The following is a 540,356-nucleotide window of genomic DNA, read 5'->3' on the forward strand; positions in this document are numbered from 1 at the left end:
TCTTTTATTTGTCGTCGGTCAGGTGACACGACCAACCTGTAAAAAAAATATATATATATATATATATATATATATATATATATATATATATATATAGGTAGATACCATATTTTTATAATACCTTTTCCCTTCTTCCATTATATATTAACAAAAAAATGTTAATAAGTGTGCCTAACCAATTGTTCTTATTACGAGAATTTTGCAGTCGGCAACCGAACAAAAGGGCTACAGAGCGTCAGGTAGGTATTTAAAAATACGAGCTCTATATTGCATAAAAGGGGTTTTATGATGGGATAGATAACACTGGTGAGAGTTTTCGGAATGGATTAGTATTTGTTAAAATATTGTTATTTAAATGTAACTTGACATTCTATTATTTTGTACCATGTCAACCGCTAATTCTAGCATTTCATCTGAATAATTTCTGTATTGTCTCGAAGCTAATTTCGTTCTCTTTTTTCTTGTATTTTTTGTCTTAGCACTATACATCCTGAAATAAAAAAGAAAAAAATATTGAGCTCAAGGAACTCAGATTTAATTTAACATTGAGGTGACAGCCCTAACGGTAATATTTTTGTGGGCAATGTCGTAACGACTGCTTTAGAAAAACAAATTTGACATTGCCCACCAACATTACGTAGAATGTAAAAGAGATTTCGCACTGGATATTCGGTCTTTCTTGTGTATTTATTACAAATTCACAATGATACAAAAAATTACTTACCTGCTATAACTGTTTATGCTGCTGTTTTACGGAACCTTTTACATTTTTTTAATGCAATCGACCAGGAAGTTGTTTGTTTTAGTACCTTTTTAACGGCATCTCTCCAGTCATAAACGATACAGTCGTCTCCGAACTTAACAACACTTGAAGTTTCATACTGTACACAATATCTCAACATGATACGCTACATAATATAACACAGCCTCAATATGAACAAAATGTAACACAAAATAACGATGATCCGCAGTAACAACCTATCCTCGGCCAATACACAGAAGACGAGTCATCTAAGTTGGTAAATATGCCATCACAAATTGTAAGCGGCGTTCCCGCACAGTTGATCATTTGATCTATTCCCGATTCATCCGGATAAATTTGATTAAATATTGAAATACCTATGATATTTTCCCCATTCATCCGAAGAGTAAATGGTATGTCCGATTCATCCGAGAGTTTTAAAGATAGTTATTAATAAAAAAAGTGATGGAGGGTTGACAAATAAAACAAATATTTTAATTATGTAAATATATATTATTTCTTTGTAAAACTTTAAATAGTAAGATGTAACATATAATATAACACCAGTAATACAGTACCATAAAAATCAACTTTAGGACTTATCTATTATTCTTCCTGTATAGGTTTGATACATATAAATCTGGATATACAACTATTTGTTAATTCTTTTTTAAGCTGTAAACAGTAACAAATACAATATTTAAATTACTACATTAGTAATAAAGTGTTACAAAATCAACTTTAATGCCTATTGCCCTTTTTGTAAGTATAGGTTTGATACATACAGATTTGGATAATAATATTTTTTAACTAATACACTCAAAAATCAACTTTAGGACTTATCTATTATTCTTCCTGCATAGGTTTGATACATATAAATCTGGATATACAACTATTTGTTAATTCTTTTTTAAGCTGTAAACAGTAACAAATACAATATTTAAATTACTACATTAGTAATAAAGTGTTACAAAATCAACTTTAATGCCTATTACCCTTTTTGTATAGGTTTGATACATACAGATTTGGATAATAATATTTTTTAAGTAATACACACAAAAATCAACTTTAGGACTTATCTATTATTCTTCCTGTATAGGTTTGATACATATAAATCGAAAGCCTATGATGTATAAATTTCAGACTTTAATATTAATAACTACGTTAAGTTGCAAATTTTTTCTAAGCAATGACCCAAGGTAATTTCACAGTTTTGATGCTGCGTAATTATATGAGCGAGACGTTTATCAAAATCTATGACATTTTTGTTTCTATATGAAATTGGAATACCCTGTTCAAATTGTTTTATTTTGAGATCAAATTCTTTTATATTTTTCAATAGGAGATCTAAAAATTTAATAAATGACGGTTTTGCATTCGATATTCCTTTATTTAACTTTGAATGCCACCCTTCTAAATGATTTGTGGTCCTGAATCTTTCACCGTAGAATGACCATTTTCCGAAAAAACTAGATTCAATCCAGGCGTTCACAAAGTAGTCATTAAAAGCTAATATTTGCCCGTTATTGGAACAATCTTCCATTATATATAAATAACCATCACTGATTAAGTGTTGTGGCAGAAGTGATAAAGCGCCACAGATTGCAACGTGAGCTTTATGTACGGGATTTTTATTTAATTTTAATTCTTTTGCTTTTTTTCTTAGAGCACTTTTAAAATGAAAATAACAACCTACAATTTTACAATTAGGCATTATTTTTTGCATTGCGTTCATAGCTGCTGCCTCGTAATCAGATTGAAATTTTTTTGGATTCCAATCCGGCACTTGCGACTTTATTATTTGAAAAAGGATTTCATAAGTAGCCTGTTTCTTATTTAATAATAACGCGTATACCAGCGGGACAACGTTAGATGTTTCTTCGGAACTACCCAAATCTCCATGGATTGTGTAAAGTTGGTAGAAGGGCTTAGGACATATTTTAAACGTACCATCTGCAAAAATATGTTCAACTGTTGCTAGTAAGTGCTTCGCATTATGTGTTCCAAATACTATGATTCTGTTCCTTTGGTCTGTATAGTCAGCCAGCAATATTTTGTCTTTATATGCATCTGGGATTTCAACGGCAGAAGCAGTTTGAAATGTGGTTCTTTTCACTCCCAGTGCTTTATTTCTGGAATGGTATAAACTGTTCTTTATTGATGTAAACTTCGGTATTGTTGCTACTAGGTCGAGGCCAAAATCAGCGAGCGAAGACATCTCATTGTTGAATAACGTTGGTATTGGGTCTGATTTCGTTGCAGCTAATTTTCGGCATTGGTTCAGTTGTTTCTTTATTATGTTGGCAGCAAAATTTGGTTGGCATGTATGAGGATCATCACTCACAACTAGATTGTTTTTTGTGACTACACGTCCACGACATTTCCGAGTTTGCCACTTCACACAACACCAAACAGTTGTACCGTTTTTGTTTTCGCGTTTTTTGTTATGCTGATAGCCACCACGCAATAAAAGAAGTCCTCCTCGTTCTGATTGCTCAAAAACTAATTGAGTCTGACTGGAACTACTAGGTTCACAAGTAGAATCCATGATAAACTAATCCAAATCGTAGGCAAAACAACAAATCCGATCACGAGCAAGGGTCAAATGTTCAGAAAGTGATTACAGTAAGTGATAGTAGAGATGTTTCCTGATCGCGAGCGAAAAGTCAACTAAATTTTCATTTATGCAAAATATGTGACATAATTTTTAAAAAGAAGGGTGGTTTTGCGTTATGATGCCGACAAAAGCAAAGTTAAAAACTTTTTACATTGTCTTTTTAAAATTAACAATTACATTTAAATAACAATATTTTAACAAATACTAATCCATTCCGAAAACTCTCACCAGTGTTATCTATCCCATCATAAAACCCCTTTTATGCAATATAGAGCTCGTATTTTTAAATACCTACCTGACGCTCTGTAGCCCTTTTGTTCGGTTGCCGACTGCAAAATTCTCGTAATAAGAACAATTGGTTAGGCACACTTATTAACATTTTTTTGTTAATATATAATGGAAGAAGGGAAAAGGTATTATAAAAATATGGTATCTACCTATATATATATATATATATATATATATATATATATATATATATATAGGTAGATACCATATTTTTACCATATTTTATTATATAGTATGTGGAGATTTTAATATTGATTTACTTTCACACACACAAACGGCAACACGAATAGTTAATTTATTTCAATCATTTAATTTACACAAACTTTTTGATGAACCCACACGAATTACACCTAGTTCTGCAACTTGTATTGATAATGTTTACTGTGATTGCAACTGTTTAGAAAAAAGTATTCTCAATACACTCACTCCGGATCACTGTGGCCAGAAAGTAGTTTTTGAATGGGATTACATACCTACATTTAAAAGAATTAATGTTAGGCCTATAACTAAAAAAGGCATTCATAAATTTAGAGATAATATTAATAACAAATTGCCTGGCCTGAATGATCAATCCTTCCATAATAATCCTTGTGAAATGTTTACAAATCTTTTTAATTTAATTCATAATGAGTTTGAAAAAATCTTTAAAGTTAAATCATTAAGTATTACCAAGGATTTACCGTTTAGCCAATGGGCAACACCTAGTATACACAGATTCAGGAACGTTTTATATGAGTTATATGGCATGAAGCAATATAACAAAGACTTGTCATTTCTTAGTTATGTTAGAAATTATTCAAAAACTTTTAAAAAAGTTTGTTTCACTGCCAAGTGCTTGTATGTCAGAGATAAAATACGCAACTCTGATAACAAAGTTAAAACGGTTTGGGCAATTATTAATGGTGAAATGGGTAAAAACCAATCAAATAGTACCATAAAACTTGTGAATGCTGGTAGGGTCATTGACAAAAGTGCTGATGTTGCGCTTGCTTTTGAAGATTTTTTTTGTAGTGAGATTTAAGAGAACAAAATGGTCAAAAAACTGGTACCTACAAAGAGAGAGGTACACCCATTTGAATTTAATGGCGGAAATTAAACTACATGGCGAAATGGATGATTACGAGAATTATTTTCGAATGCCCGATTTCTGCTTTGAAGAACTTCTAACAATGGTAACACCATTTTTAAAAAAGCAACATACAGTGATTAGAAAAGCTACTACCGCAAGAGAAAAATTTGCTTTAACTATGCATTATTTATCAACAGGAAGAGACTTTAAAAATGTAAGGTTTGCGGCTATAATGTCGCTCGCCTCAATAAGCCAGGCAGTCATGGATGTTTGCGAAGCATTGATATATGTTCTTCGAGCCTATATAAAATCTTATTGAAAGCAACGACATTTATTTAGAAACTGAAACTTACATAAAACTTACATAAATCTTATCAATGAATTTTAAAAAATAGCGTTAGGTGTTCAAGTTCTATAAGACCTGAAAAGTGAACGTATTGTCGTCTTCTGTGTCTTGGCCGAGGATAGGTTGGAGGGTGTTTGTTGCTGCTGGGTAGGCTGGGTAATCTGGGTATCGATATTTTGTGTTATTTATTTTGTGTTACATTTTGTTCATATTGAGGTTGTGTTACATTATGTAGCGTATCATGTTGAGATCTAGTAATGATCAACTGTGCGGGAACGCCACTTGATGGCATATTTACCAAATTAGATGACTCATCTTCTGTGTATTGGACGAGGACAGGTTGTTGCTGCTGCTTATCAATATCTTGTATTACATTTTGTAGTGTAACAGTATGAAACTTCAAGTGTTGTTAAGTTCGGAGACGACTGTATCGTTTATGACTGGAGAGATGCCGATAAAAAGGTACTAAAACAAACAACTTCCTGGTCGATTGCATTAAAAAATGTAAAAGGTTTATATTAAGACGTTCAAAACAAAAAGATAATGTTCTAATACGTGGAGAGCTAAATTATAAAACAGACCTGGGTAAATTTGAAACTATATGTCAAGGTGGAAAAAATATCTCCATGATAAACCCAAAACCTTTGTCCAATATCGTACCTGTTAATAAAAACAAATTATAAGACGTGAAGAAACTTCTAAGCAAACATTTTGGATCGGACTGGTCAGCTTCACCACACCTGGAATTTTACAATAAAGTTTTCGAAAGTCAGGAGACACTAGTCGCGCCAACGGATGAAGAACATTGTTTCTGCTCAGAACGAAGGTCGGTGTGCTTTCATTTGCGGTAAAGTAACACAAACTTATAAAGCTAGAAGCCTAGAACTTATACTTCTTCTAATTCAAAGAGAATATATTCACGAAAATACATGCTTTGTGATACAGAAATATGTAAGAAAACGTTTTTGAAAACCTTTGGCATTTGTCAAAGTAGAATCGATGTAGCGATGCAGAAAAAAAAAGATCGTTAAATTTTAAAGATAATAGGGGAACTGCTAGTGGTGACAAAAATAAAATCAGTGAAGATAATATTAAAAGAATAGTTGACCATATTGATTTGTTTCCCAAATATGTTAGCCATTATTGTAGAGGCAAGACTGATAGTCGTTATTTGAATACTGAACTCAACCAATTAAAAATGTATGATTTATTTAAAGCTTAGTATCCGACAAATGAAGACTTACCGAGTCTTGCAACATATAAGAAAATATTTTATGAAAATTTTAATCTCAGATTTAAAGCCCCAAAAAGTTGACACGTGTAAAACTTGTGATACTTTTGCAGCTAAAATAAAATCTTAACAAGCGTACATGCTGAAGAAGCTAAGAAGCAACGATATTTGCATATTAATAAAGCTTCAGAGCTTAGAAATAGAATGAAAGCCGATCTGAGTTTGGCTTTAGAAAGAGATACTGTAGAAACACTTTTGACATGCAAAAAACCCATCCACTTCCAAAAATACCAACTAATATAGCTTATTTTAAACGGCAGCTAAATTTGTATAATTTGGGGATTTATGTAGGAAGCAGAAAACGCTCAATTTTTAACTTATGGCTTGAACATGAGGGTGGAAAGGGTACGCAAGAAGTTGGATCCTGCTTGCGAAAGTACATTTTAAATAACATAAAATCCCCAGTAACGGAACTCATTTTATGCGCTGATTCTTGTGGGGGGCAAAATCGTAGCATAAAGTTAGTAGGTACAACCTTTACAACCGTTATCACAAAATGACCTTTTAAAAATCCAAGATATAAAATTAATAGTGAAGTTTCCCAACTCCGATGTGAAATTCAATATACATATTTAAAAAAAACTGATGAATTAAAAATGGATAATATTTACCAACGAAAACAAGTCAAAACTATAAGTACAGAATTAAATATATTAAAATGCTTTCAAAAATTGACTCCTCTGCAAAACAAAGCACCAAAATATCCAAAGAATAGGCGAAATTCATCCCCATGTTGCAATGAACTTTCTCCATTTTCTACTCAATCATTACAAAGTTCGCCCGTTACTTATAAACATGCCCATTTCAAGGATACAATTAAAATGGAATATCTTGAACGAAAAATTACGCAACTGCAATGCAGTTTGGATATGGCATGTAAAGAAATACATACTTTCAATTACTGAACGTTTGCACAATTTCAAAGTGGATGTTTCCCGAATGCCGAACAATTCAACGTTTGTCTGTAGTCCAGCACCACGTGTATCTGGGAGAAAAATATTAATTTATGGAACCCAGCAGTGTTCAGGTTTCGCCGCAGTATTAGATTCATCTAGATACAATTCCTTGTACAAAAAATATCAAGTGTATGCTGAAATAAAACCAAATGCTCGCAGCGATGGGTTTATTAAAAAATGTCTTAGTGTAAACATTTGGTTATCAAAAGTATGAAGGTGATGAAAAAGAAGTCGATAAAAGTTAATTTAATTAAAAATACCCATTACCACTTTTCAATAGGCAAGCAATTATAGGCATATTTGTTTATAAAAAAATATTTATTTAAAAAGACGTTATCTGGTTATCAGATCGGTGCAGGACAATCTCCCACGGGCTCTTAGACCATTAGACCCTTTGAGGTGTTGGAGAGACTTATTCAACCAGTTTCACAATCTCATCGCAACATAACTTTTGATAACTGGTTCACGGGATATGAGCTAATGCTGCATCTACTACATGAGCATCTCCTTACGTCGGTTGGAACGTGGTTGGAACCGTAAAGAAGAACAAGCGACAGATTCCTGAAATTTTTATTCGAACTAGCAGAGAACCAAATAGTTCACTTTTTGGATTTCAAAAGGATATAACACTTGTTTCTTGCGCCAAAGAACAACAATGGTGGTTATTGTTATGTCAACTATGAATCATGATAATGCAATAGATGATTCTACATGCGAGAAACAAAAACCCGAAATGATAACATTTTATAACTCGACGAAAGCTGGCGTTGACGTGGTTGATGAATTGAGTGCCAGTTACAATGTTAGTGGCCTATGCCTTTATTCTAAAGGTGGCCTATGACTTTATTCTATGGTGTATTGAACATGGCGGCTATCAATGCTTGCATTATATATCGAGAAATCAATAATGTTTCCACTTTCCATCAAGAGAACAGAATTCATTCGTAACTTGGGCTTATCAATGATTTCCGAACACCTACATGAAAGAAAATCAAAAAATTCCAAGTTACATCCGCCAGAGAATCGAAAAATAGCTTGGTGAGTCCTCATCTAGACCTGCGAATGCACCCGGACGATATGTCAGATGTCAGGTTTGTCCTTACAAGAAAGACAGAAAAACCAAAACCTCCTGCAAAACTTGTAACCCTTATGTCTGGAGCATGCAATTCATGTGCGAAAATTGGGTTGATTTTTTTAAGAAGAAATTCTCATTATTTTTTAATTTTAAGTTGATTACATTCCAAAGAATAAAGATTTTTTGTTAAATTCATCTAATTTGTAACTTCATAAAAAAATTGTTGTGATCTCATCATTATATGAAAGTAGAATAAATAATAAATAATTAATGTAGAACTCTGAACTTGTTTTATTTCTTTTTACACTACCAAAACATAATTTTACACAATATAATCAACAAAGTAAAGAAAATAATACTAAATAGGTACTAAATTATGCTAGATTTTCTTAAGGGTATGTCATACCCTGCCTCATGCTTGATGTAACTTTATTACACCTCATGCTCGCCGGGTTAATAGAAAAAGAGAAAATTTAGTACAGATGTACAGACTCAGTCTAGATCACCTAGAGTTATTTTTTTGTAATATACGGGCCCACGGCGGATGCGACAATAACCATACAAATCAAAGCAATTTCAAGCTTTTTATAAAAAATTGCTGTGTCACGTAGTAATTAAAAATAACACTGGAAATTGCATAGAATTAGAAAAGATTTCAATACTTAACTGTTCTTCAGCTGTTAAAGTAATCAATAGTACTACATCACGCGGTACCCTTACTGATGAGTCTGAGGACATCGAAGATAACGATCTGTGTGCTAAGTGTGAGTTTTTGCTCGCACTCGATCGCGATAAAGTTAACTTGGTTTTCTATGAAATTGAACCAGCGCCGCCTAGCTTCCCCATACGTCCGCTAGGGGCGCTGTTCGATTTCCCATACTAATTCGGCTGTGACGCAGACGCGATAGTATCGTTTCGTACTCGATCAAACTCACACACTCACAATATGAGTAGTTTAAAAGATTTTAATCATTTTTGTTCCACGATGCCGAAAATGACAGAGTTTATCGAGCAAATTATAACATACATTGCTTGCATGTCCATCCAAAGATCCAAATATGTAAAGTGGCCAAATTAGAAATCAGAGAAACAATAAGCAATTCCAAAAAAAAATTGTGTCAATCATCAGTGACCTAGACCCAAATAACAAATAAGGTGTAGCGTAGTTTCAATATCACTAACATATTCAGTTCTATTGCCATACACCAATTTGACCAATCGCCCACAGAAAATCATTTAGGGCCGATTTTTCAATGCTTGGATAAAACTTATCCGTCTAGTAAAGTATTACACGATAATATTAACCCTTAAATGCATATTGTTGTGTATTGTATTATATTATAAAAACGAAACGGAAAGTTTTATACGATTCAGAGCCCTTTAAATTTTTATTACGCATAATTTTAGACTTATAAGTAATTTAGAAGAATAGTAGTTTCTGAACGAAAAAGTAAAGCATTGTGATTGGTCCGCCATTTCGTAATGCGTTCATATGTCATTGTTCGCTGACAGTTACAAATTTTAACAACAAGTGAATTTGAAAGTTTTCATCGCGCATTATTGAATAAATTTTGAAGCTAATCCAGATAAAAAAAATATTTTATTATAGGTAAGTACTTTGATTGCATGGATTGGTAACATAATATTTTTCATTCGAATTTCGCATTATAAATAAAAAAATTGTTTTTTTTTGCTTGTATCAAAAATGAGACATCATGCATTTGGGACTTTGATTTGGTTACATTTTTGCTTGGTTGCGGGTTTGAGCTTTTTATGCATTTTGTTGTAGAATGGAACGTAAACGAATTACCGATAGAGATATTGAAGATTATTTAAGCCAGTTAGAAGATGGTTACTTATCCGAGGATGGTAATGAAGAAGATGAAAACGATTTTGAACAAATTCTAACTACTGCAGAGCTGCGAGCCGTACTGGAAGACAATGAACAATCTGAACCTGTAGCCGATGTGCAAGACCCCTCTTTGATAGAAGACCCTCCTTTGATAGAAGATCCTGCATTGATTGATGACCCTGTGCCAGGTATAAGCAATAATACTACTAGTAGTAGCCAACCAATTCGTGATAATATTGATGTGCAAAGGCTTATATGGAAAAAGCAGTCACTTATATTCCAAGAAGATAACATACGATTTCAAGGTTGTAATGATTTTCCTGCATCAATAATGACACTCGAAACGCCTTTTCAATTTTTCTCCTATTATTTTACTCCGGATTTCATCGGCAATATCTCTGAAGAATCGAACAGATACTCCGTTCAAAAGCAACCAGATCGTCCTGATTGTGTGTCTGACGTTGAGATACGTAAATATATGGGGATATTGATCTTCATGTCTGTATACCATTACCCAAACGTTCGTTCCTATTGGCATACTAAATTTGGCTTTCGGCCCATATCTGAAGCTATGCCTGTAAACAGGTTTGAAAAAATAAGGCGCATCATTCATTTTAATAACAACGATATGCACAAACCTATAAACGATCCCAATCACGATAAACTTCATAAGTTGCGTCCAGTTATTGATCATCTAAACGAAAAATTTTCTAGCATACCGTTGGATCAACGCCTATCCATCGATGAGCAAATGTGCGCTACAAAAATCCGACATTTTATGAAACAATATTTACCTTTGAAACCACATAAATGGGGTTTCAAATTGTTCATGCTTTGTTCATTGATGGGCTATGCCTATAAATTCATTATATACTCAGGAAAGGACAATGAGCCTATGTTAGAAAATGAAACAGATGTAGGAACTGTTGGCAATGTCGTTATAAAACTTTCGCGAGCCATTCCAAGAAGAATGAATCACATTGTCTACTTTGACAATTTCTACACCTCTTTGCCACTCATGTACTATTTGGCAAAACAAGGCATATGGTGTTTGGGAACCGTGCAAAGAAACCGTCTCGGCAAATCTTGTAAATTGCCTACAAAGCAACAAGTGATGGCAAAGTCTGTGGAGAGGGGATCTTATGAAGAATATGTGACCAGCTACAATGGAATTGAAATGTCTTCAGTAAGTTGGAAAGACAATAGACAAGTGACGTTGCTGTCTACTTATGTGGGAGCTGAGCCTGTATCCACCATTGAACGCTATGATAAGGTTGAGAAGAGGAAGAAATTTATACAGTGTCCAAAAGTTGTGAAAGAATATAACGCCCATATGGGCGGTGTGGATTTAATGGACTCGTACTTGGGCAGGTACAGAATCCGCATGAAAAGTAGGAAGTGGTATATTAGGCTATTCCATCACCTTCTTGACTTGACAGTTATAAATTCGTGGGTCTTATATAAACAGGTATGCTATAAAAAAAACATAGCTGCGAAAAATATATTGAATTTAGCAGAATTTAGAACAGAACTTGCAGATGTTCTATGTAAATATAAAACCCACACCCAACCTGCACGAGGTCGACCAAGTAGTAGCAGTACTATAGAGGAACCATCTCCTAAACGGAGGAATACCCTTCAGGTAATGCCATCGGCAGATATTATACACGATGGTACTGATCACAAACAAATATGCATGGATAATCGCATGCGGTGTATGATGCCAGGGTGTAAGCTTCTAAGTAGCATCAAATGTGAAAAATGCAAAGTTTTTCTGTGTTCGAAAAAAAATTCTGATTGTTTTAATAAGTTCCACATTTAATTATAATAAATAATTCATTACTCCTGAAAATAGAAAATTTTCATTATTCCTGAAAATAGAAAACCCCATAACAAAAACCCGAAATCTAAGGGTCGCGAATACTTGATTAGGTATTAAATGCATGTTGTATCAAAAATGATACCATACGATTTTTGATAAATATATACAGGGTTACTTGTAAAACACCAGCAACCTCGCAGGACAAGATAGCTAACATCATAAGTAACAACATTTGTTCTACGACTTTTGGCATAACGCAATAAATTATTTTTAAATGATTTTTTAAACTTTTATTGTACTCTCCTTACATTTGTAAGTCTATGTTCTATTCATTATCGGATGGACGACGCAACGCCCCGTTCCCCCTCTCGTTCGCTTTTTGTTTACGTAATTTTTGGGAGGCGTAGAGTTTATAATATTCAGACGGAAAATTAAATGAATATTTATTTTTGTATGAAAATAAAATCTAACAAATTATCAAAAGTCGTAGAACAAATGTTGTTACTTATGATGTTAGCTATCTTGTCCTGCGAGGTTGCCGGTGTTTTACAAGTAACCAAATCAGCCCTTAGGGCCGATTTTTCAATGCCCAGATAAACAGTTAGATAGACTTTATTCTTCAGTTAACAAAATATTCAATTTTTCAATAGACGAATAGGACTTATTGGTTAGGGAGCCAGGTGCAAATTGGGTTCATTATTTCCTCTCAAGAGATAATTCGTCAGAAGCATCAGAGTATAGTATTATAAAGCCTCGTGAACGTCAGCTGGCGCTCGGTTGGGGGGGTGAGCGGTTGTAGCCTCCCACGCACGTAGGAAAAAAAATACATTCATTCATTCATTTCCCTACAGCTAAAAATTTGTCAAATTGGAGCTAACCCAATATCTCAACGGAAAAAAATAATCAGCTGGTTACAACATGGTGTATTATACGTCAGCTGGTGTCTCGAACATGAAAGTTAAATTTAAAGAAAAATTTATTTTCCGTGATTTCCTCTCAAACAAAAATTTACCTGATGATAGCTTATATGTAACTGTGGATAAATATATAGGTCAGCTGGCTGTATCTTGGTGGAAAAACCGTCAGCTGATACGGGAGGCTACAACCGCTCTTCCCCCCAACCGAGCTCCAGCTGACGTTCACGAGGCTTCATAATACTATACTTTGATGCATTTTACTAATTACCGCTTGAGAGGAACTTGGTCATAAAATCTGTTCCTGGCTCCCGTACTATATCTATCGAATAACTACGTTATTTGAGGAATAAATCTATTTGCCGCTCCAACGGCCAGATAGCGCGCTATTCGACGGTTAGGCGTTTGAGTTGACAGCTGACCCGTCAAATTTGGGATATTTTCGTATGTCATAACATAGAGCGTAGAATTATTAACAATTAAACCTCTTTCTATATAATTATTATCAATTAAAATCATATTGAAATTGATGTTTTTGATAGTACTGATGACCATGCCATTGAAAATTTGCCGAACGCTGCCTTTAAGTATGTCGTTTCCATCGTAAAATATATAAATTAAAACACAAATTTAACCAAACTCTTTACTCGAATCAAAACAACAATCAACAATCATAGAAGACAAGAGCAATACAAGACAAACTTAAAATGCACTCCTGATGTGAGTCATAATGACGGTTGTTGACAAATTGCAAGTGTTGACTCTATCCCGCTCTAACCTGACTAATTTAATATGTTTGTTTCGCCACTCCGAGAGCAGAGCTGCCAATATGGAAATATTTGGTCAGATAGTTATTCATCAAATAAATCACGATTGAAAAATAGATGAGTTAGATAAATAATTGAATAAATCTATTCGAGGGGTAGTTATTAGACTATTTATCTCGGGATTGAAACATCGGCCCTTAGTCAACTTAATGAATGGATACGCGTTTTTAGTTTTTGTTGCATTTAAGTTATAAAAACAACACTTTAGTACAAAAATAGCGAATCAATAAGGGCAGCAGCGAAAACCTAATAGTTGAACAACGAAAAAAATGCATTCAGACTGAAATATGAACGAGGATGGGGTTGTTAGTGGATGAGATGAATCCTAATGCCGGAACCACGAATGATAGAAATTCGGCCCGACCGTACTTTCAGACAGATTCCGAGGCATATTTACTGATATTTTGGGTCTGGAAGCATGGTTGTTCGAGGGATTGCATAATACTATCCTTGTCACCATATCCTGCGAGCTTCCCATAGAATCTATTGATCTGTTTACCCGCTAAACTGATGTATATCCTAGCAGCAAACACAACCAATATGACAAGTATTTAAAGTGATAGAAAAGATACCATCCATATTACTAAAAATATTTGTATTCAAAAATATTACACCGTACATATTATACATTGAAGTATTTTTAACCTGCTGTTAATATACATACATATAAAAGTAATTAAATGCATCCAAGAAAGAAGTATTATTAGAGTACATACTGATTAACTATTTCATAATGTATGTACAAAGAGTAATTTAATATTTAAAATACATTATGATATTATAAAAAAGCATATGCACCTAAAACAGTTGTATCTGTTGCTATTTCAGTCTACAGAATGTTAAGACGTTTCGTTTAAAATGTATAGACGTCATGTGCTTTTCTAAAACATTCATAAAAAAGTTGAATAATGAACTATTAGGGCCAGCGTAAATATGGCAAAGCGCAACGCAGCGCATTTTTAATTGTCAAACATTTATCGACATTGTTCTCATTAAAATAAAATTCAAAATCAAATAACAACAATTTATTTCGGGGATCATCAAAGCGTCACACGAAAAGTAGCGCTGCGCTTTTTTGCACGTTATTTCGATGAGGACAATGTCGATAATAGTTTGACAATTTAAAATGCACTGCGCTGCGATTCGCCATATCTGCGCTGATCCTAACAATACATATTTAATATAATAAAATATTAGTTCCCACTTGGCTTCATATTTGAAGTTGAACACTTGAATCGAGACGTTTTTGTTTAGATTAAATTAAAAATTAAAATATAATGATTTTTACCTATTCCAATAAACAAATACATACTTACATTGACTGAGATGTTAATATCTCAAACATATTTCTTTCTAATTTTCTTTATTGATAAAGGCGATACAGAAACAATGTCTCAATTGACTAATTACCTTTAGATTTTGTACACTATGAAAATGCAGTACAATATTATTAATCAAACAGATAAGAACTTAAGTATTTGAACTTCACAAGTTTGAAGTTTACCACATACAGTCCAGTATGCGCATTATAAAATAGTACAATATTTTGTTCGACCATATCAACTGTATTATTGTTGTAACTGTACTATACAAATATTGCTGGCACCAGTACTATTACCAGTAAATCAGCACTAACCTTTTAACACACAACAGTCCGCCCATCAATAAACACTGGTCACAAACACATAACTGGCACTTGGCACTTGTCACTGGCACTAGCACTGAACATCTTGCACTAATAACTGGCCCGTATGACACTAGAAGCACACGAGTAAATAATATACAGAGACAATGCTTCATACAACCCCGCGTTAATCGGTTCCGCTACTACACATATAATATGTTTATGTACAGTATATCTATACTAATATTATAAAGAGGAAAGGTTAAGTGTAATTATGTATGTATGTATAGTTTTCACGCATGAACTACTGGACCGATTTTGATAAAATTTAGCACAGACAATCTTTAGACCCTGAGAAAGAACATAGGCTACCTTTTATTGCGAAATATGTACCACGGGCGAAGCCGGAGCGGACCGCTAGTAATTTATTATGTGTTTTAACTTTTATATTTTTTATTTATATTTTATATATATTTATTATTATTTCTCATTTTTTTTTTTTTGGCCAACCTTAATACTTAATTGAGCTGATTACCTTCTGCCCTGATTGCCTGGAAGAGATCATTACTAAGTGATAAGGTCGCCAAATATACTTAATTGCTTCTTGCTTTTATTTTTGTATATTCTAGTATCAAATACTGTTTAGTTGTATTAAAGAGTAAAATAAAATACACGAACGTGAGTCACATATTGACATGACAACGTCTTATAATTCGATAGAGACGGCTGCACGCACGAAAAAACATGACTCATGCGGCGTTACCTCGCTCTGAGGCGTTCCATGTAAGGCTTGAAGTGCGAGCGAGAGCGCGGAACGAGCGACAAAGAAGCACAAGGACGTTGTCACGTTCAACTATCGTCAGTAAACCGACTTTACAGACAACCAATTTTTGAAGTGAAAACTTCTTTAGCGGCGTTGGGTATAAAATCTTAAACTCGCGTCAGGACACGTGACCTGATCGAAAAAGCGTAAGACGGATTTTTTTTTTAGCCCTTATATTCCATGCGTAAGACGGATACCATTCCAAAATATCAAACATGCTGAACGTTAATAATCAAGTTTTCACTTCTGCCGGCACTCCCCCAGTGCAACCCGTCTTTTTTTAGGAAGCTTTGTCTCTATACACTATTTACTCGTGTGCCATACTAGCGCCAACCGCTGGGACCTACTTGGGCCAGTTACTGGGGCCAGTTACTCGGGCCATTTACTGGGGCCAGTTACTTGGGCCGGTGTATTCGGCCCAGCTAGGGTCGCCAATATCATTGCTTCCCGCGTTTTCCCGGAGGCTTCTGTAGTTGAAAGGCATCAGTTTGCCCAAAGGTCGTATTCATTGATGTATTGACGTTCGTCTGCGGTGTGGGTTGCCAGTTCGAACCTGTAATAATTAAGTGATTGATGAAATTGTTGCGAAAATTTAGCATTTAAATACTATATAGATTTTTAACGCAGGTTATTTTCTAATATGTAATATTACTAGCTTTCCGCCCGCGGCTTCAAAGAAAAACCAGCATAGTTCCCGTGGGATTTCCGGGATAAAACCTATCCTATGTGTCAATCCAAGTTACCCTCTTTAAATGTGATAAATTTCATTTCGGTTCAGTAGTTTTTTCGTGTGAGTAACGAACATACACATACAGATACACATCTATCCTCACAAACTTTAACATTTATAATATAAGTAGGATAAATATAAGGAATATTTGTGAGAATGGATGTATGTTTGTTACTCTTTCACGCAAATACTGCTTAACCGATTATAATGAAATCTAAAATGTAACTTGGATCAACACATAAGATAGGTTTTATCCCGGAAATTCCTCGGGAACGGGAATTACGGGTTTTTCTTCGAAAACGCAGGCGAAGCCACGGGCGGAAAGCTAGTGAATACATAATATAGTACATACCGGGTGTCTCCGCAACGGGGAATGTAGACAGTGTGCTGCCGAGGTAAGTGAACGGAGTTGGTCCAGCCAAATGTTGTATATTTCCTGTGGGCAATATTTATAATAATTTGTAAAATTGTGGATGTCATTATAATTAAAAAATAAATAATTACGCCTACTATTTGCAGTGTATAAGTTAATATGTTAAGTATAAGGCCATAAGGTAGGTTAGAAATAGTAACTAGTATATAAATTGTGTTGTGTTCGTGGCTTTTTTATACAATAAATGCTGTTACAGTCAATTGAGTTTCATTACAATATCACCTGCATAAAAACATTACACTATTATACAATTATATGTAATTGCTATTTAAAAGAAATATTGTATCATCTATTTTCACCAATAAAACTTTTGATTGGAAATGAATAATGATGATGAAGAATTGATACATACGCCTTTTCGTGGTAAATTTTTCATATGTATTTTTTATTTATTTATTCTTTACTGTAAATGCAAATAAATAATTTTTATACTATTCTATTACACATACGCGTTTTAAATTCTATACAAACTTATTTATTTTATTTATTTATTTATTGAAACAGAATTATTCTTTGTACTTACAGTAATAATACCAAAGCGTACATAGAATTTAGTAACAATACGTTAACAAAAATAAAAACAAAACGGAGTTAAATATTACGTGCGGCTACATGCATCCAAGCTTTAACTTTACTTAAGTTTTTTTATCAAATAATAATTAAACTTGTAAAATTGGCAATAAAGACTGAAATCACTACATAGTATTAACCTTACATTATATAATTTCTTAAGTTTTAGACAAAGCGGGCGCGGGGGAAGCCGCGGGCGGTAAGCTAGTAAATAGATAAAATTCTATTCTTTTGTAATCTATTATACATACATATGTATTAAATTCTTACCTAAAGCAGCGCGAGGGTCAGAAAGCACGGCACTGCTCAGACCGAGCTCGCTAAAGTTACCAGATTTCGTCTTCTTTCTTGTGCCCTCAGCGTCTCGTAGTATTTGATCTAGACTTGCGTTTGCTAGAAAACATCAAACAATTTACTTGTGCACTATAAACCAATTTTAGAAAACGATACATTTAAGACCATTCTCACATAAACAGGCTACAAAAATAAATTACCAAATTTTAATCTAATTATAAAGCTGAAGAGTTTGTTTGTTTGAACGCGCTAATCTCGGGAACTACTGGTCCGATTTGAAAAATTCTTTCAGTGTTAGAAAGCCCATTTATCGAGGAAGGCTAATAGGCTATAATCATCACGCTACGGGCAACAGGAGTGGAGCAATGCGGGTGAAACCGCAGGAAACAGCTAGTTTTATATACATTTGTACTTTATGTTGTTTCGTCATAAAAAAATTCTAGCTGTGCCCCGCGGTTTAACATGCATTGCAGTGCTATAGCTTTCCTCGAAATGGGCTATCTAACATAGAAATATTTTTTTAAATCGGACCAGTAGTTCCTGAGATTAGCGCGTTCAAATAAACAAACAAATTCTTCAGCTTTATAGGTTGAAAAATTAGGTGATTGCAGCTTTTTCCTATGTATTTCACCTGCTACCTGCACCTACCTCTCTTCTATATTTTGCCATCAAAGTGTAAGACAAACTATTATAACATATACCACGGGCGAAACCAGGGCCGGACCGCTAGTGAAGAATAAATAATTAAAAAAAAATTGGTTGTCTGTAAAGTCGGTTTACTGACGATAGTTGAACGTGACAACGTCCTTGTGCTTCTTTGTCGCTCGTTCCGCGCTCTCGCTTGCACTTCAAGCCTTACATGGAACGCCTCAGAGCGAGGTAACGCCGCATGAGTCATGTTTTTTCGGGCGTGCAGCCGGCTCTATCGAATTATAAGACGTTGTCACGTCAAAAATCTTACCAGACTGTGTCTCGAAGACATTTGTTGGGTCCTTTAGTACGTATTTCCTCAAATTCAAGTACTGTTCCTTTTGGGCTTCCACTTGTGAATGCACCGCTTGCAATCGACCAGCCAAAGCGACTAACGACTCGTGCATTCGACGTATACCGAGTGTTAATTCTGAAAGTGTATTTTATTATGAATTTTAAAAAATAATAAATAAATAAATAAATATTAAAGGACATTATTACACAAATCGACCTAGTCCCACAGTAAGCTCAATTAAGGCTTGTGTTGTGGGTACTAGGAGACGATAAATATAATATTTAATAAATTCATATATAGATAATAACACCCAGACCCAAGAACTAATAATTCAGTTCATCACACAAATATTTGTCCTGACCGGGGATCGAACCCGGGACCGTCGGCTCAGTAGGCAGTTACTTTACCACTGCGCCAACCACGTCGTCAATATAAAGGTAATATAATGTGAAACTATACTAACCCAGCTACATTATGACAAATAATATACAGGGTTTCTTGTAAAACACCCACATCTTCGCAGGACAAGATAGCTAACATTATAAGTAACATTTGTTCTACGACTATTGGCATAACGCAATTAATTATTTTAAAATGGTTTTTTTAAGCTTTTTTTGTACTCTCCTAACATTTGTAAGTCTATGTTCTATTCATTATCGAAAGGACGACTCTCGTTCGCTTCTTGTTTATGTAATTTTTGGGATGCGCGTAGTGTATAATATTCAAACGTAAAATTAAATGTATATTTATTTTTGTAGGAAAATAAAATCTAACAAATTTTATTTTCATACAAAAATTATTATTGGTTATTTATGATGTTAGCTATTTTGTCCTGCGAGGTTGCTGGTGTTTTACAAGTAACCCTGTATATTATATGTCATAATAGTGTAGCTGGGCTCTTAAGAGTTTTGCTAAGACGTCATTCCTTTATATTAATAATATAATATAGGAAGGACATCTTAGCAAAACTTGTTCATTCTGATGAGAATATCACAATCTTTTTAATAAAAACGAAAGAATTGTTCACCTCTTTTGGCACAAAAGTGTTATTATAACATTTAAATATTTTTATCAACTTTAAAAAAACTTAAGTGACCAAAATTCAAAATTCTCCTTAAAAAGTTATTGATAAATGAAACGAGTTTGTTGTAAATATCCTATAACTATAATGAAGAACGAATGTATAATATGAAACGACCGAATAAACCGAGGACTTTGGAGAGTGACAATCTATGACATAGCATATAAACAGAGACAGAATTTTTATTTTTGAAGTGAAAACTTCTTTAGCGGCGTTGAGCACTTTTTCTGTAATGGGTATACAATCTTAAACTCGCGTCAGGACACGTGACCTGATCGAAAAAGCGTAAGACGGATACCATTCCAAAATATCAAACATGCTCAACGTTAATAATCAAGTTTTCACTTCTGCCGGCACTCCCGGAGTGAAACCCGTCTTTTTTTTAACAGTACATAATCAACCAAATAATTTCTTGTACAATACATACCTTGTTCAGTGAGCAGTTTAGGCGAGGATTGCATTTGCTTATCAGCGACGTCCATTTGCCGGCGAAACGTTATAATTTGCTGCTCTAATTCAGAAATAAGTTCCTTCACATATGTCGGCGGCGTTATACCCTCAAGTTCTGAGCCTGTAACAACATAATAATAAACATATATATGTATTAAAAACTAGCTTTTTGTTCTGTGCTTTTTAAAACCGCAGTTTTACCCACAGTGGTCCACTCTTGTTGGTCTTAGCGTGATGATATATAGCCTATAGACTTCCTCGATAAATAAAAATTCTTTATTGACAAAAGATTTTACATTTTGAAATATTGAAGTCTCTGACTCCCAAACTAGGTAAAACCTGTATGTCAGGAGTCAGCGCCCTCTTCCAAAGAGTATACAAGAAATGCCAATAAGGAAAAAAAATGTATAACAAACAAAAATAAAAGTAGAAATCAATGCGCTATGAAAATGCGCTATCCAACACCGAAAGATTTTTTCAAATCGGACCGATCGTTCCTGAGATTAGCGCGTTCAAACCAACAAACTCTTCAACTTTATAATATTAGTATAGATAAGTTTTATATGTAGTTTGTAGTGATGTCCATACCGAGGGGCTCCCTAGCCGCAGTCTCGGCCGCGGCCAGGGCTCCGGCGGCACACGCTCGCAGCCGGCGGGACTGCGCCCTGCAGCGCGCAGTCTCCCCGCATAGGGATAGGGCTGCGCGGAGCGTGCACTCTGCTTCGCGGCTCACCTGCAAACGTAATGATTTATTTATAAAGTTTAGTTTAGTTTAGATTCAACCAGATGACAGTGACATACATATGTATGTTTATCAGCCATCTGGTTATAAATTTATAAAGAATAGAAAAAAATCGATCACGAGGCGGGACTCGAAACCGCATCCTTTCGCGCCATTCCGGGGCGGATGCCTGACCAACTCAGCCACTCGTGACCCGGCAGAGCAATCGAATTTAATCTTTATAAATTTATATTTATAAAGCATTTGAATGCCATAAAACCAAAAATATCAATTTCAGCCATCTGGTTTCCATAACACAAGCGAAAGCTTAGTATGGGATCAGGTCGTGCCGTGTGTGAAAATAGCCCTGAATATTTATTTATTTATAAAATAGTATTATTTGTTTATTTACATGCTATTTGATACATACCTTCTGTAATGGCTTAATGGAAACCCTCATGATGTCGGAGCTTAGAGATTTTTGCTTTTTAACAAACTCCTTGAAGGATTCCACTGTAGTACCTATTTCATTTGGCAGTTTAGTCTGTTTCGGAGGTTCACCTAGAAACACAAACAAATTATAAAACCCGTGGTACATAAAATATAGCCTGAAGCGTTTTTGTATTTTTGCATAAATAATTAATTATTCCTTCATTTGAAAATAGATGTCGTCAATAACGAGCAAAAACTTGCATAAAATCGTGTTTTCACAACAAATATATTCAATATTGAGCAAAAAAAGTTTTCCTTTATTATTATTTTTAGTATTTGTTGTTACAGCGGCAACAGAACAAAAGTAATAGGGTCCCCTTTCTGTGTGTGTGTACTTTTGTGTGTGTGAGTGAGAATGCGTCAGTTTAAGGTGGTAAAATTGAAGACGAGCGAGTGTGTGTTTGTAATTTAACCCATTGAGCCCCGAACGGCCCGATCGGTCCACGACACAATAGATTTTCTATTGTGTCTGTGATTCCGGGGCCCCTTTCTGTGTGTGTGTACTTTTGTGTGTGTGAGTGAGAGGTGGTAAAATTGAAGTAGAGTGAGTGTGTGTGTTTGTAATTTAACAAAAAACTCACTCTTTCCATCAGCAGCACCAGTTGCACCACTCGTGGGCACCGATCCACCCAATCCCAAACTCGGTGTAGCTGTAAAAGTAGGTAATGAACGAATGAATGAACGAATGAATGAACGAATAAAGGAACGAATGAATGAACAAATTAATAACGACGCTTTATTGTCGTTATCGTCATTACAAACAGGAAAAAGACATGTACATATACAACAAAATGGGTCGATTTTGTAGGATATAAAGATATGAGATGTTTTTATATATAAGGAATTATTGACATAATATTTCTTTCTAAATCAAATATAAAACAGGATTAAATAATATATTAGATTAGAATATAATTAAAGATATATAATATAATTCCTCACAATTCCTCACAATAGAATTCCTCACAATATTAAAGAGTTTAGTAGTTCTAAATTTAAAACTTACATAAAAAATGTACTAGTTCAGAGAGCATACTACAGTATTCAGGAATATATGGATGATAAAGACCCATGGAGGGTTGTCGCGTAAAAACCACAGGACAGTTCTTTGGCATATTATGTAGTTAGATATAAGTTACATATTATGTAAATTTATTGACATTATTTTAAAAGAGCAACTATGGAGTTTCTTGCCGATTCTTCTCCATAGATACTGCTTTCCGAATTGGTGGTAAATGTTAAAAATACGCGAATGACGATTCGAAAGTGCTACTAAATAGTAGTCTAATTGAATAAATGAATGTTTGAGTTTGAGTTTGAGTTTGAAACTACCAGGTAACAGGATATTAGGTTTGGTAAAGGATTGAGGTTTTATATACCACCACTAAATGCACTTGTAAATATTAACAGTATACTATATTGAAGTGAAACTTCTTAAGGCGCGCTGAGAGTTAAATTTTAAGGTCGCGTCATGGCAATAACGTCACGTCACGTCACTTTGATTCTAGAGAAAGAAGTTTCACTTCTGACAGGTGTGCTCGGCACATACGCTCTTTTTTATTTATAAGTCTAATTACATTCTATGAATATTTTAAAAATTAATAACCTATCAATATTTGTATTAAATTCGTATTATCTGTACCTGTTATTGATAAATTTTCGCCTTGAAATTCATTAATTGTTTCTATTTTTTTACCTGCAAATATATAGTTTCAAGAATAACAATCATTGAGCTATGTTATTAGTATGTCAGTACATTTTATTTACTAAGTAAAAAGAAAGTACACAAAAACTGCAAAAAAATTATATTTCAATGAGAGATTCATCTTTTTTCTTAAATTCAAATATCTTATTCGCTAACAACTACTTTTAATGTATTAAAAAAATCAGATTTGGTTTTTTCTTAATTTAATTATTTGGAAGTAAGACTCACACGTAGGAGTTATCACAGGATAGCAATCCCTTCTTGCCGATTTCAAAGTATAACTTGCGTCTATATTTTGATTATGTAAGATTGGGCTAAATGCATTTACTTGTGGTAGCATTTGAAACGTCTGTGTTATGGGTATGTAAGGAAACGAGGAATTAGGATTCATTGCACTGAAAATAATTAAATCTTAGTAATTAATGTGTAATATGATAATCAGAAAAATAGATTATAAAGTAAAAATGGCCATTAAACACATCAAAAATGTGCATAACATAACCTTCAATAGGGTCAAATTGTTCACAATAAACTTGAACTAATTAAATAAAATTTATAATTTACTCCTAACACCTTGTAATTGCAAGGCATAAAATTGAAGTTAACAAAACTATCATATTAACAGTATAAATTCATTGAATGTATCGTCTTAATTTAAAACGCCTTTGGAACATGTACCTGGTCAATTTCATACTTCAATGGACTTACAATGAATAAGATAGTCACTAATATGTAATTACAAATTAATGTATTAATAGGTATAACTAGCTTTCTGCCCGCTGCTTCCCCCGCTATGTCTTAAACCTCAATTATATACTAAAACCTTCCTCTCAAATCACTCTATCGATTAAAAAAGACCCCATCTAATTTGTTGTATACTTTTAAGCGTAGCATATAAGTTTTAAGCGTACATAGGGACAGGCGCACAGTGACAGCGACTTTGTTTCATTTTATTATTTTACCTTTTAATATGTTAGTTTATACTAACTCACCAAAACTGCTGCTAGTAGTGGTAGTAGACGCAAATAGTCCCAAACCAGACTGAGCTGTGGTTGCGGCACCAAACCCAAAACCACCGAGCCCTCCCAACCCTGCACTAGTAGTTGTGGTCGTACCAAATGATAATCCTGGAATTAAATGTTTGTGTGTTGTTTAACACATTTACATATTAGTGAACTTTGAAGGGCAAAATTATTTTCTTTCAATGTTAATCTAACAAATAAAACTCCTAAGGTGTTATATTAAAAATAATTTTAACTATGTATATACATAGTAAATTTAGGAATTTGTAGAAGCTTCTAATAATAATAAAATTGTTCTGTGTAAAATCCTGATTAAAATTGCCGTTTCAATGTATAATTTACTGCAAAGTAAATAATGTTTAATACATGTGTGTATTTTTCATTGTAATCTTTTATGTTATTTAAAAACTTAATATCAACTTATTTTTCGGATTTTGATTAAACATAGCAGTGATATATATATAGCAGTGTGACACATAATTTATAGAAATACTTTGAAACCACAGGCAAGTGAATTAAAAACTTCATATTTATCATTGATCCAGTTAATAACAAATTACCTGTAGAAGCTGTAGTGGTAGTAGCTCCAAAGTTCAGGCCTCCTGTGCCTAATCCAGTTCCAAATGATGTATTTCCCGCACCAAATGCTGGGGTTGTTGTACCTATGATAAAATGTACTAGTGTTTTATACCCAATTACAATGATTTATTTATTAATGTACGAGCTTTATGTAAAATATGACAAATTATATATTCTTAAACCTTCCTTGAGAATCACTCTTATCTATAAAAAATGCATGAAAAAGTGTAGCATATTTTTGAAGATTTAAGCATACATAGGAACGGGTAGACTGGGACTGTGACTTTATTATCACTACATAGTATAAAGGTTGCTTTCTCTGTCCCTATGTATGCTTAAATCTTTAAAAGTACGCAACAGATTTTGATGCGGTTTTTTTTAATAGATAGAGTGATTCAAGAGGAAGGTTTAGGTTAGGTTTAGGTTTAGTATATAATCCATACTAATATTATAAATGCGAAAGTAACTCTGTCTGTCTGTCTGTTACTCAATCACGCCTTAACTACTGAACCAATTTGCATGAAATTTGGTATAGAGATACTTTGATACTTGAGAAAGGACATAGGATAGGTTTTATCCCGGAAATCCTACGGGAACGGGTTTTTCTTTGAAAACGTGGGCGAAGCCGCGGGCGGAAAGCTAGTTTATTATGTTTTAGACAAAACGGGCAAAGCTGCGGGCGGAAAGCTAGTAAATTACGTAGTGTACTAGTAGTACTTTCCATCTGTTGTTTAACAGGCTTTGTTTAAAACTTAACAAATAACTAATAGCTTCTTTGAAAGCCACATCAAAATTTGTTGAGTAGCTTTAAAGATCTAAGCATACATATGGACAACACAGACAGACAGCAAGAAGTGACATTGTTTTATACTATGTAGTGATAAATGTAATAGTATGGATATTGCATATTACTGTTAAAATTGTAAGATCTCTGTGTACTGTGTAAAAAAAGCAACAGTATTGTTTATTATTCAAAATTAGTAACTTTAAACATAATAACATAAACAACATACCAAATGCAGGTGCTGCAGAGCTAGCACCGAATGTGGGAGCTGCTGTTCCAAATGCTGGAGCAGTTGATGTTGCCCCAAACGCAGGTGTCGAACTTGCTCCAAAAGTCGGGGCAGTTGATGCCGCGCCAAAAGCAGGGGCGGTAGATGTTGCCCCGAAAGCAGGGGCCGCTGAAGTGGCGCCGAAAGCTGGTGTCGCTGTGGCTCCAAATGCTGGTGTAGCACTTGCCCCAAACGTAGGGGCAGTTGATGTCGCGCCAAACGACGACCCGAAAGCGGGTGTAGTAGTGCCAAACGCAGGCGCCGATGTCGCAGGCGTGCCAAACAAACCAGTTGTAGGCTGCGATGTAGCTCCTAACCCGAAACCGGGAGTTGCTGGTCTGAAATAGTCACAAATTTATTGAAATACATGCATAGAGGTACAGCAACAAACATGACATTGACTTTCTATTGACAAAATCCAAAAGACTATCAATAAGTTTGCAGAAAAGAGGTTATGTAGAGTTATAAAACTTTTTAGGCAAATGCTAAATTCTAAATTTGAAATAGTTACTTTTTTTAGAACTTACTTGTTTGCTCCAAAATTAAAACCACCAGATAAACCAGTGGTTGCGGGAGCACTTGACGGTGTACCGAATGAAAACGACATTTTCACAAGTTATAGTTTTTAGGCACTAATAGTAAAACACTTTCTATTAAACGATTAAATAAGTAATTATTCTAATGAAATAAAAATCATATCAACATTTTTCTAAACTTTTTAGCTTCGACAAGGTGCAATACCCGCTATCATTCTCACTCATCTGTCAAAGTCGTCAAACGGTCACAAATTTTTGCCAGTTGCCAGCTGCAAAAACATTATAAAAATACCTAGCAAAATATGTTTATTACTTGTTTATTACAATTTAAAAAATAATTTACCTACAGGCATATTACTTTTATAATTATTTTTTTAAACACAATCGTCTTCTATGTGATAAAAAAGTCAGTTGTGAAAACTTGCAATAAAAAAATATTTCATCTTACCTTCAAATTTCAATCCAATGTCAGTTAAAAATATTTCAAGTTTGAAGGATTTGAACATAATATAATATTATACTCTTTGGATTTGAACAATATTTTTATCATCATGAATTTCTTAGCAAACGGTGGTTGTTTAATTCGTTCGTGTAAGGCAGTTTACAAAACAACACCAACAATGTTAGAATTAACTTGGCATCCCCTGCATTATCCTTCACCAGACAAAAAAATATACATACGTCCATCACAGAAGACAAAGGAACAGTTGTACAAAAAGCTGCCTACGGGAAATCTTGCAATAAAATCAGGTTACACAAGTAAGGCAGAAATCATTAATTATTCTGGAGTTTCTGTTGATTAGATGACAACATAAGATATGGGAAATGAAGAATGTGTTTTATTTTCTATAAATCGTATTATCATGGATCATCAGGTAGGTACTCACTGTTCTACTACTTAGTCTATTATTTTTTTAAGTCTAACGTGTATGGCATGCTGTTGGGCAAGTGCATGAAATTGTTTTGATAAAAGCGCCATCTTATGAACACGTTCCTAACTAAATACGTAGTTCTGTGTAACAGGATTTTTGCAGTACATATACTCACTACTAGATGGCAGTATTTAGAATATTTGTTATTTTCAATTACACTTATTTATAGCCTTAAGATCCCACTGCTCAATTCCGCAAAGTATTTGTTTTTAATGATTTTTTTAAAGGTTTGTAGTAGGTGAACCGTAAAAGTTGGCAGCAAGTATTTGTATCCAATAAATTTTAGTATCAAAAATATAAATTATGAGGTTAAAATCGCGCTGCACAACTGGTTAATTTTCTAATATCTAAGAACCTTAGAGTATTTATACTACCTACTGTATATTATACCTACACACAATCACCTTTTCATCTAAATCCATTAATATAATGTTAATATAACGTTATTTATAAACAAAATTAAAACTGAAAAATTTGCATGACTTTTTTTAGTACTCCCAAAAGGATACAGGATGTGATCCTTTTTATTATACATACATTATAGAAAGAAAGAAAGATTATATTTAAGAATATTGGAAGTGATGGATAATAAACAAAAATCATTAAAGAGTCAGTTGAAAATCTAACCACTCACTGCTTTTAAACAAAGATTGTGCGCATGAGTGTAGGACGTAGACGTACATCATAATGACATATCGTGGTTTGAATCTATCAATTATCGCAACTTCACTTTGCTGTATATTGTAAATTGTAATATTGTGTTAACACTTAACTACATGTAGTCCTCTAGATGAAAACCTGCAAATGTAATAATATAATATTCTTAGTGTAAGACCTACCACAAAAAAGAGCATAGGTACATTTCATAGCAATTCGTCCAGAACATAGTTGGCTATACGCATAGGGGTTGTTATACCTCTCGACCATTAACTGGACGCGATGAATAAAACAAAAGGAAAATCCATTCCAATGATCCCAAGTGCATCCCTGTTACGCATCGATCGAACACACACATACACACACAGACGCAGTGCGAATAAAACAAAATGCATCCCCCTCCCCTTTAGTCTAGTCTAGACAACAAAGGAGAGACGGGCCACGCTACGCCAACCTCGGCGCGCACGAAACTAGACTCAATTTTGAGGTTATAAAGATGCCGCGAAACGCAATTAAATTTTGTTACCAACAGGAAGCAATGTGTTAGGTGAAGTTTAAACTTAATTGCGTTTACAGATTTTACGGTGCGGATGTTGAGTGCAAAGTGGAAAACTGATAAAGGCTAGGTGGGTGTACGGCGCGAAAACTACTAGCTACGTAGTACGTAGTACGTACCTACGGAGTCGAGTCTGAGTAACGTTAATGTTATTAACGGTATATGCAAATTACTGAAGTTTATTACTGCGTAGTGTCTCGTATGTGAGGAAAAATAATTTGATTATAATTTTTTTTATAGAACAGTGTAATGTTATAAGGGCGCGTAGGTATCTCATACTATGGTAGATTAACTTAACATACGTGCAAGGTACGAACCACAGGTACGAACACACTTATTCGAGTTACCCTATTCTCAATTCTATCGCAAGAATCATTACCTATAATTTATATCATCCCAATAAGATCTACGTTTTTTTATTCTTTTAATGATTAGGACAATTTCCGGTTTAAGTATTGCGGTAGGTAGGTATTTACTACGAAAAGTTTACGGATATTATTCGTTGATCTACAATAGTATTCTAGAAATTTAATCTCAAATACAAACTTAATATTGTAAAGCAGGGGCGTGCACAGAGTTTTTGGACAGGGTAGGCAGAAATATTGCAATGATAATAACTAATAAGTCATAAAAACTAATATTTCATATAGCAGTACTGATATTTGATTGGAGATACATAGTATTTCCGCAAAATAATGGAAAACATATCACGAACATAGGTCATATTATCTATAAAATAATTGTCAAAGTAGGTAGGTACCTAGGTATGATATCGTAACTAGTATTCTTTATTATGTAATTAATGATTAACTTTACCTTTGTGTATTACAAATTCCGGTATAGATCCATTTATAGATCGGCCTTTTTCCTATCACTCTCTGTTTGATAAAAGTTTATTCATAAAACAAAAATAAGAATTTTTCGTTAAATTAGGTACCTATGCCTTATTATCTTACAAAATACACTGATGATATACATAATCTATTTAGTTACTCTCAAAACACTTCACTTGCAAATTGTCGTAGTAAACATTGTTAATTTTCTCAAAAAACAAAATATTTAACCTCAAAGTAAACGTTTGTTATTTCCAAAACAAAACAAACGAATAATGATACTATTTGCAGATGGTCTTTACCGCTACAAAATTGTATACATTATCACACTTCTTAAATTGGTCGCATATTCAACTTCAGTTTCGACTTTCGATGTAGTTCCGAATTCGGTTCGTACCTGAGGTTCGTACCTAATTCGTATATCTTCGTAAAAAGACACTGCCTACCTTGTGTGTTTGTGTGCGTGGTTTTATTACATCAGTGTGCCGTGTTCATAGGCACGCACACATATAAAATATGCGTAGACACGCATAAAAAAACTTAGACACACATATAAAAACTTAGACACGGATAGTTTGTGTCTTTGCCGTCCCGTGACGTACTGGGTCCTGTGGCGGCGCTAGTGCAGCGCATGAATAGTGACTTGAGCCGAGCCGGTGTTATAGAAATTAGATAATAATGCTACCAAAATACCGATAGATGGCTCTAAAATATATTTGAAATATATTTTTATTTCATAACTACATTGCGCAATTAATAAAATTTAATGACGCTGTGAATTTCATTTATGCATATTAAATATTGATCAGAGTTTGGTAAATGGTAGGGTAGGCAGTGTCTTTATGTCTTTATGGAATGCACGCCACTGTTGTAAAGTAGGTAGGTACCTACCGGGGTAAAACCTAACCTATGTGCTAATCCAAGTTACCATCAATATATCTGTGTTAATTTTCGTTTTAATCGGTTCTGTACCTAGTATTTGCGTGAAAGGGTAACAAACATACACATACACATCCATCCTCACAAACTTTCGCATTTATAATATTAGTAGGATAGTAGGATAGGATTTTTCCCGATCCAAGACGAAGTGTCCCCTAACATTGAAATTATTTGCTTAAAACTGAAATTACTGTAGCCAACGTCGGCAATTCCTCTTGAAATATAAAATCAAAGTTCACCCCAAGTCGTCCTTTGCAGTGTATCTTTTCTTCAGTTTTCTAATTAAAAATCGGGAAAGTCAATTAAAGTTGTGCGATCGTGCCCCCGGCTGTGCCTGGTTTGGTTTCAGCTAATGAATTGTTGAAGATCAAGTTTGATACTAAATTATTATCTTGGAAATCGATTCATTGAGATTTAACAGGCGTTATTGTTTAAGGTGTATACTGTATACGTACTTAATAATTGTTTAAACTTAAAGATAAAAAGGTAAAGGTGAGTACCGAGCAACGTATAAACAGAAATAATTTAATATTCACAACCGTTTATAAATATGATTTTATTTTTCAATCAAAATTTTTATGCTTATGCATTGAAAAAAAAAAACTAAATTATTTGCTCTAACCAACCACCTAATGCAAAAGCGATGAAGTCATTTTGGCGCCAATTGACTTGTTTACCACAGACTAACCAATAATGCCGCTATTCACGATACAGCACCCCGTTCATACACACAATAAAAGCAGTGACGCTGTCAGTGGTCGATGGTGGTTCGTGGTGGCGTGTCGCGACGCATCGATCGTCACCTGTAGCCTTTGTAGACTTCCCTGTATGCACTACCTACCGCTATGCTTGTATGGCTATCAGACTGGCCAGTTAATTGCTTCAACGATATCATTTTTTTATGGAATGGGGAAATAAAGCAACGACTTTGTGCTTGTAAAAGTATTTTATTTTTATTTTATGCATTTAAATTAATAAAATTAACATGAAGTATTGTTTGAATATTTACAAAGAAAATGATTTTTCATACGTGCCTGGAAAAAAGAAAAGCTGTTTTTTTTATAGATTTGGCAGTGGGTTTGATGGATATTATTCAGAAATGTTGTTAAAATTTAAAATTGTTTCGTAATTATATTATTTAATATTTTCTTGTCAATTTACTATAAGAAGAATTTATAGAATTGTGAAAAGCTCCATATATTGCATTTCAAAGTAGGTAACACCATGTATTTAATCTATGAAAGGTATTTAATTTCTGAATATTTTTGCATTGTTTGAAATAGAGGAAAAGCTAACTAGGTTAATTAACACTGACAATAAACTAACAGTAGGTAGGTATCTGCATTAGGTAGGTCTGTTGCCTGCATTTTATCGTAAAACCGAACCCTTACAAGGTTTGCGCGGGAAACTTAGACACATAAATAACAGTTCAAGCTTATTTCAACGCTTTTAACCTAGAATAATGAATGTCTTGAACAGAATTAATGCTTTCAGCTAATTACTTTCACGGTGGAGGCTAATGGTTTTTATGTTTGTGGTAAAAATCTTTATTACGTCAAAGGTTTGGGTCGCCTGACTCTGTTAATGAGTGGGTGGTTAAACTCTATTGTAATTAGTAAGTAGGTACCTAAAGATAAAAAAAGCATGCCGTAAAAATATTCTTGTGTATGAAGGGATAGAAATTTATCATTATATATATAAAAAAATGATATTTTTTTAATTCAGAAAGCCCTAGCTTTTTAGTTATGGAGACTGATGTGGGTTCATACTTCATACTACATAATATTATATACTTATTATATACAAATTTGGTTTTATATTAATTTAAAAACATGTACATAACAATATATTATATTGTGTGTAAGTGTTTATGGGTAAAGTTAGTTCTGCATGCTATTAGAAATTGATTTGCGATCTGACATAATAATAAATAATAATGTTATGTACTTAAATTAAAAAAAAAAACTATAATTTATGTCAAATCCAATCTATAGTTAACCGAATTCTAACCTAACTTTTATCCATAGACTCATAGATGCAGTCAATTACCTATAATAGATACTATAAATTAATTTAATTACAAAATACGAAGTAAACCTAAAAGCGTTAAACGCTGTAATCCTACCGAGAATACATCTAAATGTAGATACGCAAATATTGACTCTATCATCTGTTACTGTGAATATTCCACTGATTTTTCGCCCGGAGACGGAAAATCCCATTTCGTTCGCAAACAACGTACCGATTAAGTTGTAAATACGCATAAATATAGCTGTAATTACGTGTTTGTTTGTTTTGTAAAAATCAATCTGGTTTTCCACAATGGAGGCAAATTGGGCGATTGTGTTTTAGACGGTATATCTTGTGGTTATTTTTTTGTTAGAATGAATAGAAAGGCGGTGCAATTGTTCGTTTGGAATGTAAATTTGATACTAATTAGAATGGATTATTTTTTTAATGTTACACTTATGAGAAATATGCTGTCTCCTTGTACTTATCTTGAATCTGCTCGTTCTATGTTACTCGTACATGGCAAACTTAAAGCTTTTTAAATATTTTTAAAATCGATCGAATAGTTTTTGAAGTAACTCCTAACACACAAACAAATAAAAAAAAGCTTTTCCCTTTTTATAAGAGAATTCTTACCTTATGATACATAATATTATATACCAAGTAGGTGTTCATGTATATGAATGTCGATTACGGCTTCAATTTGCTGTTTTTCGCGAAGATCTACCTATTAATGAATATCATGTTCTAAATTCTTAAAATGGCATTAATTTGATAGCTACAACAAGGAGATATTTCAATAATATTAAGTATCGGGATTCTTGGAAACATTCGCGGGGTACTGTTACGATTTATCATGAGTTTCGTTTTCCTCTGAAGTGTCTCTTTTCGTATTAATTGAGTATGTATTCGGGGAATTTCCAAATGTGAAAAGCGTAGTGACTAATCTGTTTGAAATTCAAGGTACCTACGTAATAAATACAATAATGGGTAGATAGAATTATGTGTTAATATGTACAGTTAAAGTAATGATGGCTTCTTCAAATCAAATTTTCATCTCCTAATTTCAATTAAATAAAATATAGTTTTGTAATTTGTTATTACAAGCCTATTGGTATAAAAAAATGGCGCCAAGAATTATCTTTTAACTAGCTGCGCTATGCGGTTTCACCCGCATGGCTCCGCTCCTGTTGGTCTTAGCGTAATTATACGTATAATATATGCCTTCCTCGATAAATGGGCTATCTAACACCGAAAGAATTTTTCAAATCCGACCAGTAGTTTCTGAGATTAGCACGTTCAAACAAACAAACATGAAACTTCAGCTTTATAATATTAGTATAGATTAAATGAAAGGATTATCTTTTAATTAAAATGAAAGAGCGAAAAATAAGAAGGTGCGTAAATGACAATGAATTTTGTTACAAAAATATTATTATTGCGTTTATATAAGTAGTATTTTTATGTCTTACTTAACTATAAAATGTAGAGTTTTTAAATAACAGAGAGTGGGTTGAAATATCTGTTTCAACAAACGCTAAGTACACAAACTTAAGGCATGGTTACACTGCAATTGAGACGAATTTAAATGTATTTTATTGTATTTCTATAAAATTACTACATTTCCAAGATAAGCAGCTCAATTTTTTTGTACAACAACAATCCAATACATTTTCATTTCCATGGAAACATGACAGAAGACAGAAAGAAAGAAAAAAAAACATTTAATTCAATACACAATGAGAAGCTTAAAAATAAAACACAATAATAACAATTTCCATATTTTTATTGAACTATGTATACCTACATATTTTCTTTACAGGCAACTAGATACGCCTAATGCCTATATCCTTCCACAGTCCATACCATAAAATTTTGTTCTTCGTACCTGAGACACATAAAACCGAAAGAAAAGAAGAAATTCAATTGCTCTGGTGGAATCACGGGTGGCTGAACGGTCAGGCGCGCGTCGCGCCGGAGCCTCGCCAAGTGATCGATGTTTTACTTTTCTTGAAAAAAAAAAAACTAATTTATAAAGCATATCCGCATGGCTCCGCTTCTGTTGGTCCTTTTTTTTATAGTGGGGAAATCTTCCAAAGATACCCACGGCCCCCGGGGAAGGAGCCGTGGGTTATGTCAGATTCTTACCGACTAAAACCCCACTGTGTTCCGTCGAGCCGCTTTAATGATGGGGCCGCGGGTATTTGTTAGAATTCTTCCGCGATGGTCCTAGCGCAGCGTGATGATATATAGCCTTCCTCGATAAATGGGCTATCTAACACCGAAAGTATTTTTCAAATCGGACCAGTAGTTCTTGAGATTAGCGCGTTCAAACAAACAAATTCTTCAGCTTTATAATATAAGTATAGATTTGCTATAAAACTAAATATCAAGCTCCTACATTTTGATCTTCCAGTGTGCACCAGGCCTTATTCAAGCCCAGTACAACGTAAGTAAATCTAAAGATGCATGCTGTGTGCACTCAAATTATATACAGCCAGAATACACTGCTTAATGTCCCATATCATAACGTACAGCTTTCCGAGTAAAACCACTGTGTACGGACGACCTTTACAGATATTTTATATATTTCTTACAGTGACTTCAAAAGAAGGCTATCATTTTAACGCAAATATATTATGTAGTGTCAAAATTGTATATGATATGATATTATTTTATAATAAACTAGAGGTCCGCCCCGGCTTCGCCCGTGGTACATATTATTATTTCGCAATAAAAGGTAGCCTATGTCCTTTCTCGGGTATCAAAATATCTCCATACCAAATTTCATGCAAATTGGTTCAGTAGTTTAGGCGTGATTGAGTAACAGACAGACAGACAGAGTTACTTTCGCATTTATAATATTAGTATGGATGTTACATTCGTATGTAGGTTATATTTTTTGTAAATACCTACTGAAATACATAATATATTCTAGAATAAACAGAAGAATTTCTCAAAATCAATTGAGTAGTAGTTTTTTCTGTAAATATATTTGAATATTAGATATGTTTAATCGATTGAGAGCAAAACCGAGAGTACAAAGCTAGCTAACCTTGTGAAATGAAGTTACATAAATTAACCACGGGACTCATCAAAACAAAACCTAATCCAGAAAACAAATGAACACGAACTTTATAAACCTAGTACATACCAACATGCAAGAATTAACAAATGTTACCAACATGAGAAAACGAAAGAAAATCACCACGAAGCATTAATTTTTAACACCCATGTGAAACCAAACTCGCGTTAGAAACACACCAGTAACTTATGCGAATTGAATTTTAACTATTCAGCAGAGTTATCTTCTCTGATCGTGACATGTGTCTAAATGAGTGATTTATGTGTTAAATTTACCTGTAGCTTGCTTACGTAGTACTGTGTAGGATTATGTTATCTGTACTAGTATGAAGTGAAACTGTATAGAATCTGTAGCGTTTGAGAGATATACAATTAGTTAATCTTCATGTTGTGAATGTTTTTATCATGCATTGGAAAGATACATAACATTATTGCTAATTAGGTTCCTTTAGGCTAAAAGAAATTTTTATTTATACATATTTTAAATGTAAGTTCCTACACGTAAATAAAGGTATCCAATTATAGAAAAACAGACATTTAACATTTTATACAGGTAAATGTTGCCATCAAAAGGAAATTATAAGTCGAAAATGAGTGATTTATAAAATCTTGTTATTTTCAAGATATATTTTTGCTTCGTTCACGGAGAAAGATAAAATACCTTAATTTGTTTTTAAAAGGCAGTTAATTCTCAACCAAGCAACAAATACAGCTATTTAGAAATAAAATAATGTTTGTGAAGACCGAAAATATAAAATACAACATTTTATTTACGATGCCGTTCCCTAGGTGGATATTAAATATATTTTCTCAAGGATAATTCGTTTAACAGGGGCTACAGAAGTAATTGCCTAGTATTGGGGAATCGGCTTTTGCTTTGTAAAATGTAGGACTTATTGTACACACTTCGATAAGGGCCGTATGTTGATCAATATATGAGTTGAAAATGTTGCTGACAATTTTATATACATTTCTTTTCATTAAATTGTATTAATATTAGATAAATATTCTAGACATAAATGTACTCGTTGGTTTTGACTTCTTTCACTGTTATAAAAAATAATGCCCTTAAATGATAGAGTTAAGTAGACTTCGATTGAAATGGACACATTCTTATATTATCTATAGTACCTAATATAATATGATATTTATTTTCGGTCTAAACACATATGTACATTTATGTAGGTCAATTTGGAAACTTAAATGTGTTAAATTTTAATATTAACTAAACCCTAACATATAGCCTCTGTTATCTACCAACTTATTCAATACATCTGTATACACCATGTATACACATATATTAAAATTTCATTAGGTACGAATAGATAGAATAAAATATTTTCTATCTAAACAGATACGCGAAAGTTATTTATTGTTGATTAAAATCTGCACTTAGAAACTTCAAATAAAAGTATTTTTCGCAACAATGGCTCTTCATACAATTCATCAATGTTGGTTTAACTGAACGAACGATACAATAAATTATTGGTAATCCTAATAAATCTTGAAGTGCAAATCTGCACCTTGCGGGTAACAGCGCCTATTTGCATATAAATGGCTTTAACCCAGCGTATGCCACATCTAAACATGGATCTAGGTAGGCTGGATATCGCAATCAATGTCTTAGGTATGTACCTATAATACAAAAAACAGAATATAAAATATATTCTTGAAGCTAATAGAAGCAATAAAGTATTGTTCGATTCTACCAGACATCCAGTTGAAATCATTTTTTTCTTCTACTATATTCATGTGTTTAGAATGTTATTTTATTGTGCTTTGAGAAACTATCCATAGCTTTCCCAAGTCCAAGCAATCATCGTTGGTTACTTAAAAGTTGTATGATGTCGAAGATGTGCGAGCGAAGCTTTTTCGAAATTATGTATTTTCATTATTATTCGAGATATGTATCCATTTCTTTGTCATAAAGTTTAATATGCGCATACTGCGCAAGCAACAGGTCATCGACTGAAAACATACATTGGGAGCACAATTGGGAGTATTGGACAATTGACATAGTAAAATAGTAATTATCATCAGCCCATATACGATCGCAATGCTGGGACACGAGCTTCCTATGAGGTTACAGGCCATATAAAGTAAAAGAGCATAAAAACAACAAATGTCAATAAAAATAGTACCTATTAGACAATGTCACATCTAGTTATACTAAATCTGGCTGTAGCCATGTTTGGTTTCAATTTTCAGATAGAAAGGTCGAAGTTAGTATTTAGTAGTGGATTGACTTTGTAGGATCGTATTGAGGCGCAAATGGTGATTGTGGGTTATTTGCAAAACCTCTGAAATGGGAGATTACGATTTATCTTATGTATAAACTAGATTATATTTATTTTCGAAAAACTTGAATTTTGCTTCTAACTTCTAACTTGAATATAAGTCAATATTACTTAAAAGCATGCACTTATTTTTATACATCTATTCATATATGTATATAAATACAGTACCTACCTAATAAACTAATTGTTATTAAGTTTTGTTATGATAAATCGATAAATATATTTGCACGCTCAATTACGAGCCGAGTCTATGTAATCTGTACCTACCCACCTATTTTCATATATATCTACATTCTGCAAATAAAGAAATTTGAATTTAAATAAAATAGTTGTGTACAATATTTTTTATTTAATTTTTGTATAGAAAATTGGACGGTGGTGTAACTTGACATAGAAAAACGATAGTAGATAACTCTCTTAATGATATTTATAATGTAATAAAGAAAACATCTGAAACATACACAATATTATCTATACTAATATTATAAAGAGGAAAGGTTTGTATGTATGTAGGTATGGTTTTCACGCATAAACTGCTGGACCGATTTTGATGAAATTTGGCACAGACAATCTTTAGACCCTGAGAAAGATACCTTTTATTGCGAAATATGTACCACGGGCGAAGCCGGGGCGGACCGCTAGTAACTAATAAACATCCAGAGAAACAGAAAAAGTAGCATAAAAATACATCATTGCTATCTTGCAAACACATTCCTCTCAAAATACAGAACCAAAACAAACAGGATCTAAGCAGAATTCATTTCACCATCCCCTGTAAAAACCGGCCGCCATCTCACCATTTATATTTAATAATAACAACCCCTCAACTAGGGGGTGACATAAAAATCGATATCCATGTCTGGAAGGGAAGCTACCCTCCGAAATCCCTGTGCATCGAATTTCTGCATTCGAAATGCAATCGAAACGATATTTTGGACATTTTTCGGATGATGTTATTGGCTAAGTTAAGTAAAGCAGTAAGTAATAAACATATTTTAGTGTTGAAATATTGTAAACGATGAACCAAAGCTAGAGTACAGATAGATACTGTAAAACATTCTTGTACTAGACTTTACTTTTTAGATCAAGTGTAGAATATTTGTTATTCATGAATGTACATAAAACGTGTAATTGTGTAGTTGTTTACATTATAATAAGGTAATGTTTTTTGTAAATATTTCTTAAACAAGAACAAATATAATTATTTTAACTACATACCTACTGTATAATCAGAAAATAATCAAAATGCAGCAGGTATGAACACTGCTTTGTTAGTTCTCGGTATGCAGAGTTTTTGCGTATTTTTTGTGATCTGAATTTATGTATAAAATATATACCTACTAGTAAGTATTATGTGTGGCCTTGTTTATTAAAAAGATACAGCAATACAAATCTCGTATTTTACAGAATCACGACACCTTCCTTAAAAAAAGCATTTAGGTAAGTACTACGACAAGCTAACCACAAATAGAAATTGAAGAGGTCTCCGTCAAAATTTCGTTAAAAGTCAATTTCGAAATAAAAGCATCGATATTCGAAATGGAAATAAAACCGATTACGATTTACGGGGAACGATTAAGACTCAATTACTTACTGAATTAAATCACCTGGCTGAGTTAAAAGGTGTCTCTGCTGAAATTTCGAAACAGATGGAGCTAAGTTACTCTGTTTGAAGTGAATTTTATCTCTACACTAGATGTGCCCCGCGATTTTACCCGCAGTTCTCCGCTTCTGTTGGTCTTAGCGTGATGATATATAATCTATAGCCTTCCTTGATAAGTGGGCTATCCAGCACCGAAAGAATTTTTCAAATCGGACCAGTAGGTTCTGAGATTAGCGCGTTCAAACAAACAAACAAACAAACAAACTCTTCAGCTTTATAATATTAGTATAGATTAGCTGTGCCCCGCGGTTTTACCCGCAGTGCTCCGCTCCTGTTGGTCTTAGAGTGATGATAATTATATAGCCTTCCTCGATAAATGGACTATCTAACACCGGAATAATTTTTCAAATCGGACCAGTAGTTCCTGAGATTAGCGCGTTCAAACAAACAAACTCTTTAGCTTTATAATATTAAGTATAGATATGAAAGTCTCGTGTCACAATGTGTGACATTAAATCCTCTGAAACGGCGATTTTCATGAAATTTTATACATCTGATAATAATCGGCCAACATCTATTTTTCATATCCCCAAGTGAAAAGAGTAAGGCATTAGGTACTCTGAAGGCAGACCAACGTTTGCAGAAGCTATTTATTTATATGTAGATATATATATATGTACATATAATATGTATTCAAAATAAAACAATATTAGTTTTATCACTTTTAAGTTTTAACTCAAGAACGACTGAACGAATTTTTATCATTTTTGGTTTTAATTTTTGTGTAATGTCTCAATAAAATAAAAAATTAAAATATTACATAACTCTTCTGGGTAATATATCCCACTTAACAATATTTTAAATTAAAAGCCCGTATATATTCCGTAAAGTAAAGGTTACAGAAACATTTTTATAGCTTTTTTCATGGAAATTGCGTTAAAGAAAATTTATAACGTGTTCGCTTACACAATTGCTCTGGTTCATAAATTTCACTATTAAAAACTGAATTCACGTACAATGTATGCATATTACTTGAAAACTAATCACGACGCCCATAATAATTAATAACATGGCTATATCATCGGCAGAAAATGGCGCCTTACACGTAGGTAATACTCGTTGAAATTACACCTTATTCCCTTGCATTAAAGTTTCAAATAGCTTGTCAATTCATTGGAACTGAAAATATAATATGGCCAAGATGTCTCTGGACACTGCACTCAGCAAACTTAGATGTACTTTGAAATTGATATTTGCCATGCAATTATATGCTTTATGGAATGTATTTAAGGGCCATTTAATTGTATTGGATGGACGTCTGATGAGTTAAGGTGTGTACACATCTGCGGTAAAAGCTTTTTATGTAAATTTTTTATTAAAAACTCTGGAAATTTGTTTAATTTTTAAGCCCTTTGAATATATCAGTTATTATTTCTGCGTTTTATAAGCTATTACTCTATTTAATACAAAATTGCTTCACAAAAAATTCTTAAATATGAAATACAGCTATCGATAAAAACTATTGTCAATAGTAATTCGAACATCACAATATATTGATATAAAAATATTTACAGACATTTTCGTCCCATCAATCAAGCTTTACTTAAAACGTTTTGACAATAATATCATTCGTCATATTTTTATATGAGAAATTCCATTCTAGTTTTATACGAAATGATGTACCTACATAATTTGTCTGTTTAATATTTATGTTTCTTATTTTAGGTTATGTCGGTCAAATACTTGTGCGATTTAAAAGAGGTGCGTTTAATCCTTGGTTTAATCCCTAAAATACAAAGCCAAAAAAAGGTTTCATAATCGACTTACGATCGACTAAATATTCATTTCGATGCTGTAATTCGATTCATAATCACAAGCAATAGAATAGAACACAAGCTAATATTTAGTTGCTCAAAAAATGTTTCTACAATGACACTACGCTTATGAAAGTAAGTTTAGGTAGGTAGGTATGGAACTGGGGGGTTGCCATAAATCATGATGTCTTAAAGCAGTAATATTTCCAGTGTGGGAAAGAGATACTTTAAAATATCTTTAAAATATAGATTGGTTATAGTCATTCTAAATTTTTCAAAATTCCAAAATATTGTAATGGTTACATATTATATAGTAATTTAGTTGTTCTAATGTTGTGTTTATTTTTATGCTGAACCTTGTTATATTCTCTCATATACAGATATTTTTAACTTTTGGACAACAAAGAAAACTTAATTGGGTAGGTAGTTCGTTTAATTTCTTATATCTTAATAGACATAATTTTCGAATATCCAAACATTATGTTTTCCTACATACTGAAATATTTATATTATACGAACACCCAATGAGCACATACAATGTAGATCTCTGTCATGCGTTTACAAGAGTCCACTTTAAATCGAATTACAGCATCGATATGAATATTTAGTCGATCGTAAGTCGATTATGAAACAATTTTACGGGATGGAATCAGCAATCGAGTTATTTGTAGGGGATTGTTGAGGATTATTTAGATATTAAATGGTATTTTGTTATAGATTCTTATTGGGGTGTCGGTATTGGAAGCAATTCACTTGTATTCTGTTTTCTGTTGGTTTTACAATAGGTATCTTTTTGGCTTTTAAAAGTTTGGTAGGTATTCAGTTTCTGTATAAGAAGTAGTGTTCTAGAAGAAGAAAGTTTCACGATTTGTTCATTTTGCACTAGCTGGTTCCCGTGACTTCATTCGCGATGATGTACGGACCTTTGTTATTACAAATTGTCTCTTCTAGTTTGTACTTTTCTCTGTGGTGATAAAGAATTTTTGTTTGTTTCTTGTTATGATCGTTGTGCCACGTTTGCTTGGTTCATTGACGTGTTTTTGGTTCCTGATCAATATGAACATTGGCTAATTTGTGAAAACATCTTAAAAGTGAAAACTGCTTAACTATAATGTATTCCTTAAAATATATAATGATAATAATCACATTTGTTCAACCGTTTGTTTCCATTATCTTCGGTAGCAGTAGTTTCTTATGAAAATTTAGCTATTTAAGTTTTTAAAGTTTAATAGAACAATAGATTATAGAAGCAGGTAGTAAAAATAAAACACACTCATTTCATTAAAAAAATATCTTTATTCCTATAATTATCTTCTTCTTTCTTCATCTTGAAATTTTCCCTTATACGATTATTCTGCTTGCTGCAAATCAACGTCAGTCCAACATCAAGAATAACCTGGTGAAAGAGAAAAAAAACATATTAAAATAATATCGTACTTTAGGTACATTGAAATTACAATTAAATTAACATACAATTTGGTATCATATCTAACAGTCCCTTCCCAAATCCCTGACAATGACGAGAAACAGACTACTTATATACTGAGTACATGTAAGGAATATTTTATAATTCCCGCCATAAATATTCATTAACTTCCCGCAATTAGACAGATGGACTCCAGTATTATGCTAATAGAGTACGGTTTCACAATATTTTGCGGGAAATCTTAAGATATTGTGGGCTTAATGAGCTGTTTTTACTTTTAGAGCTAATGATCCTCGGTCTTTTTTATCTATATTCTATTCACAACCTTTGTGTGTGTGGTTAGCGCGAGCGGTTGACTCCGGGAGGTGCTGGGTTTGATATCCGTTAATAAAAAATAAAAAATATAAACCTGATCTATCTATATGTGTCACTTTTAAAACATAATAATTGTGTATTTTTTCAATTGTAGGAAAAGCACATATTTTTAAATATATTTTAAACTAGCGATCCTTCGCGGCTTCGCCCGTGGTACATGTTTACGTTTTCTCTCCATAACAATCATCCCCGTACTTCAAGGAATAATATAAAAAAAATAATTAACGAATTCAGTTCAGCCGTTCTCGAGTTATGCGCTTACCAACACATTTTGCGATTCATTGCGTTAAGAACCATTTCTTATGATAATGGCGAGAAAACTTAAACACGAACCTATCACGGGCGAAGCCGGGGCGTACTGCTAGTAGGTAATATAAAAAAACAAAACTTATAAGAAAAAGATACAGTACGTAGGTACATATAAACTAGTTAGGCATCATACATCTGAAAATGCATTAATAATTCCTGTAAAACGTATTCAGGATGCTCTTTGAGACCTGATTTCATTTAATCACGAGTCTCCTGCTGGATAAGACATACTTTAAGGGATGTCTCATATTGGATTACAGTGCAGGCCAATTGAGTGTTTACTTTATTTATTTATTAAGTTTTAGAGGTAAAGGTGATGTAAAGAGGTGACACATACGACCACTACACGACACTATATTATAATGTTTAATAAGAAAAAAACTATGGTTTCTAATTATGATTATATGATTTTATTATGCTAGCTCTGTTACAAAATTATTATGACAGAGTGTTATAAAGCCAGCATATTAGCTAAAAAAGTGTAAGCGTCTTTGTAGAAGGTGGGCACCCGGGATGTAGATCATCTTGCATGCAGGTGACGAGGTATTCTCTATAATATTCTTGCTTGTATCGAGCACATATCGGTGAAAATTAGAAGATTAAATACAATATTCAAGCTTATATCTTAAATGTAATTATCTACTAGTGAGAGACGTGGCATTAAAAAACTACGAATAAGTATATAATATAAATTATCAAATGTTTATACAATTACTTATAGAATGCAATATCTAACACAGTATGATACCTACCAAATAAAGTCCGCTATACCTACTCATTTATAATACCTGTTTAAACGCCCTGTACCTGTACATCTTTAACTGTTGCTTTCCATATGCTCGCTAGTGTAAAATCTGTAATTACTTAGCTAAGACGCTCAGGTGATTATGAACACTTTTTTCCAAAGGTCCATTCGATGGACGCTAATTAATTCTCTCTATAAAAGCGTAATATGTCCTTTGCTTTTCGTATCTTTGATTACCAATCTTGGATTAGTTTTCGGATTACCTTTGATTTTATTTGTTACTAGCCGCTTATCCCGGCTTGACCCTGGGATAAAAGTAGACATACAATATAGTGTATGTTACTCGGGAATAAAGTAGATGGTAACGGTAAAATAATTATGATGTATCTTTCTTATTGTAAACATATTCGGTCTAGTAGTGTTTTAGTTAAATCGCAATGAAGAAACAAAAAAAATATCCATTTCATTATGGGTGTCCTGCAATATTTTCATCCGCGGGAAGAATGGGCTAAAATTTTTGTTTCCCAGTTTCACGTGTACATAGGTGATGAAGGTGTTGATTTTTGAATAAGTAACTAGGTATGTATCCTACTAATAGTAAATGCGAAATTTTGTATGTTTGTTTGTTACCTACTCTTCTCGCAAAAGCTGCTGAACCGATTTTCATGAAATTTTGTACACACATAGATAGTTTTTACCCAAAAATCCAACGGGTAATAATTATGCTGGTTTTCCTTTGATCACGCGGGTGAAGCTGCTGGCGAAAATCTATTAGTAACTATATTGTGTAAACTTAGACCTAAAACGATAGCATGTTTACATCTAAATAAAGTTTTTAAATTCATTTTAGTAAGTAAGCTCTACGCTAGAATTGTGCTATATAACAAACTACCAAGTTATTAATGTTGTGCGACAAATCCATATCTCAGTTGAACTATAGTAATAACAATAAGCAGATAAATTAGGTCATAATCTGATAATGAACTGTTGATTGAGGTCGTGGAATTACACACATATCACATTAACGGATTAGATCTCTGTTATCAGGACCGCTACTTAGTCGTGGTTTTAATGTATATGTTATTCTAGGTCATGTATATGTCTGTTACATTTTAGGCTGGTTGCAGAGCTTCACCGACCATCAGTGCGTACTGCGTACGTCAGTCGCGCTTGTCATATGTATGGAAATTCATAAAACCATTCATAGCTAAAGTTCATAGTAAACCACACGCACGCGTATTGTCAATTGTCACTTATAATACCACAAGAGCTTCAAAATTATCGGGTATTTTCCGAGGTTCGTTGCAAACAAATGAAGGAGTCAAGTTTTTAGTCAAGGTTAAAAAGTCACGAGCGCGAACCGCGAGTGATTTTTCCTGAAAAACTTGACGACTTTATTTGTTTGCAGGGAACCTTGAGGGAAATGCCAGATAATTTTGAAGCTCGTGTGGTATTCGGGAGATTATTTTTCCGTCCCAAATGTTGGCCAATAATTTCACAATTGAATTGAACCTGTCAGTTTGACGTCAACGACCAGAGAAAATTTTCAAAAAATTATCAGTATAATACCATGTAGGTTGTACCACGTGACGTCGAATGGTGCAATTCTATTGGTCGATATTTGGGTCGGAAAAATAATCATACATATTAGCTAGTCATATTATTGTTAGTCATACACATTGTTGATGCGTATCGTCAGGACCGATGGTACGCACTGACGGTCAGTGAAGCTCTGCAACCGGACTTAGAATGTAAAATTGGTGCGGTAGGTTTGGAAAAAAATATAATAATAGGATCCACATTTACACACACATGATGGCTTATGATACTGGAATACTAATTAACTTTGGGATTCTCTTAAAAGTAATTGTTAAAGAATTTTTAATGCACAAAAAATATTTTAGACGGATTAGGCAAAAAATTAAAAATATAGGTACTAATAAGTTTAAATAACTAATTCATTGTAAGATAATTTCAAATCCAACAACATTATTAATTTACTTCTCCTTCCAAAACTTACATAGCAAAGGACACGCTATGAAGTTTTTATAAAGCAAATACAAGTAAGTAGGTAAATAAATATACATTCTTAAATCTACATTGTTAAATCTCACATCCTTTCGTTATGATAAGCCACAGTATTGAGGTTAATTATAGAGATTCTTAAATTTTATCATAATAAAATAAAATCGCATTATATCAATAAACATAACCTACATCAATATGTGTGCCCTTCACACACACAAACAAATACATGCAACCCTCGCAAACTATTTACTAATATAATATATGATTGTTGTAGGTGGATGAATATACTGCCATTTGATGAAACAACCATAATGATTATTGTTTTGTAGTACTTATTTTTACAGAAACGTCATTTTCTATACACACTGGGCTATGAAGAAATTTACGTATGTGTTTACCACTTTAGAAACTATCTATGTACTAAATTTCTTTTTCCTCAATCTTAACTAGCGTTGTATTAGTATAATTTTCTTTGTGCCGATGATTTTATTAAAAAATGTGTGTTCTATTGCATTTAACTTTTACTTTCAATAAAGGAATATGTTATTAATATATGAATGTGAAGGCAAATTTTGTAGTTCATTAAATTTATACGAAATCCATACTAATATTATAAATGCGAAAGTAACTCTGTCTGTCTGTCTGTTACTCAATCACGCCTTAACTACTGAACCAATTTGCATGAAATTTGGTATAGAGATATTTTGATACCCGAGAAAGGACATAGGATAGGTTTTATCCCGGAAATCCTACAGGAACGGGTTTTTCTTTGAAAACGCGGGCGAAGCCGCGGGCGGAAAGCTATAGTAATATATATGTATTTTCAAAAAAAATATTTTCTAGTCATTTACCATGATGACGTATGTGTCAATATGACTGCAACTCTGATGAAGATGAAAGGACAGGGGTCGACCGGGATCAATACTTTGCCCATGGGAACATTGTCAACTGAATCGATACTCATTCAATGTGAGAATGAACTTTGTGGAAAATCCATTTTTGACATTTACCTACAACTTTGTAAAAATGTGTGATAGAAAAACCTTTTGTGATATGGTAATTGATTTTGATGAGAAAGTTACTTTTGTAATTGTATGTTTTGGATAGAAAATAATAAAATATGCAGAGTTGAATACTATCTATGATAAAAGTAATGCCCCAAATTTAATACTAATCATCCGGCTTTTTAACATGGAGATGTAACAAAAACATACGTGTTTCAAACCTTGTTAGAGATAAACTACGATAACATGGCGCGCCCCTCCAAATTACTGTTTCAATGTGTGTAGTGAAATACAAATATTTAAATATTATATTATTATTATTTATAATAATATAATAATTAAATTATTAATTTTTATTATTATATTATATTATTATATTATTTATTATGAATTTCACAAATACTTTCAAACGTTTTGAATTTTGGAGGGGCGCGCCATGTTATCGTAGTTTATCTTTAGCAATACTTTATACTTACCTCTTTAAATACTAGTACTGCCCCGTGGCTTCATTCGTGTATTATATCCGTACATAATTACATTCAGGTGAGTAACTGTTAAATATTATTTGTCCTAATTCAGACTATAATCAATCTTTTTTACATATTTCATACAGATACGATTAGCTATTTTTACATGAGACAGTAATGAACTTTCCTGTTATCTTAAATCCAACTATATTTACTATAAATTTAAATTTATAAAGAATAAAAAAAATTGATCACGAGGCGGGACTCGAACCCGCATCCTTTCGCTTTTGCATTTACTATTATAAATGCGAAAGTTTGTGAGGATGTTTGTTACTCTTTCACGCAAATACTACTGAACTGATTATAATGAAATTTGGTATTTAGGTAGCTGAAGACCCAGAATAAAACATACGGAACGGAAACTATGCGGGTTTTTCATTGAAAACGTGGGCGAAGCCGTGGGCGGAAATCTTGTTGGATAATATTATTGGGCATTGTTCAACAATTAAATAAATAAAAATTCAAGGCTTTAAAATAAAAATATTTCATAAAAAGTTTTCTACAATTTTATTCATACTCTTAAATTGTTTGTCATTTAAACAGTACACATAATCAAATATTTTTCTTCAAAAATAAACGTAGAATGTGGTAGAATGCAAAGACTATTATTACGCCAACAGTGTTTGTCATGAAATAAGTATATGCAAATCTTTTACATGAAGAATATTTCCACAAATACCTATATTACTAAATTTAGCTTTATTCTTCCGTGTTACTATTTTAAAACTTCGATATATTATATGGACGTGCTATTCAGGAGCCCAAAATATGTTTTAACTTAGGTATGCAAAGATGGTAAAAGAACTAGTTACGAGTGTTTCATAAATTTAAATTAAAAAATAAACACTTTTCCAAAGATTTACTCCGCAGCTTCAGGAACCGTTCAAAAATGTACTGCAACACAATTTAAAAATATTTTTCATATTTTTGAGCGTTTAATAACAAACACACATCAATTGATTGAATTTAGCTAATCACTTTCATTAAATTGTTTGACAACAGACATACCTTGATGATTTCTTAGCAAATAGCTTCTGAATAGAATTCACTAACTCAGTCATGTGTGTTTGTCTTTGAAACTGACGTTTGCTTTATGTTAGGTCGAGATATGCGGCTTCTCAATAAATTAACACGGAGGCTTTGTAGGCTTTAAAGGGTTCAAATACTAAGTAACAAACTTCAGTGTATGGCTCTTTTAGTCTACTAATGTCCTAGGTATAGTATCCACTTGAAATCGGTGAAGTAGTTCCTGAGATTAGCGAGTTCAAGCAAATAAGCTTCAGAATATTAGACCAGCTTTATAATATTAGTATAGATTTATACATTACGATACATTATGTAATAATTAATAATTTCAAGATTAACATTGTATTTGTGATTTCTTAATTACCAGGTACCTACATAACCTGACTAGCGAGCATTTTCTTCCATATACTGTGCATATACCTTGTAATGTTTTTTTCTTTCAGGTGAAGTAGCAGTTTTCTATATCATCATTTTTGACTGGCCGGTTGGCTTGGTTGGTAGTGGACCTGCCTTCAAATCCAGAGGTCGTGGATTCGATCCCCACCCGGGGCAAGTATTTGTGTGACGAACATAGATGTTTGCTCTGTGTCTGGGTGTTAATTATCTATTTATAAGTATTTATTTAAAATTATATATGTATGTTTATCAGCCATTTAACTATACTTTTGTATTTATATTTGCTGGAATTATAAATACAAAAGTAACTCTATCTGTATGTCTGCTTCCTCTTCACTCTCGAATTACATGAAGCTTAATTTTCACAAATAACTCAAATCGCACGGAGAGCTTAATTTTCATTTAAAGCTCTAATCGCACGGAGAGCTTAATTTTCACAAAAAGCTCTAATCGCACGAAGAGCTTAATTTTCACAAAAAGCTCTACTCGCACGGAGAGCTTAATTTTCACAAAAAGCTCTAATCGCACGGAGAGCTTAATTTTCACAAAAAGTTCTAATCGCACGGAGAGCTTAATTTTCACAAAAAGTTCTAATCGCACGGAGAGCTTAATTTTCACAAAAAGCTCTAATCGCACGGAGAGCTTAATTTTACAAAAAGCTCTAATCGCACGGAGAGCTTAATTTTCATTAAAAGCTCTAATCGCACGGAGAGCTTAATTTTACAAAAAGCTATAATCGCACGGAGAGCTTAATTTTTACAAAAAGCTCTAATCGCACGGAGAGCTTAATTTTCACAAAAAGCTCTAATCGCACGAAGAGCTTAATTTTCACTAAAAGCTCTAATCGCACGGAAAGCTTAATTTTCACAAAAAGCTCTAATCGCACGGAGAGCTTAAACTTAACAAAAAGCTCTAATCGCACGGAGAGCTTAATTTTCACAAAAAGCTCTAATTGACTTGGAAAGCTAAATTTAACAAAAAGCTAGAAACATCGATTACTCATTATAAATTTATATCGATTACTCAACTACGATTTTTATCTGAATTTAAAAGCATTATTTTAAGACGAGCCTGTACATATTATAGTTAACACATATTATCATATTATGCTTATTAAATTCGTTGTTTTCTTAATTTCTAATAAGTATTCTAGTATTTTTTTCTTGAAGCTAAAAAAAATCGTATCTCAGGTGTTCTGCATTCTACTAAATGATAAGGTTAGTAATTAGTATGTAGTTCTATAGTTAACATTATAATGATTTTAAATCTTCAAAAAAGTATCTCTAATAAAGTACGCCTTACACTAAATTACCTAGTACCATTTTTGCCTATAGCCATAGATGGCTGACGTGTATAGCTTTACTATCACCTATATCAGATACTATGTAACATAACCTACGCCGATACTAATTGCTACTGAGGTAGTTAAGTATTTTAGAAGCAATCACTTGTAAAAATTTGGTTGACAAAAAGTTTTCTGCCTGAAATTATCAGATTTTGATATTTAGATTTATAGCATTCAAAATTATAAATGAGAAATTATTAAATAGATAAAATTCGATCACAAGACGGGATTCGAACCCGTGAATTTTTAGCATTTCGATTAACTATAGAAAGTTCCTATTATTATGGTAGATATCAATTATATTCAAACTTTATAATACTTTCTGGTGGTAATGTGGGTAAGTATCTTATATTCTAAAACATGGGGTGATTGTTAAATAAAACAAACATTTCAAACCAGTTTCTTTATTTCATGTTCATCATTTTAATACAACATACAAGTAAATTTATCATCAGATATTATTTATCAATTCTTACAGACTATCTTAAATTACCTGAATAACAAGTAGAGTATTATTGATGCGATAATTTCATAACACCACTGTCATTTATAAAATGCTGTTTAACCCACAACGGAGTGAATTTAAAAACAATGAAACCAATAACAAAATTAAACCCTTTTATGGAATGTACGGAATCCTGTTTAAATAAATGCTTATAATTCGTATACGAGAGCAAATCTGATTACTTTATAGAAATATGATATTGTCCTGCTTCTGTTGTGATATCTTTTAGTCAGAAAACATATTTGCTTATTGCGTATTTAAAACTCAACTAAAATTTTTACCAAGTTCTCAAAAATATGAATATGATTCAAAACATGACAGGAATTTTTATATATGTATTAAAAATGTGTCTGTGATATAATCACGTTTTCTCACTAAAATAGAACAGTTGATGACAAAATTAGGACATTCAAGTACAAGTCTGTTCTCGTGAAAATAAAATTAGTGCATATTAAACATGTCGGTGACGTCATTGAAGTTAAGATCAACGTGTATCATATTTCTACAAGTTATCCTTAAAATAACCATGATATTATCAGCGTAAAATTATTAAACGTCATAAATTATTTAAAACAAACGCGCAGTCACACACAAAACATTAAATCAACTTAAGCTGGAAGAAATAAAATTGATAATATTGCTTGCACGAAATTACCAAATATAAATTAGATGTTATTGGATAATACAAAAGAAGAACTAAATAGTTAACCATAAATGAAGGGAAAATAATAAAAATGAACAAGCACGTGGGATGAAAAGAGCCGAATTATCGGCAAAAAAAACATGGCTGACTGAACGTCAATAACCCATGACTAGAGGGAGAAGTACTCACTTCAAGAAACAAATGTTATAATACTATAAAATTATCAATACGTGAAAATTAAAAGAACTTAGTAGCTAATCTAACCGAAACTCACTGACTAGCTTCATAAATACAATAAATTATTATAAAATAAATAGCAATAAATTAGAATTTAACAATGACGGTACGAAAGTTACATTCGTAGAAATAAGTGGTGCGAAATATAAAAGTGGGAAAAGACGGAAGGTGCAATAGAGGCGGAAACAAGTGTTCGTTCAAAGGATAGAACTGTCCAATACAATCTAATGTAACATGAACACTAAACAACTAATTCGTTCCTCACGATTCACTTCACACTGGTCGCCATCGAGCTGCGTCTAGACTGAATCGTGGCAACGACATTACACACGTTTAATTTAAGTTCCTACACAAATATAAATCTTAAGTATCGATTAGCATTCAAGTTCATTATGAAAAAATATATCATTGGAAATATTTTTCAACTCTCCTTAACCTCAAACCACCCAAGAACAACTTAATTATGCATGTGACAACCGATTTTTATAACTACATGTTTATCCCTAAACAACACTTTGGCAACAAATAGTATCTCTTTCCCAATTCAACAGTAACGTCAACATTCCTGTAGTCAACATTACCATGGATTTACCGATCTTTCATCGATTCAATTCATCATCGTCTTAGAAGAGAAGATAGGAAAGTATCGACAGAAGACAATTTTCATTTATAGCGACGAATACCAAACCCTAACGACCTCTAAATTGGCTATCAATTGTGTTACCCTTAACTACGAAACCCATTTTGTCATTTGTCGCTATAAGTAAGCCATGAAATAGTTTCTACCTAAGTAACCAATGAAAACAATTATCCAGGACTTTTGTTGCTTTATAATTTCTTTTCTGTGTTCAGTCTTAAAATTGAGTCATACGATCTAAGTTAAAAATGATGAAACCTTATAGTTATCTTAAATCATCGCTAGGCCAGACTAAACTGTATTTGTGGGGTGAGCTGAACGTATAAAATTGGAAGTTACGACAGTTTGTAGTACTGGAGATATAAAATGATTTAGAGATTGAGTCAGTGTAGTCGACGATCAAGAGATCTCACATAATTGTTGTTCTTTCAAGCTCACAGTCATTCCTAACACATTAGCCATGCTTTTCATGTATTTTTTCACATTAACGCTAAACAGGGATACGAAAGATCAACTTTCTAAGGAAAAGGCTCCACCACTAGTAAGGCTCTCGGGGAAACTAATTACACCATCCTTAACGCGTACATTATTTGTTTTAGAGTAATCAACATTGAATAATTTTCATTTTATAATTACCTTAACACTAAAGAGTACAAAAAATAAAGGAAATATTACGAATATGAAAAACAACAAGTTATCAGCGATCCATCGCATATCATATAAGAACAACGTTTTTCTCTTTCGTTACAGTAACATTATTTCATTCACACCTACGAAGATATGAAAACGACATTCAACAAGTCCAAAACCGGATGGACTTGGCGTGGCTCCGCTTTCAGAGCATTGTAAGAAGTGCACAAATCGATTGTCGATTTTAAATTTTATATACACGATCGTTTCCCTTCGATTATCCTCATTGTATCAAAAATATCTGCTAAAACAGCCCTTTCCCTTAGAGAAAACTCGATAGCGTAATTTGAACAGTCTCCAAGTAACTAGTGTAGGTAACAATCATCAAGAGATGGGGATATGCATGAATTGGAATATCGAAATTAACAACTTCTTAAGACTTAGGACGTAGTTTAAGCGCCTACATAGAATCTACCGCAACGACTAATCTATGACAGGTTTATACGATACAAATTAGAACTTACGAATAATTGATGAGGATGAAATATTGGAAATACTTAAATCTGTACAAAATTTAAATGAAGTTTTTCATTTTTCTTATAAAGGAATAAAACATTCCTTAAAATTTAAGGCCACGGCGCAAAGTGGTGTCTCAGTAGTTCAATATAATAAGGTTACAGAATTACATTTATGCTTAGGTGTCATTATTCTAGAAATTGGCCGTATTTACAGTGATCAAGCTCTTAGTGCATTCGCATTGAAAAATTCAGTTATGTAGGGTGTGCAAATGCCGAAAGCATTCCTAGAGGCGGTATTGCCTATACCGGTGTGACAGTACGCTCGACGTAGCTGGTGAACGTCTACAACTGTACCGGTAAACTTCAGTGACAGAGTGTACAAAGCTCAAGGTGTCTTAACCACTAATCTAACATAGACAATGCAATATCTAAAAATACACACTACGACATACATCTAAGTAGGATATATTAATAATCTTCATAAGCATTGTGTATTCCTTATACTTGGCAGGATGGCATAAATGGTTAAAATCGATTTGTGTGTGGACATTTTATTTAGGCATCGTACAACTAATTACGTGCATACAATTTTACGATAACATTGAATTATCTAAAATCAATTTATTTGCGACTAGCATCAAGAAAGATTCCAAATTACCTCCTCCATGCCTTCCGAAGCTTCCTACGAACCCCGATTGGTCTATTTAATTTAGTGCATTTCGAATGACACCACTTAGTGGATGATATGTTACGTTCCAATACATTGAAACAATTTGCTATTAAATCTTTAATTTTTAACAGGAGAAATCTGCCTAAATATTGTCTGAACCGTACAAATACATTACTTCACTAACCGTTCCTTTCTTCACCTCTGCCAAACAATTTATAAATAATTGGAAACATTGATATGTAATTAAACTACTTCTCCGTTTATTCTAAACATCATTTCATTATTTGGAATCTTTCCACGAATAAAACATTATCTTTTAACTAAAATCACACACTTACACTAAAATTACGTAACACAATTAAAGAAGTTGTTATCGGAAGATAAGCTATATTTTGTAAGTTGTCATTTCCACTGCCTGGGATGCTGTGCTTTATGTAATAATGGCAGATGAAAATTCTTACAAAAATATAGAACACGATCTATATACGACTATAATATAATACATGACGAAAAATGAACATTAAGAATGATAAATATTTATGACGATATCACTATGCCTAAATTCAATATTTAAGTAGAATCCGTAATATATAAAACACCTTAAGAATTCCAAAACTTGCCATAAAAAATTATTATCACTGAGAAAATAAATACTATTATTTGCAAACGTTTCAACTAACATAAGCGATAGTAAAATATTTTCTTTTTTTTACAATAAAATGTATCATAAATTCAAACGTGAGTCAATCAAAACATTCAGCGTAGTAATCTTTGAGGATGGATGGTTTGTGCTCATATGTGCTTTGTTTCACCTAAACTTACAACAATTACAATTTCGACAAGTTGCGTACAAACGGAATCAAGGTCAAACAACATTACTCGATTCAGCAGGCTGTCTCGATCGCCACCTAGCTGCCACAGACCGACGTTCGCTCTTGTTCCGCCTTACACAATGTCCAAGACTTAAATTTTTCCATTTAAAACTCAACATCAGTCATTGAATGCAGTAAAATCATTGCATGCATCACATTTAAGAAAAATATTTCAAAAATCAAGTGAAACACCAACGTTCTGTGCAGACTTCACTAAATTATTTCAAACAGCGAATCAATTAAATTCAACAATGATACAACATCGCCGCTCACTATAATTACTTACAAGCGATGATAGAAAAATATTGTAATAAATTATCAAAATATAATGAGAAAAATCAATACAATTCCTGAGCAATAAATCACATCTGCGGACATCGATGTACGAACAGCTCGTCTACTTATTTACACAAATGCACATTTAGATTCGATTTTTTACCTAAAAATTGATCTAATGTGCATCCTTTACCTGATTAAGTATACGTAATATAATTACTGAAAGTAGATCACGCTAGTTCCGAGTCTGCAAACGAACACAAAGCGACAATGTTATTTACAAATAGCGTAAAACATCATCAACATACCGTTAAGTTTATATAATCCAACGACGCTCTACGACATAATATAAAAAGTGATTAAATCAATAACCACATACAATCTGACATGCTAACATTGATACATCACTACAATGATGAATATATTAACAGGTGAATTCATTAACCGTTACGAAGCTATCGAAATTTCAAACAATGTTTTAAAAATTATAGATATGATTAATTTAAGTCCTTATTTAATTCTAATCCTGACAAATTCGGATATCTGTTCCAATTCATTCAACAAACCAGATTTTTAACTGTCCCAATATCTCATTCGAATAACCCCAACTCTAAATAACACGTGAATTAACCTATCGTTGAACCATAATTTTCATTACAAAAATACACACTCTTTCACACTATTTCATTTTCTAATTCCCAAAACATTTCCATCTTGTACTCATCCCGGCATCCCTTACAGCTAAAGACTACCAACGTATTAAATCTAAACGTATGTACATTTTTACACACTTCCTGGTTGTGGTGGATTGCGAAATAAAAATAATGGGATCGATTAAGCTTGAAATTTCATCAATGAACATCGCAGACTAACAGGCAAATGTGGACTTTGTTGCTATGCGGAATGGGAATCTTCTCGAAGCAATTACAGACGTTGTGATAATAGAAACAAATAATGATACCAGCTACTTTTACAAAATGTCGGTGTACTGAATTCTTATATGATGAAAAATTAAATGTAGATATTTCTGAAGAACAAAGAGCCTGGGCAGTACGCTGTGTAGAAATATAGCCGGATCAGTTGATATTATAAGTTGATACATGACATATTTTTATAATATAACATCATCATCGTGCGAAGGAACCCGACAATATAACGGCGGAAGCTGGCGGAAATGTCAGATTGACATTTCGGTTCAGAAAATTCGGGATGTCATATAAAATGCATTTCTTTATATTTCTACACAACACACACAATACAAACCCAAAGTATAGCCCTAGCTGATGAGCGTGACAAACAATGAAGTGAATTTGAAAATGTGTAGAAGTCTTAATTTAAGTCTTAAGAGAACTGCTGAGTATAAAATTAGAAACAATTTTGTAAGCCTAATTCGTGTTTACTTTACACTAGTAGGTGCTAGTTAGTAAAATGTTCCCTATAGTAATTGACTTGGAAATAGTGGGTAGGTTAGCGATTAATAACTAAGCTGTGCTGTTGAGAAAGGGAGAAGGGTCCGAAATACCTCGGATCGGTTACAGCTAGAACTTCTTAGAAAAGTAAAGCTTAGTTGGGATAACTTATTTTAGAATTATCTTAACATTTTAATTTATAGCCTGCCCTCATAAGAATATGTACTCTAAGATACTGGTAAGTTATTGTAGTAATAGATGTTATTCTATGCACCGCCTAAATCACTGAGGTACTACGTTGAGCTGACTTATTTTAGGTGATTTTACGTCTACTTCAAGCCTTAGTGCGGCTATCTAGGAAAAAACAAACCAAAATAGTGCTCGTCTTACTTGCGTATGGTATTTAAAATCTAAATGAATACTTACTAATTTCATGCCAATGTTTGTTCCCCAACACCAACTGTTTCAAATGAATCCTTATAAAAATGCACACGCACACACACACAAAAATCCCAAAATATAAAACACACACACTTGGGTCCTATTACCAATTTTCTGTTTGTGCTGATGAACCGAGTGGTCTATCCGAGATTAATAAAATATTTGGGTGCTTGAAGCGAATATGGAAAAGACAGTGTTGAAATTGAAGCAGATGGTACAATATATTAAGTAAGGCACAGATTTTGTAAAGGTTATCTTTATAAAATGGGTTCAACAGCACAAACGTCAGCTTTGTTGAATCACTACTAGTTTAGACGAACTAAAGTAGTTGTGAATTCATGTGGAATACTATATAGCACTACTTGGGCAAACCAAAAATAAAACACACAGTCAAACTGCAATGAACTGGTATTATTATAAAAAAAGCAATTATACAACAAAAATAATTCAAAACAAAACGACGTACATTAATTTAAAGAACAATTGTTTATACAAATAATTAAAAAATATAATAATTATAACAACAAACATCGACAAAATATATTTAAAGACAAAACATGTTTCAAATTTAATCAGTCCTCAAACTTTAGAAATGCAATTTTAGAATGAACGGTTCATTTGTAAAATAATTCTATTTAGTATATTATGCAAAAACACAAATTATTTTGTGAACGAAAATAATGATAAAAATTAAAAAAATCCAGATTAAACAAAAACTAAATCATTACTACTATAACTGAAATAATAATGGATTACATAAGATTATGATATAAAAAAAAAAAAAACAAAACGGCAGTTGTCAAAATTTGCATAACCTTATAGAAATTTCGATATACTAAGCTATAGGTACTTAAGATAAATATAATACGTTGAAAGAGTTCAATTAAGTAGAAGCGTATGATTTACAAGAAATTTCATTCGTAGATTTTGAACATAAGGCATGTAATTTAACGAATGAAAATCTTGATTTTATTCTAAGTGATCTATTTAAACCGAACAGTTTCTAAAGTGACTTTTGATTCGGTAAGCGTAACAATCATATTTAGATGACGCGAGATGATAAGCGTTGTTGAGATAATATTCCACTTGGAACCGAAAGGACTGAAGAAACATGACCGGTTTAAACTTTTCAAGCTTACAACAATCGTATTAGCGCAGTAGATTAGAAAAAACAAAATCAAACTAACCAATCTCAGAAGGGAATAATTTACTAGGAACAGGGCAGTCTATACATAAAATCATTGGTGATGCATCACTGAAATTTTGACTCTAAAGATTGGGTAGGAGATTCCATTTCGCCTAATCTAGTGGCAGATTCTGATGGATTTCTATCGAAGCCACGTCGAGTATGAGCAAATTGAAAGCACCGTCAACTGCAAAATGCAGATGATAAAATCAACAAAGGAAATGCCTTTAGAAGTATAACTTTAATGCAAGTATGCGAACAATAATGAATAAAAAATAAGAATAAGTAGAAAAGGGAGAATCCATGAAGTTTTGTAAACATTTCATAGCATTATCGGCCCTAACTTGCACTAATAGTAAAGATGAAATCATTTGACAGAATTGATCGTATAAACTTATGATTAAATTTAATAAAATCGGTAGATTATGGTACATATATTTACAAACAACACTTAATATCACTTATTACATCACAACTTGGTTGTATGGCACATGTAAAGCAGGTATTGCAAATGAGCAAAGGTGCTAGCGGGTACACTCATACGTCGGCGCGGCTTCAATCGCTTTCATTAAATATACAGACGATAATTTTTAAAAAGTAGGAATATCACCAAAACGGTATGCATATCCTTAAATTATCTTATCCAGATCAATTATTATTAAGAAACATCTCCGACCCTGGAGCTATGGATCGCATCAGATCTGTTTATTGTCATAGATTCATCACGAAAACTAAATAAAAAACATTATTAACTACAAAAAATCATAACTAAAGAAAAATCAAACTAAAATAATTCTGCTAACACACTCAAACACACGGTATTGTAGTAAAATAATAATAGCATAATATTAATAAAATACGAAAGAAAATAAACGTTACACATGCACCGTATAATACTACTGCTACAAAAATAAAGTTGTTTCCGTATAAAAAATATCTTACCAGAATAACAGATTTATAAGTCATTTATATATCGAGCAAGCTATAATACTACAATGAGCAGCAAAATGCATTACACTGTTAAAATCTCGAAAAAAAAGTAAAATCAAAAATCTAGCGAAACGAACCTTTGCTAACGTGCTCTACTAGTTACTACCGTGTTCAATTAATAAAAATATTCAAACACCTACTTAAATTTGTATAAAAACGAATAATATTATTATCAACCAAATGTTACTAATTGTAATAAAAACAACGAAATTGAGGAATTTATGGATCCGTGGGCTCTCAGTGACTAGGCGGTATTGACGTCATATCGGTCTGAGTAAAACTGTCGTCTAGCAGTTTCCCAATACACAAAAAAATTAAAACGACAACCATTTCAGAAATGCTTTATAATACTCTAAAGTTATTAATCATTCAATAGACTGGCGTACCTTAAGATTTGTGACAAAAACTCACAGAGACAAATCGCGTATCATCTTGTGATGTTCAATTTAATTTTGAAGATCTACAGTATTGATAACCTCGATCTCATATTTAAGAAACGCCGCAGTCAACTTTGTCATTGATAAAACCCCTAACATCACATTCCCTAATTTTTTTTGTAACTACGTTAAAAAGGGTAGTAACTAAAGATTGTCCATATTAGTTAATTCAATTTAACACTTACCTAATAATAATGTAACAACTCTTAATTAGATTCATAATTATGTTTCCATCGACACAGAATAAGTGCTAATTAAAAACAGGAAGTGCCGTTGTGCCGAAGAATATCTTAACACTAACAACAATACCACTCGATGCTCTCTTATTACAATAAAATCACTCGCTTAACGCCTAACAATTTTTAAGTAATAATAGTTAAAATATTGGTCCAACAAATGGGCTAAATAATACAAACGCCCTTAATATTCATCCCTAATTTAACGACGTGGGATATGGAAAAATATTATTTAATAGATCAAAAATGATAAGGGTCGAGAATCATTCAATTTTCCGGATCAAACCAACGGAATAATCTCTTATACATCAAATAGGTACTCATAACAATGTCAATACTAAAACTAATCTCATTACAGTTTCGTTTAAATATAATAATGCATTTAGAGATCCAACGCCAATACATCGGTGAAAGATTCTCGCTATTAGTAAAATTGATCACATCGAGACAGCCGCAATCATAGTTACACTCGCGCTTAACAATAGTCCAATAGTTTATATCCACTTCATATAGTCACTTTTGTATTAAAAATTGACACAATTGGCCAGAATCGTTGAAATTTTGCGTTTGAAAATGGTTTTGGCTTTTCGTCGGTCATTGTTTGTGATCTTGTTAAAGTTATATTCACATCCCGATAGGCGGAACCTGAACGTAACGGTAGATGTACAGGCGGTAATCTTTACTCGCGAGCACTACAGAGCCATCGTCCATCAGGGCTACGTCGAAGCATTGAGCATGTTTTACTTTGCTCTCTAGAGCCGAAACCAGCTGTCCGTCTTGTGTGAATATCGTTAAGTTGAAGTTGTTATGATTGTCAGCAATGAGAATTTCGCCAGCAGCGTTTATTCCTACTCCGATTGGGTAGTTTGTCACTCCTTCGCCGCCGATCTGGCGTAAGTATATGCCTTCGTAGTTGAACACTTTAACGCAGTGCGCACGGTTGTCACTGATGAATATCTCCTGTTTGTCATTCACCACTACACCGTTCGGGAATTCTAAATGTTTGGAGCACCCGAATTTCTGTAGAACATTGCCAACTTGATCAAAGATAATGACACGCATAACTTTACATTCGACAACTACGATCCGGCCTTTATTGTCCACGGTCACACCGCGTGGGTGTTGAAGGATGTTAGCTCCGAATTTTCGAACGAATTGCCCGTACTGGTTGTAGATCTGTATTTGGTGTGTTGGTGATCTTTCGGTTACAATGATATCTCCTGATGTACGTACTACAGCTACTCTATTGGGGTATAAAAGCTGTCCATCGCGTTTTCCACACTCGCCGAATTGGAATTTAAAACGGCCTTCCTTGTCAAATATCTGGATCCTGTGATTGTTTGTATCAGCGACAATAATATCGTTTTGAGCATTGACAGCTACGCCGCTGGGTTCAGTGAATTGGCCTTCCATTACACCGAATTCACCAAATTTGCAGTGGTATATCATCTTTTGCCTTTTAATTTGAGATTTTGGAGGGAATATGGCAGTGGATATTAGCTTGTTTGTCAGGTCTAAAATAGGATCAGTATGGGCAGCAGCTGTGAGTGAGTAAGGGTCAGTAGCAGTCGGTGGGAAGAGCGAGTCACATCCTCCGTTTGACCATTTTTCGTAGGGATTTATACCGTTTAAGTTAATGTCTCCAATGGTAGTGGAAAACGGCCCCAGAGTGCTACCGCTGTTAAATCTTTTTGAAATGATATTTGAATCAAATGGAGACGTTGATTGGCTAGCGGGACCCAGTAACCCGTTAGAGTAAGGTCGGTCTAATACTCCGTTTAATCCGGTAGGTAGATGAATTCCGCCATTCAGGCTGCCAGAGCTTCCATTAACGCTGCTACTGCTTGACGATGATCCCCCGTTTAATAGAGAGCCATTAGTTGGGCGTGCAATCGGAGGTTGTTTGGTAGGGCCCACGTTCGCTTCAGAACTAGAACGCACATACCCAAAAGTGTTTCTTACACCAACTTGTATCGCTTGGTAGTTAGAAACGAATTCAAGTTCACAAGCTGTTTGCACACTTTGTTCGGGGTTTGTGCTCATTAACGATTGCAGTTTGGTGTCTAGTAGCTTCCTGAACATCAGTATTTCAGCAATATTGGCGCATTTCGTCAACCTTTCAACAAAATCACATGTTTGATAAATTTTGTCGACTGTCTCTTGAGCTTTTTGTCCGACGACGGTCAGAGCAATTTGTTTAGTTGAGAAAACGCTTTCCAGTTCCTTGAGTAACTCCTGTTTGCGCTCTTCTAACATAGAGCGGTAGAATTGGAACGTATCATTGATTTCGTTTTGAGCTTTATGGTATTGCACCTGTAGTTTACCAGCAGCGTGTTCTACTGTTTTTACAACGTGTCTGATTTCTGTAGCACGTGTTTTCGCTTCATTCACAGCTGTCTGCATAAGTTCCAGTTGTTTAGGTCCCGCATCAGATAAATGTTCGCAGTCATGCAATGCCGCAGGGTGTTCAATAATAGTACATTCCTTACAAACTGGTACTGAGCAAGTGCGGCAAAAGTATTTTAAGATGTCGTTTTTGTGTCTCGGGCAGAATGCGGTCTTGTCGCCACTAGCAGTGAGTGTTTGGGCAAGAAGACCTTTGTCATCTTTTAAGTCTGTGAACGCGAGAACGCGGTGTCCTTCGAAGCAATGCATGAATTGATGAGCCATGACGCAATTGGGGCAGAGGAAGTTAGCGCAATCTACACAGCGCGCTACAGCGTCTGATTCCTTTGACTTGCAACCGGTACAACGTGCGGTTGGCGAGCTGGTTTGGCGAGCAGACGGCAGGAGATCCGCGTCCTGTTCAACCGCTGCTGCGATCACAAGATTTGTCAACAGGCCAGGGACACCAGCTGGTGGCAGCTGACTGTCCACTCGGCAAGTGACACAAGTTACTTTGTCGGGGTGTGTTTGTTCTCTTTCTAGGCAGCCTCGACAAAATGTGTGGAAGCAATTGAGTACTTTGGGGTCGACGAATGTCTCTCGGCAAATCGCACAGGTGGTGTCAAGGCCGTCGAACTCGCGAAGATCACATACGGCAGAATCGCTCGCGGGAGGCGAGGAGCCGCTCAAAGTCAGTGGTGATAAGGAGCCACGCTCCAGCGAACCTATAGAGTTGGCACCGGGCAGCGACTCAAGGGACGGGGTGCGTGAGGCCATCTTCAGGAAACCGGCATCCCTGAAATAATAGAAACAATACGTTATTAAGGCTCACAAGATTTATCTCAACTATGTCGGAATTATGTAATAAATATCATTAACGTTAGGACGGTGTGGATTATTAATAGCTAGTTTCATCAACGAAAGTTCACATTCACGTGACGTCCCGTCCACATAAATACGAGTTAGAGAGATATAATATCGTTTCGTAACACGCTCGAGAACTTATTACAGCGTATACCTACAGACAGTGAGGAAATAAGTAATATTTCGGAGTTGGTAGTCGCGTCGCGTTAGGGAAAATGTCGGCGATGTTCGAATTTCTCGTAAAAGATACCGTGTGACGTAACAGATGGGAAACTGGTACATCTTCGTAAATGGGTATTCTTAAGCTACGTTCAATGTTGGATATATTGAGTATGTGTATTTACAGAAAATTGTACGAATGTATGAAACGGGAGTGTATTTGCAGAGCACCTTTTTATGAAACCGAGAACTTTATGAGTTCCAAAGTCTCGTTTCTTTAATGTTCCATCATCATAAACGTCACATGTTGTATAATCCTTAAAGCCTTTGAACGGGGTAAATGCATTTTCAAGCAAGTTCATAGTTCATCCGCCGCGTGGGGCCATATCGCTATAAATAATGGAGATTATCTTTTATATTTCAGTTTAAAGATAAGATAAAGCACCTCACAGGTGGCTGGAAACGTAAGCTCTTTAATGATAATTTATATCTGCAAAACTTGCCAGACTTATTAGGCTATATTAAAAGATAAACTGGCTGATAGTGATACTAATTGAATTTACTCCCGAACTGGATAACTTGGGCAATAAATTTATTTACTGCCTATCAATTCGTGCCTTTAACGCCTAAGTTTTCATTAGCTCGTAATATTTATTACCATAATTAATAATTATCTAATCGACCTTACCATCGCTCAAGTTTATTTGTGTTTTATTGCACGATTGTCTAATAAAATGAATACAATAATAATTAATTAATTAATGAAAGAAACGCACTTAAAATTATTTGCGTAGTTTAAGACCATATTCAAAATAATATTACTCTTTCGTAACAAGAATGATAGCTTAATTAGAATAGTTTCACGAAGTTGGTATTTATGAAGTTGACGTTTTCACTTTATCCCGCCCACAATATTTTCGCCCATAAAAGTTATACGATCTGCGCCACCATGAATTCTTATTTGTTCACTTGTATTTACCAACTATGAGGTGTCTATGCACTTGGAGGGGAGTCCGTTGCCATGACAACCGGGAGGGGATACCTCATCGAATTAGGGTGAGGGTGTATATTTCGCAAGGGGGTGATATTTGCAAGGTGAATGGCCTTGCAACATGACTAATGTGCTCAAGGGTCGAGTTTTGTCGCTTTTTAACGCGGCAAAATGTGCCGCCGAAATTGATTTGAGAAAAATTAACTGTCGTCGAGTTGATGTTGTTTGCTCGTTGTTGTGAAAAAATTACAGCGTTTTAGCGTATTAACTTTTGTTTTTGTTTGATGAGCATCTTAACGACATTCGGTGAATCATTCGCGGAATTGCATTAGTCTTATCGAGATGAGAGACATTCTTGCTAAGCTTCAAGTGGAGGAAAAAAACTTTCATTATCCAAGAGACACGGCGTTATTGACACGATTTACACAATAGACGTGGTGCAATGCGTCTTCTTGTTTTGCTGTGCGTTTATTGATTAAAGAGATTCGTTGTTTCGTTTCATGAATACTACGGTCTTATTATATTTGTTCTAAAGTTTACTTTAAGACACATAGTAACTGAGATATTTTAATATACATAATATACGTACGTAAGTACATATTAAGGTACCAAACCTTACAAATAACAAAACAATACCACCAATAACAAATAATACTTTTTATCTTCATAAGGGAATGCTACAAAATAAGTAGCATATGTAATTAAGTAGTCATTTCCGTCTATTCATTACAGTTTTCTTCAATAATTATAATAGTGGGATTATTATAAAGGCGAACAGAATTTTGCACATACATTAGACATTTTAATATCTACGTTATCCCATCGCAAAACAGACGAAACATTCTAATCTAGCTAATCATGAACATATATGACAGAATTTCCCACCAGAGCCTTTATATCACACGAAAACAATTCATAAGAAGCCTCTCTTAGTTAATATGTAAAGTGGGAGGCCAAAGGGACGTGAATATTGAGCGAACACCTATCATAGTTGACAAGTATCCGAGCGTATATCACAAGCCATCTAGATAGGTCTAAAATCTAGATCTAGACAAGTTTGAAGCTTGATAGCTGTTAGGGTTGAACCGCTAAAGTTTTATCTAATGTCATAATCTTAAAGTATCCTAATGTTAGTAGCTATATCAAATGCTTTAAGTTGTCAAAAATAGGAAGAATTGAGTTTGAATAGTTTTCATATTGTATTATGATATTTAAAATGCCATTTATTATAAATGTTTATTAGCGATGTATTTTTTGTTTAAATGAACCTTTAGATGAATTTATTATAATACTTATTTTGCATTTTGTATAACTTTTGACAATTTAATGAAAACGACTTGTAACAATATTGTACTTTTTCGCAATAATCTACCTATACTTCGAAAATGTATTTTCTGAAAATAAATTAGCTTCCTTAAACTTGAGAGGTGGCAACCCTAGCAATGTTACAGGAACTTCGGTGAGGGCTGCAACCGGCCATAGATTACCGTCCCCCGTGACGGAGCGATCGAGCGTCCGCATACATAATGACTGTCTGTTTGTATGTAGCTTCCTTCGCCGTTTATATATATAATATATGGGTGTATACTGTATAATGCAGTATATGGCTATTAGTATGGACACAGTGAGAACTAATCATCATATTATATCAATTATAAATAGTGGGACTTTTCAAAGGTTGGTAATTTATTTTAAAGTTTAGATTTATTTATTGCATTGAAATAATCTCAAAGAAGATCTTTGTTCTTGCTTCATTGACAATAATTATTTGAAGTAAAATTCTATTAAAGACTACCTATATTAAGAAGAAAATCCTGGAAGTTCAGGATCTGAGTTTCCCCGGTCTTTAATTAAAAGAAACATACTAAAGATTTCTTAATAAAACAACCTACAAAATGTGAAAGGAAACGAGACATCTCTGAGTAGATACAGTTGTAAGAATTACAGCATTCAATATTTCTGCAAATAATAAAAAATAAACACAGAAAGGAAAATATATATAGAGAGAAATATGACGGAGGAAAAATTTTAAGTAGTTTAAAATCAAAGAATGTGACCGATTTAAATCTCAAATTATTTATTATAAAATAATATATTCTATCATAATTTATTCTTGACCATATAGATATATTAATCCTCTTGCATTTCCTCTCCCGCCAGGTTGCCTGGTAGAGTTTGCTGTTTAGCAATAAGGCCGCCTTTTGGGCAAATCATGCTTTTGTATTTCTACTTCTTTTTGCATACTATTAAATAATAATAATACAATTAAATAAAGCGAAGTTAGAGATATTATAGCTTCCTAATATGTTCTGATTAGCTTATCTGTCAGTTACTTTAACTACTTACTCATGTATTATTAGTAACTATTTGTACCATACGGCATACCCTACTTGTTATATTAAAAAAAAACGAAACCATTATTTAATCAAGTATTCATAATCAAATTTTTTAAAAGCAGTTAAAACAAAAGACAATACAAAACGCTCAACCAGTTTTGATACTTGAAATCTCTAACAATGTACCAAATTGAACATCAGCGATACAGATCGGTATCAAAGCGTCAGGCTATGCATTGCACAAACGTTGCGTACAAAGCCACGCTTGACACAGCAGAAGCCAACCATACGGGTGCATTTCCACCAATAATGTGCGAGGAATGTGTTAGTAAATAACCAATCATATCGCTTTATTTAGTTTGAAGCGATACTATTGGTTATTTATAAACACATTCTTCGCTAAACATCCTCGTATATCTATGGTGGAAAAGCACCCTTAACGATAGAATGACAGTACACCTAGATGCATCTTGATAGTGGAAATGTTTCACTAACTTCTATGACAAGGCAATGAGGACATAGATTTCATCTCAGCTTTGTTGAAATGTACATATTTTTAAGTACGTATAAATTACGGAGTTTAATGCCGTCGCGAATTATCTTAAGTGTTATCTGGACTGCGGAAATTTTATTTTTATAAAGGAAAATCTGCTGGCTTCTAAATGAAGTATATTTTTTACATATGTGACGTAACGATTATGCGTAACTTGAAAAAGTCAACCCCAATTCAAGGAAGTAATCGACAAAACTAATTCTCTTTGAGCTTGTCAGATTCAATTTCCTCTCCACATACAAGTTTAGTTTTTCAATAACCCAAGTACCATAAAAGAAATATTCAAGTACGGTCCTGTCCAATCTTGTACCTTATTCTCAGGTAGACACCGAATACTATTTCAGAGAAGCAATTTAAGTCGAACATTCGTATCGACTCGGCAATTGTTGAAAATTGTACCCTTTTGTTGACAGGAAATCTTCGAGAAAGGTCTATTGGTAGGTGGCTTGTATTATATTGTAAAACTTGTTAACATATAACCCACCAAGTTTCTATTACTTCTGAAAGGTTTGAATTATGGCCAGGTCAAGAATCAATACTGGATTATTGTTCTGATAATTCGAGTATTTTTGTTCACACTTTTGTGTTGTTGATAAATTTCACTACATTCGTACAATCTAAAGTTATCAAGACTTATATTATAATAAAGTTATTTCAGACTGCCTGTTTTATTAAAATACAGAAATACACCATAGGATTGGAAGTTTTTAAAATGTTGGCAAAAATCTTATTTATTAAGAAGACCTCATATTACTATATATGTATAACAGAAGATTCTTAATCGAAAAGATGCCGTATTAATAAATCTTCAAAGTTCTATAGAGCTATATATATTATTTATAGGGTTAATTCCAGAAGCTTCAAAGATGCCTCGCCGACATTGGTCAAGCCAACTTTGGTCTCAAGGGAAAATACGACAAAATGTCTTGGCTCGCAAAGTTGCCGCATTTCTAAATTCCACTCTACCCCTAGAGAGCTGTGGAAATAAGAAATAGGATATCTTAAAATTTTATGTGGCTCTTGTAATGTTAGCTTGAAGGGATTGTATCATTTAAAATTTTCCTTGCGCGTTCACAAAATTGGTATTGAATTCCAATCTTTACGACCAAATATCCATGTCTTTAGCTACCTAATCATATTAAATAGGCTATATTTTGATATAGTAAAAAACTGCAATTATCTGAATGAAAGTAAAATAACCTTTTCCAGTATTTTGTAAGAATAATAAATTACATTAAACATCTATATTTACCGTAGCAACACGTCAACACAACTTACTATTTACAAAGTCGAACAATCCTACCCATAAGTTTATACATTGACGTAATATTGAACAACACCAATTCCTGGTAATAATTGTCTATAAGCTCAGTGATATTAGCACAGTTTGCGTATTTATTAGTTACAGGAGGCCGTTTCTGTAAAATTATGTCTTTGGCAATAGTTCTCTGGTACCCCATTAATTGCGATCGCCCCGTAGCAGATTACACACACCCAAAGGTTTTCCGAACTGTTGTAAATCAGCAAATTGGGTATGGGAATCTGATACTTAATACGTGTGAATTGGATTCATATTGGGGTGAATAGTTTTGGCAGGGTGAAGCTATGAGGTTCGAGGGTACGAATTGTGGTCATTGAATGGGATACATTATTATTAAGGTTACGTGTACTAATTCGGGGTCGTTAGTTTTGAAAAATAACATGGTTAAAAGGAACCTGAAACGTCATTTATATTTATTTAAGTAGATGTAATTTTGGAACGAAATATGGTGATATTGATAAGGTCCACATCCCTTAACTATAATTAACTGTAAAGTAAAAATTGTTTCAAAAATTATTTTGCTGGAAGCAGTTGATAAGAAAAAAAGAACAAAATTTACATGTTAAACCTTTCCTTCCAATAAACTAAGATGACTAGTCACTTCCGTATTATACGGGTCATTACTCGTTAAATTAGATTACTTATAGTTTTTGGTTACACGGGTTCACGAGATAAATGTTTTTAGATTTTTCTCAATATCATTCTTTATACAATTCCCATACTTATATTTCAAATTACCTACCTATATTCGAGGGGCGCATAAAAATCATATTCAAATTCGAATGTGTAAAGTATCCTTGCCTGTGACTTTAAAACAGGTATTTCAATTGTTATTTAGTATTTAATTTTCAACCATCACAACACAAAATTAATTTCAAACTGCTTAGCCAACAATTTTCAAACCACCATAGCAAGTACCCTACAAAACACCCAAGAAACCAAATTAATTCCACAACCATTCTGCAGTACGCTGCCTTATCGTCGGTAGGGCGTTTATGACGTCACGTTATCATAATGCAAAGGTTTTGGAGTAACGCAAAAAGTCCCTCACACGATTACTCACACTGAATATGTAATTTGCAGGCTCCGTAACAATATAAGGCAGTCTTTTTATCGGAGCCTATAAAACTGAAAATAGGAACTAAATTTTTGATGTTTGTATATGTATTGTTATTGAGAAGAGACGGTTGAAACGATTTTGATTCATTTTAATGTAGTGATAGATTTTTATATTGGTTAGTAAAAATTCAAAATTTGTCAGGCAAATGCATTGCTATACAGTCAGAATACATAATACAATTTATTATATTTACGAAGGATTTTATTATTTGATAGCCAAATTAAGCCGGAGTCAAATTAGACAACAAATTATATAACCTCAATGTTCATTATGCTTTTATTTCTTAATACACCCCAGTTTGTACCGAAAGGCAAATAAAAGTTCGCGGCATTGCAACTTATGCCTTATTCCAAAACTTGTAATGCAAAAAATGCCATAGCACAACTCATAAAGAACACCAATTTTAAACTTTCTCAAGACAATATAAAAACCGTCGTTATACAAAAAAAGCATCTAATCCCACGCATTAAAATTCAAAAACGCGCAACACGTGCACAACAACGGCGCCCAGGACAAAAATTGCCTTCCAAAATCACGATAATTAAGTCGACTCCCCTTATTTTGTAATTTAATAAAAACTTCCCCCGTATATAAATCAGTACGAAATCCGTTAAAATATTCTTTTGACATCGGCTAATCTTTAATATTGAGCGAAATATAACTTGTTCCATAAGAGCCGTGATGCAAATATCCCAAACTAAATAAATAATGTATGAATCTCGAGTTAGGGCGAAAGTTTTGCATTAATCCTTGGTATGGTATTAAAAGTTAGTTTGGAACATCAATAACTGTGTTAGGCCTTAGTTTCTGAACTTAATTATGGATTTTTATACTCTTTGTACGAAGATTTATCAGCGGAGAATTAATAAAAGTTTAACTCGTTTGCAAGTTATCTGACTAGCGGCGTCATCAGCTTGGAGCCAAGTATTATGAAATAGGTATAGTGCAAGTAGGTTACTAGTATTCACTTCTTCGTCCTAGGTTTTCTGAGTAGTAGCTAAACAATTTTTAAGACAAATTCAGCGTTATTACGTCGCAACTATCAACATATTAAAACACAAAAATGTCCAAACCATAGGTAGGAGGAAATCCGAGCATAATTTTGACAACCTTAAACTTTAAAAAAATGTGGGTATCTTCAAATAAACAAAGGTATAAAAGCCACCAACGCCACTCAAGGCGTTTAGTATTTACGTAACTCGCAGACACAGCGGATTGTAAAATCGTAGTGACAGGTTGAATGCGCCTGTCAACGACTTGCCTGTAATTAATTGCCTTTATGCAGTGCTGCTTTCCGCATATCGTATTCCGACTTGTTAATTATGTAATGTTACAGCTTATTGGAGTTAAAACTTTGAATTGTGTGGCACTAATTGTTCGCTTTTTCGACGACCGCGAAGTTCTAAATAATACATGCTCGGTATAGGGAAGTATTTTAATTGACAAACAAGGATTTGTTTTTTGCAGTTGAAATTTAGATTTTTGGTTCGATTGTTTAGGTTTTATGAATTGGATTTGTTATTTCGAAATTACGATATTTTTCAAATTAATTTCGATTTCTTTTATTTAGATATGCAACCAAGTTTTGAAACTTAAAACTGCAATATCTCTGGAGCGACTTTTGTTACATTTACACCAATTTTTAATTCTACAATCAATTACGTCCTAATCTTGAAAAACGACAAACCGAGTTATCATCGTAAAACTCCGCAAATAACAAAAACAGTCAACCGGCGTCGCGTCCATAACAATATAATTTATTAAAACGACTTGAGAACATTTCTCGGATTCGTAAACAAAATTTATAATTCCTTATCTTCCAATTTATAATTCTGGAACCCTTTTAAGCCTAGCTCTGTAGAAGTAACTGTAAATATTCATGGCCATCTAACTTTAGATCTTATCCGTTGAATGGAGTTGTTTTATTGTTTCTTAAACCTTTGATTAACTTGGTGGTGCTCCTGTCTTCGCTCCTATTTATAGCAATTTTATAGCAAATTAATTCTAAGGTTTCTAATAGTGAAATATTTAGATGAAATTGTGATAGTCATTTTGGGAAACTAAAAATATTTAAATAGATATAGAAATTAACGAGATTTGCGGTTTTCCATAAAAATAAATTATACTATTATCGCTGTCTGTAAGTACCCGCAAAATGTTAACTTCTAAAATAATTAGCAATCTATAGGGAATTAAAATGTTTATATACGAGTCGTGTTTGCGTCATTAGAGAAAGGAGAGATGCGATACAAAAATATGGCAAGCCAATTAATCGACAAACCCAAACCACACAGAACCGTTCATACCTGAGCACTATACAAACAACTCTCAATTATACACCTTGATTAAAACAATTATTTGACAATTGCCATCAAAACGTTCAACCGTTAATTAGTCGAGGCTTTTATTTAGTCAATTCACGATCAAAGTGTTTGCAGAGAGTAAATCAAAGCAAATTGGATAATAAACATTTTGGATTCGACATTGTCTCACTCGTTAGAGCTAAATGCTACGACCGCGACGCAATCAGTTGGAGTCGGTTTACTCACTTTGAGGTGGATATCCACGTAACGCTAATGTTTCATATAAGCACAAGTACTTAAATAAATCTTAAAAGAAAATGAAAAAGCTATATGCAGTTATAGGCAGCACACTTATAGTCGCTAATAATAGTTTCATTTTGGACGTATAGGTACTTCACATACATTTGTTATTATAACTGACAGATAAGCTAAACAGAACATCTGAAATTGGAAATATCACCATTATTATAGAGAGAAATTTGTCTTTCCGTTGTGTTCGAAAATTATAAGATACTTTAACAGTCACTGCAGGTTGTACATTTCATCAATGTGCGTCAAAAGTGAATTCGATAAAAATATAATCTATTGTCGTTTAGAAGTGATAGTATATTGGTTCATATAGCGTAAATTTCTTAGAACGAATGCGATAATTATTTCTCAGTTAGCGTGAGCACTGTCTTAATCCTATTAATTGCTATTTCCTTTCCAGTAATAGCATTATTTCTTCTAACGGTGCTAAATATAAAGACATCTTGAAAATACCCATTTACAATATGAAGATATACCTACCTATTCTTAGATTGCCTAAATTAGATAATTAAAGCTTAATATGTGGGCTTTCAATAAGTTGAATAAATAACTTAAATTGAATTATCTTTAGTATAAACGAATTATGTCAGTACGCTATCCAATCAATTGTATTTCGTATAGAAAATAGACCCAAGTTCGAGGTCCGGGGCTAAACGTATATGCATATCTAATTGGGTCTAATTCATATGCTATTAAGTCCACTGACCGCTAACATTACGCACTACACACAAATTACTAATTCAAGGCACAAGATCCCATTTGTACAGAGCATTAATAAATTAGAGATATCGATCCGCACAGTGGGTAAACAGGCTCAATCATTCGATACACATCGAATTGTTTGAAAATGCATGACAGGGTTCCGTTCAAATGTAAATGTATTGTCAATGTTGGGAGAGGATCCCTAAATATATATGGAATTGACTTGCCTAATTTATGAATAGAATAATTTAATATACGATTGCTTTATTCTAAGTCTAAATCTACATAGTGAATTATTTAAGCATTGGTGGCTATCTATAAGAGCTATCTATAGTTATCTATAAGAGCTAAGAGCATATGAATTAGACCCAATAAGAACAAGGCTAAAAAGTACTTTACGATTATTGTTTCAATATTACTTATAATTAGCTACATCTACACGCAGCCAAAAAGCAAGGAAAAAATCGTTCTTGTAGCGTTTGGACTTGTGTGGACGGACCAGTGTTCTGACTTATTATATTGATACCTGTATTATCAGGAAATAACGCGAGACTTACTCGAAACTCATTCTTCGACATTTGGAGTCTTCAAGTCTGGATACTCACCTGAAAAGATAGAAAAAAATTGTTAGTTAACTTAATAAATAGTCAATGAAAGATATAGAACTCATTGGGGGGAATTCTCTTTAAAGCTGGCGCTTTTAATACATGGCTGTATTAATTTTCGCGTCATGACTTTCATGGTATCAAATACGCTGTGCACAATAGAAGAAAAAACTGTTAGCAATTGATGTAAAATGTCGTAGAAAAATCTTATTACAAAAGTGAACATAAGTCAATCTTATACTAGCATCACATTTAACAAATTCCTTACATATTTCTATCACGTCTCACGAAAAGCTCGGCTACAAAGTAACGTTTTCTCGTCAAAATACCCAAATACGTATAAAACCGAACGGTTCGACGGTTCATTCATAACGTTCCGATCTACGCAGTAACCGTTTCCCATCAGACTATCAGCTAAGAGTGTAATAAAAACGCTGAACACTTCGCGTCGAAAGTGCTCATTAAAGGACTGTGGGGTAAATTAATAGACGCGAGTGGGACGGCGCTATGCGTGCGAGCGAGAGAGAAGCCTAACAGCCAATATCCTTTCGATCAGCTGTACGCGGAAACAGCTGGGAGCGTCGGTTATTTTTTTGAATTTGACGAACTTTTTTTCGAATCGATTCCATTTCGGTTGGGACACATGTTTACGTATTAAGGCGCCCTTACCCAAAATGTATGTTTCTAAATCATGGTTTTTGGATAGAAATCATCATATTTAAAATCCAAAAAAAATATATAGCACAGATAAACGTTTGATCTAGTGACTTTTTTGGATAAAAACACAATATTAAACATTTAACTCGATCAAAAAAAAATCAGAAGTAACATCGATTTTGAAAGCATAATCAGTTTTATGAGAATTAGGGGAACGCTATGTTTATGAAAATTTTACATTTCATTTACTAATCAGGTTTTACAGGGAAATTTTTGGATAGATTTATAATTTAGCCCTTATTTTTTTCTATATAAAATATAATACGTAAAATGCGACTCGCGCGCACCACGTCAGTGCCGCCAGAGTCCAGCCGGACGTCATCGAGGGAGGACCTGTGCTAGTTTTGCTCCCGACCACGTTGTAGTCGCCGGTCGCGTATTAGAACCGAGCGGCAAGTAAAACGGCGAGCACGGCGACGGTATAAATAAATCAGTAGTTTGATTTTATTAGTTATCCTAGGATTATTGTTGTAAATATAAATTAACTTCTTATTCTATACTATTAAACGAGCAATATTTGCATATTAATATATTTGTTTGTAAATACAGTGTGGAAATTTTCGATGGGCCCTGGGTGAAAGTACTAGAAATACTGGAGATAGCAAATTTCCTTTATTTTTAAAAAGAAATAGAACTGCATTCAAAGATTTTCAAAAATTCATTTTCTTCGACCGGGAATCGAAAGAACTAAAAATGTAAAAAAATAAAATTTTCCATTTTATTCTTCAAATCAACTGTAATGTATAAGTTTGATATTACAATTATTTGTAACTAGCGACCCGCCCCGGCTTCGCACGGGTTTAATGCTGATACTAAATACACTACAGAAAAACTGTGAACGTTGTATATAAAAACATAGCGGCCCGCTCCGGCTTCGCACGGGTATAAAATATATAGCCGGCCGGCCGGTACCGCCGCAAACGGTACGTCCCGCAATTTTTTAATTTGTAATATCTTCGAAAATATTCACTTAAATCATACGGTGTAAAGGGCCATATAGATCTATATTAAATGAACAATGTAATCAAGGTATTTAATTGGTTAAGGATTAATGCTGTATTGGTTAAAATCGCTTCGAAAATTAGCTATTATTTGTCGTAAAAAGTAAAGGACAAACAAAAGTTATTGTGGGTTATCCATAAGAGATAGACATATACCATCGCGGATTTTTTTGTAGACCTTTTTAATGTGTATAATACTTAGTACATTATTTTGATAAAACTCGAAGGGTGCCTGCGTTTGCAATGTAAGCGGAAAAAATGTAATTTTTTACGACATCACATTAGAAACCTCAAAAATAACAGTACTTCTCCACTATTTAATGGATGTTGTTATACATATAAACCTTCCTCTTGAATCACTCTATCTATTAAAAAGAACCGCATCAAAATCCGTTGCGTAGTTTCAAAGATTTAAGCGTACAAAGGGACATAGGGACATACGTACAGTGAAAGCGACTTTGTTTTATACTATGTAGTGATTTAAAATTATGTTTTAAAAATTACCTTGCCTGAGATCCTCTTTTTTATGGGTTGTTGAATAGGAATAGCGGCAAAGTTTTGAAGTACTTTAGTAGAAAGACTATTATGATGTTGGTTGATCTGTATTCAATGAGTATGACAAATGTTATTTTTATGAAACAACAATCCAAGATGGTTCCGACGTTAATTTGACCTTTTTCGTGATGGGTGTCATTTTCATGGTTTTTGGGGTAGCTATTAACCAATATGAGGTCAAAACTAAAATCCAAGATGGCGCCGACGAAAATTTTACATCTTTCCGTCATGGGTGTCATTTTCATGGTTTTTGGGGTAGCAATTAACCAATATGAGGTCAAAACTAAAATCCAAGATGGCGCCGACGAAAAATTTGACATCTTTTCGTCATGGGTGTCATTTTCATGGTTTTTGGGGTAGCTATTAGCGAATATGAGGTCAAAACTATAATCCAAGATGGTGCCGACGAAAATTTTACATATTTTCGTCATGGGTGTCATTTTCATGGTTATTGGGGTAGCTATTAACCAATATGAGGTCAAAACTAAAATCCAAGATGGCGCCGACAAAATTTTACATCTTTTCGTCATGGGTGTCATTTTCATGGTTTTTGGGGTATCTATTAGCGAATATGAGGTAAAAACTAAAATCCAAGATGGCACCGACGAAAATTTTACATCTTTTCGTCATGGGTGTCATTTTCATGGTTTTTGGGGTAGCTATTAACCAATATGAGGTCAAAACTAAAATCCAAGATGGCGCCGACAAAATTTTACATCTTTTCGTCATGGGTGTCATTTTCATGGTTTTTGGGGTAGCTATTAGCGAATATGAGGTCAAAACTATAATCCAAGATGGCGCCGACGAAAATTTTACATATTTTCGTCATGGGTGTCATTTTCATGGTTATTGGGGTAGCTATTAACCAATATGAGGTCAAAACTAAAATCCAAGATGGCGCGGACGCGGATGGTAATATGTAGAGAAAACGTAAATATTATGTACCACGGGCGAAGCCGGGGCGTACCGCTAGTATTATGATATATATGATAATAATTAATAGACATCGGATAATATGCACTAACAAAATGCCAAAATATGCATGCAAATATGCACTAAAAAAGGCCAAAATATGCACTAAAAACGACTAATATGCCTAAAATATGCACAATACAAAATCAAAAACCTTTATTATTTTATACATTTAAATCAAAGATTGTACAAAAACAGTGAAATTTTCTTGAAATTAAGTATAGTTTTTGTGCCAATATACAATTAAGCATTTTTACCAAATTTTCGAGCGCAAATTTGTGACGTTTGTCACCCGAGAGCCCAGTGTTGCCACCTTAGACCTTTCCGGGCTAAATCTAGCCCTTTTTTGGAATTCAACCCGTGTTTTAAGTTTTTAGTCCCAAAAGGGTAATCTAGCCCTATTTTGAATGGCTCAAAATTTACTTAAAATGGAGCCTATTGTGTAATTTTTTACCATTTTACCACGCCAAAATGGGGTTTGTTTACTCGCTGAGCGTTCTGATTGGCTAATAAAGGTTAGTCGACCAATCAAAACTCCCGCTACTTAACGAAATATGCACGATTGGGGAAAAAGGCTAAAATATGCACTAACGCCGTAATTAGCGAGTTTTATGCATTTGCATATGCAAATATGCAAATGCATATAATCCGATGTCTAATAATTAATAATTCATAAAAAAGTATTTTATACATTTCTTAAAAAGCTTCGATATTGTTTACAATAATACAAATTATTAATTGATTATTATTCAAATTGTTGTAAAATAGTCACACTTTTTTAAGTTGGTTGAATACACTAACATACTTATTACATACTTATATTCAATTATTATTTTGCCTTTTTATTTGTTATACTTTTAATTATTATTACCAATATTTTCAGAAGAAAATAAATCAATGTACTTATCACTTATAACTTTAAATGTATTTATAAAATAGACCAATAAACCAGAAGCGTTTTTTTCACACGTACTACAGCCTTATCTCCTATATAACAATATGTTATCACGCGAATTAACATAATCCATGTTACTGCATTGTTACATGTATAATGAACGAAAAACTTGTTTACACACTACGCGATACGGCTGCTTTATCGCTTGTGGGGGGATTGCGATTTTTATAATTCAGACATATCGTAAGAAAACGTAAAAATAATAGATTTTCGTGTAGATTATGATTTTTTTAATGTAGGTAATATTAATGTAATGGCCTATTAAACTATACTTAACTTATAGAAACACAATGTTCTATTACCAAAAATAATCATATATTGTGTAAATTATTACATTATTCTATAGAGTATTCAATACTGTCCCAGAACTTTCAATTAAATTACCAGAACTATAAATAACAACTGATAAGTGCTAAAGACATAATAAGTCCATTATCTCTCCAAAGTAGTGGTTGCGTGATAATATACGTTTATTTTAACTTAATTAGTGAATGAATCGACACATCATGTGTCCCTTTTAAACGCAATACAAAAATGTTCAATTAAATTAAACTTTATACCCATGAAATAAATGTTTAAATTGCATACTAACTATACACATGTTAAATTGAGTTAATTTCATTCCTTATTATACTTGTCGATATCACGATACTGTTCATTCTTCTTATTTAAACCTATATAATCTATATATGTACTAATATTATAAATATTTGTTTGTTCGTTTGAACGCTTATTCTCGGGCACTACTGATCCGATTTGAAAAATTCTTTCGGTGTTAGATAGCCCATTTATCGAGGAAGGCTAAAAGCTATTATATATCATCTCGCTAAGACCAACAGGAGCGGAGCAATGCGGGTAAAACCGCGGAGCATAGTTAGTAGATTTTATTATGTTTGTCGCGCGTCTTTTTTTTGCACAGTGAGTAAAACAGGACTAGTTGTCGACTGAGAACAAAAACTTAAAAGCGATATTAACAAGTTGTAAACTTTCGGATATCGTGTAAGCACGAAACGATTTCAATGCGGTTGTTGTTTTTTTTTAATTATTGTTATAATTAATCTTGTATACGACTGCGGTAGATTCTTTGTTAATTTTTCTTTATGTCTTAAGTTTTGAAGTCGCATTTTTGTATGTAATGTAATAATGTGTTTATAATTTTCTATTTTATGTTGTCTTCAATGTGGTAATACTGTTAATTTAATTAATATAATGCATGCGTATATTTTTGATAGTATAATAATAGTTATACATACATAACTAACTATACGTTTAACGTATGGAGAAAATATGATATCGTGATAAGGATCCCCTTTGTTCTATTCTTTACGTTTTTATTTGAATATGTTAAGATAGTATGGATATATTCTATTGTGTGATAAACAGTGACAGATAAGAAAAGATTTTAATCAACCTTTCAATAAGTTAATAAGATTACTTCTTTATCTTCAGGAAACTATTTTTTACCTAAACCTCGTTTTATTCGCCTGCTTGGCATAGTGATTGACACGAAAGCGTAGAACCGAGGGGGTCCTAGGATCGATTCCCAGTGGAGACGAAGAAAAAAAATGTATCGGTCTGGCAGGCCACCGAAAGCTGATCACCTATACTTCTCCCTAAAGAAAATCGATCAGTGAAACAGATGTATGCATAATGCATTTGCCCTTTACCCCACTTGGGGACACGGGGCTACACTTTTTGGTATTTTTCGCCTGTTTTATACAGGAAAGATAATGACAAAGATAGTTTGAGTTTCAGCTAACTATCTTACCATAGTGTGACAACATCCAATAAAGAATAAAAACAACTTTTGAAAAGCATCCATTTATAATTACCAACATTAACATCGTCTGACGCCGTAATGATTTTGTTTTGAAAACTTTTCTAGTATTTCATGATTTAAAGTTTAGTAGGCACGCGACTCAGACACGCTCTTATGTTATGGATTTAAACAAAAATACGGTTTAAGCACGAAATTACAGCGTTGCCAGCAATTTAAATTATCAGTTTATTTTAGTGTTTATTACTCACGTTGAACGAATGCTGGTATTATTTGTGAAATTACTAGAAAATTGCTTCGCGTTACATATTTTTAAAAGCATAAAAATGCTATTGTATGTACTAGGTATAAGAACAATTCTCTATAGTCTATGCTACAATGCTGTCAACATTTAAAAACTGTATGATATATTCGAAAAACGAACTTTAAGTTACAATTCGAAATTTCGAATGGAAGTTTAAATCCCTTTCTGTGACAGATGTAAAATGAATTTAAATTCGGAACAGCTCAAACAATGCCTCGAAATTTAAAACTGACAACTCGCACACCCGAACCCATTTATCATAACGCCAAATTGAAAAGCCACTCCGTTCTTCGGAATACAAGATCATTAGTTGTATTTGAATTCGATCGTATAAACAATGCTTTTCGGGAGCTTTGTACTCTACATCTTTCGAATACGGTGTAGTTTTGTTTGTTTTCGTAGGCTCAAGTTAAGAAGTTTAATATTTAATGTTTTGCGAAACATTTAATGAATTGATTTCCATTCAGATTTATCTAAAGGGAGGCGGAGATTCCGTTCGCTCGAGCGCTTTTCTATCAGCGATGAATTTTCAAACGCTTGCAGGTTGCTGATGTTTATTTTAATAGGATTATTTACCGGTGCTTCACAAACTCTAATTAACGCGAAGTGTTTCTAAATAATTACAGTCTCCATAAAGATAACGGTGAATAATAAATATAATGCATATTATTCTGTCTTAATTTATACGTCGCTTCATGAGAATCAACATTACAGAGTACACAATATCTCCGGTGAGTCCTCAAAATTTTATAACCCCAACTAAAAATGAGTCGACTCCAACCCACAGACCCAATTTAACTTTGCCCCGTGACACTGTAAAATCGACTTTATTATTTAAGTTATAAGCTTCAAATGAACTGCAGCTGAATTATGCAACGTAGTGTAGTGGCTCGGTTACTCAGTATTATGACACGGGCGACACTGTGCCGTTCTGTGTGCACCTCTTAATGTATATTTTGTACGGAGAACGTCATAGTAGCTAATAGTAGTTGGAAACGGTGTTAAAGTACATAAATGGTTGTATTGCAGGATGCTTTTTACGAGTTCATACGTAATTATTAGTGTGGGACTTGCATTTTTTGTTCGTGTATCATGAGAACTATTTCTTTTAGCTTGATTACATCTAATTTCATTGCAGGTGTTGACTAAATGACATGAACTAACATAAATTGCTTTTACGACGTGAATTGCGTGAAGCGTATGATCAATGTTTTATAATTTATTCAAATAAATGTTATGGGAAAAGTTGCAACACATCTTGCAAACCTTTTTTTCGGCTATAGTATACATCTTTTTATAGCTAAATTTAATACTAAAATAGAGCAATCATTTCGACACATGAAAGTTCTCCTAAATACACGCATATATGAAAAAAAAATCATTCGTTATAAACACTCCACTTTTCTTTGACCTTACTCTCTGTATTAAGCAAAGCACCATTAAAGTGTACATTTACCCTAGCCCATACACTACAGGTGATGCTAAAATGGATATAAACGTATCCCTAGGTTTTATAGCGCGAGTCGGGCCATAACTGTCTGTCCTAGTCAAATTAGATTCGGTTTATTGCTCCTGTAATGGCCCAGTGACGAGAATGATGCAATAGTGCCTTGATGTCTGCGAAATTTAACCACTTTTAATATAATCCTACCTATTTATCCGTGTAAATTACTACATGCACTCGAGAATAACATTTTTGAAGTAAAACTTCCTTAGGCGCGTTGAAAATAAAATTTTAAGGTCGCGTCATAGCAATACCGTCACATAATGGAGTAATACGACGATTTTGGTATCTTTGAATCTTGTCAAAGAAGTTTCACTTCTGTCACGTGTGCTCTGCGAACACTCGTCACTGCTTGCAAACACGCCCTTTTTTATCAAACTACCACTCCTAAGAAGAATCGGTAAGGAAATAGGTGGTTATTAGGTAATTACAAATAATACTAGCTGTTTTTGTTCTGCCAGTTGTATGCTTTGATTTAAATGTGTAAAGGCTAAAATAATTTGTAGAATGCATCGCATGCCCAATGTAGGGTACACTGCTGACTGCAATGCAGAAAAAATGTGGGTTTCCAGTTCACATGTAACAAAATGTGTTGATTTGTGCCTGTTAAATCACTACATAGTATAAAACAAAGTAGCTTTATCTGTCCCTATGTTATACTTAAATCGTTAAAACTAGGCAACGGATTTTAATGCGGTTTTCAAATAGAGTTTTTTTAAGCTATTGCATAGCTTCTATCGCGGGCCTTGAGCGCGGGGACCGAATCGAGAAATTCCGTAACGAAAAAACCCTCACGCTCCCCACTCCGACGGGCTCGCCTCGGAGGTGTGGCTTGAAGGCATGCTATGCAATAGCTTTACCGCGGCAGTCCCCGAGTGCCACACGTCTTTTTTTATCAATAGGCAGAAGTTTGCCCACAATCCCGCCTGATGGGAAGCGGCGATGTGGCCTACTTGGTTGCACGTCTGCCTAGAGTGATTCAAGAGGAAGGTTTTAGTATGTAACTTATTAGGTTGACAAATGGTTGGTTTATTAATTTATTTATTTGTAGAAAAAGTGGGCGAAGCCGCGGGCGGAAAGCTCGTGTTTATCGTATAACAACTACATGGGTAATGTAGTGAGAGCACCATTCATCATGCCACGAGTTAAGAGGGAGCAAGGGTCTCAGGAAATATCACATAATTTGCGAAAAACGGGAAATTTTGTGACGCAATGTAATCAAAAAACGCCATAAGCTTCACATAATTGATGGGTATCCCCAAGGAATTGCACAAAATGAAGGAAAAATAGTAAGATTAGGAGATATGATAGTACTAATAAGAAGCAACGTTATTACGCACTAATTATTATTCATCCAAGTTTATATACAGAGATGTGATGTTATCCAAATTGTATCATAAAAATTATTATCATAATTGTATCTATTGAACGATGGAAAATATTTCATTTTTATCTTTGCCTTTATAGGTATTTAAGAGACATATTTGTACCTTTGACCTTAATCGAAACAGGACTTTCCAGTGGTATTCTGTAATCGTTTGTTAAATAAGCCATTACAAAATTTGCAATCGAAGTACCAAGACGTCTTATAGTACAATGTAATCAAACGAGTTATGATCGATTGGCAATCGAATCAATTCGATTGTTAGATTGGAATTATTCGATTATTCGATATTATAATCGATTGCATTAATGTCACAAGTGATGAATAGTTATGTAACATCTGCCATCAGTTATGTATGATAGTTTAAGTGATGATTATGTTATTGAGTCGAGTATTTAGGTTATGTGTTGTGTAATACATATTAGAATTGTGATCTTTCAATCGTTTGGATAATGATGTGTTATACTTTTTAATACACTTATGAATGTAGCAAGTTAATAATTTTAACGAGGATTGAAAAATTAAACGTCATTCATAAAAATAGTGGTGTCTTACTTAAAGCAATGTACTGCGAAACTACTATGAGCACAAATACATCGCTATTTAGAATAAAAGACATTATATATACGATAGACAATAGGTAAGTAACTACTGCAACATATCATTGGTCATGTAACAGGCAATATTAAGTCTTAAAATAAATAAACTTTAAATCCCAAAATTCCCAAACACGTAACCATATCGTAGCCCGTATCAATATCTTTTATTTTCGCGTCGGAAAATGCATTTTAAAGTCGGCACTTTTTAAATTAAACTTTAACAGCAATTCCGACAAGCATCCGTCGTACGTGCGCCACATAAAGCTATTAAGGCACTTCACACGCGCAGCGTTTATATTACCATTATGTTCAAAGCACCCGCATATATCTTAAAGCGCCCGTTACGGTAAATGGAATGTAACAAAGTTGGTACACAAGTGATTTTTTTTTGTGATCGTATTTGTTGTGGGACGTGACCGTGACCGGATTGGGAAGCGCTTTGTGATTTAATCTGGTAAGTTTGTTTCAGGATAATGTCGTTTTTATGTATTAACATCTTTTCTTCCTGTTCTGTCTACTCTGACCGTTTTGGTATTGAAAATTGTACCTACGGAATAGTTACATTAACAACGTTTCTCCGTTCAATTTCTTCAACTATCAATATAAAGCAAATTGATCAGATGAAATCGTATTCTTTTCAGAGACGGCCCTACTCATTACTACGCCTCTTAGACTAGATACTAGTATACCAAAGCAAAATAACGCCCCCATTAGACCAAACGAAACAGATGTATACCCATCTGTCATTCCCAATCGGCACTTCACGTAGCTAAATATAAAAACGCAGCGTCATGCCATCTGTGTGAAAGCTCATATGAATGGCACATTTCGTACACTTAACTGCAGGTGCGTTACAGACGTTTCGGATATTGCCAACACGTTGCGAATACTGCTTTATACAGTAATAACTTTAGAATTTATTGGTTTACATTTTTATTTTATTTTGCATCAACTGATTGTTGCTATTCGCGATGTAAGCGCTTGCGAGTGTCCTTGTTAGCCTATTTGACACTTTTAATGTAATTTTCATAAATTATTTGCCATTTTAACAGTAAGATATCTCTTTATAATATCTTACTAGCTAGCTTATACATATTTATACAGATTTAGGTTCAAAATTGATAATATTACAAAATGTATAGATTTTATAGATAATAAAACTCGTGTGTTTTAAACCTTAAAAATGCGTATCAAAAAATGTATTCCAATAGAAATAAAGTAAATAAATTCATAGATTTTCCTTGTGAGTAAATTGGATGAATAATTCCCGCTTATTACATGTAACTGTTTTGCAATTCATAACATTTAGATTCACAGGAAGCATGAGAAACGAGTTTAGATAATTTAATATTCATAATAATTAGATGCATTTTCATTCGTTCTAATTTGTTTATAGTTTAATTGATTAGCTGATAAGTTTTGCATGCGTAAATTAATAAATTACTACACAGGACAGTCTATTTTTATAAAGCTCCTACTTGAACATGAGAGATGTCGAAAAATCTACTGATAGCGCATTTATTTTCAACATTCTTATAAATATCATTTTTGATTGCTTTTATCACTTATCACATTTCTATATAATAGTTCTGCTAAGTTATTCGTAATTTCTTAAGTTAAGTAGTAGCTAACTTCTATTTAAAAAAACGTATTTTTTTCTCGTGTGTCGTATAGCACCACACAAGCATCAAACTTGATTACTTTGACTAGATACTCTAAAATCATGAAAAAAATGAACTCAAAATCGTTCACAAAACCATTGAAACAGAAAATATCGAACCTAATTTAAAACAAGCGATTTATTCCACGTAGACTTACACGTAGATAGTATAAACAGGTTAATTTTTCAAACTTAGCCAAAAGGTTTTACCACGTACTTTATAGGAACATAAATTAGTGTCGGACATTGCTTTTAAAACTACACCGCTATTGCACGTCGTAAAATCTAGAGAATGATACATTTACTGATTAAATTGGGCTAGGGCTGGTAATGTACTTCAAAATAACTTTTCGAGGAAATACACAAGAAATTAAGGAATGTTTGTGATTTTAAATGATCAAATCTAAACTTAATCTTATAAAGCTGAAGAGTTTGTTTGTTTGAACGCGCTAATCTCAGGAAATACTGGTCCGATTTGAAAAATGGTTCCGGTTTTAGATAGAGCCCATTTATCGAAGGAGGTTATAGAGTATAGTCTATACTATATCATCACGCTAAGACCAACAGGAGCGAAGCAATGCGGGTTAAACCGCGGGGCACAGCTAGTAAGACATGTCTAGTATCGATTGTGCGTTTGTGTATCAAGTTAAAAACACCTACCTAGTGTATTTTTTGTATGTAACAATGTGATTTATTTCCTACAAAATGTACAAAGCCATACAGTTTAGTTCAATATATTATCATTAAAACATGAAAATATATTCATAGAAATAAATCAATCAAATCAAACAATCACAGTAAATATCCAATCTATTCCAACGATAAACGATGATAAATCGAAACATATTTAATAAAAAAAACGTTATAGAAAACATCATACAGATATGGAGAGGCAATTAAAATCTTTGTGCGCGAGAGTAAAGCAAATACGCGGAAGTTTTAAGTGAAAACAAACATGAAACCGACGAAATGAATCCTCGAGAATATTTTTAGATTTATTTTTCAAAACAAAAAGTGCGGAGAGCCCCCGTAAATTGTTATTGGTTCCCACAGGAGGTCGCCCGCGATATCCGCTTTGTCTATTCATTGTTTTTTCATTGTTATGCCTTTGAAACATTTTAAAAACACTAACAGTTTAATAAAAAAGTAAATTTAATATTGCTAAAGGGTTCTCACAGGTTTCTTTGTATATAACTAAATTCACCAAAACCAATAACGCTCCACTTCTCTAAAACGTTCCACAAAATCCAATAAGCGTGTAAAGAGAAATAAATTTTCATAACAGCGTTTACAAATACGATGAATGGCGAACGCATGCCAAATCGAATCACCTCGAGATAAATGATAACATCGAAATTTAACGAGAATTCCCAAACGAATCCATACAAAGAAACACTTACCGAGGTGAAAGATTTCGGCTTTGTGATAATTCATCAACAATTGTATAGACGTGTTCAATCAATCATCGCCGATCATCAATCAAACGTTCAACAAGTAAAAACAAAGCTGGGACAACCCTAGCCTCAAGCGTCTATGTTATCTGCGTGTGCGTAGATGCGCATTAATGCACGCGATCGTTACGCGCGTAACGAAGCGTGTAGTCGGGCGGTGCGAGTGTGTGCGTGCCAGGGCTGGCAGATGCGAGTTCGCACGCAGCTGTCGATCCCCTTAAAGCTCGCAGCATTGTGTCGGGCACGAGCTTGCTTTCACTAAATTATGCATTATTATTATCGAGGTTTTTGTTACTGTTTCAGATGCAGCCATTTTGATCGCGTGTCCCCGAGGCGACATGCTGCTCGTTAATGAATCACTGTTACATTGAACGTTTTATATTTATTTATCCGGACATTTTCTTTGTTCGCGCACATTGACAAATTATAATGTACTATCGCAACTTAATGGTCCAATTTATTTTTATTGCTAAACGTATTATGTACGTAAAGTATGTAAGACATTTACGTCCATGTTAACGTTGTTTTTGCTTACAGATTTCCCTTCGTTACGGGGCCGGGTGATATAAATTTAAAGTCTCGGAAGCTCTTGTTTAAATATAAATTGAAATATACGTCTTACGGTATCCCGGTAATTCGTAAGCCTTTACCGAAACGCTTCCCCTTAGCTTGATACAGTGGAGGGTAGATAGATATAAATTTTATTAATGCACCCACTCGGTCTCGCCTCGTGTCTCTAAACCAAAATTAACTAGAAGCTGTGCTTTTGAGATATTACGTGCTCGGTGCCTTTTTATTAACATCGCCAATATTTTACGGGACCGGGTTATTATGTAGTTCGTACGTGATACAAGAGGTCGGGGGTTTGTTTTGTTTTCGACGAAATATGTTGCTGGGTCTGTGTTACATAGTGAAATATTATTATAGACCGGGAAACAGTATATGTTTTACTATACGATACATATGGACAGAATTGCATTGTGATACACATATTTGCCTATTTACTACATAAGATTACAGTGAAAGTTATAAGCAGATTAAACACATGCATCTAAAGACACACGTATTTGATTCTAGATAAAGACGAGGGTTTATTTCTCTTTATTTAAACATTCACCAAGACTTGGATCTACTTATCCCGAAACGCTCATAAGATTCCAGGCACAAGGTAAACATATTATCTAGTTTTAAGACAAAGCTATCTACTTCTTAGAACTAGTTATTGCACGATTTTAAAGCGGTTGCTTTTGTTACTGTTGTAATAGTTCAGTCATCTGACATACAGATTTTTGTATAAATATATTTTAAAACTATAGTTTACTAAGCAAAATATTTTACTTTGCATACTATTTAACTTTATACATATGTAAGAAGTAAGAACATAATATTATTTAATACAGTTTCCTATTCATTTTACTCGCAAAAGCGACTCATTGTAAGCCCTTTTTAAGCGGAGCTTTTTTCTTTCCTATTACACAGTTATTTCCCATTTCAAAATGAATTTTTAATTGTGAACAACTGAGCATTCTTTTTCATGATGTACCTACTAGTTATGTTAGTTAAAATTACATACTTACATACAATTTCCATTCTTTCACGATTAGCTGTTATACAAACTTTTACCATACCAATCGGTGTCGTATTATAAGACAAGGTTTCACACTATCGAATCAGACCACCCATATGTACACACGTAATGGCCGGCAGTGTGGACGCGCCCTTATATCGTGTGTCAATCGATACCCCAAATGGATAGCCGTTGAGTCAACACGAAACTGCGCCATCAGAATACACCACTAAATTGATTTATGACAACACCAATATTTTTACTGTGAACTTTTCAAAAATGGAATAAAAAATGAACGGCCATCATTAACCAATATTTGCGCGCTCATCAATATTTTTCTACAATGGTAATTACAATTTTCAGATTGATTTGTAAGCCTAGTGTCCAGACGCAATAAAACGATATTTTGTTGAAAATCCTTTTTGTAAAATAGACGTACAACAATAAGTAATCATTAAACGTGACAATAAATACATTCGTAACGACCGTGCCAACAATTCCAAACTCAAATCTGTGACATTTGCATATAATACCGATGGCTTACGGCAACAATAAACAAAAAATCCTGCCAATAAATTTGGCCGCCCGCTCAACAGCTACGAACCTACAAAAGAAATTACAACATGTACCACCTATCAATTAACCTCGGCTTAATTTGAAACGCGGGAAGAGTTAAATGGATCGCAACAAATTGTGTAATTCCCTTTTACGTCCGCCATTTTGAATCACGAGCTGTCATATTTCCCCGCGATTTTTGACGTTTTAATTAGCGTTCCGTTTCGCGCAGTGTCTCTGAATTAGTTTCGTATTTGTTGCTAGTTCTATCTATTCTATTTTAGTAACGTAAGAAGGGTTGTAAGCTTGGAATTATGCTGAGTCAGATAATGTATGGGCGATTACAAACTATCTTGTTGCGTTAGGTCCGTTGCTTTTTCGAGTGAAACGAATGACTCATTGTTATAAATTACGGACCCTTGTTTCGTTGGCTTAGAAATTTGAGAGAATAATATTCTTTTATTATCTTTTATCATTTTTTTAACATATTTCTTAGGGCCGTCCGAACATATAACTTATCCGTCCAATAAAGTATTACACGATAATATTAAAATGTCACGTAAACTGTCAAATACGGGCAATTAGAATACGTTTTTAAAATGGTAGTTTAATACATTATTCGACGAATAAGTTTTACCCAGGCATTGAAATATCGGCCCTAAGTGTGATAATACATAATTCAAAAGAATATTCCAAATGGTTAAAAATAATGGAAAATACAGTATTTACGATCGTATTTTCATGGCAAACATCTGCTACAGATTAAAAATTAGCATAAACAGATTGATCTGACAATGCATTCAAATTTTTACTGAGACATTGTATTCCCTTTATAAGTAGGTACCTAATAAAGCCACCTAGCAACACGGCACCCTTATATAAAATACAATACAGAAAACAAAGGTATTATTAATTGCAGTTTAAGCTACAAGGGTTAAAAAGGGATTAGTCACTCAACAACAAGCACCCTTCGCTGCAGCTGTGCATATATCGATCTCTTTTCCCCATATGTGAATGTTCGTGCGTGTGAGGGGTGCGACATGATAATTCACCCTTTGCACACGAAATACGGCACGCGAACGGGGGGTCAGTAATAATAATAATAAAATCGGACAATGCAAGATTATCTTTGTCACGTGGCTGATAATTTTTAGAGTACAAAGTGAATCGATTACTATGTTTAAAATCAATTGTGAGGGGTGTATAATTGAAACTTTATAAAATAAAATAAAATAAATAAAATTGTTTTATTTCAGGAAATTTCCCTTCCCATATGCAAGTTACAAATTACAATCAAAATCAAAATAAAATACAAAAAATTAAAAACAATTAGAGCATCATTTATAGTTTTTTCCTGGCTTTATAGGTTTATCCCTAGCATAATATGATGAATGAACTTTGCACCAGTACAGAAGTAAAGGATTGTCATAAAAGTTAGAGACAGCCACCAGAATACTATTACTGGAGCGTCTCATTCTCTCCCAAAAATTTGCGATTCGCGATCTCATTATGGCCATGAAATCCGGGACCCTCGTCTCCAAAAACATGCCAGATGCACTACAGAACCTGGGCAGTTTCATAAAGAGTCTGTATGCGTTATTATACTGCACTCTCAATTATAATATGACATGAATGTACATATGTGCGCATGCAATGTATATCACTACATGTATAAAACAAAGTCGCTTTCTCTGTCCCTATGTCCCTTTGTATGCTTAAATCTTTAAAATTACGCAACGGATTTGGATGCGGTTTTTTTAATAGATAGAGTGATTCAAGAGGAATGTTTTAGTATATAATTATATAAATATAATTTATTAGGTTTTAGACAAAGCGGGCGAAGCCGCGGGCGGTAAGCTAGTTTCTAATATGTACATATTGTAAAGAGGTAAGTATGTTTGTTTCGATTTAATAAAAATGTCGTGAATACGTAGTATGTAAAATGATAATTAGGAAGTTAAGAAATAAGAAGATTAAATATTGTTCTGTTTTAACATTTTTGTATGAATTGGTACAATTTATAGGCATTTCTTCTAGTTATTCATGAAAAGTTATTGAAAATACAAATACTCGATACTAACAAAATCAAATAGATTAACCACTATCAATAAATCCTTTAAATCTAAACAGCTTATCAGTGAATCGGATTAAAAACCGCATTAATCCCGTCATAATTATTTACACAACACATCGCGGTAATTTCTAATTACCGATAATTATTCATAATTAATTCATGTACAAAGCAAACTATAATATATGAGGGATTAACGTATTGTGTTCAAATTATACATCTACCCGCATCCATTATTCGCTAAAATTATACATCTACCCGCATTCATGTCAGATGACATAAATGTACCAAACCACAGGAGGTTTGATTTTGGATTTTGCTTTAAATACGGACTTGTGAATTTATAACTAGCAAAACAATGCAAATGTATTGTTCGTACAAAACATTTACTTTGATAAAATATACTTTAATTTTGCTTTGTACGAATATAAATTATGTATAATCGTTTGTTAAAAATATGTCGAACTTATTTATATATTCATAGACTAGAAAGTATTTTTTAGATTTAGTATTCTTTAATTTTTTTAAGGAATCTGCCTTATTTCCTCATGAAAAAAATGCGTACATTTATTTTAAGACAATTTATTTCTTACACCAAAACCGAGAACCGGCACACCATTTCCATGTATTCTTCGCAACAAACAAACGAAATTCGCGTTGCAATATATAATAAGTTCTAGCCTAGATCGTGTGTCGTTTAAAATTGATCCCTATCACATTACAATAGAGTTCTAAATACCGGTTCGATTCCCCCTTGAATATGTATTGGAAACGGTTGAATCGCAAATCGGCGTCTATTATCTGCCAGTGAATAAATATACCTTTATCTCACTCGGTATTTTCGATTATTTTCAACTTTGATAGTTTTTCTTCAGAACGTTTATGTGGACTTTTCTCTTTTAAAATAAGTAAAATGTTAGCACAAATATTATGTATTCAATTCAGTAGACACAAATACACAAGCTTTTTCTTTTAATCATTTTTTCCATTGGATAAAAAAATATCTATAAGTACATACGTGCAACTAAATTATCTAGTTTATAAGGCACTTCTACGATACACCTTAATTATAATTTTATAAAAAAAAAAAACAACGGACGAACAGCCTACAACCTTATAAATAAATGTATCAAAGGTTCAAAATTGCAATTGAATATACAACTATTTTCAAGCATCACAAAAGACTTCAATATTTTTGCAAAAAAATCACGAAAAAATCTAGTTTCAAATAACTTCCAAGTCATAAAACGTAGCGAGAATTTGATACAGGGACAGAAGCCCCTCAGTCATAAATAAACTACCTCGGCCCGTGAATAGAAAGGATAAAAAGATTTCGCGTATTATCGCTGAGGACATTAATTTTCTGCCTACTCAAATTGTGGGGTGTGGTACAAGTTATGAGAAATAGCGATAAATATATTATTTTTTTCATTTTTTTTGTCGTGAAAAGGTATTTAGAAGGTTAACATGGTTTCATTATGTTGAATTAAAAATGTTTAAATAATTGTTTCATTTTCTAGTATTTTCTATGCTAATTTTCGGTATAGTGAATAACCAAAAATAAGGTGGCATTGCAAACCGACTTAATTCAAATCAATACCAAAATATTCCAGATGTAAATTGAATAAATAAATCTAACAAAAAATTGTAGAAAAGTTATGTTTTTCATTTCAAACGTCGTTATCTACAAGTTTAAAAACAATTATACTTATCCAAGAAGTAGTTCATTTAACGTATTCAATTACATTATTGCACTTATAGCCATACCAACAAACACCCACACAACCTAAAACCACAACCCTCTTTGTATAAAAACAGTAAGTTTACAAAACCGCCCTAATCTCACCCTTTAATCCTCACATTTTTCCGTTTTCACGCCAGCGCAAGAACTGAGAACCCTTTTAGCCAACCTGTCTCAAACATAATATATAAAAATATTGAATATTGGACGCATTGCGAAATTTTCTGACTTCTTTGCTTCATATTTCTTTTAAATTGCTATTTATTTTGCAATTTCTCACCCTCACCATTTATCTTTTTTTGGGGTTGGAACCTACTCAAGGAATTGTACGTGTAAGTGTATTTCTTTGAATGTAATATATGTGTTTTTATAGTATTGATAACTTTAGAGTAGTTTTTGAACGCATGCTATATTCAATCTAGAACTGAGTACATAATGCGCATCACCCACCACAAATTACTAAATAATTGCCACGTAATTATTACTATCAAAAGTAGTTGTATAAAACTTGCAAATGACATATTATCAATAAACTAAGTGGTTCATTCTAAACTGATTCTACAAAATTATATTCGCGCTAATATAAAAGATTAGCTGCGCTCCGCGTGACTCCGCTCCTGTAACCTGTTGGTCTTAGCGTGATGATATAATAGCCTTATAGCCTACCTCGATGAATGGGCTATCTAACACCGAAAGAATTTTTCAAATCGAACCAGTAGTTCCTGAGATTAGCGCGATCAAACAAACAAACTCTTCAGCTTTATAATATTAGTATACCTAGTATAGATTAAAAAAGTGTCATCACCTCAATATCTATAATCACCTCTATGTTTACATATCTGTAATCTGTATCAACCATTAAAAATTGCCGCACTATCCTACGCAACAACACACGCATTTTACAACATTATTTTATATCGAAGACACGAAAAAAACGTCCAAAATCCCAAACGATATACCTATTTAGAGTGGATATGCCTTATCCCCGGCTTACTGCGACAACTAAAGCCCTTTTATTGTTTCTTTGTGAGCAATATTACCGCTTTCGAATTTGCTTTGATCTATTCCAATTTTGTTACCTATTTTCTTCTATATGTGTGTACAAAAAGCGGGAAATACCTGTACATACGTTAAGCTTTACCGATTGACGTCTGAAAATATCTGAAAAACGTACAGGAGTTAACTGGTTTGCAAAAAACTTTACAAAGTTGTGTCTCTACAAATCAATTAAAAATATGTCGTGTGTTTAATACCGATGAAAAATCTAGCAAAAAAAACATATTCATTTTTACCTTGACGAAAAATTTTCTAACCAACGAAACCCGTCAAGCAAAACTACCCTCACTTTATAAAACTTTAAAGAAAGATATCAAACTTGGAGATAACGTTGGAATTTTAAAAGCCATTAACTTTATCGAAAAAGGGACAAAAACATTGTTCAATTAGCGCGAACGGAAATCCACTGCTAGAGAGGTTAAGGTGAACAGAAAAAGAGAAAAAAAAAAGACTTGTAATTGGCGGCGCCTCAGGCATTTTTTGTGGAGCAGTATTGATTGAATTTAATCATACTATTCTTTTATATTCTTTGGAATATTCTTTAATAATTCGTCGAGTTGGAAGGAAGAGAAGGCAGCTGAAGTAATGTGCCACAATGATTAATGATATATTATTTTAAACGATGATCACTACATGAGCTATAGTTTTTCTTTGTTGTAGGAACAGGAAAAAGATAGCTAATTAAGGTGACATAAAAACAGTTTTTTTTTATATAGATGGCAAATGAACGTGTTGCAACAGATAAAGACAATCCTGACTAAATATTTAATTGCTAAAATTATATTAAATAAGTTTCAGGGGAAGGATGACCTCTCTCCCTTTCCTTTATACTTTAACTAGCTGTGTCCCGCGGTTTCACCCGCATTGCTCCGCTCCTGTTGGTCTAAGCGAGATGATATATAGCCTATAGCCTTCCTCGATAAATGGGCTATCTTACACCGAAATAATTTTTCAAATCGGACCAGTAGTTGCTGAGATTAGCGCGTTCAAACAAACAAACTTTTCAGCTTTATAATATTAGTATAGATATACCTAAATCCGTAATGACGATACTTTTAAACTTTACCAGTTTGAAATAACGTCAATGTGACTTATAAAAGTATTCACCTTTATAAATTATTCATTCATTAATACTATTATTTACCATCTTTTGAAGTTGAACCTTGAAACTTTACGCCGATACTTACCTGGAAAAGAAAAATGAAATTAAGTTAAAATATTCAAGTAGGAACTTTTAAGCATTAGCTACGAAACAAATTATAGTTAATTATAATAGTAGATATTATCTATATATTATTTTGAGTAATTCTGGTTATTCAAAATAATACATATTTAGAAAAAACGTTATTAAGTTAAAGCCGGAGTAACATATAGACATTTGATAAGACACCTTATTGCGAACAGCATTATAATATACGAGTAATGAGTATATACTATATATATACCAAAAATATAGAAATTACATTATTACACAAATGAAAAATACTTCCAGATATTCCAAACATATTCATATTTTATCATCGAAATAAATTAACAAAACGCTGACATTATTTTAATAGTTAATTATGAATGTCCAAAAAATTGACTCGCCAATTGCTCAATGGCCACTCGAACATAATTCAACAAAAATCAATTTGTTCATAATTAATTGGGCGATCGTAAACAGCGGACACTAATTAAACCGAATTTAATGTTTGCGCAAAAATAAATTGGAATCATTTTGATTAAATGCTCTTTTGTAGTGGTGAAGAAGTTTGGAACGGGGCTGGCTAGTGCTGTTTTTGTGAAAATCGAAGTGTTTTGAAGAATGAATTTCATTTTAAAAAAATATTTAGGTTATTTAACTATCTGATTTTGTAGACATTTAAAATTTCAATACTAAAATTTTTTAATCATCAGAATATACTTCGATATATATTTGGGTCGCTTGCGATTTTTTTTTATGAGAGAGGAGGCAACAGAGCAGACGCGAAGCCTGATGGTAAGCGGTCAGCGTCGCCGTCGTCGATTTCTTTACGATACAACTTCTCATATATCCTCAATATAAATTTTTATATTCATCATAACCTGAGCAATTATAATATTGTCTGTATCTATACTAATATTATAAAGAGGAAAGGTTTGTATATATGTATGGTTTTCACGCATACACACGCAACTACAGGACCGATTTTGATGAAATTTGGCACAGACAATCTTTAGACCCTGAGAAAGAACATATAGGCTACCTTTTATTGCAAAATATGTACCACGGGCGAAGCCGGGGTAGACCGCTAGTAATAAATAATAACATTAGTCATTACCAAGGATACAAAACCATTCAATGAAATACTATATAAACACGATGTTTGGTCAATTCTCGTGAAATTAACAAACTCCCAACATCCAACAATACGTAATTAATTGAAATGTTTCCTAACTATCGAAAACTAAAAGTAATATTTGTTTTTGATTAGTAAATTATACAAAAGGGGAGATGAACAAACAATAACTTCGGGCATATTTATTTAAATTATTTGCCTATAGTAATTAATCTATAATATAAAAATGAATCACAAAATGTGTTGGTAAGCGCATAACTCGAGAACGGCTGAACCGATTTCGCTATTACTTTTTTTATAATATTCCTTGAAGTGAGTTCTTATGCAGAGAAAACGTAAACATGTAGGTACCACGGGCGAAGCCGAAATACTATAAAAATACAATAAATCATCTGTTTTCAAAACATTTGTATTTTTCCACCGTCCCCATTTAGTTTTCCATCGTAAGCAATCAGTAATTTATTATAACAAGATATTTTAATTTAACCATTTACCCCTTTTACAAAATTCCCACAAAAATTATTCCACAACAAAAACACAACGTAACCTTGTTGTAACGTTAAAAACTTAATATAAATCTATAGCATTTTTCATTAAATGTCCGCTGAAAACTTCCAATATCGTCGGGAAAGGTAAAGCCTTTTACCAATAAGTTGGCAATTCGGAATGTATTCAATTTGTCCGATAAAAACGCTCGGACACTATTGTTTGGCGACACTGTGAATTGTGACGTCATTTTCTCGTTTATTTGTGCATTTTTGGATGTTTTCATGGTTATTACTTATTTTTTATGTCTTCGTACGTATTTATTTTTATTTATTAGTGAATTTTAGCGGGAATTCCACGAAAACTTATCCTTTACGATCCTTTCTCTTTTTACGAACTCTTCCCTTTCTGCCTATTATATTATTAAATTAAAACATCATTTGTAAAGCATACATATTAAGTCAATACTTAATTCGATCTCTCATAATTAAGGCTACAGCTACGTTACCATATACTATATCTAATTTTTGTGCTTTTACAAGTAACAGTCATTACAATTTACAACCTGTTAGTTGTTGACCGCCTCCTTGGTACAGTGGTTGACGCGTGAGCGTAGAACCGAGGGGTCCTGGGTTCGATTCCCGGTGGAGACGAAGAAAAAAAAATGTCTCGGTCTGGCAGGACATAGAAGGCTGATCACCTACTTGACCCTAAAGAAAATCGATCAGTGAAACAGATGTATAATGCATCTGCCCCTTACCCCACTAGGGGACATGAGACTTCACTTTTACAACCTGTTCATCCTCAATCCAAGCTTCAACCATCATCATACAATAGCACGTTCCTCCACAAAGACAAATTGTTCCTTCCCCGGCTGAACGCTTCACGATTTTATATTTCACCGTCGCGATGACAGCCCTCGATTTGTTTGCAGTCTTCCGATAACATTGTACACCCGAGTTTATTGTGAGATCTCTTGAATTCACTTTGTAGCGCCTTTAATTTGTCAGTCTGTTTAGTTGAAATGAAATGTTCTAACGTTCGACTGTGACGGCAAAACGCTGTATTGTCAGCAGTTTGTTTTTCAATTTTCTAACGCTTTCGTGATCTGCTTTGTCGTCAAACTGTGGCTCTTTTTACTTTTTTTTAACGTTTAAGATACACTGGCATAGTTAAAGAGCTTTTTATTTACGCTTTATATTCTTTATCATCGTATCATCATAATTATCAGCCTACATTTGTCCACTGCTGGACATAGGCCTCAGTCATGGCACGCCACTGAGCCCGGTCGTTCGCTCGTTGCCGCCAGTTACGAGTATGTCCAGCACCCCTGCGGATGTCGTCACTCCACCTTGTAGCAGGGCGTCCTACGCTACGATTGCCGAGCCGCGGTCTACACTAAAAGACATATATCATGTATAGACTTATGAAAATAATTTGAGGGCTAGAGGGAGTACTGCGTTCAGAAATAAGGCTTACATACAAGTGTTTAGATGATTCAATTGCTTTTACATTAAAAGCTGTTTTAAGATGTAATAATAAAGCAATGGTATAGTCAATCACATTGTATTTATATTAATCAAATAATTAGAATATTAGATGATAGCAATGAACAATACAATAGTCAAACAAAGCTTCATCTAAATTCAATTTACACTAAATTTCGAGTTAAAATGAAAACAAACAACGCAACTTTTGCACACGGGGCGATAAAAAAAAACCACAACCTAACCGCATTCAACCAGAAAGCATTTTAGCTAAAACAATAGTTTCGGAGCTACGTGACAACCACCTGTTGAGACTGACCTAGATTCAGATCTAGATTTTATCTAATCTAGCTCTAATGCTAGGGTACACTAGGTTAGGTTACCTATTTGGATAAGTTATCGAGTGGAGTGCTACGAAATTGAGTTAGGTTAATACGGGGCGGAATTTCATTTAAAGCGTGTGTTGCGCACTTTATTTGAGACTATAATAAGAGTTAAAACGATCTAGTATCTCTATCTATTTAAAATGAAGGTTGTAGATTTTTGGGAAGGATATTTAGAATGTAAAACAGATGGTAACTGATTTGTATTGATTACTAGCTGTGCCCTGCGGTTTTACCCGCAGTGCTCCACTCCTGTTGGTCTTAGCGTGATGATAAATAGCCTTTAGCCTTCCTCGATAAATGGGCTATCTAACACCGAAATAATTTTTCAAATCGGACCAGTAGTTCCTGAGATTAGCGCCTTCAAACAAACTCTTCGGCTTTATAATATTAGTATAGATAGATAACAAGTGTAGTTGTGTGTGAGTTTTTGTTAGTAGATGTCTATCATTAAACCTCCTGCTAAAAATAAGATTAATTAATTCGCTCAATACATATTTATATTGCATATATTTAATTTTTTTATCGAATTCGACGCATTAGTCAATAAAACTGACATATAGCATTGTACGTTCATCAAAACGTTTTTACTTGTTCCAGGTGTAGGGAAATCAAATAAGGGCGGTACATTGAATACCAGTACCTATTACAGACAATTTTACGACCGCTCGTAACGTTTTTACATATGAAGCGAGTATATTATGCCCTCAAGAATGTAGCAATAATATTGTCTTCAACTAAGTTGCCTTTCTGTGGGGCACGTTAGTACATTTTTATTGTATTCGCTCTTTTGAGGAAATAGAATTGGGGTGATGTTGTTGAATTGTATGTTTTTATTGGTTGTAAGATTTTATGGTATTCGGATGTTTATTTGTTCAAACTTAATTGTATGTAGATATGATGCATACCCTATTTTACCCAATATCTTGTCCATTTCCCTCTTCTAGTAGGCAACACCCGTAACATCAGTTGCGGTACCTAGTCTATAGGCGGCGCATTTAGCTTACCACCAGGCAAGGCGTCTGCTCGTTTGCCTTCAGTCTTATGTCATAAAAAAATGCAGTTTTCGCGTTGTTATAAAGATATCGAAAAGACGAAGATAAATGAAAAGGCCTAAAAATTCTGAGAGCGCAGTTTTCATACGATGATTGTACATACATAGATAATGTTAACCAATATTCTAAATTTCTGCCTTCAAATATTTTAGTTTATAAATAAAATCATCTTAACTTGTGACCCTCTTTAAGAATACAAAAAGCTTCTTGTTCTAATAAGATATATTATAATAACTAAAAATAAACAGTACAAAGGAAACTTGTACAAATCTGAAGTATATGGAAACAACATCTAACTTATACTGTATAAATTCAACCGACAAACTACAAACAACACACTTGTTGCTCAGCAAATAACTATTTCTAGAATGTTCGCTGCGATTTTTCAATATTCAGACTTTCATACTTATTCTTGTACAGAAAGTAAATATGTATAACCTGCTTTACAATCCATACTAATATTATAAATGCGAAAGTAACTCTGTCTGTCTGTCTGTTACTCAATCACGCCTTAACTACTGAACCAATTTGCATGAAATTTGGTATGTAGATATTTTGATACCTGAGAAAGGACGTAGGCTACCTTTTATTGCGAAATATGTACCACGGGCGAAGCCGGGGCGGACCACTAGTACATTATAATACTGTTTGTATGTCAAAGCTTTAAGCTGTTGTAAAATCTTTTAAAGTCTTTCTTATTTTTCATTGAATAACGATAACATCTTTCAAGAACCTAAGTATGTATTTAGCACATTCGAAAGTACTAACAGTAAGTACTTTTTATGATTTCCTAGCTTTCCGCCCGCGGCTTCGCTCACAAATTATATACCAATATCTTCCTCTAGAATCTCTCCATCTAATAAAAACATCAACAATCTGTTGCGCAGTTTTAAAAGCTTACATATGGACAGACAAACAGCGAGAAGCGACTTTGTTTTATATGTAGCGATTACTATACCCTTTAGTAAATAAATAAAACATTAACTATCACAATTATCAACACCATTTCCCATGTTATCTTAAAGCAGCATTATTTCTAGTGTGTAAAAATGACAGCGCTATAGGTCGTTTAGCGCCATCACTTTCCCACACTGGAATAACAACTGCTTTAAAACGGTAACTAGAGGTCAAGTTAGTTTGGTCGTATCATTAATTACGCAAAACTCAAGGGAAGGGAGTCGACTTGACGAAGACTCGCATACAATTTGCATTTTATAATAGATTTTTTATCTTCCCGAGATAAATGTTTGTCTTTACGTTGAAACTTATTAGAATAAAAGCGGATGCAATGGAAATGCTGTGAAAACGAAAGTAATAAACAAAGGAATATCTCCATTCCCTTTACGTATAAAAATAAACGAGATTACGTACCTACTCGAATTTGTTTGCATCGAAGATTGAGATTCTGCTGTTTTTTAGCTAAATAATACGGGTTAGTTTGGAGTTGAATTAAATAAAATTATTTGAATAATATAATAATTAAGTAAGTAATTTAATCAATTTGTATTCATTACATTATTTCCCTTAGAAGTTCATTTACAACCCACAATCCATACTAATATTATAAATGCGAAAGTAACTCTGTCTGTCTGTCTGTTACTCAATCACGCCTAAACTACTGAACCAATTTGCATGAAATTTGGTATGGAGATGTTTTGATACCCGAGAAAGGACATAGGCTACTTTTTATTGCGAAATATGTACCACGGGCGCAGCCGGGGCGGACCGCTAGTTTAAGATAAAGCAAATTCATTTACAGAAAACTAAGATATTATATAACAGTATAATAATTTACGGAAAAAAACTAATGTCACAACTCACAACAGGTAAAGGTTTCGGGTTCGAAGCCGTACAATAACAAACTTTATAAGGTCACAAATAACCAGAGGTCAATAGACACCCACAGCCTCTTTAAAACTCGTTATGTAACGTTGAAATCCTTATTAATAAAATAAATCTTTGTTTCACTTCGCAACATACATCATCAATAGGATATTACTTGATCTCTTAAAACGAGTGTCCCTTCGCATTGTATGTCCTAAGACGGTAATTATTTTTAACATAAACTAAACTGCCTTCAAAAATTTCGTCAGAACTATGTGACCACACGGAATGTACCTAGCAGCTTCAAAAACACCAAAATCGGTTCACCCAGTCAAAAGTCCTGAGGTAACAAACACACAAATACCTACAGTTGAATTGAAAACTTCCTTTTTTGTAGTAAATTGATAAACAGTCACATAACGAGCCTTATTACACTATAGACTACATATAGATTACTAGTGGTCCGCCCCGGCTTCGCCCGTGGTACATATTTCGCAATAAAAGGTAGCCTATGTCCTTTCTCGAGTATCAAAATATCTCCATACCAAATTTCATGCAAATTGGTTCAGTAGTTTAGGCGTGATTGAGTAACAGACAGACAGACAGAGTTACTTTCGCATTTATAATACATATTAGTAAGGATAGACAAGCAATCATTCGAACAATTTCAACCTACGCCATTGTATAATCTAAAACCGTACGCTCAATACTGAATCATTTAAGATAAGTTACGCTTCCTACTTCATTCTGGTTCGACTACATTCGCAATGGTTACGTGATTAAGGGCTGGGTTCATTAGGTAATTGGATAATTTCGTATTATCATTTATCAATAAGCATACCTGACGTTTTGCACAACGATCTATTAAGCTATAGGTAGTAGGTACTATAATATTACACTCAATAGTAAATGATTTTGCGCTTTGGAAATTTTCGGGAAATCACTTTAAAACTATTCGGAACGTATTGATAAAAAACGTAAACGTAGGTTTTAAAATACATAATATAAATAAATCACGTGTAAACCAGTCAAAAATATTTTTTTCTTAAGAAGACCATTGGTAAAAATTTCTAAAGTATTTTCATTTTTTTAAACACTGTTATAGAAATAGAAAATAGAAATTAATATCTTTATACTTGAAATAAAGACGCTTTTCCAACAAATTATCATAAACTATCACATATTATATTCAATCTATTGATATGATATAAAACAAATTATCAACAGTTGTAAATTTTGATCACATCGTCAATTAATATGTAAAATTATTCTAATCTGTTAATTAATATTTGAACGTATTGTACCATAAAATGCAAATTTCGTGTAAATTCAATTTAATTCCATAACTTTCTTGTGTATATCGAAATATAGGTAGATTTGTTCGTCACATGTACTGCTACAGACGATAAAATATTTTTTTTAATATGATAAATTACGGTTTTACTAAAAAACATGTAAGTATATAAGTTAAAACAGACCTACCGGTATAATAAGTTCCATAGTTTATACTGCACATTTTTAATTGACATTATTAATTACATTGAAATAATCGTGAAAATCACAACCAAAAACATTTTAAACGCCGTCCTCAAAAACGTGTCACCTACCAAATTTATAGGCAACTGTCAAAAACATAACCTTTTCGAGATTTACCGTAAATGTAAAAAGGTTTTATCTAAAAATGGAATATTCTCGAGGATTATTGTCACTGTCCGAGTGGCAGCCCTCCGTAATCCCCGGGGACCGATGACAATCTCATTTACGATTTTGACGCTTTCATTACATCGATCCTATCAACATTTTGATTTCGTTTAGCCTAATAAGAAAGTTAATAAGGATTCGGTTATATAATCCGCTGTTAGTTTAATGTATCGTAATTCTGATTTCTATAATAAATGCTAAATAAAAAGTAAGCGTAGCTATGTGATGTCTGTAATTTATAACAGCGCCATCTATGAGTCATGTCATGAAAGAATTATAGATTTAAATTAGTTCTCTTACTCGCCAATAGATGGCGACACGATTCAATACGTAGGTGTTTTCAAAATTTCTTGTAATATACGTTAAAACAATATTTTTAAAGGACATACTTACTTAAAGATCAAGAGCCCACAAGGGCCAGACTTTCCTTTTTTTCGGAAAGTTGAAAGTTACTCTGTAGATATATATGTCTCCTATACAGATAAGAACGACCAGCGACTATCAAGTTTGGGTTGTGGTTACTTTGGCAGGAAGCAGGTACTAAAGGTGTATAAAATAGTACCTAACTTTCATTATACATAGTTTAAAAGCTAAATTTTATATGTATATGTTATTTGGGGACCTATAAAAAGATGGTACCTACGGAGCCGGACAGTTTTCATGGTTCTTACATCTTGCCAGACACATTTACAGAGAAACTTTCAACTTTCCGAAAAAAAGGAAAGTCTGGCCGTCGTGGGCTCTTGGATTATTATTTTTTTATGTTTTCTGTAAAAAATAAAAATCGATAAGGCTTCGTGACATTTATAATTTTTCATAAAAAAATAACCCTTTAATTGTGTACAATGTATTTGCGTAAGTTTTCCATTTATAACCATAATCCATTCACATTTGAATAATTCCCCGTATTTTAATTAATTCCCAACACCCAATTGGAAACACAAACGTAAAATAACTCTGTTAACATCTAAACAAGGTGAAAGTCTTTGAAGGAAGTTGTAGCATGTATGTATTAAATTTAGCTAAATCGAAATAAACTTTGCAGAGCGGTTCAACTCAGACGACTTAGGTAAAATTCAATTTGGTTGAATACATTGTAATCGGTTTAATGATAAATGAGTTGAATTGTTTGTAATTTAATGTTATTTTTTGATGGAATTACGGCTTACCCGAAATTACTGTGTACTTTGGTGGAATAATCTAAATTAGAAAAATTTTCTCGGTATTTTCTTTATTCAACGGTTTATTTTTAACACCATCTGATCTAAAAAATGTTATTGAGTTACATTTTCACACGAAATCTTATCAAAACCGGTACTATATGCAGACAGACATAAAACGAATAAGGAAAAAGAGTCCATAACCGAACTAGTCAAGGTTCTAATTTGTCCTTCGCCAATTTAAATTTACAGCTTTTGAACACGAAATATCCTTACCATACCAAAAGCTTACTACAAGGCCGAATAAAACATCAATTATACCAACCCCTAAAACAAACGTATTAATAATTAGGCTTTTTAGCATCTGTACACTATTTTTAATTTTATTATTTACTAGCTGTGCCGCGCGGTTTCACCCCCGCGGCTCCACTCCTGTTGGTCGTAGCGTGATGACGTATATAGCCTGTAATAGCTCTTCCTCGATGAATGGGCTGTCTAACACCGAAAGAATTTTTCAAATCGGACCAGTCGTTCCAGAGATTAGCGCGTTCAAACAAATAAACAAACTCTTCAGCTTTATAATATTAGTACAGATAAGGCTCATTAGCATCTGTATACTATTTTTAATTTAATTATTTATAGTAAGTACAAATAAAGTAATAATGATTGCGTTTAAACTTCTTCAAAATAAATGTAGCCTTATTAGCTTCTGCAAATAATTTTTAATTGAACGATGAATTTTATTAGATATATGTATATGTATATTATGTAATTTAATAACATATCTAAATACTCTTTACTTCGAATTCTTCTTCTTCAAGCTTCTAAATACTCTTACATATTATGTACTTAAAAATATCCCAATATCTATTGATAGATATATTTAATCTTAATATATATATGTAAATCTCGTGTCACAATGTTTGTCCTCAATGGACTCATAAACCACTTAACCGAGTATAATAAAATTCGCACACCATGTGCAGTTCGATCCAACTTGAGAGATAGGATAGTTTAAACATGTAGGTACCACGGGCGAAGCCGGGGCGGACCACTAGTTAATCTATATATTTCAACTAAAGGTATAATAAAGGGTCTGTATTTTCATTAAATTATGATTGTTGGTTCTTGGCTGACTATCTCAATGGGATCATTCGAGAACCTTATAGACCCTAGAATTCTAAGGGAATTTAGTAGACTGTAATTAAATATTGTAGGGTCCATTGTCTGTTAGGACTGCTTAAATTTACACTAATTCCCGTATTATAAAGATGAATAATTTTAGTATTATTGTTTGAACTGGATAAACTTAAAAACTATTTAGCTGAATTTTTAAAATCCAACTCGGTATTATTTATTAAAAAAATTTAAGCAAAAATCTATAATTTCAGATTCTTACATTATTTTTCTTGCAGGCGCCTTTTTCACCATTATTTCTTTAACCATAAATTACATACAAAGTATCAACACAAAAAAAATCAAATAAATTAAAAAACATACGTTACATCGATACGAGTTCACGGACGTACGAAAAATTAACATAATTGTTATAAATATACCGATGATGTAACCACGTCGAGTTTTTTAACTTCCGAATTAGATACGCGAGACAAAATCGTAATTGGACGCTTTAATAATATAAAAATAGAACAATATTAATTACTTGGGTATAGCCACCTACCTAAAGCGTTAATTATTTTTTTCGTTATTACACAAGAGTTTTGTAATTGAAAGATTTTTTTATGTGTTAGTATAATAAAATAGTGAAAATTGCTTCAAAAATATTACAAAAATATCTTTGTATTATGAAAAATATTTATAAAACGCTTTTTAGGGCTATTTTTAGAAAGCTTTATTCGTCCGGCTTATTTCAATTAGGAATACCTACTTTTATGTATAATGCGCAATAAAGAAAATCCAATTATGTTACATGTATTACTAAAGGATCGTTAATTTGAGGTTTAAATACTAAGAAAGACAGATAAGAGCGTTAAGATGAGTCATTCAAACTATTTTTATAAAATGTTTAGAAAGTATTTAGTTTTACAAATAAGTATAACTACTTAAATTCCTGAAGACCTATATGTATTGTGCTTTAACCGTTTTCACTTTTCACGATATAAGGCAATATTAATAGAGCCTATTTCAAAACGTCTGAATTTTCTGCTATTTAATCTATTAGTTAAAATGCCAAATTTACGAAAATATACATCAGTGTTGAATAAGCTATCAGTCGCTTTATAAGACTTATCAGCCAGTCGTTCAGTATGGTATTTTAACACTGATTATTCCGTCCGTTATTTCTTAGTGCTTGTCAGTAATCAGTAACAAGATGAGTCAAGTATTAACATTCGATGCGTGTGCGCATGCTCTTCCTGTACGAGCCATGGTTGCTATGCTGCTATCAACATCCGACATTGGTTATGTACAAATTACTTATATGAGAGTTGTAACTAAATATAATATATAAAATATTAAAATATTGGTAATAAATAGTCTATCAAATGAATAAATAGCTATTGGAATTATTTTTAAAGTAAAATAATGTTTCACCATTCACAGCTTAAGAACAGTTCGGCATACATACCTGTAACAAGAAAAATAATCATTAATTAATAACATATCTATTATCTACACACACAGAATCTCACACTACTATATCATTACTATAATAAAAAATATCTAAATTAGGGCTGATTTTTCAATCCTTGGTTAAAACCACAGGTTAAGTTAAAACTTATTCGACGAATAATGTATAAAACTACCATTTTAAAAACGTATTCTAATTGCCCGTATTTGACAGTTTACGTGACATTTTAATATTATCGTGTAATACTTTATTGGACGGATAAGTTTTATCCAAGCATTGAAAAATCGGCCCTTAGTAAAATACTATTATTATTTTTGTTCCTTTCCCACGTCATCACCAACGAGCTTACGACATAAACCTTTAAAAAGTAACTAATCTACATACAAATTATACTCTAACACTAAAACAACTGAAAACCAAAACGCATCCAAATTCAAACCACGTAGTCTTCCCATAAAGCAACACTCCCCGGATCCCACGGTCAGGTGTCACAAAAGATCGTAGTAAATTTAAATAACTGCATTGTAGTACTTTCCTAGCTATTGTATTTTGTGTAGGGCTAGACGAAATCTATCCCGAGGGAACCCCGTGAATTAATGGTGACATAAATTGTTTTAATGTTAACGGCTTTTTTGGGTTGGGTTTGAAAGAACACGATTGGAGGGGAATGAGTGGTGGTAAATATAGGTGTTGAGAATTTTTGATCGTCGTGATTTAATCGTAAAATTAATCTTGGAATAAATTAAACAGACAAACATGATGAAGATAAGAAAGAAAAAGAACTTAAAATTATTGTATTTTTTTTTTTTATAAAAATATCTTGTATTATATGGATAATATGTAATTCGTGTTACATTACACGTATATTAAACTTAATAAAAGTGAAACATAAAACATAAAACATAAAAGTCAGTTTGGCGAAGAAATAAGATAATATCGAAACACCCAAAAGAAATAGGAATCCCGTTTAGGATGTAAGGTTAGAAATATCTGTCCTACGAGTATCAAGTAGGTATTTTATGGATATTAATATTGGCTTCCTTTCTTTTATATGAAAATAGTTTGGTGTTTCAGTAACGATTTATATAATACGCCGGAATTTAGTGCAAAGGCTTTTTAGCCTTTTTGCACTAAATACCGGCTTTTTAATCTCTATTTTAATACCATTTATTTGAATATGTATGCTATAACAAAAGCCAGTGTTCACACGTATACTAAGTCAGTAAATATGAACCAAAATATTTAATTTAGTGTTTTGCCAGTGTACTTCTGTAATGCCATACAGACAGACTTCTGATTTTCATAAAGATGTACCTATCTGTACTATAAATCTTCTAAATAAAATGTAAGTTTCTAATTGCATTACTCGTTTGTAAACGAGATACTAGATAAACTGATCGAGAACAAAGACTAATTCAGGTAGGTAATATCGTCTAGATTCAAGTATTGTTCTAAAAACTTGTTTCATACCTGCATATTTTTTTTATTCAAGTTAAAACCTGCATCATTAATCTCATCACATTATACTTATATGTAAGTGATGAATCGCAAAATGTGTTGGTAGGCGCATAACTCGAGAACGGCTGAACCGATTTCGATAATTCTTTTTTTATTATATTCCTTGAAGTACGAGGATGGTTCTCATGTAGAGAAAACGTAAACATGTACCACGGGCGAAGCCGGGGCGGACCGCTAGTACTTATATGTTAGTGACTAGTAACATTATCAGTCGGACATGTAACGTCCGCTACAACATATGCAAAGGTCTGTTATTATAATTAATACAAAATCTTAATTCACATCTACAGGTTACTATTATTATAGTAATATAGAAATCCGTTGAAGCGATGAAAAGATAGGGTCATATTATCCCCTGGGAGAACTTTAAGAAAGCTATTGTATTCGGACTTATACCATAAAACAAGTCAACCCTTATAATTGTTGAAAGGACAATAGTATACGTCTTAAGAAACGGTATTCTGAGTAAGAACCGCGTATTTGTTATGCTTCAGAATTAGCGGTAGCGAACGACTTGATAGTATCAAATATTAGGGGTGTAATGGGAATGCTCACGTAAAATGGAATTCGTTGTGCGGATAGTGTATTTGCTACGCTTTAAATAGAATATAATAAAGAGCTTTATATCACAAGTGCGGAGACATTACGGAAATATTTATTATTTGGTTCAGAAAGATGTTGTGTAACAAAGAAAAGTTGAGTGCTTGATATTTTCAAACGACCCGTATAACTTGAAGCACCCCTATGTAAGTTCCATGACCCGTGGAGTAATGTGTGCATCTATGGGGGTAATCAACGAAGATCTTGACAGTTCAAGAATCTTGTTCCCATCAGAAATTACATGTGGGGCCTGCAGGTACATACACCGTTAGTCTATAGAGTTTTTATATAAATAAAAGTTAAATGAGCTTTCTATACGTTTATTTAAATAAAAGGTGACCTTTAAGCTATCATGGTTTCAAGTTCAACCATTTCGACGAACGCCAAATCACTTCCAATAGCTCTTATCAATTAAAGCTTCATTTCACAATTGCCACTTCAATTATCAAGATTCTTACCGAGAAATTACAAAATAAAATATATATTTTTAGCCCAACCATGCCAACTCGAAAAGGTACAAAATATCCTTCAAATAGCAAAACTATAGTTTATATATATAAATAATAGACAGACAAACAAACACCTTAAGATTTCGCATTAATATAAGTGGATCAGAAATTGCATTGGCTGTTACGTCACAAATGAACACCTCTATATGGCTATAGACGTATTTCCGCTAAATGGATGTAGGCAGCCATTTAGGGAGCGGTGTTGTAAGGCATAAGAGACCTTTTTTTTTAAATTTCTTTGATCATGTGAAAAATATGTGGGATAAGAAGTTATGGGGGCACATGGTATTTTTTTGAGATCTATTAATAACAACGGAAGATGTAACTTTTATTGTTTATAGTGTAAATACGAGACAATGATTATATTTCTTGGTTTAGATAGTCCTTTCGGAAATGCAGTAACTCACTTTTATCTACTGAAACATGTGTATACAGTCGAATAATTAGTACATACCATAATTTACAATACATTACAGATAAAGTTAAAATTAGTGTTCCCTTGAACATTAACATTGTAATTTATTTAATTCAAATACTTTCGTTGTTTTCTTGTAGTTATAGTCATTTCTAAGCATTTGAATTCCAACAAGCTATGAGGCGGCTTGCCTGGAATCAAATTAAAACAATAACTTATTAATATATATATTTTAGTTTGTTTTGAATGAGCTCAAAATAATTTCACCAGCAGATAGCTGCATTATTCCTGAGTCACTATCTTTAATTTTTTTTTTACCCCAGGTTAACCCAGACGGAGCAGGGTTGCGGTTAGTAATTAAATGATAAATCGCTACCACTCATGGCTCATACCGCGGGATTGGCTCTCACGCGGAGAAATGAACGTAATTAATTTGATTAATCGCAAGTGCCGTCTTTGAAGCATTCCTGTGATGAGTTACAGGAGATTTTTTAGGCCTCTAGTATCTTGTCCGCCGTATTGTACCATGGGTTATGTAATGAGAGGAATTAATGGTATTTTTAGGCGCTGAAATTGATATGATTGGTGTTAAAATTAATTTAGATATTCCGCATGAACGAATTTTGATACTTGGTTGAGGTTAGTGAGCTTAATTAGTTGTACGAAATTGTGTGACCTAAAAAAGCATACAAAATAAATTAACGAATGACCTTATCCGCTAAAATATAAAATTAATTCGTGATTTCAGTATTTGATAACCTTATTCAATTTTCTTTATAATAAAATAACTCCCTATCCGACTAGACGAACCATCGTTTTCTTTATAACATTAATAAGATTAACTCAATAGAATAAGAAAGAGATATATTAATAGATTCCTAGTAAATACGCTCATACAAATTCGTGGAACATTCCATGATTTTATCTTACCAAGATCACAAAACCACATGTTTTGACAAGAGATAATTATGCTGTACTGGGAATCCTTTACCTGAGTTAAAACAACGTTAGATAACCTTCAGGTAGCCATTCGGTCGTATTTTCGTGTAGTTAATCGTTTTTCCCATGGTCCGCCGACAGGGGTTCAAAAGAAAGAGAAATTAAATAAAGAAGTCCCCAGAAAAGGGCGTTTTACTTTTCATGGATTTTATGCCGAAGTCCGAACGTGACTTTTAATAATAAAGCTTAACCATTAATTTAGCCCAAAATGTATTATTATTACCAATAAACGTTGTACAATCGTTCACTGACGTATGTAATTAAATGTTTATAGATATTTTTTATTTATATTTTAATTATCTATGCTTACTCCATATGAAAAGGTGCAAATGCACGAACTACAAACTAATATATTCCCATTATGCTTTGCATACTTAATATTATTGTATGTTGCTTGATACAGCTTGATCCTTTGTGTATCGAATGCGCGGTCCTTACATCGAGTATCGGTTATTGACGTGCGATTTAAATGTATGAGCCGGTTGACTCATTCAAGATCACCTAAATATAACATATTTTCGAATATAGTTCTATTTCCTCTTAAAACTGCTTTCTTGAAGTAAGATTTTACTAATAGTTTCAACTCCGTTCAAAGCATATTTGAAGAATAAATAATTTATGGATAATAACAAATACAAAGACATACACAAATAAATATTGCAGGCTGATGATAATAATTATCATCCACGATAGTGAAATAATCAGTAAAAATCTATTTTTACTGTCTTTACCAATCATAACAACAAAGAATTCCCAGTAAGATGTTCAGTAACATAATAAACAATAATATATTCTAAGAAAATTGAAATACTCATTACCAAGTAGAGATAGGATTATGTATCATACAAGGTTAAACATACAATATCTCATTACATAAAAAACCTAATTTGTACATTCGTATAAAAAAAACAATTTCGAAAATAAAATATCAATAATTTATTGCTGAAAAATTATCTTTATAAGTTTAAAAATCGTAACTTTATCTGTAAATCACACATAGGTATTAAATCAATAAAATAATATATCGGAATACGTTAAAGTAATTTTAGCTTATCTTCTTCCCAGTATATTTTAAATTTTAATATCTTATATATAAAATTCTCGTGTCACAATGTTAGTCTGCATACTCCTCCGAAACGGGTGGACCGATTCTCATGAAATTTTCTGTGCATATCGGGTAAGTCTGAGAATCGGCCAACATCTATTTTTCATATGTACCACGGGCGAAGCCGGGGCGGACCGCTAGTATAATATAAAATTCTCGTGTCACAATGTTAGTCTGCATACTCCTCCGAAACGGGTGGACCGATTCTCATGAAATTTTCTGTGCATATCGGGTAAGTCTGAGAATCGGCCAACATCTATTTTTCATATGTACCACGGGCGAAGCCGGGGCGGGCCGCTAGTTTTAATATATTAAAAGAAATTACTAAATACATAGTACTAAGAGGAAAAATTCATTCACCATTCCTACATATCTAAAAACTATATCACGTAAACCTTCCAAATTAAATTGTACAAAAAATACACCAAATTGAATAAAAACAATCACAAGAAAGAGCAACTAATCCACTGAACTTCAAAATCCTTCAAAGGCCGCCAACACAAAGGCGACTAATAAAATCTTGACTAAAACGGTACAATACGGCAGAATTGAAAGGCACTTCCATTGAAAGTCTAGGAAGTGTGGGACATACACTTTTTATTCTACCCGTGTTTTATGTTACCCTGGTAACTAACTTGTGGTTTCTTTATAATATTACAAAGTTCAAACTATCGTAGGTTCGATTCTGTGAGAAATTAACGATTATTGGTGTGACGGGACATGTTAATATATTAATATGCGTAAAAATCGATTTGCGAAATTAATATACCTCATGGGAAGTGTCGATATAGTTTAACAAACTCCGAAAAAAGCAAAAAATATTTGAGTTGTCTTAAGCGAATATGTACCGGTTATGCGACTGCTATAAGTATTTTTAATTTGTACGCTAAACTAAACAATCAGACAGGAAATGAAAATTTAAATTATCAAAAAGCTTACGTAAGAAAAAATATACGCCACATTTTTTACAAGTTTGACTAGGGGGTAGTGTACCTACATCGATAAAATAAAAATCATTGAAAAGAATTATAAATAAGACCAATAAAATAAACACAAAACTTTTAAAATATCACGAATTTCCGTTGTAAACCGGCACTGTGTTACAAAGATATGATAAATAATAAAAAGTCGTTAAACTCACCAAAGCAAACCAAATCCGTTCATTAAAAATAAAATATATTATTCTCAATCGTTGAACAAAAACACAACTCTAATACTATCCTCACTAAACTACAGTAAACACTAAACTAATTTGGACACAATGACTAGATATATAAAGATCGCACGGACACAACCGACACCGTCAACGGCTGAATCATAACTGACTCGACGAGGGTCAAGTTTTCGGAGAAAAAAAAACAACTGCAGGCAAAAGCACCCATACGTTACGGCCGAGATGGTTTCGACAAAAAAGAACCCTAAATATTATCGTTCGTCAATAGTGCGTTTCTCAAAATTGTATTTAAACGTTCTTCGAAAATAGCGAAAGAATATTTCAATTTGGAACATTTGTTTCGTTAATCAATTGATTCGATTACAGATGGTCGACACTTTTTAAATGGCACGCCAAATTGAATTTGGAACAAAAACGACGGCTTTGTCTATGCGAATTCGTAGTTTTTCTTTTTGTCTATGTGTGGTTAGTGACTTTGTAAGTACGCCTAAGACATTGACAGTCACATTTCAAGGTAACGCCGTCCGATCATTGTACTCAATTTAATGACCCCGCTCAGAGCAGTTTTGAATATATAAATTATAAAAAGTTGTTCCTTGACAAATCAAATGACGTAATTCTTATTGATTGAAATACGTTATATGTATTAGAAATTTGCTATGGACTATTTATGATTAAAAGCAATCTAGTAGTGAATATTTTGTTAATTAAATTTATTGAAAACGGACATGAAATGAAGGTACCTCAAGGTAATTTGAATTTGACCTCGGTCTATTTTATTCACGTGTATGTTAGAAAAAATATATCATCTTGAATTATCGTTACGTTACGTAAGTACGAAACTATTTTTGGTAGTTTTTACATTTTGGCACTTATTAAAATTAATATATTATAATTTTACGTAGCAACAGAGCACTGAATGTAAAATATATTTAATGTAATTTTACAATTTTATATTAGATAAATACATTTTTTTTATATTAAAGATTGCATTAGGCTCTAGGCATCAGATTTTAATAAAAAAAATTCATGACATTATCTAACGTTTTAAGAGACAAAATGCTTATTTCATAAAATATATTTCGAGCTATTTTTAAACTTATTATAAGATGAATTATTCATCTTAAAATAGACTATAAATCTGAAAATTATCAGCCACACTTTGAGAACCGCTGTCTCACACAGCTGCCGCTCGCACACATGTGCATTTCGTGCGTGTGTGTGTGTGTGTATTGTATAGGGGTGTTTAATGCGTGGGGTGTCCCGTTTAATGATCATTGTTGTATTGATTTGATAATTATTATTACTATATGTTCCATGCAAGATAATGTACATTTTATACATAGTACCGTAATAAAATATTTTATTATCGGAAAATTTTAGTTTTCTACCTGCATCTTATTTTGCTACCTACAAATATTAAATAGCAGAGTTTGTCAAGATGATTGGAAGTTTTTTTTACTTTTCCAACGAAAATGGTATAAATGATATTAATTATTAAGCATAATATAGATTATAGCTAAGGCTAGCATATATAGACGTATATAATTTTCCCTACAAGTGAAGCCGCGGGTGCGAGCTAGTTCTCTATAATCCCATATGAAACTGAATGCTCTTTTAGGATGGTAATGCATCTGCCAATTCTTTCGGTTTTTTCTTGGGTAGCTATAGATAGTTTGTCACATATTGGATGATTTTCACTTCCTGTGTTTTTTTATTTGTTACAGTTTTAGATGACTGTGTCGCATAATTTTAGATGACGAATCTTCTAATTTAGTTCTTGTACACACTGAAAACAGATATTACGTATATAAACAACTAGTAATTCAATAGCTTACGTACCTACAATCTACATAAGATACAGAACTAAATCTTATCAGTTTTGACGCCTTTGACAAACATACATACAAACTTCGCATTTATTATACTTACCTTCAGTAGGTACTTAGACAGATGTGAGATGACGTCCGTCACAGAGCGTTAGGTGACGCTCTTTAAACTTTACATAAAAATTCAAAGGTTTCGCTTGTGACATTTGAGTTATGAATCACGACGAAAAGTTGTTATTCCAATTCATTTCGGTTTGATTAATATGTCTGTCTGTCTATACCTAACGACATTTCGCCCGACATGGGTTAAATACCTACCAAGTTTTGTGTAATTATCTAAAATGTTTTAAAAAACTTTTATAGATTGTATGCGGTATTTTTATTAAAGAATTATTATTAAGAGCATCCTGTATTTATACTTTTCTAGAACTACACTTTTTGTTACTAATACACTAATTATTTGTTTGTTTCACGTACTTTAAATATAATAAAACTTAACATAAAACCTACTGCGTCTAAAAATTGTGTGTATAAATATTTTTTTGTAAATAAATAATTGATCATAGGCATATTTATCAATTTGGAAATATAAAAGCAGTAACTTACACGGGGAAACACTTAGATGACTAATTTATTTAATTTCCACATTATTAAAATGCTTGTGTAACATATAATATATATTAAACACTTGACCGTAATTTGAAGCTTACTTCATTGAGAAGGTACCTAGCTTTTTCCGCCTATTTTGCCCTCTCTTTCCGTTGTATATATGCTATCTCTCTCGCACACCTCTCCACCAGGTGGCGGGGCGCACGATAATGTGCGGGCGCTGGATGTTTTTTCATTGGCGTCTAGCTTCCGCCGCGAGAAGGTTGTCTACAAGACTACAACCTTGGTGCTATTAAGTATTAAGTATTGCTTAAAGCAAGTGCTAAAAGTGTTAAAAAGTGTATCCCGTCGGATCGGTACAGTGAGTTATTTTTACATCTATTCTAATAATATTTTACTTAAAAATGAGTAAAAATCTTTAAAGTCAACGGTATAATCGTTGGACTTTATTTAAAATGCTGAGGTTTTTAATGAATCCTTCAGCAATAGTTTATTTTTCAATATGCTTAAATACTTAATAGCATGAATAAAGATAATTAAAATTAACGATACAACCGTTACATTTTACTTGAAATAGTAACTTTTCTTTTGAAATATTTCATTATGCAATATGTACTAATTAATATTTGAATTTTTAATACTGTGAGTAAAGCTATTTTAACGGTGTTACCGTTCGGCTTTACTCGAATCGTTAATATTACTTTTGTGATTATTTGATATTACTAGATATATCAAATACCCTCTCTTGTATATAGATATTTTTAATTATTTATTTCATTTTTAATAATGTGTTTTTATTACAAGGTTACAAGTGAATTTTTCTTGGAAAAATTACAATTAATACCTACTTAGTATGGATATGAGCCAACTCAAAGCTTTACAGGCATACAATCCATTGCTACGACTTTATTACAATGTCGTTATCGCTAGGAACGGTTCGGAATTCCTATAATAGTTTATTACTAAAAATTATCGAACGAGATGAGTCAGCTCCAAGAAGTCACGACATGTCAGAACATGTTGTGATATTATTTTATAAATCGTACGGGAGTTACCGCTCAACTGAATAATGATGGAATTCGCTCATGTATAGTAGATACGTACCATGAATGTACCACACATTCAAAACTATCCGTAGTCTATACGTGTCCTTTTATGAGTATTATTCTGATCCGTTTTTATGTGAAAATAGACATATTACACACGGCTAATTTGATTGAAAATTACGTTTCCTATGTTTCAAATGATGCAACTTTTTTGTTTAAACGAGTAAGTACCAAAATTTTACAATTAAATTCTTTGGTTTACTGAACTTGTGTTGAAAGGGTTATCGTATAATAATTATCGAGATACCTTAATATAAATTAGATTTAGATACATTTATTTCAAAGGATTTACAATTCACTTCTAACGTTTTAGAATAATATTATAAACTTGTACACCTTGACAAAAAGTAAAAAATTGCGGGTGAGTGGAGATTATTTTGTGCAATTAAATATAACGTCCTACGACGGTATGGTTGCGTTCGTAAGGAATGTTAAAACGGATATAAAGCAACTAAATGTTACATCGATTGCATGAACAAAAATAAATATGAATCGAAGTTCATTTTAAAATTTAGTGAATTGATTTGAATTATGAATTTATTAAATAGTTAGTTCTTTTTTATATAAACATAATAATTAATTACCATTGTCAAATCAATTCTTATTAATTCATCCTGGACAGTTGTCGCTAACATTGGAAAATAAGTTAAAGGACCTTGTTAATTGCTATATTATTTAAATGATTATTTACTGCTAATTTTATATTAGCACTAAGGTGTATTCTTGCTCGAAGCAGAATACATAAATGTGGCCACTACTCCTCGCAGGGGTTAGCCAGGTCAAATCCACCCTCGCAGGGTGTCTCTTAAGCATTTTTTGGCAGGCTTTACTTATTTCTAGTTACAAACATCCCTCGCGCAGCTGTCGCTCGCAGGGAAATGGTGCAAATATATATCGGCCCTCGCGGGGCTTTTGATTACAACCGTCCCTCACGGAAAAGATGGTGCAAATATATATCAGCCCTCGCGGGGCTTTGATTACAACCGTCCCTCACGGAGAAATGGTGCAAATATATATCAGCCCTCGCGGGGCTTTGATTACAACCGTCCCTCACGGAGAAATGGTGCAAATATATATCAGCCCTCGCGGGGCTTTGACTACAACAGTACCTCACGGAGACATGGTGCAAATATATATCAGCCCTCGCGGGGCTTTGACTACAACAGTACCTCACGGAGACATGGTGCAAATGATTCAGCCCTCGCGGGGCTTTGATGGCGATTGGTGCAAATATACAAAGGATTGATCATTAAAATGATCATAGATATTTGCTTTCGTCAACGAGGACCCACGAAAGAAGTTTTGGATATGACCGTATCGGATCTTCACTCTTCTAAGGTAGGTAGAAAAAGGTTTTGAAATCTTCTTCACAGTGGGCAGTATAGTAATATGACCTAATAAATACAATAAAGGTTAGAGACGTCAAATAATGGGCGCATGAATTTGATACTTCGTATCCTAAAAGTTTACGCTTCAGGAATCAGGAAACCACCATTGGTTTACCAATTATGGAAATTGGAATTGAACAAATCGTATTTACCAATGTAAAGCCTATTCACAACAAAGGAAGGCGAGTCGGATCAAATATCATCTCGCAGATGATTTGTGGCGGTGGTTTCGAGGATTGTCACCAAGCCTTGTGTCAACGGTATGTTTGGTATCGTCATTCAATGGCACTAGCCGACCAATTTTCATATAAAAACATCGGAAGAGATTTTTTAATCGCAAAGCGTTTGAATGTAACAAATGACGATTGATTCAAAATCAAATTTCAAATTTCAAACGATTGATTACGTATATTTGACCTCTCATAGGCCTATTTTAGTTGCCCGGTCTTGTAGGCAATTTATTTGACTCGTTTTTCAACCCATTTGACCTCATTATTGCACCCATGAGATTTTTCTTCAGGGCTCACACATTGAATCGCTGAGGGATTAGGATAATCGTTTGTTAGACAAGTTTCTTGTCATCCCACCAGGATTATTATATTGTATAATAAAGTTATATACAACTATTTACGTAAAACGTTTAAGTACTCAACGAATACTGAGAATACTGACTGTTGAGTTACATAGGATAGAGGATAAATAACGGAAAGTCAATCTATCCAAACAAAAGCCTCTTATTATTAGATATTACTTGGAACCCCTACCCTAACGAGAAAGCTCTGCCAAATGACTGTTCATTTCTTTGCTTTGAGGGGGGGGGGGGGGGGGCAATAAATGAAATGCAGTAGGTACAGACTATACGGCTTTTAAAATATAAGTCTGGTATGCGAACTAAACTTTGCTAGTTTAGTTCTTGCTATATCGCTGTCCGTGGCTGCCTCGCGTGTTTACGGATGAATAAAGTAATGTCCTGTCTTCGCATCCACAGCTAACTGTCCTATACTGTCATAATCTTAACACAGATTCATTGGACATAGCTCCCCACGAGCTCTGTTCTTCATTTTTGCACTCGCACAACTGTGGACAACACGAGAGCAATGCCTGCATTGGTAGCAGTTACAATCAAGGGCTAGCAAGGTAGGCTAGCCATATTACGGATGTTGGAACAACCGACTATATTTAGGGCAATTTTCTTTGTCCAGTGTAACGTTTAGACTGTCGTAGCATTCCTACGGAACAAAGATGGGATCAGATCTGCATCCTTAATGAAGTTAATCGAAAGGAGATACTTTCAGACGACGATAGTATTCAAAATCCACCATGTTCCTGAGCATAATAATGCATAGTTAAGCTTATAATCTCTCTTGCCATTATCCTGCAGCAGAATTCCTTGGCGATAATTTGTTCTCGTAATGCTGGGGCCACACTAACGTCTAACGTCTAATGCCCTTTATCGCGATAATTATTCCGATAATTTTTAAGGCGTTAAGTGGGTGGCTACACTTGAACGGTCAACGTGAATGCCGATTGTTGGCGATAAAAAACGGCGTTAATTTTACTAAAATTCTAGCAAGATGGACGTAGTGTGACCGCTTCATTGCGTTAATTCTCGCGATAAAGCTATCGCCTCGCCAAACGGCAATGTTAATGCCGTTGTTAAATAATACTGGCTACACCTAAAGTTAACGTCCATTATCGCGTTAATTAATGGCATTTCCCGTTAGTGTGGCCCCAGCATTAGAACGAGCGAGGTTGTTACGATAATATGAGAAATCCTGTCAGTTAGAGACCTGAACGACGCGATAGAGTACCGCTATTTCAGTAGTAGTAGCACCTAGAAGGGTGAAGGTATTCTGGAAAGCGGAACTGAAGGCCCGGTCAGCAGCACCAGCCACCTAATAGACAGTGTTCAGTGCTGCACCACTATAATCTGCAAAATGACTCTGACGGTATGAAAATGTGGAGTACATTTTCAAAATATCAAATGATATAGTTGGAATAAAAATCCTATTTGCCTCCGTCTACCCAAAAGACGTACGGAGTAGCTAGTAGTAGTTGGTTGAATTATAATAAGTATAGTTAAAATCCTTTATTACTGACTGGATAAATTTGGCTCTTTTCCTATCTGACGTTCATATAGCTGTTGACTGCCTAGTGTTATGCACAAACACTATTATAAATAAGTCACGTTGTGTAGTCCCGAGACTTTCGGTATATAAGTTCTGATGTAAATCATAATTATATCTTAAAACTGAATTGATTAAAAGTAACGTACTTAGCTGTAGTAATTGCAGTTTTGGGACACAGATAAGCTCTTTATCATTTTAGTCTCTTGAGTTCAGTATATTTGTTTCCAGTACAGAGTTTATGACCTATCAGTTTTAAATAAATAATTCATGCATTGTACTGAAAGTACCAGCCATGTTTAGATTATGATTGCGACGTTGGCTCTACACATTAAAAGATACCGCACGGTTTAGTTGGATGTTAAAAATCTGTATTATAATTTAAACCATTTACCTGTTTTGTTATTTTATTGCCTTATTCAAGGGGTGATCTTTTAAATTTACTTCTGACCCCAAAAGTAAGGACCAAGGTCTCTTCTTGTCCGCTTGTAGCAGGTTGGGTTAAAACTGTGTGAGTTGAGACATTTGGTAATTCTATGTTAAGATGATTCAATGATGCTTCTGCAGAGTTCTAATTGAATAAATAAAGGTTTGAGTTTGAGGTATTTTTGCCTCGTCGGGATCAGCTGTTGCTTCATTTTGTAAGTAACATCTAAATGCGTAATTGAAAGTCGTTACTGGCGCTTTCGCAGATTTACGCTAAAGATAGTGGAAATTGTAGTAACTTTAACTTTTCAAGCCCAAAAAGGTTAACTAAGGTACGCTTGAACCAATCTCATAAGTTCTAATACTTTTAATCATTATGATTAACTTTTTGGTTCTTATTTGATTAACTTTTCATCTGGGATTGTTAATATATTATATAATATAAAAATTTGTGTGATTTATTAGTAGGTATACTATCTGCACACCTTACTCTTTCAAATAAAGAAATAAGTAATTACTTATGTATTCAAATTCACATTGGCGTCACATTGTACACCAGGTGGGTAACAAACAGGTCTCAATGAAGTAAGCTTCAAATTACGGTCAAGTGTTTAATAGCTGTGTTTTACCTGAAAATAAAACACATATTAAATACTTACCTATATTTGAAGCTTACACTTAACGTCCACCTGTTGTGGATTTCGACTCAATGAAAAAACATCCAGCGCCCGCACATTATCGTGCGCCCCGCCACCTGGTGGAGAGGTGTGCGAGAGAGATAGCATATATACAACGGAAAGAGAGGGCAAAATAGGCGGAAAAAGCTAGGTACCTTCTCAATGAAGTAAGCTTCAAATATAGGTAAGTATTTAATATGTGTTTTATTTTCAGGTAAAACACAGCTATTAAACAAGTATTTAGCGACGCATCATGAATAAAGATAAATGCAAAAAACACAAAAGGTGAACGAATCTTTAAAATAATGCAAATTATCGTACATTGACGTTATGGAGGTGCGATTTTTACATTAAATATAGATATTTACATAATCTATACTTTTGTTTAATTTAACAATATTTGCCCAATCATATAATAATTTGTCATATAAAATAACGAACGTTTTAATTTTTTGTTCAAAACAAGTTTAAGTAAGAGTCATTTGTATCAGATTTCATACGAAATAGTTTTAATTTTAAACAAACAGAATAAATATTTCGTTTTTATTCGAAGTCGTAGATAATATATGTGTAGTACATAAACACTTAAAACTGTTATAAAACTCAGTCAGCAGATATTTTCCTGTAAGACTTGAGATTAACAAACTTTAAGTTACCGATCCAAAAAATATATAAAACAGCTAATTAACTTCACAGTCCCCAATTAACACCGTCACCTACCTACCTAACTAGGTACGTTTTTTATCAAAAATTCGCAACTATGTAGTCAAAGATGTTTTCACAAGGAACTAACGAGAGATTTTAATGAGCGTCTTATGAGACTGTTTTAATGACACTGCCCAGTGCTGTGTGTAATTTATTTATACCACCTTGGCATATTTCGGAGGTTCGTATGAAAAGACGAGACGGGAAAATAAAAAAAAAAGTATGAGTTTTCAAAGACGAGTACGTAGTTAGTACCTACCTATGTTTTCTATTTCTTATTACGTTTCCTTAACCTACTTATTCTTCTGTATACCTAGCTGTAGATATAATTTGAAATATGTTAAAACATAAGCTTCTTGGTTAAAACCTTGGCACTTTTAGAAGCGAAAAATATTTTTGATAGAATTGTTCAAAAACAGGCTGTATTGAATTTTAATTAGGTCCTTCTTATGGAGTTGTATCTATTTATTATCTACTAGCGGTCCGCCCCGGCTTCGCCCGTGGTACATATTTACGTTTTCTCTACATAAAAACCATCCTCGTACTTCAAGGAATATAATAAAAAAAGAATTATCGAAATCGGTTCAGCCGTTCTCGAGTTATGTGCTTACCAACACATTTTGCGATTCATTTTTATATATATAAGATTATATTTGAATTTTTATTTTACGATTCCGAATGCAAGTAATCTTATTACAATTTCAATTGCAACCTTTAGACCCTATTCATGGAAAAAATACTTCAATATAACATTTTTTCTTCCCAAAACCACACGAATACTTAACATATAACCAAAAGCGTTAAACCAATAAACAACCGCGAATGTTTACAAGGCAAGCTCACATTATAAATAGCCCATATTTCAAAAAGAGTTTCAGCTTGAACAGTAAGATGAATCATCTACGCTTGCGAGTCGTAAAAATCGTCATATGGTGGGGGCGATGACCCGTCCGTTGACCCTGGTACAATATTATATTATTACCTTCCATAGGTAATTGTGCCTACCTCAACACGCATGCGCGACACGTGTGCATGTGTGCACTGTCTATGCGTTGGTGGGTTGCATGCAGCATGTGTGCGTCGTAACTATGACTTGAAGACGTGCATTCTTATAAATAGTAGTCAATTACTAAAATTGCACTAAGCCTCAATAAACTTCCTGATATGTTCCGTTCAGCTTATCTGACAGTTAAAAATTAAAATGACAATACCTGAAAACTTATGTGCTATTAGATAGGACTTATTATAGGATTTTTGTCGCAATACCATTAGTAAAAATATTCATTTATTGGATACAATAAGGGCCGATTTTTCAATGCTTGGATAAAACTTATCCGTCCAATAAAGTATTACACGATAATATTAAAATTTCACGTAAACTGTCAAATACGGGCAATAAGAATACGTTTTTAAAATGGTAGTTTTATATACATTATTCGACGAATAAGTTGTATCCAAGCATTGAAAAATCGGCCCTTATTTACAGCAGCATAAACACGTGGGATGATCAAATAAATATCAAGAAGCTTGTTTAAGAAATTTTTATGTGTTTTCTTAATAAAGCATATTTTCAGTTTACTTTTCACCTTCGTTATTATGTTACCCATATTATTAGACTAGCAAATTTATTTTAATAATCTAATAAAAACATGTCTACGTATAAAATTTTAATTGGACGCAAAATTATTAATGAGTACTTACGACTACTTAAACGTATTTTTATAATTTTAGAATTATTTACACTTCGTTGTTTAAAGCTAACATAATTAACCCTCAAAATTAACAAAAAGTGAAGTAAAAGTAATTAAATTTGTAAAAAAAATCTTATCTGTTTTACGATAAAATAAAATCGATTTTATGCTTTGAGCACATTTGGGTCTGTAATAACTTATGCACTTAAAACTTATGCGGTTGCAAAGAGCTTCCGTTAAGTGTTAAATGATAAACATAAAATAGTGTTGTTCCATAATATATCGATAAATTAAAAAATACCGGTTTTCAAAAATATTTATCGACAAATAAAACACAACTTTTGCTTTATTTTTCCAGACAAAATTAACATACCCATGTTAAATAATTAATAAGTTCAATAATATCTGGAAATTTATTAAAGTATGAAAATATTTAAATATGTATAACAAAAAAATACTGATTACATTAAGCATCTACTACGTTAATAATATTAAGTAAAAATGTATAAGTATTTGAATAGAAATTCTTCGTATCATTTTCTTTGAAAATACAGCCTTAAGATACAAATGAAAGGCATCGAGAATCAGGTCACGTTATTTAAATAATATTTTAAATAACTTATAATAAACGATGTTTTATCCAGCTATTTATGAAGACCACGTGTAGAGACAATAATCATGACACTTATTTCACAAAAAAAAAGCATTGGGCGGAAAGAGAATTTATTTTTGATCAATTTCGATGGCTTCTGATGTATCTATTAAAAACTTTTGTTGTGGACTGTATAAGTTTGTTGGGGTTCGTAGTCGAAATAAAACCCTTCCTTCGACATACATAAGTACATATATTTTCTCTTTACAATTACAATTCCTAATCACTATTACTTATTAACTACTTGTCTGTAATAAGCACTTGCTCGAACTGAACTCCATTAGAAAATTCGTGCTATTTATATGCGTCGCCGGCGGGGAGATTCAAAGCGGCCGCCCGGCGGCGAGGCACAAAGCGGCGGCGGCATCCAAAAGGCGGCGAGACTCAAAGCGGCGGCGGCATCCAAAAGCGGCGGCGGCTGTCTTGTATGTGCCGCCTAGGCCACGCCTCCTCCACGTGTAAACGCAATGCACGTGGCGTACTCAGTACAGCGCGATAGGCGAAACCGCGGTGCGCCTCGTCGAAACCGCGGTGCGCCTCTCTGCCACGTGCAGCGTTAATATTCCGCCTCATACACGTGGAGCCGCTGCGCGGGGAGCCCCGTTACCGCCTGCGTGTACTCGTCCTTTACAGTCCTCCCCCCGGCGTAGCTTGCGTAGCCTCCTTCATCACGACGAGCTTGCTGACGGGGCGTCTGAAGATCCCGCTCTTTGTCTTCACTTCGGCTACCCGCACAGCGTCGTCCGGCCCGGCGTGAACGCGCACCACGACCCCCATGGGCCATGTGTTGCGCGGCAAGACGTGGTCCACGATGATGACCACGTCACCTTCCTCGAGGCGGCGCGTGTCCTTTCGCGCCTCCCCCCGTGGCACGAGCGTCGGTAGGTACTCCTTGATCCATCGGCGCCAGAAGTGGTCGGCGAGCGCCTGGCTGGCGCGCCAGGTCCGTCGGTCTGCTTCGTCGCACGGCCCCGTCGTCGGCAGTCCCGTTGAGGTGCCCAACAGGAAGTGGTTGGGCGTGAGGGCTTCGGGGTCGTCTGGGCTCACGCTCACGTGAGTCAGCGGCCTCGCGTTCACCGCGAACTCCGCCTCGGTGAGTAGAGTCCGCAGTACCTCTTCTGGCGGCGCCTTCTCCCGTAGTGTCGCGCCGAGCGCGGTTTTCACCGACCGCACCAGCCGCTCCCATGCACCGCCTTGATGCGGCGCACCCGGCGGTATGTAGCGCCACTCCATCCGGTGGCGCAGCGCTTCTTCTTGTAGCGCCGGCGCCCACTCGTTGTACGCCTTCTTCAGTTCTTGATCGGCGCCCCTGAAGTTTGTACCGTTGTCTGAGTACATCAGACGAGGCCACCCTCTGCGAGCTGCCATCCTTCTCAGCGCCATGATGGCTGAGTCCGTTGACAGAGATGCGACGAGCTCCAGGTGCACGGCGCGCGATGTCAGGCATGTGAACAGCGCGCCCCATCTCTTCTCTCTTCTTCGTCCGATCTTGACCATCATTGGCCCGAAGTAGTCGACCCCGCAGTTGGTGAAGGGTCGGTGGAACGGGTCGAGGCGAGCGCGCGGCAAGTCCCCTTTGGCTGGGACCTGCGGCATTGCTCGGCGTACTCGGCACAGCGCGCAGTTCTTCTCCACGGCGCGCACTGTAGGCCGCAGGTGGATGACCCAGTAGCGCTGCCTCAGGTCGTTGGTGACGCGCTCGCGGTTGGCGTGTCCGGCGGCACAATGTTCCTGTAACACTATTAGTCTGGTTATTCTGTGCCGGCCGTCGAGGATTACCGGCTTCTTCATTGTGTCGGGTGCCGTGGCTGCGTTTATGCGGCCCCTTACTCTCAGCACGCCGTCTTCCATTACCGGGTCCAATTTGTACAGTCTACTGGATCTGCTGATGGGGCGCGCGTCCTTGATTCGCTTTATGTCTTCTCCAAAGCTGTCGTTCTGTGCGCGCTGCACCAGCAGTCGTTCGGCTTGCTCCAGGTGGCGACATTCTAGTCTCGTCGCCGTGTGTCTGATGCGTATGTCGATGAATGCGAGCACCCTTGCTGTTGCTCCCACCAGTGTGCGGAATTTGGAGAAGCGCTCTGGATCCGGCAGCCATTCCATCTTCCGTGGCAGCTCGCTTACATACAGTATATCAGCCTCGTCCGTAGTTTCTCGTAGTTCCTTCTCCGTGGGCCACTGGTCCTCCGTCTTTGTCAGGAATTCTGGACCCTGGAACCATCGATCATGTCCCGTGGTGAAACTTAGGCGGGTGGCGTCGTCGGCAACGTTTTCATGAGTCGGCAGCCACCGCCACTCTTCCCTTTGTGTTAGTTCTCCAATCTCACCGAGGCGATGCGCGACGAACGGCGTGTATCTCTTTGCATCGTTGCGCACCCAGTGCACCACCGTCGATGAGTCTGTCCAAAACCAAGTACGAGATATGTCATACCTGTGCTCTCTTCTTATCTGATCGGCGAGTCTGGCGCCGATCACCGCCGCCTGCAGCTCTAGGCGCGGGATTGTCTGCGCGCGCCGTGGTGCCACCTTCGCTTTCGCTGAGACGAGTTTCACTTGTACGCTGCCGTCCGTTCGCCGCATACGCCAGTACGCCACGGCTGCATACGCTTGTTCACTGGCGTCGCATAGCACGTGCAGCTCGATGTCTTCGACGTTGTCCGTTGCGTAGCATCGCGGCAAACGTAGCGCGCCGACCGCTTCCAGCTGCGCCAGCCAGCCCGCAAACTGTTCGCCCTCTTCTTCAGGTATTGGTTCGTCCCATGAAATTTGGAGGCGCCACAGGCTCTGCAATATGATTTTAGCACGGATGGTGAAATAACTTAAGAGGCCTAGTGGGTCATAAATTGACATTACCGCACTTAATGCTTCGCGCTTGGTTGGCGGGCGCTTGCGATCTCGCACCTCCACCGGTACCCTGTTCATTGCTGTGTTGAATCCTAGCGCGTCCTGTTCGGCGTCCCAAATTAGCCCGAGGATCTTTGGGGCTGGCTGCGCTCCTCCCAGCTGCGTTGGTGTGCTGGCGTGCAGTTCTCGTGGCACGTCCCTCAGCACGCTCCTGTCGCTGGCGTTCCATCCTCGTAGCTTGAAGCCTGCCGCCGCGTGCACCGTCCGTATTTCTTCGATTGCTTGTCTGGCTTCCTCCGCGTCGGCGTAGCTCACCACCAGATCGTCCATGTAGTGGCTCTTCGTTATCGCTTCCAACGCCATTGGATACTGTTCTGCGTGCTGCTGCGCATTATGATTACGGATGTAATGCGCCATGAACGGAGAGCTCGCTGCACCAAATATCATGGACGTCATCTTGTAGTGCTGTGGCGGCGTGTCGCGTCGGCTCCCCCTCCATAAAAACTGCTGCGCTGGCTGGTCTTCGGGTCTTATTTTTACTTGTAGGAACATCTCCTCTATATCTGCCGTGACTGCCACTGCCTTTTCCCTGAATCGAAATAATATACCCGGCAGTGATAGTAGCAAGTCTGGGCCCTCAAGCAGTTCGTCATTTAAACAAGTCCCGTGGCTTTTGGCTGCCGCATCGAAAACCAATCGCTGCTTCCCTGGCTTGTTGGGATTGGTCACAGCGAAATGCGGCAGGTACCAGCACACGCTGCTCTCGCCTTCACTGCCGTCGCATGGAACCGCATACCTTTTCTCAAATAAGTTGTTCATCTGCTTGGTGTACTCGGCTGCGAATTCCGGCGCGGCGTCCATCTTGGCTTCAATCTTCAGAAGTCTCCGCAGCGCGGCATTGTAGCTCGGCGGCATGCGGACATTATCTCTCTTCCATGGCAGGCCGATTTCATACCCGCCCGGCGTCTTCTTCGTAGTCATCTCGACGATTGACGTTGCTCGTCGGTCGGCTTCACCTATGCGCGGTCTACTGGCTATGTTCAATGATTCTATCTTGAAGTGTTCTTCCACCAGGTTGTGCAGCCGTAGGTCCGCTTGCTGCTGTTCTCGGACGTGAAGCACGCAGTCCCTTTCGACGATCATTCGACGCGGCGTTGTTCCATGTATCACCCAGCCGAGATTTGTCTTGGAGGCTGCAGGTTCGTCGGCGCCGCCCGTCCGAAGTTCTCTTGTCACGATATGCTCCCAGTGGTCGGTACCCACCAGGACTCCCGCGCGTGCTTGTTCGTAACATACCTCATGTTCCGGTATGTCGCGCAGGTGTCTGTACCGAAGCAGGGAACCCGGGATGGACTGCTGATGCAACTGTAGCTTCTTCATCGTGCGGGCGCGCAGGTCGTGTAGTGTCCCGTCGCTCTGCCCCCGCAGCTGCACAGTCACCAGTCGACTTCCTTCTTCAATCTGCTCCATGTTCGCCCCGTGGATGCGGAGCGGCGTGGCGGGACCTTCGGCGCCGATCTGTTGCGCCAGGTCCTCATCAATGAGGGTGATGGTGGAGCCCTCATCGAGCAGTGCGTGCGTCGATACCTCCCCCCGTGGGCCGACGACGGTGACTGGACACATCTTCAGCAGGACGGCGCGGGGCGGTGCGGTTGCGCGGTCAGCAACCGCCATGACGGTTTCTTTGGTCGACGCAGCAGGCTCTTCTCTTCTTACGTCGTGCAGTGATGAATGATGCGGGCGGCGGCACTGGTTCACGCCGCATGGTTTCGCTCGACAGTAGATGCGCCGATGTCTCTTCGTGGCGCACTTGAAGCAGGCGCCCTTTTCCCTCACCAGCGCCCACCGCTCATCCACCGACAGCTTGGCGTAGCGCGGGCAGGCAACCATGGTGTGGTCGCGCCCGCAGCACAGGCAGAAGTCTTCTTTCTTCTCTTCTTTCTTCTCTTCTTTCTTCTCCTCTTCATCACCACTGCTGGAAACTATGGCGTATACTGCCGACTTCCTTCTTGGTGGAGCAGGTCGCGCTGCCGCTGCTGCCGCTGCTGCCGTGGTGTCTCTGCGCGCTGGCGCAGTGCTGCTCGTCGGCGCGTATGTGTAGCGGAGCGCCTGGTCCGCCTCTCTCATCAGGAAGCGGGACAGCACCACAATTTCCGGATCTGCCGTTCCTTCCTGTGAATATGCATAGTCGCACCATCTGGACCGCAGGTGCGGACTTAGTTTGTCCAATATCTCCCTTGCTAGCATAGGATTGTATAAATACCCTTTCCTATCTATGGTTTGAAGTATGCATACCACGTTCTGTACCTTCACAGCGAAGCTGTTGATGTCCTTGGCCGCTGCTCCAGGTCGCGGCAGCTTCCTCAGGTCCTCCATGGCCCTGTCGATAATTATCTCGGGCCTCCCGAAGCACTGCTCCAAGGTTTTCATGACTGCTTCAGGCGATGAAGCAGTGTGAAGCAGCGCTGCCACGGCGTCCCTTGCTTCCCCCTTCAGGCATGTACGCAGCCGCTGGATGTTTTCTGCGTCGGACACTTGGTACATGCTGCTTGTGTCCCGGTAGGCTGCTCGGAACGGCAGCCACTCTTCGATCGCACCTGAAAATATAGGAAGGTCCGCGTGGCGTAGGCGCGGTCGCGCCATCTTTTCTAGGGACGCCGCCAGCTGCTCTATTCCTGTTCGTCTGGTCGGCGTCGGCGATCTTCCTCTTCTTAGTTCGGATCGCTGGTGTCTGTCATCCTTCGGCACAGGATGTGACTGGAGCCACTCGTCCACCTTGTTTCGTTCTTCTGTCGCGGTGACGATATCTTCCGGCAGGTCCTCGTCTTCCTGTATGGCGGACACCTCGAACTGTAAGCGTTTATTTATTAGTTCTTTCTCAATTTGTAGTTCTTTTCTCTGGATAGCGGCGAGTCGCTCTGCCGCTTCTAATTCCGCCGCCTTAATCCGCCGCGCCGTACTCGCCGACGACCGCACCGATCTAGCGGATCTCGCTGGCGAATGCCGTCGCGGTTGCGGCGGGATCTCCATTGTGTCTGTGGCTGACGTCAAGCGTGCGTCAGACGGCGATGCTAACGGGTCCAGCACCAGCCGCCGCATTCGTTCTTGCCGCACACGCTCTGTCTCCTGGCTCCGGTCTTCAACTTCCACAGCGTCACCCTGGCTGCGGGTTACCACCATGCCTAAAGAGGTGACGCACCGCAGGCTTATACTGGCAGACTCGTTCCGCTGACCAGCACCCCTGATTCCCGGCGCGTACCACTAGGTCACCACTGGCGGCCCGTGTCTGCCCGTAAAAAACCTTACGACTCACCTTATTGGACTAGTACCAACAGCGCGGCCCCGTCGGTAGGTACCTGACTCGCCTGGTGACGATCAAAAACACCAGCAGGCTAGTACCAACGTTACCGGTTTGCCGATATTCGTCCCTCGAAGGTGAGCTCGTTGCCGATGTGTACCTCTCTTCGGCAGGATCTGGTCTTCCACGTGCAGCGTTTCTTCCTTGAAGTATCCGGTGCTCGTTGGATCACACGTTGTTATTCGGCGATCGAAGGGTCACACGTTGTTATCCGGCGATCGAAGGACCACACGTTGTTGTGGACTGTATAAGTTTGTTGGGGTTCGTAGTCGAAATAAAACCCTTCCTTCGACATACATAAGTACATATATTTTCTCTTTACAATTACAATTCCTAATCACTATTACTTATTAACTACTTGTCTGTAATAAGCACTTGCTCGAACTGAACTCCATTAGAAAATTCGTGCTATTTATATGCGTCGCCGGCGGGGAGATTCAAAGCGGCCGCCCGGCGGCGAGGCACAAAGCGGCGGCGGCATCCAAAAGGCGGCGAGACTCAAAGCGGCGGCGGCATCCAAAAGCGGCGGCGGCTGTCTTGTATGTGCCGCCTAGGCCACGCCTCCTCCACGTGTAAACGCAATGCACGTGGCGTACTCAGTACAGCGCGATAGGCGAAACCGCGGTGCGCCTCGTCGAAACCGCGGTGCGCCTCTCTGCCACGTGCAGCGTTAATATTCCGCCTCATACACGTGGAGCCGCTGCGCGGGGAGCCCCGTTACCGCCTGCGTGTACTCGTCCTTTACAACTTTGTATCTCGATTTTATTGTTTGTTATATAAGACTTGCTTTTTCATTATTTGAATTGCTGTGTGTAAGGCCTAGGTTTATTTTATAATCAACAATAAGGTAACATGGAATGTTAATACCTATATATCAATTTCAATTACCTTATTAAAAATATTTAAACGTCGAAGTATCAATCGTCTTTAAACATCGTAAATGGGAGCAATTTAAATACCATTAATCATAATAAGATTACAATCAAAGAGACTATCTTCATAAAATAACGCTAATAACCTTTTTAATTTTTCACACATGGTATCGATAGACCGCACATCACTACTTTACATAAGCAACAGTCTTTCCGTTTAGTGTTGTGTTTCGTGGCGATATCGATGTCGGTCATTCGATATTCTTGCATCATTCGGGCCGAGGATACGGTTTTGCTCCAGATCCTAAGGAAGTCTAGTCAACTGAATAGTGTTATATTTAGCACCTTATCATGGTGTAATATTGGCGTAAACTAGAAGTTCCGGAAAAAGCACCCTTTGTGTAAATCCAGGATAGGTATAAGCCACAGTATGTGACCGCGATCGAAAAGTGTTCAAAATGTCGGGTTAATAATACAATGAACAAAACGCCTATAATCCGTTAAATTATTTAATTTCAAAAAAAATATTACCTACAAATTTAATTCAAACCTTTCTATGACCTATAAAAATAAACTTAGATGTCTAGAACATTCGTGTTACCTAAATAATTATATTTCTAACTCGAATCGAGTCTGGGAACATTGTTACCGTATTTCAACTTTGAAATAGCATATTGAGTTAAAAACAAAATCGTAATAAAATTTGGATGGCCCATGAAGCTGATTGCTAAAGAACTTTTCTTTAAGGAAAAAAGATTTTCGTTCTTTTATTAGAAAGACAACCTCTTATGTTATTTATATTGTGTAATTTATCCTCTTACGGAGTTTTTTTAATGTATTTTTAATTTTTTCCGGCTTTTTTGTGAATTTTTCCATTGCTTTGTTTACTTCAGTTCTTTGTTGGATAACTTATCTATTGATACGTTTATTTTACCGTACAAATAAAGCCATATTTGTTTTCAAAAATGTACGTCTAAAGTAAAATTGAAGATTGAGATACTTAGGTACTTTAGCCGGCTTAAAGTTTAAAAACATATTGTTATTATTTTATCTTCCAAAGAGATCCTTTGCATGCTTAAATCTTTAAAACTACGCAACGGATTTGGATGCGGTTTTATATAATAGATAGAGTTATTCAAGAGGAAGGTATTTAATTTATTAGGTTTTAGACAAAGCGGGCGATGCCGCGCCGCAGGCAGAAAGCTAGTAATAAATAAGGAGAGGATTTCAACCCTCAGTCCAATTAACAAAGTGCATTTTCCATTGACATAAGATGAAAGGTAAACTAATATATTAATAAGAGAAACAGAACAGAACACGGAAGGCTTGTAAATAAACCTATCGAAGTTTCTCGAACTTTGCAATTTCCTCCTTTGATTGGGCTTTAACTTAACAAGCCTGGAGATGTTTCATCAAATTTTATGTTGGACTTCGGAAAGATCGTGGTCTTAAAGAGTCTGGCATTTATCGAAGCAAATATTTTAAATAATATGAAAATAAGCTATCGAAAACAGTTTTGATTGATTGGCTGAAATTACATGATTCTGCGTTATTATCGTTTAAATTTTCAAAACTATACATTTAATTTAAAACCTAACGTTTAGCTACAATTTATTCATTTTTTTTGACAAAAGCGATGATGTTGATAGGACATTTCGGTGTATCCATTAGTCGAAAAAAAAAATTGTTATTTTTTTAATGTGCTATTAGGTACCTACATTATCCTACTAATACGAAATCAACGTTTTCATTCAATTAATATAATCCAATAACTCTTTACAATTCGTCCATATACATTTTGTTTCAACTAACTCAATAAATTTTCAATACAAACGATTTTCTCGAATTAGCGAATCATTCAATCCTATGAAACAAATAATATTTTGTTAGAATTCAAAAGCTTTTGAATCATTTTTAACGTTCATTCATACAAATCCATTTATCAATTACACAGCAAAATGTCACGCGATTATGAACTTAACGTGTTATATAAATAGATAGAATTTAATGTCTATTTTCGTTTGTCAATATCGATGGATTCGCTGAAATTGGAAGGTACTGTAAAATGTTTGGAAATTTCTTGTCGTTAAGCGTAATTAATAATGATTGTGTTATTTTAGGAAAAATATTAATTATCTTTTTTACTTAAGTTATCAGATTTTTGTTTTAACTTTTAGTTCCAAAAATACACTGTTCTATGTTCTATTATAACTTGTACGAAATGTACTTTATTTTAGATATACCTAAGTCCTTATAAGTTATAATATTTTGTTAAAATTATGAATGTATAAAGTAAGTTACAGACTACAGACTGAAATCGTCGTTTTACAAAAGTCCTTACTTATTACAAATAATTACAATATGTTGTAACACAACAAACTACCAATTAGTCAATTACCATTTATTCCCGATCAAAACCCCAAATACTAAGTACCTACTACCTACCTACCAACAAATTTTCAACAAGTCTAGCGTTTCCAAGATACCTAGCTTCACCCGTGGTACATATTTACGTTTTCTCTACACAAGAACCATCCTCGTTCTTCAAGGAATATAATAAAAAAATAATTATCGAAATCGGTCCACCCGTTCACGCGTGATGCCGTGACCATGGAAAACGGGAACTAGCCTAAACTTTACACAAAGATCTGAATTCCCGCCTTGTAAACAGGAAGTCAGGAACCGATCGATGCAGCGAGGTAAACACACGGCGGTTGTCATGGCGACCGCTACGGACCCGCCCCCCCGTGCACCGCACCGGCGCGTCTGTTTATTATGACGCCGTGTTCTGACCGGCTTTAATGCGGTTAAAAAGTGTTATCGAACGAATTTGGTTGATTTTTTAGGTTGCGAATAGCTTGATTGACCATCAAGCTAAGTATCTGTGTAATAAATTTGGTTTTAGAGCTGTTAAAACGTGTTGGAAGGCGATTACTAAACATAACATAGGTAGTCAAATATTACTTACATGTTTCTGTATTTTAGTGTATTTTTGTAAGGTATGTACATTGTACGTGTAACTGTTATATTGATTAGGTGTTAAAATTTACAAAAATATATATTGCAGTTCTAGAGGACTTTGATGTATCATATTAATGTTTTGTTATTTAAACTTCACCAGTTATTTAGTAATAAATACTTATGTAGTTATGTAGTTTATTTATTGGTTTCTTTGAAGGCAATTATTATTTCTTACAAGAAAATTTGGCTCACCAGATGTTTGCGATCATTTTATCACTCTTCATATTTTAATCAAACTACTCGTACTTACCTGGAAAAGAAAATTATTAAAATCAGCATATTATGTAAAACTCTTCATAAGTAAACTTACATTTAACATCATATCAAATAAATTTCTATATTTTAACTAGCGGTCCGCCCCGGCTTCGCCCGTGGTACCTACATGTTTAAACTATCCTATCTCTCAAGTTGGATCGAACTGCACATGGCGTGCGAATTTTATTGCAATCGGTTAAGTGGTTTAGGAGTCCATTGAGGACAAACATTGTGACACGAGATTTATATATATTAAGATTAACTATAAGTCAATTACATGTTAGAACAACAACATGTTTACTTTCAATAACAATCTACTAATTTATTAATAATTATCATAAAGTCTCTCCCAAAAGTTCTAGAATGTTCCAGAATTTGTAAATACAACGCCATCTAGCGTCGATCGATGAAACAAATTGGCAGGGACCAAAATGACGGAAAAATATTATGTTACAAGTTACAAAACGGTAAAATTATTCATTTGTAAGAAAGCATAAATAATTTGGCTTTTTTTAATACTCGCGATTATACGTCCAAAGTCCCAAATAAAATAGCAATCGAAAATCCCATCGCATTTCAACGTAACAAAAATTACATCCGAAACAAACGTCTCGAACAATACCCGCAAAATAAATACGATCCCAATAAAAAGGTTTCGTCCAAACAATTTGTATGTAACGTTACATTCATCTTCCACAATATAGCATTGTTTCCTATAACAAAAGCACCCTGCTTTGTTCGCTATAGAATGGTCAACTTCGAACTTTGGTTAAAATTTATAATTTTATTACGAAATTAGCTTCCATAATTTATCTGGAAGTTTCTACGACCTGTGGGCATTAAAGGGTTTAATGGCGTCATTTAATATTATAAACGAACGATGTAAAATTACTAAATTTGTTAATGGAGTGCGTGATGAACTAGATATTATATTTTATGACCGCTATTCTAAATTTTACATTGTGGATTTGGATAAATTGTATGAGTTTAACTTCTATGATAGACTCTTCAAATGTCCAATGTACCAAGATCATTTTCGACAGATTAGCATAAGACAAATTTTCCACGGCACACCTAGCTCTAAACACGTCTATTAGTTCCAGTAGCAGTCTTCGAAGTACACCTGCAGGTCACTCCATCAAGTCAGAAACCGCATGCATTTTGCCGCAAAATGCACCGAAAACTGCTTTTTTTTTTGTCAGATTCGTAAAATTGAATTGAATTTGAATTTGAATTGTAAAAATTAGATTTTAAATGAGTATCTTATCTTATCTTATCTTATCTTAAATAAATCTTTATGTAATAAGTCTAATTAGCGACTAATTTTCAAAATATGATTTCATCGCGCGTAAAACCGATTTCCACAGATGGCTTATTATTTATTGCTTTTGAGTTATTGACGCAGGAAAAAAATAAAAATATTAGGCAAGTTTCGCGGTAAAAATGGACCAAGAAGTTTTTTAGTTAAATCGTGATAAACAAACTAATCTTCCCCTTTAATAATCTAAATTCAAAGTTATCAATTTAACACACAAGTGTCAAAGCTTTGCCTATAACTGCCACTATTCGGTTAAAATTATTCACACCGTTAATAATTATGTATAATAAATTGTGTCGAATTGTCGGAATTGTTACGAAATTATATTTGTTAGCGGACCATTTAGTGTTCATGGTTCAATTAATTTCGATTGAATGTGTAAATTGTGTTCCAATGAATTGTTATTTACATAAATGTAATCTACTGTGTTGAACATTTCGTTTGGCGTACAAAAGACGGTATTAGCGTCGATTTTTTTTTTTCAAATTTACTTTAATTTAATATTTTATCTTTTAATCCTCCTTAATTAGAATCTAATCCATATTGTCGTATAGAATTCACGAAAATCAGAGAAACATGATAGACATGATTTACCACCTTAGACCGCGTCACCGCTCTCTATCAGAGTGGTCAAATGTCTGCCTATTTTATAAAATAAAATAAAAACATGGATTTGTTACCATACATGATACAACGTATTCCTCTTGAAAATACATGCATTTCTAATACATTAAAAGTCGCATAATTATCAAGCCCATACCGTTGACCTATATCTGCTAAGGGTGCACTCACACACATCAGTCACCGTCACGGCACGTCACCGGACAGGATTAAAAAAAAATATGTATCAATAGTTCTAGTATGACTCTGTTCCCACACAACAGTCGCCGGCACGAAATCTATCAGTGACGTCACCGGTCAGGCACGTCAAATAATCTTTCCATACATGTATCATACTTTTATCCCCACTCACCCGGTGCCATCACGTCTCAGTTCAGTCAGCGTCGTGCTACCGTCAATAATTGCTACATGTTCTCTAGCGTGACACACGTCTAATCACTGACTAACCTGATGTATGTGTTCAATGATTCAGTCAAACCGGCGACGTGACTGACGGACAACATGACGGTGACTGGTGTTTGTGGATACGTACACAAACCGTCACCGATCAGTCATCGGTGCCGTGACGGTGACTGATGTGTGTGAGTGCACCCTAAATGTTTCATACGCCCACGCCGGCGACATAATGAAATTGTCAGTAGTAAATGTTATTACAGCAAGATACGGATTGAAATGCGTTAGGCTGATTACTTACGAGGCTGTAAAACGCTACGGTGGTGACGGGAAATGTAGTTCATAAAGATTAATACACAAGAAAATAAGAACATATTCTAATACTAGAGAACAAAACGTTATTATATTATATAATTAATATGTCAGCATTAATATTTAATATATTATAAAGTACATTTACATCTCTGTTTCAGCGTTGATTTATCATATAAGTAAGAATTCCTCTTCTTTAGTCTAACATTTTTACAACACAACATGATACATATAGACTATGTATGCTTACATCATTAAAACTACGTCACAGATTTTGAAGAGTTTTTTAAATAGATAGAGTGATTCTTGAGGAAGGTTTTAGTTAATTTATAACTCCGCGTGAAAAGTAAGTTTTTTTTATAAACCATAAACAGCTCGGTTTGTAATCAGCTTATCACAAAATAACGTTAAAGCCCGAACACGTCCAGAGGGAAGTAATCTCGAATAAATCAACTAACTAATACTTAAATGGACTATTAAGTATTTGTTAACTTCAGTTTAAACCTCATTAAATACTTTACAACGGATTAAAATCGCAATTTGGTTAATGTATTGTTTTGAGCGTTATGAATAACCGCGTCTGCCTTTAATAATTTGTTTTAATAAAACCCGAGAAATATTTCGATATTAAACAGTAAAATATATTTATGTATAGAAGTGTGTGACCTTAAATTGCATAAAATATATCGCACACCTTCAGATTTTTTGTAAAAATCAAAATTATTGTTTCAATACTAATCGTTTAGTAAATTAACTATTTTACAAAATTACATCAAGATCGTAAATACCTTGATATAAGACTCCGACTAGGTAATTTTCCCAACTGCGTCGAAGAAAAAGGGAGTGGCATAGCGTGCGTAACAACTAAAAGAATTACATAATAAAAAAAGCCATAGCAACAAAAATATTGTTACAATTAACTCGTGAGTCATTGTTAGAATTTGAATTCAACAATTTTTATCTTTACCGTAAAATCTTTAACGGACGCTACGCAAGAACAATGTGGGTACCCATGTACAAATTAAATAGCGCAATTTGAACCTAATTGCGTTGTAATAAGAGCCATGGAATGCGTTAAGTTTACTGGGGGTCATAAAAATAAAGGGATATACCTAAAGATAGCAGACGTAGACCGAGCTCTAGTTGGCGTTTTGTTTGTTTTATCTGCTCTCAACTTTAACACTTTTTCGGTAAATATATTAGAATGTATGTTTGGAACTTTGAATTGAATATCTCGATTTGTTAGGTGTAACAAGATTTTAATATTCATACTTTATTTTTTCAACTGCGCAATTATAAAACTTGGGTTTAATTGATATTTCACTAAATATTTGAATTAAAATTAGTGAATGAAAATGACTCAATACGATAATAATATCTCATCCCAAGAATAAGGAAAACATCGATGGGTTTATGAAATATCCCGCCAGCTCCCCGACTATAAAATCTACGGGAGGTCTTCATTACATGAATGCTGTGACTCAACACAACACTTTAACGACATTTCAACTAGTGCGTTATAAAATAAAAACTAAAAATAACTTTCATAATAACGTTCAATGCACTGCAAAGTTATATTTTTGATACTTATGTAAAATAAATATATCTTCTTATATATAAAAAACCGGCCAAGTGCGAGTCGGGCTCGCGCACAAAGGGTTCCGTAGCAGCAAATATAATAAATTACAGTTAAATCAACCTATCTCAAAAACTATAAGAGATACTTTGATCAAACCAAAAATCGTTGAAAGAGTTAATTAGCATGCATCACCTCTATTTTTTTTAGAATTTTATACCCCGTAGTTATAAAAATAGAGGGGGGGGGACATACTTTTTACGACTTTGAGAGCTGATATCTCAAAAACCGTTCACTTTAAGAAAAATGTTTTTTAGAAAACTTTATATCATTTTAAAAGACCTTTCCATTGATACCCCACACGGGTATGTACATCGAAAAAAAAAATTTCATCCCTCAGTTACATGTATGGGGGGCCCCACCCCCAATTCTTTTTTTTACTATTTAGTGTCATATTTTTGTAGCGGTTCATACAACACATATTCCCATCAAATTTCATCACTGTAGTACTTATAGTTTCCGAGTAAATCGGCTGTGACAGACGGACAGACGGACAGACGGACAGACGGACATGACGAAACTATAAGGGTTCCGTTTTTGCCATTTTGGCTACGGAACCCTAAAAATGAATCGCAAAATGTGTTGGTAAGCGCATAACTCGAGAACGGCTGAACCGATTTCGATAATTCTTATTTTATTATATTCCTTGAAGTACGAGGATGGTTTTTATGTAGAGAAAACGTAAATATGTACCACGGGCGAAGCCGGGGCGGACCGCTAGTGTAAAATAAAATAGATTTGGTTATAAAATCCGATATTTATCACACTTATTTTGGGGGTATGTTGATGAAAAAAAGACGTACTGAAAATCTTTATAAATATTACTTTCCTTTGGAAAAATGGTCCGCAAGTCACTAGCCACAGTAATTCTGATAACATGCCATTTAACGAAACGTCTAGATTATAATAAACAAATACATTTCTATCCGCTGAAATCGCATACCCATAATTACCGTCAAACCAAGTAATTCGTTAAGGACTGAAATATCCGCCTAGCAACAGTTTAATAAGCGGTTAACTCGCTTGCAAACGAGATTGTCAACGTCAAACTTTACGTTATACAAATGTGGCTTTTGACGGAGTTATTACAAGGGGTGCGTAGCCTTATCAAGATCATAACGAGTATAGATTACGTCGATGTTGTTGGAGTTGAGCTAAACGGGATAAATGAGAAACGGCCGGTTCGTATATGACTATGAGTTTCGTACTTTCGTAGCAGCGAAGTTTCCAAGTAGATGTGATGGTAATGAGTAAAGTTGTAAGTATGTGGTAATATTGTCAATTTAAATGTGTGAGCTCATTGTTTACATAATAATTATATTAGATATAAACTTTATGTTTATGTAAAAAGATACCGGAAGATAATAATAATATAAGCGTGTTAAAAAAATATGGTGTACTTTGATTTTAAATATAAAAAATACATCAGTTATCACATAGATCCATAACTATATGCTATTATTATTATAGCTCAACATTATTGAAGCTTAATCCGCATATATCGCATTACTACTGAAAAATGCTTTTAACAAAGCCAAATCACCATTACCGAAATGATGACGTTTATCACAACGCGACCACGCTTGTACAGTGTTCAAAACGGCCACGTCCGATGAATTAATGATGAATAAATCTTTGTTGAATATGGGAAAGCAATCCAATTTTGGTCTTGGTTTGTTGTTTTGTTTGACCAAGCCCATTCCATATTAGCTTACTGTGACGTTAGAGGTGGCTGTTGTTTTACGTGCAAAGCGCAAAACTGTTCATTTATTCATGTTGGATTAATATTTTCGAGGTTTTAGTTCAGTCTATGTAAACGAAGAAAATCAAATACTAGTCGAATGAAATTCTATTGTAAATAACATCATAGAATGCCTTATATCTTATCAGCTTTATCACACTAATAATTTTATGGCAAATTATTATAATTTATACTTAAATCATCTTATCTTTAAATTATATCTATAAAATTATTCTCACCAGTAATTTTAAAACAAATCCCAAGACATCGTACATAATGCCTAATTCAACTATGAACGACGACGTACATTTTTAATTCTACCGCCATTAACTCGAAACCACGAGAGAATACCGGTTCCACGTGACCTTGAGATCATAAACCATTTTTTGTGGAACAGTTTCATATTTTATTAGTCTTTATAGCAGAACGTGACGAAAGTATGTGGAATTTTGTTAAATAACTTGGATACGAAGGATTGTTCTATATTGGACCTAAAAGACGAAGTCTGAATTTGATATATTCCCAAAAATTGGCGAAAAATACCTCTATATACCAAAGTGAAATACAACTATAGATGTAGTGCACTACTTCATTTATATGGTGATTAGGTAATTTATAGTAACTGAAGCTTCTAATGACTCTTTACATTATCACTGCTATTTAATGCCATGATAATGCTGATCACCTTTTATTCTAGAGCTATTCTCGTACATTATTCTAGAGGAATTATTAGAGAATTGTAAACCATCTTCCGAGGATTTTGTTTCTTGAACAGCACGAAATATAAAACGAAATGACTACTAAAATACCACAGCTTACCTAGGCATTATTGCCCATAATTAGCCACCGGAGTAACCCAGGGCAAAAGCTAAACAATATTATTAGGTAACATTATTCGTCGCGTACCAACTACCAGTAATTAAACATATTAAGTCAACCCTAATACAGGCAACGTCAAAACTTCACCGCCACTCTAATTATGAATAAGTTAACATATTAATTATCTTATATTGACATGTTTTAATGGGAGATTCGTCGTTGTGTTAATTAAGGTAAGTTGAGACAAATGTTACTTGGCTTGTTATTTAGTAAGGTAATAATTTACTAATGTACACAAAAGCTAACAAAGCCTGTGTCCTTCTCTGAAATGAAAGGGAAAATATCGGCCCACTCTTTCTGTACTTGATCGTACATTTTTCCCATCGTTCCCTTATAATAAGTACATTCCTGTAGCTTATGTATTGCCATTCATATCACACCCATATTGTTTTGCAGAAGTCAGAATTACATTCATTGACTATGAATTATCAACATTTTTCCAGATAAATCCTACAGGAAATGTGATGATATCCTAACCTCAGTTCTGCTAATAAAGAATTTCATGGAAAAACGAAATAATAGTATTATATCTGATCCTTCGGTAATCCTGGATACCAGAGGCGGCTCGTGACAAAATTTTATGGGTGTTCACTTGAAATAAAACACTGAAAATACATGGTGTAAAGCAGTACATTTATCAAAAAAATTACTTATAAAGGAAATACATACGTCTTTCTTTTTGGTGTGCAAAAATATCTATAACTTAAAGCGACAAGACATTCGTAAATATCTGTTGTTGCTTTCATCACAACCACACAACCACGGTGTTTTCACATATTGTTCAGATTTAAACACACGCGTATATGTTTTCGTTTTTGTCGTACATTTTTGCGTAAGATCAAGTTCAGGCCGTGGCGGTCCCTTAGCTTTACATTCAAGCCGAATTTGTAACGTTTTATCACACTTTTTAATGAACGCCACATTATAATTATTGTTCATTTTAACACTCACAAGTAATACTGATAAGTACAGGCTATTTCAACACGTATTTTATAATTTTAATTAGAAAATTGCATGAATCGCGCGCGAGCATTGAAGTTGACTCGAGTGTTTGTTTATATTAATAGAAGTGGTAACTGGCAACGTCGCGCAGCGCCGCGCGCGCTATCGCTGTCCTGCCGGGCAGTAAAAACGAACCGGCAACGTTTGCGGGTGCGCCGCTCCGAATTTTGCTACTTTTCCATAGAAAATCTTTTGTTTCACGCGCAGGGCTTTGGCAAAACCCTCTCTTTCACTCCTATTGGATTTCGTATTAGGAAATGTACTAAATCTTTTTTCATTGGATCGCAATCGTGAGCGCACCGCTTCGCGCGTTACATTAATACAGTAGGTATTATACAGGTGTATGGGATGATGGAATGATGGATATATTCATTGGTATTAACAGTAGTTTTAAAGATTACGATTGATTTTAAATAGTAATAATTAATGTTAATAATTAAATTAAGGAGTATGATTTTATTATAATTATTTATGGGAGTTCACTGCACCAGCGCTCCTTAGGGCGAGCCGCCTCTGCTGGATACCATTCCGTTACAACGGCAAAATGAGGTATGTTGATTAATAATTTTATGAGCGGTTTCGTGATTTTCATCCATTACGTTATGAATTGGGTCACCACTGCACTGGGGAGCTACCACACCCAGTTTAAAGCTCTAAAAATGGCAGCATAACTGTATGATATTGTGTTCAATATTTCATTATAAGAGGTATAATCCAGCCTCAAGAAGTTCAGTATTACCTATTCATCGGTGTTCGGTTTGTTACAAAATTTGATTAGCCTCAGTAAATTGCCTTTAAATATTCTGCCCTTTAGCCCAAAAGGACACAATGTAAATAGATGCATGTGGGCGTATTTACGACATGAACTATGAAAACAACCCTCACCATACATACAAAATTTAATGTATTTTTTACTACAAACTTGTAAGTCAAAGCCACTTCATTTTTCGAACACTGCTTTGTATCAAACGCAAGTGTTGTCTGTTTACTTTCAAAGTTGTAAGAAATACCGACTTAAGTGGAGAGCTTAACTTTCTATGCTTTTATTGATGTAGTCTAGGAGTTGTTACATCTCCTATTTCTTTGCCATTCTTTTGAAAGCGTTCTTTTACTTATATTTTCAATGGCTCTTATGTAAAAGTTGTATCTCAATACAGAACTTTGATTTTAGTCTTTGTCCTTTGTTATATTATAAATACACGTCTTATTATGCCAAAGACATGCTCGATAGATGAACTTTGACATATATTGCCTCCAACTTAAGTGACAGATGTTTAGGTACAATTTTTGCGTGGTTTAGGTATAAGCGAATAAACAATCAGTCAGACGACTTTCAACTATCCTTAGATATTTGATTATAATTACAATCTAAGGTTACGAATAACAATTTTGGCAGTTTGCAACCTCGCAGGATAGATTACTTTTTAACGGTTTTAACAATTTTAATGTAACATATTATTGAGTATGTATGTACATATAAACTATAAGTATAACCTACTCATATTTTGTATTGATTATGTTCATCAAATAAAGAATTACCTTTAGTTTAGGCTTAAGTGGTAAACATTTGTTTACCCAGCCTTGACAGTTAAAACTTGTAAGGTTTCATGTCATGTTTTCGTGCGATTTACCGACATACGTAATGGGATAGTGATTTTTATTATTATAGTTCATTACAATGTTAGATTTATATTTATCTCGTGTTTGTGTGTCTTATATCACTGTGGAATCACTAATACTTTCTTGTGTGTATCAATTTATTCGTAACTAGCTGTGCCCCGCGGTTTTACCCGCGTTGCTCCGCTCCTGTTGTCTTAGCGTGATGATATATATCCTATAATCTTCCTCGATAAATGGTCTATCTAACACCGAAATAATTTTTCAAATCGGACCAGTAGTTCCTGAGATTAGCGCGTTCAAACAAACAAACTCTTCAGCTTTATAATATTAGTATAGATTTATAATTTCAGTTTTTACATAGGTAGTGTTATACAATAACAGAACATTAATACCGATCATATTTCCACATCAAAACTCGTAATCACCTTAACAGTGTCAACGTAAAAGCGCGCCAAATTTACACGGATCCAATATGGCCGCCAGCGGTATGAACACACGATATTGGTTAATTAGTTAATGTGTCTAGGTGTTTTTACATTTGGGTATTAATTTTGAAATGGTGGATTAGGACGGTTGATAGGAGGAATGTATGTAGATTTGAGAATTTTATGACATAATACCAAATTTGAGGATAAATGAAATAGATAACAAAATCATTTCATTTAGTTATAAAAATTATGTCGGTACATAATAAAGTAGGTACCTAAAATAAATTATAAAACTGAACGTTGCCAGTTGTAACGCCATGTTATCATGTTACCATACAAAGATGAGTTGCATATTATGGTAACATGAATTAGAAATGAGGAAAAATATATACAGACATCTCTGAAGCGCGTTATACAACTTGTCAAAATTTTGAGCTCGACCTAAACATTATCTCTTTTTGCGTGTATAAATAAATTATTTTAAACCCTATATTATTCAACATTAGCAACGATATTACATCCTCGTTTCTTTACTTCTGATTAAATTTTAACATTTCATTAAATAATTAAAGATCTTATACATGTGTCTTATTCGTGTAGTAGCTCCTAATTCGAATGTTCGTCATGTTGATAATGTTATGATTACATTAGTTAGTTCGTTCACGTATATCTCGCAGACGTTTAAGAGGACGCGTCGATGTATATACGATAGTATAATTAATTCCTAATTATCTCGTTACGTTGATTACATGTGCGTAATCAGGGATTAGGGTTGTCAAATTGAAATTTTTTTATTTTTTTTTTATTTAAAGTGTTTAACGTATTAATAACTACGTAGTTCAATGATAAACTGTCTACCTAACAAATATATTAGATTTCTTATACTTTTGCAAACAAATACATTGATAAAAAGAATCTAATAGGTTTTTTAAATTATTTACGTAGACGTAAAACTTATATTAACGTCAAACTGAGTCGTATTTGAAAAAAAAAATTATCATTCTAACAAGAATCCAACTAGTCGACAACCTCAAGACATCTTTAAACAAATTCATATTAAATAGCAATCCACATTAAATTCCACATCTTAACGCAAAGCGAAATCCCCGATGAATTTTCGTCTAAATAATAACAAGGTGACAGCCCTAACTGTGAATTCATTTGTCAAGAGGCAACGCGTCAATCCGCGGCGCTTTGTGATTTACTCGTCGTAATTCCATAAAACGATTGTTTCTGTATTGAATATAAATGATGTCTGACTGATACCTTTTAGGGTCACATTTTGTTTTGAATTCAAACGTCCCGCGGGAGGTTGCGGACTTTAGGGCTCCCACACATAAACACGATACGACGTCGCGTCGTACAACGATGCGGCGTCGTTTCACGCGCGAGTGGTCTTCGCACACGCGGCCGAAGGAGGCTGCGTGGGGGATGCTGTTCAGGACGATTCGACCTCTGCAGCAGGTTGCTGGCACCACCCGCTAATACGGGCGGCTTACTGGGAGGACGAATCGCCCTGTATCGTTTCACGATAAGGGCTCCCACACATAAACACGATACGACGCCGCATCGTTGTACGACGCGACCGCGTCGTATCGTGTTTATGTGTGGGAGCCCTTAGTCAACGTTAACTGGCTTCAAAGAAGGTTTTTAATGTTACCTTACCACCTTTCATAAAATATTTTTTTAAAGCTTCGCATATACCTATGACCTATCCCCATTTAAATTTGATCTCACGACTTTCAATGTATCTTTATTCTTAATATAATATTAGTAGGACTATGGCGTGAACAATTAATGTTGTTGGCATCACGATTTTACTTTTATAACACAACTGATTAAAATGAGAAAGTATATTAGGATATACGAGTATATAAATTACATTACTCCATTTTATTGTAATGAATTTTAGAGAATTTAATCTGTAAAAGAGTAACATGCATATATCCATGCACTCAATGTAATAAATTCTCATGGAATCAAGACGAAATTTACCTCATATACACCCTGTATACCCGATTTCTTGGAATCTACGAATGCTACCTGAGATTATCATACCTTTTTACATAGCTAAGAACATGCACATGTTTTTAAAAACATCTGCAGACACATTTTCATAGAGATTTTTTTCAATATCTTTGTTAAAACGAGTTAACTTAATTACTTTAATGTTATTATTTTTAGTTTAAAAGCCATTTCTTTGAATTGTTTGCAGCGATATGGATTTTTATTGCTGAGAATTATTGTTTAACTCAACTTTTACATAAAAACTCAAAAAAACCCAGACCAAATAAGTAAAATAAAAAATTAAAGGCTAAATGCGAAGATAAAGTGGCATTTTCAAGAAAAAAAATTAAAATTGCAATAACTCTTCAATGGCTAACTTTTGGATATGGTATTATATGATCAAATCAGTTTGTTTTTACCAATACTACACGCTCTTAACAGGAATAGGTCGACTTAACCTGTAGGCTGTAACCCTGTATACATACCACAGTAGTGTTTCAATAGCAGATAGGTACGTCACTTTTAATTCGTAGTAAAAGCTTAACTAACAGAATAGAAATAATATTTGACGAATACCTCTCGCGACACATCGTCTCATGAGAGCTAGAGGACATACAATCGATACATTTTTACTGTATCAAGCTGATAATGTGTTCTTAGCGTAGATGTATTTATTCTACGATTGACTTTGAGTTTTCTTATACGAAATGCGACTTAATATAATCTGATCAGGAGATGGATTTCACTTTTCTCTATTGTGTTAATTTTATATCTGATTTAGACGTGTATTTTATTAAAAATCCCGATTTTGTAGTTTACCTACGCAGCGATGTATCCATCCATAACTTACGTTAATATTTAATTATTTAAGTAGTACATAATATTCAAAATGTCATCAAAACATGTTCATCAAATTAATTATTTTACTTACAAACATACAAACACTAATTCTAATAAGATACATCTTACATTGGAATCCATACAAAATAAGACTGAAACTGATTAAAGAACATCCATACTTAATATTATAAATGCGAAAGTAACTCTGTCTGTCTGTCTGTTACTTAATCACGACTGAGTGGGTAGAGGGAGTGGGTAGATGGAGTGGGTGGGTAGAGGAGTGGGTGGGTAGAGAAGTGAGTGGGTAGAGGAGTGAGTGGGTAGAGGGGTGAGTGGGTAGAGGGGTGAGTGGGTAGAGGGAGTGAGTGTGTATAGGGAGTGAGTGGGTAGTGTGAGCGGGTGGCTAGCCTGAACGGGTGGGTAATTCACTCACACTACCCACTCACTCTTCTACCCACTCACTCACAATACCCACCCACTCTGGGTATTGTGAGGGAGTGAGTGGGTAGATATAGTGGGTATGTAGTGTTTCAGTGGGTAGTGAGTGGGTGGGTAGAGGAGTGGGTGGGTAGAGGAGTGGGTGGGTAGTGTGAGTGAGTGGGTAGAGGGAGTTAGTAGGTAGTGTGAGTGAGTGGGTAGAGGGAGTGGGTGGGTAGAGGACTGAGTGGGTAGTGTGAGTGATTGTGTAGAGGGAGTGAGTGGGTAGAGATAGTGGGTATGTAGTGTGAGTCAGTGGGTAGTGTGAGTGGGTGGGTAGCGTGAGGGGGTGTGTAGAGTGGGTGGGTTGAGGTGTGAGTGGGTAGAGGAGTGAGTGGGTAGAGGAGTGAGTGGGTAGAGGGAGTGAGTGGGTAGTGTGAGCGGGTGCGTAGTGTGAGCGGGTGGGTAATTCACTCACACTACCAACTGACAAAGTGAGTGGGTAGTGTGAGTTAGTGTGTAGAGGGAGGGAGTGAGTGGGTAGAGGAGTCAGTGGGTAGAGGGAGTGAGTGGGTAGAGGGAGTGAGTGGGTAGTGTGAGCGGGTGGGTAGTGTGAGCGGGTGGCTAGCGTGAACGGGTGGGTAGAGTGGGTGGGTATTGTGAGTGAGTGGGTAGAGGAGTGAGTGGGTAGAGGGAGTGGGTAGGTAGTGTGAGTGAGTGGGTAGAGGGAGTGGGTGGGTAGTGTGAGTGAGTGGGTAGAGGGAGTGAGTGGGTAGTGTGAGCGGTGGGTAGTGTGAGTGAGTGGATAGAGGAGTGAGTGGGTAGAGGACTGAGTGGGTAGAGGACTGAGTGGGTAGAGGACTGAGTGGGTAGAGGACTGAGTGGGTAGAGGACTGAGTGGGTAGAGGACTGAGTGGGTAGAGGAGTGAGTGGGTAGAGGAGTGAGTGGGTAGAGGAGTGAGTGGGTAGTGTGAGTGAGTGGGTAAATATAGTGGGTATGTAGTGTGAGTCAGTGGGTAGTGTGAGTGGGTGGGTAGAGTGAGTGGATGGGTAGCGTGAGTGGGTGGGTTGAGTGAGTCGGTAGGTTAAGTGAGTGGGTGGTTGAGTGAATGAGGGGGTGAAAGAAAGCATTTTCGAAACATGTGAATGTGTTTCTTAAATGGATCCTAAAGTATGTTGTATGATACTTATACAGGGTGTCATTCACGCCTAAACTACTGAACCAATTTTCATGAAATTTGGTATGGAGATATTTTGACACCCGAGAAAGGACATAGCCAACTTTTTATCCCGGGAAAAGGACTCAATCCCGGAAATCCCACGGGAAAGGTAAATATGCGGTTTTTCTTTGACTGCGCGGGCGAAGCCGCGGGCGGAAACCTAGTAACCTATAATTGCCTGCAAATTGCAATATACAATTTTAAAATTAAAATAAGCACATGCTAATAAAATCACTTGAAAATATCGTTCAGTAGAATTCTATTTAACTTCCCTCAATAAAGAAGTTTATTGAAAATTGATCCCTTGGAATCTATCCATTAGTTTGAACGTAATATTACTTTTATTCCGTATTTATATTTCCAAAGTGGCATTTAATTTGTTTTTCATTTGAATACGAATAATAAGTATTGCGTAGGAGACTGAAGACCTCTTGTTATATTGTGATTGATTTCTTGGAAGATGTGTTTATAGTGTATTGAGTTTGTTGATATGAACTATATTTGTGAAAAGCTAATAATTGTTACAATTTATATTACTCTATGAATAAGATATATACAAAGAAATATACCAGACATGTTTTTGAGGTAAAAAAAACAGGTTATTTATTATATGAAAGTATATACATATTTATACGGTGGCCACGATTATTTAAGTATCGATTATACATCTGTTTTTTCTAGGGTTTATAAAGGTTACAAAGATTACCTGATAGTTATTATTTTAGGCAGATAACGTCGCAGAACTCGCAGACAATATTGTAAAAAATATGCTTAATTTAACGTACTTATCTTTTTTGAAAATACAAGTTGTAATCATAAACATCGGGTCAAAAGTAGGTATAGGCTGAGAGTATTTCCGAAAAAAAGTCAGTATATTTTTCTACGAGTAAAAGAAAAAGCCCGTAGATTGATAGATGGATCCGATCCTTGACACTAATTTGCCAAGATGTCTTAAATACTAACTACCCACTAAACTAATGTAGCCTATCGTCTGAATTTAGGAAAATAGAAGTCAATTAGTCTAGTTAATACAATTACCAGATCAAATAGTATACAATGAAATACAAATAAGCGTATCTTCAACAGAGGACGACTTGAATCCCAGCCTAAGGTTTCCAAATCTTTCTAATCAACACAGTTGATTGCGTACCCGGTACCAGAATAATACAGCCACCGCAACTTCAACCATAGTCCTATAACAATAAGAGCGTAATCCGTATAACATATATTTGAGAAGCTCCTAAACAAACATCTTCGTGTTTGAATAATTATTTAGTTCCTCAACAATGGAGGGTAGGAAACTGGAAAGACTTGTATGAAAACTGATTTTATAATGTGCGTAATGAATGTTTGTGAAAACAAATCTCGTTAGGGAATGAGATTTTGTGGGATTACATAATATTATTATACGGTATTTTATTTGGTTTTGTCATAGTATAAAGAGATTTGAGTGCGTGGGTTGGTTAAGTAATAAGGCTGTTTTATGGGGATGGTTTCTGGTCGAAGTGAAAATTGTTTAAGCGCGTTGACAGTAAAATTTCAAGGTCGCGTCATGACAATACCGTCACGTCATGGAATAAGGCGACGATTTTGGTATCTTTGAATCTTGCCAAAAAAGTTTCACATCTGACACGTGTGCTCGGCAGCTCGGCATACACGCCCTTTTTTGTAGTAATTCGTTTGGTAACAACTTGAAGAAAAACTACAAGTATTATTAGTATAAACTAAAATAGATATATGTTAGTCTCATTCTTTGTTCAATCAGTGTTACAAAAATATTAATTGATCATTAAAATTACAAGAATAATTCATTAATTAGTAATTATTGTAACTGATCAGACAGAAATCCTTACAATATCATATATTATAGCTTTTATTTATTAAATAAATGTTTAAGTACATTTATTATAATTTATTTTTGTTTGGTAAATTTTCCTTTCATGTATTAATTAACGAACGTCTATCATATGTTTTAAGAAAGCTCCGCTAGATGGCGCTTGTACTAAAATCACAAATTAAGGTTAAGGCCTATTCAAACCACGGGCGGTAGCGGATACCGCTCTTGTTCGAACCTTTATGTTATTTTACCTATATCTATATTCTATACTAATATTATAAAGAGGAAAGGTTTGTAATTATGTATGTATGTATGTATGGTTTTCACGCATAAACTACTGGACCGATTACAATGAAATTTAGCACACATATAGAGGGTAACTTGGATTAACACATAGGATAGGTTTTATCCCGGAAATCCCACGGGAACTATGCGGGTTTTCTTTGAAAATGCGGGCGAAGCCGCGGTCGAAAAGCTAGTGTAGTATAAAATTGATAATACTTACGTTTCGATATCGTTTTTAGCGATATCTAATTCATGGTACGTGGCCAAAACGCCTCATCCGTTTGGTGTATTTAATCTGAAACAAATTATAGGGATAATTAATTATTTTCTCAGTAGTTTCCGTTAAGATTACAATCTATCTTCATTAAAATCTAAACATAATTACAGTGAAACTTGGTTAAGTGGGACCTGGATAAGTGAGAAACCTCCATAACTGGAACTCATGCTGAGGTCCCAACACTTTGGCACTGAATTACCTCTGTTAGTGGGACGAGGTAAACCTCTATATCTGGGATTTGTTCTTTCGATTTATCGTCATAGTTACCTCTATAACTGAGATAACATTGTTTTTTTACTCATTCTTATTCTACCCACAAATTTTGGAATTATTGTATTATGGATCCCTATTAATGGAACCCTCTGTAAATGAGGTAGATATTTATTTATACCTGTATATCTGAGACACTGGGTAAGTGGAATACCTCTATAAGTGAAACGACATTGCAGGACCCTTGATGTCTCACAGACTCTCACTTAACCAGGTTTCACTGTAGTACATTTTGGCATAAAAGGAAGTATGCATTAATAGTAACAAAAGTTTCTTAATTTTAAATTTTCAATGTAGGAAAGATTGAAACTTTAAAATTGTCCGTGATTTGGGCAAAAAAAATCACATAAAAATGTGTAGATACATAAAGAGATATTTACTTCCACGCACATTAAATTCTCATCAAAATCAATCCAGCAGTTTAAAACAAAACATAACATTTAGCTACATACATTTCCTCTAAAGCATCTATTAAATAAAGCGGAAATACCGAACCCAGGTGTCAGAGTGTATGTAACATGTGATGACCATCCAAATGTAAATAGATAATGAACTATTTCAGTCATCCGCTCGGATAGTTCTACACTGAAAGCGATAATAAATAATAATTACGCTATTATTGCCTACTGGATGATTTTATAAACTAAACTACTTATTTATTTTATTTATTTAACACTTTATTGGTTGTACAAATAGGAAACCTTAGAATTACTTAAAGCTAAAAACTGCAGAGTACAAGTACAACTAACTTGGCAGCCTTATCACTTAGTAGTGATCTCTTACAGGCAACGAGCATGTACCCCAACACGTTGGGGTACATGCTCGTTGCTTACAGGTAACATCGGTAAAAGGTAACGAGCAAAAATATCATTACATTTACTTATATCCTACCTAGAAAAGTATCCTGTGGAAATAGTTTTTACGGAAATAGTTTTTACACATATTTTGAAATTAAGGAACTAAAGGTTAAGTAATATTACTGCCTAGACATTTTTTAAGTTACCCGGTCTACATGATAATATAGATAAACACGTAAAACATCTTCGGATATTTTCTGATAATAACCTAGGTCCTAGGCTAATTACTATAATTATGGTATAAAATACAAATATATAAAATGTATCACTTTAACGATAGTAGCGAAAAAATAATAAATTGTCTTAAATTACGACAACAACACGGAAACAGAAAATACTATTTACCTATCTATTTCATATCATATAATTCCTACAATATTAGTTATTACATATTTTTCAAAACCTAATCGGTCAATGTGTCACAACAGAGACTAAACAACAAATGTAAACTTCTAGTAATATACATTTCATACAAAAATCATATTGTATATCTATAGTTTAGCACTATCCCTGGAATGTAGACCTAACCCAGATACGAATCTACCTGCGTCGATTGAGCCTCTACCCAAGGTTACCTAATGTCATACGTGCGAGACAAAACAACGTTACGTACTCGCGAATAAATTAGTTTGTGACTGATTAAACCGAGATTTAATGTTACAGGGAATAATTAAGAGACACGTTTCTGTTATATTTACGGTTAAAATATTGATCGAAGTAAGTAAAATTTACATAGCTTTAGTTAATTTAAGACTTATTTTTAGAGAATTATTTTTATATCAATAAATATTCCATCTACCCATAAACCATAATTCATCAAAAGTATATCAGCTATTCAGACTTGAAATGTACAAACAGGCAGTTTATTTTTATAGCTGTTAGTAAGTATAGGTATTTTAATAATTCTTATAAATTATAATATTATTGGCTACTAAAAACCTAGTCGTCGAAATTCGATAATCATTGTGTACTAATGAATCCTATAGAGTTACAATAACAAGGTATTTAAAGACTCGTAGCGAAAATATCCAATTGGTTTTGAGAAGGTCGACACAGATGTCAGAACCATTACCACCCACACAATCGAATGGGTTCATAATTAAATAATTTAGATTAATCTATATGTCTGTCTGTTCAAACGTTTTACAATACGTCCAAGGTTCGAAAGAATAGCCTCGTTATATTATTCGATTGAATAGATATAAGTACATGTATTATGTATTTAGTACTGAAGTTCAAACACTTTATATGTTAAGGTTGTACTTGTAGATATTGTTCAAATCACAATTGTTTTAAATAATTTATAACAAAATATTATATTAGATGCATTTTTAAGGTCATAAATACTTATAAGGAAGGAATAATAAATCTACATAATTATAACAAAACGAACTTTATTCCATATCTATATTTCCCTGTTTTTATAATAAACACAAACTTCTAAAATATCTCCAAAACACTAACCTACAACCAACCAAATCATCCTACCTTTCAAATGCTCTTTTAAAGTCCAATTACTTTCAAAGCAAACCTTATACCAACCCGCGGTCCAGACAAGTAGGTACATACCTACATAGTTACCTAGGTAATACCTATGTACAGTGCTTTAGCCAAATTTAGGATTCCCTTTGAGCTAGTGCCACTTCCTCTGCGTTTGTAACTGGATGCTGGAGTGGATCGTCGACAGCTTTATAAATTATCCTGCAGTTTGTTTCGTGGTTAAGCGTCGTACGTCGGAGTCAGGAAGTGGATGGGTCATTAGACAAATAATTTTTAAAATAAATAAAAATAAACAAGGTGACATTGGAATACTATTAAGTTATTAACAACATAGTTTTGGTCTTTCTTAAGATTGTTTATATTAAATTAGTTATAACTTGAATGAAATCTAGCGTAAATAAATCGCAATAAAACAAAAGAGATACAATTAAGAAAACTAATTACAATTAACAAACAACTTAATCGTTACATCTGAATGAAATTAATGTCTTTATATCTTCCATTACGACTTTTTCTTAATAATTGAAACCGGCCCAAAATCATCCCTGAATACATATGCAAATATAGGGACCTATTTACAAGGGACACCTGATCATTATGCGCTGGAATCGCTTACGTTTTAATTAAAGCGGACTCGTAACAGCGCTACATCGCTTTATGTCTTCATCGTTGTTAAGCCTGATGTTTTGATTTGCGGTTATGCACGTGATTATCATATACAGTGAAACTTGGTTAAGTGGGACCTGGATAAGTGAGAAACCTCCATAACTGGAACTCATGCTGAGGTCCCAACACTTTGGCACTGAATTACCTCTGTTAGTGGGACGAGGTAAACCTCTATATCTGGGATTTGTTCTTTCGATTTATCATCATAGTTACCTCTATAACTGAGACAGCGAGTAAATTTTATATGCATAAACCTCTGTAACTGAGATAACATTGTTTGTTTACTCATTCTTATTCTACCCACAAATTCCACACGTAATTCCAAGTACGTAAGTACAAATTTTGAGCTTCAATTACCTTCAGTTTTAGTTTCACTTTACTATCATAAAGATTTTTATTTGAAAAATGTCAAATTATTATTGGAACCCTCTGTAAATGAGACAGATATTTATTTATACCTGTATATCTGAGACACTGGGTAAGTGGAATACCTCTATAAGTGAAACGAAATTGCAGGTCCCTTGATGTCTCACTTAACCAGGTTTCACTGTAACTAATTATGTTTGTTTGAGTTCAGATTTTATACGAAAATGTTTATTTATACTGTTACGGAATAACAAAATGTTATGTTACTTACTGTACGTAAAAGATATAAAAAACAGCTTAGTTTGATGAATAGCTGCAGTGTTGCGACACTGAACTAAACAAAATCCATCTGACTTTTAGACCTCGTTTTTCATAAAATAGACTTTGATAAAACTCGATTTTTGTGCTAAATTGTTGTGTAGTTTTGTTGGTACATATTTTATTCCATGCGAGTGACAAATGTTACGATTTCAAAGACTGAACTAAACTGCGATCTATACAGCGTTTTATGAAAATCTATTTGATTCATTATTTAGGTCGTCAATGTTTTTTTTTTCATTTCATTTTTTATCTAGCAATCACACGATGAACTTGTACTAGGCGATCATAACATGAGAGGAGTTTAAAAGTTCCCTTACCATTTACAAATTTATGACTTAATTTTATTTTAAAACCGTGCCCATTCTCTTCTACAAACAGTAACAGCGCAACACAAGTACCAGGCGATCATAACAAACTAAGAGGTTAAGTTCGCTCACCATTTGAACTCATTAGCCAGCTAACTCAGTTACACTTCATGTTCGTATTAGTTGTTTTACTTGGAACGCTTCTAGAACTTTCTAACGAAGCACTCGCTTCGATTCGTGCTATTAATTGACACTGGCTTCTTCAAACAGAAGTTTGTAAGAGCTTGTTTATTGTGTTGTGGTATTTATTAATTGTATTCAGTCTTTGTACTTTTGTTTTTTATTGAATGTTTTGCTACTGACTTAAGAATTAACATTACGTCTCTTTTAAGAAGAAATCTTTCTGTTTCCATTCGAATATGTTGCCCTTACGCTTACGTATACGTACTTACACCTTATAACTTGGACTATCTTGCTATCTACCACTCAAAGCTTTGACAGTCATCAGTATACCAAAACAGAAATACGCAAACTCAATTACATAATCTACTGTGAAATTAATTCCTGTCACACGTAATTAATGTACAATGATACGATCCCATTAATTTATCTCACTTTTGATCGAAATAATATTAATCACAATATAATATTTTACAAACGAAGTTTAAATTTCTATATAATAATACCGGGAAACGTCGCTTCCTATAAACAAAACGCGACAGTAAAATGTAATGTCTTTTAATTAATTAATTAATATTTTAAAAGCGTCACCCCTATAGCGCCCTTGGTATTGTATAAGTTACAACGTAATTTAAACCTTAATTTGTTTGGATATAGTTGAAATTCACAAAGCAATTATAACGTGAGCCTTCGACCCGTTACCGTAAGAGGATATTTAGTGAGGGATAATATTTAATTGAATACGATATTGCATGTTGCCATGTCATTAGTTTGAGTACAATTGTAAATTAAACTAGCCATTAATTGCGGCTTTGTCTGCTTTATTAGTTTAGGGCATTTTTTAGGGTCTTTTTATTATTTTCTGCCTCCACAGACATTAACCAGGCTACTTATAAAAGCATAATTATTGAGAAAATTCATTAATTACTAATCAATAGTTGCAATAAATATTTCGTTGATCGACACTATCATTAAAATATACATTTAAACAAATATTACTGAAAATTTAATAAACAACATACTTTACAACAATACCCCAAAAAAGCAAACAAAAACAAACATTTTAAAAGCAACAAATTTAATTATGACACTCGATATATCGTTTTCATTAACTCGGTTTTCCGATATTGATATTGCATTAACATACGTTCATTAATTGTTTGAGAACAATTCACTGTTTAAATTTGCAGTTTTGTCATTTTAAAATAAATTTTATTTTTGGTGTTGCGAAAACAATGAATGCTTGGGGTAAAAATTTTAAACAAACTTATTCAATATTATATGCATTGTGAAGACAAAGCTTGTTTTTTGATTTTACAAAACAATGAATAACAATTTAAATTCTGATACATTCAAATTGCCTTTAACTACCAAATTGCAAAAAATCTATCAATCGAAATAAAAACACATCTTTCAGACGCGCTTACGCTAAAATCTAACACTAGAAAATACTAACAAATATAACTTAATTCAAAATTAAAAAAAATCATCTTGTTATTATTTATTATCCATACTAATATTATAAATGCGAAAGTAACTCTGTCTGTCTGTCTGTTACTCAATCACGCCTAAACTACTGAACCAATTTGCATGAAATTTGGTATGGAGATATTTTGATACCCGAGAAAGGACATAGGCTACCTTTTATTGCGAAATATGTACCACGGGCGAAGCCGGGGCGGACCTCTAGTAGTACATATTTGTATTTATCTTTCCACACTACAATATATCATATCATATCACTGCATATTCCATAGTTCCATGTTCTCGAAGCTTCGAGAATGTTCACCCCGGGCCAATATTATAGTCCTTTCCACCTAAGATGATTTCTGTGACACATCGATTTTTGACACGTGTAGAGATGTCGGTTACTGAAATCGTATCAATTGTTTCCGATAATCGATAATATTCTATATGGAAATGAAATCGATTTGAATAAAGTACCAAAATTAGTTTTTTCGGCATTTCGCCAACAATTAACCCATTGACCACCGTAAGGCCCGATCGGGGCGCGACACAATAGATTTTCTATTGTGTCTGTGATTCCGAGGACTGATGGATTAACTAAGGAATTTTAGCAAACAACAGCAACAAAAAGTCAACAATAACAATTAGTAAAAATAACAGAATACCACGTAAAGTATCAATATAAAAATGCATCTTGTATACAAGGCTGACGTACTCGTACAGACGATTGACTCGATTGACAAACGATTACAAGATGGGCGCCGATTATATGATTTTCCAACTCTATGATTTTTCAACGATCCATTTCATGTACACGAATTGCGTAGGTATTATATTTTTGTGTTATTTTATTTTATTTTTCATTATATTAAACTAAACAATACTGTTTTTGATTTATAAGCTTAAGATGTTTCATTTTTATATTTTTGGTAATAATGCCGCCATAAAATAAAAATATTATGCACTGAAATTATTTTGACTTTTTAAACATAAAATACGTAATTCGGAACACGATGAAGTGTCACAGGAATCATCCTAAATGAAAAGGACTATAGTAAATCTTGTCGAATTTATATTGTTTAATTAACAAACACGTGCGCGTCATAGCCCAATCTAATTCTGTCCCGGGTTTGAGGGGAGGTTTCCACTATTATAACTATACTGGTTTTAGTATATTTTTGTCTATGAGTAAATCTATACTAATACTAGCGGTCCGCCCCGGCTTCACCCGTGGTACATATGAAAAATAGATGTTGGCCGATTCTCAGACTTACCCGATATGCACAGAAAATTTCATGAGAATCGGTCCACCCGTTTCGGAGGAGTATGCAGACTAACATTGTGACACGAGAATTTTATATATAAGATTATAAAGGTGAAAAGTTTGTTTGAACGCGCTAATATCAGGAACTACTGGTCCGATTTGAAAAATTCTTTCTGTGCTAGATAGCCCATTCATCGAGGAAGGCATATCATATCATCACGCTAAGAACAGGATCGGAGCCACGCGGGTAAAACCGCGGAGCGCAGATAGTTTATTAATTATTTATAAACGAATACTAGCTGTCCCGGTAAACGTTCTGCCTTATCACTTAGGCCTGAGAGGTATGAAAAGTAGATGTTGTTGACTTTCAGAGCTACCCGATATGCATACAAAATTTAATGAGAATCGGTCAAGCCGTTTCGGAGGAGTGAAGTGTGTGTGAAGTGAAGTGGGAGAGGAACAAATATTGATAGACGAGAATTTAATATATTCGATTTTGTTTGTCTGTTTTTCACGAAATGCACACAACAGAGCGTTGGATTCGACATAGAAATCAAAGGTATCTTAATTCTTAAGTCATAATATGTATAATACAATCATGTACTATAAATATAATTATAACTATCGCGAGTATTTCGCACGTGTATTTTTTCATACCCATTTGATAAAAACCTCGTATGTTAACATCACAAACAGACAACCATATTATTTATTTGTATGGATACTTGAACATATTCCAACCGCCACAACCGTCAACTAAATATAGAACATAATATACTATTTAGCATAAACAACAATAGGTCTTATTTAACAAAAAACACGACCATACGGGTGAGCGCTATAGCAAAATACGGGTGGAGTCAATGATCTTGGAAATCGCACTTTATACAAGGTCATAAGGATGATAATACATCACCGCAAGTTCTTAGTGGTGTTTAGTGAGCGCTCAACAGATGGCGCTGTAATTAAAAAGGATTAAGTCGGATTTTGTGAGGGGTTGTGAAATAATATGCATTTATATTTGAGTTTCGCTTCTACACTGTTTCGAAATGCTGATTTAATTCACAGCTCGTTCTTAATTCATGCAAATATTTAAAATTAAAAATATCGGTTTATCCATAATTATAAAGCTTTTTCTATTATTAGATACGGTTGTGATATTTTAAGACCTAACAATCTGTAAGCCTATTTGCGTTTTTCTCAATACGTAAAATAAAGTCTCATGCTGTTTCGATTTATTAAAATACTATAACACAGACTAATTACAATAGAGATTAGCCCACTATACACGATACTCAAAAGTATGTGGTCTGAAGTCTTATTTTTGTATAGGTACATACTTGTAAAAATAACGAGATTCACCACACTTAAAAAGACAAGTACGACTGATCATTTTTGTCTACTTCTGAAAATATCAAATGCGAAAGTTTGTGAGGACGTGTGTGTGTGTGTGTTTGTTACTCTTTCACGCAAATACTACTGAACCAATTACAATTTAATTTAGCACAGATATAGAGGGTAACTTGGATTAACACATAGGATAGGTTTTATCCCGGAAATCCCACGGGAACGGGAACTATGCGGGGTTTCCTTAGAAAACGCGGGCGAAGCGGGCGGAAATCTAGTTTAATATAATTTACACTTTCAAAGACTCAGTACGACGTATTTTTAATAACCTTTTACCTTTCCCCTATAAATATCTACACGTATCATGGCTATTAATTACCTACACCATAAACCAACACTTCCCTTCGACCAGTACGTTCCATGAAACGCATAATTATTGGTGATTAAAAATCAATTTGAGCCCAAGCATCGGTGTTAGTTCACTTTTATATATTCCCGTTAATATTTTATAGTTATATCTGAGGGCTTATTATTAGTTTTGTGTTACATTTATAGCTGATATAAAATGAAATGTTTTGATAGGCTTAAAATATTTTTGAAGCGAAGCTATGAATTTTTAAATCTCGTGACTTTTAGGACGTTTATTTGTTCTGTGACGTGATTTATTTCGAGTATTACAGTTTTCATACGTGAAATATAGTCAAAAATGTATCAGATAAAAATTAAACACTTAATTAAACACCAGAAACACATTGAACCTTTGAAACCTTCACAGGTGAGGATGTGAAAAGGTTGTCACAAACACAGTAAAAAAACTATAGAATCGATAGTTTAATTTTTTAGATACGACAGTCTACGATATAATCGAATTAAAATAATTATATTTTGTGAGTTAAGAAATGTTAGACATGACAAAATAGAACTACTAGAAACGTTGATTAGTAAAGAGTAAAATGATTCAATATTTACATTAAAGTTTTCCCTTACAATAGCCAAGCAACAAAACATACAATCCAACATTTTCAAGGTCCCCAAATAATTAGGAAAGTACCACAATGAATTATTTATCCTTCCACATACAGAAAGGGCAACTATAAAACGTAGAATTTAAGGCTGGGGTGCGAAAAATTCCGCTGGTTTATGTGAACGTACGTATTAATAATTCATTTGTAATCCCCAAGTCTGCGGTGAGCCTAAAGTGTATTTCGGGGGTGACCATGTTTTATTGAAAACAAAGGACAACTTTGTTGCCATTGTTTTGGTGAACGGAGCGCGTTTCGGGAATACGGACGATAATACCGGCTATTCTGAATCTTGGAGTAGGTTACGCGAATTTTACATTTTGTGTACCTATTGTAAATGTACAAGCAAGGTTAAACAAGTTTGAATAAAGTGAAAATTCTGTATTATGTTTACATTGAGCGCATTGAAATATATTTCGATTGCTAGCTTGACTTTATACAGCAAGACGATACTATAAGTTTGTAAAAATATATATGAATTACTTTGTCATTTATAGTATATCTTTCGTATTATTAATTTTCTATCTCTTCCTTGCAATGAGCAAACTTAAATTAATTTCGTCCCAAATAAATCGAAACTCATACCCACCCCGCGCTATCTTATTCGCCCTCAGACGAGAAATAAAATTCCCACCCGCTTTCTTTTTCTAAAGGAAAATCTTTCGAATGAAGTTTTCTCGGAGTAAGAAATTAATTATTCGCTAAATCGTTAAATACTTCGTTTAATGATGGAAAGAGCTTTCGAAAGGGAAAAGAAAAAAATACGAAATACTCGCGGGAATATTAGAAAAAATATATGAATAGAAAATTTTCGATAAGAGTAGCTTTTAAAATACTTTTGAAACGGGAATCGATGTAGTGTTTTTATTTTGCTTGAGGCTATCTTGCAATTTGTGTCTACCGGTGATAGTTTCATTTAGTATTTTTATGAATAATTCTTATTGGTATTAATTACCTATAATGGTCGGAGATAGATCACAAATGAGTGTGGAGTAAGTATACCCAAATTGCAAAGTTAAGTATATGAACTATACAATTTTCGCTGTACAAGCATCTGTTCTTAGCTAGTTATTGTTTTAATGTGTTTCATACAAAAAAAAAAGGTTTTCTATCTTTAGTATCGAATAGCGTTGTAAGGCTACATTTATTGATAATTTATTGATTTTAAACATTGTCTCGTGGTACAATTGAGTACAAACTAAAATGTTGAGTTTATTATTTATATAACAAGAACAAATTATTTAAACATTTATGTTATCCCCATACAATCAATGACATTCATGTTAACACAACACAAAAATAAACATACATTTATATATTTTGCGATTTTCCGTAGAAAGTAACATCCGCAAAGCAAAAAGCTAGTGAACTCGAAACTAATCGCCATATTTTTTCTGTATATATATGAGAAAAAGTGCCGTTCCTCGGGTCAATGTCTATGGAGATAATATTTTGTTTTTGCTTTGGCAATATCCCTTTCACTACATAGTATAAAACAAAGTCGCTATGTCCCTTTGTATGCTTAAATCTTTAAAACTACGCAACGGATTTTGATGCGGTTTTTTTTAATAGATAGAGAGGAAGGTTTTAGTACATATATAATTTATTAGGTTTTAAACCAAGCGGGCGAAGCCGCGGACGGTAAGCTAGTAGTACTTTATTTAAAAATTTATTCCTATTTCCCTTGGTCACGGTATCACGCGTGAACTGCTGGACCGATTTCGCTAATTCTTTTTTTGTTAGATAGTTGTTATTGACAGAAAATTGAAGCAATTTACGCCATAAATTTAAATTAAGAAAACAACGGTTACAAGAAGAAAATACAACAATTCTGTCGGACCAGCTACTTCTTTTATGTTTAACAGCTTATTGAGTTTCCTCTACGTATCACAAAGTATCAAAAATGTTTAAAATTACAAACCTACATTTAATATTATAGTCTTACTAGCGGCCCGCCCCGGCTTCGCCCGTGGTACATATGAAAAATAGATGTTGGCCGATTCTCAGACTTACCCGATATGCACAGAAAATTTCATGAGAATCGGTCCACCCGTTTCGGAGGAATATGCAGACTAACATTGTGACATGAGAATTTTATATATAAGAGACTAGCGGTCCGCCCCGGCTTCGCCCGTGGTACATATGAAAAATAGATGTTGGCCGATTCTCAGACTTACCCGATATGCACAGAAAATTTCATGAGAATCGGTCCACCCGTTTTGGAGGAATATGCAGACTAACATTGTGACATGAGAATTTTATATATAAGAGACTAGCGGTCCGCCCCGGCTTCGCCCGTGGTACATATGAAAAATAGATGTTGGCCGATTCTCAGACTTACCCGATATGCACAGAAAATTTCATGAGAATCGGTCCACCCGTTTCGGAGGAGTATGCAGACTAACATTGTGACACGAGAATTTTATATAATATAAGATGTTCACTAAAACATCCACTTTCCTTTCAAGTTCACAAACAAGCAACAAATTACGTCCATCGTCATTACGTATTAAGGCGTCAAAGAATAAAAAATAATCAGAACTTCCAAAAGATTTCTCGTAAAATAAAATAAAACGCGCATTCATTACCAAGGGATGGGGGGCAAACAAAAAAGCGTCTCATCGCAAATCTGCCTCCGAACATCTGAGACCGGCCTACGGTAAATATTTAACATGTCTCCTAGCCAACAGTTTAATAAGTTATATTTAACTAGCTGAATCTTGCGACTTCGTTCGTGAGAAATGATTCTTTCACGTTGAATTAGCCTTGCTGTAATTTGATAAAAAACTTTGCGTTGCTCGATAAAAATAGGGAGCCAAAAATGGATTATGTGTATGTAATAGTGCAGATTCTTTTAGTGTAAACGAAATCTTGTATTCAGTGTTGTTCAGTAGTAGAACATCGCATAGACTATTTTCGAACGCACTAAGAACAACGAAAGAACTCTACAGTACTACTACAGTCTACGCTGTTTACACTAAAAGAATTTGACAAAGTGGGGTTAGAATGAGCATACGCTCGTTTGGTGTAAATGCACCGTCAAATAACAACATATCTGATTACAAATGAATTAATCCGTTAAGTTTCCACAATACAACCTTTTTCATTGAGAAAGTGATGCGTAAACTTCGTAAATATCCGAAACATTCAAACATATTTATCTACTTTCTTTGAGCATTATCATTACGTTTTCAATAAATAAACAAAATGGCTGATAAACTTGGCAAAATGAGCATTCAAGTTTCAACCCTCCAATAACCGCGGTATACACAAAGTGAATTATAATAATAAATTAACCCGTTCCCAATACTAAGTTTACAGATTCATACATAAAGTAAATAATTTAAATCTCAAAGCTTACGTGGATTACGCGAGTTAGCCCAGAATCCAGTGTTTACCTGCAAACAGAAGATAACAGAGATAAATATACACTTATAACTTACTATTTGATTATATGTATCAATTACGCAAGACTACTGTATGGATTTGAATGTAATTTCACTCCGATATACATAATATATGAATACTAGCGGTCCGCCCCGGCTTCGCCCGTGGTACATATGAAAAATAGATGTTGGCCGATTCTCAGACTTACCCGATATGCACAGAAAATTTCATGAGAATCGGTCCACCCGTTTCGGAGGAGTATGCAGACTAACATTGTGACACGAGAATTTTATATATAAGATAAGATATTATTCTATAGATAGTCATTCGATGAATTAGACTATCAGCTATTATAACGACTCATATGTAGATAAATTAATTTCTCAACACTTATAAAACAAAATCATTCATCACAGCATAGGAAATAACAACGAAAAATAAATCGATGCCCCACAAAACACAAGTTTCAATAAAAAGAGAAACAAAAACGTTCCTTTCCAATGAAAGGGTGGTGACTCTGCACTATTTCCGTACCTGCATCACATTACTCAAGCGAAATAACAAAATATTATAGTCCCAAATGAACATTACTAATAAACAAATACATATATGTAAATAAACGCACTATCCATCCGTCTCTTTGGAACCGCAAAAAATACTTTAGGATAAAATAAAACTAAAACATTAAAAACAATCAAAGAGCATGTCATCAAAGCAAAAGAGGGCTTGCGCTTTGCAAAATTGCCCTTTATAGTTATGAAATAGAGTGTAATATGGCGTGTGGAATATATTGTTTATCTTGTACAGTGGTGGTAACCCCACGTGGCACACAACGCTCCAGAAATACACAACATAAACACTGCAATGTGTTCACGAATATGTGAACACTTGGCCGACTTATATATAGATGCACAGGCATGTATTTAGGTGAGCTTTGAGGCCCTGAGTTAAGGCACCGCACTACATAAACACGGATTTTATGTTTTGCATTCCAATTAATAAGATTGTCATCATAATTAACGATAGAAATGATAAAAACAGGATTAATTCTCAGTATACAGTAGCTAGAACTAACATTTATACAAATGTAAATTTCCTACACATACTAATAAATAATTAACATTTATGTTTTAAATACAGACTATGCTTCTTGATTTTATATTGTTAATGTGTAAAATCATGAAACAGATATGTTTTAAAATACTTGATATGTGTATTCATGTACTGATTCCCTGAAATATTTCATTTATTTCGGTAATAGACAAAATATTACAACGTATTATTGGTAAAATTGGGCCTCAATCGCAAGTCCGGCCCTGGCAAGCTGCGTCTGAGCAAGATGTTTTCAAATATCTTTTTGTCGTGAACTTCAATGGATCTTTGGCTTCTGTCTGCGCGTTTATGTTCGATAGATCATAAATTTTATATTATTTCGGGCTTTGAAAAACCAATATCTGTTTGATGTTTTTGTTTAATATACATACATATTATTTTACGTGTTAGGATGCACGTACCTACTGTTCACTATTAAGTACATAGATTACAGAATGATTCATATATTTACGAGTGCTGTAGTTGGAATTTTGTGGTCGGTTAAGAAATGAACGTACATATTTTTAGCGGGAAATCTATCTTTCATAGTACCTATTATTTATTTGTACTGTAAGTTCTATGGTGTTACCTATATTATTTAAATATTAGGGATTTTAGTGTTTCTGGATGAATATGTTTGAAAGGATTGATCAAAAGTATATAAATAACAAGCTATACATGGTTTTACGGTCACGGTCATATTATAGTGTTGCTTCCACGAATCGCGATGATACGAACATCGTTATTTCTGTAATATAATGCCGATTTATTAAAATACATGTGAACAGAGAAAAGTTATTGAGATTAAAGTTTGAATTTCGACCACCGCGACCGGCCGAGTTGTGTTCCTAGTTTTAGAAACCACAAATCTTCAGACAATTATTATTGATACTAGATTAATTAACTCAAATCAACATTTACAATTGGTGCAACTCTAAAATTAAAGTCAAACTATAGTCAACTACTGTCAAATTCCGACCCTCATACAAGTGGCATAAATCTACGAATCTATAGACGAGCCTAAAGGGTTGTTTCCACCCGATTAGGTTTTCTACCAACTAAAACAAACAAATAAAATATTCAGATTTGTAATATAGACTATCCAAACCTGTAGTCATAAATTCCGACCCCCATACAAGTGCCATAGATCTACGAATCTATAGACGTGCCTATAGGGATGTAGGCTCCAGGTGATTAGGGTTCGACCGACGTCAACGTCAGGCACCTCAGAAGGTACTTCACTTAATAAGGTTCTATATATCGTTAGCGCTAAATTAAACGGTCAGGTTGAGCTTTGTGCAAATTGAGATTGCTTTTAATATCAGACGTTATGTAAATCGAACTGTAAAAGTTTCTAAACATGTGTTTGTTATAAAAAAATTCAGTTAAAAAAATGTTTATTTAACATGCAAGGGAAACAGGCACATTTGCTGTCTCTTTTCTTTTTACGGTGTTAGAGCGAGATGCATATCGTATTTCCGGTAAAGAACTATAATAATATTTAGGTTGCAGATAAAAACTCATTTACATGTAACGTATATGATGCAAGAAATAATAATATCTTAAAACGATATAATATATCCTCCCTTATATGCACTCCACACTTTATAAGCGTTAGTAACATCATTAATATTGAATTATTCATTAATCCCTGTAAACCAAAAAAAAAAATAAAAAAAAACAACTCAAACTCTCGAAAGTAAACTGAATTAAATACGTTTCGAAAACGGTCGTTCCACCATCATTCATACATATTAAAAAATACCCTATGATTAATCCTTAATTTAACATACCTACCTGTATAACCTACCCATTATTAAAAAAAAACAAACGTGGGCAGAATGTCTCAAGGCATTGCTCTAAAAAACACTATAGGACCTTTGTTGCGATGGTCAGTGCTCAAAACAAAACAAGACGACCGTAACAGGTCTGAAACCAGTCTTACAAGATATCTTCCCAGTCTGGCAAAGTGTAGTTTACATTACTAATCGAATATCAACCTTATCACAAGGTAATAAAGCTCAATTTCTATTGCTGGGTAATGTCGATCGTTTTAAAATGGCTGCTATGATTTAAAATCGTTTCGATTTCTTTAGGAATTTCGTGGTCACGTGTTCGGGAGACAAAATTCGGAGAATCGTTTTTGTTCGTCTAGTATTCGGGGCTGCGTTTCCGTTGATAATCACAATCGTATAATGATTCATGTTATTTGACATATATTTTAATCACATAGGTACATGGATAAGTTCCGTTGGATATTCGTTTTTATTACGCAAAAGATGTTTCAGTTTTAGCGTAATGCCATCTGGATTTGGATGCCATAGAGATACTTTTCTCTATAAGAAAAACGAGAATGAATTAATGCAGTCTTAAATAATAATAACACTTGATAAAAAGAAAGTCAAAAAACATCTATAGCAAATAGTAGGTAGGAAAATTATTGCATTTTATACTTTCTTCCGAATGCTTTCTAAACAAAGACATTGAAATTTAGGCACAAATTCAAAATGCAACAGAACAAGATTTATTAAACAAGTCAAGATTATTTTTATTTTCCCAACTGCATCAGTATTTTGATATGACTTTGAACAGCAGTTTTGGCGTTTATCCATAAATAAATGGAAATTCAAAGAGAATTTAATATTTTCCACATTTCACTTGAGAAGTTAATTTCATGTTGATATGAGTATTTGTATAAGACAGACATGTCCAAGATATTTTGACACACATAATATATTTATTAAAGAATTTTTAGGTATAATAACCTACCTACTACAATATATGTACTTGAAAATTAATTGTTAAGAGTTAGATAAGACTTAGCAACCACCCAAAGGGTTTTTTCTGGTGACAGGCTTATAGACCGGGAGATACTGACACAAAATTTCGAGTCATTTGTAACAGGATGGCGGTTCTACAGGGGTCTTAGTACGCAATGACAAAAAGAAAAACGATGGCGTGAACGCTGGTACCGGCGGCTTAGTCGCGTGGGCGTTAGTCGAACTCGTCGGAAAATAGCGAAAGTCAAACGATTTGTAACAGTATGGCACTTATTTTTCCTGTAAGTTTGAGGATCAACAAATATAAATACAAAATTTCAAAGATCTATGTGTTGGAAATCTTCACTTATATAAATTAATAATAAATTAAGTTTTCAAGTATGACAGCACTTTTTCCCCCTACTAGAAGTATGGCAAATATAATAATGGTCACATTTTATCAAATACTCTCCAAAAATCCAAATGCAATACTGGTACAAAAAGTTTGGCGAAATAAAAATTTTTTGCAGATTTTCGGCGGTATGGCGACCATTTGGAATCGTCCGAAAAGTATGGCATGGCGATTTTCGTAAATGGCTGCACGACGATAGTTACCTGTGCAAAAGTTAGCCTGGTACAAATGGTTGAATGATTGTTTTATTTAAATCAACACATTCGCGTCGGTATGGCGGGCTGTAAGTCACACCGGAAAAGTATGGCATGACACTACCGCCTACTACTTTTTTATGGGCTATCGGTAAATTCTAAAATTTTTGTGTTACAAATCGTTTGACTTTCGCTATTTTTCCGACGAGTTCGACAAACGCCCACGCGACTAAGCCACCGGTACCAGCGTTCACACCATCATTTTTCTTTTTGTCATTGCGTACTAAGACCCCTGTAGAACCACCATCCTTGTTACAAATGACTCGAAATTTTGTGTCAGTATCTCCCGGTCTATTACGAATAGTATTAGCTGAACTAGATGCTTTTCGGAACTGTACATAGACAACATTTCATACTTTTTAATTCTTTGCCATCTTTTACATCCTTCTTTTTGATATCTGTTATGTCTCACCGCAACCAAAGTACATATACCCACGAAATATTTATTTATTTTCTTCCTTTACAACTGCTCTTTCTTCAGTCAATCGTCTTTGCGACCTTGAAGCGAGAAAATTGTACGAATCATACATACGATAAAACATTCATCTATAATAAAAGAAACAATGACTAAAACAAAACAAACAAGTACACAAGTTGAAAGCCTTCCTTGATATTACCGTATTCGGAAAAGTTTTTAATATTTAATAAAGCAAAGTTTCTCTCTGCTAAGAAATACGAAGCCTTCCGCAACAAATGTTGAATATGTTGTTCAATTATTTAAGTTCGAGATATTTTTGTTATTCTAAAAGATGTATTTAATATTAGCTCTCCTTTATGTGTTATATTCAGTCTAACAATAAGCATTTTAGGAATAAAAGGACACTCAAAAGTTTATTATAAATTTGGATCTAAGATACCTCACGATATTGTAATATATTTTTAACGAGATTCAATCGTATTCTACCGTACATTTTCATAAAGGTCATAGGTACCTAATTTAAATCCAATCTTTACAATGTACAATATTTATAGTCTACAACATTAATAATTTAATACAGATTGGAATTAAAGGAAACTGCAACGGGTTTCAGACGTGATCTTTTATCGATGACAGCAATTCAGATTCTACCAGTTCAAACTAGAATATTTCAGAAATAAATTGAAAATGTCAAACAATGACACCCTATCAGAATGTCAAGACAGAATTTAACCTTCATATTCATCCAAAATCATCTTAAATTTATTAACAGAAAACAGTCCGTCAGTACCTACGTCAGCTATTTTCACCCGCGTCTGCGCCATAACATTGAAAACGCATCCAATTTTGTAACGCACGCTTCAAGAGCAACTATAAATATGACGAGACCACAGCGAACATTCAAGGACATAAAAATAACCAGAAAACATATGGGATATAAAAAAGGAACGAGTCACCGTCGGCCGGTGTAGGAAGACCCGTGTCGGGAAGGACGTCCTTTATCTCGTGTAGGGGAGTGCTCAATCGAGATGGGTCAACTTATACTGGCCGGTACAACCAGTTTTAAATGAGCTCGCCTGTCCTCTGTCGAGTCGTGTTGCGATGATATGCAGGGGTCAAGATACAATGGTGGTACAGTCACCCCAAGGAAAAGGTCTCGTGGTCAGTGACCATGTCTCAGAATAGCGCATGCCTACCTGCGCGGGCGCAGGCTGCGTTTGACGTCATAGATCATCGCACTTGCATGGGTTTTACTTGATTTTTGTTAAACAGGTACTTGCTGGATCGGTTAATATTGCGAAATATTTGAAAATCTGTTTACGCTCCTTTAAGTTAAATTTGTAACGTGTAGTAAATTTATTAGAAATGCTCTGAGTTATTGGTATAAACAGCTAGAGGAACATAATTAATTACACAGTAATCGTTCAAAAACAAATAAAACATACATTAAAAGAGAAGGATAATTTTACTACGATTTGTCTACATACTACACATTATTTGAATTGCTTTTCTCAAATATACATAATATTATCCTTAAATTAAACATGAAATAGTTATATAAACAAAGGTTTTATCTCCATGACAAATATACCACAGTTCGTCACAATAACACAAACCAATCGTTACTGCTTACGTCATATTATTTACATGAAAACAGCTGATATCGTAATAATATTGTTATAAGAAATTAATAACAAACGAAATGAAGTTCGGTACAAAATTACCTACTTTTAATACGCAAATACTTTATGTAACATATTTTTGTTTTATTATACACTGTATATGTTAGTATTGTATAATGTTCGGCTATTACGAATAAACTTGCGAATTAAGATTGATCAAGGAAATATTAATTAAATATTATTTTGAAAGATTACGAATCTGTTAAAATATACAGTAGGAATATACCTGATACGTATAAGTATAACATTATAAGCTACTAGCTGTGCTCCGCGGTTTTACCCGCAGTGCTCCGCTCCTGTTGGTCTTAGCGAGATGATATAGCCTATAGCCTTCTCGATAAATGGGCTATCTAACACCGTAAAAGTTTTTCTAATCGGACCAGTAGTTCCCGAGATTAGCGCGTTCAAACAAACAAAATCTTCAACTTTATAATATTAGTATAGATTACAGCACAACATCATAAACAAAACACTACAAAATGTGACATACAGCGAACGATTACAACAATTGTAAATACCTAATTACAAAAATCTTCCGCATACATCCAACATGGAATGTTGCCAACGAAAACCTCTTCTAATATTAAAATGAAAACACAAAGAATATCTTGGATAGAAACATCAGCTCGCATTGTCCCCTAGCTATTAGGGTTGGCACTTGTCACTTTTTCGACTCAAGGGTTTAAAAAGTAGGTGTTACAAACCAAAGGTTTACATTGAACCCTCGAGAGCCGTTTAACCCTGAAAGATTCATCCGTCACAAGGGCTCTAACTATCCTTTTAAATGAATTCGTGATAAAGGGTCTCGCCGTGTATGAATTATTTCCTCATATTAAATAGTTGATTTTGCTCCTCGTCTCTTGAGGCAGAACAGGTTTTCTATTTCGTATTGTTTAAAAAATCGTATAAATAAGACAAACACTAATTTTCTCTTTCTTATTTAGCAACTACCTGGTTGGAATCTTAAAATTTTTCTATTTATTACCTGTGTGAAAATGTATTCATTTCTAAATTTAATCAAATATCATGCAGTACTACAGTTGTTATTACTGTTATTGTTGTTATTACTTTGTCCCAAATAAATTCTAGCTAACTTACAATTTTTTAAAGATATTTTTAATATAAAATAATAAACATTAAAACTATGAGTAGACAACCCTAACATGTATGCATTCCTAGTCGAACACGTGAGGTAATCTTATTATAAAATGTGCTTACAGAAGTATGTATTTCAAAGCTTAAACTTGAACTTTGATTTTAATGCCTTTGAATATTAAGTCTTCTATAAAGTAAACAGATATTTTCATATGTATAATATTTTCGATGTATTCTAGCCATTTAAGTAGATTAGAATAATAAGATATTACATAATATGTGAAAAATGAATTTCACACAACTTAGGTCGTAGGTAACTCACGACAGACGACCTGGTACGAGTGGCAGGGAGCCCCTGGATGCTGGCCGCCGGCCGGTGACCGGTCGTACTGGAAATTCTTGAGGGAGGCCTTTGTTCAGCAGTGGACATCCCACGGTTGAAACGACGACGACGACGACCAGGTAGGTACGTAACAAATACACACAGAAAAGAGCTACTCAAAAGCATTTAGACATTTCATATTATTAAACATATTTCATCATAATATAAAGACGTAGCTTACATAGATACTAGGTTCAAATGTTATAAATACACTAAAGTAAAATTACTTACCGTCCTAAAACACTTAGTATCGTTTCAAGAAAGATAAATAATAATTAATTTACTCCGGTTAATACTACAAGTGCCTATAAAATCTTAATACTATTATAAAGGCGAAAGTTTGTATGGATGTATGGATGTATGGATGTATGGATGAATGGATGTATGGATGTTTGTTACTCTTTCACGTAAAAACTACTGAACCGATTACAATGAAATTTAGCACACATATAGAGGCAGGATAGGTTTTATCCCGAAAATCCCACGGGAACGGGAACTATGCGGGTTTTCCTTTGAAAACGCGGGCGAAGCCGCGGGCGGAAATCTAGTTATTAATAAACGAAGCCACAGTAATCTATGGACATTTACAATATTTCATGTAGTAAGTATTATAACTTCAAAGTTAACTTAACCAAGTTACACATTACATTGTAAGTGAAAGCATTTAGTTTACGAGTGCATTTTATTATCATACTACAAAACGTACTTGGATTTTACGTTAATTATACTTTAAACGATTTAACTTGTCAAATAAAATGTGAAAGTGGGATGGAGATTTCTCTTAAATTATTGTATCACATTGCATATTATTCATATAATATTCTACTCCTTCTTCCTCCTTCCTCCAAAACTCATGTTTTGTTGGAACATAGTAGAATGAAATTTGAGTTACAACCATCATGTAAAATAAATAAAACAGAAATAATATAGACATACAAGGCTGACAATATACTTTTTGAATGTATAATTGAGCCAAGTCCTGCCAAACGAAGTCACCACTCTATAACATCTACCTATATACATCTTATCCCCGGCAAGCCAGAGCCAATATAAGTTTATCAGTATTCCTTCTCAAACACTTACTATACGTATATACATACATTATACATACTTATACATCGGACTTTACTTACACACATGCATCAAGATCACAATTTACGATCCAACAAAATTAACCTTAACATGTCGTACAAGATTTATTCCGAGGCAGTATCTGGGTGAGGGTTCAATTCAGAGTTACCATACAAGCAGTTTTATTTCCAGTGTGGGAGGGTGATGGCGCTAGATAACCTGTATAGCTCTGTCACTTTTCCACGCTGGAATGAATACTGCTTTTATCGTAACTTCTGGAGTCTGTAAATGAGAGAAGTTAAACTTTGTCGTTACTAACAGGCGGGTCAAGGCTTAAATGCGAGGCTGTAGTGTTTAATTGTGTTTTGGTGTTTAGTTTTTCTTATAATAGATCATTGTAAGTTTAAATGTTTTAATAGTTGATGATGAAAAAGGTTTAATTTTGTCTTAGAAATTATTAAGGGATAAAAAGTTTAATTGACAGTAATTTGATGACTTAGTTCGATACTTAGAAATATGAACTTGAAATAATTATGAATGAAGAAAATTCTGTGGTTCTAATTTCGCCTGTCTCAGCTATTTATAAAAGACAGACATTTAATAAATGAGTAAAATCCAAGTTGTTTCTTTAGATTTTTTTCCTTTACAAGTAAATAATCAATGAGCCTTTACCCTATTAAAAAGACGATTATAAAACATCCAAAACGACACAGCAGTTCTCAAGTACCAACAAGCATTCTATTTATATACAGCATAATAATACTAGCAATATTTTCTATGAATTAAGAGTTCAACTCAGCAGGTTGTATTGTGAAGGTTGAGCGGAAACTCAGCCAGCCAATAATAATCCACTTCCGATTAATAAGATCCTGCACAATAAATCTTGATATGTATTGAATAATACAATATTTTCAATGCTTCGCTTGAACCGTAAAAGCGAGGTAAGGGCTTACATTTTTATTGAGAAATTTAATTTTAAACTAGGTAGGTATTTTGTTCGTAGTTTTTTATAGTATTGTATTTGTGATGAGGTAATTTTTGTAGTACGTTTTATTGGCGTAAATATTCATTGTTTTTTGTGAAAAATAAGCTTTACAAATAACTCCACTAATACTTTTAATAGGTTTATTTTAAGCAATTAGGCGGATTATATAGACTCTTGTTCAATGACAAAACTTGCTAAGGGGATTCGAACCTAAAATTAGATAAACATCTTACTCAAGTAAAAGAAAAAGATATTAATTAATTACACTAATAATAATACCTTAATACAAAATCATGCAAGCTTTTGCAGACACCTATTGAATGATTGAGAAAGTATTTCTTTTATGATATAGCTATATAAGGTAGTAAAGTTAAGAATGAAAGAGCTTCAAAGCCCTTAGCAACGACAGAAATATATGATAAGAATACGTTCTACAAAGAGTATTGAAATGTCATGAAAAATTACCATTCGCATGAAAATTTACACTTACGATGGTTCAAGGTTGTTCACGATGTGCCACGTTAATAAATTTGAATTACTATGTACATAATATAATAAAATAACCATGTCACATTTTCAGTAAAGATAGTTATTAATAGGAAAAGATTTTAGACCTTTTACGAAAGTTTTAATTAAGGAATTATTAAGTCGATTTCCTTTTATACGAGGAATAAGTTTATTTTAGTTTTTAATCACAAGACATCTTCCCTCCTAGACCTGATTCCATACCGATAGCCAACAATTCAAAACATAACATACTTACCTACTTTATGTAGTAACTCAGTTCCCGAAACCACAGACACAATAGAAAATCTATTGTGTCTGGGACCGATCGGGCCGCTTGGGGCTCAATGGGATAATTAACAAATTTAAAAAGTAAATTTTCATACTCCATCATTTTAGCTCTCAGAACAAGATCAACAAACTAAATTACAAATTCACTTAATCATCTATTACATGATACTGCTATAAATTAGAGCCCAGAATAAGAAAAATCTAATTTGAATTCAGAACTATGTACACCCAAAACCGAATAAAGTCAAAAACATGTCTGTCATTAATAACCTCAAGAACGAACGTGTCCAAATATATAATTTGCATACGGGCGGATGGAGAGGATCCTGAACGTTCCACGAAACACTGCGATTTCCGACGCCCTTGTATTGTTTGGAAACTGTTTATATAAATACTCTCTTAAATAGAGGTTAAATAAACAATGGTCTGAATCGGCTTTGTTTTATGTTGTCATTGATTTCGAACTAGATGTCAATGGAGACGCGTAAGACATAATTATTTGGACTGAATTTCCGTTGCAACCAATTTTAATCGAAACTAGGCAACTCCGTAGGGGAAAACTGTATGTACATTGTACCTATTGAAATGATAGGAAACTAATTAAGTATAAGAAGGAGTAATAATTCAGTATGCGCCTAAATGCAACTAAAACATTTAACAATGCAACAAATTACAACATCTCATCGCATAGAAAAATATTTTGAATATATCATGAGGACTTCAGAACCTAGAAGAAAGCCAGATAATCTCTGTAGTCTGTTGAAATCATGTTAGGACTTAGGTATACGACGGAGACAGAAACTTTTCATTTATCCCCTTGCAACTAAAACATTTAACAATGCAACAAATTACAACATCTCATCGCATAGAAAAATATTTTGAATATATCATGAGGACTTCAGAACCTAGAAGAAAGCCAGATAATCTCTGTAGTCTGTTGAAATCATGTTAGGTATACGACGGAGACAGAAACTTTTCATTTATCCCCTTCCAACATTAGTATACTTTATGCAGGTAGGTTGATAGTAGTTGCAGTAGCAATTAGTCAACGTCAGGCTGTCGACGTGGAAACACCTATTTATTGGTCAACAGATTAATCTAGTAACAAGGCAATATACTTTTACATGTAATCACCCTACTTCGTATCGGTGTAAGGGACGCCTCATTTACACTGACCTTAAATTAGGTTGAATGTATGTATAGGCAACTAATCTTATGTGAGTGAATGCTTGTCTTTTTGGTTTACACATAAATAGAGTAGGTATTATTGTGAAGAGTTCAACAATTAGGTACTTGTGAAACGAAATAAAACAATTTAATTTAAATGTACGGTATACAATTTTGTCTAACACGCATCTCCATAATAGAATAACACAAGCTCACATTATACAACTAAAAAGATCCAAGATAAAGATGTCTGTAAAGATAAAGTTCATAATCTACTTAACCGAACAAACTGGAAACTCATCATAAACTTTTAAATATTCCGTACAAAATGACGCAGCCGTTTCGAAACAAAAAAGGCGTAAACAAAGAGTGTATTTTCGGTACATTTGATTAATAACTGCCGTTTTGTACCTCTGTCAGGTTCGAAAATATGAAAAAAGGACACGTCGCGTCATCTAACCCAAAAATCAGGGATCATTCAAGATGACAATGGGCCCGAAATTATGTCAAATAGCCCGTATTACGTGTTCAGTAAGGGCTATATTGACCGCTGAATTCTTGAATGGCTTTTATTCGATTCTCGCCTTTACTCCAAATTTGATAAAGGGTGTATTCGTGTGAGTCTGATTGGAATCGTGGACAAAGGGTCTGTAAAAACAGCGTCCGTGGGAGGTCCTACGAGAGACTGGTACTAAACCTGAGGGATAGGTTGACTTATAAAATAGAAGATTCGATAGTAAAATATAAAGGAAGCTAGGACTAAAATACTATTTTATGACAGTATTGGGATTGTCAGTGGAGTGAATTGAGGGTAGGGTGTAGATTGAATTACGTGTATGTATATAAGACCGTAGGCAATTTATGTTGGTAGGAGTACCTTTAACAAATTTATTTTTATAAAGAAATGTATTCATAGTATCTATGTTGTTTCGTAGTCACGCTTTATTTCAAAATAAACGAAAATCGGTTTGCTTTGTGTAATAAATAAATAATTAAAATTAACATTTTCAATGACATAAATAAGATACTGACTAATTGACCTATATCCAGAAGGTGACTACGTGCTCAATCGAATGCATTACATCCAAAACGTCACAGCTATTTCGCACGTGTAAACGGATAAGCAAAATAATCTCATGTTTCAATTAATTCTGCGCAGGCTTTCGCGCCTCAGATTGCATTGCTGTTGCCATGTTCGATAAATCTTAAGCAATAACTCGTTAAAATTTGTTTTATAAATCTTTATATTATTATATATTTATTTTGTTTAATGGAAATTTTTTGGGTTTACAAATGAACCAAATAGCTTTCATTTCTTAAATTGTTAAAACACAGAAGAAAACAAAACTTTACTTACTTCAAAAATACAAGTAATTTATGTACAGAGTATTTACTGATGTGAAAACATTTCCTTCCTTTTTTTATTAATATGTTTCCTTTGTCCCGATACATAATAAATAGATTCTGATGTGTGAATATTGAAGGTAAATTTCCACATCCGTGCAGAATTAATCCCTTTTAGATTAAAATAAGTATAGTTGTCGGCACGTAACTTGGCCACTTTTTAACGTAGTGGGGGAAGCTTGCGCATATAAAAATGTACACACTAAAACTTGATGCGCAACCTTCCCTCACCATGCTACTTTTTTGCCAAGAAGTTTGCCGGGCGCTATAAATAGTTACTAGCTTTCCGCCCGCGGCTTCGCCCGCGTTTTCAGCGAAAACCCCGCATAGTCCCTTTCCCGTGGGATTTCCGGGATAAAACCTATCCTATCTCTCAAGTTGGATCGAACTGCACATGGTGTGCGAATTTTATTATAATCGGTTAAGTGGTTTAGGAGTCCATTGAGGACAAACATAGTGACACGAGATTTATATATATTAAGAGATAAAATAGATAAATAGTTATTTTATACATGTAGTTACACGGAAGCGTCCTCCACCTTGACACATACGGACATGTGACTAACACTAATTACGTTATAATATTTGTTAAACTATTCCTGTTATTATAAACTCTGTTCTTTGTTCTTATAAATAGAGTTGTGAGTCAATCGTACTTACACTGGTTATTGCACGCGACTTTGTCTGTTTTGTTGCGATTTTATTTAAACATCCGTTTGAAAATGTATTAATTCTTATGAATACTATTGAGTGGATTTCAAAGAAGTTTCTGTAACTACTGCACTGGCTTTGAAAAAACTTATTGTAGTAAGTAGTTAGATAAAATATTCTTACACACCGTTCTATCAATAAAAGTAAGTATAGCTTCTGAACATATCGACTAGTTATTTAAATAATTCAATGTATTAGTTTATTAATTTCTTTGTATAATTATTAATTTCCTTTAAAATAAATATATGTAGTATTCAATAAAGTATTTATATTGAGCATCTTTTCTTTTTACTATTCAAGCTCCACTTCTTCAAATATTTATATATTTCATTTTCAGACAGAAAATATCTTGTAATAAGCTAAATAGAGGACTCCTTCAAAGAAACTTTCGCCTTTATAATATTAGAATTATTTATAAGAAAAATATCTTTGAAGACAAAGCCTAAAGAAAACCTGTATTTTTCCAAAACATCATTAGTTTCAGATTGAATTCATTACGAAAAATTATTTAATTATAAGAAAAAAAAACCTTACGTTTCACTTTAAACAGCGGTTTCGGAATTTACCTGTAACAAAATAATAAAACATTAGTAAACAATAAACATAATAAATTGCATTTTTTTAAATAAAATACAAACGACAAATCAACGTATATAGTTATAAAAAAGATCGTGTGTGCCCAGCACACGTGTTAGAAGTGAAACTTCTTTGGCAATATACATGGATACCAAAATTGACGGTATTGCCATGACGCGCCCTTGAAATTTTACTCTCAACGCGCCTAAAGAAGTTTCACTTCAAAAACACATTCATCGATCAAATTACAAATTCTCTCACATTCAAATACTAATTTTATAAAAAAAAACATCAATTTACTACTATAAATCCAGTATGAGTTCGCCACACGTGAAATACAAGTACAATTAACAACACACACTAATTAAAAATGAAATTTCGCCATTACGTCTTATTAAGCAATATTAGCCTCCAGAGGTCGCGGGTTCATTTATATCACGAAATAGAAAGGCCCGGTTCCACCACATTCAAACTTATCTATCTTTACTAATATTATAAAGAGGAAAGGTTTGTATGTATGTATGTATGGTTTTCACGCATAAACTACTGGACCGATTTTGATGAAATTTGGCACAGATAATCTTTAGACCCTGAGAAAGAACATAGCCTTCCTTTTATTGCGAGATATGTACCACGGGCGAAGCCGGGGCGGACCGCTAGTACTTAATATTAGAATTTGTTTGAACGCGCCAATCTCAGGAAGTACTGGTCCGATTTGAAAAATTCTTTCGGTATTAGATAGCCCATTTATCGAGGCATTAGGCATCATGCTAAGACCAACGATGGAGCCGAGCAATGCGGGTAAAACCACGGGGCACAGCTGGTCTTCAATAATATAAAAATGAATCGCCAAGCGTGTTGCTAAGCGAGAATGGCGGAACCGATTTCGTTAATTATTTTTTTATAATATTCCTTGAAGTACGAGGATGGTTCTTGTGGAAAGAAAACGTAAATATATACCACGGGCAAAGCCTGGGCAGACCGGTAGTTGGCGATAGCAATAAATCGCCAATTAAACTTCAGACATATCACTGTAGCAGGTTAAGCGTAAGCACTGTATCTCGACGTCAGAGTTCAAGTTACATTTTAAACGTGTAATTAGTCATTTGATACAATAAAGCTATCGTTTATTGCGTTGTATTGTAAAATACGTGCTATTTTATTTGTTACAAAATAAAACATGTCATGTGATAGTGTAGAAAACTACTATTAAGTATTAACAACTTAAAATAACGTTATTATATTTGAACAGAATAATAAAACTTGAATGGAGGAAGGTCAAAATATTGACGTATAGGTCCATATAATGTAGGTTGGTATTTGCAAGTATTCATCTTTTAAACAATTCATCGCTCGCTAATTATTATGCAACAAAACACACTCAATCAATTACCGGCAACAAATAAATCGCGTGATTAACCTTCTAAACTTTCACAAAATAACGTTTCACCCTTTAATTCTAGCACATAGTTATGTAAACCGTGGGGCGTGTAACCGGTGTCCTAAACACACATCCTTTAGTTAAACTGCGGTTAATCCGGCGGTGACACTTGACGTTTGAGCTCATAATGTGGGACCACCTATGTGTGTGACGTCATTTAACCGACTTTGCAAGTGATTATGGATATTAATAAGGTTATATTATAAGGTAAGATGGAGAATAATGTTACAGAGTATTTACTTCGAAAAAGTACTTTCTTTTTCAAATAACTACGTATTTACGTAAGCTTCTGAGCTTTTTTTGTGTATTTTTTGTCGCCATGAGTTTACATTATTTTCTTATCAAACGCAGTGTTACAAAAACCTTTACTTTCTACCCAAAATGCTTTCCACCCGTGATTAAATCTTACAACACTACCCCCATCACAACATTTACCTACAATTTATCAACCCCCAGTCGCTTCTAAAACTTCCCTTATCCGTTCGCAAAGCTAGTGTAAATATCCCAAAGTAGCTACTATATAAATCATTTAGAAACACTGGGATTATCAAGCCCGTGTCGCTTATCCCTGTTGACATGCTAAAGGTGCGGACACACAGCGAGTGAATTACAAGTGTAAAGGTGCGGACACATAGCAAGTGAATTACAAATGTAAAGGTGTGAACACACGGTGCAAACAAATCACAAGTGTAAAGGTACGGGGCACACGGTATGGTGCAACTGAATTATACTGGACTAAAGGTTCGCACACAAGGTGCAACTGAATTACAGAATAAAGATGTGGACGTACGTGTGCCAACAAATCAGAGGATAAAGGAATGGGCACAATATGGTATACCTTAATTACCTACAAATCTAAAGGCTCGGTACACACTGTTCAACTAGTTACAAATTATGAAGCCGTTGCCATACATTAAAAATAATAAATATTATCAGAGTAAATTCACCAAAGAAACTTCGTATAAAATCACCTAAGTCGTTAGGTGCCTTATTAATTACCTTCTTATTTTCGCGTTAATGTGGATTTTGGCAGGTAAGACATTGTTTCGTTTTATTATTTCTAAATATAATCTGGTCGGAACCTGCTTATTAAAGCTGATATTATATAATACTAGCTTTCCACCCGCAGCTTCGCCCACGCAGTCAAAAAAAACCCGCATAGTTCCCGTTCCCGTGGGATTTCCGGGATAAAACCTATCCTATTTCCCGGGGTAAAAAGTAGCCTATGTCCTTTCTCGGGTATAAAAATATCTCTATACCAAATTTCATGCAAATTGGTTCCGTAGTTAAGGCGTGATTGAGTAACAGACAGACAGACAGAGTTACTTTCGCATTTATAATATTAGTATGGATTTAGTTGGGTTTGTAGAACTGTGATTAATCTTAATTTTCTGCACTAACACGTATATGATAAAGACTTTCACAATAAAAGATAACAACGTGCTTCTAAATTCATACTTTTACAAGTACGATTATTTATGTAATACCGTCAGGTTATCTGCACGGTCAGACATACGAACATGTCATAAAATGGCACTACTAATTGTATTGTGAAATATAATTACGTGACGCTGAGTTAATTTCGTAAATTGTAATTATAAAATATATGCAACGATTGACACAGACCTTGCTAACTATTAAAACATTTTACTAGAAACATGTTTTCTAAAAATTGAGATAAATGTAACAATAGAATTTCTTTGAAACATAACTTGCTACACAGTGTGGAAGTTACTCTGAAATATGTATTTCAGAGTAAATATAATAAAAGAGTGTGAAATATGTATTTCACACTCTTTTTTAGAATTTACTACAAAGATGCACTAAAGCTTATAAAGATATTTCATAACGTCAAATCTTTTCAGATATCAAATTAGCATTGTGGCGAACAGTAACACAATCTATGCTAGTCATCATATCCATCTATTATCAACAATTTAAAGTCACCTTAGACTTTTACTACGTCTTTACAAGCATAGTCAAGACTTATATTTTATCTTACCAGCCCCCCTAGACAAGTTGGCTTTCTATTAGCGTAAAGTTCAATAGAATAGATTATGAATGTATGAGATTGACGTAATCAATCGTCGTCGTCGTCGTAATCAAACGTCAATCTCATACATTCATAATCTATTCTATTGAACTTTACGCTAATAGAAAGCCATTTGTCTAGGGGGGCAGAACCCTTTAACCATATAACGCCTAATAATATAATTTCGTCCTATGACAAAACATCTTGTTGTACTGTATGCTCTCTACACTATGGTATGTATCACTATAACAATACAGAGCAAGAAGCAAGCTGGAAGGCACAAAGCCGAGAGGATTACCGCACCCGTTTTTCGTATTTATTGAGATTTATCGTAACGTTTGCCGAATTCACTCTGACCCGGGATTCTTGTAGTGAGCGACCGTTTTGTACATTTTTGCGACTTAAATAAGCCGATTTTTTTAAGGTAGCTTAAAGGAAATTTTGAAAAATTAACTAAACCTATCGATCGTGCATCATATTAATTATAAGATAGATATCTAAGAATGTTATTGTTTGTTCCTCATCCAGGTTGTATAAAAATGTTTTATTATAGTAGAATAAAGATTTTAAAATATAATTAAATCTGTATTTTATCCATAGCATGACTGTTTCAAATTTCAATACACCTACCAACCAATTTACTAAAATATTTTAATGCCATGCGAAATGACAATTATCATTATTTACGAACAAACATTTAATCACAAAATGCATAGCGTGTAAATACAAGAAAAATAATGAATATAAAATTGTTATTTGTTTTCATAGTTTCGCCATGGTATTACGATCCGTTCCACGTAACTTCCGCATCAGTCATTATGCACGAGAATTAATTATTAGACGTATGATTGATAGAGCCATTTGAATATATCTCAAATTGGATGCCTTTTGTTGTGCAAAACGGAACGATTTTGTATATTATATATAGTGACGTCATCGCTTAATTAGTATGATGGTTACCTATAGATTATGTTGTTGATTAACATTATGACTAGATTCTATTTTATCCTTGTCGTAGTGAAAATATGTATAAAACTAGCTTTCCGCCCGCGTTTTCAGAGAAAACCCCGCATAGTTCCCTTTTCCGTGGGATTTCCGGGATAAAACCTATCTCTCAAGTTGGATCGAACTGCACATGGTGTGCGAATTTTATTATAATCGGTTAAGTGGTTTAGGTCCATTGAGGACAAACACGAGATTTATATATATATATATATACATATATATATTAAGATAAATCTATATTACAAAGGTAGCAGGAACAACAGACGCTGTCCACGCGAATTTTCGGAAATAGTAGCCTCGCGAAGCAGGGCTCGCGACCGTCTTTATGTAGAAATTTGGAAAAAAGAAATCCTCAACATATTACAAAATGCTGAGCGTTTGTAAACGGCGAAATAATACAATTTGCCTGCGACATATCGACCATAATTATCTGTCCAAACATTTACTTCATATCTAATGAAGAATGTTACTAGGTATGCCAAATCCCTTGAAATTGTGTCTCAGTAAAGCCTGTATGTATACAAATACACTAGTTTTTGTCGTAGTCAAAAATACCAAGTAGTTTTGATTTTATACGCATTCAAAGTTTCGAAAAATATCGAGTCCCGCTAATAGTCACGTGACCGCTTGTGACGTCACGTCACAACGCACCGCGCGGCCGCGTCCCCGCGCGGTGTGTATAAAGCAAAATTACCAATCTTCTATTGGATGATACGTGTAATATTCAAGACCAAATCTAAAAAATAAAATATATATCAAACTAGATGATATGTTCAACGATTCTGTTTAATCAAAAACATAAAATATTAAAATTTACTCGATAAAAAAAAATTACCAAGTTAGCTCTAATTTCCACACTTTTACGTTTTCTAAGTTTGACATGGTAATACTTATTATGATTTTTTTTTTCATAAACAATTATATTAAAACATTTGCAAGATATTTGTCAGATCATTTTGTGTAATTACTTTTAGTTTTGGTTTTATTTTTGGCGCTCTTTTTTTCTCGAGATAAACGTTTGGTTTTGTCACGATAAAAGTGGTTTATCGCAGATAAAACCAAAACTAAAAGTAATTACTCAAAATGCTCTGACAAATATCTTGCAAATGTTTTAACTTTTAATATAATTGTTTATGAAAAAAAAAATCATAATAAGTATTACCATGTCAAGTAGAAAACGTAAAAGTGTGAAAATTAGAGCTAGCTTGGTGATTTTTTTTTATCGAGTCAATTTTAATATTTTATGTTTTTGATTGAACAGAATCGTTGAACATATCATCTAGTTTGTTATATACATATTTTATTTTTTAGATTTGGTCTTGAATATTACACGTATCATCTAATAGAAGATTGGTAATTTTGCTTTATACGCACCCTAGTATCAAGTCGGCAGCGCTGTAGTAGGTGTTATAGCTTGCGCAGTATTTTGATGGGTTTTCGTCCGCGAATTTCGTTAATAGTCCAATAATAGTAATTATTATTCGTTTAATAAAATAACAGTCATGCCAAAGTTTCATCTTTATTTAATAGTTTCTCAAAATATTCTATACGATTGCGTTTTTGCACTGCTGATCTCTGAGGTTTATCTTCATTTTCCTGTTGACATTTGAATTTGTGTGGAACTATAAGTACCCTGTTTTTGTTTAATTCTTCCCCCGACCAACTTATATTTTAGTATAGTTCTCCATATCATTCTCAACTTAAAACAAGAAAAAATCTTACTAGCCATCTACCTATACTTAGCCCATACGAGCAGAGCAGAAGCACAGTCTAGTATAGATTAAAACTTGTATAGAAAACAAAGGATAACGCAAAACAGCTGCAATGTTCTCAAAATATTATAATATGTAGCTTACTTCCTTTGCAACTATAAAAAACAACTTATCCGGCGAATTGGTAGTTGTATTTTTACATTTAGGAACAACACATGATTTTCTGGTATTTGGATTGGACATTTTTAAAAGTATTTAATTATAATTTCGACGGCGCGGGCGCGCGATCGCTAGCGGACTGAGTGAGCCAGATTGAGCGTGTTGTGGTGTGACGTCACACCATCACCGGGCGTTTACAACTTGTTTTACTTCTAAATCGGAAAATAATTGACGTATCGAAGTAATTTTTTCACTAGTATTATTTATTTTTGACAGAGAATATGGAGTGCTAATAATCAAAATTAGTGAACATTCTCCATTAGGCAACAACCATTAGGTCACTAGTCTATCACCTAGAAGTTAGAACCTAGTTACCTAACCCAGTAAACGCTATTAAAACAAATATTTTCATAACCATAATAACCACAATCAACTATGAACTAACCCACATATGTATTTATTAAATAATTAAACAATTATACCATAAGCCACGGAACCATAATGAAATTATTAAAATAGTGATGTGCAAACAATAGCGCGTTTCATTTATCGATAATATTGACGAACGATAAATATTTTAGCATAACAAAGCGGTGTCGATAACCATTTTGATTGTACTTGGATAATCTGTTTAAATAATAATACTGCGCCTAAAATCTGTCAATTGAAATAATTAAATTTGTAGCATTAAAACTTTCTGCCGCATTAATGGATAAAAGGGGAATAAAATCCATCCATAAATTTCTTAGAAATGATAACATAAATATACTAAGTACTAGGTATCTTTAATATTATAATCACGTATTATTACCTAAAGGTCAGAATAATTTCATAAACCTATTTTTATTAATTACCACCAAAGCTCAAGTCTAAAACCTTTTTAGGTCACTGTCTCTGTAAGAGAACGTAATAAATCCTTATTAGAGCATTGTAGCATTTTCCTTGTTCCACCGTAAGTGTATAAATAATATAAATGCGAGGTTCTTTGAGGTATCAGAGTTCCGCATTCACAGATAAATGATTGCTGTAGTTACTTCACTTATAACATAACACAGGTGCATATACATTTTATTTACATTTGGGTTATAGTAAGTGTGAGCGAAATTATTATCCTATTATTAAATTCATTCCTCCATAGATAATTGACATCATTATAAGATATTGTAGGAAAAATAGTGTACTATAATATTGTCCCATAACATCTGATAATGGATATTAAAAGCTCCTAGATGTGGATATCTGGTTTCTATGAAATTTACGATAAACTTATCAACATCTCCACTAATTACAAGTCGTTAAACCTTCACCGACCATATGCTATACCTCATTACAATAGGGATGTACAAACAATAGTCCATACTTATCGATACAGGTTCTGACGAATCGAGCCTTAAATTTAGCATAACAAAGCCGGAGGGTCGGATACCATTGTTTGAGCCAGACGTTATTTAAATATTCCGACGGTTCCGTCGGCCAGACTGGCTCCGGATGTTTTCTCTTTTATACGAAATCTGACGCTTGACGCGCTTGGAAACTATAATGGACCGTTTAAACAGGACCTAGGTAAACTAATGTACCGTATATTTTCTTGGGTAACTGTAGTTTATGCTTTTTATGATTTAAGGTTTGAGATTGACATAACGGTTTGCTGCGGAGCATATGCATCTGTTATGTATATAGTAGTGTAGTTTTTTATTGTTTTATAATATCAGTTTACTGCTTTAGGTGTAAATGCACCTTTGTACAAAACTCTTAACTATTTCAAACGCATAAATTTCAAGCATATTAAAGCTTGTTTGTATTATACGTTTGTTATATTTAGTAGCATGGTTATGTTAACACATTTCTTGTTTGCATTAGGTCGTTTTATGGAATGCAGACTTTCTACAGTTTGAATTCATACGTTGTTTTAATTCTTCAATTATTAACTTACGCGTTGTGACAAAAATAATTGCATCTTTTTATTATGCCTCGGAATGTGAAAGTTCCAATTTGGGAGTGAATGTAATTAATGGGCAAAATTTTAAAAATATCGATATTTAATTATCGAGCAGGTGCCATCACTGATGGACAAAGGTCAGCCATTGTTCGATTATATTTTGACGAAGATTACACCTTGGTCACGTGCGATCACTTTCATTTGCTTTAACATCAGCTGTCTTACAGTAATGAGTGGCAAAATCAGTGATTAAATGTATAAGCTAAGTGTATAAGTATTCAATTAAATGCAACTGGAAAATATATGTTCGGGTTAGTGTCTAGATTTAAAGTAGGTATGTTAGTCTGAAAGAACAAATAATGAAATAATTTATAATGTCCCGCTCGAAGGAACGAAAAAGACTATAATAATACTCGTGAATATTCCATAGAGCAGTAAACGTTGTAGTACCTATACCTTCTCAAAATGTCACAAAATAAGGTAGGTACGTTATGATTTATGTATCACAAATAAACGAGAAAACTATAATCATTTATAGCATCTTAGCTTGTAAATATTCCCTTAGGCATAAATATAGAACTACAACTACTACAATAATATACGTGTCAATATAAATTGTACATAATTCAGAAGAAACCATACAGATGTATGTGAATCAGCAATCATCACTTCATCCGCTCTGACTGAACTCCAACTAATTCCAATAAAAGTGACATCACACATTATATAAACATCGTTTCAACCGGATTGTAACGGATTTTAAACCGTCATCTCTTCTATTGAGAATACATTATTGGTATATTTTACAAATACATTAATATAGTTAAAATCGTGAAATTATTATATATTGTTATCCAGCCTTAAGTGTACAAAGTTTGGATTAAATCTGACCATTAAAAGTGGGTCAAAATCGAGTATAAAGGCGTCACACACAAACATAATTAAAAGACACAATACACAACAAAAACAGAGTTAAAAAAAGCAATTGTACTTTTTCAAAAAGATAAATAGATCGTAAGTACATATGAAATCACAGACTAAAATTCATTTCTGCCTTAGAATAAATACATTAAATTGTATACAAATTAAATTATTTAAAGACAAAACAGTGTTCGTTCCCCGCCATATTTAAAGTTATCCCCGAAACGGAAACAGTAATAAAATGTCTGCTTGTGAACTTGGTTTGTTCAATTTGTTTTAACAACAGAAATAGCCCGGCTCCTTCCTCCGAGGGTTGTGAATAGCTTTCTTTATTTGTTACCTACTGAATCGCTTATTCGACAATGTACTAACAACAACGCTAATCAATTAATAAAATATACCTATATAGATATATGTACCTCTATTTACTGATCATAAGTACTGAAATGCCAGATATTTTCAAATTTCAATATCCTAAAAACTAAAAAGGCATAGCATCGGACTATGTTTCTCCGACAAGGAATTAGATTTATTATCTTCCAAGGTCTGAGATTCACACAGCATACAAAACAAATGAACACTGCATTTCACCATCCAACCCAAAAAATCTACCTCACACATTCTCTTATACCTCAAAGTACATACGAGTAAAAGGGACACACGATTGTATGAAACAAAAATCTAAGTTTGTTTACAATTTAACATAAACGACAAAACATAATGCAGGCGACGCCACATGCAGCTAGCAGTGATTCTGGGAACGTTTTATTTTTGCCGGGTTCTTAGAACGCGTCGGAACAACGTTTTACCTATAATACCAGTAAGTGTTAGTGATATATTTTTCAAAACTTAATGTCAAAGAAATCCCGAAGTTTTATAGTGAAAAATATTTTATGATCCCTACTAATGTAATAAATGCGAAAGTAACTTTGTTAGTCTGCCTGTCTCTTATTCACGCATTAACCACTCAGGCACTCAACCGATTTGATTTGAAGGGTTTAAAACCTGTGAAAGGACACATTAAAAGAACGGGAACTATGCTGGTTTGTTTTCCTTTGATTATGCGGCCGAATCCGCGGGCGAAAAGCTTACCGTAGGTACCACATAGAATATAGTTCCCGACAACTTTTTCATGTTAATTTTAAAACATAAGACGGATTATAACTTTATTCCAAGATGCGTCATTTTCCTCAACCAGCCATATCATCAAACTAGCTGCTCCGCGCGGTTTCACCCCCATAGCTCCACTCCTGTTGGCCGTAGCGTGATGTTATATAGCCCATAACCTTCCTCGACAAATGGGCTATCTAACACCGAAAGAATTTTTCAAATCGGACCAGTATTTCCCGAGATTCAACAGAAGAAACAAACTCTTCAGCTTTATAATATTAGTATAGATTACTCAGAAAAAATGTCAATTGTTCATATCCGGGCTTTAATTAGTTCTATTCCAGTTGTAAGCGCCTAACGCCTAATACAGGCTTACAGAGAATCAAAAGCCCTGACTCTAAATCTCTGAATACAATGGAGCTACTTTTTGCTGACCGCACCATTGGTATACTTTTTGATTCTTTTTCTTTTTGACGAGATTCTGTTCGATTAGTTTTTAGTTATTCGTTATGTTTGCACTGACATATAAAACCTTTTTGGACATTTTCGAAGACAATCCGTTAAGGTTTTATTTGTTGAAGTGTACAAAAAATGTAGAACCCAAGTCTCAAAAGAGTGCATTTGATAAATAATGTCCAATACAGAATTATTAATTGAAGTTTAGTAATGAAGGGATGTGAAATGAAAATTTCATACAAATCAGTCCAACATTTTACGATATTATGAACAATATCCAACACACACATCCATAATATTTCTACAATACATTATTTAATAAACAACCTCGCAAGAAATCTCACATTCAGTTTATTTTATAATATTTAATATACGGTGGCAGGTGCGCCGTCAGCTGTTTAGACTACCTATAGGTCCGGCTTGAAATCTTATAAGGTCATGTCCGTCAGTCATCTGTCGTTGAAAAGTACCTCATATTTATGAAGAATAAATAATAAGAAATCTTTATTAAGCTCACAAATAAAATATTAATAGCTATAGCATCAAGAACAAAACAAAGAAAATATAAAAAAATGTGTGATTACAAGTAGGTGTGATTTGTATGTGTGTGTGTGTGTGTGTGTGTGTGAAAGCGTGCATGTTTATTGATAATTGATATCTATCTAATATTTGTTAATTAATTGCTCTAATTAGCTTATAAAATGATCATTGATAAGTATCACGGCACTTTTTTAGCCTATTATGTTGGTTTATGTATTCGACTTTTTAACACAAAATAATTAGTTTTTCAAAAGGCTTGGTTTTTTTTCTATTCTTTATAAATTTATATAGGCTTGGTTTGATTAATTTTAGCAAGCTATTTATAAAATATTCAGATATGAATGACGAAGCAGTTCCTAAAAATAATGAATGAATGAATGAAAAATTCTTTATTGCACACAAAAATACAAGATTACAAAAAAGAATGATACAAGTTATAATATGTACAGAGGGCGGTCTTATCGCTGTAAGCGATTTCTGCCAGACAACCCGAAAAACCATAAGGATTACATATTTTATGGTGGTGGTGCATTACATTTTGGATACATAGTATGCTTTAAAATTGAATAAATATTATCATAAATAAATATAAATAATTAATAATTATGTCATAAATAATAAATAGTGAATAATGTATGAAAACGATTTAATAATTTTAATACAGTTGAGTTTTATTTTGCGTTATATATAACGCGAATTATGTTTCCAAATAAAAATCATTTAACTAAGGGGATTTATTATTTATGCCCACGCTCAAAGTAATTGAACGCGATTTCGGATTAAATAATATATTTAAAACATCACGTTAAATTCCGAATATTATTAACCTCTTATAATAAAATAGCCAATATTTAAGCAAACGCATATAACCAGAATTCTCAATAAACTGCATGTCCCAAAAATTATCGAACATTGTTTATTCACTGATTAGAATACAATCAAAATGGGTCAACTCGTTTCCAGTGTCAGGGTAAACAAACATAATTACATACGTACAGATAAAATATTGCGCATATAATTAGCACCTATTTGTTATGTAAACTGCGAGGGTCGTCGGCAAAAAATCATTTTCCGGGTCAATGACCGGATTGAATTTGCATTATTTTGATACCTACATTCGGTTTTAAGTAATTCGTGAATTGAAGACTATTTCGAAGATTTTATTAACTTCACAAACAAAGCCATGATTTCTTAATAAATTTAAACTATTAATTATATTTATATTTATATATATTTTAAACAGCAAAATTGCATTTCTGCAAATGTGTGTGTGTAAAACTTGATATGAATATAGATGATATAACTAAAACACACGCTTATAATCCCGAAAAATTAAGTATTCTCGTGTGACATTTTCATATATATAAGAGAGAACTGCATATAATATCTCGACAAAATACCAAGAGCTATGAACATTATACCTACGCACATATTTCTTAAACACTAAACTGCATTTAACGAAAATCCCACCTAAAATGCATCGCAACTTAGATACCACACACATTGCCTTAGGTCACTTACACTAACCTAGACCAACTTAAGGTCAAGTCCTTCCGAGAATCTGGTTGCAAATTAGCGCCGGCGGCTCCTTAAAACTTTGTTTTAAGAAATAACATTCACAGGTCACAAAATAAAAAAAAAGAATTTAAAACATATGCTACACGCCCGGAATAGCGAAAGACGCGGGTTCGAATCCCGCCTCCGAATCGATTCTTTAAAAGATATGCTTCCGCCCGCGACTTCGTCCGCGTAGTAAAGGAAAACCCAGATAGTACCCGTTCCCGAGGACGAGGGATTTCTGGGATAAAACTATCCTCTATGTCCTTAGGTCTCAAACTGTTTTACAAAATTTCATACAAATCAGTTAAGGCTTGAAGAAGAGACAGACAAACAGACATAGTTATTTTCGCTATTACTAGTTAGGCTTCGGTTTAGGATTATGGTACTATAGATAAATATAGATGTTATACGATATTTCATACAAATATAGAATAACTTCTGTTTTGAAAGTCACTGAAAATAATATTACCTAAACAAACTTTAGAACTTTGTATTTTACTCCAATTTAGGTCAATTTGTATGTTTGTGGATCACAAAGTTGAGTATTTTGCACGCCTCATAAGCGAAGCGTTGAGGTGGGTACTACTGTCACTTCGCGCAAAACATCTGATTTTTTTCAAACTTAAAATGTCTTTATGTATCATACATTGCACTTGTAAGATAATACATACACACACATATTAAGAAAAAACACTATTTTTAACGTTCATGATATTTTTGATGTCATTTTTGTTATTTAAACTAGTTAAAAAACAGTTCATTATTTGATTATACATACTTAGGTATTCTAATAATATATTAGAAACGCGCTAACTAACTAACCCTTCTTTGCTCGTGAAGAACATTTAATAATCCTTATAAAATAATATCCAAATTCATTAAATCATTTTATGAACACACAAACTGTCACTCTTATAATATTATCTATTGATATAAGTTTATTCCAGATTTTGATCACGTAAAAATCGTTTGTATATCTTAAACAATATTTTATACGCCATCTCTTAGACTATGAATTTAAAACAATTAAATTTTTAATTAAAATTCACTTATCTGCATATCCTTTATTCCATTTGCATATAATAAATTTACAAAATGAATCTCTGTAAGGCGGCGACATAATTTAAATAAAATATTAATGAATACATTAAAATAAATGCATCGCAATGAATTATAATGTCACATATGAATGAGGGTTAATTTATTGAGGTCATTCTTCTTCTCTATACAATGCTTGATGTCTTAGGTTCGATTACCGGAGAAAGAAAAAAGATATAATCTTCTTTACATACATCACATCACACGTATGCAGGATTGTAGGGGCTGTTTCTATATAAAAATTTATCTTTGCAATTAACTATATTAATTACATTATAATTTTAACTCGTGTTCGATAATACATCTTATAAGATAATTGAATAACTATTGAGATGTTATTAATTTATTAGTAAAATTCTCAAAGTAAAGCAGTGGACACAATGAGAATTTCGAATTTTTATGTACGTATATAAATATCATTATAATTACTACATGAAACATATAGATCAGTACATAATATACGTGCAAGTCTCTGCAGTACCTAAGTAGATACTAAACAGACAATAAAATTTATAATCAAGGGAAAGACTTCATTAGCAACATTAGTGCATTATAAGCTATTTATTCTTGCTTAGTACTTATAAGATCTAAGTTACACGTATTAACTTAACTCAAGCTATGAGTACAAGCGACATGAGAACTTAGTAAAGCACTAAGTCGGTGTTAACTACTGATAGTTCGCTTAAGCTACGTACCTAAGTTTAAGTCACTGCTACGTTTTGTGTTCAATAATACTCTGCATAATAATATACCTTAAGTAAAATTAAAATTCCCGAGAGATTTTGAACCGTTTTGATATTTATCAATGGACCTTCCAACCTTCGGAAAATAAATACTTAGCTATATATTTATATTTATAACTACAATTATTCTTTCTAAGAAACCATAATTCTAATTTCTGTATCGTTTATAATAAAATAAAACATTAAAAAATATGATGAGTATAGTTTTAAATCTACTCTGGATATAATATGACGCATATAATATCGCATTAAATTGCTTGGAGAGAGCATTGTCTAGTATAGGAACATAAACAATTCAGTGCAATAATAATTTAATAATGACTAATATAATTTTATTATTATAGCTCAGTATGTCTCAAGCCTTATCTCTGAAATACCGCAAAACTATAATGTGGTATCGAACGTAACTATATAAATTTAACATCTTGATGTTTAACATTAAGCGCTAATTGTTATTAGTTACGAGTATATTTATGGCATTATTAATATGCGAAGTTGTATGTTAAGTTTTTACGATTTATTATATATAAATTTATTATTTTCTCACGCTTACCGTGGGATGTATTAGCCTGTGTTGCTATTTGCTATTTTAATCCAATATATGCAAAATCATGAAGATGAAAAATTTACAACAGTAAAATACAACACATATTTCTATTTTATTAAAAAGTTAAAAACTTATTCAAAATCATGATGACTGATCTGACGAAAATTTTAAATTTATCTCAAAAAAATACTAAGTACAAATATTCATGATAAATTGGTTGTTTTCAATTAAATGATCGGTTCGAATTTATGTTTCAAAGGATGCTTGGTAACCCGATCTCGGCGTATTATGACTCACCCTTAAGGGATTTTTCACACATGCAGGTATCAAGGGTATAAAAAAGCAGGTAATGTTCATCGGAACCTGTTTAGAACTATTTCAAACTGTTTGCTACCTCCTGGTTTAAAATTTCACATTCTAGAGACAAAACCACACGCTTTTATTAGTTTCACTTGTATGTTTGTATGGAACTGAATCCTTTCTCCTCGATTTTAACACACTTTAAACGTGCAGATTTAATTAAAACTTTGACCACTTATCCACGCTCTAAACTTTTTTATGACTATTTTAATAATGATTTTTAAATATACTAATGTTCGATTTTGGAAAATAAAATTCAAAAAAACGTTCCAGAACATTCAAAAGATTCGAACAAAGCGTGACTGGTTTCACGTCACACATTATTAAAGCTCTTAACGTTATTGTAATAAGTATGCAAATGGGTTGTAAATAATGACAGCACATTGTAATTTCAAACATGGCCGACTTATCATAAACACTTTGTTTCCTCGAGGGGTCAACGTCTTACCTGCTCGACTGCGCATCAAAAAGTGGTTAATGTTGTCAAGTTTATTGACCTGTTAATGTATTGCCTCTCAGTTGATAAAATCTGATCCTTCGCGGGACGTTTTAATTAAAGGATGTTCGGAATTTAGAGGTCAAAGGAATGATGACGTTATTATTATCGATGCATTCACATTTGAATATTATATTCCAATGTAACAAGACCTTATTAAAAATTTATCAGGATATAACATGAACATGATAAATCAGTCTCAGGACAGAAGTACATACATATTATAATATAATGAACTGTTTAATTATTAGATATATCAACAGCCAAATTTATCAACACATTTGAAAAATATAATGAAAATTCAAATAATTCAACTCGGTGTCAACTAACTACACTGCGTTAGTTCATTATTTTTATCGTTGACAATGAAATACAAGATCACGAACCATTATTATTGAAGCTCATAACGAAGAATATTATAATAATAAATAGTTTTCTTTTCGGCTCTTTGTCACAGGCATTAAAGTCACAAAAGATCTTGGGTCCTTCAATTCAAACAAAAAACGATATTTTACACGCACAATGGGTAACTAAGGTTGATGATTATTATTTATATCACGTAAAAAAGCCAGCTCGACGCAACGAGCCGACCGCGCCGTGCCTACCACTTAGATAAAAATGAATTATTATCATTACCGCGTCACGTTTCCACGAAAACAAAGGTTCGAATCAAAATCTAGCCATCGCCGGACCCCTTCGGACAATACACGCATATAAAAATATTTAATAACGCTTTACACCCCGCGATAAAACATCGCCATACTAAATTGAGCCATTTTATTATTAGATATACGATTTTGACAGTCGTAAACGAACGCCGATCCAGTTATTATATAGGTTTTACGAGGAGAAATGCGCAGCGGAATATAGACGGGAAAAATTATTTTCATGTTACGGTTATAAATTTTATAATGGCTGTTCGCTGTGAGCTAGTGTGGTCTTCCGTTTTCCGCAAGTGAAGCCAATGTCATTGTCAACCGCTCTCCTGTGAAGGTTGGCGCATGTATGATCATTTTTTTTCCAATGCGGGCGCCGGTTGCGCGTCTCATGCTACACTGGTCGGCTGTCGGCGTCTGAGTCACGTTTTTTCATCTGTGACGCAGTTTTTCCTGTCGCCCGCTGCGTATGGCCGTGACATTTGGTGTCTGACCGATTGTACGGCCTTCGCTGGCGGTCATCAACTCCGCGCGTGAGTCGGTACATTACTTTACGCCGAGTTTTCACCGCTCGGCCCTATCTGGCATCTCGCTCGCTCCCCTACCGACGAACAGAGATAACGCGCGCGCTCCTCTTACGAGTTTTTCGTACTCAACTAGACAGGTAGATACAATACCTATTGTGATGTTAATATTTAAACAATCCGTGGGTTCATCGGTTCGAATGAGCGCGATCACAAACGCAGGAAGTTGCGCAAATTTTAGCATCGCACAGCGCACCGGTCGCGAGTTCACATTTCTAGAATCGACACGTACCTACGAAACGATCAGGAAATCACGTAATCTCAAGTGTACACAAATTACTATATTGCTCAACACTGACATCCTGTTTTTGATAGTTTAAGATCTAACAAAATACAGTGGTTTCCGTTCGGACATAAATCACGAGGCTCTCGCTTGGAATCAATCAAAGGCTTACGTTTCGAAGTTCCTAATGACTCGTCTACACACGACCACACCATCGAGATAGTATGTACTACGTACTAGAGAGGCGATCGCTACTACACTCTCTTTAACACGAGCTAGAGGTAAGAATCACAAGTCTCTTTAGTCTGTGTCGGACTGTGCCCCCCGCTTGCCGCGTCAACACGTGTTATTGCTCTGTTAAAAATGCCTTCGTGTTTGCTTAGATATTGTTTTACAAGTTCCCATAATACAAACAAAGCCCGAGGAGTGACTTTTCACCAGTAAGTTTCCTTATTATGAGTAAGTCATGCATTTTACTAATATTGTTATCATTTTGCGAAAAATCACCACGCGTTCTGCGTTTCGCGCCATTTTTCATAGACTAACAGCACAGACGTGACACTATCGATGAGTCTGTTAAAAAAATGTAACTGGATTTTTTTAACTATGTATATATATACTAGGAAAGATTACCGTGGTGTAGTACCTGAATATTTATACTTTTACCTGACTACGCAAAGTAAAACGGTAGGTTATATTAAGTAATATTTATTTATTTACCTATTTTTATTTATTAAAAAAAGGTTAATCAACAGTTGTTCCAATAGGATTTATAAATTATTATGCACAACAATTACAAATAAACACAACATTCACAGAAACTAATACAGTAAAAGTTCCTTAATCGCGCTTCCTTTATTCGTGTTTTCACTATTCGCGGATTAAAAAAATGCGACCCAATTTCTATATTCACGACTAAAAATTTTTTTTATTCGCGGATTTAATAAGTACATACATAATAATAAAATTATTCCAATAGGTATCTTACCCAATATCCTTGTCAAATGGAATAATAAGAAAGTAAAATAGATCTTATTACAAGTTTGCCTAAAGTACATAATATTATGTTCTTAAATGATATCGCCGAGGCCTTTGACACAAGCCGCCTTTGTCGCAAGCCACCTCTGCGGCGATTGATGTTTTTGAGAATGTAAATAAACAGAATGGAAGCAACCTTATAACTCAATAAATAAAGTATATTTTTAAATGTAGTTCCGTTTATAGTAAAAGCCGCTTTGCGTATTTATTGTTTCGTCTTTCACATTCATTACAAAAATTGTGATCGAGTAAGGGGGCGTCCATAAATTACGTGAGGTGTTTTTTAAAATTTTCTGCACCTCCCTCCCCCCCTGGTGAGATGTCGTGAGAATTTATTCAACCCCTCCCCCATCCTCGAATCTCACTGAGATTTTTCAAAATGTGAGTTTCTTATACGTAAACGCCATCAACATTGAATCATCGTATCCATTTAATTAGGGCTATTATAAACCAATACTCCAAAATTCGATTACATCATGAAGCAAAAACTGATAAAACTATTGATTACTACACAAAACGACAAAAGCTTACTAAATTGATATTATTTAAAGGAAATTAAAATACATAGTTTAATATAAAATCCTCGTTTTATTAATTCCCTAGTATCAGTACCACCAGATAGTACCGAGTAAACAGATTGCACAATGTGTCGCATCTGCACGCATTGCTTAATCTTTGAACTTGAAGCCACGCCTCGCTCGTTCCACACGTACCCCACCACATCGGCCGCGCGCAATGTTTTTGTTTGGAATAACCCCTCTAGTAGTACATACTATCTCGATGGACCACACATCTCGGCTAGTCTCCATTAGAAGTGTGAAGTTCTCCGTAGAATAGAAAAGGTTGTTGCAACCGATAATAACTTGAGTGGTTGTACGTTTGCAGAATTATTAACTAGGAAGTGGCTTTGCTCATATCACCAAGGTTAACAGTGAAGGTAGTTCGCATAGTTGAGAAATATTTCTCATTGCTATGCGCGGTGCGCCGTTTGATCGAGCGCACTCACATTGTTGCGTTGTTATCTCAATGTTGTAATGTTGGATACTTTTATGCTTATTAATATTGAGGTCGCGGATTAGTATGAAGGTTGACCTTGCGTTTTTTTAATAAATAATAAAAACCGGCGGTTGCGAATTTATATGAAGCGTTTCATTTGCGATTTTATAGCACCGCCCATTGCATTCAATCGTAGTTTTATGAGTTTCTTTTATTAAATAATGAGACTAAATAGACATAAAACGTGTCCAATTTTTATAGCAAGCTTTATCCATTGTGTATAATTTGCGTCCATCCATAAATAATATGTTTATCTGAGCAATGTTTTCATATTATCTTGCCAAGCGAAAAAATTATTCTTGGCAGCACTTGCAAATACGCACACCCGTGGAAAATAAAAACAGATGCCCATCTATGTTATTTTATGTGGATACAAATATTGGACCTTATCTCTATTATATAAAGCCTCTTTTCTATGATATTGGTGTAGGTTGGTATTATATTCACTGGTCTCAAATGAACGTGATTTTAAGGAAAATATTGTGTGCGAATTAAGCGTGTATTATAATAATTGTTAGATAATAATAACAGTATCTTTTAGGCAAAGAGTATTCAAAAGATTCGGATAAATAATACAAGGAAATACGAACTACCTAGACCCATACATAGTCGATTGCTAGTATGTACTCGCTGACTTTGAAGTACCTCATGAGTCATGGTAGCAATTTTTGAGCAAAATAATATAGCCTATATGCAAATAATGTGGCTACGATCTCACTAAACGTTACCTAGGTACCAATACTTCACAAATCGAAATAGTCTTGATTCCTTAGAACTACATACATATTTATATAAACTTCAAGGACCAAGTAAAACTGGTCGCGACTAGTCATCAGCCGCGTCTTTGTTCGCCTTTGCCGTTGACTCACAGCTGCAGTGGACTGATTTCTTTGTTTTTCGTTATGTTGATTCATTGCGATTTGCGAATGTACTTGCAGATTTGTTTCTCCTTGGTTGTAAGTGAAAATAGTGTAGTGTGTAATATAATTTAATAGAGGGTGTCTGGTCTGTAGTGCATTTTGTGCCAAAATACGTTGCATGTAAATCGCATAATATAGCGCTTTTTATAACAATGGATTTACCAGGAATACCGTACATTTTGTATTTATCTAAAGCATGATTATGTAGCTGGACTGATATTTTCATGATTATCGAAAGCCGAGTGATGAAACATGAAAGCTAAATAAAGCAATAATTAAAATTGCTTAAGTTAATCAACGACTATAGTTATTTCAGTGGAAATCATATAAATGAGTACTAAGATATTAATGTAAAAAGTATAAATGCCTTTTCATATAACCCTTAGAAACTAATGGTAAAAAGAGAACTACGGAACCCACTACACATTCTTGACAATTTCTTCAAGTCACCCTAGTCCCTACGCATAATTGAATGATTGCACCTTATTACGCATGTCTGGTGCGTGGATGTGGTAAAACGAACATACCTACATACATTGGATGGGAACCACGGTTGGTCGGTAATTATTATATGGGTCGTAAGGGAACGGATGTTAATTTTATTTTGCTGTTTCCCTTGGCACATAATTAAGTTAGAATGTATATGATTAAATAATGTTTGTCACTATGGAAGCTAATTGCAAACGGCTGTATTTTGATGAAAAAGAAAATTCTATGCATGTTGAAATGGTACAATTGAACGGATTTTTTTAACGCAAATAAAAATCTACCATCTTAATAAAATTAAAAATCCATATAAACCTAACCTACCTACAACCAAAAAAAAAACACTTGCACACATAAAAAAAAGTCACCATTAATATATTCGTACCGAAAATGTCACAGTGAATTATTGTCGAAGGTCAGTAACATTTGGCAGACGGCCGAATGCAGGCGCAAGTGGTATCTGCACTTTATACCTTAACCCCATAAACTTTGGGTTCAATTTCGTGTGGCTATAGTGTACCGTCTCGCGGTGGTATGTTGATCTTGTGTTCGATCAATTTATGGGACGATTTGATATGATAAGGGCCTGTATTATTAAGATTTATAATTTATATAAATAAATGTTTAGTATAATGCGGTTTAGCTCCGGTTTAGAACTAGTTGAAGTCTGTGGTTTTGCTTGTGGCTATAAATTAAAAATTTAATGTCCCCTTTTCAGGGAATATATTGCAAACCGATACTGGTGCAAAATTTATTGTTTAGGATTTATAAACCCAATCAAAACTCAGCTATTTGAGCGTGATGGGAACAACGGCGGTAATGATTTTTTTAATTTTTCTATGTCAAACGACGTTAATTATTCTCAAATCTCAAGAGCCTAGTTAATTCCGATTTCCGACTCAAGTTCAAAAATAATCAGCACCAAATTCAATGATTAATTAAAAATTAATTAGTAAAATAAAAATAGACCTCAATTAATTATTAAAGCCATCAATAACCCACATTAGCGTATTTAAAATAAAACATTTCTCATTTCTATACGCAGTTCCGATTGAAAAATTTTATTAAAATATTTGAACATTTCAATGGATTGAAAACAAAGGCGCGACCAACTAGATTTCGAGTACTATCGAAGCGAAAAAAATACCCAACAAATCTTCAGAAAAAACATAAAAAAAAACTTGATAGATTTTTTAAAAAACCGCAGGCATTGCTTTTGTTTACCGTCATTGGAATTTCTTTTCAGGTTGAATTCAATAGCTGGGTCCACACCGGCCGATCCACCGCGATCCGATCGCGCGCGGCAGGCGCGCGATCCAAAGATGCGGGCGGTGTGGACGTGCCGCGCGCGATCCATGCACGCGTTTTGCCGCGCGCGATCCCTACCTCGTGCGATCCGTTAGCGGGCGGTTTTTGTACCCGCTTCAAAGGTGCCTCAGGTGCGTGATGCGCGCGGTGTGGACGGTTGTGTTGGATCGCGCGATCCACCTCACCATGGACATCTCAGAAAGTCGAATATCTCAAATTGAATAGCATTCATTCTTGCAAAATTGTGTTCCACTTCATCTGAAACTAACTCTGCGTACAGCTGAGTCCCAGATTCCAATCGATTTTTGTAAAGTTGTTTCACCCAAAACCGTCGATTTCTTTTTTTTTTGATTTTTTGCGCAAACATTTCAGTATAATAAAAGTTACTGCTGCAACGGCAAGACGCCGCCGTTGTACGTGTGACTCCATATCGTACAAGAGTTAGACTGGCTGAATCACGGATCGCCTTAGGATCACTTGGAGCGCATATTTTGGATCGCAAGTTTTTAAAGTGGATCGGCCTAACATGATCCACGATCCATGCTCCGCGATCCTGGATCGCGGATCGCGGGATCACTGGATCGGCCGGTGTGGACCCAGCTAATGGGATTGCTCCGGATCGAACTTTTTTTTATTTCCAACGTAATCGAATTTAGGCGAGCCTTTTTCACTGTATGGATCTAGGAACGGAATAGATTCAAAGGTGGTTTGTTAGCTCGACGCCCCCCGCGAATAATCCGGTAATCGTAAAAGTGAAAATGTTCAGGAAAAATAAAAAACCATTTTTCCTTAATAACTCCATTAAACAACAAGTATCAGAGACTTTTAATATCGCATATGGAAGCTAATTTTTTCAGCTATCTGGTTATTTCAACAAAATTTAAGTAGTCCCAAGGGCTTCGTTATAATTTAGCTGGATGCATTTTACTATACTAGTGTAGGTCAAGCTCTGGGGGGTAACCGGCATCTCTTATAGCAAGCTTATTATAACATTACTATGTCTTTTCGTACCGTGACACCCTTAACGCAAGCTTGTTGCAGCGTTAAACTGATTTTGTTTTTGTAGCAATTTTGATGACGTCACTCGTAATAGTTCACTCAATTATTGGGACCGGTGCGAACTGCGATCTATTTGACAATTTAACAGTTATCAGATAATAATAGAACTTTACATCGGCTTGTTCGAAGAAAAGGCTTCAAACCTTTTGATTTAAGAAGAATCGTGTACCTAAATAGTAAGTAAGTGCGTAATCATCACGAGTCCCTATGAGATATGGGGGCATCATATGAACAATTTGAAAATACAATATAACCTACAGATTTATCTGTGTAAGTACCATATAATGTAAGTACCATACCCAATGCAAATCTATTTAAAAATACGTCTGTATAAGTACAAATTCTCCACTTGTTATTTCTCTGTAGGTATAATAAAATGCAACTCTACTTATTCCCTAAACATAAATTTTATCTAATACTTAATGTAAATCTATAAAAGATTGTTTATTATTTCTTCATGATTCAATATATTTTATCATGTTATTATTTACCTATATAGAACATAAGACTATAAAAGTAAATCTACACTCAAATACACTACCCATATTATACTTATGTAATCTGTTGTTAAGGATCTCATTTAATTTTGAGAAATAAAACCATTATTTATTTCCAGATTCTACAATCAATTCCGAGCACTAGGAATAAGATTACCCAGAGTAACCACATGGAAGCATTGATAGTATTCAAGAAGCCATAGTGCCAGCGCAACATGAATATATTTTTTTCAATAGGAAGCAATATCATACTTTAAATGTTTAAGTGCAATAAAAAACATTTATAAATCCAAAATCTTTATTTAGTCCTTTTTATTTATTTATTGACAAATCATTTGCTCCTTTACTTCTCTTGATATCATTTATATAAAAAAAAGTGATAAAACATGGAAGTATTCGAAATTAGATTCAATTCTATTTAGCTTAAATATTTATTAAAAACAATTAGTTAGATATATTATATAACTCAAATCCAAATTTGTATGTAAATAGCATATTAAAAACACCCTTGATTAAAAAAAATTAAGTTTTATTTATAGTACCAGCCTTTAAAACTTAAAATGCAATAAACAAAAACTTTATATTTACATCACAATGAATAATTCCTACACTAATAGATTAATGGTATTTATATTTTTATTTTAAATTTAAATCAATTATTGTATTTGCATAATAAAGAGAAGATAAATAATTTAAAAACTTGCAGTACTTATGTGTACTTTTAATTTCATTTTTATTAAACTTAAAATGAAAACAATGTAGGTACTATATTAAGGTACAATTAAATTTTTACATTTTCAGATGTATGATACAAATATGAATATTTTAAGTGTAGACATGGTGGCGCCTCCCCCAACTTGAAGTTCTCACTACCACATGATCATCTCCCAAGCCGGTACTTCCTTGTTCAATGTTTGGGCAAGCCGGCAATCAACACAACTGTGAAAGATAAATTGGACTTAAACTGATTCTTTGTTGCTTTAAAATTTAATAAGTACATTTAATATGTTTACTTTTATTATTAAAGGGCTTGTCATGGTGTATGTAAACGTCTAAAAAGAAGTTTTTTAAACAATGTCGGTATGGTTTGTTAAATACCTTATTTGTTAATAATTTTTCAAGTATTTCAACGTTTTAGTTGTTTATCTTGCAATTCTTAATATTGTATTAAAAAAACTTAAATGTGTAGGTACAATGCCTTAGAAAACTTTTAATATAAGTAGCTTCTAACCAAACATAGATAGGTTTGCTTATAAATTAATATAAATATTTACTTTTGACCAGCTGCTCTAGTTTTTGTGAACTCCCAAATCATTTGCACTTATACTTTCAGAGAATTCTATCAACTTCGTCTCAGCATAACTTTTAACTCGTTGGGAGTTATTTATGTACCTTTGTCGTTGTAACTTCAGGGTCAAGGAGCTTCGCGCACTCTGCACAATGTTCTGCTGCAAGTTAAATAAAAATTACTTCAATTAACAATAATCAAAACAGACGAAATCATGCAAAAACCAATACTTTATTCGTAAAAATATATCTGTGTTATCATAAATCGTCCAATGTTTTAGATATATTTATTACTCGTATATTATCTTACCTTGCTATTTCAATTGCTCTTTCATGCCTCTTTCATGCATTCTTTAATGCATATTACTTATCTTTCGCAATTTTTCAATTTGATTTATCCAAATTTTAGATAAAAATACGAGGACAGTGATTATGACATTTGGATTTTTGACGTTTAATTTTCAATCACCGCCATTTTTATAATAACAACCTTGTTTTGTTGAGTTCACAAAATAATCTTACTTTATTTTGTTACCGGGAGCCTTTTCAACATGATTACTATACGATTGCCTACAATGTCCAAAGAGCGAATGAATTCCGAAGTTTTGTCTATTTTTTTAAGATTAATGGCTTGGCTACGAGGCTTTTAGGCCAAGTCGTAATGATTTGTATCGAACATTAAACGTCAAAAATCAAAATGTCATGTCACTGTCCTCTTATTTCATATTATTATCTAAAATTTAAGAAAATTTCAGATAAACTTAAACTTAAATATGTGAATCTCATCTCTGGATAAATGAGAAAGTGCGAAAAAGCAATATTGAAATAGCAAGGTAAGATAAAGTACGAGTAAGGACGATTTATGATAACAGACTACAGAGATATATTTTTACGAATAAAGTTTTGGTTTTTGCATGATTTCGTCTGTTTTGATTATTGTTACTTAATTGAAGTAATTTTTATTTAACTTACAGCAGAACATTGTGCAGAGTGCGCGAAGCTCCCTGACCCCGAAATTACAAAGACAAAGATAGGTACATGAATAACTCCCAACGAGGTAAAAGTTATGATGAGACGAAGTTGATAGAATTCTCTGCTGAAAGTTTAAGTGCAAATGATTTGGGAGTTCACAAAAACTAGAGCAGCTGGTCAAAATTAAATATTTATATTAATTTATAAGCAAACCTATCTATGTTTGGTTAGAAGCTACTTATATTAACAGTTTTGTAAGGAATTACACACCTACACTGTACACATTTAACTTTTTTTTTAATACGATATTAAGAATTGCAAGATAAACAACTAAAATGTTAAAATACTTGAAAAATGATTAACAAATAAAGTATTTATTATTTAACAAACTATACCGACATTGTTTAAAAAAACATCTTAAATTACATACACCATGACAAGCCCTTTAATAATAAAAGTAAACATATTAAATGTACTTATTAAATTTTAAAGCAACAAAGAATCAGTTTAAATCCAATTTATCTTTCACAGTTGTGTTGATTGCCGGCTTGCCCAAACATTGAACAAGGAAGTACCGGCTTGGGAGATGATCATGTGGTAGTGAGAACTTCAAGTTGGGGGAGGCGCCACCATGTCTACACTTAAAATATTCAAAGAAAATGTAAAAATTTAATTGTACCTTAATATAGTACCTATTGTTTTCATTTTAAGTAAAAATGAAATTAAAAGTATACATAAGTACTGCAAGTTTTTGAATTATTTATCTACTCTATATTATGCAAATACAATAATTGATTTAAATTTAAAATAAAAATATAAATACCATTAAACTATTAGTGCAGGAATTATTCATTGTGATGTAAATATAAAGTTTTTGTTTATTGCATTTTAAGTTTTAAAGGCTGGTATTATAAATAAGACTTTATTTTTTTAATCAAGGGTCTTTTTAATATGCTATTTACTTACAAATTTGGATTTGAGTAATATACCTAATTGTTTTTAATTAATATTTAATCAAAATAGAATTGAATCTATTTTCAAATAATTCCATGTTTTATTACATTTTTATATATATATAAATGTTATCAAGAGAAGTAAAGGAGCAAATGTTTTGTCAATGAATAAATAAAAAGGACTAAATAAAGATTTTGGATTTATAAAATATGTTTTTAATTGCACTAATACATTTAAAGCATGATATTGCTTCCTATTGAAAAAAATATATTCATGTTGCGCTGGCACTTTATAGTTTCTTGAATACTATCAATGCTTCCATGTGGTTACGCTGGGTAATCTTATCCCTAGTGCTCGGAATTGATTGTAGAACCTGGAAATAAATAATGGTATTACTTCTCAAAATTAAATGAGATCCCTAACATAAGTATAATATGGGTAGTGCATTTGAGTGTAGATTTACTTTTAAGTGTTTTATTATATAAATAATATAACATGATAAAATATATTGAATCAAGAAGAAATAATAAACAATCTTTTATAGATTTACATTAAGTAGGTATTAGATAAAATTTATGTTTAGAGAATAAGTAGGGTTGCATTTTATTATATAGAGAAATAACAAGTGGAGAATGTGTACATAAACAAACGTATTTTTAAATATACTCTTAAGATTTGCATTGGGTATGGTACTTACATTACTTTTATCTTACACAGATAAATCTGTAGGTTATAATTGTATTTTAAGATTGTTCATATGCTGCCCCCATATCTCATAGAGACTCGTGATGATTGCGCACTTCGCAATAATAAATTATTTACACGATTCTTCTTAAATCAAAAGGTTTGAAGCCTTTTCTTGGAACAACCCGATGTAGTTATGTTAATTTTGCATTTTTAATATAATAAATGTATTATCTTCTTTAAAAGCTTCATTTATTAAATAGATTTCCAACTACATACGTTTCACTTAAATTTGATGTGTATTCTTTTAATAATATTCAAAATAATGTTATAAAAGTTCCATATTTACAACTTCACTAAAATTGCTTAAAACTGTCATTATTGACATTATAACAAGAATGCTAAATGTCAAAGAGAGCGTGCCGGTTCCAATTTTTCGATTGACGTCTCGAAACCGCTCGAAACAGTCTTGTTGCAATTGGTTTTCATATGTTTTAGAAGGTCCCGGTGCCAAAAAAGTAAGATTATTTTGTGAACGCAACAAAACGTACCCATAATAAGACTGTTATTCTAAAGGTGCCGGTTACCCCCCTGGTCAGTAATGTCACTTACGATATTGTTCGTGTAAATTTATATTTTCGACGGCAACAGTAATATCTTGTTGCGCTAATATTCGTGTTATTTGTTTTGTATACTGAACATTTGTAAAAATCTATTATTTGGTTATTCGATTGTTTAACAGTAACGTACATTTTATTGTTATAACTATTACTGTTTATTCGAATAGTTTACTTAAGTATTATTTGATGATTATTATAGTATATTTTATGAAATACAGGACATTTTAGTAAATGAAACAACTTTGGATTGTTTCACAAAACACGATAGTTATTATTATTATAAAAAATAGACACTGCACTGAAGACACGACTATTACACATGATTACATAATCATGAAAATTATACTATGGTCCTATTACAGTTAAAAATTTAATCAGAATCCTCATCAGAACCTCACTGCAGAATGCGAATCCACCGTGACCAGTCAGTACTTGTATGGTGTGGTGTGTGATGTCTTTTTCCCGACTACCTTCTATGCAGCAGCAGCGCTTGGGAAAAAGAGCTTCGTGACTCCGGCCGTTCCTCCTACATCGTATCTCCTATCCCATTCGCTGATCGTAGCCTGTCTCAAAATACGCTTGACGAATGAAACAGGACACAGATCGTAATCCGGTTTCCTCCTCAACCCCAGAGCGGCCTCCTTGGCTAACTCGTCTGCCCGTTCGTTCCCCGCCCTGCGTGCGCCTTAATCCAAAACAGGGAGACCTCCCGCCTCTGCAATGCAGCTTTTCGGAGGGCCGCCCGTGTTTGTACAGTCAGGGGATGAGGGGAACTCAGGGTAACCGCCTGGAGCGCCGATCTGGAGTCAATAAGGACACCGACCTTTGCCGCTCCACTCTTGCAGGCTATGTCTACTGCTCTTTTGAGTGCTAGGAGCTCAGCCTGATAGATAGGTACAATACGGTGGCAACGCAAGCTTAATGGCCTTTGTCTCGGCATATCCTTTCCATACGGAAAAGGCGGCTCCGACTCGACCCTCAATCTTGCTGCCGTCCGTGTGGACCCTGTGGACGTGGCTGTTAACCACGTCAGCATAGGTTCTATAACTGCGATATATATAGTCTTAACTACTTGGGGGTTAAGCCCCCAATTTACTCTAGCTGCTCTTGCTAATAGCTTATAACGGGCGATTGCCTTTTTGCAAACGCTCCCGACGTTTCGGTCAATGTCAGGCCGCCATCAATAGTAAGGCCCAGTATCTTAATACTTTCGAAATATTGGATGTCCACACTCCCCATTACAAGTCGTGGCATGTCAAATTTTAATTTTCGTGTCGAGAGCAGGGCACATGTCTTGTGCGGTGCGAATTTTTGTTTATTTCTGACACCCCATTCGTCAATTTTCCTCAATGTGCAGTTTGTCTTCGTCTCTACTTCTAAAGCAGTATCTCCATCAAACACTAGTACAATGTCGTCGGCAAATGCCTGACAAAACACATCCATCTCCTCTAACATCCACAGCACAGGATCCAGCAAGAGGTCCCACAGGAGCGGCCCACCTATGGAACCCTGCACGCACCCCTTGTTGGTCTCTCTACTCACTTCACACCCGCAGGTATGCGGGGGACAAGAGGTGTGAAAGTTAGGTAACTTTCACACCTCTTCCACTCAGGTATCTGCTGATCACCCGCCTTACGTTCCCCGGACACCCAATTTCGGCCAACCGCACCTTAATGACTGGCCACCAGGCGCTGTCGAAGGCTCCCTTTATGTCCAGAAATACCACAACAGAAATCTTCTTCTCCTCCCTCTTATTTCTGATGTGGCCCACCAGTCTATAGAGGGCGTTCTCGGTGCTCCTCTGTGGCATGAAGCCATACTGATGGGGGCTTATTGTGGGTAGCAGGTAGAACCTGAGTCGGACGACCAGCATCTAATGAAGATGAAGATGAAGGTTTCGATGTGGTCTATTCTGATGCCTGTCTCGTTTATCTATCAAACTTTCATCTCTTTTAATTTTTCTAAGGCCTTATAAATCATTTGCTCAGTAATAGAAAGTGTTTAAAAAATACCTTGCATACTTGCACTCCATAATGAAGGTATCTGGAAATCGATTTCTTAATAAAACCCCGAATAAGCCTGTACTAGCACTTACTTAAATAATGTAGAAAACTATTTACCTGAATAATATCGTAACAATGTTTACTGTCGAAGCATATTGATATTATTTTTCGTAAAGATCTAAAACCATATTATTCGTTTAAAATACATTTTAATGTTATTTTATGGAATATACGCGTAATATTTCATATCTTCGTAAATAAAGATAGAAAAATTCTGAAAAAAATTTACATGGTGTATTTTAACTTCTAGATGCCGAAAAACGCATAACATGAAAAACCCCGTAATAGGTCATTACCGGATTATTCGCGGGGGGCGTCGAGCTGTATGTAAGGTAGAAATAATATGCAACTATCTAGGATTTGAATTTTGACCCGATTCACATACATGAGCGAAACATATCGCAATTTTTTATTTGTCAAGTCCATTCTGTGACTGAGCTATCAGTTTTATTAAAATAGGTTTAGCTGTTCCTGTGTAACAGAATAAAAAATAATATAAAGAATAGATTATTTTTCTATCTTCATACCTAAAAACGTCTAGATAAACACAATCTACTAGACTAAACTTTTATAAATTTCATAAACAGTAATAAACATTAAAACTATAACATGTACCCTCGTACAGAGTAAAGACTCTCCATAAATAAACGTTCAAAAATTACATTGTTTACTGATTCGATCAAAAATTACTAACTATGCAGATTAGGTATTACAGAAATACTCGCACATGTCTTAAATCTCAAAATCTAAACTATATCCGTATCACAGTATTACTTTCAAGAAGTAAACATCCCGAAATAACGATGCTTAGATTCTATGAAAATCCATTTTACCCAAGCGCGACAGAGACGGGTATACCAACATTAGAGACGGGAACACCAACATTCAACACATCTCCAAAAATATCGTCCATCCCTTTCACTCTCGAGAGGAGAAAGTGAAATAAAAATAGATACCCGTGAATAGTTTGGAACTACCGGTAACCTTTACGTGTTTTAATATGATTATTATATAACGTATTTGTGTTATATGAAAATTAACGAACGGTGGTGTTGAAATACAAGTACCTATAAATATATTATGTATTAAATATAATTTATTACAATATAATATGTACTTGCTTGGTAATAAAAATATACGACATGATTTGTGAAAAGCGTGAGCAGATGTTTAACGATTTAAAAATGTATTCCTTTTTATATAAGAAATGAGATCAGACTAAAAATTTAGATTGTATGATTATAATGTAGAATATAAATTCTTGAAGGTAAATTCAAGTTACAAAAGAAATATTTGATATAGAATTCTCTATACTAATATTAATAACTTATTTGTTAAAGGAATTGTATTATAGACTAGCTGCTCCCCGCGGTTTCACTCCCGTGGCTCCACTCATGTTGGTCGTAACGTGATGATATAGCCTATAATCTTCCTCGATAAATGGGCTATCTAACACCGAAAGATTTTTTCAAATCGGACCAGTAGTTCCCGAGATTAGCGCGTTCAAACAAACAAAAAAACTCTTCAGCTTTAAAATATTAGTATTATAGATGAATGCAGCAAGAACATCGCCACAGATAAAAAAACTACCCATAGATTCAGCTAAGCGCAATTTGAGCGGGCATTGGGCAACTAATTGTTTAATCGGCCATTGTTGTCTATTAGGCAAGTCTTTATTAATTAATCAGCTGAGAGACAACCACTTATATTGTTACTAAGTTCAGTCTTGAATTACGCTTTCACGTAGTTTTTGAAATAAAACCATACTATCTCGATGAATAAAACACGTAAAGTGAATATTAAAAGAATTTAAATAGATATTTAATTGATAATTTTAACTTCAAAGTTATAGCTACAGGAATTGGATCGCTTGTGCTTATGTATGTAAATTTTTACGACAATTTGGATGAATAAACTTTTATGAATTAGGTAGGTATTATTTCCAAAGCATAGGTAATTGTAATATACGGAATACTATTCGATCGCTATTATGAAAATAACCGTTCTCAAGTAGGTAGGTATACCTATTTTGATAAGATTAGAGGGTAGCTGACATAATATCGCTACTTTCATGTTAATTCTTTCTTTCTAACTTTATTACGAGACCGTGTATTCTGCGTGTATTAGTCATTCCGAGTGGCAATTATTTGACCGCTATTTGTACATACAAATTTATTTTTACCAATTTGTATTCAGGCGTTTGTATGCCTTGCACAATGTAATACCACCGACGCGGACGGTTTCGATGTAACTTTTGTCAAAGGAGAGTCACTCCTGTCACTGATACGAATAGGGTTGCCAATCGCTGGATTCAATGGATGCGGAAATAAAACCGGTTTTATTAAGGCTATGGTCTAGAGTTGTGCGATTTAATATAAATAAATAGGATTTATGGTCGCTTATTCAATTAATGTTGTAATTGCGCTTTCGATTTCAATTCACTTTAAATGCACTGTGACTTGTGAGAGATTAATTTATTTAATTTTGAGAAATACGAGCTACCTATGTGATAATATGTTTTTCTATAAATGATACAATACATAAACTTGAACATGACACACTCTATGACAGAACTTGTACAAACAAGTCTTAACACACATTGATTAGATATTTTTATGCATTTAGTGTCTTAAATGTTTTAACATGCCACATTTTAAGCGTAATTTCGCCACGAAAGTGCATTCACTTGCATTAAAATATGCATCGAAAAATCACACATTTGTCTCGCTATTCAACTTTCGCAACAAGCACATCTGCATGCATAAAAGCGATGTAACAGGCAAACAACGACAAAAACAATTAAAAAAAGTAAATTAATCGTAAAAACAGTATTGGTGGCAACCCTAAGCACAAATTGCGAGCATGTCTACTGCAGATTACGTGAGCGCCTCAGGCTGTATTCTTGTTTCATAATAATTCGTAACATATAAGACCTACTTTTAGACAAAGCCATTAATTAGTATGGAACTTTATCGTTTAAACTTTAATGCAACAGGTAATCTTAACAATCAATCAAAAGCAGCGCCAGATTTGTGCTAGATAATAAATTGTGTTCAGTTGTGATCTTCATTAATTATATTGCCATAACTAATAATAATATGACAAAGGTATTGTGACTAAAATTATTTTGTATCTGTGCCGGCGTGCATGCATTCATTGGACGAGTAAATCGTAATGTCATTTGCGATACAAAACTTCGAACGTTATTTTATATGGAAACATGTTATTGCTAACTCTAGTCAAAATGCCAAACAAAGGTTGAAAATTATGCAATCGAATAAATCCTAGTTACCTACACTCTTTAAAATTTATAATCTGCAACTATAAACCGGCTTACGTAAGTCTGTACAAGCAAATATATACGCGAATGAAGAAAAAATTTAATAATCTACCTACAATGCGACCGAAACGAGGTCGCTGACCTAAAATGGGAAAATACGTACATTTATCCACATCACGGAAATATAAATAATAAATCTGATAAAAAATCACCGATTAGTCATACATATCTAAACGTGGCGACCGTTAACATTCAAAAAGGTACATACCTGTATTTCGATTGTATTACACGATCACCTTTTCACAAACTATGCCTTTGTTTCACAAATGGCTCCCAAAACCGTACAGTTTATCTGGAAATAGAAACGAATTTTATTAATGCTCCGTCTTGAACACAAACTATCCGTTTTTGGACCTACGCAACGTAATTCAACCGTCATTCATGTAAACAACTGTTCGATGTACAAAAACGCTTCCGAAGGGATACGCACCGATAAAAAATACACGGTAACCACAGTTTTTGTCCACAACGCACTGTGGGATAGCCGGTCGTTCCGGAGTAACTAGTTTTTATTTCGATTGTCGCACAAACATATACAAGACAGCCGACCTTAACGGCAGTCGGCGCGAGACTGAGCAAATGCTAGCGCCCTCTCAAGTCGCAACCGCCCCGCGTTGGGTGTGTGTGAGTGTATTTTGATGTGAGGGTGCGCCCTGCGCCCCGACTCCCGACAACCGTTTATTTATTTTCGAATACAGGATGAATAGTCCGGTCGGTGCATTCGTCGCTCGAATTAAAAACTTGTGTTGTTTAGATGGAAAATTATTTAGCGATCGCGCATCACAAGGATATAAGAGCGCCTCTTTGTAAACGGCCGTGAACTGACAGCGTCAACGGCGGTCATTGCCACGGGCACTGCTATAAAAATACGTCACTATCTGTTACGTTCTTACATTAATCTGTGATATTATCAGATTATACGATTTTGGTAAGCGAGCGAAATACGTGCTTTAAAATGTCTTGGGAAAAATAACAAATGTAATGCTATTGTCTATTTATTGTCGAAAGAAATACATTTTTTCGACGTTTTATAAAACAAATACATATCTGAATTGGTTTAAACTTTAAAATGTTCACAGTTAAGATAAGAGTGATTTAATTCCTTATTGATTTATTGATATGATCTGATATGAGAAATTGGAGTAGTGTTTTGATTTAGGTGAAATTTTCGATGTAGATATGTCAAATCAAATCAAATCAAATCATTTATTTATTTCTCCTCATAATTCCCAATCACATAAATTAATCTACATGCATACAAAATTATCAAACAATAAGCTGGAGTTGGAGGAGCTGGTGTCTGAAATGGGTTTTAACCGGTATTACAGATCACCAGGTCCCCGCCCATGTATCTCTATTTAGTACCTACTATGAATAAATTAAACAAACTTTATGAACAATAAATTATTGAATGACACAAAATTAGTAATAATTTTAATTATGATGTTTTAAGCTTACAAATATTATGCGATAATATTACATTGATTTATGATATAAATATTAATTGCAGTATGACTTATAAGAACTGAGATTTTTTTATCTTATCTTTTAGGTAGGTACTAATTTTAATTGTATTAGATGATACAATTTTAAATAATAGAAGGAATTTATACAGTAAATCTGGTATCTGGTACAATCCTATCTGCGGGTTCTAAAAGAAGAATAAAAAAATGTTATTTTCTTGAATACAAGATTTAAGGCATAATGCAAAGTACTTTCTCCTAATAAATGGGTCTAGACGAGATTCCTCATTTCTTATTAACAATACAGAGAAAGTTCGGCTTACGACCTTGAGAATTAATATTAAACACTTTATTATGCGTTATTTATTCACGTGTGATCTAGGTTCTAAACCTAAAAGCAGATCTAAGACAATGCAAATAGGTATGTTAGTATTGTTAGTATAATACAAGTCAAGGTATACGCTTATATAATAGAATTCCTCACAGTATTAAAGAGTTTAGTAGTTCTAAATTTAAAACTTATATAAAAAATGTACTAGTTCAGAGAGCGTATACAGTATTCAGGAATATATGGACGATAAAGACCCATGGAGGCATCATGGAGGGTTATCGCGTAAAAACCACAGGGGGGTAACCGGCATCTCTTATAGCAAGCTTATTATAACATTACTATGTCTTTTCGTACCGTGACACCCTTAACGCAAGCTTGTTGCAGCGTTAAACTGATTTTGTTTTTCTAGCAATTTTGATGACGTCACTCGTAATAGTTCACTCAATTATTGGGACCGGTGCGAACTGCGATCTATTTGACAATTTGACAGTTATCAGATAATAATAGAACTTTACATCGGCTTGTTCGAAGAAAAGGCTTCAAACCTATTGATTTAAGAAGAATCGTGTACCTAAATAGTAAACAAGTGCGTAATCATCACGAGTCCCTATGAGATATGGGGGCATCATATGAACAATTTGAAAATACAATATAACCTACAGATTTATCTGTGTAAGTACCATACCCAATGCAAATCTATTTAAAAATACGTCTGTTTATGTACACATTCTCCACTTGTTATTTCTCTGTATAATAAAATGCAACTCTACAGTTTATTCCCTAAACATAAATTTTATCTAATACTTAATGTAAATCTATAAAAGATTGTTTATTATTTCTTCATGATTCAATATATTTCATCATGTTATTATTTACCTATATAGAATATAAGACTATAAAAGTAAATCTACACTCAAATACACTACCCATATTATACTTATGTAATCTGTTGTTAAGGATCTCATTTAATTTTGAGAAATAAAACCATTATTTATTTCCAGATTCTACAATCAATTCCGAGCACTAGGAATAAGATTACCCAGAGTAACCACATGGAAGCATTGATAGTATTCAAGAAGCCATAGTGCCAGCGCAACATGAATATATTTTTTTCAATAGGAAGCAATATCATACTTTAAATGTTTAAGTGCAATAAAAAACATTTATAAATCCAAAATCTTTATTTAAGTAGTCCTTTTTATTTATTTATTGACAAATCATTTGCTCCTTTACTTCTCTTGATATCATTTATATAAAAAAAGTGATAAAACATGGAAGTATTCGAAATTAGATTCAATTCTATTTAGCTTAAATATTTATTAAAAACAATTAGGTAGATAACTCAAATCCAAATTTGTAAGTAAATAGCATATTAAAAACACCCTTGATTAAAAAAAATTAAGTTTTATTTATAGTACCAGCCTTTAAAACTTAAAATGCAATAAACAAAAACTTTATATTTACATCACAATAAATAATTCCTACACTAATAGATTAATGGTATTTATATTTTTATTTTAAATTTAAATCAATTATTGTATTTGTACAATAAAGAGTAGATAAATAATTTAAAAACTTGCAGCACTTATGTATACTTTTAATTTCATTTTTATTAAACTTAAATGAAAACAATGTAGGTACTATATTAAGGTACAATTAAATTTTTACATTTTCAGATGTATGATACAAATATGAATATTTTAAGTGTAGACATGGTGGCGCCTCCCCCAACTTGAAGTTCTCACTACCACATGATCATCTCCCAAGCCGGTACTTCCTTGTTCAATGTTTGGGCAAGCCGGCAATCAACACAACTGTGAAAGATAAATTGGACTTAAACTGATTCTTTGTTGCTTTAAAATTTAATAAGTACATTTAATATGTTTACTTTTATTATTAAAGGGCTTGTCATGGTGTATGTAAACGTCTAAAAAGAAGTTTTTTAAACAATGTCGGTATGGTTTGTTAAATACCTTATTTGTTAATAATTTTTCAAGTATTTCAACGTTTTAGTTGTTTATCTTGCAATTCTTAATATTGTATTAAAAAAAACTTAAATGTGTAGGTACAATGCCTTAGAAAACTTTTAATATAAGTAGCTTCTAACCAAAAATAGATAAGTAGGTTTGCTTATAAATTAATATAAATATTTACTTTTGACCAGCTGCTCTAGTTTTTGTGAACTCCCAAATCATTTGCACTTATACTTTCAGAGAATTCTATCAACTTCGTCTCAGCATAACTTTTAACTCGTTGGGAGTTATTTATGTACCTTTGTCTTTGTAACTTCAGGGTCAAGGAGCTTCGCGCACTCTGCACAATGTTCTGCTGCAAGTTAAATAAAAATTACTTCAATTAACAATAATCAAAACAGACGAAATCATGCAAAAACCAATACTTTATTCGTAAAAATATATCTGTGTTATCATAAATCGTCCAATGTTTTAGATATATTAATTATTACTCGTATATTATCTTACCTTGCTATTTCAATTGCTCTTTCATGCATTTTTTAATGCATATTACTTATCTTTCGCAATTTTTCAATTTGATTTATCCAAATTTTAGATAATAATACGAGGACAGTGATTATGACATTTGGATTTTTGACGTTTAATTTTCAATCACCGCCATTTTTATAATAACAACCTTGTTTTGTTGAGTTCACAAAATAATCTTACTTTATTTTGTTACCGGGAGCCTTTTCAACATGATTACTATACGATTGCCTACAATGTCCAAAGAGCGAATGAATTCCGAAGTTTTGTCTATTTTTTTAAGATTAATGGCTTGGCTACGAGGCTTTTAGGCCAAGTCGTAATGATTTGTATCGAACATTAAACGTCAAAAATCAAAATGTCATGTCACTGTCCTAATAATTCATATTACTAAAATTTCAGATAAACATAAACTTAAATATGTGAATCTCATCTCTGGATAAATGAGAAAGTGCGAAAAAGCAATATTGAAATAGCAAGGTAAGATAAAGTACGAGTAAGGACGATTTATGATAACAGACTACAGAGATATATTTTTACGAATAAAGTTTTGGTTTTTGCATGATTTCGTCTGTTTTGATTATTGTTACTTAATTGAAGTAATTTTTATTTAACTTACAGCAGAACATGGTGCAGAGGTGCAGAGTGCGCGAAGCTCCCTGACCCCGAAATTACAAAAACAAAGATAGGTACATGAATAACTCCCAACGAGGTAAAAGTTATGATGAGACGAAGTTGATAGAATTCTCTGCTGAAAGTTTAAGTGCAAATGATTTGGGAGTTCACAAAAACTAGAGCAGCTGGTCAAAAGTAAATATTTATATTAATTTATAAGCAAACCTATCTATGTTTGGTTAGAAGCTACTTATATTAACAGTTTTGTAAGGAATTACCTGTGGGAATTACACACCTACACATTTAACTTTATTTTAATACGATATTAAGAATTGCAAGATAAACAACTAGAATGTTAAAATACTTGAAAAATGATTAACAAATAAAGTATTTATTATTTAACAAACTATACCGACATTGTTTAAAAAAACATCTTAAATTACATACACCATGACAAGCCCTTTAATAATAAAAGTAAACATATTAAATGTACTTATTAAATGTTAAAGCAACAAAGAATCAGTTTAAATCCAATTTATCTTTCACAGTTGTGTTGATTGCCGGCTTGCCCAAACATTGAACAAGGAAGTACCGGCTTGGGAGATGATCATGAGGTAGTGAGAACTTCAAGTTGGGGGAGGCGCCACCATGTCTACACTTAAAATATTCAAAGAAAATGTAAAAATTTAATTGTACCCTTAATATAGTACCTACATTGTTTTCATTTTAACTTTTAAGTTTAATAAAAATGAAATTAAAAGTATACATAAGTACTACAAGTTTTTGAATTATTTATCTACTCTACAGGGTGTCACACTTTCGGTATACTAAGCGCGAAGGGACTTGTAGTTTTGCATACACTGATCACGTAAAAAATACTCAAATAACAAAATTACGTGAAAAATTTTTCGCCAAATTTTTCCTTAAAATCCATGTATTCTTCTCTAGCTTCGCGCAGCCGGCATATATCGCTTTGCTAATGTGAGCATTTTGTCTATGAAAACATAATCTTAAACGATAGCTCACGTGCGGGTGGCCAAGTTGGGCGGGTTGCTTTTTAGGGGTGTACACATGGAATTTTAAGAACTCCTCTATTTGAAAAAAAATGCATCTGGAATTTTATAAGTATTTTTTACGTACTCAGCGTATGCAAAACTACAAGTCCCTTTGCGCTTAGTATACCGAAAGTGGGACACCCTGTATATTATGCAAATACAATAATTGATTTAAATTTAAAATAAAAATATAAATACCATTAATCTATTAGTGTAGGAATTATTCATTGTGATGTAAATATAAAGTTTTTGTTTATTGCATTTTAAGTTTTAAAGGCTGGTATTATAAATAAGACTTTATTTTTTTAATCAAGGGTCTTTTTAATATGCTATTTACTTACAAATTTGGATTTGAGTAATATACCTAATTATTAATATTTAATCAAAATAGAATTGAATCTATTTTCAAATAATTAATTCCATGTTTTATTACATTTTTTTATATATAAATGTTATCAAGAGAAGTAAAGGAGCAAATGTTTTGTCAATGAATAAATAAAAAGGACTAAATAAAGATTTTGGATTTATAAAATATGTTTTTAATTGCACTAATACATTTAAAGCATGATATTGCTTCCTATTGAAAAAAATATATTCATATGTTGCGCTGGCACTTTATAGCTACTTGAATACTATCAATGCTTCCATGTGGTTACGCTGGGTAATCTTATTCCTAGTGCTCGGAATTGATTGTAGAATCTGGAAATAAATAATGGTATTATTTCTCAAAATTAAATGAGATCCCTAACTTAAGTATAATATGGGTAGTTCATTTGAGTGTAGATTTACTTTTAAGTGTTTTATTATATAAATAATATAACATGATAAAATAAATTGAATCAAGAAGAAATAATAAACAATCTTTTATAGATTTACATTAAGTAGGTATTAGATAAAATTTATGTTTAGAGAATAAGTAGGGTTGCATTTTATTATATAGAGAAATAACAAGTGGAGAATGTGTACATAAACAAACGTATTTTTAAATATACTCTTAAGATTTGCATTGGGTATGGTACTTACATTACTTTTATCTTACACAGATAAATCTGTAGGTTATAATTGTATTTTAAGATTGTTCATATGATGCCCCCATATCTCATAGAGACTCGTGATGATTGCGCACTTCGCAATAATAAATTATTTACACGATTCTTCTTAAATCAAAAGGTTTGAAGCCTTTTCTTGGAACAACCCGATGTAGTTATGTTAATTTTGCATTTTTAATATAATAAATGTATTATCTTCTTTAAAAGCTTCATTTATTAAATAGATTTCCAACTACATACGTTTCACTTAAATTTGATGTGTATTCTTTTAATAATATTCAAAATAATGTTATAAAAGTTCCATATTTACAACTTCACTAAAATTGCTTAAAACTGTCATTATTGACATTATAACAAGAATGCTAAATGTCAAAGAGAGCGTGCCGGTTCCAATTTTTCGATTGACGTCTCGAAACCGCTCGAAACAGTCTTGTTGCAATTGGTTTCCATATGTTTTAGAAGGTCCCGGTGCCAAAAAAGTAAGATTATTTTGTGAACGCAACAAAACGTACCCATAATAAGACTGTTATTCTAAAGGTGCCGGTTACCCCCCAGGACAGTTCTTTGGCATATTATGATATATTATTATGTAGTTAGATATAAGTTACATATTTTGTAATATTGACATGATTTAAAAGAGCAACTATGGAGTTTCTATTGTTATTGTTTATTGTTTATTGTTTAGATACTGCTTTCCGAATCGGTGGTAAATGTTAAAAATACTTATGTAATGACGATTCGAAAGTGCTACTAAATAGTAGTCTAATTGAATAAATGAATGTTTGAGTTTGAGTTTGAGTTTGAATATAGTTAATAAAGGTTATCACGATTACTAAATACTTATTACGAAAATATTATATTCTTAACTAGATTTCTGCCTGTTGTATAGTCTAAAACTTAATCTATACTAATATTATAAAGCTGAAGAATTTGTTTGTATTTTTGTTTGAACGCGCTAATCTCAGGAACTACTGGTCCGATTTGAAAAATTCTTTCGGTGTTAGATAGCCCATTTAACGAGGAGGCTTAGGCTATAGGCTATATATATCACCTCGCTAAGATCAATAGGAGCATACACTGCGGGTAAAACCGAGCAGCACAGCTAGTAAATTATATCTTAAAAAATTATTCGAAAGCTACGCTTTTCATTGGTGAAAACAGAATGAAAATCGGTGTTGCAGTTTTTGACTTTATCGCGAACAGACAGACGCAGCGGAGGACTTTATTGAATAATTAATAATAGGTATGTAGTGATGTAAACAGTAAAAGGTCACTCTTTATTACAAAGCGGTTAAAATATTGTCTTTAATGTTAGAAATCGTCTAGACAGACAAGTCTAGGCTAGAGTATACGTCTACGAAATGTTTTAAGGAGATTTAATTTGTTAATATCATTACCGATATTAATATAGGTATTTTGTTTGACTTTAAAAAATACGTAAATAATATTCGTTACACCTATTACTATAATACCTATTTCTAAATTTTTCTAACGTTGTTTTGTTTCGATTGTGTATATTGTATAGAGATTACATCTTACTTGTGTAGTAACTCCAATAGGTACGGATTATGGATAGCGGGATTTGATAAAACTTGATATAAGTACAATATACCTACCTATATCTTAATATATATAAATCTCGTGTCACAATGTTTGTCCTCAATGGACTTCTAAACCACTTAACCGATTATAATAAAATTCGCACACCATATGCAGTTCGATCCAACTTGAGTATCTCTCAAGTTGGATAGTTTAAACATGTAGGTAACACGGGCGAAGCCGGGGCGGACCGCTAGTACAATTATAAGAAATACATTTAAGACTAGATTTCCGCCCGCGGCTTCGCCCGCGTTTTCAAAGGAAAACCCGCATAGTTCCCGTTCCCGTGGGATTTCCGGGATAAAACCTATCCTATGTGTTAATCCAAGTTACCCTCTATATGTGTGCTAAATTTCAGTGTAATCGGTTCAGTAGTTTTTACGTGAAAGAGTAACAAACATCCATACATCCATACATCCATACATCCATACTTACAAACTTTCGCCTTTATATATTAAGATTAAGATATCAATAAGTAGATAAAAGTGAAAGCGATTAAATCGGTTATTGACACAATTCCAATTTTATCATTAAATGCAAAAAGATTAAATTTAATCAAATTAGTATTTTGTTTATTTATCTGTCATATCAGTATTATAACTAGGTGAAATTTTTTCTCCCTAAATATTGAATGTTTGTTCTTCTAGCACGCATGAATTACTGATCCAAGATTGATTGTATAATTGATTATCGTTAGAAATCCTTTCTAATACAGATATTAAATAAGAAAGTTTATGCAAATTTACATAAAATTTCCAGCACTTATGACAATGACAACACTTTGTTATTGTATGTGAAGATTTTTAAAATTTAATAGATTGCATAATAACTACTTATTTACTCAGTTATTTACTTACGTGACATAATAATTACATATTAGCTATCCGTTGATAACATAGTAATCATTTATTATTATGTCATGTTTAAAATCAGTATTTTATCACTAATTGTATTAAAACAAAGTTGTTTTCGCCTGTCTGTTCCTTTGCTCTTTAAAATTACACTACTAATTGTGATGCAGTTTTCTTTGTTTAACACAATTCTAATAAGCTTAAAATCTATTAAATTAAACACATAGCACAGTATTACCATATTTCCTAAATATTGTAATACTGTGGCTATAGGAAGGCTATATATAGGTACATCAAAATAATTTACTACCGCGTTGTTGTGAATCATAAAAAAACCTATAGAGAAGATATATAAAAATGAATACCCTTGGTCACGGCATCACGCGCGAACGGCTGGACCGATTTAGATAATTCTTTTTTTATAATATTCCTTGAAGAACGAGGATGGTTAAGAAGAGAAAACGTAAACATATATCACGGGCGACGCCGGGGCGGACCGCTAGTACTTAATAGTAATTTAAAAGTAAATACCAGCGAAACGTCCTTTTAAACGACGAACTATCACTTTCCAAGCATCAAGATAATATATTTTAACGACTTCAAAAAAGGAAGAGGCTCTGAATTCAACTATAGTATTTTTGAACTGAAATAAAAATATTATTGGATTGAAATTAATTTAGTTCCCAATTCCCATCCATATGTCAGTCAACATATTTATTTAATACTAGAGGTCCGCCCCGGCTTCGCCCGTGGTACATATTTCGCAATAAAAGGTAGCCTATGTCCTTTCTCGGGTATCAAAATATCTCCATACCAAATTTCATGCAAATTGGTTCAGTAGTTTAGGCGTGATTGAGTAACAGACAGACAGAGTTACTTTCGCATTTATAATATAAAGTATGGATTTCGAAAGATTTCCTTCATTTCTCGGGAGCATCATTCCAAGAAGATTATCGTATCTAAGCGCGTTACTACGGAACTGCTTGACTAATTTAATTAAAATATTTGTGATAAGTAGACCGATTACGGTTTGAAGTGGTGAAGTTTGTGAACAAATTGTACACTTGAGAAGATAACAAGAGCTTTTATTTAGAAACAGTCGTATTAGAATAAATTAATGGTCAATTCTGTTTATATTTTTAAGATAAATTCAGTTATTTTCTGAGAGAAACTTCAGATTGTTGTTTTAATGAAAGAATATTATAAAAAAATTATAAGTTAATTACATGTAGGTTTATACATATTTAAAGAATAGAAAAAAATCGATCACGAGACGGGATCGTGTTGGTTTTCATAAAATTCAATTTTATTGTACTTTTTCGAAAGAAAATCGTCAATAAATTTTCACAGTAATTTATCTAGTTGAGACCGGGGACTCCCCCGGCCCAGGAGCTTGTGTTAAAAAACAGATAATAGATAACATTAATTAAATGTGCCAAATTTTTCAAAAACGCTTCGTAATCCGACCAATTACACATGATAAGTGATATCAAAGATTACCACAAACTAGGTATATAAAGGTTTGCAAAAAATTCTTTGCATGAAAATACAATAAAATGAAAGTTTTAATCCTGTTATGTTTGGTAGGAGCTACATGGTGTAAGGAGCCAATTTTTCATGACTATCATGAGGAAGTTGGTATACCTGAAGCAGCGAGGATTAGGAAGGTGGAAGAATCCATTGATTTTGATGGCAGGATCATAGGAGGTAGTGCGTCGACGCTGGGAGCCCATCCTTATATGGTAAGATTTTGCTGAGATTTATTGTACCTATAAGATATTGTTATTTCAATGGCTATTGCTATTAAATATATATTGATAGGGATTAATAAGTTGTGAGTGTGTTGTGTTTTGGGAAGTATGTGTGGTAAGTTTTTATAACTGTGTGAGCATGATTATTGTATTTTTATTTATTGTATTTTAGTTAACGTCGATTTGAATTAAAAATATTCATAAGTATATAGTCTATATTATGTAATTTCAATGTGAAAACCAAGTTCAATCAAAAACAATTACTACAGTGCTTGACAGTGCTGCAGTTCTTGCACAACAAATTAAATATTAACACAAGGAGTAGGGTTAAAATATCTTATTAGGACTTAAATTGAAATTAAAATAGTACGATATTATAAATTTATAATGAATAGAAAAAAATTCGATCACGAGGCGGGACTCGAACCGATACGATATTAGCAAAATAACAGCAACATTTCAATTTAGATGTATTGTGTATCACTTTATTGTCACATAGTAATGACATAGACCTTACGCCGTTAGTACACCGACGCATTCGCGTGCGGCAGCGAATCTCTGCGAAACTACTGCGTAGCGAAATATCTGCGGAACCTTAGTAAACAGCAATGTTTTCGCAACTTTTTCGCAATGCGTCTGTGTAATGGCCATTTCGCAGTTCCTTGCGAAACAATACTGACAAGGACGCAACTATTTCATCTATCTATGTGCTAGAGTGAGACATATCATATGCGAAAACCTGCCATACTACTGACAGATTTTTCGTTGTTTCGCTGCCGCACGCGAATGCGTCGGTGTACTAACGGCGTTACACGTTACAATTTCCTTCTACAAATGAATATTTTATAGCCTCGCTTATAGAAAGACACATGACAAGCCAAGATTACATATTGTAACCTATGACAAACAACGTAATATTTTAAATCAATAACTACTATATCGATTCATATGACCCTGTATATTTTTATAAAAAAAAAATATTTTCAATTCATATACATATACATAAAGAGGGTACTTTGTTGACACATCAATCAGAAAATTAATTATTATTTTCATGTGTTTAATTTTACGCGAGTATTTAAAGACTAGCTGCGCCCCGCGGTTTCACCCGCGTGGCTCCGCTCCTGTTGGTCTTATAGCGCGATGATAATATCATCGCGCTTTAGGCTATATATATGTATTATGTATATATAGCCTACTGCCTATAGCAGCCTCGATAAATGGGCTATTTTTTTCAAATCGGACCAGTAGTTCAAACACACTCTTCAGCTTTATAATATTATTATAGAAAGTATAGATAGATGAGCATAATATTACATAATTATAAAATAAACATTGTATCAGAAATTTAGAACGGAACGTGTTATCTATTTACGGCCAATGGTTATTTCATTCCAATCAATCTGCATAGCAAATTTTATTCAAAACGACTGTGTAGATTTTGCGTGAAATTGACACAAAAATCACATTCATATCCATTCACTATTTAATATTGTAAACAATATAATCCCACTAAAAACATTTTCATGTAAAATGTTGCCAAGACGAGCCCATATGACTCGCACTGTCAAAAAGTTATCAGATCTCATGTAGAGCCAAGCTTCTAACACTAAACGCCCTAACTCTACAAGGTCTAATTTCACAAACTCTACACCTTAGTCAAAATATGTGGCTATACGGATAAGGATCGATTTCTTTTTTAAATTTTAAAGGGTATATTCCGTAGGTCATAGAATAGGTTGTAAACTGTTATAAAGGATGTCCTGAATCCTGATTGAAAAGAGTTTTCCAAGCTATTTACCTACTTATCTAGTAGTTATTCAATAAATATATTTAAAACAATTAATTGCATTGATTGATTGATTGATTGATTGCTTGATTGATTGATTGATTGATTGATTGATTGATTGATTGATTGATTGATTGATTGATTGATGAAGTTTCATCGAAATCGAACCGTTAGTTTTCACGTGATGTCTTCACATACAGTCAGACAGACAGACAAAAATTTTTTTAATCACATATTTGGGTTTGGTATCGATCCAGTAACACCCCCTGCTATTTATTTTTTCAATATTTTCAATGTACAGAATTGACCCTTCTACAGATTTATTATATGTATAGATTAAATCACGTTTACAATCCATTAAAGCTTTAATTTTTACATCTATAAATAAAATTTATTTCCTAGCAACATTTTTTCGGACATTGTTGAAAACTTCCAAATCAACAGACCACCTCGAATGTCCGAAATGAAATAGTAAGCATATTTATTCAAGCAATATTTATTCAAGGCAGGTCTGGTCATCCTCCTAACAACGAACAGCCAATCGGCATGCGGAGCGAACCTCCTCTCAAACACCAAGCTGGTCACCGCTGCGCACTGCTGGCGAAGCCGTCAGAACACTGCCAGACAGTTCACAGTGGTCCTAGGGTCTGTCCGACTGTTCTCCGGTGGTGTACGGTCTGTTACCAGTAGGATAGTCATGCATCCACAGTATAATAGAGAGAATTTGAGGAACGATGTCGCGGTTATCACGATTAATCATGTTGCGTATACGAGTAAGTTGTGTTTTTTATTGCATATTTTTTGAACTGTGTGTTTCGACTTTTAAAGGTTTAAAGACATCTGTAAATTGCGCTATAAAGTCTGTAAATTGTAATTGTCTTTTCGTGTAAAACTATTGATAAGAAAGGGCTAAGTAAGCGAGTAGATTAAACTTAATTGCTCCATTTAATGAAAAAAGAATTCAAAGTTTAGTAGAAAAAAATAATTTGAAAAAGTGCACGCCTCATAATTTTTTTTTAATAAATATTTATTAATTATTATTTTTGTTTATTTAATAACAATTAAACCACATCGAATCAGACCCTGAAAAATGAAAGGGTTCTATTCCTGAGCATACTCAAGCGTAAGAGAAAAAAAAAGACTCGATTAGTAAAGTATTTCGGTCGCTATCGTGTTAACAAGAAAAAGGATCCGCACATACAGACACACGGACGTCCAAGACAGAACTTTTTTAAACTGTTTTTTAACTAGTTTAAATAACAAAAATGACATCAAAAATATCATGAACATTAAAAATAGTGTTTTTTCTTAATATGTGTGTGTATGTATTATCTTACAAGTGCAATGTATGATACATAAAGACATTTTAAGTTTGAAAAATCAGATGTTTTGCGTGAAGTGACAGTAGTACCCACCTCAACGCTTCGCTTATGAGGCGTGCAAAATAATCTTGGTTTTCCTACATAGACGAATCTTACAAAAACATACAGGGGCTTCCCCGACACAAAGCTTACCGAATTACTTTGATAAGAACAGATAATACATTTATCTTTTTTATTTATTTGATTAGATAATTAATGTTTGTTTTATTTTAGATGTAATCGGTCCGATAACATTAGCAAGCGGTAGTGCACTGTATACTAATCAATGGCCCACGGCAGTTGGGTTTGGACGAACAAGCGATAGTAAGTACCTACTTTTTGTTTAATAAGTACTTTTCGGTAAAGATATTTATGATGTATTTGCAGTTGTATTTAAGGTTTTGGTTATGCGTAGCTTGCTAAATTATAAGACGTTAAATCATTTAATGTTACATGATGAACCTGTGTGATGAACATATTCCATCACATCCTTAATATATCTATAATAATCTGTACGCATCTTTCACAGCTTTGGCAGCACATTAAGCGTGTCACACACGGTGAAGACTGAAGATACTATAATATTTTATCTTAAGATACTGTAATATTTTATATTACAGTATCTTAAGGTATCCGGTATCAGCGTTCTGACCATCATTTTCCTTTTTGTCATTGCGTACTACTACCCCTGTAGAACCGCCATCCTGTTATAAATGACCCGAAATTTTGTGTCAGTGTTTCGGGTCATAGAAAATATTACAGTATCTTAAGATAAAATATTATAGTTTCTTCACCGTATCACGTGTGTGACGCGCTTTATTGTTCATAATATTATCATGAATTACTATCAAACATATGGATTATGGGAACATAACAATAAGACATCATATTGTAGAAGTAGTATAGATAAAAGAAGTGTCACTTATACAAATGGTGTTTCTATTTGAATTAAATAAATACCTAAGTGCCTTGTTATCTTAGAAATCCTGGACATGCTGCCATACGTAATGATTCCGGGATCTCCAAGATACGTTTACCAACCTACTTTTTATGATTTCCAGCGGCTGTAGTATCCCAGAGCTCGGTCCTCCGCCAAGTGAACCTTCGCGTGATATCCAACGCGGAATGCCGAGCTACGTATGGGTGGGATAGCGTCGTGGATTCCTCTCTATGTACCGATGGAGGGAGGGGCACGGGCACCTGTGGGGGGGACTCTGGTGGTCCCTTGGTGATTGGCAGTGGTACTGCGCGACGACTGGTTAGTTTATTGACGTGACAACGTCTTATAATTCGATAGAGCCGGCTGCACGCACGAAAAACGGCGTTACCTCGCTCTGAGGCGTTCCATGTAAGCTTGAAGTGCAAGCGAGAGCGCGGAACGAGCGACAAAGAACCAATTTTTTATTTATTTATTTAAATTTCATCAATTCATGAAATAACGAATACACAAGAAATAGACTATAATAGACAACCATTAAAGATCGAATACTTCATTACGGCTATGGTCAGGCTGATTGGGTTATGACTATCTCCTATCACCATTCTGTCTATTACTTCCCAACTTCTATACGGACGTCAGTTTGTTAATAACAATAGCTGAAACTACTGATCCAATTGAAAAAATTGTTTCAAAATGTTTCGCAAATTTTATTTAAATAGAAGAGAAGACACAAAAGATGAATTGTTATTATTCTAAACACATTAATTATAAATCACTATATGACACATAACATAAATCCTTATTGTCTAATCTTAATCTCTCTTATCTTTAATTCACACTGATCTTTAAAACCTATTTATTATTTATTTGTTAACAAGAGTATAATTTTCAGATTGGCATCACTTCATTCGGCTCTTCACGCGGCTGCCAAGTGGGTGCTCCATCCGTGTTTGCAAGAGTTACCTGGTTCAATTCCTGGATTCGTGGACAATTATAAATAACTTTTTACCTACTTTAAAAGTTATCAGTTTTCAATACATTGATAATGTGCAGTTTGATACCGCCTTGTAGACTTTTAATAAATAAAATATTTTTTAATATGATCGTGTACTTATTTATTTTAAAATTTTAAGCGTTAAAAAGTAAATGTTTGTATGTTATGTAACCCTATAAAGCTTGAACGATTTTGATTATTTTTTACACAAATATATATTAGGTACACGAATAAACAAATAATATAAATAAGCTAAAGTTTTAAATAATTCCTAACAAAGTCATAGGAAGTATAATCATAAGTACCTACAGTACCAAGCAAAGTTTAAATAGATATATTACTGCAACTACTTTTCACACATAAAATAAAACTGTCCTTAAAAAAATATGCGTACCAATAGACGAATCATGTTACCATTCAACATAAAGCATATTTCCGATAATATATCCAACCAAAAACTCATTATAACCAGACGAAAGTATGAACTACGTCTGGCCCTTTCTGTGCCTAAGTTCGTGAGCCTCAAGGGCGACGCCCTACGACATGTCACTTACCTATAGACATTTTGCACTATGCTGACGATAGTGCAGAATTCTGTGTGCAATTTTGATGTATTTTATTTCTTTCGAAGTGTTAGTATGGGTATTTTTTTGTTTCGAAGTGTTAGTATGGGTGTTTAAATATGTATATTGATTTTTTACATAAAACTCATTTTGTTTTCTTGCTTTTTTTTGTATTTGGAAAGCTAGCAAATCTTACAGATATGAACTGTAAACTGTTGTAAAATCGAAATTCGAAACCTAAAGGAATGGGTAATATTTGTGTCTGTGAGTATATTTCCCTATTCATCATCCTCATTAGTCCACATATTATGTTCCCACTGCTGGGACGCGGGCCTCCTAAGAGGGTAATATATTTGCATTTTACATTTAATTAAAAAAAATATAAAATTTTGTATTTATTAGTCAGATTGCGTTGTAAATTAACTTTTATTTAGTAATTACGAAATACTCGTCACATAAAGTGCAGCCGTCACTTTCGGCAAAACTCATTTCATTTAGCCAAAAATAAAAACTCGCCCAGCGACGTGACATTTATGTATTCTAACTACTACGTGACACGAATTCAATGTCAAAATACCATAAATAATTTTGGACAGATTCAAACGCAAAAAATGCACTTTTATTTATTGGCGATATATCATCTGTGGCACGTTTTTAATTTATATTTGACAAAAATATATCCGTCGGTTGTTAAATTTGTACAAGTTCAGTTTGCCTCTTATATTTTGTTTTGTTATTCTTAATTTAAATGTGTTTGTGAATATTTTATTTAAACCTACGTTATTTATTTTATGAAACAATGATTATATTTCTAGCCATTTTAAAATGGAACTTATTTTCAATCGTAGGTAATCGTAGGTTTCATTCTGACTGAGCTAAATTTAATAATAGATAAAATATAATCAGTTAGGTAACTTATTCTTCTGCCAAAGAACATAAAATTGATTAAACTTTTTTATGATTTTACGCAACACAAAATGAGAAATGATTAGCCTATCCAGTTTCACAAAACTGGAGATCGTTTAAAGATTGACTGAAGCAAGAAAACTTATGTCTTATCCAATGGAGTAATAAAAATATTCCAAATCCCACCGGACTAAGACAAATCCGAGAAGGCCTTTATTTCTAAATTGTTGAACCTGAAGCTCTGGATAAGTAGATTGGAACGTATTTTATATGAAGCGAAAAAATACAGTCCCTTTTGTTACATTAAGAATAGGTTCAAGGTCACTAAATTATTAGGTACATAGTATAACTTTATACAACGTTAGGTTACCTTTTTATTTGAGTTCGTTTCTGGGTATGTTTTAGTGGTTTAATTTAAATATATAGTGATGAATATGCGGTTTTAATATTGACTGAAGTATGAAGTTTATAGGTTCTTTTATTGTTTTTGTATATAATATTTCCTCTGAAGCTGTCGATTTTATTCATATAAAAAGTTCAAAAAGATCTTTTTTTATGTGATACTTTTTTTCGTTTACATTAAGTGTCATAGAAATGTGGTAAGGCCGCCTGTCCATCTGCAAGAAAACTTCCGCAAGAAATGTCTGTCTGACAGCAGCTTGCAAGTCTAATTCCGCGTTTCCACCTGCAAGTAGACTTGCAAGTTGTTGTCAGACAGACTGTCGGACATTTCTTGCGGTAGTTTTCTTGCAGATGGAAACGCGGCCTAAGATCTAAGATTCCAATGACTTTAATTGATTCGTGTAAAAATGCACAACTCGACTTTTCAGATGGTGGGTTTTTAATTAAAAAAAATAATTATATAAGCTCTTCTAGTCATGGTCTATTAAACAATAATAAGTGGTATTAATTGTCAAGGCTTTTCACTAATTAAGTGACAACCTACTGTAATAATTTTGTTAGTTTTCAAACGCCAAAACATCATGTTACGGGAAACATATGATTCACGAAAATCGATATAAGTGAGTCATAAAGTGGTCATATATTCATGGGATATGTCCATACTTAGGTAATTGTATGAAAATTATTACTGTATGGTTATTGAAGTATACGCTATGATCGTAAATGAAAAGGACGGAAGATAGTTAATGTGTAAGGGTGAGGAAGAGAGAATAATGTACATTTGATAAAAGGTTACTAAAAGATACGATGATGTAAAGAAAAGAAATTACTCTTTGAATAATCGTCAATGGGACAAATATGAGGGTCAATTTTTGTTTTTGAGGGTGAAACTTTATGGCAAAAATCATTTATTAAACACTTGACCGTAATTTGAAGCTTACTTATTGAGAAGGTACCTAGCTTTTTCCGCCTATTTTCCCTCTCTTTCTCGTTGTATATATGCTATCTCTCTCGCACACGGCACACCTCCCACCAGGTGGCGCGGCCGGCGCACGATAATGTGCAGGCGCTTGATCTTCTTCATTGGCGTCTAGCTTCCGCCGCGAGAAGGTTGTCTACAAGACTACAACCTTGGTGCTATTAAGTATTAAGTATTGCTTAAAGCAAGTGCTAAAAGTGTTAAAAAGTGTATCCCGTCGGATCGGTACAGTGAGTTATTTTTACATCTATTCTAATAATATTTTACTTAAAAATGAGTAAAAATCTTTAAAGTCAACGGTATAATCGTTGGACTTTATTTAAAATGCTGAGGTTTTTAATGAATCCTTCAGCAATAGTTTATTTTTCAATATGCTTAAATACTTAATAGCATGAATAAAGATATTTAAAATTAACGATACAACCGTTACATTTTACTTGAAATAGTAACTTTTCTTTTGAAATATTTCATTATGCAATATGTACTAATTAATATTTGAATTTTTAATACTGTGAGTAAAGCTATTTTAACGGTGTTACCGTTCGGCTTTACTCGAATCGTTAATATTACTTTTGTGATTATTTGATATGATATATCAAATACCCTCTCTTGTATATAGATATTTTTAATATTTTATTTCATTTTTAATAATGTGTTTTTATTACAAGGGTACAAGTGAATTTTTCGTGGAAAAATTACAATTAATACTTAGTATGGATATGAGCCAACTCAAAGCTTTACAGGCATACAATCCATTGCTACGACTTTATTACATTGTCGTTATCGCTAGGAACGGTTCGGAATTCCTATCATAGTTTATTACTAAAAATTATCGAACGAGATGAGTCAGCTCCAAGAAGTCACGACATGTCAGAACACGTTGTGATATTATTTTATAAATCGTACGGGAGTTACCGCTCAACTGAATAATGATGGAATTCGCTCATGTATAGTAGATACGTACCATGAATGTTCCACACATTCAAAACTATCCGTAGTCTATACGTGTCCTTTTATGAGTATTATTCTGATCCGTTTTTATGTGAAAATAGACATATTACACACGGCTAATTTGATTGAAAATTACGTTTCCTATGTTCAAATGATGCAACTTTTTTGTTAAAACGAGTAAGTACCAAAAATTTTACAATTAAATTCTTTGGTTTACTGAACTTGTGCTGAAAGGGTTATCGTATAATAATTATCGAGATATCTTAATATAATTAATTAGATTTAGATACACTTATTTCAAAGGATTTACAATTCACTTCTAACGTTTTAGAATAATATTATAAACTTGTACACCTTGACAAAAAGTAAAAAATTGCGGGTGAGTGGAGATTATTTTGTGCAATTAAATATTATAACGTCCTACGACGGTATGGTTGCGTTCGTAAGGAATGTTAACGGATATAAAGCAACTAAATGTTACATCGATTGCATGAACAAAAATAAATATGAATCGAAGTTCATTTTAAAATTTAGTGAATTGATTTGAATTATGAATTTATTAAATGTCGCTAACATTGGAAAATAAGTTAAAGGACCTTGTTAATTGCTATATTATTTAAATGATTATTTACTGCTATTTTTATATTAGCACTAAGGTGTATTCTTGCTCGAAGCAGAATACATAAATGTGGCCACTACTCCTCGCAGGGGTTAGCCAGGTCAAATTCACCCTCGCAGGGTGTCTCTTAAGCATTTTTTGGCAGGCCCTACTTATTTCTAGTTACAAACATCCCTCGCGCAGCTGTCGCTCGCAGGGAAATGGTGCAAATATATATCGGCCCTCGCGGGGCTTTGATTACAATCGTCCCTCACGGAAAAGATGGTGCGAATATATATCAGCCCTCGCGGGGCTTTGATTACAACCGTCCCTCATGGAGAAATGGTGCAAATATATATCAGCCCTCGCGGGGCTTTGATTACAACAGTACCTCACGGAGACATGGTGCAAATATATATCAGCCTTCGCGGGGCTTTGATAACAACCGTCCCCACGGGGAAATGGTGCAAATATATATCAGCCCTCGCGGGGCTTTAATGGCGATTGGTGCAAATATACAAAGGATTGATCATTAAAATGATCATAGATATTTGCTTTTGTCAACGAGGACCCACGAAAGAAGTTTTGGATATGACCGTATCGGATCTTCACTCTTCTAAGGTAGGTAGAAAAAGGTTTTGAAATCTACTTCACAGTGGGCAGTATAGTAAATGACCTAATAAAATACAATAAAGGTTAGATACGTCAAATAATGGGCGCATGAAATTGATACTTCGTATCCTAAAAGTTTACGCTTCAGGAATCAGGAAACCACCATTGGTTTACCAATTATGGAAATTGGAATTGAACAAATTGTATTTACCAATGCAAAGCCTAATCACAACAAAGGAAGGCGAGTCGGATCAAATATCATCTCGCAGATGATTTGTGGCGGTGGTTTCGAGGATTGTCACCAAGCCTTGTGTCAACGGTATGTTTGGTATCGTAATTAAATGGCACTAGCCGACCAATTTTCATATACAAACATCGGAAGAGATTTTTTAATCGCAAAGCGATTGAATGTAACAAATGACGATTGATTACGTATAGTTGACCTCTCATAGGCCTATTTTAGTTGCCCGGTCTTGTAGGCAATTTATTTGACTCGTTTTTCAACCCATTTGACCTCATTATTGCACCCATGAGATTTTTCTTCGGGGCTCAAACAATAAATCGCTGAGGGATTAGGATAATCGTTTGTTAGACAAGTTTTTTGTCATCCCACCAGGATTATTATATTGTATAATAAAGTTATATACAACTATTAACGTAAAACGTTTAAGTACTCAACGAATGCTGAGAATACTGACTGTTGAGTTACATAGGATAGAGGATAAATAACGGAAAGTCAATCTTTCCAAACAAAAGCCTCTTATTATTAGATATTACTTGGAACCCCTACCCTTAACGAGAAAGCTCTGCCAAATGACTTCTCATTTCTTTGCTTTGAGGGGGGGGGGGGGGCAATAAATGAAATGTACAGGCTATACGGCTTTTAAAATATAAGTCTGGTAATCGAACTAAACTTTGCTGGTTTAGTTCTTGCTATATCGCTATCCGTGCCTGCTTCTCGTGTTTACGGGTGAATTAAGTTTATCAATAGTCATAAATGCAATGCTATTCAGAGGATATACTGCATTTAAAACATGACAAAGTCTGGTAAGCGAACTAAACTTTGCTAGTTTAGTTCTTGCTATATCGCTGTCCGTGGCTGCCTCGCGTGTTTACGGATGAATAAAGTAATGTCCTGTCTTCGCATCCACAGCTAACTGTCCTATACTGTCATAATCTTAACACAGATTCATTCGACATAGCTCCCCACGAGCTCAGTTCTTCATTTTTGCACTCGCACAACTGTGGACAACACAAGAGCAATGCCTCCATTGGTAGCAGTCACAATCAAGGGATAACTAACCTTAGGCTAGCCATATTACGGATGTTGGAACAACCGACTATATTCAGGGCAATTTTCTTTGTTCAGTGTAACGTTTAGACTGTCGTAGCATTCCTACGGAACAAAGATGGGATCAGATCTGCATCCTTAATGCAGTTAATCGAAAGGAGATACTTTCAGACGACGATAGTATTCAAAACCCACCATATTCCTTAACATAATAATGCATAGTTAAGCTTATAATCTCTCTTGCCATTATGTCAGTTAGAGACCTGAACGACGCGATAGAGTACCGCTATTTCAGTAGTAGTAACACCTAGAAGGGTGAAGGTATTTTGGAAAGCGGAACTGAAGGCCCGGTCAGCAGCATCAGCCACCTAATAGACAGTGTTCAGTGCTGCACCACTATAATCTGCAAAATGACTCTGACGGTATGAAAATGTGGAGTACATTTTCAAAATATCAAATGATATAGTTGGAATAAAAATCCTATTTGCCTCCGTCTATCCAAAAGACATACGGAGTAGCTAGTAGCAGTTGGTTGAATTAGAATAAAGTAACTATAGTTAAAATCCTTTGTTACTGACTGGATAAATTTGGCTCTTTTCCTATCTGACGTTCATATAGCTGTTGACTGCCTAGTGTTGTGCACAAACACTATTATTATAAACTAGCGGTCCGCCCCGGCTTCGCTCGTGGTACTTACGTTTTCTCTACATAAAAACCATCCTCGTACTTCAAGGAATATAAAAAGAATTATCGAAATCGGTTCAGCCGTTCTCGAGTTATGCGCTTACCAACACATTTTGCGATTCATTTTTATATAAGTATAAGAATAAGAAGATAAGTCACGTTATGTAGTCCCGAGGCTTTCGGTATATAAGTTCTGATGTAAATCATAATTATATCTTAAAACCGAATTGATTAAAAGTAACGTACTTGGCTGTAGTAATTGCAGTTTTGGGACACAGATAAGCTCCTTATCATTTTAGTCTCTTAAGTTCAGTATATTTGTTTCCAGTACAGAGTTTATGACCTATCAGTTTTAAATAAATAATTCATGCATTGTACTGAAAGTACTAGCCATGTTTAGATTATGATTGGTGGCGTTGGCTCTAAACATTAATAGATACCGCACGGTTTGGTTGGATGTTAAAAATCTGTATTATAATTAAAACCGTTTACCTGTTTTGATATTTTATTGCCTTATTCAAGGGGTGACCTTTTAAATTTATTTCTGACCCCAAAAGTAAGGACCAAGTTCTCTTCTTGTCCGCTTGTAGCAGGTTGGGTTAAAACTGTGTGAGTTGAGACAGGTGGTAATTCTATGTTAAGATGATTCAATTGTGCTTCTACAGAGTTCTAATTGAATAAATAAAGGTTTGAGTTTGAGGTATTTTTGCCTCGTCGGGATCAGCTGTTGCTTCATTTTGTAAGTAACATCTAAATGCGTAATTGAAAGTCGTTACTGGCGCTTTCGCAGATTTACGCTAAAGATAGTGAAAATTGTAGTAACTTTAACTTTTCAAGCCCAAAAGGTTAACTAAGGTACGCTTGAACCAATCTCATAAGTTCTAATACTTTTAATCATTATGATTAACTTTTTGGTTCTTATTTGATTAACTTTTCATCTGGGATTGTTAATATAAATAATATAAAAATTTGTGTGATTTATTGGTATACTATCTGCACACCTTACTCTTTCAAATAAAGAAATAAGTAATTACTTATGTACCTATTCAAATTCACATTGGCGTCCATATATTGTACACCAGGTGGGTAACAAACAGGTCTCAATAAGTAAGCTTCAAATTACGGTCAAGTGTTTAATAGCTGTGTTTTACCTGAAAATAAAACACATATTAAATACTTACCTATATTTGAAGCTTACACTTAACGTCCACCTGTTGAGGATTTCGACTCAATGAAGAAGATCAAGCGCCTGCACATTATCGTGCGCCGGCCGCGCCACCTGGTGGGAGGTGTGCCGTGTGCGAGAGAGATAGCATATATACAACGAGAAAGAGAGGGAAAATAGGCGGAAAAAGCTAGGTACCTTCTCAATAAGTAAGCTTCAAATATAGGTAAGTATTTAATATGTGTTTTATTTTCAGGTAAAACACAGCTATTGTAGTCAACTTAAATTTACTGAAAATTGAAAATGAAGATAAAACAACAAATATCGTTTAAATTAAACTACAGAAATTAAAATAGTAAATTGATTGCACGATGTATCATGAAATTATTAAAAAGAATGCATATAATAGTCAGCGTCTCAGCGTAAAACAAATAACAAATGTGCCAGTTTAATTTATGAAGATGAAACAATCGGCATGAATACGGTACTTTATGACTTTATTAACATACCCTTTAAATGTATTATCATTGCTCTCCCATGTGACGTGTTTTTACAACGCCTTAAATATCCTTATTATGTACCCACTTCCCATTAAAGAAGCTTTTAGGTTCATACGACGTTAAAATCGAATTGTCTCCTTGCTACCCTTTTACTGAAATCCCAAAATTTCCTAACGCGCTGATGACTCAATATACCTATATATGTTGCTTAGCAACACTCCCTTTGTCGTGTGCACGTAGAAAAGTTAGCTCTATCTCCAGGATATAGGACCCATAATTGAATGGGGTTAGAAGTCTATGTAACACAAAGTGTTGTAGTGCTAACACTTGTGGGAAGGAAATAGGCTTTATCGCATGGTAATAAGGGTGGATAGTTGAGCTAGGGGTTATTCCAGACGGCTAGACGGCCAGACTGGGGATAAGTCTATATGTATAGGCAACGCAGGGTGACAGAGTTGTGCAATTCGAATTCGAACGGTGGGGTGGGATTGCAAATTTGAATGTTCTTTGTTTTGTTGATCGAAGGTTTTATTATATGAAGGTACTTTTTAATAGGTAATTAATAATTATGCAGTTCAATCATTTGAAAAAATATATTGTATGCACTTTGTTTGGCCTGGGAAAGTGGTTATTTCCTTGTTTGTTAAATGTAAGAGATTCTTGTATTGAAAAGGATAGTTTTAGTAGAGAAAATAGATTAATTTTATGAATATTAATTAAAGTATATAAGACTAAAACGAAAAATAATGAATCATAATGTTCAGCATCCTAATAAACATCTAACAAATAGTCATTCATGGTACGAAAAAAATCAACATACATACATTGCACGCTACATAACAACTAAAACGATTTATTATTACAATATTCTTAACTATGAAGTAATGTACATCAAAATACGAGTATTATGTTTGTAATTACTGCTCTTATCTACAGAGTTAATGACCGATAAAGATTACTAACATTAGATATTGTATCACAATTTTGTTGTGAATAATTAACATGTTTATTTTTAGATTAATTATCTTGGCTATTTTTTTTTATTATTCGATAGCCTATGAGCAAAACATTAGTACTTTTTTTTAATGGTATCTACACTTCTATAGCTAGCTAATACGGCTAATTCTTCACAGTTTCTCCTAATTGGTATATTTTTAATTATATAATTAAATACAGATATTTTTAATACTTAATATTTTTAAAATAAAATTTCTCATACGTTAAAAATTTGTCTAGAATAGATAGTTTTAGTGGAAGTAAGAATATTATTATATTATTTGTTACTCTTGGTATATATGATGTTACATATGTATTTTGTAAAATTAAATTGTAAAACTGACATGATTTAAAAGAGCAACTATGGAGTTTCTTGCTGGTTCTTCTCCGTAGACACTGCTTTCGGAATCGGTGGTAAATGTTAAAAATATCTAATGACATTTCAAAAGTCTAATTGAATAAATAAATGTTTGAGTTTGAGTATATCTGTGAATAAATATGTCATCTTTTCTTATACAAGATGTTTTTCAATACAAAATAACATGATTTGTAAAACTATTTCGAGGCAGCTATTTTAATAGTCCATTACTAATAATCGTATAAATATAGTGAGTCAGGGGAAAACAAAAAAGCATTCTCGTATCAAGCAGGCATCGAACTGGTGACCTTGCATACCGATCCCGTATTAACATAATCGGGACCATAGCTAATAGTCTAAGAGCTGGTGAGAATTTATGTCTCTTTTTGCTACATTTTTTAAAATAAATTGTTGTACTTATGATATTTATGTATTAATTTTAATATGAAAGACGAGTCTATCTTTATGTCTTCATGATTTTTCTATTAGTTTTGTTTAAGAGAACCGATGTCAATGAATAATTTTTGGCAATTTTTATTTTGCCAAGTTCTGTACATTTTTAGATAAACACCGTTTATTAGCTTAGAGTCCGCTTCAGTTTAATTTGTAACCAATTTCCTAAATTAGATGTTAATCTAAATTTTACTTAAATATTTAACTTACTAACTGAAATTTAAACCTACATTTATTCGCCATGTTTTATTTTACGAACATTTAGAATGTAATTAATTAAATATCTATCAAAAAGCAAATACTGAAGCGGAAAATGGTTTGCACAGACAAGATATTCATTAGCTCTTACAGAAAATATGATATCGAGTCATGAGTCAGCTCTTAGACTATTAATTTTTCTTCTCTTTTTTATAAAATAATATATTACTACATTCCGAGGATACTCGAACACGCAATGAATCTTAACAAATATTTTGGTAATGAACTAATTTGTTATAACCGCGCTTTAGACGCGCTTCGTAATGTAGCTATGTTAATTTTAATAAATTGGGCACTTGGAATAGGAAAAAACTATAGAAATGAAAATATTTAAGATCCTTTTTAAATTAAAGTGGTCTGTTAGGGATAATATCTATCGAATTTAAACGAAACAATCATTAGAAACGTGTTTTCATAATTATATGTAGGTATTATATGTTTATATGTTTGTTATTCTTTCAAAACAGCTGAACAAATCTGCATGAAATATGGTACAGAGATAGATATTTATACTCGAGTGAAGCCGCGAGTTATCACCGTCGTCGTTGTCACCTTTGTGTTCTTCTTAGCTCAAAATCATTGTGTTCTAGAACCTTCTAGAAACTTCTCGAACCTTCCAAGTATCTAAAAACGAAAACATTCCACAAAACCGCTGAAACCAAACAATAATCAACGTAAACCGAAATCCGGAACGGTCTAAAGACCTGTTTCTTCTTAGCTCAAAATCTTTTTGTTCTAGAACCTTCTAGAAACTTCTCGAACCTTCCAATTGTATCTAAAAACGAAAACATTCCACCAAAACGTTCAAAATGTGTATATAATATAGACCTTTCTCTTCTTAGCTCACAACCTTGGTGTTCTAGAAACTTCTTGAACCTTCAAGTATCTAAAAACGAAAACATTCCACCAAAACCGCTGAAACCAAACAATAATAAACGAAAACCGAAATCCGGTTATACCCGGGGACGTTCAAAACGGAACTATTTCATCACGTCGCGTTCCTCCAATTATATACCCTCATTTGAAATGGAAATGTGTTGGTAAATTGCAGCTTTCGTTATTAACGAACTTTTCGTGGGATATTGCACATTTTCATGGGATTATTTGGATTGTCTGATGACGAACGAGTTGAGTGAACTCGGGTGTGAGTTAGACGTTTTAAGTAAAAGAAGAATGATAATATGGTAGTGCATTTGAATACAAATTATTGTCGAATACTTAAAAACTGTATAGAAGTTCATCAATTTGATTGCTCCTTGACGGTTGATGATATATCAGTTCATTTAAAAATTGCATCAATACATTGCCTTAGCAATCATTGATCTGAAAAAAATCTGTTAATAACCAATCGAATATTGTTTTTGTATTGCAGATTAGAAATCGATCGAAAAATAAAATAATTGAAAATTAATGTTAATCCTATTTATGAGATATTAATTTAAACTTAATGCAACTGTTATGATTTTATACTATACACATTGAGAATAATAACTGATGTTATTATTTCATACATAGAGTTGCCTTTCATTAAAACTTTTCAATAATAACTTGTAAATAACAAAATTAAGACTTATTTTAGAGAAGCTTTTATAAAACTTTTAAATTAACCGAGTATTGTTAGATTCAGAATTACTTACAAGATTATTTTGTTAGTAGTTGGTTATTAAATTTATACAGAAATTTATATTAATACAGAATATTAATACAGAAATTATTAATTTTGCTCCTCTTTATGTATGTACTAGATTTCCGCCCGCGGCTTCGCCCGCGTTTTCAAAGGAAAACTCGCATAGTTCCCGTTCTCGTGGGATTTCCGGGATAAAACCTATCCTATGTGTTAATCCAAGTTACCCTCTATATGTGTGCTAAATTTCATTGTAATCGGTTCAGTAGTTTTTACGTGAAAGAGTAACAAACATCCATACATCCATACATCCATACATCTATACATCCTTACAAACTTTCGCCTTTATAATAGTATTAAGATTAAGATTAGAGCGTAATATTTTGAATATATCTAATGAAATTCATTTTAATGTAATATTCATCAGTACATATTTTTAATTTCTTATTTAATTCTATATAAACATTCATATTTTTGTATGTATAAAAATATCCCATGAGCCATTTCTGAATTAAAAAATATATTTTTTTAATTACATACAATCGATATAATGCCCACAATTTCATAGATACAACACTATTACATAAGTAATAGAATCATCCACTCCATGCGTCATATTGAATTCCCAAGTGTCCCTTGTTTTGTATATTATATAGTATAATCTATACATTGAACATCTGTCGAGCAGTGTTTGCTTCACCGTTAAGTGATAGCTAGTGATGTGATTGAGTTATCGATGTTTTTATATTTTTGTCTATTTTGAGGTACATGTTTGTATATGTCTAAGTCAATTTGCATATCCAAAGTTGATAAATATATGATTGGCATGTCTCATATATTAAATATACATATACATATATAGGCAAATGTAATAACAATCATCTTTGTTGCGCTTAAAGAAAATTAACGTGCAAGTTTTATCGTATTTGAACTTATCATTATGAACTTAATAATTAAAACTAACAGTCATTTTATCCCCACTAAACCTAATACTAAGAAGTAAGAATGATATTTATTAGGCATTTATATCTATCTCTATCTATCATTTTATATTGATTCAATTTACGCATAAACGTACCTTTAATATATCCTCAATTTCATACACTAAATCACTAACTAGATTAAACTACAGATTCAATATAAACCATCAAACTTAATTAAGCGATGCACCTAAACCATTAATTGAATCGATAAACGATTTATTAAACACGTTCTATCGATAAAGCACATCACTACCGCCATTTCAACGTTCAAGTAAACAATGACGCATTGTCCACATAAAAATTGTATTACCGCCCACCGAGCGTTATACAAAAACTTTCTTTGTTCTTCAATGAGTTTCCTATTTGATATAAAATCATTTTAACGGATTTAAATCGCGTTTTTTTTAATCATTAATTTATATGTAGCATATAAAGCCAAATCGATTTTTGTATAACGAAAGCGTTATTGCGAAAATAAAACGCAATTTAAACAAGTAAAATCACTTTAATCCTACAATATGATATACACCCAGCAGTTTTAATGATCTTTACTTTTATTGAAAAAAAAGACGGGTTGCACTGGGGGAGTGCCGGCAATAGTGAAAACTTAATTATTAACGTTGAGCATGTTTGATATTTTGGAATGGTATCCGTCTTACGCTTTTTCGATCAGGTAACGTGTCCTGACGCGAGTTTAAGATTTTATACCCAACGCCGCTAAAGAAGTTTTCACTTCAAAAAAAAATAAGTTAATAGATATTATTTATATTCCATACGTAAGTTCTCAATTTACTCACGAAGATTTATATTTTCTGTTTAAAATGCATAATATAGTGATTTCATGATGAAGTCTTTAGTAATTGATCAAGAAAACAAGAAATAGAAGCAATACTTTAGCGATTCAACAATTTTATTTCTCTTACTTTGTTTGCATGTAAAATGTTATCATAAGTAATGAGAACGATATTTCAATTTGTATTTCAGAAGCCTTTTCATTTATTATATTTTAAGCTCAATTTTTTTCAATCTTCAATATCTAATTAACATGAAATTAAACAAAACAAAGAATCCTACAAATTACAATCCCTTTGGACACAGAATATATACAGAATAAAGAAAAAAAAAAACTCAAAATTCTCTGCTACTGAAAAAGTGAAAATGTACACGTCACGTATCCAACGCAAACATCCGTAAAAAAAATTGAAAAAAAAGTAAAAAGATCCGAATTTGGATCGTTCGAAATTCAAAAACAAAACTGACGTCAGGCTTGGGCGCGTTCCGGACGGCCGCGTGTTCACATCGGCGCAAATGCAGCGAGCTATGAAGTTGTACTGCAAGAGCTGGATGTTTTTTAATTATGTAGAATAATTTAATTTAACTAGAACATTTCTCCCGAATCAAGCGTTTTTCTTCGGTTCTATCTGATGTATCACTTCACTACATATTATATTAAAAAAAGTCGTCCGTTGCGTCTGTCTGTCTGTTTACAATAAACTCGAAAACTAGTGCATCAATTCTCATTCTGTTTTCACTAATGGATAGCACGGTTGTCTAGGAAGGTTATTTAATTTGTTAAGTTATATAATATATTTTGTTAAGTATTAGAGCACGCGGGCGAAGCTCTAGCTATGGGATGAAATCTGGTAAAGTATAAATGCTATGATGTTATAATTACTTGTGAAAACGTGATTGTTTGGGTGTTTTGTTTCGTTCTTATTTAACCTTAGTTTTTTCAATTTCACGCTTTATGTATATTGGTGGCCTATTTCCAGCGAGCATACCTAATTTTAGTATAGACGATCTCAGTACTGATACATATTCATTTGTAATAGTAATAAAAGAAGGGACTCCTTTACTATCTCAACAGTAAAATTTTCTTGTTTCTTATCACATGATAATAAAAATGATTGAATGATTTTATTATCTATAGATAACAAAATTTTAGTTCTCCTATTTAATATTTATAAATTATCATAAATTTCCAAAGTAAAAATTAAAAAACAGATTAACAAATAAGTACAACCAGCTCCTGGACTACAAGCATTGTGTACATTTCATCCAAATAATTTCGTATGCGACTGTCGCCCATACTACAAGTGCGTTACTCTAGTTTGAATAAAATGAATGGACGATTTTCCTACTATTGCTATTTGTGCCACATAATATTCTTTTAAAATGGCTTTTTAATGTAGAAGAGGTATCTATTTAATATTTATAGTTACACATACAGTTTATTACTCATCATTGTATTAAAGTATGTATTGAGTTATTATTTAGTCATATACATAACAATTATGTATGTTTAAATCAATGTTTATATGAGTTGATTGTCCATTCTTATTCAAGTAAATGTGAATGTTTTTTTAAGAGCGTGTGTGCCGAGCACACGAGCCAGAAGTGACACTTCTTTGACAACATTCAAAGATGCCAAAATCGTCGCCTTACTCCATGACGTGACAGCATTGCCATGACGAGACCTGGAAAACTCTCAAAGCGCCTATAGAAGTTTCTCTTCAAAAAAATAATATAGGCTCGATTTGAACCGTCTTGAAGCGTCGAAACCGTCTTTGAACTTTCAAATGCAGTCATGAAATCTTACAAATTTATCTTATCAAATTATTTAATATGTAGAAAAATTACACACAAATTGATTTTCATAAAGACGAAGACGAAATAAAATAAGTCGATGTCGTCAAAGATTATAACTTTATATATTGGAAAAACTTGAAAGCGTAAACCGTTCAAATCGATTAAGTACTTGGATGGGCAGGAAACGAAAAAATCAACTTATAAAGAGAGTTTCATCCCTTTAAACAGGGACGAAGTATCTTTTCTGCATTTTTTATGTACAATAAGTTAACTTATTCCCGCTTTTTTTATACAAATTTAAATCACATATTAATTATTAATTCATTCCTTTCAAGTTATGTTTTCATTGAAATAATATGATTTTCCAAGATTTTATCCGTTTAAATTAGATATCATCCTAATTTGTAGAACGATTTTATTATTTACATAGTCATTTATAATAAGCAATAAGATTAGTATGGATACGCACATTTTTTGAATATATAGGTAGAGATAAACTACGATAACATGGCGCGCCCCTCCAAAATTCAAAACGTTTGAAAGTATTTGTGAAATTCATAATAAATAATATAATAATATAATATAATAATAAAAGTTAATAATTTAATTATTATATTATTATAAATAATAATAATATAATATTTAAATATTTGTATTTCACTACACACATTGAAACAGTAATTTGGAGGGGCGCGCCATGTTATCGTAGTTTATCTCTACTTATCTATGTTATTAGTTTTGTGGAAATAAAATGTTACAGTATTTTACGAATCAATAAAGAGTCCACAAAGATTATTTGATATTCATGTTTAAATATTATATAAAGACATTAATTAATAATGTATATCATATGTATACGTTTATCTGTTTGAAATCATATTGCAAATATGAATATGTATTAGACTATATTACAATCCGTTCTTTTCATGTCCATATTAAACATTTAGAAACTCCAGGAGAATCCCTATCCCTGAATCCCTATAGAATAAACATTTTAAAAACTTCAAGATAGGGATAGTTCCCTATAGAATGTATCGGGATATACAATTTAATACATCTATACAAATATTATAAAGAGGAAAGGTTTGATTTTTTGTTTGTTTGTTTGTATGAATTGAATAGGCTCCGAAACTACTTGGCAGATTTGAAAAATTCTTTCACTGTTGGAAAGCTACATCATTTCTGAGTGACATAGGCTAGGTTTTATCCCGGAAATCCCACGGGAACGGGAACTATGCGGGTTTTTTTTTAAAACGCGGGCGAAGCCGCAGGCGGAAAGCTAGTATATGATAAACTAGCGGTCCGCCCCGGCTTCGCCCGTGGTACATGTTTACGTTTTCTCTACATAAGAACCATCCTCGTACTTCAAGGAATATAATAAAAAAAGAATTATCGAAATCGGTTCAGCTGTTCTCGAGTTATGCGCTTACCAACACATTTTGCGATTCATTTTTATATATAAGAAAGACATATATTTTACAATTTCTACACATTTACTTTACAGGAGATATTTTTGTACGTCATCTTAAACTTACTACCCTTAAACATAAACGCACGACTAAGCATATCTAATGTAGAAATTTAAATGACAAATGGCTATGAAATTGGGGTTCCGTGGGCACGAACCGTCACAGGATGGGGTCCCGCACCGCTGCCCATCGTATTAATGACGAGGGGTCTTTGTAATTATACGAAGAAATTGTGTAGATACGGCTAACAGCTGATTGTTGTTTTTTCAATTAGATACATGTCAGAACATATGTTTTATGCGTTGGTAAGTACTATTAAGTAGTTTTTTTTTCTGTGTGAAAAATTGAAGTACTATTTCATATTTGTCAGCAAAATACATAGTGTAAATTTTTAGATAAGAGGAAAAAGAAATGCTATCTTTGTTAATTTCTTTACACCTTTTCTGCAAAATAATGAGGTTCAATTATTATACATATATAGTGATAATTAATTACGACACAACAGGTTCAGTCAAATGTTAATCAATTGGTTCCTGGAGAAGAACTGGCAAATTCAAAACACATACGAGAAAAATTAAAACTGTTACATTTATAATGGCTAAAAATATATTTTTTTCAATTATGAATCCTGTTTATTTAAGTTAAATATTGACACTAAAAAAATATTACGAAGATAAAAATAGTTCAAAATATTCAAGGCTTATCCATATAAGTCCCACGCTGTTAAAAAATTGATTGAACTTCATTCAAGGTCAAAGTCGACCTGACGTTTACATAAAATCGATCACATCCATCTGACGAGATGTTTTACTAAAAGATAAATATTTTCGTTAAAATTAATCATCTATTTCTTCATAACAAGTTCATAACGCAAAGGTAGGTATAAGCGAAATCAATTTTTTGCATAAGTAGTAAGTACGTCACAGTTTTACAATCGAATTCTTAATGATAAAGGTAATACGCATATTTTTTTTGAATTTGTAATAAATAATAATAAATAAATCTTTATTTTTAACATCTATATACATTATTTAAGTATTTACATTTTGCATAAATTAGTCATTTTTAGTTATATTTTAAATATCAGATCAAATTAATCAAAATCACCTTAGTTATTAAATTATTTCAGTAATAACTAAAAAAAAAATTTATAAAAAATATTAAATCTGTAATAAATAAATGTATTTACGTTAAGTTCCATAATTTCGACACTTCTCACAACTCCGATATGGTCTAGTGGCTAGGATACCTGGCTCTCACCCAGGAGGCTCGGGTTCGATTCCCGGTATCGGAATTCTCCTTTTTGTTTTTAGTAATTTTTGTATTCGAATACTCGAGGAAAGATAATATTATTTTTATTATTTACATAATACACGTATAAACATTTTTTTTATTTTAAATTAATGTCTTTTACGCGATATAAACTTTGAGTTTTAACTATAATTTTGTATGTAGCCTTTGATTAATAAATAATAATTAAAGTTTTTTGAACAAAATAAAAAACAACGATGACGACAAAATAAAAATGGACTTGTTTCTCAAATGAATTTGTGTTCATACAACCAAATACATTTTTCCGACTACCGAATAACTTTAATATTATTTATTTCATTTCGTACTGGTTAAATAAAACTAACTGGGTTTAATGATAATATCTGAAGTCAATACATTGAGATAATATTAATATGGAGACGACACCGCCTACATCACTTATGTTCCACTCAACATACGTCAAACGTCATGTGACGTATGTTGAGCGGTATTTTTTAATGGTTTTAAAGTGAAACGCATCAAACATGCCTTCGTGTGTGTTACGATATTGCACAAATAATACAAATAATATCTACGGAAAAGTGCAAAGGAATAACTTTCATCGTTAAGTACCTAACTAGATAATAATTTTTAAAACTTAGTTAGAGCAAAAAAATGGCGCACAGATTTTGTTCGTGGTGTCTCCTCCATACGTAGTAATATTATCTCAATGAGTCAATACAAGTATTTTGCTCTGGCTTTACCTATCTTTTGTGCTATATGAATCTCCCACTTTTATATTAAAACATACAATACATTATACAATAAACATAAGATTATAATTAACAACAGATTATCAGAAAGCCACATAATTATCATTTTCTAAATAGAGCGACCACTTCTGATCAATATTGCATGTGTACGATGCATCTTTTTGTTAAAATGCATACTAAATTTTTGGAAACCTACTATTATTTTAAACATGACGATATTTATCCGTTATTTAATAAAAATATCATCGCTATGAGTTTAAAAAACATACAAACACAATTCTTCATTTTGGACATATTTTTACCACCTTATTTGGACAATACAAACGCTATAATTAAAAACAAACACGTAATAAAAACTACATTCTTATTTCAATTAACACATTTATCAGAACCCACGGGAAGAGTAATATCGTGACAGTTAGCAACATTACAAACAAGATGTAATAAAAAAAAGTAAAAACTCCCGCCAATTTTCCCGAGCACAGAATACAGATAAAAAAGCGCGCGAATATGAAGAGGTATTCATGCAAAGAGTATCGCTATTTTTTAATTTCATAGCCTGTCGTCGCTTTGTTTTTTAAGAGATAACGAGAGGGTTTTATTGCACGTTCTTCTTGTAATTTATTTGTGACTGGTTTCAATTTCGTCCTTCGTTTATTTGAATTTCCGTTTCGGACACAATTGAGAGCTTGATTAGATATAAATTAAGTTATGGTGGTGTGAATTTAATATTTTTAGGTTTGGTTTAAATTGTGTGTTCTGATTTTAATTGGGTTCTTACATCTGTATAAACCTATGCTTTGTTGATAAAATTATTGTAGTTAAAATTGTATTAATATTCGAAGTTTACGAAATAAATGAATTAACTAACATTCTCAAGATAATGACGTATTTTCTCAGTTACTACAGTTTACGAAGTAACTATTCACTAATCTGTGCTACAGTTCTTATTTTAATTAACATCGAATATCCCTACTAAGAATTAATTTATATACAATTATCAATTCAACTAGACTCCCTTATCGCATAATCTTATACATAAGACTATAGAGAGATCGCAACATTTTTACATCACGCCTCTATAACTATGTTCATAAACATAAATATTTATAGATAACTAGCTTTTCGCCCGCGTTTTCGAAGAAAAACCCACATAGTTCCCGTTCCTGTGAGATTTCCGGTATAAAACCTATCCTATGTGTTAAACCAAGATACCCTCTATATATAAACTTCATTGTAATCGGTCCAGTAGTATTTGCGTGAAAGAGTAACAAACATACACATACACATCTTCACAAATTTTCGCATTTATAATATTACTAGCGACCCGCCCCGGCTTCGCACGGGTGCAATGCTGATACTAAATAAACTACAGGAAAACTGTGAACGTTGTATATAAAAACATAGCGGCCCGCTCCGTCTTCGCACGGGTATAAAATATATAGCCGGGCGGCCGGCCGGTACCGCCGCAAATGCTACGTCCCGTAATTTTTAAATCTGTAATATCTTCGAAAATATTCACTTAAATCATACGGTGTAAAGGCCCATATTGATCTATATTAAATGAACAATTTATTGAAGGTATTTAATTGGTTAAGGATTAATGCTGTATTAGTTAAAATCGCATCGAAAATTAGCCATTATTTGTCGTAAAAAGTAAATGACAAAAAAAAGTTATTGTGGGTTATCCATAAGAGATAGACATATACCATCGCGGACTTTTCTGTAGACCTTTTCAATGTGTATAATACTTAGTACATTATTTTGATAAAACTCGTAGGGTTCAGCCTGCGTTTGCAATGTAAGCGGAAAAAATGTAATTTTTTACGACATCACATTAGAAACCTCAAAAATAACAGTACTTCTCCACTATTTAATGGATGTTATTATACATATAAACCTTCCTCTTGAAACACTCTATCTATTAAAAAAACCGCATCAAAATCCGTTGCGTAGTTTAAAAGATTTAAGCGTACAAAGGGACATAGGGACATAGGGACAGGGAAAGCGACTTTGTTTTATACTATGTAGTGATGATGATGAAGTAGGACACTGAATATTGCCTATCAAACATTTCTATACATTTCTAGCATTAATGAGATTAGCTGTATAGAATCATAATTGACAGAACGATGTAATTTCAGCATTAAATGATCGAAATCAAATTATTGTAATCCCGTAATGAGAATATACTTGTTTTAATTAAATTATTAATTCCCTGTTATACTGTTTCACGTTAATTAAGGGAAATATCACGTAAGAGTGAAATATAATTATTTTTATGCGTATTAAACAGTTAGATGTTATTTTAAATAAGTGGATTTATTTAATTGCGTTTAAGAGGATCTGTTACCAATTTCAAATTAATTTTAGTTGATATGAGTTTAATCTTATAATACTACTAGCTTTCCGCCCGCGGCTTCGCCCGCGTTTTCAAAGAAAAACCCGTTCCCGTAGGATTTCCGGGATAAAACCTATCCTATGTCCTTTCTCGGGTATCAAAATATCTCCATACCAAATTTCATGCAAATTGGTTCAGTAGTTTAGGCGTGATTGAGTAACAGACAGACAGACAGAGTTACTTTCGCATTTATAATATTAAGTATGGATTTCAAATTCATTTAAGTTGATATGGCTCTAATCCTATTATACTTATATTATAAAGCTGAAGAGTTTGTTTGTTTGTTTGAACGCGCTAATCTCAGTAACTGCTGGTCTGACTTAAAAAATTCTTTCGGTGTTAGATAGCCCATTTATCGAGGAAGGCACAGCTATAGGCTATATATCACCACGCTAAGGCCTAAAACCTACAGGGTAACAGGAGTGGAGCACTGCGGGTAAAACCGCGGAGCACAGCTAGCTGTTTAATAATTATTCTTCAAGATTTATCACTTGAAAGCTTTTCTTTCAAAACAGCTTTATAAACTTCACTTGCAATAACGCACAATGCATACATTTGAAAATCCTATATTGAAATCTCAAGGGATTCATATCATTTCGAAGCAGTCTTGGATACAGCGTAGTTAAATTTGAAAAGTATAACCCTTGTATTATCCTATAAGCCGCCCGCAGTAAGAGATTGCAAGATTACCGTTGGTGTAAGAGATAAGCGGTTAGCGGTAAATAGATTTAATTTACTATTATATTATAATAGGTAGTGAATATTAAACATTATTTTACCTCTTTATTTCAGCGTTAATCGCTGCATAGTAAGGCCACTAATCGTGCTACATCTTTCTTGTATCGTTTTGATCCTGTTCTTTTATGTGTAATGTATGTGCAATGAAGTTTAATAAAATACAAAATATTATTTTATGGAAATCAGATTATCTAAAACGTTATTTACAAAAAGCTCTCTTTATAGTTGCATATATTGCAATAGCATGTTACCCGGTAATAACTCTATTTGCTTATCCGTACGGTAATCTATCTCTGAACCAAATTTCGTAAAGATCGATCATTTGTTTAACTTCAAAAACTAACAAACATACAGACATTCATTCTTACACTTTCGCGTTTATAATATTAGTAGTATATTACGAATAATATAATATTCTAACCCGCTTTCGCTCTAGCTTTGTACCACACGTATTCTCAAAGGGTCTCAATCCTTTACCTATTTTCTCTTGATGAAACCAGATACAATGCAAAATGGCTGAACATATTCTAATGTGCGGCAAACTGCTCCAACGAGATTGACTTAGCTTTGTACGTAAACGCTTGTTTGTGAACTTTAGACAGCGTATTGTTGGCTATTAAAATTGAATTTCATGTTGGATAATGATGATGTAAAATTATTCTGATTTATAAGATGGATAAATAAATTGGACAGCTTGTATCGAGTTTTGCAAACCTATTAATAAGACGTTTTATTAGTATTTATGCTTCTGTGATTTACTTTTTATTTTCTCCTTTTGCTCTCTGTAAATGTACCATGATAAATTTAAATTCTAGTTACAGTGAAAATAAGAGATATGTGATATCAGTGTATAAAATACTAGAGTATTTTATACAATCATTCAAACTGCGTAGTAAGTAGTATGTAAAAATAAAATATATTTCACTCGAGTAATATAGTACCTACTTGAATTTGATATGTTTCGTTTTAGTGCATTGTAATGCTTTATAAATATAATTTTTTAAAGAATAGAAAAAAATATAGTACCTACTTACATTAAGATAGACTGTGTACCTTGTATTTGCATTGAAACATCTAACTTCAACTATACCATCCATAAGCCAAAAACAACTAACATTAAACAAGCGAACCGTTTAGTGGATTCACATCCCGAATTCAGGGACTTAGAAGCCCGAATACAAAAGTTTAAGAAACCTGAAAAAGCAATTTTATTCGAAAACTTTCAAGGGGCTATGTGTCAGCTTTGGCACGTTGTTTAGTGGAATACTGTTTTTATTTATCTATAGAAGTAGACTGTATTTTTAATATATTATTATTTTCGCTGGATAAGGCTCTTCTGTCATCTGTGTGATCCGGTGTATACTGGGGAAATAAATTAAAAAAAATTGGAACTTAACTTTTATACTATTTTCCGTAGTTACACGTGATTCCTTAAAAATACGATTAACAAATTATAATTCTTGACTGATGTTTCCAAAATCGACGTAATTTCACAAATCGTAGCCATTGAGTTACTATGTACTACGTACTAGAGGCGATCGCTACATTTGTAACACTAGTTAGTTAATCGTCTCAAACTATTTTTTTGTTACATTGATTGGTTTAAATTGATAAGTTTATTCATATTTTTTAATAAGATAAACAATATTTATTTGTTACATTGATTGGTTTTAATTTTTACGTAATAAGAGGCAGAATATCTACAAAGTGTAGTGACTCACTAGCCACCCCGCGCCGCCGCGCTTGTCACACAGATTTTGTTCGCGGTGTCCTCTCTATAATAATACCTCAATGTTCGTAGCATATTTTTTCTATTTATAGGTGTCGTAGAACCAAAAAAATCGACAAAATTTAAGTATAGTCTCAACATGCATTTAGCAAAATGGATTAGAGATGATGAAAATAACTATAATAAATAAATTAAACAAGTATATGTGACCTAGTAGAGTTAAGTGTACTCAATTCCTATTTCTAAAAGCAGTTATTCACTCAAAGTGCGAACAGCCAAGTGCGGTACCTATATAATTCTCGTTCCGCAGGATTTCTGTTAATTTTTTTCACTTAACTTATAAAATGAAGCGACGAGCCAACTTAATGAGTTCTGACGAGGGTGCATATCATGTTCTTTTACTTGGGATTTTAATTTTATTTTTATATTTACTGGCATATGATTGTTTAACGGCATTGATTGAAATGTTACTATATATTCTGTGCTATTTATATGGTTTTGCCAATTTTAATCGTATGTATTTAATTAGTTAAACCTTTTTTGAGTTTTCTTGTTCATAAAGCTTTTTTTATATTTTCATTGCATGTAGTATGTTAAGATTTTTATAATACTCAACTCAACTATTTTACAAACAAATATTAAATACGATTTTTGAATTACTTCTAAAAATATATTAATGAAGATAATTTGCATTAAGATAAAGCGTCATACCAGAAAATCAGTCCTTAAAGTGCACACTCAAGATTAAAAATATTAAGGCATAAAATCCCAAGAACACAAATTGAAGCACACCCTACTGAACTATCGCAGCGGCCATGTTTTACAAATAAAACTAAATACGACATGAACAGAAAAGCTTTGATGCTTTTGCGATGTACAATTTTTTTTTCAAAGTTAGCTCAAACGGTGAATTTGTGAGCGTTGATGCATAAAAGTACTTTAAATGTCATTTCGATGTGCTTTTACGTGCGAATTCTTTTAAATTCACTCTGTGATAAATGTGTGACACTCTTTTGATGTATGCTCGAATAAATACACAATATGAAGAGTTAATTCTAGTGTAGTACAATGATAAAAATGATAAGTCTCTCTTAATACTATTTGTTGCAATGAACATAGGCTTCTTATAAGGTTTTAATGTACAATGCTGGCAAAGAGCTGGCTAATGTCTCGTGTCGTCGAACTTTTGGTTCTTAGACATGCTGGTTTCACGATGCTTTCCTATCCAGAATAAAGTAGTAGTTATGTAGATAACGTGAAGATTAATATATATATATATATGGGTTAGTTATTATTATTTAGTATTATTAGTTATTTATATAGTTATTATTAGTACATGTCACGAATATACATACGATTTAAAACCAATTTTAGTAGAAACTGCTATACGTATACCAAACATGTCAAATTATCAAAAGCTTTATGTAACGTAGTTTTTGTTATGTCCGATTTATAATATCTTGTATCCCACTATTAATAATAAATCTTGCAAAAAAATCAATTACTCAGTATTACAAGGGATATAACGAAACATTAAAGAAACACGAGCTATGCTAATTAGTAGAAGGTAAAAAAGCTTGTACTTATTCTCTTATTACTTAAAAATATTTCACTGTATTAAATAAAATATACTAACTGATGTCTGTTTAAATTAAAACCACGTTAAATAAACATGTGACATATTGTTTAAAACGTAGCTAAAGCGAACGTTATTTCCGTAGTTAATATTAAAACGATATCTGTAACTCGATCTGAGTTCCGGTCAGATTTTAATATTAAATGTTAAAATTGTATGTGAAAATGTTCTATTTGATGAGGGAATCAAAATTATTATTTGTTTACTCGATGCAACAAGCGTTATGTTAAATTCTACGTGTAATGTTGTGATACTGTAAACGACTCAACCGATTTTAATACAATGTCTGTGCTATAAGTTGGTTTCAACTTAAATAAGAATGTAAAAAAATATAATTATATTTCAAATCAGTATTGTACATATAAAACGTAGTTTTGATTAGGAATAGAATAAAAAGAGTAAATTTATGTTTGTTACCATTTACACATAATATAGTGAAGTCCCGTATCAGCATAAGTTCTGAGCCTGATTTATTTTACATTACTCATGATATTTTGATACATAGAGTCTTCAATAATCTTTTTCTTTACATGATAACTATAACTTATTTGATATTTAGTTTTATATCATTCAAATGCTTTTAAATGAGAATTTTTTAAACATTATTTCGGGACGGAATGGCAGAAATGCGTGGGTTCGAATCCCGCCTGGTGAATGACTTTTTTATTATTTAAAAAAGCTTAACAATAACTTATGTTTAGTGAATAGAACAAGATAATCACCAAATTATTTCAATTAACGCAAGTCCAAAATTAACCGACAATTACAGTCAACTGAGGGATCCAATTATTCGTCGGGTCATTTGGACCTCTAAGACTCAAAGTTCCTTATTGAAATACTTTCCAAGTTGAATCCTTGTTTACTTGTGAATAATGAAAGTGGATCGTCTATTGTAAGGAACACTTAAGATAAATTGATTTTGAAGATTTTATTGTATAGCATTTTGTATCGTATTTGGACCGCCTCCTTGGTTGACGCGTGAGCGTAGTACCGAGGGGTTCGATTCCCGGTGGAGACGAAGAAAAAAATGTCTCGGTCTGGCAGGACACAGAAGGCTGATCACCTACTTGTCCCTAAAGAAAATCGATCAGTGAAACAGATGTATAATGCATCTGCCCCTTACCCCACTAGGAGACATGGAACTTAAAAAAAAAACGGATATTGAATTTTTTAAATTTGTAATACAAGTATAGTGTACATAAATACAAATTAATTGCTGTTGATTGTATAAAAATATGTTTTATAAATTTCGCATGAGAGCTATTTTATGCTACTAGCTGTGGTTTTATCTGCATTACTCCGCTCCTAATTTGGTCTTTGCGGGATGATATATCGGAGCCGTAGTTCCTGAGATTAGAGCGTTTAAACAAAGAAACAAAAACAATAAAATACACTCTTCAGCTTTTTAATAGATATTGATATAGATCATATAAACAAATCACTTCAATCACATAGCTACGAAATCACTTAAGATTATTAGCTATACTTTAACCGAATCAAAAATCACGAATTTAATTAAACCACCTAAAAGCACAAAAACAACCACTAACAACAAAATTATCCATGTAACGTCGCGTTAAATCTCTAGTCGCTTAATTTACGACCACTAAAGCGTACCAAGTGAACTATGAACGCCAATATTTTAGAGTTGCGTTTATTGCCCATTGAACAACAACTATTTTGTAAACATGAAGTATTTTAATTAGCTGACTAGAGTGAACGTGTTTTGTTGTCATAGATAACAGATGAAATATTGATTAGGTAATTGAAGTCAATATAGTACCAATTAGTCCACGAATAAAAATACCAAAGTGGACATATGTATTTAATACAATTTACTAAAATAATTATTGCTAAAAAAATCATAAATGCTGTTTGTTTTGTTTTCTTCGGCCTCGCCTCTGCTTCACGCAGCTTTTTACTAAGTAATTATATGCTTAGAAAAAACTACATAATAAATGTAATTACCTTTTTTATATTCGTATTGTATAAGGTCCCTACGTAAATATATTATTATAATAAAACTATTTAAAGACGTAAATGGGACCAAAAGTTTACTCATTACTTATTTATTTTTTGTGATATTAATATTTTATTTGTTAAAATACAATTCTAAAAATTAAATTAATACAAAAGATCTAATAACAAAAGGTACACAAATTCTAAACAACAATGAGTAAACATGATTAAAAACTCTATTAAAGCATGATTGGATATCAAATTTGAAAATTAGTCTGATGTTTTACGTGTATAAAATATTTAAATTTTGCTATGAAATTAGATTTTGCAAGTTCATTGACCTGAATGTCGTGAAACTAATAACTAAGGTGACCTACAGATTTTATTGTGGAACTAGCTGTGCCTTGCGGTTTTACCCGCGTTGCTCCGCTCCTGTTCGTCTTAGCGTGATGATATATAGCCTTCCTCGATAAATGGGCTATCTAACACCGAAAGAATTTTTCAAATCGGACCAGTAGTTTCTGAGATTAGCGGTTAGATATAAGTTACATACTTATTATGTAAAATTGAATTGTAATATTGACGATTTTAAAAGAGCAACTATGGAGATTCTTGCCGGTTCTTCTCCATAGATACCGCTTTCCGAATCGGTGGTAAATGTATAAAATATGTAATGACCATTCGAAAGTGCTTCTAAAAGAAGTCTAATTGAATAAATAATTGTTTGAGTTTGAGCGCGTTCAAACAAACAAACAAACTCTTCAGCTTTATAATATTAGTATAGATAGTATAGATTACAAAGTTTACAGTCGTTTTATCTAGATTCTGGATTAAGTAAAGACATAAATTAAGTGATCAGACGCCTTAATATTGGAATTTTGGGACTTGTTTTTTAATGTGAATTCTACTTTTGGGTCGATTTTATTTTAAGTACACGATTTCTAGTTGAGTGCCAATTTTGATGAATGCTTTTTGGGGCTCATCTGTTCTCGAAACTTATTATTTTTGTTTGAAGGCATAGATTAATGTCTGAAGTCAGAGATGGAGTACGGATTTGTTTACCATGGAACTTTATTATTCATTATTCAGCCGTATTCTTATTACTGTTGGGCAGTTTTAGAATTGATTATTGTACACTTTTTTTTATTAACGTGAGGAAATTCATCATGAATCCCGGCTGCTTCGGGGGCAGCAGCACGGTTATGTCAGACTCCTACTGACTAGACCTGACCATTATCTCGTTTTTAGCACAAAATATGATATTTATTAACTTATTAATTAATTAATTTAATAGTCAAATCCATACTAATATTATAAATGCGAAAGTAACTCTGTCTGTCTGTCTGTTACTCAATCACGCCTAAACTACTGAACCAATTTTCATGAAATTTGGTATGGAGATATTTTGATACCAGAGAAAGGACATAGGCTACTTTTTATCCCGGGAGAATGACGCAATCCCGGAAATCCCACGGGAACGGGAACTATGCGGGTTTTGCTTTAACAGCGCGGGCGAAGCCGCGGGCGGAAACCTAGTACTCAATAAAATTTAATTTACATTTAACTCAAATATAGTTTATAAACTGTAAATGCTCAAAATCTAGATTTCAATATAGCTCTATATTATTAAGCCATTTAGATGTCGGCGCAATTATCGAAACTAACCAATCACAGATAGCCTAGCGTGAGATTCAAAAATTCAAAAAATTCAAAATTATTTATTTCTTTCCTTTACATGGTCTTAAACAAATTTGTGATTGGAACACTCCTAGTAAGCAAATAAAATGCTTGTGTCAGGAGGTTCCGCTCTTCCTTAACACTATTACAGAAACAGAAATAAAACAATATGAATGAATACAATGCAAAAACATAAAAGAAAAGAATTTAATAAAATCTCTGTGTGTGTATGTATGTGTATGTGTGTGTGTATGTGTGTGTGAGTGTGTGTGTGTGTGTGTGTGTGTGTGTGTGTGTGACAGCACGTTTATTTTTTATATTGGAGCAAAGCTTCGGTATCTGAGTAGCTTAAAGGTTTCAACCATTCCGTTAATACTTTTTTACATTTTTTATTGAGCAATTTACCTACATTAAATTTTTTATTTATTTTATTGTACAAGTTTGAAGATTGAGCAGCGAATTGTGATTTAGCAAAGGATGTTTTAGTATGTGGAATTTTAATAATATCATTTCTTCTATCAAAATCTAGCGAAGGATTAAATAGCAAGTTTTTGTGAGTTTTTAAGACAGAGTTTAAAATATACAATTTTCTAACAGACAAGAGACCGCAATGTTTATATAAATCTTCTGTAGGAAATCTAGTTGGTTTATGGAACATGACCTTCAATAAGCATCGCTGGCCCCTCTCAAGAGATATTAATTTAGATTTATTGGCACCGCCCCATATTGAAATACAATAGGTGAGTATAGATTGAGCCAGAGCAAAATATACTTGATTTAATAGTTTTACTGTAGCCACATCACGCAGTAATTTAAAAACCCATATAAGTTTGCGGAGCCTTCCGTTAACAAAATCAATTTGATCATGCCACGAAAGCCTGTCGTCGATAACGACTCCCAGATACTTAACGGAACGTAATCGCTCAAGGGTATCGCATTTGCAGCTCATTGAGTTTCCTGTACATTCCTGGTGTATTTTTAAAGTTAGGCTACTTTTTGGTTGAGATCTCTTATTTAATGAAAAACATACGTAATTGGTCTTTTTAACATTCAATGTCAAGAGATTTGTTTTTAACCATTTGGCTACTACCAAAAGTCCTTTTTCAGCAGAATTAAAAACTGTCTCCCAACATGAACCTGTAAAAACTATGGCAGTGTCGTCAGCATATGAGAAGACTTGACCTCCTTCAATATTTAGATTTAATAAACTGTTAATATAAATTAAAATCAGCGTTGGACCCAATACGCTTCCTTGTGGAACTCCAAATGTTATGTCTGAATAATTACTTGTTAGATTTTCAATTTTAACACTTTGGCTACGGCCTAGTAGGTAGCTCTTAAAAAGTTTAAGTGGAGTCCCTCTGATACCTATATTTTCAAGTTTGTTTATAAGGGTGGGTAAAGAGACGGTATCAAATGCCTTTTTAAGGTAAGATTAATCTTAGCCTTTATTGCAAGTGCTGAGTGCCTGATATTCAATTACTATAGATATCTAGGTGATGTTATTGATATGTATGAATTTTATTTAAGATGTGATATATAAAATTATATGATTTTTTAATGGATGCAATATGAAAAACATATTTCCTATCTCTTAAGTGTAAAAATAAACATTTTATTTGAGGTAGGGAGATATGAGCGAAGTATTTTTTTATATTGGAAATTTTTAATTTTTATTTTTGATTCAATTATTTTCATAATAATTGAATAAATACATTGAAATGTGTGGATCGATGCCTCTATCCGCTGCTCTATCCCAACAATATTTTCAAATTAGGTATAATTTTTTGTACTTTCTCACAAAACCTGATACAGATAGTCCATCTGAAAATGTAAGCTAATCTATAGATTTTCACTTTTGAGTTTTATATATATATATATATATATATATATATATATATATAATATATATATATATATATATATATATATAAAACTCAAAAGTGACTGATATAGTGATCTATCAACGCACAGCCCAAACCACTGGACGTATCGGGCTGAAATTTGGCATGCAGGTAGATGTTAGGACGTAGGCATCCGCTAAGAAAGGATTTCCCGAAATTCTTGCGGGAACGGGGAAAAACGGGGATGCACGTACAAAGTCGTGGGCGGAAGCTAGTTCCAAATATGTACGAAATGAGAATGAAACTTAAATAAAATGATATCAATGACAACATATAATAAATAAGTTCTAGAAAATACTATTTCCAGTGTTCAAACATATTGATGTTAAGATTTGGCAAGAGACGAATCTTGTTCAAGTGTTGTCATTCAAAATATATCGAGCAGTTACTTCTATTGTTGAGGTTTCGCAGTATTTCAATATTAAATATTATACCACGTAGAAATATATAATTGAAGAAAAAAAATGAGTGAACAATTTTGAAAATCTCTAATATAGTCGTTGACTTTATTTTCCACTAGCGGTCCGCCCCGGCTTCGCCCGTGGTACATATTTACGTTTTCTCTACATAAAAACCATCCTCGTACTTCAAGGAATATAATTAAAAAAGAATTATCGAAATCGGTTCAGCCGTTCTCGAGTTATGCGCTTACCAACACATTTTGCGATTCATTTTTATATATAAGATTACAGAGCCTATTGTTATTACTCTAACCAAGAACTCTATGACACGCACTATATTATATACTATATTATATAAATAAACAAGACACGTTAGCTGATTTATTTTCAAAATCGCATCTAATTCTGTCGATTCCCTGTATTTGCTATCATCCATCAACGTCTCCCTTCATCCCGTCACCATTCTCACACGCCAGAAGCAATTACACGTGTATTTAACTTATTACTTAATTTTAACTTGACCTTTAGCCCTTTATGTGAAACTTAGATAACTTAGTTAAATAGAACTAATCTATTTTGTAGATAAGTAACTTTTATTTCATGATAAGTAAAATTAAATTCTCTATATTTTATTGTTTTTATTTCAGTCTTAATGCGACAAACAATAATTTTATTTTTTCGAATGAAGTTGTGTTGCAATTTTTATCTGTAATATTCTACATCAAGTGAAGAAAAGAATTCTTTCACGATAAACGAATAATTTGGTCCATTCAAGCTACGTAGCATCTCGTAGCGCTCACCGTAGCGTGCTCGTAGACACTGATATTGTCGTAGGCGATCTATGAGGGGCATTTTATTGCGTCGCCTCGGTGTAAATGCTTTGTTAAACTTTAAATCTTGAAATGTTTCTTGTACTTATCACTTTTATTTTGTGGAAACGTTTATTTGTTTGAAAATTATTTTAATTTTATGTTAAGTATAGCTTTAAAGGAATTGAATTGACTGAAAAGAAATCTATACTATCTATATTAAAGGTGTTAAATTATTCAGATAATATCATCAGTAAGCAGTGGATTTGTAAATTAAGCTGTAGTAATAAATGTATGTAGGTAATTGTAATTGTAATACTAACACTAGGATAAGATTTTACTAACACTTTATGGGCTATGTGGCCTGAATTAAATGAATTTTATTTATTACTAGCGGCCCGCCCCGGCTTCGCCCGTGGTACATATGAAAAATAGATGTTGGCCGATTCTCAGACTTACCCGATATGCACAGAAAATTTCATGAGAATCGGTCCACCCGTTTCAGAGGAGTATGCAGACTAACATTGTGACACGAGAATTTTATATATAAGATTTATTATTATTATACTAATATTATAAAGCTGAAGAATTTGTTTGTTTGTTTTGAACGCGCTAATCTCAGGAACTACCGGTCCGATTTGAAAAATTCTTTCGGTGTTAGTAGATAGCCCATTTATCGAGGAAGGCTATCTATACTAATATTATAAAGAGGAAAGGTTTGTATGTATGTATGTATGTATGGTTTTCACGCATAAACTACTGGACCGATTTTGATGAAATTTGGCACAGATAATCTTTAGACCCTGAGAAAGAACATAGGCTATCTTTTATTGCGAAATATGTACCACGGGCGAAGCCGGGGCGGACCGCTAGTAGGCTATACAGGGTGTAATCGTTAAGTGTGCACAGGCGATTATTCCGTAAATATTGCAGATATCAAAAAACTATAAACTGATATCGAAAGCCATAAAAAAAAAAAAACGGGAAATATCCAAAAATTGTATATCGAACACGCCCATACATTTAATTTCCCATACATTTTGTATTCAAAGCAAATGTTCGAAGTGACATCCTCGTTTTGGAATATCATTGTATTCCACGTCGAGCTCTATTTACAGTTTCTAAATGAATTTTCATTAAAATTTAAGAAGTAATTTAAGCACAAAACCAAAAAAGAACCAAAACCTTTAATATTACATGTTGGGGATAGTCATATATCTCATACAAAATGTATGGGCGTGTTTGATGTAAAATTTTTGGATATTTCCCGTTTTATTTTAAAACGTTTGTTATGGTGCGGAAACAGAAAATGCGACCGTGTATATTGAAAGAAAGAAAGAAAAGAAATTTATTGCCAAAAAAAACACAGCCAAACACATTATAAAATATCTTAAAATTAGGCAAACGGAGACAGCCTCAGCAAAATGCTGCACAAAAGCAGCGCTGATTTTCAGGCTGTACCGGCGATTGAGGTTCGTCTTAATATTAAAAAAGAATTAAGTCTAGGTACTTAAAATAAATAAATAGATATCGATAGATAATAGATATATCGCGGCGTAGGCGCAGTACGAGCTTGTTCGTAAGCAGGTCACGCGCATGTGCACGACCGATAAACAACGTATGTCTATCTCCGCTGAGTGAACGCCTTCGAACGCTGGTTCACGCTCACTCCCGACGCTTCTGCTAGCGTCCGTGGAAACGTACTATGCCGTCACAACTCACAGCCAGTTTAGACGCGAGGTATTTATTTCGCGAGCAAAGTAGCTGTATATTATCACGCTAAGACCAACAGGAGCGGAACCACACGGATGAACCCGCGGGGCGCAGCTAGTCATAAATAATACATGACCTTCTTTCTTTATTTGAAATGTATCTAACATTATAATAATTACAGTTATACCCTCGATTATTGCACTAATTAACCACTAACTAATGGTTATATAATTAATAATTATGTGATACTAGCGGTCCGCCCCGGCTTCGCCCGTGGTACATATTTACGTTTTCTCTACATAAAAACCATCCTCGTACTTCAAGGAATATAATAAAAAAAGAATTATCGAAATCGGTTCAGCCGTTCTCGAGTTATGCGCTTACCAACACATTTTGCGATTCATTTTTATATATAAGAATTAGGGATATAAATAGGGCTTCAATACATATTACATAATATACCCGTAAACATTGTTCTGCCACGACACCCTTATAATTTAGAGGTCTGGAAATATCTGGAATATTTCAGCTTCAGCTTTACAGTAAAAATGAAATCTATACTAATATTATAAAGCTGAAGAGTTTGTTTGATTGTTTGTTTGTTTGAACGCGCTAATCTCGGGAACTACTGGTCCGATTTGAAAAATTCTTTCGGTGTTAGATAGCCCATTTATCGAAGAAGGTTATAGGCTATATATTATCACGCTACGACCAACAGGGTTGGAGCCACGGGGGTGAAACCGCGCGGAGCAGCTAGTAATAAATAAATAAAAATATCTTACACGACTGCCTCGGTCGGTATTATTTTCAGTTTTCCACTGTCCATTGATCTAAACCTAATGTTAAAATCATTTCTGTTTTACTCATAAACTATTTAGTTTTTTTTGTTAACATTAAACTACAATTACTCCAAAATCACTATTTATAATTTAAACCAAATCAACATTTCCTTACACTTTAATAAGATGTAAAGCAATAGCATGAAATAGCATGTAAAAAAAGACTTTTTAACAGATTTTAAACGCGATTTATTCATTGTATTATTTTCCCGACGTTTCGTAAAATCCGCTAAAAAGTCTTTAATTTCTAATTGTTATAATACTCGCGTTAAAATCAAACACTAGAAAATACTATGTAAAAGAAAGATAAAAAACGTATCGGTAAAGCTCAAATAAAACAAAAGATAGCATACGGTAACGAACACAATATCATTTAATTCGAAGCGAAATGCATGACGCTTTTTCTTCCATCCTCTTTTATTCAATTGTGTTACTGAATCAATCGATTATGAAATTATCGGTTTTAATAGTCAGCCAGCTGATAATTGAGAGACTACTGAATTGCATTGTATGTTTGTGTGTATTTACGTTGATATAGAAAGACTGATGTAGTGCAGCTAGGACATGTGTTTATAGGTTTATAGATATTTAACATAGATTTAAAACGTAGATATAAATTAATAATTACAATACGGATCCCCGTGGGCAGACGTGGAGGTATATAGTGATTTAATGTTAGTTTCTTTTGGAATTTTACGACTTTATTTTATATATAAACAAAATAAAAAGAGCATAAAAGTGCATGAGAATGTACATACATTCTCATGCACTTTTATGCACTTCATGCACTTCTATTTTTCCACGTATTCTAATACATATTAGGATACGTGGAAAAATAGAAGTGTATCCTTGTTTGTTGCTTAAGTTTTCTGATAGAACTGTCTAGGTAGGTACCTATAAAAAATCATCGAGACACATTTCATTGAAGATTTAATTGCACCTGTATGTCCTTCCCTTTATTATTTTTACCAGACTACCAACATATCAACAAAAACCTGATAAACTATCTCTAACAGAAACAATTAACCCGTTTACAATGCGAAAGAGCAATAAAAACATTCAATGCTTTGACATAAAAAATAGTGTTTATTAAAACAATGCCGTATCTCTTGCCAGGCTGACGCTTGCATCGATATGTATTTATTTTGGCGTTATACAGCTGTGCTAATGTTATTGTTTGCGCTCTTTGTACCGTGAATTAATCGAACACCATGTATATTTTTCCAGTGTAGGCTGTTACATTTAAAACATAGTAGGTTAGGTTTTGGTAGATGCGTTTGAATTAGAATAATTGTGTCATGTGTGTAGTAAATATAATTTGTACCAATTTATACTAATATTATAAAGCGGAAGAGTTTGTTTGTTTGAACGTGCTAATCTCAAGAACTACTGGTCCGATTTGAAAGATTCTTTCGGTGTTAGATAGCCCATTCATCGAGGAAGGCTATAGGCTACATCATCACGCTAAGACCAACAGGAGCGGAGCTACGTGGTCGAAACCGCGGAGCGCAGCTAGTAATTCACATACATAGTTTTGATTAGAATTATTAAATAAATAAAGGAAAAACCTAAAAAACTCAGAATAATCTTATAATAAATAATCACTTATAATACCACAAGAGCTTCAAAACTATCGGGTATATTCCGATAGGTTCGTTGCAAACAAATGAAGGAGTCAAGTTTTTCAGGTTAGATTTTTCCTGAAAAACTTGACGACTTTATTTGTTTGCAGGGAACCTTGAGGGAAATGCCAGATAATTTTGAAGCTCGTGTGGTATTCGGGAGATTATTTTTCCGTCCCAAATGTCGGCCAATAATTTCACAATTGAATTCAACCTGTCAGTTTGACGTCAACTGGTACCAGAGAAAATTTTCAAAAAATTATCAGTATAATACCATGTAGGTTGTACCACGTGACGTCGAATGGTGGAATTCTATTGGTCGATATTTGGGTCGGAAAAATAATCTAGGTAAATGAAAAATACAAAACCAAATATCTCTGTTCCTAATACGTTTCGAGAGTTGTGTCAATAATAACTTTCGCTCACAATAAATTGCTCTTTTTAAATATACAAGTTTCATCACTGGCTGCGAAAGTTCATCACGACGCCAACTTTATCCAAACCCCCAACTTTACCCTACTTTGTAGGGGAAGAAAGAAATAAATCAGTATATTTAAAATTCAGACTCAACAATATTAAAACACCGTTCCAGCGCATATCAACGGAAACATTCACAAATGAATCGGATAAACATAAAATGCTCATTATTCATAATTTGCAGAACCGTACGAATATTAAATTATTCATTTCAGTTGAAATGCAAAATGTGCCGTAAATTGCGCGACTGTTCCACAATGGGTTTAATAAAGTAACAATATAGTTTTATGATGTTTTATTAAAAGTAATGTTGAAAGAATGTTGCTATTGAAGTATGTTCAGAAAATTAGGTTACGCTTACAATTCGAAAACACTGCATTATTTTTTTTTCGAATTAAAGCAATAGTGACATGTAACGTTAGAGACTAATCTGCGTATGACATTTTATAATTTATAGTTTATACTATAGAACACAAGCGTGCGCGCAAGCTATACAGACCTTATTCTATGAGTCTCATAGATCAAAACGAAGATCCTACACAAGCGGAGATATATTATACGCAGTTCTAAGTTTTCAAAGTTCTTAAAATTCATAGCCAATTTCCGGATTTTTATTGAAATAATATAATCGTCGCCATTTAGTAACAGGTGACCCATCTCTTATTTGGCTTGCTCTACAGTAAAAGAAAGAATGGCACTATTTTAACTTAGCACCTTTCCTTCTGAAGTGAAACATACTTCCCTGTTTAAACTCAACATTAACATCATTACTCTATTATGAATTACGAAATTATTCACCTTCAAAGCTAAATAAAATCGAATGAACCTAATAAATCACATGAGATTTTAATTAACAAAATAAAAAATATAAATCTAGCCATTCTTCCTGGCGTGTGGAGCTCGGTTATATTAAATAAAACCAACGGTAGCTCCGAATATTACTGACGCCATGTTCTGCCACTAGCTTATTACATAATACCATAGATATAAAGAACTAGAAACGACACATAAATTTACTAGTCGCACACCTTGATGTCTTCTTTTACTACTTTCGCACCAAGATGATTATTGTATTTATGGTGTATTTCACATTTATTTATGTGCTTTTCCTATAATAAAAAAATGTAACAAACAATAATAATGTATGGGAGTTTGAGACAATTCCAACACTGCAAAAAATATGCACCTTACTTTTTGCAGTGTATATTTGCAGTGCAGTCTTGATAGCAACTAAACAAAGAATTGTTAAATAACACAATAACATAATTTCAAAGCTATAAAAGTAACACATACTAAATCACAGAAAAACCGTGTCGCTTCCAGTATCTCTATATGCAGGTGGGACCAAACAGAATTAGTATGCAGCATCAAATATAAGGCACCCCTCGGGAAGGCTAATAGATTATGTGCCCCTTTCACGTAACTAATTTTAGTGCGGTTACAATATTTCTTACTAACTTTATTATCGTACGTTTTATATACAGAATTTGGTAGAGAAAATCATACAAACATTGAAGAAATATAAGTGGATCAGTACGTTGTGATTTGAAATAAGTATGACCAATCTAGATAGATATTTTAATAATTTATTGATAACAGCCAAGACTTACCTTTCTCTAGGTTATTAGCCTTGTGTAATCTTTTTGGAAGTTTGTACTTAAATAATTATTATTGATCGGTTGAAAAACAATATTTTTATGTAGGAGAATTAAAAATTAAAAGTTACTACATCGAAAAGCCAAAATGTAAAATATCTAAAATATTAATTTTCATTTGCGCTATGAATAGTAAAGTAATCTATGCATGAATTATTTATTTTTTAATAAAAATACCGCTTTTTACATACGAAAATTAATACCATCAATACAACATGAAGTATACATGAAATTGATTTGTAAATAAACTCATTGCAGTTTCATAGCATTAAGAATATTAATTTTCATCTGCGCTATGAATAGTAAAGTCATCTATGCATAGGTTTGCATTATTAATTTTTTAATAAAAATACCGCTTTTTACATACGAAAATTAATAACATCAATACAACATGCATGAAATTGATTTTCAAATAAACTTATTGCATACAGTTTCATAGCATTAAGAATTTCAAAATTCAAATTTCGTTACTTAAACTGGGTGTAAAATACCCCCTGTACCTAAACCTAAACTGTGCCTAAACTCTCATAAGCTATACCTATTAAGCCATAAATTTGTCCCTAATTTTCCCTTTTCATTATAATACCACAAAAACCCACGACACCCAAAAAAATAAGTACAGTTAAAACGTTAATTCTCACAAAAACTATCAATCCTATCACTTCCTAACCGCTTGAAGTTCACACGGAATCCATTTACGAAACAAGTCTATGTGTCGAGATGGCTTTTTGTCACAACCCGGATTACTGAGTCTATTAACAGTGTCCTCTTAGCCTGAAGTTAAGCCGGGAATTCGGATTGCTAGAGCATTAAAAGTGAATAATTCGTATAGATTTTTAGTGGATCACTTTTGTCGTCAAAAAATTGAATTATTGTCTTTTATGAAAAAGAGTAAGGTTGTAGAGTAAGCGTAGCTCTTTCTTTAAATGAATTTCAATCTTTTTGGACTAATAAACCATAGAAAAGTTTAGAAGTAAAGTTATAGTATCTACAGATTGATCATTGGACGTTTAGACGGATGAACACACAGAAATATTAAAGAAAAATTGTTAACTTTATTATCTGTCAATCTTATCATAAGCCAATTATGACGTCATTGTCATAAACACATACATTATACTTAACTTATTAAACTATACAAAAATATTTAAAACCAAATATAAATTAAAGAACATTAAACTAGAGAAAAATAATACCACAGTTTTCTCAGAAGTTTAAATTAGCAAAAAACTCGTCGCGCTTTGAAACAATTCTCGGCGACGGTCACTTATTTTCTTTTGACTCAAAGGAATCAGCTTTGTCCCAGTCGATTGCAACATAAGTTAAACTTTACTCATACTCTTTTAAAGGAGTTCAAAAGAGCGCACCTTTTATGGTTCTTTGTGATAGTGCTTTTGTGACCAATGATATTAAGATGTAGGGATTTCTGTTGCGAGTAAAGGATTAAACGCATCTGCAATTTAAAGGATATTCTGTGTTTATATCTACATTTACAACTGTCTAAATAAGTTATTTAACCTCCTAAGGACCAATGGCCTCATATAAGTACATAAACACCATCACCATTACAACCCAAAGCACCAAAAAGTTTTAACTAAATTACCAACCACCGTCCTCATCCGATGACAAAATCGAAAATTCGAAATATCTTAAAAAATACCGCGCTTTTCTGCCTATGATCACTGTGTAACGCGATTGGCTGAATTGAACTATTAGGTTTGGTAGGTAAATGGGTTATCCAATCACAGAATTTTAAAATACTTTAGTTCAAGTTTTTAAAATGGCTGGTCAACGTAACAGAGGTAAGTTAAATCGTTAATTATCATATTAATCTCTCACTTGATTTTCATTTGGTATTGAAAAATAAATAGTAAAAACAGTACAGGAACGTATTTTAATTAAATTTAACGAAACAATTCATATTGTATTTTTTAAATTCACGGATAATTTTTATGTGATCATGTGAGAACATTGGTCGTTACTTACAACATTATTTTCATTTTTTTTGTACTCAGTTGAAGACATTGGTAGTCAATGACTATAAAACATTTAATTAGTTAATAATTTATTTTGTTGTTTTACAGTAATTTTGAGTATAATTGTCCTGTTTTATGATTATAATTTATTTAAACTGTCAACAGGAATTACTATTGCAATCAAAATAAACAGTTATCTTCCTTATTTTTTCAGTTATTCGTGACGATAATATTTCCTAGCCGACTGACGGAGATTTTATTCCTAGTGATGAAGACTTAGGAGACCCACCATTTGTTTCCAAATCGATTTTTAGTTAGCTCATTGATATTTCAAGTTCCTAATATTGTACTTCCAATGTTTTTATTTCTTTTTTTAACATATGTTCAGATAGTTTAGATATTTTATTACCTAATATGTAGTAAACTTACACATTTAGAATTTAAGAAAAACTGTTTTTAATTCTTTTGTATACTTTTTAGAGGTTATTGTATGATCTCATATGTTATAACATAAGTAAATAAAAAAATCTACAAGTAAAACCTAATTTTAATAAAAAAATTTTTGGATTCACTTATAGACCGGGAGATACTGACACAAAATTTCGAGTCATTTGTAACAGGATGGCGGTTCTACAGGGGTCTTAGTACGCAATGACAAAAAGAAAAACGATGGTGTGAACACTGGTACCGGCGGCTTAGTCGCGTGGGCGTTAGTCGAACTCGTCGTAAAAATAGCGAAAGTCAAACGATTTGTAACACAAAAATTTTAGAATTTACCGATAGCCCATAAAAAAGAAGTAGGCGGTAGTGTCATGCCATACTTTTCCGGTGTGACTTACAGCCCGCCATACCGACGCAAATGTGTTGATTTAAAAAAAAACAATTCAACCATTTGTACCAGGCTAACTTTTGCACAGGTAACCATCGTCGTGTAGCCATTTACGAAAATCACCATACCATACTTTTCGGACGATTCCAAATGGTCGCCATACCGCCGAAAATCTGCAAAAAATTTTTTTTTTCGCCAAACCTTTTGTACCAGTATTGCATTTGGATTTTTGGAGAGTATTTGATAAAATGTGACCATTATTATATTTGCCATACTTCTAGTAGGGGGAAAAAGTGCTGCCATACTTCATAAATAAATTTATTATTAATTTATAGAAGTGAAGATTTCTACCACCTAGATCTTTGAAATTTTGTATTTATATTTGTTGAACCTCAAACTTATAGGAAAGATTAATGCCATACTGTTACAAATCGTTCAAAATACGAATAAAATCATACAATAAAAAAAAAATCTTATACACATTCGCCACCTCCCACAGGTATGGCATTATCACACTTCTATTTATAATCATTCAGAAGTTGTTGAAAAAAAAATTTAGGGTGTTACAAATGGTTCGGCGAAAAAAAAATTTGCAGATTTTCGGCGGTATGGCGACCATTTGGAATCGTCCGAAAAGTATGGCATGGCGATTTTCGTAAATGGCTGCACGACGATGGTTACCTGTGCAAAAGTTAGCCTGGTACAAATGGTTGAATTGTTTTTTTTAAATCAACACATTCGCGTCGGTATGGCGGGCTGTAAGTCACACCGGAAAAGTATGGCATGACACTACCGCCTACTTCTTTTTTATGGGCTATCGGTAAATTCTAAAATTTTTGTGTTACAAATCGTTTGACTTCGCTATTTTTCCGATGAGTTCGACTAACGCCCACGCGACTAAGCCGCCGGTACCAGCGTTCACACCATCGTTTTTCTTTTTGTCATTGCGTACTAAGACCCCTGTAGAACCGCCATCCTGTTACAAATGACTCGAAATTTTGTGTCAGTATCTCCCGGTCTATTAGGTCTGATGTGATCACATGGGAACAAAATAAATCGAGTTTTTTTTTTCAGAAATGTATTCTATAAGCTATATTTTACACAGATAAAAAATCCCACAAGTAAATTTTAACTCTAACAATAAAAAAAACAAAAAAATACCATTGGGTGGCAGGTCTGTTGTATTTTTATGTACTCAGGTGAGAACAATGGGTGGTAATGCAGAATAGGATTTTTTTAGCTTGGTCCTTAGGAGGTTAATATGAAATTTGGAATTGTACATAACACCTTCATTTTTCCATCTTCTTTGTAGCGACTACACAATATTTGCACCATCAGCTGTATATATCTTTTTTACACTAATAGGTAATAGTTATTTATACATACAACATGATACTCCTAAACCAGATGTTCTAAACATTTCAGAACTCAGAACGAAGTCTTGCCACAATCACAGTGGAGTTATGTAAATTTGAATTAACCAAACTATTTGTAGACCGGAGGCAAATCCTCTTAGCATTGCACCTCATAATGCCGTGCGTTTCCCGCCTCAGTGAAACCGGTTTACACCGGCCGTAACCGGATTTTTCCGGTTGCATGAATAAGAATATGACTGGGGTAATTTTGTTAGCGCTAGATGGAATTCATATTGCGCACGGTTTATAATACGGGGAATTAAAATTTGTGCAGGTTATTTTAATACTGCTATTGTTAAAGTAGTGGAGATGTTTAATTTAAAATAAATCTCTACACTTCTTTTTAGCTTGATATTTCATCACTACATAGTATAAAACAAAGTCGCTTTCTCTGTCCCTATTTCCCTATGTCCCTTTGTATGCTTAAATCTTAAAAACTACGCAACGCATTTGGATGCGGTTTTTTTTAATAGATAGAGTGATTCAAGAGGAAGGTTTTAGTATATAATTTATTAGGTTTTAGACAAAGCGGGCGAAGCCGCGGGCGGTAAGCTAGTCTATACTAATATTATAAAGAGGAAAGGTTTGTATGTATGTATGTATGTATGGTTTTCACGCCTAAACTACTGGACCGATTTTGATGAAATTTGGCACAGATAATCTTTAAACCCAGAGAAAGAACATAGGCTACCTTTTATTGCGAAATATGTACCACGGGCGAAGCCGGGGCGGACCGCTAGTTTGTTATAAAGTGATTGTAGTAAGCCAAACTAATGTTGATTAATTGGAGATTGGTTGAATTGAAAACTATTAGGAAAACTTGACCTAAACCTTAGACCATTGTTGAACTACTATCGGATAATTTAACTTATAGAAAAACTAGCGGTACGCCCCGGCTTCGCCCGTGGTACATATCTCGCTATAAAAAGTAGCCTATGTCCTTTCTCGGGTATCAAAATATCTCCATACCAAATTTCATGCAAATTGGTTCAGTAGTTTAGGCGTGATTGAGTAACAGACAGACAGACAGAGTTACTTTCGCATTTATAATATTAGTATGGATTGTTTATCTACGTTTGTAAGTTCGTTAATTTAAAACTATATTTAAATACTATGTTTGTAGCAAAGAATTTACTTTTTTTAAGTAAAAGACTGTACCAAAAAGAGTCATGAAAATATCCATAAGTCGAGTTTCCATAGAATGGAAAGTCTTAAGCAAATATTTTCTAAGATATTTTTGTATTTCAGCACTTGACAGTACTAATGAGGATTACATTCACACTTCAAGCAGTTAGTTATTTTTGGACGTAGTTTTCGTTACGTAATGTGCGGTAGGTCATGGTTTTAGAATTTACGTGTCGCAAATAAATATTTTTATGTTGAATTTAAATATATCAGAGTCATGAGATATGAGATTTATTATGTTTAAGACGTATCAGGAAAGTAATAAGTAAAATGTTCTAGAAGCTTCTGTTGCTCTACCAGACTTAGAATACTTACATTTGTATTTAGCAAAACAAATTAAAATATGAAAATGTTTTTTTAGATCCACTAATTCAAAACCTTTACTTTTAGCAATCTCCATTTAGATATCCTCTTTATTTCGATATAATTTCCACTTGTTAATTGCCATTTTGTTTTAATACTTTAGCGGAAAATACTCGAAATAAAATATAAAACGTCAAGTCTCTAAACATTAAATTCTCGGTACAAGAGGTATTTGATCAATTTCGTTATATTTGTTAAGGGTACTTCTCTCACTCGTTTTCTTCGTATCGACATAGTATAAAGAGAGAAGTAAGTTATCTTCGAACAAAGGTATATCGCGCCGTTTGTATGTACGCGGAGCGCTTGGCCACGCCCCCCGTTCATGTACGTACGCAAACTTGACGCACGCACACAACGCCGCTCGGTTCCTTCTCATGGACCGACCTCGTGAGGGCCGTGCCATTACTGTAAGCGGTCGGTGTTTGTTTATACAATTACTAGCTTACCGCCCGCGGCTTTGCCCGCTTTGTCTAAAACCTAATAAATTATATACTAAAACCTTTATCTTGAATCACTCTATCTATTAAAAAAAACCGCATCAAAATCCATTGCGTAGTTTTAAAGATTTAAGCATACAAAGGGACAGAGAAAGCGACTTTGTTTTATACTATGTAGTGATTTAAAATATCAATGTGATAAGTGACAACCCTGCGCCTCGCGAGTTTAGGTACCGTGCTCTCGTAAACGCCGGGAGTTGGCCAACTGCTCTCTTTATACTATGGTTGCTATGGTATCGGCAACGAACACTCGATTTGAGAGGATCGTTTAATTGATTCCTTGAACGTGTTTCTGGAGTCATTATTTATTTAAATTTCCTTTTTTGGAGGGAATGGATGGGAAAGATTGCTTTTTGAGGATGTGGAAGTGACGGGAATGTACGTAGATTTAGTTTTAGAAGAAGTCAGGTTAAAAAGTTGATTTTTATGTATAGTCCATTTTCATTTTATTTATGATATTTTTATTCCCAGATTTCAAATGTTACCCATTACCTAACTTATATACTTACTACTTTTAAATCACATAGAGATAATAGTATGCTAGTTTTAATTGTATTATGCATAAGATGGTCATCGAATTCAAACCTACATCTTCCTCACTAAAGACATTCCCATACATTTAATTACCATGACACGATAAAAAATATTTTCACAATAGAAAAACAGGCAGTTAAAATAAACACAAGATGAGTAGATGAAAAATAAGGAAAAATACGGAATTGTAAGATAAAAGAAACGGGGAAATAAAGCATTGTTATCGCTTATTTCATAATATATTTCATAATATAACATATACAGTAACATCACTTAACCTCGTTTCAGGATATTAAGTTGAACTTTTAACTTAGATGTTTCATTAACGAGATAGGGAAGAATAAATGTTTGTTTATTCTTTGCAAGGTTTTAAATTGTTATTGTTATTTTGATGCGGTCTTTTTCATAGATAAGAGTGATACAAGAGGAATGTTTTAGACAGGCGAAGCCGCGGGCGGAAACCTAGTGTAGATATAAAGTAAATATGTGTAAATAATTATGGACTAGGTACCTAAGTATTTATTTGTCAAATTTCATACATACATTCTGTTTTGGCGTGAATAAGTAAAGGAACACACATTTCCAATAGGAATAAGTTTTATTTTGTTTTCATAAATAAAACGATTTTCTTAACAGATTTAAAATGATGTCAAATCCAGATTCTCTATTACTCATAGATTTACCATTGTACTTAGATACATATATCGTGCTAATATGTAAAGATATATATATGACTAACTAGTAGGAAAGAAAAATACCTAGGTACCTAACAAACCAAGGCTTTTGTCATGGTTGTAGGCTACTCTATTGTAGGAAATGTCATATATAAATATATGAGTCACTTTAATATTGATTGTTTCCGGAAAGAATCAAACCTACGACTTTTTAAGTTATAGTATACGCCCACTTAAAACATGTTTAATAGTAATAATATTCGCTTACCCCCATGACCGAATTTCCTCTAGGTCAGTCATTATAAAAGTTAAATTTCAAATATATTTTATATTCATTAAAGTCGCCATTCAATGTTTTATGTTTAAAATTTCATAATTACCAAACTAGGTATTTAGTTCAAAAGGTAAAGCGGAATTTCCTTTATAAAAGTTGGGCTATCACTTACGACCTTTTTCATTGAAACACGCGGTATAAAACAGCTTACATACTTGAAACAAAATGAAAACGTTTACATAATTTTTAGATTAAAAGAGCTATTCGGGAAGTTTTCTTTTGAAAGCGGCCGCTTGTTACACCGACGCGTAACGTTTAATTTTCGGCTTAAAATTTTGGTTGAACATTTTATTTCTATTTTAAATTGTGATGATATTTTTATTGCATTTTCATAAAATTGAATTTGATATTTTAAAGTGTAAATGAATTGAAAGTATAATAGCGAGAATATTTTTAAAATCCTGTAAAATATTCTTATATGATAGAATTTAGAAACAAAATAACAAGCTTATATTACTTATTAGGTGTTGAATTATTAAGCTTAGATAGGTTTTGGTTCGGGGAAGGATGAGAGGGATACAGGTCTCTAGACTCTTTATTTATGCAGCGATACATTATTACAAACAGCAAATACACTCTATAATATATATTACATATTATGAGACTTTCCGAGTTGCAAGCGTGTATTAATAATTCTTAGTGGGCATGTTTTACTAGCTTCAATATATTATGACACGAAAATCATCTTTAGAAGATATATATATAGAAAGACTTAAAGTAGATTTTAAGCCATTTTTACGTGATAAACTAGAAATAATTAAAAAAAAAATCATTCACCAATCTAAAACTCACGTCCCCAGGCTTACTTTTAATTAAAATATAATAATAGGCAATTTATTGAACCTATCGACAAACATTGCTATTCACCAATATAAAATTCAATTATGTATCGAAGTTTACCTTGACCGCGTTTTATTTATTTATTTATTTATTTATTTATTTATGCCGCGTTTTAGTGTTGTCCAATTTATTTCCCCAATTAACTTAGAAATAATATTCAATGTACATTCAAAATTATATCTTATATATAAAATTCTCGTGTCACAATGTTAGTCTGCATACTCCTCCGAAACGGGTGGACCGATTCTCATGAAATTTTCTGTGCATATCGGGTAAGTCTGAGAATCGGCCAACATCTATTTTTCATATGTACCACGGGCGAAGCCGGGGCGGACCGCTAGTATTAAATATATAATTTTATAATTCTATGAAATTTTTGCAGATAGAGCTTGCAAAATATATCACTTAAAATGGATTTCAAAAGTTACTCCTGAAAGAAAAATCGTATAAAATAGCCTTAAAATGGCCGCCAATTGTGTACAAAATATTTTGTACTCTTTTTTATATTACTCTCCTCTTTATTCAATAAAAATAAATAATAATACTTCCTTATAAATTCTTCGATATAAAAATAATGACAAGAGCTAATATTAGGCAGCACTTTATATGCACCTACAATATGCACCACATGAGACTTCACTCGTAATAAACTTTTTACAATTCTGTTTACACAATCATTTCACAAAAACGAAATCAAAAAGCAATTTTAAACGAAGCAATACACAAGAGAAATGAAGCGTTGATCACGGTGTAATTGAGGTACATTTTTAACCCATTGACCACCGTAAGCCCCGATCGGGGCGCGACACAATAGATTTTCTATTGTGTCTGTGATTCCGAGGACTGATGGATTAATGGCTCAGCCGTTTTATAATAACAACCTTCCAATTAATATATCCATTTGTCAACTTCAAATTGAGTTCGTTACGGATGGCGCTTTGTTCACATATAGAATATTAGATTAGAGCATTCTTTATTCATATCTCGATAATCTCAAATGCGATAACCGTATCGGGACTGACAACAACTGGTTCGTTAGAATTTGCAAAATCATTTGTTATTCTGGGGTATTATTGGATTTTTTGTATTAGAATTTAGAATGATAAGAATGCAAGATTATTTTCAGCATTTTGCGATAAAAGTAGTAAATTTGCTAGTAATAATAAATGCCGAAATTATATCCATAAATAATAAGTAACAATATAATTAAAACTATATAATACTATAACTATTGTATTGCTCTCTTATTTCTATAACATTTTTAAAGAAACATGATACATTTAAGAATACTACAATACTTAAAAAACGCCATCTATAGCTCAATAAATCAATTAAAGAAATGGCAGTACACCAAGACGTCCATACAATACAGCTGTAAACCGGAATACAGCCGACGAACACAAAAGTCACGCCTCGAAGGCACAAAAAAGCCTTATAAACTCAATTTCACATTCTTCGTGTTAATTACGAGCAAAATGGTAAAAATATTACCCTCTATATTACATGAAATACGTCGAAACGACCGGTGATGAGAAACAACGGACTAAATTAATTAGTGACGCCGCAAGATTGTGAAAAATTCGCAAAATTGCAAATAAGCAATGTTTCCCTTCAGCTTTTATTATGTGATAGTTAACAGAATATTTTTTGTGTTGTTCTGTGACGTAGAACATGAAATACGGAGGTTTTTAATATTTTACTACAGTTTATGTATAATATATGAGTGCATTTTATTTTCAGATACATTATAGATAATAATGAAAAAGAGTACAAAGAATGAATAAGACAACACTCATATTAGAAATCGTTGACTATTTCTTTGCTATTTTTTTTACGTAACATTTTTCCTGAATATTTTTTAATTAAACGTAATTAATAATGTTTATAATAAGGTAAACAATTAGATAAATTATTTAATTTCATGTATATTGTTTTATATTTCTCGTAATATTAAGGAAAACGGAAGAAAATTTACGATAATTGTAATTGCTGTTATTATTCAAGATTATCAATTTGCTCTGAAATTTATAAATTACTGAATGGGAAATGGGAGTAATTAAATAGGATAAAAATATTTGTTTATTTTCATATCAAGTTTAGTAAATAGGTTATATTAATATGAAAAACATAGAGTAGAAATTTGTAGAGTATTTCTAATTGGAAAAAAAAACACATAAATGTATATTACATATTATTTATATTACACATATTGAGTAAGATTTAAAGTTGTTATTTATAAATACTATCTTTCCTTTTACCAAAAGTTTAATTTATTATATTCACTTATTTATTTTCAAGGGTAGTTTATAGTTATTAAAAATAAACATATTAATTTTTATAACATTTGTGTGTCAGATCCCCTAGTCGCGATAAAAATGGAACCCACGGATTTTTTTTAATCAATTTTTTGTAAGAAATAATTAAAATAGGTACCTATGTTTGTAACAATTTTCAATACAATTTAAAAGTAGCGTCTCAAAAACAACTTCAATTACAACCATAAATGTACTGATGCAAATTTTCGACAATCGAACCTTGTACTGCCTCAGGCTTTCTCAGCTGACCTTGCTTCACTTTCGCCAAATGACCCTATTATTTGACCTTGACGCTGTACGTAGTTTACTAGCCGATATTTATATTGATAATGTGGAGATGGTTTTTGACAGACTTTAAAAAAAGTAGTTCTACATTTGTTGTTTTCATTCTGTTATCTTGAAAATTTGTAAGTACATAACGATTTCAAAAGAGGAGGTTACGTAATCGTTTGGATTTGTTTTCTCTTAAGTTTCTGGATAAACCAATTTTGATGTTTTTATTAGTTTGCTGACTCTACGACTTCTACGAGTGTCGTGTCATTATATTTGGTAAAGATATGACAAGAAGTTTTTATAAGAATTATCGCGAATACCTTCTTAATTGACTTCATTTGCGTTGCTGTTGCTACCAATAAGACTGCCAGTTTTTTTTAATTATAAATATTTCCAAAAAGAATCATAAAGAATAGCTATGCAATATCCGCACGTATTTACTCATACGTGTTTTACATTTGCGAGAAAATTAGTTTTATATAATTATAATGAAAAATAAACATAATATCCAGCAGTCCAATAAAGTATTAAAACCATAAATAAACTTACATCGAATATTAAATGCTTATGTAATTAATTCTATTTGACACACATTTCACATGAAACCAAATGGAAAACAACTTAGTTTTATAATTTTCATTCGAGCGAAAGCTTTTGAGTGCGCGATGTATTTAATTTACGTTATTCAGTTTTGCTTTAATTTGATATGGGATTATTTACATTTGATATACTGAATTACATTTAATTTCAACGTTAAGAAGTAGTTATTTTAAAAAGGTGTGCGTGTACTAGTGTACACACGTAAGAAGTGAAACTTCTTTAGGACCTTATTTTTAAAAAAATAATTAACTATATGCAACTTTACAGGAATATGTCGAATCACGCGAGGTAGGGATAAGAAAAAGATGGCGCGTAACGGAAAAATGTCACGCGTAACGAAAAAAATGTAACACTAAATTTTTTTCCAACCCCGATAAAGAAGTTTCACTTCAAAAATTATGTAATTAAGTGAGGTATGAAAGATGTTTATCTTGACCGGTTGGCTTAGTTGGTAGTGACCCTGCCTTCCAAGCCGGAGGTCGTGGGTTCGATTCCGACCCAGGGAAAATACGTATAAGTATTTATTTAAACTTATATATGTTCGTTCATCAGCTATCTGGTTTCCGCTTTGCAGGAACCTTAACATCTTTTTTCTAAAACCTTCCTGAAGAACCACTCTATCTATTATAAAAAAAACCTCATCAAAATCCGTTGCGTAGTTTTAAAGATTTAAGCATACATTCGGACGAACAGGACGACTATGTTTTATACTATGTAGTGATAAATGCTATGTTCTAAAATAATTGTCTCTAAATAATTGTCATAAAAGAGTTTTATGTAACACAAAATGAATACATGACTATATATCAGTGGGTAACACAATAACATAAATAATATATGTAAGCTAAAATTTAATTATCCCTCCATATCTTTACCCAAAATAATTGTTAAACTAAACGCATAAACAACAAAAACTTCGCTATCCCGTTTTACACAACTCGCATGTTATAATAGTTTATAATCCCCATAGAATTTATTAACAAAGTAAGCTTTAATATTGAATACAGGAATCAACCCAAAAGTTTCTATATGAATTCTAGAACCTATTTAGATTTGAAAGCGAGATTCATAAATTATGGCTAGTACCTTGTTAGGACGTTTTCAATCAGTTTTTTCGTAAACGAGTTATTCGTACTTCCCATGTAAATAAATGATATTAGTTACCTTAGTTCAAAAGGTCTGAAAGGGTTTGATTAAATAAAATTATTGTAATCCAAACGCTTTTTTTTTTAATTTAACAAACACCTAAACTAATAACTCGTCAACATTTTTGTACGCAAAGCCAATTGACATAGATAATAATACGATATACCATGCCATTCGACATTTTTTTCTAGCAGTCTGCATTACCCCAATTTGGTTCTAATATATAAGAATCTAAACTAAACGGTGAAGGAAAACATCATGAGGAACCGATATGTCGAAGAATCAAAAGTTCGACGACTTGTGACATCCGCCAACCGGAACTTGGCCAGCGTGGTGGATTTTGGCCTGTACTCTCATAGGAGACCCGTGTTCCAATATCTATCACTAAAACAAACTCAAATCTTTATAACTCAGTTATCTTATAGTCTATATACTTAATATTATAAAGCTGAAGAGTTTGTTTGTTTGAACGCGCTCATCTCGGGAACTACTGGTCCGATTTGAAAAATTTTTCCGTTGTTAGATAGCCCATATATCATCACGCTTAAACCAACAGGAGTCAGGAGTGGAGCTCTGCGGGTAAAACCGCAGGGCACAGCTCGTATAATATGAAATTTGATTGCAAAAAGATACATTAACCTCTGTAATTAATATCACACAAAATGGCATACAAAATTAATATTCATACGGAACTAAATCAAAAGATAAGTGGCACGTAAACAGAATCCTCGTCTTAACGCTATCCAGAGTGCCTAATACGTTATTAACTTTAGAAAGACACACTTAAGAACACGTCTTTACATATTACGACGTCATTAATGAGTTCGTGTCGTGAACATCGGGTTGGGGCTATGAGATTCGCGGGAATTGAATTAATTTGACTAAAAGGATATTTTAAAAGTGGAAATGACTGTTTTCAAGAGTAGACGTAGATATAGATGTAATAATAACATAATATGATGGAATAGAATTGACAATATGTTTACGTATTCATCCAATGGACATTCACAGCAAAAAATGTGGCTGATTGTTAATCTCTCTTTGTCTCAAGAGATATTCAGACACCATCTACATAAAAAGTCATTTAATTAGAGTGAAGTACATACTGTTTATTTAACGATTTAAAAAAGAATCATTTTACCTCTTATAGTCCGTTGTAATAAATAGATTATCACTTTATCCCACATTACAAAAAGACTCAGGTAATCCCCAGCGTAAGCCATTCAGGTTGATAGTAACAAGTCATCTTACAACGATAGTATAAAAATCTACAACAAAATAATAAAATTTGCAATGTTTACCCAAAGTTTGAAATAGTGCTTCGTTTACACTCTCCACATGTTATTGGTATTTACCTAAAGTTGTTGTTTAAAATAAAGCTCCGTTTACACTCTCGCAACTCTCGTGGCCCCAACATTAATTATGTGTGTTTAGAAGCCAGTTGTTTTAGCAATTACTTTGCAACAGTGGACGTTAACTTGATCAACATGATTCATTATAAAATTCGCTTCTAGAATTAGATATTTCTTCAAGTTTTATCTACGGAATATGGTGGAAGGGTAAATTAATTTTGTATTGAAAATATTTACAGGTATTGTTCAGTATTTATTCAAGTATTCTTTGTTATATAGTTAATGCTATTAAAGCGGTTATCACGTAGAAAATGGTTATTTTGGCTCTGACTGTCTAATACATATTTTATACCCCAATTACGTGAAACACAAACAAACATCAATACCACAGTTTCTATATAATTATAATAAAATACCAAAAATTTACGATTACATGTACCTAAATAGTTACAGTATTTCACTATTAGTTAATACAAATAGTTTGTAGTCACTCTACACAGAGTATTCCACAATCTCGCAGACACTGCTTCAAGATGGCGCCCGAATTGAAAATGGACTAATAACGTGACGGTCTCTGTGGCTACATTGCTCTGTGACATGCATTTATATCATCACTACATAGTATAAAACAAAGTCGCTTTCCCTGTCCCTATGTCCCTATGTCCCTATGTCCCTTTGTACGCTTAAATCTTTGAAACTACGCAACGGATTTTGATGCGGTTTTTTTTAATAGATAGAGTGATTCAAGAGGAAGGTTTATATGTATAATAACATCCATTAAATAGTGGAGAAGTACTGTTATTTTTGAGGTTTCTAATGTGATGTCGTAAAAAATTACATTGTTTCCGCTTATATTGCAAACGCAGGCTGAACCCTACGAGTTTTATCAAAATAATGTACTAAGTATTATACACATTGAAAAGGTCTACAGAAAAGTCCGCGATGGTATATGTCTATCTCTTATGGATAACCCACAATAACATTTTTTTGTCATTTACTTTTTACGACAAATAATAGCTAATTTTCGAAGCGATTTTCACCAATACAGCATTAATCCTTAACCAATTAAATACCTTGAATACATTGTTCATTTAATATAGATCTATATGGCACTTTACATCATATGATTTAAGTGAATATTTTCGAAGATATTACAGATTTAAAAATTGCGGGACGTAGCGTTTGCGGCGGTACCGGCCGGCCGGGCCGCTATGTTTTTATATACAACGTTCACAGTTTTTCTGTAGTGTATTTAGTATCAGCATTGCACCCGTGCGAAGCCGGGGCGGGTCGCTAGTTATTATTAAACAAGTCTCTGCACGGTTTAGTCTGTATATTGGAATTTTCTAGAAATATTTTGGGATTTACGTTATTGTTTAGGGATACGTTTTTGGATATTTAATTCAAGACAGTTTCTTCAATAAAAAATGTTATAATTTCAAATTTATAATGCTTCCTACTATCAAAAAAGAACAAAAAAATCTAAATAATGTTATATCGCAAAATAAGAGAGTTTAAAATTGAATAAAAGTTTTAAATAGTTTTCTTTCAATTCTCGCTTCGCCTTTCACAACACAGTATCTGTATTTTTTCAAACGAAAAAATAAACACCCCGTGTAAATTCACTATTATTTCTACCTTCACTAACACTACAGCAGTATGTAGTTGTAGTCGACCTATATTCTAAGGCTTAAGGGCAAAAACTAAAACAAACCTTAGTCTAGTTTACCTGACCAATTTTCGCAGCCTTCGTGAAAATATTTTTGCGTGTAAATTTTCATCTACATACAAGACACGTTCTTTTGCAAAAACACCGGTCAAGCGTGAGTTGGCAAAGTCAGCGTGGGTTCAGTATAAATTTCTTTTAGTTTGTATAATAATAAGATAAAGGTTTTATGGTACATGTTATATAAAAGAATCTCTGTAGTAGCCTTATTTTATCGGATATATAGTTAAAGTTAAAATACACTATTATACTTTTATTAATTATATGAAAATTATAATCGTCTCATGCACTATAATAGCGTAGTTTTAAGCCAATTATTACCAACTACTGGACCTATTCTATGATGTTCCGGCAATAGATTTTAACGTCTTCCTTTATTCAATGTTATGCTATCATTTAATGTCGTTATCCTGCGCCATTAATTATCAATGACTCTACACTAATAACTATATATTTAATTCTGAATATATGCTACATTGCATAGAATAACATAACAGTCAAATACAAGCGTGTTATTTGACAACGCAATTTTTTTACACATAACAATTGTCAATAATGACATATCCATGTAGTCTTAATGGGGCCTCATTCAGGGGCGTAGCTACCGCCGTATCTGCCGTATCAATTATACGGGGCCCCCGCACCAAGGGGGCCCCCAACGTGCGCTTTTGTGAGAAATCTTTACCCTTCCTAAGGGCCCCCAAACAAATTTTTATACGGGGCCCCGCCAAGGCACGCTACGCTTCTGGCCTCATTTAACCTTTGTTCTCGAATGTTCCACGGGACCCCAAAGTCAGAAATGAGCGTGGAATCTGGAAAACGACGCACGGCTGTCTTTTATTGCAACTAAAGGTTGGCTCATTAGTTTTTATGCTACCTCGCCCTCCTAATTATGAAGTTTGGGGTAGCTTTTATTCACGTCAGGTTTTTAAAGTTATCCGGGGACGCTCGTGACCGTCAATCGTGGTCATGAATTATGGCGTCATTTGATATTTTATGTTTTGTTTTTTGTGTTGAGTTGGAAATTGTGATACTTCATGTCTTGAGTAGCGTTGATGGGTTTTATATTTTTACGATTAATTTTATGTTCATTTTTATTATTGGTTATTTTAAATTAAACAAAGTCATAGGCGATTCATTTATATTTTCATAATTTTAATGCTACGTTTGGTGAATTATTTTAAACTGAATTACTCTTAAAACGTATATATGTAAATATATGTATACGTAACTTTTAAAAGGACAAAAATATATGAATCTAATCTTTTGGTATTGTATATGAAGACTGTCGTCAATTATTATGCGTCGCTCTTTATAATAATAAATAAACACACATAAAGATGACAAAACGGCAGAATGATATATGGAAAGATAATATGATAGCTGTTTTTCTCTCCGTTCGTTATCTAAAAAACTAATATGATAAAGTTATATTTTCTATCTTATAAGGAAAGAAGTGAGGATAAATAAATCAATAATATAGATACGTAAGTTAAGGAATAAAAATTATGACTTTCATCGTTTGTGTATTTTTTTCTCGACCTAACTTTTAAACTTTCTGCCCTGGTTGTCTGGAAGAGATCACCACTAAGTGATAAGTCCGCCAAGTGATAACTTTTTTTGTATATTTTAGTACTTAAGACCGTTTATTTATATTAAATAGTAAATAAGTAAATAAATACTTTGAAATTTGTGCGATTTGAGTTAGTGTGGTTAACTTCAAAGTGGAATAATCCATTTAAAGTTTACGTTAGCACACCGTTAAGTGTTAGAGTGTTTGTATTGTTTTGTTTTAATTAACCCGTTTTAATGTTTTATACACAGGGACTGGAGCTGGACAAACTAGGTTTTAATGTAAGAACTAGGTGGTCTAAATGAGCACTAAGATGTATTATGTTTTGTTTAATTTGGTAATTCTCTGTAGTAAAGATAATAACGTAAAGTAAAAAACGTTTTTTGATGTTCTTTTGGGATTAAATTATTAAATGTTTATTGGGTAAATTTGATGTAATTCATGAAATTTGTTAATTAATAATTTTAAATATTCTAAAGGAATTTATTAAATCATACAATTATTAGTTTTATTGCCTTTATTCTTACATTCTTTATCAATACAAAAAGGGTATAAACTATAAAATTATATTGTTAAGAACCTGATTAAAGATCAAAGAAAAAAGCTAAACTTATAATTTTAACATTCACAAAACATTTACTCATTCAGGTATAGGTTATACTATTTACGCAGTCTATCTTAAATCATTCAGCAATTTCTAAGTGATTGAGTGACAAACATACGTACAACAAAATAAGTTGACAAAGGACATTTGATACGCATTATATTTGGATCAATGAACATAATACCCCCATTGTTGAGAATCTGGTTATCAAATTTTATCTCATACAATATTAGCACAGAAGTGCTTTTATAATATGCGGGTTCAATGACCCCGGATATAACACCAACGTGACGCAATTAATAAACCAAATTAAATCATGTTTTCGTATAAACCTATTAATCTTTATCTATAGGTACAATAAAAATGAATCGCCAACTGTTTTGCTATGCACAAAAGTCGAGAACGGCTGAACTGATTTCGTAAATTCTTTTTTTATAATTTTCCTTGAAGTTCGAGGATGCAGGTTCTTATGAAGAGAAAACGTAAACATGTACCACGGGCGAGGCTGGGGCGGACCGCTAGTATATAAAGAGGAATATCTGTCAAGCATTCGTGTAAAAAGGGCTGTACCAATTTTGATGTCATTTTGTACTCTACTGTGCTTTTAGTTTATAATAATCAGAGGTATGTAATTTATACTCGATTCGACTCGTTAGTTAATTAAGCTTCGTAAAGAAAAGTTTGTAAGTGTTTCCGGATTTATGTAAATAATCTCAAACAAACATCGATCTATTTTGTTGAAACTGTGTTTATTATTATCAACGTTATTGCGTATGGCAATTAATTTATGTACTTATAGAGCAAATCCGTTTATCTGGTAAAGTTAAATCATACCAATTATTTTCTTCGTTCATTCGTTCTTTTTCCATTTACTGTATGCAAAATATGCAAATATAAGAATGCAGACACATACAAATTATCAATTCCAATAAGATTTCTTCTGGGATTTTCTGATTATTCTGAATTGAAAACTAGAAATAAATAAACTGAAACCTTAGTTCGGTTGAACAATTAAAAATTGTAAATATTTAACATGGCAGTCATACTTAAGCGCTTTTTAAAGTACAACGTTTACAGCTAATACACAAGAAAATTAAGAGGTTTTAGGTTTGATCCCTGAATTTTAGGCACAATTGAAGGCACAATATTAATCTATGCGGCGCAAATAAAAAAAAATCAATTTATTTTAATTATCTAGATAAAATCTAGATATAATTACGCATTCGTACATTGCAATAAAAAGAGATCAAGTTTTCATAGAATTTAATGTAGAGTCAGATCTTCAGTTCTTTTTCTAATCATCAGATTCTCCATTTATGTTACTGCTATTTTATAGTATACTACTACTACTACGTACTATTATATACTACTAACTACTGTATAGATAATACTTATATACGAGAAATAAACAGCACTCCTGAAAGACCTATAAGAGATTGATCGACGAAGATTAGAATAAAGCAAAACGGATACGATTTTTACATCCAACCATTCAAGAAGCCCTTCCAATTTTAATCTTTAAAACAAATGCTTTAAGTCGCTTTTAGCGTGACGTGCACTCGTTTATATAACGTCTAAAATTCGCATTTTATTTAAGTACCTCTAATCTGTTTTTCATACATCGTTACGTTAACTTGCACGACGCATTATCGTTTACGAAATGGATCGTAAACCGTTCTCGATATTAAATCGAATAACTGAATCGATTATGATTCTCTCGATTAAGATTTTCTCGATTAATATTTACGAGATTGTGAAGGTAACGAGAGTTTGGAAGTATTTGCTTTGCGAACGGGAAGGATATTGAATTGTAATTGACGGTTTTAAATCGTGATTTATACGTTTAATGTATTTTCAATAAGAGTTTTGAGACGAAAATAATGGTAGAAATAGAAATGGAAGAATCTTCAGTTAAATTTAGGTACGTTTTCACATAAATAGACATAAGTACATAATTACATCGTCATACGTATTTATATATAGGGTCAACCGGGGCAAATGCAACTAAAAAATAACAAGTTTCAAGTTTGATCGGTTGCAGTTATCTCTTTTTATATTTGGTCATTTATTTGACCCATTTAGTGATTTTTGTATTTATTCAAGATTATTTTCAACCAATCAAGCAATACAGTAGTCTTATAAATAACTGGTAGTGAGAATATTTCCTAAAATTGGTAGAAAAAGTTACATTAACCCCTAGTCGGGGGTAAATGCAACTAACTGCCATAGCTCTTCTTCTATTTCATATAAAACAACGAATATAGAATATATTTATGAGATTTCATGTTATTCATAGGATTTTGAACTGGATTACCGTGTAGCAAGAACGAGTTTTCAGGAAAAATCTTATTTTTCTGATTGTGGGGCAAATGCAACTATTTGTTAGAGAATTAGTGTGGGGAATGCAAAAAACTTATTCATCGATATATTTTTATTATTCTATATATATATACAATAACGTTATCTATACAATAACGTTGCGATCGTAGATGGCGCCGCATTATTAAGAGGAAAAACTCATGTACCTACTTTGATTTAAGTACCACTTTAATCGCAACCAAAAAAAATAACAGTGTACTACCTACTAAGTCAATTTTTTGGTCAGAACAAATAATATTCTCTGTGTTAAATATTGTTAAAAACGTAAACCAAACAAAATACGTTTATTAGTTAATCAACCGTTTACTAAAAATTACTTGAACAATCACAGAACTATCCTACCTATCGTTTTTAGTTACTTATATTCTTTAACCACGCTTTATCTAATTTGAATTTTACTTATGAACCCGTCTCTGGGTATAATATCGAAGAAATAATCGATGGTTCTTCTTTAATTAATCATAAAGAAAATATATTTTGACTACCAAGAAGGATACATAATAAAAATATCGACACTGTCACATCACTAGTGTTTTTAGTTTCATACAAAAATATAAGGGGCTATTGTAACTAACCTCACAGTTGCAATAACCCCACAGTGAAATTTTCATGAGGCAATTGTAACTGCATCAATAACACAAAATAGAGTCAACTAACGCACTAAAAATATAAATGAAATATGCTTAACGGCTTGTGATAATCGTGTCCAATCAAAAACACCTGCAAAAAATCACTCCTAAACAATTTTTTTGTCTGCAAAACTCGACACCTGTTTTTACGCACACCAACTTCAAAATAGCGGTTTGACACAATGGCCTATCAATCAAATAGTTTTCATCGTAGGGGCACCATCTATTACTTGTAAGATTTATTAGTCGTTGAGCTATTGAATCATAGGTGGCGATTTATTACAACAACTCTAATAAATTAGTTATGATAACTAGTTGCCATAGCCCCATAGTTGCATTTGCCCCGGTTGACCCTACTCAATAAATATATTCCTCGTTGTGGCATATAGTGGAGTAAAAAAATCATTTTTAAACTCAATGTAAAATCCTATTTTTTTTCAATAAAATATCGCGTCTCCTGTACCCCGGTACGATGGTCCTGAAAAAACATTGAAATATTATAAGAAGTATTAAAGAATTAGTCAACAAAGTTCCTCCTTTTTCACAGTAAAAATATCACCAAAATTTTGTCTAAAGAATATTGAGTTTTTCTCAATGCTCCCAATATCTTTAACTTTATTGAAACTTCAGTTATAAGTAGGAAATATTTGATGTTAATTGATTTGTTTGTTACGTTATCAGTCAGAAATAACTTGACCGAATCTAAAAATCAAAGTTTACAATTATTAGAGAGCTCTATCTTTATACACAAAGTACATAACTATACAATATATTATACTAGCTGTATCCCGCGGTTTTACCCACTGTACCGTTCCTATTGGTCTTAGCGTGATGATATCATAATTATAGCCTTCCTCGTTAAATGGACTACCTATATAACAGTGAAACAATTTTCCAAATCAGAGCCGTGGTTCTCGAGATAAGGGCGTTCAAGAAAACAAACAAACACTTCAGCTTATTTTTTTATAGATCACGCGGAAAAGCATCAACCCGGAAAAGCTAGTAAGTAATACAATATTTAAGGAAATAAATCCTAATACCTATTTTCTAGATGACTAAGTAAATCAGATTGTTCGTAACATTTCGGTCAGGGCTACCATTTAAAACTCAAAATAAAATGCTATTTTTAGCCGGTTCGTAATGAACTTTATTTTCGTTTTGGCCTTGGGAGATTTTCAATGTTTTGGCAACCTTTTAACGTGAAAAGGTGATATTTTTGAACGTATATCGTCTCCTCAAGTAATGTATTTACAGGAGGGTTTGGTTGATGAAGATGTAGGTTGCGGAAGTTGAAAAGGGCAGTGTTAATGTGTCTTTTTAACCGACTTCAAAAAAAAGGAGGAGGTTATCAATTCGGCCGGTATGGTTTTTTTTTTTTTTTATGTATGTACATTGATTACTCCGTGGTTTCTGAACCGATTTACGTGATTCTTTTTTTGTTCGATGCGGGATGGTGTCGAATTGGTCCCATAAAAATTTTATTCGGATAGGCCCAGTAGTTTTTATTTTATGAGCATTTTTGTTTGTATTTGTAAATGTTGCAAGTGCAAGTTTGAAGTCGGTTGTTTTTAACGCAGTTATTGACTTGTAATGTATAGATTATATAATTTTAAGAATGTACTCGTATAGTTGGTATATAAATATAGGTATGCCATGTTCTTATTTCTCATTAGTTCTAATTATTAATCTTTAAACATGTGTTTCATATATTCATTACTAGCTGCTCCGCGCGGTTTCACCCCCGTGGCTCCACTCCTGTTTGTCGTACCGTGATGATATATATATAGATTCCTCGATAAATGAGCATAACACTGAAAGAATTTTTTAAATCGGACCAGTAGTTCTTGAGATTAGCGCGTTCAAACAAACAAACAAACAAATTCTTCAGCTTTATAATATTAGTATAGATAAAGACGAAAGGTAGGTTCTGATTCCATTAGTTTTTATTAACTTTTCTGTGCCTTGAGAATTAGAAAAGATGAATGTTTCTTGTAGGTTTTTCTATCTTCAATGACTATATCATAGACCACGTTAATAAGGTTTATATTCATTCTGTGCATCATTTTTTTTATATAGGGTAACGCTTGAACACAATCTCGCCTATGGGTAACCTAAAGATGTGGACGAAGATGGAACGCGCTTCTTTAGAAGGTATCCGTTCACTCTACGTTAAATAATCATTTAAAAACATAATGAATGTACTTAATATATGTAGCTGGTTAATATACTTATAAAATATTCCAGATACGGGAACATTCGCGGCTCGCTTTTGAAATGATATCAAATAAATGGCAGATGCGGGTTCCTGTCTTTGTCTTTCTTAATGGGCCAGTTGAGTTGATTAGTTGCGAAATATGTACCCGTATTTTTGTTCCTGACAAGTTTCTTATAAATTATTATTAATAGTTTTTCCTATATTATTGAAAGATTTGTAGTCTATTCTACAAAAATACACTCTTACCAGCTGGTAAGTAGTTTTTGAAGTGAAACTTCTTTATCGTGGTTGGAAAAAAATTTAGTGTAACATTTTTTCGTTACGCGTGACATTTTTCTGTTACGCGCCATGTTTTTCTTAACCCTACCACGCGTGATTCGACATATTTCTGTAAAGTTGCATATAGTAAATTATTTTTTGAAAAATAAGGTCATAAAAAAGTTTCACTTCTTACGTCTGTACACTAGTACACGCACACATTTTTTTCATGTCTTTATCATGATAAATAGTAGAAACTATGCTTGAGGTAAACTTTATTATTCGAGAAGTCAGAAATTCCTTTGCATCTATTGCATAATAGTTAACGTATATTGAAAATTTTAAATTTGTGCTGCTATCTATTACTATAGGTAACTAAATAAACAATTCATTGATACTACCATAGTGAAAATGAAAATGAAAATTAAAAGCTTTTGGTTTGTCAAGAAAAATTATTTGATTTCCGTATTTATCACGTAAAATAAAAGAAAATGCCATAAATAAAAACATCAGATAATACATTAACGCGTAATGGCGGCATTCCCTTTGTTAGGTGTTTGAGGAAAAATAAAAATAGCCAAGTGCTTACAAAAGAGATATTTCCCCCGCGCGTGTCATCAGCCATACCCATACCCAACCTACCCTTTTCGGTAAATCTATATCTATACTTAATATTATAAAGCTGAAGAGTTTGTTTATTTGTTTGATTGTTTGAACGCGCAAATCTCAGGAACTACTGGTCCGATTTGAAAAATTCTTTCGCTGTTAGATAGCTCATTTATCGAGGAAGGCTATAGGCTATATATCTTCCCGCTAAGACCAACATGAGCGGAGAAATGGCAAAGTAAAACCGCGGGGCACAGCTAGTTGAGTATAAATTCATTTCCACCCTAACATTAAGATTAATAATAATAAATAATAAATACACTTTATTTAGCACCAAGTAAAACAGACAATATAACAAAAAGAAAAAGACAATATAATATAAAGCCAAAAAGGCGGCCTTATCGCTACTGAGCGATTTCTACCAGGCAACCTATTATTTTATTAACCTATTATTTATTAATTCCACCTGACAGTGAAAAAACTCCGATAGCTGAAAGTTTGAATTAATCATCACAGTTCCCATGGTCCCCCATGGGGTCACAAATCAAAAGTTGTGTGTGACAAGAGATAGCTGGCGAGCGCGGGCCGGTTGTATGGTATAAGTATTATACTTCTAGCGATTTGTGCAAATTATTACAAGTGACTTATTAATTACGTTTATTTAATCTTAAACTTGATTTACACTATCTACAGTGTGTCCGGACATGACATACCGATATTTGAAGGGGCTATTCTCCAGGTATTTTTATCGACAATTCAACCCCTCTACAGTCCCCTACCTCACCCCCCTCAAAATGGCAAACCTATCAATTCGGATAGTAAATTTATGAAAATTGTAATAACTTCGAAAGTGAGTGTCACAAAATACTAAATTTGGTTTTATTTGAACAATAACAAGTTATTCTAGGGACCACTAAACAAATTTAATTGATAAGAGTGATGAAACATACTTTAAAAAATTCGAAAACCATTTTGAGGGGGTTGAGGTAGGGGACTGTAGAGGGGTTGAATTTTCGATAAAAATACCTGGAGAATAGCCCCTTCAAATATCGGTATGTCATGTCCGGACACACTGTATAACTAATATTTTTTAGTAAGTAGGTTTAACTTACTGTTTGAAGTTGGTTAACATGTTTTGAAGTTGGAATTTGGTCAATAGATTATCAATCGTTACACAACTCACCATTAATGTTTTCAATCAATCTTAAAAAAAATATTAAGATATTATCAACTTGTCATCTAGTAACTAACGCTTTTACTACCCATAACAAGCAACGATAACAAGATATACGAGTATATTTTAGCTTTTTAATACATTGATATTTTAAATCGCTTCTCGCTCTTGATTTGAGGAATTGTTTAGGGAATATAATAGTTTTCTTCTCGATCATATTTGGTATGAACTTGAAAATTGAATACAATACTTTATATGTATTACACTTTTCAGATTATCGTATTTTATTGAAAATCGTAGTTTATATTACACTAGCTGTTCCACGCGGTTTCACCCACATTGCTCCGCTCCTGTTGGAGCGTGATGATATATAGCCTAATAGCTTTCCGCCCGCGGCTTCGCCCGCGTTTTCAAAGAAAAACCCGTTCCCGTAGGATTTCCGGGATAAAACCTATCCTATGTCCTTTTTCGGGTATCAAAATATCTCTTTACCAAATTTCATGCAAATTGGTTTAGTAGTTAAGGCGTGATTGAGTAACAGACAGACAGACAGAGTTACTTTCGCATTTATAATATTAGTATGGATAGCCTTCCTCGATAAATGGGCTATCCAATACCGAAAGAATTTTTCAAATCGGACCAGTAGTTCCTACACGTAGTAGCGCAGCACACACGGTGAAGATACTATAATATTTTATGTTAAGATTCTCTAATATAAAATATAACAGTATCTTGGTATCCGGTATCAGCGTTCTGACCATCATTTTTCTTTTTGTCATTGCGTACTAAGACCCCTGTAGAACCGCCATCCTGTTACAAATGACCCGAAACACTGACAAAAAATGTTATATTAGAAATATTTTATATTAGAGAATCTTAACATAAAATATTATAGTATCTTCACCGTGTGTGACGCGTTTTAGTGTTAATTGCCACCAATATGAAGCTATAGAAAATCAAACCTTGCTCCAACTGTACCTTTGAATCTGATCATCGTTCCTACGCATGAATACATTTCCCCAATGTAACAATTTGCCTAATGATTTGAAAATGTACTGATAACTTTAACTGATATACTGCGTAACGTAAATATAGAATAACCGACTTAATGTTTAAAGTATTAAGGTATATTTTCATTTGCTAAACGCAATTTTAATCACCATTGAATTGGTATTTTTAGACGACAATTGGGTATCAAAGGATAGAGATATTAATAAAAATGTTTGTGTATTCAAGAGATTATTCTATTCAGGTAAATATTATTTTCCATTAGAACAGGTAAACAAAAATTCGACTCAAAAACATTTCCATTTACGGTTCGTTACATCGATTTTTTTTGTTTGAAGGCAAAAACCTCTTGAATGTAGTTGACCCCACCAAGGCCGGTACCATTCTGTGTGGTGCGTTGAACTGTGCAAATAATGGGGTAATTAATATGGGCTGGTATACGACCGGGTCAATGAACCACGGTAATGACATTTGCGGAAAATTTAGTATGTTTTTCGCGTCAAAGTCTCCGGTCTTGTTTAATTTTATGGGTTGGCTAATTTTTTGCTTGAGTGAGGAAATTACTTCGTTATACTTTTCTAAGTCCAGGAGAATATAGCTAGAAGTAAATAAAAAAATACAATTCATAATTAGGAACTATTCTCTCAAACATATCTTACTTCTTTTGGAACAATATTGAATATTAGTAAATAGCACAAATGAATATAGGTAAAATATATAATAGGTAAAAAATAAATTATATAATTTAGGGCCGATTTTTCAATGCTTGGATAAAACTTATCTGTCCAATAAAGTATTACACGATAATATTAAAATGTCACGTAAACTGTCAAATACGGGCAATTAGAATACGTTTTTAAAATGGTAGTTTTATGCATTATTCGACGAATAAGTTTTATTCAAGCATTGAAAAATCGGCCCTTAATTAAGTAAGTAACGTACAAATATTTTTATTAACTCAACTTACTTGAAAAAAAATATTTACAAATGCATGTATATTACTGTATAAACATGTGAACATAATTAATTAACATAACTAAATTAGGTTGGACAAACAGAGAAAATAATATTCTTCATTCTTATTCGTCCTATCCTACTAACTATTATAAATGCGAAATTTTGTGAGGATGGATGTATGTGTAGGTATGTGTGTATGTTTATTACTCTTTCACGCAAATTCTACTGAACCGATTACAATGAAACTTAGCACACATATAGAGGGTAGCTTGGATTAACACATAGGATATGTTTTATCCCGGAAATCCCACGGAAACGCGAACTAACTTAAAACTTAACTTAACTTTGGAAACGCGGGCGAAGCCGCGGGCGGAAAGCTAGTAATTTATAATGCCATAGTATATGGTCTATATTATGACAATCTTACTTATCCATCAAGTTAAATAAGCATATAACACATGACTGTTAACACTAAAGTTACACAAGTCAATAACTGCGTTAAAAACAACCGACTTCAAACTTGCACTTGCAACATTTACAAATACAGACAAAAATGCTCATAAAATAAAAACTACTGGGCCTATCCGAATAAAATTTTTATGGGACCAATTCGACACCATCCCGCATCGAACAAAAAAAGAATCACGTAAATCGGTTCAGAAACCACGGAGTAATCGGTGTACATACATAAAAAAAAAAAAAAAAAAAAAAAAAACATACCGGCCGAATTGATAACCTCCTCCTTTTTTTGAAGTCGGTTAAAAACGGGTTTCTGCCATTTTAAGTGAAACATGTTTGACGTTCATGTCATAATATACCTAACTACCATATTTATTACTAGAGGTCCGCCCGCGGCTTCGCCCGCGTTTTCAAAGGAAAACCCGCATAGTTACCGTTCCCGTGGGATTTCCGGGATAAAACCTATCCTATGTGTTAATCCAAGTTACCCTCTATATGTGTGCTAAATTTCATTGTAATCGGTTCAGTAGTTTTTACGTGAAAGAGTAACAAACATCCATACATCCATACATCCATACATCCATACAAACTTTCGCCTTTATAATAGTATTAAGAAAGATTTAAGAATTACGTGTCATTAAACTTACTTTGAAGTTAATTTTAAATAAAAAATATCATTCCATAAGCGGTGTGATATTTTTTACATAAAATTAGAAGTAAAAAATACTTTAAAATACTAAAAACAAGTTCTCACCGAGAAAAATTAACAGACAATGTCAATTTAGAAATGTGAACTTTTTAACGCAATTAGTTTAAAAGTTTGTTTAATGCTCTAAGGATTAAAATAATAATTAATCCTGATATTTTCGAACTTTATGCTTTATGTCAAACGTAAGAAATATCTAGAATATGTCATGACTCATGACTAATCTAATGAGCCTGTCTCATCACTAAATATTATAAAACAAAGTCGCTTTCTCTGCCCCTATGTCCCTATGTGTGCTTAAATTTTTAAAACTACACAACGGATTTTGATGCGGTTTTTTTTAATAGATAGAGTGACTCAAGAGGAAGGTTTGAGTATATAAATTTGGTTTTAGAGAAAGCGGGCGAAGCCGCGGGCGGAATGCTAGTAAATTATATAATAACTTAAACATCATCCCTGGATTTTTCCTTTTACCTTTTGTTTGATATTTTTATTATTGTAGAGTCACCTAACCTGCGTGTAATTGCCAAATTTCATTATAAATTTAAGAAGTGAAAATAAATGGTTTATAATATGTTTTGATTAATTAAAAACAAGTTTTAAATTGCCATAGTAATAAAATATAGAACGGGAAAAAATAATTATACCAACAGCGGAAGTCACATATTTCTTGTATCTAATATCTTTTCTAGCTATAAAATATATTTAACTAGCTTTAAAATATATTTAACTAGCTTTCCACCCGCGGCTTCGCCCGCGTTTTCAAAGAAAAACCCGTTCCCGTAGGATTTCCGGGATAAAACCTATCCTATGTCCTTTCTCGGGTATCAAAATATCTCTATACCAAATTTCATGCAAATTGGTTCAGAAGTTAAGGCGTGATTGAGTAACAGACAGACAGACATAGTTACTTTCGCATTTATAATATTATAGTATGGATTTATTATTTTCAGAGCACTATCCTGATGTCTGATTTTATTTATTTAGTTTAACGTGACGTCGTTTTAAGGTAATCCTAATTTGTGGTACAGATGTTTGCTAATTAGTATTTAATTTTAACAATTTTCAATTTATGCGGCCATGAACTGGGGTATTATTACGGCTATGAACTGGGGACCTTCAAGAAAAGAGCATATTCCTACCTGAAAGGCCGGCAATATACTCACAATGTCTCTGGCACTGTGGGTACATATAGGCGACGTGGAGCACTTACCACCAGGTGACGCGTCTGCTCAGTTGCCTCCTATTGCTTAATAATAATAATTTAATTTTAACAAAATGTCATTTTTAGTTCATTCTTGTAAATACTTTAATTTCCTCTGCACATATGTTATGTTGGTATTTTTATACCCAGAAGGTTCTCAGAATTATAATCACTACATAGTATAAAACAAAGTCGCTTTCTCTGTCCCTATTTCCCTATGTCCCTTTGTATGCTTAAATCTTTAAAACTACGCAATGGATTTTGATGCGGTTTTTTTTAATAGATAGAGTGATCCAAGAGGAAGGATTAGGATATAATTCATTAGGTTTTAGACAAAGCGGGCGAAGCCGCGGGCGGGAAGCTAGTAATAAATATAAATAATAAATAATAATTTTGTTTTACATGGATTTTAATAAATTATATAGGTACAAAGACATACTTATTGTCACCGTGACCACGCTCGCTGCTAAGTGTGCGATAATAATATAATGAATAAATCCTATTTAAAGTCCGTTCAAATCCTCAATTTCAAAATTATAATGCTCGCGTTAAATCAAACACAAGAGTCAAGATTTTAATTTTTATATCCGTCAGTATAAATATAAAATGGTGCCTAACATGCATAGTTTTTTTAGAGTTACCCCCCTAGCCCTATTGTTCTTATTTACAAGTATCAGTTACACGTAAAACTGCACTCTAAGCACACCGTGAATTTAACAATTGAAATAAAAATAAGTGAAAAGAGCAAGTTAATTCTAAGTAGTTAAGCAGCTAAGCGTTGGACGTACTTAAGGTGGCGTGCCAAGACGCTAAGTGCAGTAGTGAACTTAAAATACATTTATTGTTTTAACTTTTAACCTTTAGGGTCTCTTCACTTCGATGTATGCACTTAAAGTTAGTCTAGCTCTTGCTGCATCTGTACCTACTATATAACTTGTTCGTGGAAAATAATAAATGTAAGAGATATTTTATCGTATTATTTATAACTAGCTGCGCTCCGCGGTTTCACCCGTATAGCTCCGCTCCTGTTGGTCTTAGCGTGATGATCTATAGCCTTCCTCGATACATGGGCTATCTAACACCGAAAAATTTTTTCAAATCGGACCATTTTCCTGAGATTAGCGCATCAAACAAAAAAACTCTTCAGCTTTATAATATTAGTACAGATATATGTTTTCAAGTCTATTATTGCCTAATATTGTAAGTACAGTATTGCCTGTTTTTCAAGAGCTTACTCGACATATTTACAAAGTTGTTACAATTAACAATTATGTGTTTAGAATATGTAATTCGGTAATAATTTTAATCTTTCTAAGGTTTATTATAGACTATTTTAAAGCTAACATATGTTAATATTATTCAAACATATATTTAACAACATTTATTTATTTATTTATTTTATTTTAAACACTTTATTGTGCTGCCAACATAACAAAAGTGGGTACAATAGGACTTAAACTAGTACAAACAACACAGAGGGCGGCCTTATTACTAACAAGTAATCTCTTCCAGGCAACCAACAGATTGTGTGAAAAACAATATTACTACAGCGGAGGTAGGTAAAAAGTTAAACATAAATAGATATTACTAAAAATACAGTCATAATATACACACTAAAATAAGATATAATATACCATACCAATAGATATAGAATACATATAATAATATAATGCTATAAATAAAATAGATATATAATAATATATAAATACATCATAAAAATATAAACATAATATACTATAAAAATACTACAAATACAAAATACTATATCGATTCAAACGCAAGATTTAAAAAGTGGTCACGTATGAGGCTCTTAAATTTAGATAGAGTTTGAGCTTGCCTTATGGGTATAGGTAAGAAATTCCATAGATTAATGGCCGTAATAATAAAAGAATCACCATAAAAGCGCGTGCGATGGAAAGGTGTGCACAGGACAAGCCTATCCACTGAACGAAGGGAATAGCTTTCACAGTGCAGGAAGTCAAATTTATTTTTAAGGTATGAAGGAGTCTTAGGGTCAAAAAGGACACGATAAAGTAACTGCAAGTAATGCACATTCCGGCGAAAGCGGACTGGGAGCCACTTGAGCTTCTTGCGGTAGGAAGAGACATGGTCGTATTTGCGAAGACCAAATACAAACCGGATACCATAGTTCTGGAGGCGCTCAAGTTTTTCTATCTGCTCGACTGATAAATCAGGAAAGCAAGCATCAGCGTAGTCAATAATAGGAAGGAGAAGGGACTGTGCTAGCATAACTTTGGTCGATATGGGTAAGAAATTACGAAGACGCCGCAATGAACTGGAAGCAGCATAAAATTTCCGACTCAGTTCCTGAATGTGATGCGACCAAGATAGTGTCTGATCCAGGTAGACACCTAAATTTTTGACGTGCTCGCTATAAGGTATGATTTCTCCCCGAATCTGTACTGAAGGCAGTATACCCCAATCAACCTCCGATATTTGGTAAGGACTACCGATAACGATGACCTGACTTTTCGACGGATTGATTTTTAGGCCAAATTGATCACACCATGTTACTATGTTGGTTAGTTCGTTGTTGATGGAATGAACTGCGTTAGGTAGGTTATCAGGGGTTGATTGCGTGTAGATCTGTAAATCGTCGGCAAACATATGGTAGGGAGAAGTTAATTGAGATGAGAGATTGTTAATAAATATGGCAAATAGGAGAGGTGACAAGACGCCACCCTGTGGCACACCGGCGGGTACTGCACACCAAGATGAATGTTTGTCATCCATCAGGATACGCTGCCGCCGGTCGCCCAGGTAACTTTGAAACCAGTTAAGAACTGTAGATGAAAAGTTAAGAAGTCGTAGCTTATATCGATAGATCATAATTATAGAGAGATAATTTAATAATCTTAAGTGTTAGATACGGTTTAATTTAACGAAGTACAAGTTAAATATAGCTACTTTTATCTTAGAAATCGCACTTTTTTGCAATTGCTTATATAATACAATTTTCCTCAACCAAAAGAAATACTGGAACCATAACATTTTTTACCGTCTAATCGACGTGCAGACCTTGTATTTGGCCTTGTACAGAGTAACGAACGCAATTTTTTGTTACATTTTTTATAGTCGGTTAAGCGTGTTTACTTAATAGATAAAAGATACGCTAACGATTGCCGCAAAAACTAATAACAATGAACTCAAATGTATTGTGAGATTTTATATCGATAGATCATAATTATTATAGAGAGATAATTTAATAATCTTAAGTGTTAGATACGGTTTAAGTGTGATGTGCGATTGCAAAGATAAGTTGTGTTAGTTAAATTTATAATATAATTTGATTTTATTATTATCACACGGGTAAAAATCACAAGACAATAGAAAAATCAAAAGAAATGTAAAATCTACCAGCATTGTTGATACGTAATATTGTTATGTCCTCGTATTGATGATATAATTTCCGTTATTTCCGTTTCCGAATTAAATTGAGTTTGATCTTGAAAATAACTACGTTTGATTCAAACATAATATCGATTATTGTAAGTTAAATTTATTTTATTTAAGTTTTATTCACCTTTTATTATAAAGAGTTACAAGTTACAAATTGTAACTTTTTATAATAAACTAGCGACCCGCCCCGGCTTCGCACGGGTGCAATGCTGATACTAAATACACTACAGAAAAATTGTGAACGTTGTATAGGTATAAAAATATAGCGGCCCGCTCCGGTGAGTCCGGCATCGCACGGGTATAAAATACATAGCCGGGCGGCCGCAAACGCTACGTCCCGCAATTTTGCACGCCTCATAAGCGAAGCGTTGAGGTGGGTACTACTGTCACTTCGCGCAAAACATCTGATTTTTCAAACTTAAAATGTCTTTATGTATCATACATTGCACTTGCAAGATAATACATACACACACATATTAAGAAAAAACACTATTTTTAACGTTCATGATATTTTTGATGTCATTTTTGTTATTTAAACTAGTTAAAAAACAGTTTAAAAAAGTTCTGTCTTGGACGTCCGTGTGTCTGTATGTGCGGATCCTTTTTCTTGTTAACACGATAGCGACCGAAATACTTTACTAATCGAGTCTTTTTTTTTCTCTTACGCTTGAGTATGCTCAGGAATAGAACCCTTTCATTTTTCAGGGTCTGATTCGATGTGGTTTAATTGTTATTAAATAAACAAAAATAATAATTAATAAATATTTATTAAAAAAAATTATGAGGCGTGCACTTTTGGATTTTCCAAATTTTTAAATCTGTAATATCTTCGAAAATATTCACTTAAATCATACGGTGTAAAGGGCCATATAGATCTATATTACATGAACAATGTATCCATGGTATTTAATTGGTTAAGGATTAATGCTGTATTGGTTAAAATCGCTTCGAAAATTAGCCATTATTTGTCGTAAAAAGTAAATGACAAAAAAAAGTTATTGTGGGTTATCCATAAGAGATAGACATATACCATCGCGGACTTTTCTGTAGACCTTTTCAATGTGTATAATACTTAGTACATTATTTTGATAAAACTCGTAGGGTTCAGCCTGCGTTTGCAATGTAAGCGGAATAAATGTATTTTTTTACGACATCACATTAGAAACCTCAAAAATAACAGTACTTCTCCACTACTTAATGGATCTTATTATACATATAAACCTTCCTCTTGAATCACTCTATCTATTAAAAAAAACCGCATCAAAATCCGTTGCGTAGTTTCAAAGATTTAAGCGTACAAAGGGACATAGGGACATAGGGACATAGGGACAGGGAAAGCGACTTTGTTTTATACTATGTAGTGATGAAGGCGTAATATCTCAACTCGATTCAAACCTACGATCTTAATGTTACAATGCCTTTCGTAATTATGGTTTAATACCTAAATATATATCATAATGTATATTTCCTAAAGCTCTCTGTCGAAATAATTACATAATCAATATTGTATGAAATTAATATATTATGTAGAACTCACTGAAACGTGAATAGATTAATTAATTATTTCATTAATGAGCTGCTAAACAATATTTACTCATAAATTTATTATAAGCTGGTATGAATTTTCGCAGAACTGTATATGAGAAGAATAATTAAAGTGTTTAATTTGTAACTAAAATTTTACTAAGTTAGAACGTACATTTAAATCCTATCCTTCCTACTAATAATATAAATGCGAAAGTTTCTGAGGATGGTGTGTATGTGTATGTATGTATGTTTGTTACTCTTTCACGCAAATACTACTGAACCGATTACAATGAAATTTAGCACACATATAGAGGGTAACTTGTATTAACACATAGAATAGGTTTTATCCCGGAAATCCCACGGGAACGGGAACTCTGCGGGTTTTTCTTTGAAAACGCGGGAGAAGCTCTGGGCGGAAAGCTAGTTAAAATATACATGTGCGTATTTTTATTTATGCATCTCATCAGATTTAGCAAAATTTTGAAATAAGAAAACAGCAACCACTCAAGCATCAAAACAAAGTTCTTAAATATCGATTAACATAGCAATAAATTATTGAAATGTACGAAGTATCATTGACTCGAACAATAAAATATATTCACATGAGCATCAAAACAAGTTTCGTATTAATAAAAGTAAAGACTAGATGATTTATGAGCCTTATCCCAATAAAATAAGATGGCTAATACAACGTCAACATTATGTCAATCTTATAATTAGATTAAATTGTAGTTAACAAATGTGTTGCCGCAGCCCTACAGAACTTATTACTTAAATTTAAACCTTATTGCGTTGTATTAAGGTGCATGCCGATTGTTAGATAGGGTTGTCGCTAAGTTAGTTCTGTTTGAAGTAGTCGGATGGCATATGGCGGTGTGAAGTAGGTTATGAAAGTGAAAGCTTGTGTAATACGAGGACTAGTCCAGTTGGTTATGACGTCACAGTACAGCTATTTCCGTAAGTGCGATAATGTGACTTAATATTATCGTTTGAACGAATAGTAATCATAATTCAATGTTTAACGGTTTGTAAGAGTTATGTATCTGTCTGTGACTACTTACTGTGACGGTCTTTAGCGTCGTAATGACTGACTGTAAATAGTAATAACATGAAGTATTAAATTACTGTAATAATAATAATGTATTAGAGTAATGTTAAACCGACCTTATGGACACCACGAGAGTGCTCTACGAACTATTATTATTACAGATAAAAATCAAAATATCACGTGTCAAGACAGTAATAATAAATAAATTGCAACAGCTTTTTACCATGCGGGCAGCAAAGTAGTTAGTAGTAGTAGTAGTAAAGTATTATATTCTTTGTAAGGAAAATACATTATTTATAACAAGAATATAAACTTATTTATATACCGAGTGTAGGTCCTGTTCCCGTGGGATTTTTGGGATAAAACTATACTATGTGTTGTCCAAGTTACCTTATATATGTGTGATAAATTTCATAAAAATCGGTTCAGCAGGTTTTGTGTGAAGGAGTACCAAACAAACTTTCACATTTAAAATATCAGAAGGATTAATTCCCCATGTCTCAAAAGCATGTCCAGAAATACGAAAACGCTAATTGTGCGCTAATCTACTCTGCTGACATGTCTCCCCAGTGATCACACGTCACGTTTGCGAACTCAACTCGAATTAATTTCCGCATAGAACTTACCATGGTACAGTGTTACTCACAATGTGAAAAAAGACGAGAAAAATGAAAAAGATGATTAACGCTACGTGCCGGGGACGAGCCGAGCCGGGAAACAAATGTGTAATAGTATCATAGATAATATAATAGACTATACTATATAGAGTCTATAGTATTAGCTAAGTGCGAGTCGGAATTCGTGCACTAAGGGTTCTGAACAAATCTACTAAAGACTGTGTTCTCGGAAAGTCCCCGGAAGGTTTGCTTCCCTTGCGTATGTGGAAGCGAAAATTTTTAACATAAACGGCTGTAGCTTTAGTTTTATGCACACTGTTAAGTTGCGGCGTGTTTAAAAAAACACAAAGATCTTGAAAATTAATGTATTTTCTGGTAATTAACAACTACAAGACACATAACACAAATATAATATTCACAATATTCACACAATTCCACAATGTATTCGTCGTTACTGGCACTTCTCTCAAGCTAAGCCGGTAGATCTGACCATTCCATAGTTTAGGTGGTTTTGTGACCATTAAAAGAGAGGTCCGTAATCTAAAAATCACAGGCATTATATGCATAACCGATATATTAGCCGGTGGGGTTTATAGCCCATGTCAGCAATATTGGACAGTGTAATAGCACGTAAGAACACGCTTACTCGATATCGAATGCAATGAAGATTCGATTACGAACTCATGGTAAGGGTACAGCGAACATTAGTGGCCATGAAGTTAGAATTGGAGTCGCCTACAGAACTCGGGGTTTCCGGTTAGGAAATTGTCTTGTGCAAGTATGCTTGGATCAATTAACCTGTTTGATTTTGTTGTTTAACGTATTGGGAATTAAGTGCACAATCTGAATGTTTAGTGAGATAACTGTGAAATTAAATTAACTTGGGTGAAATCTAAAATAATAAGTTTTTATTATATTCTAAAATAACTTTAATATAATTTTTATATCAATAACTAGCGGTCCGCCCCGGCTTCACCCGTGGTACATATTTCGCAATAAAAGGTCTATGTAATTTCTCAGGGTCTAAAGATTGTCTGTGCCAAATTTCATCATAATCGGCCCAGTAGTTTATGCGTGAAAACCATACATACATACAAACCTTTCCTCTTTATAATATTAAAATTACCTACCTATGTATTTTGATCATATTATAGTGACGATTTGGTTCATCTTATTTAGAAGACCATTCAAAATTTACTATACATTAGAAAACACAAAACAAAAACCCTTTAAAAACTAACAGGCAAATAATATATTCATACACACGAACCAAATCTACACAATATCTTATATTTTTTGTATAACATATTTTACAACTCTTCGAGAATCATACGCCTTATGTAAACGGTATGTGATTTACATACAAACATACATACAGTAATCGAAATGTATCGAGCCTAGGCACAGTAAATAAACATATTAACCTTAAGTGGATGTGCGGATGTTGGATTTACGTCGCCTTAAGTTATAAGCGACGAGCGTTTAGAAAAATACATCAAGAAGAAAGTTGTTTAGGCAAAAAACTTTAGCATGTTTAGAGAAGATTAAAGCTCGGTTTCAAATTAATTTCCGTAGAATTTCATTACTTATTATTATAATAACTAGACACTTAAATAAATACATTTTGAAGATTTAAAATTACATTGGAAATCATCAGGAAAATATTATCGTGGTCGTGTTTGATTATTAAAATATCTGTTAAAAGAGGTTCGAATTAAAAAATTGAACAATTTAAAAAAATTTAAAAAGCACTTTAGACTATTTTATATTTTTGCCATACTGTTTTAATCAGGGCGAAGCCGCCCAGTCTCTTCTTATTCTTCTTCTATAAGTCTTCAAATCGCTACCGCCTCTCCCTCAAGCCCCCCAAATTCACAAGCCGCGCACGCTTACTGAATCTTTAATTTTATTGAATCCCATCGATCCCACTTGTTCCCAGCCAGATGTTTGTCGATAGAAGTTATCTTGATTATTTTGCTAAGCGTTTGCACTGACTGATTGCGAGTCGAGTTTATTACCTTTTAAATTACGTGTTCAGGTTTTATTTGTAACATCTCTGTTTATTTTTAAGCTCTATATTTGTTAACAAGTAGATTTAGAATTAGGTTAAATAGAAAATTGTTTTCTGGACTGGGTACTTAAAGAGAATACGGTTAAGTGCTTTTTTATTTGATTTTTTTTAAAGATTTAACTATTTGGTAATAGGTAGATAACTAGCCTTTATTCCATATGAGTAGTATTGTTTTATATATTAGGAATGGAAAGATAAAGAGAAAGTAATTTATAAGAAGATATTATCAAAGGTTTCCAGGCAATAACCTTAGGTCTAATCCAGACTATAATCTATCTCTGTAACAAAATACAGATTCCTTAAAATTATTCGTGAAAAAGTAGCAAACATACCTACATGTATATGTATAATAAATAATACATCTATGTGGATATTCACAGGATTCTCAAATTATTATAGTGAATAATTTGAGAATCCTTTTATGTATACGCAAATATATTTTCATAGAATAAGTTCAGAACAGAACGAACGGAAATGAATGAAGTTGAAACTGGAGTCTCTGTGAAACTGCCGAGCCGGTGACTAATTACTATGTGTAATATTAAAGACGCTTCTTATAGACAAAATAAATGTCTTGGTTTAACTTTGTCGTATGTGTATTATCCAGTATGAATGGAAATAAGTCTAGTTACGTAGTAATTGAAAAGGGTCAGTATATTTTAAGTTCATCATCTCGATAGGTATATCTGACAAAACTTTTTATTTGTAATATCGCGCTTTGGGTTGGTTTAGTTGATTGGTTTAAAAGGAGTTTATTTTAGGATCTACTGATGCAAATAACAAAATGAATAATAATAGGGCTTAATAGTTAACTTTATTCACAGCACTATAAGGTACACAGGGGAGACAAGAGTGCAGCATCAATGGAAAATGTTAAATGAACACAGTGTAGTTATTTTTTGTGTTTTCAACAAAAATGTTTAAAGTATAATATGATGCTGCTAAATAAATAACATTTAGCAGCATCATATCTACACTTTAAACTTGTTTTTAAAATAAACAGTGTAAATTTTTGTAAATTTATATGGGTCAACAGTGTTAAATGTTAGCACTATTCAATTAACATTTTTATTTGCACATTTTGAGTGAAAAATACACACCCTAATAATAATAAAAGCAACTCAACTAGGGCTTTATAATCACACAGAGTTGTTAACCGCAGAATCGACATTTAAATTCATAATTGAAAAAAATAAAACATTTAAATGAATAAAATATACCAAGCGTAAAAGTTGAACTACAGTAATATAAAATCAAACTACATTACAAAGTACACAGCTTCAAACAATCGTTCTCGTTATAAAATACAACATTATTTGAATTATAACGAAGTTAGTAGGTTAAAAGTTTTAATAAAAGCATAAAGTGTCTTCGGGGAAAATGTCCCGTTTAAATATTAGAGCTGCACTCGTAGCATAAAGGAATTTTCTAGCGCTTGCATCGCTTAAAATATTGAAGCGTCTACCGCGCCAGTATAAGCGGCAGCGGACGCGTAAGCGGAAGCGATTTAGATACTAGAGTGCACATTTTTAAAGCGCTGTATATCTTACTTTGTGAGTTTATATTTTGATCCGGTGTTCGAAATAATTTAGTTTGTATGAATAATTTCGTTTTACGGCATAATTAGCTGGAGAATGTTAGTTTTTAATGTTGTGTGGTGGATGCTTTTATGTTTTAAGTTTTCCGTGTTTAATGCTCGCATTTCTTAGTAAGGAGAGAACGGTTTTACTTATCTTGAAATTAAAACTTCTAAGTTCTTGAAAAATAATATAGTTTGAATTTCCAAAAAAGGACTGTACAAAAATTTGCGTGTGTTTGATTAATGAATTAAATATATTATTGATTTTTCACATAAAAAGTATAGATACCTACTGTTGGTGTATGACAATATTATCAAAATATCATGGCAACAAATGAAACAATTACAATGAAATTGTAACAAGATATAAAAGCTGAAACAATGTCCTCAGAAAACAATTAAACGCTCCAGACACTTAAGATGCAGCTTATTGCAACTTAACTGATCACATTAAGGAATATTGTTTTTCAAGCAATTTCGGCGCTGCAAGGAAATGTTTAATGGTTCGAGGCTCTTGGTGGGAAGCAATATTCTTTGAAACGGTTTAATAATACTTGCTACGTGGTTTATTGCGTCATCTAGTTGTAGGTTTCGTGTTATTTTAATATAAGATAATATTAGGTAGGTAGGTTTAAACGTTTTAAATTATTAAATGGACGACCTAATGGTTAAAATCTCTATATTATGTGTGTTCCACAAGTATCGAAATAAAACATAATATACAGGATGTCCCACTATTGGTATACTAAGCGCGAAGCGACTTGTAGTTTTGCATACACTGATCACGTAAAAAATACTTAAACAACAAAATTACGTCAAAATTTTTTTGCTAAATTTTTCCTGAAAATCCATGTTTTCTTCTCTAGCTTCGTGCAGACGGCATATACCGCTTCTCTAATATGAGCATTTTGTCTATGAAAATATAATCTTAAACAATAGCTTACGTGCTGGTGTCAAAGTTGGACGGGTTGCTTGTTATGGGTGTACACATAGAGTTTTAAAAATTTGAAAAAAAATGCGCCTGGAATTTTATAAGTATTTTTTTACGTATGTACTCAGCGTATGCAAAACTATAACCTCCTTTGAGCTTAGTATATACCAACAGTGGGACACCCTGTATACGTTCGGAAAATTTCACCTCGCATTAGATTAAATACTTACTTCCGAAAACGATAAAATACGAAACAACGATTTATATCATCGCAAAACGTGTTAAAATATATTTTATATTTTTTTTTATCAACTCTCTGTCTATGATTGTGTAATTTTATATGTTGTGTTTAATTGATTAAAAACTGGTGCTTGTTGATATTAATTGTCGATTTATATTTTAATTCAACACTTTTAATCATAAAAGCGGTCAAACACACACAGGAACAAGTAATCTAGTTTAAAATAGAACTCATTGTTTAACTCTTGTCCTTGTAAAATAATCTCTACTATCCACTCGTAAAGATAGCAACGGCTTTTGTGTTGCCGCCTTTTGATTTAATACATATTTGTATTGCTATCTAATTGGACTTGTTGAGTGTGTGGAGAGCTCTCGAATTGAGTGTGCCATTTATTTTGAGTTAGAAGTTATCGTTATAATGTTTACGTATAAGTATTTTGAAGTGAAACTTCGTCAGGCAATACCGTCACGTCATGGAGAAGGCGTCGAATTTGGTATCTTTGAATCGCGCCAAAGAAGTTTTACTTCTGACGCTCTTTTTTATGATTAATGATATAAGCATGTGAAATAAACAATATGAGTGAATAGTAAAGCCAGAATAAGTTATTTATTAAGCACAATAAAGAAATAAAGAAAAAGCAACGAGGTATGAGGCGTAATGAGGCAAGAAATATGATCGAAACAGCCCTGACTTTAAGCAGATAGTTAACACTAATTAAGAAATAATAACATTTTTTTCTGTTTTGATCTAACTTTTCATATATTTCGTACCTATATAAAAGACCAACTTAATCTCATAACTTTAACAACGTCCAGAAACTTTACAGTAATCGAGTTTACGATACTACAGCCATGTTGTATTCAATTGTGAAATATGGAACGCAACACTTATGTTTTAGAACACCAAAATTCCAACAAAACCAGTGTCCAGTTGAGTCGCGGAAATTCCGTAATCCGTGTGATTCTGTAAGACTTCATTCTAAACTTCGAATCTGAATCCGCTGTGAGTTTCTTGATTGGCATTCTTAAAACTCGGTTGATAATTCGAATCTACACTAGCGCTACTCTTGCGAGCGTGTTTGCGAGTTGAACTATATTGAACTCGAGATTTTGACAGATAAAGTATGAGATGACATAAAAAGTGGCATTCTTTAAGGTAATTCCACCGTGAGCTCGACGCTCACTTCGCACTCAAACCCGGTTCAAAGTGTCAAATTATAAGTATCTATTTTACGAGTGAAAATAGAAGAAATCATAGTTAGATAGTGTTTATATAAAGTTTTTAAAGTGAATAAGTGCCTACCTAATTAAGCGATAACGATGGCAAGAATGTTTTTGTATAAATCTATATTAGAAGAAGCTCACGCTTTGGATAAACTAGAAAAGCGTCGACAATCTACCAAAATTCGAAGTTTATCTTTATTAACCCGAGATGACGACTATGTGAGCGTGTATAGATTGTCAAAGGAGTTAATTGACCAACTGGAGTATGAGTTACTGCCTCTGATAAAGCCCACAAAACGTCTAGGAAAAGGACTTTCAATTCGTGTAAAAGTAAGTTTATTTTACTAAGTACCTATAAAGTTAATTTTGTAAGTATTTACACAGTTTATAGCGGAAAGATTTGTAACCAAGCATACCATACCTAATTTAAGAAAAACACTTCATATTAAGGAGTATTTTATTCCCTTTGTGGATTCCCCGCTAGCTGTACTCATATATATGTTTTCATGTTAGTCTAAGGTACCTATAGTTATAATATTGGTATTCTATTCAGCATGAAAATAACCAAATTGGTCCCTTTGTTGTTTTGACTAGATCCAGGTAAAGTAGGTATTTATTTTTTTATTGATTTATTGTTTCAGATATTATGCACCTTGTCATTCTTGGCTAATGGCAGTTATCAGAAAATTATTAAAGAAAACATAAGAACCTATTTATCGCAACCATCAGCATCTCGTTGCATAAATGAAGTAGTGGAAGCTCTGAATAATCCGGCCATAGTAAGAAAATATATAAGGTTTCCTCAAAATATACAAGAAAGACAAATGTTAAAAGAAAGGTTAGTAGGTATAATATATTATAATTAAAGTGACCCTTTGATTTTTTTACATTTTTACAAATTACAGGTTCTACAAAAAGTTTGGCTTTCCAGCAGCTCTTGGGTGTATTGATGGCACTCTGGTGGCAATGAAAAAACCAGCAGAGAATGAAGAACGTTTCTACTGCCGCAAAGGCTACCATGCAAGAAATGTGCAATTGGTAAAATGGATTTCAATGTTGTAATCAATTATCATTAGGTATTCAATTATCTTTATTATATTTTTTTTTTCAGATTACAGATGCAGATTTAAATATTTTAAATGTGGATCCAACTTATGGTGGAGCTACTCATGATAGCTTCATTTTTAATTATGGTGTTATAAAAGAACACTTAGAGGCATTAACAAATGCTGGTGAAGAAGTTGTTTTGCTCGGTAAGTTAATCCCTCCCTGCCCCTACTTCAGAATATAAGCCTAATTACTAGGTATAAAAACTACATAGTTATGTTTTTTTTCAGGTGATTCAGGATATGCTCAGCGCGCCTTCCTTATGACACCAATTAGTGGCGCTGAAGATAATTCCCCAGAAGCTTATTATAATGAGCGTCATTTAACTGCTCGTAATTCAGTAGAGAGAACAATAGGCCTCCTAAAAGGACGATTTAGGTGCTTATTAGTGCACAGAGTGCTCAACTATCATCCAGACGTAGTTGCAAAAATAGTTATCGCATGTTGTGTTTTGCACAACATGTGCAATCGCGCAGGAATGCCGGCATTCACAATTTCGGAAGAAGAGCGACTAGAAGAGCTTCAAACAATTGCTGAAGTTCAAAGGAGGCAAACTAGGGATTTGCCATCTAACACCGATTTAGCTCTAGGGCAATTATATAGGCGAAACATAGTGAATAGGCTTTGGCGTTCACGTCATAATTAATTTGATCCTGGCAGCTCAGCAGCAGCACTTATTTGTAATCTTTAACTTCTTCTATCCACGTGTTAGGATATGATTCATCTATTTTATTCCTGATAGTTTTTTTATTTTATTGTGTTCGTTTTGCCTTAGCTAAGCTTTTACTCTCTTTGTTCAGATTTGTTAGTTTGTAAGACAATATAGAAGTAACCCAGCTTTATAGCTTTCTTTTTATACAGATTTTTCCATACTCCTTGTTTGTGAATGTGAGAACATAGTAGGTCGTGTGTTTATATATATTTCTTCTTTTGTAGTGCTAATTTTCGTAAGGACTTTCCCCTTATTACCAGACCTACGTTTTTCTCACATATCTAAGTACCTATTCAAAATTTGTAACAATCAGTTTGTAAAACTATACCATATTTTAAAAGAGTAACCATGGAGTTTCTTGCCGGTTCTTCTCCATGGAATCGACCAACCCGAACCGAGCACCTAAGTGAAATAAAAATATTCGATTTTGATTTTGGTGTTGTTTATTGTATGTATTCTGTGGTGTGTGAGGCGGGTCTTTCAATAAAACTGCGCTAGTATTCGTTAAAAGTGTTTAATTTAAATATTAAAAAAACTTACAGAACTTAAAGTAAGATTTTTAGTTTTTAAAAAACTAAAAATCTTACTTTAAAAACTAAAAATCATACTTTAAAAACTAAAAATCTTACTTTAAAAACTAAAAATCTTACTTTAAAAACTAAAAATCTTACTTTAAAAACTAAAACACGACTCATACTGCTACACCCTATCTCTATTTTTGGCCTCTGCCAATGCTTGCAGCCCTTTCCCGACTGCAGCCACAGCTTCAGCTAAAATTTTATCCCTCTCTGCACTCCTCTCCAGAAAGGACTGTAAGATCTGTGATGTGATCAGACCAATACTATAATCAGACATTTATTTAAAGAAATTATAAAAAATTGCTGTTATTAAATACACATGTATTTTTTAAACTACATTAAAATCTCCATTTCCTTATTATTCAAAGTCAAGTATTGAGTAAAATTACGTAAAATTAAAATAAGATATTTATGAAATCAAGGAACACACTTGAAACCAAGATTATCGCATATTTTAAGTGGTTTGCTTTATGGAATGTTAAGTGGTTCTAACATGTAAAAAAAGCACTGCTAACCTTGGTCCACTGTTTGTAGGTTTTGATGGTGCCACCTATACTATTGAGGCGCACGGCTAGTTCCTCCCACTGGCGTCGACTTCGCTCTCTGGCATTTTGAGTTCTCAAGAAACCCTTCGCCATGCCAGGGTTTCTTTCCATAAACTCTATCAGAGTTTCAACCTGAGCCGACGATGGGTGAGAGGAACGTGTTTCATTTGGATTTTGGACTGAAACATTATTGTTGGATTAGAAAACAAAATAAACATTTCTTTAATTAATATTATTTTTGAACTTTACAACAAGAAATATAAACTTACTTCATGATTATTTCACAATAATTAACGGCACTGAACGATAAAAAAACAAACAAAATGCAAACAAAACAATGCAAGGACGAGATGAAAATATTGTCCACAGATTAATAATGATGTTGGCTGTCAGTAATTTTGGTAAGCATAGATTATATTCACGACACGAATTTAGAGTTTTCTGTTTATTTTTTACTTATTAGCTGCCTCAAATTCCTTAAAATAATAGATTGTAATTTAAACATCATATTTAGCTAAAATTCTGTGTCAAAAACTGATAAAATAAAAAACCGATAAATGTCGAATTACATTTTGTTGAGTGTGGTAGTCACTAGTACAGTATTGGTCGCTTTGGAGCTCACTTCACTTCGCAAGTGATTAGGTGATGCTTACAGAATGCAAAATCAAGGTCATTTTGAACCTTATGCGAAGTGAGAGTGAATAGCGACGTGATATGCGAGTTGTTGTCTGAATTTTACAGAATCGACGTGCAGTAACAAGTTGGAAGTTGGAACAAATGGACGGAGTTCCGAGAACATTGTTCCGTTATAATGGAACTTGGAAATTCCGCTGTAATTAAGCAGTTCGGAACACAAATAGGTGTAGTTTGACACTTACGGTAAGTGCATGTGATAGTGGACATTTTTGTAAGTTTGTCTCTGAATGTCTGATGAATTTGGGAGTTATGTTTGATATTTGTCTATTTATTATGTAGATGTTTGTTTATATTTTATTTATAATATTGAGATATATAGGTATTTGAAGTGAAACTTCTTTATCGGGGTTGGAAAAAAATTTAGTGTAACATTTTTTCGTTACGCGTGACATTTTTCCGTTACGCGCCATCTTTTTCTTATCCCTACCACGCTTGATTCGACGTATTTCTGTAAAGTTGCATATAGTAAATTATTTTTTGAAAAATAAGGTCATAAAGAAATTTCACTTCTTACGTGTGTACACCAGTACACGCACACATTTTTTTACTAGTAATGCTATGCTGCTTCACTCCTATTTTTCGTAGCATGATGTTATTGTATAGTCGAAGACCTTCGATAAATGGACTATCCAACACTGAAAGAATATTTCTATTCTAACGAGTAGTTCGAGAGATTAGCGCGTTCAAACTAAGAAACAAGAAACTCTTCAGTTTTATAATGTTACCTACTATGGATCATAATAAAGTAAATATATATATTACATATATAATGTGTTATTATTTCTATTATTCCTTTTCTTTTGATTATTATGTACATTACCCCTATACGTTCTAATTAGGGTACATCACTATATTATTACATTTACTACATAATAGCAATCGAAGTGATATGTGCAGGGAATAGATGTACAAAGCATTTCAATTATTGGATTGTAACTAGTATACATAATAAGCATTTAATTAAACTAGAGACGTTTTGATTAACCGAACTGCTATTAATTCGTTAATAAGGTCAATATTTAAAAAGAAATAAGTATCTTTTATTTCATATTTATCCGCCCGCGATTTCAAAGAAAATCCCGCAGTTCCCGTTGCCGTGGGATTTCCGGGATAAAACCTATCCTATGTGTAAATTCAAGTTACCCTCTTATATGTTTGGTAAATTTCATTGTAATCGGTTCAATAGTATTTGCGTGAAAGAGTAACAAACATACATACATCAAAATGTATTAGTGTTATTTTCTTCTATCTTATTCCTGTCAAAATCTTACCACATTACAAATGATATATGCTTGTTTAAACCACATAAAATTAATTAAACTATACTCTAATGCGATTGCACTATTAACCAATGCGTCGCCATAAATTAATCTAGTAGGCCATGCGTTGTATGCATGATTTGCTTTACACCGCATATTTGCAATCAATGAATTATGCTAAGCGGTTAATGTTAAGCTGTTTAACAGTCTATGGTTATTTATCAAAATGTTTGTGTAATAAATGTTGTTACTTTGTTTGTGGATAATTAGGTATATTAAAGTAATACGGCGTTTAATGTTAGGATTCATCTTTTAGTGCCATCGAAAATTCTAGGTGATTCTAGGCTAGTCTGGACGATAACGTCTTCCACTCTACTAGATCGACTCTTGCTCTTTAATCCTATTACAAGTACTTGAAGTTAATTTTAAAGGTATATTGTATTAATATTTGATCGCTTACTCTATATTCTAATACTTAGGCCCTGCGCAGACGACAGACTATCCGTGACGCACTTTTTAGTCTGTGAAAATAGAACCTATGAAATTATATGCAGTAACGCACACGACGCGCAAAAAGTCCGGCGCACAAAAAATCCGTGTAATTTGGGCAGATCGCACCGCGCCGCGGCGCGCCGCTCCGCACAAAATGTGTGTGAAAAGAATGGAACGTTTGCTTCAACGCGCGCTAACGCAGACGGCGCACACTTTAGTCGGCAATCTGCATTTGCTAGGGGTGGACGTAATTATCTATTTCTTTTTCTTTTACTGTACTTCATGTACAAAATAATACTTCGCGATCTCTGCACGATTTCCATAGCGTCTACGTCCCTACAGCTCTGCCGACAAAATGATCGAAGATGTGCGTCGTGTGCGTTGAGTCTGTGAAAAATCCGCGACCGACTTTTTGCGCGCCATGCAGACTTTTTGTGCGCCGCAGACTCGATCGCACAAAAAGTGTGCCGTCTGCGCAGGGCCTTAGTTTTATAGAAAACTGTGCTGAAATAGAATCAGCAATTTTTGAGTGAAATTGCAACAAATAAGTTTATAATATAGTTTTTTTAACAATGGGTAGTTATGCAGATGATTCGTATTCATCAGATATGAAACCATAGATGTCTGTATATAAAAAACTTAACCCTGTAATATCACTGAAAATCGGTGCTGTGACGTTTTTTACGTCACAGATGTTCACCGAGTGATTTCCCCTTTTAATGGCATCATGCTTCACAGACTACACACTTCAATGTATATTTTAATAGCATATAAGTATTGTATAAATTGTTTTCATAATGTACTTGTGACTTGTGAGGCTATGTGCCATTAAATAAACGTTTTCTTTCTTTCTTTCTTTTTTTCTAATTGAAACAGTAATAAATAAGTGGATTAAACACCTATATAATTAAACCCTTAAATTAAATAACCTCAAAATAAACGAACTTTATTGGAACATCAAAGCAGGATCAAGCGAGCTCCGAGTTTCATTCGAATTTGTAACATTTGTACAGAATAAACACCTTGTAAGTCAGCTTTTCTCTTTTTACGATCAAGTTTATTTCAGCAATGTCGTGTGGATGTCAATATTGGAGTTCTAAAATATAGCTTTTAAAATTTTAAAATTTACTATGTAACGTTAGAGCGCAGCTAATATTCTTTCTCTGCGCTATACTTTTTGTATTATACTTTTTTTTAATACGAAACTGTATTCATTTTATATCTACTATTTTATTCATGAAACAATATTGCATTTTCGTCCTTATAGATTTAATTAACTGTAATTCTGATGTGTTTATACGTAGTAAATTATAAGAGTAACTTTTACGAGTTTTTGTTTTGTACCAAGTGAATTATCCATACTAGTAATATTATAAATGCGAAAGTAACTCTGTCTGTCTGTCTGTTACTCAATCACGCCTTTCTTACTGAACCAATTTGCATAAAATTTGGTATAGAGATATTTTGATACCCGAGAAAGGACATAGGATAGGTTTTACCCCTGTAATCCCACGGGAAAGGGAACTATGCGGGTTTTTCTTTGACTGCGCGGGCGATGCCGCGGGTGGAAATCTAGTATTGTATAAATATCTCGTTTTTGAAGGCAAACTGTATGACGATTCAATTGTAATAAGTGAACTTATTTAGAGTTTCCTGTAACGTATTTCATCTGATCTATAATATATAATCTATCCCTATACCAAAATTCATGCAGATATCATCTGCCGTTTTTTGCGTGAAAGGGTAAGTAATATATTTCCATATATTGTAAATCTGTCGCGTTAAATATTGGTAGGATACATGTCACAATCTACACTACTACATTACGGTGCTTCTACATCAAACGAACATAGAGAGCCAGAGCATTCTTTCGTTTAGTGTAAACAAAAACACGTATTCGGTGTTATTCAGTATTAGAACATTGCATAGAATCTTTTCGAACGCACTAATAACAATGAAAGAATGCTCTACGCCTTTTTACACTAAACGAATTTGACATAGTGAGGTTAGAATGAGCATTCGCTCGTTTGTTGCAAATGCACCGTACAAAGCCATACAACATATTGGCAGTTGGTACACTTGGCAGTTACCAAAACTCACGATAAACAGCTCAGCAAGCGCATCTGCATCCAACATTAGTTATTTATCAAGCTACCCTCAGGTAGTTGCAACTAATTGTGGTTCCCAACTCCGTGCAAGTTACGAGCTATTTGACAAGTATTGTAATTAGGAACAATGGCCATTTTGTCTTTAGTTTAGGAGACGTTGTTATAGTTTAAGAGGTCGTTATAAGTTTAGTAAACGATGCTATAGGATTGGCTGAGATCGCACTATTAATACTCTGTTATTTATCTATTGGAATTGCATCCTTGAAAATGAAAATATCTTCATTTGAGCATAACAAAGCTTGATGTGTATTTTGATACTTGAAACGGAAGTGAGCCTACGTGAAATTATATATAAAAGAATAATCTGTCCTATTTACATCGCTGAAATAAAAATACATTAAAAGCTTCTCAAATATATTTATAATGTAGACTTCTACCTACCTATGTTGATTTTTGTCGCCAGCAATTGAAAAAGTAAAAGTAATCTTGAACAGAAAAAAAACATTAGTAATATCGCTCCATACTTATAGTTCTAATGTGGAAATAAAAACGATCAAATAGCGTTATTCGATCAATAGGAAAAATAAAATCGTCGATTGTACGAATTCTGATCGGAAATTGGAACAAAAACCACACAGTAATATCGATTAAGTGGCGATAAAGTGGAATCAGACCATTCCGGCAACGTGAAGTCGCTGCAGGTAGCTAATGGGCCGGAATATAGCTTGGAACCGCGCCAACTTCACACCGCTTGTTGAATACAGGATGAGGTTTGTAAAACGTACCTTTAGCTGCAGTTTTGATACGTTTATAATGTTGTTAATTGATTAATAAATACATTTTAACAATTATCTATTTTAGATAATTGCGACAGATAAAGGGAAGAATAAGACGAACAAAATAGCAGCTGAAATTCTCAATAATATGTATGTTCAAATAAATAAAATAATGAATTAGAAGAAAGACACACATATTTATTCTAAAAGTTTATTTATTTCAAATGCGGTAATAATAAATACTTACTATATTTTACATTTTAAATGCAGGAAGAACTTCTCAGCGATCTCGATCTTACCTGGAAATAAGAATATTTACTTCATAATTGCTTCACAAACAGACACTAGTTTATTACAAAATATAACCGACATTTTTAACCAAATAGCAAACAGTATTGCCCTATTCGAAGAAGAAATAAAACATCCAATTTATTGACTAGAAGCTTCTATAACATTTCAAAATAACCAAAGAATAGACGGAATAGAGGCGGCGAATTAAATTAGGGTTTAAAACTAGAACTTAGATATCGGATAGCAGTAACGAAGCTAGCATTGGTCGGCTACGAGCGCGGCGGAGTAAATTGAATGAGCGTGGCCACCGCTTTTAAAATGTTTTCTTGAATAACTGTTATTTTACACGTCTGCGATAATATTCTTTGATAGTCTTAAAGGTTACGTAGAAAATTGAACCGCTCTCTCTAGCTTTTATAAATGCTAAAATATGTTAGGGTCGAGAATGTGTGTTATTTGTTTTGCAAATTGTATTTGTTTCTTTCTAGAATTTCGTAGCATGATAGTGTACAATTGGACGTGGAAAATTTATTGATTTTGTTTTTAATGTATTGATTTAAATAATATCTAGTACATACTAGTTGACCACTCTGACTTGGCATGCATTGAACAATTTTATAAGTCTAACTCGAACGAAATTTTCTTTGAAACTTAAGAAATTACAACCAAGATACAAAAATATAGTTCTACTCTCATAAATGCTACTTTGAAAATGCAATCTAACATAGGTACATATAGTTCCTAATAAGTCTCACGGTAGAACACTCATCCCTAATAAGCTTAAACATTAACATCATAGAGAAATAATCAATTCTATTAACCTTGTATATATCGGTAACATATCCCATCATAATCCAGCCTAAATTGACATCGGGTCACGGAGGGCTTACCCAGTTAATGTTTCAATTAAGAGACGATCCGGGGTTATTGCTTCGTTTTACATTATGCAATAGTTTATAATTGAAAATGGGTTCTTAGGTGAGAGAGCTTAAATCAGGGGCAAGAAATGATTCAAGAAACCTTAATCGGATGAAATGTTTGGGAGTGTCTCACAGAGATTAAAACTTATCTTGTAACCTGATGAAAATGGTATCTATTATTTAATGGTATCTATTATTTCAATGTCCTATCCAGTCCTACTAATATTTTAAATGTGAAAGTTTGTGAGGTGTTTTTCTTGAAAACGTGGACGTGGACTAGTATCTTATAAAAATAAGTAAATAATCATTCCAACCTTTTAAGACATTCATCACCGAACATAAGCCTTCTCCATAGATTTAAAACGACCGATCAATCTATTTCGAACGGCTCTATCATAGCTCTATGGCACTTTAATCAGGTTATTATTTCATATTATGTATAAATATTTAATAAAAAAGGGCGTGTTGTGTGTAGTGTTCTACTCAGAACACTATATTAATAATCTAATTTTCTAAAATGCTGTTCCATAAGTAACAATAAAAATACTAACCCATAACGTAAAGATTTTGAGTTAAAACTAAAAGAACACCTGCATTGATTCAAACCACCGGTTAGTGAGGTTTGCAAACACTACGTGACTATTTATACCATTGCGTTAGTATTACCTATAAACCCTTCAACCTGAATAAAGCGCGTCACACACGGTGAAGATACAATAATATTTTATGTTAAGATTCTCTACTATAAAATATTACAGTATCTTAAGGTATCCGGTATCAGCGTTCTGATCATCCCGATTTTGTGTCAGTGTTTCGGGCCATTTGTAACAGGATGGCGGTTCTACAAGGGTCTTAGTACGCAATGACAAAAAGAAAAATACACTGAGTGTATGTTGCTAGAATTGTAGTAATGTCATAGGACACTTAAATTAACTGTCGGGTTTTTTGTTTTTATAATAATAATAATTCTTGTTTACCAAAAGGAAACACACGAGAATCTAAATTAATTAAAACAAAATCAAAACACGAATTTCGATTAACCAGATCAACTAAAGTGCAAAGTAAAGTGAACGTATCGTTTCACAAAGACAACACTAATCCAAAAGACAAAGAAAGTTAAAGATAAAAGATAAAAGATCCGAAGCTCCAATAACGAATACCGTCTCAACTTTTAATGGCCCAGGAAACTATTAACAAAGATAAAGTCTGGTAGACTTCGGATCAATCGTTTAAATGATGGAGCTTTTGTTTATTCTTTATTGATATTTTCATATAGCTAAAACTCAAACTCAAACTCAAACATTTCAAACACGACAGGAAGAAAGAACAAGAAAAAGTAAAACTATGTTATGAAAACTGATATCTAGAAGAAGTCTTATTAAATAAATAACTGTTTGATTTTGACTTTTAACTAGACCTCTTTTAGATGATTTTTTTGAATCATAATAATACATTTATCTGTGCTATTTACCATTTCAGAACTATTTCACAAATATGGAAAATCCAATACCACAATCTTATCTTATATATAAAAATGAATCGCAAAATGTGTTGGTAAGCGCATAACTCGAGAACAGCTGAACCGATTTCGATAATTCTTTTTTTATTATATTCCTTGAAGTACGAGAATGGTTCTTATGTAGAGAAAACGTAAACATGTACCACGGGCGAAGCCGGGGCGGACCGCTAGTCTTATATATAAAAATGAATCGCAAAATGTGTTGGTAAGCGCATAACTCGAGAACGGCTGAAGCGATTTCGATAATTCTTTTTTTATTATATTCCTTGAAGTACGAGGATGGTTCTTACGTAGAGAAAACGTAAACATGTACCACGGGCGAAGCCGGGGCGGACCACTAGTAGACTATAAATATTCATTCACATTCTGGTAGGTATATTTAATAAATCCTCTCCACAATGAAAAGCAATTAAAATTTTCTGATCGCGTCCATAATGTAATCGGTGTCCATTGTCCGTCGAATTGACGTGACGTGACGGCGTTCGATAAGTGTCCACTGTCCGATACCAACGCGGTAAAATAGTGTTAATAAATGCTATCCATTTGAGGATTTGCAGTTAAGTACTAAAAGTGTCGGGTTAAATATTTTTATAAATCGTATATCGTATTTAAATACGCTTTTTTTCATGAAACTACAGCTATTTTGTTCAATTATTTAAAAGATAAAATAAATGATACACTACATTTTATTTTCACCACGATATGTATTATAAAACTTGTGTAAACCTAATCACAAGGAAAAACAAATGTAACCAAAACCGTGACTGTCTTTTCATCGAGTCATGAAGGAATACAATATTCAGTATTAGAACATTACATTACATTACATCTTTTCGAACGCACTGAGAACAACGAAAGAATGCTCTCTACGCCTGTATACACTAAAAAAATTGACAGAGTGGGGTGAGTGGGTAGAATGAGCATTAATTAGCTCATTTGACATAAATGCACTGTTAGACCACATGTTAGACAGACATCATGGTACGGGGGCTGGTCAGTAAATATTCTTATAAATGTAAATGACACGACTCTCTAGATGTTTCTCGAAGGTTCCAGTAAGGACGCTTAGGAATCACCCTAAAATAACATTTCCTATTCCATCTGTACCCTTGTGAGAAGGGTCTTGGATAACAAACGTTATATATGCATAAGTTTTACATAGTGTTTGATAGATATCTTATTCGTTTATTTAGTAATACGACGCTTTCTTTGGAGTTCTCGAGTGTGGGATAGATCGTGTGAATATTAACGACTAGATTAAATATGGCTTTGCTTGTTAAAGTCGACGATATATTGTTATGTCAGTTCTAAGTTGGATTTCATGCGGAAATTTGGCTGTGTGTTTAAAGTTATTGTAAGCTTTAGAAATTACAATTACTCATCATTTAAGCTACTTTTAATATATGAAAATAGTGAACATAATCCTTTCTTTTTGTAATTGGTAAAAAGAACAGCATATTTAATTAAGTATTAATTTTTGTTCATTGCTGTTTTACATTTGTATAAAATTTCTAAAATTATCTACCTTGAATTTTATCACTTGATATGTGTTTTATCAAACTTAAACTTTAGTATTCTGCATTGACTATTAACCAGAAAATAAATATTAACTCAAACATTGCACTACTTCCCATACAAAAAAAACCGCAAAGTACCCTTAAAACTGTAAAGAATTCGTAATCAGACGTTTGCGGTGGGTAAGGAATGACAAGTAATTTAATCTCGAATCCGTCAGAGGATTTTTCCTCTAAGACACGCGACCCTTTTTGTTCCGATGCCTGCTTGAAAGCTTTATTGGTCAGACCTTTTATATGGGGCCAGGAAACGAACGGATGTAGCATATAACATTTCAGGGTGCTGAAATGTTAAAATTGCTGCATATTAAAAATGTAATGTCATATGTAGACAAAAAATAAACATCTTGAACTATGTCAAGTGGATATTCGATGTACATACACGTTTTTTTGTGAGTGCATATGCATGTTATGAAAATAAGTACAGACTACAGTAGGAAAAATAGTAATATTCGCTTGATGTCCTTTCCCAGCTTTATATAGATTCGATCTTAAGCTTTTATGATAAGCAAACTAAGAAGTTGAAGGCACCGTTCTCTCTGCCTACTAAGCTTTGTATAGAATTACAACCGCAACCTCACACTAAAAACATATATTTTTTTCTAGTATAGGTATAACACAGTCTCTAGCTCTTAATAAAGCATTGCATTCGTTACAACCAATATTCACATTACAAATCCAAGCTAATGCTTGCCAACTCTATAAATCTCGCCACATCTCTCTGGCCACTTTATAATACAAAATCGCTCGTTTCCTAGCCACAACATTGAACTCGCGCGTTCCCTGGCCCCACGGGAGGTGTCGCGTCAGATCAATTGTGTTATGCGCGGGAATTGTTCCCAAAGAATGCCATTTAATCCACCTTGCCTTCAGATATTGTTTCTGATGAGAAATTTCGCCACTCTAATCTCATTTCCCCCTTGAATGTAATCGTTCACTTTCCTAATGTGATTTTGTAGGGAAATAATAAAATGTCGACTTCTTGGAGGTGTGAGTTGTGAGGTATAATATAAAAATTATTTGTTTGAAACTTATGTTTGTTTTGGTTAGACCAGAAATTCTAGCTATTTTATTTTTAAACGATTTTTGTCACTTAATTTGGAATTAATTTTTTAACTGATTATAGAAATGGTATTGTTTTAAATAACATCTTCGATACTGATGCAATTATACACACGTTTTGTTTTACGGTAGAGACTATTTTGAAATTAATTTTCAGATTTTCTTTTCACAATATTTTTGGAATAAAATATATACTTACTATAATATGAACTACTTTTGCGGTTATAAATATGTATTCTACTAGTATTATAAACGAGAAAGTTTGTGAGAATGAATGGATCAATGTATGTTTGGTTAGATAGTTTTGAATAGCTCGTAGGCTACTTTTAATCCGCTTACTATGAGAGCAAAGCGGTTTTAAGCTTGTAAAATCTTAATGTGAAAGTTAACCGTATATTTTTTATCTTTTCCCTATACTTAGGGTGTTTTTCCGCCAATAATTATCTATATAAGTATTTATTTAAAAATTATATATGTATGTTTATCAGCCATCTGGTTTCCATAACACAAGCGAAAGCTTAATATGGGATCAGATCGTGCCTTATGTGAAAATTGTCCTGAAATATTAAAATATTAAAAAAATAATATGCGAGGATGTGTAGCGAGGAATGTTTTTGCAAATCTAATATCTAATATATATTATAAAGGCGAAAGTTTGTAAGGATGTATGGATGTATGGATGTTTGTTACTCTTTCACGTAAAAACTACTGAACCGATTACAATGAAATTTAGCACACATATAGAGGGTAACTTGGATTAACACATAGGATAGGTTTTATCCCGGAAATCCCACGGGAACGGGAACTATGCGGGTTTTCCTTTGCAAACGCGGGCGAAGCCGCGGGTGGAAATCTAGTAAACAATAATATCGCTTCAAACTTCAAACTAAATGAAGCTATGTGATTGGTTCTTTACAGACATTCCTCGCAAGACATTCTCGTACATTATAAGTGGAAAAGCACCCTTAAACTGTATTGTAATGATTTTTTCAGTGTACCTTACTGAAAATAGTTTATTGCTTTAAATCTAATACTAATAATAATACAAAGCCACAGCCGAAGCAATCGTCTAGTTCACACAAACGCCTATACTAAATTCACATTAAATGCATTAAGGAATTTATCTTATATATTGTATTATATATTAATACGAGCAATATATAAGATAAATTCCTTCCATACATGTCTGCCGGCCACATAGCTGAGCGAAGGGTAACTAAGTTATATAATATCGTCCATATATGTACATATAATTGTATATCATTGTGGTAATCCGATTGCACGGTCCACAGAATTACTCTGCATCCTGCTAAATGTGTTAAAAGCGTAATATTATTATGTACAATATGTTATGTGTGTGAAATAGATCGCGCATTTAGTAGTTTAACTATAGTTAAGTTTTAGGAAAGAGAAGAAAAAACTTTATTTCATTCTCAAATGCCAGAAAATATAAATGGCATGTAAATATGATTATATCTATACTAATATTATAAAGCTGAAGAGGTTGTTTGTTTGAATATGCTAACCTAAGGAACTACTGGTCCGATTTGAAAATTTCTTTCGCTGATAGCCCATTCATCGAGGAAGGCTGGCTATATCTATATATCATCATCACCAACAGGAGCGGAGCCACGCGGGTGAATGTAAAAATATGCAGTGAAAAATGGAACCTTCTTCTATTTTAAAGTAGGTTATAGGTGTCTTTTATATTTACATGATACAGACACCTAACAAACTACTTTATTAAAAACTAGATTTCCGCCCGCGGCTTCGCCCGCGTTTTCAAAGGAAAACCCGCATAGTTCCCGTTCCCGTGGGATTTCCGGGATAAAACCTATCCTATGTGTTAATCCAAGTTACCCTCTATATGTGTGCTAAATTTCATTGTAATCGGTTCAGTAGTTTTTACGTGAAAGAGTAACAAACATCCATACATCCATACAAACTTTCGCCTTTATAATAGTATTAAGATTAAATATATAAGATCTCCTATTTAAAAGATGGAAGTTATTCGTTTGCCTGATAACCACTGCTGATATAATTTCCAATCCATACCATAAAAATATGCAATTGCTTTTCCCCATAGAAACATATTTTAAAGAGAAATGTGTTCGTTAGGTAATTTGAATTTATTTGACTAACAAATATTTCACCGCTTCTCATTACGTAAAAATGGAATTCAAAGTGAGAGAGATAGAGCACGTCGTCCCTTTCTATTGAAAGGCTTAAATTTTTGGCCTTTTTGCCGCCACCGACTTATAAAATTGGTGTTGACATAATTTTGAACTAGAAATCTTTTTATGAACATATTTATGCTGTAGAATATGAAATTCATAACATGATTCATGTTACATAATGATTTTTCAGTAATTAAGGTTTAGATTAATAGTGTACTAGATTAATAGCCTCGCTTCTAACAGAATATTATTAATTATTCCCTTATCTTTTTGAATTCTCATTCGACCATATTTTGCCTTTATAAAGCAGTTCTTTTTATGTTTTCTCTATGTATGCAGGTACTAAAATTATGAGATTTTATGTTTGTTTGTCTATTAAGATTTCAATTCTAATTACTAGATCAATTTTATAAATTATAATTTTACCATTTGAAGGCTACACCTTAACCTAGTAGCACAGGTTACTTTTTTATTCCTGGTCAGGTCAGGCGAAGCTGGGATAAGTGGCTAGTCATCTATACTAATATTATAAAGCTGAAGAGTTTGTTTGTTTGAACGCGCTAATCTCAGGAACTACTGGTCCGATTTGAAAAATTTTTTGGTGTTAGATAGCCCATTTATCGAGGAAGGCTTATCTAGGCTATATATTATCATCACGCTAAGACCAACAGGAGCGGAGCACTGCGGGTAAAACCGCGGGGCACAGCTAGTTTTAAATATAGAACGTTACAACATAACTATTTCACATAGCGATTCCCACAAGTGTAAATTTAAAGAGAATTTTTCAACACTTCAGATATTTTTATAGTCTCTATAAAAGGTTTGTAACGTTGATTCTGAGAAAATTAATAAATCCGATCCACTTGTGAGTCACTCAGATAGAAATAAGAACAATAAACAATTTTTATTTAGCGCAGAAATTCCAGAATTTTCCTTTAATTCCGTAATGTTTATTTTCTACCATTATATTTACGCGGGAAAACCTCAAACGGACGATTAATTTCCTGAAAATTTATCTTAAACCCTCTAATCCGACCCGTTTTAAACGAATCCAAAAATATTTTTCAAAGACTGTGAATTCTTGACTAGGGTTTTCAGTGATAAATACACTTCAAAGCAAACGAATATTTGAACATTATCATCATAGAAGTTGTTTTCTATATAGGTATTATTAATGTGTTCAATTTCAATAACAGTTAAAAAAACTGTTAATTGCTAAAGAAATATGTTAAAACAATCAACAATAAGTAGTAGTAATATGAATGGGTGTTCAAAAATACATTTTTTTTAATTAAAACGGAAAATCAGGACTAAAAAGCAGATTTTTCACAACCCTAACCTACATAAAAGTGTACTTTAATCGCACGTGCTAACAATTAACACAACAAACATTTCTCGAAAGCGACAGCCCTACAAACACGGATTTAATATCCCAAAGACACTCCCTAAGGGATCGAGTTGTGAATAATCTTAGACGTCCACCACCTTAAGGTGCAATACGTTCAATGATTTTAAATTGAACATTACTAAACTTCTAGAAATAATTATTTGAAAAATTAGTTAAACTATAACTCAGATAATGTTCTTCATAATGTTATATATAAAAATGTGATTTCTTTACAATATCGAGTAATTCGTTTGTAAATTCCATCGCGGTTAAAAGCAACACACACGCAAAAACTATAATTCACATTTACGTTTAACTTTGTCTTTATAAAAGAAAGTTGAAAACAACTTAATTACTCATGTTTTAGTATTCAACTTTTATTTGATAAAATCAAGATGAGTTTGTTTTTTCGATCAAATGCTTACATTTGTTCATTGACTGTTCACTGACCATTGTCATTTGTTCTACGCTTTCTCGGTAGTGGCATGGCCTTAAGTTCATTGCTAATTCACAGCGCAATAAATTTGTGAGTCCGTCCAGGTGAAGATTCTTACCGTGTTTGATTAGAATCGGGGTGAATTGGAAATTCAAATTGCGCCTCACTTATCAAATTTGCCATTAATTTTTCCGTCTTGCACCTGTTTCTGGCGTTATTTTTTGTAACAAGCGATTTATTAGCTATTCTTGTTAGAAAGGATTGTACGTAATTTTGGAAATATTTTTTAAAATTTTTATTATTTTTACTTTATAGAACATTATTTTAAGTGTCGTTAAAATCTCTATTATATAAAAATTTATCCTTATTTCCCTTGGTCATCGCATCACGTGTTAACGGGTAGACCGATTAAGATAATTCTTTTTAGGGTTCCGTACCTCAAAAGGAAAAAACGGAACCCTTATAGGATCACTTTGTTGTCCGTCTGTCCGTCCGTCCGTCCGTCCGTCTGTCAAGACCCTTTTTGTCAGGAACGCGTGGAGGTATGAAGCTGAAATTTATATCAATTACTCAGGTCTACTGTCCCTTGAAGCTGTGAAAAAATCAAACTTCTAAGCCAACGCAATCAAAAGATACAGCCGTTTATGCCGCAAATTTTCGACACTTGCAAGGGAATCAAAACAGGGTGCTTCCCGTGAACTCAGAATCTTGAAATTTGGTACGAAGCAACGTCTTATAGCATAGATAAAGGAAAAATTACGAAAACCATAAATTTTTAGTTACATCACATAATATATATTTTTTTAATAATTTTAAACTTACTACCCGGAACCCTCGGTGCGCGAGTCCGACTCGCACTTGGCCGGTTTTTTTATAATATTCCTTGAAGTACAAATGGGTCCTAAGGAGAGAAAAATTTAATTCGTAGTAGATAGTTTCTAATGAAACTGTAAAAACTGAATGTTTTATAAAAACTATTGCAGTTATAATATACCTGCAGTCTTATTAAATAGTGGAAGACTTACGGTCGACAAACTAAATAATGTATTCCACACAGAATTTATTGATCACGGTTTTGGCTAGTCCACAAACACGTGCAACTCAACATAATAATTTGGCAATAAACAAAAACATCAAAACCGAATTAGCAGCGGAATTCGTGACAACAATAAAAGATAAGCCGATTACGGAACTCGCGTAATACAATAACCCTGCTTTTATTTGTATGTAACGTGAGACAAATTTCATTATAGCAATCATTTGCTTAACTCTTATGTGTGACGAAATAGGGGTGCGAATTGCTCGTAATTGTGTATGCTTCACTTGTCTTGACTTGTGTGGATGGATGTCGCCTTAAATAAATGAGTAACACTGTCCTGATTTTACCATTCATGTGATGAATGGCCCAATTTGGCCCGGTTGACCTTTGTAGGGTTGGTTGGACTATTGTGTTTCGCCTGGTCTCTGAAACCTTATTAGACTTGTAAGACGAGTGTCAATTTTGGATACAATTTTAATTCGGGTGTATTGACAATTGGCAGCTAATTAAATGGACGACGTGGATAGAATGGAGAGGATAGTGATTTAGTGTCCTTTTTTCTGTTTATATTTATTGTATTTAATTTATTTATTTATACATAATATAGCCAATATAAAATTAAATTGTTTATGATAGTCCATTTTTATAAATTTAGCTTTATGAAGTAACAACAAAAAAGTATTTTTTATTAGTTGTCTCGTTTGATAGTAGGCATGTGAGCTGAAATATATTTTGTTATTATTTTTTTAATTTAAAAACTTTAGTTACAATAAACAATCAAGTAGAAATATAATCACCTCTGACAATTAATTACCTCTATATTACAAATAAGATTGGTTTAAACTTTGAAATTTAATGCAACGCACAAATTAATAAATAAAAACATTCACACTTATTTCACACTTTAAATTCAACGGTCCATCGTAATACTAATTATACCCCGTAATTTTATTGCCAACCCTTCGTTTTCCTTTTTTATTATCCAAACATATCATCAATGTTATCTGGGGTCAGAAAAACCCCCAATTCATTGTTTTAGACCCATTAACACGCTTATCATATGTGGGTGTTTGCGTTTATATTTAATTCATAAGAAAACCCGTTTTATGCAAGAGATGCCGATTAATTGTGATTTAAACCGTTTGTAACGATGGTTTATAGATATTGTTTTATGCAATTATAAATAAATAAATAAATAAATAAAACACATTTATTGTCAGAATCACATAAAGATATACATTTACAAAGGAAAAACAAAGGAAATAAAAGAAAAATTCTAAAAATATAAGCATCTTATTCCTGAGAAAACAGTTGGTAATGTGGTAGTGAGTGACCTGACAAATGGAGCCAGCTCAGTTTATGATGGCAAGGTGAAGAATAATTATCACTCATTGGTATTATCAACTTACGGGTAAAAGTTGAAAAAGAGTTGTAAGTTTTCAGGCCTTTTTTACCTACCTTATCTATTTACCTAAATCCATGTGAACTTCTTATTAATACACAAAAAACTGTCCTACTGATATTATAAGTTTGTGAGGTTTAATCAATGAATGTTTGTTACTTCTTCACGCGAATACTACTGAACCGATTACAATGAAATGTTGTATACCTATACTCAAACTCAAACTCAAACTCAAACATTCATTTATTCAATTAGACTACTATTTAGTAGCACTTTCGAATCGTCATTACATAGTATTTTAACATTTACCACCGATTCGGAAAGCAGTATCTATGGAGAAGAATCGGCAAGAAACTCCATAGTTGCTCTTTTAAATAATGTCAATAAATTTACATAATATGTAACTTATATCTACCTAACTACATAATATGCCAAAGAACTGTCCTGTGGTTTTTACGCGACAACCCTCCATGGGTCTTTATCGTCCATATATTCCTGAATACTGTAGTACGCTCTCTGAACTAGTACATTTTTTATGTAAGTTTTAAATTTAGTACTACTAAACTCTTTAATATTATGAGGAATTCTATTGTATAAGCGTATACCTTGACCCATAAATGAATTTTTAACTTTAGCTAATCGGAAAAATGGCATTTCAATTCTATTCTTGTTCCTTGTGCCATAATCGTGTCTATCTCCTACTCTTGTGTGTAAGTCAGAGCTTTTGTGTACATGCAAAATATTATTAAATATATACTGTGATGGTACAGTAAGGATACCAGTATTCTTAAAATGATCTCTTAGTGAGTCCCGAGCACGTAAATTATATATAGAGCGAATGGCTCTTTTCTGTAAGATAAATATAGTTTCTATATCTGCAGCCCTGCCCCACAGTAGAATTCCATAGGACATAATGCTATGAAAGTAGCTGAAATAAACCAATCTGGCCGTATCTTCATCGGTGAGATGCCTTATTTTTCGGACTGCATATGCAGCAGAACTGAGCTTACCTGCAGCGGTGTTGACATGGGCTCCCCACTGTAGTTTCTCGTCCAATGTTAACCCTAGAAATACAGTAGACTCAGTAGGATGCAATACCTCCCCGTTCAAGGTAACATCTCTGTTCAACTTTTTTACATTAGGAAGTAAAAATTCAACACAAGTGGTTTTTTTGGCATTTAATAATAAATTATTGGCAGTAAACCATTCAGATATGTGTAAAAGAGCACTGTTCACTTCGTCAACATTTGGGTCATGCCTATCCACATTAAAAATTAATGAGGTATCATCTGCAAACAGAACTATTTCACACCTATCCTGCAAATAATAGGGAAGATCATTGATATATACCAAGAACAAGAAGGGACCTAAAATTGACCCCTGTGGAACACCAATGTTAATTGACGCACCGCTAGAACGTTCTCCATTAACAACTACAGTCTGTATCCTATCATGCAGGTATGACGCTATGAGGTTCTGGGCTTTTCCTTTAATTCCATAGTGATTAAGTTTACGTAACAAAGTACAATGTTCAACGCAGTCAAATGCCTTGGAGAGGTCACAAAATATCCCTAGAGCATTTTTTGAGTTTTCCCATGCCTTATATATATGTGTTAGAAGTGCAACTCCAGCATCTGTGGTTGAGCGCCCCTTTGTGAAACCAAACTGTTTGGTGTGCAGTAAATTATTAGATGCAAAATGACTACTCAATTGGTTTAATATTAACTTCTCGAATACCTTACTTAATGTTGGTAAAATAGAGATAGGTCTATAATTGTTACAGTCTTCTTGATCGCCCTTCTTAAATAAAGGTATAACTTTACTAAGCTTTAGTAAATTAGGAAATGTACCATAGTCACAACACTTATTAAATATGGAAGCTAAATTTTTCGCAATATTTTCTATTATATTATTAACTAAATTTACGGACATTCCCCAAAGATCACAAGTATTTTTAAGATTAAGCGTCTTAAAGGCAGTAACAATATCATTAGCAGTTACGTGTCGTAATTCAAATAATGTACTGCACTCCGCAACATGGTCCCTCAAAAAGGTCTCTGCAAGTGCTGAAGACGAATTTAAACTATTAGTAATAGTAGCAGGGACACTACTGAAGAATTCTTCAAAAGCAAGCGCAACATCAGCACTTTTGTCAATAACCCTGTCATTATTTACAAGTTTTATGGTATTACTTGATTTGCTTTTACCCATTTCACCATTAATAATTGACCAAACTGTTTTAACTTTATTATCAGAGTCGCGTATTTTTTCTTTGATATACAAACGCTTTGCAGTGAAACAAACTTTTTTAAAAATTTTTGAGTAATTTCTAACATAACTAAGAAAAGATGGGTCTTTATTATATTGCTTCATACCATATAATTCATAAAGAATGTTCCTGCACCTATGTATACTAGCTGTCGCCCATTTACTAAATGGTAAATCCTTGGTAATATTTAAAGATTTAACTTTAAATATTTTTTCAAATTCAAATATAGGTAACTGAAAACTCAGTTTAAGACATAGGCTTCTTTTTATCGACCGGAATTACACAGGAACGGGAACTATACATGTTTTCTTTGAAATCGCGGGCGAAGCCGCGGGAGGAAAATATCTATTAGTTAATAAATATAAACTGCTGCAAGAAATGCCTGCTGACTCTATATTGCCAACAGCAATACATATTAACGACAAAAAGAATACGTTATTTAGCCCTATAAATAGTCAATTTATCTACATTTCCCACTGGCAAGTTACTGCTACGCCACTTCATGATCTTAGTGGGAATTCGTGATCGACATACACAATCCTTATTTAATATTATTTAGGTGCGGTTAGTGTATAACCGCTGTAAATCTATGTTATTACCGAAATGTGTAATAAAATGTTACGCGCGGATGAAGTGCCCTTTCTTACGTGAAATATCCTTTTGTTGTGAATGTGTGTGTGTGAAAGCAAGTTTGTGTGTGTAGATAAAAATTACTTTGAAACGACTGGACATATTTGAATTAAAAGTGGACTATATTGAAAGTAAAATTTTTATTAAGTAAAATCTCAGCTACTAAATATCATCAAAGATTCCTAATATAAATCTTAATACTATTATAAAGGCGAAAGTTTGTATGGATGTATGGATGTTTGTTACTCTTTCACGTAAAAACTACTGAACCGATTACAATGAAATTTAGCACACATATAGAGGGTAACTTGGATTAACACATAGGATAGGTTTTATCCCGGAAATCCCACGGGAACGGGAACTATGCGGGTTTTCCTTTAAAAACGCGGGCGAAGCCGCGGGCGAAAATCTAGTTCTATCATATTTGCACAATATGAGAAATGCACAATTTACTTTAAATTTTATACAATAATTACCTACTGTTACACACTTATACAATGTTATTTAAATCTACTACAATCATCACAAGAAATTCTTCCCTGATTAAGGCGAAACTGCTCCACATTACGTTATCAGCTATGCAGAAACTACTAAACTAATATACACTTAAACATTACAATTCCTCTCAACGAAGCCAGAAAAGTCAAATAGAAGTATGAAATAGCTCCTTTGGGATCGCACCCGCACAACTCTACGTAATAATTCTTAACAAGACCAAGGACATTTTTAATAGAAAATCCTAGATTATAACGATAGAGGTCCCCGATGTAATGTACCTAATAAGGCCACTTTACGACGTGTCACATATTTTTACGACACTCGTAAAGGAAGAGTAATAATATTGATTTTGTATTAAAGCTGATCGTTTTTCCTGTTGCCATATGTATTGTTTCATTATATACTTTTGTGCCAAAGAACTATATAAAACTAGCGGCCCGCCCCGGCTTCGCCCGTGGTACATATGAAAAATAGATGTTGGCCGATTCTCAGACTTACCCGATATGCACAGAAAATTTCATGAGAATCGGTCCACCCGTTTCGGAGGAGTATGCAGACTAACATTGTGACACGAGAATTTTATATATAAGATGATGGTAAAATGTCATCAGTGTGTTGTGGAAGAGCTTGGTTCGCCCCTGGTTATGTAATTACAATTGCAAATTAGTATTGAAAAAGGACTGACGTTTTTCTTCAGAAGTCTGTCCGCAAACTGCAGTCAATTCTTATAATATACCTAGTAGCATGATTCGATGGAAAAGTTCTCTATATCTACAAGCACTTAAATAAATAAAAACACTTAAATAAATAAAAAAAGACGGGTTGCACTACGGGAGTGCCGGCAGAAGTGAAAACTTGATTATTAACGTTGAGCATGTTTGATATTTTGGTCCCGTCCGATTAGGGCCCTTCTGGCCTCCTCCACTCAAGCGACAGCTCAAGCCGAGGTTCGTGGTCCCCGTCAAGGGGGGACGCCCTTGTGCATGTCGCCCGCGTCCGCGTTAAAATGTAGAAGCCCTTCTGGCTAACATTGAGAGACACCACACAAAAAAAAAAGAAAAAAAAAAGATATTTTGGAATGGTATCCGTCTTACGCTTTTTCGATCAGGTCACGTGTCCTGATGCGAGTTTAAGATTTTATACCCATTACAGAAAAAGTGCTCAACGCCACTAAAAAAATAGAAAAAGAATAAATTTTGAGCGTCTAGCGTCTATTTTACCTCTAAGCCATTGCAGCGTTAAAAGCATGCATACATTTTTCCATATTGCATTAACAATAATAACAGTAATGTACTCTTTGAACTAGAAAAAGAAATACGCTAATCTAATCACACTTGCCTTGCCACATTGGCGGTTATAAAACATAGTGACGTCATCAATGTTACGAAAATCTAGATTAAGTTATGCAAACATTTCTTTGTATGACCCTGATTGCTGTGATCGGCGGGTCAGCGAAAATAAACTCTATTACAGAGCAAGTAGGTTCAATTTCCGCTAGCTATAACCACTTTCACTGACCACTGCCAATGTCAGTCTATTTTCTCCGTATTACGGCTCGATTACGTAACGGCACGTGGAATAATCGATTATTTTTAGTACTGATTCGATTATATTTTCGATTCGATTCGATTGTATATTCCATTCGATTCGACTATTCGTTATCGCGTAATGCTGGTAATTGAAGCTTGTGAATATTTCATTAAAAGGGAATTTCTTTGTGATATGAATTTTTATGTTTGATCCTTTACGTGGACGGTGATATATTTGTTCTGGACCTGGCCTTTATTATTGGCCTGTAATTTATATGAGTATTGGGATCTTTTTATTAAAATGTGCTGTACTAAGAAAAATTGTACATTGAGAATGTTTGTGGATAATCAGTATCTATAGTGAATATATATTGCAGAAAAAAGCAGATGATAAAATTTTATTATTCTTGCTGTGCTCTACCATCAATATATATTCGTATAATCGATTTAGCAGTTTTGCGTAAAACCAGTTGTTAATTATATATTTTCCTTTTATAAAGTTACAAGTAGAAATTGAACAAATAATACATTTTGATGAGGTTTCCATAGTTCAAAAACAATATCTGACGTCACTTAATACTACTAGGTAGATATATAATCACGAATTGTGAAGTCATCACCAGAAACTAAAACATCACATCATGCATCATAGCCATATCCTGGATGAAATTCGTGATGAATTTAAAGTTGTTTTAGAAAATATATTAATTTGGTTTGAATTGTTTAATTCATTTTACGAAGCTTACAGTATTTCAGTGTATATTGTATAGTATAGGTTTGTCACTTAAATAAAAATAAAATACCTTTGTGCTTCTTTGGCTTTACAAATAAGTTTATACACTATTCTACATTAAAATAAACTACACAACTCTAATTTCAATTAAAATACGAAATTAAATAACCACTGGGATATAAGTAAAAACAATGTTATTCGGAATATAATTAAATCCCCATCCCGTAATCTCACACAATGCTCAAGTTTCCCAAGGGGAGGGGTTATTTACAAGGAGCTCAAAATTTTACGACAGACAACACGCGGATAAATGATAATTTAGTACTAGATGTGATAAATAATTAAGAAGAGGGATACAGGAATATCATTATGTTCTTAAAAGGATTCTAGCTTTTTATTATTCTAGATTCTAGATATTAGCTATTACAAAATACATAGAATAAAAGATATATGTATATATAATTATGTTTCTCCTCTAACCCACCCCTTCATTGCCACAACGCGTTAGCATTTTGATTAGAGCCATACCAAGAATTTCGCGATGTGACCACTATGTATTGTGAGTTATTTTTTAACACACTTATATCAGCTTCATCTGTATGTATATAACTGACTCCCTTAGACTCGATTTCGACCTAATTTAAACGGAAAATTTAAACTCAATATATCTTCTATCTCTTTAAAGCATGTTTTATAGTTTTTGAAACTATAACAAAACATTTTTGCACGCTATTTGCAATGGCAGTACCTATATGTGATATAAATATTGTACATTAACACCTTTAAGTTACTGTATACGAGAAAATAAAGTGATTTGATTAATTTGTTATTTTTACCAATGAGCGATTTCAGGCTTTGACTGTAACATAATATAATAATTTCAAATGAAAAGCAAAAATAGCTGAAAATAAATAGAATATCCAGTACTCTATATCCTTGGCTAATACCTCTTTTTCCTCTTACATCGTATTATTTATTTTACGTCCCCGCTGCTTCGCTGTATTTTTGAGATATTAATGTTTATTTTCTTCTGTAGATATATCGATTATTTTTGGACGTACAAAGGAAAGTCTTTTAGGCATTTCGTAATATATTTATAACTAGCTTTCCACCCGCAGCTTCGCCCGCGCAGTCAAAGAAAAACCCGCATAGTTCCCGTTCCCGTGGGATTTCCGGGATAAAACCTATCCTATTTTCCGGGGTAAAAAGTAGCCTATGTCCTTTCTCGGGTATCAAAATATCTCTATACCAAATTACATGCAAATTGGTTCAGTAGTTAAGGCGTGATTGAGTAACAGACAGACAGACATAGTTACTTTCGCATTTATAATATTAGTATGGATTGATTGTATGTGTAACGTTGGCAATTTACTTTTCGATTTTATTGGTATTGAATAGAATTAAACGATCTTTTCTTCAAAGAAGAAGTCATGGGAAAAATTAATGTAGGCTTATAATTATTATTCTAATATAGTTCTTATAATAATAGTTAATTATTCTAATATAATTAATTATTATGATAATGTGCGATATCTTATCTATTGCTAATAATTTTTTTTTCATAATATACTTAAGTATTTAGCACATTTTGCAGAATTGTGCACTTTAACAAACGCAAATGCTGTTATTCTATCTGTTTATGTATTGCGTTTTCACGTCTGAACAGCTGAACTGATTAGCATGAATTTTCAAAAAACACAACTACAGAAATATTTCAGATGACAACATTTTAAAAGTGCACTCACATTCGCGGATGGAGGCTTAGATATAAACAGAATAGATTTTATTTCATCAAAGAAGCTCCAATATCACTAACTAATGATATAAATTAGTAAATTCATGAGTGCATCATAAGTGAAGTCCCATATCCCCTAGTGGGGTAAGGGGCAGATGCATTATATCCATACATCTGTTTCACTGATCGATTTTCTTTAGGGACAAGTAGGTGATCAGCCTTCTGTGTCCTGCCAGACCGAGACATTTTTTTTCTTCGTCTCCACCGGGAATCGAACCCAGGACCCCTCGGTTCTACGCTCATGCGTCAACCACTGTACCAAGGAGGCGGTCATAGAGCTACATATTTCTTCAGTGCCATAGGCCATTTTATTTTTCATTTCATCACATATCAACGCAGATAATTACTATTCCATTAGCAACAAAAAATGATTCAAACCGTTTAAATATCGTCTATTATAAATTTACGACGGGTGCATTTACATCAAGCGCATCGTATACGACATCGTAACGACACGTTAACGACCCCAGACGTCACTATGACGCTGGGAGTGCTATGAAAATTTTATTACGTCTTAACTTAACGACCTGCGACAGACTACGTTTTAGTAAGTCTGGTCTAAACGGCTAGATATAATGTAATTTGAATTATTTTGTTATTTAACATATTATTACTATGTACCCACTTATTTGAGATTGTTATTACTAACTAGCGGTGCGCCCCAGCTTCGTCTGTGGTACATAATTACGTTTTCTCTCCATAAGAACCATCATCATACCTCAAGGAATATAATAAAAAAAAATATTAACGAAATCGGTTCAACCGTTCTCGAGTTATGCGCTTAACAACACATTTTGCGATTAATTTTTATATTTACCAGCTTTAATTTCGTCTTGGTGTGCAAAAGTATAATCGCTTGTCATATGTAAGTTACAGTCGCATTTAGAATTGATACGATGAAATAATCGTGCAAATTAAAGACCCTTTTTTGTCTTGCTTACTCGTTTTTTGAGTTTTTAATGTGCGCGTGATAAAGCAGTTAGCTTGGTTATTAAATGCAATGGTGTAAGAATGTTTATAAACACACATGAAATAAAAATTACAATCATGTAAATTTCCATAATTTCATCAAGTAAATTAAAGAATTGTGCCAATATTTAACTAAAATTAGTAAGAAGTATATATTTCTCATTGAAAAGCGAGTTTAGTTTCAAGATGACTCATTAAATAAATTCAATTATATTCACTGAATAGAAGTTTGTACAAAGGCTTAGAGACGTTTCTGCCAATTTATTAGTCTTTGTTTCGCGTTGTTCCAAATTTATTGTATTTGTTACAAGTTAAATACGGGACACAATCTGTGTAATAACTTCTGAGATAGATAATGAAGTAATTCTTAGCGCCTGTTTGTTAATAATGAACTAGAATAGAAAATATTTTACTGCTTTTTAGTCCTATATATATTAATCTTCTTGTTAATGTTGTATTTTTACATAATATTATCATCTGCTTAATATTAACTAGTGTTGGTAAGTATTATATTCTTAGTATGCCTTTGATCTTCATTATTATTATGCCTTTGATCAGGCTTTTGAAGACATGTAGGTATTATATATTATGGTAGGTTTGATCCATTTATATATATATATATATATCTCATTTAGATCTTAAGCATTCGAAGTACACTATTTCTTGATTTGTAAGCATATCTATCTCTAACTTCCTTTCCTACTTACTCTATCTGCTCCTGTAGCTTATTTTTCTCTCAATTTATGAATATTCGAGATTCAGAGATTGTTTCTTTACATATCTGGATCATAACACTTATATAATATCTCGTTATTTGGTTACTCTTCAATATTCTTGACTAGCTTCCGCCCGCGGCTTCGCCCGCCTGGTGTTTTTTCGCAATTAAAGGTAGCCTTTGTTCTTTCTTAGGGTCTAAAGATTGTCTGTGCCAAATTTCATCAAAAACAGGTGAGAGGTTTAAGCGGGAAAGCGTAACAGACAGACAGACAGAGTTACTTTCGCATTTATAATATTATAGTAGGGATAATATTAGTAGGGAATAGGGATTACTAAAAGAAAGTAAAGCTCCATTACTAACATAGGGCTTGGTCGATTCTCATTCAGTAATACATCAAAACATTAGATTAAGCTTTGATTAGTTTCGACACAATAACTCCAACTAACACTATTGTATTAATGTACAACTCTAAGTAATTACAGGAATAAAGAAAAAGCGAATCCCAAGAACCCCTCAATAAAGCAAGTTAAAAAATCCCAAAGTCTTGCCAGTTTCGTGAAGTTCGCCCATTCTTGTCAATTTTTGGGCTACTCCGAGCGGGTCAACTCCTCTGACTTCGTACAACTAATATAGGAATTTTTTATTGTCTGTAACGAAAAGTTTGGCTTATGTAGTACAAGGGAACTTATGTCTTTATTCTCCAGCAGTTTTATAAAACTTTTTATTCGGAGTATGTTAGCTTGGAACTTGGCTTTTGTATTTGCAAATGTTTAATGTGATTGAAATACTATTGTAATATGAGAGATAATTAAGTGAAGTGGTTGTATGTTTGTTTGTTACACACGTAAAAGCTGCTGAACCGATTTGCATGAAATTTGGCACACACATAGAGGGTAACCTAGATTAACATATAGGATAGTTTTTATCCCGAAAATCCCACGGAAATGGGAGCTATGTGGGTTTACACAAATAATTTCCCAAAGTAAGCCCTAAAACCTCTAAAAACTGTATCAATTTTTATCCAGCTATTACCGGCTAATTAACATTCACCCAAATAAACATGTCAGTACAAAATATGATAGATCACAGCTACATTAAAAGTACAAAAATTATGCAATTCGAGCCCATCCTTCAATTAATTCCCTCCCTTGGGAAAGCGACCTCCGTGTGTACTCCATTAGCGAGCTTTAAATATCACATACTAGTTAAAACATGCGGTTTTCATCGCTTTATTTCTCTTTATTGTAAGTACACATTAAATTGTAATATTGGTGTTAGCTTAGAGTTGTTAGTAAAACATTATTTCATACGACAGATAGAAAGAAAAAGTTAATTTAACAGCAAAAAAATATTTTTTATATAAATTATAATTAACTAGCGGTCCGCCCAGGCTTCGCCCGTGGAACATATTTCGCAATAAAAAGTAGCCTATGTTCTTTCTCAGTGTCTAAAGATTATCTGTGCCAAATTTCATCAAAATCGGTGCAGTAGTTTATGCGTGAAAACCATACATACATACATACATACATACATACAAACCTTTCCTCTTTATAATATTAGTATAGATAGTATAGATTATAATCTATATATATAAAACTCAAAGGTGACTGATATAGTGATCTATCAACGCACAGCCACTGGACGTATCGGGCTGAAATTTGACATCCAGGTAGATGTTAGGACGTAGGCATCCGCTAAGAAAGGATTTCCCGAAATTCTTGCGGGAACGGGGAAAAAGGGGATGCACGTACAAAGTCGTGGGCGGAAGCTAGTTGGTTATATGTATAAGGTTAACCTTCATATTTAGTTTTACATTAAATTTTATTGTCAAATAAAACATGAGGTTTAATTATATCGCAATATTTTGTTGTATAGACAGACATTTTAATTAGGATAAACATAGTAACGTAAAATACTGAGCACACGAGTCAGAAGTGAGACTTTCTCAAGATTCAAAGATACCAAAATCATCGCCTCACTCTATGACGTGACATTGAAATTTTACCCTCAACGCGCCTAAAAAAGTTTCACTAAAAAATCAAAATTCAATTGAATTCCTTCACCGGACAGTTATTTATTATTTTTATTCACTAGATACCATCTTTGTGTATTCTCATCATAATAATACAATTACACGTTCTAATTTTCGGATCCAGTTGGCTAAATTACTACTTTTTATAAGCTTTCTTAACTCACGTAGCTTTTTCGTAGCATGTTTATAAATTTCCACTTTGAGCGCTACGAAGCTCAGATGAAATATCCTATTACACACTTATCTATTATTGAATTCTTCCAGTAAATAATGAAGCTTGTAGCCTTTTGCAACTATGGAGCAACTATGGAGTTTGTTGTTGTGTTCTCCATAGCTACTGCTTGCCGAATTGGTGGTAAATGTTAAAAAAAGTTATGACGATTCAAAAGTTCTTTTATAAGAAGTTTAATTGAATAAATGAATGTTTGAGTTTGAGTTTTTTTATTATAGTATGCAACCAATTTTTGTCGAAACGTGATAAGTAGGTTGCCTTTCTACTCCTGGCGTTATCCAAGTTTAATTTATTCTTATAATTCTAAGGTTATATAAAGATTAGAATTTAATTAGTTTAGTTTTATTTGATTATTTATATTGAATTTAATTAGTCTTCAGTTTACGCATTCTTAACTCATTACTTTCCACCATAAAAACAAATTTTCAATACACTCACACAATAAATACATTGCCATATTTAATAATCTGTTTTCGGCTGTCAATTACTCACGATAAATTAGATTTTTTCTTGGAAAAGAAATTCTCAACGCAATGTGTTCACGCGTGGCAAAATATGAAAGGAATTTTCTTATCCATTAATGTCGGGAGAAAATTAAATATCGGACCTCGCGTATTTCATTATTAACTTCGGCTTTTCGTTTTGGATTATTGGAATATATTTGTCACTTTATTGTGGGGGTAAATCATTTTGAAAAGAGTAGTTGTCACATTATAGAAATAATGGTGTGATGATAAATATTTAGATATCTGCTTTCCGCGAGGGATAATATCACCGACAATTCATTATTGTCGATAATGCATTATTTTGAAAATTACTATCATTTAAATGTTTTAATATAGTAAAGGTAATAATTTAAATCGTGAACGGAGTCCTACCTTTTATGATACACTAGCTGTGCCCTGCGGTTTCACCCGAATTGCTCCGCTCCTGTTGTTCTTAGGGTGATGATATACAGCCTATAACATTTCCTCGATAAATGGGCTATCTAACACCGAAATAATTTTTCAAATCGGTTCCTGAGATTAGCGCGTTCAAACCAACAAACAAACAAACTCTTCAACTAAGTTGGTAATAATAGATACATAATAATTATTAAATAAGTCCATAATTCACCACGCTGGTTAAGTTTAAGTATTATATTATTTTCTGTGGTTAAGGGTAGATTCATAGGTACGACCTTACACTTATCGGTTCTATTTAATGATAAACATGGACGTTCGTCGATATTTTCCACCTGTTGAAGCTGTTGTTTGTGAGGCAGATAAAATATTTTTTATTTGATTTAAACCGATGAACTCCTAAGTCTTAATCATAATCAAATTTATTTTTTGCATCTCCCATTTCCTAGTATTCAATTGAATAAGTTTGATTTAAATCGATTGGCTTACCTACGTAATTGTTATTTCAATAGTTTATTTTTAAACTGAAATTTTTAGATTAGGTACCTATATCTATAGGTATTCTGAATAAAAAAAGATGAAAATTTAATGCTCACAAATCGAGCATTTGTAATATTTTATTTAAACTTTATACAAGTTAATAATAAATAAGCGAAATATATAAAGTGAACTCGTTAAAGGCATCTGTAGGGAACAAGATGGATGACTTTTGTTCGCTTTACCTCGCATGCGTGCAACATGAGTTTAAAAGTTATTGTTTATGCTTTTATGATATACTAGGTAATACACCAGGGTTTGATCGTGATAAAAAATTATTATGAATAAATTTTTATTCGGTCTCTTATTCCGTAGCTCCATTTTTAGTATGAAAATCTTATATATAAAATTCTCGTGTCACAATGTTAGTCTGCATACTCCTCCGAAACGGGTGGACCGATTCTCATGAAATTTTCTGTGCATATCGGGTAAGTCTGAGAATCGGCCAACATCTATTTTTCATATGTACCACGGGCGAAGCCGGGGCGGACCGCTAGTTTCAATATAAAAAAGTAATCACACAAATTTCCGGGATATTTTATTACGAATTCTCTGTCATTTGGTTCCTTGTTCTGTATAGAAATCTTCATTTAACCAAATAAGTCAAACCAATTTCTAAACTGAACGTATCTAATGTTCTGAATTCAGAACACTTCTTTGAAGTGAAACTTCTTCATCGGGGTATGAAAAAAAATTTAGTGTAAAATTTTTTCGTTACGCGTGACATTTTTCCGTTACGCGCCATCTTGTTTTTATCACTACTACGCGTAAATTATTTTTTGAAAAATAAGGTCATAAAGAAGTTTCACTTCTTACGTGTATACACTAGTACACGCACACATTTTTTTAAATTAAGTTTCAGAATAACACCTACTAGCTATCCCATATCTCCCATTAACACTACAAATATCCAAATATTCACATAACAATATAAAAAAGTCTCAAACATATTCACAGGAATCGTTCAATTCCCAAAACAACGAACGAACCGATTTCTCGCGTCGGAAAAACTTACACGTCTATTTTTGTATTTCTTTACAAAGGCTTCGGGCTTTATCCTTTGACTTTGCGATTGAAGATTTATCCGACAATATTGTTTGGAATTTATGGATATTACCTATTTTCGCTTTTAGGTGTTTGTGTATTTTATAATAATATAGATAACTAGAGGTCCGCCCCGGCTTCGCCCGTGGTACATATTTCGCAATAAAAGGTAGCCTATGTCCTTTCTCGGGTATCAAAATATCTCCATACCAAATTTCATGCAAATTGGTTCAGTAGTTTAATGAGCGTGATTGAGTAACAGACAGACAGACAGAGTTACTTTCGCATTTATAATATTAGTATGGATGAGCTTACAGGCAGAGTGATAATGCGGTAAGGTAACGACGAAAATAATATAATTTACGAAGGCTATAGAATGGAAAGAGTTTATTAATTTATCTAGGCAAAAATATCCTTATATTTTGAAATTTCTGAACATAGCAACTACTACTTACAAAAATCCGCATCAAAATCCGTTGCGCAGTTTTAAAGATTTAAGCATACAAAGGGACAGAGAAAGCGACTTTGTTTTATACTATGTATAAGAAAATGAACGTTTATAAATTAATATATTGTCCCTGCTCAAACAACGTCACAAACCATAGCTAGTTAAAATTAGATCACTTGTAAGAAAGGACTAAAAATGTAAAAGGAAATCCTCACATAATTAAATAAAATGCCATTCCGTACTTTAATGTAGTCATAATATTAATATAGAAAATAATCTATTTGATGTTTGCTCCGTAAATAAAACTTTATTGAATCTTTTTAACTCGGCTTTTATTATCTCAAAAAGATTGTTTATTGCGAAACGATTTCTCTTTATTAAAAAGATAGCTGCGTGCCGCGGTTTTGAGTGTTATCTAGATATTTTAACATCATCTATACTTCTATACTGATAGTATAAAGCTGAAGAGTTTGTTTGTTTGGACGCGCTTATCACAGGAACTACTGGTCTGATTTGAAAAATTATTTCGGTGTTAGATAGCCCATTTATCGAGGAAGGCTACAGGCTATATAATATCACGTAAAGACAAATAGGAGCGGAGCAATGCGGGTGAAACCGCGAGGCACACCTAGTTTAACATAATTATTACGTTCTTAATACCATAGATGATTCAGTAGTTAGTTTGTTAAGTTACAACTTGTGGATTGCTGAATCGATTTGGGTGAGTTGAGTACTAATACCACAGATTAGAGAATAGTTACTTCGTAACTAATACTATATAATGTACTTGAACTCATGCTTTTAAATAGTTAAATAGTCTTTATAGTATTGTTGTAACTGAAATTTCAAAAAAAATCAAAACTGTGGCGTTTTTATGGATGACAAAGTACTTGATCAATAGACGGTGTTCAAAATGGACTAAAGAGATTTCACATTTCTGTGGTGTTTGGTATATACCTCGTAAGTGCAAAAATGGCCATTTTTTGTTTTTTGGCCATCTATACTGATAAAAACGTCCTCTTTCGTTTGGTCTATGTCACATAAGCCTATTGATAGTAGAAATACCCTAAATAGGTTGTATCAAAACCCCTTAAGTACAAAAAAAAATATTTTTATTTGATACAAATATATTAATATAAGTTAACATAGACTTGTAAAACGAATACTCAATCAACGAACGGCAATTTACAACGTAAGAGCACTTAACATAATTAGACCAAACTTGAATAATTATTATCATCACTTAACTTAATTGTACCAAATCAAATAAAATTATTTGTGAACTTAACAGGTCTTCTCCGGGTTCTCCCTTACTTAAATATAACGTTATTTGGCACATAATTTAAATCTTCATACATTAGGTCTCAAGCCTATTATCTATAAAGAAACATGCATGTGATGCAAGATCTCTTAGACTTAGTGTGTTCAGAAACGTTTACCAATCTTTAAATAGATTTAAAGATTGGTAAACGTTTAAAAAGCCAAATAACGATACCTACATGCACAAGGTTTGATTCTTTGTCTCTTCAAATTCATTCTTTCATGTCAGATTAGAATAGATTTAGAAAAATCGGAGCATAAGGCAACATTTCACTATGAAACTAAAAGATAAAAGCTGTTTGTTTACAGATTCCAAATTTAACTGCATCTGTAGCCTTTTGTAAAAAATCCTTTGGACTTTTAATTTAAAAATCCGCAAAGTTACTACTAAACGAACATTCCATTATGTTATGTATGAAGGAATAGCTCAAAGAGGTGCGGATGAAATCGCATCATGCTTATGGAATTTTATTAACCGTTTGGCAGAAGAAGTAGAGTAGCTTATTTTATATTCAGTGTTTTCCAGGTCAAAAACGGTACAATATCTTGCCTGTTAAGCAGATATTGAAAGATTCATTCAAAAAAGAAACAGCACCATCTCCGTTCCCCGAGATAAATGAAAATGACCAGCAATCGCCATGATGTAAAATTAATGAATGTATCTGACTTCTTTCCATTTTCGAAACTATTGACTACCTATTCATTTTATCAAAAGAAATACTGCAACAGACAAAACTACATTTGGTTAGAACTATATATGGTATTTTCTGGTTGATGTATGAAAAGTCTAATGACGTAGATTTTAAATACTCTTTGAGTGAAAATGAAGAGTTTCTGTATTTCTGGTTTAAGAGAACTTAGAAAAGATAGAATTCTCCGAAGTGGCTTTGCCATTGGCCTCTAATGAGCCTATCAATATCGATGCTCTGAAATTCAAAGATATCTTAGATCTCCTGCCAATAAGTGATCCAATTTATGATGATTATTTCAAATCATTGTCTCATGGTCCGACTAGAAACAATCTTATGACTTTCAGTGACAGTGATGACGACTATGAATGAATGTTGTAGTGGTACGTTTTACGAACAAATTTTATTTGACTTGATCCAGCTTGAAACTATTTGCAGGGTAAAGACATCTTCTCACAAGGAGAAGACATGAGCAGTAATCACCACGCTTGCTCACTGCTGGTTGGTGATTTCAGACCAAAATCCCGGTTGCCATCACGATGTTTTCCTGTTATTAGAAATGATTATGTTTTCTTGTTATAGAAGATGTATCTCTGGTTATTAGAGAATCTACTTATGTATCCGAAAAAGACACATTGGTACATGTCGGTTGATGGGATCGATCCCGCAGCATCTAGCACGGCAGGCAAGCGAACTACCGTGACTTCTGAACCACACACACACACACACACACACACTACTTTTAGGATTTTACTTTGTAGAGAGAGTATCAGAGAATTGCATATTGCACGAAAATCACAATATTTCCTGGCTTTTTTATGAGTACTTATTTGTGGCAAATCACACTCCTATTCGTTTTTGTTTTTATATATGGTTAAATCTATTTGTATGGAAGACGTTTCCCCATAATATTTGTTTTTTAATGTCTGTTTATGTCTCCGTCGAAAAAAAAAAAGAAAAATCCTTTCCATGAAGGTAAAAATAGGAATAAATACTAATTAAGAGTACAAATAAATATGCTCTAATCCACTTAAGTACACACGTTTTAGACATTTTCACATCATTTTCACATTTTTTCTTTTGGTACAAACATGTTAAGTAACAATTACTCTTGAACTAGAACATTTTTTTTATTTTTTTTTGTAAGTGTTCAAAACTTGAACATAATAGACATTTAAATATCATAAATTTGTTTTACTCAAGTGTTTATTCCGATCTGTAGCAACAGGGTAGCAACCGTGAAAACTTTCAAACGCTCATACCCAAAAATCACCATTTTGCACTTGTACTGTACAAGTGGTACGTACCAAATACCACAGATTTGTAAATATCAATAAACAAAAAAAAAATTAATAAAATAATAATAAATAATTATTGTGTTAAACCTAAGACTGTAACATTTGTAACATCCTTTTTTTTCATGTGGGGAAATCTTGCCTAAGATACCCACGGCTCCCGGGGAAGAAGCCGTGGGTTTTGTCGTATTCCTACCGACTTAAACCCCACCGTGTACCAACGAGCTGCTTTAGACGGGATGCGGGTACTACATTCGCAATCTTCCTCATGTCCCGCCCAGCAGTTGCCCGTTTCTAGGCCTTCCGCCTCTTGCCCGTTTCCAGGCCCTCCAAATGCCCACCCCGGGGCGGCGCAAGCTGTACACGCTCACGCCACCCGCTCGCCGATGATGGATTGTTATTTGTAACATACTAACCTAACATACTGCATACACATAAATCTAGTAACTAATACAAAGTTCATATAAATATAAATGAGAATTCAAGGTCATGGAAGCTTGCCCAATTGGTCTTAGAACAGAAACTTGTATGAATTTACCAGTTTCAGAGTGAATGACCTGATGCCTTTGCGAATTGCGTCTTTGATCTAGTTACATAAATGTGGGCAAGGTCGTGTAGGTTCAGTCTCGAATCTTGATAGGGTTGTAAAGAAATTTCTTTATATTATTTGTGTAATTTGTTGAATGTGGAATATTTTATATGTAATATTTTAATAGGTAACTTCGAAATTTATCTTCAGGTTTGAATTATCTTTTTTTCTACAATTCTAGATATTTCACGACACTAACTAATAACTATACATTTTACTGGTTAATGGTTGTTATTTACGCTTTAAGCATAGCTTTTTATGAAAGCTATAACAACATAGTACGAGTGTAATCATTTCCAGTTATTGTTATTTATACAAAACATTACTTATACAGTATACTAGGGCTAATTTTGAACAAGCAAGAATAAAGATAATAATGTTATCTCAGTGTTACACATCAAATAATATGAGATGACATAACAAGACATCCAAACTTAGGTATTGCAAAAAAATGACCTAAAATGCAAAAACACACGCACACAAACGTCACACTCACACAAGAAAATTCCAAATGTACTCATTATGCATACAACCAGCAAGGTTAACATAAATATTGTCTAAGGTCGACCTCGTATAATTTCTACTAAGAGCATTGACCGTCCGCTTGTGTCCTATTATTACTAGCGGTCCGCCCCGGCTTCGCCCGTGGTACATATTTACGTTTTCTCTACGTAAAAACCATCCTCGTACTTCAAGGAATACAATAAAAAAATAATTATCGAAATCGGTTCAGCCGTTCTCGAGTTAAGCGCTTACCAACACATTTTGCGATTTATATAAGATTAGTAGATCATTCTACTTGGTATCTACAGTGGTTAGTGCATTGGGATCCTGGGTTAAATTTTGAACATTAAAAAGGACATTTTTTATTGTCTCGCAATGCATAGAGCCAACTGCTCTATGCATGCTCTATGCTCTATGCATATGGGAACTTGACAGTTGCTTTAAAAGTAGACCAAATACTTTTAAGATGTTGACTGTAATGCATTTTAAGTAGGAATTTTAATGGTATGCGTTGGCCGAAAAATCATCGTCAATGTGTGCCATTACAGTGATTATGAATAGACTTAGACCCTCTACACTATCGTAATTGCCTCTACTCGCTAAACACTGTCCATTGTGAAGTGGCCCAATAAGATACTTCCCTATTTCTTCTATGACGATACGAGAAGAGATAGGCTTAGTCAAATATGTATACAAATATATTGAGAAAGAAATCTCAAAGGGCAATTACTTTTGTCTCTCTTCGTTTCTTAAAACTCCTGTTTATAAAAACAAGTAGCCACTTATTTATAAACAGGTCATTAAATTGGAGACATGTTTTTATTAGTTTATTATTATAAAACACTTTTGTTATACAATCAACACCTATCATAATGATATGATGTGATTGTACACCGTTGACACTTAAGACAATAGCCAATAACAAATTATGGTAGGCGTCATTATAAACAGTGACCTTATTATTAGTTTTTAAAAGTACAGTCGGCGAAAAAAGTGAAGTGAAATCGTTTAAATTTATGGTCCTCAATGAATTGAAATAATCAAAAATAAGGTAAATAAATATGAGTTTATTGGGTATCTTATAATTTTCCTAGCAAAGACAGATTAACTGTAATTTAGATTTATTTTAATTTTTAATATAACAAATAGATATTTTACATAGACATGTAGCTATTAGGCCGATAATTATGCTAAATAGAGTTAATTTGCGCTTATTGTAATGTTATAAAACAAAAACAAACAAATACTGGATTTAAGAAAATTCTTATTTCAACGAAGTTTCAAAAATGCTTCGAAATTGATAAACCTAGCAATCAATATACAACCCTTAAGTACAAAGAATATTATCTATTATCAAAAGCGAATTAAAAAATTAATAGTTAATTCAACTTTTGAATTACATACTCGAAAACTAATAAAAATTACTGATAACTCCCCTTTACAGCCAATAACATCTTAATATAGTTTTATAGTGATGTGATCGGTATCGGTATAACGTTATGGAAACGATCTCGACTGTACCCTGCAGCTGCATTTGAGTCATACTGTGACCTAAATGTTTACATCTTCATGTAACAACTGCGTGTTAACACGATAGCTAATGTGCAAACAAATTGGTGATCTTTTAGTGTATTGAATGTTTTTGATTAGTAGAGCTACTTATTTTGGATAATTAGTAAATGATTTTAATATAATGGAGATATAAATTTAAGAAATGTAGTGCGTACTTGCAGGAAGAGTGGTAACGATTCTACAAAGTAATTAGTAACTTATACAAATAACTAACTATTTCTATCTGGGATTGAAATATTATCATCAGATACTTATTATAAGTGTAAAGTGAAGTCCCATGTCCCCTAGTGGGGTAAGGGGCAGATGCATTATACAATATACATCTGTTTCACTGATCGAATTTCTTTAGGGAAGTAGGTGATCAGCCTTCTGTGTTCTACCAGACAAAGACATTCTTTTTTCTTCGTCTCCACCGGGAATCGAACCCAGGAGTCAGGACCCCTCAGTGTTACGCTCACGCGTCAACCACTGTACCGATGAGGCGGTTTTAGATACTTATTATGCTTTGTTAAATCCATACTAATATTATAAATGCGAAAGTAACTCTGTCTGTCTGTCTGTTACTCAATCACGCCTTAACTACTTAACCAATTTGCATGAAATTTGGTATAGAGATATTTTGATACCCGAGAAAGGACATAGGCTACTTTTTATCCCGGAAAATAGGATAGGTTTTATCCCGGAAATCCCACGGGAACGGGAACTATGCGGGTTTTTCTTTGACTGCGCGGGCGAAGCTGCGGGTGGAAAGCTAGTATTATATATATGCATATTGGTTTGACTTGTTCGAATTATATATATAGGTAATACAGTTAATTGTTTATAGTATGCTCGTAATAACATAGTATAGTAAACAATTTAAACCTTTTAACGTATTAATTTTCAATTTCATAAAACTCAATGAGTGTAATAATTAATTTAATAAATGAACTTTTTCTGAAAATGTTTATTAATAATTTATGAAATTGTAAATAGCAATATGGAATAACAATATTTGTTATTGAATCGAAGTAACATTACATTATTATATACTAGATTTCCGCCCGCGGCTTCGCCCGCGTTTGCAAAGGAAAACCCGCATAGTTCCCGTTCCTGTGGGATTTCCGGGATAAAAACTATCCTATGTGTTAATCCAAGTTACCCTCTATATGATTGCTTAATTTCATTGTAATCGGTCAGTAGTTTTTACGTGAAAGAGTAACAAACATCCATACATCCATACATCCATACATCCTTACAAACTTTCGCCTTTATAATATATATTAGAAATATTAGAAATATTAGAATATTAGATATTAGATAACACAAATTGAAACGATATAATCATTATAACATCAAATACAATAGCAAAAAGTACAAAAAATATTTCACGAAAACAAAAAGAGAATAGAATATTTCTATCAACGTGATCTAGTTAGGTGGCTGTGCGATGGAAACAATTTAGTGTGTTTGAGAAATAGACGAAATACGCCATTTTTCCTACTAATGACTGCGTAGGGTACGTGCGAGTGATAGCGGGTTGTTGAGTTAGGTGTCTACTTATGAAGTTATGTAGATTAGTATTATTTGTATGAAATATTGAAGTGAAACTTCTTTATTTGAAAGTAAAAATTTTGTCGCGTCATAGCAATACTATGACGTCACGGAGTAAGGCGACGATTTTGGTATCTTTGAATCTTGCCAAAGAAGTTTCACTTGTGACGTGTGCTCGGTACACATGCTATTTTTTGTCAATATGGTTCGAAATTTTAGTTATAAATATAATATTATATGAATTAGGGCCGATTTTTCAATGCTTGGATAAAACTTATTCGTCGAATAATGTATTACACGAAAGTATTAAAATGTCACGTAAACTGTATATACGGGCGTACGTATAATACGGGCAATTAGAATACGTTTTTAAAATGGTAGTTTTATACATTATACGACGAATAAGTTTTAACCAAGGATTGAAAAATCAGCCCTTACTTAACAAAGCAAGCGTTGCAAGTGATTTATTGTAGTGAATTGTCAAGTTTTATAATATGAAGAAAATATTATAGAAAATTGATGGGATAAGGGAACCTCACGGCAGCTACCTATTTATTCCAATGCAGGTAAATACAAGTATAATATTACGATTCCAATATATAGGCAATAATTGCTATCTTTATAAAATATGTCTACGATAAATCGTAATAATTATTTTATTTATCTCTGCGATCTTCCACACATCAAACTTATTCACCTCCTTTTTTATAGGTTATAACAATAGTGTAGGGCCTAATCTTCTAACCCGCTAACATTTGGACCACACCCCACCCTGCAAGGGTGGTACAAAGTCGACAGTCACGCCACTCGATCACAACGCACCTAACGGCCTGTCGGCGCTAACACCGTCATTTTTTCTTGGAGCTCCTCTTTTGTGTGGTCCAAGTGGAAATAAATATCTAATTATGTTGCATTGAATTTTGGTTGAACAAAAAATTGGTATGATAAGGTGGTAAGTTAAAAACGAAATGTGAAATGTACAAGTTAAATTATATTTTGAGACCTTGGATATTAAGATAAAATTTGCAAGTGATAATGACATATTTTCTTGTTGAATAGCATTTAATAGAAAACAGCGTAGATCACATAAGAATTATACTTATGATATAAAATAAAACGAATGCAATAATTAATATATTCGCTCGCATTACGTTGTTATGACATGACTAATTTTAACTTGTTAAATTTAATTCAGTTGTAAACCCAACAACAAAGCTTTAAGTAAAACAAAAAACGAAAGATTAGAGCTCTATATTCACAGAAAATGGACAATTGCTACCAAATCTACGATCTACAGTTAAATACCCGTTTCCAAACCGCTATTTCTCATCCCTTAGCCCACCCAAACAAGCTTTGCCGCGTAAATTATTTCTTTATACGGCGAACGTAAATATCTGTTGTAATTTCGCGATAAGCAGGCGTGCTACTCGGAGATACGTTAGACCGTCACAGGGTCTCGTTATATAACGTTATTCATTATGTCATATCGGTATTGTATCGTTATGTTGCGTTGTGAATAACCTTTATGTGACTAGTTTTGGGTTTTGGTGTGATTTTATTTAATGACTAAGAGATGAGATTATGTATATAAAAATGTATTTCTGCTTTTCAAGAGAAAAGACGTTCGGCATAATTAAATCAACTTCATAATTGCTTACGTTTCTTTCGTCTTTTCACAGACTAATAATAATATACTACGTATACAAGTCTTTTTAAAATAGTCATATATTCAAACTAGCTGTTCCCCGCGATTTTACCCGCAGTGTTCCGCTCCTGTTTGTCGTAGCGTGATGATATATTATAGCCTAACCTTCCTCGATAAATGGGCTATCTAAAACCGAAAGAATTTTTCAAATAGGCCCAGTAGTTCCTGAGATTAGCATGTTCAAACAAACAAACAAACTTCAGCTTTATAATATTTCTGCTTTTTTATCATAAGTCCAAATCAATTAATATACATACTTTAATATGTAAATGTATTTTCAAATTTAAATTCAATATAATAACGCATTAACAAGTAATTCGCCATTCCCAATCTTCAGACAAAACGCAATCTAGATCCATCAAACACATTACCAACTAGAATTGCATTATCTTCGAACTTTCCAGACTTTATTAAGTTTCTTCACCCGGTCTCGTTCGCGAACTTTATTGTATTCTTTCGATTTCGACTTTGATTGATAGAACGCTTTGTTTTAGTTTTTGCGATTTAATAGTGTCTTAAAATGGTTTCATAAATGTCTTTGTGAGAAAATTGTAAAAGGAATGCAGTGTAAAGGGAAAGAAATACCTATGTATTTTTAATGGTTTAAAGTGAGAGAAAGATTCTTTCATTTGAACTGAAATACAAATTACTACCAGTATTTAATATTTGTTCTTATTTTGTGAATTCAGCATTCAGAATTTGGGTAATATGATAAGGATCGAAGATCTTTTAAAAGTCTTTAGGGGCATCCGCATTCTAAGGTTGAATAATATATTGGTCAATCTTTTACTAATTTCATTAAAAGAAATAAATATGTCGACGCAAAACTTAAGGTCCTAATAAACCTTGAAGTACTCTTTCACAAAAGAAAATCGGTTCCATCCTTCTGATGTTTACCTGAAACAAATAAAACATTAATTAAAATACAGATAAAAAGATTTTGTACGATTCGGTCAGAAATAATTATTTCACAATAATTTCCATGAGAACATCTTAATTATAAATAAGATAAAAGAAATATGAGCTGAGGATACATTTTCGGTTCATTATAATATTTTCCATCCAACAAATTATTGTATGAATCCATGTAATATTATATCAGCAAACGGATATTGGAAGATATGTATGATAACAATTATTTTAAGCGTTCTTTTAGTATGTTTTGATAATAAATTGTGACTTTCTTTTGGAAAATTCTGACGTATCTTTAGTTCGTAGTAACTATGTAGGAACTACTGTTGATATTCTTTGATGTAAATGTAGTTTCGTTTGCCTTCTCAGCTATCGATTTGCACTGTTTGCCTTTTACACCTTCTTTATGGAATGTAAATTTTAACAGCCGTACAAATAAACGAGTTATAACATTTTATGCAAAGAATAAACTAAGAATAAGGAAAAATCATACAAATAAACACGAAATAAATGCAACCTAGTATAACTTCGTAATAAGTATTCATACTAATGCTATTCCGTCCTTATTACGGCTACCACCCTAGTATAAGTCTGACATAACCGAGTTATAACATATCTTTTAGTACATTGTGCTGTGTTTTACAAGTTTTAGAAGCAATTTTCAATCTAAATTTGAGATAATAGCAATGAGAGTAATACGAGAAGTAGAAAAAGTTGAGCAAATTAATAATTTCATTACGTACCTATTGAAATGGAAAATTTTGTATGAAATGTCAAAATATACGAAATTATGAAAAACCCTTTTGATATTTATAATGATTTATTTATTTATAACATGCGCCAAACCATACATACATAAAACTTATTTCTAAACTTATCACAATAATATACACTTTCGTTGAAAATATAAATCTTCTAAGCCTGGAGTTGTATGTTTTGAGTACTATACAAATAACTGTATTTGGCAACTCTCTATCTCAAGGTGGGTTTATCTTCTGTTCTCCAGATATTGGATAGCGTTATCTATCATTTGCTTGCATATTTAATGATATATTTAAATTATTTCCAATGAATATTTAAAAAATAAATAAACAGAACATCGTATGATGAAACTTCACAACAAATTCGACGAAGTCAAACGAGCGTCAAAATGACAGCACCAAGGCATAACCGTAGACAATTTCAATGTTTTTCATAATTTGTGAATGAATTGCTACGTTGCCGCTTCGCGCCTATTGCATAGCGTGAGCATAGTTACATCGACGTTATTCCAAATTTATTTGTAAGAAATTATGACATCCTTATTCTTTATTTATTCTTATCATATCTATGCATTGCATAAGGTTTGAATAAGCAAGTTTTTATTTGTACGGCTGTAACAATATAAATGTCGTATTTATACCGTCGGTAGCTACAAATATAAAAACGTAAAACCGTCCAGTTTATTAAATAAGTATGTACGTTATAATTATAGGGAGCTGACGAAAATAAAATAGCGTTAGGTCAGCCGGACGACACCATAATTATTAGTTTATAGCATACTAGATTTCCGCCCGCGTTTTCAAAGAAAAACCCGCATAGTTCCCGTTCCCGTGGGACTTTCGGGATAAAACCTATCCTATGTGATAATCCAAGATACCATCTAGGTATATGTGTGATAAATTTCATTGTAATCGGTTCAGTAGTATTTGCGTGAAAGAGTTGCAAACACACACATGCACATCCTCACAAACTTTCGCATTTATAATATTACTAGGACTTAGTTGTTACTATTTTTGCGATCAAGATTATAAATATTATTATCTTTTAGAACATAAGTCAAACTACTTAACATAATGTGACACGTCTAAGTAATATCATACATTAATATTGTTAAAAGTATCATAGATAGATTATGTAATAAAATAGAATCCTCTAGAGGCCATAATTCCACATTTTCGACCGCGTATTTTTCGTGGAAATTTCGGCCGTTTTGCGTTGGTATAAAATTTTAGTTTATGAATTCTGATTCTTATCATTTTTGATACGGGTGTGTCATTGTTACAGACAGAAGGTTGAATAACTACTTAGTTACGTTAACCCCAGCTTTGTTTTAAAATTTACTTGAATTTGACATTTGTATATGGATTTTAATTTTCGCAGACAAATGTTTTGGCATTCTATTTAAATAAGTAGGTACATTAATATGTCTAAACGTGGTCTAAACTATATAGAAGCTGTTAATTGAAATTTAAGCGTAATAAGTAGGTGTAAAGAGGAAATAAACAAACATGTTTGAAATTATTACACATTTTTTTGTGCTATTTGTTTCATTGGCTTACTATTTTTCAAAATTTTAACACCTAACTAGCTAGAGCACGTGAATTCGCATGGTAATTAGATAAATAAAAAATAAAAAATAAAATAAAATAAATCATTTATTGCATAAAAACATGGTACATACAAAGATATTAAGATCAGAATTAAGGAACATTCATGTTTTTACTATAAGTAGTTACATAGCATACAATAATTATTATTAATTCACTAAATGAATGAGAATGATTAGTTACAATAATAATACGAGTCAGGAGTATTGTCACTTAAAATTAGTTTTATACATAAATCACTAGTCATACAGTCAATCAAATATCAAAATCATTATTTTATATTATTTATACATTTTTCATATTAAATATACAGAAATTCATAGATAATTAATAGAATGAGTTTTCTTTCAAGGAGTGAATTTTCAATGTATAGTTATTAGTTAGATATAAGTAGGTACATATAGTGTTCTAGATTTTTAACGGTGCTATTTTCTTATTTGGGACACAGTGCATAATTTATTCAATTGTAGGTAATTTTATTTGCATACAATACAATGCCAACTCTATATTATATTAATGAAACACGATTTTTTTATTTTTACAATCTTTACATTCTATAAATCTCATATTTATACATATCTATTTTTTGGTGGTTTAGATTCGTAACTTCCACACTTGTATTTATGTATTAAATTATTAAAAAAATCAATAGCTAAGAAAAACATAATTTATTAAAAGCGAACTAAATTCAATATGAAATTATTTACGTAACAAACAAACACGATTTACGTATGTATGGATTCCGAGAACGGTCCCACGGTCACAGGTTCATTCATCTTTGATGTACTGATTTAATTTTTACTAGTTGTGCTCCACGGTTTCACCCGCATTGCTCCGCTCCTGTTGGTCTTAGCGAGATGATAATATAGCCTATAGCCTTCCTCGATAAATGGGCTATCCTACACCGAAAGAATTTTTTAAATCGGACCAGTAGTTCTTGAGATTAGCGTGTTCAAACAAACTAACTCTTCAGTTTTATAATATTAGTATAGATTACATTCAGTTATCTAAAATAATCAAGGTTTTTAATAATTTACCTATTCCTCCAAAGTGGTCTTACTTTCCTAAACCAAAAACTTTTCAATCATGTAACCATTTACAAGCGATTTAGATACTTTTGCTTTATTTAAAAAATCTACAAAATAGCATTATTTCAATAGCATTATTTCAATATTAATCAATTTTATTTTAATTAGCTGTGCTATAACTGCAATCCATTTGGTGTAATAGCTTAGTTCTTTTAACAGACTTTTTATTAGCTATTTATGTATGTAACAGACTCCTTTAGATTTTGACCCACTTTTAACATACAGATTTAATTCAAACATTTGCATTGTACTTATCAAGGATCGGTAACAATACAATAATATCATCATTAACTATATTGATTAAATGATAACGGATCAAAAAAAATGACAGAGGAATTAAAAGCATTAACTGTATTTTTAAGCCGTCAAATGGTTTTATAATGCCTGGAACATACAAGTTATAAGCGTGGCCAAGTGTTTCTCAAAACATCATAACAACATTATTTCCAGCGTAATTGTAACAAACATCTATCGTATAAAAACAGCAAAGAAAATCGCAAGTTCGTACGCGTAGGCGACGTCCGTGGCATGCGACTGCCCTTGTCTGGCCGTTGTCATACAAGAGTCATTCGCATCGCATGGAATGCAATGTCATGACATTTTACAACCACCACTATTGAATATCAACCCTAACCCACATATTTATGATCGATTTTGCAATAACACTATAAACGCATTTTACGCCCTTCTTTCATACGCGTAATTCGAAATGTATTCGAATGTAAGGCATATGGAACGCGTTCTTACGTTCCAATTTTGATAAAAATTCCAGAATCAACAAAGGGCATTATCCAGACTCGGTTGAATCTTGCTTGCATTCTATTTTCGATTTGCGAATGTGGCTTTAATCGCTTCACAATATAGTTCAGAATTGTTTGAACTGATTAGGTATTTATGGCGTATTGAAATTTCAGATCTACTCAATGGCGATGATCATTAATTTCAATAGAGCATTACGGTTGAGATTGGTTTTTGGAATATGTGTTTTATGTTGTGGCTTTTCGGTTTATTTTTGGATGGATAATAATAGGGTCGAGTTGGTCCACGAGTGCGTCGACTTTATAATTTTAGCCCGGTTTCGTACGGTTTTTATTGTGGTAGGGTCATGTTTTCTTTTTGCATTGGCGATTTCTGCGTAGTTGTCAGCTCTCAATTAGATTGTTTTTAACGTGTGATTAATGGTTATTTTCGTACTAGACGGTATGTATGTGAGTAGAAATAGTTCTTGTTTTCGCATACGGAGTACAAAAATAGTTGAACTTTGTACGACTTCAAGGCAGAGTTTACTAAGCCGGGGCATAATTTAGTATTCAGCGGAAATACATGGTTGCAGCGTTTTACTTTGTTCCTGGAGCTGTTATATTGAATTTTTAAGAAAGCATTGTGTTTTTAAAGCTGTAATTGTTTTGGTTACCCTTAAAAATATTATTTACGATTATTATTTATTTTAATCAGTTATATTCAGTTTTAAGTTTCCTTTCATTATTATTTAATTATTAATATTTTAAGGTCGATCATTTGTTATTAATTATTATTAGTTTTTTTTTTATTAATTATAAGTTTTTAAATAGGTACGTTAACAAATTTAGCTTAGGATATAATATTATGTTGTAGTAATAAAACTATATATTACTTTCTTTTTATATATTTTTGACAACCCTAATAAAATGCAAGACGGGTTACAGATCAAAGACACAGAATAGTAAAGTGCAGAAACCTCAAACATTCTTCAATGCATGTAATCACTGAAGTTCCATCCGTATCGTGTAGGGTTTTCACCTATTATCTATTTATTATTTTAAAATTGGCATACCTATATGAAACATCATCTGAAAACTAGTTGCTACAAAGATTTAAAATGAGATTTATATCTGAAAATAACGAAATATCTAAATAAATATAGAATCTAGGATGACTGCATTATCACTAAATAAAAATCGAAAGCATTTTGTATAATAAATTGTATACTTAAAATCCATGTATGACTTTGAATTGTAATATTGAACCTGAATCATTTAACAGCCGACAAAATTTGGGAATATAGGTTTTAGTACAATTTTTATTAATCCATTTAATACTACAAAACGTATAGACGTTTGTTCAACAGATACTAAAAGAATCCTTCAAAAAATTATAGAATTTTTAGTATCTGTTACATAATACCTACTCTGTGACACACACATCAATATGCAATCGACAGCGTAGTCCCTTGGTACCTCGTTGTTATGTAACGTCTGTGATACGCTGAATTGCAAACGTATGCGTAGATCGTAACATAGGGCTGCCACAAGTTGGAAATGTATTTATTTAATTTATTTTAAAGGATATGTTTGTAAAACTATTTGTTAAAGTAAGTATATGTTTTCAGAGTCATACAGGATTGATAATTAATGTTTATATATAACAGGTACATAAAAACAGTAAAGTGTATGTAATAAATAAATTTAATTAATCTACGATCCCTATATGTTATAATTTATCTTTCTTTGTGGAGAAAAGCTAGCAGAAACTACATATTTTTACAAATTATTGCTTGCTGCTTTACGTCCTAATGCTTTTAAGTCCTACTAATAATATTCTAAATGCGAAAGTTTGTAAGGATGGATGGGTGGATGTTATATAGTGTTATTCTATCACGTAAAAACTACTGAATCGATTATAACGAAATTTGGTATGTAGGTAGCTGAAGACCCAGAATAAGACAGAGGCTACTTTTTATCCCGGAAATCCCACAGGAGCGGAAACTATGGGGGTTTTTCTTTGAGAACAGAAGCCGCGGGCGGAAATATAGTACTCTATAAATTAACTGTATTCATAATAGAGCTTATATATACATTTTCAACACACAAAAGCATTCATCAATGGAATAACAGTTAATGTAGGAGTTCTAATACATCGAGCCAACATTATATCATCGCATTTAGTGCTAACTATGCGAGTTCATTCACACCATGTACGAACCGCATCATTCGTAATAACCGACTTTAAAGAAGGAAGATCACGATTTGGAAGCAGTTTTTTTATCTAGTTGAAAATCCTTTTTATTTGGGAAACATATCTATTACAATAAGTATAATTTAAACGAATGAACAAATTTTCTGTTCCCCAAATTAAACAAAATAAAACTGAACCAAAAATAGATTTAAAGAGAAAAATTTAGCCAACAAATAAAGTGAATCCCAAATGTTTGGGCGTGTTAGCGAATAAATTGTTGGAACAATCCGCCAACTAACCAGTAAACATACACAATATAAACTGAAGAGTTTGTTTGTTTGTTTGAACGCGCTAATCTCAAGAACTACTAGTCCGATATGAAAAATTCTATCGGTGTTGGATAGCCCATTTACCGAGGCAGGCTATAGGCTATATATTATCACGCTGAGACTAACAGAAGCGGAGCTACGTGGTTGAAACCGCGGAGCGCAGCTAGTAGTATATAATCTTAACTAAAGAACCAATTTTGATACAATGTAACAAAATTGTATCAAAATTTATACTATACATTGCTCAAAGTATAACCCAAACAAAAAAAGACGTCACAATTCAGTAAAATATAAAGGCCATCGATTCAAAAGAAAACTTTAGCGAATAAAAAATGTTACTATCGATTTTCGAAAAGAAAAATAAAGTGAAGCCCGAATGTTTGGGCGTGTTAGCGAATAAATTGTTGGAACAATCCGCCAACTAACCAATAAAAGTAAACACAAAAAAGGCGTAAGATTTAGCGAACAGTAACGTATGACATCCGCACTTTGGTGAAGCGATTTCAATGAGTACCAGTGTCTTGGTGGGATAAGGCATGAGCGAAGAACATATTACAAATTGTAGTTGTTTTTTAATCTATACTAATATTATAAAGCTGAAAACTTTGTTTGAACGCGCTAATATCAAGAACTACTGATCCGATTTGAAAAATTCTTTCGGTGTGGGATAGCCCATTTATCGAGGAAGGCTATCGTCTATATATCATCACACTAACGTGCTGGCCACGGACAATTCGCTATAGCGAAAATTCGCGCGGCGCGACTGGCGGCGCGTCTTGCGAATGAATCAAATGTATGGAAATGTACTGGGCATGCCACGCGCAGCGGCGACCAGCGAGACGACCGGCGAATTTCCCCGAGCGAATCGCGCGGCACGACTAGCGATCGAAACAAATGTATGTCGTATGAGTTATTACGGCGCAGGCCACGGAGTCGAGCGGCAGACGCGGCGACTACTCCCGGAGCGAACTTAATTTAAAATAGTTTGTTTTTTTTTTCGCGAAAATGGAGACGGAAACTTTTATTGTAGAAATTCTAGCTAGACCAGCTATTTGGAAGTCTAGCCACCCGCAACATAATTTTTCATCATGCCTATATTTTTCATATTTTTGGTGGAATTCTCCGTCTGTAACACGATTTCTATTTAATTCGTGTACTCCACTATATCTTCCAAACATTAAATCTTGAGCAAAAAAGCTGCTACTCTCCAAACAACGTCGAGCTAACTTTGATAAAGCTATCTCGTCTCCTCGTCTACACTGGTCGCGGCGGCGAACGCAACTGCCCGTGGCATGCTTACCGCGCCGCGCGACTTGGCGCGCCGCCCGTCGCGCCGTCGGTCGCGCCGCCGGTGTCCGTGGCCAGCCCGTAAGACCAACAGAAGCGGAGCCACGCGGGTAAAACCGCATTGCACAGCTAGTCTTGAATATTTTGTACTCGTCGTTAGAATAAGTGATACAGCATATAATGCGCGCTCGCTTGTTTCTAACCCCCGACTTATCGATTTTTATAGTCAGAGATTCTCACCAGTGAGCCACCATATATGACACCATTTGAATGACAAGTAATTTTTTTTTTTATAATTATGTGAAAAGCGTAAAAAGTATTTGATAACGTATAGTTTTGGTATATCCATACTAATATTATAAATGCGAAAGTAACTCTGTCTGTCTGTCTGTTACTCAATCACGCCTAAACTACTGAACCAATTTGAAAGGAGAACGGTCACGCCCCATAGAAAAAAAACCCAGACCCGACAGAAACGAGACATATATCAATTTTTTAGTTATTTTTTATATAACTAAATTATATAGTTTTTATATTCGAAATCAATGGCTAACACCCAAATATTGCCTTATGTTTTTGTTCAGGCGATACACTAAAAAAAATACAAAATGCCTATTTATCTACAAAATTCGTAAATATATGCAACTTGATGACGATGCAGTAGCTATGGGATGTATCTAGGTGACCTGGAGATGCAGCTGGATTAAATAATTTTTGAAGTTCTAGTACAATAATCAACTTAGGATTCATTAAAATTGTCATATTCGATGATTCATTGCAGATCAGAGATATAGGTACATATCATTGGGGTTTCATGTTTTTTAACAAAAAAATAAAACTAATGTGTCGACAAAAAACTTTATTGAATTTCTATGTCCCTTAAAACATAATCCATACCCAATGCGGGGTGGTCAAAGTGATCTTGATATCTAGCCCACCCTAAATAATAGATAACACTAATGATGTGTGCGCAACTGCCCAATGTCCTTTTGCCATGGTAGCACGAGCAGTAATATTCTGTTATTGCGTTTATCCCATTTATGGTTCATCAAACATAATATAAGTACATATAATACATTTTTGTCGTAACATGTCGTGACTGAATTCTACACCTGATTAAAGTATTATTGTTTCTGCCCTCTACTGCCTCCGGATATCTATATATTTCCATATTAAATACTCCCGTAATCCAGCTGCATTTCCAGGTCACCTAGAATAGCTACTGCATCGTCATCAAGTTGCATATATTTACGAATTTTGTAGATAAATAGGCATTTTGTATTTTTTTTAGTGTATCGCCTGAACAAAAACATAAGGCAATATTTGGGTGTTAGCCATTGATTTCGAATATAAAAACTATATAATTTAGTTATATAAAAAATAACAAAAAAACTGAGATATGTCTCGTTTCTGTCGGGTCTGGGTCACAGATGACCGTTCTCGTTTGGTATGGAGATATTTTGATACCCGAGCCGGGGCGGACCACTAGTCATTTATATAAGTAGTATAACGTGGTTTAGCTGTTGTAAATGATTAAAATAGGAAGCATCTATGTTATACACACTAGCTGTGCCCCGCAGTTTTACTCGCATAGCTCCGCTCCAATAGGTCTTAGTATGATGATAAAAAGCAGCCAGTCTGGATAAATCTAACACTGAAATAATTTTCCAAATCGGATTGGTAGCCATATTGTCACAGTCTTATCCTACTAATACTAAATTATAAATGCGAAAGTTTGTGAGGATGTGTACGTGTGTGTTTGTTACTCTTTCACGCAAATACTACTGAACCGATTACAATGAAATTTAGCACACATATAGAGGGTAACTTGGATTAACACATAGGATAGGTTTTATCCCGGAAATCCCATGGGAACGGGAGATATGCGGGTTTTTCTTTGAAAACGCGGGCGAAGCTGCGGGCGGAAGCTAGTTTGACATAAAGGCAAAGTAGGAGAGAAGCTTTCTCATAAAATCAAATCGTATTGAGCTTTGTATTCGCTTCAGCTTATAAATCGCGGCAGGACTTCACAAAAGTGGAACTCTCAGTCCTACAAGATTGCTCCTGAAGAGCCATTAACCCCTGTTCACGAAAATGTGGAGCTTTTATTAACCCACCATTTTATTTTTACCTCCAACACGTATTTTGGGAACTCATTCTTTGGTCTAACGATTATCTTGTATGGAAATTGAGTTTATGGTAAGCAAAACCTTTGATTAGAATATTTTATATGAGATCCAATATTGATACAACTGTTACACAAAAATAAACACTAAATATAGATACATAAAGTTCATTTATATTTTGGTAAGTTTATTATTATATTCTATTTTTGACGACGCGGTTGGCGCAGTGGTAAAGTAACTGCCTACTGAGCCGACGGTCCCGGGTTCGATCCCCGGTCAGGGCAAATATTTGTGTGATGAACTCAATTATTTGTTCTTGGGTCTGGGTGTTATTATCTATATATGTATTTATAATATTATATTTATCGTCGCCTAGTACCCACAACACAAGCCTTAATTGAGCTTACTGTGGGACTAGGTCGATTTGTGTAATAATGTCCTATAATATTTATTTATTATTTATTTATTTCATTTCCAAGAAATTGATAGCTATTTTAGTTTAATAATTACACACAGTAAAATAATTTTCTTTGAGAATTTAACATCCTTTATGACAAGTTTCTTATGGAATATTAAACATCTTTTTCATTAGGATAGGTATTTTGTACTTACTTAATTCTTATAAGAAAAAGCCTCATTTTTATACTGTAGGATTATGTATTTGGTTTGCATTATAGAGATTTTACTCTAATTATAGAATTATTTGCTGAGAAGACAAAATGATTGCAGCGAAATAAAAAAAAAATAAAATTAGGCATATAAAAGCTCATATCTATACTAATATTATAAAGAGGAAAAGTTTGTATGTACATATGTATGTATGTATGTATGGTTTTCACGCATAAACTACTGGACCGATTTTGATGAAATTTGGCACAGATAATCTTTAGACCCTGAGAAAGAACATAGGCTACCTTTTATTGCGGAATATGTACCACGGGCGAAGCCGGGGCGGACCGCTAGTTATTAATAACTTAAATCACGTCTTGAATTATAAATACATGGGAACAAATATGTGGATGGTATTATGCATTAAAATCAAATAATAATAAGACACCGATAAAAAGCAAATATGTAATAATAAGTCATCGATTTCATTATAACCAAAAATAAATCAAAAGTTATCAAAAGGACTCTCAGAAATGTTTTCAAAATGGTCGTCTTCGTAATCATCTCTTTGATATTAATTAAGCACTGCTAATTATAACGCAGCCTTTTGAAGTATTCGCGAAATTCAAACAAAAATATCTGGAAGGCGATCAAAGTTTTTATGAAAATATCGAGCATTTTTATGAATAAATTGAGAGCGTCTTTAGTATCATTATGGAAGTTTTAATATAAAAGACTATTAGGGCTTTTTATTTTTTATAGATTCGTTACCTTTAGCAACATTTTAATATAAAGGGGTGACCAATTCAACGTGATAAAGAAATAAGTATTTTGAAGAAGTTTTCGCTTCTTAAGTCCTATTGAGTACTTCTTGCTTGGAAATATCTTATAGGTTCGCGTTATAAATATGTAAATGTTACGAAATATCTAAGTTTAATAGTAAAATTCTAAGTTATGAGTATTCACTACTATTGCTCTATATTATATTATACTAGCGGTCCGCCCCGGCTTCGCCCGTGGTACATATGAAAAATAGATGTTGGCCGATTCTCAGACTTACCCGATATGCACAGAAAATTTCATGAGAATCGGTCCACCCGTTTCGGAGGAGTATGCAGACTAACATTGTGACACGAGAATTTTATATATAAGAAGATTATACTCTATATCAATCTATATTCTATATTATACTCTATGACTTATTATTTTATAACCAAGAGGTTATACATATTTACGTTTTCTCTGCAAAAGAACCATTATCGTATACATTTATACTTCAACGAATATTATAAAAACAGAATTAACAAAATCGGTTCAGGCGTTCTCGAGTTTTGCGCTTAGGAACAAATTTTAGCATTTTTTTATATTTAGACATCACTCATAAATTTAGCGTTTTCTATTTAGACATATATTTAATATTATAGTCATGTTGTGAGGCTGATAATGGAAATGTTTCTAAGAATCTTTGTTTTAAAACTATATATATAAAAATGAAACCCGTTTCGCGTTGTCACGGCATCACACGTGGACCGATTTCGATAATTCTTTTTTTATTATATTCCTTGAAGTACGAGAATGGTTCTTATGTAGAGAAAACGTAAATATGTACCACCGGCGAAGCCGGGGCGGACCGCGAGTAGTCTATAATTCGCTATAATGTCACATATCATAAACTTAGACATTAAATATCATTTAATTTCAACTTTGTAGATAATTTAACAAACTAATTCATTAAATACAACTTGTATTTCAAACTTGGGAACTTGAAATCTTGTAATGTGTAATTAAAAAAGTTTTAGTCTTAGGTAAGATGCCTTACTCTTAAACTTGAAGTATTCTCGGAAAAATCAGTAATATAATTACTTTAAGTAAGAAATTTATAATGGAAATTGTTTTCATTTGTATAGAAAACTTTCGTTATTTAAGACGCGGATAGATTAATAATTATTTTTTTAAAACAATGTAATAAATAGTGTTCAGATGTTTTATCTATACCTGCAAATATTAAATATTTAAATATCATAAATTTGTTTTACTCAAGAGTTTATTCCGATCTGTAGCAACAGGGTAACAACTGTTAAAACTTTCAAACGCTCATACTCAAAAATCACCATTTTGCACTTAAGTGGTACGTATCAAATACCACAGATTTTATGTATGAAAAAGCGTGAGTGTCGAGCACACGTGCCAGAAGTGAAACTTCTTTGGCAAGATCAAAGCTACCAAAATTATTACCTTACGTGACGTGACGGTATTGCCATGACGCGACCTTGATATTTTACTACCTAAAGAAGTTTCACTTCATAAAAAACAATTTAAAGTAAATCAAAAGTTCTAAAAACATCTTAGTAAGAAAAATACAACATAAATATTAATTTGCGGCATCTTAATAAACAGATCTGTACATTGTATACCATTTCAAAGGAATAAATTCAAATGTATTCCCAGAAAAATTACCAGGATTGAATTTATAAGGCGAATTTCACGAATTTTATTTGGACCTTCAAGTTTCCCTCGTTAATGAAAAAAAGCGAAGTTTAAAAAATCCTTAGAAGCGTTGATGAATTACGTAATTAGATTAAAATAAGGATCTATTGCTTAAAAGAATTTTCCTCTTTACGACGCTATTCTTGGCGTTTGATGTACTAGGAACCTCGGAATAAGAAAGCAAGAATTAGTCGTTTTGGTTAAAGTATCAGCCGATTCTTGGACATGGGTTATAGTGCTGATGATAGTGCGACTTTTTTTATTATTATATTATTAATAACTAGCGGTCCGCCCCGGCTTCGCGAGTGGTACATAATATTTACGTTTTCTTTACATAAGAACCATCCTCGTACTTCAAGGAATATAATAATAAAAGAATTATCGAAATCGGTTCAGCCGTTCTCGAGTTATGCGCTTACCAACACATTTTGCGATTCATTTTTATATTAATAACTAGCGGTCCGCCCCGGCTTCGCCCGTGGTACATGTTTACGTTTTCTCTACATAAGAACCATCCTCGTACTTCAAGGAATATAATAAAAAAAGAATTATCGAAATCGGTTCAGCCGTTCTCGAGTTATGCGCTTACCAACACATTTTGCGATTCATTTTTATATATAAAAGAAGATATAATAATAATAAAAAAGTCGTCGTTTTGAATAAAGCATGAGTCGATTCCTTAGTCGATTCTGACGTTATAGTTACAGTTTAATTATTAGTAAGTAATTAAGCTCTATGGTAGAGTTTTCTTAAAGCTTCAAGTGTGATAGAGCTGGCTCTATTTATGTAGAGCTGGCGAATTTACATTTCGTTTGACGCTGAATAAGAGAAGTATTGAGTTTTTGTTTTTTTTTACTCATCATATTATGACTCTATACTATTAAGTAGTGGACTCGATGTTTCTATTTCAGAACTTTCCTTAATATATATAATAATAACAGAGATAAAAAGTTTCATAAAATCTGGTCCAACCGTTCAGACGCCAATCGTGTGTGTACACGAAAACATGGATGTACATAATATTATATTGAGGTATGTATTTTCTACTTGGAAACTTATAGAGCTCAGATCATATTCTAATCCATACTAATATTATAAATGCGAAAGTAACTCTGTCTGTCTGTCTGTTACTCAATCACGCCTAAACTACTGAACCAATTTTCACGAAATTTGATACGGAGATATTTTGATGCCCGAGAAAGGACATAGGATAGGTTTTATCCCGGAAATCCTACGGGAACGGGTTTTTCTTTGAAAACGCGGGCGAAGCCGCGGGCGGAAAGCTAGTTTCTTATAATATTAGTTATTAGTAGACTTTCATCAAGAAATAACAATACAACTTAAACTTATAAGAATCCATTAACTTTGATCTCAGTGGTGTTACTTATTTACTTTTTATAAAATACCAGGAAAACTATACTTAGAAATAACTAATTAAGTTATTTCACAGCTATAAAATAATCAACATTGTTTCAGGCCGAATAAATCTAGATAGTTAATAATACCACAGATTAAACATAGCTCTACTACACACATTTAAAAAATCAAAACAAAATCCAACCTTTTAGCAAACAATTACGCATTAATTGAATAATCCAATAGTTTGCACATCCACTTTAAAGCACGATTACAATTATTATTAAAAAGTTACCAAAACATTCATTTTATAAAACCTTTTTATCTATTCTGATAAAACTGGCCACTTTTATTGAAAAGAAAAAAATTCGAACGCCGAATTCGAATTTCAAATCGCGTCAATCAGTTGTCGATAGTATTTCGCGCGTTCGACGGACTGGCCGCACTCTCGCACTGAATCTACTCGAACGATAACCGGCCGATTACACTAGGGTTGTGCAGCGGATATCGATGTCGATAGAAATTAAATGCAATAATTTAATTAATGTTGACATTTTAGAGTTTCTTGAATTAATTTTCGTAATTGATTGTGTTGTTATGATAATTGTGTTTAATACAAAAATACGTTTCGTAAAAACTATCGTTTTCTCTCTATCTAAATATTTAATTCGTTATCATCTTAAACATAGATTTCTAATTTAAATTGTAAATAAGGCTTTTTTATCAAGTAATTTTATACAAATTTTATCATAATTACCATATCGTGAGAATACATTATCTAACAAGTCAATGACATTGAATGAATTAAGTGTCAATCGTGTTTGTTTATATTGTTATGATGATAATTTATGTGAATGACCGATCTTGTTAACTGACATGTCAAACACGTTTACATATTTAAATTATTCAGAGGTCATTCGTTATCTTAACTAGCGTTAATGAATTATCATGTGACGATTTATTATTTTTTATACGAGTTGTGGGTAAAAACTATTTAAACAAACTATTACAGATAAAAAAATTATGTATTATGTGGATTTTAATGTACAGTATTCAATTCAAATAGAAATTTGTCAATAATATTTTTAAATTTAAAAAATTGTAAAATGTAGTTATTTTTAAATAGCCTATTTAAAGACAGGAAGAAGTAAGGAAGTGTATTTATAACGCTCATTATTTTCATCCAATTTTCCGAATAATTACCGTTACATCCTACCCTTTTGTGAACCCTGACCCATTTCAATTAACGCAAATAGTATTACAAGTATAATTTACGTAAATTCAAAAGTTTATTAGCAAGTAATAAAAAAATAAATTCGCTTTATGAAGTAAGAGTTCAGATAAATAAAAAGCCGATATTAAGTTTTAATGGACGCTTTATATCTACTAACTTTTAAATGACTTTCAGAATCACTTTGACAGTCATTGAGAGGCTCTTCACAATTTTTCAGTTTAATATTTTAAAAGCTTGAACTTTTTCATATAATGTTATTCGTGATAACTTTGAATAAGATGTAAAAATGAATGTGCAGGAAACCAAGTTTATTTCTATTGTTAGCATATGAAAGCTATCTGTTAATATTTATTTTTAATGTCCAATTTTGCTGCCAATGAAATGTGAGTTGCTTGGGAAACTTTTCTCAAGAATTCTTTTTGTTGATATTTTCCGAACTTATATTTCTTTTAATTCCACAATGGATGAAGTTTTTTCTTCATTTAGGTTATCTATTAGATAGTATCTAATTCTATATTTTACTTCTTCAATACTATTTGATATTTTGATATACAATAATAAATATATCAAGATAAAATAAACCACAGATAACGTTGACAATAATATCGGCCAAGACGATATAATCCATGCAACATAAAGCAATCTTGACCTTACTTCTTGAGGTCGTAAATTTGACGATCCCGATATCTATCCCATGCGTTAATTTATTGGTCCGTTATAGAAATACTCAATCTCGAGAAATGGTCTCTATTTCTAGGAAATAGAGCTCTGGTTTAATCAAAGAAAAATATTATATAAGCGTGATATAATTCACGACACGCGGCCGTTTCATAAATAATATTGTGCGTGAAGTGTATTGTTTACTGGTCATAAAGCTGCTAAAGGTCACTTGTTTTATTCGTTAAATATTTGTCTGACTGTTTCCAAAATACGGCTTGTTTCATTTGATATTTTTAGAGTAAAGTTTAGTTCAGTGAACAAGAAATTGAGAAACTGACATGAAATCTAAATTAGAAAAGTAATAATAATAAATAGTGCCTGATTCATTAAGGTATAAAATTTTATTTTAATTATGGACGTGCACAGCAATATCGATAAAACGTTATGTCTCGTATATTTAATAATTCTCTTCAATCTCAATACGCTCTATCCATTCCCGTGAGACTTGCAACAAACGTTTCACACAAATTTCAACCTTATTCCACGGTATTAGGGTTTAAACTCGCTCAACGGTAGTGCCTAGATGACATAACTCAAATCGATGCGTGCTCTGACCAACAATCAATCACTATTGGTAAACTAAATGTCATTAGTTCCAACCTCTTCCATTTTGCGCTCCCATTTGTGTAAACATTTGTCAAATGAACGTGTTAGTAGCAGCCTTTCAATCGTCTAATGAACAATTTAGGAAATCTGTTTGTTTTGCTTGTTTGTCAAATGGGCAATGTTCGTTTATGTTAAAATTAAATAATCGATGTAATGTGAATGTTGAAAATAATGGAATATGATATGTAGTGGGAATAAAAATAAATAGTTTCAGAAGAGAAGAATTAAATATTAGTATAAATAGTAGAAAAATACGATTAAATTAAAGTATGTATTGTGGATTTAGAAACTAACTTAGCTCTTTATATACTCTACACTAAAGAAAATTGATTTAATATGATCTTATATTTCAGGTAACAAAAACATACCAAGGATATTGTTTACCAATAAGCATTTACATTGTCTTTTTGCCATTAGGTGCATATAATAAATACCACGATATAATAAATGTTAATATAGCTAAGTACATTATACATTACTTTTAGATATTAGACACAATAATGACAACATATCGACAAAAATGATCGATTCAGCACATCACTATGGAGGTTATCGACGTTACGCTTACTCATATAACAGCTAATGTATTTCAGCATGCAGTGCATTTCTATATTGTAACACTAATGACATAAAATCATGCATAGCGAATTTTTTTGTAATTTATTAAATTGATTATTCAAAATTTCGTGTTATATATTACACTTTACTTGTGGAATTTTGTTATTTTAAATTATTAAGAATATTTTAGAGAGGAACACAAAGGACGAATAAAATAATTTGTTTATAAATATTGTCAATAGTAAATTGATTTTATATTATCTTTCATAAATATTTTGTTGGTGAGAAAATAAGACTTAATTTTTGCGAATGTACAAAATGTACAAAATACTCCACAATTTTTGGAAAAATGAGTCTTTATAAATAGTTGCTTGATTAAACGAAGTATTATAATTATTTAATCGCAAGGGAAAATGTTCAGGAATCTAAATGATCCATTGCATGGTGGTATGAAAGTATTTTTTTTTTACGAAAAACAAACAAATAAACCATGTACGACGTATTTATCGAAATCGAACCTGAGACACGTGTAAGAACAACGCTCGTTATCTCATAAACGTATCGAATTACCTTCATAGAACTCAAGTACAACACCTACACTTGTTTTACGAATTTAAGCAAATATTTCCAAAGTTAAAACAAATATAATATGGAATATTGGGATTACAATAATCCCTTAATAATCCACTTTGTATTCCAAAATAATTTAACGAAAATTGTTATAGAAATAATAATATTGTAATTATATTATATGGGGACAGTTTAAATATAAATAATAAGGATATTGATGTAGGATTAAAAAAAATGTTAGATATTAGTAGTAAGACTAAATGTAAATTTATGTTGTGTACCTTGCCATACCTACCTGGTTTGACACAAGAACAAAATAGATTAATTTATAATATGAATTTAAAATTGTATAACCTAACAAATCATCATCGTGATGCATTTATTTACTTTGACATTAACTCATGTATTAAATCTTTTACTTTGACAAAGAATACAGTGTATCTGCCATATAGATATAAGCGTGAACTTGCTATGTTAATAGCATATAATATTAACCAGTCTGGTACATGTTCGGTATCAGACCATCGATCTACTATAATTTTATGTAGTAGTAATTTTATACATCAACCTAGATTAAGTGTAGACAGACAATCTAGCCCTAAGCTAGATTTAAACTAGTATATAAGACAACAGCTAAGCAGTGTTTTTCCATTGTGCATCAAAATATTCAAGGCTTGGCTAGCAAATTGTTAGAAATAGAATTGTTTCTGAATGATAACAATATTAAAATATTTTGTGTAACAGAACATTGGCTTAAACAATGTCAGTCGTTAGTAAATATTGAAAATTACAAATTAAAAAGTATATACTTTAGGACACAGGCTATTCACGGAGGTTCAGTTATTTTTGTACATGATAGTGTAAAATGTAAAGAACGAACTGACATTGTTAGTCTTTCTGTAGAACGGACCATTGAACTGTCCTGTGTGGAGCTGGAGCGTTATATTATTGTTTGCGTTTATAGACCCCCTTCCAGTGACTATAATATGTTTGAGACAGTCATGGAAGAAATATTAAAGCGTCTAAGCAGGAGTAAAAAAAAAGTTATAGTATGTGGTGATTTTAATATTGATTTACTTTTACAAACACAAACGGCTACACGAATTGTTAATTTGTTTCAGTCATTTAATCTATATAAACTTTTTAACGAACCCACACGAATTACACCTACTTCTGCAACTTGTATTGATAATATATACTGTGACTGCATCTGTTTAGAGAAAAATATTCTCAATACATTGACTTCGGATCACTGTGGCCAGAAAGTAGTTTTTGAATGGGATTGCATACCTACATTTAAAAGGATTAATGTTAGGCCTATAACTAAAAAAGGCATTAATAAATTTAGGAATAAAATTAATAAAAACCTGCCCGTACTAAATGATCAATCCTATCCTAATAGTCCTTGTGAAATGTTTAAAAATCTTTTTAATTTAGTACATAAAGAATTTGAAAAAATATTTAAAGTTAAATCTTTAAATATTACCAAGGATTTACCATTTAGTAAATGGGCGACAGCTAGTATACATAGGTGCAGGAACATTCTTTATGAATTATATGGTATGAAGCAATATAATAAAGACCCATCTTTTCTTAGTTATGTTAGAAATTACTCAAAAATTTTTAAAAAAGTTTGTTTCACTGCAAAGCGTTTGTATATCAAAGAAAAAATACGCGACTCTGATAATAAAGTTAAAACAGTTTGGTCAATTATTAATGGTGAAATGGGTAAAAGCAAATCAAGTAATACCATAAAACTTGTAAATAATGACAGGGTTATTGACAAAAGTGCTGATGTTGCGCTTGCTTTTGAAGAATTCTTCAGTAGTGTCCCTGCTACTATTACTAATAGTTTAAATTCGTCTTCAGCACTTGCAGAGACCTTTTTGAGGGACTATGTTGCGGAGTGCAGTACATTATTTGAATTACGACACGTAACTGCTAATGATATTGTTACTGCCTTTAGGACGCTTAATCTTAAAAATACTTGTGATCTTTGGGGAATGTCCGTAAATTTAGTTAATAATATAATAGAAAATATTGCGAAAAATTTAGCTTCCATATTTAATAAGTGTTGTGACTATGGTACATTTCCTAATTTACTAAAGCTTAGTAAAGTTATACCTTTATTTAAGAAGGGCGATCAAGAAGACTGTAACAATTATAGACCTATCTCTATTTTACCAACATTAAGTAAGGTATTCGAGAAGTTAATATTAAACCAATTGAGTAGTCATTTTGCAAATAATAATTTACTGCACACCAAACAGTTTGGTTTCACAAAGGGGCGCTCAACCACAGATGCTGGAGTTGCACTTCTAACACATATATATAAGGCATGGGAAAACTCAAAAAATGCTCTAGGGATATTTTGTGACCTCTCCAAGGCATTTGACTGCGTTGAACATTGTACTTTGTTAAGTAAACTTAATCACTATGGAATTAAAGGAAAAGCCCAGAACCTCATAGCGTCATACCTGCATGATAGGATACAGACTGTAGTTGTTAATGGAGAACGTTCTAGCGGTGCGTCAATTAACATTGGTGTTCCACAGGGGTCAATTTTAGGTCCCTTCTTGTTCTTGGTATATATCAATGATCTTCCCTATTATTTGCAGGATAGGTGTGAAATAGTTCTGTTTGCAGATGATACCTCATTAATTTTTAATGTGGATAGGCATGACCCAAATGTTGACGAAGTGAACAGTGCTCTTTTACACATATCTGAATGGTTTACTGCCAATAATTTATTATTAAATGCCAAAAAAACCACTTGTGTTGAATTTTTACTTCCTAATGTAAAAAAGTTGAACAGAGATATTACCTTGAACGGGGAGGTATTGCATCCTACTGAGTCTACTGTATTTCTAGGGTTAACATTGGACGAGAAACTACAGTGGGGAGCCCATGTCAACACCGCTGCAGGTAAGCTCAGTTCTGCTGCATATGCAGTCCGAAAAATAAGGCATCTCACCGATGAAGATACGGCCAGATTGGTTTATTTCAGCTACTTTCATAGCATTATGTCCTATGGAATTCTACTGTGGGGCAGGGCTGCAGATATAGAAACTATATTTATCTTACAGAAAAGAGCCATTCGCTCTATATATAATTTACGTGCTCGGGACTCACTAAGAGATCATTTTAAGAATACTGGTATCCTTACTGTACCATCACAGTATATATTTAATAATATTTTGCATGTACACAAAAGCTCTGACTTACACACAAGAGTAGGAGATAGACACGATTATGGCACAAGGAACAAGAATAGAATTGAAATGCCATTTTTCCGATTAGCTAAAGTTAAAAATTCATTTATGGGTCAAGGTATACGCTTATACAATAGAATTCCTCATAATATTAAAGAGTTTAGTAGTACTAAATTTAAAACTTACATAAAAAATGTACTAGTTCAGAGAGCGTACTACAGTATTCAGGAATATATGGACGATAAAGACCCATGGAGGGTTGTCGCGTAAAAACCACAGGACAGTTCTTTGGCATATTATGTAGTTAGGTAGATATAAGTTACATATTATGTAAATTTATTGACATTATTTAAAAGAGCAACTATGGAGTTTCTTGCCGATTCTTCTCCATAGATACTGCTTTCCGAATCGGTGGTAAATGTTAAAATACTATGTAATGACGATTCGAAAGTGCTACTAAATAGTAGTCTAATTGAATAAATGAATGTTTGAGTTTGAGTTTGAGTTTGAAAGAAAGTTTAAGTGTACATATGTTGTCTTCAACGCGCTAACTTCAGGAACTACAGAACCAATTTCAAAAATTTATTTGGCCGTTGGATATATACGTGATCCATGAGTACTATTCATATTTACCACAGGCGAAGCCAGGGCGGATCGCTAGTGTATGTATAATAATATAACCAAGGTAATGAATTCGTGATTTATAATTCAGACTACGATACACCTCGTTTGTGTGTTTGCCTTTTCAATCGTAATATTAAATTCAAAATAATATCCATCCCTACATTCATTATTTTAAAAGTTTTTCAATGTCTGATATTTTAAAGCGCTATATTAAATTGACTAAAATATATTAAACTAGCGGTCCGCCCCGGCTTCGCCCGTGGTACATATGAAAAATAGATGTTGGCCGATTCTCAGACTTACCCGATATGCACAGAAAATTTCATGAGAATCGGTCCACCCGTTTCGGAGGAGTATGCAGACTAATATTGTGACACGAGAATTTTATATATAAGACTAGCGGTCCGCCCCGGCTTCGCCCGTGGTACATATGAAAAATAGATGTTGGCCGATTCTCAGACTTACCCGATATGCACAGAAAATTTCATGAGAATCGGTCCACCCGTTTCGGAGGAGTATGCAGACTAACATTGTGACACGAGAATTTTATATTTAAGAAGAAGATATTTAAAACTTGCCCTATAGCGCGATATCACTCACCATGCGATGCATTATCCAGGATATTACTTGAAATTGAAGCGAAAATATGAAATTGCAATATTAAAATGGTATAACATACACGTAGGTACGTATAATATTAATATGCCATTTTAATTTTGTCGGTTTAATTTCCACTGTATTTTATTTATATAAAACCATGTCTGTTTTCTTCTCACTCGAATAGGAGACTAGGTATATACTTTGATATTTTTTCAATTGCTGATTATATAAATAATATAATCACTTTTGAATTAAATCATCCGTGTCGTCGTCGTTGTAGAGTTATCAAGAACAACATATTCAAATGTTAATTTAATTTTAAATAATTATTCTCCTTCCAAATGTAGTTACCTATTTGCAAAGTATATAATCTAAAAGAACACACATATTGAACAAGGAGGATCCCATATATTATTAAGAGCCTCTTAAATTCGACTCTACCGTAAAACTATTCTAAACTAACACTTGTTTGCCCATGAGAACAACTACATAAATGAAATAAATAAATGAAAACATTTGTTTAGATTGAGCTGAAGTTAAATACATGCACATGATGCTCTAAGCTACGTCATGTGTGTATATTATTTCAAAATTTCGGAGTTATTCCGTACACTGCGATTTTCATTCGTTCATTAGTTCATTCATTTTCTTACTTCACTGATCACTCATTCAAATTAACTAAGCTTTTCATTATAATACGATTTTTTATGTACTTAGATTCGAAATATTGCAAATTAATTTACATCTAGGTATATTGTAACATGTAGGTACGTTGCAATAATTATGCAACGTTGCATGAATTTGTTCCCACGACTTACAAACGCATCACGCCATAACGACATGATTACACGATTGTCGACTCTATTACAAGCTATTACGGTGTAATTTAGTTAGAAATTTGAATGAAATGACCACCGTTCAATTATGATTGATTAGAGTACAAATTATAGTTGCGGAAAAAAGTCTTAAAGAAAATGTAATTGGATTTGCAGTGACTGCTGGTTCGTTGTGACCATGAAGAATTATTGATATGTGAATGAATTGCACATTTAAAATGAACAATATTCTTATAATATTCATGATGCTTGATAAAAAATATTATGAGAATATCTTATATATAAAATTCTCGTGTCACAATGTTAGTCTGCATACTCCTCCGAAACGGGTGGACCGATTCTCATGAAATTTTCTGTGCATATCGGGTAAGTCTGAGAATCGGCCAACATCTATTTTTCATATGTACCACGGGCGAAGCCGGGGCGGACCGCTAGTAATTTATAGAATTGTAATCATCACTACCTTTTATTCAACAAAGTCCGCAACGTCTGTCTCTCAGTTCGCGATAAACTCACAAATTAATACTCCAAAATTTTCATTCCTGTTCAAGGAACATTAATTTATTTTAACGCTATACCCAAAATATAAATAACTTTAAACTAAAATAACTTTAATGGTTATCGGACAAAATTTTAACAGTTATCTTTTTAAATTTGAATTTATAATATCAGTGATTTGATTAAATTGAATTAATTAATATAAGGCTATTCGTAATTTTCGTTTCATAATTAATACGGTAAGCGAATTAAAAAATATTCAATGGAAACGTTGGTTTAAAATTAATATTAATCCCGCGAGAATAACATTCAGTTCCAATGACATTTATAAAATTATACAATACAGTTTTAATATCGATAAACCTTACATTAAATTATTATCCAAACTTATCTCGCATATTAAAATTATTTCATGAAATGATTAAATTTTAAACCGAGTTAATACATTTCATTAACATTATTTTAAATGTGATTAAATAACCATCCTATCAGAGCGTTTTCCTGTTAAAAATAACAAAGAAAAACTTTTTTATCAGATACAGAACAACTAACAAAACATAACAAGCGTATTTCAATAAAAAAGTAATAAACAAAATTGTACACAAGGAAATGATTCCGCATCATAGATTCTAACAACCCAAAAATACAGAAACAATGTTACAAAGTGACAAGTTAACAAAAAGCCTCTTAACTCACTCCATACTGGACAAAAATAGTGAATCAAATAAACAATGTTTTTCAAGTTAATATTTGAAGGGACTAGCGTGTACGTGACCCGAATGAGTTGGTTACTCCTGTTTGTCAATGGATTGATTTACCTTAACGTAAGCGATTTAGGATTTCCTGTGAGAATCAGCAATTTTTATACCTATCAGTATGTACATAGTATGTAAAAAAACTCGCAAATATCGCTCAGCCCCAATCCATACTAATATTATAAATGCGAAAGTAACTCTGTCTGTCTGTCTGTTACTCAATCACGCCTAAACTACTGAACCAATTTGCATGAAATTTGGTATGGAGATATTTTGATACCCGAGAAAGGACATAGGCTACCTTTTATTGCGAAATATGTACCACGGGCGAAGCCGGGGCGGGCCACTAGTATTATTATAAATGCAAAGGCAACTCTGTGTGTTTCCTAAGCCGTAAAATAAAGTACAATAATAGGTTGAGACCGGAGGAAAGACATGTTAAGATAATTTTTATACCATAATAATGGGAACTATGCAAGTATGCAGTATGCGGTTTTTCCTTTACTACGTGGGCCACGTGCCTCCTATTTCAGATTTTGTCTAGATAATGCGGTTTGCATTGCCCTTTTAACCTTAATGATTAGTGATCTTGTGAGATTCATCAATTTTTAAAATAAGTAGCAGAAGTCGTAGAATTATTTATAGTTAATATTTTAAAGGTGACCTATTTCATAGTGATAATACAAATAATGTAATATAATATCAAGCGTATTGTTTTCACCCTTTTCCACAGAGTAGTACATCTTCTTAGTATATATAAATCTCGTGTCACAATGTTTGTCCTCAATGGACTCCTAAACCACTTAACCGATTATAATAAAATTCGCACACCATGTGCAGTTCGATCCAACTTGAGAGATAGGATAGTTTAAACATGTAACATGTAGGTACCACGGGCGAAGCCGGGGCGGACCGCTAGTTATTCTAGGAAAATACTCAATAATTTAATTTACTTGTTTTAACATCAGCTAGTTATAAGGGGTGAAAGACCTATCTATTAATTTTCTAAAGATGTTTTATAATTTGTCTAAACTACAGATTAATTTTCTCAGTATTAATCATTTTTATCTGAACCAGGTCAGAGGTCTATTTTCAATTTTTATATATGTAGATATATTTTATCTTTATAACGGATTACGGTTCTTGTGAGACTCAGCCATTATTTTTATATTATTATAGTTTTGACTAAAAGAGGTCAATACTTTTTTCATAAAACGGTTTATATGTCCACAATTATATATTAGTTCAATTTCTAGACTCTGGAGATTATAGTAGGGGAGGCCAAGAGGGGGATTTTGGGATTTACTCGAGCGCGTCAGATTACTATAAGGGACGGTACCTTAGCTATTCATTAGTACCTCTAGTCAATATGAGCAGTTATGGTTGGTGGGTGCGCTCAGGGGCCCCGCTGGAAAATTTGAATAATCCATAATTCCCTAAGGTTGAGCTCGAATCGTCAGATTAGCGAAATGGGGACTTCTTATATTGTAATTAACCCCCCCATATATTAATCTGACGCGCTCGAATAATATTACTTTAATTTTTTACCCTTTCTTCATAGCGATTAAATCGCCACTTAAATCGTCAGATTAACGTATACTTTTTTTCAGTGACGTCCTGGAGCATGCAAAATATCAATATCTAACGCGCTTGAGTATTTCCAAGCCAATTTTTTTCTTTTTTAAATTAAAAAAAATCAAAAAACCCTTCCCCACCGCTAAAAGTGAAAACATTATAGGACCTTTTTTTCTCGCTATGGTCTAATCTACCAATTCTAATAGGTTCCCGTGACGCTCGAGTAAATCCACATTTAGCATCCTGGGCTCCCCTACTATTATATATTTCTCCCGCCAATGACAGAAAAATCTCTAGCTATTCCGACCATAATAATCTTCTTCGAGTACCGACACCGAGTAATAAAAGTACCTAGTAATTGAACATTAAAACTATGAACTTATACGTAATCATATTATTTTTTAAGTTTTAACACCACGTTTGAGTCGACAGAAAAATTTATCCAATAAAAATATACTTAAAAATTTTATAACTGCACCATAAAAGCGTGACGATCTATCGTAAAATTTTGATCGTGAAATTTCATTTTTAACAATGGCCCAAGATTTAGTGAGTGATAGAAAGAGTGAACGAATGAACGATGAACGAATGACCGATTGAAACATTTTCGCGTGACGAATGCCGGCGTCGAATCGGCAAACTAGACGCAGCCGGCCAAATCCCCTTTGAATTTCCTAAAGCAATTTGTCATTCACTGATTGATTTAGTTTTATTCGAACTTTGAACGTCTGAACGTATTTCTAGTGATGTCGACGTGTTACTGAATGATTTAGACGTATTTTGAATCGGCTCTTTCGTTATTTTTTATCTTGCTTCGTTATTATAAGTATTGAAACTTGTATTTTTTTATTATAGGCAATATTTACACGTGTGTGGTTATTCGTTTTTAACGTCAAACGGCTGTACTATTTTTTTATGAAATTTAGAAGCGGAGATTAGCGACTAGCTCCATTGAATATGTATAAATTTCTTTTTTCTAATCTTGCAACTTGGCACAAACATGAAAAAGTATTTTAATATTGAGCAATAAATACGTGTGGTTTCCTGTTTGATATTCCATATACTTAATCACGATAAACACATATAGACTAGAGTAGATAATTTTTGAAACAAAAAAAAATCGCAGTCGGATGAAACCCATTAGAAAAGGAGGGGTATATGATAAAAATGTAAGGAAAAATAAATTACGGTCAATCCGAGTTCGGGAAGCGGGAGGGGGGAGCTTTTAAGAGAAAAAAATGGTTTCTCTCGATTTCCGACAAAACTACAAGTCCTATAGAAAAAAGTTCAATGGCAAAGTTGTAGGTAATTAAAAGTTCTACAACTTGTGTATTCACAATTTTTTCATATAACCTAAAAATTTAGGTGAAAAATTCAAAAAACCAAGTTTTTGGTCTTTTATTTCTATCTACTTCAAAATTTATTTTTTTTCTACGAAATTTGGTGGAAACTTACTTTATTATGTCCCAAATACACTGTAATTTATTTGATTGAAAATATTTATTTTTTCGCCTTATTTTGAATTAATACCAAAAAAAACAACCTAATTTTCAATCGAAAAGTCACCCGTCAAAATATCAGCTTTTTTCAAAAACTTGGGGTGCCTTTTATTCATTGAAATCTCTACTTTCATATGGTGTAAAAAAAATAAACACCACCATAGTAAATGTTCTCAGGAAATGCATACAAACAGTCTGAAAATTAGCTTTTACTAAATCAGGCACACTTCTTGAACTCTATATCTTCTCTTGTATCGGCTTTTCGGTAATATTTCAAAAGAAAAATAATTATCTGATCTAAGTTTAATATTTTACAGCATATTCAAAAGCAAAATGATGTCGATAAAAACATTTCAGGTAGTTCGAGAAGTGTGCCTGATTTAGTAAAAGCTAATTTTTAGACTGTTTGTATGCATTTCCTGAGAACATTTACTATGGTGGTGTTTATTTTTTTTACACCATATGAAAGTAGAGATTTCAATGAATAAAAGACACCCCAAGTTTTTGAAAAAAGCTGATATTTTGACGGGTGACTTTTCGATTGAAAATTAGGTTGTTTTTTTGGTATTAATTCAAAATAAGGCGAAAAAATAAATATTTTCAATCAAATAAATTACAGTGTATTTGGGACATAATAAAGTAAGTTTCCACCAAATTTCGTAGAAAAAAAATAAATTTTGAAGTAGATAGAAATAAAAGACCAAAAACTTGGTTTTTTGAATTTTTCACCTAAATTTTTAGGTTATGTGAAAAAATTGTGAATACAAAAGTTGTAGAACTTTTAATTACCTACAACTTTGCCATTGAACTTTTTTCTATAGGACTTGTAGTTTTGTCGGAAATCGAGAGAAACCATTTTTTTCTCTTTAAAGCTCCCCCCTCCCGCTTCCCGAACTCGGATTGACCGTAATTTATTTTTCCTTACATTTTTATCATATTCCCCTCCTTTTCTAATGGGTTTCATCCGACTGCGATTTTTTTTATCTTTTCATTATTTTCAAAGGCTTCTACCCCAGTGTAATATTTAAAACTACCCTTAAACCCTTAATTCAAACTGGAATCTCTCAGAATCTGCATTAAATACCATTTCCTAGATCTCCAAAGTTTCGCGTTTATGCGGCGGCGTAATATCATTGGTCTAGACATTGCATTAGATATTTCCCAGCTAAATCAAATATCAGGCAAGTTGTAATAAGTACCAACTACCTGCAGGAAGCAGGTCTTGACTTGTACACCGTAAAGGTAATAGGGATGTGATATGAGTATCGATAATGTTATATTTATGTCAATTTTTATCGTTATACATTTAGTGTGATCAAGGGAATCCAATTTTAAATTTATATCCTCAATTTTATCACTGCAGATTGTAGGAAAACAATAATAGAGATTAAATACAAAAGCGCGAACTGCATAATTAAATATTAATGAATGTACACTTCAGTGTATACAATATAGAGCTCTCACGTTATTTAGCCGTAATTTACATCAACTCACCAAAACAACTGAACCTGTAATTTTCATATAATTACATGTTAATGAATATGTTAGAAAGGCATTTTATTAACCTATTGCTCTGCATTCAGCTTTGTGTTAACTGGTATTCAGTTTTAAGCGCATTCATATCATTTTGGTTGTTATTTGGTAAATAACAGTCAGTGTTTAAAGTTTACTTCTTTTGTAATATAATAAAGGTGGTGAATTAAATGATTGCTCTATGTGAATTCAATTATAAAATTCTTTATAGTTAATATTTTTCTATGCATTTATTTCAGGCGCATACGAACGAAAACGTGGCTCGTTTTCGTTAGCTATACCCAAGAGCCGGCGCTGTCTCTCCTTCTTGTTTACAAGTCATTATACTATGGATTAAGAAAAATAAAGTTATATATTTATTTGTTCCTCACAGCTATTTTACAATAATTACACAATAATAAATCAAATACCCCCCAAAAAAGAAATTCCGCTAATAGCATTGTAAAATGGGGTCAAATCGGAAAATAAAAACTATCGATAAAACCGGCACATCACTAGCCAGACTTAGTTTATGAGCCCCCTCGGGCGCTGCAGCCTGCGCACGATACATATACCTTCTTGTAATAATATTCAGGGTAGTGTTCCTGTTTATTTAAAATTAACTCCCAACAATGAATATAGTAGTGGCTTATATAATACATTTTATAATAGCGAGTAGTAGAGATGCTTTAAGAGGAAAAATAATAAGTTTTCTTCTCAAGTATTTTGTATAATTATTGTTATATAGAAGAGTTACCATAATGACGAAATAATGATTACCCGTCTATCATTTATTAGTTCTTATTTATGAAATACTAGCGGTCCGCCCCGGCTTCGCCCGTGGTACATATTTACGTTTTCTCTACATAAAAACCATCCTCGTACTTCAAGGAATATAATAAAAAAAGAATTATCGAAATCGGTTCAGCCGTTCTCGAGTTATGCGCTTACCAACACATTTTGCGCTTCATTTTTATATTATAGATGACAAACTAGCATTCTGTCCTTGTCTTCAACCGCGTATTCGAGGGAAATTCCCATTTCCCATGGCAATGAGATGTAGATACACATTTCATATTTCAATAATTGATTTACTGTAAGCGCACGTTGATGATAAATTCTTTGAGCTAGGCTAAAGCTCGGTCCTACGCTTAACCTATGGTTGAAGTAATAATTAAATAACAACCACTATAATAATATATAATACACACAACTTCCTACTACTATTATAAATGCGAAAGTTCGTCAGGATGGATGTTTGTTATTCTTTCACGTTAAAACTACCGAACCGATTACAATTAAATTTGTTATGTAGGTAGCTGAAGACCCAGAATAAGACATAGGGTACTTTTTATCCCGGAAATCCCACAGGAACGGGAAGTATGTGGGTTTTTATTTGAAAACGCGGGTGAAGCCGCGGGGTAAAATCTAGTGATAGTATACATACAACCAGTAATCCTAATTACTTTTAGCAAAGGTACGCCAAGACGTCAAAGTAACACGTCACACTTGGAAAGCTCAATATCAATTATATATAATTGTTTCGTTCAAAATGTATTTTACTCCTAAACCTACAGATGTGCCATTCCTAATTGCCATTCACACCTTCCTAACGACCGTCATTAAAGTAGGAATAACCATTTGGATCAAATCAAATACACCTGTTGAGTTCCGAGTTTTGGACGATATTTTGTTTATGCAAATTGTATTTGAAAGGTAATGATGTCCTTTGAAAGAAATTCAGGACGTTTGTAAACTACGTTACTAGCGATCCCGGCGAACTCCGTTTCGCCACCTTATTTTTAAATACCAAACGAAATGTTACATAAGGCACTGTATGTGAAAAATTATTTTCCCGGTTTTCCCGCTTTTCTGTTGAAATGTTTCCTGAATTTTCTTTGCTACAAACCTCACGGAGCCAGAGACCTTTCCAACGAATGCAATCCGTGGAAATCGGTTCGTGCGTTCTGGAGTTAAAGCGTCAGGAAGGAAAACCTGACTTATTTTTATATAGTAGAAGAAAAGAAGAAGATTTGTGTACATTCTGCTACATATTAACGAAAACACTAATAGTAAAAGTTTTCACATTTAAGTTGAAAATCTGTTAAGTAAATAGTTCGCCCATTAACTTTGCAAGGGAGCAGATAAATGATGAGATTGTTTATGATCGTGTGTTTGATTGTGATTATGTATGACAGATGTTTATTTTCTAATATATCTTTTTAACTACATATACTAAGTACATACTTAGTATATGTAGATATTTATTGGGATTTAAAATGAATGTCTTATTCTCTTTTCACAGGTATCTCTAAGAGCCGATTTTTCAATCCTTGGTTCAAATCCGTCCAATAATTATTACACGAACATATTAAAATGTCACCTGTAAACTGTCATATACGGACAATTACAATACATTTTTGAAACGGTAGTTTATTACGTTATTCGATGAATAAGTTTTAACCAAGGATTGAAATATCAGCCATAAATCACACATCAAATAAACTTCAGAATCTACAAAACAAAAAAAAGTTACAAGAAAAGGCATAAAGATAAAATTCTTCACTCGTTACAGGAATTTAACTTTCGAGTTATTCAATGTCCATTTGTAAATTTTCTCAGAAAACAATTGTAACACTTTGCGAAGGTCCGGACTCCCATCGCCTCCGGACAGGCTGAATTGCAAAGCGGCAGTGTCAAAGAAATCTATGAATTTATACCTATATTGTTATACGTAGTTGTTTTATATAGTTGGTAGTTGAATTTAAAGGAAGAAAATTATTTTAATTCTTGTCTATTTATGTAACTTATGATTTACATATATACTGTTAGACAAATTCAAAAACGCACATTACTAGTCGAGAACACGTCCCCTCCCTAAGGGCGCTTGTGCACTACAAGGAATTTTACTGTCCGGCATTCCGATTTTTTACGGTCCGGTGTGGCATGAAAAAACCGATGAATTGCTTGTGCACCTGTCCGTCTTTACTCGGATCAGTGCGGTACAGTTCAAGGAAGTTTGGCGGTATAATGCTATCATAAATGATTGATTTTGCATTTTACAAGAAACGATTAAAAAATATAGAAGGTGAAATATTATATTACTTTGTTATAATAAAAAGTAAAGTTCCGTAAGAGATTTAAAATGCGTGTTTCACTTATTTATTTTAATCGGTGACGAGGAGCTAAAGCTATTCCCACTTGAACTTTAACTTACCAACACTTACTTAGATAATAATTATAGGTCAATGCTTGGTCAATGTATATAAAATAACAATACCGACTTCTCAAATCTCATTGCCAACTAAAAGAAAGTAAAACAAGAGCTTGCTTTCAATTGGCATATGCAGTAAAACAGTAAAATCCAAGCAAGTGGGCATTCGAAAACAATTATACCTACAGCGACTCGTAGACACAAAAAACCATCCGGAATAGGGAAAAGTAAAATGTCGGACAGTAAAATTACTTATAGTGCACAAGCATAGTATATAGATTAATGGCGTGCCATACCGGACCGTAAAAAATCGGAATGCCGGACCGTAAAATTCCTTGTAGTGGACAAACGCCCTAAGGCTGGCAGATGTCAGTCGATTGCGCGGGAAGCGAGCATTGTGCGCAATATTCTTTCGGCTACATTAAAAACTATAAATTCAAAGTCTTTTTAATTTCCTATTAATACCTATAGAATGCATATATAGAAAGAATGAACAAGTATTACCATATGAACAAAAGAAAAAAAAATCGAGTAGGTTATAACTTATAACGTTTCAGTGAGAGCCGATGAACCAATTTTTTTAAATAAATATAATTCAATCTGTAATATAATATTACGATTTTACACCCGTAAAACGTATCTAATTACTTATTTAACAAATTACATTACAAGATATAAACAATACTAATATTATAAAGCTGAAGAGTTTGTTTGTTTGTTTGAACGCGCTAATCTCATGAACTACTGGTCCGATTTTAAAAATTATTTCGGTGTTAGATAGCCCATTTATCGAGGAAGGCTATAGGTTTTATATCATCACGCTAAGACCAACAGGAGCGGAACAATTCATTCTGTAACTCTATCGTCGCCTAGTTTTTAACGATCAAACTAAAAGTGCTCATAATGTTTTCATACCACTGAAAGCATAAGAGACAGTCACATAATATTTCAGACAGTATAAAGAATCGATTGAAGCCTTTATCAATTTAATGCCGCGTGAAATGGAATCTAAGAGAGTCCCATTGTTCGCCATTCATCTATTTCGATACCGTCTATTGGAAATATTTACTTTTCAAGAGTTTTAAAAGCCTTTGTGGTGGCATTGTTTGAACTAACTGGTTGTTTTAACAAAAATGTATTGATTAAAATATAAAAAGGGGGAGGGGGGCAAATATCTAACCTCGCAGCGGTGCTGAAAAAACTCCGGCTGAGTGGCCAGACGGCCGGAGTGTAGGGCGACTGAGTGAGGAACCTACGGACTATCCGAGCGTTATCCAGAAGGACTGCCCGCTGTATCCCCACTGTCATGGGCTTCACCGGTAAATCCAACCTCCTTAAATATTGTTTTAAGGAGGTAGGAACCAGACCTTTATACAAAGCTATATATGGTATATACATAATGAATTTTTACATAATTTGCCATTTTATTATTATTTATTAACTGCTCCAACAAATGTTGTTCTGCCAGTAAAAAAAGGTATGAAATTAAATAACCTTTTCTAAGACTAGAATAGAATACTAATTAATAAATACACAAAATGTTTCATAAAAATCGGTCGAGTCATTATGTAGAAGTTTTGTTATAAATAATCTTATATATAAAAATGAATCGCAAAATGTGTTGGTAAGCGCATAACTCGAGAACGGCTGAACCGATTTCGATAATTCTTTTTTTATTATATTCCTTGAAGTACGAGGATGGTTCTTATGTAGATAAAACGTAAACATGTACCACGGGCGAAGCCGGGGCGGACCGCTAGTTGTTAATCTTTATTTTTGAATAATAAGTGTTTCAGAGTATTACGTCATAGTATTTATTATAATATCTATTCTAATATTAAAGCTGAAAAGTTTGTTTGTTTGAACGCGCTACTGTCAGGAACTACTGATTCGATTTGAAAAATTCTCTCGGTGTTAGATAGCCCATTTTTCGAGGAATAAATGGGCTATATATCATCATACTAAGACCAACAGGAGCGGAGCAATGCGTGTGAATCCGCGGAGCACAGCTAGCTAGTTTATATCGATAGGAAAATAAATAATGTTATTTCGTATACCAATGTATCCAAGTACAGTAATACTACATCCACACAGTCCACACTATAAACTCAAAATCTAACAATATAAAACATACAATAATACCCTTCCCATGCAATTTTCCTTCAAAACCATTAATATTAGGATACATCTCGCCTTTCCCTAGCTTCACAGGAAATGTACTGATAAAAAAGGTCAAATGATAAGATGCTGGTGTCCCGCGGGTTTCGTCAGCTAATAATATTTTAATGGTATGGGGTGTTTTTCTTTATAGTTTATTTTTAGGCATGTTTTAGTAATACTACTCGTTTGGAAAAATGTTTTAGAATTGTAGCGATGCTAATTGACTGTATAGGTATACAGTCGTAATCGTAGTTTAAAGATATTACACAAGTAAAAATATCAACATAAGCACAAGCTTATGTTAATACTAGCTTAACGCCCGCGGCTTTGCCCGCTTTGTTCAAAACCTAATAAATTATATGCTAAAACCTTCCTCTTGAATCACTTTATCTATTAAAAAAAACCGCATCAAAATTCGTTGCGTAGTTTTAAAGTTTTAAGCATACAAAGGGACATAGGGACAGAGAAAGCGACTTTGTTTTATACTATGTAGTTATTTTTCGAATGTTTTCTTTGATTTTTCCGATATATTATAAGTATCGGTATGAGCCTATTAATGCTGTCAAAGTTTTCCTTTTCTGCATTTACAACGACTACAAGAAGACTTCTTAGTGGAAATGAATTATCTTGCAAAATAATTATATGAGCTTTCAAATCTTAAGTGTTTATTCAATAGAGCAAGTAATCTTAATTATAGTTATAGATAACATTAAAAAGAAATGGGCCCATAGATAAAAAGCCATAAAGCTCCCAAAACAACTTTCTCATGAATAAAAATATTGCACGTTCTTTCCTTTATACGGATCCCAAAAAATACTTTATATCATCTAATACTTTCACTTTGAAGCAGTCTGTGGAAGGCATTAGGAGACCATTTATCAGCGAGACAGATCACGCTTTGCTGTGACTAATGTTACGGTCAGGTAAAAACCACTGCTAAATTTCAGTTAAGCGTTATTTGATGCTTTTCAATTTGCTGTATTATCTGTGCTATAATTTTGACAAAGGGTGGATATTGCGTTTATTTGACAGGTAAAGTTTTAACTTTTAAAGAAGAAGATGAACGATTTTTAAAAAAGAGGGTAGTAAGTTCGACTTGTTTCTCTGTGTGTGTCTGTTTTACTTTGGCTTCATAGCTCTTAAACGGTTGAAGCGATTTCAATTTAGCTCTTTTTGTATTAAAGGTGACTTATGTTCGACTGTTCTTAGATATGTTACATGCAAATAAATCAGCTCTTTTCTAGATGATGAGGGGAAATGCGGAATATTTTGATATCAAATGAAAAGGCCAACTTGCAAAATGTTACACTACTAAATACTATTACATACTACTATTTTATTAAACAAAAAAAATGTTTTTTTTTTTCGTTTTATTTCAATTTAATGTTAAATTTGGATGAAGTAATTGCATAGAATATTACATCATCCTAGTTTTGTCTGGTCTGGTAAATGGTATCTGCATTCCTTTTAATGTAATATTGATTTACGAAATTCGTCTAACACTGATTAATATACAAGTATAGTTTTATCGTAAAGTGTTCAGTGGTTGAAGTGCTGCGACAGATATATTTATAGTTTAATTTTGAGTATTGATTTAATAGAGTATTGATCTATGAGTATAAATTTCTAAAATATGTCTAGCTGTTCTTATGTACTATCAATAATTTAATAAAATTGAAAAAAAAAACATTGTATCGATTAATTGAACATTTAATTAACTCGTATTCTGATTTAAGTTAACAATGTATCAAAATCTTCATCAGGAAATAAAGACTAAATACGGCATACAACTTTTTGAGGTAGGTGTTCGTATTTATTCATCTTTTAACTTAACTTAAAAACATAGAGTTAATCCGCTTCAAAAGTAAAACTTGGCTGGTTATAAAAAAGAAGCAAACCTGTCAACTGTCAAATCGGCTCAAAACTCGAGCATAGAACGCAAAGATAACCAATAATTTCACAAATGGAAGCGTGACTCACTTCGAATTTTAAGCGAATACCAACTCATTCTTATTTCAATTTTGAATTTCACATTTGGAAATGGAACGTGCCTTTGAAATTTAAATTCGGTACACACTCTGAATTCACACTGAGAAATAACTGAAATGTTGACATGCAAATCTCGACAGAGTGATTTATGAATGGATAGGTTATCTGTGGCCTTTTTATCAGGCGTCAGTTAATGCGAACGCACTTTATTTGAATGTGGACGTGAATAATGGTGTGGAAATAGAATATGTGTGTGTGTGTGTGTTATGTTCATTTGGAGTTGTTTATTAGATTGTAATGGATGTTGTATGATTTACTGTGAACATTTATAATCATCGGTAATAACATATTACATAATAATAGTTGTTTTATTTGAATATGTTATGTTTTTATACATAAATAATAACATTGAGTAAGGCATAATATGAACTGTTAATATATTGTTAAATAACTATTTTTATAAGCACGAGCTTTCGCTTATAATGCTCATACAAGATGGAGACAACGTACCTACTCTATTTTTTCATATCATTGTAACTTAATAATAACACTCTTGAAAATACAGTATTTTATTTATTCTTAGATTACCTTACCCCGTTTCCAAACAAACAATATACTCAATTTGGACAACTAAATCGCTTTAAACAATCCCTCAAGTTCTTTCCAAACATGAGGAAAAGCCTTCCCTCACTAAATCTATCGATAAACACATTTCTGCACGGATTTCTAAGTTCGGCCATGTTTACGCGGCAAACCGTGAAATTCGCAATTTACACTACAAAGGACGGTGTCACAGATTCAAAAATCGATGAACTATCTATCACAACATAGTATATCTACAGATAATATAACCTTGTAACCACTGGGTTAGTTATATATTTTCTCATATCTGTGATAAAACAAAGTCGCTGCACCCAGTCCTATGTAAACTACGCAACGAAGGTTCAAGAACAAGGTTTTAGTGTGTAGTTAAAGAAGAAGGTACATAATATAATGTGTTAAGTTTTAGACAAGAAAAAGCTTATCTATACATATAATAAATCTGTAGAAGGGTCAATTCTGTACATTGAAGATATTGAAAAAATAAATAGCAGGGGTTGTTACTGGATTGATACCAAACCCAAATATGTGATTAAAAAAATTTTTGTCTGTCTGTCTGTATGTGAAGACATCACGTGAAAACTAACGGTTCGATTTCGATGAAACTTGGTATAATTATACCTTATTATCCTGGGCGTAAAATAGGATACTTTTTATCCTGAAAAAATACGAAGAAAAAAAATAATCTTAATTTTTCAGTTTTATCCATAGACGTTGTTCTGTAGAACAGCGAACACACGTTGGGTATTATTATAGGCCTAGCCGTATTTGAGTCCAATAGATATTTATAAGATGTTATTGTCAGAGTTACTCAAAATGGAGAAATAAACCATCCACGCGAAGACCGACATCCGCGCGGACGGAGTCGCGGGCGGAAGCTAGTATATTATAAAGCTTATGATTTTGATTGTTTACGCGCGCAAAGCTCAGGAACTAGGATACGTATTGAAAATTGTTTGTGTTGGATAGTACATTTATTATGGCTATTGGCTATGTTATATTATCATGCTACCTTCAATAGAATTTGAGCAGTAAATGATTTTGCAAAAGTTGAATTTCTTTTTTGAGAGTTTTTGTGTCAAGTGCTGCTTATATGGCTATTTACCTAGTAATAGTTTTTTTCCTGAAAATATTTTATGCGTGCGTATCCACGGTACACAGCTAGCTATAAAGTACTTCGAAACAAATAGAATTTCAAATAAATGTAGGTGTTAATTTATGCGGAATATCTTGCTTACTTTAAATTTCAGCTGTAAAGGAAATAGTCGTTCCTTGATAACTTTATTTTGAGTTATTTTGTATTATTGTTAGATGTTAAATAATCCATACTAATATTATAAATGCGAAAGTAACTCTGTCTGTCTGTCTGTTACTCAATCACGCCTAAACTACTGAACCAATTTGCATGAAATTTGGTATGTAGATATTTTGATACCTGAGAAAGGACATAGGCTACCTTTTATTGCGAAATATGTACCACGGGCGAAGCCGGGGCGGACCACTAGTCAAATAAATAAATCTATACTAATATTATAAAGCTGAAGTGTTTGTTTGTTTGAACGCGCTAATATCGGGAACTACTGGTCCGATTTGAAAAATTATTTCGCTGTTAGATAGCCCATTTATCGAGGAAGGTTATAATAGGCTATGTATCATCACGCTACGACCAACAGGAGTGGAGCCACGGGGGTGAAACCGCGCGGAGCAGCTAGTGTAATATAATTACAATGGTGTTAAGCGATATATTTGTTTATTATATTTTAATTTGTAGGTGTGACTGCGTCTATTGAGATAAGGTTAGTTAAAAAGAAATATGAAAAGACACAAAACGGCGATATTCAAATGTAAATGTAAAATTTTACTTTTTTATATTCCTTTTTGAATTAAGTACCCCTTACTCTATTAGACTTTTAAAATATGCAGCATCACACCTTATAAAAATGCTTTAAATTCCGTGTTTCCTGACGGAGATATTTTTAAAATGCAATGCATACAGTATGTATATATACTCGTTCAGCAACATCGACTACATTTTATAATTATTTCATACTAGGTTTCCGCCCGCGGCTTCGCCCACGCAGTCAGAGAAAAACCCGCATAGTTCCCGTTCCCGTGGGATTTCCGGGATTGCGTCATTTTCCCGGGATAAAAAGTAGCCTATGTCCTTTCTCGGGTATCAAAATATCTCCATACCAAATTTCATGAAAATTGGTTCAGTAGTTTAGGCGTGATTGAGTTACAGACAGACAGACAGAGTTACTTTCGCATTTATAATATTAAGTATGGATGTTATACATTTAAAAAACTATAACATATATAAAGACAAAATATAAACTGTTTAGGTATTGTAAAGCTGGATCAAGATAACTACGACTAAGACTGTATTTTACAAGTCGAATAATAAAGGACCATTTTTGTACGATGTATTTCTACAAACAATAAATCATTACAATCGGTTTAGCCGTTCTTCAGTTATAAAAGTGCAACTATCACGATTTTCTTTTATAAGATAACTAGCGGTGGTACATGTTTACGTTTTCTCTACATAAGAACCATCCTCGTACTTCAAGGAATATAATAAAAAAATAATTATCGAAATCGGTTCAGCCGTTCTCGAGTTATGCGCTTACCAACACATTTTGCGATTCATTTTTATATATAAGATTAAATAATTAACCATACACCCAACAGCTGGTCAGTTAAATTCAAATCAATGTGCCATACAATTCGAACAACAACAAAAGAAAGGAAGTGTACTTGGCCCAGTTGTCGCAATTCTGTTGGTGAGTGGCTCAAGGATTCCCTATGTAATGGCATCCAGTGCAAGCTAAGCTATATTTGCTTTAGCTCTGTCGCTTCATAATCTATACTTATATTATAAAGTTGAAGAGTTTGTTTTTTTGTTTGAACGCGCTAATCTCAGGAACTACTGGTCCGATTTGAAAAATTCTTTCGATGTTAGATAGCCCATTCATCGAGAAAGCTATAAGCTATATATCATCACGCTAAGACCAACAGGAGCGGAGCCAGGCGGGTGAAACCGCGGAGCGCAGCTAGTTATTACATATTTTAATGTTGAGATGTAGGGAACACACAAAGAACACGAGGTAAAGTTTCACACTGCGTTTATTGTCACTGGTTTTCCACGATTAACTGTATAATACTTGCATACCATATACCACGATCGCTTTATTTTTTTCCATTCGGAAATACTTAGCTTTTCTTTTATCTCAGATCATGAGTTCGATTATAATGTCCTACTCGTTTTAGATCCGGTCGGCTCTTCTCGTTAATTACCTGTAATAGAAAAAAAATATATTAATATGTGTTAACAAATACATATAACATCTACTCTTAACAAATTTTGACGTATTTAATGCGAATGTAAAAAATGTTTTTAACAAAAATCTATCTCCAATAACATTGTTTTAATTTATTTTCCAAATTAATTATTAATTAATATTTTTTGATATTTGTTCACAGGTATATTTGGAGTTGCATCGTGGCGAGGCGAGTTAAGCTGAGAGCAGAAATATAGCTTTACAAAGCCTCGCTACCACTGGAATTTCAGCTTCATAAGGCCATAACGTATTATTATAAGTTTTCGTAAGATATTGTTCAGTAAATCGGTAATGATTCATGAACAATGTAAGTATTAATATTTACATTACTACACCGGCATGTCTAATGTTTAAATGTCAGATAAAGGTCTTGTAAATAATACCTTGAAATAAATAATATTCTTTATGTTGAAACATTTATGTTTTATGCATAAATAAATTTAGTGTATAATTATATTCTCTAATTATTGGGTTGATACTAAATACATATAATTACTCGTAGTGACAAATTTGAAATTGTTTTATTCGTCTATAGAGTTGATATTTTTATCTATCTGTCTCTCTAGGATACATCCGAAAATAGGTACCTACTATTGGTTTTTTAAAGAATAACAGATACAATAGCTACATTATTAAAAAATAAAATCAGTAGTAAGTCTATATTTGAAGGAATTGTGGTAATAAAGGTTGATCATAAGCCCAGTTTGATACAAAGACCAAGGCAACTGCTGGCTAATAAACGATGAAAAGCAAGGAAACCGCTACAGAACACAACTCAATACTTTTCAGCAAATCTAACCTCACCCTCCGGGCTCCTTTACAATACTGTAATAACAAAATTGTACATTATTCGCTTAACAAATAAAAGTTATTCGAAATTCATTTCAGGAAGCTCTTTCAAATCAACGGATAAAAGTTGGAGCGAACAAAAGGCACAGAGCAGAAGAATTGCGAGGGGCAATCCCGTTACATAGTGGTCGTACGTTGACGTTCGTTGCTTGTGATGTGCACTGTGACACGGTGCACAAAGACTGAACTGTAGGGCATTTCATTTATGGATGTAGTTTTGAGGCTTGACGTTTAAATAGTCGGCATATTTACTTACAGTGGAATTCTAAACTAATTTCATAAGTTTCTATAGCTTATTTCATGAACTATTTCATCGAATTACTAATATGACTTGTATACCATAAAATATTAAGGAAGTCTACAGGCTATGTCGTATCACACTACGACCAATTGAGAAAATTTTCGTTTAGAGCTGACAAATAGTCGTGAGTCAGCTAGTAATATCGATAAAAAAATAAATAAATAGCGTATAATGCTATTAATTATACACAAGGTACCTCCTATCTATTAAAAACAGTGTGAAAACCCGTGACCGACGTACGGCAGATTATAATATCTGTTTAACAGATCTGCTTAATAACCATACCTACGGGGCAGTAGGTTTTTCCTTCTATTGCCTATCAGTTATTTGTCTCTACCACTGATCGAAAACTCTCATTTATACGCTCATTTATGCACGCTCCTAAATACAATCACAAGCCTGTATTTCCTGTCTTATACCACGACATTAGCATTTAGCCACGTCCAAACTGACCGAGCTGCTTTGCGCAGCAATTGCTTCGCGAAACTGCAGGCTCTGTTCACCTGGTCGCGGAAGAATTCTTACAAATACCCGCGGCCCCATCATTAAAGCGGCTCGACGGAACACAGTGGGGTTTTAGTCGGTAAGAATCCGACATAACCCACGGCTCCTTCCCCGGGGGCCGTGGGTATCTTTGGAAGATTTCCCCACTATAAAAAAAAGGCTCTGTTCACCTAAGGACCTAAGGACTAATTCCTATCTATGCTAGGCCGTTGTATATGTTCACTCTAGACTCTAGAAGAGAGTGACGACATCCGCAGGGTTGCTGGGCATAACTGGCGTCAACCAGCGAACGACCGGGCTCAATGGCGTGCCATAACTGAGGCCTATGTCCAGCACTGGACAAACATGAGCTGGTAATGATGAGACTCTAGACCAATTTTAAACTAGCAACAATCGGCATGTAACTGGCTCATTATATCATCTCTGTCTATATAATAATATAGTAAATAAATGAAACTTTTTCACAAAATTTATCACCAAGAAACTTCTAACCGAATAAACAAAACCTAACACTAATACGGGAAAATACAAAAGCGTTCTAAGATTAATAGCTGTGTTTCGAGGCTCATAATTCCGAGTCACTTTTTCGCTGAATACCGTTGTATTACGTGAATGTCCCCTTAGCTTTTATGCCTTCTGTGATGAAACAGTCTATTTGCCAGTCTAGATTACTAGACTTTGCATTTAGATTCTCTTTTTCTTGGATTATATTTATGGAATTGAGTTAAATAAGTGACATTGAAGATATACTTTTTAACACTCTGTATACGACGTCTTTTTTGTTTCTTTTTTTCGTGTTGCGCGACGTTACCCCTTTCTTCGAGAAAAAGGGACCTTTGTATTAGGTAGAAAAGGGGTTTATCCCAAATAGTACACCCATTCAAAATGATTTAAGCCTATTGCACTTAAACAGTTATCTTTTTACGTTTGCTTAAGACTGTCTTGAGACACAATTTGATTTATAATGGATGGTTTTATTCCCAACTAGCAATCCGCCCCGGCTTCGCCCGTGGCACATATTTACGTTTTCTCTACATAAGAACCATTCTCGTACTTCAAGGAATGTAATAAAAAAAGAATTATCGAAATCGGTTCAGCCGTTCTCAAGTTATGCGCTTACCAACAAATTTTGGGATTCATTTTTATATTATACTAGCGGTCCGCCCCGGCTTCGCCCGTGGTACATGTTTACGTTTTCTCTACATAAGAACCATCCACGTACTTCAAGGAATATAATAAAAAAAGAATTATAGAAATCGGTTCAGCCGTTCTCGAGTTATGCGCTTACCAACACATTTTGCGATTCATTTTTATATATAAGATAGATATCTGTTTAGTTTATGTTGATTGGGGAAATTACTTTAAACTTCATTTATGTTTTCAGCTCAAGTAGCATTGTCGAAATACTAATAAAACTAAAAACAACACCAAACAACTCCTATCCTTAAATATTTCAACGAACATAACTTTAAAAAGCTCTTCATGAAGCGTCATATAATTTCAACATCTCAAACACATTGCCAGTCTAAAGAAAACGAAGTTAATTTAATTTTGTACGTAGCAACATTCCCTTTCTTACCCACTTATCTTTCTCGTTATGTCAATTGTGAGATATTTCTTTTTTTTACTTTTAAAGAGTTTTAGCGAATTGCTATTTTGAGCGGATCTTACGAATCGAATTTGTGTTATGTGTACTAATGTTGTTATTGTTATAAAGGAAATTCTGTCTGTATTCATTCAATAATATTTTTTGGGATTTGGTATAAAATTTCTGTATTTATTTCAAACATAGTTTGTTTTTGAGTAGGCAATAATACCTAATAACGTAAAAGTCCAGTCACCAGTTAAAAGCTAGTAAATAATGCATATGCTTAATTTTATTGTTATTTGTAACTCGTATAAACAAATAGTTTAAATAAAGATTATTTTGGTTTTCATATAATACTAGGTTTCCGCCCGCGGCTTCGCCCGCGCAGTCAAAGAAAAACCCGCGTAGTTCCCGTTCCCGTGGAATTTCCGGGATTGTGTCATTTTCTCGGGATAAAAAGTAGCCTATGTCCTTTCTCGGGTATCAAAATATCTCCATACCAAATTTCATGCAAATTGGTTCAGTAGTTTAGGCGTGATTGAGTAACAGACAGACAGACAGAGTTACTTTCGCATTTATAATATTAAGTATGGATTGTCAAATTACGATAAAAGGGTCTAATAATAAGAAATACAATAGATCATACAAAATCCCACGTTTTGTCACATTACGCTCGTTTTCAATAATTCCCGATTCCAACGAGCCGACTCTATTCATGCCGGTTCATTGACATCACTGAGTCATCATTAATTGCTCATTTATGATGCTGTAACTCGCCTGGCGCTTAAATACCTATTTCAGCTTTAAACTATATTATTATTTACTAGCTTTATGCCCGCAGCTTCGTCTGCTATACCTATTATATTTATTTTATACTATACTGACTTTTCGCCCGCAGCTTTGTCCAAAACCGAATTAATATATACTAAAACCTAAATACTACAAATATATACTAAAACTGGCCTCGAGAATCACTCTATCTATAAAAAAAACCGCATCAAAATCCGTTGTATAGTTTTAAAAAATTAAGCAAACATAGGGACACAGGGACGGAGAAAGCGACTTTGTTTTATACTATACTAGCCGTCCGCCCCGGCTTCGCCCGTGGTACAATATTTACGTTTTCTCTACATAAAAACCATCCTCGTACTTCAAGGAATATAATAAAAAAAGAATTATCGAAATAGGTTCAGCCGTTCTTGGGTTATGCGCTTACCAACACATTTTGCGATTCATTTTTATATATAAGATGAATATTTTATACTATACTAGCGGTCCGCCCCGGCTTCGCCCGTGGTACATGTTTACGTTTTCTCTACATAAAAACCATCCTCGTACTTCAAGGAATATAATAAAAAAAGAATTATCGAAATCGGTTCAGCCGTTCTCGAGTTATGCGCTTACCAACACATTTTGCGATTCATTTTTATATATAAGAAGATGAATAAGGTGTATAGAGTTGAGCAAAAATAAATGAAAGGTATGAGCCTTTCAAAACGTTTATTTAAATATGATTTAATGTTTTACATAACGAAGTTGATAAAACCTTTTAAAGCTAATAAAGACATTCAAAAATACCATTTAGTTTTCAATGAATATCTACATCAATGAAAATGTATTGTTGAGGAGTTAAGTAAAAATAAATGGTGTGAACATTGTAAATCGTTTTTTGTTTTATCATGATTCATGTTTCTATATTTCATAAAACAATTTTATCACAAACATGAAATACAAAAACACCATTCTGTAATGATAAATCTAGTATAACATACATTATATTATTATCTGAAACCTATTATTTTTATAAGAAACTAGCGGTCCGCCCCGGCTTCGCCCGTGGTACATATTTCGCAATAAAAAGTGGCCTATGTCCTTTCTCGGGTATCAAAATATCTCCATACCAAATTTCATGCAAATTGGTTCAGTAGTTAAGGCGTGATTGAGTAACAGACAGACAGACAGAGTTACTTTCGCATTTATAATATTAGTATGGATGTCTATCAAAGCAATCACAACTTTGAACCTCTTGTTAGATGAATAAAAATTCATTAATTAAGAATCATAAAAATCTAGTAAATTTTTACGTTTAATAAACCTAACAGACAGTTTCACTTTCAAGATAGTAATACTCAAAAGTTTACGTTCTCACTAATCCCATAACCGACAATTTCACTTCAAAAACGAAGTAAAAAAGCTCCAAAATCAAACCTTTATCACCCTTTAACTAACATAGTATCTAAACAAATATGAAAAACAAGGACACAAAATCACTTGGACCCAAAATCTACCGGTTTATCTTTTGTTTGTGTCCTAGTGAACCGTGAGCGATAAAAAAAGTTCAGAGCAAGCAAAGCTCAGAGTCCATGCTATGCCTACCAATAGGACTATCTAATTGTCTAAAAATTCTCTGTTCACATTTTCATTTTGAATTTCCAACCAGAATCATTCCATGCATAAGAATTCAATTCAGAAAGTTTCTGTTCAAATAATGTTTGTTCCAATTTGAATTAAATGTGGTACAAAATTTTCAAATTGTATGGAAAGTTTATCTATGTACATCTGTAAGATCAGATCTATAATATTATGGAATCATACAGTTACATATTTGGAATTAAATCGGATGTATGCGTTTAAATTTTAATATCTGAATTCAATTATAAGCTTATCAACCTTCATTCGCAGAAATACTGTTCATAAAACATTATTATTGCGTTGTTCAATTTTATTCTTACTTAAAAATAATACTTTTATCACTTAAGTAATAAGTTACAGATACCAAGCTTTTACTGGTTATCAAAACATCAACCGATACCTATTATCAAATTATTTTAACCTCATACTAAAAAGTAAACCACCAAATAATTTGAATTTGGTATAGGAGTTAGTAAATACATCTAACATTTGTTCATTTTCAAAATAAACCACATAGATAATAGTACAGATAAAAAAATTCCTCAAATACACATTCTACAAGAGACAATACATCCGTAGTCAGTTAAGTATAGTTATGTGGTCATTGACCGCTCGGGTGACATCATGCGAATTAGTTACACGAATCTTTGCGAATATTTATAGAGACGTAATATTTTAGAGATTTATTAAGTGTTGAAAGTAAAATTTCATGGTCATGTCATGTCAGTGCCGTCACGTCATGGAGTAAGGCGACGATTTTGGTATCTTTTAATCTTGCCAAAGAAGTTTCACTTCTGATACGTGTATTCGGCACACACGCTCTTTTTTATATTGTTACGGATTAATTAAAAAGTTTTTACAAACTTAAAAAAACAATTAACTAATAACTTTTATACAATTATAAATAAAATAATAATCACTACATAGTTTAAAACAAAGTCGCTTTCTCTGTCCCTATGTATGCTTAAATCTTTAAAATTACGCAACGGATTTTGATGCAGTTTTTTTTAATAGATAGAGTGATTCAAGAGGAAGGTTTTAGTGTATAATTTATTAGGTTTTAGACAAGTGAAGCCGCGGGCGGAAAGCTAGATAACTATAAAAAAAACTGAATGATGTGTAGAGTTGGTGTAAATCTACATAATTAAATTGACAAATATACCCCAGATTTGCTATTTAGAATGATTATATGTAATATGTGTTTTAATTTTTTCTCGCTGCAGAATATTTGGAAATAAAGAAAAACGAGTGTCGAGGCCTCGGCTTTGACAATTATACTGAGTGGTCATCATTTTTAAAACACCGCCATTGCTGTAAAAGCGAAAACTTTCTATGCATTTTCATTTCTTGTGTTTTTTTCTTTCTTTTTTAGTTAGTGTGTGATACCTTTTTTGGATGAATTTTAAATTTAAAAGTACCTATCATTTAGCTTGAGCTGAATAACGTTTTTAAAATGTACTAATAATAAAAAATCTTATTAGGTTCTTACAGATACTTTTAATTTACGCTTAGGAAAAACGATTGAATATTGAAGGTTGCATTTGTCTCCGCTTGGTTAAGGGCTGATTTCTCAATCCTTGGTTAAAACTTATTCGTCGAATAATGTTTAAAACTACCATTTTAAAAAAGTATTCTAATTGCCCGTATTTTACAGTTTACGTGACATTTTAATATTATCGTGTAGGAAATACTTTATTGGACGGATAAGTTTTATCCAAGCATTGAAAAATCGGCCCTAAGGTAAATAACTGCTAAAAATTATCAAATTTACAAAAAAATACCCGGGCGGAACCCGGGTGAATAGCTAGTTTAAAATATATCAATATATTTCCGCACAGACCACACACGTAGAGTCCTTGAACTCTGTTGATTTTAAAAACAATGGCTTACGTGATTTTTATCTACACATCCTCATATTAGCATATGTAGTTATGTAACATGTTAGGCTCATAAAAACATGTTTATAATTTTTGGAAGTTAAAAAAAGGGTAGATTTAAAACGACGGCTTTTTAATTTGCTTTATTAAAAAGAAGGATATAATTTTGATACGTTTTTCAATGATATTGTAGTTATTATGTGCTGCATTCATGCTTTCGAACAAAAAGAAAAAGAAAATCTGTAAGGATTTTAAGAATTAAAAAATATAATAGAAGATAATTCATGGAAGAATATTTTATCAACATATATTTTATTTTAAATAGCACTTCCAATATAATGTATGGAAAATCAATAAATAGTACAATATTACAATCACACTGATAAAGCTTATCAATGATAAGCTTATTTGCATGATCCACATTTGTCTATTTAGTACAAAACACTTATTGTATCAGAAATTCTTAGAATATAACAAAATAATATATTTATCATCACTGCATAGTATAAAACAAAGTCGCTTTCTCTTTCCCTATGGCCCTTTGTATGCAAACTACGCAACGGATTTTGATGCGGTTTTTTTAATAGATAAAGTGATTCAAGAGGAAGGTTTAAGACAAAGCGGGCGAAGCCGCGAGCGGTTAGCTAGTTATTTATAAATGTAAAAGTTTAAGCAATATTGTTTCAATTATATATAGTTACTAGCCGCTCCGCGCGGTTTCACCCCCGTGGCTCCTCTCCTGTTAGTCGTAGTGTGATGGTATATAGCCTATAGCCTTCCTCGATAAATGAGCTATCTAACACCGAAAAAAATTTTCAAATCGGACCAGTAGTTCCCGAGATTAGCGCGTTCAAACAAACAAACAAACAAACTCTTCAGCTTTATAATATTAGTATAGATAGATGGATAGCATATAATTCTAAACTTTTTGTCATAATGGAACTTATGGGCTAAAATAGTAAATATACAAAAAACAACAGTTGTTTCTTGCTTTCTTGTTTTTATTTCGTATTTTCAATTTTTAAAATGAAGGTTCAATCATTTCATATGTCTTAATATATTTTCAAATTCCACACTCCATAGTGGATAATACATAAAACTTAACCCCAAGCTTTCCCCATCTATCCTCATATATTTATCATATCTCTAGTGGTATATTTCCATTTGCGAGGACAATGACGAAGTAATACATGAAATTCACTTTATCTCGCTGTATCAGATGTTATATTTAGTACTTCATATATTTACGTCATTGAACATGGGTTTAATTCTTGGAATTATGTTATTTTGGTATTTAATTATGGAATTGCAGTTCAAACTCAAACTCAAACATTTATTTATTCAATTAGACTTCTTCTAGAAGCACTTTTGAAACGTCAAACATATTTTAACATTTACCACCGATTCGGAAAGCAGTATCTACGGACAAGATCCGGCAAGAAACTCCATAATTGCTCTTTTAAGTTGCAGCATGTTTTATTTTATTAATGGACTCTGTTATTTGACATACTGTTTCAGGAGTTTTGTTTTTCATACTACATTGTAAACTATAGATGGCATTGATAACCAGAGATACTGGTATTTCATTTTTTGTTAACTCTTGAATTGTTTTATTTTAATTATATACTACAATATGGGGGTCTTCAAGCGAAGAGTGAACCGGTACCTTCTAGGGAAGCGCGCTCCATCTTAGGCCACATCTCAGCTTACCATCAGGCGAGATCGTGGTCAAGCGCTTCCCTATCGTACAATAAAAAAAAAACTTATTCAGAAAGGAGTTTCAACAGAGACTGGTCGATAAGAAACTCTATTTTTGTTCTGTATGCTGCGATTTTGAATGATTACAACAGTAAAACGAGATATAGGTCTTCATCTCATAGTGTTAAATAATTTACTGCTCAATGGTACATATCTTAAATAATTACTGTAGTTTTGTATACAGGGTGTCCCGCTTTCGGTATACTAAGCGCGAAGGGACTTGTAGTTTTGCATACACTGATCAAATAAAAAATACTTAAATAACAAAATTTTTTGCTAAATTTTTCCTTAAAATCCATGTATTCGTCTCTAGCTTCGCGCAGCCGGCATATACCGTTTCGCTAATGTGAGTATTTTGTCTATGAAAACATAATCTTAAACGATAGCTCACATGCGGGTGGCAAAGTTGGGCGGTTTGCTTGTTGGGGGTGTACACATGGAATTTTGAGAATGCCTCTATTTAAAAAAAAAATGCGTCTGGAATTTTATAATTATTTTTTACGTACTCAGCGTATGCAAAACTACAAATCCCTTTGCGCTTAGTATACCGAAAGTGGGACACCCTGTATATTATTTCAACCAGTTACAATATGTTACAAGTGTGTGTAGACTATTTATTTGCCTACACAATTAATAAAATAATAATACAGAAAAATAATTAGGTACCACTGGTTTGGAAACAGTAAGTAACTGTAGAAAAGAACAGGCATGGAATGCTGTTTGAAAATCATAACAATGTAACATTTTACATATCATTTTAAAATAATGTCACGTTAGTCAAGTATATTCAATATCGACGAATACATTGAACCAGGATTTCGAACTGCGGTAATATTAACTAAATCTAGTGTTCATATCGCATAATACCAGAAATTCCTAGTAATCTCAATCGCCATAACTCTTCCTAACACTAAGCTTATCATATCAACGGGAATGGTAACTGTCCTAAAGCGGTAAAGGTTATCACACACTTATAGTGAAGCTTTAAATTGCTCGCTCTTGCTGTATATGGTACTACGATTTAATAAGATTGAACCGTTTCCTTATTTCATGGTATTGTTAGGTATTTTTGCTCCTAAAGACCTCCTAAAGAAAATCGATCAGTGAAACATATGTATAATGCATCTGCCCCTTACACCACTAGGGGACATAGGAATTCACTTACTTATGATATATTTTAACAGGTTTAAATCCCGGTTTATTCATCTAAAAAAATCAAGATTCAATTTTTTTTATTTGGAACAATAAAAACACACAATACAAAAACTTTATGAACATTAGGTACACATTACAGGTACATGCGACTTGCGAGTACAGACAGCATGACCTCTGCCCTACGACCTGCCTTGTCAACCTTTCGCACTGCTAACTAGACGTTTGCTTTCCTGTTACATTCTATGTATATAAATTTATAATGGTTCAGAAAGTTGTATATTAGTATACTAGCGACCCGCCCCGGCTTCGCACGGGTGCAATTCTGATACTCAATATACACTACAGAAAAACTGTGAACGTTGTATTATGTATATAAAAACATAGCGGCCCGCTCCGGCTTCGCACGTGTATAAAATAGATAGCCGGGCGGCCGGTACCGGTACGCTACGTCCCGCAATTTTTAAATCTGTAATATCTTCGAAAATATTCACTTAAATCATACGGTGTAAAGGGCAATATAGATCTATATTAAATGAACAATGTATTCAAGGTATTTAATTGGTTAAGGATTTATGCTGTATTGGTTAAAATCGCTTCGAAAATTAGCCATTATTTGTCGTAAAAAGTAAATGACAAAAAAAAGTTATTGTGGGTTATCCATAAGAGATAGATATATACCATCGCGGACTTTTCTGTAGACCTTTTCAATGTGTATAATACTTAGTACATTATTTTGATAAAACTCGTAGGGTTCAGCCTGCGTTTGCAATGTAAGCGGAAAAAATGTAATTTTTTACGACATCACATTAGAAACTTCAAAAATAACAGTACTTCTCCATTATTTAATGGATGTTATTATACATATAAACCTTCCTCTTGAATCACTCTATCTATTAAAAAAAACCGCATCAAAATCCGTTGCGAAGTTTCAAAGATTTAAGCGTACAAAGGGACATAGGGAAATAGGGACATAGGGACAGGGAAAGCGACTTTGTTTTATACTATGTAGTGATGATAGATAAAGAGTTATTTATTAAGAGCTTTGCAATTGAAATGTCTGATAAAAACTATAAAAAAATATATAGGTATATAGCGGCCGAATTTGAAGTCGGATAAAAATAATTTCGAGTTCCACTTAACAATAACTTAGCTTCTAATATATTCACTAGTTGAGCTGCGCCATTTTAGACGCAGACGAACACGCGAGCAAAAGCAAGTTTTTCTAAAGCTTGTATTTATTACAAAAGCTGCTTATCTACCAAATATCATCAAAATCCGTTTAATGCTTTTCACGTGAAACAAATATACATACTTGTTACTTTCGCGTTAAAAATATATGATAAATAATTCAGTTTCATCCAGATTTTTCAACTATAAAAAACTGATAATACGAAGCAATAAAATCGACAATTGGAGCAGCGATTAAGAGATAATTGCCGTAATCGCTGCCAATTCTGGAATAGAACCCACTGGCTTAACTGAGATAACGATGGGGCTTATCACTTTGTATTGAAGTCTAGAACATTCCATCCCAACTTCGCTAAAAGTGGTTACTAGATGTAGCTATTTATGTTTATTTTAAGGTATTTTTTGATGGTAAAAGAAATAAATCAATGTTAAGTATATAGTTATTTTTAGTTAATAGGCAGACATTTTCAAAACTATTGAATAAGATAGATTACTAAATAATTAGTACGTAATTAAAACTTTGCTTTACATACTAACAAAAAAACAAAACAATTCACGTTGTATTTTCATATTAATTAAAATTTGGATGAAAAAAATCTACGTTTATATTTTCATATTATTAAAATACTGCATCCAGAAATAGAATACTTTACCAATTGCCCTACTAACTAAGCTCTGGATCGTCATATTGTATGTATACTGCATCTATGCAGTCTTTTCAGAATAAGGCCGTATTGTTTGTATCTCTCAAAGAAAAGTCTCCACTTATCGACGTGCCCGTAATGATATGCAAACAGTGCAGTGACACGGCCGTATTCTGGAATTTTAAGCGATATTGCTTTTATATCGCTGCGATTTTGAATATGAAGAAAAATCTCGAATATTGTTGTTGTGGGTGCAAAGAAGTATAATATCAACAAGTTTGGCAATGCAGAAATGGGTATATTTTATGACTGTCTGATTTGTTCAGTATCCATAAAAAATTGTTCTTGTAAGATATTTTAAGCAAGCACAAGCTTCCTATTTACTCTTTTTTTAAATGTTTATATTTTTTTAAGTTATATTAGACATTATTGATTACCTACTTTTACAAACAACAACAAAAAAAACATACAAAACTATCCTACCATGAAATATAAATAGCACAAACTTAGAAAGATATGAACAAATAGTAACATTTTCGAATCTCCAGAATAAGTCCATCTCCATAAGAAACTCGACACTAAAGGGGACTTCCACAGGGACTTTTTAAAGAACAATTTTCGGACAAGAACGACCTATATCTTTTGTTAGTGTTGCTAACAGTTGTTAAATAATATAAATGGTTTTAAATTTTAATTGTTATTATTATTTTAATGAGAATTTTAAATCATCACAGTAGATAAATGTTTTATGTTGGACTGCATTGAAAAGAGACTATTATACAATCATTGAAATTGTCACAACAGGCCTTTTAAATGTGTATAAAATAATTAATTATAAGGGGACTTAACGCTATTAATTTCTTAAGAAAATAGCATTATATGTGTCTAGCTATATTGCATCTAATTTCTGAATTTACAACAACAACAACTTGATATTATTTATTTATTTAACAACAACTTTAGTTCTTTAATAAAATTTTAAGCAAAATTATATTCATTTCATATTTATATTTATAAAGCATTTGAATGCCATAAAACCAAAAATATCAAATATACTTATTTCAACGTATTTCATCGTTGATTCTTTTCATGTAAGTAGGTACTCAAAACATTCGATGCAATCGACAAACTAACACAATTTAATACCTTTACAATATGCATTTCTAAGGCTGTTATTCTCAGCAAAAGTCTTCAATTACATCATATAATTCAATACAACACGTGTTGCAACAATTTCCATGCAATTCTTACGTAAGCACAGATAATATATACGTAACTAAGTCTACTATCACAATAGACGATTCACATACTTGGAAATCTATAAATACGCTATATTACTAAGCAATCACTACTCCCACGGTATACGGAACAATATGTACATTATATGTAATTGTATATGAGTACGGTGCCAACGTTCGCGGGCTGGTCACGCGCAGGGGTCAAGATTCTCATAGATTATGTTATGAATAGATGTGGAACGATACGTACAAATAGTAGAGCCTCTGAGAGGAAAAGGGTCACTTCATTGTGTATATCACAGGTAATATTAATAAACGTATATAAATAAGGGTTTCTTATAAACTTTTCATTAATGCTAAACTAATTGCTACCACAGTTGCGACTTAATAAATAAGTCGAAAAGAAAGACTTAAAATACTCTTTAAATTAATCACTGTCAAAGTATTTTATAAGTTAAGACCTAGGAATTAATCACATTGAGCCGAAAATTACCTTTAAAACTTAGGCTTTCTTTAAAAGCAACTTGATTAGCTCAGAACTGATTAGATAACTAGTGTTACCAGGTTTTAGTTTTTTAATAACTTTGAGACTTGAAAATTTTAAGCCAAAAGAAAAGTCGTCAAATATAATATTAAAATTATTTTTGCTCATCTCTAAAGCCAATATAATATTATGAATACTTGTATTCATATATCATATACTTACTTGCATTGTTATTACAATCTACGTACGATTGTACCAAGAGGATTACACCGTATCTGTTATAAAATAATACAGCTTGTTAATTACTTGACTACTACTATACTAATTAAGTAATTTCTCTTTACAATTGCCTTAATTGTCTCCCACGTGATGTAAAATTGAACGCACTAAAGAAAGAGGCATAAAAATCGATAGCGCATCTGTGTGAAGGCCTGTTACATAATCTATGAGGTAATGCACTAGCGTTCCGTCCGATGCCCTTGCCCTATCTGTATGTTGTTGGGGTAGGCTCTTTTTGTTTTTTTTGCTTTGCTATTTTTACTCCTATCTCTTTGTGAATACGACGCTTTTTTGTTTGAACGTTTGTTGTGAATAGTTTAATGGTTTCGAACCATTGATGAAAGGAAAATGTTATAATGTGTTTGAAAAAAATGTAAGCAATTGTAGTAAACATGTCATTCATTCCTGTTTGTCAGTTTTTTTTAAATATGTATTTAATTATGTATTTGTCCTTTCCATACTTATTTTAATACGCTATAATATTATACATATTCCGATATTGAATACAATTATCTAAGTACATATAGCTTTAAGCTCTACCAATTTTAAACAATTTTAAGGCTCCACAAAAATTTTACTTGCGTGAAATAAAATAGAAATCCTTCTGCAAATAAAATCTATTTACAACGGGAATTCGGGTATATCAAACCCAGTTCGGAATACCACAATGGTCGAAATTCACAGCTCTTGAAATTTAGATGAAAAGTGAATTTGTATTTACGAATGGAATCGCTGTAGTCTATTAGAATTTGCAGGTCTATTGTGGGGTTTATTACTTTTATTGAGATAAAACTGAAATAAAGTAAGATTTAATTGGGCTATAAGATTTGCATATTTATATAGGTTTAATTAGAAATCTTATAGTGATGTCGTTAAAATAATGCAAAACTCGAAATTATTATTAAAAACGCATTGATATTTTCATGAACTATCATCGATCTCTATTAGTACCTTCTATTCATTTAAAAATTTATTTTTATTTATTTATTATTTGGAAAAAATGCTTGTTTCAACGGAGCAATGTTCTGATAATATGATTTGAATTGTTTCTGGCGATAGTTATAAGTGACATACACTTTTCTATGTTCTTAAACATCTCATTCTCATGTGAATTTCCTGTCAATAAAGGTGAAGCCGCGGGCGGATAGTCGCGTATAAGTTACTAAATTATTTTCTTCCCACCCTTCCAGGAAGTTCCACCACGTAGGACCAATAAAACCCTAGATACTAAGCTATCTATCACGCCTTTCTTGACAAAAACATCACAAGCTTTAAGATATAATATTACAAGAGATAATATAATATAGACTGTACTTGTAACATTATGGTGAAGATTAATGATGTGTTTCGTAACTTTCTGAAACGTACTGGTAATAATTGTTATAAATTTTAGCTTATAGTCTACTAGCGGTCCGCCCCGGCTTCGCCCGTGGTACATATTTCGCAATAAATGGTAGACTATGTTCTTTCTCAGGGTCTCAAGATTATCTGTGCCAAATTTCATCAAAATCGGTCCAGTAGTTTATGCGTGAAAACCATACATACATACATACAAACCTTTCCTCTTTATAATATTAGTATAGATAGGTACTAATAATAATATATTACAGAGCAAAAATTGTAGTGTTTGTAAGTTTGTTTGTAACCCAAAATTTAATCAAGCGATTTCAAAAATTGTTAAATTTTATACCTAGTGAAGAAAACTAGGTTAATCCTGAATAAGAAGATATACTTAATTTGCATATATCTCAACTTTTAAAAATGAAAATTATCATGGTAAAATATGTCTTCCTTTCCTATTTAATATTAGTTAAGAGTTAAGACCATTAAAAATGAAGTATTCTAAAACAAATAAGAATTATACCAATTCCTGCTTTAATAGCCAGGTAAATGAGTTAGCCACTAATTATTTTTTATAAACTGTATTCCAAGAAACTAGTGAATAAAATGAACAAAGGAAAGACGGACAAAACCGTAGCCACAAAGGTACAAAGTGTAAAGGATTCTTTGAGAATGGGAAATTAGTGGGAAGTGGGTTTACATCTTTGTAAGAACTTAGCTTGTTAGTCTGTTTATAATTGTGGACTAGCTGGAGCCCTGACTTTGCTCGGAGTCTATATGTTACTTGGGAATGATGTAGTTTCGGTTGGTAAAAAAATAGTTTATTTCATTCAATTATTACTTAAATGGCGTCACACCAGCTAACTAGGCTCTTAAGCCTAGTCATTTAATAAAATGGCTGATTTATCTAATATCCTAGGCACTTCATAAAAAGGCTGATTAATCCATCTGACTGCTGCAAATGTATAGCAACTCCATATAAGGTGCATATTATGAATATAAAATCGCAATAAAATGATATTGCAAAACAATTCCATAATAATACGTTTTCCGAACGATTGCGCAACTTAAGCTTTCAATTTAATATAACTCCCAACTTCAGAACGATTCCAACTTCCAGTAACTCCAATTCGTTTAGTTTTTAAAACATTATTGTTTGCTGATTCTGCGTTTTAATTACTTTTTATTAATCCTTTAAAATTATGTTAGTTGTAACTATTGAATCGGAGTTAAATTGCTTTTTACTCTTATGCATTGTATATCGTAAAACTATTATAGTCGAAATTAAAACGAAGCGTTTGTTGACGATGCTTAAATAACAGGTTATTTTAAGTATGTAAATATGTCTTGGAAGCTTTATCAAAACCTCAAAAAGTCAGTGTATCCGGATTTTACGCAATTATTTATTTTTTTTTACAATTTAATATACCGCAACAAGTTAAAAATATTTACAAGTATACAATAAACGGATTGATACAGTACATAAGGCTTACTAGCGATCTCTTCCAGGCTGCCCAAGGTAAGGGATAAAAAAAGGTAAAATAAAAGTTTAAAATTATTCGACATTATTATCTTCGAAGTCTTTGTGGAACTTTTTTACATAAAGTCTAAAGAAAAATTTGACCAATTTTTGATGACATTAAAGGTACCTTACAAAAAATCGTTTTGCAAACAAAGTCCCGGGCATTAACTAGTCATAAATTGCAGTTGTATTTAATGTCCTTTTATTTAACTTCACAACTGAAACAATTGTACTTCAAACTTGAGTAACCGGTTCTTAGAAAACCCACTATCTCAGTTCCTGACAGTTTTAAGAACACTTACAAATAAAATTAAAGAGAATACAATAATAAGATTTTATTACAAACATTTGAAATTACTTTGGTACAGTGGTGCGTGATTGTAGAACCGAGTGGACGTGGGTTCGGTTCCTGGTCGAGGCTAAAAGTAAAATATTGTTATGATAGAGTACATAATCACTTAACATAAATAAAGAAATCATCGAATTACGTGATTCGCCAGAAATTCATTATTTTTTTTTAATTTTTATTATATTAAGTAAAATTATTTTATTTCTATCAACACACGAAACCATAATAAAAATGACATTCACTCTATTCTTACATTTTAACTTCTTAAATTTATTATATGTAACTTATTAAAAACAATACCTACTTTGCTCACAATATCTTTACCATTTTATTTTTATATACATTTTTTTATGGAATCGAACCCACTACCTTTATAGAATAACTAACCACCAAGCTATATATAGCAATAAACAACAAGAGATCATTACGCAAGCTGCAGCTGCATTTTGCATAAGCTTGCGCAAGAGTTGATCGGGGTAAAATATTGTCTTTGGTTACGAAACGACGCTTATTGTATGGTATTTTTAAGAGATTTTATTAAATACTATGCCCTGCAGTACTATGCTATGCTGTGCCCTGCAGTTTTACCCGCAGTGCTCCACTCCTGTTGTTCTTAGCGTGATGATATAAAGCCTATGCCTTCCTCGATAAATGGGCTATCTAACACCGAAAGAATTTTTCAAATCGGACCAGTAGTTCCTAAGATTAGCGCTTTCAAACAAACATACAAACAAACTCTTCAGCTTTATAATATTAATATAGATTATTAATTGTAAAGTAAGTAGGTAAAGTATATGTAGTCCAATGTTAAGAAGGCATCGTGCTATAGAAAATATATTTTTACGAGTTTCACACACAATGTTGTATTCCGTATCAAAGCTTTCTAGTTTCTTATTTCGTACTCTATTATATAACTTCTATTTATTATAAAATAGCTTCCGATAAATATACACACACAACAGAAGATAAAAAACAAATTTCAAACAACACCGGTCCGTATACTAAACAAAACTACATACCTACATGCATAATATCTACAACATTCATTAAAGATTGACCTGTCAAAATACTCCAAATATTTCTAACAAATTGTTAACAATTCAAACTAATATATCACTAATATGCACAGCATCGCATAAACGCCATATATTAATACGATATGAGCGTGACGGAAATCAATGTCATAAAATTGCATCGAATTTACGGTCGCCATTAATAGTGCCCGCCGGATACGGGATACTGTCTCATAAACAACATATACAGGGACGGATTTACACTGTAGAGGCCCTGGATTGGGGCCCCAGGGCTTCTATATCACTACTTAGTACATAGTAGGTAGAACAAAAGTTGCTTCCCGCTGTTTGTCATATGTATGCTTATATCTTAAAACTACGCGGCGAATTTTGATGCGGTTTTTATTCAATAATTAGAGTTGTTCAAAAGGAATGAATAATAATTGTACACTTGCGAAGATATAGCGCGAGAAAACTTTAACTCATGAAATGTTAGGTATAATTATTAATCACTCGAAAATTTCAACTTTTTCCACAATTCACACAACCTTTTGCTTCAAAAAGTAAGAGAAATTCAATGAGGTAAATATAATACAGGAAAGATCTAAAACATAATTAATAAAAGTCTTAAAGGAAGCAGAATAACTGTAGAACCAAGCATTTGCCACAGATTTCAGAGCCGCAAATTAACGTAGCATATTAAAATACGTGCCTGGAATAGCAAAATCTGGAATGTGAGGAATTATAGCTAATATGTCAAGGTATTTTGGGAAGGCCGGCCATAAATCGTAATTGACACGATCAAATTCAAATATTTATTTATTCAACTAGAGTTCTAATATCTAGTGATCGAATGTGTTATCCTAAATCTTCGTTGGCTGGTATTTGAATTATTTTTCCGATAGTTAATTAACTACAATTGCTTTTCGGTAAAGGTTATGCAAATATTGAAATTATTAATTAACATTACTGATAAAATTTATTGCGTTTAAAATAATAGGCACTCTTCTACAAATTGTAATTATTAATTTCACTTTTACAAACGAGATATACATAATATTTTGATCGTGATATTCAATTACTAACCAACGATTCCAGACAGCACTTAAAATATTAATTACGTATGTGGTAAAAAATACGGTTATTTAACTACCTATATTATTATTACGAATACAATTTCAACAACAGTTCAACAAAGATGCAAGTAGTAATCTGCCCTTTGATCCTAAAACTTACAAATTAACTAACTCGTAACTTCTCTAAATTCATTACTGCCAGTCAGAACTGAACGAAACTGCGAATACAAAGTATGGCATACAAAGTATTGTATACAAAGTATACAAAGTTGCACATGCCGTAATCAAAAGTTGCAAGATCCCAATCAAAGACGAAGTTCCAATTTTAAAACCGGATAGTCCCGGTTGCGTATTGATAAATCCGGTCTTAACCAGTTTCCACCGGATTCCGGAGTGATTCCCGGATTCCACAATGTGAATGCCTTTCCATTAGACTTGGAATATGTTAAGTTCAGTCCGTAGGTAATGCCTTGGAAATTTCTAGAACGCTTAAGTGATTCAGTTGCTTTGGAAATTCTGTTGCATTTTGGAAATATACCAGGATTTTGAGAGCATTGTAAGGGAGTAGTTAACAAACGTTAGAGCTGTGTCCTGTAAATTTTTATTCATATTTTGTAACTCTTTTATCATGAAAATGTGGTTTATAAATATTTATATTTTAGAAAACCATGCAAAAACTACTGATCACTGGACTATAGAATTATTTGTTAAGTTTAACAAATAATTCTCAATTCTAACTAAATTTAGATTCTAGTTTGGTTGAACGAACATATAAATTTTTATAAATGTGAAATAAATATAAATTTGAATACCATAAAAACAAAAAATATCAAATTGAACGAACTTATCTCAGGTACAAGAGATAAGTTCGTTCAACCAAACAAAATTTTTACAATATCCGCATATATACATAAATTTTGAAGAACCCATGTTAAACTATTATAGGCCAACAACCTGTACCCCAATATACAAAATAAATAACCAAAACAGACATATCTGTCCATAAATCGCACTAGGAAACTATTCTATCAAGCATCAATTTATCAAAGAAGCGATACAAATATCTACTTAGAGTAATAAATCATGCCCTTTAATAACTCCGTATTGACTGATGGCTCCATCCACGTGCTAGTAAAATATTCTCGTCTTTTTTATAAATATCATTTTTCTAGATAATGGATTGTAACGTCTTGTAGCTTTTTGGTATAATATTTAGAAATATTCCAATATTATAAATTATATACACTTCATATTAAAAAGCTGTTTGTTTGTTTGTTTGAACGCGCTAATCTCAGGAAGTACTGGTCCGATTTGAAAAATTCTTTCGGTGTAAGATGGCGCATTTATCGAGGAAGGCTATAATATATCATCACGCTAATACAAACAGGAGCGGAGCAATGCGGGTGAAACCGCGGGGAACAGCGGTATTATAATTGACATCTCTATAAAGTTTGAGTACCTACTTTAGGCTATTTCCCAACTATTTCCGAATATTTGTCATTCTTTAATAAGTAGATAATAATTTACAAAAAAGTGATTAAATATTCATAAAAATTAACGTCAAAAAACCGATTTTTTAAAAACGTTTCACAACATACGCAAACCAACACCAATCTGAAATCAATTGTTACCCGATTAAAAGCCATCACTTGAGCGTCACAGCTTTCGATAGAGAAGCGCTCTTGTGTGTCAAGTGTTTATAGGGTTATGTTAACAGGCCCTCGCTTTGAAAAATATGAAAGGACTGATTTTGTTTCGGAAACGGCCCTTGAATTTATGGATTAGGGTCAGGTGGGATGTGTAGACTAGAAATAAAAAAAATATATATATTGTCTTTTTATTACAGTTCAAAGGATTTGTCCGGGATACATCGCCCATTTTTGCAAGTGATTACTATCAAGCTAATTTTTCGTGAGTAGCTTTATTTTGATGAGATGCCCAATAATTTCATGTACAAAACTCTCGATTATGGTAGCTACCAGAGGAAACAAGGATAAAATATTTTGATTTGATGGTTCTCAAATATTAATTACTAACTGAATGTTTTTTTTTTGTTCAATCTCAAGATAATTATCGAAATTATTCGAAAAAATATTTGTTCTACAAAATCTATGGTTTGATCAAAGAGTCCCCCTTTTCAATGTGTATCGATAACGAAGTCATCATAAATGATTACTAACCAGCTGATTTTTTTATTTTCACTTATTTAATACTTATATAATTCAACAGACATATTGTCCTACAAATTGCGTAATAAATATTTGAGAACCGTCAAATCAAAAATTTTTATCCTTGTTACCTCTGTAAGCTACCACAATCGAGAGTTTCGTACATGAAATTATTGGGCATCTCATCAAAATAAAGCTACTCACGAAAAATTAGCTTGATAGTAATCACTTGCAAAAATGGGCGATGTATCCCGGACTATTACTTTTTTATTGTAAAATAGGGAAGCGCTTGACCACGATCTCACCGGATGGTAAGCCGAGATGTGGCTGTGGATATTTTATTTAAATAAAAATAATAATAATTAAGCATTTATTAACTAATCAATATTATCACTACATAGTATAAAACAAAGTCGCATTCTCTGTCCCTATGTCCCTTTGTATGCTTAAATCTTTAAAACTACGCAACGGATTTTGATGCGGTTTTTTTAATAGATAGAGTGATTCAAGAGGAAGGTTTTAGTATATAATTTATTAGGTTTTAGACAAAGCGCGCGAAGCCGCGGGCGGTAAGCTAGTTAACTACATAATAAAAATAAAAAGAACGATGTACAATTTCTGATGTTACAAAATCATGAAAATAACAATTGCATAATTTTTCAAGTAGTAGGTATGTAACTCTCAAACCATGTTTTTTATCTCCTTCTATATTATGCTTAAGAAAGGCAATATTTTAAGAATGTTTATAGACCTCGTATTTATGCTGCCGTCGTAAAAAGTTAATATGAATGAATAAAAAATATATAAAATGTTGTATATTATTTAATATCTATTCAAATATAGTTTCTTCAAGTTATATTTTTACTAGTTATTGATAATATTAGCTGTCTTTAAGTGTACCAAAATCGAAAGAAATCAGAACCAACTAAATTAGGGTGAAAGTAGACCAATCTACCTTTGTCTTTGTCTACAAAGTACATATTATATAAAAAAAAATAGAGAAATCGTACAATAAATAATTCAAAAAAAATGAACAGTAAAAAGTTCCTAGAATAATGAAAGAATCATTGTTCATTCGACGCGGAAAATATATTATCTTTAGCGAGGACCGTGCGTGTTCTGAATGCAGGGTAATATCTTAATTTTATATAAAATATTAACATAATAACATAAAGTACCCCACTATTATATAAATGTACCTATACCGTTGGGGTGTCTTTTCTGAACTTTGTGAAAAGTACCTAATAATTTATCTGAAATTTCCTACGATTTGGACCTTTATATTACTTACCTATTATAATATACTTAGATAAAAGAAATAATTAAAGCTGAAGAGTTTGTTTGTTTATTTGAACGCGCTTATGTCAGGAACTTCTGGTCCGATTTGAAAAATTATTTCGGTTTTAGATAGCACATTTATCTCGGAAACTATAGGCAACATATCATCACGCTAAGATGATAAATAGGAGCGGAACCACGCGGGTAAAACCGCGAGGCGCAGGTAGTAATGTACATGAGCGAGAATATAATACAATATGAAAGCTAATACACATAATTAAGAAAAATGAAACGAAAATTCATAAGACGATGATTAATAGACTTGTCGTAAACAACAATTTCAGAATTAATTAATCTTTGATACAAATAAGAATAAATATAACATTTTCTCAACATTATGTAACTTGAAAAATATTTATCAATTCATCTAGTTCTTATAAAAGGTTTTTACAAGTCTTCATTGCAAGTTCTTAGAATTTAAGCTTTTAGTGCCAACATTTCAATGTTAACCATTTATACATTTTATTTCAAATGTAGAAAAATATATTTCAATTGAATAGAGAACGAAAAGAAAGTAATTCCATAGAAAAACGCGAGGACTTCGACTTCTGGTCCTAATAATGCAAATAATATAATATTTATGGTATCATTTTCACATATTCAGATGCTTATAATGACGTAACATATTAATACAAAGCGTTCTATACAATAATTATTATTATCAGAATAACATTTTTTAAATCGCACACATCCAAAAAGATTAAGAATGCCAAAGGTTTACACATAATGCTGCTTCAGAACACAATATTCGATCTTCAAAAACGGCGCGCTAACACACACAGGATTAGATGAGAAAGCAAGATGGCATGATTCAAATATCGTGAGCGAAAAAGAGACAACAAGTAAATTCTTGGTAATTAGCTACATTTTGACGTCACTCCTGGAGCGCTAATAATAACCGATCTATAACTTTTTAACCGACATAAAAAAAGGAGGAGGTTCTCCATTCTATTCTATTTTTTTTTTACTTTTATGTAAGTACACTGATTTAGCTTCTGAATCGTTATGTTTCTGAATCGATTTATTATTTATAATATCACTAGATGATATAACACATTAAATATGTATTAAGTATATCATCTAGTGAATATCAATGATTAATTGCAAAAACATCCTGAGTGGGTGTCACTGAGATATGTCCCATATATATTTACAACAGGAAGATGCTATTAACCCTAGATAACCCCGTTTGTACAGCTGCGAAATGACGAGTGTCCAGAGCATGATACAGCTTACTATACATATTTATATATCTTAATATAAGAGTATATAAATCTCGTGTCACAATGTTCTCAATGGATTCCTTAACCACTTAACCGATTATAATAAAATTCGCACACCATGTGCAGTTCGATCCAACTTGAGAGATAGGATAGTTTAAACATGTAGGTACCACGGGCGAAGCCGGGGCGGACCACTAGTATATTATATATATAGCTTAGTCAGTGTGAATTGTATTACCGTAAGAGTTTTTTAGAAATAATGTCGTTAATTTCATTTTTATGTAAAGATAAAGTAGATACACTTTTGAATATTTTTTTAAATAAATAGTAAATACATTTCTAAAAAAACGATCGGAACGAATACCTAAATATCAAAATCGCACTCACTTTAGTTTTAAAACTGGAACACGATTTATTTTTCTCTATAGTCTATATTATAATCACAACCTACTCTGCATAAAAATAGAAGATAAAAAAAAACCAAGCAGGTATCAGAAGCACTGTCCAATCAAATGTATAACTTATTCCAATGTGGTAGAGTTGAATATTACTGATTGAAATTTCAAACAGATGTGACTAAAAATTTTATATTGACCCCAAGATTGACCCTTATCTTAGTCCTATAATATAAGAATGTGTCCGAAAAGTCAAATTCTTAAAAGCTAATGTAAAAGTAAACATTGAAGAAACTCAACCTTCATGCAGATGATGCACTTATATAAATACTAGCGGTCCGCCCCGGCTTCGCCCGTGGTACATATGAAAAATAGATGTTGGCCGATTCTCAGACTTACCCGATATGCACAGAAAATTTCATGAGAATCGGTCCACCCGTTTCGGAGGAGTATGCAGACTAACATTGTGACACGAGAATTTTATTATATAAGACTAGCGGCCCGCCCCGGCGTCGCCCGTGGTACATATGAAAAATAGATGTTGGCCGATTCTCAGACTTACCCGATATGCACAGAAAATTTCAAGAGAATCGGTCCACCCGTTTCGGAGGAGTATGCAGACTAACATTGTGACACGAGAATTTTATATATAAGAAGATTTTTAAGATCAAAATGTATCATGAACTGTCCTTGGAACGACTATATTGTGGTAATGCTTTAGTATGGTGAAAATTAAATTAGCTCTATCACAAAGTTAGTTACCTAATTAATTTTTTTTTTTTTCAATTTATTTATAGTGATGTAGTAAAAAAGAGTGTCGAATCTTTTACAGAGTGAATTAATATCGAGTAATAACTTCGCAATAAAAGGTAGCCTATGTCCTTTCTCGGGTATCAAAATATCTCCATACCAAATTTCATGCAAATTGGTTCAGTAGTTTAGGCGTGATTGAGTAACAGACAGACAGACAGAGTTACTTTCGCATTTATAATATTAGTATGGATTCTGTGGTATAGGTGAAACTCAAAGAACGCATCAACATCTCTGAAACTACAATGTAATGTAAAGTATTAGTGAAAATAACATTATCTCTATCACATACAAAAAGAGAATCGAATCTTCTACAGGGTGGAATTGAGGTGATTACCTCGGTACTTCGAGAGCACTGAACTTTGTAATATTCTGTATATAGTCATATCGTATTTCGTATTTAAGCCATTAAGGCCGGTTTCATCATCATTTATCATCATTTTTGGCCACGTGGGCACGTTCTATCGGTCATACGGTTTGGGTGGGATGAACTTAAGATGGCTCCATCCCGCAACCATTTTCCATTGTAGAAACGGACTCCCTATTGTAGGAGACGACAGGCGGTGTATATATACGGAGAGAACAAAAAAACTTTGATTGCGCGATTCAGAAAATTCTTATAGTATTAATGTACTTTGAACTTTATAAGTATCTGCATAAGGTTTAATTTATAAATGAAATTAAAGGGTAGGGTTTTAAAACAAGCTAAAGGAGAATGACCACGGGTTGTATCGGTAAAATTTTAGTTGTGCCACGTGTTCGTGATATTGTTAATTCCTATTTGTATTTACAATGATCATATGTATCACTATTTAGTCTTAATTATACCGGATAAATTGAAATAATAGTAAAAGTTTGTGTTTTGAAACATGTATGACCACGTAGGTATGGAATCGGTAAAATACTAGTTGTGTCACGTGTTAGTGATACTGTTAATTCGTATTTGTATTTATAATGATCATATTTATCACTATTAAGTCGTAATTATACCGAATAAATAGAAATAAAAGTAAAAGTTTTTGTTTTGACACATATATCTATCTCTCTTGCAAGCGTCATAAGTCATAACTCATAACTCATATTAGGTACTTATGTAAGTATTATGTCTTAGTTTCTATTTGAAATAATGTTTATTACGATTTACTTTTCACATTTGTCTTGTAAATAAAAATAATACCTGTGTAATAAAAAGGTAATAAATGTAAAACTTAACGTTCATCGTTAGTTTAAACTCGATTAGTTAAGTATTTTTTTGAAGTGTTAAATAAAACTATTGTTTTATTTTTATTGTCGCGAACTGCGGCTTATTTACATAAAAACTTTAATCGTTTCTAAAAGTATGTACTAACATCAAGCTTTAAATTGAGCTATATTTCATCTTGACACAATAAGTTTGATTGCGATACCAAGACGTGCCATAGTCACTTGCCACTTGGGCAGGGCAATCTCCTTTTATACGCGCAGGGCTACGGACGCGGACGGTTGAATGAATGGGATTAACTCACAATGAAAACCTGTTTTTAAAACCCTTGTTTATATTGGATGTTGCGTAACAACTAGTTTCATAACGGTAATTGGTTGTCTTTTCCACTCTTAAATAGGTACTTTTTTTATTATTGTTTGTTGTAATATGTGGCTTTAAATAGTTACTTTAGTTTGAATAAGCATATTTTAAAATATTACTTCTATTACATATTATATCAAAAGAATATTAAACGAAGAATCCTAAAAATAATTACAATTTTTATATGGAGATAGCAAAAGGAAGTCAAATTTTCTACTACAGTGGTGTTGGGGAACATTTTTCCTCTATTAAACCTCATAACGACCTGATTCACAGGCGTGGCTAATCTTTGACCGCAACAGCAGTCCCTCCGATATATTGCATCTGATTCTAGGGCGACCACCAAACCCTCATCAAGATGACAATATTTGCTTGCGCATGGGCCGACATGGGGGCAATCACATGGTAGTGGACTTAGAGCGGATCCACCACATCTACCGAATTCCTGTGTAGAAACGGACTCCCTCTGTCCCTTGCCGGCGCGTTTGTTATATACGTACGGACGTAAAAAATTTCGCTTGCGCGATTCAGAAATATATTTTTCCATTTTGAGTTTTATTATACATCTCTTTAATTGTGTTTTTAAATATACTATTATTGTTTTTTTTATTATTTACTATTAATTTGTTGTATAATAATAATTGTGTGAACGCGACAGCTATATAATTAAGGATGAGTGGGAAAAGGACAGTACGCTTATCGGGTACAAGGTTATTTGTGGTTTATACGTAGAAATCATAATATAGCTACATATTATAGTTTATTATTATGGTTTTAGTTAGTGAATAAATTGTAAGAAAGGCTATTTCATGAGAAACTAAATTTCTATGGTATATAGAAGATATTACGTACCTTTTTAGTAACGGGGTAAGAAGAATTCACCTGAAACATAAAATATTCTTAAATTAGCTTCTAATTATGTTTTAATAATTTACACAGTCATGGCTCTACCTCTATTTGCAAGAGGATTTATTACTTGTTTCATTCGTTATCTTTCCTAAAGTTTACATAATAAGTTATTATTCAATCATGTCAGAACGACTGAATGGATTTGAATAAAATTTGACACAAAGATAGACCAAAGCCTGTAATAAAATATAATCTTACTTTATCACAATATACACAAAGCTGTAAAGCTTATGTAAATTTCACGTTAAAAATGTTCTTTTCAGCATTTGAAAAGTCAAAGAAACATTTATCTTTATAAAGGCGCTTTCACATTAGTATTATATATATAGCTTTTAAAGCCACTGACCTTAAATTGACCATGTTTTATGCCAAAGAGTAACCCACTTAATTAATATTCCGAAGTACAAAGGGGTGCTCCAGCCGAGTGTAACCTATTTCCCCTTTATGTTTTGGATTTATGTCTTTTAAGATATTTCTCTTAATATTCGGGAACAGATTTTTGGTCTTCTTTATAGCTAAAGACTGTAATGTTCAAAACAATAAAAATATTACACGTTTATTGAAGATTTATGTGTGCGAAAAACGGAAAATAAAATGTATTTGATGGGTCCCTAGAGCATCATAATACAATAACAAATGCAATATCTCAGATTAAATATTGAATAATGAATATACGTTTACACAAAAAAACTGAATTTTAAAATGCATTGAAATAAATTAAAAATAATAATAAAATAGCTCCGTCATTTTTTTAATATTGATCCACTGAGAATCGAACTCAGGACCCCTCGGTTTATCGGGATAAGTTGTTTAACATTTCTATTTTGTAATGAGAGACAGAGAGTCATGCCAATTGGCAAATCCTGCGAATTTTATCTGTATCTTATCCACTTTTCTATCTTTTATCTTTTCGTGAGATTATCTTAGCAATACGTTATGTCCATAAAATTTCACATTTATCATAATAAAATGTTCTCAAAATTCCTCACTCATTAACGAAATATCTGAACAAATTTTATTTTAAATCATGAAAAAGACACGTCCATTATATTTTGAATAACCAGTATTGAATTTCAGGTATTGTGAACAAGACGGGAGTTTTTAAACATTTCAGTTTAAAGTTATTTTCCTCCACTGTCAGTAAACAATGGTGTACCAACAAAGCTTTTGCTTTAAAGATATTTTTTTACGATTTTTCACCTTTTATTCCGATTTTGGCGTTTACGAAACCTTTGAAGTATTTTTACATGGAAAATTCGGTTCCAATTTGCGTTCGTTTTTCTTTTCACACAGTTTAACTTTCCGTTGGGGTTTCTTTCGATTGAATTTGGCTGTATTTCCGATTTTCGACCGAGTTATTTTAAAACTATACTTGATTTTTAATTTACCGCAAAGTTTTTTTGTACTTTATGTTGTTATATTTTAATAATCTATACTAATACATATTATAAAGCTAAAAAGTGATGTTTGTTTGAACGCGCTAATCTCAGGAACTACTGGTCTAATTTGAGAAATTCTTTCAGTGTTAGATAAGACCAACAGGAGATAAGACCAACACACGGGTGAAACCGCGGGTCGCAGCTAGTATTATATAGAGTGGTTCATGAGAACGATTTTATTAAGTAGGTACCTATATTTGTTAAGTTTTAGACAGCGGACGAAGCCGTTGCAGTTGGCAGAAAGCTGCAAAATAAACCGTTTAAAAAATCCGTCAAAAATTCTTTAATATCCACGTTTACCATTTACGTGCAACGTTTTCAAATGAGGATAATTTCCCTTTACCAATAGCAATTTATCGCAATAAAGCCTTCCGAAGCCATTACTCCGAAGTTCGGGCAAAAAGTTAATTCTTAACAGTTAATTATTTTCGGGCTATCGTACTGGAAGAATTTAAATGAACGGGGTAAATATAAACTTTGGACGTTACTTGTTAGGGATCTAACACGAAACGAGGTGTGAATAATAAATATATCTGAATACAAGTTTAGATAGACTTCTATTTAGTATACAAATCCATACTTAATATTATAAATGCGAAAGTAACTCTGTCTATCTGTCTGTTACTCAATCACGCCTAAACTACTGAACCAATTTGCATGAAATTTGGTATGGAGATATTTTGATACCCGAGAAAGGACATAGGCTACCTTTTATTGCGAAATATGTACCACGGGCGAAGCCGGGGCGGACCACTAGTATGCAATATACAAAAATATCTTAACTAAGTGCCGTTGATCAAATTGCCCGGCTCTATCAGAAGATATTCATAATAAACACATTTTTATTCATTAATGTAGGCCTTCATTCAATTTAATTCTTCACACTGCTAGTCCATTCATAAAAACAATGAAAAAATGGAAAAATAACTACATTTTTTTCAACCTAAAAAAATTAAAAAAAACACACATTTTATCGAACTATTTTTATATTGTGTAAATAAATCTATTTATTAACTCAAACATTTATTAAACTAAACTTCGCTTAGGTATACGTATACGTTGAAATTCTATCCTCAAAACATATTCCTAGAAGTCAATCCTAGTCCCATGCTTTGTCAGTTGCGAACCGTAAAATTTAAGATCAAATAGAAACACCAATCAAAGGGATTGCCGAGCTCCAACTTTGACACGGGACAAATTGGCAATCGACGAAGAAATCTCTGAAATCTCTGAAACTGAGATCCGACACTGTACATTCAGGATTGAGGTATTGAGATTTGGGAGCACGTTTGCGTACTGAATTCGTATGTAACAATTGATTATGTGTAAAACTTGGTAAATAGACTGTTAATATGTTAAGACTAACGGATTTCAAACGCGATTTATTCTAAATGTGACAATATCATTTGGCAAAATTGTAGGTTGCTCTATTTTGTATGTAAATTTGATTTACCGAACTTAGGAAAATAAACGAACAACACACCAGTTTAAAAAAAGTGGTTATTTTTAACTGTGTCAGTCAAAAAATAAAACTCAGTATTTTATTAAACTTTCGTACATAAATAGACAATTAACATTACATGCATTCTAAGGTTCTAATCAAATATTAATATTCGAATATTATTTTGAGTAAATTATAATTTTTCTGTAATAATTTGATTCGAAAGCGCCTTTAAACGAAGTCTAGTTGAATAAATAATTGAATTTGCTTGAATTCACTTAGATCCACGTTATCCTAAGCCTTCGCTGTTTTTCACATCCTCCATACTGTATTGTTCCTTGCATAGCTTTCACGATTCTAACGGTGAATTTACATCAAACGAACATAGAACTAGAGCTAGAGCAAGAGCATTATTTCGTGATCTTTTAGTGTAAACGAAAACTCGTATTCAGTTGTGTTCAGTATTAGAACATTGCATAGAATCTTTTCGATCTAAGAACAACGAAACGCTCTACGCCTGTTCACACTAAAATAATTTGACATAGTGGGGTTAAGCCGGCTACTCAGGTACCTGCCGCAGTGGTAATATTGGAACAATCTCGGTTGCACGGCCGCGGTGGTCGGAGCAATTTAAGCTGTTCTCTAAATTACTTGCTTGCCTATACACATCACAGTTAAGGAGGTAATTAAGGGTCCAATTCCAATATTGCCCTTGCAGCAGATAGCTGAGTAGCCGGTTTTAGAATGAGCATTCGCTCGTTTGATGTAAATGCACCATCACTTAGAAACGTCACCGTACCGTAAACTTGTGATCATTCGTCTTGTCAAGCGACTCCCTTGATCTGAGATTTAGCCTGACTGATGGTAACGTTCAAACTTAAGTTACGTGTTTAATTTCAGAGATTTGACGGATCGTGCTCTGAATAAATTAGTCGTTTAACTTCCAAGGTTAGGTTTGCGATTATGTCGAATGTGTGCATTATGTAATGTTGGGGGATTAGAGCTGTTATGTAAACGTTAGTGTTATATAAACTATGGTTTAATCCAATGAATTTGTTCGTAATAAGCTGTTTGATTCATAGTTCATAGTATGATAAATAATGTAGATATAATTATCAATAATTATTAGTTAAAAGCGTATATATCTAAATGTTAAATGTGTAAAATATGCGATTGACAATGCTATTCAGCAAGTGGTGAAACTGAAACTCCTAACCAACAAATTCTTTAACCTAAATTCAACAAATCTTAGCTAATAGTAATTTTATAGAGTGGCAATTATAATTCAAAGCCATTATTTCGGTGGCTAGAAGTGTCTTTACATAAATAATACGTAACGAAGAAACTCACATCAGATATATCTAGAAACCAATAAAAATCTCTCATACAATTTACTATACAGGAGCGAACCAATACAATATATACAGGACGAGCAATACAATATATACAGGACGAGCAATACAATATATACAGGATGCTCCACAAAGCAAGCAACTAATCTATTAGCAGTAGTATCCTCACAAAGCATTAGCCGTCTAATAGAAACCCGTTATTTCTGATTTATGGTCTGACAGCCGGCTATTTATCAAAACGTTAAATTTTCTAATATAAAGGATTTTCGCGCCATTCAAGACGCGTTAACAATTTTTATTGTTCAACGATCGTTAGGATTAACTGGATTGTGTTTAATTTTTCGATTATTGTAATGATGGGGGTGATTTATTTATGACCGTTTGGTAGTTTTATTAATGATCAATTAATTTTCTACCCATTTATAGGAAGATTGAATTTAGCAATGATTATGTATTTTAATTGAAATGTATATTTCTTTGATAGGCTCTATCTAAACGGCTTAGTGAATTTAGCTTGATAGTTGTCGTAAAAATCATTTATTTAAATTTTTAAGAACAATGGATAATATTAATGAATTTTAAAGTTTTCAAATAGTAATTTTATTCGCATAACACTTTTGTACACTTCATCTGAAACAATGTTATTTTAATTTTATTATAACGAAAAACAAAACTATCATAAAATTACGCCCTAACTATACCTGCCCTGCTAAATTCAATTATCCCCACTTCTTAAAAATCTGACATCAAAGTAACATTATACTAAATCATCAACTAAAAGAAAACCATAAGAACATTCGAGATAAAGCAAATACCCCGGATTCGCAAAAAAGATGGCGTCGTAGAATTAATTCAATTGTCAAGATGACATATGATGATCTGTGGACATCGCATCTGTGTTGGAATGGCGCCAAAAGTTGTTTGACCCAACATTTGATCTTTATTTGATGAAACATGACATTTGATAGTGTGATAGTGTGAAAGTAAGTTAATATGCTGTTTCAATGGGTGTTATAGAACACATATTTGGTGGTTAAGAAAATGTAGGTACTATCATATTACATGTAATCTCATATAATATTGTAATACTGTGCTCATAGTAAAGAGAGGAAAGATTAGATTAAGAAGTGAAACTTCTTTAGGCGCGTTGAGAGTAAAATTTCAAGGTCGCGTCATGTCAATACCGTCACGTCATGGATGCGACGATTTTGGCATCTTTGAATCTTGCCAAAGAAGTTTCACTTCTGATACATGTGCTCGGCACTCACTATTTTTTTTTGTTTATTTGTGTCTATAAAAAACTACTCGGCTGGTTTAAATAATTCTTTATATTTTGCTTTTATATCACGATAAACGTGTATTTTTAAGTAATGTTTAACTTTCTTTTGCCACCGAATAACATGGAAAATCTACTCAATTAAATTAAAAGTAATCATAATAAACCTAAAACGGTATCACAATTCTTCAAGAAATTGAATCCGCCAATCGTCATTAGACAATTTAATAACGTCGCAAATTACGCGGCTCAAGTGTTCCCGAAGCTTCTAGATTTTTCTCGAACGATCACCGAGATTTATTACGCACGTTTGTCTTGCAAGTTACTAAATTAAGGGCGAAAAATCCTTACTTTTTCGCTCGCACCTTCAACTTTAAATCTCGGAGTGACAAATTATGCCGTGAGGATTTGTTAATTCGAACGGATCATTTTTATCTGTTAAAGTATTATGTTCATTTTGTAATGTTGAGATGTTAATGGGTACTTATTTGTTTCATTATATTATATAGGATTGATAGTGTTTTTAAATCTATTAGAACAATGCCTTTATCTCATTTATTTTTTTTGTTCGTTTAAACTTTATTGAAATTGGAAGATATCAATACTTCAAAGTTCACTGGCCATGGCCATTCCAGTTTTATAATAAAATTTATAAAAATGAGGCGTTTTTTTATTAATAATATTTACAAATTTACTACTTTTATTATGCATAAAAAGAACCTTCTCCAATTTGACAGAAACTGGCAATTATCTTACGGACAAACATATTTTTTTCATTTATAATCAACTAGCTTTCCGCCCCCGGCTTCGCCCGTGCAGTCAGAGAAAAATCCGCATAGTTCCCGTGGGATATCCGGGATAAAACCTATCCTATGTCCCGGGGTAAAAAGTAGCCTATGTCCTTTCTCGGGTATCAAAATATCTCCATACTTACCAAATTTCATGCAAATTGGTTCTGGCCTGATTGAGTAACAGACAGACAGACAGAGTTACTTTCGCATTTATAATATTAGTATGGATATTGTATACAAAAAGCGAACTTTACCACCAAAATTGTTCTTATATTCAAACTCATATTTTATACTACAGGCAGACCTTTCTAATAACAAATCTTGGTCAGATTATAAAACTCGCTAAAGCCTCTTAATTTATTCCAGGAAATGACGTCATAAACTGACATACAGAAATATCCCGCAAGTAAAAGCTTTTGTCCCGGGATTAAAACAAATTTTGCCGACGGCGGACCCACCCGCAAAAGTTTTGATGAAAAACTACTAGCCTAATTAAAAATAATCTTACTATCATCCGAGTCTAATGCAAACTTAATTTTATTGTTTTTACTTGTTTTGTGGCTTTAAACTTAATTTATTTGTTGTTGTTTTCATCATATTCAACATAAATTACTACATAGTATAAAACAAAGTCGCTTTCTCTGTCCCTATGTCCCTTTGTATGCTTAAATCTTTAAAACTACGCAACGGATTTTGACGCGGTTTTTTTAATAGATAGAGTGATTCAAGAGGAAGGTTTTAGTATATCATTTATTAGGTTTTAGACAAAGCGGGCGAAGCCGCGGGCGGTAAGCTAGTTTATAATAAATAGAAAAAATGTTGTTTTTTTATGTCAGAGCAAGCAAAGGAGCAGGTGGGCCACCTGATGTTAAGTGGTCACCATCGCCCATAGACACTTGTAACACTAGAAGTGTTACAGGTGCTTTGCCGGCCTTTTATGGACAAATAAGCTCTTTTCTTTAAGGCCCCAATGTCGTAGTTGTTCGGGAACACCGCAGGTGGCAAATCGTTCCACAGTTTCACCGTACGCGGAAGGAAGTTGCGGGTGAAGCGGACAGTGGTGGATCGCCACTCGTTTAACGGTGCATTTAAACACAATGAACATAGAGCTAGAGATAGAGCAAGAGCATCGCATATAATCTTTTCGAACGCACTAAACAAACAACTAAATAATGCTCTACGCCTGTTTACACTAAAATATTTGACATAGTGAGGTTAGAATGAGCATTTTAGCCTATTAAAGCGTTAAGCTTCCCACCTTTTAGACGAACGTGATTATTATCACAAATAATGCGAAATTTGCTCTATCTCTTTCTTACATTTTCACGTCCTAGCCGCTTAACATATTTCCATAAATTTTGATACAGAGATCTCAAGAAAAATCTAAAGAACGATCATAAAATCTAACGCCACGCGAAAACAAACCTTAACACGTGGAAATAGTAGATAAAATAGCCACAAGACGAGCGAGTAAAACAATTTCGCCTAGACATAGTTATGAGAGATATGGACGCAAGTTAGTTATCAAGTTAACATAAGGGTTCACTCAATATGAAGGCAGTAATAGGCCTCCACAATACATGAGGGACGGGTACTGAAGTACCGAAGTGTGATAAGCCAAAGTCGGCGGGTTGTGGTGCAAGGTAAAGAAGTTAGCGAGTAATATGTATACTCTATACCTACTAATATTATGAAGCTGAGAGTTTCTTTCTCAAATCTAAGCAACTAATGGTTCGAATTGAAAAATTCTTGAAAATTTAGCAATGACAGATTTTACAACAGCGAAAAAAATATTCCTTTTGAGAGCTTGCATTGCGTGCGCTGCTACGTAAATGTAACCGCGGGAAAAGCTTTTATCTGAATAAATGACATATTTTGTATTAGCTTCAAAATCTCAAATCAATGGAAATTTGGCACGATATAGGATGCGATATAGTTTACATAATGTATAGTGCATCCTATGCTATAATTAAAACAGAATACATAATATTTTAATATTCAAAATACATAATATTAATAAATCGCTGTAAGCTTATGAATCGCGACATGCGGATGCGTAATAAGCGATTCTCGGAACTGGGCTGATAACGAGTTCGCTAACAACGCAAAGTTTCTGGATAACGTTATAAATGTTAATATAAACGCGCTTTCCTTATTTTTCATGAATAACTGATGCATTAATTCTATTGTCTTTGAAATATTTTCGAAACAGTCCTAATTTATGTTAAGATCGGAATAAATTATAACATAAACATTAAATCGAAAATAATTTTTGAAACCAAATTATTTTATTATTTTATGTCTATTTATTTATCCTTTATTGTAATCAAGCATTACAATATAATTAATAAAAACATTCTATACAATACTAATAATATATGTCCTACTTACGACGAATTTACATCTACATTTATATTTTACGTATATAATTTACATAATATTATCTTTGAAAACGATAAAATATCGACACATTGCGTACTTCATAATCGTTGATTATTTTTATTTCAACTTATAAAGATCTCTATCCTCTTTAAGACCAAAATGTTAACCAGTTTACATATTTTATCCCTTTTCCAAATAATAACGACATGTAACATGTCAGAAATACCATAGAATTCTAAACAAAACATTCCTTTCATTTACCATAAATTATCTGCCTAAATTCCCTTTACTATATAATTACGTTACGCAAGGGGTGATTCGACTTCAATATAAATGTTCTGTGGCTGCGTGAAAAATGACGAGAGTCAAATTCGTTTGTTTTACGTAATATCTTCACTTTCATTTGCGGATTCTGTTTTCATTGACATTCAGCAACATTCATATACAACATTCGTATTTGTTTATTTTACATTTATTCCTTCTACATTGTTAAGTGTTCGTTTCTTTTAAAACTACATTGAAAAATCTATAAAAATCTTACATCTATTCTGACGAATCTCACTCTTATATTTCATTGATAAATCATGAGCAGATTAATACAAAACTGTATCTAAATAGACTATTTATTATCATAGGTACTGTTGTAAGGAAATAAGCAATAATATAGATAAAAAAAGACGTGTGGCACTCGGGGACTGCCACAGAAAGCTATTGCATAGCATGCCTTCAAGCCACACCTCTGTGTCCGTCGGAGTGGGGAGCGTGAGGTTTTTTCGTTACGGAATTTCTTGATTCGGCCCGCGATAGAAGCTATGCAATAGCTTACCAACAAAGCAAAATTTAAAATTGTATTCATAAATTCTCAACATCATAAAAACTCAATTTGCTACGAAGTCGCAACGAAACAGGGAAATCAAAATGGCCACTAAATAGAATATCTGCAACTAAATTTGTAGAACATCCAATTGGAATAAATTAACTGGACTGCAAACTAATGAAGAACGTTTCGTTAAAATATAGACTCACCTGCAACTTAAACTGAAATTGGAAATGCAGCGAAAATTTCAGAAACTAATAAGACTGTAATTACAATCTTGTTAAGACTTGTTTTTTGTAGGGTGAATAAATAGGAAATGTTGTTTTTCGTTTATTTTGTGTTTTCTAATTAACATGAGCAAGGATCTAAGATGTTTCTTAAGTATGCGATGCTCTCAATTGCAATTTAAGAAGTCAGTTATAGGTTAGTTCATAAAATGCATGTTTAAGACATTTAATATTAAAAACGCCATTGCCAAACGCCACGTTCCACTACATCCACACATGCATAAATATATATTATAACTACATAAATACACATGTTAACCTTATAATTTGCATACAAATAGTGACCTACAGACTTATAAGAAAAAAATAAACAATGACTACCTACTTAATAAGTGACCAATTGGCACACGCATATATCATTGAAGCCTACCTATATAATAAACATTCAAGCATCAATCATTTATAATTATACTAGCTTTCCGCCCGCGGCTTCGCCCGCGTTTTCAGAGAAAACCCCGCATAGTTCCCTTTCCCGTGGCATTTCCGGGATAAAACCTATCCTATGTCCCGGGTTAAAAAGTAGCCTATATCCTTTCTCGGGTATCAAAATATCTCTATACCAAATTTCATGCAAATTGGTTCAGTAGTTAAGGCGTGATTGAGTAACAGACAGACAGACAGAATTGCTTTCGCATTTATAATATTAGTATGGATATTGCAGGCACATTGTACAATTTCCTCCGTTTACAAACGGAATCCGTTTATATGCTGAGGATTTACTTTTTCCACAAAAAAACGGTTGCGAGCAGACTATTTCTATTTCTATGTAGTTAAAAAACACGAACCTAGCCTAACCCTTCCCCTTATCCAGACTAAAATTTCTGATTACGAATTCTCGATATATTACAAAATGCCGGTTGTAAACGGCGAAATAATACAATTTACCTGCGACATATACATCAAACATATTGCCTCAATAAATACCCAAAATATTTATCGATACAGCCCAACACTATTGCACAACAGTCGATAGAATTACGCCACTCGAGTCGAAAACAATTTAACAAAACCAAACAATGCTTCCAAAACAATGGATATAACAATATACAATCGTATGATCATGAATTCAGGTAGGTTACTGGGTAAGGCAGGCTTAGATAAAGCGTTACATAAATGAGAGCCTACTTTGGTAAATTGCAAGTCTGAGACCTAGTGATGTATGTTCTATCGATATGTGATCGATGAAAATGTTTGTTGCGATTTTTTTCATTCAAATAGACTTGAAAGATATAACTCAGTTTAAATTGCTTCTTTAATAAAAAATACATAAACTGTTTTTCTGAATTTCATTGAGAACGTATTAAACAGTGTGGATTAAGAAATACCTTAATCTGTAAAACTATTAAAGTTCAAAGACAAGCACGATGTTCATTGCCAACAATACATATAATATTATCATATATCATTACAAAGAATTATGCGTACAAGAATGAAATATTATGAGTGATATAAATTGCAATTTGCAATACATATTATAATAATATTAATTAACATCGATTGCATAAATGACTCCATGATGACCGGAGCGCAATTAAACAACGTTATTGTGTAGTTTCATGACTTCTATGAAACATTAAATTTAGAATTGTAGTTATTAGATATTAATTATATTTTTAAGACGTAAGGAACATTATATTATGGAAATTCATTTAATTTATTGATTATGAAATTAAGCGTAATTACATATTGCATATACACAAAAGCGAAAGAATCCATTATAAGCTCCTTAAAAAAAGCAAATTTATTGAAATCCATATTATATAGGTAATAATTATGTGTTCAAATAAGTTCATAATAATTAAAAATAACTATTAGGTAAGCTAATTTATTTCATATTTTTTGTATACTATGACACTATAACATTTTTAATGTTGGACTCGCCGAAACTTTTATCGATATGTATTCCGTACATCCCTAAAGAGTTATATAAGGTAATGGGCAAACATCCCAACTGTACTGTATCAATCATTCAGTGCGACTACTGCCTTTCGCTAACAGGCGTTTACCGTAGCTCGTTTGTTAAGTCTAGGAATTCATTGAGATAGCTATGGCTAGTGATGTATTCATCTGACCTTTATCGATAAATTACATTTAAATGCTGCTTAATTCACGACTTACGTGGTTAACTGTAAATTTGTATGAATGGACTAAACAAAATAAAATATTTAAATTTTTCCTGCTTTTATTAGGGACTGAATCTGATGGAGCTATTATTAATGTTTACAGTTTTTATCCTTTAAAAACCTTTTATCTCATCTTTCGACAGCAAAATAACAACAACAAAAAAAAAATTTTGAATAACCTACGAATTCAACAAATAAAATAAAATATATTCTCATATTCATAAACATGACTAAAACAATAAACACAAATTCTCAATATCATAGACAAACTATACCAAATCTACTCTTTTACAAATTAACTTTTTTCACCAAAGAAATTCATTATATACGTATCTATATGAATGAATACAATATAAAGGCCCCACCACATCGGTAAATGAGTTAAAAATTCTATCTTTCATGCGGCGGGTCAGCCTTGTGATCTAATAACGCAGAAACATTGAAAGCCCAGTCCTGTGGGAACGTAATTATATTACTATTGGAGACGTGCGATTGAGTGCAGAGACGTAGTTTAGGGCCCCTGGTAAAAATTAGAGGCCCCGTTTTTTAAATGTAGTAAAATGAATATAGGTATTCTGTCTTATGAAAATGGGTTGGTTTGTAGAGCAGCAATGTAGAGCAGATTTAGTTAACAAATTTTCTTTATGAGCAATTTGGGGCCTCTAGATCGTATTTTGAGGCACTGTTTTAATAAAGAAAAATAAATTCTTTCTGTTTAGAAATATTGGGATGGTGGCAATGTGCAATTCGAAAAATAGTTAACGATTTGGCGTCATTGTAGAGCAAAATGTAGTGCTTCTTTCGGATAAAGTTCTTCTTAACTTTATCTAATATCTTAATACTATTATAAAGGCGAAAGTTTGTAAGGATGTATGGATGTATGGATGTTTGTTACTCTTTCACGTAAAAACTACTGAACCGATTACAATGAAATTTAGCACACATATAGAGGGTAACTTGGATTAACACATAGGATAGTTTTTATCCCGGAAATCCCACGGGAACGGGAACTATGCGGGTTTTCCTTTGCAAACGCGGGCGAAGCCGAGGGCGGAAATCTATAGTACATAATATATATTATGTTTTATGTGTAGACCGAAAGAAAAATCCTCATGGCGCTTAAATGCATAAATTATTCAATTTTTTATGTAGGCTTACATTGTTTAAAACCTAATTTTTTAATTAAAAGGCTCTGTGTTAAGGCCCTGGTAGACTTTCCAAGAACAATAATTTGAAAATAATTTATTTAATTCTATTCAATTGGATTTTTTAATGTACATTGCATATATTTTCAATTTAGGTGCAGGATTATATATGTACCGGTAAATAAATATCTAAAATTATGTTCTTTAAAGTCTGAACAGATATAATATTAATTTTATTTCCTCTAACTATACGACCAAAGCATACCTTACGTCACTATTCTATAAAAGAGTGCAAGTATGACAGCATAGCCGTTTGGCAGAAACGATATCAATTCAATTATACTGCATAAGTGTATTACGGTCGGTCCATATCAATTTGCGATATTCACTGGTCTTGAAACGTGGATTGGCGAGCGTAATCTAATTATTTGACTTTTGATATGTCATTTTTAAATCTTTTAACGCTTTTTGACTGATGTGCGGATTGGTTTAAACGCAGAAGAGTGGATATTGGAATTAAAGGAACAATTAGGCTAAAAATCGTCACCTGGGTCCATTTTTTTAAGCTATTGCATAGCTTCTATCGTGGGCCTTGAGCGCGGGGACCGAATTGAGAAATTCCGTAACGAAAAAACCTCACGCTCCCCACTCCGACGGGCTCGGAGGTGTGGCTTGAAGGCATGCTATGCAATAGCTTTACCGCGGCAGTCCCTGAGTGCCACATATGGCAAGGTATAAAAAAATACCATTCAACTCGGCTTAGATTTTAGCGAATCAATAAAAATATATTTTCTTTTTGTAATATTGGTATAAATAATAATTCTTTTATACCAAAAAGGATCTAATTACCTATTAAAAAAGAGCGTGTGTGCCGAGCACGTGTCAGAAGTGAAATTTCTTTGGCAAGATTCAAAGATACCAAAATCATCGCCTTACTCCATGACATGACGGTATTGTCATGACGCGACTTCGAAATTTTACTATAAACGCGCCAAAATGAATGTTCACTTCAAAAACAAATTGCATAGAACTAAAATCTCAACATTACTTGAACCTCAAAATTGTCACCAAACTAAAAACCATCTGGAGTCATACATCACGGCTGAACACGGCTTGCCAAATCTTCACACCCTGATGAACCGGCGACCCTGGCGGCTCTCCAAATCACCTATCTCCACTTTATAGCTCTTTATTTCAACTGGCGACTTATCGTGATACTGTATACTGCTTTGGAAACATGGAACATGTTTTGATAGTGCAAAAACACATTCGGTAGCTGTAGTTAAGATTTCGAAGCTTGCCGTCGTAAATATGTCATGGTATGGTATGGTAAATAGCTTTCTGCAACAATTTTCAAAACGAATCAAGAAGTTAAAAAACTTATTCGTTACAAGCAAAGAATAAAACATTTGCTCTTTGAAATAGTACAGATTCATCTGTGTGTTAGGTTATCTATTGCCAGTCAGGCCGGGGCTTTTTCTTTGTAAGATTACACTATTTTCATCAACTGTTTCCCACTTCGTGTTATCTATTATTATAATGCCGTAGTATATCGCCGTTCGTAATGCTGTAAACTGTAGAGTCTAAAAGTGTATGGTATCTGTTATCTGTAGCAGTATGTAGCTACGAATTGCCGACATCGACTTAGCAGAACGCCGCCCCAATCGTTATAACTGAATAATAGGTATCATACCACTATTAACATCAATTATCACTATTTACAGATAGGTAGATACAGAAGTAAAACATGAATCCATCATAAGCCTTTCATCGTCTCATCCAAAATATTAACTAATCCTGTTCAACCCTACAAATTTAATCAATTCATTAAAGAGACAAGCGGAATTTTTTTAGTATTTTCCCGCCAACCAATTTAGTCCGTATCACATCGGCCACATAAATTCATAATCTATGCCACTAACAAAACCCAATTCTGGTAAAAACAGCGAAATTTCCACGAACACTGCGAACAAACTCTATCGAGATTAACTAACGTGAAATAAAGATAACGCATTCAATAAATTTCAACCAAAAACTTTTGCCAAATCTGATATAGCGGCTACACTGTGCTCACGTAATTTCAACCTTATATTTATGCGCAAAGAATTCATTATAAGCAGATTAATTGGACCCCGAAAAAGCTGAAAGAGCTGAATATTTTTCTTTAATTAACTGAACGTTGGTATTATGCTTGCAATTTATTGGATCATATTATATTCCAATTTTCTGATGCTATCTAATTAAGTATCTTGGCTTCAGCACACAAATTATTAAGAGATATCAAAATTGAAAATATGATTTATACTACGAAGTAGAAAACAATTCATGATTTTTAAATAAGTACTTGACTTGACGAACCCATTTATTGGTATATAACACAATTTCAAGACTCAAATTATTATTGAACACTATTGTCATAACTGGCTATAGATCAATAAAATTACAATAACTAGCGTTACTAATTAACATTAAAAATATCTCAACTAATTAGTTATAAACAATGAACCATCTGAACGTCTTGCATATACTACACTTTGTTTAAAACGGCGTACAATTTCCAAACTCAAATTGGAACATTGGAACGTAACTTTAAAAGGGTTATGTTTACGAAGACTCCGCCCGCAGTCACGCAGGTAACATATGCTGTTTAACATTTTCCCGCTAACTTTTGTTTATTTATCAAACTTTACAGAAATTCTGGAGTCGTGTTTTATCTGAAATATTTTCATATACGGCACGAATTTTAAAGTCGATCAAATATGTACAAGGTGGAGTTTGTTTGTTAAGAATGTTTCGCAGTTTATTAGAGCTGGGTTTTAATATATGATTTTATTATCACGTGGTTTCAATTTCACTGATATTTAAATGAAAATGTATTAAACTTGTACTGATTTAATACATCTACTCTAGCATTTTCACACACACACATACATGTACATTTCATGTACATTGTACACTCAGCAGTCGCCAGTCACACACATGTAAATAATTTGATATTTCTCAAAAACCTGATTCAAACCCCACTCTATTTCTATATTTATTCATAACTCATTCCATACTTTAAAAGTCTACTTAAATAAATGTATAGTTTAGATTCGAACCTACATCCCTTGACCTCTCAACTATACTTGTACGCACTTATCGTTTAACCGCAAGTGCTAATTACTGTCATAATTGTAATACAAACACGTATAGGTAATTAAATTTATTAGCGCAGCTGTTAACGTTAAACAAACATATCGAAAACTGATGATAATTGATAAATACAGCTAATACGATTATTTGGGAATGACAGTTATTGAAATTGAATTATTTGGAAAACATTTTGTTGATATTTAACACTTTTTAGTTTACTTATTTGCTATTCTGTACTATAATCAATCACCGTACATGATTTGGCATATATTCTTTCATCCGTTCTGGAATGATAAAGCCACAAACATCTTTCCATCCTTCTATAAACGCAAGCTGTTCGTGGTTTGTTTGTAATTGTAAAATACACAAAACGGCTGGATTTTTTTGCATAAATTGAATATGTTACAGTTGGGTGCAGCTTGTTTATAATATTATATTCTGTCTGGTGTTGTTGTTGTTTATTTATAACATTTTTTGTAATGTTGTGTCTGCAGTGACACTGCAGTATCATTTCTTAAAAGATGTATTGTAATCTATAGGTAGAATATACTCAAACTCAAATATTTATTTATTCAATAAGACATCTTCTAGAAGCACTTTTGAATAGTCATAACATAGTTTTAACATTAACCACCGATTCGGAAAGCATATACCTATCTATGGAGAAGAACCGGCAAGAAACTCCATAGATGCTCTTTTAAAATCATGTCAGTATTACAATTTAATTTTACAATATATGTAAGTGCACTGTGCATATATCATAATATGCCAAAGAACTGCAAGCATATAAGCAACATATTATTAACTATATCATATTTTAATCTGTTCTTTATACACAATCCATTGAAATACTCCAGACATTCTTATCTAACCTACATTACTAATTGGTTCTATCTAGAATGTTCTAGAAGCAAGACTTATCGGAGCTTATTAAAATTCACGAGCAGTTGGTAATGTCAAGTTCGCAGTTTGGAGATATTGGCTTTGAAATATTTCTTGGAGTATTTGGATGAATCTTTACGTAATAGTATAAGTTATTCGATCGATTTCTCTGTTTTATTTTATTTGACTATGTGCCTATCGATTTAAAATAAATAAAAACAAAGAAGAAAGTTTTGTCCTTATCATTTTCATGAAATCTCATCAAAAATATCACGATTTAATTACATAAATAGACATTACTAGACTTAATGACGTCATTCGATATGGCCATAGCTATGCTACTGCTCAATACAGTCGGGTAGAAAATTAAATGATGTAAATAAAGAAATAATAAGAAAAATAATTAATAGCAAACAAAGGTATTGTTATTGAAACATGATGTGAAATAAAATTTAAAAATAAATAAGTACATTATCGGCTGGGCTGTTTTAGGTTCATGAAAATTTGATCAGAATCTTTGGATCTTTAACAGATTGAGAAATAAAGAAACATTAAAAACAGGGCCATTTATTATGTGTGTTACCTATTATTTAATACTAGTTGTTCCGCGCGGTTTCACCCGCATTACTCCGCTCCTGTCGGTCTTAGCGTGATGATAGCGTGGTGATGAGCCTTCTTCGATAAATGGGCTATCTAACACCGAAAGAATTTTTCAAATCGGACCAGTATTTCCCGGGATTAGGGCGTTCAAACAAACAAACAAACACTCCAGCTTTATAATATTAGTATAGATATATTAATTATATAATGACGAATAAATGATTATTATTATTGATTATTATATTAATAAGCTTTATATCTAAGAATTAATGAAACTAAAACATAAATACACTATCAACCTCAATAATAATTAATTGACTTCTGCACACAACTGTACATAATTCCAATATTGCGATACGCAACGTCGTAATATACTATTAGTGTTACGAAACATCGGCTTTGTACTTAATCTAACGTTAATTACGCAGTTACTGTGATGGAGGTACAGTCAACAACAGAATGTGTTTGACCTTATTATTGTAGGCTAGATTTAAGCTGCGATATTTTTACCTAACTACTTTTTTACTAAAAAAAGTACAGAAAACATATAGAGGAGATAAGTGTTTGTTAAAGTTGTTTAATAAAGGCTCTGAAATGGATGAGTGATTTGAATTTTATTTTTTTTTCTTACATTGAATCTATTTCTGTAATAACTAATAGCACTAACCAATCAAGGAGTATTAAATGTACATTTTTATACATCGCAACGACCATGTTATATTATTGCTTGTGAAGTATTAAATAGATTAACGTTATCCATTTAGAATTACTGGAGTCTAATTAAGTTTATATATTATATTTACTGACCGACATATCAACGCAAAACTGAAATCATTATATTAGCTTCACCTGTATGTTTGTAACCGACTTCTTTGGGCGCGATTTTGACCCACTTTAAACGGCCAGATTTCGTTCAAACTTTGTAGATTTGTTGAGGACCGATGACAATACACTAATTTGATAAAAATTTTCTATTTTTTAGTTCGGTTTTCTATAAAAAGCGTGTTTTTTGTTTTTTTTTAACTATTGTTATTATTATCTAGGATAAGGGGCTTCAAATTTTGTAATGTGCTTTCCTCTATAGTTAAGACGAAAAGAAAGAAGGTTAATAAGGGGCTTAAATTTGTATGAAATTTATGTTTGTAGGTATTGCAACTAAATCCTTCAAAGGTGTAGGTAACGTGAAGAAGAAGAATTATAAATAAGTTTCGAGAAAAAAAAATACTCCAAATATCACTAATTTATGGATTCAATAATATTTTGCAAAAATACAATTGTCAAGCAATTCAGGTCAAACATCTCAATTAGGCTAGTACAATGTTGCGAAACTGCAAGATCGAGTGAAAGGTTCCGGCCTTGAGCCAACGGAAGGGCTGGCTTGATGGGTTTCCGATAGCCTGCAGATTCGTGTGTTGTTCATTTTGGCATTTTTGCATATTATTATATGTACATAGTACTATTGTACTACTATTGTAGTATTCCTGGGCTGTATGTAGGTAAGTAGGCTATTTCTGGGAAAAAACAGTCGTTGTTTTGTAAGAATTATAAAATGAATGAATAATCAGAAAAAAACTTCTCTGCCTATCGTACTATTATTATAAATAAAAATAATTTATAGTGTTATTACTTATTCCTAAAATTTATCTGTTTTTCAGTTTTATGTAATATCCACTTTAAAAATATAATTTACTACTAGAAATGAAAGTGCCTGAGTAAATTTAAATTACTCACACTAACGATTTAATTGTTCAAAGAGATCTATTAAAATTCTTATCAAATTCTTCAATGAGCTAGTTCTTGACCCTAAAATGAATTAGGATAATTTAAAACTATACAAAGTAAATGTAGATTTCAAAATGACTCTTGAATACGCTTTTTCTTCTAAATTAACATGAGAAACAATGATTTCTTTTAAGCTATTGCATAGCTTCTATCGCGGGCCTTGATCGCGGGGACCGAATCCAAAAATTCCGTAACGAAAAAACCTCACGCTCCCTCCGACGGGCGCGGAGGTGTGGCTTGAAGGCATAGCATGCAATAGCTTTACCGCGGCAGTCCCCGAGTGCCACACGTCTTTTTTTAAATATTAATAACATAACAAACAATGATTTTTTTTTTTGAAATATTAATACTGTCGAATCAAATTGGGTAGGTATCTTATTACATATAGCAATTAGTAACAACTTCGGGAAGCTTTGACTCTACAAAGAAGAGCTGGCATAAAACTGTGTATTTTTTGATAACAAATAGATTTGTGTTACATATACCTGTAGATTTATTAATCGTATCAAAATAACAACTTATTTTATGCATAAGAAATCATAAAGAATGAACAGTTTTTTCCATGGCAAAGTGCACGATTTTGAAAACATAAAAAAATAAAAAGAGCGTGTGTGCCGAGCACACGTGTTAGAAGTGAAACTTCTTTGGAAAGATTCAAAGATACCAAAATCGTCGCTTTACTCCATAACGTGACGGTATTACCATGACGCGACCTTGTTTGCTCTCCACCCGCTTATAGAAGTTTTACAAAACTACAGTTACGCAAGTTTCATATAAAAACGTAAGGATACGTAACAAGTACATACGCGATAAGAAAATAAATTAATAGCTCGTTATTTGATTATGCAACTAAACTGCGCAAGAAAAATCATTCGCTTGTAACATAATAAATGGTCGTGTTATGGGAATAATTTTTTCTGATTATGAATGAATGAATGAATGAAAAATACTTTATTGTACACAGATATGATACATTTTGTAAACTTAACAATAAATTAATCAATGTACAGTAGGCGGCCTTATCGCTTGCAGTGATCTCTACCAGGCAACCCAAAAAAGACGAGGAAAATAGTTAAATTGACAGTAGTTAAAAGACGAAGAAGCATTTTCTTTTTATATGTACAGGTTTTTCTGAATGGAAATTAGGCTTCTTCTTATTCTTGACCCTCTGAGCGCAACTTACCATTGCGATTTTTTATAAATATATTATTAGGAACATAATTTTGAACGTTTAATTATAATCATTTACCATTAACAACATGCAGGGATAGACTTTCATATTATTTGATTAACAGTTTAATCAGTACAGTATCAAATGATTAAACGAGTAAACGAGAATTTCAATGATTATTAATCCTTGCCCAATCCAGTACCTTCTAGTGTTACCATATAATCTATTTCACTCATAAGAAACTATATTTATGCATGCTAAGTTAATATTTCTAGAATATTCTAAACAAAAACATATTAATAACAAAGTAACGTCGCATATACTCGTAATACAGATAAATAGTGGAGTACCGTAAAACACAACCCACTTTTGTTATCCGTCGGGTAAAGACTGATAACTTGTATCGGGTACATGCGTTAAAGCAATGCACTAACATATTATTCACTAATCGTAGGGTTGTCACTTTAAAGTTAATGTTTTTTATTTATAAAATACTGTTTCATATTGCCATTTGATCTGTTAATATATACTAATATTATAAAGCCGTGGAGTTTAGAACTTACTGGTCCGATTTGAAAAATTCTTTCGGTGTTAGATAGCCCATTTATCGAGGCTTTATATCATCACGCTAAGACCAAAAGAATCGGAACACTGCGGGTAACACCGCGGGGTACAGCAAGTGTGTGATAATTTGCAATACAATGAGATGAATAAAAAACATAAAACGTACATGAAAATGCCAGAACAAATTAATTTTCGCGTGAATTTTCACGAATGACGCAGATTCGGATCCATCCATTCGGACTCCACATTCAAATTTTATATTCTCTAATTTTCAAATAAAATTAAATTCTGTTTAGTGACAACCCTATCCCGTATATCGCGTCAACTTCCTGCCGACACGGTTACACAACCTTGTGCTGAATGCTTTAAGCGTTTGTTTTAATTGATTTCACTGATTGCGACCATCGATGTAGATAACATTGTTGTGCTTGCCACCTGGTGTTGAGGCTTAAGCTATTTTACAAGCTATCAAATTTCATAGCTGTTGTTTTATAGCTCCAAAGCTGTAAAGGAAATAGTCCGAAAGTAGTCAGAAAGGAATCAGTTGTTCTACATACAGTAATTGGGATGTGGGTTTTAATGTCACGCACATTTTTGGTCGATATGGATAGGGTTGTCAAGGTTATAAATTATTAAAGTGAAACTTTTATTACATCGTCTCAAACTTTTTGGTCTGTGTAGCGCATGTCGCGTGTATCGCGGCTGCCGAGTAGGTATACCTACTCGGCAGCCGACCGTCACGCGACATGCGCTACACAAAGCAGTGTTCGGAACCGTTCGAACAGTTTCACTTTTACCGTGGTTTCATAAAACCACACAACACTTTTTTATTTAATAATATTAGTTATGTGCAATGTACAACAACAAACTTTTGTAATTAATACAGTTTTTGCCGTATGTATACAAATTTTTTATTTGTTTACAGGTCATACGAGAGAAATATATATTACAAACGAGAAGAAAATAAAAATACTGTACTTTTCAAGTGTATTTTACATGAATTGACTTTTAAAGTGTATATAAAAAAATTTGGCACGTCGTGATTTTCACCAACTTACGATTTCTACCTAACACTAAACTGACAAAAATTTTATCCAAATACACATATCCGATACATTCAACACATTATTTTCCCAGTTTCCTTGATAAACTATCGTGTGATTGTATGTCTGTCGTAACCGCCGCCTACAAGCCTCGCGCCCGGCGTTACGTGGGCTATGTCCTTGCGAAATTTATGTATAATTATGGGTAATATTTTAGGCTATAAACTATCTATCTGTATATTCATACGAGAGACTGTATTTTTCAAGTGTATTTTTATGACTTATTAAAGTGTTATCAGAAAATTGGCAAAAAAATGAAACAGCTTGTACTGATGTTTATCAAATATGACGATGGTATCATATAAGGGTTAAAAGTGGTCGTTTTTTTCCCTTCAAAATATAAATAAAATAATTTTTTTTTTCTATTCTTTATAAATTTATACTATCCATACTAATATTATAAATGCGAAAGTAACTCTGTCTGTCTGTCTGTTACTCAATCACGCTACTGAACCAATTTGCATGAAATTTGGTATAGATATATTTTGATACCCGGAAAGGACATAGGATAAGTTTTATCCCGGCTACAAAGTACCTTGGAAAGTCTAGGGTTTGGCATTTGACCTCATGTTGTGAATGAAGCTTCATGTATGTATGTGATTGTAGTAACTTCGCAACGTTTATCAATAGTCTATACTTATAATATATAGTTGAAGAGTTTATTTGTTTGAACGCGCTAATCTCAGGAACCACGGGTCCGATTTGAAAAAGTATTTCAATGTTAGATTGCTCATTAATCCAGAAAAGCGATTAGATAGCTTATGAATCCACCAATGCGGGAAAAAACCGCGGGGAACAGCTAGTACCGTTATTAACGAACACTAAATAAAATTTAACTGTATATTATAATTTTTTTGACATCTCACGCTTCATTGTAGCACATTATAGTTGCATGAATAAGAAATGAGAAAATAGGCGTTGAAAAGTATCTTACAGGTCCCAATATCAAGTTTAAATTAGAGCTCATCTCGCATCGACGTTCTTTGAGATATTGTACCGTTCATAAACCAACTTAAAATATATTTTTATAGAAATATGTTAACCATTTTTAAGAAAATCGAGATTTAAATAAAATTTATTTACAAGTAGAGCCAAGACTCTACGTCAGACTCTACATTAATAAAATAAAGCTAACTAGGTATTGACTCTATGATAATAATTAGGTTATACTGAATATAATAATATATTTGATGACGTATATATCGGGATTTCCTATGTTCTTTCTCTTACATAATTTCCTGTTATCGCCTTGGAACTACAAAAGTACACAACTACTAAAGTAAAGTGACTAGATTTTTTGAAATATGGTAAAGCAGTGTATTCATAATGTGGATGTCATAAAGTTAATAAAATTGTAAGGTAGAACGCGGTTATTTCGTCTCAGGAACTTCTAGTCGCAATAAAAATTTATATCTGTTTCCGGATAATACATTTTTTCGTAGAAGAACCGCTTCTTATAGGAGCAGCGATGAAGAATTTTGCAAAATAGCCAAAAATATAATATAGACAATCTTAATGTATAACTTATATAATATAAATACTGTTACTCATTTGTCGTCTTACCTAAAAAGAGTAGTTATTTAGTGTTATGTATAAAATACATAACACTAAATAACTACGCATCTAAAACCTACATTCCACGTAACATAGCTTAGTCCAAGCGTTGAATAATATAACAAACTGCTGTTTGTCGTATGTAATCCCTCTGGGCATGGGGACGAACAAAGCCGAATGGAACAGTTAGTGAATAACTAAAGAGATATGTAGTGACAGAATAACTCAACTACATAAGCTTGATTTTTTGCTATTTCGCTTGGGTTCATGTTATAGTGACTTTTTCTAACATAAAATTTCAACACTTATTTCACACTTAAATTTATACTAATATTAAAAAGCTGAAGAGTTTGTTTGTTTGTTTAAACGGGCTAATCTCGGGAACTACTGGTCCGATGTGATAAATTCTTTCTGTGTAGATAGCCCAATTATCGAGGAAGGCTAGGTTTATCATCTCGCTGAGACCAACAGGAGCTGAGCACTGCGATTATAAAAAGTAGCCTATATCTTTATTAAGTAACTTATCTACGTCTATGCTAAAAGGCATCAAAATGACTTCAGTTGTTTTGGTGAAAAATAAGAATAAACTTTATGTAGAGTAAGCAAGGTTTTTGTATTTAAAATAAATACTAAGCGGAAAGTCAAAACACGACCAACGTAAGAATGGAATAAAAATTACCAAAGCTTTGTTTCTGATGAGACTAGTAAAGTGTGTAAAATACACAGTATGTACGCAAACATGTAGAAATTATCTAAATTATTATTGTTTATTTTAATAACTATCATTGTGAAGTACGTGTTGAATTTGAACAACTGAATTTAAAACATACAGGTCTCTAAAAATCTAGAAGTCTATATTATATCCTAAAAAGCTTAAGTACTTGTAACTAAACCTCTTCAAAACTTCTTGTGATTTGAGTGTTTGTGGGCGATTGAACTCTGATAACTACTTGAAAAATAAAAGCCAATTCAGTATCCCTACTAATATTATAAATGCGACAGTAACCCTGTCTGTCTGTCTGTTACGCTTTCCCGCTTAAACCTCTCAACCGATTTTGATGAAATTTGGCACAGACAATCTTTAGACCCTGAGAAAGAACATAGGCTACCTTTAATTGCGAAAAAACACCACGCGGGCGAAGCCGCGGATTTATAATCATTTGATTCTTAATGTGTTAAGGAAAATTCTGATATAAAACATAAACAATTTTGACAAGATTTTTACGCCCCGCGGTTTTATCCGCCGACGCAACGCCCGCGCTTTTTAGCGATTTTAAGGCTTTTTCTTATTTTCTCGACTCAAAGTGTGATGTGAAATGTCTGGAACAATATAATATTTGGAAATGAGCTTATCAAATACAGAATACATTTTTTTCTGAATACGATTAGTGATTAAACAGAAAAAATAATATATAAATCGTAATCTGAGTTGCTTTATATTTTTTTTTATATAAAGGAGTTTATGTGCTAATTTCGAACGTAATCTATTAAATGTGTGTCAAATTCTATGCTGCCACTTTTGCGTTTTCATACCAAAAACTTACAACTTACTAGCTGTGCCCCGCTGTTTTACCCGCATTACTCAGCCTCTGGTCTTAGCGTGATGATATAGCCATCCTCGACAAATGGACTATCGAACAGTGAAATAATTTGTCAAATCGAGTGCGTGGTTTATGAGATTAGCATGTTGAAACAAACTTTTCAGGTTTTTAATATAAGTATAGATAACACTAGAATATTATATAGTAGAATATCACACATTCCTCTATTATAAATTATAATATCATTAAATATACGCCCTATAATTCTATAATAACAACGGCCCTGAACTTGATAATTTTAATTGAACGTAATTAAAAATTAATGAGTACATGCCTCTCGACTCGAAAGGTCGTTTTGAAATTATTGTTATGTTGGAATTATGTATGCTTTTGTTGTAATTAATGTCATTGTGATTGTTTATAATTAACTACGACTATGTTTCCATGTAGTTGAATATTCTTTGTTGTATTGTAGGTTTGAAATAAATTCCTGTTAATTGAAATAGTCGATTAGAATGTGTTTTTAAAGTACTTTTTTATGATTAGAAATGTGTAATAGGCTATGAACTTGTCAACTTGCAATAGTAATTATATTCTATGTTTTATTTTGTTTGAAAAAATTCAGTGTTATTTCAGATAGTGGTCGATTAGAATATGTTCTAAAAATAGTTTTTAATGAATTGCAATAATAGTACCTACCTAGGCTGTTAACTTGTCAACTGGTAATATTATAGTTTTATGAACTACGAAGATTAGTTGCGTATCATTAAACTCGAAATAGGTAATGTTTATTTGAATAAGATTATTAATATTCCCAATTTTGAAGAATCATCAATCATTGCTTTAATATATTACAAACAAACAAACAAACAAAAATACTTTATTGTGCACCAATAAATAAAAATTACAAAAGTAAATATATAAAATAAATAGACACAGTTGAGCACTACAGGCGGTCTTATCGCTAAGACAGCGATCTCTTCCAGACAACCTGGTGGTCAAGGAAAAACAGTGTACATATATTATTATAATTTGAAGAATATTTTCAGTTGTTAATACATATAAGGCAAAAGACGTCTTATTAATTTAAATATTATGTAATGTAATGTAAAAATACTAAAGTAATTCGAATTAATAAGAATTAATTTCACAAATAATTTTTAATACTGTATAAATAAGCCATGGTCGTATTTATTTTAACCCGGCTCTACCATATAATAGTACATTTAATATCAGACTCTACTAAACAATATTCATGTCAAATTGGGTTGGTAGAGTTACACAATACTTGTAATATACCTAGATGTAGAGTGTAGAGTGTAGCTACGTATTACTCGATGACCCAAAATGTAGAGACAGAAAGTTGAGGTAGGTCGCCTTTGTTTACACAGCTCTACGACCTTACAATTTTTATACCGCACATTTTAAATCAATAAAGCGTTGCGTAATTATTTAATACATTGCTTATAATTATAAACGCGAAAACATATTGAATTTCGACCGCGATTTACCTTAGCAACAGGCCTGTTATGCAGTTTTAACCATATCACGTGTGTATGTAGCGTGTCATATGGTCAGATATTGGAACCAGTTCGTTACATTAACGAGAAATTACGTCATCGACCCGGAGCGACCAGCTGTTTATCAGTAGCGCGGAAATCGATATTCTTATCTCGTGTTTATACAACTACAAGGACAAACGAACAAACCGCCATGTACACTATACATGCCATCCTTGACACCCATCAACATCTTACCTCAAACTCGCCGGGCGATCGATAGCACACGTGTCCTCCGGCACACTTCGACCGAAAAACAAAAGAAATGAAAAATAAACCAATAAAAAAAAAACACACAACAACCGTCTACAATCCCATAAACGTCACGGAACAATGAAACGCACTAAATGTATAATATTCACGAGTTCAAGCCGGCATTTTCCCGGCGTAAATAAAACAAAAACAAACGGGGTATATGGTGGGAATGGATGTTTTGACGCGCTACTTTAGCGTCCCTGTGCTCGGAATGAATGAAAACACTATTGTTATGTGATATATCGGTTGTATTGTGGCGTAAATCGCAATATTTTCCACTGTTTACAAGCGGAATCGCATCCAACACACGCCGCCGTGGCGCAACCAATACTGAGGCCGGAATGAGTGAAAAAACACCGAGCCGACCGAGACGTCGACTGAGTTTCGAGAGGAAAACGCAGCGGGAAAACAATAACTGTCCCGCTCTAACACACTGAAATCGCAACCCGTAAATCACTTTTCCTTTTCTCGGATCAGCCTCTAGCTGCTGAATTGACTAGGTGAAGCCTATTCAGAGGTTTAAGCATCAGTAGTTAATTAGTTTAACGAAAATGTTAATTAAACTTTAACCTGAAAATGAAGTTTTCATCTGGAATTTTTAAGAAATTGCCTTTATTCGCTTTTGGTGCTTTTATCGGTTTTGTGCCTTTGAGTGATAAAATTGAAAGTTACCTTTACTTTATCTGAAAGTCATGAAAAAGTTTCGTCACAAGTGAATCGTTTATAAAAGTTGAATTTAACTTTAACGTTGTAACATTTTCTTTATATTTTATATCATTTATTTTAAGGGATAAAATCCCTTTTAAATTTTTCTTTGAATTGTACTCTGACATTTTCCCCTTATTTATTATGGGGAAAACTTGGTTAAGAAATACGCGACTCCCGGGAAATGGGCCATAGGTTAAGATGGACTCCGCCAAATACAACCCCACTGGGTTCCGGCACTCAGAAAAAGGAAATTCTTCTCAACTATAATAAAATATATCTTTATTTCTTATACATGTATAAAATTCTCTAACCAGTGTTACATGTGATATAGTTAACCACCCAATATAATAAACCATAATATAAAATGATGTTATCATATCAATTTATTTTTAGGATCTTAACCATTTCTATATACGTGTCAGTTTGACAGGATATTGGGGATATTTTTCAAGGTTATTTTTTCGGAATATACCTTTTTAAACAGATAAGTGTGTAACATACTTGCCGATACTATCTTATAATACCTCTAACATAGTTAGATCAACATTATCTCTACATGCAAAACTTTTGTATCTAGTGGTTTAGCCTATGGGTTGGACACTTCATTGTGCGAAGATTTCTGTTCATTTAACATAACATAAGATAAATAAATTTTCGGGTTGTCTGGCAGAAATCGAAAGATATAAGACCGCCATCTGTACATGTTATTACTTGTAATAGCTCTAAGTTTCTAATCCTGTATTTAGTGTGCAATAAACAATTTTTCATTCATTCATTTATCATATATGTAGGAACAATAAATTGATGTCTAACGAATTACAAAATGCAACTGCAGTTGCCTTGAGATTTAAATATCCGAGCATTTAATACTACCTATAATAAAAAGATTGCCGCCGCTCACCGACCTTAGAATAGCACGAATTTGTAATTTTCTGAATTATTGTATAAGAGTTTTGCTTTTATGAATGCATATCTAAAACACAGGGTCTCGTAAATTATTATAGTGTTCTCTTGGCACGAATATGAAACTTAGGTTTTGGAATAATTTATGAGTTCTTATAAGCTTCGATTGTTCGTTTTTAATACTTTAACGGTCTATAGATTTATAGAAATATCTGTTTTATTTCAAAAGCTATACTTTTAAATAATATAGATATCAACTGTATATAAAAATATCAAATTAAAAATTGCAATACAGTAAGAGTATGTACTAAACTTTCATTGTAGGTACAATTTTAAACTATTGCATAGCTTTTATCTCAGACTTTGAGCGCGGCGACCGAATGTAAAAATTCCGTAACGAAAAAACCTAACACCCCCCACTCCAACCGGCACAGCGATGCGATGCTATGCAATAGCTTTACCGCGGCAGTCCTCGAGTGCAACACGTATTTTTAATATATTTTTACTAGGTATCAGGATCTGATTATTTATTCACAGGCCAACAAGCTAAAATCCCGAATCATCTACAAAATGATGTATAGCTAATAAAGTAGGTTTTGTATTTATGTTATGGAAGCCGTACCTCGGCTCTTCAATTATAGGGCCTTTTTATGACAACCGAATTTTGAAATATACACTTATTATAGAGTGGAATATAGTCGTTACGTTTTTATCCACATCTATATATATATTTGCATCTAAATGTTGCGAAAATTGAAAAATGTCTGAAGGAATGCCATCTACGTGTATTTAAAAACAATTACTATGTTTCTAGTAATAGTAGTATGAAAAATATATCATTGAAACGAACTGTATTTCTGTTACTGTAAATGTTGTACTTTGTCGATCTCTATGAAAATTACAACCCGATTACGAATTTTCGTTTTCAATTGACATCCCTTATGCCTTCTCCCCTTGTAAAAGAAGGTCCAAAAGGTACTGTAAAATGTTAAAAAGTACATTAATCAGGCCCTTTGCAAATGCGTGCACGTCCCTAATTTGCATCCGTATTGTTTGATTCAATTTTACGGGGTTCCTTTGTTTTCCATTAATTTTTTATGACTGCATTATATAATTATGGTTAAAATAATAACTTTAAGGCAACGTTGGAAAATGTAAATTTGCAACGTAAATTCTTTATTTTGTATATTATGTGCATGCTTTGTTATGTGGTCCGTTTATTAAATATTTTATTAGTTAAATTTATGTACAATAATTAGGAAGTTATAAATATTATTTTTCAATCAAAAGCGATCCAAAGTTGAAATTATATTCATTTGCAATGGGATACAATTGCAGCCTTTTTTGACAATTTGAAAAAATAACGTTCACGTGATTGAGATTCCTGAAAAAGAAGTTTGTTTCATTTACTGAACTAAAGTGAAATTTAATGTTCAATCCATAAAATATATTTGTTAACATAAAAATATATATTGTAAATAAATATTAAGTATTTAAAACCAGGTTGAGGAACAAGACAAATAAAAATCAAAGTATCATTCCATTATTTTATTGTTATAATATTTACAAATTCCATATGAATCAAATGACCTTCTTCTAGTCGGGTCAATATAAATCGTTTCCAATTCAGAAAATCAGGTTAAAGTGACTAAAACTAATTAATTAAACAAAATCCGAACCCGCGACCTTCGTCCCACATCACCCCACTAAGCCGAGATGGGAATCACAAGATGTTAACAAACAGGCTTTAATGTTAATAAACTTAAATTAAACTGTATATAACTAGCTAGCTTTAGCCCGCAGTTTCGTTTATAGAAAGCAATTTCCTTCAGAATTCGATGTTTTACAGGCAAAATTAGCCTTTGTCATCTTCCTAAATAGCTCGAGATATAAAAATTACATAAATCGCTCCGTCGCTTCGCCTGCGTATTTGAATACAATTAATTCTCTTCAGAATTCGATGTTTCACAGTCAAAATTAGCCTAGGTCACTCTCTAGCTTCCTTCGCTCCGTCGCGACATGATATAAAGACAAACAGAAACAAATAATCACACAAACACACTTTCGCATTTCTTTCATTATCAATTTTTCACGCAAATCTGAATAGAGTATGTAGAGTTTTATAATACTTGATAATAAGGCGGAAAAGAAATGGAAAACATTTTCAGGATCAACACAAGCAAAGCTCAGATACGGTATCTTTAAATTTACCTATAAGACAAATAAACTAGCTGAATTATTCAGGATATATGATGTGTAATATTTATTCTTGAAGCAAAATATACTACTTTGTATAACTACATACACCTCCGCCTCCTCGGCACAGTGGTTAACGCGTGAGCGTAACACCGAGGGGTCCTGGGTTCGATTCCCGGTGGAGACGAAGAAAAAAAAATGTCTTGGTCTGGTAGGACACAGAAGGCTGATCACCTACTTGTCCCTAAAGAAAATCGATCAGTGAAACAGATGCATCTGCCCCTTATCCCACTAGGGGACATGGGACTTCACTTTTTGTATAACTACATAGAGTTAAATATTTAAATACATTATAATTTAAATTTAAAAACAATTGCGCTTGAAAAAGTGGTTAGAGCTCATACATTTTCAATATTTAAGATATCCGATTATATAAGTCTCGATTTAAATAGGTTTTGTAAAAAGCTATAGGATACCAAAATTAAAACATAAACATGAATTAAAAACATTATTTTATTTATTAATTACAAAGGTTCTTTCAAACACAAAACAAGTATAGATCTAAAAAAAAACCGTAAAAAATAAAACTAACACCAACAATCAATTAATATACGCTTCTCGATGGAGTCAATATAATAGAGAATTAGAGAAAGGTAAGAAAATTTTTGCTTTACAAAACTACTAGTTATAATTTTTAATCCTTTTCAATGTCACTTAAATACAAAATCTTTCAGAAACTATTGTGCCTTACAAACGTTATAACAAGCACTTTACTTAATGGATAAGTTACAAGAGAAATTTGCATCTAAAGTGTTAGTTAAACATTAATTCAAGACTAGACATTCATCTCGATTCCACTCTATAATAATTGTTCTTGTAACAAATATATTATAATGTTTAGTATTTCCAGAGAAAATCCTTTAAAAAAGCGTGTATGCCGAGCACACGTGTCAGAAGTGAAACTTCTTTGGCAGGATTCAAAGATACCAAAATCGTCGCCTTACTCCATAACGTGACGGTATTGCCATGACGCGACCTTGAAATTTTACTCTCAACGCGCCTTAATAAGTTTCACTTCCAAAATTTATTAATTTCTTCGTTTAAAATGTGCACATAATATAAAAAATTATTAAAACCACCCTGTAGGTATAACAAAACAGTTCTACCATCCAGATATACCTAAATCCATCATGGGATTCACATTAATAGGCTGTCAAACGAAATGAAGAGCGAATAGTGCACAAACATCTACAGTTTCCAGAATCAATGTCGGTCTGTGAGATAATTACGTGAACAAAGCTTTGTGGATGTCATTTACAGGCAACCGTATACGTTTGAAATGACTGCATGCACGCGTTATGTCGATACAGGGTGATTTTAAAACGTGATGTATATTTAAAAAAAAACAGATATTTTTTCTAGATTCTGGGTTGAAGATAATGATGCTAGTCGCTCGCTCTGGCTCCGGTCAGCTTTATCTGTAATTAAAAAAAATGATTACATATTGAAATTATTTAATCAAAAATAAGTCTACTGGAATTAAAAATTGTAAACAAGTGTTTAAGAACGATTAAATACGACTCAATAATTAAAAAGTGAATCTGTATTTATACTAGACAATATTATCTACGAAGAGGCATACATAGAGACAAATGATCACTACATAGTATAAAACAAAGTCGCTTTCTCTGTCCCTGTGTTCCTATGTATGCTTAAATCTTTAAAACTAAGCAACAGATTTTGATGCAGTTTTTTTAATATATAAAGTGATTCAAGAGGAAGGTTTAAATAAACATATAATTTATTAGGTCTTAAACAAAGGGGACGAAGCCGCGGGCGGAAAGCTAGTTGAAATATAATCTAAAACTACTGGACCTATTTTGAAAAGCCACACCACTAGATTTGACTGCACAGGCGAAGCCGCGTGCAAGAAGCTAATTCCCAAATAAAACCTATTCCATTACCATTACTGGACATTATTGCTCAATATTTACATACTACCTTTTGCTCAAAAACCCCGAAGCTTCCAATCAATCCCCTCAGAACATGTATTGCATATAACCCGATAATGCTGAGAGCACTTAAATTAGTAACGAATCACTAAGGGCCTAAACGACCCTGCGGTCAACACCACCCTTGTTAGGGTTAATTGGAGTGGTTTGAGAATTGATTGAATATGTTTTACGATAATCTTTATGTGTAAGATTTTAGTGTATCGATATATGTAAATGTAGGTGTAGGCTTTGATTTCAAAGTGCGTAATACTCAAAGATTTATGTTTAATTTTAGTGATTACATTATTTCACTACACCTATTTTTACTGTTAGGTACTCTTTTCAATTTTAACCTTTGGAACGAATGATCCGTGTTATTTAGAGTATCCAATATAACTATATTATGTGAAATTTTATCTCAAAAAAATGGGTCGATATAATTAACTAAAGTAGTAACTTTCAGTATAAGTTATGTATTTATCGTCGCGTCGTGGTACAGTGGTTGACGCGTGAGAGTAAAAAGGTCCTGGGTTCGATTTCCGTTGGAGACGAAGAAAAATAAATGTCTCGGTCTGGCCACAGAATCTACTTCAGAGATCACCTACTTGTCCCTAAATAAAATCGATCTGTGAAACAGATGTATAATCCATGCCCCTTACCCCACTAGGGGACACGGGTCTTCACTTATGCTTTTACTAAAAGCTTTTTTCAAGAACTAAATGAAAATAATATAGGAGAGCACAACATTTACACAAATAATAGCGTATTTCAATGCTGTAAGTCTAAAATAATAACCAAGTAATCTATTCCAAGCATCAAATTGGAAGCTTCATCAAATTTTCGACTTGTCAAAGCGATAGATATAATTTTGTTTCTACTCAGAATTGAAATCAACACGATTAAATCTAAATTTCGAAGAATTCTATCGAACATACAAGAAGAAATAACAAAAAGCTTAAAACTGCCATCGAATTGTCAGAACTAAAACAAATTTAATAGTCAATACGTAAAATATTACCAAATAAACCAGAATATGGAAAAACGCAAGATAATCATCACTACATAGTATAAAACAAAGTCGCTTTCTCTGTCTCTATGTCCCTATGTATGCTTAAATCTTTAAAACTACGCAACGGATTTTGATGCGGTTTTTTTTAATAGATAGAATGGTTCTCGAGGAAGGTTTTAGTATATAATTTATTGGGTTTTAGACAAAGCGGGCAAAGCCGCGGCGGAAAGCTAGTAGATCATAAATTATGATACCAACACTCGGACATGAGCCAAGCATTTTGTAATAAACAGACGGACAAACTAAGTTTACACGTAGGTAACATACAATGTACAACGTGTATCTTGGAAAGAAGCCAGGGTAATACATGGATATGCGGTATTATTTCTTCATTTAAATTCTAAAGAATAGAGTATGCAATAAATTTATTTTTAAATATACGTACCACCTTATTAACCGACTTCAAAATAGAAGGTTATCAATTTGACTGTACTTTTTATGTATAAGGTACACATAAATTTTCACGGGATCGAGCTTTTTAATTTTGATTTGCGGCGGGCAAAGTGATTTATTTAATTAGGCTATGGATTCTAACTGAATGCCCGTTCGGAACTAACTGTTTCATTTGAGATTAGGGTTTGCTCATTATTTGGTAACAAATATATCGCACGTGATAGCACAGTTTACTAAATACACAGTTACTACTTAAATAACTAAGTACATCTGTATGTACGTGCATATAAACTATACGCAGTTTTATTAGTTGTTGGGATGTATATTGTACTAGCGGTCCGCCCCGGCTTCGCACGTGGTACCTACATGTTTAAACTATCCTATCTTTCAAGTTGGATCGAACTACACATGGTGTGCGAATTTTATTATAATCGGTTAAGTGATTTAGGAGTCCATTGAGGACAAACATTGTGACACGAGATTTATATATATTAAGATATGTTTATAGAACATCTATTTAACTATTTCTTGACGTTAATCTTATAACAATATATTAGTAGAAACATCTCACTATCTACTACTTAAATCTAATACAAGACGTTTCATAGATTCGCAGCAAAATCGCAGACAAACACCCTTTAAATGGTTTATGCTTTCCATTTTTTCACGATGGTCTTCATAAAACATTATTTTATGAAGACAATTGTACAAGAAAATTGTACAAAAAAATTCGGTACAAATAATCCCCAAGTATAAAAATAATTAGTCACTAAATATTTTCCCAAAGGCCTTGTTTGTTATACAGCAATCTCTGCCCGGCAACCTGTTAGGAAGATAGTGCAAAAGAATAAAAAAGTTATTAGTAGAGATAACGGTTAGTTCTTTTTTTGTAATATTGACCTTAAAAAGCTAGACTAAACAAGTTAATAGCAGGTTAGTTACGAGCTTTATATCGACACAAAACATTACTCATTTTTCACGGAAAACCCGATGAGTCACTGAAAACTTGGAAGTTAACTGGGAAAGCAGGGGAAAGCCTGGCTCTTTAGTGACTCATACCGACTGAAAATGCAACGAAAAGATATCTAAATTAATAAGTGTAAAATTTGGGAATACAAAGTTTTAAGTATGAAGATAAAAAAGATAACATATTAACTTTTTATGATGTGTTATGATACCTATTTAAATATATTTTTTTACATTTATTATAAAGTATGATTTTTTGCAATATTGAATGCTACATAAAAGTTTATTTTAAAAATATACACTTGATACTTTATACTTATACATTGTTATAATATTGAAAACTCTATAAATTTTATTTTAAAATGTATATTTGATACTTGAAACTTTAACATTTTATTTTGCAATTAAATACCTTATTGAAAATGAAAATTTCCGAATACCAGCGAACGCCCCAACGCGCTCTACTTACAAAATTTTTAAGCTTAAAAAGTTGCAATGTTAAAATACTTCACAATATTAAAAACAATCAACATTCGATAAATTCTTCAACAACAATGATGGTTCATTAAACGATTTAAAAGTTTCAGATTATTCAGAAAACAATCCAATTTCACACCGAGCCTTAATTATCAGAGAAATTCGTTTTAAGATCCTTTACATGCAAGAAATGTAAAGGATCAGCCACAGACAAACATGACATTCTTTTTTCTTTTTCCACTCCTGTTCCATATATGTATAATAAAATTAATTGAGTACCTAATTAGTGAATAATATACTTAAAAAAATAAAAATCTACGAATTTAGTATGTTTGTTGCTCTCAGAAACATTGCTAAAAAAACCTACATCTTATCCCTGCTTTCACAAAGTGCAATATCTATAAATACTACTCATGTCTTTTTAATCGATTCAAAAAAGAAGGTTCTTCAATTTGACAATATATTTGCCTTTTTGAAAAAAAAATATATATTTTTTCATATTTATTGTTTCACGTGCGAAGAGCCTAATTCCCAAAACGCGTACTGATATACAATTATTGAACATCGAAACAAGGGAGTCCCCAAGCTAAAAGTTTAGGAGCTAATATAAATTAGGGAAAACGAATTATTGTTCGTAACAAGAAAACAATTTTGGCGTAGGGATGCGATATGCGAGCCTTTGCGGTTTTATCGATGTTACGCGTAGGGATAAAAATGGCGAGAGGATTTTCTTTTATCTACAGATGAATTTGCGGGGAAACATCCTGATGATTCATCATGTCAAGACATACGCTTAAAATTTCGTATTGAAGTATGATTCATACTTTATAAGTGAACTAGTTCCGCTCCGCGATTTCTACCGCGTGGCTCCGCTCCTGTTGGTCTAAGCGTGATGATATAGAGCCTTATAGCCTTCCTTGATAAATGGGCTATCAAAAGAATTTTTCAAATCGGACGAGCAGTTCTTGAGATTAGCGCGTTCAACGAACAAACAAACTCTTCAGCTTTATATTATTAGTATAGATAAATTACGTAATATAATCATACCGTCCCGTTTCATTTATATATATAATATATATATATAGTTATCTAATAAGAAATTCTTAGAAATCTCGCCTTTTGAAAATTTAGGTACCTACCTATTTGATCACAATTAATTAGAATAATTTAACAAAATAAATTCTTGGAAAACGTGCCAATAAAAGGTATTACAAGGAGGTATTATTTTTATTTTTGAGAAATAAACTTAAACCGGTATAAGTTATAACGCTGATATTTTATTGTCACCAGGGACATGTTATACTATTATTAAGGAATTTTTTTTATCTGAAAAAGAATAAATAAATTTTGTAAATAAAATAATTAATAAATAAGGAAACCACACTCTCCACATAGCACTTACTACTTTTTAAATGGATGTTTGCCTACTTAATTTCTTCGTATGTACTCATAAAAGGAACTCATTAATCGTAATGTTTATACAAATCGGTTCTTTATTTCCTTTCCTATCCCTTAACTCATCAGAAAGACAAACATAACCTTAATTAAATTTAATTAATTGGGAGCTCTCTAATTCTAACACACAAAAATTTTGAAGCAATATTGTTTAAATTATACTCAAATTATCTTCTAAATAGCATTGTCGTTTTTCTATACTAATAATCAGTTCAATAATTTTCAAATTTTGCCGAGTAATTGTATTAAGTAAGTTAAAAAAAAATCTTGTAAAAGCGCATCCCTAAGACAGCGATTCCCGGCGACATTTTGTTTATCGTCTCACATAAAATGGATGATAATGCTTTCATTGTATTTACATTTTGATTGAGTGAGCCTTCTACTTAATATTCAAAATTAATTCGTCCACGGATATTTAATAACTTCGTAATTTAGGATCGTTGCAATTAGTCGGCTTTGGAGATAACTTTATGTAAATACTAAATATAAATTTTAGTCGTTAATTATTGTAATATAATATAATATTCCAACAACGAAGGATTAGGTTACTTGATATATTGTATTTCTTAAATTGAATTGCAAAATACTAGTTTAAGTTCAGTAAAAATGTTCATTTGATTAACTAAACTTAAGCCTATAAATGGACACAAATTAAATGGGACCAACTGGAAGACACTATCTTTCAAATAAAGAAGAATCATCAAAAACGGTTCACCCAGTCGAAAGCTCACACAAAAAAAATACAGTGGAATCGAGAACCTCCCCTCTTTTTTAAGTCCGTTGAAAAAGGATTTGTGAAATTATGTAGAGCGTATGTATAAATAGTAATATTATAAAGCTGAAGAGTTTGTTTGTTTATTTGTTTGTTTGTTTGAATGCACTAATCTCAGGAACTACTGGTCCGATTTGAAAAATTATTTCGGTGTTAGATAGCGCATTTATCGTGGAAGGCTATATATCATCAGGCTAAGACCAACAGGAGCGGAGCCACACGGGTGAAACCGCGGGGCGAAGCTAGTTACATTATAATGCAGTGTATTTGTATTACACATGGCATGTAGTTCTTTGAATTCCTGTTTTTACCTGCGTAAACGAGCTATTATTATAAATTAGTAGTACGAGCTAGTAAATGAGCATGCCTACAATATTATCTATATTTCATTAATTTTTCATTGAATAGCGTAATAAATATATCCGAAGCAAATGGCTGGAAACCACTCGTGAATTCCAGATGTATTTAGTTCTATTAATTAAACGATAATTGACGTTCAATTGAATAAGGAATTAAAACGATTTTCTATGAACTAACTAACTGATCTTTATGAGAATTTCGCTATTTATTTGATCGTATTAAAAGACAATAAAAGTTAATTTTGAAGTAAGTATTTATTCAATCTAAATTCTTTTAAGTGCATTTGAACTATTAAAACCTTAATTGATTACCTTCTGCCCTGGTTGCCTGGAAGAGATCACTACTAAGTGATAAGGCCGCCAAGTACACTAAATTGCTCCTAGCTTTTATTTTTGTATATTTTCGTATCTAAATCTGTTTAGTTGTATTAAATAGTAAAATATATAAATATAAATACTCACTAAATCACTTACCAGGTTCGAACTACCACAGTTTCTGCAGAGAGGTCTGCCGGTCGAGGGCTGCTGTTTTCAAATCATAACATTAATTTTATATGACACTAGCTTCTCCCGTGGTACATGTTTACGTTTTCTCTCCATATAAAAACCATCCTCGTTCTTCAAAGAATATTATAAAAAAATAATTAACAAAATCGGTTCAACCGTTCTCGAGTTATGCACTTACCAGCACATTTTGTGATTCATTTTTATTAGTATACTAGCGGTCCGCCCCGGCTTCGCCCGTGGTAGGTACATATTTACGTTTTCTCTACATAAAAACCATCCTCGTACTTCAAGGAATATAATAAAAAAAAAAGAATTATCGAAATCGGTTCAGCCGTTCCCGAGTTATGCGCTTACCAACACATTTTGCGATTCATTTTTATATATAAGATAATAGATAGATAAATAGATAATAGATGGATACTAGCGGTCCGCTGCGGCTTCGCACGTGGTACATATTTCGCAATAAAAGGTAGCCTATTTTCTTTCTCAGGGTCTAAAGATTGTCTGTGAAAAAATTTCATCAAAATCGGTTGAGAGGTTTAAGCGGGAAAGCGTAACAGACAGACAGACAGAGTTACTTTCGCATTTATAATATTAAGTAGGGATAATCTATACAGATATTATAAAGCTGAAAAGCTTTTTAATATTTTATGCTTTAAAATGCTAATTTCTGAAACTACTGTTTCTAAAAAAATATTTTGATAGTCGCAACTATCGAAGAAGGATGTATGTTTTTAATAGCTTTGTATTGAATGCCGGAAAAGTCAATCCCCTAGGGAACTTTCATCGGAATCACTGCGTAATCCCTTTGAGATTTAAAAAACAATGCATGATGGTATATCCTTTATATCCAACTTCAAAAAAGGAGGTTCTCAATATTTGTTTGTTTTTGGCTTTGTAACCTCATAACTTTTGTTAAGGTGAACTGATCTTGATAATTATTTTTTTATTTATAAGATTTTTTTATATTTAATAACAAGAATTATTACAGAAAAGCTTTTGCTTACGAAAGCTTAGTATTCATTTTAGAATAAAACACCTATTTCACAAAATTAGGGAAATCTAAAGAAAAGTTTGTATACTTAATACTTAATATTATATAAATGCGAAAGTAACTCTGTCTGTCTGTCTGTTACTTAATCACGCCTTAACTACTGAACCAATTTGCATGAAATTTGGTATGGAGATATTTTGATACCCGAGAAAGGACTACCGAGAAAGGAGGCTACCTTTTATTGCAAAATATGTACCACGGGCGAAGCCGGGGCGGACCACTAGTACATAGTATAAAACAAAGTCGCTTTCTCTGTCCCTATGTCCCTTTGTTTGCTTAAATCTTTAAAACTACGCAACGGATTTTGATGCGGTTTTTTTATAGATAAAGTGATTCAAGAGGAAGATTTTAGTATATAATTTATAAGGTTTTAGACAAAGCGGGCGAAGCCGCGGGCGGTAAGCTAGTATAAAATAATAATAATTAAAACCTAGATAATGTAGAGAAGATAGTTGAAATGTAAATAGGTTCAGTTCACGGAACAGTTTTAAATACAATACAAATTACAATACGTCAATAAATCAAGGATGTCAAACCAAAGTAATTAACATCAATATTGATGTCGGAATTCTGTGGAATTATAAGTTGAATGAACTGTATCATTTAAGGCTTTATATAATACTAGCTTTCCGCCCGCGGCTTCGCCCGCGTTTTCAAAGAAAAACCCGTTCCCGTAGGATTTCCGGGATAAAACCTATCCTATGTCCTTTCTCGGGTATCAAAATATCTCTATACCAAATTTCATGCAAATTGGTTCAGTAGTTAAGGCGTGATTGAGTAACAGACAGACAGACAGAGTTACTTTCGCATTTATAATATTAGTATGGATGTATAATATGAAATCCTTTTTATATTAATCTATATAACAAAATAATTGTAAATCTATATAGACAACACAGTTCGAGGTTTGAGTTCACGTAGATATATAGTAGATATTCAATGAAAAAATTAAAGAACTTTTTAAACATAGCTTAATAAACATATTAATAAAACAATTATTTATCTATATATAGTTTTAGTTACTTATATCATATTATAATATCTGTGATCAAGATTAATATTAATAAATAAACAACAGATTCATCAAATAAGAATAGCTCACTTCATAAAAGCGAATACAGATAAAACAAAAGCTAAAACATTATCCAATTGGAAATTCAGTTAACCAACAAACGACCGGAAATGGATCTGCGTGGATACTACTTCCGGCTGTTCCAGCTATATCCGCCCGATGAGGCTTTATGCTTCGCGCTTCCGGTGGACGTCTTCCAAATTTAAAGAATTCGGATGGAAATTCGTTGGTGAAATAATGGTATGGTGGTAAATTGGATTCGTAAATTTATTTTTTTTAAAGACACTTATCTATACTAATATTATAAAGATGAAGAGTTTGTTTATTTGTATGTTTGAACGCGCTAATCTCAGGAACAACTGGTCCGATTTGAAAAATTATTTCGGTGTTAGATAGCTCATTTATCGAGGAAGGCTATAGGCTATATATCATCACGCTAAAACCAACAGGAGCGAAGCAATGCGGGTGAAACCGCGGGGCACAGCTAGTTATAACATAAAGTAACGTGGTTTTACAGTCTACCGAGTTCAATAGAAACAAACAGACATAATAAAATAATGAATAGATAAATACTTTTCATAATTTACAAGAAACTAACCTCGTAGAAATGAACATGTATTAAGTATATTACGTAGAGATTTGATCGGCTCCACGAAGCATAAATATTTGTTCATCTGGCTATCTTTTGAGCAAGTTCACTCTGTCGGAAACATGCCACGTTGCATTTTCATACATATCTGAAATTCGATTTAGGTTATTATCATAGTGTACGATAAAATATCGCGCACAATTATAGTTAATTTGTTTGAAATAAATTTTTAGTAGTGTCTCTAGTTTCGCTATCCGTAAAAGTTAGTGAAAATTTACAAATATTTTATATGCAGTGGGAATAAAAGAATAATATTGCTACTGTCATTAATATATCCTATAAGAGTTGATATTTTGATGCCAGAATGGTACGTGTTGATTCAATCCTTACAAAAAAAAACCTCATAATTTTTAACCACTTTATTACATCGTCTTTTAATAATATACCTACTGAAAATTGGCACAAACTTAACTGTTCCATTTGAAATGTCTCTAATAATTTACTATTAAAAAATTGTCGCACACTTTGATAATACACCACTTTGAACACCAATTTTTAACACTTATGTAGGTATGTTCGCTGAGGCGGCGTAATCTTTAATGAATGTAGGTGCGAATGCCTTTTTTCGGTCAAAATGCCTTCCACATTGTGTACGGCTTTTCAGGAACGAAGAAAATTTTTATTGGTTTGGAGTTTTAAAGGCTATCTTGGTACTCTTATCTATCTAGTGACAGTTTAACAGCATAGTGTTAAAAAATATTTATTTTATAAGGTAATTATAGAAAAATTAAAGCTTAAAGTTCTCATTCTCCATTTAATACCAAATTAGAATAACTTTAAAAAATATTTTGAATAAAATTAAAAAGTGTATAAGTACTGTAATTACTGCCAACAGCTAAATATCATTATAATATGTTATAGGTACTAGCTGTTTGTTTGTTTGAACGCGCTAATCTCTGGAACTACTGGTCCGATTTGAAAAATTATTTCGGGGTTAGATAGCCCATTCATCGAGGCTTATAGGCTATAATATATCATCACGCTAAGACCAACAAGAGCGGACCCACGCGGGTGAAACCGCGCGGAGCAGCTAGTATTATTATAGATTTCTTCGCTAATTGTAGACCAATTTTCATTCAGAATACTTTTTATGCTTTATATTGTTTTTAAGGCATGCAATTTTCATTCATAATCTTTTTAGGACGTACAATGCCACAGATAAACACATAGGTACATTTAACCTAAAACACCCTTGTTTATCAGATGTTATAAACAATAACCATAATATAATATTCATCAGGTATTTTAACAAATTAATAACGAACAATAATTAAGCTCGAACAAAATACTCAAAAGCTATTGTGTGGATTGTCAACATTTTGTGTCCATTGAAAATGGATAATGTCCAATTATTGTGAATAATTAACATCACTACGTTATTTCACGTCAAAATATTTAACGTATCTAAGTATTATTTGAGTTAATTGAAATATTTGCTTTATAAAGTTGACGCCAATAATATTTTTATATAGAACTAGCTTTCCGCCCTCGGCATTGCCCGCGTTTTCAAGAAAAGCCGCATAGTTCCCGTTCCCATGGGATTTCCGGGTAAATACCTATCTTATGTGTTAATCAAAGTTACTCTCAATATGAGTGCTAAATTTCATTGTAATTGGTTCAGTAGTATTTGCGTGAAAGAGTAACAAACATACACACACACATATACGTCCATCCGGATGGATTGCATCCTCACAAACTTTCGCATTTATAATATTACTAGCGGTCCGCCCCGGCTTCGCCCGTGGTACATGTTTACGTTTTCTCTACATAAGAACCATCCTCGTACTTCAAGGAATATAATAAAAAAAGAATTATCGAAATCGGTTCAGCCGTTCTCGAGTTATGCGCTTACCAACACATTTTGCGATTCATTTTTATATATAAGAAGATAGTAGGATAGAGTTTAAATGTTTTTATTTCGTAAAATATTTTCGTCTGTTTAAAGTTTTTTTACTTCTTAAAAAGCACGTGGAATTTCTTAAATATTTTCTCGAAATTCCATTTTAGGAAAAAGCGCGCTTTTATTTTTTTTAAACAATACAAAGTTTTGGGGATGCCATTTCAATTTTGTTTCAAGGTTTTTCTTAGTAACGAATTAATGTTTTCGTTTAATATAGGGAAGAAATGGAAATGAAAATATGATTAATTCAACCATAACACTGTACGATTACAATAATGGATTTTTTTACATTTAAAAATACTGATCATTACAAGAAAAAGCATAACTAGAATATTATTTAAATATATTGTATTTTAAACCAGATACATAACGTAAAAATAAACATATTATTTTGTTGTTAATTTTACCAAGCTCTTTACACATCTAGAGAGACTGTACATTATTAATATACTTTTTAGTATACTGACATCTAGTGTGACAATTATGAACCTCTTCAGTCTGCAATATTGATTATTACGTGATATTTTTTGTAAAGTTTATTGTAATCGCGCTAGATGGCGTGCAAATAAATTTTATATTTAATTTTGCGTGAGTTTTTAAATTCGATAAACGTCTATTGTGTATAGCATATTAAATATAAATATGTTTTAGTTTAGTATGAGTAGTATTATGTATATTTCAGCCAAAAACGAACAGCAAAAAATGGCAAACCACTAAAAGATGGCGCTCTTTTTCAAATTTGCCAATTTTCATACCGCGCTAAAATGAACACAGAATTCCAACATACAAGAATATTTAGTACCTGGTATTGTATACCATACAAAACAAAGTACATACTATTTTGTACCCCGTACAGTATAACATACAAACAATATACTACAAGCTACATTATATATTACATTGTCTTTTACATTTATAAGCTGATTGCTGAACAGCGTATACAGGGTGGACAATGGAATCATGTAGAATTCAGGACCAATGAAACTTCGGACACAATGTACTGAGATCTTTATTTATTTATCGATACTGTTATGGCCGATCGAAAAGACGGAAAATTGGTGGTTTTATTATTATTCGCAACCTCTAATAATTACTATATTATATCAACTGTTGTTAATTAAGAAAAGTATAGACAACAGAGAGTGGCAGGCAAAGATTATTTGGTAGGTATCAGTTTGGAAAATGTAAATTGGAAAAAAACGCATCTGAATGTATCAATGACTACAAACCTTCTATTTTCACATTTTTTTTTTTTAGTTCTGCATCAATTCGTTAGCTATCTTCATAATAACAAGATAGGGTAATAACTCTATCATATTTCCAACTAAAAATATTTTTTCATCGTCATATCGTACTTGTATCGTACATAACTGCAATGCATTTAAAATTTTAAAGCTTTTTATTCATTTTAATTGAAATGATTATCTATTCATTACATAATCAATCAATTATCTCATACAAAACAAAGAAAACAACAATGACAAGACAAAGTTGAATCGATAAAGGGAAGTTGGAATCCTCTTAAATTTGCCTAGAGAAGGCATTTACCATAAAATAATAGTGTACCTCATTGTTATGTAAAACTGTTGAGTGGACCATTTTGAACTTTTAATTTATTCGACAAATCCAGACTCGGCCAAGAATAATTTGTAATTAAATTTGTTAATGCTTATGTACCTACTTTGTGCCTGATTGTTTTCAAATTAATGAGGTTGAAGCCTATAAAATCAAATGAATACATCATGTGTACTAGGTACATATGATGGTGAAAATATTTGGCACATACATATTTTGTAGAGAGGAACACATCGACTTTTAAGTGTGTACGTGACAAAGAAATATCTGCACTAGAAAAAACATAACTCTCCTTCTGAACGGTCGAGTAAATAACAATCTTCAAATCATTAATTAATCAATAGTAAAAGCTAAATATTTCATTGAATTAATGTCTACATAACATATTTCCTTTTAAAACTATATTTGTCGCTAGTTCGCTAAGCAATTTGATGTTAGATAAAATACCAATCAACGCTACCAAAAGTTGTTATTAGTTGTAGATAGTTGTGGCCGATAAATTCCGTATTTACAAGGTTTGATTCCTGTTTGATATGTATTTCAATATGCGCTCGAAATTTCGCTGGAACATTCTAGAATCTAGATAATATGTAGTATGAAGTTGATGAATAAAACGCAATTTATGGTAGGAAAAGTTTGAAAGCTATTTACCTAGTTTGTGGGTAACAATGTTTGATTCCAAATGAGTAATTTTGATATTGTATTACCTATACAGGGTGTCCCACTATTGGTATACTAAGCGCGAAGGAACTTGTAGTTTTGCATACACTGATCACGTAAAAAATACTAAAAAAAAATTGGGTCCAAAATTTTTTGCTAAATTTTTCCTGAAAATCCATGTTTTCTTCTCTAGCTTCGCGCAGCCGGCATATACTGCTTCTCTTATATGAGCATTTTGTCTATGAAAACATAATCTTAAATGATAGCTAACGTGCTGGTGGCAAAGTTGGGCAGGTTGCTTGTTTTGGGTGTACACATAGAGTTTTAAGAATTCATCTATTTGAAAAAAAAATGTGTCTGGATTTTTTAAATTATTTTTTACGTACTCAGCGTATGCAAAACTATAACCTCCTTTGAGCTTAGTATACCAACAGTGGGACACCCTGTATATGGACATGGTTTTTGTTTTGGGTGTTAATTCTATTATTTTAATATAAAATTCCAAAGGAATATTATAATAAAGTATTCCTAATAATCGAATAAGTAGACACTATGTAAATAGTAAAAATGTGACAGGATAAAAAAAACTGGAGGATTCCAACCCGCGTGTGACTGCTAGCCGCTAGACGTGTCAAGAAATTACATATAGAATGCAATAAAAAATAATGATAAAATAAAACAGATATTAAGTGTGTCTTCATTGTTTTTAGGTCATAGGTACCTAATAAGGAAGAAATTAAAAGTCATCTTAATTTACAAAAATTACATAATTAATTACTTACATTACCTAGTTACCTATTTAATTATTTATCCATACCTTTTTAAATTTTTTATAATCTTCGATTCCTCTAGAGATTTAAACCACATTGCAAGCATCCATTCTGTTCAGTTTTATTATACCCTAGATTAATTCAGTGCTGACAGTCATACCTAGGCTATTCTAACTGCAGTGAAAGTAATCAGGGTATCTATTTGTAGCTCTTAGTTCAATGCCTAACTATTTATAGACTTTTACATCGTCTATTAGATCTATTTCCAATGTATTTATTTCTATTGTAAGTCTATTTTTATCTTTTAGGCGCGGGTCAAACACAAGCGGCGCGGGCGCGGGCGTGCCATAAGCGCACCTCTTGAATCTGTTTTGCACCACGTCCTTCTTATACATTTTGTATGAAAGAATTTTGGAAAGGCGACGAGGCGGCACGCCACGGTTGCGCCGCGGGCGTACCGCAGGCGTACCGCAGGCGCGCTTCCCCCATCGCATCCAAATAGAGGTCAATTCACGGTCATACACAATCAAAAACAAATCGGGTGGTAGGAGACGGTAGCCTGTCAGTCAAAAATGTGTTCTCTCTGTGTGGAATTATATAGAGCTGCTATTACATACCCTTCTTCGTTTTGTTTTTAAAGGTGAATTGAATTAATCGATGAAATGATTTACACAGGTGATGGCAGTAGGGAAAGTGAAAATGAAGAAGAGCATAATGAAAGTTTCCATGTATTTACAATGTCAGAAATAAAGATAATCCTGATTTTGATTGTGTTTTTTATTTATTTGTAATTGTAATAATATTGTGGAATGATCAGTACTGTAAATACTTTTGAACTGAGATTTTAATGATAAGATTTATATGGTTTAAATGTAAACCTGTGTTTGAAAACCATATTTTATCTATACTAATATTATAAAGAGGAAAGGTTTGTATGTATGTATGTATGTATGTATGTATGTATGTATGTATGTATGTATGGTTTTCACGCATAAACTAGGTACTGGACCGATTTTGATGAAATTTGGCACAGATAATCTTTAGACCCTGAGAAAGAACATAGGCTACCTTTTATTGCGAAATATGTACCACGGGCGAAGCCGGGGCGGACCGCTAGTACAATATAAATTTTGTGTTATTTTAACCTTCTTTTCTTCCATCATTACACCAGTACTACTTTAAAATTACTTTAAAAGTACTATAAAATTTTCCAAGTAAATTCCAACATTTTCAACAAAGATATATTTGCAATCGTGGGGTTATCCTCGCTATTTACTTACAAGGAATTATCAAAACAAAATCGTTACTTTCAAATTAATGTTAATCTCTTTTAGCACAAAAAACATAATTTTACTAAATTATGCATGAAGAAAATGCATTTAACCACTCTATATAAATATCATTTTCGGACGCCAACAGCGCGCCCGATGCGCGCCGGCAGCGCGCCCGAGGCGCGCCGGCAGCGCGCCCGCGGCGCGCCGGCAGTGCGCCCGCGGTGCGCCCGATGCGCTATCCTTTATATTATGTTTCCTTGTGTTGTTTTAATTGTCAATACAATTAAAATATGACAATTCATGTTGTATTTGTATTGTGTGTTGAGTGTTTAATCTTGTCAAGTCTAAATAAATGTTTCTTTGTTTCTTAGGGCGTATTCAGAAAGAAAGCTTGAAACTTATAAGCGCTTATAAGCGCTTATCGGCGCTTATAAGCGCTGGTAACCCGCGCAGGAAAATATATGAACATGTGCTTATATGTTCATATATTTTCCTGCGCGGGTTACCAGCGCTTATAAGCGCCGATAAGCGCTTATAAGTTTCAAGCTTTCTTTCTGAATACGCCCATACTCTGCAGATTTTTACTACGTACCTATGAAGTATGTATTCGTCCTGAAATCAGTAAAAGCGTAACCTTAAAAAAAAGCCTTCCAAAGACATTCATTCATTCATTCATTCATTCATTCATTCATTCATTCATTTCATTCATTCATTCAAGCCTTCCAAAGACCGGGTACCTAAACCTTCCTTCTGATAGTGCCCGAGTATTATGGTATCCAAATGCAAATTATTTTAAAATGCAGACAAAAGGAGATTTAAACTTTTAATATATATATATTTTTTAATATATGTAAGTATACTTACTAGTTTTCATCCCGAGTAAAAAGGAAAACCAGTATATGTAGTTACCACTCCCGTGGGACTTCCAACTACCTATCCGTTCTCAGCTTAAAAACTATCTTTGTAACAATTTTTTACAGTTACTTTCGCATTATATTTGTATGGATATCTAGTGACCAGTTAGTGTTTTGTGCATATGGTTCAAATCAAGAAACATTTCTCAAACGTATTTTAGAGTATTCCTTTCACGTATTTCTATGATACATACAGCGTTGTTTTCAGATATTACAATATAGATTTGTCGAATGTATGTTTCATTGCGATACGTGCTGTGAAAAGCTGGTGGTCGTTTCAGTTAAAAGATCGGTTTTCAGCATAGAAATCTAAATAACAAGACACATAGAAGTGCTATAATGTCATAATTCGTATGAAAACCGCTGTCGCCAAAATCAACACATAGCTAAACAATACACACAAGTAAACTATGCCTTTTATTGGACAACTTGATTTTAGTGAAAACTAACTTAAATATTAAATTAAGCTTTTTAATATGTATCCTAACGCACGAATTTACGGTTTATTTTAGAATAACATCCCTAAGTATATGAGACGTTTTGTTTCTTTTTGCTCCAATAAGGTTGAAACTTTACTTAAGGTTATTTCGATTACTATGGTGACACTCGTAATACTTGTAAATATTCTATAATTTTAAGGAAAAACGGCATTATTTCTAAAAAAAAATATTTACCGATGAAATATTATTCCTTTATTAGTATAATTACAACTTGTGGAAGAATTTCCGCAATGGGAAATGCTGAAACACACCATGTTTACACACATACGTCTCCATAGCAACTGAACTGTGACGAACACACTGGTGATGTGAAAGTCACCTGAGTGGCGACAAGGTCACGCGCGCTTACGACTTCTAGTGTCTTGTTATTTAGATTTCTATGGTGTGGACATAGCTATTTGTTAGCAACTGAAAGCCTCCATTCAATCAGTTTATATTACTTTCCAGCTATTTTATCTGTTCCTATTTTATTGCTGACTAGCTTTACACTCGGCTTTGTTTGCGTGCAACATTTGTCCGTAGTAGTATCACAGTATTACAATATTTCCTATATTGTAATACTGTGGTAGTACAGTATAGTGTAATACTTTTTTAATACTTTACTCAGAAATTCTACTATCTTTACACTTCTTTTAAATTTTATTTTGAGCGATAAGGTTGTGTTTATCGCATTAAAAACTCTGTCATCACGCTAAAATTCATCAAAGGATCAAAGTCGGTTCAACGGTTCTTGCGTGAAAACGGTACCTACATAACAAACATTTAGTAAGTATAACTCTACCCACCCTTAAACTCTGATGAAAGATCAACATCTCAATATAAAATTTCCATCCTGAAACCTCCATTATGTCCTGCACTAAAAAATAAATTGGAATAGTTGAACACACATAGATCTGGTGGTTTATCGTTCCATTACTTTTCATACATCGGAATCCATTCAGCCTCAGAACCTTTTGATAACTGAGGCCGCGTTATCGCGATAGTAAAAATTTTATTCGTCGTAAACTTAGTTGTTCGGCTCCATATTGGAAAGAAATGGGCTTGCTCGGTTTATGTGGCTGGATTATTTGTTTTATATGAATAGTAAGTTGTGAGTGTATGCATTAGCAAGGTTTCTAGGAGTTTTTATGGCCCCTCCCAGCTGGAAATGGACCTATCATGAGCAGGAAGTTCTGTACGAAAATATCAAAGAAGTGAAGATTGCGATCCTAATTTACGTTTTCAAAGAAAACCCTGCATTCTGCCCCTTCCTGTGGGATTTCCGGTACAAAAAGTAGCCTATGTCTTATTCTGGGTCTTCAGCTACCTACATACCAAGTTTCATTTTAATCGGATCAATAGTTTTTACGTGAAAGAATAACAAACATCCATCCATCCTCACAAACTTTCGCGTTTATATTAGTAGGACTAGTCATGAAAATTAGATGCTCCTAAGTATCTCCAAACACCAAAAGTACCTATATTATAAAATCGTTCCAATGACATGAAAGAAAAACAAACATAATCAAGCAATTATAATTTAGGGAAGGACATTAACGATCTGTCTTGAGTTTGAAATCGCCACGCTAGCGTGACCCAAGCATGCTCCACATAATATCCATTCCCCGATAAATAAACCTTTTCCCAGCGACATGAATGTTTCATATCAGAAAAGCTTTCAATTGTTCAAACACTAGAGGGAATTATTCTGAGCACAAGCACTCGTTAAATAGTGCTGTTCTGAATACTCGCTACGACTTGACGTATATTTTTAAAAGAGATTTTATTAGTGTCATATTATATTAAAGATTTCATTTAGGACTGTATTTGTGTTTGTTACCTCAGAACTTGGTGTACCCATTTTGATGATTATTATTTTAAATTGAAAGCTTTTGTCTAACATTACAATTTGATCTAGTTCTGAGTACTTGAAGATTTATGTATTTGTTAAATTAGTATACATATTATCTCACTTATATTACAAATCCGAAATAAATGTGAAGATAAATTTTGTTCTCTGACAAAAAAACAGTACATAAAAATTTAAAAAATGTGCAAATAGATTACAATTTAATTATATACCAATATGAACCGTTAATTTAAAAGGTGTAAATTGAAGATTTATTCTAAAAAATAGTGCGTGTTCAAAGTGCGTGCAAGAACATCTAGATGTTTAAAACATGCGGCAATAATTCTTCACTTCCTTCTTAGATAAAATTAACTTCCTTCCTTCAATGAAGTTAGATACGGGAAACTCTGAGTACGTAGAAATGTATTTTTATTTGTTTAGTTGAATTTCCTTTCGTTATTTGATTTTGTATTGAGTGAAAAATGATAAGACTTTTGCAAAGAAAATTTTCAGTCGAAGTTTTATGGACTAGATTTTTTATAACAAAAACACATAGTTCCTCCTATTTATGTACATTCACAAAAGAAATAGCTGTCAGTGGTAGGACATATATTAGTTAAGCAGTAGCAGTTCGATCGGCGATTATGATGGGTCACCGCTAGACCCTGGTTTTAGGGTGACTCTACCCTGATTTTAAAGGCAAACTTTGACGACACTGTTTTTAAGTTTCGATATGTTGTTTTGTAGATAACAACATTTTATTTTGTAACATTTTATTTGGTCCCTATTTACGGTTTACATTTTGCTCAAAAACACATACATACACAAACTGTAAAATATCAGGTCAAAGAATGGGTCAAAGCTACGCTGTAGTGAATAATCGAATCAGATCATTAAAAAAGAATTCATTTTCAATTAAGTCGACAATTGAAACAAGCTACGCGAGAATAAATTTAAGCAATTAACTCGTGGAAAGATTAAAAGAATATCTGCAAATGATAGATATCACGGCTCTTTAGTAGGAATAATAGCCGGCCCTTGCTTCAAGTCGTAATTAGTTTGAAATTCTTGAAAAATTATACACAGCCCGATACGTAAGTCGAGCGGTTCAACCTTCGATATTTATATAGAGCTGGTGGTTTATTTATTTAACTATTTATTCAAAGTACTACGTCATATTTTAAAACTTCGATTCAGCTTCATTAATTTCAAACTTCGATTTGTCATATTTTGGTATGTACATTTTGAAAAGGTAAAAGGCGAAATAATTATATATGACTACAGTCTACAGTATTGATTTTCTACACACAAAGTAAGAAAAAAGACGTGTGGCACTCGAGGACTGCCGCGGTAAAGCTATTGCATCTAGCATGCCTTCAAGCCACACCTCCGTGCCCGTCGGAGTGGGGAGCGTGAGGTTTTTTCGTTACGGAATTTCTGGATTCGGTCCCCGCGCTCAAGGCCCGCGATAGAAGTTATGCAATAGCTTAAAACTTTTACATTTAGTCTGATATATGTAATTAAAACTTATTATAAGTATCTAAAATTATATGCTTTTCATAAGATTGTTTGTCTCACTTAACAACTATATAAAAACGAACGTCGCAATAAGTCTCAAAACATTTGTTATATAAAATATTACCAAGGTACTAACAGTTCAACTTTACAACACAGGAACACGTAACATCTCTATATAAATCCCAATTAGTGAAGACCATTATAGATGTTCTTCAGAGACCTCTATGTGTTGTAATTGGCTTCCGGACGCTGTTCGTGCACTACTTTTGTATAACTTTATATCTTGCGTCTTTTTTATTGTAGTGACATCTCTATATAGATCCTCAGCATTTAATCTAGAAAATTATTAGTTACGAGAGTTTATTAAACCAATAATTATTTTACAAGAGAGTTTTTACTTATCGATTAGTATTTGCTTTAGATTTGCTTCTAGAAATATCGATGTCATCACTGAGAAATTTCTTGTTACATTTTTTTTTATTCCTCACTGGAAATTAAGTAAGTACGGGTATAAATTGCGAAAATAATATAAAAAATAAATATACTATGAACATAATACGGTTTCAGGATTAAGAAAATCGTATTATGAACAGACCTATCTGGTTACTACCAAACTTATCATCTGATCAGACTTTACTTAAGTCTATCGACTTATCGAGAAATATCAAGCAAGAAGCTTTTGTAGGTATTTATTCAAAAATCAAAGCATTTGATGTAAGTGTTTATCCACACATTACACTGATAATATGATTAATCGGATTGTAACATTAATATTTATTGGCTTACATTTACAGATAAAACTCAGTGCGAGTTTCATCCAAAACGGTTCAGTAGATTTAACGATACATTTGTATGTATGTTTATATAATGTTTAATAAACAGATAAAAATTCAAAAAGGTTTATGTAGGTAAGTATGCTATATTTATGTAACTTTTATTACATCACAACACGTGCTGTTGTTACTTGCCTAGATTCTAAAAGGTCGTAGTCATTGTACCTATCTACATCATGAATTCAAATTTCAATAATCATGTGAAATCTATTATCTACTTGCTGTGCCCCACTGTTTTACCTGCATTACTCCACTCCTGCTGCTCTTAGAGTAATTATAGGATAACCTACAACATTCTTTGATAAATGGGCTATTTATCAATGAAATAATTTTTCAAATCGGACCCGTAGTTCCTGAGATTAGCGCGTTGAACCTAACTAACTCTTCAGCTTCATAATATTTTAGTTAGTACCTATTTTCTGGTTACAAAATCCTTACATGCTTTGAAGCCATCAAAAAACACTTGCACAAGCGAATTAAGGCATGGTAAGTAGTAACTGATTAAATTTCATAGTCGCAAAACAATAGCGCAGTGTGGTGATTGATTTTGTTTTTATTTCGCTTTCATAGCTCGTGGATATGTGGAAATTTCTCATTTTAACCGTGAGTAGAAAACAATTCATTTATTCGTAGAAATATTAACGGTTTTGTATTAGTTTTATGTGAAATAAGCCGTGTAGTGCAGTGTTTTATGGTAGTTGTGTTGTTTTAAATGTTTGCTGTTTAATTTGTATTTTTTTTGGTGTTTTGAAGATTATTGTGTTAAATATTACGATTATTGCAGTTTAATAGCATGTTAAAAGAAAAAAGGGATTTAAAAATCCCAAATAGATAGAACGTTTTTTTTTAGGAAAACTCAGTAAAATATAATATTGTCTTGTCATAGGATAGTCGAACAGCAAAAACATGTACTTATTAACCTATCTATTTGTATTTTTACGTGACTTCTAAAGTACCTACGAAATGTTTCTGAAATATCATAATATTTTGAACAGCCTAGAACAGAATAAGGTAGTTTAATTTAACGTAACGGTACGTATTTAGATAGCTGCAGTGGTTTAACTTACGAAACGCAAAAGATTAACTGCACTTTTGAAAAGCAATACAGGAAAAAGGATCATTGAACCAATGACATTAAACTAGAATTTATTTTATTTTATTTAAACATCGTTTATTATATTGCTCAAAAAGAGTAACTACTTTAAAAAAATATGTAGTTTTTTTGAGAGAATGTCATACTTAAAGATCCAATCAAATTGAAAACAGCCTTCAGCCTTCAAGTATTTACATTTATAGAAATACCTTGTTATTTTTCACCCACCTGTAATTAAATTTACTCTTTTATATTTTCAGTTATGCTGTACATTAATACATTCGAGATATATAGAAGATGAGGACATGTTGCTTCTGTGGAGACGAGGTAAGTATGTAATTTTTATAATTTATATTATATGTTTACCTGCCTATATTCTAGAATCTAGCTTTACATCGCTTATATTACCTATATTATTGTTATATGTGTTTGTGTTGCAAATAAAATAAAATAAAATATCGCTCTCATAATAAAGACGATTCTTAGAACACTTTCAAACAAAAATCTATGAAAAAACTTAGGCACAAGACAGCTCAATGAAAAAACCCGTAACTTACAACCTAAAATAAGTATTTTAGGTTAGGCTCCTCTACATATCTCGAATGTGTTACTTATGTACTTACATCCCCCACTTAGCTATAGAACACTGAACAGCCTAAAAAATCACATATCAATTTAGCTACAAAAGTCAAAAGTATGCCAAAGAAACAAACATAAAAATAACATAACCCTACTTTGCTCAGTCGGCTAAACCTTTTTTATTGCAGCAAATACAAAATTATGTAAGCCCTTCACAAAATACACAGTGGATTGCAACCAATGCGTTTGCGGTGCGGATGGCACTGAATTCTGCACAAGAATGGCTTGTATTGAAAGAAGTGAGTTATCTGTATTCTATACCACACATAATATATTACTAGTACATATATATATAATTTAATAAATAATAAGACAAATATACTTACCTACTATTTTTCGTATTACCCATTTGCTAAAAACATAATTTTTTAGCAAATGGGTAATTTTAATTTAATTTTATTTTATTTTATTTTATTATTTACTCGTAGTCCGTAGGTAAATAATACATAGGTACTAATAAAAAGTAGATAACTTACAATTATTGTTTTAATACTTTTCAGTTAAATCATCTGAGGAATCTGAATACACCGACCACAATTAAATCTTCAGTATTAGAAACAAGGAATCCGGAACCTTTCGCCGCTTTAAGAATGTTGGTTAAATAATAGCATGTAATGGGTAATTTTATAAAATATATTTTTACTTTTTATTTTGTTCTTTTTATTTAAGATCCTGTGTACGTATGTTTTAGTTTTATCTATAAATATTTAAAAAGTACATTACACGCAAAAGTTAAACTATATATCATTTTTCTCCTTTTAATATTATATAACTGCTATATCTAATCAAAAAACTATTTTTAAACATATTTATAAACATATTTACAGTCCAACAAGATTCTAATGAAAGCCCACACACAATTCATTCCACTCCAACACTTTACAATCATGACAACACTCCACATCCCCGAATATATATCACAAAAGTAAATACAACAAAATTTCACGAGAGGCGTAAAAAATTTTCAATTTTTTCGTTGCCAAAGCGTGCGCCCGGGGCTGAATCCTTTGATTTATCCTCAAATTGCTACCCCCTTTGTGTTGTTCATCCTCCATTAACGACATTCCTACATTTAAGACATCGTTAGTATCGCTAACCCCTTTTTATTAAGTTCAATTAAATGGAATCCCAGATCCGCGCACAATTTCCCTGTATTTATCCGACATTTTCCGTTGCGGTTCGCCACAATGCTTCACAAGTGTCACTCCGAGTGGTAATTTGGTAAGAATTATTGTATCTTTTGAAAAGTTATTTAGGAATATTGAATTTATACATTTCGAGAAATCAGTTATTGTTCTGCTACAAATTTCCGGACTTTATTTACAAGGGTTCTCTTTAGTAGCTAGTTAGCATTATTATGTAGTTGATTCGATACACGATTTGAACTCTTAAAAAAATCTGGCAAATCACAGAAGAATAATCACCGTTACACGTCGTAAAAGAATATAATATATGTGTCCATATTAATAAGATCAATTTAAAAATACGAATATAACATAGGAATTTTGAATTAGTTCCAAAGATCTCCTGAGATTTAACAAACACTATACAAATAGCAACATCCCTACGATACCCGAAAGCACAGATACTCATTCTAGATATTGAATCAGCTGTTATTAACGGCCATAAATTTTTAATAACCCATTACGTTTGATGTACGAACCAAAAACAATAGTCACTAGTCTCAGTACAGTATACCCGTGAGATCTATGCGTTATAAACTGACAAATTTACCAGCACTACATATTGCAAGCAGGAATTTAAACTTTATACGTACATAATTAAGGTTTAAAATACAAGTTGATAGTCTTGTAAAGGGGTCAGTATGGATCTCCAATATACTATAATGCCTTGGTAATACCGTTTGAGTTATTGTGATAGTACTTAGTACGGGATGTGCCTAGAGCATCATTATGCTTATAACTTATAAGGGTTCGGAGCTAAAATTGAACTTTATTGGCTTTTTAGTATGAACCTTCGTCCCTTTTACCGGTTTTTCAAATAGAATTACCTACCTTATTAAATCATCCTTTCGCTTCGTTATGTTTTCTTTTTCAGATTATGATTCATTTGTTTTAAACTGTATTGCATGCATTCAATCATACTATTGATAGCGTAAGCTACTATTAATTAGTATTCTGTGCTATTCATGTACTTTATATGAATAAATATATTCTTAACAAAATAGAAAAGTGAAGTCCCATGTCCCCTAGTGGGGTAAGGGACAGATGTATACATCTGTTTCACTGATCGATTTTCTTTAGGGACATGTAGGTGATCAGCCTTCTGTGTCCTGCCAGACCGAGACATTTTTTTTTTCGTCTCCACCGGGAGTCGAACCCAGGACCCCTCGGTGCTACGCTCACGCGTCATACACTGTACCAAGGAGGTGGTCTAACCTAACCTAACAAAATAGAGATTGAACGCGATTTATAGGTACATTGTCTAAAGAAGTTTTGAATCGTTACTTTCGATTTGGTAAGGCAGCATATCCATAGAATACATACAGATAACAGAATGATCCCAATCTCAGTAATTTATTGATACAAGTATAGCCTATAATCACATAGCGAGCGAGGATCAAATCCTACCTTCCTTACATGACAATTTTCAATATCCCAATATTTGCTCCAGCCAAACGAACCTATGCGAGTAAATATAAAAAGAAATAATACATTTCAATAAATTCCCAGTATATCTTAAGCAAAACGAAATTTTCAAAGAAAGAAGGAATAACTCCGAGATAAATCAACGGCATGTCCTTTGGGATAAGAGAGAAAATCGCGGAATCGTCTCAAATGAAATTTCTCACTCGTAACTATAGGGTACCTACCCGCGATTCGTGCGCTGCGAAAATATACTCTATTCCGAAGGTACTAGAAAATAAATTGGGTTGTTCGAAAGAGTAGGCTTTTCAGCAAAGTTTGAAGCGTAAAATGTATTCGTAAGGCAAATTGTGCCTTCCAAATATAGTGTGTGGAACGTTCGTACGTTCGCGAATACGGCGGATTTGTTAATGGCTATATTATAGAGATGGTAAATAATTTAAAGAAATTACGAGGTACATTAGGGTGTAGGGTGGCTGTTCAGGTGTAAAATGAAGCAGACTGTTGGATTTGAGTTTATTTTGGTTATAACTTATAATTGTTGCAAGAAGGCGGTAATTATTTGATAATTTTGTATAGGTACATGACCGTCTCCTTGGTACAGTGGTTGACGCGTGAGCGTAGCACCGAGGGGTCCTAGGTTCGATTCCCGGTGGAGAAGAAGAAAAAAAAATGTCCCGGTTTGGTAGGACACAGAGGGCTGATCCCCTACTTGTCCCTAAAGAAAATCGATCAGTGAAACAGATGTACAATGCATCTGCCCCTTACCCCACTAAGGGGACATAGGACTTCTTAATTAATAGATGAATATGTCAAAAGTTAACATATCTGACCATAGCAAGATGATCACAGTGTAGGACCCTTGTAATTGGCATCATATCGCGTTCACTTATCAGCCTAATGTAGACTGCACTTAAAATTGAAGATAGGAAACGGGCGGGAAAAATTTTCATTTATATGAGTTTAGTAGATAAATATATTCCTTGATTTGGTAAGTTACTACGGATTTCTGGAAGCTTCTGCCAACCTGAACGACTATAATTCTGTTTTTTTTTTTTTTCATTTTTCGCATCAGTACTGGATTGCGTTATCTTATTGTTAATAACGACATAAATGCTGTTACTTACTTTTAAAAAAGAGATAGCTACGAAAAAACTATTCGATTTTCCATTCGCTAAAACCCCTATTATGACACCAAACTATCGTATTTAGAATTATTCAGAATTTTCTACTTATTTTCATGAATATTTTAGGCTCGGAGAGAGATTGATCTGTTTGCGCCAGAGACGTCGAAACACCAGTAATGCAAAAAAATAAATAAAAGCAAACTTTTCAAAATACTTCTCATTTATGAATATAAAATATACCACATGCAAATTATGTCACATTATATAAATAGGTAAGAATGTTAAAATCGGGTATTTCATGGCCACAAATACTAAGTTATTCTCTCCCACGGAACCCATTTCCTGTGCAAGTCCTGAAATCTCGTGAGTCTCATGCGGAACCCTAAAATGGAGTGTTCGCTAATAGGGTGAAGAGTAGACGTGTAATTGAAGTTAATATGTTTTGTTTATGTTTATTGAAACTGTTAGACGTAACTTTTGATTTCGTATTTTTGTTGATGAATAATGTCTGAACATGTGAACATGTATTAGCTGTCGAATGCTTTAAAAGGCCGCTTTCTAACATTTAACCCGGCCTCGCGTGTTATTTCTTATAAAATAAAAGCAACATTTTATAGTAAATCAAAACAAATCAAATAAGTTTGTGAGGAATAAAGCATTTCCACATCTACTACATACTTAGTATATTATCTGTACTACAACATTTAAAAAAATCATTTGCATTTTATGCAAAATCACATTCACCTGGATATTCGAGGTAAAGTCAAAGAAATAAATTTAATCTGCCCTATACATCACGAAAGAAAATGTAAATCTAATAAAAATTGTATTTTAACTTTAAGCATTTGTAAACTCTTCACTATTATTATTTCTAAACAATTATGTTTTGAAAATAAATCGCTCGATTACTACCACAATGTTTTTTTCATAAACATTTTATAACTATTTCAAATGAATTCGCAACACATAGCTATCATAACAGCCTGATAAGAAAAATATAAAACTAACAAACTTATGTTAAAGTGTTTATTCCTTCTATTAAATAAAGTTGAACTAATCGTTAAATGTATAAAGGTATGCTTAAAGTTAATTTTAATTTTCACGCTCGACATAATAAAAGAGACGTAATAATTTGATAAGTATGGCGTTTCCCACTTAATTTATACACACAATTATAATTAATAAATAAATAAATAAATAAATATTATAGGACATTATTACACAAATCGACCTAGTCCCACAGTAAGCTCAATTAAGGCTTGTGTTGTGGGTACTAGGCGACGATAAATATAATATTTAATAAATACATATATAGATAATAACACCCAGACCCAAGAACAAATAATTGAGTTCATCACACAAATATTTGCCCTGACCGGGGATCGAACCCGGGACCGTCGGCTCAGTAGGCAGTTACTTTACCACTGCGCCAACCGCGTCGTCGTCTTAATTAGTCCATTAAAGCCTTAAATACAGGCTTTAAGAAATATTATGTTCTTAAAATGACGGTCTCGTGCAGTACTTTAATCTATCTTCTTCTTCTTCTTCTCTATACCTCTAATATAAAAATGAATCGCAAAATGTGTTGGTAAGCGCATAACTCGAGAACGGCTGAACCGATTTCGATAATTCTTTTTTTATTATATTCCTTGAAGTACGAGGATGGTTTTAATGTAGAGAAAACGTAAATATGTAACCACGGGCGAAGCCGGGGTGGACCGCTAGTATATAATACATTCATTTAACAAGAGCAGATTTAAGTGTTTCTGTATACTACATAATATTATAGCTTAGGTACTATTACTAATTATAGCTACTTCTTTTTATCAAGAAAATAAGCCCCAACAAATTTATTAAAACAAATCATAACAGGTAGTCACCGTAAATACATAATTGATTCTTTATGTATTTACGGTGCATATAAAAGCATAGATACCTAAGTCAAAAAAAAAAAACTTACGAAAACATAATATAGGCATCACCGAGGCTGAGCGATCTGTATAAATTCAAATCATAAATATTAAAAAAAATTACATTACCATTCACCCGCTTCAAACGATATCCAAAACAATCAAAACATTATTATCATCTCTGTTGCACACATTAATATAATACCCAAAACATTAAAAAATATAATCTAAAAAGTAGCTAGGTAATTAATACATAACTATCATTTGTTAATCCGTCGTTAAGTGCCTTTAACAAGCGGCGCGTGCGCAGTTTCTCACCCCGTGTGGTTCACACGAGAACCCTTCCGTGTGACTGTGAACCGTAACGGTTTAACGGACAAACAAAATATAAACAATTGATAACAATATATTGTATGACTTTTGTGTTCAATATAGGAAAAACCTTAACAATCAATTGAAGTATGTTTAAATTAACAATATAACTGTATTAATACCTACGAATAAATTATTTGTGTCCAAGAGTAGTACCAATTTATAACTACTGCTACTAACTACCATTACATATTAATTCACTGTATTGCCAGATATAACGTCTTATACATTTTTCCTGTGGATTACTAACAGATTTTAAACAATTAAAAGTTAAAACCTATATATGATCTCATTAAACATGCCTATTAGAAACACGTTATTTTCCGATGATTTTCCGAACATAATTATAATTTGCGTAACTACGTGTCGGAACCAAAATTATGTTATTTAAATAAATTTCTTATGAATTAATATAGTAATAGGAAATTAATAAATAGGTAGGTACATCTACATAAGTTCTCCTCGTTTAATTTAAACATACTTACTACAAAAGTCTATCATTCTATCATTATTTAACATATTATGCAGACATGAAAACAATCATCACAGAATATAAAACCAAATTTCAAATACTCAATAAATTACGTTATTTATATAAATAGCAACCTTTGACCAGCTTAACATAATAATTACGTAATTTATACAGTAAGTATTTACTGATACTCGATAGCGGCGCGTGCGCAAATTCTCACCCCATGAATTTCACACGAGAACGTCCCTTCCGTGAGAATGGGAACGTTTTAAATACAAAGAGGTGATACTTTATTCTTAAATTTCAGGCGGATTACAAGAATAGAAATATAAGTGATACAAAAAATTTAAGGGACTTTTTGTGTCTAACTAAGAAATTGAACGTAAACGTAAAACGTAAAACTATTGATATATTATGCGAAGAGAAATAAAAATGAATTGATTATAAAACATGGTAGATGATTTGTGTTCAACCTACTTATTGAAATGAAAATATATTATTTTTAAAAAATATGACTCTTTAAAATATTTTAAATACCTTAAAAAAGCAAGAAAATAATACATCAAGTAACAAGCCTAAAAGAAAGACCATCCTATAAATACACTTTAAAAATTGCATGATTATGATGCATTTCACATATTTTGTCAATAATAACTTTTTAATCAACCCTATCTATCTTCTTTATAAATAAATTATTTCAATTAAAAACGTTTCACAACACACTATTTAAACATTATATTTCTAACTAGCTTTCCGCCTGCGGCTTCGCCCGCGTTTTCAAAGAAAAACCCGCATAGTTCCCGTTCCCGTGGGATTTCCGGGATAAAACCTAGCCTATGTTACTCGTGGATAATGTAGCTTTCGAATGGTGAAAGAATTTTTAAAATCGGTCCAGTAGTTTATGAGCCTATTCATTACAATCAAACAAACAAACAAACAAAAAAACAAAGTTTTCCTCTTTATAATATTAGTGTAGATTATTTCTAATTATTCAAATACTGCTCTTACAAGTATCTAATCATATTCATAAAAGGATACATGAACATCGGCGCGTGCGCAGTTTCTCACCCCATGAATTTCACACGAGAACGTCCCTTCCGTGAGAATGGGAACTTTTTAAATACAAAGAAAAAGTGATACTTTTAGTGGCATTACATGAAAAGAATTAAGTGATACAACAAAATTTAAGAGTATTTTTATGTCAATAATGGCGTGAGCACGGCGTGAGATTTAGTTATGGATAATGTATTCAAACTAAAGTATATATGAATAGTTTTGTACATACATATTATATTATAAAGTATAATATATTATTATGTAGAAAACTGTGCATAGAAAACTTAAAACTAATTGATTGTTGAACATAGTAGATGCTTTGCGTTATTCTGTCTGTAAATATATAAAAGGATGAACACTTTATATTTTTTATAATACTTTAAAATCCGGAGGAAATTTTTATACCAAGTACCAAAAAAATACTGAAAATAATCAAGTAATATATGCATGATTATGATGATGATGCATTTCACATTTGTCATACAATAACATTTAAAAAAAATCATTGAAATATCTATTTTAGTTTTCACTAATGCACTAATTGATTAAATTCGTTAGTCAAATATTGCTCTTACAAGTATCTTATTCATGATACAGGATTACATGAACATCGGCGCGTGCGCAGTTTCTCACCCCGTGTGGTTCACACGAGGACCCTTCCGTGTGAATGTGAACCGTAACGGTCTAACGGACAAATACTTTAATTTTCACTACACATAAATAATAGATTCGAAGATACTGAATGTTGCACATAAAGAATTATTTATTCAAAGATCTGTCTTCGATCCCCAGTGTAAAACTGTAGTAATTTGAAGCGCAGGTAACTAATAAAAGACAGTTGATACTTTTGTCACATCTATGAAAAGAAAAACCTTTATAAAATTAAGACACCGTGAACACTATGGATTAAAAATGCAACTTGCATAGAATTATGAATTTCCAGAGTAACAAAAAAAATACGCCATTAAATCCATGCGTTTAAGATGCGAAAGTTACATAGGAAGTAAGTTTTTAAATTTGTTTCTCTTCTAGGAAAAATATCACAATTTTGGCTCTAATAAGGTATTTTGATAGATCTAAAATAACAAATACATATTTCATACTCACCATACTACAAGTTGATTGTAACAGTAGCGGCGCGTGCGCATATCCACCCCTGTGAATTTCACACGAGAACATCCCTTCAGTTCCGTGTGAAAATGAAATATTACATTTCATTTTCACAGAAAATTCAAAATTTCTCATATATGAGAAATTTTTAACAGAAAATACCTTCGTACAAGAAGGCAAAGGCTGTAAAAAGAAAAAAAAATGTTTTATATTTTTTGTAAAATACTAAGAATAATGGATAAGAAAATTCTCAATACAGAAAAAGTAAAGACATAAGTACCTTGGATATAAATAAAAGCTAAAATTATTTTCATAATAAAATTATTGTCCTGTAATAAAGAAAGAAATACACTAATCAATTCATATACCTAATCATTATCACTGCTGTAACGTTTAAAACATACACACAATTAAATTTAAATATCCATTTAAAAAGGTCAATTCCCAAGTACCTGTCGGCGCGTGCGCATCTCATCCTACTTTTCACACGACCCTTCCGTGTGAAACCGTAACGGATACGTTTTAACGACGAACTTCTGTGGGAATTTTATGAAGGAAAAAAGTTGATGGGAAGAATTATTATTATGTTGTAAATTTTTATAAGGATATTGGTAAATCAATATCTGTTTTCTCCACTCATAGTAAGACACTGTATCATTCACATGATAATTCAATGTGAAACATGCTCGAATCCCAAAATCTATAAATGGTAATTTTTTTAAGTCAGTACGTAGGCAGATAACAGGTAACAATGGACCTACGTAAATTATACGCGGAGCTTCATTAATTCATTTATTAAATCTAGAAAAATATTGAGATTGTACGGTAATATGAAATAAATGGTATAACTTACTATTCTCGTAGTGTTCGTATAACTTCAAATATAAATTACGTAAAACCAAATAAAAAAAATAAGAACATATACTCTTTAATCCCTGTACTAGTAACCTGCCAATAAAAATTATCATTATCAATAACTTTAAGTGGTTCATAAAAGACTTACACTAGGGTGTCCAACCGGCGCGTGCGCATATTCCCACCCTTGGCCTTTCACACGGAAGGGTCCCGTGTGAACGGCAACGGAATCCGTGGTAAAAAATAAGGATTTCTGTTTTTTTTTTTTATGACGTGAGAAAGTTTTTTTGGACGTGGGAATATTTTCAGATGTCAAATTGGGCGTATCCGTTACATAAATTAATTCAACTAAATTATTTGTAGGGAAGTTAAGAATTTAGAAGGCATATAAATTTAGGTTATATGTACAAAATATAAAAATTGAAATTACTTATACCTTTTCAAAATTATAATCCGTTATAAAAATGTAACCATAGCCATGTATCCATAGCTATAACTAAGAGCTAAAATGTTATTTCCTTCTCAAATAAACACGTATTCTGAAAACAGATTTCACTAAAACAATCACAATTCCTACATGTATATTTTATCTCATTTTTTGCTAAACTATAACACTCGCAATCAAGTCTAGTCGCAAATATAACGCAAATTCTATGTCGACTATTTCCAAGATTAAACATTGCTAGCGAGATTTCGTTGTGATATTAAGGAGACACAATTTAAAGACAAAAAATGTTTTAGAAGAATGCTTAAATAAAGTTTATTTTTACAATGAGTAGGTGTCTTAACACAGTATACCTAGTCAGTAATAATAGTTTTAGCTGTTCATTTACTAAGTTTGAAAGTGAAATGAATGTAACTTTACTGCTGACAAAGTTATAGTAAAAGATTTTCAACTAACTTCATCAGCAAAGTCATATAACAGGTGTTTGTATAACGAAGGTGGATTAAAAAAATCCTACCCTTATCCCCGCAACTGAAAGCGGATCGAGAGACCACATGCTTACCTTTATATGGGAACTATACGTCTGACAAATGAAGAAAAGAAAATAAAAAAAAAGACGTGTGGCACTCGGGGACCGCCGCGGTAAAGCTATTGCAAAGCATGCCTTCAAGCCACACCTCCGAGCCCGTCGGAGTGGGGAGCGTGAGGTTTTTTGATTTTTCGTTACGGAATTTCTCGATTCGGTCCCCGCGCTCAAGGCCCGCGAAGCTATGCAATAGCTTAAAAATATAATGATAATATTACTCAATTGTTAAAAAATCATACATTCCTACGAAATGTTTCTAACTTCATATAAAAAAATCGTCTACTATGAATGTAAATCTTTATTTAATTATTTTTTGTCATAACTATAAAAAGTAACAACCCCCAAAACTGTCGGTTTTACGCTTTGCGGAGTGCGGTAAGCATTGTTATTAGTTTTGTGTGGCTTCTGAACGAAACTTAATTTTCACACGATATGCTCCCGTACGTGGCATTCGAATATTTGTGGGATTCCTGCGGCACTCATACTTAATATCTACAGGATAGAGGGTTAATAATTATATTCAACTATAGCTGCGCTCCGCGGTTTTACTCGCTTGGCTCCGCTCCTGTTGGTTTTAGCGTGATGATGTATATAGCCTATAGCCTTCCTCGATGAATAGGATATCTAACACCGAAATAATTTTTCAAATCGGACCAGTAGTTCTTGAGATTAGCGCGTTCAAACAAACAAACACTTGTAAATGTTTAAATCTAAACAGAAAAGTTATAAATATAACATGATAATTGTTAATACAAAAATAAAATAATATAGCACTTACCTCATCATAATATTATGCATCATTTTTAAACCAGTCTAATTTAAATTTGAAAAAAACATTTTTTATTATCATCAAAAAGATCGGCTGATGGGAAGGCGATGGGGTCTACGTAGGACTGTAATATATAGCTATATGCAGTGTATACGCTCAGCATTTCAATTTAATTTTGACCCTGTTTATTGCATTTCCAACCAACTAGTCGTTGGTTCGTCTGTCCAACTCGTCAACAGAGTCCCTGGTTTTGGAAACTTATCCCTGAAATAAAAACAAGAAATACATTACTATAAAAAATACCTCATTTTCAAAACTATAATAATTAACCCGAACACTATCGCTCTGTCTTAAATTCCCAAAAACACAGATCTCAAATCCTAGCGTGTTTTTAGAGTACTTGTTACATAAATCAGGTCATCGAGACAGACCTATTTCGGTCGAAGTGGTATGGAGAAATGGATTCCAATCTAGATTCACTTGCTCAACATTAACACCCTTACCTGTAAAAGCGTTAACATTATTTTGAAGATTACCCAGATTACCCGATTATTCATTCAAAAGGTTTTCCTTTAATTTGCCCGACTGCGACAAAGGAAATCGAGAAAAATATATATTCGGCGCCGAAAATTAATTTATTATATATATCGGGTTTTTGGTTTTTATATAATACTAGCGGTCCGCTCCGGCTTCGCCCGTGGTACCTACATGTTTTAACTATCCTATCCCTCAAGTTGGATCGAAATGCACATGGTGTGCGAATTTTATTATAATCGGTTAAGTGGTTTAGGAGTCCATTGAGGACAAACATTGTGACACGAGATTTATATGATATGTTGTTTTATTATCAAAAACGAGTGCAAGGCGACTTTTTCTTTTCTTTACATTGTTGCTGATGTGTCGCTACCGGGTACTCGTTACTTCATACCTACGGCATTTTTATGAAAAAAACATGTATATATTTTTTATTAATTATAAAAGAACTGCAGTGTTTAATATCATTTTTTCAGCATAGAAACTTTTTTTATAACTTAAGTCTAAAATAGATATCCATTATCAAGATGTAAATTTATCTGAAGCTACACTCTTCCATTTGTGTTCATTTTCCTGAAAAGACTTACTATATTTGTTTACCGCCAACTCCGCAACGCCTGAGCCAAACTTTAACTTTATACTTGTACGTAATATTATAAATACATTACATATTCCTACTAAAGTATATACCTTATTTATTTATTTAGCAGAGCCGCGAACACCTTCCGCTTTGCGGACAAGTTTGTAACAAACTTCAAGTAACTTATAACATTATAATTTATTATCTGGAGTTATGTGAAAATTGGAAACTTGCTTTGTACATAATAATTATTTAACTCGAACATAATGGGAGCGTGTGTTATAGGTTTTGTTCTGTTTGGAATTTATTTATGAACTTAAAACAACCGCGTATACGTCTAGGTATTAAGGTGATGAATTAATTTTTCTAACATTTACGGCCCTTTTCAAACCTTCGTAATTTTTATATTATTAAAGTTGTCGTGATGAAAATTCTTGACAAGAAAGTTCAATAGTAACACAATACGTCTACCGTTTTAGAAACATGATTCCATGATATTTTCTCGATAGAAAAAAAATACAAAGTTCTCATTGTTATTTTTTTATAATCTCTGGCATCTTCAAAATAACAAACGTAAAGTTACGACTTTTTGGATATTAACTATAAAATATACAACCTATACGTCTACCGATTTAGAATTTTGAAATATGCGATGGTTTTGAAATAAACAAGAAATACTTGAAATTAGCGCGCGACCAGCCAATATAGCGAGAGCCGCCCTGTACCTTCCTACCCCGATCGCTGCACGAGTCATTCCCGCTACGGCCGTCACACGGGGAACTTGTGTCGCTCGCGCAATCGTAAAAAAGGGTGACAACACGATAAGACAAAATGAGACAAATGGGGACAATAAAGAAAATAAGAAGAAGAAACATAAAGGTAGGAGAAAAAAGAATGCTTACAATTGGAACAAATTAATGAAGAAGTTGGTTTTATTTTAAATTTGATGATAATTGTATTATAGACGATGTTTGATATGTACCCCTGTTTTAAGTACATAACGAATGTGTAAGATTTTTTTCATTTATAGCATAGATAATCTTTTTAGAAATCCGGAATCCAGAAGGAAAATAAACCCACTGATTGTTCACAATGTGAACCCACTCCTTCGTAAGTACCTTTATTCAGTCAAAAATGTATGTTATCAACGTTCTACTGGTTTTATCGCATGATTCCATTTTTTAGCAAAAAGCAACAAAGTGCAAAGAAATAAAAAATCATGGTGAACTTAGTGGAAGTATGGCGGACGTGATATGGAACAGGAGCTCATTGGAGTAGTATTATATTTAAAAAAAATACGAAAAAATTTCAAGAATTACATTTCTTAGTAGGTGGTAGATAAGTATGTTGTATAAAGAATTTGATGTTGATATTTATTTCATTTATACTTACTACACCTGTGCGGGAAATTGCTTAGTACTAAAACAGGTTTATATTCATATTTACATAGTAATGTGAGTTTTAATTTCGAAAAATTTTGTGTAAGTATATTAAATTGAGTTCCTGGGTGATCTGGAAACACAATTGGGCCCGGAAGATGGCGCTGCAGTCACTCCTCCTAATCACATGAACCGATTTGGATGAATATTTGTGTGCACATTTCATTGTTGTGGGATGATTGGTTGATTCGTTTTCACATTAGCTAATATTATGTATTTTTGTTGTAAACTTAATTTAATGTTTATAAAACATTATTATTGGTATAAATAAGCCAGTGTTCGTCTCACATTGCTGTACCTGCCTACCTACCCTACCAGGGCCTAACTTTGTTCTGGCTATTTTATTTTGATTATTTGTAATGAATAATTACAATTATAATAGAGTGCAAAAAATAAATACATGCGTCAATATATTTTGTATTTTTTTTTAAACAATTTTTCTATTTAAAAAAATATCATTCCGACCGCGGCTTTGCCCGCTTGGAATTAGGTTATATCGTGAATCCTGTTTTATCCCACAGAAGTGTTCAGTTCGGATAAAAAGTATCCTATGTGTAAATCCAGGCAATTAGCTATATTTTATCAAAATTGGTAATGTAGTCTTGACGTGATTAAGTAACAACTAACAAAAAAATATACAAATTAACATCCAAAGTTTCGCATCAGTTTTACTGTATTAGTGATATCTTCCACTCTTGACTTTGACTGAGAAGAATTAGGGTTTATAACTTCTTTCAGAAATAGTACCTTTCATTTCTGGGCATGATGTAATATCTACGTCAGCATCAAATTCTATCTAAATCAATTCAGTAGTCCGCGTTATTGATTACCATTTCATTTTTTCAGAGTAACAATATTTTTTGTTATTTTAAAGATTATTTATAACCTGTATTATTTTGTAATAAAGTAAACATTACGAAATAATAATAATTATTAATAATGTCTAAGTAGTTGTTGGAAAGAAGATTATTTGTTTATAAGCAAGAAAATAAAACCAATAAATCAACAATTGAATAAATGTATAACAATATTATAACTGTATGACGACTCCATACATGTTTGTCCCGAGTCGGCCAGCGGCAGCGCGGCGAGTTTGCAAGAATGACTTCGCGCACACCCGCGTTCGCGATAGCGAGCTATTAGACTCCGCCCGCCAAGCAGTGGATTTTTTTTTGTGTATCGTCTTAAGTACTTATATATTTATGGAGGTAGGTTGTATTTCTTTGTTTTATGTGAGTAATTTAGATTTTAGAATAATGCCGGCTACTCACGTACCCGACGCAGGGGCGATATTAGTACAATCTCGGTTGGTCGGCGGTCGGTGAAATTTCAGTTGTTTTCTAAATTGCCCCTGCTTGCCTACACATACACATCACAATTAAGGGTCCAATTCCAATATTGCCCCTGCTGTAGGTACGTGAGTAGCCGGTCTAAGAAATTGAAAACGTATAATGCCTGCACAACAAAGGCAACAAATAATCTAGTTATTTAAACGTTCTTTATTATTTATAGCCATTTAAAGGACTTAAAAAATAAAAAATACGCTCGTATAAAAACAATAAACATGTGGTTATTTACTTATTTACTTATATAAGAACGTAAACGTAATAATTTTCTTAGCAGAATATAATAATGAACAATAAATCCCTCTGCCGCATTAGCTTACCATATTAATAGAAATTTAAGGCTTCCTTCCTTGATTCTTGTAATTAATTAACCAAAACATAAGATACGTTACACTTTAATTAAATTATTTACCACAACAATACGTATAATTGGATAATATAATAGAAATAATAACAAGAGGGTAGTAATATTAAATCACTAGCTAACTGCTAACCTTACTCACTGAATGCATTATTGTCTAATCCGTATTACTTATATACATATAATGTTTTAAATTGAACCAGTCACTTCGTTCAAACGAATAATATATCAATTTGAATTTTGGATTATAGGTACTTACCCAACAAATTATAGCTCCAAATATATTAACGACAATAAAATACAAAATTGTTAATTATCAATTAAACTCGAACGTAATATTTCACAAAAGAGAGTAATTAACGAAATAAACGTATCCTAACGCTGCTTTAATCTAAATGAACCCGGCGATAACAAAAATTCACTTTACGACCGAAAATTTCTCACGAAATTGTATTCCCGCGTTCTCATAGGAAATGTTGTCCCACGGGAATCGTGCGTCCTTGGCTGACCTTTGTGGTTCCACAGATTATATTATAATAATTTCACATGATGTGGTGCAAAAAAAAGTTCGAAACACGCGCGCACCTGTGTCAACTGTCACTTGTTTGGTTATCTATACTTTTTTTTTCTTTATGGCCAGGGCTGTCTGGAGTCTTGACTGTTACTGCTTTAATAATACTAACTATAGGTAAACCAGAATCTGATGGCAATTAGGGAAATCAAAATTTTGAGTTTGCAACCCTAGGGAAAATGGACTGAACGATCTTGATACTGCGTATTTTTTATTTTGTCCTCAATATCATTAGTTATATTACACAAGTGGATAATACTGTATTTAATAATGAGATGTCTACGTAATATTATGTAGGTACTTATTACATGTATAATATACATATTACTTTTCTAAAGGTAATACATAATAATATTATGTATTACACACCTATATTTGAATATAATATATCATTATGGCATGTGAAAATATGGATGTAATGATAATGCAGATCAAAACTTATTTACTATATTTAACGATTGTTTATAAATTTTTATAAAATAAAACAATAATAAAATAAAATCATGTTTATTTTCGTAAGATTTAACACATTATAAAATTGACTTGTACACCTTGGACTTGACAAATAGCCGAATTGGAAACTCCTGTTATAAGTTTTCATAAAATTATATTTTAATCAACAAACAATATTATATATAAGTACCTATTTATAACATTTTTAATTTAAAGTATCAAAACGGGTAAGTCCAACTTAGCAATAAAATCTTTCACGCGCTTTAAAATTGAAAATTGTGATGAGTTTGACCCTTCTTCATCGAATATTTTTCTATACACATTGTAAACAACACCTCTTGCTTGTGATCGCAGCGGTTTTATCGACATTTAGAAGATTTTGAAGACAAAATCCTAAAAATTTATCATCAAAACAAATAATTTGACAACCAATTTGATAGTTGTCAAATTAAGTTGCCACATGAAAATCTTTAATTTTTTAAATATAAATATGCCATCAGATTCTGGTAGACCTATAGAAAGTTTCATCTAATTAAATTATTTTAAAATATGTGTTGTATTTATGAAGTAATTATTATTAAATTATTAATTTATTCAAGGCAATTTACAATTTATAAAATTGAAAATGAAATTGTTGAATAAAAAAATATATATATAATATATATATTCAAATTTCGAAGACAGCTGTGCACTTATAAATTTCATATTTTTTAATTCGATGACGATATTATTTTTTAACAAATATTTAAAAAAAACCCTCCTAGAAGTTTAAAAATATATTTTCTTGAATCTCACGCAAATAAGAACAAAATATTTCCCCCAACCCTAATTTGTTTATGTAAAATTCAACACATTTTTTACCACAATAAAGGCGCTTACATACGACAAAATATTTGAACCGCATTTAATCCACGCGTAATGACGCAACACCGCACGCGTCATTATGGCATATGGAATTCCCGCCAAAATTCATTCCCACAAGAAAATATTTCACTGTGAGAACTTATTACGGGAAAAATTATTTATTCAAATTCACCTCTAAGCCTCTGGTGTTAGAGTGTATGTTGGGATTATTATGATTAAATTTGACGTTTTTGCGATTCCTGACATCGCAAATCAGTGTTGACATTGACATTTTTTCTGCATTGCTTTCGTAAATATTTGTATTTTTGGATTGGATCTCATATTATTATTCCGTGGTTCGTGCTATACAAATAAAGGTACGTGAGTTAATTTTGAAATTTTGAAATTTCATACTTGTCTGCACTATTACACCTTACAAGTTATTTAAAAATGTAATTAATTGAACTAATAATTTGAATCAACCTTCAAAACAAATTTGAAAATCGAAAACGTGTTTTGACGCCAGGATTGACAATATAATAAACTTAAAATATTCATTCTATAATATTATAATTATATAAAATATTTCTCATTCTAATAAAATGGTTGACTACGTGTGTTTAAATTCCTACCTATAGGTTTTACTGTAGGTTTTAATTGCTCAAATAAAATTAATAAACAATATTAAAAATTAATGTTAAGCATATTTTTCGTAGACAATAATATAATACCAACGTTATTAAAAACCAATAGCACTCGAGCAACATAAAGAAGCAATTACGCAATGATCCGCTCAGAAGTTTAATTAAATCTTTAATTAATATTATAATTATCCAATGGGTCGTGTCCACAAATTTAATGTGACACGGCCAATATCCTGTAACGCGTATATTGCTATTTGTTCGAATAATTAATGCGTATTAGATGTATAATCGTATACTAGCAGAATGTTCAGGTTCCGCCCGTGTTTATCTATAGCTTGTGTTTTTTCAGAAGATAGAATACAAGTGATACATCATACAACACTGCGAAGTTATATTAAAATCCGTTCAGTTGTTATGGTGTGATTAAGTGGCATACCTACACCAAAGAATCAAACTTTCGCACAAAGAATTAAAAGTAAGTACCTACACCACTAGTTTAAGTACCTATCTGAATAGAATAACTGTTTGTTGACATTCACAAAAAAATATTTGTTATAGAAAAAGTTTTATACTTACAAACAAAATTTACAAACAAACTATATGACTTCGCATTATACTCTTTTTAGTTTTTACGTTACACAAAGTTCCAATATCTCACTTCCAAAGTAAAAGATTTCACGTTACAATTCCCGTTCTCACTTACAAAGGACATAAATTAAGTTATTTTTCTTATTAGTACAAAGTTCGAGTCTCGAACGGTTCAAGTTTCATAAATAAGCTATTTCTTTCACGAGCGTGCTCTTTAAGCATTTTAAATTTACATGAAAACTGTTTCCCAGCTGTTTACAAAGAACTCCGATGTCTCCATTTAATGTAGTGACATAATGGAGAATGAACACTTACATTTATTATATGCAATTATTTTAATGCATGTTTTCTTTGCGTTATTGTTAACTAGCTGCGCCCTGCGGTTTTACCCGCAGTTCTTCACGTCTATTGGTCTTAGCGTGATGATATATAACCTTCTTCAATAAATCGGCTATCTAACACCGAAAGAATTTTTCAAATCGGACCAGTAGCAGTAGTTCCTGAGATTTCGGTGTTATATAGCCCATTTATCGAGGAAGGCTATCAGCCCCCCTATGCAAGTGGCTTTCTGTTAGCGTAGCGTTCAATAGAATAGACTACGAATGTATGAGATTGACGTAAGCTGTATCTACACTTTCTGTTAGCGTAGCGTTCAATAGAATAGACTACGAATGTATGAGATTGACGTAAGCTGTAATAGAATAGACTACGAATGTATGAGATTGACGTAAGCTGTAGATACAGCTTACGTCAATCTCATACATTCGTTTCTATTGAATTCTTGTATTTTATTCTATTGAACGCTACGCTAACAGAAAGCCACTCGCATAGGGGGGCTGCTATACATACATATATTATCACGCTACGACTTAAGACCAACAGGAGCATAACACTGCGTTTAAAACCGGACACATCTAGTTGTAAATAATAACGTCCTCATTACATAGCCGTGATAAATGCAATCTCAATAAAGACAAGCGTATTGAAAAATTAATCTCAACGAGCTAAAGATCTTTTCAATTGCAGCATTTAACTGATTGCGAATAAAGAAAAGCGTTTTTATGGCTGGCAATTATACTGAGTGCCCTGGACTCGAGCGTTTTTATTTTGAACAAAATTGATTATTTTAATGCTGTCTACGATTGATTGTCTCGTGCTTTAGCTTAAGATGAAAATGAGTAATAGAGTACGAAGATTATCGAGATATAAGGCTATTTAATAATTATTGTAACCAAAATATATTGATTGAAAGGCATGTTACAAATTATAAGGTTTCTATAAAACCATTCCAAAACCAATCTTTCCTGTAAAACCATTTTAATTTGATAAATATAAACAAGTAAGACTAACAACAGTAGATATTAATTTGACCACGGAGGAAAAAACATTCTAATAAAATCGCTTGAAATATTAAAAAAAACAAGTGAAGTACAAAATAATTTGGAAAATCCAAAAGTGCACGCCTCATAATTTTTTTTTAATAAATATTTATTAATTATTATTTTTGTTTATTTAATAACAATTAAACCACATCGAATCAGACCCTGAAAAATGAAAGGGTTCTATTCCTGAGCATACTCAAGCGTAAGAGAAAAAAAAAGACTCGATTAGTAAAGTATTTCGGTCGCTACCGTGTTAACAAGAAAAAGGATCCGCACATACAGACACACGGACGTCCAAGACAGAACTTTTTTAAACTGTTTTTTAACTAGTTTAAATAACAAAAATGACATCAAAAATATCATGAACGTTAAAAATAGTGTTTTTTCTTAATATGTGTGTGTATGTATTATCTTACAAGTGCAATGTATGATACATAAAGACATTTTAAGTTTGAAAAATCAGATGTTTTGCGCGAAGTGACAGTAGTACCCACCTCAACGCTTCGCTTATGAGGCGTGCAATAGAGCCTTTGTTCATTCTATAGGTACTAAGATCTCTCAATTCCATATCTCTTAGCATAATGTTAGCAACATGTAATTATGTATTTAATTGCTAAGTTTAAGTGTAATAATATGACACTTATGCCATTTTGTGGCTTGTCATTATGTTCATTTCAATAATTTATTCGGTAGCTAGGTACTTAAATAAACATCAAAGACATGCGCTTTGAAGTTATAGACTACAGGCCCGTGTTGAAAAAATTATGGGCCATTTGACCCACCAGGTGACCTATCTAGAACGATATAAGAGCATAAAATAATAAGATTCAGCACTATGACGTCACTTGTAAGCTGTCCACCTGAGTGCAGATGAGAATTCAAAGGTTCAGGTAGAGGTTTTCTCCCCTTGTCTCCATGATTTTTGTACGGCGTTGCGGAATAATTGATTAAAAGTAGTATAGAAATAGTATGACACAGATGCCGTACAAAATCAAATGACCAAATTTACCCCGGCAACTGTCGAAAAATAAAAATAAATTCCGACTTTGTGGACCACCATTTTTGTACGGCATCTGTGTCATACTATTTCTATACTGCTTTTAAGCCATTATTCCGCAACGCCGTACAAAAATCATGGAGACAAGGGGAGAAAATCTCTACCTGAACTTTCGAATTCTCATCTGCACTCAGGTGGACAGCTTACGAGTGACGTCATAGTGCTGAATCTTATTATTTTATGCTCTTATATCATTCTAGATAGGTCAGGTGGTGGGTCAAATGACCCATAATTTTTTCAACATGGGCCTGTAGTCTATTACAGAGGTAAATGTCTTAAAAGTAGATAAAGCTGAAAAGGCATTCATCAGGAAAACAATCTCGTAACTTTATTATTCACAATCTAAATTACAACTGAACCTTATTTACTTTCAATCCAACAAACAAATTAAAATGCTATTTAAATTAACGGTTCAAATTAAATCTCCGAAAAGGTCAAAATTGAGATTCGACGGTTCTCATAAACATCTTCAGTAACGTCATTGGCGCCTTCCCTGGCCCTTTTTCAATAAAGCCTTAGGGTACATAAATTAAGCAATCCAAGTGAGACTCAAAAAAGTCAACTTCATTTCGACTGTGATGATTACAGAATGAATAGTTAAATTTATCACGAGTTTAATATTGATGAGAGGAATTATTAGAAAAGGCCTCGTCAATGACAGAAATCATTAAAACATGATGTAGAAGCTATCTTTCGTGGAAATATAATATTTATCCTTTGGGGGATTGCTTTTGTGAGATAAAATTTATTTAAACTTACGCGACGACGACGCGACGTGTTTAATGAATTATGTCAAAATTAAAGCAAATATAAAGATAAGAAGCATTGCTATGTAAAAGCGCCAGGCGTCTAAAAATAGGGATTTAAATGCGAATACAAATAAAACACAGCAATATTCAGCGGTTTAAGTAAAGTGACTTCTGTCATTTCTATGGAACAGTATTATTCAAATCGGAAAGCGAAGAAAATGTCCAATAAAAATGCAAAGAGATCTACCTATTCTTTCTTCGAGCTAACTGAATCGCTGTTTTAAAGACGTGCTCGCAGTTTTCGCGTTTAATCTGAATAAATATTATCATCAAAAGGAGATATTCAAATTAGAGCTTAATTAAACTTCAATAAATTCGCGGAATACAGCACGATACCTCGATGTAAAACTGATTGAATTAATAAAGAAAGCAAAACAATTTAAAGTAAAAATTTATATCATCAGCGTAAAACGTAAATGTCTAAAAACATAATTTTCATAATTAAAAAGACCAATTACAGTTGATTAATAAAAACAAGGCTACTTATCATTCTATTCCATGGGTATCTACATTTATTTTTACTTACAAGTTACAATACCAAAAGGAAAATTATTTCCGCGTGTAACATCACCGTACCCTCTGTAAGTGCTTACAATTTTCACTTATTTCAACAATTGAATCTGACTTCAAGTGCTTTCGTAATTGCAGTCAATAAGGCCTTAATTCATTACTAAAGCGTGAGTAACATTGGTAATTATTTAGCGCCTTTTATCCTTCTTCCATTGTTCTGGTTCGTTAATATGAATAAATATGAAATGATTATAATATGTATTACCCATCCTATATAATTTTATCACGTTTTTGTTGCTTAATAATTAAAATTATTGTCATATTAAACTCTAAAGATATCATTATAACTGCAGTGCGTAGTAAGTAAAGTCTATCGCATTTCTATCGCCAACAATATATATTTTTATGAAAATTGAATTATACTTAATAACTATAAATAAAAAAATTGAATGTCACAATCGGTTCTAATCAAAATTAGGTATAACAATTGTTTTACTTACTTATAAGCTTTTGAATAGACTTTTCCGTGCATAGAAAATTAAAAAGAAATAAAAAAAAATTACGGACAAATAGTATTTTTTTAAGAACACGGTAAATAAATTTAAACAGAATACATCATCATTAAAAAGTAAAATGAAAAAAAAACGAATTTCAACCCACAGGTCCCACCGAGATTTGAACTCGGATCGTTGGATTCAGAGTCCAAAGTGCTAACCATTACACCATGGGACCTCTTGCATGGAATGTCGAAATAACGGTATATAAGCAAGTATCGGAGTTAGTACGCATGACTTACAACTTTATCTCTTTCACACATCCGTGCTGTTTCACAATTGTTATTGATAACGTCGCGATACAAACAAAAATAGCACTTGTTGCGATCTTGTAAGGGGGAGATTGGCGTCCCTTTGTCGTTTGAAACTACGCATAGTTGAACGTATTGCATTATTTTGCCAAAGAGGTTTTTAATCCCCTTGGAGTTACAGTGAATGCGTAAATATTGTATTCTTTATACAGATTAACTGAAATGAAATATTTTATAGGTATTTGTTTATTTTGTGTTTCAAATAAAATTGATTGAAATCGCGAATAGTTAGCTTGTGTTCAAACAATTTTTTAAATTATTTTTTAATCATGTGATCAAGATACATTTATTATTTAGAACCTATATGTTATTTATTATTTTTATGAATTTAGTAGGTACCTAGTTGTCTATATATCCCGAATGATTTAAAAAGGATTCTGTTTTCTGAAAGAGATAATAAGTAATTTACTAATATTATCTTCGGTGGTAAATGTTAAAAATATGTTACGATGATTCAAAAGTGCTTCTAGAAGAAGTCTTATTGAGTAAATAAATCGGATATCTCAGATAAAAGAATATTAATGGGATAATAACTACTATGGGGAGTGCTCTGAGGAATTGTTCCACCTATTACCAGCCGCACAGTTCCACCACCGGACCACACGCCGTAAAAACCAGTTCCATCCCCACCATCTGGATGGTTGGCGCTCCACCACTGTCCGCTTCACCCGCAACTTCCTTCCGCGTACGGTGAAACTGTGGAACTATTTGCCACGTGCGGTGTTCCCGAACAACTACGACATTGGGGCCTTCAAGAAAAGAGCTTATTTGTCCATAAAAGGCCGGCAAAGCACCTGCAACACTTCTAGTGTTACAAGTGTCTATGGGCGGTGGTGACCACTTAACATCGTGGCCCACCGCCCCTTTGCTTGCTCTGTCATAAAAAAAAATTAAACTTATCTCTTGCAATTTGAAATAAATATTTGACTCATGTCTTTTGAAATTACTTCTATACGTCACCATTAAATTCCTAGCTCAGTAGACTAGACACTCCATTGAAAAGTTACATTTGGGGTTGCATTTTTTAGAGGACGCAATTTTATTTTTTTGATGTGTAGGGGGGGTCAGTATGAAGCTATCACCAAGTTTGTGGGGTCGCCACCCTTGTCCCACGGCCGCCATCTTGAAAATAGCGCTTGATATGGTTTTTACGATATATCTCTTAAACTATTTATTTGATGAAAAACATTGAGTAACATTATTTGTTGCAAATTAAATTCTCTACAACTTTGGTCCAGTAACTTTTTGTCGCAGAACTATAAATAAAAAAGTTATAAGCGAAAATGTTCAGAAATTAGAGATATTTATATTTTTCAATAAAACTTTTTTTAATAATTTTACGAAGAAATGATATCAGACCATTTTTGTAGATTGTTTTTCGAGGAACAACTTTTACATACAACATTTTGTCATTAAGTAAATAGCTAAGGTTTTACAGCGCTCCGAAGTGAGTACTAATTAGTACTAACCTAAATCACTGACCACACAAAGCAACTACAATACAGTGAAAATATACCAAAGCATTCAAAATGAATCCAATACATTCCATCAATTGGGCATGCCAATTTAGCTGAGCGTGTCAGTTCGCTTCGGTGTAACAAAACACAAAACGCAAAACTAATTATGTACAAAACGTCGACTGCCGCTTTGTCGCTCCTCGCCACAAATTGATTGCTACCAGTAGAGCAATTGAATTGCGCGCTATTAATTCAAACGGTTAATCCTACTATTACACCGTAACGAGCAATCGATAATGCTCGATATATTGAGTTCGTAAGACAGCGATTTTGTGAGCGTGGTGTTAAATACACTGTGAAAGTGGATTAGTGACATTAATTAAATTAATGGGACACGTTATTCTATAATTGAAGGTGTTAATAATGGATTATATGTACTTTACAATGTCTTTGTTGTTATTCATTCACTTTCAGCACTGTTGTGAAAATGTTGATACTGTTTAATTTAAAAGTTATATTATACTTGCCTAAATTCAAGATATGCTCTATATATGGATAGAAAAGCTTTGATTTGAAGCTTTGATCGAAAACTTTCGTTTAATTTTTGTTGGAAGATCAAGGTATACGTACCTATGTCGCAGTCAAGCTGCTTATCAAGATGTTTAATTTATCAGTAGTAATTAAATTATAAAACGACGTTCAATTATCGATTTGCTAACTACTTACTTTTTAAATAGAAACAAGTCCAACAAAACCAACATTACGCGACAGTGTGACAGCCGCTTGTTTAATTCGAGCAAATATCCACGGAGTACTTAGTTTCTAAAGTTGTTGTATGTTGGACCGGCTGTAATTTATGTTTTATACGAGTCGTGTAGTGTCTGCTTAATCACTCGGAAACTACTTTTAGCCTCACGTAAAACAAACAAATGAGAAGACAATATTATGATTTATGTATATGTTATATGAAATATTATGTACTTGATTTCATTTATGTTACGACTTAGTATGAGTTAAATGATTTAAAAAATATTGCATCATATTAAGGAGATAAAATTTATTATACCGGGTTTTTTTTTTTATCAGGGGAACAGATAATTAATATAACCCCATGGTATCACAAGTAAAGCAGTGATAAGCATTTACTGTTAACTATAATATACAACTAAGTAGCGATAATTTGTGATTTTAATATAAATTTTAATATAGGATTAAAATATATTCAAAGACCATCATTCAAACACAATCACTCGTTTTGAACAAAGGTTTCAAATTAAAATTTTAATCTTTGCATTCGAATGAATAATGGAAATAAAAACACGTATTTAAGCAAAGTTTAGAAGCTAAACGAACTTATTCTTTCAGTTCAACTATTTCGAATAGTCTCGCACAGAACTAAAGTTCAAAAGAACCGTTCAGTGCAGTCTTATCTTAACAGGGAGGGAATTGGTCATTTATCTTTTATCGCGTAATTTTCTACAGAACTACGTGATATAAGTTTTATTACGATTTCAGTATCTTGACGATTTCAAAACCAAATGAATAATTAATTTATTGCAAAAATAAACGTCTGTTATATTATTTGAGCTTGTATGTAGCTTTAAATAATTGAGATCATACTGTAAGTCAAATAATGTTGAAAAAGTGGAAAAGCATCCAGCCTACAGCTGTAATTCAATTACGTCATATTTACATCAGAAATTTATAAGATTCACTGTCATAAGAGTATATGAAATTCTTAAAACCATAAGCACAGAATACTTAATAGTAGCTAACGCTACCATAAGTTTAGATAAACTTCTCTCTTGAAGAATCAGTATTTTCCATCATTGCACCTTCCAATGAGCAGACCAAGAAAAACACTCAGCTTTTATTAATCTTTAAAATAACCTCGAAGCCGCGCCTGCAAACACGCTAATCAATTCTTTAAAACTTTTAACACCGTACCTGAATTTAATGATGCAATTATACAGTCTGAATGCCTTAACTCGACGGCATTATACCACTGCATAGCTTGGGATTTGTTTAATCTTATTATTATCAAAGTACACCGTTGTGTGCACAAAACTCAAACGATGGTTTAAACTTGGATTTCAGTTTTCAGGTGTTTATTATATGTCTTTATCCGATTATAGCAGCAATAGTTAGCAGCAGATGGAGATAGAAAAACATACTCTTACGTACTGCTAAGTAGATTTAATCTACTTCTACCATAAATACAGTATGGTAAGTAGTAAGGTAAATTAAATCTACTTTACTTCCACTTTACTCTCAGACTCTAGTCTAAAGTAGTTACACAGTTAGAAAGTAGAGTATCTTACATTTTTACATTTTACTATTAGCGTTACTGTAGTATTTATATAGTAGGTGTCTCTCCTATTATGAATGAAAAGTAAATGGAAATCAAATCATGAAAGTGTACCCATAATAAAATAGAAAACGCCACGTAGAGTGTACACCAGTTAATACGAATTAGGTACTTTTTTAATAATTAAAATCCATCGTAAAACTCCAATGCCGATGGAATATCCTAATTAAAATGAAAATTAATCTCGACTTATGATGTATAATGTGTATTCAGCTGAAATCAGGGTCTATTAGACCTTTCGCCTTCGTGAAAAGAAAAAACCTACTAAGTGCTTTTATTACAAAGTAGATTTGGCAAGAGCGGACTATCCGCTAGTGAATCATTTTATACTGGGGTGGAGTTGCTAGGGCTGCCAAAATAATTAATATTCATTGAATACAAATAATGTGTACATGTGTCATTTGGCAACCCTAACATTTCATCTGGATATTAGTGTTTTTATATCGTTCAGTCTGAAATGTCAGGCATATTTCGTATTGTTTTAAGAAAATTTTTATCGAAGGCTGGCATGTAGGATGATTGATAGCATAAATATTTTAAGAATATCTTATTACTTTATTATGTTTTTTGTACTCGAGACTTTTATGTACCTATATAAATTGTAAAATTTGATTAATAAGACTCATCAAACATGCATTTTTAAACATAAGTAAGTTGGGTAGGTAGGTCCGTTTATGCTTAAATTTAGTACTTTAACTGAAATAATTTCAAACATAGTATTACAACTCCAATATCAATTAAAGCAAGACAAACTAAAACTTCGCTCTACACCCTAAAGCCTAAACTAGAGCGATGAATGATAAAACTCAAAGTTGGCAGCCCTATCAGGAGCGGCTAAAACCGGTTGAAACCGGTCGGATCCGGTTATTAAGAGGCCGAATTATGGCTGGATATTTCCAGCCGGCTTCTCGTGAATTTAACTTGACTACGTTTGAAACTGAATGTTTAGCTTGGCACGTCTGTTCTTTGAATATGAAATACGGTATTACAGTTTTACATAGTGCTTTTATGCAATCCGTGTGCATGTTTTAAATTTCGCCTTTTGTTCAATTTAATTTTAACGTTCAGCCTTGAGCCCAAAACTCAACTAGAGCACTTAATCTATGCTTTAAATTGCGGGATGTGATGAATTTGTACTATTTTAAGTGGAGAAGAAATAAGCGCAACGTTAATCTTAACATAATCTGAAACAAAATTTTTCAACAGTCTTATTTTACGATCTCAAATTGAAATAGAGACTTTCGTTCTAATCTTAGCAAAATATTTTAAAACAAAGCCCGGCGAATTACCGCTTATGAGCTCATCCTAATAATAGACTATTTATATAACAAAAAGATGTATTAGATGAAAAAAGTCAGGAATTTTCCTACTTAAACTTACTTACTTACGTACTTTTATAAACAGCAGGGCTACCACCTGAAACTTTTACAAAATCACATTTCAGAAATACCTTTGTACCAACCTTGTTATCTATTCATCAATCTTTTGAAACAAACAAAGCAAGTGTACACAACTAGTATACATAGTACAGTGCATAGTAATTTAATCTCTAAGACGCTCTGAGTGAACGAAGCTTGTTACACAGCTCTCACGACGGGATTAAATCGCTCAAAGAACAAATTAAAAATGGCCGTAATCAGAACTGTAATATTGTAGGTAGCTATTGCTTGTTGCGTTTCTCATAAGGATTATTCCGTAGAGCGAAATTAGAACTAGATATTCTGTTTCTTTATTAAACATTACGTAATTTTACAACAGTAGGTAATTGTACTTTGTTGTGAACACTCAAAGATAGATTTTTGGGTTGAAAATAAAAAGAAAATTTTTGCTAGATTTTTAGGTTTTAGGTTGAGAACACCTACATTTTTTTACAAATCTTCTAATATAATATTACTAATTGGAATAGCTGATTGGAAGTCAATCGATACTTTATTACGTAACTGACGTATTAAATTATAACTTTTTGCTTCCGTAGCAACCCTAATTCTTTTCCCATATTGAAAATAGCCATAGTTCCTTACCATAACTTATCTAAAAATGAGAGTCTCGTCAAAACCTGCAGTTCAGCCAGTTTGGGAAAACAAAGCAAAAAATATTGTAGTAACTGTCTTTTTTTCAGGTATTGTACATTTATTCATAAAAACTTGGTATTTTGACATTCCCAAAAATATATAACAATAAGAGCCTTTTACACCACTTGCATTGCTTTAAGCACACAGAATCTAGAACTAAGAAAATCCCGACTCACAATATCGGATTACGCAAATTTTCTACAGGACTATCTCTGGATTTCGCTTAATAATTTTCCCTGCAGACTCTAAGCAAGTCTAGATTTCTAAAGGAAGCTCCGACGGGTATCTTTTATCGTAATTTAAGAATTTCTATTTAGTTCCGAGATGGAGATTGTACGTTTAGAGTCCAATTTAAGAACTACACTAGTTTAATATTTCTTTTTTGCCTTTTAGTTCTCTATTTTGTATATTTAGCAGTGGCGTGCATTCCATAAAGACATAAAGACACTGCCTACCCTACCATTTACCAAACTCTGATCAATATTTAAAATGCATAAATGAAATTCACAGCGTCATTAAATTTTATTAATTGCGCAATGTAGTTATGAAATAAAAATATATTTCAAATATATTTTAGATCCATCTATCGGTATTTTGGTAGCATTATTATCTAATTTCTATAACACCGGCTCGGCTCAAGTCACTATTCATGCGCTGCACTAGCGCCGCCACAGGACCCAGTACGTCACGGGACGGCAAAGACACAAACTATCCGTGTCTAAGTTTTTATATGTGTGCTCTGCGTGTCTACGCATATTTTATATGCGTGCGTGCCTATAAACACGGCACACTGATGTATTAAAACCACGCACACAAACACACAAGGTAGGCAGTGTCTTTTTACGAAGATATACGAATTAGGTACGAACCGAATTCGGAACTACATCGAAAGTCGAAACTGAAGTTGAATATGCGACCAATTTAAGAAGTGTGATAATGTATACAATTTTGTAGCGGTAAAGACCATATTCTGCAAATAGTATCATTATTCGTTTGTTTTGTTTTGGAAATAACAAACGTTTACTTTGAGGTTAAATTTGTTTTTTCAGAAAATTAATAATGTTTACTACGACAATTTGCAAGTGAAGTGTTTTGAGAGTAACTAAATAGATTATGTATATCATCAGTGTATTTTGTAAGATAATAAGGCATACCTAATTTAACGAAAAATTCTTATTTTTGTTTTATGAATAAACTTTTATCAAACAGAGAGTGATAGGAAAAAGGCCGATCTATAAATGGATCTATACCGGAATTTGTAATACACAAAGGTAAAGTTAATCATTAATTACATAATATAGAATACTAGTTAGGATATCATACCTACTTTGACAATTATTTTATAGATAATATGACCTATGTTCGTGATATGTTTTCCATTATTTTGCGGAAATACTATGTATCTCCAATCAAATACTGTAATATAATAATCAAGTACTGCAATATGAAATATTAGTTTTTATGACTTATTATCATTGCAATATTTCTGCCTACCCTGTCCAAAAACTCTGTGCACGCCCCTGATATTTAGAACGATAAACTCTTATAGCAAACTAGCTGCGCTTCGCGGTTTCACCCGCGTGGCTCCGCTCCTGTTGGTCTTAGCGTAATAATATATAGCCTATAACCTTCCTCGATGAATGGGCTATCTAACATCGAAAGAATTTTTCAAATCGGACCAGTAGTTTCTGAGATTAACGCGTTCAAACAAACAAACAAACGAACTCTTCAGCTTTATAATATTAGTATAGATTATGCATTTAATAACACCATATATCTCCAAAAATGTTGTACTACCACATTATACACGTCATGTTCATACTTAAACTACGCCAAAATAACTGCAATTCGATTGCAAAGCGCCCAAAATTATACATTCCCTATTTACCTAGGCATTACGGCATTCAACCGCATACTGAAATTACTAGCATAGCCTATTATATCACAAAATACCGAGTGGAACCTATTTTAGCATTGATAAAGTGACCGAAATTGCACTTTGCTGTATCGTAAATTATACATTAGAATAACAAGGTAGGAAAATGGCAGACCGCCAAAAAACCAAAATTTAATGTCTTCACGTGTTCGTCTTACAGTATTTGCTTATTGGTGAATAATGATATTTTATGTTTATCTCTATTATAAATTCACATAAGATATATTGAAATAAAATTATATTCAATCTTTTTAAATGATAAAACAAAAGCTGTCTCTACGTTTATATACGTACGCTAGCTGTAGCATACGTGTTATTCTGATGTACAAGTTACAACCTACTATACTACCGTAAAGTTTCATCGCTATCCCTCCATACTCACAAACTTTCGCGTTTATAATATTTGTATGATAACTTTAAATTTAAGAGGCCAAAAAAAATGTATTGTCTATGCCGGCCGCCTAGAACCTAATTTATAGAGATATCTTATATATAAAATTCTCGTGTCACAATGTTAGTCTGCATACTCCTCCGAAACGGGTGGACCGATTCTCATGAAATTTTCTGTGCATATCGGGTAAGTCTGAAAATCGGCCAACATCTATTTTTCATATGTACCACGGGCGAAGCCGGGGCGGACCGCTAGTAATAATATAATATTGTTATTTCTGCCTTGTAATGTTTTGGGTATACATACCTGTAAATTACTTGTGTTGAAAAATAAATAAATAAATAAATAAAAGATTAATTTATTTAACCCAAAGGTGGCAAGGGGCACAACCATAAATAATTCCCATTTTAATACAAACTAATTGTGTTCCCGAATCACTGGACATAAATATTAAAAACACTAAAACTTTTCCGTCCTCGCATTTTACATTCTATTGTGTTAGTGCAATTAGTGAAACGATATTTTAAAGTTAACTAATTGCGTTTACAGCATTATGAAAATTAAAAAAGTTGAATGTATGTAATGTTTGCATGTGTGGATTTTAAAATATATAGAGTTTAGAAGAATAGAAAAGCTGAGGTTCGCTTTACGTTATAGTTAGTCGAAACTTGACAATTTATACGTAGTAGAGAAGCTATTTGGCAAGATATTGTAAAATTCTGTTATTATGTAAGCGAATATATGAACTAAAGAAAGCCTCGTTAAGAAAAATTTCCTAAACACATACGAAAATATATTTTATTTATTAATCAGGACGTAAAATATGTCATACTATGAGAAAGAACAGTTTCATATAAGAAGAATTTTACATTACAACATTACTCACATGCAGACAGGCATCAAAACCCACTAAACCTAGTTTAAAACTATTAGTATTGAGAAATGTTCGACCGCCCAATGTAAGAACAGCGTGAGCGTGGGCGGACGCCGATATCAAATATTTGTTAGACTGGCCGCGTAAATTGCCCGAGAAGTAATAATATGGACATTCTATATTGATTTATTTTATTTATAACTAGCTTGCTTATCACAGAAAGGTGTAAACAAAAATAATGAATTTAATTTAATTTTATATTCATACTATCTTTTGTTACACTTCGTAAAACATAAAATAAAACGCTGTGATTATGGTAATATAGGTAATGTTATTAGGTACTTTTCTACTCATTTTTATCACATGTCTTTTATCTTTCATATTATTATTTTCATTCATAAAAAGTATTTCTTTAGATGAACACATGAGAATAAAGGTAATTTTATATAACTACTTAAACATGGAATTTTCATGAAAGTGGTTATAAAAAATAATTCTCTTAACACGATTATACTTTACTTGTTGTTTCATATTGTAATAAACAAAATAATATTATGTATCTTATTTTGCCAACTGCTATTCACATAATATTTTACTACTCCTACGTTTCACTACACTATTTTTTATAATTAAAGTCAAAATAATCGCATACATTATAGTTAAACGACGCATCCACACATTTCCATCGTGCCCCTATTGGTAAAATGTAAAACTGTAGCTGCAGCGCGAACTCTAAATGTTTCATAGCTCTGTGGCTGGAGAATTTTTACGTATTTACTCGTACGAGCTGACAGTGCAACTGCAAGGAAGCAATACTTTGAAATATGTATGCGGCGTACGATAGAAATGGTTCTGGTATTCTATTTCACCAAATATTGCGAAAAAGTTTCGTACGGCTTAACGTTAGACGTGTTTTTACAGCTAGTTGGAATATGGTATTAGAATAACTGTTCAAATATTGCAGAAGAAATTTGAATAGCGAATTCGAAAATCGAACGTTCATTAGTCAGGTTTTTTTCAGCGGCGGTTTCTATTCAGCCAGTCTTTTATTCCATTTTTTGTTTTTTTTTAAACAATTGGCTAGAGCTGTTCTGAAGAATGGTTTTTCATGTATTTTAAAACATAATTAACATGGCCAATACTATAGAGAAAGCGAATTTGTTTGCACAATTATTAAAATACCAAAATAACTTAAGTTATAATATAGCATACTTACCTTCATTTAGAAAAACACAGCTTCATCAAAAACAAATTCAACATTAGCCGTTCGCAATCAACAAAGGGTTCAAAATGAAAACATTTCTTTACATTACAGGGAATAATGAAATTATGGAGCTCAAAATTCGGATTTAACCTAATTCTTGTGTTGATTCTCTTTATTTTGTACAATGTATTTGGTTAGGTCCCTCGTGGTTACGATTTGAAAGAATATTCGCCCAATTTGCGGCTAAATTGCTTGAATTCGGAGTTTGCTTTTTAAAATACACAATGAAATAATTTATCAATTATTAATTAACGGGAAGGGCCATTTACACAGGCCCTTTGACCTTTGATTCTTAGTAATATAGATCGATGTTTCTATAAACAATTGTGAAAGGTGTAGGTTTGATTATTATAGTGGAAAAATACTATGGTATACTACACTATAATAGACCACATACCCCCGTATTGTAGATACTAATCAATTGTATTTTTTATATTATGTTTAAAGGTACTTTCTACCTATATCTTTAAGTTAATACAATTTTATGTCAAAGTGTGCTTATCCCTAGTCTAGAGTCCTTCTTACAAGCTTCACTTACTTTAGGACTAGAGAATATTACATAACATGTCTATTAAAGAAACAAGAATGTGTCTAGAATATTATCTTACATATTTTGTTTATTTTGGTTTAATTTCGAAACACGACATTCTCTATTTTTTGTAATAGTTTAAGTTCTCCCATAAGCAACAAACTATAAACATAACCACAGTATTACAATATTCCATAAGGGCAGATTTTTCAATGCTTGGTTAAAACTTATCCGTCCAATAAAGTATTACACGATAATATTAAAATGTCACGTAAACTGTCAAATACGGGCAATTAGAATACGTTTTTAAAATGGTAGTTTTATACATTATTCGACGAATAAGTTTTACGAATAAAAAGTTGTGACGAATAAGGATTGAAAAATCAGCCCTTAATATAGTAAAATACTGTGACAGCAATAGTAAAATAAATACTACGAAGACGTTAAGCTCTTAACATACTAGCTTATGGAATAATGTACATATAATAATAATGTATTCTTTGCTATCTCTGTAACGTATCGCGTCACAATGACAGAATAACTTTTTATATTACAAAGGAAGAGCACTAGGAAGCGAGAAATAACATATCTCTCACATTTGTATAAATGTAGATTCGCTTCTGTAATACGGGAGATTATCCCCTTTTTATTTTGTACGATATTCCTTATATGCTTCCGTTGTTGGCACGGAGTGGTACAATTTCGTTATTTTGCAGTTTGTGTGTAGCCAATATGTGGGATTATATTTTATAGTGGACATGTAACATGTTTAAATTAGTCTTAAATTAGTTCTACTTGTTATATTTGTATTATATTTTAGCCTATTTTTTAAGAGGCTACAATATAATAATATGTATTTCAGATATCTTTACAATACTTACTGCCATTATAGTTGCAAATTTCTAAACAGTTCCAATACTTCACAAAAGTTAGGAAACTTACCTACTTCCTTTGAGCATGAGCACTCTGAAATAATATCTATACCTAATAAACTTCGTAATAGACTACAGAAAATTCAAACACAGTAAGACACCTAAATTATTATATAAAAAATATAAAAGGAACCTTCATAGAACAGCAGTCTTCATAGAACCTTCATAGAAAATATAAAATTATACAGAAAACAATATTGCACTTTCATGAAATACTGTAGTTGGAATTATTTCATGTATATTAAGTTTGCAATTGAAATAACATAAATAGTGAAACAAAATGAAACAGCCGTCACAAATTTGCATAATACCAAAACAAAACCTTCGTTTTAAAATTATGCAAATGCTTTCTACGAAAGGTCGAAATTATAATTTTTACAAGCGAGATCAAACAGTCATGTTTTACTTTTGAAGGCTTAACGAAGGCTTAATAATAAAATATTGTTAAAAAAGCTTCGTTTTTACAGTTGCATCATTTGTTTCGAACAAAACTTTTAATTGAAACGAACATGTGCACTTTGCGAATACCCTTTTGTATTCCATTTTTATACGAACGTTTTTTGAAACGTTACTGACACTGGATAAAACTTGTATTAAAATTCACTCTTGATTTTTCGCTTTTTAAATATGCACCCGGAGTTGTATTGTACAATGTACATGCTTTATTTTACATAAAAAGAGATAATGGAAATATGTTTTCATGATTTTAATTAGCATTTCTAATCATAATAAATATTTCAACAATAATTGTTCATAATTATTTATTCTTTTATTTTTCAAGCGGAAAAGTTTGTACGTCAATATTGAATGAAAACATTGTGAAGGAAAGACTGTGAAACAATCTTTGCTTGTATTATATTGTATAATGCTAAATATTATTATTTTATATAAAACCACAAATAATAATATAAATTCATTATTTCATCCTTAACTTACCAGAAAGAACGTATCTAGAAAATTTGCTTATAAAAACGGTGTAAAGATGCATTTTTCATCAACAACTCAAACAGTGGGAGTGCTAGCTAAGTGTAGCCTTTTTAGGGTTCCACAGAGGAATTGTAGAAGCTTTCAACGTAATTCAGATGCACTGGGTTGGTTACGCATGGAGGGTTCGATGTCAGTGCCTTTGACACACGGTTTCAACGTCGATTTTTTATTCCATTCTTTTAATTTTGCTTGCTGTTTGATGAAGTGTAGGGTTTTGCAGTGTTTTGTAATATTGTAGGTGTAAAGTTTATTTGGTATTATACGGTAATAAGTAGAGATACTTAACCTCCTAAGACCCCGCGTACAAAATTTTGTACAAAATAAAATAGTGCTATCTGACCCAGCTCTGTCATATAGTTTATAGTAGTAACCGCCCAGTGTACAATTTTTTGTACTTATTCTTTTAACAACTGTAGTTTTTTTCAAATCTTCCCGCGAATAGTTTCACGTGTCCAAATTACTTAAATAGTTTGTATTGTCTATGTTATCAACGCTGCCAACAAAAAAATAAGTATATTTTCAAAACTAGCTGTGATGAACGACGAAACCTGCCGCTCCCTCGTGCTAAGAGTAAGTTTAATCTCAAAATACTTATATAATCACTAGTTTTCCCACGTCACTGTTAATGTTATTTTAAAATATAAGGTGTAAATATTACACACTATTAATATTTTTTGTTGCTGTATTGAATAAAGTTGATTCACAAAGTCATCAATTATTTTGTTCAATATTTTGTACATTGGTACTCAGTATCAAACGTTAGGTATCTGCTTTTCATAGAGAGTATTTTTGTTTTTATTTTAGATTCTAATGAAAATGAGATTCTTCAGTGTCTAAATGAATTAGAATATGAGTCAGAAGCTGAAGAGGACCCTTTTGAATATAATGAGACAGATGACGAGTACATGCCAGATGGAAGAGAGGAATCTTCATCTTCAAGTTCTTCTAGTGAAGATGAACAGCCGCTTATTGAAGATGACAATGATGATTCTCCTTTTTGTGAGGATCAAGTCGCAGCAGAACACGAATTCGTCTACGTTGGACACGTGGTTGTAGTCGTGGAAGAAATATTATAAGCACTCGCGGAAGAAGGAAGTCGTGGGAGTAGAAGTCGAGGACGCGTAATTTAATATTGCCTTAATAGAAGTTAAGCCTAAAGATCTCAAATGGAAAAATTTTGTTCTCTATTTAATTTCTATAATAAACTTTATTTTTTGTAATTTCGATTTATTATTTTCTCTGCTACATTAAGACCCACTGTACAAAATTTTGTACAAAAGATAGAATTACAGAAGGTGACCAAAAATGTCCCATAGACACCTGGTATTACGTTAAAAATACTTTCGAAACCCTAAAAGGTATAGCTTCAAAATTACGACGTTTTACGTCTCTGGGTCTGACAGCAATATTTTAATTTGTGCATAATTTTGTACAGTGGGTTTTTACGACTACCTTTGGTAGTTCCGATCTGGGTCTTAGGAGGTTAAGGTAAAAACTAGTTTAAAACATTTTGCCTTAACCGAAAATTGTGGACTTTAACTGGATAAATATCAAATTACATTTTTAATCAACGTTTATAATTTAAAGTCGAATAAACATGTAAATATTCGCAATATTAAGCCAATTACTGTACATTGTACATACCACTCATATTTTTTCTTACTCTCCATCAGAATGTTCTAGCCAATATTGAAAATTTAAATAATAAAATAGTTTCAAGGAAAGAAATGCAAAGAGTGAAGCGTGGATATAATAAGGAACCTACAGAATTCCCAAGTGAATTTTTCTATCAACTTCATTTACATTGTATTTGCTTTGTTGTTTGTTGTTGTTTGTTGTTTTTGTTTGTTTGTTGTTTATTTTATTGTGCTGTCTTGTTTAAAGATTATTCTGAATTTTTAACGAAACATTGTCCTAGTTAGGGCTTCGTTAGATTATGTTTTGTTTGTGACTGGTAAGTACTTTGTGTAACTTCGATTAATTATTATCATTAAATTTTTGTAATATTTGTTTTGCTTTTAATCTTTTCACATAATTCGGAAAAAACTTATGTTATTATCTCAACGAAACACTTTTGTTGTCTTATTTTACAGTTGATTAACGGTAATCGGACGGATTATGCATACCTACATATTATGAAGTACCTATTTTTTCTTGTTTGTCCCTTTAGTGGGGTGTTTTATTTATCTGTTCAGCCCGTCGCGCACACAGCATTTCATATTTCACACAGCATTATTCGTGTATAAAACGAGTTGCACAAACAAACGTTAAACAACATTACTATTAACAAAAATATAGCCCAACATTTCACACAGCGTAAAATTTAGATTTGTACCGTTAAAATTCAAAAAGCTCTACATTTTAATATAAAGTGCTGTCAGTTAAAACAACTTCTTACGATCCCATCACGACTCAAAACGAATCAGATAGAAATCACTTGGAAAGCTTTAAGACAACAACAAAGGAGGGTCGGGATTTATCTAAAGTTACAATTTAAAAGCATACGAAAAGAAACCTCTTGTTTTAGTGCTCTATAAAACTTGCATGCATTAACCTTTGAAATGTTCTTAAAAGCCGTCTGCCAGCTCTTCTTTTACTACCCTTGGCTTTGTTTACAAGATTTCATGTAAATATGGCGCGTTTCGAATGCTTTTGCTTTAATATTTAATTTGTGTCAAACATACTGAAGCATTCTACGATTTGTTGTAATTTAGGTAATTGTAATATAATTAAGTACCTTTAAAATCTCTTCTAAAACGTAAAGTTGTTTAAACAGATTTTTTCTACTTTACTTGTAATTAAAATAATTGCCGTCATCGTTGTAAAATTATCTAAAATCTGGCTCAACATTTTGGACAAACAGAACATAAAATATCCACACTGTTTTCAAATTTGCATTATCCGTAGTGATTTTTCTCTCAGACTAAATCAAAGGAAGAGAAATATTAAGACTTTTAAGTTTTAAATCTACTTTTTATGGATTTCAACTAAAAGAATATTTCAAATTTTTGTTACATTCAACGAATTTTTAAATTTCTTACAAAATGAGTTAACAAAGTAAACTTCAACCGAAACAGCAAAGGTTAGCCGATTCAAAGAAATACCAAATCCCGTTTACAATGTAGACAGTTACTCTCTCTAGTTACTAATGCATAACGTATTGTACATAGCTTTATTTACGAGTATATTGTTTACGTACAAGTTGGAATAACTTCTGTATTTTCCTAGCCGTATTGTTTCTGCTTGTTTCAAAGTTTTGAGAAGTCCTTTGATTCCGTGAAAAAGATTTGTTAGACGTAACTTTTGATTTAATATTTTTGTAGATGAATATTTGTCAATGTACTACTCGACCAAGCCAACTAGACGCTCGGGTGGAATGCGGCCTCCCCGCCCGCTTACCGCCTCAGGTACCGCGTTCGCCTTAGTACGGTTCGCAGCATCGACGCATTCGTACGTTTCGCATCGCTAGTTATTTCTGTACTTTTTATTATTAATCGTTAAAGCTTGTTGTTGACTGTTAAGTTTTTCGTTGTTATTTGTTTAAGTTTTTACTGTGTTGTTATTCATAGACAGCCCTCGAAATGGGGAAAAATAAGACTATTCATAGCGGAGAGCGAACAGTGATATTATTAATATTTTTTTTTTTGCTATCTGTACCCGAGACATGGGCGGGTGACGTCACAGTTGAAAAGGGTCTAGTTGGCTTGGTCGAGTAGTAGTTGTCATTATTTCATGTCTGAACATGCTTAGCTGCCGAATACTATAAAATGCCGCTTTCCTCGTGGCGCATTCGTACGAATCGTGCCTAGGGGCTCGGACGTTGTTTATACGACGTTCGACCCAACTACCCTCACTTTGCTAATAGTCGTTGACGTGCTACTATTTCTTTTCAACTACCTACATCAATTAGGTAGCTGTGTAGAATCGCAGTACATTCTTATTACATTCAAACTAATATTTAACTCGGCCTCGCGTGTAATTACTTATCCATACTAATATTATAAATGCGAAACTAACTCTGTCCGTCTGTCTGTCTGTTACTCAATCACGCCTAAACTACTGAACCAATTTGCATGAAATTTGGTATGGAGATATTTTGATACCCGAGAAAGGACATAGGCTACCTTTTATTGCGAAATATGTACCACGGCCGAAGCCGGGGCGGGCCACTATATAAAAATAATTTTGATCTTCGTATATGTCAATCATTAGTTGTCAATCCAGTCAAATACGGTTGGGCGTATTCAGAAAGAAAGCTTGAAACTTATAAGCGCTTATAAGTTTCAAGCTTTCTTTCTGAATACGCCCGTTGAATACGGTCAAAATATTGTTTGACATTCATGCGTTCAAAAATGTATTTTGTGTAAAATAATTCAAAAGTAAAAAGGGTGAATAAACTATTGTCTGTATTTTTTTAAATCAATTATTGAAAAGTGCAATTAAAGCAGATACATAAAAATTCCTCAAATATAAAGCAGATACATAAAAGTTTACGCGTGCTTTCAGAAGTTGATTAGGTATTTTCGGTGAGGAAACTAACCAAGAAGATTCAATTTAAAGTCAATCAAGTTCGATTAATTATTTAAAAAAAAATCTCTAAAAATGTAAAAATTCTGACAACTATTTGTCGCGATTTCGTCGACTGCTTCAACAATATTGCGTTGAAATAATATTATAACGTTAAAATTGAAACGGAGGCCCTGGCTCATTCGATTGAACCAAGCTAAATTGCGTTTTGAAGATTACATCCATTTACGCGATGCAATTAGCACAGAGAAGAAGATGCAGAAAATATTGGGCTATTTAGGTGCTTAGGTGCTATTTTACCGGCGACATACACAGGTAGCCCAAGTCATACGCATGAATATGCGCAAGATGCAATGACATATGTTCGTCATTATGGTCGGCCTGGATCTATTCATTACATTTACATGAAATCCAAAATGGATGGAAATTATTCTACTGCTGCGTCCCGGACAATTATCAAGTGATCGGCTCGACATTACCACACGTGTTTTCAAGCAATGAGTTACATTAAAGCAACACATCTTTCGGATTATTCAATGATGGATGTATTCAATCGATCCAGACCGACATTATGTTGTAATCACGAATATGATTGATGGACCGTGTGGCACCATCAACCGCCAATCACCATGCATGGTTGACAGCGAGTGTTCCAAAAGGAATCCACGAAAATTTACTGTAGAAACTATCACAGGCAACAAGATGATAGTTGTAGAACTATCATAACTAAAGTGAAAGGAAACGATTTCGTGGTCGACACCAGTTAAAGAATGAAAAGAGTTAATCCGAATGCATCCCAGGCTGCAAAACGTATTCGATAATTTTTCTCTGGCACGTGTATGAAGTAATCAAGTATCTAATTATTGTTTTTTTTTATTCTTTTTCCTATACCTATGTGTTATTCATCGAAATAAAATGCTGTTATATATCTTTATTTATTTTGTATCATTGTATTCCATTCATCAAAGCCTAAATTAGTTCCAAGCCCAAAGGTAACACGACATTCATTGACTGGGCGGTACTAAGTTCGCCGGGCCAGCTAGAAAAAATTAAAATTAAAAAAAAATTCAATAAAAATGTAAAAAATTAAAATTATTTGTTGCGATTTCGTCGACTGCGTCAACAATATTGCGTAGCTATAAACAAGTTAAATTGCGTTTTGAAGATTGCATCCATTTACGCCATGCAATTAGCACAGAAGAAGATGCAGAAAATGTTGGTCTATTGATTATTTTACCGGCGACATACACAGGTAGCCCAAGTGAATATGTGCAAGATGCAATGACATAATAATATGTTCGTCATTATGGTCGGCCAGATCTATTCATTACATTTTATATGTAATCCGAAATGGATGGAAATTATTCAACTGTTGCTTCCCGGACAAATATCAAGTGATCGGCACGTCATCACCACACGTGTTTTCAAGAAAAAAATCCGATCACTGATAAGTTACATTAAAGGATTATTCAATGATGGATGTATTCAATCGAATGACGAAAATCTGGCTTGCAGCATGCACACATTTTAATTTGGTTAGTCGAAAGAATAAAATATATGAGTGTGCGGGGATTGCTAATCCTAAAACCGATCCAGACCGACATGACGTTTTTATCACGAATATGATTCATGGACCGTGTGAAACCATCAACCAACAAACACCATGCATGGTTGACAGCGAGTGTACCAAAAGGTATCCACGAAAATTGATGGCAGAGACCATCACAAGCAGCGATGGTTACCGACTGTATCAGCGTCGATCGCCCAATGATAATGGTAGAATTATTATCACAACTAAAGTGAAACGAAACGATGGCGTGGTCGATAACAGTTAAAGAATGAAAAGAGTTAATCCATGCTGCACAGCTTATTAAAATTCAATCATTTTTCTCTGAGACGTGTTTGAAGTAATAAATTAAAATACTATTATATATCAATCCATATAAATATTTATTTTGTATCATTGTATTACGTTCATCAAAGCCTAAATTAGTTCAGCTAAAAGGTAACACAACATTCATTGACAGGGCGGTACAAAGTTTGCCGGGACAGCTAGTAGTATTATAATAGACTAACAATACTTGAAAGAAAATATTATGAAAACTAGATAGTATCATATAATGTTCGGATCATTTACTCTACCTTAATTTAGCGTTATCCTTGATTTTTTATAAAATTGTATCTAAACAAAAGCCCTTATATAAAAAAACAACATACGTTATTTGTATCGAGTTTTTCCGTCGGTCTGCGAACGCCACAAAGGCATGTGAAATGCCTATTACTTTTAGTTTTTTAACAAAAACATGTAACCACAATGAGTTTGCACCAATTTGCAATGCCGTCGAAAAAATAATAGCTTCAGCTTACATCTGCTACCATTTGGCCGCGGCGCCAAATATTTTTTGTTATTTACTATTGTAACTCTAGTGTTTACAAATTTTTAAAAAGCCTGTGAAAATCTACAACAATCATCAGCCATTTTGACTGAGTTTTTGTTTCTGTAACTTTCGTGTAACATCAATTAAGCTTTATTTTTATTTTAAAGTCGCTTAAATATTCAACACTGTTATAAACACAGTAATGAGCATCGAATTATTCATTCTGCCCATAACATATTCCGAATTAGGATATGTTCCTTCTCCTTATAATAGGTATCGTTAAATCCTTGACTATTTCTCAGAAGTCAATAAAGATTTCGTCTATTTACTCGCGCATAAATCTTATCTAAAACATGAAGGTAAACCTTGTCAAATGTGGATTGTGGACGAAACATATCATGAGAAAATCCAACAGGAAAAATAGTAAAATGAAGGGAAATCGCCCAAGCTTTATTATAGAAGGAGATAAAATTTCGCCATCGGCATCCTACACTTAAGATTTAATTAGCCGTAAAGCGAAAGCATGCACGGAGAGTTGGAGTCGACTACAGTGAAGCTATCAAAATCATGGACCACAATACGTTCTTTGTGATCTTGTATTACACGCTTCGCTGAGTCTTAACCCTATTACTGATCTGCTCAAAACTTGTGTGCTGTGCGCACGGTGCGGGCGATCGCGGAGGCGATTTATATTTTCCTTTTTCAATATAAAGCTTAGGAGTGAGACCTTTCTTGAGAGCAGCTACTTGTCAAAAACTACTTTGAATAAACTGGTTGACCCCGCACAGGTTTTCCTAGTGGGTTAACCAGGGATTTACATTTTATGTAAAAGTTTGTAAAAAAATTTGTGAAAAATAAATAAATTTTGAATTTAAATTTGATTTGATAACGTATACTGTTTTAAGATATTTATTATTGACGTCGATGTAGGTGCAGCAAGTAATGAAGGTTCAACGCAACATTTTTTAACAGCTAATGTATGGCTAATAAATAACTATGAATGTTATAATTTTAGTTTTTCTATTCATTATTATGCCGTGGGTTTTTCTTTTCGTACATATTATAATATAATTTTAATGTTTTAAATTATACATAATATGTATAGATTATACATATTATGTATAGTAGGAACATATCATTGTTTGCGTAAAATTGATTCATATCAATATTTACAAATGGAATTAGGTAAACTACCATAAAGATTAAAGAACAATAAATTCAAATTTCAACAACCCAAACTACATAAATATAAAAAAAATCACATAAAATAAAGAATAAGCAACTCGCGCTTCTCACCACTATGACCGCTATATTCTAAAGAGTGAAGAATTTTGCCGAGCATCGCGGCGCCTGGAAGAAATTGCCTGAAACTGATGCCCGGATTTCACAATATTGAGAATACTGCGAATTGTTTACACAGGCACTTTATACAGCTCGGTAACACGAAAATATGCACTTAGCTACAGTTCATTCAGCGAAACTTTAAGCGAAATCTCTCTGAAGTACGCTGTTTGGCTTATTTTCTTGGGTAGGACAAGGTATGGTAGGGCTGGTAAGAGTTGTGATTCACAATACTAGTAGAGTTGTAGGCTTTGTCTACATTATTGGAAGATTTTATTGATTATAATCTCTTCTTGAATGCCTCTGTATATAATATAGTAAGTAAATATCTTATACCTACTTTTAAATATTTATATCTAAAGGTTAATGATTATTAACCTTCGTAGCGTATTTTTATGCCATATTCTATTTTGACGTATGAAGAAGTACTGATACTAGTCGATTGTAATCGATTTTCGATCGGAACATTTAACCAATTGGCTATATAGTAATAAGGAATAGTCTGCCTGCCGTGGTTTCTTGGACATCGAATCACTGTTATTATAAATAAAAAAATAAATCAAATTCGGATACATCTTTATTAACAATCAGAGTCCAGAATAAAAGCCAGATCGGTGTTATATACTTATATTTACAATACTATAACATTATTTGTGTAATTTATTAACAAATACATAAATAATTATTTCGATTCGTTGTTATATACAGGATTGCATATAGATATGGTCATATTTATGAGAATGATAGGGTTTAGAATTGGATTTTGGAGAGCCCTTGGAGGAGGCTGGTCTTGGCTGCTGCAGCCGCATTCGTGGGGTTGCCTCCGTCGGCTACTACGCGCAAGAACTGAAAAACAAAATTAATTATATTTTAGTTAAAGTAACACAAACATTCTGTGTTCAAAAAATATATCATTACAACACTACATTACTAACACATTCTATAAGTCTTCATATGACGCCTTTATCACTGCATCGTCAGTTCTGATGTTCTTCTGATGATGATAAAGCTCACCTGTCTCAATTGTGAAGCAGGATACTCCGTAATTTCCCTTAGACACCAGCACTACTCGAGAATGCAGCACTTAAAAGTCTGATGATAATATTGATTATGATGTCATACACATGTGGGATGTCGGCGGCGGTGAGATTGTTACTGCGCACGTTGAACGCCTTGTACATGCGTCTGGCAACGCACTATGATGATCATGATGATGACACACACCTGGCTCAGCTGAGGAAGAGCTAACGAGCTAACGAACTGTGCGAGCTGGGTCACTTGGGGGACGTTGGCCGCGGTGACGGCGGCGGCCATGTTGTTACTGCGCACGTTGAACGCCTTGTACATGCGTCTGGCCACGCAGTATGGTGATGATAACGATGATGATGATGACACACACCTGGCTCAGCTGAGGAAGAGCTAACTGTGCGAGCTGGGTCACTTGGGGGACGTTGGCCGCGGTGACGGCGGCGGCGAGGTTGTTACTGCGCACGTTGAACGCCTTGTACATGCGTCTGGCCACGCAGTACTCTTCGTTCAGGAGGCTAGAGAGAAATATAAGTATGTATATATAAGTATTATATATTTATATAAGTATTATATAAATTGTTTTCATTATGTACTTGTGAGGCTATGTGCCATTAAATAAACGTTTTCTTTCTTTCTTTCAAATAAATAAAATACATGTAATGAAAGAGATTTCTTGTTTAATGAACCCCTAGATAATTAATTAAATAGAATCAATTTGGAGATAATAATTTCCATAAGCATAACTAACAATACAAACATTAACTCTCCCTAGTATCTGTAGATTATAGTCTGCAAATATTCATAAAATAAGTAAAGGATAATGTAAAAACTTACGCGCTTTGAGCTGGTGAAGCGCTGTTCATGATGGCATCCCAGGCTTCCTCGAATTGGTAAGTTCTGCCTCCTCCGAGACAGTTTCCGCGAGGACCGACCTATAGTCATTATATAATCATCGTAATCTAATACAAAATATCACTTTTACGGCATTTTTTTCTCAAAAAGATTACATTTTAATCACTTACAGAGAAATATTATTTTATTACAAACATGTTTACTCGCTTAGCGTTTTAATAACGTAGTAAGTAGTTTGTTAGTACAATAGAATCAAACAAGAATAACAAAAAAAATGGGCGGTAATTTTTATAAACGTACGTTCAAACTACCCCAACGACATTCAAAAGATATAAGGCTTGTTTCCTAGGCACTTTTCATATTATAATTTGTAGAAAGAGCATAATAGAAAAAAGCTTTGGTTGACTTACCATAATAAATACTAAAAAAATTGTGACCATTTTCATTGCTTATTAAAATAGTATATAACTTAACTCTATCATCCTGTATTTTATCTATACCTACATCTGAAACAGCTAATAGTATATAAAATACCTGATAGTATAGTATCATGACAATATCTCATTCGTGAAAGAACAGCGCCATTATCCCCTATATTTATCACATGCAGAACCTATGACAATATTGCATCCATTGTGCTTTCTTCATCCATTACGTAGGACAATCAATTATTCCCAACCATTTATAACAATAACCTGCGGATCCCGATGGAGATGATAGATGCATACAATGTATTGTGATTTGTGCACGTCATGTTCCGTTCTATTTCTGATACAATGCACCGGGGTATTTGCTGTTAATTTCAATGGAATTTATAGGAAACGTTGGGGAAATGCTTTAGTTGATGTGCAATTGTAATGACTGATTAGATAAAGTAATGTTCAAAGTTTTGTTTAAAACGTTGTATTTTTTTTTGTAAATTATTCGAAAATAATTCATTAGTGACGTATCCAAGCATAAATAAATGTCTGTACATTTAATTACATATTGTAACTATTATTACATTTAGTAATTAGAAGCAAAAGTGATTTAAATATTAGCATAGGTACTACTTTAACACACTACACGACTTCATAAAAATAACTATAAACGTTTCCAACAAATTTACAGAAATAATCTTCTTATATATAAAAATGAATCGCAAAATGTGTTGGTAAGCGCATAACTCGAGAACGGCTGAACCGATTTCGATAATTCTTTTTTTTATTAAATATTCCTTGAAGTACGAGGATGGTTCTTATGTAGAGAAAACGTAAATATGTACCACGGGCGAAGCCGGGGCGGACCGCTAGTTTACTATAAAAATGTTAGAAATAAGTATAGAGTGATTGTTTCTTAGTTCTATTATCTGTCATTGCAATTAAAACAGTATAAATGATAATCTTATCCAACAATATGATATAGATTTCTGTAATAATGATCAGCTCATACAATTATTTTACTTACAGAGTAACGGACAGCGTTAGGGTTGACGATCAATTGAGAGATGGTGTCGATGTGATTGGAGAGACGCTCAACAAAGTTCACTAAGGCTGGAGTAAGACCAGCGCTGTTCCCGGAGCTTGAGGCGTAGGCGAAGGCGTTGATGAGCTGCAATTTTAATGTTAGATGAGTATGTAAAAGGTACGTTCATAGAATTAGAGTTGAAAAAGAGGCTAGTTTCGATGAGGGTAATTGTATGAAGAAATTTTTCAGGATTATGATGTGGGTAACCTGGTAAATGAATATCTGTCGATATAATCAGCGTTGAAGTATTTAAGGAACTATATGTAGAAATCAAAAGATTTATAAATGAGATTTCGTTACTAATACTTTTTAAGTAAGTAACCCACTTTGCTTTGACTAAATGTCAGAAATGATAGGGTATATTATGTTTTTACCAAGTGTATATACAATCCCTCAGTTTAGTTTTACATGTTTGTTTCCACAGAATCGAGTTGACAAACTTCGTATTTGAGCCTAAACAAAAAATGAAACTATTATATTTAATACTCTACTAAATATCACGGAAACTCACGCCAGCAGCTTCACAAGAGTCCCCAGGGATGCCGTTGGCGAGTTCTCCCAAAGCAGCCATAGACTGGATGAGAGCTGATGCCTTGCTGACGGAGCTGGGGCTGTTGCCCATGTCAGCGAAGATCTGGATCATCATGTGTGCGTACAGCGGGATGTCAGCGTTGTCCACGTAGTCGAAGGGGCCGGTGATCACGTAACTGGCAAATGTAGTACATATTAAATTAATGTGATCACTCGAGAAACAAAGGAAACTCTCCCAATTCATTTACAAAGAATCCAAATGTGTATTGTCAGTTGAAAACAATTACAGATTAAAATAAACAACTAGCACTAACCTAAACCTAAAAAATAAGAAAAAAAAGACAGAAAATTAAAAAAAAATTCTTTATTGACAAAAGATTAAATTACATTTTGAAATATTGAAGTCTCTGACTCCCAAACTAGGTTAGGTAAGACACTTGCATAGGTAATTGAACCTGCATACAATTTCTATTCTGCTAGAAAATCACCACTAACCCGTGTGCCAACATCTATTTTTCGAAGCTCTCTGATTCTACAATATAAAATACTTTTTTAATTACCTGTTAACAGCGTTTCCATTGTCAGGTGCGGAGGGTATTTCGTTAACTGAGTAGAAAGTAACTCCGGCGGTGGAAGGGGCGGCGAAGGCGCTCTGAAACAAATAATAATATTATTGTAGGTGCTGTTCGGACGCAGGATTTTCGGTAGCGTCGCACATTCGCATAGCGTCGCCCCCAGTAGTCCCGTAACTCGCGCCACCGACCCACGTCTAAGTAGTTTATAAAATTAGAGTAATATATTTTTGTAACTAAGAAGAAAATATATAATTTCTATTGGCTGCAATCTTTAATTAATCTCCCTACACACCGCTACACTAAAATATTATATGAGATCTCTTTAAGATTAGATTAGAGACCAGAAGGGTGATCATTAAAAGTATATTTTAACTTTCCTCCATCCAATGTATAACATAATGTATAACATGCTTATAGCCATAAGGCCGCCCACTGTATGCCGATTGTATCTTTTATTTTGTGTCGTCTTAATCTTGTATTTCCTATACAGTGAAGAATAAATAAATAAATAAAATAAACATTTTTTTTTATAGGACATTATTCAAATCGACCTAGTCCCACAGTAAGCTCAATTAAGGCTTGTGTTGTGGGTACTAGGCGACGATAAATATTTTTATAAATACATATATATATATAGATAACACCTAGACCCAAGAACAAATAATTGAGTTCATCACACAAATATTTGCTCTGACCGGGGATCGAACCCGGGACCGTCGGCTCAGTAGGCAGTTACTTTACCACTGCGCCAACCGCGTCGTCAAAACATGGGGGGTTACCATTGTTAGAGCAGTATTATTTCCAGTGTGGGAAAGTGATGGCACTAGACGAACCTTTTAGCTATGTCATTTTTCCACAATACCTACTGCTTAAAAGCAGTAACTAATAACATATTTATAACGATCGCCAGATTTTGAATGTGGAGACGATTTTTACAATATATGCCAAAAATAAAGACGCGGATCTAGATCATAAAAGGCTTATAAAAGGGTTGTCTTTACAAATATACTCTAAATGAAAGCCTATTTATGCGCCAAAGTATCATATTTAAGCACTAAGCGACAGAGGCGGTTTTGAAATAAGATAACACTAATCTAAATAGAAAAGACACCAATTAAACACTTACTAAAATACTTGTTGTTATTACTATATAAAAAGTGCGCTATTCAAAATCAATCAAATTTCTACAACCATACTCGTCTAAAATTTGTCAGCATAATTTGGCTCCGAATAAACCATCGAATCACGAATCCCCGGATCTGTAGTTAACAGCTGAATAATAATGCCTCCTCCAAAATACCAATATGCACTCGATACGATCATTACAGATGATTGACGTGTAATACTCTGGTAATACGATGGGCCAGTGCAATCTGTGCTTTATTGTTGTGTAAATCCCTTGTTTTCGGGTTTTGTCTAATATTCTAGACAGAGTAGGGATTATGGTTGCCAATAGTTATCTTATAGTGAAATATTGTTTTAGAAAATTAAATGATTTTGGAATGATATTTAGGGCTGAGATATTATGTTGATTTATTATGAGTAGGTACATTTATTATCGCTATGTACTGCTAAATATAAATAACTGAAGCCTCTTCATTTACAAATTCGTTTGAAGAATAACAATATAAATAAATTTAAGAGATATTCATATAAATCATGCTTTCGTACTTCAGCTCATAAACATTTTTATAAATCCTTTCCGTCTCGCAAAAAGAAACACGAAATGATACCATTAAAATATTAGGAAATTTCATTCAGTGCAATCAAAAACAAAATAAACATTCATTTATATTATTCCCGCTAACATAAAGAATAAATTATCATTTATTCGCAGAAGAGTAATTTAATAGGCTAATGGCTCTCATAGAAATGCTAGGAAATATTATAGTTAATACAGGAATGGAATAATTGTAGAGTCCTTTAATACTCGAACAACAAAGGAAATCTGAAGGCTTGTGTAGGTGGAAAACTAGGTACTGGGGTGACTATAGCTTTCTTTAGTTACAGGATAACTTTTATTTTATTAAAACGATAGATTTTTATAACATAACTAAGTACGATTTTTTTATTTAGGAAAATATTGAGTTTTGTATTAAAAGCTCTATATTTTATGCACAAAAGTATTTTCAAGAGTAAATGAGTTGTTTTTAAAACTTTAATTATAGTGTACAAAAAGTAGATACCTAGTTATAATAATTTAACTGTAAATAGTAGTAATTTTTGAATTTTTTACAAAAGGAAGAAAAACGTAAACTGAGTAAATTGACCCAAACTCTCATACTCTCAAGATTTTGAAATAATCAATGAGAACATTTTAAAATACGCTCAAATCTTACCAATGACAAATGTAGATTATGACTAAATTAAACGCTTTAAATCTACCAAGTAAATCATCCTATTATACAAAGTATACAATACCACCTACCCCCGTACCATGACGTCTTAAAGCAGTATTACTTCAAAATGACAGCGTACTTTGTCTAGCGCCATCACTTTCCCTCATTGGTAATTGGTAAAATATATACTGCTATAAGACATGGTAACCCTGAACCTTTACTGTAAGGGCATAATGACCTGTGACAGCCTCCTTGGCACAGTGGATGACGCGTGAGCGTAGAACCGAGGGGTCCTGGGTTCGATTTCCGGTGGAGACGAAGAAAAAAAATGTCTCGGTCTGGCAGAACACAGAAGGCTAATCACCTACTTGTCCTTATAGAAAATCGTTCAGTGAAACAGATGCCCCTTACCCCACTATACATGGGACTTCACTTATAATGACCTGTGAATCACTTTTTTTTTATTTAAATTAAGACGTATATCTCCTCATTCGCTGACAGTGATGAACCCTACAAGCCGTCATCCACAGACTGATCTCAATACAGCTTCCCGCGGGGCGACAAACGTATTTTCATGTAAATGTAATGTCGGTAACACGTTAATACGAATTACCTATGTATGTATTCATCGTTGATTTACATACGGCTATGGATTGAGCGAATGGTCGTGTAAATTTGAAATGTTATGAGTTTTATCATTTAAGGTATCGCCGTTTCATAATAAATATTGTTTAAAAAGAACAAAAACTAAGATAAATTATTGTATTGTCACCGATAATTGATATATGTACATATATATATATACTAACAGAAAAAGAAAAAATATTCAGTTGTCTAGATTAATAACGACTGAAAAAAAAGACATGATATACCATAAAATAATGGACACAGTTATTAATTATTATAATATAACATGAGTTGGAAAATTATAACAGGAGATAGTGAAAACTTCAATACTCTTCCCTATTTTTATAAGAACACAGGGAAACTATAAAATATACACTGTACAGTCGTGTTAAAAATACAACTCTATAAAGAACAACGCTACTAAAAGCTAATTACATACATTAATGTAAAACAAACAGAAAATAGGGTCATACCTGCGCGGCGAGCAGTACTAGCACGAAAGGCAGCATTTTGCTGGTCTAAAATCGACCAAACGGTATATACTATACACATACTATACGTTCTCACCCCTTTTTATACTTACGCAATAATACTTGACAAATTAATCACATTTGTCCAAATAAAAACTGCAAATATTATAACCAACTTGAATCGGTGTGAAATAAAAACTGTCGATCTCTATCTCATTTACATTACGGTAGAAAATTGCATAGCACTTACAAAATGAACTGATAGTATAAATTTGTAAAAGTGTATTAAAAATAATTTTAAACAAAAGGGTTAATTGATTTGTTTCAAATATTCAAATGTTTTGCATGTGAATGGATATTGATTATAATAAATAATAAATATATTGTACGTCATACATTGTGTAAACACTATAGAGGTTATATTTCATGAGTTTTTCAGCCTTTTTTATATGATATGTTGGAAAACAATAGTGGAAACATTGAAGAGCAATTTTTGAGACAAATCGGGTCAAATCATCAGGTAAAACGTCACAGGATCACAATCTGTCTCCAATCTAGTAGGATTCTTCGTACAATAATGGATCGCTTTTCGCCCGCAGCTTAGCCCGCGTAGTCAAAGGAAAACCCGCATAGTTCCCGTTCCTGTGGGAGTTTCGGGATAAAAAACTATCCTATGTGTTAATCCAAGTAACCCTCTATATGTGTGCCAACATGAAGTAGTTTTTGCTTCAGGCCGTAAACAGTACAATATAAAATCGTACTAGGCTGTATTATATTAGTTCAATGCTGTAAATTTCCATAAAAAGATCTGTTCCTATTCCCAATCCATACTTCATAAACCAAAACTCAATAGTACCTAAATAATAAATATCTAAACATGTATCATAATCCCCATTCCGTCTAAGGCACAACTTTATTTTCTCCAACTAGCCAATAAACACGTGTTTGTTCCAAAGAAACAATTCCCACAGGCTTCTAATCCTTCAGAGATTTATGTAACATCTGTATTTTGTACACTAGCGAGTTTTACTAAAGGCTTACAGAGTCAAATACACACAAGGTGGTGGCGCAAAGTTAAAGATACGCGATTTATAGGTTTTTAGAGAACATATAAATTGGAAGTTAAAGCTTTGTAGACTAGATACATTATTGTACATAATATAGGGAAACTGTTTTGGTCCAAATGAAATGTCTAACAATATTTATTTACATGTACTCTACCGCCTACTCATATTTTGGTAGTTCGATTTGCCATACAGCATTGTAGGGCACGTCAAGATAATATTATATCCCATTAATCATTATGATTAAATAACATTTATAGCGTATGATTTTAATTGCAGGGTGAAACGCATTATATTTTCATTGAACATGTGATTGTGACATGTTCCTATTAATTCTTATAAAAATTACAATAAAAGTCATTCAACAATTTTCAGCATAAAATTAACAAGCGAATAATCGTTATTAGCAACAAGGCCACTAAATTCTACCAAAAACTTAAAAATATAAAGTGTTAGCCCAAGCAATGAATACAAACGAACAAAACATAAAGTTTTCCAGTAGTTGCGCACTAATTAAAGACTAAATCGCGAAATAAAACTGGACTAAACTTAAAATTAGTACTGCACTAATTAAAACTTCATTAAAAATTTCCTCCACAAAGAATAACAGCTTCAACTGGGACCATGGCTTTGTGCACCGGCCAACTTTAAGATTATCCACTATTTCTAAGAATGTCTTTGTATTTGAAGAGGTTTTGTATTTGAAAGCTTTTAAAATTGAAGATTACAGATTGATAGAAAAGGCTTATTTACGCCAATGATTTACGCCGATTATATTCCACAGAGCTTACTAAGCACCAACTAAGTATAGGGTGCTTGCTACAAGTTCGACAATATTGTACCTATTTAATTTATGCTGTTTAGTTTTCATTCAAATATTGATTTCGTTTATTTTATATTCATAGGTATAGATTCTGAAACTGGCATTTTGTATCAAATTAAAGTTACATAGACTTTAATTTGAGATATTGTTTACTCTTCTAAATATTAAATGCTGGTTGGTAAATCTCCTAGGATAGAAAAGGAACAAAAAATTTTCGATTGAGAGGACCAAGAAATAATAAAAACACCGTGTAAAATATTTTTTTTTATTTTCTTTAAAAATATAAAATTAACAGCATAAAAAAGGTTGACACATGTCGCTGTAAGTAAAAATTACATTTACTGGATTATGCCAGACTCACATTTGATGAAAAATCTATTTTTTTTTTTTTTGTTTTATTTTATACAGTTTTAAATTATCAGATCGCGGCTTTTCCCGCGTATTAAAAGGAAACCCTACATAGTTCTTGTTATTGTGGAATTACCGGGAAAGCCTTAAAGCCTATGTCCTTTCTCAGGTCTTAAACTTTTTACGAAATTTTATCCAAATCGGTTCAGTGGTTTAGCGGTGATGAAGAGAGAGAAATACAGACACAATTTGTGTGTTTCCTTTATGAGGGCTTGGAGGAGGACATAAGCATAAAATAATAGAGTTATATTTTTAGACATATGTTAAATCCCTGTATAATATTATAATACAGCTGATAGCGTAGGTAAAGCTAAAAAGTTCTTGGAAAAGACGACAATGTAACTTTATTTTATTTTAAATTTATATCATCCGTTCCAAGTAAAGTGAAACCTCCAATATGAAGTGATAATAACATAAAAGACAACTACTATACAGTTTTTTCTCCCATTCTTATCTGTAGAATTTTCCTGTAGATGTAAAAAATAATAAACACACAACCTTTTTTAAGGACTCAATGTTTCGATTCGATAAAGCCTGTACCTACTTACTTCTACAAGAGCATAGCTAATCGTTGTTTGAAATAACGTGTGCTCGTATTATTTACAATAACAAATAATTACAAAAAAAAATATTTTACAATCTCTAAAAATCTCTAATATCCATCAACAATTTCTACAATCCTCAAATCTGCCCAAAAATAACCTCAAAATTCCAAAGCAAAATAATTAAATACGCCAGAATAAATAACTGAAAAACGAAAAGAAATGCCCTGTGGTGACAGATAAGACTTATAAATAATTTATTAACTTCTCCCCGACAGTTTTGTTACGCTCTGCAATTTTATTTAACGTCAAGATGAAAAATAATTCACAAATGCTGGGTGCCAGCGATAAGCCAGCAGTCGTAAGATGGGAGATAGGTAATGTTATAAGTATGCGAATTTTATGAGATAGAGAAATAAAACATTAGCTGATAAACTTCTTTTTTTTGCGTGCCTGCGAGCCTGCAGTTTAATGAAAGATAGATATACTAGGTTTCCGCCCGCGGCTTCGCCCGCGCAGTCAAAGAAAAACCCGCATAGTTCCCGTTCCCGTGGGATTTCCGGGATAAAACCTATCCTATGTGTTAATCCAAGTTACCCTCTATATGTGTGCTAAATTTCATTGTAATCGGTTCAGTAGTTTTTACGTGAAAGAGTAACAAACATCCATACATTAATACATCCATACTTACAAACTTTCGCCTTTATAATAGTATTAAGATTATATTAGTTTATTTTTAACATACTAGTGAAAATAGTCATTTTGTCTTAGCACACATATCAAACGTGCGAATGCACATTCTAACCTGTCAAATTGTTTAAGTGTAAACAGGCGTGTAACTTAGTGCGTTCGAAAAGATTCTATGCAATGGTCTAATACTGAACAACACTGAAAACGAGTTTTCGTTTATACTAAAAGATCACGAAAAAATGCTCTTTCTCTAGCTCTAGCTCTATGTTCGATTGATGTAACAAATAAATGACAAAGAAAAATTTATGTATGTACATACTCTACCTTAGTACTACACATTACACATGCCTTCAACTCATGTTAAAAAGTTTAGGTACGTTATAAAACATGTTTTCTATCGTTATCTGGTTCGCATTTAAAAATATTTTTTACCAAAATAAAATGTAGGCATCTTCTGAGATACCATTTGCATTCATCATGTTTTGGACCATCTAGAATATTGGCCTGTGGTCTAAATCAATCGACATGACAGCGATGGCACTGCAAGAGATCCCTAGCTATCATGGAAGACGTGAGCTCTAAACGTCGCGGTCGCGTCGGTCAATGTGGGTATCATAAGTCGATTGGCATTTAAAGTTTGCCTCTTCGAAGTACTATAATATCACTATCACTACATAGTACAAAAAAAATCTCTCTCTTTGTCCCTATGTCCCTATGTATGCTTAAATCTTTAAAACTACGCAACGGATTTTGATGCGGTTTTTTTTTATAGATAGAGTCGAGAGGAAGGTTGAGTGTAATTGAGGTATTAGGTTTTAGACAAAGCGGGCGAAGCCACAGTCGGAAATTATAAGAAAACACGAAAAGTTCTCATAACATGTAATATGAAAATTCTGTCCCTTTTTCCAAAGAAACTAAGAGTATATAGTTTTCCTCGTATATAGTTATCAGTTATAACAAATGTGTTTTGTTAAATTTCGTTGCATTGAAAATCCATTTTACCAAAATGGCGTTAAATGTAAACTGTAATAGTGTTTCACGGCTATAATTTAAGCGTTTGAACACGTTCACAAATGCACTTTAAAATTATTGCAGATTTATATGAAATTAATCGCATTTGACTTATTCATCGCGGTCAGTGGATGCGAGCAGAAAATATAAATTTAATAATTTATTAATTGTTATACAATGTGGAGTAAATTATTCCACATTTTAATTTTACTTATGGTAAGTTATTTTCATTTTAATTGGGAGGACGGTGAACAGATTAATTATACGCGAAGTCATTTCGAACTCTATGGAGAGATCTTTTTCACAAAACTGGAAAGAAAAAATATGAAATGCAAGCTGAATTACATTATTATAATTGTTTATTTCTTGCTTGATTGTACTAATGTTAATGATTCGATTTTTTTAAAACCTTGACGCAAACATAAAGTCCTTGTCCTGTGCCTTGTAACTGTGGCTGACTGTGGCATCGTAGCTCCGGATAATTCGATTTGGCTGCGGTTTTCTTTAAAATAAAAGCTAGTTGAATAGGTTTTTACTGCTTTTCCGTGATGACCAGCATCAGCGTGTTAAAATTTCTGCGGGCAATGTAGCGTTTTTGTCTTACTTTTAATTAATTTTACTTAATATTAGAGCATCACAAATGTTACATCATTTATTAATCAACGTCATATAGCAATTGCAAACTAAATAATAGGTTTTATTAATCATTTATTAAGGGGCTAAGATATTCTTATTTAACACTCAGTCCACCCCGGCTTCGCCCGATACCTAGCAGTATTTGCCCGAACAGAGTGATAATAACAAGTTTCTCTCTCCATAAGAAGCTTCCTTGTAACAAAAACGTAAATATATAATAATGATTCAGTCTTTTATAAGTTTTATTTTTGTTTCAGATACTGGTCTCGAGTGGTTATAGCGAAGAAAATAATACAAAATGTGATGATGAAAATATCAACTATTATACAATCGCTAGCAAATCCATTGCTTTTCTACCGTTAGTTGTATGACTTCATTGAATGTAATTAATTAAAAATAAAGTATTTTATATGTTTCCAAATAAAATGGTTTTATTTTCCCTAATGAATATAATATAATAATAATGAATAATGATAATGAATTTTTATTGTATAAATCATTGTGATTTCAGGTACATATTATGATTTTTATTATATAAGGTCAAGTAGAAATCGTGAAAGTGTGATTGATTGAATCGTGAAATTGAATTTTAATATTTTATGTTTTTGATTAAACAGAATCCTCGAAAATATCATCTAGTTTATTTAACATTTTATTATTTAGATTTGCTCTTGAATATTACACGTATCATATAATAAAAGATTGGTAATTTTGCTTTATTGGGTATAAAGAGAATGACATGATAAACATGATTATCAACATGACTATGCATTCATTTTTGTGAACGTTCTTTTCTCAATCTAACTGCAGTGGCGTGCATTCCATAAAGACATAAAGACACTGCCTACCCTACCATTTACCAAACTCTGATCAATATTTAAAATGCATAAATGAAATTCACAGCGTCATTAAATTTTATTAATTGCGCAATGTAGTTATGAAATAAAAATATATTTCAAATATATTTTAGATCCATCTATCGGTATTTTGGTAGCATTATTATCTAATTTCTATAACACCGGCTCGGCTCAAGTCACTATTCATGCGCTGCACTAGCGCCGCCACAGGACCCAGTACGTCACGGGACGGCAAAGACACAAACTATCCGTGTCTAAGTTTTTATATGTGTGCTCTGCGTGTCTACGCATATTTTATATGCGTGCGTGCCTATAAACACGGCACACTGATGTATTAAAACCACGCACACAAACACACAAGGTAGGCAGTGTCTTTTTACGAAGATATACGAATTAGGTACGAACCGAATTCGGAACTACATCGAAAGTCGAAACTGAAGTTGAATATGCGACCAATTTAAGAAGTGTGATAATGTATACAATTTTGTAGCGGTAAAGACCATATTCTGCAAATAGTATCATTATTCGTTTGTTTTGTTTTGGAAATAACAAACGTTTACTTTGAGGTTAAATTTGTTTTTTCAGAAAATTAATAATGTTTACTACGACAATTTGCAAGTGAAGTGTTTTGAGAGTAACTAAATAGATTATGTATATCATCAGTGTATTTTGTAAGATAATAAGGCATACCTAATTTAACGAAAAATTCTTATTTTTGTTTTATGAATAAACTTTTATCAAACAGAGAGTGATAGGAAAAAGGCCGATCTATAAATGGATCTATACCGGAATTTGTAATACACAAAGGTAAAGTTAATCATTAATTACATAATATAGAATACTAGTTAGGATATCATACCTACTTTGACAATTATTTTATAGATAATATGACCTATGTTCGTGATATGTTTTCCATTATTTTGCGGAAATACTATGTATCTCCAATCAAATACTGTAATATAATAATCAAGTACTGCAATATGAAATATTAGTTTTTATGACTTATTATCATTGCAATATTTCTGCCTACCCTGTCCAAAAACTCTGTGCACGCCCCTGTCTAACTGAAGCATTAATTCTACATAGAGCTATTCTTATTCAAGTAATTTCCATAAACATGTCTGTTATAAAATCCAGCGTAAAATAACTCACCCAGCAAATAGGTATCTTCATAAATATCTCTCCAATTAAAATATCGCAAGGAAATCGCCGGCATAAGAACTAACTTCCAAAGTTTTGCAAGTAGTTGGCAAGTTTTCAATTGGGCTGGTCCCTATCATTTACTGGGCTACTAAACGCAAAACTTTAAACTGATTGGCTTACTGCATAGAACATTTATGGTATAAGTAGGTATATACAATGGTTAGATGGTTGCGTATATTTAAGAACTAATTTTCCAGGGCGTTTTACAGGCACATGGCTTAAAATTCAGTATTGTTCGATACTCATAAAACTAATTTTTTTAATTCATGTAAACTTTTACAAGTAATAAGGAATAGTCATTAAAATATAAACATGGAAACCCCATTATCTTTTAAAGAGATTAATTAAGTATTTTATACTTATCGCGGGCACCAGTCTCTCACAAATGTTAGTGTTAAGATATATAGATTAACAATGTATGTGTTGATTGTGCATTTGTGATGAGAAAATAAATAAATTTAATTTAATTTTAAAGAGATTAATCATAATTATAGAGACCAACTTCTGACTTAGAAACAAATATCTTCTGTTGTCTCGTATTTTGATAAAGTACCGTATTAAATCAGTTTAGTCAAATTTACAGTACCTAACTTCAAAGGAAAGATGACGTACATATTTAACTATGAATTCTAAATAGCCATCTCTCAAAATATAAAACGTCCCCAAAGACGTTAAGATTGGCAAAGCCAAATCAAACTGAAAATTGAGCAGTATTTAGAAATTGCAGCAACAATTCATCAAGTATTAAGCAAAGCCGCTCCAATTTGCTGACGTCACGACTCTGACCGCACTGTTAGCAAGTTCAAGTCTCTGTCAAGTCTGCGACAGCCGATTGCTAATCCCTGAAGATCAACTCAATAGTTGCAAGCTGTGCCTATTTATTGTGGCGACGAGTAAGGCTGTATAGGCGCAGGCTATCATCACTATCTAGTAGGTATAAAATAATATAGTTAAAAAAAAACTCATGAAATTTTTGTATTGTCACCGATCCTTGATAAGTGTGCAAGTTTGAATGAAATCTGTTTGTTTAAAGTGGATCAAAATCGAGTCTAAAGTTGACATAGATGTGAAACTAATAAATAAATAGAAAGAGAGTGTTAACAAAGTCGCTTCCCGCTGTTTGTCCCTATGTATGCTTAACTACACAACTTATTTTGATGCAACTTTTTTAACATATTGCAGTCAAAGCGGGCGCAGCCTTGGTTGGAATGTTAGTTTCAAATATCAACTAGCTGACCTACGTAACTTTGTTTGCCGTCAAAAGGCA

The 540,356-nt window shown here is 33.0% G+C and overlaps 6 protein-coding genes, 8 long non-coding RNA genes and 2 other non-coding genes across 27 annotated transcripts; 6 read left to right on the forward strand and 10 right to left on the reverse strand.

Moving 5' to 3' along the window:
- Positions 1-1,215: 1,215 nt before the first annotated feature.
- LOC149897060 (uncharacterized) lies at positions 1,216-3,329 on the reverse strand. The gene has a single exon (XM_090116874.1). The coding sequence runs from the start codon at positions 3,288-3,290 to the stop codon at positions 1,902-1,904; it is 1,389 nt and encodes a 462-aa protein (XP_089973000.1). The 5' UTR covers positions 3,291-3,329; the 3' UTR covers positions 1,216-1,901.
- A 12,065-nt stretch (positions 3,330-15,394) lies between these two features.
- On the reverse strand, positions 15,395-27,101 carry LOC149897061 (uncharacterized). The gene is made up of 12 exons (XM_090116707.1): positions 26,888-27,101; positions 26,322-26,698; positions 25,290-25,391; positions 24,700-24,834; positions 22,584-22,652; positions 21,941-22,071; positions 21,378-21,522; positions 20,767-20,910; positions 19,235-19,393; positions 18,250-18,372; positions 17,329-17,412; positions 15,395-16,799 (listed from the first exon to the last, which is right to left on the reverse strand). The coding sequence occupies exons 1-12, from the start codon at positions 26,965-26,967 to the stop codon at positions 16,684-16,686; spliced, it is 1,665 nt and encodes a 554-aa protein (XP_089972833.1). The 5' UTR covers positions 26,968-27,101; the 3' UTR covers positions 15,395-16,683.
- A 30,929-nt stretch (positions 27,102-58,030) lies between these two features.
- On the reverse strand, positions 58,031-451,851 carry brat (tripartite motif-containing protein brain tumor). 10 transcript variants are annotated; one of them, XM_090116978.1, is made up of 6 exons: positions 451,446-451,851; positions 424,247-424,276; positions 213,555-213,638; positions 151,669-151,743; positions 74,090-74,137; positions 58,031-63,670 (listed from the first exon to the last, which is right to left on the reverse strand). In XM_090116978.1, the coding sequence occupies exons 5-6, from the start codon at positions 74,098-74,100 to the stop codon at positions 61,114-61,116; spliced, it is 2,568 nt and encodes an 855-aa protein (XP_089973104.1). In that variant the 5' UTR covers positions 74,101-74,137; positions 151,669-151,743; positions 213,555-213,638; positions 424,247-424,276; positions 451,446-451,851; the 3' UTR covers positions 58,031-61,113. The 10 variants fall into 10 exon arrangements, with proteins under 10 accessions (XP_089973104.1, XP_089973111.1, XP_089973107.1 ...); XM_090116985.1 differs by having other exon boundaries at positions 74,059-74,137; XM_090116981.1 differs by lacking the exon at positions 424,247-424,276.
- LOC149897063 (uncharacterized) lies at positions 125,170-130,566 on the reverse strand. Its single transcript, XM_090117026.1, has one exon. The coding sequence runs from the start codon at positions 130,564-130,566 to the stop codon at positions 125,170-125,172; it is 5,397 nt and encodes a 1,798-aa protein (XP_089973152.1).
- Positions 203,924-205,421, reverse strand: LOC149897064 (uncharacterized). Its single transcript, XR_016458224.1, has 3 exons — positions 205,024-205,421; positions 204,701-204,874; positions 203,924-204,365 (listed from the first exon to the last, which is right to left on the reverse strand). It is a non-coding gene; the product is annotated as an uncharacterized LOC149897064 (long non-coding RNA).
- LOC149897065 (uncharacterized) lies at positions 205,459-206,310 on the forward strand. The gene is made up of 2 exons (XR_016458209.1): positions 205,459-205,546; positions 205,688-206,310. It is a non-coding gene; the product is annotated as an uncharacterized LOC149897065 (long non-coding RNA).
- Positions 206,832-207,923, reverse strand: LOC149897066 (uncharacterized). The gene is made up of 2 exons (XR_016458210.1): positions 207,337-207,923; positions 206,832-207,012 (listed from the first exon to the last, which is right to left on the reverse strand). It is a non-coding gene; the product is annotated as an uncharacterized LOC149897066 (long non-coding RNA).
- Positions 216,710-218,258, reverse strand: LOC149897067 (uncharacterized). The gene is made up of 3 exons (XR_016458221.1): positions 217,621-218,258; positions 217,295-217,468; positions 216,710-216,954 (listed from the first exon to the last, which is right to left on the reverse strand). It is a non-coding gene; the product is annotated as an uncharacterized LOC149897067 (long non-coding RNA).
- On the forward strand, positions 224,364-229,657 carry LOC149897068 (epithelial serine protease-like). Its single transcript, XM_090116992.1, has 5 exons — positions 224,364-224,549; positions 226,853-227,120; positions 227,943-228,032; positions 228,770-228,966; positions 229,541-229,657. The coding sequence occupies exons 1-5, from the start codon at positions 224,364-224,366 to the stop codon at positions 229,643-229,645; spliced, it is 846 nt and encodes a 281-aa protein (XP_089973118.1). The 3' UTR covers positions 229,646-229,657.
- Positions 248,246-248,317, forward strand: TRNAE-CUC (transfer RNA glutamic acid (anticodon CUC)). Its single transcript has one exon. It is a non-coding gene; the product is annotated as a tRNA-Glu (tRNA).
- On the forward strand, positions 302,695-377,613 carry LOC149897070 (uncharacterized). The gene is made up of 2 exons (XR_016458258.1): positions 302,695-303,227; positions 375,472-377,613. It is a non-coding gene; the product is annotated as an uncharacterized LOC149897070 (long non-coding RNA).
- LOC149897071 (uncharacterized) lies at positions 313,379-314,797 on the reverse strand. Its single transcript, XR_016458207.1, has 3 exons — positions 314,307-314,797; positions 314,008-314,216; positions 313,379-313,733 (listed from the first exon to the last, which is right to left on the reverse strand). It is a non-coding gene; the product is annotated as an uncharacterized LOC149897071 (long non-coding RNA).
- Positions 451,852-475,520: 23,669 nt separating the features above from the next.
- Positions 475,521-480,229, forward strand: LOC149897072 (uncharacterized). Of its 3 annotated transcripts, XR_016458212.1 has the most exons (5): positions 478,049-478,334; positions 478,419-478,451; positions 479,202-479,268; positions 479,709-479,819; positions 480,081-480,229. It is a non-coding gene; the product is annotated as an uncharacterized LOC149897072 (long non-coding RNA). The 3 variants fall into 3 exon arrangements; XR_016458214.1 differs by lacking the exons at positions 478,049-478,334; positions 478,419-478,451 and adding an exon at positions 475,521-475,908; XR_016458213.1 differs by lacking the exon at positions 478,419-478,451 and having other exon boundaries at positions 478,050-478,334.
- A 22,436-nt stretch (positions 480,230-502,665) lies between these two features.
- On the reverse strand, positions 502,666-502,737 carry TRNAQ-CUG (transfer RNA glutamine (anticodon CUG)). Its single transcript has one exon. It is a non-coding gene; the product is annotated as a tRNA-Gln (tRNA).
- Positions 502,738-515,964: 13,227 nt separating this feature from the next.
- On the forward strand, positions 515,965-516,673 carry LOC149897074 (uncharacterized). The gene is made up of 2 exons (XR_016458233.1): positions 515,965-516,250; positions 516,485-516,673. It is a non-coding gene; the product is annotated as an uncharacterized LOC149897074 (long non-coding RNA).
- A 7,812-nt stretch (positions 516,674-524,485) lies between these two features.
- Positions 524,486-531,929, reverse strand: LOC149897075 (fibroin light chain-like). The gene is made up of 7 exons (XM_090116871.1): positions 531,859-531,929; positions 528,405-528,496; positions 527,825-528,020; positions 527,254-527,397; positions 525,790-525,887; positions 525,326-525,470; positions 524,486-524,772 (listed from the first exon to the last, which is right to left on the reverse strand). Exons 1-7 carry the CDS (start codon positions 531,892-531,894, stop codon positions 524,677-524,679), a joined length of 807 nt encoding a protein of 268 aa, XP_089972997.1. The 5' UTR covers positions 531,895-531,929; the 3' UTR covers positions 524,486-524,676.
- Between the last annotated feature and the right edge of the window lie 8,427 nt (positions 531,930-540,356).

This window comes from Colias eurytheme, chromosome 26, assembly GCF_061535395.1.
Source record: "Colias eurytheme isolate Ceu_HAF_F1 chromosome 26, ilColEury1 Martin Lab GWU primary, whole genome shotgun sequence".
Classification (NCBI taxonomy): domain Eukaryota; kingdom Metazoa; phylum Arthropoda; class Insecta; order Lepidoptera; family Pieridae; genus Colias; species Colias eurytheme.

Bases quoted from the DNA above. Each gene is read 5' to 3' on its own strand.
- LOC149897060 (XM_090116874.1), bottom strand. From the start codon at position 3,290: ATGGATTCTACTTGTGAACCTAGTAGTTCCAGTCAGACTCAATTAGTT.
- LOC149897061 (XM_090116707.1), bottom strand. From the start codon at position 26,967: ATGTCGTTTTCATTCGGTACACCGTCAAGTGCTCCCGCAACCACTGGT. The intron at 21,523-21,940 runs GTATGTATCAAA...TTACGTTTGCAG, and splicing joins CCATTAAGCCATTACAGAAG to GTGAGCCGCGAAGCAGAGTG. The intron at 17,413-18,249 runs GTAAGAATTTAA...TATTGCCCACAG, and splicing joins TGACCCTCGCGCTGCTTTAG to GAAATATACAACATTTGGCT.
- brat (XM_090116977.1), bottom strand. From the start codon at position 113,323: ATGAACGGATTTGGTTTGCTTTG. The intron at 63,671-113,300 runs GTGAGTTTAACG...CTATTATTTCAG, and splicing joins AACGGATTTGGTTTGCTTTG to GGATGCCGGTTTCCTGAAGA.
- LOC149897063 (XM_090117026.1), bottom strand. From the start codon at position 130,566: ATGGTGGTAACCCGCAGCCAGGGTGACGCTGTGGAAGTTGAAGACCGG.
- LOC149897068 (XM_090116992.1), top strand. From the start codon at position 224,364: ATGAAAGTTTTAATCCTGTTATGTTTGGTAGGAGCTACATGGTGTAAG. The intron at 228,033-228,769 runs GTAAGTACCTAC...TATGATTTCCAG, and splicing joins GTTTGGACGAACAAGCGATA to CGGCTGTAGTATCCCAGAGC. The intron at 228,967-229,540 runs GTTAGTTTATTG...TATAATTTTCAG, and splicing joins GTGGTACTGCGCGACGACTG to ATTGGCATCACTTCATTCGG.
- LOC149897075 (XM_090116871.1), bottom strand. From the start codon at position 531,894: ATGCTGCCTTTCGTGCTAGTACTGCTCGCCGCGCAG. The intron at 527,398-527,824 runs GTGAGTTTCCGT...TTAAAATTGCAG, and splicing joins ACTCTTGTGAAGCTGCTGGC to CTCATCAACGCCTTCGCCTA. The intron at 525,471-525,789 runs GTAAGTTTTTAC...ATTTCTCTCTAG, and splicing joins GCTTCACCAGCTCAAAGCGC to CCTCCTGAACGAAGAGTACT.